Below are 560,170 nucleotides of genomic sequence, written 5' to 3'. Positions count from 1 at the left end.
AGGTAACTCTGAACAGCTGTGTCTGCCATTCATGTCTTGAGAAGAACGTTGACATGGAGAAGGGCTGCACCTAGGCTCTGTGACATCTCTGTACGCGTCTGTGCACTCTAGAGCAAAAAAACCTCCGCCCTTGCCATTCTTCTCCACCTCTTTTGACCTCTGAACTCACCAGGCAGATAGAGAAAAACAAAAACACACTCACACACACACACACCTTCCCTAAAGATCAGTGACAATTACCATTTAAGTCATCGCCGTGTAGTCCTACTTTACTCTAATGACAGCGGTGCGTCTCACGGCACTCTGCAAAAGTTTAAGTGGCAGCTAATTTTAAAATAACCAGGCTGAGAGTATTTCCTGAACGCGGCAACAATGGGAGAGCCCCGAAGCGTGGCAGGCAAACAGCTCATTTGGGAAAACCATGTTGTTGCGCTGCTTCTCTCTCTCTCTCTCTCTCTCTCGTTCTCTCTCGTTCTCTCTCTCTCTCTTCTCTCTCTCTCTTCTCTCTCTCTCTCTCGTTCTCTTGCAAGTTGTTGTGAGAGGCAGCAGACAACACAGCTCATTTGGCATTTTCTTGTTTGACCTGTGTAGGCTTAGCGCACATGTTTCTGCTGTGCATTATTCATTTTTAATTGGATAAGCCTTCGGTTCATTTCCGCGTCTGTTGTTCGATCTCCTGATCTGAGGCGGTCATGATTCAGGCTAATAGTGCCTACCAAGAAATGATTTAACTCAATGTTTTTTATTGATTTTGAACCTGCCCCGCCTTGAACACAAATGCACTCCGCACCTCCCATCCGGAGGCTTTCCATTGACTAGATATACTATGAAGAGACTTCCTTCAAAACTAAGACAATATATATATATATATATATTTTTTTTTATTTTTTTTTGGGGTAATATGTTTTTGCACGCATGCACTTGCTCACTCAAAGACACAGTGCCAGATCTGTAGCAGGTGAGATGTCTGATGCCGCCTGGCCTTTGGCCTCCAGCTCTAGCAGCCTTTTTTACAGGCTGACCCAGCTCCGTTAGGGAATCTCTTATCCTCGGGCTGTACCACCAGAAGCCGTAACAATAAATATCTTGATTACTTCCCCACATGTAAAAGGAATCCATAAAGAGAATTAAGCACGTTAATGCAATCCAAGGAAAGCGTTCATCGCATGTTTTCCCCTCCAGCGAGTCCAACACTCAGCTATCCTGGCTTTTCTGGAAAACTCACAACTTAACACTTATTTCATCTGACTCACATGCAAATCACGAGTGCCTTTTCCCACACCCCTTTCCAAATCACTGGAACGTCCAATTTTGCCTTATTATAGTGCGTGGGATGGAACGAGGTTACTCTTATTTCTAGATGCTCAGGTAGGGAGACAGGTTCCTCTCCACAAAAAGCCTCCATACCCTCCTACCTGCCTCCCACCAACCCAATCCTCCCTCACACGTGCCAGTAGCAGCCCCCCTTCCTGGGCAATAAATCCCTGTTTTTCCAAATGAAACGCTAAGCAGTCTCTCCGGGTGGAGCAATGATTCAGAGTAAGCACTGCACAGCTGGGAGCTGCAGGTGCATGGACTTTTCTCCTATTCTTTTTTTTTTCTCCTTTTTGCCACATCGATTCCTCCCCCTCCTCTTTGTCTGTCTTGTACGTTTGCCCCCCCCACACACACACACCTTTCATTCTGCTTTACGTCCTCCCACTCTTTCAACCTAGTCTTTTACTTCCATTAATGTGATTTACAGACCTTTAATCCCCCCCGTTTATTTCCTCAAAATGCTCGCCGTCATTTTCTGGCGTCACTATGTCTCTCTCTCTCTCTCTCTCTCTCTCTTCCACCAGTCGACTGCTGAGGACAGCTACACTCACAGTTTAAATTCTGGGATGGCACCTGGGCGTGTCTGCTGGGGGAAGATTTGCTGTCATGGACGTTTATGGGCGCAGTGGCCAACGGACTGTTAAAGTTCCTGTTTAAGCCGCTTTAAGCACAGAGGGAGAGAGGGGGAGAGAAATAGTGGGAGAGAGAGTAGGGACGTCTCCAGGAAAAGTGTTTCAAGTGTGTCACTAAAGACGGTCCACGGTGTTCTTTTGCTCATAAAGAGGGCTGACCTTCGCAGTGACACATGCACAAACACGTACACACCCCCTTAGAGACGCCTGACACAGACAGCCGCACTTTATTCCTTTATCCTCTCTGACTCCCTCCCTCCCACCTCCGTTCTGTCTCCCCCTCACTCAGTCCTAGGGGCGGTTCATTGATCTGGAATTATCAAAAAGAGTGGACTTTTCTTCTCCATTTATAGATTGAGCCCTTTCTAATCATGTGTAGGTTTTAGTGTTCAGTCATACAGGTCTTATATATCACCCTCTGCTGAGGATGATGAAGGATGCTCAGTGTATATTGCAGCCCGCCGCTCTTTCCCGCGGCTTCCTCTTTTATGCGCCGTACAGATGGAGTCGTGTCGCGTCCATCACCGCTCACAATGAATCATCCCTTCAGAGCTGACCTTCGGCTAACCTCTCGTCTCTTCCCAAGAAGGTTTTCTGCGTGCCACTCATCCTTTCAGACCTGCCACCTTTCTGTTGCCGAGTGCTGTAACGTTTCGGTGGGCTGTTTTACAAAAGGAGTCTGGTCGAGGAGCAGCAGTGTGACAAGCTACGAGGGCTAATGGTGACAGTCATGTGGAGCGCCGGTTATTAAGACAGGATGATTTTCTGACTTTGGCTGACTCAGTTCAGGGTGTCTTCCTCACCCTTTCTTACTCCTTCATCTCCTCCCTCATTGGCGTCTGGTGTTTCAGCCCCCATGGCCCAGCAGCTGGATAAAGTGTTAAACAGGCCCTATTATGCTATTCTCCGGGTGCATATTTTATAGTTACAGTTACAACATGTTTATATGCGTTAATGCTCATAATCCGCCTTGTTTTCTCATCCTGCTGTCCTGCAGCACCTCTTCTCACCCTCTCTCTGAAATGCTCTGTTGTAGCGCTTTCTCCTCCCGCCAGAAAGCAAAGTCTGCTCTGATTGGTCAGCTAGCCCGCTCTGTTGTGATTGGTCAACGTTTCACATTGCAAAAAACTCTTCCTCCGGAGCTTCAGCTATGTCTCTCTCTTTTGTTGTTTGAGGGCCAAACTAGCCGGAAGTACTTTTACGTCACTTCTGTAACATTGTGACCTCATAAAGTTACGGAAGTGAAGGAGAGAATTCAATGGAGCCATTTCAGGCAGCTCAGGAGCTTCTGAGGGGGAGGGTAACTCCTTTTAGGCGTGGACTTCAGGTTTTACACTCGACGGACCTTTTACATGTAAAAATATATAACACACTAAAGAAGAGGGAAAAAGTGGAAAAGCATAATAGGGCCACTTTAAGAGTTTTGAAAAATTGTAGAGAAAGTTTTCAATTTTGACAGCCACAAAAGACACACAAGCAGTGAATGACATATTTTTTTCTTTTAATGGGAGAGCCCGAAACACAGAGAGTTTTTTTTATATTTAACCGCGGGTTCCCCTGCGACTGTGGTTGAGCAGCACTGCACCGCAATGGGATTTAAGGTCAAACGCTATCTTAACTCCGCCGTGGGAGAGTGTGACCTTTGAGGAGAAACACAGTCGTCTTCAATCTTCTCTCCCTCGACGTTGCCGGCCCGCTCTCCCGAGTAAGGGAAGTGGATGATGAGAGGAGGATGAAGGGCGGTGGCCGATGAGGGATGGAGATAGCGAGAGTAGTAATTAAAGTAAATATGTCCCCTTAGCGCTCCATTAGAATCCGCCTGTATTTGATATAAGTGACCTAATTATGCAAAACGCCGATGGACACGGCGTGGTGTTAATCGTGAAATGTGCCAAGCGAAAAAAAAGAAGGAAAAAAAAGCGAAAACCCTGCATCCTGAGTGGATTAATGGCTTATTTGTGAGTGCTGATGAGTAGTGGGTAGAGAAAGCACAGACACACACACACACACACACACACACACACACACACACACACACACACACACACACACACACAAAAGGCCTCAGTCACCATGTGTGAGGGACGCAACAGAACAATGCGACGCTGTCCCTCCAGTTGATCACGCTCTCCTCTCGGTTTGTTCTCCCTCTTGTCAATTTTGTGGTCGGACAAGCAGATGAACAAGCAACCAGATAAAACAGTGTGTGTGACAAAGAGCCACATAGATACCAAGGTAGAGATAGCGGCAGAAACACAAAGCAGCTGTGTACCTCCCCTTTAAACCACATACAAAATCTAAAGTGTGTGAGGAGGAGAGACACGGCTCCCACCCCTCACTTTCTCCGTCTCTCCTTCTCCTCCTCCTCCTCCGCCATCCACTCTGACAAACACTCTCTGTAACACATTACAGATATTCATGAGCTATTCACCCACTCTGTTTGTCTGTCTCGTCGCCACACTCACAAACATCCAGATATGTCCTCCCCTCCCTTTTTTTCCCTGTCTCACACACACACACACACACACACACACACACACACACACACACACACACACACACACACACACACACACACACACACACACACACACACACACACAAAAAGCCTATGTTTGGCAGGAGGCGAAGTTTCTTTTCTTTTTTTTCGGCGTGATTGTGATGACTCCTCTCCATCGCCACGGAGTGTGTGCGAAGCCGACGGCAGCACAGTGGGAGTATTCATGTAAAAAGGGGGGGTGGGGGGTGGTGGTACTGCGGGGTCCCATTTCTTCCACATGAGTAGTTTTTTTTCCCGCTGATGATAGTAGCAGTTAGATATTGTAAGTCGCTTTAGCCTTTTCTTCACTGAGTGCTGCTCCGTTGTTGGTGTGTGTGATGCACTCTTGTTTGGTTAAGGTAATAGGTGGGTTGCAGTCCCTTCTTGAGGCATGAAAAGGAGCCACTTAGCATAGGTCAGTGAATCCTCTAGCTTTTCATCACTGACTGCATTGTTAATTGCAGCCACAGGGGTCAAAAGAAGGCGATGGAGCTTTTCTGCCAGCTGATCTATTTTTCATGAGTGTATTGGTAGGTGGGGTGTTTTCCGCAGATTGATGGATCCAAAATCAAAGCCTTGGTGTAGTTTGTCTGCACGTTTTTATTCTGGAGAAAGAAGCAAAAGAAGCTTCTGTTTTCTCTCCCCTCATATTTACTGCACTTATCAGACTAAATGGAACATTGGGGGGGAAAATGCAAACAGTTATCCACTGTGCTGTAATAAGTACCCCAGGGGGAAACACAACACCACTAGCTTACAACGTGACCTAGCCCCAATTAGGCTTTACACACAAATTTAGATGAACACCTAAAAAAGCATTTGTGGGTTTTTTTCTTGCTCCCCCTGAGATATTTTTTTTTCAGGGTGGCAATTTTAGAGTTTAATGAGGTTCTAGAAATTTTTGATAGTACATCTGAACACTCTGCTGAGAGTATGTGATGCATGGCCCCGTGTATGCTTACCTTGCACTATTCCCTATGGATTAGTCCACCTCTGGCATACTAATATTTAGTTTGCCTTAACTCGGCACACTAAACCTTTTGATAAGGGGAAAATAAGTTCAAAACTTGCACAAGATCTGCTTAGCTAGTCAAACAAGAAACTTAACAATTAAGAAGTTTTAAAGAAAATCTCATCCGTGATACAAATGCCACCCAAAGCAAATGTTATGGTGGTAAATCTGTGCACTGATAAAACAGCGGCCCAGTCACATGCAATCCAGCATGTTAAGCTGTGAAATAAATCCTAGCTTTATTAGGATTATAATATTCAGTGTCTGTCGTGATAGAAAGGTGTTGATTCAGTCGCAACACCGGAATCAACACCGTTCTATCACGTACTATGTACATTGCAGTGTAAGTGTGTATATTTGCTCATACATGTCATATGCTATAACAGACAGATTCGGTTTGCAAAGATAAGCTAAAAGAATAGAAGATCAGTTGGTGGCAGAGACTTGCATCATGCTGATTAATCATGGATGCTGTTTGGGCTGCATTCTTTATGCGGACACACACACACACGCTCACATTTCTGCTGATCGTAGCACTTTATAAAGCTTCTCATTTCTCACTTCTTAATCCTCTGTGATTGTTAGATTCCTGTCCATAATAATTCTATGTTGACACTGGTTTTGAAAGTGCCCCTTTTCCAGTTGATTCTGAACTGGTTCTGAGGCTAGTGGTAGAAAAACACCTCAAACACTGTGTTATTTGGAGAAGACAAACAAGGCTGCACCTTTGTTGCAGACATCAAGGTAGTCAGGAATGCTACAGACCGTCTTAAACCCAGACAATCATATCATCACCTTGACTTTAACATTGGTTGTAAAGCTCCGGAGGAAACCCATTCTATGATGTGTCTCTTTACTCACCGAGCACAGGATGAGACTGTTTGAAGGCCTCAGCCCTACTTCTTTTTTTTTTTCCTTTCTCTCCCAACATGACTCTTCCACTTCACTCCGTGTTCAGCAAGTTTCTTTGAAGTAATCAAATCCCTCTCTGCCGTTAAACGGAAGTGATGGCTGAGAAGGTCTTCTTAACTTTTACAAGAAATCACTCCAGCTTACTCACTTTACGTTTTTTTTTCTTCTCTTCACTGCTACATTTCGTTTTTTTACCCATTCTTTTTTTCATCAGCTCATTTCCCTCCTTGCAGCTCTCCTGGTGCTCTCCTGAATGTGTCTCTAGTGTTTTTCTTCATCTTTCCAGTCTGTAGGCAGTTCACCCGATCTAATCTTTTAATCTCATTTTTGCCCTTTCTCCCCCCCGTCTGTTAGCTCCCACCCTGCATTATCCCTGCTTCAGTGTTTTAGGAGACATCAGGTGGGAGACATATTTGACCTGAGAAAAAAAATAAATAATCAATCTTGTTGTCTGGCCTGATGTGCGCAGTACCGCCCCTGCTACCTAGATGGCGACAAAATGCCGGATATTATTTAAAGGGGTTGTCAAGCATAATTGCCACTCAGATCCACTTAGTGTTTTAGCAGTGTGTTTCGTGTGTGTGCCTGTTTGTGTGAGCGTGTTTGCTTGTTCATTTATGCCAGCGTGGTCCCCGGTAAGAGTGTTTTTTTATTTATTTTTTTGCAAAGGTGCTTTGTAGAGGTAGAGTGGCCATTTAAACCCCTGATCTTGACTGTCAAGAAACCGACAGGAATTGGAGGACTCATTTGAGGCGAGCACACAAAGCACCGTGTTGGTGCCCACGCAGGCAGGTCGCTTCAAGGCAATTGGAATAGCTCTGCCCACTTATTGCTTTTGATGTCAGCATGTGGGGAAATTTGAGAGAGAGAGGGAGCCAACTTTTGCGTGCCACTGACAGAGAGGGCTGCCACTTCAGTTGAATTCCTTTAGCCACAATTAATGTCGTCCTTCCATTCAGAGTTTTATCTCATATTAGTGCGGGCAGGTCCGTGGCTTTGAGCTAGCAAATGAATTAAATGATGGGGTAAAAAGAATTAAGCAGGGGGGGGAAAAGCCAAGCCAAGGGGGGGATGCCATTGGATTGGTAATTACCTCGTCCGTGGCAGTTCTACGTACTGGTTTAATTATAATATGAAGCTGTTTGAAATCTGTTTGAGTGGCGTCCTGATGATGCTCACTTTGATGTTACTTCTACGCTGTATTGAGGCCAGGGAACATTACAGAGCTGCTGCATTGACACTCTCGGTGCATTCCAGTTGCAAACGTACACACAGGGAAGGGCCTTCTTCATTGGAAATGAAAGCATTCTCATCTACAAAGCTTTTTTCCGTTGCTCGGATGCTGTAGACAAAAGGCCCTGCTTGAGTGGAGTGTTAGTCATTAAGAGGCTAAAGGCTATTTCTGGCGGGGGGGGGGGATGAAACATTGTTGTGGCTTGAAAGACACATGTGGCTGGTAGAGATCAGAAAAAAGTCTCTTTGATCACTCCGTCTTGTGTTTTCTCTCAATAATCCAACTCACATTGACAGCAGCTTGCTTACAGCGCCGGTCCTATCACCACCATCCGCTGCATAAGCTGCCCATTAGCTTCCAATTATGCTGTATTGGTGTCCAAACTCTTTTGTGCCCCCCCCCCACCAAAAAAAAAGCTGAAACTGCCACGTTGAGTTCCTGCATTGGGTGATCCATGCAGGAGTTTGTCTCGCAGACTTGAAGTAATTAAAACATAGAGTTTGGGGCACGGAGCTCGCAATCCATTTGGATAAGTGCTTGGATGGCCATTTGCGAGCACACTTAAGGGCTTTTGGTGGAGTTGGTTGCACTGGGAAACTCATGGGAACGCTGAGGCAGCAGTAATGACGGGGGAAGTCGAGTCTGTGGTTTTGATGGAGGCCTGGCGAGGTGAGCGCTGTGATTTCCGTAGAGCCGTCGCATCCGCCCCCCTCACGTGCACGCTTTGACTAATTCAAAGGACTGCAAAAAGAAATGAATCGTCGTCATTAAAAGCGAGACTGTTTTCAATTACAATCACAATACGTTTTCACCAGACAACAGGGATTTGCCACCATATTATAGTCACCCCCCCACACAACCCCTGTCATTATCTGAGCCTCACCTCTCTTATCAGCTATAGGGGATGTTGCAGCTGCGCTATAGGCTTCCTGCCGCAGGGACTCTCCGAGGAGCGAGCTGACTGGATTTGATTTTCATTAGGATTGCATGTCTTCACTGTCACATCCTCTCCCCTCTTTGCACGCTTTACTGGACACAATTTTCCGCTGTGGTGGCCCCCGTACTGACGGCTTGGTTTTTTCACACAGCGGTGGAATCACACAGGGTGGCCAGTTATCAGTGCATCCACCATTACAGGGCCCTGTGTGGTTGACCTGCTCAAGGAGGGCTTTTCTGCCTTTTCTTTTTTCCTAGAGTCCCACTAGGAGACACGCTCCACTGCTGTGCCGGGACAAGCCCACAAGAATTACAGGAAGTCTAGCAGGCTGTCACAAGTCAAACAGTATGCTGCACAGACCTGGGATGTGCAGGTCAAACAAAGACTGTTGACAGACAGTTGAAGGCTGAGACAGTACAGGCTCATGTTGGAGCTCCACAGAGGGTTTGGAAGATCGATGGGAGATAATTATTTCTAATGGACCCAGAGGAGAAAGGGAGAGTGTTATTTTCAGTCATAGCTGGAGTGTGTGTACAGATGGTACCTGTAGTATTTGACCAAGATGACACAAATGAGAGGACGGGCCACTGCTGGTTTTAAATGCCCACTATGTGATAAGAGCCCAAACTGCCAACCTTTAGGTTTAAAAGTCTTAACCTTGAAAACATTTACATAATGGGTCAATGTGCAATTAGGTTTTTAGTACACATATAATTCATCCAATTGAACCTGTTTGTAAGAGAACATATACAGAAATAAAATATGGCTGGGTTTGACTTTTAGAACAAAAATGAATCAGCACAAGTTATTTCAAAAAGCTTGAATAGATTTCCAGCTAACGCTCTGATCGTAGGATCTTATGTTTGGGTATTGAGGAAAAGAACATGCACATTCATTACAGCTTCAGTTTGTTCTTACCAACAGAGGACAGAGACGTAAATTAACATGGCTCTCTCCTGTGATTTATGATATTCTGCCTTGGCCTAGTGTTGCTCACTTAGAGTGCAATGCAGATTTCCTCTCTGATGCAGACGCAGGTACACCTACAGTATGTCACCATGCACATGTAGCCTACTTATTTTGTAAAACACAAACACACAGAGGAACATTCTCATAATAAAAGCCACCACATATTGGGAAGAATTGCACTGACATACTGTATATTATACTTCTTGCTGAGAGTTAGATGAGACGATTGATGCCACTTTCGTGCACAGGTTTGTACTCGAAATATAAAGCTCCAGCCGGGAGATGGTTAGCTTAGCTTAGCATAAAGAATAGAAGCAGGGGAGAGTGGCTAGCCTTAACCCATCCAAAGCAACAGAATTTACCTTTAAAGCACAATAATTATCATACATCGTGTTTGTTTAATACGTACACAAACCAAACTGTTTCAATGACAACAAGTTCAAACCCCTGGTAAAAGTAGTGTTTAACCCCATAAAACCACAACTTGTTGTTTTGTTACAGTTTTATACGGATATTCAAGGACAAACAAGTTATAATGTCTTTAATAAGTGAGCTTTAGCTGTGCTGATGCAGAAAATGGAATGTTGTCCCCTTTGTACAGACCTAGGCTAAATGGTCCTCCCTGTTTGCAGTCTTTATGCTAAGCTACGCTAACCATCTCCTGGCTGTAGTTTCATTTTTACCATGCAGTCTTGATTGAGTGTGGTATCAATCTTCTCAAATAATCCCAAAGTGTTGAACTATTTATTTTCAGACCTCTAGGTTACTAAGAGGAATCTCTGAAGCTGAAGATCAAAACCAAGGCTGCCCTGAAGTTAATTGAGGACAAGGACAAAGACTTTTCAAAGCAGATGGGGGTAAAAGGAACAGAATGATGAGGGAACCAGTCTCCTCAGCTTAAATGACTAACATACGGTGTACTCAGCCGGTAATGGAGAAGAATAGCGTAAAAGGCAGGAGAGTCTGTGCTTGTAATGCAGCAGCGGAGAACGGCCATTCTTAGCAGTTAGCAGCAGTGGAAGCAGAGTTGAGAATCATAGCTTAAATCAGATTACATTTCAGTTTGTTATTCAGCTGCAGTGACCAGCTAGTACTCATCAGTTAGCGATAGAATGGACACACAAAGTAATTTGAGAGGAGCTTATTATTTATGTGTGTTTATTGTGTGTGTGTGTGTGTGTGTGTGTGTGTGTGTGTGTGTGTGTGTGTGTGTGTGTGTGTGTGTGTGTGTCTTTTATTCTCTATCTCACAAACTATATATATTTACCAGAAACTATGATACAGTACAAACTAAACTTTTCTCTTGAGATTTTAATAGCGTAGCTCTCAGACAGCCATGGGAATGCTCAAATAATTTGTCGTTAATAAAAGGACTACATTCACCCCTTCTACAGACTTTTATTCTAAACATTCACAAACCATAGCACTTTCAAAAACTAATGCGCATGTCAAGTGTTTGACTCCACCGCGGATGCTCCTTGATAACTCTCTCAACATGAAAAGCACAGACAATGTATTCTCTCCCCTAGTCTGAAAGTGAAGAGGCTCTAGCACTTAACTGTGGTTTTTTTGTTGCAGTGGGTGGGTGGAGGCTGCTTCTGCTGCTCTATGCTCAAGTTGTAAAGTAACTTGACTTAGCCAAGAAGAACAGATAATGAGTGTGTGGGAGAGCAGACTTTAAAATGACGATGTCATGATGAGAAAGTACATAATGTAGGCTTTGAGTTTTTATCCAGCTTTTGAATGTTTTATGGGAATAAAAAATATATATATTTAAAGCATCACCCAGAAGTAAAAAAAACAAATGAACATTGTCCTTTTGTGTTTTTAGAGATTTGTGTACAGAAAAAATAGTTGCTGGATATGCACATATGCTGATTTGAGTTCAGTTCAAGAGGATCTTCTTTTATTTATTTTTAGAAACTCAGAGATGGATATTTGAGCTGCTGACTCATACTCCAGTCACACTGTAGTGAGCTGAAGCTTTAGCATTGGACTGCTGCAGTATAACATTGTCGCACTCTCGATGGACAAAAACAGTATCAAAACCGATGAAGCAGAACCAGAGAAATTGTGATTTTTTTTATTCCACTCATTCTTCTTTCTTCTCAAATCTTGGCGCCTGCAATACCCACAATGCAGCTCAACTGAGAACAGATCAGTCAGATGCGTGTGTGTTATGCTTGTACAGTAGCTGCCTATGTAGCCCCGAGTTGCACCAAGATGGGCCAGGTCTGTATCATATGACAATTCATGTGCTATTCTGAACAAGACTGAATATGGAAGACATGTCTTATACACAAGTCACGAGTCTAATTCCTTGTATGTGTTCACACTTACTTGGTCTTTAAAGCTGATTCTGATATTGTTTCATAAATCGATTCAAACTTTTACTGTGGGCAAGTCATCCTTTTGTCCAGTTTTTAGGAGCTTTTGGCAGTTGCATTTTAGGAATTATAAATGCAATTCTCAAAGTTTATATTGCTTCCCCAGTCCTCCAGATAACTAAGCCTCTGCTGCCAAAAAACCCTGGAGCTACGACTGCTTCTGACAGGTAGTTTAAATTAGCATTATTGGTTTAAACCAGGATTCTGCCTCTGTTTGTTGGCCAACTCAAGTCTGATGACACTGCCAACTAGTAAACCTCTTGTTATGTTGTTTCACAAGACACTCATTTCAAAAACTCAGCAGAACATAAACCTTAAAATACAAATAATATTGTTCAATACTCATGCTGCTGCCAATAATTACACACAAGGTCTCATACTATACATCTCCCTTGCCTTTTGTTGGCCCTGTAAATGTTCCATAGTCTTTAAATCCCTTGTGTGATTTCTAAATACCACCCATAATAACTTAATAGGATTTACAGTATCTTATCTACACAGATTCTTTTTAGAAATGGCCATATTGTTTTCTGAGCCATGACTCTAAGTTCTTAGTCTTCACCTTGCCTTAACCCCCAGAGACTTTGTCTTAAATGTAGTTTTGAAATACGACATCTGGGCTTTATGTGCCATTGTGTGCGTGTTTGTCTGAGTGTGTTCATCTGAAACCACCACCATTTTAATTGCCCCCACAGAGCCCTAATAGAACTTTGTATCACATACACTCGGGTTATGCATGACATACATGTCATATCCCTCCTACTCTGTGAGACACAAACACACACATTTTCACACATGTATTGACACATCCAGCGTTTCTTAAACACAACCACACACACACCCACACACACACACACACACACACACACACACACACACACACACACACACACACACACACACACACACACACACACACACATGCTTCTGTAGGAAGTGCTAATGAGTGTCTCTGTTCTTCACCTCCACTCAGGCTGACAGCTGGGGTGAACCCTGTTTCGGCAGTGCTAATGAGTGTCTCTGTTCTTCACCTCCACTCAGGGAGCTGACAGCTGGGGTGAACCCTGTTTTTTTTAGGTTGGTCTGCTACTTGATCTCTAGCATTTCTTTTCACAAAGTTTTGGCAGATTACAGGAGTTGATGCTGCATCTTTACCTTGCACACAATGGCACAAGATCTGAGGGCTTTTTACCTCGGAAAATATGTTTTCTTTGCTCTTCTCCCGACTCACTTTAATAAGAGCTTCATTGATAGATTGTTCATCCAATCGCCTTCAGTTGAGTTTCAGGAAGCTCCTTTGCATCCATGATTTAATGTCAGTGAGGCAGTTGGTCAGAGTGTAGTAAGTAGCAGTGGTGATGGCTTTAGTGGAGATGTAGAGCTGGACGTCATCAGCGTAGCAGTGGAAGTGGAGACCGTGTTGACGTATGATATTTCCAAGAGGGAGCAGGTAAAGGATGAACAAAAGAGGACCAAGCAATGAACCCTGGGGGACGCCTTGGGACAGAGGAGCGGTGGAGGAGGTGCAGTTGTTGATACTGATGAACTGTTGTCTGTTTGTGAGATATGATTTCAGCCAGGAGAGAGCAGTACCAGTGATGTTGAGGGAAGAGAAGAATGCTGTGGTTGATGGTGTCGAAAGCTGCAGTGAGGTCGAGGAGAATGAAAATGTTGAGGTGACCAGAGTCTGAGGAGAGGAGCAGGTCGTTGGTGACTTTAAGGAGGGCAGTTTCAGTGCTGTGCTGTGAGCGGAAACCGGATTGAAATGGCTCGAACAGATCATTGCAGATGAGGTGGACTTTCAGTTGTGCGGCAACAACACGTTCCAGTATTTTTTACAGAAAGGGAAGGTTGGAGATGGGCTGGAAGTTGTTCATGGTGTCAGGTTCAAGTCCAGGTTTTTTGAGGATGGGGGTGACAGCAGCCAGTTTAAGTGTATCAGGGACTGAGCCAGAGCTGAGGGAGGAGTTAATGATTGCTGTGATGAGTGGTGAGATGGCTGGGAGACAGTCCTTGACCAGATTGGATGGGATGGGATCCAGGATACAGGTGGAGCTTCTCATTCCTGTTGTGAAGCTAGACAGCTCCATTGGGGACACAGGGGAGAACTGAGAAAGGGGATGAGGGGTGGAAAATGGGCAGGTGGAGAAATGGAAAGGGCGGGTGAGTTGTTCAGGTTGCTGTAAATAGTATCAATTTTTGTTTGGAAAAATGAGAGGAAAGAGTTGCACTTGTTCACTGTGAAGGATTTGGAGGTGTGGTCCTTGGGTTTCAGGAGTTTGTTGATTGTGGAGAAGAGAGCCTTAGGGTTGGAGGAGCCAGAGTGAATGAGCTGAGAGTAGAAGTTGGACCGGGCTGAGATGAGAGCGTCTGTATTGTTGAAGGTAGTCGGTGTGGGCTTGGAGATGGACTGTTAAACCGTTTTTCTTCCGGAGTCTTTCAAGCTGGCGCTTACAGGACTTCATTTGGTGGAGTTCAGGAGTATACCAGGGAGCTGAGTGTGTGAATGAAACAGTTTTGGTTTTAATGGGAGTGTGCCATTGTAGTAGTTTACAAGATCAGAGGGATTATCAGACAGCGGGCGACGGGAGGCCAAACATATAAATAATAGCATGTTCATTTATTTAGTGTTAATCCATGTTTGTTAAAGTAAGGAGTTTTGCAAACTCAAATCCATTGTTGGCAATGAAGACGTGCAGAAGGCACAGCGAGAGCCAGGCTCACGGTGCGCGAGTGTTTCCAAGCGCCTATTTTTCAGCACCAAGATAAAAAATTGGTTAAGCATGGCATGTTATGTGATGAGGAACAACCAATCACAGCTGGCAGATAGCTTTTTTTAGATCGAAAATCTAGCAGTGTAGCTACTGTGAGGGATTTACGATGCTGGAAATCCATTTGTTTAGTTTAGTCAGTGTAGCTTACAGCTCATCATCCTCATTGCAGCACGCAGGTTTTGGTTGCTTTGTATCGACAGGCGTGACTGAAGTGCAACCCTCCAAGCACCATGAACAAAAGGATGGTTGGCATATTCCACAACGGCCCCTCACACTGCCAAGTCTAAAATGTTTCTTGTTCCGTTTTCTAACATAGATTCAGCTCTGATTATTTTATCTTGGCTCTTGGTTCTCAGGTTGGACTTAATCCCTGGAACCCCAACTCTGCGTTGGAAAGGAACAATCCTCCAGGGATCTCTCTTTCTTTCTGCTCATTTATCACATTATCATTATCTGTCTCAGTCTGCCATTGCAAAAAGTCAAACAACTCTCTCTCCTGTGCAAAAGATCAAGAACCTTATTAGACATATTGCATATCGTGGAGCTGCTCTGCATTCACCACACAAAATAACCCGTGTGAGCAACAGACACTGCTTCAGTCTCGTTGTGGTTAAAGATGCAGAGTGGAAGGGACAGATAGAGAGTGAAGGAAAAAAGAGAAGGTGACCAAGAGAGACTGGAGGTTTGGAGGTAATGATGGCAGAAAAGCTGAGGCAGGTGGAGAGTGGAAGGAAAGCGAAAGCGGGTTGGGAGAACGGAAAGAGATGGACGAATTACGTAAGACGGAGGCTCTGTGGCAGCGCTGATGTGTGGACGGTGGGTGGACAGGGTCGCTGAGTTGTGGCTCTGAAATGGGTCTTGACAGAGTAATTTCTCACGTAGAGAGTTACACGTTTTTTTTTTCTTTTTCACCGGTGGGAGGATGAGAGTGAGCGACCCTTTCCACTTGTCATGAATATTTATTTGGTGAGAGCGTTCGCAGGCTGCAGCTTGGAATGACAAACTGTGCTCTCTTAGCAACTACCTATATTCTATTCCCATCTATTGCTTCACCCCTTTTCCACCTGCGACTGACTCTCGTCTAATCTATGGTCTCTGTTCCCAGCTGGTTGTTTTATAAAACATTTGGATAGGGATAGCTTTTTAAAAAAGGCAGGTGTGGATCCATTAATGAGAACAAAAACTCCTCTTTTTGCATAATATCTGGACACCACTTCACATACTCACATGCACTCATGGGTAGTGTTCCCCATAAATACAGTCAAACACTGTCAGTTGTCTTTTCCTGTACCTTAATTGTCACACATTACTACTACAGATTTGAAAGTAGCTGCACTCCTTTACGACGACTAAAACACAGGATGTTAGGTGGCGGAGCATGGTAGTATTGTGTAAATACACATCTACGCTTTCTCTAAGAATCTCTGTGATATTGTGCCAAGCAGCACCTTGGTCTTGTTTACATCAGTAATCGTAAAGGCCGGGGACAAGCACAAGAAGGATCCAGGAAAGTACAATAATGAAATGCTACTCAACATATATTTATCTGCTACCTACTAAAGAATAAGGTGACAGTTCCACAAGGCTGGAGCTACAACTGAATGCTGAAAAATATATTTTTAACAAAACAGAAATGTTAAAAACCGATTTTCATGAACTGTTAACAAACTTTAAAAAGATTTAAGGTGTAAGATGAAAACGCACAGGCCGAACAATGCGGTGGTAGAGACCTGTCAATCACAAGGGAGCCACACTCCAACGCACCCTGTGCTTTATCGGCTATTTTACTCTAAATATGACCACAATTTACAAAATGAACATCATGCTGTATTAAAGACGACTTGAACTGGAGACTGAGACCATAAACTCATGTTTACAATGTTTACTGAGGTAATACATCAATTGAGAAGAAGGGTCATTTTCTCATAGACTTCTATACAATCTGATTTCCTTTTTGCAACCAGAGGAGTCGCCCCCTGCTGGCCATTAGAGATAACTTACTGTCCGTTCAGAAGCAGATCAGTCGTAAAGGATTTATTATAAATGTAAATTCAAAGTTTATGTCATACTGTTCTACTTCACAGTAATTTTGTGTCCGACTAAATTGTTATGGTGAACATGTAAGTTGCCTAATTTCCCATTCAGCAGACAGACAGACTTGTATTTGGAGTTTCTGGCCACTTGGTAAATCAAAGTCCAATACTTTCTCTCATTTTAGCTCTGATTTGGTCTCTATTTGGCTCTACAGCTGCTGAATCTTCCACCAGAAAGTCACTAAATTTGTCTGTCAGCTGTTTGGTGCTTGGCAGGTTGCATTTAAGATTCATGAGGTTTTTTTCTTTTTTCTTTTTTTGCCTGAAAACAGCTGCCAGTGCAGCTTGAAATGATGATTATGATACCAGTACTGAATCCAAACAGGAAACTTGTGTGCAGTAAAAACCAAATGCTAAACATTCAGTAGAGCTGAGATTAATACTTCTCTGTGGGTTTGTTATTCTGAGTGACACCTCACAAATAACACAAGTCATTATCCCACTACAACGATAAGAATATTGATTAGAACAGCTTTAAACTACATCAGTGTACAGTTTGCATACAGGTCACATGTAATGCAAAGTTGATTGAGTGATTTTAACTGGTCCTAGTGGATTTTTTGACTTCATGTAAATGTTCTAATTGTATCTCTTTTCATTGTATCTACCCACATTGAACACCAGCTGTGTGATATCCATGCTTTCCAAGCATGATACCCTCTAGTTACTGAGAGAATGCCAGATCACCAAATGAAACAGCCCCGTTTACCAAATGTGACTTATCCTCCATGTCCCCGTTTGGCCAAACAGAAACCTCTAAATGCTGGAGTCAAAATCTCTCGTACATGAGTTTGGTCTACAAGTGTGGCTCTGTTTCCTGAGGCTGAAACGTTTTCCACCAACATTATCCCGGTCTCAGTTGTGCTCAGGCAGCAGCCACTTCGTTCTCCAAACACCCCTTTTGATTATCATATTACCAGCCACGGCTGCAGAGATTTGGAAAGAGATTCGGATCAGGTTGGATCATCTGCCTGTATACAGGCATTAGCCAGGGCACTGCAGGCTGGCTGAACGCAGCACTGGAGCTCAAGTGTTGAAGGCAGAGCTTCCAGGAAGGAATTGAGAAAGAAAAAAAAAAATCCTTCCAGCTCATTATTTTGATGCTTTCACTGGCTCTGCTTTTTATAGCGTCATTGCTTTACATTCACCTGTGGCACCCGTGTCTCCATTTCCATTTATTTAAGCTAAGCAAGCACTTGAATGATGATATGTCAATTCTAACTCGCCCCTAATGTTTCACTCATTAATTAAGACATCGGAAAGGTTGGTATCAAGAGGTTGTCGTCTGTACAATTTAAGATTAGGTAATGCATATTGCTAATTGCAGCTTTTCTGGTCTCTGCTTCACGTCCTGGACCGCAGCTACCTGACTTCTTGCTCTATTATTCCCAGAGAAAACAGAAATGGAAAATGGATTTGGGAGAGAGAAGCATGGAGGCAATTTTTTTCCTTAAGCTGAGGGGTAAACAACGGTGACAAGAACAAGTTTTCAATAACTTTAAAGCAAAAGGGAGAGAGAAACAACAAATAAAGCGGCGCCTTGTTTTCCATTATTTAATTTTCACTCTGCTGTATTACAGGGAGAGTAAATATGGAAGGATATGAAAACTGACAAACAATATACAGCCCTGTGTATTTGTTTGCAAGTGTGGGTGGGTTCCCTTTTTCTCATTTTTGCAGTCGGCCAGTGAGCAAAGGCTTTATTCGTGGCCATGTGTGTGCTATTGTGGTGAGTGGTGAGCACGGAAGGAGAATGGTTTGAGGCAATCTTTTTTATCCTGCTGGATCTCTCTCTGAGTGGAGAGATTGGGCTTTGTAGTTGTGATTGGAGGGAATTACGGTCTGCCTTTGGTAGCAGGCAATAGCAGACAACTGGGAAACAGGTTGAGTCTGAAAGTGTGTGTGTGTGTGTGTGTGTGTGTGTGTGTGTGTGTGTGTGTGTGTGTGTGTGTGTGTGTGTGTGTGTGTGTGTGTGTGTGTGTGTGTGTGTGCAGTAAGAGAAAGAAAGAGAGAGAGATTAACACACACTATTGCACATCATTCAACAGCTCCTCCAGCCCCCTCCCCCCTTTTCCTCTCACCTTGGCCGTATCTGCACACCGATAACTAACTGCAGTGAAAGGACTCCTGCAGTTCACTTACCGGGTTCAGTGACATTAGCTGTATTTTATATCATGTGTGGTATGTTATTAATCATAGTCTCCCTTGTTGTAATTCAGTTGCGGTTCATTTCATGGCCCATTAAAATATCATTTTGCGTTACAATTCTTTACTAAATACGTTTTTTGGAATAGTTTCCATAGCAGTTTTTCCTCTCAATTATTCAATCTGCTTTTAGCTAATCTAAGCCCTTTGGTTCCAGGCCAAATTCTGCATCTTCCTGTCAAAGTCTCTCAATAGCTTCAAAAATGGATGTATTGGACAATTATTTTACAAAACGTTTTTTTAGAATTATGAAAGTATCATTAAACGCAAGAATTATAAGTGAAATCAGTGATTTTCATAATTAGCAACCAAAAAAAAGTATACAGGTTCAACTACAAACAATTAGTTGAACAAACATAGACCACTAAGTCAAAACCATGTCGCTAAACTTTTGGTAAATGATGATCATGTGAATATATTACAAAATAACCAATCATGAACATAGGCAACTATATATTTGGTAGGTGTGTAATACTATCCTTGCTGAATGTCTGAGAATTGAACTTACAACATCGTGTTTTTAGTATGTAGCCTTTATGTCTACATTTTGCTACATCTGGATCATTAAAAGTCCGGCTGCTTTGGCTACTAGAAGTATCTGTTCAATCCCCTTGATAAGGCTCCTTTTGTTGGAGAAGAAAATGTTGCATATCAGACTATTTCTGAGCAAAGATCTGGTGATGTTTAACAATATCCCTACACCACTGTATAGAGTGAATACTTCTGCTTGTAGTCTGTTATGTCAGTGTGTTTGTATCTGACTGAGGTGTGAATTCGGGAAGAAGCAGTGTGATGGTTTCAAATTGTTATTTCTGTTCTTGGAACATCCAGATAATGTTTTCGGTGAAACTGCTAGTATTCAGTTAGGAGGATGGTATACAATTATAACTTTGATGAGAAGGCTATTTTTTGGATCGCCATAATAACTTGCAAGGAGTGCAATTGACCATTTTGTTCATAAGGACCAAAGCTATAATATAATGACTAATAACAAGATTGGTTCTTGTGCAGGCACAGTGGCTGGACTACCATCTGGGAAAGAAAAGTTTAGGGGAAATGCCACTTTTCTGCTTTTTTCTGTTTTTATATGTGGCATTTTTCACTACTTTCCTATATATTCCATGCTCAATGACCAATCAATTGGGGAATTAAGAAAGAGATTAATCAATAATAAAAATATTTTTTGGGTGAATTCCCAGTTTCTGGTTATGTTGTGGTCACAGGCAGAAAACAAAATCTAGGTTGAACTGCGTTGGGGAAACAATAACAAGCAGCACAGATGAAATGGGAGGCAGCATCATTGATGCTTTGTGTCTTTTCCTCTCAGAAGAATTTCAACTCTCAACCTGGCTGATCCTCTCCACCACATCCTTTGTATTACACAGCTGTCCAACATATAACCTGTCAAATCCAATGAATTTTGTGAATGAGTCAGAGGATTTCAATGTGATGGAGAAAGAGAGAAAAGGCAGTCCTTTTATTTATTATCCGTCTTTTTTTGAAAGGCGACAGATTAAAGTCTCAGGGTCAGTTTGGTACTGCGCCCCCCTTCCATCCCTTCATATTGTTCTCCCTGCTCTGAGTTTTATCACAACAACAGGGGCTCCCTGATAGCAGGCCACGCCACTGGGAATAACAAATCACACTTGTTTTACAGCAGCATCCACAACAACCAAGGCAGATAGAGGAAGCCAGAGGAGAAGGAGAGAGGGGGGGAGGTTGATGGACCATTCAGAAGGTGGGAAATAATGGTTCACAGTTGGGAATGGGGCAGAAAACCAGAACAAAGCTTTCGTTTGGTGTGCATGTGTCTTCGTCCTCTTGTCTGAATGTCTATCTCATGAAGCAGAGCTCTCTAAATGACTGAGAAATCAATGCTTTGTCTCAGTATCCACACTTTGTCAGCCTTTTGTAAGGAAAAAAAACACGTTTTGATCTGGTGTTGCGCTGCTGTATGTTTTCATTTTCATCGAGCGGCTAGACTTTGTCTCGTGCCTTTTTCTCAGACCGGATGCTGTCAGAACGAAGCGCATGCTGGCTGGGAGAGAGAGAAATCTAGCTTATGAAGACTCAGGCAGACTTACAGGAAGGGAGACAGAGACAAGCCTGAGGCACCGACAATCCCGGGAGCGGTTGGCGTGCGTGCGAATGCGTGTGCGTTTTTTGAGCACGGCTGTGTGAGCGCATACGTGTGTTTGTGTGGTCCCCTTGAGGCTGGCAACAGAGGGAGGATGGAAGTGCTACTGATCATCAGCCCCCAGGCCAGCCACTTGAGACTGCCTCTCAACTTATGGAAATTACACAAACACACATACACACACACACACACACACACACTTGCTCTCTTCGAGGGGTGGTGCGGTTTTTAGGTACATGAGCCGAATGTTGAGGAAGAAGGGCTGGCAGAGAGGGAACGTCCATGTTTCTGTATATCCCTAGAGTTTATTTTTCTGTCTCTGAAAAAGGTCAACTGAGGTGAGGGAGCAGCCAAGTGTGTGTGAGAGAGAGAGAAGGGTCAGATAGCGGTGGGAGGGAGCGACGGTGAAATGATTAAAAAAACAAAACTCATAAAACGGGGTAGGCGTGAAAAGAAAGAGACACGCTAAAAGGACGTTAAATAATGTGTGTAACTTAAGGCAGCCACAGAGTTCGACTGGCAGCGCCTGACTGTGGGAGACGGAGAGGAAAATGAAAGGTAGATTGATGCCATCGGAAAAAATCACAGGAGAGTAACGGAGAGATTAAAGGCCCAAAGGCTGGGGTAAGCCGAAATATTTAAGATTAAGGTACACGACTGGTTAGATCCGGCACAAACCTTCCAGTGATATTTGGCAAAGTCACAATAACAATGAAAGAATCAACACTCACACGGAGGAAGATAATGAGAGCTCTGTAATGATGGAAAGCCCATAATGAAGAGAACAAATGCACAACAGCTGCTGATCAGATTAAAGCAGAATTAAAACGAAATGACGACACTGCATCAGAGATGATGGCAGCCGAGAATGAAATGATGACAAACAACTCTTACTCATGTTTTTTGCTAATGAAAAAAAAAAAAAAAAAAAAAAAAAAAAGCTCTAGTCTCCCCCCCCCCCACCCCTTTTCATTATCTGAGGTCTTCTGTTTCATCTCTCTCCACCCCATTTCATCAGCACCTCTCCATTATAATTACTATTTTCCCCGTGTGGGGCCCCGGCTACAGGGCCTGGCGAGCGTTTCCTCCCTCCACACGGGAAGACGATGAATCCGTACGAGGCTGGTGAAGTTTTCCCGAGCACACAGGAAGGTGGAAAATTATAGCAGGGGTTGAAATGGACCTCTCCACCCAGGATAGATTTTGTGGAGCCCCGGCATCATCACACCTAGGCTCCAGTGCAGCTCACATTCATCAGACCCCCTTTTTTTTCCTCAACTGGCTTTCAGCTGCAGAGCTCTCTCTGCAGGTTATTTCACCCTCTGTTAATAACAGTATTTGCACACATCGATATTCAGACACCATACGCATTGGAAAAAAACAAGGTGTAAGAGTAATTTGTATTAGACTGTGAGCTTTAATTTGGGGATATTTGTATGAATATGTGACTGGAATGGAAGATGCAGTGAGCATCGTGTTGAATGCTGAAGAGGATGCTGATGTCAGAACGCATTCACAGAGATGCAGAGGAAGGCAATCAGACATATCTATGCCTTATGCTATGATTCATTTGCAGAGACAATGCTTCTTCTGCAGAGACGTAAATGTGTGAAACTTTGGCCCTATACCAATGGTGTATGGATCTTAAAAAGATAGACCGTTTCCTTCTTAAGGTTTTTTAATCAAAATCGTTTCATTTGAAGTATTATTACATTTATCATAGTTAGCAAGTGGCTCAGCATTCATTATGTACAATGACCCATTAAGGACTAAGCCAATATACATTAGGCATATTTCCGATATCTTTTTAGGCATTTTTTTTTTTTTGTGTGTGTTCAATCAATGTGAGAAGTCAGCCCCTTAATTATTCTAATGGCTTAAAAGACCTGTACAAGCTTGGTTAAATCAGTAAAGATGTAACAACAGCAGAGCCACTATTTTAGCCATTCAGTGTCGGTCTGTCTGTGGGTCCACCACTTTAGTCCAGAAGAAAATATCTCAACTGCTGGATGGATTAACACATCCAGCAGTTGTTGACATTTTGTACTGTCAATGTATTCATTTTTCCAAGAGGATGAATCCTGATGATCCCTTAACTCTCCCTCTAGTGCAACCATGAGGTCTAACGTTTGTGGTTTTAAGGTAAAATGTCCAACATGTTTGCGGCTGTGGTGTAGTGGAGAGCAAGGTAGTTCTCCAATCAGAGGGTCGGTGGATCGATACCCGGCTTCGGCAGTCGATGTGTCCTTGGGCAAGACACTTAACCCCAAGTTGCTCCCGAAGGCTTGCCATCGGTGTGGACTGGATGTGAATGAATGTTAGTTAGCGTCTGATGGTGGCACCTTGCATGGTAGCCTGTCATCAGTGTGTGAATGGGTGAATGATATGTAATATACTACTGATTGTAAGTCGCTTTGGATAAAAGCGTCTGCTAAATGACTGTAATGTAATGTTTAGTGACCAGTCACAAAACTAATGACAATCTCATCTGCTTCAACTGAGAAAATGTTATCATGCTAACACGCTAAACAAAAACTGTGAACATGGTTGACATGCACAGCGTCACGGATCTTCTGTCATGGCTATAGAATGTTGTTTAAGGTCAGATCAGTGTTATATGTCAGCTTGAGCTACACTACTGCACTTACACGTCGATTGTTCTGAAGGGTTTAAAGACCTATGACACAAACTAAGCCTTACTTTTGCTGTTTTACTAACGCAGCACAGTTAATATTGATCATTTTTATATTTTTTTAATAATCAGGGGGTCAGCCCAAACCTCCCTAGCTTTGCCACAACAAGAATCTTGAGCTGCTCATACACGCTGTGTCTTCATCTCCATCCCCATACCCTCCCCACTGTCAGTCCCCGCAGCCTCAATCGCAGTTCAGAACTGACGTTCAGGCTCTTTCGACGGATATTCCTCTCAGTCTGACATAGAAATACAAATTATTGTCCTTGCTTCGTGGCACAGCATTTATATCTGCTCTGACAAAGCATCCCTTTTTTTTCCTCCATTCCCCTCTCTCTGTGGCCTCACCAGAGCAGGAAGCCACTCTCTCTTTTAAATGGATTAACGCTCTGATGGAAGTGGCCGAGCTTCGGCGAGGGTGTGTGAAAACCGTGTGACTGATGGAATTAACCATCACAACGACGGGGCGAGAGGGGGGTCTGAACGCGGGTGTCGAGCGGTGACTGATAGAACAGTCCGACGCTAGAGGGGAAAAGAATGGACGAGAAAATGTGATTGATAAGGCAAACACTTGGCATCAAGGCTGGGATTAACGGTGATTTGAGTGATAGGAGATGGCGTTGGCTGCTGGGGTCAAAGAGAAGAGGTGAAACTAGATGGTTTGATGTCGGGGAAAAGGGGAAACAAAGACGGAAGAGAAAAGTTTGAAGTGAGCAAAGGGTATAGGAGAGAACTGACGAGAAGGAAAAGGGAGAGTGACAGGCAGGAAAATAGTAGTCATAGTCAAGAGGAAAAGGAGGGCGATAAGCAGGAGATGGAAGTTGCTGCAGGCTTTGGAGGACGTTTGTATGCATTGTTTGTTGATTTGCAGAGGAAGGCCACAGCAGTGTTGTGATGGATGACAGCATTGTGTGAGGCCAGGGCACGTTCACACAGATGATTTAGACCACACTGGACGGATAGATGCAAGATTTATTTAAATTGATGGAAACCAATGCCTCATACCCATGAATGGCAGCAGAAATAAATACGCTGTAGGATGAGGAGGAACATTCTGCAGTATATCCATTTGAAAAAAAATACATTTGTTCTTTCCAGCCAAACACCAACTGAGCAGTTAGCCGCATCAGCAGGAGTGAGACCGCCCTCGTTAAAATTCATTGATTTTTGGTATTGTTAGTTGTATTCTTGCAGATTTACTGCAGCTTTATTGAATTTTTTATTTCATCTTTACACCTTGAGGGTTCTTCATTTGTGCATGCATCCCATTCGGTTTGAGTGAAACAGACAAGCTGAATGGAACAAACAGGGTGCATTAGCTGTGACTGACAGATGAATACCCAGCATGAAAAACGTAGGCCAACGGAGTATGTTATCGTTTCCCTCCATGTTTGTGTTTTTCTCAAAAGCTGAAAACCTCAGATTTTTGTGTTTTTTAGGCGCTGTAAGCTGAATGCGATTTAAGGCTTCTGCTGGGATATTTCTCTCCAAATAGCTTGCATATCAGTCCACTCGACTTTATTGTCCCTGTAGTGATATAATCCCAGTGTGCTTGGAAACATGCGCTCGCACCCACCCACCCACCCACACACAAACAAAAAAAAAACTCCTTGCTGCCCTAACTGTGTGAGCTCCAGCTGTCCCTTATCTCTTTTCCTGTTGCTTGTTTAGAATTCAGCTCGCAGACAAAGCTTGATCCCGCTCTGTTGTGTTGGGGCGTTTAAATCCTGCATCTCACACGCCTAACCTCGGGGTACACTTCAACTCAATTTCACACTTGTCAGCTGTTAGAATGTCCTAATTCAATTTACCTTGTTTAAGGAAGCGGAGGCTAGGCCCCTCTGGGGAAAGTTTAGAGTGCAGAAGGAGGAATGGTCTCGTCAGCTCTGGTCAGTGGCCCGCTGCTGCAGAGCCCGCTGAACAGATAGCCCATCCCTTTTACGCTTCAGGTAGTGCACTTCAATGGCCAATGTGGTTCCAGGAATGCATTCACAGCAGTCATACTTTGGATCGATACATGGGATTAAGTCTGAATAAGAACTGATCAAACTGCATTGCAGCCGATCCCTTTTAACTGCGCCATAGTGACATGTGGTGACACAGAATTAACCAGAAAGCACTTATTTCAAGCAAAGCACTGCCTTTCAAAAACTAAATAGAAGTTCTCATTTGGACAGTTTGTTTTGGTATCAAGTAGTTCCTGGTCTGATAGAAAAAATATTGTTGAATACAATTCTTTGAGCAATGCAAAAACTTCCCTTGTACTGGTGTGAAATTGTTTGTCATAACATTATATTAGAGCAAAGAGCAAGCCTGTTACTTTAAGACAGTGTTACATTATGGGCAGCTTGCAGCCTTAATGCTGCCAAGCTAGCAAACTTCCCTCCCCACTGAGTTTAATAAGGATAGTTTAAGCTAAAGGAGTTTTCTGCTTGTGTGTGTTGCAGCCACGGAAGAAAGTTATTTTCCAGCGTCACATTAGAGTCTTCTTGACTGTAGCAGCTAGTTCATTGTCATGGAATGTGATGTTAGAAGATGGTGAGCCCCCCAAAAAACCCAGAAACGTCGGAAAAATGCTAACAGTCTGAAAATGGTATTGTGCTTCCAAAACCGGCTACTTTCTAGAGCTAAACAGGAGAGTGGGTGAGTAACTTCACATGATTTTGTAACACAATGATAAGCTGACTTACAATTAATGTCAATTAGTTAATGTTGGCAACAGTAGTCATTTGAATCAGCGACACTGAGCCTTTTTCTCACCACAGCCATTTTGTCTTGTCATAACACTACTGTAGTAGGAGCAGCACAGGTGTTACTAATAGCATTAACGATGGCTCCATTCTATTCCATTCAAATGTCTCAGCAAGCCATGAAAGTCTGACATGGAGCCGGCATGCACAAAATCAGTAAGCAATTTTATTTTAATTTTATTTTTTACACCTGTGCTTTTCTGGCTAAATGTTCTGTACGTTGCTCTTTGGTAATGAGAGAGGAGACAAATTATTATACAGCTGTTGACTCGGGGCACGCTGAATGTAAGTACTTGGAACAAGATGCAAAATGGAAACAGGTGTATGAACCAACCCTCAACAATGTGTCTGTCAGGGTTAGAATTAAGAGACTTTAAATAGGCCTTCATCATGCCAGATGTTTTGACTTGGTGTAGCAGGAGAAGCACAGGTGTGACCGATAACATTAAAGATGGCTCTGTGGGTGAATTAAACCCCGCCAGCAATCCCAATCCCAGAACCCTGTAACTGACAGCGGAAGAACGTGGGATTTAGCCGTTGTTAATGTTATTAATTGCGTCCTGACTCCTCCTGCTACAACGTGTCAGAATGGCGACCGTGAAAAAAGCCTGTTGTCCCAAGCGGACCCTTGCCCCTTTTATGTGAGGACAGTCATTGCTACTGTGAAACATCCAGTGAAGACAGATTTATAACCACCTTTGTGTGAAATACTCTCATCATTAGGACTTATTCTGTGGCTTTGCTAATTGCTGGAGGTTTTTACGTTTTGTAACAAGTTATTTCCTCTAAAACACAGTTCTTGACTCTCAAGGCCGGTCGTGGATTTTTTTTTTCTCCATGGAACTAAAATCAAGGTCAGTGTCCATACTTTGCTTTGAAAGTCAGTATATTAACATCAAGTTATGGTACCTTGTGGCACAACAATGTCTACCAGTTTAGGCTCACCTAAAAATGATGCATATGTGAATATATACTGTCCTTTGTATGTTGATGATTCAGAAGTTGTGGTTAACACAGTAAAACAGGAAAACAGGAAAATGATAAAGCGGGAAATTATTATTGATATGAAAAAGAACTGCATTGCATAATTGAAGGAATTAAAATTCATCCATTCATGTTGCAGTTCAGTACATCCTGTTAAATTAGACCATGTGAAACGCTGGTGCTAGTCTCTAACATGGCTTTGAGACAGATCCAGTAGTACTGTATGCTTTGGAGCGGAGCCTCAGGCGTACCCAAGAAACAAAGCAGAAGCTTTCCCCTTCCACACAAACATGTTGACATTTTAGAAAAAGGCATTTTAATTTAAAAACTGTAGATTGACTCAAGTCAAATCATCCCTAACCTTGGCCTCTAAAGCAGTGCACTACAACAGACACATGACTGCTTACAGATGCAGGGTCAACCAACCATTCAAACATTCACAGAACCTTGCTGCCAGAACGACATTTGTCTAGCTGGTTGCGAAGCGATGGTGTGCTCTGCTGACATTTCCTCAGTGACAGTGAGCCAAACCGACATGTCACTGGCAAGTCAGTGATGTCTCCCTCTGCTCCTTCAAGTCCATTGTGGATGTACTGTTTCACTTAGGAAGGCAGGTGTTGGCAGGACAAGACGGGTTCTAAAATGTTTGTGCTCTTTTAATGAAAGCAGTCGTGCACACACCCACGCAAATACACATACGTGCACTATTTCAAACCAGTGTCTGGGGAGTACGTGCACAGCTCTGTTGTCCGTCGTTTGTTATCAGCCAAAAACAGGGAGGGCGAAATATTTAGTTGGAAGATTTAAAGTCTGAGGTGTTGTTGCTGGTTTGTGTTTCAACCTTTATGGGTGACGTTGATGGTTGGTGTTGGATATGCTGTAGTTTTTACTGCTTGAGCATGGTGACGGGCCTGTGGGTGAATGTACAAGGACTCTGTAAATTGCTAAGCAAATGTATGTAATTTTGCCTCGATGCTTTGTTGAAGCTGCCGTTTGGTTTTGACAAAACTACCTTAGTAACTGAAAACATTTCTTTAAGAGACTAAACACAACCCAATATAAGTGTAGGCTATGACACAAAACAACATTGCCTTCTACTTACAATGTTTCAGTAACATGATCTATGCCTATTTCCCGAGTGATATGAGTACCTTTACTTGATATATAATTGTCTTTGACGTAATACCCTACTTCATTTACATTTTAAGCATATCCATACGTTCAGTGGTAAATATCATAGAAGGCGCTCGTATCAACAGCACGTTTATTCAAAAAAATTAAATGAATTCTTTGCGAGTAATGTGAATAAGGCTGACTCTGTGATTTTCAAGAGTCTACAGGAGAAAAAAGGATTTTAATTAAATTCAAGGTTAGAATACCTTTACGCCGAGTGCAGTCTGGAGCTCTTTTACCCTCATAATTCTTTGACTGTAGTTCAATTACTCGAGTAAATCAATTTTTTTTGCTTGGATTAGCTTTCTACATCATGCAGCAGCTCATCACACATCCGTTATTATTATAACACTTTGAAATGTGAGATATGATCCTCTGTAAGTGTGTGTGTGAGCGTGAGAGTGTGTGTGTGTGTGTGTGCAATAGAGAGAGTTTGTTAAAGAAAAAGCCTTGTGTGTGTGTGTGTGTGTGTACATCTGAGTGCGCCTGATGGATTTTCAATTTCATTTCCTATGTACACGCTCCGTCCACCAGGGCAGTAGATGAGATTCGGCCGTTACCGCTGGTTTTGAAATTGGGCCGGTCCTGCTGGACTCACAGCTCCATTTAAATGCATTAAAGCAGAGAGAAAGTGGCTCGTACATCAAGGGGTTTGACATGTGGCAGTGCGACAGCCCACGGCTCCGGGGACGATCGGCGTTTGACATGCTTGGATCTCAGGAACATCCATTAACATCCCCTACATACATGAGCTAACTGATGACTAGGTCAAGCCTTAGATTAGCAGTGTGAAAAAGGAACCGCCGCTGTGGCTAACGGCGTGTTTGATCTGTTAACGAGCTAGCGTCATTCTCGTCCATTATTTTACTGAAACTGTGTGACAGGCTGCTATCGATCTCTGTCGCTTGACAAGTGCCTAAGGCCTTGAATTAGCTATTGCTATCTGCTGTCATGGGTGCTGTCAAAAAGGGGGCTATTAGTTGATGCGGGTGACAGATTGACAAGTCCAAGCGTTAATGGTGGTAAAAAGGCATCCAAACTACCACTCTAACCACATATTAGCCATGAATATAGTATGTGTAAGATGTTTGTTCAGCTAAAGGGGGTCGGGGGGAGACGATTAATAGGTGGCGTCTGGCTGTGAAATTCAGTAGGATTTTTGTGCAGAAGTGGTTTGGGCTAAAGTTAGAATGCTGGATTCCAATGCCAAGGCGTAAAATGTAAAGGTTAAATTAGATTTCATGGTGTGGTTGTCCTAAAACTTTGTTTTACGTCTCCAAGTAAACACAAAAGTTAAAATTGAAATATTGCTTCTGGGCGTGTAGGAAACACTGTACCTTTACTTTTTATTGCCTTAAGTAGAATATGCATGGGGAATACTAGATTTCTCAGCATTCAAAAACCAGCCCTTAACTTGCTGTAACCATTTGTTATTGGAGAATATACTGTATCCTGAAAACTTGATTTAGTTATGAAGCAAATGGTCGGTAAAGCACAAAGGCCAGTCTGCATGAGTCTCTTGAGTAGGTTCAAGTGAATTTACTGTAGTAAGCCCATACATGTGAAACACAAACGGTAGAGTTGCACAGATTGTAATTTTCTTGGCCAATTACAATTTCTTAAAAGTCTGACCTGACAATTCTTTCTTTCTAAGCACTGCAATTGACAGCAAACACAATCTTTTTTTTCTTCTCCGTCATGGACAATTGAAAGCCAATTGCATGCTAATAATATATAACATTTACTATTGCTTAACTTACATTAAGTTTGCAAAAGTACTCTAAGTTACATGCCCTCCCTTTTTAGTCTTGTTGTTGTTTATACATTTTTAGCAGACCCATTTTGACAACTGTCGCTGGACACAGGAAGTTAACAATTTTTGGGGGAGTTCTTTGAATGTGTGGTTATGCGTGCCCTCAAACATGAATGTATGTCTTTGTGTAGCTGCATCCCTCAGGGCAGAATGTGAGACATTTTGACATCGTCAAAGAATGCTCTAAGCAGCTGCCTTCAATTTAAACTATGTATTGTAGAAACCCTCGCTGCTTTTTAAGCATCAAAGCTGGATCCATGCTGCAGATAACGTTGCAATATGTACCTTATTCTTCAAAACTCAAGAAAAGATGACTGAGCAGTGTAAGAATCTGAATCTACGTAAACAAAGGAACCAAAAGCTTGAGGGATACAAAATACAGCTATGGGATGTAACCCTCTAGCATCAAAACTGAAAAATAACAAATTTTTGCATCCTGTCATTCCAAAACATTTTTCGCATTCAGTTCCACGTGTAAATACAAACCTCAGTGGAGGTATATCTGACATTTAGCAATTTTGCTTTTATCCTTTCAACCTTGCCTTGCCTTTCATTCTTCTACTGTTCTCATCACAACACATTTAATGCATTTTCTTTTGTCCAACTACATGAGATCTCCTTTGTTCGCCAGCCTTCAGAGCTTTGACCAGGTAAACACCCTCAGTTTGCAACACAAGGGACCCTGGAGCCAAGATGTGAAATTGTAGTTATTTCACCTTTGAATAGTGGCTTTAAGCACTGCCTTTCATTTCCCTTCTACTTCCATCTATTACTCCACATATGCATTGATCAATATCTACTCTACCTCCTGCACACAATGGACAGAATTCAGTTTATGTAGGCCGTTAATCTGAAAAGACATTACAGCAATAGTTTGATCAGGCACTGCTCCGTTTCTACAAGAAGGTTACAGTGGGTTACACACATTTACATAAACTACACCTCCACTTTTCACTCCACCTTGCTGTAGGCTTCAGCAGTGGGAAGCCAGTCTTGTACAATTTAGCATGTTGTTTGTTTACCTGCATCGATATCGGTCCCAGAAACCAATAGCTGCAGCATTGGTCAGGGGACAAAATAAATACTACGGTTCTCTATTGTTACAGAGATGATTACAGAGGCGCACCTCGGCTTAAAGGTCTGGAGGAACAATAAGAGAAGGCCTCTGTGAGCAGGTGCTGTTTTTTGTTCCTCGGAACAAAAAGGCATGGCTATCTGAGCATTGTGTCTGCACAGACCGAGTGGCAGCGACCTGCAGGGCTGAGGGAGGGGACACTGCTGGGAATGTGGACAGACTTCACAGCCGAGAGAGTCTCTCGACAAAAGTACAATCACACAGGGACAGAGCAGGCAAATATTGAACCACTACACACTTGTTTAACGTCCCTCCCACTCGATCTCTCCGTTTGTCTCCCTGCCCATTCCACCAGATGGTGCGTCAACCACCTCATGTCGGAGGTTTTTTTGTGTGTGTGTGAGAGAGAGAGAGAGTGAGAGAGTGAGAGAGAGACAGTTGAGGTCAGAAAGTAAAGTTAGATTGTAGGCCCTCACAGTCAGTGTCCTAATCGCTGCGTCGCCTGCGGCCTCTTTCAAATTGTTCTCTTTTGATTTCATTCAGAGAACTTCCCAGGGCCATTCATGTCCCAGCACTGCCATTTACAAACAGGTCAGCCGGTACAATTGGCACTGATACCATCAACCATTATGGGATTTTTCTTTTGCATGGAATAATGCCAGGGACTTGGTACTCAAAGTCTCGAGTATTTTCTTGTGCTGAGTTTGTTCTTCTGTGTTGTTTTCACAAAAAGTGATACAATGACATTTGCCTTGAATTTACTTTTGAATCTTGGTCTTTGTTCTTAGTAAATCATAAAACGCCCACCCCAGGTACTTAATATTCCAAAGGAATGCACTTTTTTTTAGCTCGCAAAGAAACCAAAGACAATTCACTAACAAAGACCACGCTTATCACGAGATAGGTTATGACTGATTTATTACGAATGTGAGTCAGAGGGATGAGTTAGGGAAGGGGTTGGAGGGATGAGGGGATGAAGGGATAAGGGTCGAGGGATGAAGGGGTAGGGGTCGAGGGATGAGGGGGTAGGGGTCGAGGGATGAGGGGGTAGGGGTCGTGGGAGGAAGGGATGAGGGTAAGGGATGGAGGGTGAGGGAAGGAGGGGTGTAGGGTAGAGAAGCAGGGAGGGTAAGGAAGGTTGATGACTGATGGTGGGAGGAGAGCGATGGTGCCCGGTGGCTGGCAGGAACAGGGGGATTGGAGACTCTTGGGTGGGGGCTGTCTCTCCGGAAGGTCAGGTGGCGCAGAGTCCCCCGTTGTTCCTGTAATCCTGTGAAAGAGCGAGAAGGTAGGAGAGAAGAGGGAGAAAGATGAATGGTAAATGAATAAAAAAAGGGGTTGGGGGGGAGGGATGAGAAAACAGAGTCAAGGAGGAAGTGGATGGATTTGTCATGCTTAAATACTTTGTGCAGAGCCAATTAGGTGTTCAGGGCGTGGTCATTGTTCCCGAACTACGTTATTTAAAACTTCATTTAATTATGGCTCTCCTTATTATACAATTTCTCGTTATGCTTATTCTGTGTTTTACTTCACGATAATGAATGGAGTGTAGCCGATTTGCTTTTATTGGACCCAACAGTGGAGATCAGTGATGACCATAACACCATTTAACTCCAGGCATACTTGTTAAAAAAAAACCATACAGTGTTTCTAATGTGACTTCCACCAAGTTATCCAAATTTTCACTTAATCTCAGCACATTTGTCCATATTCAGAAATGAATGGATAATCAGTGAGAGTGCAGTCAAACAATCTTTCTCCTTTACCTGTGTTTCCTTATCTGTGATATTCTCTTTTTATCTAATGTTTTTAGATAAATCGCTGAGTGTTTTATTCCACATTTTATCAACCATCTTCCACAATTTTTATGTAGCCCTATTGTGGCCTTTTCAAAGTGGCATAGATACTGTATGTAAAACTGTATCAAATTAGAGAGTGAATCTTTTGTTCCCACTTCAGAAATACTAGGCTGAAGGTGGTGTGTGTAATGGATTGGAGCTGTGACTTCGGTAGGTTTGTAAATGATTTGAAATCTTCAACCTTGTAGATAACTAGGCTCTGCATTAAATCTAACATTTAAAGCTTCCCTTCCTCAACATAATTGTTTGGCACGTATGTGTTGTTTCCTTAACCACTGTTGTCCTCAATAATATCTAAATTAGATTTTTTTTCATGCATTAAAACAACATTTAAAAACTTGGGGTTAAATTGTGCATAATACCCCGGGGAGAGAGAGGGAGCACACTGCAGCAAGCGCCTTTCCTTCTCTGTCTTATGTATGTCTTATTTTGACAGATTGAGGAACCGGTCAGACTGTTTGGATGTGATGGATTTGAGATTCAACGAAATCCTTTCAGTTTCCCAGCCTCCCTCATGACAAGGCCAGCAGAGCTCTGATAATGCTTCACAAAGGCTACAGTGTAATGCCCATAACTAAAATGACAAGGCCAACCGATTGCTGCTGATATTACTTAATTTGTTAAGTGGATTGGCCGCTTCCTTTCCAGCCACAGGCAGGCAAGGTTAAAACATCGCTTCATCACGGCATCGGTAGTGGCAGTCTTATACATTCGGAGATGCAGGTTCATGTGGGGTTGGTGAGGGGAGGAATGGATCAGGAGCAGAAGTATCCATCACCCATGCGTAGCAGCCAAACACACACTCTCCGCCCTCACACGGAGACATGAGTCCCCACACATGTCCATGCACCTCTGACATCGCTGTGTACCGCCGGCTGTGTGAGTGTTGCTCCGTCAGTCTGCATGAAGGGCACACCCGAGCCTGCTGGGATCAATCATTCTCCAGGACACACTGGCAGTGTAAACCTTTGATAAAGAGTGTCGTTCACGGCGAAACCCCGTCAAGGACTTATTAAAGGCCTGACACTGTGTGATTAACGAGGAGCGCCGGTGCCGCCAAGCTGGGCCGCCGCGGGGCTCAGAGGTAGGGGGTACGGGAATGAAAGGGGAGCAGGGTACTGTAAAGGGAGGACAGACTGGACTTATTACACAGGCTTCAGCAATCACACTCACATAACCATATCTATATAAACACAGTGTCAAACGAATGCATAGAGCTCAGTCCTTCAACATTAAATAATGGAAAAATGCCTTAGAGACATGAGAACATAACACAGGAGCTAAGTGCACAGTGAGCCTTTAACGCTCTGATTTGAGCTTGTTTTCACAGCGTTGTGTTTACCTTAATAACTGTCGGCTGAACTTCCACCTCATGTAAAAGACTTGCAACATGAATTTCAACCATGTTTCCCTCCGAGTGGAAAGTAATGTCTTTTTGCTGCCATCCGTTTTGTCTCGCTTTGATTTTCGGAATGAATAATTGAAGGCAGCTCAGTGAGAGCGTCTCAGTCGACACAATGGGGTTGGACAGGGCAGGGCGGATGTGCAGCGACTTCCGTGAACTCCCGGAGAGCCCGTTGCATACTTGAAACCTCAAGCTCATCTGGCGGCACACAAAGAAACAGCCACTTAACCAGCAAGCAGACAAAAACGTGCGGTGTCTTTGGGACGTGACCAGTCAGCGATGCACAAACACGCTGCTGTACTCAACTCTCTGAATAATAACCGTGTCATTTGTAGCTCCAGGTACCGATGACAAGCAGAGGCAGAGAGGGAAAACATTCAAGCCGCCAATTGAAGGCAAGGAGTGAGGGAAGCAGACAGAAAAAAGGACAACCCATCCCATCGCTCCAACACGAGTCCCCCCTTTTTTCATTAATGAAGTGCACTGCAGTGTGATATTAGGTATGATTCCTCAATTTGCCCCCGATGATTGAGATATAGAAATGGCGGACAGGAATCTGAGAGACAAGATGATTGAGAGAGATGAGAGCCAAATAAAAAAATAAAAAAATGAGAAAGTTGATAGATAGGAGGGATTAGCCGAAAGAAAGAGTGTAGGGGTGTGAAAGAAAGATAGAAAGAAAGACACAGGACAGAGCAAGAAACAGATGGACAAATTGATGGTTCAGTGGTCTGCATCACTGAGTAATGCTATCTGTCAGAACAGAGGCATTCACCCATAATTTACACGCCTCGTATTTCTGTGAGGCCTTTCTTGCTAAACCTATATTTATCCTCAGAATTAAGGCTAATAAAGTGGAATTATAGCTGCGTTTTATTCAGCAATGACGCGCTCGGCGACCCGTGACAGTACCTTCTCATAATATCATTGGATATCGTTGGAAGGGCTCCCATGCAAGATGTTTCCAAAATGATCCGTGCTTTAAAACACAGCGGCCGGAACACGGAATGTGTCGTCCACACTCTAAATGGTCACCTGTCTTGTCAGTGCAGCCCCATTGCGAGCCGTTATTTGCACTGTGGTACAGTGAACGTGTCGAGAGGAGGGCCGCGTACCAACACGGTCCACTGGTTGCTGCATCCTGCCAACCCCGTAGGCCGCTCGCCTCGTTCCTAGATAATCCTCCTGCGTTGGCCGCCCTTATCAGAATGCATGAAACATGACAGGAACCTGCATCGTTATCTGGCCCCTTCACTGTTGTGACGTGCTGTCTGTGGCACAGGACTATTTTTGTGGCTAGGTCCTGCAGGGGAGTGAAGCTGGAGCAGCGCTGCCTCCAAAAACACACAGACAGAATATAGTAGGCACATTTATTACCGCACACGTGTGTCCGTGAACACGCATACATACATTAATGAACACGGGCGGCATTGACAAACGCACCTGCTTATGTATTCTCCAGCGAGTGCCCCGTCTCTCTAGATGATATATTTTTAACAAGTCCTCCCCAGCGCCAGCGTTGTTTCACGCTTAGCAGGAAGTGACTGCGAGGCATGGAGGTTGCTCACTGAAATGAGCTGCTCTATGAGTTATTGATGAGACTCTGCATGGAGCTCCCGGTCTGTAGATCAGCATAACTGAGGCTGGACCATCCAGCTATCACAACGGCAGAAAAGATGGTTACACTGTCAGGTGTCACGTTTGGATGTGATATCGGGTTGAGGTATTCTCGCTGAAGATCACCGTGGAGCTGTTATGGTTATTCGAGATACTCTGTATTTCTCTGGCAGTTTAATTATTGTATTTTACTCTTAGGTCTTGCTTGGTTTTGTTTGTATGTAAGATCTCAAATACCCTTAGCTCAGCACGAGTCTATTTTCTCGTCGTCCAGGGAGGATAGTCATACAATACAGGACTATTTATGAATCAAGAACCAAATGTGAAGAGGGGTCTTGACTCTGTTGCTCAGCAAGAAACAGAAAGAAAGGCACAAATATATGTGTGACCTTGAAAGCAGTCAAGAGATGTTAGATCTCAAAAAGGCTCATCATTAACTAAGTAAAATAACTATTGAGTTGACGTTATGGTAGATCTGCTGGACGAGGACGTTGACAGCAATGCTCTCCTTCCCATCTGAACCAAACAGGAATGATCTTATTATTTTAAAGACATTGGCTTGTGACTGCAGTGTTTTGGTCAGCCAATCAAAAAGCCTTTTTTTTTTTTATGAATACATTAACAAGTCTTGCAGACTAAACAATTACACAGTAGAATGGTTTTGAATTAGTAAAATAAAACGAGGATAAGCAGAGGTTAAATAAACAGATTATGACTTTGCAGATTTTTGAAGATTGGGGTCACTGGGAACTAATATGTGAACACAATACAAACTTAAACAAGCAAATGGCAGCTCAGTCTACATTTGAACTCATGTTGAGCTGTCACAGCCTGTGTAACAATTAATAACTCCAGCTGAATAAGCTTGCGTTGAAAGCAATAAAACGGGGACTAAACAGTGATGCAATTAATTTATTTTTATATACGAGCTATAGCCTCCATCACTCCCTTTCATAGCTGAAAAAATTACCCAATCCCCACCCCCCCAAAACTTCTACTAATGCACCCTAGCACTTTATCATACACATCTAACTCACCGTGCAATACTGTTCTAGTATTTATTATCTTTTATTGTGCATTTTTTCCTGCTTGTTTATTTTTTTCATCATGTTTTCTTGCTGCTTTTCACCCGTAGTTACCAAAGCGTAATTTCCTTGTACCTGAATGAACCTTGAACAAAACATTTCCGCTTGTTTATAAAAGACAAAAATAAATTGAAATAAGTGGCAATAAATTCTCCACCCTTCCACTCTGGAAAAGTGTGTCCATTTAAAAACATTGCCTACAGATTATTTGGAGCACTTTTGGATTTTTAAGGTTTCCCGTCTTGACATTGGTTCACTGCTGCAGAGACTGAAAAAGTCAGTATAGCTCATCTCCCTCCTCTCTGGGACAAACACGACTGTTTGTGTGTCTAGAACACGACTTGGATTGATCTGATCAATAGCTCACAGGTTTCCAAGGTAGTTTTAAACCCAGCGCCTCAAGCTCCTTAGAGGGGAGGCGACACTAACAAGTTTTTTTTTAAGTTTGACTGAGCGGCTGCTGGTTCTGAGTATCTTGAGTGAGCTCAGCGGAATGACTGACAGCTGCTTTGTGGGTGCGCGCCCTGTGTGTGTTCCCCCGTGTCTGTGTGTACGCGGGCTGCCGTGTGTATGTTTTCGAAGCAGCCCGGCTGACGATCCGACGCGGTGATCCAGGAAGGCAGAAAATTCGCAACAGCACACTGAGCTCTCAGATTCTGGGATTTTCTTTTGCTCGTTTGTACTCTGTTCTGCAGCGCTGGTTTTGCCGTTATTGAGTGCAATGTTTGAGGGGAAAGATTGGGATGGAAAGTCTCGAGTTCCACTCTAGAGGGTTGGTGTGCCTGTCTGTGTGTGTTTCTCTATGTTTGTATGGACCAGCTAGATATTGTCCCGGACTAAATCTGCCGTTGACAATAAATCGATTTTTTTGGTAGATTCTTGGCCCTCTTCCTCTGAGGCAGACTGCTGGACTCTGCGGGAGAGGGGGGGAGACGGAGACAGAGAGAACGGTCTCCCACAGGTGTGCTCAGACTGAAAGGATGCCTTCTCAACTAAGGCAGGAGGATTAGCTGAGAAAGCCTTTTTCTCTCCCTAGTACATGTCTGAAATGAAATGGCACCCGGTAATACTGGACCGTATATAGAGGACAAATGGAAAAATAGAAATGATGAGGTGGCCTAGATTGGGAGGGGAGAGCTGGTTTCTTCTTCTCCTCCTTGTATCTTTGTCAAAAGAGTGATATCCTCTGTATGCTCAGAGCTGGTGATATCTGCTCCTATTCTATCAACAGCTTTTAAATCTGAAGGTCAAAGGCTTTCAGTCTCCCTCTGTCTTAATGTGAGTCAGTCTGTTCAGATAAGCCAGTTGTCTTAGCGTTGTCTCATTGTCAACCTTCTAACAACACTTGTCATCTCGTGCCTTCGCGCCGACAAAATAATTGTCTTGGTTCTCCTCGATCTCTATTTAGCCACATCGCCACATTATCCATCGATATTCACTTAACATGGCGGGGAATAATTACCCGCCGTTTCCCACCCTATTTGTGTAAGATATTGGATACCTTGTTTTGAAATGCCCAAAGCAATTTTGTTAATCAAGCCGTGCATTATTACATTAATTGGTTCTGATTAAGTGGTTAATTAGTGGATGCCACCCTAGTCAAGCGCAGCCCCGCAAGAGGGTGGAGTTGATGTTAGAGCTCGCAGATGCGAAATGGAGACATCACAAAATTAGAATAAATGAGTTTGTTTGCGAGACTGAGAGAGAAAACACGAGGGCAGCCGAGCATTAAATTCAATTGAGTAGAACCTGTCGATAGCAGGGCGGGGGGGATATTTGTTCCAGTACCTTCCTATAGGATCCTTGTCACCCATGGAACATGATGAATGAAAAGCAGAGAGATGAGACGGAAAGAAACACGAGAAGCAAGAAGTACAGAGAGCGGAAAGAAAAAGAGATTTTTAAGATACATGTTAACAGTAGGCCGGCAAGATGATGTACATTAATCGATTTACAAGTCATTTTACCCCGCTAGAGTAAACAGACACGGGAGTTTGATATAGAAGTCATAACCCCATTAAAAAAAGATAAAAACATATCGCAAGTACACTTAATTCAGTAATAGATTTATAATTTCTTTAGCATGGATTTGTAATAGGCTTTCCTTAACTCATTTTCTAAGTAAAGTTTACAACTGTCAACCACAAGAAGCAACTGCTCAGATGTTTACGTGTTAGAAATCCTACACATGCATCTAAATGAAATTACTTTTTCAGATTTATTTGTACATTTTCCCTGTAGCTGTAATTGAAGCATGTCATATGCTATACTTAATATGATCATACATATTTTCCCCCCTCACAATATTTGTTTCCATACTAAATGCTCATCTGCCCGTACATGCTCAGCACAGTGTGCATACCATAATAAGCTTCACCTCCACAGCGATGTGGAGTCATTCAGATGGTTTACTTCCCCAGCTATAATCCGTCTTAATCTGCTGCTATTTAGCTGGTTTTATTCCCAGCTGTCTAAATGACTGCAGGGTCAGTACAGGCAGAGCTGAGGCTCTGTGTGAAGCTCTGCCTCATAGAATGACACTCATGTAGAGGGGTTTAATCCTCCCCAGGCCTATTGAAATGGCAAATAACATGATTGGTGATTTCAATAATAAAAATATAGCTTTAGAGAAAGCCTCCTCCTAGTCAAGCCACTCAACTGAGCGGCTGAATTCTGCAATAGGATGCTTATATGAATGCAGTCTTAATCTATATATACAGTAGAGAGTCCAGCTGCAGAACTATTGTCCTTTTACCAGACCAAACACAACTCAACAGCATCTTTAGTTCTCCCTTACACTCCAGCTCTGACAAATACAGGTCACTGTGTCTTTAAATGCTTTAATTCTTCTTCTTTGTGTAAATGTGTCATTTAAAGTGTACTGGCGAGGATATTTAACCATTTACATTCAAAACATGACAACGAGTCATAGGCAACCTCCTCACAGGGCTATTTACAAATTCTGGTCACATCACTTTTTAACCGTATTTTGCCTAAGACATTTTTTAGGAAGTGTTAGTAAGTCTGATGGTGCCTTAAATGGAACTGAACAAAACCAGTGTGGACACTGATGGAGTTAACAACATAAACGCATCATTAGAGCACTAAAAAAAGGGTAGGTTGGAGTCAAGGGCAACACTGCATTGAAAGAGAAAGAGATAGAAGCAGTCAAAGACAGAGATGAAGAAGCAGAGAGAAGAAGACGGGAGCAGAACTGACTCTGAAAATATTCTCCAATTTGAAGTTCACAGCAAAGAAGACAGTTTCATAACATTCCTCAGACAGGGTGAGAGACAGGACAGACTGAGGGAGAAAAAGGGAGAAGAAAGGTGAGCAGTGGAGAGGTATGAGGTGAATGACGACAGCAGAAAACAGTTTCATGAACGGCGTCACTTCCTTCATAATCCTTTTATGGAACCTCTCCTCTGCTCACCATGTTGCTCACCACTTCCTTTCTTCTTCCCTTAAACTTTCTCCTTGTCCTCTTATTCATCTTTGTTTATGTTCCATCTTTTTACTCACTAGTGCAGTAACAAGGAAGTCATCCCTCAGTGGCTTATACCATCCGCTAGCACCGCCACTCGTGTCCAATTCAGCCAATGCCAGAAGCACAACTGCCAGTTATCACCTTATCTGTTCTTTTGAGGTTCAGATTGTTAATGCAAAGAAAACTTTAGCGAAAGATTCAATTGAGATCTGCAATACCTTCTGTTGGCAGAGAGCATATTAACAAGACAACAGCCAAGTTTCATTTGGCCTTTGGGCTAGTTAGTAACAGAGTGAGATTAATTACAGTTACATTAATTAGCAATCCCAGACATAATCTGCCATAAATTCAGTCTGTCATTTCATAGAGCAAGAGGGATGGTTCGTGCCAGCTGGAAAGCCTGCTACCTGAAGCTTTCGTAAATTGGTTCTCGGAAAAAGAAAAAGAAAATGAAGCTAGATTAAAGAATTGGTAAGAGATTTGTTAAATAATAATGTTAACTGCTGGGGATTGAAAGCCAGATCTCTAAAGTTGTAAACAAGTGTGCCATCTACACACTGTTCCTGCTTTGTTGCACCTGTCTCTTTCTTCAACTCTTTTCGGCTCAAACTTCTCTCAGTTGTTTTTTTTTTTAAACTTTAAATCAAGTACACACATAAAGTAGCACCAGCACACACGTGGACCCACACAAACACATGCACAAACTCTTCATATTCTCTTTTAAGTTTCACCAGCCACTGTTTTCCATTCCCGATAGGCCTTCAACCGGCTTCATTATACGACATTATTGATGGCTAGTTTGCTCATCCACGCAATGCCATTAAACTGTCGTCTTTTTTTCGTAACACAATGTATTAACGGCTTAATGTCTTCCCATAAATTACCTGACAAAGACTGTGACACAAATAACCATGCGGCAGGGTTCTGGAGGAAAAGACATTTTCAAGTACAGATGGATCCATCAGCAGTGCAGTAATAGGCTGAAAAGTCATTAACATAACATGAATTCCTTTATTAGGGATACTGGAAAACAAATAGCTTCTTCAGAAAGATTTTGAGTGTGAGCCAATCCACTGCCGTACGTGAGAGGGGGAAATCAGCTTACACTCAAGTTAAATACTTGTTGAAGGCTTAGAAGTAATGAAGCCTCCACTCTCTTACCGTTTCTCCTTCACTTTGTTTTCTGTGCTCTGCTTTCTTTCTCAGTATGTCCTCCGCTTTTATTCTTCCTTGTGTCGTTGTTGCAGACTTTCTCTCTCCTTCCATCAGGAGCTGATTGCGCTGTGAAGGCTGTGATTGTGTGTAATTAGCTGTTTGAATGAAGGGCAAGTTAATGAGATCAACTTCAGCTGTCCCTACACAGGAATAGCTCTGACACATAGCAAGTGTTGGTTCTGTGTGTTTGCTTGGTTGTGTGTGTGTGTGTGTGTGTGTGTGTGTGTGTGTGTGTGTGTGTGTGTGTGTGTGTGTGTGTGTCATATTGCCCCCCCTCACACACACCCTTTCACCCGCAGGCTTTCACTGCATGTGAACACACAAGCGCACACTTTTACCTCGTGTTTTGCTTCAAAAAAATTAAAGGTTTCACCAGCTTTTTGCACAAAGCGGTGCCATTAGCTGTATCTGTTTTGTGTGATGATGCAGACATACCGATTTGTTTCAAAACAGTGTCATTTTAGGCATTTTGTATTGAACACGTCACCATTTTTCTCTGTAAATATATTTCTAAAGGTGCTATTGACATGACATTTTCACCAGGTGTCAGTAACAACCCAAGTAATCCATACATACAAAGAAAACCAAACAAATAAGTTCAGAAGTTCATAAGTTATGTGTGATAAAATGGAATGACACAGGGAAAAAGTATTGAACACGCTTACTGAAATTGATTTAATACTTCGTACAAAAGCCTTTGTTGGTAATGACAGCTTCAAGGTGCCTCCTGTATGGAGAAACTAGTCGCATGCATTGCTCAGGTGTGATTTTGGCCCATTCTTCCACACAAACAGTCTTCAAATGTTAAAGGTTCCGTGGGCCTCTTCTATGAACTCTGACCTTCAGTTCTTTCCATAGATTTTCTATTGGATTCAAGTCAGGTGATTGGCTGGGCTATTCTAGCAGATTTATTTTCTTTCTCTGAAACCAATTGAGAGTTTCCTTGGCTGTGTGTTTGGGATCATTGTCTTGCTGAAATGTCCTCCCTCGTTTCATCTTCATCGTCCTGGTAGATGGCAGCAGGTTTTTATCAAGAATGTCTCTGTACATTTTTCCATTCATCCTTCCTTCAATTATATGAAATTTGCCAGTGCCGTATGCTGAAAAACAGCCCCACACCATGATGTTCCCACCTCCAAACTTCACTGTTGGTATGGTGTTTTTGGGGTGATGTGCAGTGCCATTTGACCTCCAAACATGGTGTGTATCATGGCATCCAAAGAGTTCAATTTTCGTCTCATCTGACCAGACTATATTCTCCCAGTATTTCACAGGCTTGTCTAAATGTTGTGCAGCAAACTTTAAACAAGCTTCAACATGCTTTTTCTTCAGCAATGGAGTCTTGTGTGGTGAGCGTGCATACAGGCCACGGCAGTTGAGTGCATTACTTATTGTTTTCTTTGAAACAATTGTACCTGCTAATTCCAGGTCTGTCTGAAGATCTACACAAGTGGTCCTTGGCTCTTGGACAACTCTTCTGATAATTATTTTCACTCCTCTGTCAGATATCTTGCGAGGAGCACCTGGTCGTTGCCGGTTTATGGTGAAATGATGATTAGGGCCCGAACAGTGCTCACTGGAACATTCAGAAGTTTAGAAATCCTTCTGTAACCAATGCCATCAGTATGTTTTGCAACAATAAGGTTGCGAAGGTCTTGAGAGAGCTCTTTGCTTTTACCCTTCATGAGATGTTTCTTGTGTGACACCTTGGTAATGAGGGCAATGAGGCCTCTTTATAGGCCATTAGTTGGGACTGAACCAGCTGATACTAATTTGCACTGACAAGGGGCAGGATTGATTTCTAATTACTGATAGATTTCAGCTGGTGTCTTGGCTTTCCATGCCTTTTTGCACCTCCCTTTCTTCATGTGTTCAATACTTTTTCCCCGTGTCATTCCAGTTTATTACACATAACTTAATTTCTGAACTTATTTGTTTGGTTTTCTTAGTATGTACGGATTACTTGGGTTGTTACCGGCAGCTGGTGAACATTTCATGTCAATAGCACCTTTAGAAATATATTTACTGAGAAAAACGGTGAAGTGTTCAATACTTATTTTACCCGCTGTATATATATATATATATATATATATATATATATTAAAAGTGTGAACTCTTTCACAAACTACCCGCTGTATCATATAGAAGCAGAGATCTGCAATAATGAATATTTTTCAGTTTTCCCATCAGCCTCTCTCTATATGTCTGCCAATCTGTTGGACTTCAGCTGCTGTCAAAAGTTTCCAGTGGCTGTCACTTTCTCTGATGGTTTGAAAATCCATTTTTAATTTGAAAAAGCTATTGCATTTTTCACATTGTGGATTGGTGCCCATTCATAATTCATAAATCATTTACCCATATCTATATTCAATTCAGTCAGCCCCGATGTGCTCTGAGGCTTTCCCAGGTGAGGGACCTTGATCAGAGGGTAAACCCTCCCAGCGGGTTGTTTAGAGGGATGCTTGTGCACGGTTGCCTGCAGTCAGATAGATACGTTGATGGAATGCCTCACACCTAGCATTTTAATATTTGGTTTGTACCAAACAGTTCTCCTTAAACAGTTTTCTGAATATGAAGCGTCTGCCAGCAGCTGGCTAATACAACTGAGCACAAACACTATAAAATAGCTAATAGCACAGGGAAACTGTCAGCTGGTCGAAGTTGAACAAGAAAGTCAATGTGTAAACTGTTATGGCAGACAGTTTGTTTCCTACCCGTATGACCATCTGACCACCTGTGTTCCTGGCTGCTAAGAATGTGCTGCAAGAAAATGGATTCTCCCTCTAACAGACAGCTGCTCAGTGTCCGGACCACATACATGTTTGACTGCTGTTGATGTTTTATATTGCTCCGAGGACAGTTCTATTCCAATGCACTTCATGAACAAGGTGCACTATTGATGCATGTCTCTACAAAAGACGTTATAATCATTGTTGTCACCGCAGCGGCAGGCCGCAGAGAGTCCTGCTGTGTGGCTGATGTTGTGGGAACGACAGGAAGGTGTGACTGAATGAGTGATCGACCAGGCTGTCCTAGTTTTTATCTTTTTTGTGTCCTCTTTGGTTTCTGTATATCTTTTGTCTGTGTATTCAGTGAACTGTTTGATTGAACAACAGGTCATGCTTTTTTTTTTTCTATTTCTTTTTATGATTGCTCTTCTTCTTTAGGGGAACAAAAATACTTTTTGGCGGCGGTTGGTTGTTTTAAAGTGGAGCAACATGACAGTGGCCTTTCCCAGCAGAAGAACTACTTTAAAAACTGTGTGTGTATCTGTGTGTGTGTGTGTGTGTGTGTGTGTGTGTGTGTGTGTGTGTGTGTGTGTGTGTGTGTGTGTGTGTGTGTGTGTGTGTGTGTGTGTTTGCTCTAGCATGCCTCGATGAATAGTCAGATTGCTCATGCTGTTCAGATGGTGTAGCCTGTCCAGACTGGTGGGGTGCTGCCATTCTCCAGTTGGCATGGGTATGTACCATGGCAGAAGTTGGACACCAATACTCCCTCTGTTGATTTTTTTTGTTTTTTGTCACACTCCCCAGCTCCTCTCAGCATTGAGGGTGTTTAAACACCATCTGTCCTGAGTGCCATCTCCTCCCTATCCCGCACCCCTCGACGTCCCCACTCCACAAATCAGCTTTATTGATTTCAAGCATCCTCCGGTTTTTTCCCCTCACACCGTTTTATAACCTCCAGCTCATCTTTTTGCGATAAACTCTCCAGTCCAGTAGATATCCTCCTCACTTGACCGAAGCCGCTACAAACGGCTTACGACGACCCTCAGCAAATGTCAAACCATCCACATGATTACTTCTTAGTCATCATCCCACCCCCACCCCCACCCCCACCCCCCCCCACCCCCTCTCATTTCTAACCCGCCACTTCACTACACTTATCTGTTACTTGGAAGCCCAACTTTCTTTTCTTTGTCTTCTTTTTCGCCCTACTTTATGACGGAAAAGAACAGAGAAGAGGTGCCAGAAGTCACACTTGACACATTTGTTAGTCACACACACACACACACATACACACACTTTCCTAAGGCATTTTTGCCCTATAGATGGATGCACCACCCACATCACTCTCTCTTTTTAACTTCAGTCGCTCATGTTCTCCGCTATTCTTCTCGTTCATCTCTCAACTCCTCCTTCTTCCATCTTTTTCTCCTGACAATGCGTCCTCAGATTTCCCTCCCTCCGAACACACAGATGTTTCTGAAGACAAAAATCAACAACAGCCACACAGAGACTCACAGGAGCAGCTTTAAATAGTGGCGCCATTAGCGGACACTCATCCACCATGAGGCATCTGGGATGCGTCTGCTGCAGAAAGCTACATAACTACCTAAAGCTCCCACACACCGAACTTTGAAGTGTGTGTGTGTGTGTGTGTGTGTGTGTGTGTGTGTGTGTGTGTGTGTGTGTGTGTGTGTGTGTGTGTGTGTGTGTGTGTGTGTGTGTGTGTGTGTGTGTGTGTGTGTGTGTGTGTGTGTGTGTGTGTGTGATCGAGTGTGTCTGTAGCTGAATGTGGGCAGTCTCATGCTGGTGGTTGCCATGTGCCAAAACAGATTAGAACTTCATGGATTGTTCGGACTTTGATGCTGACACTGAAGTTTGACGATTAGGCTCTCTCTACATTTTCTGTTTCCCGAAGAACACGCGGTACGGACTTTAATGAGTTCTCCCTTGTAGAACTCCCAGAGCACATCAACGTAAGTGTGTGCAGTCAGTGTGTGTGTACAAGGGTGCATACACACTTGCAATGCATTTTTGTGTGTGTGTGTGTGATTTCCCCCCTTGCAGCAAGTGGAATTGTTGATCCATGGTGGCTCCCACTCAGTAAACAAAGCACTCGAGTGATTCAATTATTATTAATTAGAAATGTCAAGCCCCTCGCTGTCCCAGTTGGTTAGCGTTCATTGGCCTGCACCTGAGCGAGTTGAAAATCTCTTTCTTCTCATTCCCTTCAGTGTCTTTACTTGGTTTTGCCCGCCTCTATTTATTCCCCGAGATAGTGTGCTTTTTAAAAATACTGATCTCTTCTCAGACTGAGCTTTTTGCTCTTGCCGGTACGCTCACCCTCTTGACACCTGCACTGTAGATCCCCCCCCGTGTCAGGATAGTGATAATGGCAGTCACACTTCATATTCCTGAAATAGAATTGCAGGAATTGGCCTGATAGAGCTCAGTCATTCATTTCTTGCACTCACTTAATCCTTGTCGGGGTCACGAGGGGGCCTGAAGCTTACCGGGCCCAGCACACAGCAGGAACACTGCACCAACCATCCGAGGGCCCAAACAGATGTAGAGATGTCTAGAAAACATCTCAACACAACTCAACGCCAACTCAACACAGTAGGGGACTAAGATTAAACTGTCAGAGACAAAGAGACAAATGAATAGAAATTGCAATTCCTTAAAGAGGTGCCTCTGCATTTTTTAAGATATAAGCTATGATGATCATCTGAAATGCAGCAGGATCAAATTAAAGCATCTGCTGTTGAGACTAATGTTTTACCCTAATTTAAATTTGTTAAGTGCTTATATTGTGATTCAGTTCATCACGTCAATAAGCACCTTTTCAAATAAATAAGGCATAAATTGTGTACCAGAATAACAGCATTGGCAGTTTACACACAACAGAGTGCTTGCACTTGCATTAAGGACAATTGTATTATATTAATGAGGTCAATAAGGGCATGTGGAACTTCACAGTCACAGCTGCATTTCTCACAGGTGTAAAATTGTAGTAGATGGATGGACTCTCGTTAGGTGAAGCTATTGAACTCACTGCTCCCTTGTTAATGCCAGCTTTACGGCCGAACGTGAGCAGGAGACGAGGGCGTACCTGTTCTACTGTCAGCCTTTGTTAAATTTGAACAAATTGCCCAGCGCGGACCGGAACAAATTGAGAGGTATCAGCGATCTGAGTCACAGCTTGCGGACTGTGTCACACTCCCACGGCAGAGCAAACAGAGCAGTGCCGTGTTTTCCAAGAAAGTGCATATGGAGAGAGATTCACTTTGTCTGCCAGCAGCTGTGGCTCTATTAAGGCCTTGGCTGAATGGATCTGTGGCCATCTGCTCTGGACCAGGATACAGCGGGCGGAACTCTCCAGCGCCAATATCTGTAAAGTCTGCCTGGATCTGACTCTACATGCACTACGCGCCAACAAACAAACACTCTCCTGCACAGGCAACGGGCCCGACAGGGACGCCAAACCTTTGCACTCCTGCGCTGCTCTGTGACAAACGGTTTTGACCTCATATGGTCGTGTGAGTTGATCTTTTTCAGTAACAAACATGCCCCTTTTCCCCAAACAGAGGTCGGCTGTTAGGCTCTAAAGCAGATGGCATTCATGACCTGAGCATCACTAAGTTGAGTGCTATTCAAATTAGTTGTTGTGTAGAACGAAGATAGAGTGTGAGTTCTATCATCATCATAATCATCATCATCATCATCATTCCTGCTTTAGATATGATTCATGTTGGTGGATGAAACTCATTTTTTTCCCTCTACTTTTGAATGCCATGTGTTTATCTCTACACTGATGCATTATAGGGCACTTTCATATTGATGTAAAACAATATTAATGCAATGATAAAAAAACATTATTCTCGAAATTTTAAAGGTCAGGGAAACGAAAACTCGAGCACCAATCAGTGTGTAATATTTTTATGTTACAGTATTAGACAGCTCAATGAACTGCTTTAAGCAAGAAAATCCTGTGAACTGTTGTGAGATCAGGCAGCACAACCAGGCATATTAGAAGTCAAATTTAAATTTGCAGATGTCTCACTTTCTTATTGTTCCAGAAATCATTTGGCAGGAACAAGCAGCAAAAACAGCAATAGAGGAAGCCAGAAAAGACGAGGAAGAAAAACACAAAATAAGTCAGTTCTACCCTGAGGTAAAGAAAGGTTTTAGAGTGATCCCATACATTTCCCTGGATTAAACATGAGCACAACTGATGCATAACACATGCCAACTTGGATTAAGGTACCGTGGCACGCACTGACACTGATGTGCTCGCTAGAGCAAGAGGATGCTTTGCTGCGCCTGTCCGTGAATCTCCTCCAGTGATTATACACACGCAAAATATGACTTTTAAACATACACTTTAGGCATTTAATGAATGTTTTTTTTTACAAAGCAGCTCATAATTAGACTAATACCAGGAGCAGGAAACAGTAATGTGTGGAATTCAAACGGACAGCACCCGGTAAATACATGTCAAAAATAAATATATATATATATATATATACATATTTAGTGGTTAAGATATAGGAGCATGCACATGATCACACACACACACACACACACACACACACACACACACACACACACACACACACACACACACACACACACACATATGCAATGCAGATAGAATAAGCTTAGAAAAGAACATAATACTTATATAACAGACAAAAGGCTAGCAAATGAGGTCCAACAGGGACTCTATTCTCCAGAAGCCCCAGAGGTTTGTTCTGCAGACAAATGGATTGTGTGTAAAGACTAAACTGTCATTTAGAAGACAGGTTTACACTGTGTGCATTTTTATTCAGCTGTAAAAAAGTCAAAGAAAGACATAATTCATGTGAAATGACATTCAAAGTATCATCCAGTTAAAAACCCAATTACAGTGGAAAACAGTGATGAATAGTAGAGGCTGTGTGTGTGTGTGTGTGTGTGTGTGTGTGTGTGTGTGTGTGTGTGTGTGTGTGTGTGTGTGTGTGTGTGTGTGTGTGTGTGTGTGTGTGTGTGTGCGCTTCTGCATGTCAGTGTATATGACAAAGTACTGTATATGACTTTTAATGCCGAAAACTTTTTGCATGCAAGTGAAGACGTGCTCTCCCATGAACACGAAAAAAAATGAATCTAATTTCTCTCAGCTTTTGACACAGTCAGCATATTTTGGAGGCACCCAGTGAATGTTTGACGTATAAATCAACTTAGAATTGACCTGAATCTTTTTTCTTCTGCATTCATTTGGCTTCATCTTCTGGCATCCTGGAGCAGCAAGCTAGTGGTTGCAAAAGAAAAAACACTGTACACTCAGAAGATATTCTACATGTGTGTGTTTGTGTGTGTCTGTGTGTGTGCATCTCCCTGTCGTTATGCATGTCTAAATGCCTGTGTGTGTAATTACAAGGATTTTGAGTGATTTCTGTATTATATTTCCAATCCTACTCCATTGAGAGGATGACAGATCCAATTCAGTGCCACAGAGGACAGTTTGTGCTCATGCCAATTTCCCTTGTCTGAAATGTCTTGTCAGTACAGTAGCAGGCACAGCACCATGCTGTATGCACTGCTCTCCAGGGAAATTCTCCACAAACTATACTTGTTCATCATCATCATGTCTTTTTTTTTTCTTTTTTTTGGGTGCTAAACGGCGCCACAAATTTAGGTTTAATGCAAATAAAACTTACCACCGCAACTAATTTGCTCTTTCATCTTTGACTGAGCAGAATAATAAGTTACTCATCAACATTCATCATGAAATAAAAAGTCCCTCCAGATTGAAAGGTGAATCAAAATGTGTGGCTATCATGTTACAAGTTGTCACCAGTAATTCCCCCCCCCCTGAATGATGGCTGTACATTAAGCTTGAATAAAACCAGGAAACATGACCTCACTCCCCAACAAATACTGCCCTTCTTTCTCTTTCTCCTCTCTTTCCCAAACCAGAGGAGGCTATATGAGAGCATGGAGTCACACACAGCCTCCTCTTCAGTAGTATCTGTGATATTGAGTGTGATCACTGAACGGGCAAACACACATGTGATGGATGGGGAGAGATCCATCCATGTCCCCCTCTATCTTTTTTTATTTGCAAACAAAAAAAGAAAGTAAATGTAGCGTAGCTTCAATTGCAGCCCAAGACACATGTAAGAGCTCTCAATCATGGCCTTACAACAACAACAACAACAACAACAACTTACAGCAGCCCCACAAAGTGTAGTCTTGAGTGTGTGTACACACACTTACATGCATTGTGAGCACAGCTTGACAGCGCCGCGGTGTATGTTTTGGGTACAGCCCATTGGTGTGTGTATCCGGCTCAGTGATGCTCACTGCTTTTCAGACCTTCTGGGCCTGTTACTCCCCCGCCACCACAACAACCTGTCAGCTCCCCTGTCCCCCCTCCTCTTCCTCCCCTTCCACCTCCTCCTCCTCCTCCTCCTCTTCTCTCAGAGCTCTCTCGTCCATACTCTCACTGTGAGCTTATGAATGGTCCCCCAGGTGATGAAGTGAAAATGGTTGTAACTGCTCAGTCTCTGCTTCTCTTTCGCGAGGAGTTTGAAAGGTGCTTTATTTATCCAGATACAATCCTCCATAGGAGACCGCTTCAGGGTGTTGATGGTCCCCTGTCAGCCTATTATAAAAACAAATACCGTTGTCCTAAATTTCAATGACATCTCAACAGATGTCCAGAGAAGCCTGAACATGTCAAGCAGCAGGATAGAGGGAGGCTGTGATTCCAATGTTTTGTGGTCACTGTTATGAAGACCTACAACCTGTGTGCTACCAGCTAGCCTTTGGCGGCTGGGATACATTTGTTCTTCCTCGGTTCCTCCCTTCACATTCGGTAGAACACTCAGGATCAAAAAGTGCTTCTTTGTGCATAGGACAGGCAGCGCTGACTATTTCTTAAGTGACAGTGTCCTAGACCATAATATATCATAGACACAAGATTAGGTTGTGTGTGCGAAGGATGTCACACACAGGAGGAAAATCCCATATGTTCTTTCTCTGACTCTGCTAACACGAATGTGCAGAATGGATTATATGGGATTGAGTAACAAATAGTTTTTTTTAGAGCCGAAGTGATGAGCTGATTAATACATCAACAGGTCATCAATTAATAACAATTTCTATACTTAATCATTTGTGATTTATGAATGAAAAATACCTCACATGTGGTAATGTGCAGCTTTTTTATGTTTAGTATAACAATGTTGTCAATTAAATATCTTTGGGCTGCTCAGATAAAAGAAATAATCCCAATGTGAAACCACTGCCGGCATTTTTCTCTGCTTTCTGAGATTTTATGGACCAACTGAGTTGTCGATTTAATGTCACTAATCAGCGGATCATTTGGTAATGAGCATACAGTAATTGCGTGTTTATCAGAGTCTGTATAGTGTGTGATTGCTCTTGCCATCAATCCAGTAGTGCAGGTCTGTTGGCTCAAAGCTCGGCTCTCAGTAGACACATGCGTGAGATATGTTCGAGGTTGGATGTGTATCCACCCGGTTCACTGTGCACTGTGTACTTCTGTGTAACTTATTGAGATGCTGTTCAGAAGGGTAACAAGTGGTTATGATGAGTTATTTTAACAGTGCTACATTGGTCAAATACAATGATTAACTTTAAAGAGCTAAAATAACTTGTTTAAGTTGTATTGTCTGAGACCAATGTGGTTATTTTGGTCGTACATTCAGCGATTAACTGCAACAGAGACACAGACACATCATTTCTCCATCCAGCACAACCCACAGTTATTAAGGTATTAAGTGTTTGTCTGGCTGAGCTCAGCAACAATCAGCTGCTCTCTTATATTAATGAAAAGCATCAGCGAGCTGGAGTGAAATAAGCAAATATACTAATTATACGTAGCAGAATGAGGGGATCAGTCTGTGGGCTTTCCCTTGGCTTCTAGACCTATAGTGAAGTCCATTCATTGCATTGCGCCGTACACACATGTACACACATACGCATAAAACCAAATTAACCTCACATAATGCTTGAAACGAGCCACTCAGTTCAATCAGTTCATCAATTATAACCTATGATTATATAGTACTCCATCACAACAGCGCTTGTTTAATTTTCCCCGTTTCAATTGCTCTTATATCAGCGGTTGCAGTGTAAGGCTGAAGAATAATAATGATTTATGTCAACAATGAGGCTGTGTTGTTTTCACCATCTGATTGCTTGTTGAAGTGCTGGTACCTAAATGCTCGCTCGCCAGAGTAAATAAATATCAGCCACTTCACCGTCCCCCCCCCCCCCCCCCCACCCCCTCCATTCATTCTTTGTTTTCCATCGCTACGTCAGTCCCTCGGCTGCAACTTTCACCTGAAACACACATCACAGCTCTCATCTCTCACGTCCAGTTTTCGCCCATTGAGCAGTGAATGATTTATTTTGATGTGATTTACTATACCATCAGAGGCATTCCCCCTCTGTGACAGGTTTGTACTTAATTTCTGAGTGAATAGACAGCAGTAGTAACATAACACATTTCAACGCTGAACTAAATGCTCCTTGCTAAATTCTTTTGATGACTAACTACAGAGTGGGAGTACAAACTGAGAGTAAGGCGTTTATCCCGAGTCAAACACGGCGTCAGTGCTCGTCACTTCTTCTGCCGTGGTGATTTAAAATTAGCCCGCGGCGCAAAGCTTATTTTCTGTTTTGGCTTATATATTACATATGTATATATACACATGACAGGAAAGCTAATTACTTCTGAGCAGAACTGCCTTGAAAATACTCGTTAATTAACCAATATACTAACAGCAATCACTAGAAAACCAGGACTGAAAAACTGAAGTCGAACCAGACCGTTGGCACTGACACAAACTCGACTCTCCAATATGTTGCCAAGTTCAGTGTTTGATTGAGGCTCCCTGTAGAACCACATTAATGAGGTCTACGCAAACGAGCCAGGCAAGATCAATGAATCACAGAAAAAATAATTTAAGACTTTTCAAATAGTAATTTGACCCGGGTCTCGTCTGATCATTTAAATGAATATCCGTCCCGCTCAGTAGCATTTGATGATGGCCTCTCACAGGGGCTCAAGCTTTCCAGATGACATCATGAGCCCGCAGGTAGTTTGATTTGTCGTCGTCTATGTCGCCGCTGAGAGCTTTTGAGCGCGGGCTGCTGCGATAGAGCTCAGGACTGATGATCAAAGGAGGATGTAGGTGTGTGTTGTCCCTGAATTGTCAGTCAGCTTTTGTTTTAGTGGCTGTGTGTATTTATCACCACCCTTAAGTGCTCTCACAGAGTGCCTTAAGGGCTATAACTCTGACTAATGGAAAACAAAGTCCTAGCCAAGACAGGCAGGACACTGCACCTCTCCTTCTTAGCGCACCTACCTACATCATCTTTACCTAGAGGTCCACGTTGACCCAGGCCCACAGAATTCTACATATAGATATATCATTTTGTCTGCAAAACTCTTAATTGCACATGGTAGCTCTGTGCATAACTTTAGGTTGATAGATAAGGCTTTGGATTAACCGTGTCACCTTGGGACAACCCTGAGTTGCAGCACAAAATAAACTTGCTGTTTGCTGTTGAAATACAAGACACAAGGTTGTGCTTATCCAAGTGTGTATTGATCGTCATGTCTGCAAAAGGGATCGCGTTGGCTGTGACAGATAACAGATTGGTGTATGAGAAAAGGGGGAAGTGTAGTGAGATGATAGGACGTAGGATGGAGTCATTGAGGAATAGTGAAAATGAGGGGAAGCAGAGAGGATGCATCGATGAATGAATAAGCAAGTGCAGTAGTCTACACTGACTGAGCCTTCACTGTAGAACAGATAAACTCGTCTGACCTTAAAGGATGCGTCAGGGAAGTGAGAGGAGATATAAGGACAGAAAATGAAGAAAAGAGACCAGTCTGTCAACTGCAGGGACGCGGCTGTCCAGATACGATCATGGAACTCCCATCTCCCTCTGCTCATCTGAAATGCAGCATGCTGTTACACCAGAGCAGGCAGAGCAGCACACAACGTTCTAATATATGTCAGCCAGTGACGCTATCTGATTGCATTTAGTCAGCTTTCATATACCTGCTGTCAAAGAAACACTTCTGGTATTAATCCTTTTTTTGTTTGTTTCCATGGCAAAGACTTCTTTCTATCTTTGTTTTTATTAATCTGCATTGTTTTCGCTTCCTCTCCTCTGAAAAAAAACTTCAAACACAACTGATAAATTGGCGTTAAATGTACCTACGGACGCTGCAACCTTTAAGCAAATAAAACACTTGTTGGTGAATGCATGCTTTTAAATTGCACAGTAGAATGACCTTTTCAGTTACATACCCTCATGAAAAGCTTGATAATACTGTGGATGAAGTGAGTGATTTCAAAGTCAGCAACATTCTTTTTTTTTTTTTTTTTTTTGCATCGCAAAAAATTATTTCTGTAGCATCCTGCCACAATATGTTCAGGTCTGCTACTTAGATTTTCTGCTTAGTTAAAAAACTCACCGTGCCGGAAAGCGTCTTTTCTTTTCCTATTGTCAAAGCATTTTTCTTTTAATGAGCTTACTGAAGTGGACACAGACGACCGGAAAGGAGTACTTGATCAATTTCTGAGATACGTGCGCATATTGTGAGATGAATCAGTGTTTCTACAAATCATCCTCAACCATCGATAGCTGTCAAATGGCTCCTCGGTGCCTGAGAGCAGCATGTGCAGGGTTGTTGTGGCTGGTGTGTTGTCTCTGGCTTGGCCGATAAATAAATCAATCGTCCCCTCTCTAATGGCGGTGTTAATGGAGCTAGTGTTGGCTGAAGGGCTGTTGATGTCTATGGGTGTCATGGCATTATCCATCTGAGTGAAAGGCCATTATGCAGCCGATAAGTCTGTGTTTGTATCTGTCCGTTTCGGCTTTGCTTACGGTCAGGGGTCCATGGGGGGAAACAGAAATACAACAGAAGCTCGAGACAGTGATGACAACATATATATATATATATATATATATATATATATATATATATATATATATGGACTGCATTTTTCCGATGACAGAAAAAGGTTTTTTCAAAAGCCAAAACTTTGTGCTCTCTCATCACACACTCCAACAGAAGGACACGTATACACACATGCACTTACTCCCCGACCCCTCGGTCCAGCTCGGTCAGAGCGTGACCATTTTTCCAACGATGTTGCCAGAGAATGAAGCATTCACAGCGACCGTTTCTGCCTCCCTGCTGTATTTGCACTTCTGCTCGCACACGTGTAGAGCTTGAAAGGTTATAGGAGGACAGAATACAAGTGCACGCAGCATATCGGTAATATATATATATATATATATATATATACACAGTGGGTATGGAAAGTATTCAGACCCCTTTAAATTTTTCACCCTTTGTTTCATTGCAGCCATTTGCTAAAATCGAAAAAGTTAATTTTTTTTCGCATTAATGTACACGCAAATTTATTAAAAAAGAAAAACTGAAATATCACATGGTCATAAGTATTCAGACCCTTTGCTCAGTATTGAGTAGAAGCACCCTTTTGAGCTAGTACAGCCATGAGTCTTCTTGGGAATGATGCAACAAGTTTCTCACACCTGGATTTGGGGATCCTCTGCCATTCTTCCTTGCAGATCCTCTCCAGTTCTGTCAGGTTGGATGGTGAACGTTGGTGGACAGCCATTTTCAGGTCTCTCCAGAGATGCTCAATTGGGTTTAGGTCAGGGCTCTGGCTGGGCCAGTCAAGAATGGTCACAGACTTGTTCCGAAGCCACTCCTTTGTTATTTTAGCTGTTTGCTTCGGGTCATTGTCTTGTTGGAAGGTGAACCTTCGGCCCAGTCTGAGGTCCTGAGCACTCTGGAGGAGGTTTTCTTCCAGGATATCTCTGTACTTGGCCGCATTCATCTTTCCTTCAATTGCAACCAGTCGTCCTGTCCCTGCAGCTGAAAAACACCCCCATAGCATGATGCTGCCACCACCATGTTTCACTGTTGGGATTGTATTGGGCAGGTGATGAGCAGTGCCTGGTTTTCTCCACACATACCGCCTAGAATTAACGCCAAAAAGTTCAATCTTGGTCTCATCAGACCAGAGAATCTTATTTCTCATAGTTTGGGAGTCCTCCATGTGTTTTTTGGCAAACTCTATGCGGGCTTTCATATGTCTTGCACTGAGGAGAGGCTTCCGTCGGGCCACTCTGCCATAAAGCCCCGACTGGTGGAGGGCTGCAGTGATAGTTGACTTTGTGGAACTTTCTCCCATCTCCCTACTGCATCTCTGGAGCTCAGCCACAGTGATCTTTGGGCTCTTCTCCCACGATTGCTCAGTTTGGCTGGACGGCCAGGTCTAGGAAGAGTTCTGGTCATCCCATACTTCTTCCATTTAAGGATTATGGAGGCCACTGTGCTCTTAGGTTAAGGAACCTTGAGTGCTGCAGAAATTCTTTTGTAACCTTGGCCAGATCTGTGTCTTGCCACAATTCTGTCTCTGAGCTCCTTGGGCAGTTCCTTCGACCTCATGATTCTCATTTGTTCTGACATGCACTGTGAGCTGTAAGGTCTTATATAGACAGGTGTGTGCCTTTCCTAATCAAGTCCAATCAGTTTAATTAAACACAGCTGGACTCCAATGAAGGAGTAGAACCATCTCAAGGAGGATCAGAAGAAATGGACAGCATGTGAGTTAAATATGAGTGTCACAGCAAAGGGTCTGAATACTTATGACCATGTGATATTTCAGTTTTTCCTTTTTTATAAATTTGCAAAAATTTCTACATTTCTGTTTTTTTCTGTCAAGATGGGTTGCTGAGTGTACATTAATGCGAAAAAAAATGAACTTTTTCGATTTTAGCAAATGGCTGCAATGAAACAAAGAGTGAAAAATTTAAAGGGGTCTGAATACTTTCCGTACCCACTGTATATATAATGGATTTCACTTCCTGGAAGCTCGCATCGCTATCTGAGAGGGGAAATGACTATAGATACCACAGGATGCCACTGATAAGGTTGTTGTTTTGTTTGTGATCTTTTCTTAAAAACTACTTTCCAGTCAGCTCTGGTACGTACTCATGGCCAATTATGCTACATTATTACTTCCAGTAGTTTTTTAAGGTTATTTTAACGTCCCTACATTAAATATAATTGGTCCAGCTTGTTGAGAGCAAAACACAGTCTAGGAGTTGAGTGCTGCCTGGGAAAATAATGCCCTTAAGCCGTCCATTTGTTTGCAGAGGTTTGATTTTTATCTGACTGAAAGTTGTAACAAAGATTGTGAATGTAATTATTGAATGAAGAGAAGAACAATGATTGTTGATAATGAAATATCAGCAAGAATTGTTGCAATTTTATAATTTTTTGTAGTCATATAGCAAGTATTGGAAGCAGCAAACTTGTGAGCTATCATTAATATTGCACTTGCTGGGTTTGCACTACCTTTTGTAACTGTAATAACTATCTGTAATTCCTGGAAGGACTTTGCAAGGTTGGGCCAACAAGAAGTATGTGGAGAAATGGTTCTGGGGTCACCTTATGCACAAATTGAACTTTTCCCAAGTCTTCAGGTTTGTTAAGCCTATTCACAAGACCACACTTTTTTGAAGCTCTGTTATGTCCATTTTTTATTTAGCTCGTGTCCAATTTGGGAAAATCCTGTGTGTTCCAAGTTGTTGCAAATTCTCCGCTATAAATTCTCAGCCTGGTTTTAGAAATAGTGCATCAGATTGCATGACAAGACCATGCTTTTTGTGTCCATGCAGCCCTCACAATGATGTATTTTGACAGGTGTTTTTAGAAAATGTTTTATTAAGTTCTTCTACCAGCAGAGCCAGTAACATCTCTGATTTCTTGACTATGTACCCCTTCGGGAGAAAACAAACGAAAGCTGGACATCCAGAGTTCGTAGCTCTGACCCTGGATATCTGCTGAATGACTCATCATGTCTTTGGAGCATTGGGGTCAAGCTTTTGATACAAGACACAGAGATCCTTGTTTCACAGGCGGAGAAAAACAATGTTCGGATTTTGGACTGACTCTTCACCCCCAAAAAGATCTGCGCATTTCTGGGGAAGTGAATTATTGGCTACGGCAAAAAAATCCACCAATGCCCATGCTACAAGTTTGAGTTGTTACAGGGCGGGAGGAAAAGGAAGTATGGTAAATCACTTTGCATGCATTCAATAGTTACAATAGCCTCCACAGGGGACAGGCAAATGAGTCACAGTTCAGCCTTGTGCTCTGTTTCTGGCCCTCAGGCGCTCGAATGTAACTTTCTTTTCCTGCCCTTTTATTGAACATTTTATTTTGTGCCCTTTTTTTCCTCTTAGAGAACAGTGAATCGGTTGTCCCCCCCCCCCCCCCCACCTCCCCCTTCTCTTTCCCATTCAGATTAACAATGTTGTGCGTAGATTCTAGACTCTAGTGTCTAATTGACCTTGTATCTTTCTCATCAAGTCAAAATACATACGCATGACTGCAGACGACCACATGCAGCAGAAACACACACACACACACACACACACACACCTAACGCGGCCACCACACGCCATCTTCTGCCAATTGGTGTGAAGGTCACAACTAGTGGGAGATGAGCGAAATCACTTTGTCCCCGTGCTCCTCCAATCAAAAGCCCCTTTCAGCCCTGCTGTGGGAACCCTTTAATTACAGTCCCCACTTCAACAATGTGAGCTTGTTAATGATGATTCCACATTCTGTACTCACTGGCGCGCCCTCTAATTGCGTCCCCACCCTTCAATAACACGGTTGTCAGCGGAGCGAAGTGCTAGAGATTACCCCCCCCACACACACACCACCACCACATCGACGTGCGCTCCCGAAACTACACAGGGGCCGTCTAATGGGCGGCCCCACTCACGACCGCGGCCTTGGCAGTGGACGAAAGGACGTCGGACAGGGAAAACACACGTATGACTGAAGACCCTCCTGTCCCCCTCTGACCCAAAATGTACTGTCCTCGCTGTCTTCCTGTCTGTCTCTACTACCCGCCGCCGGTAAGAGGGATGAGTGTGAATGGGGACTGGACACGGCACCACTGAGAAGCTTTTACCAGAGAGACTCCGAGATAAATCTGTCCCCTACACCTCATCAATACCGCTGTATGTCTTCCTGTACTTCCTGCTCTAAGTCTCCGCCTGAGTTCTCCTTCCCTAGCTGCCTCTCTCACTCCCTTGCTTGCATTCTCTCTCTCACTCTCTCTCTCTCCATCTTTCTCTTGGGGTATATCTGTGTTGTGACAGGCAGTGCAGCCTCCTGGGCTGTCTGGCAGAATGGTGCTTGACCCCAGTTCAACCTCTGCCTGCTGTCCCACATGCTATTCATTTATTTCCAGCCAGACGGTGCCAAGCCGTTTCTTGTTCGATTAGGGAGCGCTGATTTTGAAATCAAACATCATAGGACCTTAGCGAGCGAGAGCGAGAAAGAAAACAGTTCTCTAGCTCTCACACACATGCACGGACACACAAACACACACACACACAGAGAAAGAAATATTTACAATGCCCGTTCGCTCTAGCACTGAAGCTGCTAATCAGTTTCCCCGGTGTCGTAAAGTGAGCTTCATGACTGGCCAGGATCAATTTAACGTAGTGACTCTAATTATTTGCAGTGAATGAAGTCGGTGATTCAGCCCCAAGTGTTGTAGCCTCAGCTGCACAGAGGCAGCGCACATCATGCATTAGGCAGTGCGGGAATAAACAGTGAAGGCTATTTTTGGATGCTTTGAAGGTGCAGAGTCTAATGTATGTGGAGGCTGGAGAGATGATGTGGATGTGCTGGCAAAGTAACTGACTGCAGAACTGGCTGTGTGATTATTCTCCTCCAAAAACTGCAGCAGTATGTAAATAATGAGTTACTAAATAACACAAGTGAACTGTGTTTTTTTGTTTTTTTCTAGCCTTCAGATTAAAAGACAGTCTGGGTGTAGGTTTTCCTTTTTTTAAGATGTATTGACTTCCTTTGAAATCCTGAAAAACAAATTCTACAAATATATGCTTATTAACTTCTTAAGAAACTATAATAAATGAAATATCTATATCTATATCTATATCATCTATATAGATATATATCTATATATAGATATATATATCTATATATATATTTATATATATATATATATATATATATATATATATATATATATATATATATATATATATATTTGTTTGGTTTTTAAAACCAAGGGGATTTGTGGAAGAATTGCACCTCAGTAAATTTTACTTTATATTGGAAAAAAATCACTTAAAGACTGAATCTATCTCTTTTGAAGTTCTTTGAATGTCTGTCAATATTCAGTATTTCCTTAACATTCCTTAGTCATACACACAAAAGCCTTTTTTTTTAATAAATATACATGCATTCAGATACATGAATATCCTCTGAATGAGTTTACCATCATTAAAATGTTTGGATCCCATTAGTTGGTCCATATTTATAGGAAAGTAAGCTTACAGTGACCCAAACATCTAGTGTGAATCACCCGGAAAAGAACCCATTGACCTGTGTGTACTACCATTCATTTACAAGCGGCAGCTATCTGTGTGCGCTGACCTCACATCTGTAATGTGTCATTTCATCGGAAATTGAGCTGACGAGCTGGATACCGGCCAGCTGATGCAACTCTGTCTGAGTGGCCGTAATGAGGAAAGGACATACGGTCAAGCGCTGATAGTCTGCTGTCATGGTGGGGATTCTGAGCAAGCGACATTTTTATCTATAATGACAAGGGCTGGCAGATGTACAGTAGCCCTCTGAGTGGCCGTGTTGAGCAAAGGAACACAAGGGTATCAGGCACTGATGGTGAACTGAAACCAGAGATTTTGTGTCCATTCGCGTCCTTGCATTGACTTTGTATGCAATCCTGCTACATGAAATGTTCGCTACGCGTTTGGTGTGAACACACCAATAGAGAGATGGACAGAAAATGTTGATCATAGTTAAGCCTTCTGATAGCCATAGCTGCAGCTCTGAGCATTCGGCTGTGGATAGCCTCATCTAAGCTGTTAGCAGCATTGGCTCTCTAGCTCTAAAACGCTTCACTGATAGTGTAAGACTCTCTAGCTGACTGGATATGTTGGGTTACTTTACAGTACAGGCAGCCTTTGCCAATGCTAGAATAGGAACTTTTTCTGCAGATAGTTATAGAAATTCAAAGATTTTGTATACTATACTATGTATGCTTGCTTTTATGAGGTGTGTAAATGTCCATCCATAGAGTCAGAGTGTAAGCGGTCGGCAAATCTGGTCTCATTTTGGATATTGTGAGATCATAACTGGCTATCCTTTGTACAGAAATAGAGGATTTTGAATAGAATTGGACGAAATGCAGTTTAAAGTATTTCTCACGCAAAATTGAAGTGAATCCATTCTAGTATGGTCTGCATGAAGCATCAGCTTGATTATCACAAAATAATCATTTGCTTCAACCTGTCAATCCTCAGAATTCAGAAACGGACTGTATTATTCTATTATATTCACATTTTCACATCTTTGTATTTGTCCTTTACAAGGTCTTTAACATTTGTTTCCTCAGCTTTTTTCCCTTTGGAGAGGAAGGCTCAATTCCGGTTTAGTCCAACAATTATTTTAGAGCTGTTTTACACAATTCCCTCACCCAGCAGCTCTCAAACCTTAGCAGTCTAGATACAATTTGCATTCTCCTGACCTTGAAAGCAGACCCAAACAAACATATCTGTACTCTTGGCTCATTTGGACACCAACCAGAAGGGTCCCTTTTGCTATATTTGGTGCTTAACTTGTAGCAATAGGAACTTGCACTTCTCTATTGAGTTGAAAATTGTGAAAAATAATCAGTATTCCCTGCTCTGAAACGCTGGGTGCCTCCAGCTGAAGGCTCTGAAACCACACCCTACATTTGCAGAATGTTAATGGCGATGCTCTATGGTGAGAGCATGTGCACCAGAGACTCCCCCCAGGCTAGTCAGCTAACTTCCAGTTTAGCTTTACGCTAACTTGAATTGGGATAAAGTAATTCATAATGCGGCTCTAGACTTTCCAAATGTTATTGGACCAAATCAATTCTGTTCTGAAATAAATTAATTTCTGAAAGTGAAATGAGTATAGCTAACTTGGTTGTGATTTTCCAGTGAGACCGGTCCTCAGGCAGACCCTGAATGAGAGACAGACGGGACTGGGCAGCCTATAAAAACTTTATGGACTTTGTGACGATCCACCTTCAGTTTATCATTCTAACTCCACAATTCAGTACGATATAGTTCACGGTCATTTTAGATCGTTCAGCAATTATTTTCTAACATTTACAATGTCTTTTACTTTACCTGGACTTTAAAAAGAGGATAAACTATACATGTAGAGGATAAACTACTTCAAGTCCATCATTTGCCTTTTGGTTTCCGGTTGTTTTTGACAGAAATCTTTATGCATGCCATCATTCATAATACTTATGGCAAACTGTCAATGCAATGCATGCTGAGGTCCTGTTTAAATATCCTTTTTGTGATGTCAAAAAGGATGCTAAACACATATACTAAGGTCAGTTGGGGGATCTAGTGCTACCAATATACCATTGCTTTGGTTAGAGACTGCGTTTAAATGTGTGTGTGTGTGTGTGTGTTTAGTGTTGGAAGCTAATAGTGGTTGTTTATATGTCTCCCCTCGTCTCTCTAAAATTCAATGAGGCTGTTATACTGTATCACCTACCAGTAAATCATCTAAGCGAACAATGTGTTATGGAGCTCGGGATATATAGTTTAAAGCAGTAATAAAAAAAACTCTCAGAGCGTTTTTGCGATGGCAGCGATTAGCATAGACGGCGCCCAAGCGGTGTGCAACTCCTTGACAGGCTGTCTATAGGGAGTTTGACACCATTACAACAGGTTACAACACATTTGAACACCAGCGGTGGAGCTTGTTATTTCACAGTAACGCTTGAAGCCTCCGCACCCACAGAAGCGGAGCGGCGTTTTACGGCATAAGCCACATTACTCTCTGAGTGGGAGCTGCATTGCTATGATTAAAACTGGCTGCTGCAGCTGTGTCCTTGTGTCAGCATCACTGTGGACCGCCGATACAATTTGGTGGGGAACTGTGGCTCCACGGCTCCCAGACGTCTCTATTAGATAGTGTTTGTGCATGCACAGCTTTATTATTCTGATTTAATACAACAATGCCCCCAACATCCCATTCTGCTTCCGCTCCTTTCCCTTTTTATTTACACCACCGCCTGCCTCCCTCCCGCTTTTTCTTCCACCTTACCAATTCGCACCCGAGCAGGACCTGCAGCGTGATAGATATTAAATCAGATTTATTGTCAAGCAATAGAATAGCGTCTGACCCGCGGAAAATGTTGTCAAACTAACACCCCCGAGTCATGCAACCCCCCCCCCCCCCTCGCTGTCTCCTACGCTTGCCCTCTCTCCATCTCCGCTCCGACATGACCGTTGTGACAAAACACCCCTCCACTACAATTGATAGCCACTCAATTTGCTCACCGGAATTGGTTACATTCAGTTTTCAGAACGGAAACAGAGCGGTATGGAATTAGGGTCAGTGCTGCTTAAAGGCTGAGCATTTGGAATAACTATAGGACGAGCTGAAGGCTTTGAGAGGCAGAAGCTAAGCAGGACCATTTGACCAATCTCTCTGCTCCTCACCCTGTCATCAGGATGTGAATTTTGAACGGATGTTTAACGGAATTGCTTTGCTGAAATGGGGAATGCAGATAGTTGTCACCTCTGAAATACAAAATGGTGCTGGTGAAATGGACATTCTTGAGCTGTTATGAAATTGATTTTCAATTAACAGGAAAGACTGAATATAAATCTGTATTACCCACTTTTAGAGTCTCTGCAGCTGTTAGGTTAGTGATGTTCAAAACTGTTGGGAAGGCAACCTTGTGAAGAGATGCACTGAACTTTTTACGTATTTTATCGAGACATTTGGCACAGATAAATCCTGCCACCGGGGAGCTTTTGCCACCATAAATGTAATATAATAACCTCATACAGGCTTTGTACATATCCACCACTTTGTTGTGCTTTGAATGTCTTTGTAAATTAAACTTTTCTTCAGCTCTAAGATCATAAAGCTGCTTACTTATTTGTCCGACTGGACTCTGAGCACCATCTTATTATCTGCTTCCCTCCAGTCCAGGTAGAGCCCATTAAAAATAATTCTCCATTCAGGCTGGATCTCAGGGAAATTGTCCTTCCTGCGTCAGATGACAAAAATGAATTCAATGAAATATATATTTATTTTTTTTACCAAAAGATCATGATAACATTCATATGCGACAGCCTCAGCCATGACCAAACCTGGTTGATAGATAGACAGTCATAATAAAAACATACAGTTTAGGCCTTAAACCTCACGCTGCCAGGTTGTGTGTTCGTGCACACCTATGTTAAAAGGAGTGCACTTCCACCTTCTGTGTCTAAGACTACAACCCAGTATCAATCTCCCAGTAAGACAGAAAAAAGCCAACCTCCAGATGTCAAAGTAACACAGCATTACTAGGATTAGTTATAGTGACGTAATTACTGAATTTTGTAGAGTTGTTCCTTACACTCCTCTCTCCAGATCCACCTCAGGTCCATCACTGAAATGGTTATGGCCTCCTAATGCATGGCAGGGGTAACAACAAGCAAATGGATGAAGATTAGGGGCATTAGGGTAGAGGAACTTTCCTTCGAGTTTAACTAGCTTCGCTCCAGGTTTATATCATGATTGATTCTGTGCTCAGAGCTTTTTTATCAATCCATTAGAGCACAGGCTGCAGCATGGCAGCCGTCCAGACATGGACATTAACATCCCATCTCAGGGCCAGAGACACCGGGAAGGTCAGCGGGGCGGGAGGGAGGCCGAGGAAACATTTACTACTCTGTTACAATTATTTCCATACAGCGGCACTGCAGTATATTCAGCATATTCAATATTTACTACTGTGAAAGATAGGAGGGAACTGCAGTAACATTTATTGCTTTGATCCTCGGTAAAAGGGATGTAGAAACACTATTTATGTCTGAATGTTATAGTATGCTTTGTAGGTGCAGTGGGGTGAAAATCACTCGGGGTGATTGGGGTTGTAATAATTATCTAGCACATTACACAGAAGCAGAAAATAACCTTAAAAAAAGGATACTCTTCATTGCATTCATGTGGCTTTTATAGAATTGTGTAGGAAAGTGAAACCTATTTCCTATTTGAGCTCATTTGATTCTCCAATGAACTGCAAAATGCATATTAGAGAAGATACATTACACAAGATTATGGAGACGTGGAGATAACCATTGGATGTAGATATAGACAGAGTTTCTTTCTGTTAGTTCTCTTGTAACTTCTGTTAACTCTTTAACACACTTTAAGTCTCAGCACAATATAGCTGTGTGCGTACAGCACAGAGGGAAAGAGTAATAGAGCATATTATGTAGGACATGAATATTTTAGGAGTTGTGAATTCATCATACTCTGTTAATACAACAACTTATTCAGGAGCAAATTGGAAGATGAGTGGGCGACACTCATGAAAGCTTCCCTCCCCTCTTGTTGGAGGCTCTGTTGGGAAAACTACAGCACTCATTATTGCTCAGTCATATTTATTGGCATAGCCCTGCCATCGGCAAGAGACAAATTCTAAAAAGCTCATGAGTTGTCATTAAATCAAACTCTTATGGATTATTCATTAAAAAGTAGCAAACGGAGGACATTTAGAAAGTGCCACCTCTGAACCTTTTGGCAGTGAATCCAGAGACCACTTTGTAAACACTCAACAGAGTACGCAGGCTCCACTTCAGGGAATTTAACCGAGGACACCTTAGATCTGTAAATACTTAAGAGAAGTTGTTTTGTGGGTTTTTCATGCCTACACCATAGTTACCTTGACCCTTGGGCCTTGATTAAAAAATACATTTTACCTCATGTTTAAACTGCACTGGATACAACCAAATTCCATCAGCAGACTTCACTTGGTAATTGGAGCAGGGTGTAATAATAATAATAATAATAATAATCAATCCTTTATTAGTCCCACAATGGGGAAATTATTTCTCTGCATTTAACCCATCCTGGAGGAGCAGCGGGCTGCAATGAAGCGCCCGGGGAGCAACTTGGGGTTAGGTGTCTTGCTCAAGGACACCTCGGCATGTTGCCGGTAGAGGGGTTTGAACCACCAACCTTGTGGTTACGGGACAAGCGCTCTACCTTATGTGCCACAGCCGCCCCAAGATGATGTCAGAAGTGGGATGTAGGATTAAAGGGGATTTATTGGCAGAATTTAAATATGATATTACTACCAATCTTTTCCTTAGTGTTTTAAGATAAGATAAGATAAGATAAGATAATCCTTTATTAGTCCCGCAGCGGGAAATTTGCAGGCTTACAGCAGCATAGAGTTTATCGTCTGAAACTAAGAACCACTGTATTTTCGTTAGCTTAGAATAAGTCGTTTATATCTACATAGGGAGCAGGTCCTCTTTCCCTTTGCCATGTTTCTAAAGTCGCCCAGAACGGACAAACAAAACACTTTAGAGAGGGCCTTTTTTCATTTTCACGTTACCTTAAGGCCACCATTGCTCTCGGAATCGCGTGAGCAGAGGGGTATTCAGTCGGTTGCAATTTGCATACTCACCTCTAGATGCCACTCTTACACACAGCTCCTTGAGGTGGTTATGCTGAATAAAATATTTAATTACTTGTTCAGACAAAGTGTTTTTACACATATTCCTTTGTCCACATACACAGACAGAAATTGCTGCCTCTTTTCATTTCATGTGATAGGATTTCCATAATTTTGCCTGAGGGCTAATTGCATTATCTAATTATCTATACAGCCGTGTCTGGTACTATACCTAATTGGTCTTGAGAGCTTCTGAATTCCAAAGAGAACATAACATAAAGGGACATTGTGCTAGTCTCCTTGCTGTGTGGCAAGGATATTTTTACTGATATAAGGTTGTCATAACACAAGAGAGAAAGGACAAACGAGTAATTAGTGCAGCCCAGTGTCACAAAATACACAAAAGACTCAAATATATCCAGAAACTATTAGCATAGCATCAAAATCCTACATGAGATTCATTCCAGAGGTCTGTATGAAGAATACAGTTTAAGTCTTTGCGTCAGTATCATATATTATGTGTACAGTTAATTCTTTAGAATAATACGTAATCATAGCAATGGCAAACTTATGCAATAATTATAAGTACTATGAATAAGTTAATCAACATAAACTACTAAGTATGGGTTCTATTTTAAACACCTAAAATGTTGTATCTTATTCACAAGCAAAGAATAATTTAGCCCTCGTTTTTTCTTTCAGAATGTTAATTGGGTTGACAAATGTTTAATTAACTAAACTCATGTTTCACTGTTGGCACATCCCTTAAAATATGTTGAACAGTTTTGCTGCTTTTTGTAGCCTTTTTGTCCAAAAACTGTTAATCAAACACAAAATATGTTTAAAAGAAGATAAATTAAAAGCTGCAGCAGCTGGAGTGGATGGAGGGATCCATTTTATCATAGTGGCTACTGACTTTATGTCTGGCTTTTGTCATATTTATCGACAAACCAACTAGGGGAAGTTCTTGAAGATCCACCATTAAGTATCATCAGATTCCAGTGTTTGATTCAACCCAGGAGATATTTACATTACATTACATTACATTACAGTCATTTAGCAGACGCTTTTATCCAAAGCGACTTACAGTCAGTAGTATATTACATATCATTCACCCATTCACACACTGATGACAGGCTACCATGCAAGGTGCCACCATCAGACTCTAACTAACATTCATGCAACATCCAGTCCACACCGATGGCAAGCCTTCGGGAGCAACTTGGAGTTAAGTGTCTTGCCCAAGGACACATCGACTGCCGAGGCCGGGTATCAAACCACCGACCCTCTGATTGGAGAACTACCTTGCTCTCCACTACGCCACAGCCGCCCCATTTAGTGATGAAGTGTTGTAATTTAGTGTTGACGTACTATTTCTGCCACTTCAATGATTTTATACATGAAGGTCAGTTGACTTATCACGAGGAGTACTACTCAGCATGTAAAACAGTTGTATAATGCCCTCTGTAGCTCTTAAGGGAGCTGTCTAAACTCCCTTAACGATAACCCTGGTGATGTCATCAGAAACACAGGGCATGGAGCGGAAAGATGGAAGATTTACCCCTTTAACTACTTCTGAAGTCAAACTGAACGGTGGTTACTCTTAAAGGCTGAAAGAGAGATTCACTTAACACTCATACTTAACACTTCAAATGCAAGATGAAATATTGAAATATTGAATGTTGATAACTCGAAATTAAAGGGACAGTTCTTGCATGTTAAACGATGCACAAGTTGACATAGCGACTCAATCAATCAATACTGTTTTCTACTCAGAACTTGAACCATTCCATTACTTTTTATTAGCTCTCTTGAATCACATACACTTAAGTGATAATTGGATCTCAAAGTGCTTAAAACCGCATTATGCAAACTGCTTATATTTAATTTCCTAACTTGGAGAAAAGAAGTGGCGGAGGGTCTTTCCGATGGGCTCAGGCAGCACTAGACCGATGTACACACACACACACACACACACACACACACACACACACACACACACACACACACACACACACACACACACACACACACACACAGCGCAAATCAGTTGAGGAAGCGGTCGTTCACTGTGGCCCAGAACACATACATACACAATGCTCAAACAATGTGGCCGTATGTGGCCCAGACCACCTCAATGTGGTCCAAGCGATTGGATCTCAATGCGTCCTCAATGCATCCTGGGTGCATTGATACCTGTATTTAGAGCCGTCCACTTGTGATCGGATCACCCGAGACGAATGTTGATGCCAGGTTTGAACGGGGCCACTGAGGAAAGGAGCAATGGCTGCAGCTCTGTGACAATGTCTTCTAGCTCTGTGTGATCTAGAGCAGTGGCTGTAGAGGACTGGTGGTGCCTCCTCTCCTGTCCTGTCCTGTTCTCTGCTAGTTACAAGAGGAGCACAAAGACAGATAGAGGTGGAGAAGGAGTGGCACTGAGGGACAGGACTGTGATGGAGAACTGTGCTGAGGGTCTATAATGATGCAGCTCTCCTATCTAAGGCAGGTATAGATGACCCTCGGCCTCCAGTCACTTCATCAAAGCTCACGCCACAAGCATTTACACAGCACAGATGGTGACACACCAACATTTTGTAAAAAAAGGAAACTGCTTAAAAACTCCCTTGTTGTAAAATAAGGTTTATCGAGTACTTCAGTCAGTCCATAAACATTTATCTTTCTGTAATATTCTAATCACCCTGGCTGCCTTGTACATTCACTTGTAAAAGTAAAAAAAAAAAAAAACTAATTTCACAGGCTGAAATTAGCATCTGGTGTAAAAGAAAATGCAGCACTGCTCTGGTGTCTCCCGAGCCAAATATCTGTATCTCCCCAACTGAGTGAAAACTGAAGTCACTCAGCTGCAGTGGCAAACAGAGCTGCATGAGACCCCGCATCGCATATTTATCCATATTGTTTTATGTCTTCCAAGGGCAATGGGGCTAGACAGAGCTGCCTGCTTGATGCTAATCTATCCACTTCTGCATCAGAGCGAGAGTGTGGCCCACAGCTGGGAAGCAGCCGGGAATATGATTCCCAATTTATAGCGTACTTTTGTCAGGATCAAATGGGATTGGATGTTCGGCTGAATTTGAAAATGTACTTTCCTATACCTCCTTAAATCAGGTTAGGAGCTCCCCTCTGATGTTCCATCAAACCAATCTAATTCCACCACAGCGGCTGGGAAATGTTTTAAAATTGACTTTGTAAAAAGAACATTGTCCTCAAATTTATTTTTAAAATATTATTGCTTAACTTCAGTTTTTATAGCTACAGCTTGTGTTTGAGCTTTGTATTGCTCCCAAGGCTTAAAATATAAAAGTATACATAAATCCCTTCTGGATCTGTTTACACTCAAACTTGAATTGTTTGTCTTTTTCATATCAGTTTTATGAAGCGTGACTTGTAGCATTGCTTCTTGAGATAATTAGGCTTGATTGTTTCTTTGCTTCTTTGCTGGCTTCCTTAATGCAACCTTCAGAATGTGTAAATGTTCAGCGCTTATACAGTTTACCAGGCAAATGAGGCTGAGATAAAATTCCTCGGGTGCAGAGAGATTTTTTTTGTGTGTGTTTATACTAATATAGCATTTCTGTCTTAATAAACATATTTCTGTCAGGGAATCTATATAGTATACATTTCGTACCAACAATTAGAAGGAATTTCTTTGCAGAGGATAGAGAAGAAATTCAAGAAATGATTACCAATGTAATATGATTTAGCTTTTGTAAGAGTTGTAAACAAGACCATGCAAAGCTGGTCCTTTCACTTTAGGTGATCCCAAAAATCTATTTACAACAGCAGGGCTTATAAAAAGTTTCCATGGTAGTAAAATGAAGAAAATAATCATCCAGAGAAACTCCTCAAACTTCTCCAGCAGAAAAATCCATATCTCTGCTGTCTTATCCTTAGGCTCAGCCAGATATGGCTTATAATGCTTCTTTCAGCAGAGCCTCGAGCTTTAGGAATATGATACATTTTGGTCAAACACACAAAAGATGCATTTTTTTGTGGAAGCACCACTTAAACTTTCCAGCGTGTGAGAGGAGAATGAATTCATGGCTGTCCCCCATCACGGCAGGAAAGTAATGGAGTGAGTGGACAAAGAGTGTGAAAGACAAGGGCGAAGAGAGTGAGGCGCACGAATGAAGAGGTAAAATGTAGAACACAGAAAAGAACAAGGGAGACGGATATAATGAGAGGCATTCATTTGCATACTGCATAATGTCCTTTCTAGTGTCAGTTTGGTGACTTTATTACAGTAATGGCTTACTCAGGGTGTTCTCATTGATGCTGGAGATATCTCCAAGTAGCCCTCGGTTATTGTGTTCAACAGAAAGACTCCAGAATAACTTGTGCATGTCTTTGATCCAGCGCTACCTTATAATAATGAGATGTACAGACCTGCAGTGTGAACAAAGTCTGTCTCCCTTCACAGGGCAAAAATCACTGTCACTTTAAAATGTAATTATTTGAATGGATTTATTTGCGATTAAATATCGTAATCAAATAAATATAAATTATTAAAATATATAAAACAAACAAGATTGAGATTCTGTTACTATACAGTGTAATGGCAATAGAGGATCAACAACTTTTTGCCCCTGGATGTATTGATGCCATTGATGCCATTTGTTGGCACAGCCACTTCTGTAGTTCAGTTGTTAGCAGACGCCTCCGACAGCTGGTTCTGGATGTTTCTGCAGGTATCTGTAAGGGGGGACATCTTCTGTTGCACCAGACACTATAGCATTGCATGACAACTGTATAATATCCCCTTCATTATAGTGTGTCATAAAGTGTTACTGATGAATGTGATCTGGGACATTTGTGCCACTGAAAAAAATGCAAGAGAAGATTAGGATAAGAGTGTTTTTGCCCATTGTCTTTCAAACATCGTCCACAGGTTGATGGTGTGCTGATTGTCTCAGCCAGTGGATTGTTATCAAAACAAATGTTTTAACTCAGGTGTTGTGTAACCTTTGTTTAGGTGAATCATAAACATATCCAAGCTTATGAGGGCAAATCAGTGGCGGATTGAAAAACCACCTTTATACTGTCACTAAGCGTCTGCGTCAGGAGTGACATCCGGCCAATCCAAAGACGAGGATTGCAACCAATTAAATCTCGAGTTCCGATGGTGAGGGCCCGCCCACTCACTGTGAAAATAAACGAAAATACTTGTGAGCAAGCAGGTGAAAATTTCACCAGCGAGCAGGTGAAAAGATTACGAGCAGAGTGATGGAAGTTGTGTCGCCAGGCGAGGAACTCGTGCTCAAAGCAAGGTTTTCTGCTCGCGGGCCTCAATTTTCTAGCACGAGCAGAGATATTCTGAGCAGAGTGATGTGAAAGCGCTCGCAAAATGAATTTGCACCTCTACACACACCCGTGCACAGATCTCATTTTTGCTCGCGGATATTGACAGTGATTTGCCCTCATACAAGTCACTTAAGAGAGCGGGAAAGCACAGAGAAGACATGAATTCTATCACAGTTATGTGATGGAAAGAAAGATGAAGGATATCAGCAAAACAAGCAGCCAAACAGGAGAGGAGTAAAAAGAGTTGGAAGCAGAGGGGAAGCAGGATCAGCAGGATGTGTCAGGCAGGAAATTAGGAAACGGATTAGAGGGGGAATCTTTGGCTCAGGAACTAAAGAGAAAACAGAAGGGAGTAAGATTTTGGTGCAGGTCAGTTCAAGTGAAGGAAGGAGTGTTTGAAGAGAGAGTATCAGCAACAACCGCTTACTTTTGATGGATGGGGGTCAGCTAGAGAGGAGAAAGGTAGGCCGATGACGACAGATAAATCTTTCAGAGAAACAAACACAGACCTCAATACTTTACCTGAAACGACCACCCCCATCAATATGTGTGTTCAGCTCACCAGGCCGCCCAACAAAAGGTTCAGACACAGGCTGAGTGATAACACAGGCCCCGCGATTCTACGTCCAAACACTTTCCCTTTCTTTATCGCCTCTCGCTCACCCCAGTGCTCCGCCGACTGATGCCAGCCTCCGATAGGCTTGTGTTTAGGAGCCCCGCTCCTGATTAGGGACATTCAAACTTGAATTGTATTGCAATTTGCAGCCTTTGAGAGCAAACTGCGATAGCATCGCTACTCTAAAGTTGGCTCCTACTGACAACACCTGAAAAGGTGAAACCTCCCTGTCAATGTGGGAACCATTTCAGCTCCAGCTGCCCGAGTGTTGCATTTGGTTTCCATCCGTCACTGCCATGGCCAGGACGGTCATTGGGGAAACTTTTCTGGGGCTTTTGTTTAGACACAACAAACTCGAACAAAGACAGGAGAGAGTTACTAGTTAGACAAAAAAATATATATATATATTATTTACTGTCTGGCTATTAGAACAAACACCTCTTTCAAGGCGAATGAACATGCCATCCAGATAAAACCCGACGTGCTCAGATTGACGCGCCAAATCCCAACAGGGAAGAAATGAAGTGCATTCAGATTAATTTTAGCTGGATAGCAGCTGGTGCCTGCAGCTGACGCTCTCGTTGTTTTTCATTCCCTCACTTCACACCTCTCTTCCCGTTCCTGTGCGTGCGGTGAAGTGAGAGGTGTGTGGTGAAAGTATTGACAAGCTTGCCAACTAGCAAAGGGATCTGAGCAGACTGACGGTGAGGAAATGATACTGTCGGGGTTACGCCAGCTCACTTACCACACTTAATCTACCAGTCGTCCCCCCCCCCCACCACCACCACCACCACCACCACCACCACCACACCTGCTCATCCCGAATGAAGTGCGACCCTAAAAACTTTCAAAGTCAAATCAGCTTTATTGCGGTGTGAAGTCTTGTGGTAGCGAGGAAGCTCTTCAGAATGAGTCACAAGTCCCAACTCGCTGTTGAGGACTTTTTTAAATGCCATGGAAGAGTGCTTGATGTTTACTCAGCCGGGCATCTGTGAATAGAAATTGTTTGGTAAATACAGGCTTTGTTTCCTGCTCGTGCATTTACCCCTCACTTCTCGCACTCAACGTGAAACATTTTTGTAGCACATCAGCTCTGCTTTCTGTTTGGTTTTCTTTTAACTCCGGTATCTATTGGTTGAACTGATTACGGGTTTATTTGTACAGCCAATAACACCCTCAGTGCACCATTTATCTACAGAAATACATGTTTATTCATGAGGATGTACATAGGGTTATTTGGGGTTACTAATGGGTACTTAAGCAGGGTGCACCAGCTCAGGTAAACTCAAAACGAATGCTGTGTCCCTGACGTATCTCAAGCTACATTTTGCGGTGACATGCTGAGTAGATGCTCCTTCATAGAACAGGCTGAACACCTGAATAACCATGTTGCAGCATGAGTTAGGCCTCAGCTCACTCATCACCACCTTTATTGAGTTACCCATGCAATGCTTGTAGTCCATATGCACATAAATTAACTCCTTATAGTTTCCCAACCAATTTAATAGAGAGACACACAACTGCTACACACTTGATAATCAGTCCTGGTGAAATGTATCATAATACCTGGTAAATTAATTCCCAATGGAATTAGAAATAATAACACCTTCTGTCTAAGTAGTACTTTGTGTAGGATAACAACCGCTCCACCTGGCCTGATCTTAATAAGGTGCTGGAAGTATCAAAGGGTTCAAACTGAAGAGATATCCGCACGCTTAGATTAATGCAGAGTTCACTTTACTTGAGCTTTCGGTCTAAAGGACCTTCATCAGAGAATACTGTATAGCCCTAAGGAAGGTCCTTGAAGATATCTCTTCTATCTGTATATCATGATCTAAAATTTGGTAAATACATTTCTCAAGACGTCTCATGGGTTATCCTTTACATGAGCTTTGTGTCACTGTACTTTCCACGATTCCAGTTTTCGCAATGAATACAGTTTTCATAATACTTGCAGTACGTTTGTATGCGTGAAGGCTACACAAACATCTAGTCATCTTCCTGTATATCTGCCGCCGCATCATATATTTCTCTCTCTTTATGTCTTTCTGCCTCTTCCCTCTCTTGTGCCTGAACTTGCTCCTTTATTGGTTTCTGAATGTGGCATTCACATGGTGACAACCACCACCTACCAGCAGCGAAGACGTTTTTTTTCCCTCTGCTCCCCCCGTCGCTCGACTGCTCATCTTCTGTGGCGTCGCTGTGTGTTTACTGCTCCAGTGTTGTTTTACAGGCCCAGCAGATGTGGCCAGGGTTCGGCAATCCGGGCCGGGAACCAGATGGTTTCATGACTCAGGTTCTCCATGCCTGGCTTACCTGCCAGCTGCAGGTGACTGAGGCCCAGCCTGATTGATTCTCTCTCTCTCTCTCTCTCTCTCTCTCTCTCTCTCTCTCTCTCTCTCCACCTGGATTTATCACGGGCTACGGATGTAGCCAGGCCTGAATGGGTCAGCCAGACCTATACTGAGGTGTGTGCACTGACATTTACCTTGATGGAAAACCAAGGCAATGCAAGATTGAGGGGGGGAAAGGGAAGTGTAGAGTGGGGAGGCAGAGACGGTCGCTGGATGAAATGTCAGGCTACTGGCAGGCTGTCTGGCTGACTGTCTGGATAGCTGGCAAACTCTGCAGCATGCATGCAGAGACACAGAGACATGCAAATCCAGAGACACACACACACACACACACACACACACACACACACACACACACACACACACACACACACACACACACACACACACACACACACACATGTTGGCTGGCAGTCTAGATCATTGGCAAATCCAAACATGCAGACATGCAGGCAGACACACAGATACACACATAAACTGTAACAGACCAACATTCACTAACACTATTGAGATAGATCCACAAAGGAACATACCAGAATACATCATGTAATGGTACACCAAAGTGTATCTGCATTAGCTTCAACAGTAATAAAGTAAAAAGTTCACAGTTGTTCTACTTCAGCTCCAAAGTCACATTACAGACACTTCTTTTGTATATCACATTTTTGTCTGTTTAAATACCATTTTATCTGTAATTGAAAACAAGAGACAGCTGCAGGGTGAAGACACAAACAGTGTCAAATAAATCCAAATAGATGGACTGTCCAATGTTTGGGTTCTTCAGGCATCTGCCATGTACAGCTCAATAAAAGAACAACAAACTGAAATAAATTCTAAATAATAAAGACATTAGAATGCATTGAAGTCACAGACTTTGACAGAAATGTGTTTTCTCTTCTCTCCTATGCCTTCCCCAATCTAGCTTTCTTCTGTCTTCCACTGTCTGATCTAGTTCATTCACACATAGACATACTGAATGTACTCATATTCACACATCACTTCTATCAGCTATCACAGCCTCTCTCCCTCCAATCTCGGAACCCATCCGCCATTGGGCTGACAACTGACAAAAGCCTCTGGGGGCAAGGGGCTATATTTTATGGATGTTCCGGTGTAGCCAGCAGATATCCACGCCAAGACTTAGTGTGCTGCTCATTGATTACACTCAGATCAACAACTTTAGATGCAAGACTGGAGTTGGAGTTGAGAAACAAAGTGTACGACCAAATTGTTTTACAAGTAGCCAGTTTGCGAGCTAAATTTAAACCAATAAAAATCCAAATCATCGTCGGCTGATAGCTGTGGGTTCCCAGATTGCATTTCGCCAAATGTTTACCTGCATCCCTTGATTAGTCAATACTCTCCCTCTCACCCTCTTCAGCAAATACCAGGCATAGTGGCCCTCTCCATCTCTATATATCAAATGCACGGTGGATTCTCCAGGCGGTATTGATTTCCGCCGAGGTGACATTTACTGTGTGCTCTGCCAAGTCATTGCCTTAATCACCTGACTGGTCCTTCAAAGTTGAATTGCATCAGTTGTCAAACTCTCAAGCGATGAGCTGAAGCGTCGCTGCTCTTCCCGCATTCATATAAGCTAACCAACTTCATCCCTACAGTAGCCACCAGAAGCCACCCAGACATGTCTCCTGGTCATCTGCCTCTCTAACTTTAATCAGTACTGCCAAAGCCCTGACATTGTGATGATAGTAGTCTATATTTTAATTCCAATTAACAACACTCTTTTACTATCTTGGTTTGTTTCCTTCTTGCTCTTCTCTCTTTTTCACTAATGCTGGGAATTGACCTTATAGCGGGGCAGCATTATCTGAATGCTTAAGGTAAAGTGTATGGATCTTTTCGCCTGATTGAGCATTCCTTGGCTGCACTTAGAGAGCTAACATAAACCTAAAGACCTGCACCCCAAGTGGCTGTCAACAGATAGCTGTATTTATTTCTCCCCCCAAACTGATCTATATAAAGCCAGCGCCAAGGTTTTTTTTCTCTCCCTGCAGGGCTCCTTCCATTTCTCTGTTTTTGTTTCATTCGTGTTGTATTGTGATGGAGGTCTGTGACTCTCAAACATGGGTACTTGTGCTTCTTCTGCCTATGCAGGGAGGTGCGTGGAAATACTGGAGAATAGCTCAACTCACTTGATAAAATAGTTTACAATTTGATTATAGATAAACAGTGGAAGTAGTTATCAAAAAGGGATGAATAAATTGTTGAAAAAGCAACTATGGTTAGGATAGTTAGGTAAGGGATAATGCCCGACAAGGCATTCATTATCAGGAACCCATGGACAACTTGGAGGCCAGAACACTCGGACACACAGCGGAGTCCAATATGTCCTGATAAAGGACACTTCAAAGGGCAATATTCCACTTATACCATGGTCATTTATAATTGTAACTGAAAATTTAGCAACAAGACTAGCTAGCTATACAGCGATGTCGTTGTCCCCAATTCAATATCAATATTAAATTAAACAAATGAGAGGCCTTGTGTTGTCACAGCATGAAGTAGTGTTGAATAGCGAATGGGATGTGAGAGAAGATAACTTGTATGCCATGTAAGGAGGACTACACTGGTTGTAAATAAGATATTCAAGTGAATTGATTTTTCTTCATTTGATGTAGCCAGCGCATTAAATTAGAATGGGGAACAGACACTTTAACCACAACCAATTAGAAAAAAAACATCCCCTTTTATATCCACTATAACTATTATTCAGGTTTCAAGTCAATTCAAATGAACATAGTTGGAACAAGAATGTTCGATGAAAAGGTTTATTCTGGCAGGTCTGCAGGTTATGTCTTTCAAAAAAGTTTGAAAAAGGATTAAGGTAATTAACTGTAACAGTAGCATTATATTAGATTTTCTTTAGCAGACTTCTATATCACATTGGGGAAGTGATAGTCAGAAATAATACATGAGAGTGGAAATAGGATGCCTGGTTGACATGTCTACTGAGTTTTTATTTATGTCTGACCGTATTGGATCCAAATTGTTCAGATTGAAATGATCCTGCTCTCTGACACTTATCCTCTGGATAACCGGCCTATTTGCAGTTTTCCTCGCTCTCCTCTCTCCCTTTGTCCCCACATTCCGCTAAATGCTCAAAGATTTATTTATCTTTTTTGGCTCTGTGTCGATCATCTCATTAAACTGGTACACAATACACAATTTTCTGCGGGTCCGGCATTGCTCGAGCGTGATAATTGTTCCTGCTGGATAGATTGTTTCTGCGAGACCGGACCTTAGTAATCCCTCTATGTAGCGCTCTGCTCTGGTTAAGTCACACCGAGCCAATCACTGCAGAACAACAAGGCCTTCACAGAGACATCAAACGGGGAAGATACTGAAGCTGAAACGCACAGAAATCAATTAATGTCCCCCATTGGACCCCTTGGGAGAAATTGAAGTTCAGAAAGGGATTTGTGTGCTACATACATAGTTTATTGTGCATGTATGTTTTTGCGTGCATGTGTTGGCCTGCTACTGGCCGTCCTGCTCCTGATCACTTTCTGCATTTCAATGTCGAGATTCAAAACCCTTCTTTCCATTTGTCTAATGGGGAATACAGCCATGGTCTTTTCTTATCCTGACCATATTACCTTCAATTCGTTATGCACATTCTGTTCAGTATAGTCAGGAAACCTCTCATCCTAAAATAAAACCCATTAAAGTTGGCTGTGCAGTGCATTTAGTGTTACTTTCTATATTTATCAAGGCAACACATTAAATGATTCAGCAGGGAGTTCAACCAAACTCCAATAGGGATGAGAACCCAGCCAACACATGTCACTGGGATATGAAGTATGTATAATTTTAAGAGACAAGCTGACAGAACATACCACTACTGCATAAAGGATTAAAACCACACAGGAGGAGGAATAAGCAGTCAGCAGGTAGAAACCACGGCGATGAATGAGGAGCAGCTCAAAAGCTTGGAGTCTGTTTGGAGTTCCATTTTTTATGTCTACAACGGAACTGTGTTGCACCAGTTATTCGTAAATCCATTAGTAGGTTTCTGAGTTCATCCCCTTTGTAGAGACCAAAAACAGAGCCAACGCAAGAGTGAAATATTGGATTTGCATTCGCCAGGTGGCCAGAAACATGAATCATAATGAATTCTAATGTTGCTCTGTAACTGCTGGATGTGTAAATAATCAACCGTTTGCTAACCAGTTTACCATATCATCTTAAAAGTTGATGGCATGTCAACTTGCTTTTACATGATCATCCCAGTCGGTCCTAAAAGTCAAACTGTGAATCAGGCCCTGTTTGCACACGTGTGCTCATATTTATGTCCACCTCGAAATACATGTGGATGTTTGCATTCATTGAACGCTAATCGTTTTCTGTGGATAACTTAAATCCCACTATACATAAAACAGCCAACAAGCTATAACACGTGTATTAATCAGATTGTTTCATGTGGTTTGCAAACGGCCGAGCATGAAAGCAAAGAAAAGTAGACAGAAACCAGCATGCACACAGACACAAATACAAAAGATTTAAGAAAGCCCTGATATGGATCTCCCTCTGTAAATGAATGCCCACACAATGTGTCTCCAGTCCTTTGAGATTATATTTTAATTAATTCATCTATGGTAAAAGGGATTTTTCCGAGTGCTGAAAAGATGGACATTCTTGATAAAGTGCCTAAATTCATTCTGCTAGGTTGCTTGAATGGTATGACCTTCGTATGTCTAGTACATTTTTAAATGGTTCCCTGATGGAGAATATTGCCCACAATAATAGTCCCCTTTTGCTAACAACATTGTCATTAGCATTGCGTCGCCTTAATGCTTTCGCTGTCCTACTGTGAGTCGCTGGGGCTGTATGCTAATATTTCCACCTTAATGGACACTAAAATGGATGTTGTTGGGTCCTGCTGTGAGATGTGTGTGGTGTGTTTGCAGGTATACACTTGTGCGTGAACTTTTCTTATTTCTGGATTTGCATGTGTGACTCGCGTTCCCTTGCCATGCCGACCCGGCCCTCAGGCCCTTTCGTCAACTCAATGGAGTTTATGGACCAACAAGCTTTGTAGCCCATAATGTCAGGAAGCCTTGTGATGGAAGTGAATTACCGTTCTGACACCCGCGGGAAAAACACAGAATCCCCCCCTGGGTGCAGTGATTACTTTCCCGGGACATTACATGTAATGACCTCTGTGGCTGAACGTCTGCCAAAGCTTGTTCATCACCCAGACAGATCTCCATAGACGGCCTAAACGCTGCTGTGTGTCTTACATGACGTGTCATATAACTGTCATTCCACACCCAATGAGATATTTCACATTGTCTGTTATTTCGACTTTTCCCATTATCTCTTGAACATGTTTAAGGATTCATTAGATCCCAATAAAATGAAGTGGAGTAGCCATAAATCATTATTATTTAGTTGTTAACTCGCATTTAAATATGTACTTTAGTGATATCGACGTAATGACCATTGTATAATAGACAAGTGACATGAATGAGCCTCAGCAAAGTCTTCCCTTCAGTGTCCTTTGTCTTGCACTGAAAGAGCTCATTGACAAAGACGACAGTTTTGAGTGATTCTCGCTCAGCTCTTGTGCTCCGGGATGAGAAACACTCACTGATGAGTCCGATATCGATCTCGGTAAGATTCCTTGAAGCGTTATTTTCTTCTTGTCTGAATGATAATGCGACTTCTTCATTAGGGGAATATGCAAGTGTGTTATATATCATAAGTCTGTGACAGACAGTAGCATCTATTTACTATTTCCCTCGTCAAAGCCCTCTTGATATCTCTGGGGGGAATCGCTAGAGGAGGGGTCAAGAGCTGTGAGGATGAGCAGGTGGGATGTCACTGGTTGACACTGCTGACAGATGGCTCAGTTTGGCAGATATGTTTCACGTATGCCATATTGTGTGTGCATATCTAATTAAAGGCCCCAACTGAATTTTTTATTACACTGTTTATTCATAGGTACATCATTTTTATGTCTTAAATTTCCAGTTCTAAATGACACATTTACTCAGAATAACAGGACATTTTACACAATCACTAGAGAATTACTAAAGAGGAGCGAGGGTGGAATGTGATGCCATAAATTTGACGGTGAGCGCCAAGGCATTAATCCCCCCCCCCCCCCCCATCTATCATGTCCCTCCATCTCCCTGTGATTTCAGTTCCATATGGAAACCTTTTTGTAATGCTGATTGATCTGTTAATGATCAGTGGGTCCTCTCACCTCCTTACTCTCTGCTTCCTCTCAGCGTTTCACCAATTTGTCTCTGAGCACGCAATGCTGGGCTGACCTACATACTGTAGGGATGGGGGTGTTTCCGGAAAAATCATTTGGGTTTGTCGGGAGTGCGAAAAAACATCAAGCTTCCATGTTTCGGGGCTGCAGTATCCCTAGCATGCCTAGCGTGTCAATTCTTTTCACCACATGTAACTCTTCTATGGTTGTTCTTCGAAATAGTGCGATGACGGCGCATAACAGTTATGTTAATACATAAAGAGGTGAGTCACATGTGAGACTACCTATCTCTATCTCTTGGCTGCTGTCCGCTGTCAACATGAGCAACACTTCTCACTGTGGTAAATGTTTCCCCTTGAAGCCTTGTTGTTATTGGTTTTCAACGTCTGACACTGTGGGCTTCCTCTCAGACAAAACTTGGGAAAAGGGGCCTCACAACCTTCTTAATTTCCCTAAATTCCTGGATGCCTACGGAAACATGATTATGTTGTTTATTCCCATAGACACTCAACAATTAAGCAAAGATAGACTAATATTTCTGCTTGACATAATTTCAGACTACACCAATTAACCAGGAAAGGGGCTATTCTACAGCATTTATTAGTTTCCAACTCAGGGTGAGTGGGAAAAACAGTAACACTAGCTGAAACTCTTTTACCAAATCACACATATTTTGGGATATCTTGATCTTTTAATAATTATTTTAATATTTTTTTTACTTCCATTCACTAAGCCTCCCCTGAAACTGTTCGGAGCACCTCAAATGAGAATCCTCAGCTTTACATGATTACTTCTAATCATGTAAAGCTGCCTCTGTTAATGCACTTATCTCACAGGACTGATGCAGCACCACTTGTTGGCCACATCCTCTTTGCTTCTTGCTAAAAAGCTGCTATGGTAAGACACAAGGGTTACTGGCCACAAAACCTCCAATTTCCTTTAAATGTGTTTCAGTGCTTTACTTTCGAGCTGCACTGACTACTGTATTGAACTGACTGTTTTCCTAGTTCTTCCAGTTTTTCAATGACAGGACAACCTTGTGATTTCATTCAGTGAGGCACAATCAAATGAATACAAGCGTACATGGAATCTGTGAATCTGCCTATGGGGTGGATTACTTAAACAAATAACAAAGTTTAATAGATTCTCACTTTGAAATCCTCCAGCTGGTGATTAATGGAGGCTTACTTTAGCGTTGTTAGTAGTAACGCTATTACCCTGTTGAGCTAATATTGACATGTAAATTGATCCAGCATTTGGCACAACTAACATTTCACACTCTGGTGGTCCCATGTTTAAACGAATAATTGTACATGAGTTGTGAGTACTGTCAATCAATACTGTTGGAAACCAGCACTTATCTCTTCCTTCCCTCTTGGAGTAATGCACAGGCTGACGTTTCAGTCTTGAATTTTTCCTGACAGCTTTCAGTATTTTTGACCTGTAGTCTGACAGACCATGTAAGCTTCACATCTGAAGATGTAAAACATTTTATGAATTGAAACTTGAGATTTGACCAGACAGCACCTTTAACCTCAATAAACCATAAATCTGTAGGTGAACTTGCACATGAATAACGTGAGTTAATTCTTTGATGAATTTTATTCCTCTTGAACTCTGACAGTACTCTTTATAAGGTCACTTATTAAGCAAAACCACACACGCTATTAAAAATAACTCCTTTACATTTCTATTTACAATTACCAATAGAAGTCAAAACTCAGCTGCATTTGTAAATAGGCCACTATTGAAAATAATACAATGTGACATGGTAAATAAAAACAATCTGACAGAAACAGCATGAGGCACACATATTTGACTTAATGCATCACCTATCTGCATACAGCCCCATATGTTGTTTTTGATACTACCAAGACCTTTGGTGTCTATCTGAGAATCGGTCGTGGCACAGCACTTAACAGTCTGTTTCCATGGGAACACACACCCTTTGTTTTTTAAAAGAGGGGTTAAAGTGCTGCATAATTTTCTAAATTGAATAAATTCAATTTGTAGAGAAAACGGGTCATTGAAAAGTCAAGGAAGACTGTGCTGCTGTGTGTTAAGTCTGTTTTAATTTGAATTCTAAAATTGTAAATAACAGCAAAATGACATCTTGACCTTCCCTTCACAGTGTTAAGAGGGAAAAAGAGAAGCTATTGAACACATCATTTTATAAAATTCTACCTGAATCAAGTCATAGTTGTCTTTTAATATACACAAGTGTAACCTTGATCCACCCACCACCAAACACAATTATGGGATTAAATACCATTTTTTGCTTTGACAGTTAAACAAGTCCGTCTTTGGTTTTTTATTGTATGTATGTATGCAAGTACATTGAAGAAGAATGCATGAGATAATAAAGATGATATCTCTGCTTTTTATCTAAAATTGTAATTGGTGGAGGACTCTTCATAGTTAATAATACTTTGCTGGTGGAAGCTTTGACTATCTTTGTTACAGCAAAGATAGTCCTGTCAAGTGTATTTGCACAGAAACCATGTGTTCATGGACAATGATCTGACCTGTCCTTTGCTCTGTGTGTTGCAGGTTGCCCGTGTGGGTGGCCAAGAGGATGGAGGCCATGAAGGCTGTGCACCAGGCTTCCAGGTCAAACAATACCAGGTGGCGTTCAGTGGAGCTTTCCAGAAAGGCCAGGCGCTTATACAAGGTCAGTGAAAACGGACAGGACTGAATATTTACAATCTAACTTTTATCCTCTTTGTTTTGAGGTTTTGCTCCCCCCCCCTGCTCTCTTTCTCTTCAATTCTGGCATTTCACAACACAAATATGCATGTGGGTGCATACACATATAAAACCCTCAGTCTGCCTGCCTGGCTCCTGAGGATTTGAATAGCAGCATATCCAGTGGAGCTGAGCGGAAAAAAGCTCCAAGCTCCCTCCAGGTCAAGGTGATGGTGAGTGTGTGTGTGTGTGTGTGTGTGTGTGTGTGTGTGTGTGTGTGTGTGTGTGTGTGTGTGTGTGTGTGTGTGTGTGTGTGTGTGTGTGTGTGTGTGTGTGTGTGTGTGTGTGTGTGTGTGTGTGTGTGTGTGTGTAGGCTGCTTCGGTCTTCACATTCATTAGAATTCATGTGAATTCTTGTTAGAAACAGGAGATAGAACAGCTTCCCACCACAAAGAAAACAACAACATAATTTGTGTCTGCAAATGAATTATTCCCCTTGATTGGCTGATATTTACAAAAGTATTTTTTTTTCTTTTGTTCTTTCCCTGAACACAGCTTTGGGCTGCTCAGTTAAGCGTGTGTGTGTGTGGTGGGGTGGGTTGTGTGCTCATATGCATGTTTGGCTTGCGACTGTTTTTCTGGAGCCTTTTTCCGTCCCGGTACACCAGTTACCATGCTCGAGTTGACTTGGCCTTCCAGAGAACTCTGTCCCCCACCGCCTCGGAGTTGCATTATCGTTTTTATGCAGAAACCTGTGTTTGATCTCGGCAGGTTTATAATCAAAACATTAAAGGTTTGCGAGGGAGTTGAGAGGAAGGTCTCGAGGGTTCGCTGCAGAGTGTGGTGGAGGCACTGTGGTGGCCAGTCACATTCCCCACAGACTCCTGCATTGCGAAACTCAGTCCACAGACGTCCAGTCTCAACTCCATATTGCTGCCACAACTTATTGGTCCAGTCTGCATCCTCTGCGACTCTCGGGCAATGCATATGTCCTCAGCTCAGTCTCCACGGAGATCAGCAGGAGTATCTGCTGGCTAGCAGTCGGCTCCTCTAGCATTGGGAGTTATGGCTGCTGGCACGTCTCTCCACAGAGATCGACGAGGTGCAGTCCACTTACCGTAGTTTAACTTCAAAGCTGAGGAAGTTTTCACTTATTCATAGGCTCAATAAGTCATACACTTTCACTGAGTTGTTGTTTTTTGTGTACACTGTGATGAAATACAATGGAAATATGTAAATTTAAATGAGAATCATTTATGATTTGTTAATGCAGTCTGTCATATATTGTGGAGCTTGTTTCCATTCCTCTCTCATTATTCAGCCACTTCCTCGTGTATTTCATCACCCCACTGTGTCGCTCTCCACATTACGAGGCCACACTGGTAGAATATCATTAGCTGCTTCATTGACATCCACATTATGTGCTGTATCTACATACACAGAAGCGACCCATTTACTTCTTTTATGGCCGGACAGTCATGCAGTGCTCGTACAGATGTTCTTATACAGCACTACCCTTTTTTTTTAAAGTGGCACTCCACTGTCAGACAGCTTTTCCAACTAAAAAGATACAAAATTTCCTACCTAGACGGCAAAACATGACAAATCTGAGCATTTTCTTCTTCAATCTTATTTTTCGGGCTTTATTGTGTTTGATTCGGTCAGCCAGTGAGGCATTTTGTCATCTGGAGGTTCAGCGGCGCGTGTAGTAGGAGACAGAACTCAGTTCTGCTTTAGTGCTCGGCTCTGGGGCGACAGAGTGCTTCTATTACCTTGAATATGCTCCTGTCAGCAAAAAACACCTCTCACCATGGGGGGTCCCACTGCTCACAAGTTATGGACGGGCACATGGGAGTGCCAGTGCTCACACACATACACTTATACACACATATACACATACACACACACACACACACACACACACACACACACACACACACACACACACACACACACACACACACACACAGTGCAAATACAAACGTATGTTCTTGTATAGAGTGGTTTTTCAAGAGACACAGATGAAAGCGTGCGTGCTTGCTGCATACAGTAATGTGTTGTTGTTGATTCATAGCCGCAGAGAAATGCACAACAGAAATGCTTTATGTTTTTTGATCACTTTAAGTATTTTTCACAAACACGATGCCACAGCGGGAGCCGAGCAGCACGCCAAAAAAACAATGAGACCATGATAAAAAACCGCCATATGAAAGCAAACAACAAAAGGAAGCAAATAAGGCACATGATTTCTGCATTCAACTCGATTGATATCTATGATTATGCCGGTAACTCCTCTTCAATACTTGGATGGATACATCAATTGTGACTGTGTTATCTTCATAACAGCGTTCAAAGTGAATCCGGTATGTGTTCGTCTGTTTTGGGGGCATTGCTTGCTTGTGTGTGTGATGAAAAGAAGAAAAAAGAAACGCCACGTTATAATAGCATAATAATGCAACGCACTCACCAGTGTGTATGGATTTCTGAAAGAGAGAGCGTTGATACTGTTTTACCTTCCATCCATTTTGCTAAATTTGAACAAATTGTCTGCTGAGTGTGAGCATGATTCATGCTGAGTGCCAGAGGCTGCAGCCAGGCCCAGTGACACATGCAGATTTATGTAAATTCTGCCGAGCCCTGTGCCACCTGCTGTAGACCTCCCTGTGTAATTACCAGCGGAGGGGCGGTCTGTTAGCAAGAGATACCTGTTGGCGCAGACCCGAGTTCAAGGACATCCATCTTGTCTAATGGCCGCATCCGAGGAACCAACATTCACTCTTTCTCTGGCCTTCTCGCTCTCGGTGCTCCTCCTGCTCCTTCCGTCACTCCATCACCCCCGCAGAACATTTCCTCTCTCTGGCTCTGGGTTTTGCTACTTTTCTTTCTTTTTTTTTGGTTTCTCCTCCATCACCTCTCGCTCAGCTCGTAACTGCTTGCATGAAAATTTGATGCATTAAAAAAAATAAATCCATTTTTTCTGCAAATGGCAAAAGGTCGTTCAAGAACTTGTGACCTCAGACAACTCATAATTCCAAACAGTATTAATGTAAAGACCAATGTACAGACAGCACGTGTGAGATTCATGGTCTTCATTGGAAACCCTGCTAGATTATATGATATGTCTGTCTTCTTTAAAGGTGTGATCTTTCAATCAGTAAAAACTGCCCTAATCCACGCACAGGGTTAACCATTTATACACTTCTATTTTTGCTACTGAAACCGTCAAAGTTTTTTCTTGTGAAAATCACTTTCATCCAAATATCTGGATCTGATTCCAAGGATTACAAAAAAACACTAAAATCGGTTCATCTGCACCGCTAGATTGAAGTGTTACACAATTAACCTCACGTTGCCCACAGCCTACAGCTCAATTTGAAAACCATTGCGAACAAAAACAGAAATGAATTTAAAAGTATAAAAGGCTTCATATAAAAGGCCAGGAAATTGCTTTTTCACCAAGGAGTTGAGTTTATTCAGGTGTAAGAAATGTTTGACCCGGTGGTGAGGACTGCCATTTCTGCTGAATAATGAATAAAATGAAAAATGGACTCCAATCTATGAAATAACAGTGCTCAACAGAGTTGATTCTTTATTGGATGTAAATCCAATGCTGTCATTTCAATGCAAGGCTTTTTTTTGTCTGACTGCAACAACAACCAGTGCCATAATGGGGAGAACACATTCTCCAGATGCACATAAAAATAAATTCAATTTAATTTAGATGGACGGAGAAATTGGAATGCGGGCCTCACCTTCATACATTTTACAAAAAGAAGTTCCATATTTCTTTAGAGTGTTCCAAATAGCAAACGACGTCTCCACAGGGTCGAGGAGCGTTAGGGAGGCCAGGCGGTGAATGACATTTACTAAAGGATAAATTAGTTTCTCAGTTCAGAAAAAGTTACTCTTTCCGTTCTTTCTCTCAGCGGGATCTGCCTCGGCGCACAGACATACAGCGAGGAGACGTATTGATTTCGAGATGGTGTTATAGCTCACCTTAGTTTTGCAAGCTGTTTGTTTCTTGCCTCGCCGCTGCCTTCTCCGAGGCGGCTGTAAAGTTGATGCAGTTTGCTGTCACCAACCTTATAATTGCACTTCATAATACCAGTAATGGTGTTACTGTGCAGAAACTGGACTTCTTCTAGAACATTTATAGCCGGCAGTTTGCCTTTTTTTTTTTCAAGAGGCCTTCAAAAGAAGACAGATATGTTGTGTTAATTTATGCACACCTTAGGTGAAACCACAGTTTTGATTTTATGGTGTACTGGGAATCTATGGGGCATACAGCGCTGACAGCCAATAAAATGTGGAGAAGAAATGAGGAGAGCCACCTTATCTGTATCCTGCAGAGCAAGACCTCAGCTCTGTTAGGCTTTACCACAATCCCACCACCAAACATGATTACTCCTTAAAACATGGCAGCCTTTGGCATCCTCTAAAGCATCACTCACATTTAAAATTCCTTTAGATGTGACTTTAGAATATATACGTGAAGTAGATGGTCCTCTCCAGTCTTGGCTATGCTAGCAGTGAGACTTCCACTTCCTGTTTTTCGGCAGCAGTGTGTGGACATGGAGCTCTCCTGGCTGGCACAAGGCCAAAAGCATATTAACTGCTATGAGCTCCAAAGACTCCTTGCTGGCACGCTTCTTGTCTCTCGGTTGTGTTGCCTCCGACTTTATCATCGAGGCAATTTAAAAGTACTTGAATTGTGATATAGCTGAGTGGTTATAGATAAATTGGACAAATGGAACAGCTCTCTCATCTGTTGTTTTTTTTTTTTTTTTTTTTGCTTCTCTCCTACTCGGCTCCGCTCTCTCAGTTTAGGTGATGAAGTTTGCCGTCCTTCCTGCTCGGAGCCCACGATAGTGTTGTTCTGGGAAAAAACACCCACACGCACCACACACACACACACTAAGGACATCTTTCATCAAATACTCCATCATGCAGCATATGAAATGGGAATTTTCTGATTTATTTTCCTGGCTTGAAGGTTGCTTACTTCCTCAGCTACACTTCATTCAAATGTATCTGTTGCTCATGCAAACAGGACATTTTGTCATCTCTAGTCAGTCCATTACTGACTGCATTCTGCTTTTCAACCTTCACATCCCCTCAACCCTTTTGCAGTGTCATTGAGTACCTACTCATTATTTCCCCACTGTTACTTTAGACATGCAGCTATCAGATGTTCTCCAATAAAAGAGGAAAAGCAGGAATTCAGGCATTATATTTACTTGGTAGCACAGTATTATCCATCTGTTTATCGGTGTAGATCAGTAAAATGCCATTGTGATTCGGGGCCTTTAGCTTAATGTTTTTTTTGTCTATTGATATTTGCATAAACTAAAGCCAAGATTCAATTATAATGGAGATTCCCTGCATGGAGATGGAGCCAGGCTGTGAGCCGTGTTCCTTCACTGTGAGTAAAGGGAAAGCTGTGTCCCACACATTGTTGCCCTACTTACTAATTTTGGCAATAAAACCTGCCCTACACTACCATCAACCCACCGCCACCCCACTCCATGCCACCCCGAGCATCCACCCACACCAACCCTGTCATCCAGAGACTGCGGGACGCATGAATTGATGTTCTCCCTCGCTTCTCTACGCATGGCGGGGTGCATATCCTGATCATGCCACTCTGGCGCCTGTAATGGAGCAGCATTCATCACCTTCTGTAGTTGGAGTCACCGGGACCTGCAGCTTCTTTTCCGGTGTATTTTTAATTTGACCATAAATCAAGGTGTGCTTTTGACAAATGACTGTAATTACAGGAAAGGCCATTACTGGTATGGGTATGCAAGTGTGTGTGTGTGTGTGTGTGTGTGTGTGTGTGTGTGTGTGTGTGTGTGTGTGTGTGTGTGTGTGTGTGTGTGTGTGTGTGTTTGTGTGTGGTGACTGGTAGGTGAGTGTGTCCGCGGGTGTTTCTACATACATTATGTTTGTGAATCTGAGCATTGTATACATATACAATACGCGTACAGGGCATTTGGTATTTGTTTGTAACAGGTGATAGTGTGGGTAAGCAGTGAACCAGGAGATAGACTGAATCCACGTGGGGTCCCTGTTGGATCTGGCTCACAGTTACAGTCAGCCTTATATGGGTCAACTTGTGACTGGAAGCTGCTGGTGGTTGTTAGTTAGAAGGGCTGGGAAGGAAGGGTGAGGGAATGATGTTGCAGAAAGAGAAGAGTAAATGGAGGAGAGAAGAGAGAGAGGAACGTGAGGCTGAAGTGGCCGCAAATCCTTTTATGACAGATTTAAAATCATCAGTCACTAAAGAAAATGCTGTGAGAATTCTAAACTACAATAATAAACAGATACGTCATCTGTGGCCTGACTAAAAATGATTTCCAGTGATATCATGCAGTAGAACTTATGATTTAAAAACGAAATAACATTATGATACGGTCAGGTCCATAAATATTTGGACATTGACACAATTTTCATCATTTTGGCTCTGTACACAACCACAATGGATTTGAAATGACACAATCAGACTTTCAGCTTCAATTTGAGGGTATTTACATCCAAATCAGGTGAACGGTGTAGGAATTACAAGACATTTTATACGAGGTCCCTCCGTTTTGAAGGGACCAAAAGTAATTGGACAATTGGCTGATCAGCTGTTCCATGGCCAGGTGTGTGTTATTCCCTCATTATTTAATTAACAAGGAGCAGATAAAAGGTCTAGAGTTCATTTCAAGTGTGTGATTTGCATTTGGAATCTGTTGCTGTCAATTCTCAATATGAAGTCCAAAGAGCTGTCGATATCAGTGAAGCAAGCCATCATTAGGCTGAAGAATCAAAACAAACCCATCAGAGAGATAGCAAAAACATTAGGTGTGGCCAAATCCACTGTTTGGTACATTCTTAAAAAGAAAGAAAGCACTGGTGAGCTCAGCAACACCAAAAGACCCGGAAGACCAAGGAAAACAACTGTGGTTGATGACTGAAGAATTCTTTACCAGGTGAAGAAAAACCCCTTCACAACAGTTGGCCAGATCAAGAACACTCTCCAGGAGGTAGGCGTATCTGTGTCAAAGTCAACAATCAAGAGAAGAATTCACCAGAGTAAATACAGAGGGTTCACCACAAGATGTAAACCATTGGTGAGCCTCAAAAACAGGAAGACCAGATTAGAGTTTGCCAAAAACATCTAAAAAAGCCTGTACAGTTCTGGAACAACATCCTATGGACAGATGAGGCAAAGATCAACTTGGACCAGAATGATGGAAAGAGAAGAGTATGGAGAAGGGAAGGAACTGCTCATGATCCAAAGCATACCCCCTCATCAGTGAAGCATGGTGGTGGTAGTGTTATGGCGTGGGCATGTATGGCTGCCAATGGAACTGGTTCCCTCGTATTTATTGATTATGTGACTGCTGACAAAAGCAGCAGGATGAATTCTGATGTGTTTCAGGCAATATTATCTGCTCATATTCAGCCAAATGCTTCAAAACTCATTGGACGGCGCATCACAGTGCAGATGGACAATGACCCGAAGCATACTGCAAACGCAACCAAAGAGTTTATCAAGGCAAAGAAGTGGAATGTTCTGCAATGGCCAAGTCAATCACCTGACCTAAATCCAATTGAGCATGCATTTCACTTGCTGAAGACAAAGCTGAAGGGAAACTGCCCAAGGAACAAGCAGGAACTGAAGACAGTTGCAGTAGAGGCCTGGCGGAGCATCACCAGGGATGAAACCCATCGGCTGGTGATGTTCCAGACTTCAGGCTGTCATTGACCGCAAAGGATTTGCAACCAAATATTAAAAGTGACAATTTGATAATGATTATGTTACTTTGTCCAATTACTTTTGGTCCCTTCAAAAGGGGGGACCATGTATATAATTTGTTGTAATTGCTACATCGTTCACCTGATTTGGATGTAAATACCCTCAAATTGAAGCTGAACGTCTGCACTCAAAGCACATCTTGATTGTGTCATTTCAAATCCATTGTGGTTGTGTACAGAGCCAAAATGATGAATATTGTGTCAATGTCCAAATATGTATGGACCTGACTGTATATCTATGGGCTTATTCAAAATGCCTTAGCCAAGATTCAATACACTTTTCTCATTTCACTGTTTCCATGGGCATCATGGATTTGCGAGACACATCTGCTGTTCAGCTCTGGTTGATTACAACTTGGGTTTTAACTTTCTTATTTTGTTCATCATGTCTGTTTTTATTAAATTAATTGCTGATATTTGGGAATATGGGGGCATTGCTAAAGAGAAGTCCAAGGGGGAAAGAAACACAAGTAGTCAGGCTATCAAGTTTTAAATTTACTTGGAAGAATTAAGAATTTGAACAGTGAAATGATCCTATTTAATGGTTCCAGTCTGACTAACTGCCCTTCCCGTAGTTGTACACATTAACAGAGTCTGTATTATTGCCACATTATGGGTCACATTTTGTTTACATAGTCTGCTTAACTGTTTGGTGTCTGAGCATTTCAATACTTTTGTTTTCATACTCAATCAAACTTGATAGCTAAAATGTTGTAAACAGATATGATTGCAACTTTAAAGCTGTGAACACAACTCTGAGTTTGTAAATTGAAAAGTGGAAACCATTCTCTAATTCAGTGGTTCTCAAATGGGGGTACGTGTACCCCTGGGGGTACGTGAAGGCACTCCAGGGGGTACGTGAGATTTTTAAAAAATATATTTAAAATTAGCATCCATTCAAAAATCCTTTAAAAATTGTTATTTAATAAATATTCAATAAAATATAAGTGTAAGTTCATAAACTGAATTTAATGCAACAATGCAATCGTCAGTGTTGACAGTTTAATAAATCAGACACTGATGGCGCTTAGTATTACATCTTTTTTTCAACCAAAAATGCTTTGCGCTGGTTAGGGGGTACTTGGCTAAAAAAGTATTTCACAGGGGGTACATCACTGAAAAAAGGTTGAGAACCACTGCTCTAATTACACATCCAGCACATATGAAGCAAGATTATCATCATTTAGAGACATGTGTCTGGCCAATTGATGAACAAATGTCCAACATGCACTATGTTTTGCTCGCCACTAACTCCCGAGGGAAATAATTGTCTCTTAGCGACTATGTGTTCCACAATGTTCACTATCTAGCTTTTAACTCTGTCTTTGTGCCATTTTGATCTTTTTAGAGCTTTTTTCTCTGTAAACAGATGCCTGCTGCGTACAAGAACAAAGCTATGAGAGGGGTGAAAGCAAATCAAAACTGTTAAATTGTGGGCGGTAAAAAAAAAACACACAAAAATAAAACATTAATTAGATTTCTCTTCATAAGAAAAAAACACCTGCAGTCATGAATAAGAAGGCACCAAATCAGCACATGTTTGAGTGATGTACCAAACATTAGTTGACTGGTATTGATGATAAAAGTTTGTTTTCTTCCCTTGCTTATACTTACGATATTGATTTTCATCTTGTCTGACATTCAGATGGATATCTCACCTTTCTGTCAGCACACCTGCTGCTCAATGTGAATTGGCATCGTGGTCAACTGGCGCACACACCGGCACCAGCGGCCCTGTAGAGGCTGCAATCACAGGGCATCAGGGGCACAGATAAAGTAGTGCCAAGACCTCATCTGCAATCACGCTGCGATTGGCAATCGTTTGACAGACTATCTCTCTCTCTCTCTCTATTGCTTTCTCTTATGTTTCCGTCCTCTATCTACCCCCCCGAAGAAGCTCACTCTTGCTTCCTTCCTTATACTCGTGTGTCGTCTCCTTCTAACCTACTTAACCGGGGAAGAAATTTACATTTCTGATGCAAATTGCGTTACATCTGCTCGCAGGTCTAACAAACATCATTCACAGCACTCCTAGAATAGAAAATAAACGCCACATGTTTAATTCAATGCGGGCTGTTCACTAAGAGGGTGTTCATCAATTAGTAACATGATGTTTTTAATTGCAGCTTCGGAGGACTTCAGGGAGCAGCCTTTTTGGCAAGCAGATCCAAACTGTCAAGATTAATATTCCATTATTCTGACCAGACGTTGGCACATCTTGATACTGAAAGATAGTGATGTCTTGAAACGATGAGAGGCCGCAGTCAATCAGAGCATTTTGCCTCAGACTGGAACCTGCCAAAAGGCATCTTGTAGATATGTATCATCAGTTTATGTCCACCATCTGACTAGAAACATCCATTCATATTCATAAAGGTGCAAATGTCGGCTTTAACACTTTTCACTATTACCCTGCTGATATGGTGATGAATCCAACCTCCTCAAGCTTTTGATAGCTCTGATTTAACTTCATTTTAATGCTCATGTATGCATTTCCTAAAAGCCCAAATGGTTCTTCCAGCAGAATCTTCACTGCTGCTCTGATTCTTTGAGAGCTCCCTCAGAGCCTTAACCGCCTGTATAACCATTTGCATAAAATGGCGAATTCATTGTTGTAGTGTAAGTGTCTGTGATTGAACCAGCCATTTACAGTGTTACCTTTCAATTTACTGCTTAGCATTTGTGTGATCCATTATTTTGCCTACTGCCATGCAGCTGTGCAGTCTGACTGGCATCAACTGTTTGCAGATTTTGAGAATTCACATTATTCCATCCCCTGTTGTGGGACATATCTGATGCTACTGTGTTTTTCTTTTTCCCCTTTTTCAAATATTTCACATACAGTTCAGTCGGCTCTGCAGGCAAAAGAGAGAAAGCCATAAGAGTCACTGGTGCTGGCTGTTTCTTGGATATCAAACGCGCATGGGATTCATTCGATATATCTCAGAATAGAGGGTTACTTCTCTTTGGTCATTGGAAACATTCCCACAACAGAATATTTTTCCACCGCAATGTTTAAAAGGAGGTTTATTGCGCTATTGCATTAACTTCTCATGCAGTGTTTTCCTCATATAATCTGTGTTTTAATTAATGAGTTTGTAAACAAGACTTGCTTCTAGTCTTCCAGCCTAAAGTTTTGATATTGTTTTGACCATGTTTAGAATTATTTTCAGTACAGCATTATCTTGGATGCGGATAAGCCATTAGCTTGATAGACTGGTCTAGAGCTGATCTAGTCATTTACAATCTACATGGTCTACTCTAGGAGGGAAACAAGTACTGTCCTCTCAGAAACTTTGAATTTAGCTCTGGTTTTGTGCTGGGATCGTTTTTTGCTGCACTCAGGAGATCAATTTGTCCAGACGGCTTCACTGAGTTCCTATAAAACTCTTTAGAAGGACTGCATACTACGTCAATAGCACTTTCCTGGTGTGACAGTTTTTGAGGAACCGATCAGATATGGTTTCATTTCTATAAGCATCAGCAAGATTGCATTTGTTTCTTTTTCTTTTGATGATGAAAAGATTTCTCAATAGCTTTGTGCTGCCATTGTACTTTCTCTTCTCTAAACTATACTGCACATGCACTTTGAGGATTCGGGACTCAACGCTTTGGTTTCCATTAGGTATTTAGTTCCAGCATGCTATGTTAAGATCCCTATCACATAATAATGAGATACATCATAATTAATGCAATTGCTGAAATATGCTCCCCCCCCCCCCAAAAAAAAAAAAATCTTAAATAAAACAACTAATTAAGAATTAGGACCAGAAGGCTTGAAAGACAGCAGAAATTCATCCTAACTGTCAATATAAAACCTTAAACTTTAATTTAAATAGTAAATAAGAAAAACTCTCTCAGTGTAAGGGTTATCAATCAACTATTATGTGTTTTGTTTCATGCACAGTGTTTCACAGACACAGCAACTTTTCTTTTGTTCAATTGTTTTGGATGTTTATAACTTTATTATCCCAATATACTATTTTTTGGAAGTTTTTTTGCCTTATTTTGATAGTGATATTAGATATACTTATTATGCAACAGACATCAATAATGTGCTTTAAGAGGGAGTTCAATTATTTAGTAAACGTGTTAACCGCACAGATATTTGATGCCCCAAAGATATCATTAATTCATAATGCAGTTGAACAATACACTATAAATCTAATAGCTTATTTTACCTTTAACAGTAAAATAATGTTTTGTTTTTGCTGGTAAAGAGACACCTTTGTTCCTCAATTTGATGATTTTATTGGGGTGTCATTTGTCTCATACTGAACATTCGGAAAGGGATGTAATTATTCCGTGTACTTTATTAAAAGATTATCAAGCTGATTTTATTTCATCACATAATTAGGGTTGTCACTTTATCACCGAAATGAAATGTTCCCAAGCTCTGTACTTACATGGTCTGTGTAGGTAGTGAATGTCTGCGCTTGTGTGTGAGTTTGCAATTGTAACACTGCGTGAGAGTATTTGGTTGTTTCCTCCATTTGGAGTTATGTTTATAGTCTATAAACATGGATTTTGTCGGTAGCAGCTGCGGAGGAGAGCCATCAAACGAGCCACCGAGTTCTCTTTCTTTTATCGTCACGAACAAACCATCCACACGAGTATCTGAACCTCATTATTTTATAGCCCTCGTTCCATACATTCCCTGTATATTTATATTCCATGTTACAAAAAGTATTACTCTAATTATGAGCTGGGAGGAGCTCTTATAGTGACAGGCCATAGACAGCCGTTATTTTAGAATATCTGTTCCTTCATGATAAGACCACAAACATGTGAAACCAGGCCAATCCCTGAGTTTTTCCTTTTCAAAAAGAATACAGGTGTCATTCAGAATTGGAAATGCTTTTGGTTCATTTTTACATTTTCATGCTCCTTCTTTGGGTCAAACCTGACCTACTTAATAAGCGGCCTAATAATCTCACTGAGAAAGTAAAGGCAGCTCACTGACATTCAAATGATATGACACCAAGTTATAAAAACATTATTTAATGGTCTTCAATGACATATTAAAAGATCACATAAAACAGATTATTATATTATTTATGTTTGGCGCTTAATTAAAAGACATGTCAAGTAACTGCAAATAATAAAATGAAAGCACTAAAATATTAATATTCTTGTTTCCATGATCTATTTTCAGACTCTTTCTGTTTTTCCTCAGTTGACCTTATGCTTCACATTTTGGTATTAGAGCGAGTAAAAATAAATGAATAGTCTAGTAAACAAGATATTCCTACAAAAAGATAAAACATCACTATTCTTGATTACTCCTTCCACCTCCATATCTATGTCTATCTCCATATCTCCATATAAATACAGTACATAAAATATCAATATAATGCTCAACATAATGGAATATAAAGTATGTCTGAAACATGTTTGTGCTTTCCAGAGTGGAGATTCAGGATTGCCTCTGATGGTTTCATTTGGATGATTTCATTTGTGGGACATTCGTTTCAGTTTTTCTAATCAAATCGAAGAGTCTAAAATACTATTTGGTCTAAATGCAAGCACTGCCATGACATTGAACAAGGTCATAGCAGGAAAAAAAATATGTAACAGAAAACAGCAGCATCTTAAACTGCATGGATTCTGTGTAGATGCTGAAATGCAGACGGTTTATCTCTCAAACCCCCAAATCCTTGATGGTGCACTTTTGACTGCACCAACAAAGGCTACACCTCAACAAGACCTTCGACCAGACGTGTCAAGTGAACTGTGAACTCTCTCGCTGAGGAGATAATGATGGCTGCTGTCGTACTGTGAAGTGACACAACTACTTTGTGTCAAAAGTTTAGTTCTCACCCCCGTATGCTACTTCCCCCATCTTTGGCTCTTGGCCCTGAGCCCAGCATGGCTCCTCTTGAGTGGCCAGGGAAAGTGCTGACTAACTTGGCCGGAGCCTCGGGGGCTCAACCTGGGTGTTGCTGGCTTCCTGAAAGCCTATCGATCTGCCTGAATGCTTGAATGCCTTGCTGGGTGCCTGTGCGTTGCTGGATGTCGGCCTGTGTGTTAAATTACGTTTCCTTATGGATTTCTGTGCTTTGGACCATCTGTGTGTGTGTGTGTGTGGCACGCTCGTGTGTGTTTTCAGTATCCCTGTGTGTGTGTTTGTGGTGCCAAGGTGTTTGATTGACAGGTTGGGGTGTTACTGCAGTTGGCGGGAAGTTTTCATCTCGTTTTTTCTGCTTGGCTGTTAAATGGGTTGGCAAATATCTCCTCGTCTGTGTTGGCAGAATAGACCTTTAAAAAAAAAGAAGCCATGACCTTGTTAGCCCGTATGCTACAGGTGCACTGGTGCTTTTAGCTGCTCAGTGAGCACAGCATGTATTATTGAAGAGGCATAGGCTACAGCGTTTATATAATTCATATACGATCACAGGTCTGATCTCTGTGCCATCTGGACTTATCTGATAGATGCACAGGCCCACTCACAAACCTTGCACCTGCATCTAAGACTAAGACAGTACTCAGACTGTCCCCGTTGGCCACACTTAGAGCTCCAGTAAAGGCTACCTATTCCAAAATCACAGTTGGCGTGCTCATCAGGACTGTGTGTGGAATTGCCAGTATACTCTCTAGGACTGGGGGGGTCTGTACTCCCGAGCCACAGGATGGAGTCGGTGATGGCTGAAATAATCATGACAGTGAAACCCAAAATGAAGAACACCATCTGTTACAGCTAAAAGGCTAACACAGAAGGAGAACAAATATTTATAACCAACCCGACATATTTGTGTCTGTAAGAAAACACTGTATTTGTTTGTTCTTACATATTACCTGTGAAAATGCATCAATTTCAATGTCAACCACACCATACTGTGAGTGAACGCCCCAAGCATTGGGCCCTAGCATTGGGCCCTAGCAGTGGTAAATAACTTAATCATAACGATAATACGATTTTTAATAATATAGCACTAAGTGTGTGAGGGTAGTAGGCCGCAACGGCACTGCCCTGTTTGCATAAGCACATCACATCATCTGGATCATATCAGCAGGGATCAAATCATCATAATAATGTCTACACAGAACGAAGAAGCAGGTACAGCACTGGCACGCTACATGCATTAACTCTTTCTTGCCAGGGTGCAGTGAATTATTTATTTTGTCATTCCAGTTTAACATCAGAACACAAGGAAATGTCAGTAAAGCCCTCAAGCACTTTCTTCAAGTCTGCGCTGCAGACTTGAAGAAAGTGTGTATAAAAGGCTCAAATAAGTCCTCGCAGCAGCCCTCAAGCACTGTCACAGCAGGACGGCCCGGAGCACTTCTGGACTCACTTGGAAGAGCGTCAAGGTCTTTCAGTATAGACATTGGGACCGGGCCATAGACATGCACTTATTAACATGGAAATCATATTTTACATATATTGTTCAAAGTCTGTTTAAGGTTATCCCAACAGTTTTAAATACAGATTCAGGGAAGCGGGGCCTTGAGTGGTCAGCATGTGGAACAAGCAGAAACAAAATATAATATTTATAGCTCGGGTACATTTAGAAGTCAACTGAGGGCGCAGCACTGCTGCAGTAGTCAACGAGTGGTGATCGACACTCTTTCTGTGACTCAGAGCTTTCTCTGTTGCTCCTGTAGCGCCAGATGGTCACTAAATTGCAATCATATGTTTCAAAGGATACGAAGTGACTCTTGACATCTAGAATTTATTTTGGCTCTGAGTTCTGAATTATTATTTAAGGGCTGATGTCCAAACTGTGTCACAGACAACGAACCGTTTTCACACGTTATCCTGTGTTTCCCTTCAGGACATTTGTCATCTTTTCATAGCCATTGATGGTAGATTATCTGCGGCTTATTGATCAGCTGACTATTATCACGACATGTGCCTCAGTGATTGATTGTCTGGCTGGTTTGCTGATACATCAATGGAATAGTAAGTCTATTTAAAAAATTTAAAAAATTGAGATCACTGACAGCCTCACTAGAAGTCCGGCAGAGTAGTTTTGGGATCATGGGGTTTATTGTACTTGCATCATGAATGACTGACTAGATCTTCAGTTTTCAGATTTCTTGCTCTGAATATTATCTCATAATTACTGTTTTTATAATAATGGAGGGATATTCTGTTACTACTCAGTCTGGAACTGAACCACCCTCTTGTCTTTGTATGACTGAAGCGATGATTCTCCTTTTTGCCAGGCTATCTTACTATCATCAGCGGGCATTCCATCTCTGCCCTGGCCCTCTTAAACGGAGCACTTTGAGCTGCGACTGACAAACAAATACTGTGTGATTGAAGTTGGTTACTGTGCTGGAATAAACCCTCACTGACTCCCCTCAGATCTGTTACTGTGGTTAACCTTGTCAAGCAAGGCTTCGGGGGATCTCAATCGCATAGATATGCTGATGCATTTTCATTTATGTTTTCACATAAAAAACGGCTGAGGAGTGTTATGATGGCTTTTGGAATAGAAATTTAAATGAATTCATATTTTAAGCAGGTGTAACCTTGAAACAGGCAACTTCAAAGACCAAGCCTGTGGGCCTAAACATTTCCAGCTTGCGTGGAGACAGCAAGATGTTTACCGATGCTGTCAGTGTGTTATGTATGCATGTTATTTACTGTGAATAACCTTGAACGGTATATATTTTTAGCTGATGGGCTGACTCTCTCACTGATGGAGTACATTAATCCATTCATTAGATGCAAGTGAACATTGTTTGCCCGTGTTTACCTTTTCTACTGTACCTTCTTAACGCCAGTCGCTGAGAATCGCTAGCAAGTTCACTCAATTAAATCCTGCACCCGATAAGACACTTACTGCACATCAAGGCATATGTAAGATACATGCTTTTTTTCTGTCAGGGATGCGGAAAAGTGGAATCTCTATCATTATGTGCCTCAGACCTCTTTATAAAGTGCTACTGGTAATAATGAGAGTCTGATTTTGTGGGTTTTGTCTTCCGTTTGAGATGTAACTGCCAGAGAGCGACGGAGAGGAGTCTGCCTGCCACTTGTTTTGCATCCTGATGTGTGACGAGTGATTATAAACAAAAGTGCTGCAGCCCGTCGGGGAAATACACATTGTAATTATGGTAGAGAAAAGCTGCTCAGAAAACCTTGTTAAAATCTAATAAGCCCAAGGTTCTTTTCTTGTTTGCCTTGTTTTGTCAAGGCTGAGTCTTATGATTGCAAATATCCAAAATTAAATAAAACTGGGAGAAAACCAAAAACAGACAGTAAAGTAGACCAACTCTTATGATTGCCAATGCACACTGTTTAGGAATTACCCTCTGCAATTTAGCATGTCATGGCTCTGGCAGGGAAGCCACAGCATCTGGAGCAATGCTCATATCTGCTGCCCAATCGTGATGCAGCTGCAAATCCACCTGTGCTTCACATATATCGCAACATCTGGCCAAAACTAAGAAGCAGGGCTGAAGCATGCTGCGGCAATGGTGGTCCGTCAGTCCAAATTTTTGCTTGTGAATGAAATATCTCAACAACTATCGGATGATGGAATGATGATTGCCATGTTTCTTTTACAGACATGGTTTCCAGAGAATTCATTTTCATGACTTGGTGATCCCCTGACTTTTTCCGTTGTACGGCGAGCAGTTGAAATGTTTCATTAATTCTGTGAAATATCTGAACATCTACTAGATGTATTTGGCCAACAATGTGTATAGACATTAAGGCCTCCCAGAAGGTAAACCATAATGACTTCGGTGAAGTTGACATTTTTTGGCCGGGCTATTTGCTGGCTACACTGAAGCCCAGAAATATAGCTCCTTGCCCCCATGAGGCTTATCCATCGTTAGATCAAACACCAATGTTTTCCGAGATTGAAACTTTAACGACTTTGGTGAGCCCCTTTAATTTGTCCAACCCTTTGCTTTACGACCAAATACCTGCTGAACAAATCACCTTGGAATAATCGTCAGCTGTACTTTGAGTTGAATGCTAAACAGCAAATGTTAGCATGCTAGCGCCTAAACCTGTTAAATCATTATGTTAGCATTGTGTTAGTGAGCATGTTAGCATGCTGATGTCATAGCATTCAGCTTGACGCAGCTCTGTGCCTGAGTACAGCCTCACAGAGCCACTAGCATGGCTGTAGACTCTTGGGTGATGATGAGACAATAAAGATGTTTGGCAGTCTTGGCTAAAATGAGATTTGAACACTAAGTACTAGTCAAACTGTTGGACTGTATCTGTTCATGTTGTGCTGATTTAGTATCAATTATGCCTGATAAGTCCTCTGGTGTCAGCTTTTGAATGGAACCCATAATAAAGTCGTATGAGGCTAGTATGGTTCATTATGGTGTGTGTGTGTGTGTGTGTGTGTGTGTGTGTGTGTGTGTGTGTGTGTGTGTGTGTGTGTGTGTGTGTGTGTGTGGACTGGCGACAGTGTCCTGGCCTTCCTGGCCTGGTAAGGAGTGTGATAACAAGTAGAGGATCACCCTGAGCCTGGAGTGAGAGAGCTCAGAGCACCCTGCTGGCCCTTATTATTTCATCATAATTACTCCCTCTTTATCTCACTCGCTCTCCCATTTCTCTTCTGTCTCTTTTTCACTGCTTTACAGTAGCAGAAAGAGACCCACCTAGAGACGGAGAGCAGACTAAAACTGTAGCCTACATAATGAAACTTCTCTGTTTTTTGAGTGTGACAACAAGAATCCTCACGGATCAGTGTAACAAACCCAACCATCAGATCACTTCTTAACCAGCTGCTGTATTTAGCACAACACAAAACACAACCTTTTCATGTACATGGTAAAATATGGTGATTTTGATTCAAATAAGACTGCTGTGGTACCAGATAGCTTCAACTGTGCACAGCTGGTAGAATGACTTCAACTCAGTTGGTAAACTGTAAGTGACTGATCTATTTTGTAAGTGCCAGCTTATCATAATCAGCTTTTGCACATTTCTAAGCTGGTGATTCAACACAATCTCTGAACCTCAAGTAAATCATTTCAAGAACGTCACTGCCGCACAGTGTAACTTCTCTACTATTTTGATTCCATTGTAGTGCGAAATAAAAAATAAATAAAACTCTAACAAAGGTAATCTTTTTTTCTGAAAGCATTAGTTGACAGTGACATTTATAGCCCTGCTATTTGTAAGAACACTCAAGGGGCACATAATGTGTTATAATTAGATAGCTGTTTTTGTGAGCTGAAATGAGTGGTTCACTGTAAAAGAAAACAACAACACAAAAAAACAATGAATGTCAAATAATAATAATAATAAGGGACTGTGTCTCATTATACTCAAAGATGCTTGTTCTTGTCAGAACTTTTGTTTAAAACTTTGAAAAAGTGAACTAACATCATCAACATAATGTTAAAAGGTTAGTGTTGATATGTGAAAGACTTCTGTGTATTGTGTTGCAGAGATATTAACTGAACACACATGCTAACCGACTAGCCATGGCTCATCCTGTCTTATAACACCACTTGTTTCTCGAAAGGCAATATTGCTACTTTGTTTATTGGATTTAATCCAAAGTGGCAGAAATTAGAAAACAGCACTCACCTTCGTCTCTGGGAGGCTGCTTTGCTACCGAAGACCTGTCAATCACAAGGTTGCCAAGCCCCAAAGCATACCCTGCTTTATTGTTTATTTTACCCAAATGGTGCCATCATTTAAAGTTGACCTATTTATTATACCATTACTCTTTGATTATTATTTTTTTTTTTACTTGTTTTGTTTTTACTGATGTCTCTTGTTTTACTCCCCGCTTTGCTGCTGTAATCGTGCACATTTCCCTGCTATCTTTGTAAATTGACATCCAACTGTCTTGAAAAAAGAGTTTGCATGTGTCAGCGTGGGTTCTCTCCGGGTTCTCCGGCTTCCTCCCACAGTCCAAAGACATGCAGCTTAGGTTAGCATGCTCACCTGACCATAACAGTCCTCATAAGGTCTCCCAGTGATGCTGTCTCAGTTCAGAAAGTAACTGTACTTTCATTGGCTTTAGTCACCGGTGCTTTGGACAGCGCTATTCATCAAAGCATGATCAAGGGCCCTAGAACACACACACAGACACAGACACACACACACACACACACACACACACACACACACACACACACACACACACACACACACACAGACACAGACACACACACATCTGACATGATGGGATTGGTTGGAGTGGCAGTAAAGGTGGAGGTTGGGGGTCTTAATCATCTGTTTAATCCAAGATGAAAGATTCTGCCCTCAGGACTCCCTAGTTGGCAAAATCCTTCAAGCTGTTATCTTTGAACCTAAAAAGCCAGAGCCTTGTTACCACTGACTCCCAATAACCGGTGTTACACAATGCGCTGTGATAGGAAACTGCATTTCAGGGTATAAATACATTTTTCAAAAGGCAGCTCCTTCTCTAATGCCAAGTGATTATTTGAGAACAGTGTTCTCCTGAGCCTTTTCTACGAGGCTGAGCACAAGCCGTCTGGTTTGACACGGCAGCTATCAGCTCAAACACACCCGTGCTGCCACCTTTGAGATTACTCCTCTGATTCCCATCTCTCCCATCATGGAGACTTGACATTTAGTTACAAGACAGAAAATTGTCTTCAAAACACCTCAAAGGAAAACTTTAGTGCCTGACAGAGGAGGGGGAGAAATCCAATTTATGTGGCTGACAAAGTGGAGCCAATGTAAATACGCTCGGATAATGTTAGATGTCAACAAGTTATGCTTCATCGTTGAGAGGGAGGACATCTAAAGCTTTTTTGTTTTCATTCTCTCTAGGACATCTTGTCATGTTTGATCTCAGAGGTATCTGACATGGCGATGAGCAAAATGTATATTTATTATTTTGAGTATACAGAGAAAGTTATGCAATTAACTAATTAACTAGCACTTCCCTGGTTGACAGTTTTGTGTAATTTCTAAAACCAAAAATGTGCAGATTCTTAGTTTGTTCTCTAAATGAAATTATTCATTGAGAAGTCTGAATTTTATTCTCAGTCATACAATCCCTACAAAATGTGGTGAATTTATTTTTTTCTCTCTAAAGGCTTTAATGACAACTTTAAAGTGTTGTTTTTGTTGCCAAGAAAGACGATCGAGTGATCAAGCCTTAAGTAACCAAGGGCCTTGGTGACCGAGTTTCTGGAAGATTTTGCTATTCACAGGCTCCACGGGAGGTTTTTTGGCCTGAAAGGAGCTTGAATGTCAAACTTGAGGAAAAAGTTGAACACCCCCACTCACCCACCCTCCTCCTCTTCATCCTCCTCCTCCTCCTCTTGAGTCATCAGTGAGGGAATTTGGGGACCCTAATCCATGTCGCGCGCAGTTATTTTAACCCTGAGCCAGCACTCCGAAGAAAAGGAAGTGGGTGCGCGGCGGTGCTGGTGCTGGTGAGCGGTCTAAATTGCGTTCTGTCATTGTCGCCTGACTTCAAAGCTGCCTGCTCACCATGATCTCTGCTGAAATCCCCCAAAACCTGACAACATTAGAATACCATCAAACACTCTCTGGCTGCCTTTGAAATGCCACTGACACTGTTTGGCGCCGCAATTTGCGGGCTCTAAAGAGCGCACCCATGTTATTGAAATAAATCTGAGGCTCGTAATGGGAATGGAAATTAACACATCTTTCATGCTCGGGCTTAGAAGTGAGAGTTGAATATTGAGATGGAGCTTTGTTTCCCTGGAGAGCAGGTTGTTGACTTTGTAGCTCTCCCTCATTGTCTATTGTACCAATGCCTTTCCTGTGATTTCTTTTTTTTTTTTTTTTTTACTTCCCCTTCTTTTTTTACTCCCCTCCTCTATTCTTCACTCTGGTATTCTGTTCTCATCCTCATCCAGATGGCAGAGAACGATTCTGTCCAGAGGGGAGATTTTGCAATATCTGCAGTGAGATAGATAAAAAAAAAAAAGAAGCCAGACTAAACAGTCACAAAGGTTAAGTGTACTAAATGAGTACTTTGATAGACTTCAGTCTATTGATTTTATAGTCCTAACCGTAGACTTTTTCCCATTTCACTTTGTGCTGGTGTGATGGTAGATAGACGTGTACAGATTGATGCGTTTAAGTCAGACACACAGCCATAGCTTCTACAAGGTAAATTGGTGGGGAGGGTGGATGAGTAAGAAGACAAGAGAATCAATGTAACTAGGGGGTAGACTCTTCCCAGCAATATTGCATCTGCTTTAGCTGAGAAACATGAACACTCTCAGAAGTGAAACATTATGTGTCAGTTGTGTAGTTGTTTGCCATTAACTTCAGCTACTGTATGATTATCTGTATGCATTCGGACTGCCAGTTATAAAGTCTGGATTACAGTGAGGGTTGTGCTTCCTAGTAAGCACATCATTCCTTAAATTAGGATATGAGATACTGTTTCAAATGAACTAATGAAGTGTCTGCCTGGTATGAAGCTAGTGTTTGTCATATGGTGGCAACTTGTTTAAAATGACTATAATAGTGGCGCCTATAATGGATTATTGGATTATTAGCATGACTACATTATTAATTTGTTTGTGCATTAGAAAAGAACATATTCTCCAAGACTGCCGTATACACACATACACAACACACATGTATATGCTTTCATATGTGTCCCTTTAAATAAAAAAACCTGCAACAGAAGTGGGAAGCTGATTAATTCCCCTAAAAAACTCAAATTATATGAATAATATTTAGTAATTATTTATACAAATTTTCAATTTGAAATTCTTTAGTACTGGTTGATTGAACAACAATAGTGGTTACTGCTGGTAGCAGCAAGTGCAGTTTAATACTATATTTGCCATAATTCTGTAGACATCACATAATCCCAGAGCAGCAACTTTGTCAGTAATAAAACCAGAAAGCAAATGTTGTATCTGTGTGCACCACAGCCAAACAAACGATTTCATAAAACTAAAGAAATATCAGTCAGTAGTTGATTTTTTTTTTCCCATCATGCAATCAGATTTCATTCTGCACACCACGAAAGTAGTTTTCCCACACAACAGCAGGGAACAATAAAGTTGATTGCCTTGCTGAAAAGTGTGAGTTGTGCAGCCGGTTTCCTGCATCTTTTCATCTAACAGCCCACTGTGGCCGCTCCCTCTTTTTCCATGACTCACTGCAATACTGAAAACAGATTAAGAAAAGACCATGTCTTGTTTTGTTGATGCCTTTTTTTGATGAGCAATCACTGTCAGCTCTGACCTCAGAGAAAAATACATCAGGTTTCCGGTCTTTTATCACAATAAAAGCTTTGCGGCCTTATAGAAGTTCAGTACTGTCAATATGAAGCAGCAGCAGTGGGACATGTTGGGTTTGCATAAGCATTAACTAAATACTGCTTTGATACTGAAAGTAAACACCAACAGTGAGACTGATATCAATTAGATTAAATTAAAAACAGGACACTGGATTACAAGCTTGGATCTTTTCTTGTTAAATCTGTTTATGAAAATACATAGGTAATTTGAATCCTTCATGGAAAACATGGACACTGCCACTAACAACTACAGTACCAAAAGGTAGTTACAGAATTAATATTGATGCTATGGCTATGGTTGAAATATGTAAAATAAATTAACTTAATAATGAAAAAAAGGTTTTGATATTGACTTTGATTTAGTGAAAATCTTAAAGCTAAAGTTGGTAATCCTCAGAAACATCAAGAGTACGCTAGATATTAAAAAGGTCCAACCAAAAACCCAGCCCTGTGTTGCCAGCTCTTTTTCCAATGAAGTAGTTTGCAGCGCTAGATCCAAAAGAAGCTAAATCTAGCAAAAATGTTGCCGACTCTTCAACACTGACAGCCCGTCCCTTCAGGCCACCCTCCAAAGCCACTGCCCCAATCATTATTACCATCATGGCCGTTGTTAGTACTCACAGCTGTCAAGCCAACAGCTTGTGGAAGACTCCGGTGAATCACATTGAGAGCACATGCAGAGTGTGCGCAGGTAGACAGGCAGGTAGCCTTTAATCTTGGCCGAATTAAATAGTTGGACAGGCTCATTACAGTCCTGCAACAGAGACAGATACCAGTTTTTTTTCTCTTTTTTTCTGTGAGCATTTGATTTATTGATTGCTGTCGGGATTTAATGAGAACCATTTTTTTCAACTAATTTGAAAGAAAATATAGCCCAAAGAAAAAGTAGAGCCCAAAGTAATATGTAAAAAATGAAAAATATGTTCACAATTGATACATTTTACAAATGCAAACATTTGTGACACCTTTTATTATTTATCCTTCATTTTTATTAGAAACAAACTGTTGCTGCAGCTTACTCAATATGTTTATTACTTTGTGTAACTAGATTTCTATGGCGATAATTATAATACATTGTATTTGTAAGGTAGTGGGGATGCAACAACTCCACATCTAGGCAGTTACAGGTTGTAGGTTTCAACTTTTAATGAGCTGGCTCAGCAGAGAAGGTGCACAGCCTTTGCACTTGAGATGGGAGCTGTGCTTTATTTTCAGAGAGGCACAACTGATCCACAAGGTATCTCATGAATATCTGCTCAAATCTGAATCCAGTCCTTCCTCAGAAAGATGGCCTCTCAATGTGAATCTTTTGTGAAGGGGTTTCGTTCTGCTGGTTATGTTAAGCTGAAAGCATGGCATCCATAATTGATGAGTCGTGTAGGGCATTGTCTTGACAGTCCTGCTCTGTTCTTTTCCCAGTGGAGTGGAGAAACATAATATTTTCCCATCTAGATTTGTCCTTGCTGTTACGATGAAGTAATACTTTGTGTAGACTTGGTAACAGACAACATGTTTGTCAAGAAACATGTGGCTGCATGGATAATGCTGTCATGTCACATGGACTATCCTGTTGCTATGTCATATTTATGATTGCAGGCAATTCCTCAAACAGAATTTACCACCATATGGTTGACGCAGAGACTCGTCTGAGACTTGACATTTCCCTGCACTTTCAGACCCGCGCTGAGAGTTGTACAGCACCATGTGATTCATGTTGCACGTGCTCTCCCGATCAACAACACGTGTACACATCCACACACACACTGCGCACCTCCCTCCAAGATCCACGGACAGCAGGGGAGCATCACGGGAGGCCGAAGTAAAGAGGAGGTGAAGAACGAGGGAGGGTAGAGGATTGTCGGGGGTTGAGGGTGGGGGAGGACACGGGGATCATGTCAGACACCTAGGGGGAGTGTGTGGGAGCGATAAAGGGAGGATGAACACGATCAGAGGGGATAAAGCCTGGTGGAGTCCTAGGCCGTATCTCCCTCAGTCAGACAAAGCAAGCTCACATGTGCACACGTCACATGCACCTAACTCAAAGGTGAAACTCTTCCCCTGTAACTTTAAAACCTTTCTCCTGATCCAGTCTTGTGAGTGGGTGCATTTTTCCTAGTAAATAAAGCAGCACTGCAAAAGCACGTCCCACACATTGATAAGTCTACAATGGGTCATAAATATTGCAGTAGGCTTGTGAGAATCAAGATCACAGATTTTTTTTATTGTAGCCTGGCTGACGGTGCCTTTCAGAACCTCCTCCTCTTTCCTCAGGGTATCTGTTCATCTTCAGGGCATCTGTTTGTATCAGAGAAATACTTGTTTTTGTGGATCGTTTGGCAACCCCTCTTCTTTACAGCGAGGTGTATACCTCAGTGGCTGCGTTTCATTTGTCAGGCTTTTACCTTGACATTTCTGTTGTTTGTAATTTGTTCCGAGTGAAGGCATGACATGTACCCTTTCTGTGTGTTCCTTCCAGTCGAGTTTGACGACTGTGCGGGGAACGAGGGCGTGAAGTTTGACGTGTCGGACCCCAGCTTCTACGTGGACGGGGATTTGAATCTGGTGCCGCAGCGAGATGTCCTGCACAGCCGGCCAGTCCTGTTCATCCACGGGCTCAGTGCACACGCAGATGACGTGGCACAGGTGGAGGTCACCGGACTGCCAGTTCAGTCGCCGCACACTCTCAGGGTTAGTAGACATTTCTTGTAATGTGGTTTTGTGTGTGTGTTTTTCTTTTTTCATCACTTTCTTTATTTACACTTCATCAAAATCGAAAAGGGCACACTTCATTAAAGATTGAAAAGGTTACTTTAATGTAGCATAACTGAACATAACATAGCAGTGATTAAATAACAATTCCCCTGGGTGAATAAGAGGATTTACGAGCTGCTTTATAGTTTGATATTTTGAGGAATACACAAATTGGATTTCTTGCCCAGATTTAGGCGACAAGGTTAATGGCGCTCTCATGCCTTTACTGCAAATATGACGCTACAGCCTTCAGCAGCAGGTTGAGTCAGTACAATGACTGGAAGCTAACAAAATCTACTTACCAGCGAAGCTAATTTACATGTTATTTCTCATTTGTTGTGTAAACTTGACACATTGTTGGTATATTTGCTGGACTACTTCTTGGCCAGGGGCAGTAACTTCCAGGAGGCTTGACTGGCTGCCTGCCAAACTCACTGTGAGAACCAACTCAGGAAAATTACTGCAAACAGCCAAGTAAGAGTTTGGCAGTCTGGCTTGTAGCAATTCAGCATAGTGTTATTTTTACACCTTAGTTTCTGTAATTTTTCAACACATTGTTAATTAGGGACCTGTAGAAGTGCTGGTAGGTACATTTTGTCATCTTTGACAGAGCTGGACAAGCTTTTTATTGTGTTTCAGTCTTTGTGCTAAGCTAGGCTAATTGGCTGTTGGCTGTGAGCTCGTTATGGTGCCAGTTTCTTATCACCATAGCAACATCAGCCCAGTCAGGTGGCAGAAATACCATGTGCCTCAACAGACAATCTCTTCAGTCTGTCTCTGTGACAGGACTTCATCCAGACACTATATGCTGTGTGCATAGATGACAAAAAGTAAGCAGACTTTTCAGCTAACTGTTATAGAGACGGTTAGATAAGATAAGATAAGATAAGATAAGATAATCCTTTATTAGTCCTGCAGCGGGGAAATTTGCAGATGGTTATGTTGATTCAAAATAAATTGTTTGTGTTAAGTTAGCGCTGACTTCCTTTAACTATCAGGGACCTAGTGGTAATTATGCTAATATTAGTAATGGTTAATGAGCAGAGCTGTGTTCAGTGTTTAAAATTAAGCTGTATGGAAGTTTCTAGTTCACATGTTACACACCCGGTGTTTTTGATGAGAGATTTAATCAGCTGGTGCGCAAACACTTACTGTTAATTACTTAAGTTGGTTCCATTTTCAGCTATAATTAATTGTAGCACCATGGGTGGTGTGTTCTAAAGCATGGATCTCACACACCACCATCCTCACACCCCTCTATCGTGGTGAACTGTTAGCAATATGTGCCCATGTACCTGACTCTTTAAGCATTCATCAAAGTTGTATAAACCCACGTCTAGTCTCCATGTCCTGACGCAACCCATACTGCTGATAAACTCCCAAGCCAGCAAATTCTCCCAGCACAGTATAGCTTAATGTTTTTCCTGTACAGCCACAAGAGTGGAATCAATTTAAAAGCAAAGCAAAGAAGTTTATTTCTCAAACTTTCAAACTATTCCTTTTAATGAGGAGACAAGATGCTTCATTTAGCATGGGAAGCTTGCTTGGAGATGTAAACACAGGCACTGAGTGTGATTCACTTGACGTTCATGCATTAGTGATCGTTATTGCAAATTGGGAAAAACTTGACACTCATGAATGTGAGGCACGCTCATGCGACCTTAATTATCACCAATTAACATAATTGCACCACCTCAGAGATGCCATATTAGGCAGTTGAGAAACACCCACATCCATAATCTTTGTAACCAAATGGACATTTGAAGGAAGTGGGAAAATAACTTAAGTGATGCAGGTATTAAGGTGATACTCTGTGTCATATAGAAGAAAAATAGCCTTCAGTTTTAAAACAAGTGGAGGCATTACAGCCTCAGTAAAAGATGACAGAATAGTGGGAGAGCACAGAGACGGTGATTGATGTTACATCCATCAAGAGGACAATAGAAGAAGTGAAAAGAAAGGGGTTTGATTTACTAAAGAGGAACATGTGAGAGACGCTGGAGGAGGCCGGTAGAACAGCTGCTGCTGTGCTCTGCCAAACCTACGAGCATATCATCCCCATCACCAGAGATGTGCAAGTTTTCTAGTGCTGTTGCAGATGGCAGCAACAACTGATCCCAGCACTGAATCTGTCCACAGGCTGATGAATTTAACATTTGATGACAGACAGTCTAGATTATTGATCCAGATTACTGACACTTAAAAATGTTTATCCTTTGAAAAGACGCTAAACACTTTGAAATGTCTCAGTGAAAGGGAAAGTCTTGTAAACAGGTCCACTGTGGGTCTCACATATGCTTTGCATATGCTCCCAGTCAATGCCGTGCAGTGCTTGAATATAAGAATAAATCGAAACCACTTAAAATTTAATGAAAACCCGAATGTGGAGACATTTCTTGTGTTTATAATCATCATTCATGCATTGGAGAGAGGAGGTAAGGAAACACTTTTCTACAGGGCAACATAAACAGCTGTAATGTTTTTGCACCAGGGTTTGGTGCATGAAAAATCACACTTTTGACTGGCCAGCTCCTATTATATGGAATTTTGGCCGGTAAGCCTGCAGCCCAACACTGAGCTTTGTTTCTCTGCAAATGTGCCCTTTTGTTTGTGTGCTCAACAGAAATGTGTTTCTGTAGCCGGCAAATTGACTGCCTTATAAAACTCTGTGCACCTGAATAAACACCATTGTCCCTCATTCATATCCTCCACATACCTCAATTCCCCCTCTGTTCCCCCTCCAAATGCACTAAGTTGATTAAGAAAAGTTTTCAGGGGCTGCAGGTACAGTTGGTATTCCCCTCATTCTCTCAGAGATCATCCGTCTTCCTGCCGCAGTGCTCAGAGTCCTGCTGCTACAATTCCTCCAGCCCAGAGCTTAATGAATGTCTCCATCCCTTTCAGCATGAAGCTGCTCTCATTTGTTTGTGCCGCTCATCATCGTTTATTTGGTTAGCCAGTCCATGGGTGTTACCTTGGCAAGTCATTGGGGATATAAGTGAATTAGTCTTTTGGCAAGTTATGTATGGGAAGTCAGGGTCCAGTGACAAATGTGACTGTCCAGCCTTTCCTCTGTGTGTTTGATTATCATGAGACTTTCGTGTTTGTAGATCACTTTCACAAGGTATTTTTTTAGTCCATTTATTTTTAGGTGGAGAATAGCATAGTAAAAAATGTGTATGCCTCTGGGCTGGCAACAGCATTATGTTTGGGGTGGTCCGTCCTTGTGTACTCCCGTCTCTGCGGAACGCCTGGTGGGAATGGCTTCAAATTTGACACAAATATCCACTCGAAGTGAAGGATGAACTATTTCGATTTTGGTGTTCAAAGGTGAAGGTTATTGTGAGCTCACATCTTTCCCATTCGGGTGAACGCGAAATCTCAGGAAAGCCTGCAGGGAATGTCATTACACTTGGCTCAAATATCCACTTGGACTCAAGGATGAACTAATTTGAATTTGGTGGTCTATACTTATTAGATTAATCCTGATGACTTTGATGTTGCCCCTGACTGCCTCTACCATGAGGTTGATGTTGTCAATGTCTAAACTATGTGAAGGGATGCCATAAAATATGGTACAAACAGTCAGGTCCCGCCTTAAGATAAATGGTAATATCTTCTGTAATCCTCTTTTCATTAAGCACCACCATGAAGTCAACATGTTGTCAAATACTTTTGTTTATGACTATATATCTGCAAAACTAATGATATCTCCAGTATCCCCAGCTGTACTTTGCTTTAGTGCTAATGAGCAAATGATAGCATTCTAATATGCTAAAGCACTTAGCATCAGCATGTCAACATCAGCATACTGATGTAAGTGTTTAGCTCAATGCTCTGCTGTACCTCAGAGCAGCTAGCGTGTCTGTAGACGCTTTGTCTTGTTTCAGTGAAGACTTCAGCATAATTAGAAACAGTTAGTATAAATGATGTAACCTACCAAACCGTTAGAAATGCATTCACTCACTGAAGGGAAATTCTGGTTTATTACATCTTGGTTCTCATTTTTGTAGCTCCGGCCATCACTTCTATGGGCTACGATAACACTGTATCGACTGAAGTGATTGTTGAGATCTGGGAACATTGTGACATTGGTAAAATGTCTGGCAGAGAGAAGGCGGTTAGATATCACAGACACATTGTTAACAAGGTTCACTGTTATTAATACCATGAAAAGATGGCAAAATCTACAAAAATAAGACCCAGGCATGATCCTTTAGGAGGTGGTACACTCTGAGGCAAAAAAACACCATTCATATTTAAAGCATATAGCACATTATTAGTTTAAGTAAGTTGGTTAAAATCATTTTGTCTTTTACTTTTTGTTTCTCCTTAAATTGCTGCTGTAAGATACGATCGAGCTCTATCAGTGGGACATGATTACGTTTTTTATCTTTCCTGTGGACAAAGGCTTTAATGTCTCTGTCTGTCCCAAAGTAGATTTACATAACTGTTAGTTGCAGAGCACACACTGTCAAGAAGTTCATGAATAAGGCAAAGGGTTGAAGAGAAACAAAGATAAAAAAAAAAAAAATAGTTCAAGGGTGGGGAGGCAGGGTTGTTAAAGGCTCTCATTATTTCAGTATCAATTATTTTGCTGAAGTTCCTCAAGCTTCAGGACTCATATCATCAGAAAATCTATCGTCCCTTTCCCCGTCCATATCCTGTAGTCCCCCCCCCACACACACACACACACACGCTTCTGCACCGTCTCAAGTGGCCCATCAAACAGGAGTTCAGAGCTGCAGCAGCTTCTAAAGAATCAGTAACTAACTCATGACATATTTGAAAGCTTGTTTCTATGAGCTAGGGGTTTTACTTGTTGAATGGCTCTGCTGACAACACTGACTGCACTGGGATGCTGAGCTTTATATCTCCAATCTGAGATAGCACTCATGGTACCCTGTTTTTCAATTATTGTACCACGGAAAAAGGTTTCTTGAATGAAATCTCTTTGTTATGCTCCTGTCAAAGTTAGGTTTTTGTATTTGCCCAAACCTCCCTTTGTTTCCCCTGTTACGCAGAGCGGAAACATTCCATGGTGAAGTTATTGGCATAACTAATGTTATCGTGGCAGGAAATATTGGCTGATGATAATTGATAAGTGCTGTGAGCGAAGGTGGAGAGAATCAGTTTTTAATTCCTCAGCGAGAGCTGTTAGTTTGCTGTAACACAGGCCCAAAGGGAGAGAGGCGGCTGATGAATGATTCCTATTATGAGCAAAACTATGAATTCAAAGAAAAATGTATCCCCCCCACCCTTTTTTTGCAACCGATCAATATGTGAATTAATGGAAGAATGCATTTCAATTTAACAAAATTTGTGCTCCAAGATATGGACTTGTTTGTGTGTATTATTCTGTGTTATTTTGGTTGTGCGGTGCAGAACAACAGCTATGCAGAACATTTCCTTACCTTCGGGGGGCATTGACAGACGCCATTCAAATGTAACAACTGATAAGAGGCAAAATAATCCGAGTCCAAAAGCCTATTTATTTTTGCTTTTGTTATGTTTCATGCATTTTTCGCGCTCTGAATGAAATGTAATATTGCACCCTGAGCTAAATCCTCATCCAGCAATGGCAAATAGATTTCCTCTAACCAAGCTTTAAATGTTCTCTACGGCTTTCTGAGGATGACTAAGATGTGACATATTGCAACCACAGCACAACATTTCATATTGTAACACACAATACAAACAATCTCCATATGGTCATTCTGTTTACTGACTTTGTCTATTGTCTTTCTGTTTTAATTTTTTTTTTGCTGAATTGGTTTAATATACATGTGTTCTAACTTACGCAAAGCTTGTATGCGTGGGAGCGAGTAATGGAGAGGAAACCAAAGAGCTAAACGACATGTTCATTTACAAGAGCAGCAATCAAACCTTCACCTGTCAATTATTGATGTGCATAATTCCAAAAAAAGCTGTGCTAATTGTAGCAATGCTTTGTCTCACATCAGATGAAATGCTGGAAGAAGCGTATGAAAAAAGTATTTAGCAATGATTATGCCAGCGAAGACAGGTTAAATACGTCACCTTTAATCAGTTTGGCTTATACAAGTCTTAAAGATAAGGGATTTTAAAATGTTAACATTAAGGGAAATCATTTTTTTTATTGTCATACAGAATTGTACACGGTGCAGCACAACGTCGTGAAATGTAGTCCCTGCATTTAACTGATGCTAGTATTGGGAGCAGTAGGCAGCCGCTATTCAGGAAGCAGTTTGAAGGTTTGGTGCCTTGCTCAATGGCACATCTCCGACTGCCAGTCCACATTCCATACAGCGGCTTGCCTGGCGAATCTTCGTTCCCCGAGCAAAGTCCATACAGATTGAGATTGCTGTCCCTGCGTAGCATTCTTAAAAATGTTTGAATAAATCCTTAAATTAGGTGACAAGTGAAGCAGAGAAGCTAAAATTAGATTGAGATTATGAAAATGAAAATGATGCTCAGGTCTCTTAGATTTAGTTACAAGCCTCCCCTTTAGTGTGCTGTACCAGCTGCAGAAGAGAGAAGAGTCTGAATGTGACAGAAGTGAAGGGAAACATGGATCCTCACATGGTTGACTTTTTCAGGTCAGCAGAGGATAACAAAGACATTATTTAAGAAATGGGTTCTAAGAAGAAGAATCAATTTTTGTTTTCTTCTCGCAACAGCTAAATTATTATACCAGTGGGGTGAAAAACTTTAGAACGAGTGAGCTTTCTAAATACAGATGACATGCCCTTCTACAGTGCTAGGAGATGATAAACTCAAAGCATGCTGGATCCGTGGTCAAAATTCAAACAGACTTTTTATCCGCCCAATTTGCACAAACTGACATATTACAGAATTTTCCTCATAAGAACACGGATGAGATTTAGTAGTCTCTGTAGTGCCTTTGAACATGACTTTGCATGCAGTACTGTAATGTGCTCTAACATCTGAGCCATGTAATATGAAGATCATTTATAGGAATAAACATTATTGGCCTCAATGTTTGTGCAATTAGGCCAAATGCACTTATAATAGGGGCAGTTTTGCATGGCTTCATTTTAATAATTAGCTTATTTTCATACAGTTATGTCTGGATTATTTTCAGGTCACCCTCTACACCACTATTTGCAGGTGCGATTGTACGCCGACGTATAATCACTTTGGCGCAGTATTAATTAATTCAGCTAATTGAATATTTGAAATGAGCATTAGTCACCAGTGTCTCGCTGTATTCCGCTTAAATAAGATGAAGAGTGTTTATGCTCCGTTGATTATACTTTAACAAAGTGTGACGCATTGTGCTGTCAACACCCACACTGAGGGACGTGTTATCAGGCGAGTCTGTGAATTCATGTTGTTTTATTTACATATATACTGCGGACACTAACATAAGTTAGCTTGGCTGACATATCCGTGTTTTACTCCTCTTAGCTGTACATCCCCGTCACCACTGGCTGATGCTGGCCTTGATATTGTCCATTTCTCACCAGGTCTCCCAACACATTGTCAGGAATGAGTAATGACACTACTCTAATATAGCATTGAGAGTGAAAATGGCAGAATGGACAAGGACGTGACTTTACTGCCACAGCAACTGTGCACTCCGATGACAATGACAAAGGCTCTGTCTCTCTCTCCCTCACACATGCAGGGGCGCACACACACACACACACACACACACAACCATACATATACTGTAGTACAGTATACATGCATGTAAACACTGCAAACATATGACCTTCTTATTGACTCGTCAGGACTTTTTCATTTTTCTTTCCTTGTCTGGACACTTTCAACTCAGTATGCCGAGATGCCCTAATGATCATTTGAGAGACAGAGACAGAGAGAGAAGCAAATGTATTAAGGCTGGATCAGGGCTGATGGTGCGGCAGTAATTTATGAACAGGATGCATTAAAGATTCATGGCTTCCTTCTCTTACGGGTGTCACCAAGCTCTACGCACACTATTCATCACACGAGCAGACTGCAGAGAGAGAGAGAGAGAGAAAGTGTGAAGAACAGCTATTGCTAAGTGAGAGAAAAGATCGAGGGAGAGCTGCAAAGTGGCAGGTAAAAAGGCGAGAGGATGCAAAGTAAGGCTGCATGTTATCTTTCCCAGTGGCGAGCCTTCCTCGACGTTCATATCCGACGGCCAGCTGACCGCGTTTGTCAGCGTGCCTCGGCCGTCCTGAGCCACCTGCAGAACATTGATAGGTTTTTAAGCGCCACCACTCCCTCTCCTTATCCACTGTATCTCAGCTCAGTGAAGACGTGGATTTGACAGCGTGATCTATCTCAGCCCCTAACCCCTGTCACCAGTCCCCGCATCCAGCCACTAAAAATACCTCACGGTACCTGTTTGCCTCACAGCTCTTCCACCCACTCCTTTTACACATATCCCACAGCTGAGACCTGTGCATGATGGGATTGATCCGCTCATCCCTGGGCTTCAGACTCTGGTCGGGTTTTTTTTCCCAGGCAGTGCTTAAAAGTCCATCAACTCGCTTGGGATCCGGTCACATGCATGTACACACACCACTGCCTTTTGCTCTTTAGATACAAAATAGGTCTCACAATCTCTCACAGCTTGGTGCAGTTTTTCTGTTTAACTGCTTCGGGGCCAGTTTTAGATTTGGACATTTGGAAGGTCATCCCCCAGTGAGTTTGTTAAGAGTGGTCATTTCAGAGACCGCTGTGTGTGTCTTTAGTTCGTTCTGGTCGGGTTGTGTTTATGATTACTGTGTCATTGTGTTTCCTCTGACCTTCGTAGGTGGAAGTGGGGGGGGGGGGGGTTGTGTGTGTGACTGTTTGCCGTTGCCCCCTCTGTCTGAGTGTCGCCACTGTGCTGTAAACAAATGGCTCCGTCTTTCCCTCTTACCTGTTCTCTTTCCGTCATTCTGACAGGGGTGAGAGTGGTGCCAGAGTCTCTGTCAGCCAGGAACAGGAGTGTGAACAGTAAACATGCACACACACACACACACACACACACACACACACACACACACACACACACACACACACACACACACACACACCAACCGCGTCAGTGTGCATTGCACGTTGTATAAAGGATTGTACAGTAGGCTATAAAAGACGAAGGACAAAGGAGACTATTTGCATTGCAAATGAAACCACATAAAAAAAACCTCAGGTTGGAATTTTCTCTTTCATATTGAAACAGTGTAGTGCTTGTAACCAGGGCCGCAAGACAAGGCTTGTTGCTGTGGTGTTTCTTTCATTCTCATCTATCATTTTGCTCAATATTTAGGAGAGGACTGAATATAAATTGTGTGGACAATGGACTGTGGTTGCATCGGGCAGATCAGATCGGTGTTAAGAATGGTCACTGTTAAAGTCAAACTGAACTGAACTTTAGTCATTTGTTTTGCTGTCAAAAACATTTGGGATTTTTGTTTTTCTATGATCAAGGAAGAAAAAAAGGTCTATAAATGTTATTTTCCTGCCAAGCCTCTTGTGGACCATTTCAATGTCTGAGCTTTGGCAGGAACAGAGAAAAGGAAGAGAGAAAAGGTAAACAAACTGTCAGGAAACTGTGGCTGACAAGTCATGGGAATAAAGTGTGTTGTTAGCAGTGGTAATGAATGGTAAGAACCATATTAGAACAGACTGAGATAACAGACTGAGATAACATTAAATAAAGCTCATCTAAGCTTTCATTATCTAACTAGGTAAGTAGCAAGTAGCCTGCAAACTGAATTTAGACATGCAATTTCCCTGGTGGATGTTAGTTTGGTTGCTAGTTCAGCAAACCAAGACACTGCAATACGTACAATTCCATGTTTGCAAGTTAGATAAGAAGAGGACTTCAGCAGGAAAAATGAAGTGGGTTGTTGTTCACAGTCGGTGGCTTTTGTGTTGTGTAGCAGGCAGCTGTCTGGCTGTTAGTCAGTGAAGTGTGACCGTCTCACGTTACTCCTTCATGCTGATAAGCTTTATGAAACAACTTCTGCTCATAGAGATTTAAAGTGGGAGGGGCTGCTGGTTCTGGAAGTGTTTTTCCCCAATTTTTTCCCCAATTCGTCAACCAATCTCCTTAATGTTACTTAACACAGGAATCTTACAGATGATGTAACGGCCCTATAGGATTATGCGATGACTATTTAATTATTTCAGCTCTTGTTTCTTAGATATCATGTTTTTACCATAATAATGCTGTGGTTGACGGATCTATATACTAAAATACCCATGAGCCTCGGCTGCCGTTGTTCATTCACACCACCACACCAATTCACCCACAAATGCAGCAGAATTTGAAAGTGAATCAAATTAAGGTGGATGAGGGTTTTTTCAGTGTTCTCAACACCATCATCTTTAGATCCCACTCACAGTTAGCAGTGTATCTTTGTTTTTCTTTGTTTTTTTGTATCAAATAATTTATAGTTTTTAAAGCAGTTCTTAATTTTTTGCACTTAGGATTTAACAGCAGGAGGAGTTTCATGCTGATGCAAGCCGTAGAAGTGCTCTCCCCATGAGTTCCTTAACACTGTACTATAGGAAAAAATGAATCGAACTTTTACTTCCAGGACCAAGGGTGGCCAAACATAAAACTGAAGTCAAGAAAATTAAAAGATGTAAAGTATAAATTTCTATTGTTTGGGTTTGGAATTGTATCAAAGGGAGAGCATAGGACATGCACTAACAGAGCAGAAATGTACAGTATGCTGTAGGAAGGCATGCAGTTTAATTTCAGTTTGACAGGTGAATAACATCTGTAGATCAATCATAACACATATATTGCTCTTGTATCGGGTGAACTGAGGGATGGAAGCTCTACCAGAGACCCTGTGATGTCAGTGAGGAGTTCCCTGCTGAGAGTGTAAACCAGATACATAACATTCTTTCTATTAATGAGGGTGTTTTTTATTGGAGTAAAAGCATCAGAAGAAAAATGATTGAATACAAGACACTTATCACTAATGATACACATTATACACCCTATAGCTTCTCCCACTGTAGGTACTTTCTCCCTTTATACTGTGTGTTTACATTAAATATGTTTTACCAGATCAGAGGCAAACTGGTATAAGATGTTATTTGCTGTAGTCCCTTTATAGTGGAAGGTATTTATTATAATGTGCATGATTTTTACTCATGCTTCATCCTTGAAGTATGACTGCCATCTTTGTAAGAGACACTTTACCTGACAAAATAATACTTATACCATGGAAACTAGAAGATACAAGTCTTTGTGATAGTGTGACCTGTTCTGGTTTCATGCTTTGGTTGTCTTCTTTTGGAAGCGGGTGGCTGATTAGCTCTCTATGCCGGTAAGGACCTTTCTTCTAACCTGTTTATTTTGGGAGATCAGGATTAGCAGTAGGTTTTAAATTACATAAATAGAGCAAAACTAAGGGCATGAAACAGAATTTACAGAATGGGAGACAAAATGTTTATCTTTTGTATTGAAATGAATGTTAATGTTAATCATAACACATGTTTCGAGGAAAGCATAAGCATGTTTTATGGACATATTTGTATGGGTATGGCAGGTCATTTTAGTGTGTCTTTGTTGTCCCTCCTCGGCTCGTGTCCAGGTGTGCAGTCAGTTGACATCCTGGTCTCTCCTGTGGGTCATCACCTCTGTGTTAACAGCCAGGATTCCAGCTCATAGTGTCAGTGACTTTATTTCCATCGCCATCCAAGCAGTGGGATCCTAAGTGGATCAGTGATCTGAAAACTAAGAAGCAAGGGAGAAATATCTCCCTATGCAATACAGTAACAACCACGTCTTTGTTGACAACAGCAGGAGGGTGGAAGATGAAATTAGATTATGCTATTGTTCTCCCAAGAGCAAAAATAACATTTCAGATTGGCTCCTTCTGCATGAGCAACACAACCGCCCTGCCAAAACCATGTCGTCTCTCATTTCTTCAGTTTTAACCATCTCTTTTCACCTTGGTTGCTCTTGCTTTAATGCTTTGTTGTTGTTTTTCTACTTCTCTCCCTTTCCTTATTTAACACACAGGCTTTGCATTCCTTATTATATAGTACCTACCGTCATCAAACATTTGGAATCGCTACAAAAGTGTTACAGGTTTAAACATTTCAAAATGCATACTTTACTGCTTGCTGTGTGTGTGTTAAGGCCTCGTCGGTGGGGATGAGGGTAATGGCTAACAAGATGCCAACAAGTGAATTTGGGTAGTGTTGGTGTCAATAGCGCTCCACAATGTGACCTGTTCTGTCAAAGTTTAACAATATGGTTTCTCTTCTTTGTGTTTTAGGATATCCTGGGTGTTGGCGAGACGCTGCCATTCAGATCTAAGAGATCCTTGCTGATCCCTCCTATGATTGTAACTGAGAACCAGAGAGCCCCCTTCCCCAGGAAAATTGGCAGGGTAAGTAACACACCATCCTATCATAAACTCAGGGTGCCTGACTTCCCAACACAGCTTTCAATTCTTACTCTAGAATTATTTCATGACAAAAAAAAGCTCAGCCAGGAGAGAGGAAATTGCCCAAGGTATAGGACCAAAGATTGGATATGTGCATTATTTAATGCTTTAGAAAATATTACGTTATGGTCTGTCGCAGTTTGGTCATTTTTTGTGAATTCTCACAATGGTTTTATTCAGCCCCACAAAAGAAAGATATGATGTTCTGCTGAATACGTTAGACAGCTCAATATACAATGTATGGGGAAATATAAATATGGTGAGAGGAATAAAAGACTGTGAAACGAGAAGTTCTGGGATTACAATTTTATATCAAATCACAGACAAGCTTCAAGTGAGTCCCTTATGTGATTTCCAGCCACTGTTATGGAGCTAGATGCTTTAGACTTAGTTTTAACTTAGTCTCCTTTATTTCACTGACGAGTGTTAACAAAGTCTATTTGTATTGTAGTACATAAATACAATGAAAGTATTTTTCTCATTGTATCCCATCATATGAACTCTGGGGAGCTTATTATCATTTTTCTTAAATTAATTTTAGCTTAGAGTTTCTATCTCTTTGACACACCATGCAGTAATCTTGATGAGATACAAACTCACTAAGGGCTAACACTGAACACGTTAGCTTAAAGAGTTTCTATTATGTCAGACTAATACAGAAAACACAGGGACATTTCCATCAGAGTTGTTTATGCCCCTTTCACTCACCACCAGAGCAGGCTAAGCTTCATTCAAACTCAATTATCTTATAGCCGTTTATCACGAATGTAAATTTGTCAAAAGATCTGAAGCAGACTACTGCTGCGATGCTCCTGCTTGAACTAAAAGTTCAGTGGCTGTAGCCTAGCGTACTGTTCTTCTGACTGCTGTTGAGGGCTAATACATAATAGCCGAGGCCTAATCTATCCCGGGTATACTTTACTCTTTATCTCAATCTGACAGTGACTGACTTGCTGTCCCAGATCAGAGAGCCTGTCACTCACAGACTCATGACCGGGCTCATGGAGGTACAGCAATACCTTGCTGCTGTTGTTGTTGAGTGATGATGGTGGCCATACCCAACTGAGATCAATGAGGTTTGGACCTCTGTATTGTATTAGAGGTATATATAATAAAGCCTTGAAATAATTGACTAGAATAATTTAAATTTGATGCAGAAAATGTATTGGACAAAGCCAAGATTACCACGTTGCTCATCTGATCAACGTCATACCTTGTGTGGGTGTGTTGTGAAGTGAATGATGTCGTTGTTTCTGCAAAAAACTTTCTGCAGAAACAAATCTGTATTCAGGTAAGCAGATCATTTTACGAGTGGACTGGTTCCTTTCTTTCAATTACTTTTGTCTCAAGGGTGGAAAATCATGTTAAAATGAGTGTTGGTGCCATTTTTGTATTGCGTTCATTATATGTGTCTTTATATATAGAAGTATGTGTTCACTAGTGATAATTCCCCTTTTAACACAGTGGGTGGTAGGGAGTAATGTTTGACAGCCAGTGTAGCTTACCTTTGCTGACCATTTGTTTGTTTGCATGCGATTTATAAATATATATAAGTGCATGTGAATGCACTTGATTGTGGCTTGTATATGGACATTTGGGAATGTGAGTTATTAAACCACCATGTTACACAAAGGTGACGCGTCAATTAGGCAAGTAGCGGTATAGCAGCCCCCTCAGTGGCTCAGAGGTTTCTTCCTTTTGTCAAGTCAAACCATTACAATGAGGTACCCCTGTATGTTTTTTTCATTTCAAAATTATTCTAGCAAAGGCTGGTTACATTAGCATATAAATATCATTTGACCTAGTATTTACTTTCCACTGAGACCTCCGAAAATGAAAAGACTCTGGACAATCAAAGCTCAGTTCTGGGAGGAAAGAGATATGTGACAAGATGAGGAGACTGAGATAAAAAGTAATAGGAGATAGAGATGAGAGATGAGAGAAGAGGAGCAGATACTGCCCACTGTGGCCATCATTAGCATTTTGTCCCTGTGCTGCTAAACACAAACAAAACAATGTCATTACCACTGAGATATTATGTTCTTTGGTAATTATACTGGACCAACACAAACACCTAGCATAGATATAGTATAATAATAAAGTACTCTTCTTTAAATGTATATTTGTTTAGCACACATTTTTGCTCATGTGCATGTGCAGTTTGATACACACTCCTATATTTCAAATGCAAAATGATGCGAACGCAAACGTGAAATTAATAAGGAGATATATACTTTGGCAGGAAAGACAAGTAAAATGCCTCAAAGAGGGACATGCAGTGAATACAGAGGGTGAGAGGGAACATTAGTGTGAATTTACCTTCACTCGAACATTTTTAAATCAAACATTTAATTCGTTGGCATTCATTTCCAGATGTTTAGATGAGAGAAATCAATGTGTTTTCTCTAAAGCAAGCTCGGTTTTTAAACCACAGTAATCTAAAAAACCTGCAGCGGCCCTGGGGATGATAATGATGATGAGTTTATATTTTTTTTTTCAGTAAATAATTACCTTTAAAAAAAACCCAACTAATTCTGATGTGAGTTCTTTTCTACAACATACTAGAATCCTAGCTGAATATTATGTTCAAGACAGAATCAAGAGATTCTCTTCAGCACCAAAACAAACCAGGTGTCATTAGAGAAGATGTAATTTGCTGTTTACAGATAAGAGAACCCTGCTTTAATGATTTCTTAAGGTAAAAAAGGACAATGCTAAACTAACCCTGAAAATGATCACTTGATCATAGAGTTGTCACTACATATTGAAGTATTATGATTGTTGCCTCTACATTTAAGCATTATTCGCCTGTAATAATTAAACATTGTGAAAGCTTGCATTATTTATCCTTTACGAGGACAAGACAGCCTTTTATCAGCCTTTACTCCGTGAACAAGTGTGTTTTTTTTCTGTTTAAGTTGCAGTGATGAGGTCTCAAGCTGCCTCCTGTTTTAAATCTAAAGAGCCAAGTCATAAAAACATCTAATGACTGAAGTATAGATGGTGTTTCTTACTGATAAATATTACCACAGTCAAATACAACTGGGATTTTGTTGCCTAACTTAAGGGGAAAATAAACTTTTAAGCTCTCAATCTTCTTCAGTCACGAGTTGATGTTCAAACTGTGAGTCATCGCAGGCATACAGTATACTGGAAGAAGCAGACATGCAGCATGCTTTTGAATTAGTTTAATATCAGTTTAAGATGAATGAGAACCTGTTGGAACTTGGAAATCTGCTGGAAGATTGGGGTTTGGGAAGTACTGGGGGGGAACTACCTCATACAAGTTTGTCTCAGCCACATAAAAAATATATATTTCTTACAATTTATTTTCGTGTTTACAAATAAGCAAATATTACTGATATTAAGAAGAACAGGAGTCCTGGACCAGCCCTCATGTATTTGAGATGAAAAGCTGAAATCATGTAATTTATTCAACACTAGCGTTGCAGCAGATGTAGCGGTAATCACTGAAGGTAAAAACCAGAAAGGTGCACTCAGTACAACTCATAACATTGTGATGGATTACATGGAACGTTGTTACGTTATCAGGATACAAAAAAAGTAACTGTATTCCTTTACAGTTACAAAAAAGAAAAAGGTAATAAGATTACCGACATATTTGGTGAAAATGGGGATTACTAGCAGGATGCTAGAGGCATTTGCAGTGTACGTTTTGTCCAAAGGGGACAACAGCTGCAGTGTGCAAATGATTATCTGTGAAATATGTACTAACAACATTAATTGGTAGTGTTGTTTCCTTAGTGGCATCTTAATGTTGTGAACTAGTTGTAATTTGGAACACTAATATTTTGCTTGTCCAATTATTTTAGGTGCTTTACTACAACACAGTGGGCACTGTCTGGTTATAGGTGGCCATGTTGAAAGAGAGAGAGCTACACCCAAAAAAATTCTCAGTGTGCTGCTTTCAAACACGCACATAGCTAATAAATTAACTCTATTATCACTCTTATTTTTTATAGAGCAACTTCTTACACTCAAGAGCAACCGTTATTGAAAAAAATGTGGTCCTGGTCAGTAACGTTAAGTAAGATCCTGGGCTCTGAATAACCTGAATAGATTTCCATATTTTATTCTCAGCTCAAACATCCAAGTACTATACCACTTCAGGAAAAGCATTGCAAGTGAGTAAAAGCAGAGGCATATGTTCCCTGTGGCATTGCATCAGGTGACAGGCTTTCATGAAGTATTCTTTAGAAAACGTACTGAAGATAATTCATATTTTGAGGCAAAAAATTCCACACATAGTTGTTTTTTTGACATGGTTGAATGTTGTATTACTAATAAATTGAAATGCCAAATTTTCCTGATACTTGAGAAATAGATTTTGTCTTACTCTACTCTTTATAAAGCGTGTGTGAGTTCCTGCTGGTAATGTGGTTCTTTTATTCCCTGAAGTTACTTTCTCCACTTCTCAGTTATATAACATACTTCAGTCAAGGGCCATAAAAACAGTTCTAATAAAAACAAGCACATACAAAAACAGTTTTCAAGTTTTGCATGGTCGTATTACATGTTCATCAGGTCATTTTAATAGGTCATAAATTGTTGCAGATGATAGATGATGAAACGCTTATGTCACACATGCAAAGCGATGTTATATTAATATTCAATGTTGTTATAAATCACAATGTCTGAATACAACCACAATTACCTTATGTATTTTCATTGTTTTATTTAGTGCCTGCTAGTTTAATAATTGCCCCCCTTATCTGTCTTTTTTTAATTTATTTATCATCCTTTTTTCTCCTTTTGTGAAACTTTTGTTTTTGTTGGATCTTTTTTTGTGATAAAATGCCTGAAAACTGCAAAACTTTTAGTTATAAATGAATATCTGCAATCTTGAATGCAATAAAAAGCAGAACTATATTAACTGGGCGGATTTAATTAAATTTTTTGTTGTTCATGCCTTCAGTTTTTTGGGGGACAAACATTCAGTGCATTAATATAGAAGCAAACAACTACTATCTATGTAAATATACAGTGTATTTATGTCTACCTGAACAGAGAAAGAAGCCACTCTCCCTCTGTGTGTGTCGTTATCAGAGATTTTCCTTGCTTTCTTTACATAGTCGGCTATCTGCTCTTTAAGTGCATGTTTGTGTTTGTGAGTTTGCCCCACTGGCTAGCTCATGGCCTCCCAGTTGATGATGAAAGGTGTGAACCTCAGTTTTGTATGTTTTTGGATACCATTATGCCAAATTGTCAGAGTTTTATACTAGAGCTATATCCTGCATGAGTCTCCAAAGCATACTTTGAGGATTTATTAATTGTTTTGTCACTGATGAAGGGTTTTACTTGTCCAGCTCGACCCTTGTTGAAAAGCTCAGAGAATAAGTGACACAGTTTATTATTTATGTGGCAGATAATGAATTGTGTTTTATGACATAACGCATGGAACTCCTCCAGTAGCCCTTCAGTTTATTTCATCTCAAAATAAACTGCATTTTCTATGGTGAGAAGTCTATGTAGCAGGTAAATCACATCACCTGAATGGTCAACCAACAACCATACGTTCAGGACCCCAGTGGGCTCTACATTTTATCTTACCCTGTGTTACGAGGCTGTGATGTATCTACATGTCATGCAGCTTTGTTCTAGATAAGCCTGGGAGCTACGAGATCAACCACATCTCTCAATGCCCGCAGAGACTAACATAAAAAAAAAAGATTCCATACTGAGCCCTGCACATAATAGATAATTGTACCCTGGAGAGAGCAAGACCACAGTGAGTAGCCTGGGCTCCCAGCTCATGCCAGCACTGCTCTCAGTACTGTCCCTGTGAAGCAACATGATGGCCTGGAGATACCAGGTTGGTAGTGAAGGACAGTGGAATAGAGTATATATGTGTCAAACCATTAGGTGATGTTTTGGGGGGACAACCGTAGTTCATGGGGTGGGTTGTGCAGATTTCTCCTCTGGTTAATTACAGGGAGATAACAGAGAGGACGAGAGTCAGCCGAAAGGTTTCATCCATAGGGGACACAAATTATCTCTAAATATGTTCCAGGAATTGGACATATAGTGCACACATGACATGAATTATTACTTTCTCTCCCTTCATTTGGGCCCCCATCTTCTCCCCAGTTCTCCTTCTCTCCACTTCCTAGTCACAAATCCAATCCATCCTCTCATCCCGGTATCCCTCCATCCTTCTCCCCTACCTCCACAGTCAGCTTTGCATGAGAGGACAGGCTAATGTGGGCTATTTTACCCAATATGTCGGCGACTTGGTGAAATTGATTTTCCACGCCAATAGCTTTCCTCTTCTTAGTAACCTACCATTTCCATATGGCAGGCATTCATTTTTCATGCTCCTTCCTTCTCTTTGAGAGATAAGCAGTAAGAAGCAGGGGGGAGAGGTGAGATTGCAAGGTCTGGGTTTAACATGTAAGTGTGTGTGTCTGTGTGCTGCAGGGGTGAGGGTGGGTTTGGCTGTCAGCGGGACTCACAGGGGAAGGAGAAGAACCTTGTTCTTTATGTCACACCTCCTGCTAGCTGTGGAATTGTTTTGATACAGATGTCTCTCCACTGCTCTCCCATGGGGCCCCGTAAACAGCTCACAACAACTCACACAGCAGCTGGAGCGTACAATGATATTGATATTCTTAATTTTTTTTCTCTTAGTATATGCACCTTCATTCATGGCTGATAGGACCATTTTTTGTATGCTGCTCAAGTATTCAGGAGGCTAAATCAATCATAGCTCAAGTGAAATGAGAAGCTACATCTCAAGGGGCTATCCTTTCAATACATTCCAATTCAAGTAGTCTAAAGGATTGAAGAAAAAAACACTGTAAAAAATCAAGTAAATCATTATTCCTCAAACTTGTTTTGCTCATGTCTGGGATTTTATGTGAGCCAGGCCTTTCTCAAGGGGACATAGGAGATTGAATAACCCTTAGTGGTATACAAATGTGTTCTCCTCAGTACCATTCAGTGATTCTAAATCATCAATCTGATCATGCATGTATTGTGATTGAATATTTCCCTGATAGTCTGCCTGTACCATCGATGTACTAAGAGAACAGGATACGCACACAATGAAATAACGCACACTAGAAAATTCTTCTTGTTCTTCCTGCTAACTTAACGGACTGATTAAATACAGATATGACAAAGGGTCATTAAGGCTCAACACTAACTTTTAATAGTGGTTGGCATGCTGGGAACCAGGCATGAGCTTTTGTTGTTGAAACTGAAAATAAGGTTGCCAATTAGTTTTAGTCACGTTATATTTTGTGGAATTAAGATATTATGCAGTTAAATATCAGCTTGATAATGAAAATGTGTTTATATTGTAGATGCTTTGCAGTATATTTTTCCGTCTAGCTCAAAGATACTGGCATACTTTTTTCATTCAGGTTCATCTGGTTCTCTACCAGTTAAACCAATATGCACATTTGTTTGTGATGTTGTTGGTCCATGTTTTACCCCACAGTCAAATAACTTTATTTGCTTTACCATCGACTCTAAAACAGATGCCTGTTCTCATGGGATTAAACACGTGCAGCTTTGTCTGGTTCGGGTTGTTAAATACTACTTATGCAACACAAAATAACAATGAATTTATTTTGGACTGCATGTTTTTGCTGTTTGCTGTCCCTTTTTTTATATGGTAAAAAGTAACACTGATAGCAACCACAGACGAAGAATGGTTTAAGGATGTTTGTGAGCAATGCATTACGCATTTTACAGCCCTTCCTTTTATAATGTTTGTATAAGACAAGATAAGATAAGATAAGACAATCCTTTATTTGTCCCGCAGCCGTGAAATTTACAGGATTACAGCAGCATAGAGTATAGTGCAAACAAGAGACATAGTAAAAAACAAGATCGAAACAAGTACAAAATATACAGTCTCTTTGCAACATTGTGCGTCAAGTTGTCACATGTTCTGCAACACAATAGCAAAATCACTTGAATGCCCAGAGCTGTTCCTGGGCATTGATACCTCAAATCCATTGCATTCATCGAGAAAATACCCATGTTGTCAAGCAGTGCTTAAGCATGTGTTAACCTGAATTTATAGTGGCAGGTAGTCGGCTGTTATGATCCCTGAAGCTGTGTACTGTAATGCGTGTAGAAAATGCTGAAAGAAAAACTGTAATATTCATCTTTGTAGAAAGTTTAGGATTGTACTTTTTTTCATAGTGTCCATGTTCTTTGGCACCTGTTTGATTGAAGCCGTCAGCTGGCTCCCGTTTTGAACAGTTTTCCTTTCATCTCATTTCATGAGGTTTCATATTGCAATTCTCCCAATGTCAAGTAAACTGGGATTCTATTAAATCCTGTGGCAGACCAATCACAGGTGGTGACCAAAGTCTGATGGTCTGACGGATAGCTGTCAGCACCTATTGATATGATGAATATCTTTGTGTTTGTTGACGTGTTTTGTTAAAACTGGGCGCAGATGACCAGTACAAGTTAGACTGCAGCCGGAAAGTACAGCAGATGTATAAAGTAGACTGTAAAATAAGTTTGTCTGATCTAAACCAAAGCCAGGGTCCTGTTAACTGTAGCTATAAACATTAAACAGAAAATCGCAGTGTGCTCTTTTGTGATGAGTGAAGTTGGTCATTTCTTAAAGTAAAACAAAACAAGTTGTGAAACTGCAGTCCAGCAGATCATCTTTCACTTTGGACTTTTGCAGTTTCTATGTGTGCTGGCTCAGTGGAAGTGTTGTTTCCTCACATTGAGAAGGTTTTAATGAAGTTTGCATGTTCTCCTCATGTGTGCGTGGGCGTTCCAGTAAACGATCAACAGTTAGCAGGTTAGACCATTTTGATTCAGATCTTAATTACCCATAGGTATTACTATTTGGTTGTAAATGTTTGTTAGCTGTGGAATGGATTACTGACCCACTTATTGATCAATCATAAATCACTCACTAATTCTCTACTCCCTTCTCCCTATTTAGGGAGTTCTATGTAGATATCTAGGACCGCTCATCGGCCAAATGAAAAAAACCCACTTTCAGACCCCTACTCTGGTCATTTTCTCTACTCTGTTAATTAGGTCATGCTGATGACCCATCCATAATACATTGCCTCTTAGCGAAATGCTCTGAGGGAATTTAAGTTGCCATGGTAAGCAGTTATGCAGAGTGTATGTTCAGGGCTTTTATTTTTAAAGTTAAGTATGGAAGAAATTAAGCGGCATATACTGCCTTGGTCAATGAGAGGGCAATAAGGACATTTTCCCAAATGATCAAACACTGTTTGTGGCTGTTTGTTTTGTGATGCTCTGCTCTGTACACCTGAGCTCAGAGCGCAATGCATGATGGGATATAGTGCTCGGTTTGTGACCTTTGCTTGTGCACTAAATTTCAAGACGCATTATGGGCTACTTTAAGTCCACTATCTAGGGTATAATAATTGTCAGTGTACATTGGGACAGCACTACAAAATGGCAAACTATCTATATAGTGGACTACATAGTGAGTACTGGAGTCAAACCTGCAAAGTACACTTATGCAAACTGATTTAATGTCTTTATTGGGTGCTTACTAATTAAATGATTCCTTTATTATTCATTCAATTAATTCCAAAAAGCCCAAAACAGTAGCTCAAATTATTTCACTGAAACAGGCAAACATACAAATGCACTCTTAAAAACAAAGCGCATGCGTGCAGCCCCATTAAATAACAGATGGAAACCTCAGATGTATCATCATGAGATATCAAACACTTCGATCTTTAAAGCAAGCTTAACTTTCCGCACTGCACTAGAGCTGTCAGTTATTCAACCTGTGTTTATCCTTCCTTACCAGCTCGCAAGTCATCACAACGTGTCTGACTTGACATGACAGCTCCAATAAAGTACTGTTGCTGAGAGGAACGGAGGCCAGGTTCTGCTGTAGCTCCAGCTAATATAGTAGAGAGAATAGACATTTCTGGCACCTTTGTTCTATGGTTTCAATGCCGAGTACATTCTGATTTCCTTTACCTGTCAGTCTGTCTCTCTCCTCTGTCTTGCTGCCCTCTACATGGTGTCTGTCAACTTTCCTTTTCTTCCCTTATAACTGTGTTTCTATCTTTTTATTTTCCTCTTCCACTTTATCTGTCTTTGTCTCGTTTAGTTGCTCCTCCTTTCACTTAAACGGCCAGTCAGTACCAGGGATCTGAGCTTCCAAGCAGGAAGTGAGCGATTTGTGATGTCAGATGTTACAACATTAGAACGCAGGGAGCCTGGGGGCCTCCTCATTTAGTCTAATTGATTCTCTTAATTGTCTTGTTCCTGCCTTTTTTCTCACTGTCTGTCTTTCAGCATGTTAATCATGCCCATTTGTGGCGGTGAGTTAAAACCTTATAGACATAAATTCCTATGCATGTCTGCCCATGTCACATACATGTATGCCTGAGATCTACATTTGCAAAGTTGCCGCATATTTTTTTCACAAGCCAGACAAGGCTTTTTCAAAACTGAGTGTTTGAAGACAGCATGAAAAATATATTTATGTAAAGAAAATTTATATGAACCTGAAAATGAGCATCATGTGCCCACTTTGAAGTACTGCAATTTTTCCAAAGTTCTCTATTTTTATATAGTGAATTACAATATTGTTCAGTTGTTGCCTTGAAAGACAGGCAAAAAAAAGAAGAAGAAAAGGACTAACACATCAGTAGTCAAGGACAAGCTGGACTGTGTGATTTAAAGCTTCTCTTCAAAAGCAGCATTTCCCACAACAGCCGTCCCTGCTGACCCTCTAAACACAGTCTAGCTGCTTAATGAAAACCCTCTCTTCCTGTTTGTTTTTCTTTTTCAATAAGGGTCCCTCTTGATTGTTGCCCCTCTCAGGCTTCTTGTGATTGGCTCAGGACAAATAGGCTGCTGGCTAATGATTAGGCTAACCAATCAAAGATGCTTAATTAGCGCCATTGCTTTCCCATCGTCCAATGCTGAGGACTCGGTCCGTTCTTCCCGTCCGTGTCTTCACAAGGTTTTTCCACCTCGACTCTTCCCTCTTATTAGCAGGCTGGAGTGGCGGCACAATCAGGCAGAGCACTGGTCCAAGCCTGGCATGCTTGTACAAAGACACACACACGTGTCGCACACACATTCTTGTACACTCAGGGTCTCATGCACGATAACGCACTCACGTTCACAGGCACAATCAGAACATCACTTCAATGCCTCCTCTTCTCCCTCTTTCCCTCTCTTTTACTCTCTCACACACACACACACACACACATGCACATGCACGCGCACATGCACAAGCATACACACACGCAAGACCTGGCTTGGTCCCAGGAGTCCTTTCATTGCCAGTGATTGTCATTCGCAGCTGGCTGTATGACCTTGATTGGGATAACAGAAGCATCACTGAGGGATGCTACAGCATTCTCTCTCTCTCTCTCTCTCTCTCTCTCTCTCTCTCTCTCTCTCTCATACACACACACACACGCACTGGAATTGAAATTCTCCCTCGTTCCCCCTCAAAAACACAAGGACATGGCCAGTGTGTGTGTCTGTGTGTGTGTGTTTATCTGGGGGGGATGTGTAGACAGAATTAGCATTATAATGAATTAGTGTAATGATGTTTTCTTTGGACCAACTTTCACTTTCTTTGGCTCAATTTCGCTTCGCAGAGCACACACATGCACTCTAAACACGCGGGCGGATTTTTAACAAGTCACATAACTAGTTTTTGTGTATGTATTCGTACATACCCGTGTTGCTATTCTACAGGTTTTTGTTTGTTGTGGCATCATAACACCTGACAGGAACACAAACTGCATGATACGCTATCAAGTTTAAATACGCACACACAGAGGTGCCGGTGCATTGTTTTTGGTGCTCAATCTCTCTGCGTGCTCGGAGATGTTTGGTGTTGCGGAGCTGCACCACACCTCCTGTCATCCTTCCCGCAGTATCACAAGCACCGCAAGTCTTTCATGTCAGCTTGGCTGGTAATGAGAGCTGATAGAAAGAGGTGAGATTCCCCCATCAGTCCTCCCCCACACACACAGAGGGAGACAGACTCAGCGGAGACAAATCCACTGGGTGCACGTTTCTCTGCCAGCACGAGCGTAAATCTGAGTCTGTGTGTGGAGTGCAGATTATCACACGTCTCCCCCACAGAGACATCTCCTTAACACTAAACTTCTCCTGACACTTCAGTTACTCTTCAGCTGAAGTTACTGTCTTTATCAGCGATCTCTCCCTCTCTCTTCTTCCTCCTCTCTTACTTTCTCATTCCGCATCCTCACCCCCCCCCACACACACACACACACACATTCATCCAAGTTTGACGCAGAGCCATCCATGCATCCAACTAATGTAGCACCTCATTCTTTCTTTTTATTTTTTTTCATCTGACCCAGTTTGTCACTCTCAGTAGGTGTTGGCTGCAACTGTGATTACTGCTCAGAAATATCTGTGTCCTTCCAGCTTTAGCACCTGTGAAAGTGTGTGTGTGTGTGTGTGTGTGTGTGTGTGTGTGTGTGTGCATAGTTGGGGTGTGTACGCCAATGTCTATGTCCCCACACCGAAAGAACAATGTGGAAAATATATAGACTTACTGTGTGGTTGAAGGGTTCTAACACAACTGAAAATACTCTGGATATTACAGCTGTTTAAACAAAAAGAAATCCTCAGATAAGAAGGAAAAGACGAAGGCTGGGAAAGACAGAGAGGAGGGTGAGAAGTGAAAAGGGGATAGAGAAAGATAAAACAAGAGCGATAGAGGACAGAAGAGAAGGATAGTTTCAGTGTATACGAATCATCCACAAATGACTGCTTTTGCTACACTTTTGACATTTCTCGCTCTCGTCGTTTGGTATGACAAACAAGAAGAGCACAGGGAGTGACCACCAGAGGATACAGCACAGAGCTGTGGAAAATGATGAATCGAGAATGAGATATTGACGCTTAGCAGAAGAGCAAGGATGGACATATTGGAGAATAAGTAACAAGCAGCGGGAACAAGGAGCCCGAGAGCGAGAGGGAACAGAGGGGGGGAAAAGATGAAGCGGGACGGCGAGATAAATGGCAACAGAGCTTTGGAGAGGCTATAAGGGCTTGAGCTCCGTCTGGCACAGGGTTGTAACGCCGCACTCTCATCTCCCATGCTCTTTCAAGTGGTGGAGTAGAAAGGCCGTCATTTCAGCTGCCTTCCATGGAAGCGTGCTCTCATTAAAGGTGACCTCGTGGCAGCCGTCTGATCACGAGGCGCAGTGCAGGGGGACTGTTTGCATGCTCGGCACTCAGCGACAGTGATGAGGCCCAGCAGGATGTCACAGTGGTGACTGTCCTGTGTGTGTGTGTGTGTGTGTGTGTGTGTGTGTGTGTGTGTGTGTGTGTGTGTGTGTGTGTGTGTGTGTGTGTGTGTGTGTGTGTGTGTGTGTGTGTTTGTGTGGGTGCAGCAAACACTGGCAGTTTATAGTATTTAGGCAGTTTATAGTATTTAGACAGTGACACATTGTTGCGGTGGCGGCCCTGTGCGGCAGAGCATTGGACTTGAAATGATGGAAAGATGATTACGGGGCTAAACTGCTGACAGTGCAGGAACATCAAAAACCTTAAAGCTGAGAGTCAGCACTTTAACCCTCGGTCTGCACTGTACATGACTCTTACGAGCTCATCTTCATTCTCAAAATATGTTTTCAGTTATAATCCTGTTGAAATTTGTGATTTTTTTTAATGCAGTTTAAAGGAATTGTTTGACATTTATTAACTCTTTAGCCAAGAGTAAGATGAGAAAAATGATACACTGTCATGTCTGAACAGTAAATATGTAACTGAAGTCAGCAACCCGTTATCTTAGCTTAGCATAAAGAGTGTAAAGAGGGGTAAACCGCTAGCTTGGCTCTCTTCAAAGGTAGAGAAGTAGTCCAGAACAATACTTCCACTTTTTGTTAGGATTAAACAAGCAAAAATATGAAATGGTGTCAGTGAGCTTTGGAGGTGCTGTTAGGCAGATTCTTTTTTTTACCATTGGACAGAGCCAGAATAGTTGTTTTCCCTTTTTTCTAGCCTTTATGCTGAGCTGAGCAAACTGTCCTCTGGCTCCAGACACATATTTACTATGCAGACATGAGAGTTATAATCATCGCCTCATTTAACTCTAGAAAGTTAGGCGGATAAATATTAGCCAAAAAAGCCATTTATTTCTTTAAAGAATGCCTATGGTGTTGTTCTGAATGACTTAATCCTCACCTTGCAGTAAAACAGAGTGTTTAAGTATTGTGCATGCTTGCTAACTGGTATATCTTACTGGGACACTACCTATATGCTGTAAATCTGTATGTAGGCATTATGTATAAAGAAAATAACTTTGTAAATTAATTTGACACATTAAGTTTTTTGCAAGTTTGGTTCCTTTTCTGACTCTCATACGTCCAGCCTGAACTCAGGATCTATAAAGATCTACAAGGTCATAGACTGTTTCTTTGGTGCTTCGTGATTCTAACATGCTGTATTTTCTGTGTTTCCTTTTCTATCCTGCCCGTTCCTGTTGCCGGGTTATCTCTGGATGCTGGCCATGGCAGTCTCATGTGAGTATATCTATCCAAAAAGTCCCTGGGCCATATCACTCCTGTCTGAGAGAATAGGACTGTTAGCCAAGTAACTTGGCAGCACTGTGGAAGGCTATCGCACGGCCTTTGGTACTAAATCTTCGGAAGACGCTGATCTACATAACATTCACACTTAATTATCAAGGAATGTTTTTTAATATTTATTTAACTGTTCCACTTTCCTTATCTGAAAGGAATCCTACCATGCATTAATAAGTGGTAGCAGCAGGCCTCCAATGCTCAGGGAAATCATTGTAACTTTCTTGCCAACTGATGAAATCAAATCAAAGTCTTGTCTGATATTCATTTTTAATTGCTAGCTATCAGGGATTTGCATCACCATTCAAGACAGACTAAGCTCCTTTTGCTGCAATGTGTATCAACAAGTTCTAATAATAAGTGTTTTCCAGGGCGCTTTGCCTCGAAAAAAGGATAAAGAAAATATATAGAAGCAGTAATTCAGCAATTCTTTGCCTCGGGTGATAGGCTTACTCAGAATTAAATGGGAAAAGGTTGCAATTGTTGGTTTTGCTGATGTCTGTGTGCGTGTGTGTATGTGTGTGCGTGTGCAGGTGATTTCAACAGGGAGGTTGGGGAACCATATCTTCCGTCTGACAGGCCCCGGTGCTGACCAGGATCCCAAAGGTCTCTTCACCATTGACATAGACACAGGAGAAGTGTCAGTCAGCCGATCACTGGACCGGGAAGCCATTGACTCCTACCAGGTCTGTGTGTGTGTGTGTGTGTGTGTGTGTCTGTGTGTGTGTGTGTGTGTGTGTGTGTGTGTGTGTGTGTGTGTGTGTGTGTGTGTGTGTGGTTTTTTAAGAGGTGGTGCTTATTGTGTTCGTATGGATGTTCTTTTCTCTCCTTTCTGTCCACCTGAACACTCTTTCTCTGACACATTTATTGTTTCCTCGTCAGTCTCTGTGTTCACGCAGTTCCTATTTTGTTCATTGATTATTTCCTTTATCAACTCTGTTATTTTATGAGAAACTGTTGTTCTTACAAAATTCACTTTGATAAGCATATGTTCAGCAGACTGGCATATGGAAAAAAAATAACAGTTAGAGGTTAGGCAAAGAGTGCTTTAATTTTGACTATGCATGTATTGGCAGCGTTATTTGGGAATGGATTTGATTTGCATTTCGTCTGGGCTGAATTGATGCTATCAGTTAGAAGTGGGTGGTTTTCTTCCTTGATAAAAGAAAATTAGCGCCTGTTTGAGACGCCTGCTGGGGTTTAATGCCCTCAGGGTTGTCTGCCTGGTAAAACCATTTCCCCTGTAACAGAAAATGGAGGAAGGGGCAGAGAAAATCTACATTTCAACTCAGTCAATTGATCTTGTCATGTTTTTCTCAAACCAGACGTGAGTGCGGGTGTTCAGCTGGATGCAAGCTGTTGATAAGCTAACTGGCTTTTGTAAAAAAACAAACTCAGAAATAATTCACTCCGTAAATACCAACAGATGTGAGAGGAAAGCAGGCATTCAACGAACAGAGAGGAAGGCTGAGAGGGGAAAACACACATTCACCACATGTATTTAGTTTTTCCTCGTTCTGGTATCATTGCTTACTATTACATGCATGGTGGGACCAGGACATTGGCTGTCAGTGGTGACGGTCTGATTCAGGCTGTTTACAAGCACCTTTGACACCCAGTAACTGAGGATCCCTGTCTCTCATGAATAATCTGGTTATACAGACATCAGCTGCAGTCGTCCTTTATAAATGAATAATATGTTACTCTGAATTTGGAAAGGAATGATGACCCAGTAATAGAAGCAGTGTTTCTTACTGCCATGCCTTCTATTGACACCACACACTGCATGAAAAAAACTGATTATTGGTCCTGTGAACGCCTGCAAACTTCACTAATCCCCGACACTAGTAGATCTGTGTTTACACAGGTGTTGGGAGAGAAATGTAAAGGTAGTAACAAGTGTACATGCCACATATACCCTTACAGTACTGCAAAGAGCAAGGTTTGAGCCATGAGTATGAACTGAACTTGGTAAATTTATGTCTCGATCTTTACGTTCCTTTATCAAAATAAGGTTATTGAATTAGCGTGTTGTCTTTTTTTATCCTTTCCCATAGCAAATACAGCAGCAAAAATGTAAACAGTGTGTTTATCTGCTCAACCGTAAGCTGCAATTGTCAGCATGTCTGGCTTACTAGCTTACCACCAACAGCAATAACCAAGCATTATTTTACAGGGTCACATTATTAAACGTAACTATTAGCTACTATAACTATAACTAATCGTGTGTTCGTTGTTATCTGTGCTTCTCCTTGCTTTGTCTGCACTGTTGCCGTTTTCTGCACTGTTAGCTCTGTTTGCACCGTTAGCTCTGAGCAGCAGGCTCAGCCCGCACCATTATAGAGCCGTGTGGAGGCAATCGAAATGCCCTGAATGTTAAGAAAGTTAAGAATAAAGTGGTTCCATGTTGATCCATCACAAACTTAGAAGGATATAAGACGGATCTTGATGAATTCAGTTATTTGATAAAGTGTACATATTGTGTCTCTTTCAAGCACTTGCAGTATATTCATTTTAGACTTTATGCAGATGCTTTTTTTACTGTCAGAATTTCTACTATAATTGACAAAACATTTTATAAAGACACAAATATACAGAAACACAAGAACAGACCTTAAAATGAATATATTAGTTTATTCTAATATCCTCTAAGTGTAGTGACAAGCTCATTGACAGAAATGTTTTTGGTTCCTTGTTGCCAATAATAAAAGTTGGTACATGAAACTCTGGGGAGGAAGACAAAGAGAATTAGGAAATAGGAGAGAGAAGAAGAGCAGAGAATGGGGGTCTGGGGACTCTCCCCATAAAGATTTCACTGTGTTCAGTATAGAGAAATTTAGCTCAGCACTGGGATATTTAATGGAACAATGAAAGTTCTCAATGAAATACGAGGAATAAGACTGAGAACAAAAAAAGAAGAAAAAGGGTGGAAGAAAAATGGAAAAACAGTCACCGTGGGAGCTTGAAACTAAATTCTGCACAGACACAACAGACTTTTAGATTTATACAATAACATGATATCATGTATTTATTTATTTGACCATTTAAGACGGTGGGTGGATTGTTGCTGACACATGACCTGAAAAACAATGTTATCCAAACACAATATATTGTATATTTATAGACATAGCAAGTTATTGCAAGATGAGGGTGCTTAATAAGAACACCTAGCTACAGATTGTATCATTACCAAGTACATTATCTTTCCACAAGCAGCTGATTCAACCTTCACTTAGTTGTATCCGCAGTGTGAAGGCCTCTGAACCAATATTAACCCTCGTCTTTGAGTGATTTGTCTCTCCCACTTGGCCTCTTCTCTGCCTCAGATGCTGCTTCTTGTTTCACAAAGAAGATTGTGTTGGAGCTTGTTATTTATTGGAATCCGCTTTTCGAAACACGGCTATCCAGAACTCGCATTTTCCTGTTGATTTCATTGTGCGACACGAGAGTGATGGAAAAGACATGCGAGAGACAAAGACTTTATTATAATTGTCATTCAGAAAGGTAGCCATCTACGATTTGGAGCAAAGAGACTGACATCTAACGAAAGTTTACCATGCGCATAACTTAAAATAACATAATAGTCATGGATTTCAGTTTGATAATGTATCTGCCTGCTGACCCCTACATTGAAATGAGTTTGCTTTCCAAAAAAAAAAAGATTTTGCCCTCATTAAACCTCAGAGATATAATTGTCGGTCTGTAGCTGAATAATTCCATCATTGTGAATAAAGAAAGCCGCTATTTGAAAGGCCTGGGGTGAATTTGCTTCATGAATGCCATCACTAATGATCATTATCTCCAACCTGATCTCAATCCCTGAAGGCAAGCTCTTTACACATACTATACATTTGCACAAACATGTTGAACACGCAGGCTTTGCATTCTCTCACTGCTTTGCTACATCCCTTCTTCTCCCAACCAGTCCTGTGCGATATCCTGCTCTCTCTCCTCTTATCATAAGGAGATTAAAAAAGTCTGTGCCCATGTCATAACTCAGAACAAGGGGCTCCTTTCAAACGCCTTTCCTTTTTATCAATGGTCTAACACGGTGTGCAGAATGAAGACTGCATCACTTTTATAGTGCCCAGTGGTCTGCAGGCTGCCCTAGTCACATTCATAAAGCGTGTCTCCTTTCCTACTGTAGCTAACAGCTTGAAACATGAAATATTCAGATTAAAATCACCATTACTCTAAAGGCCGTTTATAGAGTAAAAGGAACAGGGAGCTCAGGGTCTTTTCACTTTTATATGGCCAAGCCCCACCCGTTTTTAATGTTAGATATATCTGGTAAAACTGCTTTACTTAATATTTTTCGGCTAACTATCACATTAGCACTTGTCATGTGCTAATGTCTGTCGTTCCTACAACTTCTTATTTGTTTTAATGTCTTCAAAATAATTGTTTGTGTTTTCTGGCACAAACTTTAATGGTTCTGTTCAGTCTCTGGGGTGATACAATTGTATGTCAGTGTAGCGTTTGCAGATTTTTTCTGCTGCCCCCAGGAGACCAATAGTTAGTTATTGCAAGTTTAGATATACAAACCTGCCAAACTGTACACATTTTGCATAGAAGACATGCATTTTGACATCAAGGTACACTGCTATGAATTGTTACTTTACACCAATTTAATTGATAAAAACTACAGGCGAACCAACTGAGACATTAAGCAGGGATCTTCGTTTTCTTCCTACCAATAAACTCTCTATATCTGACCAATAAAAATGATTTTGATGAAAAGTTGATACAGTGAGGCTCCTAAATCAGTTAAGCCAATGTATTTCTATTTCACCTGTCATGCACTCAGGCCTAATTTTTGGAAGGAATGAGCTTTAGCACTCACAGGTTTGATCTACATTTGACTGACAAAACACAGCTTCGTACCACAACGGGAGCATTTCAGAAGAGTAAGATTTTGCCTGTCTGATTTCATTGACTTGCAGATTTTGTTGACTTGGTTATTTTTCATTGATAGTCATGCTGTGTGTGTGTGTGTGTGTGTGTGTGTGTGTGTGTGTGTGTGTGTGTGTGTGTGTGTGTGTGTGTGCGCGTGTGCGTGTGTGCGTGTGTGTGTGTGTGTGTCTCTGTAGTCTAACGTAGCCTGCTATAGAAAAAATTGCGCGAAGGGGAAACACCTCCACTGCAAATTAAGTAAAAGTTTTGTGGAAGGATGTGATTGATATTACAGTTTCAACAGCAATGTTTCTATTCAGTATGTATTGTTAAGTCATCAAACCATTAGGTAATAGCCTACCTAGAATGAGATTGTTGAGTTGTATTAAAGCTAGGGTGGGCGATTTTGGAGAAAACAGCCGTTGAGATTCCGTCGGGTGCTCTCTGGCCTCTCCCTGCCACGCTACCTGCTGTAGCTCCTCCCACCGAACGTCAGTTATGCGCGTTCATGTGAATTCAGTTACATTGATAGGAAGACGAAACACCATGTCCGATTCCGCAGCCAATAAGAACGGAGAATCGGAGCCTCGCTCTGATTGGTCAAAGTGTACATGAGCGGTGGCAATTTTTGGGTGCGGCCCACAGAGGCAGGGGAGAGCAAAGTTATGAGCAGATATTCTCAGAGCACTTCACCTACATATAGCTGACTGGCTATTAGGACAGTTTTGCCAAATATTACAGTAAAGAAATTACCCACCCTAGCTTTAACCATCTCTAAATCATTTATTACGCCATAGCCTCAAAATAGTCTGTGCAAGCTAGTTAGGGTTTTACATTTACATTGTCACCATCTTTTCAAACAAGCTGAAATATATATTTTCAAATTTTCAAAGTTTAATTACTGCAGGTGTAAACAGTAGAAACTATATTAATGCAGCAGTAGTGGTGAGTTAGTGTGTAGCCTAAGTGAAGTTGTGTTCCTTAGATGGTTTAGGCAGAAAAAGACACATGGACAAATTTAAAAAAGGAAAATGATGAACAGTCATTCATTGTGCCAACAGATGTGATTCCCATCTAATGCATTAAGGTAAATGAAATTGTACTATAAAAAAATCGTCCAGGGTTTGCAGGTCTTGACCTACAGAGCTGTTTGTTAAATCACAGATAAGGCTTCACAGGTAACTGTGATACATCCATTGACATGTTATTGAAAAAACGGGTCACACTAAGACACAAACATGTAAGATGTACATGATATAAATCTCCAATCCATGATGTTTTTGAAGTAATATTTGAAATGAGATGTCAGTAAATGTCAAATATATTATCTTTCAAGAGGGGTTGATGGAACACCATCATGTTTTGCTCGAGGCGTCGCTTTAAGATATAACAGTAGATGTTGTTTAGGATATAGATAACATCTTTCTCTTCTCAGAGTGTGGCTCCATATGTTCAGGGTTAGATGTCAATCTCGTGTCTGTGCAGCCGGCTGCAAGTCAACACAGATCCTTAAGACTCCGTGCCCTGCCTATATATTTAATGTGTGGACTCTTCCTTTAGTGTTTCTTTGAATACACAACAATGTGTAGATATTCTGCTGTACAGTCATCCAATCTGTATTGAACAGAACACCTCCTTCCGTTTCTCTTATGTCCATCCACTCTATTATTTACAGCGTGATGATGATGATTGATCGATATTGGCAAAGAAATGCTCCACCTTCCACGCAAGGCCATTGTATATTAAGGTGTTATTACTAACAGCTTTAAAAAACTTAAATCAATAAGGTTGAATGGCTTTGTATCTAAACACAGTGGTCAGATTTCTTGGGGATTTTCAGTACAAACTCGGCTCTCATACAGCGGTAACAGCTGATAACGCCGTCCAGAATCGACATCGTTGTTGCGCAAACGTAGAACCCACCCTCTGATTCAACATCAGCTGAACACTGTTTGCTCCGTCAGCACTTTCACCGTAGTTTACAGTGTTTACGCTTTTAGCACCGCCAGCTGTGCGGCCACTGAGAGGCAATCAAAAATGCTCCCAATCTCGAATCTTGCACCTTTGAGAAAAGCACAGTCTAACTTCAGCACAACAACAGCGCGGGGTCAGCTCAAGACAGACTGGAGCTGAGAATTCTAAATAGGCTATTACGGGAACGACAAGCCAAGCGAACAAACAAACAAACCCCGGACAAAGCAAACATTTGCTGTGGAAGAACAAACAGACACAGCGATCAGCTCGGCCACATGTTCACAAGGATTTAATGTCAAACATTATTTTCTTATTAAGCTCAATTAGGGTGAAAATGAATGTTAATGAGATGGAAAATGGAGAGGAAGGGAGCGGGGAGAAGTACAGGGCTCATCACCGCGGATATGACGAGCTCGGGTCGGGTCCAGAGCGGCAGGGAAAGAGCCCTAATTGGCTTAGAAGAGAGGAAGGATAGGACGTGAAGAGATAAATAACAGCCTTGTTTACACAGGTAGAAGGATGACCCGCAGTAATGCAGGTCATCGCAACAATAAGTGTGGTGAGTCCTTTGTACGTGCTTACCTCAAAGATGCTGAAATTTATGAAAGACAAAAAGCATACAGCTACAAAATGGTGCTGTGGACATTATTTTCAGGTTAAAAAGTCTGTTTCTTTGTGATTCCCACACACTGTAGGCTCGTACAGAAGAATAGTCAATAATATTAATAAAAACCAGGTTGCAGCCTCGTTATTTTCATACTGTGCGTAAATTATTTGAAATAATAGAATTTGATTCAAATCAACCTTACAGATGTCTTAAAAAGTCATCCTTATCCCAATGTTTGTTGTTGGTGAGGTTTTCGGTTTGCCTATTTTGGGCTGTGTGCCTTACATCCTGGTGTGGCAGCCTGAGTCTGGCAGCAGAGAGTAGCATCCGCCCTTGTGATGTCCTTTGACAGCAGATCTGAAAGGCACCATACTCTGCTCCCTATATTCAGCCTGTCAAGCCAAGGTACACAGTGACAAAGGAAGGGCTCAAGAAAAAATAACCATACGGACCTATCTCAACTCTGCAAAGGCCAAGCTGTGAATTGACGGCCGTTTTGAATTTTAGATTTTTTTTAATATTTCAGCTTTCAAAAAGTCTTCAAAGCTTTCCCATCGCAACAGTTTTGTCAGGTTGTCAAACTGTACAGATACATTTTTACCTATATTTACCTTTATTTTTTGACAGCGTAGACATCAAACTGTGGCATCTTCTGACAGATCCCTTCAGTTGAAATGACTCTGGCTGTGACTTCTGACTGTCTTTATAGTGAAAACTGTTTTGTTAATTTAATTTTGAAGAAAGAAATGACAGCTAGTGTCTTTTCATTATAATCTTTATTTTTCAATCAATGCAAGATTTGAAATGTATGGGATTTTTAAAGGGTTGATACACCATCAGAGCAGGTAAAGACAGACAGCGGCTAACAGCTGTGACAATCTCTGCACATGCATAACACAATTTATTCAAACTTATCAGAATAATATTTGACCAGAAATAACGACTGCATTTCAGACAGACCTGAACATGACACGAGCACGTCATGGTGCATCCCAAGATGCCAAAAACTGTCATGATGTGCATTGAAAGGCTCACTGTTTTAACATTAATAAGCTGCTCACTGCTATTCCCAATACGGGTATGCTCCACCGTTTCCCCGTTTAGTCTTAAAATAACAGATAATATAATATATCATATATAATACTCTCTTTATCGCAGCACACATACAGTGCAAAGATGCTAAGCTTTCTAGGGGCAGGTTCTCTCAGAAAGGTATTACATTCCTAACAGTGTAAGCATTAAATTGCTTCAGGCTTTTCATTTTTGCAGACACGCAGAACAAATAATTCCCACAATTTGCTAATTTGACGACTTTGCAGGATTTCATCCGTACACCTTTGCTGCACAAGGCACAGATCTCACGGATGCCTACAAGGGTTTGTTGTTTAATCAAATTTTCCAGCTCCGCTTTCTATCTGTCCTTTTGGCTTATGCCTGCTCCACTGTGGCTGTTCTCTCCTGTTATATGTCAGAGAGAGAGGATTGTCGATTAATCCTTCATGTTGCTGAGGTGGAGGAAAATGGACTGTAGGTGAAACCAAACATTTGACCCTGAGGGTGGATACATTCTTGACTGTGTGTGTTTGTTCGGGTATGTGTGTCTGTGTGCACAGCTGTGTGTGTGAATGTATATCTCTGTGCGTATCTCTATGTATATGTCTTTGGATACTCTTGCTCGTCTTAATGTACATCTTTATGGATGCTAATGTCCTTTTGTATAGCCCCCAGGCCTAAACTTAAAATGAAACAAGGCCAAGATTTAAGGAGCTGTGAAATCTAGAGAATAGAATGAGAATGAAGCCAATTTGCAAGTGAAATGTTCTGATCTAAAAGCTTTAAAAAGATATGTTAAAATGTGTCTAAAGGAACAAGAAGGAAATCAGCAGGAACCACATCCCAATATTTAATACAAGCTCTATCTAATGTAATGGATTTAATCTGATTCAAATTCATAAAACCTGGATATGCCACACATTAAATATGTCAGTGTAATAGCTACATCAATCTGCCTATTTCTTATGAATGACCAAGAATTGCTGTTTCCTGGAAAACATCAACCTAAATCCCACAAATGGAAGCATAACCTCTTTAACAATATCTAATAAATACCACACTAAGTACAGAGCAGGAGGAAAGCAGCGGGTGAGTGGATGAGCCAGAAAGCATGATAATAGGGTGAGACAATTACAAATGAGACTTATTTTTAGGTGACGCATGTTTGAGGTTTTATGTAATTTCAATTGATAACGAACCACAAACAGCATGTTTCTGAATGAAAGATATATTCTAATGCTCCGCTCACATGACCCCTCGACTGACAGTACTGTGTCACTGAAGGGCTTACCGCTGGGAGTGTGGTCCACACTGTTATTACCAAATTAACACAGAGCTTCTATTTGCTAACAAAACAGCCACACGTAACGAATCATTTTGGTAGCAGTGTGCCTCCAGACAGATGGAGAACAGAGTGCATTGAGAGGAGCAGAGAGGAAAGAACAGTGGACCATAGGGAAGGGAGACAAGGCAGATGAGAGAGCAATGGGGGATAACAATAAGAATAAAAGATTACTAATAATAGAAGAAATTTAAAAAGCTATTTTTTGATTCATAGAAAATAAGCAATACACATTGCATTTTCTGTACCACAGCTTGCACATATGCACAGCTACACACTTCAACGGACATACACCGCTGTTTCATACAGCAATCTAATGCCTTCCTCGTTTACAGTAGGTGTAACTTCATGAGCCTGAGACCAGAGACAGGTGAAGCCTGTTGTCCAAATCCCACTCCTGTTTTCTGCTTGGCTGGACTGTAATTTCCTGGGCTTTAGAGAGCAGGATACGCTGCCCTGCACACTGGAAAACAGGCCTGATGTGCACTTAGTCCCTGTATGTGGGCAAGAGATAAAGGACACACACACACACACACACACACACACATACACACACTATCAACACCAACACCACCACCTTCTCCCCAAGAAAACAATCCTCTAGCCACCGTAATAGCTCTTACCTTTAAGAAATACGACCACAATACTTTCATGTCACAAGGTCACATGCCGTTGTGCTCCGATGATGATCCCACTGGTCTATAATTTATTTCACATGCATAATTGTCTATTTAGCTATGTTTGCAACACTCTATTGCTATTTCAGAGACACAATACTGTACATAAGATGTCATCCTTTGCATCGGAAGTTTTTTATTCTAAAACAACTGCTTTGTAAACGCGATACAAATAATGGAAAATGATAAAGATCATAGATTTAAATCACGTGACATGCGTGGTGACCTGGAGGGCAAAACAATGGGCCAACATGATTGCGCAACAACTATCGCGCATTTAGGATAAACAACAGAATCACTCACTTCGTAAGCTGGAGGACAGCGTTGTGTTGCCCTCCAATTGGGCATTCCCCTAAGGACATGACGTCACATGAAAACTATGATAGAATGACAGAAAGGAACTTTCTTTGAAACTATTTTTTTGCGTTGGCAGTTCAGAGAGATTTCTCCCAAGTTTCCTCAGATCTGCTTCCTGTTTTTAAGCTTTCCCTCAGGTCAGGATCATTCAACTCTGAGAGCTGTGTCACTCTTCCAGATACCCCCGTAAACCCCTGCAGACAAACTGCTATGCCCCTACTCCCAGATAACCTGATTAAACAGTGAGTGCCCTGTTGCTCAGCCTCGGGCATTACCGCTGCTAATTCAGCCTGTCCGCCGCCTGCTGAGCTACATGGCACAACCCCTAATGCACTCCTCTTTAGATCCAGGGCAGCTCCACTTTCAGCTGTCGAGACTGGAGACAGAAACACTCCACACTGAAAAGGTTTCTAAATGGACTGAAATTGGTCACTGGATTATTATAATCTATCCTGAGGGAAATGCAACAGTAAGTACAGTAAGAAGAGACAGTGTCATTGCTGATAATGATTGACCATCTAAAAATGAAAACACATTAATTATTCACCCACTCCTGTGTCTGCTGAAAGTCATTTGGTCAACTGTGTGGGATCACTAAACACCAAGAAAGTTCCATCCAAATTTTCATTTCACATTCACATCTTTTCTTCAAGCTGTCAAAATCAACAACCTTTTATATTCCTTTATACTACAGCATTCTGCAGACAGACATGTGTGTATTTCCTATACGCTGTAACCTTTGACAAGTGCAGCAAAGCCTTTTCAGTGAGGAAAATAAAGGCCTTGTAAAAGTTATACGCCAACACTTTTTTTGGCCCAGATCAGGATTTGAGGCCATAAAGTATCTGAGTATTTGAGTATCTGCCGACAGTGAGTTCAATCCAGTACTTTTATTTAGCTTATTGACACAGCTGCTAGTGCACCCTCAACCCACAACCTGACATAGACATAGAAGTTAATTCCTCATTCAAATCTATGAAGTAAAAAGCTTAAATTATTGATATGATAAAAATGGAAATGTACCTGGGAAGATCCAAATCCTGAAATTAATTTGATGTGATTAGCTAGATCATTTTACTAGGAAAGACTTATCCCTCTGTGGGTTTTTTGGAACTACAGAAACACCTTTTCCAAACTGTGTCAAGCTTCTTCCCTCACAAATAATCTTTGGCAGAGCACAGACAAAGACTTGGAAAGCGCACACAAAACAAACAACAGAAAATATAAGTGTGGCCTGTTATGAATTTGATTTATATGTAATTTAAAACCTGCAAAAGTAACAGTCAGCTAAAAATGAAAAGCTGCTACCTGAATATTTTGATTCTGCTCTTTGATATATAAAATTCAAAAACAGACCTGTCACACTTGATTCAATAACAAAGCGAGTGTCAGAACTCCAAGTAACTCACAGTGGTAAGTCCAAATAATTTTTACTTTTTCACAGTGAATAACAAAGATCAGGTTTATTTCAGATGATTTACTCCAAAATGCGTCCTGATCAAGGCTCAGCTGGACGTCTCTACTATAAATCAAACATTTTGAAACTTAATTGATTTCAGTCATTAATATTTTGACTGAAACTAGTCCTTTATTTTTAAATGATCTCAAGGTGCACACAAAATAAAACTTGACAAGCATGTAATAATATACAATTTAATAAAGTGATGTAAACATGTGAAATGACCACACCATACAAAATGTTTTACTTCATCTGATGTCGGAATGCCTTCCTGTAGGAACTCGCCATTGTTCATGTTATATTTCCCAACATGTTTTTAAAAAGAAAGATATGACAGTCTTTTAATCTAAAGAGACAAATGAAATAAAAAAAATAAACTGAATTGAATTGAATTGAATTGAAATAGCTGTACAGTAATTGCACACAGCTGTCTTGTTGATGGCATATCATGGTCCCTGAGTGCACCATATATAGGCCTCCTCTAAGGACGAATATAAAACATGACAAAAGAAGTGGTGAAGACAGTAGCAGACAGGTAAGCCTAGTTTTCCACTGGCCCTCCAAACAGTACCTTGAGTGCCAGACTAAAGGAGATTGAATTATATCTTAGGAAGGGGGGGCTATTTTGTACCATGATACACCAGGGAGAGCCTTTGTGACTCTTTCAACGCCTTTTCTGAAGCAGGATTATTTTTTATCTTGCCAGACGGCCAGCTGAATGAAAGATCTTTTCTATCATTTTCTATCTGCTCTATACTTTTAACTCCCCCACTTTTTCTCACCTTCCATCTTTTGTTCAATCTCTCTCCCTCCAAAGACCATCTATTTATATCTTCTTTGACATTCCAAGGGCTTCTTTTCTTTTGATGTAATGAGGAACATTTCAGATCAGTGACTCTGGGATAAGAGACAGACAAAGAAATCCACATGCAACAAAATCCACTATTCAAAGAACAGCTCTGTTTGCTGAAGAGCACATTAACATTTTTTTTTGAGAAAATGTACTGCTTCTGGAATATTCGTACTGATAACAATAACACTGACTTTATAACTACAACGATTAGTGCAGGTTGCTCACACATGGATTACACAAACAGCCATGCTGAGGTTTCATTTTCAATAAAAATCTCCATTAATGCAAAGTTTTGAGTGTAGGATGTGCCTTATTTATGTCTTGGCAAACAGCCAGAGTACTTGCAATGTTATTGAGATCATCGTAGACTACAATAGAATACTAGTTATTTGGGTCATGGGGGGTACTAAATCGAAATAATTACTGACTGAGCTGCACATCCTGTACCAACCAATGTGGGACAAATGCATATACCATTACATCCCTAATTTATTTGTATTACAAGACATTTCAGACAATTTGGGAGTGATAGAAGGGTCAAGTCATATGTTTTTGGTAGTTGTCCACATTTGGATCAGCGTATTATGTATTTTAGACTCTAGCCATGTTTTAGCTTGCAACTATAATGTGCATAACTTCTCTTTTCCATGTCTTACCTTGGCAATGATGACTATCACTTAATATATCCACCTAAAAACAACGTAGTCCAATGCAACATCATTCATTATTTCACGTTTTTATTTAATGGATATATGAATATGGAATGTCATTTGTTTTGCAGCGTTTTGGTCAAAAAACTAAATGTTGGACAAATTTAAATGTTGACCTGTTGATGGTGCTTAATGAGAAGTACCAAAGTTATCACAATTCATTCTGTGGGGAACATCAGTGTCTGTGGCAAATTCCATGACTATCCATCCAATAGTTGACAAGACACTTCACTCAAAAACCACAAATGTCATCCAGCATGTGGTGCGAGAGAGAAGGTCAGTGGATCACAAAGTCATCAGGATACATTGTCTTGGAACATGACTCTCTCTGTAATCTTTCGTTCCAGGTCATCTGGTACAGTAGATCTCAATAACTGTAAACTTTGACCTACTGTTGACGTTTGATAAAAAGTCAAGGGATGCCCAAAGTAGTAGTTTCATCCCTGTGTTCATCTCGGTTACCTTTTTCCATTCCAAGGTGATCCATCCAATTGTTGTTAGGATATTTCACTAAACAACTAAAATGTCAACCTTAAGGTGGTTCTGCAGAAAGAGTTAGAGGAGCATGTAATTCAGTTGGCTTCATCCCTCCGGGGACTGCAAAGGACTGTCCAACCTTTCATTGAAATCCATCCTATAGTTGTTGAGATATTTCAGTGTGGACTTACGTGGTGGACCAACTAACCAACAGAACAACATGCTATCCTTAGACAGATGCAGAATAGCTAAATATGTTTTGGCAAACCCCTTATCCTATAATTGAGGAGGATGGGGAGTTTTGGTTTGTAGTGTTTGGTAACTTTGATTCCACAAAGTTGTGGTTTAACTTTGTAGAACATACGTGCTCTTCAGCAAAAAACCTCTCACCCAGTGCCAGTTGGTTTTCAAGTGTTTCCCAGGGTGCAATGGTGAGAGCATGAAACATATTTGGCAGCTGTTCTTCCTTCTTGACAGCCTGCTTCCACGGCTTAATTTCACTGTTATAGAATGTGTCAAGCTTTTGAAGGTAGATTCAGCAGATGTGTACAGGACCAGTGAATTAACAACCTCGGTATCCCTGAGGGTGTTTCTAATAGAGGCTGACACCTTGAGGTCTACGCTTTGAGAGGAATAGAGGAAATAGTGCAATTCTTTAGGGAGGGTGAGAGAAATAAACATCCCTTTGTTGTTATCACATCTTGATGTACTATAGAAGAAGGTGTATGAAAATTGAAAAGAAGGGCTTTTCTCATAAAGACTATGGGTGCTACATAATTGAATTAAGTGGTCTCTCTGTGATGTTTGTTTTTGTGGATTTAACAAAATGAAAATATAAGAAACACAATGCTATTATATAATGCATTACGCTGTTTCCAAAAGAATACACTGTGTTTTATAGTAAGTTTTTTAAAAAAAATATAACGGTCAGTGGCACTGCCAGCTTCCTGATACTTGATACTTGTCTTTGATCTCATTGACGGACCTTTGGGTTCCTCCATTTTTTAGGTATTCCAAACTGAGCTGCCCAATCACAGCACAGTGAAGCAGTTCAGCCAGTTTCATAGCGATCAGATTATGCCTCCCTCGTTCTGTCCATGGGAGAGCAGTGAGGAGAGCTTTAGGGAGAGAAACCCCTCCTTCCTGAGGGACTGTCTGATATGTGTTAGGGCAGGGCCGGGGTTCTGCTGGGGTGGAGCGCAGCCTGCTGATAAAGGCTGAGCCACAGGAGTGTTTGGAAGGTTCTGGGAACTATTCACCTTGAAGCTACTGCAGAGAAGTTTCACAGGGATCTTAAGAAAACGACAGGCAGGCAGAGCCCCTTTGAATGCACCGCCCGGCAAAGGGAGGGCTACTTGAATGGCTCAGGAGGAGCTGAATGCTGAGTGAATGTGAAATGAGGCGATGGCAATGGAAGGCAACGCAGATGCTTCCTTATGCATGACTGGGCCCCCTTTTTCCCCCACTTCCCTTTTCACTATCCCGTCGGGCGTTTAAGGCTGTGATAAAGCCTTCTCAGCTCATCTACCTTTTCCTCTGCTTCTGCCACAATGAGCCCAAACGCCCAATTGACTTGGGCTTCAGCTCACACTTCCACCTATATCCCTCCCCTGTAATCAACCTAGCTTCTCATCTCTGCACAAAGGCCTTTCAGGACTCAAAACTTGGAGGTATCCTTGGAGACAGAGGAGAGGAGAGGGTAAGTGAGGAATGTAATGTTGGGTTCTTTCATAAATTTAGATTGAAACAAGCCAAAGGATTTCAGGATAAAGTGTCGCTGCTCTTATTCCCCCTTGAACAGTTTACAGTTGCACATTCTTCTCTATGTTTGCTTGTGTCAGCATGAATGTGTGTCTCTGGCAAATTTGTGAAAGGCCTCTATGTATCACTCTATGATTCTTCTTGTCCATGTGTTGAATAACAAGAGCTCTGAATCCTTTCCATGCATGAAAAGGATGGAGCCACAGTACTTTAACACCAAGGTCATGAGAGTTTAAAAAAAAAAAAAAAAAAGACATAATATAATAGGTCTGGCTCTATACAAATAAATAACACCTGTCATTTAGAAGCCTTTGTAGTAACACCAAATAGAAGACATTCAAAGGGTAGCATCCATTTGGATAAAATTGACCATAGTGTATTTATGATGAATAAATATCGGAGCAAAACTTGAATATAGAACAAGAGAGCTTTTATATAAAAATAAACTGCGACTCCTCCACCATGAGAGATGTCAATGTCTCTGTGTGATAATTATATCAGCTCTTAGAACAAAATAGCCCTGCTCAAGCATCACTGACAGACTCGGGGAGAAAAGGAAAGTGAGAGGCGAGTGTTCACTGAGACCTCTGATGCTAACAGACAAGATGGATTGTAGTCACAGATCTACAGTCTGAAGGCCGGGGCCGCTCAGCCAATAAACACAGAGGTAATGGTCCCAGAGTTTATCATCTCTGCTGTGACTGTCTGCTGCTGATCCGACTCGAGCAGGGCCCATTTTCTCCAATTCTCCCGTTAATAAGTAATTTAACCCCCCAAATGAAATCACTGCGTCCTCTTGCACACATAGATGCTAATTTTCAACTTGAGAGAAATATTTTCGCTCTGATCCGTGATAAAGACAATATAGCCTTCTCATTTTGCTAACAGGCAAGTGATGAGCCAGTGATACAATGCCTCGGTTCTGACTTAAACTTGCCAAACTAACCTACACACACACACACACACACACACACACACACACACACACACACACACACACACACACACACACACACACACACACACACACACACACACACACACAAGCACTGTGTCATTATGATTGGGTGCCTTTAGGAATATAATGGGTCATTGTCTTGGCACATTGATGCAGAAAGCGTCAATAAGTTAGATTTAATACAATTTCAAGCACCCAAACAAGTAAGAAATGTACATTTCATAGATTTCTAGAAGTTGTCAGTTCCCCAGAGATTGACTGATGAAGTTGTACAAATGTGCAGTATAACTGATATGCTGGAGGCTAATTGAGTCTCAAAAGACCTTATTCAATATATTCTCACCCATATGCTGGAAAAAGCATTCTCTTTTAATATCCGTCATGCACAGACAAAGTTATACGCACATTTGCTATGCAGCCTTCCATTATGCAAAGATCTCCAAGAAGAGAAGAAGGGTGCATAGGTTAGGATTTGCACAAGCCTCCATCCAAAAGTACCACTTACAATTATTTAGGTACAAGTACAAAAAGAGCAATGTAAGGAGAACAGGCAGCTGCAGTAGTAAAACTACAAAGATGAGTGTACATGGCTTATACAAAATTCTATTTGATGAATATTCACCATTGTTTCAAGGATAACTGTTGTCAGATTTAGGGCTGCTATAGTTAAACTGTGCACAATCTGGGCCCAAAGGACAAGGGGTTGTATTTGGTCTCTTAATTAGTCAAAGGTCTGTTTTGGGTGAAACATAAATTAAACTAATCAAAGTGTCCAATTACCTTTAAATGCCAGGCGTGCCTGCAAATTGGAGAAGTGGAAATGTTGTTTTTGAAAGGCTAAACACCCAAAACATATTGATAGGAAAAAAGACTATCTCCTTAGATTAAAAAGTGAATTTCTTTTTCAATAAATTTTGACTTTTGCACTTCACAAGGTTCTGTAGTTATTGGAAAGGTTTGGCTCACTTTGAGTGTGCAGCATTTGAATGTTGTTTTGGAATTTGAATGCCAATGCCATGAATGACGCTTTGAACCTTCAAACCAGAATTGAATCACTCCTGGTTGAAACAGCAGTACAAAAGGTTGGAAAATATCAGGTTATTTTGTGTCAAAAGTACAAAATCCTTAAAAGAAATGATTATTCTCCAAGCTGCATCTATGTAAGAAACACTAAACCACAAAGCACACAATACTGTTACATGAGCAATAATTAATTTGGCAGCTATGGTGCAGAGTTTTATTCCCAACTGCAATGGTGAATGGTTTTGAATGCTCTACAACTCTGATTTGCACCTCTGACTGGCTTATTATGAGGATATCATTTCACAGCACACTATTCTCTACATACTAAAATGACTGTAAAAAAATGACTAATATATTTGAACATATACTAACTACATGAGTACTCATGAAAATATTTTTTCGACTGAACTTTACTTAAATAACACAGATATCCTCACTTTTACCGCAACTTTAAAGGCAACCAGAATCTACATCTGCCAGTAAAAAAAACCAAAAAACTCTTGTTACTCTGACATTAACATAAGTGACCGCACACCCTCTCTTACTCAGACTGCACACTGGTAATAATTACTTATCCTTTATTTATAGTGAGTGGTGTCAAAGACAGCCACAAACCTTTACCTATAGTGAAAGTATCAAAGACTGAGGTAGCATTTTGCCCACTAGCTTCTTTGGTAAACAATTTTTCATTATGAAAATAAGGAACATTCCAAACACTTGTGTGTTTAAATGTAGTAACACTGGACAAACACTTTTCCAAAGGGGAACCGGGATCAAAAGTATACAAAACTGAAAAGCATCTCTTATGCTAATAAAATGAAAATACTAGTCAAATAGAATGATAGAAAATAAAACTTGTTCTTTAGGATGGGTGTTTTAATTAATTCCACCTTGGCTATATGCCAATTTAACTGTAAAAGAACTGCCAAAACATCTTAGACGTACACCTAATGTATCAGTTTTTAAATCCAGGTAAAACTTTCGCTTTTTATTTCCCTTTTTTCTGTTGCATTATTTAACTTTTATTGATATTCCTCTGTTTAATAACTATTTTATGTACTTTGAACTTTCTTATTATATCTTAATCATGTTTTTTTTATCTAACTGTTCCTTTTAGTTTTATTTATGCAAAGCACACATCATTGCCAATGTGTACGAAATGAGTGCTGTAATTGTTGTTGTGTTTTCTTCTAAAGGCTGCTTGAAAGCGGCAGGAATTATTTTTTAATTCCTCGTCCCTGTGATCTACACATATGGGTGATGCCGTATGACATGTTTCCATTCACATACCCTACAATTGTGGAACAATGCTGACATGCAATCTGTCAACTGTCTTTCTGATACTCTTGTATCAGACTGGGAACCTGCAAAGGGTCTTCCAGCTTCCCCGTTATATCCGCACTCGTCATAGAGTGACTGACTCGCAGCTTGATGTGCTAACAGCCTAAAAGTTTCTGTGCAGAACTTGCACTTGAGAAATTAGCTGCCCCATTAACCGTAAAATCTTTTTTTTGGACTTTGACGGAAAGACATCTTTAGACAGAGCTCTTCCACCCATGTAACTTCATTGTGATTGCACTGCATACTCAAACCCCTGTTAGAACATCCGCTGTATGGAGTGGGGCGTGCAGCTGAGATATTTGCATGTCATAGACTGTATAGCTCAAAGAAAATCATATAAATCTATAGCTGTCCATGGCTAGCTTTCTTTTTGAAAGATCTCACCACTTTCCTAGCTGTGAGACGGTATGTGTTTGATTATGTGTTCCCACCATCTGCCAAACAGGTTATTACTGTTTTGCTGGTGTGATTCCACTGTTTAAATTATCTGATGCTAGGCACCTCACTGCTAACGTTCTCATTACAGCTCAGACATGCTGAGAAGAAAAGCTACACTGTGTGCATGTATTAATGTGTGTGTGTTTGCGTCAGTGTGAGTGAGTGAAGTCATGCGTACATATGCTTGTTGGCACAGGGCTATAGCTCTTTTGCCATGCAGATCCCTGTACGCTTGTTTCAGCCTCATAAGATTCCTCTTATTGTGTGTGAGCCTGTGTGTGTGTGTGTGAGAGAGCTGTGGATCGGATGGAAATACGTGTTGGGTTCAGAACACCATTAGTTGAGAGTCAGCAGTTCTGCGGGATGGAGACAGAGGGGGAAATGGTCCCTCTCATGAATAGCCTCCCGTGGTATATTCTCTAGGCACAGAGAGGGGGGAAGACGAGATGATATATGAAACCATTAGGCTCCTAACACCTAAAACACTTATTTCAGCTGCATGTGTGCCATTACTGCTATTACGCTATATGCTCCAGGCGTCATGGTGACGGACAGATAGGAGGACAAAAAGAAAGAGCAAGACAGAGGAGCAAGACGGAGGCAGAAGAGTGCGATGACCCACCCGTGTGATAGAGAGCTCGCGTGATGTCATGCATTACTGATAGGGAGAGGAAAGGCCGGTAATGTGATGCCACAGATAAAAGACGGAACCTCTCTCGCTCACTCTCTCTCTTTCTCTGATGAATCTCTCCAGCCCCGCTCAAGCGCTAATAAAGGAAGTGAAGGGATCTCTTTAGCCACAGATTAAGATTTGAATTGAGGTAATGTCATTACATATGGTGTCTTTATAGGATACAGATCGCTGACTTCATAGGGTGCACAGCCTCATCTGCTGATAGGGTTTCTAGTAGCACACATGCTTAGATTATATCAAAAGTGATCCCACTCTTGTGACAATATTCTGGCATTTTACAGCCTGTTATACGTCCAGTCGTTAGCATTTTGAGGTGCAGTTTCCTGTGCATTCTATGGGTTTGTTATTTTTTTCCCCCAGTCCGTAGCCTGCGTTAATTCATTTTGCCCAAATGTGCAAGATAAAGCGCCTAAATATCAATAGCACATTCTTACTGAGACATTCATTTTTATAATTACAGTACACAAAGGAGACCACTGCTGTCTTAATAAACAAGATAAAGCCAACCAGCCGTCTCAACTATGGTTTCCTTTTTTTATGCTAATCACACTAAGCCATCCCAATTAATTTGACAGTGGTACTTTTAATAAGGCTGCATGTAGCACCTTAACCCTCATCCTCATACTCCTTGTGAAGGAGACAGAGGCAGCACTCCCAGATTCCCTCGTCTGCGCACACAATACACAAATTAGACTTTCATTACATAACTTATAATGTTTTGAGAAGAATACAGTAGCTTTCTTACAGTAGCTTATTGTTGGGGTTCCCACTCGGTATTACCTGTGTGTAAAATATGGTGGATAAGGGTTAAAGGGACAGCTGAAAATTTCAAATGTATTTCTACTTGTATTTATGAATACATCTACCAACTATGTCTATTCTTATTCTATCTATTGCTATGTATCAAGAACCCTCAGGTTTAACATCTGACCAGCTAATAACAGCAAGTGACTGGAGCTTGCCAACAGGAGGGGGGGTTGCAAAAGAGATGTATCTGTTGAAGCTCTGCCAAACCTGAAACTGCTGTGTCAGCACAATAACAGAGTTACCATAACTATCAGTTGATTCAGAGAGCATCGTTTATCTTCATATACTTAAACTACATAGTGATTTTACGTATATATTCAGTAGGCCAGGCTTTAGTAGTATCTATTTAGTATTTGGGTAGGCTGACTAAACAGGACAGGGTCGTCCCACTCTGGATTGAAAGCTGCTTGTTTGCCAAATTGACATTGTGCATATTTTTGACTTCACTCTGTTCAGCTGGCAAGTTCCCCTAGGTGAACCGGTAGGGATGACTAGCAAAACTGCAGAGTAGGGAGAAGCTGAATGCATAAATGTATTCTCTGGGTCGATGGAGGTAGAGAGCAGGAGGAGATGAGAGGATGAGTAATCCTAACCAGCTCGACTGAAAGGTTTTATCTGTATATCCTTGAGTGCCGGAAAAGGAATCTGAAGAGTCTTACATATGCAAGGACACGATTTAATCCAATTGGAGGGAATGTAAGATATTGCCAAAGAAAATAAACGTATCAAATGCAGAGAAACTTTGCATGGATGTTTGAAGTTGAGTGATTGTAGGCCAGTATTAAAACTACCCTAGTTTGAATTTAACAGCAAAGCTTAAGGTACTATATACTAAATGTTCAGGCACTTTATATCCATAAAGGAACAAATCATTTCATTATTGTAATCCAGGGAAATTGCCCACCACTAGCAGAAAATATAAAATAACTGCAACAATCTGTCTTAAGATGTGTTGAAAATGAAACTATTAAGCGTTACTGTCCTTTGTAGAGGGAGATGCAGTAAATTGCAGTGATGTTTGTAGTGACTATTAAATCTGCTTTTAACTGTGGCTGTATTTTCATTAGAAAAGCAGTGGGAGGTTTCTGTAGCAGGAAGCAGAACTTCATAGATTTTGAACGTCTCCCAGCTGCCGTTTAATGGAAATTTCAATAAATAGGAGCTACACCCAGAACACCATCTTCATCTCTGAAAATAAACTCCTCTATCTTTGTCTCCACACAGCTTGAAGTTTCAACCACAGACTTCGCTGGAAACCTTGTTGAGGGACCGGCCATGCTAGTGATCACTGTCATCGACCAAAATGACAACCGACCCATCTTCAAAGAGACGCGCTACACAGGAGAGGTGCTCGAGGGATCCCCTGCAGGTAGGTGACGTTGTTATACTGAAGGACTCTCAAGAGAGAACTGGATTCAGTTGGACAGCAATATCACACATACTATGATTGTGACACTTGAGATGTTTCTGATCTTGGGCTAGGTGTGGTTGTTTTGATGATGTCTATATCTGGGTTTGGCTGGTTTGTGTTTGTCGATGTGGTGATGGCGTCAAACACACATGCCTGGAATATGGAATCACTTTACGACAAAAAAATAGATTTACACTAACGTATCACGTATTAGCAAATACTCTATTTTATTTAAATTTAAATTTTATCTGACAATATATTATATAATATAATATAATGCATCAATTTCCTAACAAACAATGTAAAGACTCATACAAATCTAATCCCTCTTAATCATCGTTATGACCAATTAGAAGTGTTCGGTGTTGTATCTGCAGAGACCCTGCCTCTTCTTAGCTGTGTTCCGTACTCTTCTGGGCGTCAGCAAAGAGCATTTTAACTCCACGGGGATCAAATAGCCCGGGGGGGGGGGGGAAGAGCAAAGAGCATTTTAACTCCACGGGGGATCTAATAGACCGGGGGGGTCTGGCACTGTGTAGTTCCCAGAGCCACCTTGAGCTGCATTCATTCAGAATCCGGCATTCCTGCAGGTTTGTGAGAAGGTGTGGATGTGTTTATCTGTGCTTTAAAAAGTATTCAGCCGCAAAACAATCAGGGAATAGATTTGTATTCTTCTGATTCACAGCCCTCTCTTCATTCACTCCCTAGCTCGACCCCCACTACTCTCCCTCTCTCCCTCTCCCTCCCTCTCTCGTTTAGTCGGAGAAGAGTCTGAGTATTTCTGCGTTTACAAATGGCAACCAAAAAAGGGACAAAATGTTATACCTTTTGGAAATGTATTTGTTCACAATTTATATTTTATATCCCGTATATCCTTTATAGGAGCGCTGACATATGGGGGCTGAATGCAACACAACCTTTTTTTCATTCTTTTTTTCTGAGACTTTTCATTCATATCAAAACATCAGAACAACCTCAAGATGCTATGCTCACAGTATTTGTAAATACCCTCATATCACACTTATTACAATAATAATAATAATAATAATAATGGATTTTATTTATATAGCACACTTTAAAATACTTAAAATTACACACGCTTCTTTACCTTCCCCAACTCTGCTGCGCCAACTGCCTTGAAATGATATCGCGCTGATAGTTGATGGTTTGAATAACAAAACTCTGGTGCTGCATTTAAGCATATTCTACAGATATGTATCTCCCTGTGTGTGTTCAGATGAAGCTGTACCTGAGAATATTACAATGAGGCAGACAGGATCTTTGAATCTGAATCCAGTAGTTATAAGCTTAACAGTGCCAATTGGCGGGTGTGATTGCCGGTTGTCATTTCAACAAGGCACCCTCAGCAAGTGTGTGAAGTCACTACTGTTACTGCATTGTAACGCAGAATGTGTTGTTGCTTTACTGGGTGATTCATTTTAATTACTGAAACTATTTGGCGAAAGATTATGATTATCACAAAAGCGTAAGACCCAGAAAAAAGCCCCACTGGAGCATGAAGCTAGTTAGTCAGTGCACACTCACTACAATTGGTCTAAACAGTGACGAAAACAACCAGAGGAAATCCACATTAAAAAGCTTTTTTTTAAAGGATTGCAAAGACATCCTTGTTTCTTTTTCTTTTTCATGCCTTACCTTAATACTCATATTGCCTTTTAATATTTGTTTTACATTAGTCAACAAAAACAACATTATTGAGTGGGTTGTCTTTCCTGCATTAATGAAATAAGTGTAAGCATCAATGAGTGTGAGTAACAGCGAATATGTGAACTGCCTTCTCTCCCTCCCTTCTTTTCCTTCCCTGTTTTGTATCTCATCAACTATAGATTTTATGGCATTTAGAGAAAAGCAAAACAGTGTTTATATTATAAATTGGAAGTTTTTTGACACTTATCTGGTTCTGATGATCGATACGTAGAAGCAGATTGTTCCTTTATGGCGGCGGCTGTGGCACATGAGGTAGAGCGCTTGTCCCGTAACCACAAGGTTGGTGGTTCAAACCCCTCTACCGGCAACATGCCGAGGTGTCCTTGAGCAAGACACCTAACCCCAAGTTGCTCCCCGGGCGCTTCATTGCAGCCCACTGCTCCTCCGGGATGGGTTAAATGCAGAGAAATAATTTCCCCATTGTGGGACTAATAAAGGATTGATTATTATTATTATTATTATAGTAGGAGGCTCGGCACTACCTTTCCTCCACATCTCCTGGTCAAGTGTTTTAGAATGAATCATTTTGAGGCAAAGCTGGCAGAGCATTTGAGAAGACTCTCCACCTCTGGCTTCTGCTGTAAATTTCAACATTCTCTTAGATGCCTTTGTCACTTTGTCAAAGTCGCTTTTTTTCTGTTGTCACTGCCTTCACTGTTGCTATGACGGTGACAGTTGTGCCTTCACAGGTCTAAATTACAAATAATTGCTGCTTGAATGTACAACATTTCTATTTCAGGAAAGTTCTAATTTGCTCACCTACTGAAACCTTTATACAAGCTCATCGCGCGTGGATGCATGTCATTAAAGCAGGTTACATTCATTTAAAAAAAAAAATGAAAGATTATGCTATCCAATTAGCTGTGGTGTGAATGACTGTCATCCACTATACACTGGTTATATTTGACATGATGCCGGGATGAAAATTGTGGAGGCGGTCACATCCGTTATTCACTGCCAGGTTTTCACTGCCAGCTTCAGTTTGGCTCTCATTGCTAAAAGCATTCCTAAGCTGGACAATAGATCTGGATTTGCATATCTGCACCTACAACAAATTGGGTTCTTAACTGGTAATGCTTTGCGTTTGAACTGCTCTTGACATTTTAAACGGACTGTACTGCTTTTAGAACAAATAAAGAGTTGATTAACAGGTCAATATATCTTTGTTTTTGTCAGTGCGGTGAAAAAGCAATGTCTTTTTTTGGAGGGAAGTCGATTTTTTGGAGCTTAAAGGCATAAACAAATTATGCTGTGCAAAATGGATGCTTTCAAAAATACACTATATTGTACAAAACAGAGAGGCTTGATTTACGCAGGCTTGATTTACGCAGCACAGACCAGATCCACTCCCTCTGTTCTTTCCTTTCACAATAAAAGCCTAGAAATATACACTAAGTAACTTTTTTACCAGAGGAAACTTAAATTCTCTCAATCTTTTGCTCAACGGAATCTCAACAAAATAGCTTACAATGGCTTTGGCTATACAACAATTTACTTCAAAAAGACTACCATACTGTGCTCTGGGTCAGTAGGATCCCAAAAGTTGATCCTCTGCCTGAACAAATCTATTTGAACCTTTTATTAAAAAAGTGCAGCAACTGTTTTGCATTGCTGCCAGTTTAAATAGTTTTGAGGCAAAATATTTGCAGCAGAGTGTGTTGTGTTGTTTTTCGTCGCAGTAAAGGCCTTTACCTACCACAATGAAATGTACTCCTCTGAGTTCCACATTGTTTTCAGCTGCCATAGTCGCTCGCACCACACGGTGCTAATGACGAAATAAGTGAAACTCAGTTGCTTCACCCTGTGTGCTGCTGCTGTTCACCTTTAACTGGGTTCCACTGATTCAGTGAAAAGAAATAGCCCTGCAGGTCTTCCTGTCAAGTGCCTTAAGGGCAAACATTGGAGCGCACTGATTGTTTGGAGAAATATGTCGAACATGGGATCCGAGTCGGATTGTTGGAGGTAGAAAGTGCAGACTGTAAAACAAGAGGGTGAAATATAAAGCTATGCACTGCTGATTCTGTGATGGCTCTCACTGTTTGTTCTCACATCATTAGCACAAAAAGCCAACAGACAAAAACCTTAATCACCAACAGAGCTTCACAGATAAGAGGGATCAGTCAACAGGCTGGCAGAGGAAAGACAGACACACACCCACACTCACACACACATACACACACACACATACACACACACACACACATACAGAGCTTTCCATAGAGACATTTTGAGCGGTTGTCAACTTCATGCTGAACTTGTGTTATGAATTGCTAATGCAGACATTGCTTATGCAATGGTATACATTAGGTAAGCAGCTTGCCATTATTGCTTATGCAGAACAAGATAATAGGCTGACAAACTGGCACAATTGAATCTTGTTAGAAAAATGCGGTCAAACTAAAAGTGCATTTCATTTGTTTTGATCCTGAACAAACAGGGATTAAATGTTGGAATCCAATTGTCACGAATAAAAAACACAAGTGATTTATTCGGCTCTTCTCATTCCTGACATAGACAGTGTGTTAGTGCCGTTTACTATAATTGTCTACATTTCGGCTTGCCTGCACACTCGCAGTCAGACTGCACATGCAGCCTGAACATGCTTACATAAAAAATGAGCCCACTGGGAGCGAATTAGAAAAATAGGAAAAAAAGGCCGGACCTCACAAAACACCTGAATCATCATAGTAGCTTTTAGCCCCAACTCTGTTGAGCAGACAAGTTCACTCTGAATTCTGCAAGCTCAGCAAAAATAAATATTTTAAAAAACTCATTTTACATTACTAGGTTATCTGATATCATCCGGCAGAGACCTTCTTGCCTGACGCAATTGAATTGAAGTTGGTTTTATATGCAATTATTTGATGCTGTGTTCTTTATTTTTTTTATATATATTTCTCAAATACACTCAGTAAATGCTGTTATAACCCTGTGCTTCCTGTAAACTGTTATTTCCTGAGTGGATTATGGCCTGGTTGAATAAACCAAAGCGAGCAAAACAACGTGAACTGAAGTTTGAATGCATTTCCAGTATGGTGTGATATGACAGCTTCTTGGTACTTTAGTTGTCATGGATGCCAGATCTGATTGAGCTCAGAGATGGGATGAAGCGTGCCACTCTAAAGATGTGTTTCTTGCATATGTCTACAAATCTGAGCACGGAAAAGTCTACTTAGCCAACATGTCAGCTCAGCCTCAATGATCTGTCTATCTTTCTCTCTGTCAATCATTCAAATTATATTCAACAACCCGTCAGTTCCCCATAGGTTTCCTGGTCGGTAGAGGAAGATTTTGAAAGCATTGTTTTGATTGAGGAAGAAAGAGAGTCAGACATCTCCCCAATCCGTGTTGTCAACAATGTTCATGGTTGTTGCAGTCATTCATGACATCAGTACAGCTTCCTTAGTTCTCGTAACAACATCTCTCACATCTCTCACTTTTTCCAGCCATTGGTAGCAAGAGTTAATATTCTAGTTGATATGGAGAAGTTTCCTCTGTCTATCTGCGGTTTGGTGTTGAGCAAGAAGTATACAGTACTTTTTAAGAACTTTTTCACTGAGAAAGACCGTCTTTAAGGGTTGCACCCTAGAGGAAAACAAAAGCTCCTCTTCCAACCGCCCTCCCAGGGAAAACAAAAAATAACCTTTTTTTTTTATAAATCCCTGTGTGGAAAAAATGTTTTCTTGCAGTTTCTGTTGTAGTTCAAGTTTAAGATTATTTTATTCGGCTTGGCTGTTGAATACCCTTATCTCAAAGGTCTAAGAGGCCAACCAATATTGAGAAATCATCAAAATGGATTGTTCATTTTTGACCTTTTGACATGCCTTTTAACAAAACAACATGTATCATTAGATATTATTATTTCTGTGAACCTAAGCTTGTATGAGCTTTTAATTTCAGCATTTATTGAACAAATCCGAGAACATTTTACTTTGTCTCACTTACTGTGTGTTTTTTACTGATACATTTATTTATTAACTATTTATTGTTTGTATATATATAATTTCTTGCTGTGTTCGGTCTCAGTGCTCCCTTTTTTTGTGCTGTAAAACTTTTAACCTTCTTTTCAACCACTGGCTGTGTTCTTTAGAACATTTACCCGGCCAAGTAAAGAATGCATATGGTATGTGTATACATGAAGTTACTGTATGCTGTATATAAATGTACGTGCATTTGCTGAGTATGTGTGTGATCGTGTGTTTTTGTAGCATGTGTCCATGTGCTTTTTTAAAGTCAGTAGTGTACAGGGGCTCTTCCACGATTTGTCTATGTATGTGGGCGTGTGTGTGTGATTTGTAGCGGCGTGGTGTGTGTGTGTTACACAGTAGCAGTTGGGCAGCAGGGGAGGCTCTAGGGGGGGATGTCACAGTGCTCTGACATTTCTGTGCAAACTGATAACAAAGGCAGCCAAAGCCTGAGTCTCCTGGCATGCCCTCTCCATCCCCTCTGTTTACTCCTCCACTCTTCATTTTTTTTTCTTCTCCATTTCTCTTCATCTCTCTCATTCCCTTCTCCCTTCATGTCCTGCATCCCTTGGGCTTTGTGTACACACCATCCTACTCCCTCATCTTTTCTGTTTCGCTTCTCTCTCCATCTTTGGCCTCTCTACCAACTTTTAATAACTGTTGATATTGACTGACTTGCTTTTTGCCCCACTTCACTGGGGGTTGTCTTATTTTGACCGCATCATAACTTTTCCACACCAAGTTCAGATTGTATTTGTAATGACATCGGTGTTTTGTTAGCAATGCTTTATTTACCTCCTCAGATTGCTATCAAAAACAGCAAACATACCGACTGACATGGCTGAAGGAGTTTTCATTTTATTTCATCACAACTTTATCTGAAGGATAAGGCATGTGATATTATCTCTGCCAGGAGAATCATGTGATCGCTCACATGTGTGCGTGTGTGTGGGCGTCCATGAGTGAGTGTGTACCTCTGTGTCTGTCCACGGCTAATCTCACGTTCTGCTTCAGTAAACAGCAAAATAATTTGGGTGGCCAGTTATGGCTGCATTCCCAAGGACCTCTGGGGGTTCCGTGGACTCATCATTTCTCAAAACACGTTTATTGCCCGTACACTGCCATTGACTGCCGACTTGCTTCTAACTCACTACTCTAACAAACCCCAGCTGGTAGGAGCTGCTTGGTGATAACGCAGCTGATTGTTTTGCTAACAAACACATTTTACTTTTGCCTAACTAGTGTCTATTTTGGTAAGAATTTTAAACTGATAGACACTACGAAAAAAGTGTTGACCTCCCCTTTTGTTTAAAACAAAAAAATCCCATTCAACCACACAGTCCTGTTGTGAGGAACTATCAGTTACAGCCTTCAGGTGCACCTATCTCAATGTTTGCTGTCGGCTGAGGCAGAGCAGGAACATGGACTGTTATATAAAGTATATTTCACAGTCACCCAGTCACAGATGCTGAGCCAAATAGCTACTGAACATATTTCAAGAAAAATAAAAGTTTTCTGTTACAGCTCCTGAGATTCTTTTTATGTATTTTTTTAAATCACAAGAGAAATTTAATTAGTAACAAATTTTCTCTCTGACTCAATTTCTGGATTGTTCTTTGGACACTTCTTGGTTCTTATGCAGAAAAACAAATAATGTCAATATGCTCCTCAGTCAGCCCGTCTAGGGCTACAACTAATGCGTGATGTGCTGAACTGAAGCACAGCTTGACTCCCCCATCTTTTCAAGCTTGATATTGGACAGCAGGCTTTTCAAGTCTTTTTTCTGACCCTCCTTGATCTTCCTGTTGTTGCTGCTCTGCGGCTTGGACCTGCTTCTTCGCTCATTGTGGAGCTTCATCAGATTTCTGCTAAATTATTTTCTTCACCTCTTCCTCCATGGTAACAAAAGTGTCTTTAATCTTGGGCAGAGTGTGGCAGAGTCAATGACATTGGGTCTGCTTGCTAATCTAGCTGTGAAGTCTGCTCTTATTATTATATTTTTCATGTCCTATGAAAGAGTGCTGTTACCAACCTTCACTCTCAGACAGTAAAATATTTTTAATTTCAAGGGTAGCACAGCCAGCCTGGGATCCTTCTCTCATCTTTGAAGCTGCTTAGTGGGCCAAGGACCTCTCTAACAGTTTCTAGCATTGCCATGTCTGAGTCTTTAGGCATAAGGTACCACTCCTTTCCAATGTATCAGCCAAAACAGCACAGGCGGCATGTTGCTGTTCACAGAATCTGTCCACCATCTCAAAGGTGGACATCCTGTGTGAAGGCTCATCCTATTTGAACTTATGCTCAGGGATTGTCAAGGTCTTCTGTTTCTTTTTCAAGCTCCTCATCAGTTTGTTTGACCTGGAAAAGGCAACAAGGTTGTCTGGAGCTTGGTAAAGCATGCTGAGACATGGTCCAGGCCTACAGCTTTGCCTACAGCCGGATGAAGGTTGTGGCCAAAACACAGTATCCCAGTGAAGCTCTGTAATGCCTTTATGTTGTAGGAGGCATTGTCAGTGGTTTCTCAGACATCACCTTCTCCAGGGCTTCATGCAGACTGATGTATGATCTGAATATGAAGCAGAACAAAGCTAAACATCAGTACTGTGTTTCCCAGGACTATGTTCTTTACTTGATTGTGACCGCCATGCAGGGCAGATCTGCCTGCTCATCCGGAACTCAGTGCTAAAAGCGAAGAAAGGCTGGCACTTGAGTTGTGCCTGAATAATACCCCTGGACTCAGCGTACAGCTTTGGGATTCCATTATACATGAAATCCTTTCTCCCAGGCATATTATTTGTTCTGTCTTATTGCTTCACAAGGTTTCAAAATCCACTTTTCTCAATTGTATATATTGGTACCTCAACAATACCGAACAAAACAGATAAACCCAGGTGCTGCTTTGTTCAATGATTGTTGCATCTTTTAAGGGTTTATCGTACTTTCTGTGGTTTTCAACCATAGCTGGAAGGGATGGCTACCTCAACAGGATGCTTGCTGTTTCTGTTGGCATCAGGTTGTGTGTCTGTTAGAGGGGTTGAGGAATTATGCTAATGATTCAATTCTTTAATATTTCAGTTTTCAGTTTGAAAGCATAATGTCTATTCAGATAACTGCTTTTGAGTGAGCCTGTTCTCATTAACTGTCCTGTTTAAATCTAAATGGATAAACTAGAAAAGGCACTCAGTAGAGCGCAGTCCTCTGCCAGAGAGATGTATTGAGTCATTTGTGTTGAGTCTTCTTTTGTAAACCACAGTAATGTGCAGGCTAACAAACCTGGGTTGGAGCTTCAGTGCCAGACTTACAGTTAATGTAATATATTTCACATCTTTGGCTAAACTTTTTTAACTCATTCTTAAAGTACCGGTACTCAAACAAATTGGTATTGCACTGTTTTAAATGGCAGGGTATTTAGATACCATTCTAGTGACGCTATATACTATCAACGCTACTTTTCAGTGCACCTTTCTAGTTCGATATCTTTCTTATTATCAACAAATTCCATGAATTGACCAAAACCAAAAAAATGTTTTGCTTTTCCTGTGTCTGTAACACTGTTCCACTGAAGAACATTCATCTTTATACTGGTCACATATAGACATATAGATAAATGTTTTTCATGCACAGGAGTAGTTCTTGGGAACTATTGGGATTATTACATATAAGTTTATGGAGGGAATGCGTACATGATATATAGTTAATGATAAAAATCAGGTGATGTTATATTAGAAGCATTTCAGCATTCCACTTCAGGGCAGTTGAAGCTATCTGAACTACTAACTAAGTGTAATACTTCATCAAAAGAATAGGTTATTCCTCATCCATGCGTAGGCGGGGTAATTCCTCCATGTTATATACCTCTTGTCAGAGGGCACTGAGTTTCATTTGTTTTGAAAGTCACTTGGGAGTCACTGTTGCAACATCAACATAACACTAACATCAGTGAAAGTCATGCATATTGTCAATGATTCCCAGACAGAAAATCATTTGATCCAAATTTTTAGGGATGGAATGGTGTTAAGACTGTCGTGTTTTTGGTAATTTATGTTTATTTTCCCTCTGCCAACTCCATGCAGACAAGTTCAACCTAGCATCTAGGTGATATATCTTGTGTAATTGGACATGATGGGGTATAAATGAAGATATTCCTCATAGCCAAGTCTCTGTTTGTGTTCCAGACTAATTTGTGTTTATATCAGAGGTAATTAAGGCCCGAGTTCCTGCTGTGAAGGGAGAGAGGAATGGATCTGGTCTGCTGTTCTGCTCTGCTCTCTGCTCTCACACACAAACACACACACACACACACACACACACACACACACACACACACACACACACATGCTGGATAAATAAAGCTCAGGGGTGGGCATTATGAATAAAACATCTATCACATCACATGCCTTTTTATATCATGATATAGTGAATATTTTCCAATAGGTCTTTTTTCACAGCAGACATTTTAATTTGCCACAGAATAAAAAAGCAAGTAATTGGTAGCACAGAGTGAATGATGGCTCTGGTCCATTGAGGTGAGCTAGTTTCAGGGTCTTAGTATTGTGCATGCTGGCTCACTGACATGGCTTTCTGGGACGCTTTTATGGAACAGATCCAACATTATTGTTATTACTGTAGTTACGTCTGAAAAAAATAACAGGATTCGACCATCTGCCACAAACTGTCCAGAGGCACAAAAATAAACTTCAGTCATCCTGGCACATAAATTGCAGTAGATTGCAACCGACATCCACTCTAGTGCTCCTTCCACATTGGCACAGTCGCCTTAACAAAAACAAAAAAATGATGTCGGCATTAAAATAATGACCCAAAATCAATTAGCAATCATGAAAACGTGGACCTATGGAATGCATATTGTTTCCTGATGTGCATCATTGGAACCGTTTGACTAGAACCATTCGTCACATGCCTGCACTTTAATCCTGCATACAGTTACATCGTTGTCAGAATTGCACTCATCAACCTTTTTTCCGGTTGCCGCTCCCCTCGTCCTTCCATATCCTCACTTCTGCCACATACAAAGCCAGGGCGTGACCGTGCCAGCATGAAAATAAAAAGTGAACCACATATGAAGCTAACTGCTAGCGTAGGTAATTGCTTGCCTTTGGTGAGTTTGGGAATGCTAGTTGAAGAAGTTGAGGCAGAGGGTTGGTGGGATGCCAACAGTAGTTAGTGGGTGCAGAGGAAGCAATACAGAGATTGATCCAGGAGAGAGATAATGATTCAACTGAGAGATTACACCAAAACTGGCAGGTAATTTGTAGCATGGTGGTGGCCGTTTGTCCCATTATTGTCTCCGGCTCTACCTTTCCCTCTCTCTCTCTCGCTCTCCCTTTGTTAGCAGGAGAACAGTCAGTCTAACACCCCACCAGGTGACCCGCTGTCCCACAATGCCTCATTATCAGCTTGTCAGACTGAGAAAGCCTGGACAATAAATGTCCAAGGTATCTACTGAGGCTGCCGCCCAATTAACTCAGGGATATTGTTGTGTTAGGATAAATTAGTTGACCCCCTTGCTCTTATGGATGTGTATGTACATGATGCCATTTGGTTCAGAGAAGCAGTAAGCCCACCTGATCGACTTTTATTTTCCTCTAATTACTTGGTGACTCATGTTTAGTTTTGTTGAAATGCAGGGTCCAAACTGAAAATGATTAGATGATATACCTGTGACATTTGCAACTGAAAGACTGTATGCTGAATGATAAGCGATTGAAAGTGTAAAATATCTGCATTCTAAACATATCAATGGAGCGTGATCTAAATCTGTATGGCCAGTGGATAGAAATGCACGCTCCGATCCAGTGAGAATCTCACTCATTTATATGCATCTGTTCTCCTTCCACCAGTAAGGCATCATTGATTTTCCTGAGCCTTCTTAACTGAGCTATCTTCTTTTGAATTACCATAGGGAGCGATATGCATTACACCACTGAGAGGAAAAAATTGCATTCTAAATGGGCTTTATTTTCAACAGTGATTTGATCTGAATATATGTGAATAGGACTTTATTTGAATACATTTCTGTGGTTTGGAGTAAATTATTTTTTCTCCCTTGCGGCTTTATGTGGTTCCCTCCGTCATTCCGCAGCTAAATAGCATCAACATCCATCTCTCTCTCTCTCTGAGCTTTCTGTCACTCTTTTCTCTCTCCCTCTCTCTCTCGCTTCTCCTTGTCCTGCATGAGAGTTATGTAGATGAGAATTTATTCCTAATTTCAGGGAGACTTGTCCAAAAGCAGAATTTGAAGCCCCAAAGCTAGAGTTGTATGAAGGTGTAAAGAGGACTGGGAATTCAAGGTGTGACAATGGCTCAACTATTGGCTTCCCTGGTGGCCGTTCCACTACTTGAGTGCTGCTAATCTATTAAAGAGTTTCTATTCTCCTTTGCCCCTACACAAAGTCCCACATCAACTCTGGCTTGATTATCTGTCCCTCTCTCCGGTTCGGCAGGAACCCGCTCCTCTCACTCACACACACTCTGAAACCCTCTGAGTCCAACCAGACAAACCAATCTCTCCCCATCGCCCAGTTTCCTCTCCCTCTCCCCTACGAGAAAAGACAGCCATTTCCCCGTCCGAAACCCCCACAGCACTCCAGGTTCTCCAATTTATATTATCTACTCTTTGTTTCACAAGACCGATCCCTGCCATCGTAGCCCTTCTCTATCGGGAGCCAGCAACTCAAAAATCTTCTCTTTAATGGCCTTTTCTGATAGAAAAAAAGGCTTCCGAGAAGACTTTTTCAGAGCAGACAGTGAATAATGAGATGTAGAGTTTGCTGGTTGTGGTGCAGCCGTTTATACCACTTTAGTCAAGGATAGGCTCAATTACTTTCAAGTATATAATGTTTGTATGCCCATATGTACATAAACTATTTTTGGTCATTGTAATTGTTCCTCCTGCAATTAACACTAAAATATGGCGGACCAAAATCCCCAGTCCTTATTCAGTTTAAAAATGCATTCTCATCAATCTGCGTTAAATCAAGTGGGTATTTACTAAAGTTAAAGTCTTTTCAGTAAAGTATTCCCACCTTTAGTTTTTTCCGGTTGGTTGATCAGTCAGTCCATTACTTTGGTCCAGACTACAGAGAGTATAAAATATGAAAGTAGTCTCTGTGACATGACCAATAGGTATCTGAAGAGCAGTTGTGAAGCTCATCACCTGTGTAGTGCCGACACAGCCTAAATCCTGGCTAATCCACAAATGGGCAAAGAAGGTAGCATTAAGATCAAAGCATTGCTGTACACTGCTAATTACAGCCTCCCAAAGTTGCAAGGATGACTGTAGAGTATTAGTTTTGTTGTTGTACCTAGGCCAGAGATTTATTCTAACATCACCAGATATGTTGTAATCAATCCTCACAGAGCAGAGTAAATCAATGAGCTAATGCGTTCTCCATAATTTAATTCACCATAACCACAAAACTGAAACTGATTGTAGGTAAGTGTTCCAAACTGTTTTTACTAATAGAATATCCAGATGGCCTAGGTCATAAAAATGCAGTCTCACTCCCTATCATTACTGCATATCTCAATTTGATATCCCCTTGTCTTTCTCATCTTCCATCATATTGTTGATAATTACTGCAAGAGTGAGGCCTTAGCAAATGGGAAATGAAAGAACAGTGTATTTATAGCTCGTTCAGGACATATCTAAGGAAGAATTAAGTTCTGAATTTTAATTGAATGTAGAATTGTCAGTATAAGTATTCCAATTAAGCGTATAATTACATATAGTCATCACCCTGACTGACCAAAGCAATGATATTCTGGGGTTTGAACTTCACCAACATCCTCACAAAGAGCTCCATCCTTTTATTTTTCTAAGCAGTATGGCATTTCCATTCTTTCATCAAAACACTGATCTGGGCACAGCATACTGATGGAACTGAAGAGAGAGTATCCACCATCTTGTCAGTCTGTCGCCCTCCCTCCTCACCATCTCCCACTTATTCCAAATTACTCATGCCGCCTGCTGTGTGTGAGCGAAGTTGTACTGTACACGGTCACCGAGTATCTCCTCTCACATTCCAGCTCTCCCTTCTTCTCTCATCTTCTGCAACAGGCCCGTCTCGTTTTTAGATGGCGGCATGTAATCCACCGCCCAGTTTCTTGGCTTTCGCACCGAGAAGCAACAGATCAGCTCAAGGCCGAAAAGTCTTTGATAGAGTATTGATCTGAGATTGTCAGACAAACAGAGATGACAAAGTTCACACATGAGAACAAGGCAGCATGCCTGCTGTGCAGGAATTATAGGCGATGTCATCACTGCCGTGAGCTGTGATCATGTGGTCACCAATCCTGTCAAAACACATCATCACGGTAGCAACAGTAATGGAATTGTCAAATCCCTAGTGTCATAGCACATGGCCTACAACACCTTTTAAGGAAAGGGAGTTATGAAAACTTGGCCAGAAATCAATAGGAATGGGACAATGTTATAGACACGTGTTCCTCGCAAAGTTACTGTTGTACAGGGATGACTGTATTGATAAGAGGTTTGAGACGGGTGTAGCCATGTGAAGTGATGGCGAGATGGATTTGGGTGTGTTTCTTCCCTTCATTTATTTTTATTTTCTCTCTGACAGCTTGAAAAATGGTTTAGAGATGAAAATAAAACATATAGCGCTTGATAAAAATAGAATGCTGTCAGAGTCATATTTCCCTGAAGCTTTATAAAAATTGCTTTTTCTGCATTCATTTATCAAGAAATGCACTGGTTTGTTTAGTCCCATGAGGAAATATTGTGCAGTATTTATGTTCTAGACACAAAACAGAGAACCTTCTAATTGCCTCCATGAATGCTTTTATGGTTTTGAACACCGAGGTAATTTCTGCATCTGAATCGATTCCCGCAAGACTTGGACAGTAACTGGTTGAAACGGCAACTCCACTGAACCCAGCATATTTTATTTATGATTATTAGCAGGTAAAGATCATAGATAGTTTTTTTTCTTGCTTTCTTGTAGTATCTCTTATCTGACAGTTGATGTTATAAAACAAATAACCCATTTCATATCATCCTGGATCTAGACATTTTAATTCAAATGTGTACTCCCTCTGTGCTCTCACAACACAGTTGTCATTATGAAAACAATATATCAGCATTTCAAAAAGCATTATAGTCAAATAAAGATGATAAATTATTGGTTCTGGGAACAACTGTATATTTGATATGAACTCACATTTTATGCAAAAAAGAACAGACAAAACAATGCACTCTGACTGCTGAAACATTTAAACCATATTTCTTCGAATGTAAAATATGCTGGTTTTGGTTTCTTGTGGAAAAGTTGCTGTGACCATAGAGTTAGTCACCAAATGTACATTAACAGCGATGGAAAAAAACATATTGGCTGTACTCTGGGTAGTTTTTAGCCATTCTAGCTTTAGGGATGAAGGGACAGCAATGTTGATCTGTCAGTCTGTCTGTGTTCAACGGTCGTTCCAGAAGAATCTCAAGAACTGACATTTTTTTCACATTCATGGTCCCCTGAGAATGAATCCTCCTGACTTTTGGAATCCCCTGACTTTTCTTCTAGTTCCAACATGTACGCATGTGGAAGTTTTCACTTATCCTGTGAAATATCTCAACAACTATAGATAGATACAGTATATTCCTTTATTGATCCCCATGGGGGAAATTCAGGTGTTGCATTGCTATTGGTCAAATGCACTCACAATCTTGCACATAAATCTATGGTTCCCAGAAAAAGTATCCTAATTACTTTTCCTCTATCACCACCATGAGGTTCGCATTCATGATTTTTCGTGAAATGTTTTTACAACTATTTAATTGATTGCCATCGTCATTATCATCATCATCATCACCATCATCATCATCATCTAGCGCATAAATAGGTTGAATTGTCTATTCGTTCAAAACTTTAGTTAATGGCTAAATACTATAACTAATTACATTCCTATAAAACATCAGCCATACTTTTTTTCTAATTAGCAATTGTAGCATAATAACACGCTAAGCTAAGACGGTGAACTCTGTAAACATTAAACCTGCATTGCATCAGCATGTTAGCATTTTCATTGTGCACATGTTAGCATGCTTACGTTAGCCTTCAACCCAAAGCACAGCTGTTCCTAAATATATTCTTAGTCTTGTTGTCTTGTAAGTAAAACAGTTTGAATTGATTTGATACTCAGTGACAACATTTTCCTCCTAGTGTCTTCCTAGGAGAAAAAAAGAAATAAAGGGGTAAAGCAGTTCACCAAGGGGGTCTCACTCGACGTACTTGTTTGTTTTTGTATATTCTTCCAGTGACTTATTTTTTTAGTCATACTTCTACATGCCATATCTGCCCATGGTTTATTTTAATGGGAGTAATGAGACACATTTCGATCTGTAAATTGACTAAAATGTGTTTTTTTTGCTCACACAGCTTGTCTTTATGTTAAATGCTCTATAATAGTGTACATAACTTCCTTCTTTATTTTAAGCTAATTTGTGTTAATCTACAGCTGCCCTGGGTCGTCTTCCTCTGTAATGTTTGTGTGATCATAATTTTATCTGGGATAATTTGCCATGTGGTGCCTCCAATACATCATACATTCAATTATTTTGAAATAACATGAAAATAATCTTGAAAAACTGCAATTAATATAATTACTATTCATGTAAAATAATGAATGCAACAATGCGCATGTTGTTATAGTGACTATTGTCAGCAGTTGGTATCACTAACTGCTGACCTCTTCTGCCATTTTTCCTAAGTAAGCACATCATAATTGTGTCCTCAAGGATGTGTCCTCCTGCTGAACTCTGTACTCTTTACTTTTCTTCTCAAGGCCTCATGACAGAAACTGAATAGTGCAGTGCAAAAAAAAAGTCAGCAACTTCAGACTTGACATAGTGCACAAGTATTTATAATGCTGACACAGAAATGACTCAAAGAGACCTCTAGCAAAATTTTGCCAGAGGAAAGTTGAAGAGAAGGAAGCACATACAGGTAGCTACAGTACAGACATACAAACACACACATACAGGACGTAGACAATGTAACAGCACGCTTTTAAAAGGCTTAGAGCTGTAAATTTAATTAGTAAGAATTTAAAAAACTGCTTCACAGGAGGGTCACATTTGACGGAGCAAACTCGTGCAGTTGGCATAGTCTTTAAAGCTTTTTTCTCCCCCTAAGAATACTCCTTAACATGCTGAACAACTGCTTCCTTATTGTAACTTTTTAACTTGTTTAAGCTTGGACAATTTAGCCTTTTTTTAAATTCTGTTAGTTTGCTATCTTTCATAAACAGGCACACATTAAAGTAACCAGCTTCCCTGTTGCTTAGTTTTAGCTCTAAAGGTCTTCTATTACTTTAACTTGTTTTGCATATTTGCACATGTATGTGCCTTGGAGATCACTGGAAAGTCACTTTACAAAAAGAGCAGATCTTAGTCAGCTGTGAATGTGGCAGATGGCTATTTGAAGCAGAGTAGTAATTTTTGGACATTCCCACAATGTTTGATGAATTTATCCACAGCATGCCAGTCGAGCAGTCTTTGGAGTCTTAGTGGCTAAGTGCCGTGCAGTGTTAAAGTACACTACAGTTTACAAACTGCATGAAAGGGATATGTTATATCTTTATGCATTAGGAATGTACATCTATGTTTCTTTCTGACCTGTGATGTCAAGAAGCCTCTACATCTCCATGTTCCACTAATCAAAGTGGTGACTGGCCTTTTCAGAGCAAAAGATTACAGCGAGTTGCCTCATTCACTTTCATCTAAAGCCAGAGGAACAAGGACCTCAAACCTGTAATGAAATTACAGAAATGATGGCATTTCAGATTCTGTATAGTCTGTCGTGTAGTATTGCATTCTTGCCAGAGTAATGAATTACCTATCGTCATCAATCCGTATAATTCCACCCAATGCAATATTGTCATATATTTATTTTATTTTTCGTTGACATGGATGTGAACAATCGAAAAAAACGTCTGAGGGCTCATGGGTTGAGGGGGGCTGTGCTGTCTTTTTGATGGACCCAGAGATTCAGTCCGCCATGGCTGATATATTTTTGAGTGACATTTTATCTCGGCAATCTCGTTGATCTTAATGAGATTTCTGTCCTTCATTGGCGTGTGTGTGCATCAGTGTATGTGCGTGTCTGTGGTGGCTGCGATTAAATGGAAAAGGAGCCCCTATCAAACAATTTGTTTCTGCCAGCGGAGGCTTAGAGCCCAGAGGAGGAGGGCCCTCTGCTGACCTTGGGCTGCTGACTGGACTAAGGAGGTTTATGACACAAGATTGTCTCACTAATACCGCCTTCAAGTGGATTACTAAAGTCAGGAGCTGAAACAACAAGTTTTAAGACCAAGAACAAGTACTTTTATTTGGGTACTTGCCGATATGAGTACTTAATAATGCCATTATTGTTCTTATAATGACTTGGAAACATGGTTTATTTTCCTAAAATGTGCCTCACTTTCTGACTGTAACAAATTAAATGAACAACTTGATACTGTACCTGACATTTGAACATTCAACTTAACCGTGCATCAGTTAAACAGATAAAATAAATATTTAAAATAATACAGCTTGTCACTTAAGAAGAATAGCTGGTCCAACTTAAAGGTCAGCCCAACTTAAGTGCGCCTGAGCTGTTGCTAACTTCGGGGCTAACCCCTTTCACTTCAGCATGTAGAAAGCAAGACATGGAAAACTTAGCTTTGGTCTTTTCACGGGTTTTGAGGAATTTTAGCATTTATTCACCGACAAATTAACTCTTCATACACTACGAGGCCAAAATTACAGCTATAACCTTATGGCTTACTTCATACTCATCACACACCGGTTCGCTCTCGACCAAAAACGTTACACCGGGTTTGCAATACACGGGCAAAAAACCCTGTGAGACAGCTGATAGCCTTGTAGCTAAACTAATAGATGCGGTGGAGGCAAAAGTATAGCTGTATATGTCCACGACTACGCCTCCAACATCGTGGCTGCAAACTCTGCTAGAAGGGTGAACTGGGGACTGCCTGTTTTTGCGTACACTACAGATGGCTGTAAATGAAGGATTTAAATTGTTTGTGCATCAGGTTATTGTCACAGCTAGGCGGCTTATTAACTGGGCTCAACTGTTGAGAGGTTAACGTCACGTTGCCTTGAGTGTTATCGGGTGAGGTTGTATCGGAGTTGTCTTACGAGTACGAGCACATGAGCACATTATCAGACCCGATACACAAAATTAACATCGTTATCAGTGCATCCCTAACCACGGTAGTGTGATTATACTCAAGATTGTTAACAGCCACTGAACATATAGGTTTATAGACTTGTTTTATTTAGATACCTTAAAAAAAAGGACTTAAATCCATGACTCGGGTAAATTCTAAATCATACAACTTAAATCATACTTTTTCCACATTGCATGCTGGAAGACAAATCCAGTTTTATTCTGTTTAATTGTTTTACGTGTCTGTGGTTGTAATGTGATTACTGCCCTGCTGGTGTTTAGTAGACACACTGTGAATGCCCTCGCCGAACCACACGTCAATGCCTGGTTTGTATCTCAAACACAGCCAGAGACCAAGTGAATGTGAGCCTGTGCTGGTCACTGTGCACTTTGGTCTTGCCTCTGGTTGCATCAGAATTGAAGGCAAAAAAAGGGAGTGCTAGATCTTCACATTTCAAACAACAGGTTATTGTGTTTTTTGAGTTAGCTGGCTTTGATGGAACATTCGCTTTTCTACAGCAGGAGTCCTGAGATGAAATTCTAAGATATAAAACTGTATGATCAAAACAGGCTCTTATCTCTGCCACTGAAGATCTTACAGCAGCCGCCTCCTATAAATGCTGTTTAGATTTTCTTTTGGGTGTAAAAAACGAGGGTACATAGTGTTCTTCAAAAGCAAAAGTATTAAATTTATTCTGCAGAAGAAGTGGTGCAGTAATTTGTGAATATGGCAAACAACATTCTGTATATATATATATATATACATAGACACTGAAGGGAGCTATCAGTGATTACATTTTAAAATGTAATCACTAATTTTACATTTTTTTAATGAAAGAAAGGAAGAATATTTAAGATGAGCAAGTTTCATACTTTTTACCCCATTAAAAGTCAATGTTGTGGACCACCATTGATAGAAAGGACATGGGAGGAAACTAAGAGAAACAGAGCAGCCCAAGTCTATTTTTTCAGTATATTTTGCACAACACTGCACACCAGACTCCCACCTACCTTTGGTATTGCATCAGTGCAGCTGTTTCAAAAAGTAGCATGTCAAACTAAGGCAGAAGAGCACATTTCACTATTCCAGCAATAGTTTTAAAGAAATAGATACAGTAAATAGAGCTATAAAAATAAACTAAAAAAGCAGTTGTGGCAAGCAAAGTTTATCTGAAGGGAGTTCTGTCTTTGTCTTTCACCAGTTTAACCTTCTGTTGAGTGCAGGACAGTGTCTAAGACCCCACTGTGATAAAAAAAAAATGTTAGTCCAGTAATACACAATGACCCCTGTTTCTTGGTTCCAGTCATGGATTACAGAAAATGTGCACAATCCCATTTGTTGCAACAAATACGCGCTCACTCTCTGTGGGCTTTGTGGCGGTGCAGCATCCATCACCCGTCACTGTCAGCCTGAGCCTCTCCAGCCCGTCTGACCATCCCCATGACTCTCCCACAGTGCTGCTATTTAACTCCAGGCGGCAGTTGTTTCTTGCCTCTGCTGCAAAATCTACTCAGCAGTGTTTTGCTGTTCGCATGGCTCAAGTGTGGAAGGATAATGCTGTAGCCTTTATTGCCAACAGTACCGGATATCTTCAACGACATATTAGTGCCATTGTAGATACAAAAAAATATATATCTATTATGGAGCCAGGGGAAGGGGCTAATAGTCAGAGAAAATAAGCAGAATTTCCAAGATTAAAGTTGGATTTTCAAAAAAAAAAGACAATTTGGATATTCTTTGAGATTAAAGAGGCAAATTAACAAGAAGAAAATATGTGCAGGAAAAAAACCTGAATATCTTCTGACATAAAGTTATAAATTGACTTGAAAGGATCTGAACTCTAGTGTCCTGTTTTAAATTTGGACAGTTGGCCACAGTACACTACACGTACCTCAACACCTTTACGTTATGTGTTGCTAGATTAAAGACTATATAGATTTTGTGTGTTGCCGCAATTACTGAGCGTGATCGCCGACAATAAAAGCAGAGCCGTTGGGCAACACGACAGTAGGTAGATTGGGCGATTATTCATTCTTAAAATATTAGTTTTACATCGATATCCAACACAGTGTGGATCGAAAACTGCTGGTTACTAGCCAGCATTACTTGCTGGCTTATTATTTTAATAATTCAACAAACTTTCAATCCATGCTTCATTGTTATTCCATTAAATACAAAAATCGGAATCATTAAAAATTGTGAAAGTGGAATTTCCTGTGTAATTCCGAGGGATACTGGGCTGGATGTACTATACCAGGTCAAGTTCTCCAGGCTAACGTGTTAATAAACTGCCTGCAGCAAAAACACAGCAACACAGACTTCTCTGTGGAGCCCTGCTTTGTATCATAGGTTGACTTGTAAGTCTGATATTCACTTGCCCTCTGGCTCTGGTTTGATCGTCCAGCTCCTGAGAAAAATATATTGGTGTCTTTGGCTTGCTAGATAGTTAAATATTTTCACCACCCACACTTTTAATTCAGTTTGCCACATTTTTTTTTTTACTGTGCAGATATACTTGGATTGAGAAATATGGCATAAAAAAAGCTTGTGTGTTGAATGTTCATTCTCAGCGGCATGAGCAACCAGGTCACATCACATTATGCTGTAAACCCATTAAGGCAAATCTGTGATATGGAATAAATAAAACTGGTTTTACTAGTTTTACTGTCAAATCAGAATATGTATTTAATCTTGAAGAATATGTACACTATATTCTTATAGGTCCTACATTTGATCATAATACCATGTTCCACTTTCAAACAGATGCTTACTATTCTTCTCTGCATGGACACAAGGTATTGTTAGTCAGTGTTTGATGGTAATAGACCTCTATTCCTTGTCTTTGATTGTTGATGGAATACAAAATAAATTGTTTTAAATGGAAATTAATTCAACCATGTCCCTTTCACTTCAAAGACTCCTTTTTCATTTTGTTGTTCTTTTGTGACGCACAGGGATAAATAAAGCATTGCCCATCATACATCACTCTATAGCTGTGAGCAATACCTCCATTTGAAGAAATCAGAGCATCCATCAGAGCAATATGGTACATCTTTGACAAGTTAAAGGTCAGTCTGGAAGATATCTGCCGCGATTCAAGCCCTCTGGTCATCTTTTTGAACATCTCTTTTCACAACAATATCCCAAAAAGACAAAAAGCTTATAAAAATTGAATTGAACCTTGTAACCCCTTTGGTTAAATGCAATTGTTTTTCTCCTTCCATGTCTCTACATTTCTCGTAGTTATTTTGAATTCATCTCTGTTCCACTCTGTCTCTCTAGTGTTTTTCTCAATAGCCATGCTTTATTAAGTGTAGTGTTATGTAAAATGAATTTGCTTTGGAATGAAGTTCTGTCAAATGTCCGCCATATCTCAATAGTTTTAATCTTAGCTTTTGCTAATGTGCCCTATGTGTAATAGAGAGTTATTTGCCTAAGACATTAGCATAAAGCAAACTAAAACTGATCAATCAGCTGTCTCTTTATAGGAAGCCGGCAGAATGAGTCCTAAAACCAGGAAATGACTTAGCATGTCCGCACTTCTGGTTCTCTCGTCTTGAAGTCAATGGATTTAAAAGAAAAAAGTTATCTAGTAGGATTTGGTTAGTTTTGGGCAGGCATAAAGTCTATGATTAAGACAAGCTAACAAGATTTCAATGTTTTGTTCTATGACACAAATAATGTACTACAGAGGTTGCAAGGACACTTAACATCATCTCACCAGACACGGTCATTTTTCTAATCACTGGTCTGCCTTTACAGCCTTGTTGTGTTCATACTGACACTCTTGCAAACTATCCAACTCAAACTATCCAACTCAAACTATCCAACTCAAACTTTCCAACTTGCAGATTTACGCTTGATGTCACAATCAGGGGAAAGGCTTTTTAGAGAGAGTTGAAGTCATATGACTGTGGTGATGTTCGCTTATAGCCTATCATCAGCTTTTTACCTCTGGCGGTTGCATTCAGTTCAGTTCATTTCAGTTGCTTCAAAAATCACAAGAGTGGTCATTTGTTAAGATTAGCATTCTGAACAAAACGTGTAAGTATCATAAACTTGTGTTTGCCACACAGCTTATTTTCTCCAATAATCAAAACCCAATGGTAAAACCCTATTAGCCTATTGTTGGGTAAACCATACACCATCTCAATTGAACTCTGTAACACAGTCTATGGACAGTATAAAATATAGCTAATACTAATAACAGCATTGTTTCTAACTGGCCAACTTGTGTTCTGTCGCTAAGATAATGCAATATTGCCATCAACTACAGTACTTGATGCCACCGGTCAAACATAGCTAGTATGGCCTTTACACATAGCCAGACGCCAAGTCAGACAGTTAGGTAGAGCTCCAACACGTACACCAGATTAAACAAAACAACATATGATTGTTTTCTGATCACACATTTAGTCCCCCCTAGCTTTTGTTTCAGTTTGTTCAAAGCATGCTCACTCTTTTACACAAGAGTCTAAAAGGCATTTTCTGTGTATATCTGTATATCATCCTCCAGTCACTGTCAGAGTGCTGTCCTCCAACATCCTGTACTCTAGCAGCACTGAACGCTGCGAATTGTCATGATCATAACCCTCCAAGTCAAGGACAAACAAATAGCAGTGGGGCACTAGCAATCTGTTACTTTTAGCCTGCAACTGCAACTGCTCTTGTAAGTGCTCAAAAGAATGAAGCCGACAAATAGATCCAAGGACACGCAGAGCACCAAAGAGAGTCTGAATCTGAGTAATGTACTCCAACCAAAGTGCTTCATCAAGTGGTGATTGTTTTGATGTCACTGATTGTGTTGCTACGGCGTATAAATCAAGAACAATGGCTGAACAAAATATTGCTCTAACAGCCACTTAATTCATGACTTTGTCCTACTCTCACCAAGTCATCCATCGTGTGTCTGTCCTTTAAAAGTATACTGATAATTAAAATAGGCTGATCATTTTACTTGGGTTTTGTCAGTGTACTATAAAGGTTTAGTCGCAGCTTTGTTTCGTTGTGCATATTGGACCTTGTACATTGGTGCTCTTTTAATGAATACTTGCTGGCTGTGGAAAGCTTTAGTAAAATGTATTAGTTTTAATAAATGCTAAGATCTCTGAGGGGCAATGGTATTCAGTTGAGTTTTCATTGAGATACATATTAGTTGCTGAGTTATATGTATATTACTATCTCAGCACAACTCTACCACCTTATCAGACATTGTTGCTCCTAGAAAGGAGTGCATTTTGGGTGGAAATCAATAAGATACATGCTTATTCCACTTTTCTATTGGACCTGATTGTACTGATAGAACTTGCAGGTAATATTGTAAATAAATGGACAGTTTGCTCAATAAATAGACAATGTGGTGTACATTTTACTGCAGTCACTTTCAATCTTAAACCAAGTAAAGCTGAGTATGAAAAGAAACTCAGATCATTCAGGCGGACAATTTCTCTAGTATTAACACAAAATCAACATTTTGTTTGCTAATGGTCAGTGCACGTCAAAGGGATTCCACTGCAAATTGAAGTCTAAAGAATGATGCAACTTCTAATGTAACAAACAAGAAGGCTCTTGTACCTCCACAGTAGCTTTATACGTGCTATAAGACTCAATCCAGGCCCCGCGTCCTCTCCTCCCCGTCCCTCTGCTCTGCTGTACAGTAGCTAGCTGCTCCTTACTGATTGCCTATTTTTCCTGGGTGCGATCAGATGAATGCCCACTAATAGGTTTTCAGTTTTATTCACTGAGCCCCTGGTACAGAATTACAGAATTAGAGGGATTTTCCGGGGGTAATTAATTGAAGTGTCCTTTTAAAAGGGAAGTATCTTTTGTCTTGATTTAGTGAGTGGAGTCATTAGCTGGAACCTCAATGGTGGAGGAGCTAAGAGATTATGGATTGGTGAATCACACATTCCCAGCTGAGTTACAGGGCCATTTTGAGAATTATATAGAGGGTTATCACCCCCAGAGACAGACTGCATGGAACATTATTGTTAATCCTACACTTCCAGGGGATATGTGCAATGACATGAGTATTTAATTTATCTACAGCTATATCTTCCTGTTCAACATCATAACGTAACTGTATTATATCTGTTTGATGTTATGGGAAGCAAGGCAGTACAAGGGGCAAATAAAAAGTAAAATTTGGCAGCTCCACATTGATGCTTTTCTGTGACCCATATCGGGACTGCATATTGTATATTTTTATATCTGTGTTTCTCCATGCCTGTCTGGAAGTGTGAAGGTGTATGTGGATCTAAGCATATGGATTTGACACAGATGTGTCTCTATGGGAAGGACGAGCTGTACTGAAGATGTTCCTTCTCGCTGCACTTACAGTCCCCTGAAAGCTGTGAGCCAGCAGTGTCCTCTCATCGCTGCAGACCAGTGGCTGCTGCACTCACGGCTCAGCGCTCAATCACACTAACACCTGTTCTTAAACCTGCACACACGCTTACAATGCAAATTTGCATGACTGTGCTTGTCAGGGATATCATCAGTCACTCATTGCTAGCCCTGTCTTATATACATACTGTTCACAGTAGCCACTCTGAAAAAAATGTAGAAGCTACAGTACTTTCTCTTTTTTCTTTTTTCCTAAAATTGCTTTGAATTAGCGAAAGTGATGTGACAAATCAATCTGTCCAGGATCAGTTCAAGTGTAACTTCAATTCCCAAAAACTGTCCAGACAGTAGACACCTCATACTAACATTGCATACAACTTAAATTTACCCTTTTTTGAATTCCTAATCAAATTGTCCAAATCCTAACTCTAACCTAAAATATAACCCTATTATTGAACACTAACTAAAGAGGTGGGTTGTCTTTAATCCACCTATTTCAAACAAACTTTTTTATCTATTTTCGATGCATTATTTTTAGTCTTAAACCATTACCTTATTTAATGTTTTTGAGAGGTTTTCATTCTCACCCCTTAATTTGAATGCATGCTGTCTGTTTTAGACATTGCCATGCTGGGTATAAGTACAGCGATGTGCAGCAGGCGGTTTGTTTATTGAGCCAAGCCTCCACATTCAAATCTTCAAAGGAAAACTTAAACTGCATGGGTCTCCTCAGGTTGCCTTATTAATTAATATGAATATAAATACAATAACTATTTCAAGTGAATGCCGTAAAATATACTTCTTCTTTGTCTGTATTTTGTTTGAATCAGACAACTTAATATCATTGAAAGTTATGAAAAGCGTGTTGCCCAATCTGACTAGCAGGCTAACAGAGGGTACAGAGTTGTGAACTCATTACGTTAAAAGTTAACTGGGAAAGGAAAACGAACTTCCCCATAATCAGCACCTTTTAACAAACTTCTTCCAATCATTAATTTCTAGGAATTTAAAACCTGTTAAATACATGTTCATTACAACATGCTGGCATTAATCTCAGTAGTTGGCAGTATTGAACAATGGGTACTGTATAGATGGCTGACAAGTTGAAGGAAAAAACAGCATTTAGTGGCTTTGCCTCCAGGACAACTGCAGTGCTCCTTGACAAAGTCTTACTGGAGAGATTAACTGCATTCTTGATGTTGCCTAATGGTGAGTTCATGATGGTGGTGGGGAACAAGGTCTTAAATGTCCCTACAAAATCTTACACCTGTGTTTTGGTCCTTTGATATTTGAGTATTTCCGTACTCATCAAACCATTCAGTGACCAATCATGCCCTGTATAGAAACAAATAGTATAGAAATGTTTCTTCATTTATTCATTCAGGTTTTTTCTTTTAATTTTCCACCCGTATATACGTATTTGGTTCAATAAAAAGAATACTATCAGACGATTGGTCCAATTAATTGCATTGTATTAACCAGGACCAAGTGGCTATTTAGATGTTAAGCTGATAAATTACCAAAGGAAATGTATGGCTTTGTATGAAATAATATACCTGATTGAATGTTGCTAAACTCCATGAAATCATGCATTGTCTGGCTCTTTTGTGTAATCTGTCTCTTAATAGTTGGCGTACTTCCTGCATAAAAATCCTGTGTGAGAGGTTGCGATCTTTCTCTCAAATGGCTCCCCTGGGTCTTGCATTTTAATGAGTTGCCTTGAGCCTTCAGTCCATATTCCAAAATCTAGTTAAGATGAAAGTCTCCCCTTACGATTAAACCTTGGCTCACAAACTAACCCTCAAAGCCAAGCGTGAAACGGCGAGGAAGGCAGACAGAGGTAGATAGGGCACAACAAATACTTGTATTCTGACAGCTAAGCAACTGCAAATGTCTTGGCCAGTGCATGTTGGATCACAGTTATAGAGAAGAGAAAATGAGTGGAAAATTACTGCAAATGAATAGTAAATAATTTCAACTCTTTGATATGACCGCCCACTCTATTTCCAGCTCTTACTATCCACCCACCTCCTGGCAATAAAGATGATATCAGTTCAAGTGGAGAGTTTTTCTGCTCCTCCAGAGTCTCTGTCGGTCTCTGTGGAGATCGTCTTTGTGGATCCATCAAGCATTCCTCTAAGGAAGCTTCAGCCAGATAAGCGTGAGAACAATCAGACATGATCTGATGTCTAATTGTGACCACACCAAGATGATTAATTAAGCTTAAGAAAACGATCGCAATATTCTGTCACTTCCCTGCCCACCCCCTGAGATTAATGACTAGTTTTTTTGCTTTGGCACAACATTGAAAGTGTGAACCGTTTGGACATGTCTGGTGGCATCACAGCCACAGGGTAATTAGATATACTTTAATGATGGCATCATGTGGTGTGGCTGCTGAAGTTTTCCCTTAATCAATACACCCTAGGTTGTTATTGAGTTTGCTGATTACTGTTGCAACTGTGTGCCGTGCACAGCTGAGTCAACAGCTTCGGTACATTCTCAAAATATCACATTTCATTAACCTTCAACCACACGCTTCCCCTCTGCATCTTTTCTTTGAGATGAGAGGGAGATTGTTTCTTGAGCCTCCATATTACCCTACACACTTTCTTCTAACAACCTTTGCTTCTCTTTATACATCTCTCTACAAACCTACTTAGGTGCTTGAACTCTTCTCCCCTTCCAACCCTGTCTACTACAAATGTACATTCACATACAACTTAACTGTACTCTGAATTACATTTGGAGAGAAACATAAGTTTTACCAGAGCGGAAGGTTGCAGTTTTAAGACCTCAAACACGTGGTTTACAAAAAAAAAAGACAGACGCAGCTATGGAACTACTTAATTGTGTTAAGTAATAAACTTCATGGTCACAAAAAAAAAAAAAAAACAACAAACCTACTTGGTTAGGCTTATGCGACGAAACTGCTACTCGGTTATGTTTAGGTAACAAAAGTACTTGGATCACATGGGAGCGTAATCCACAGCAAAATAATTTTCCCTCTAAATGTCGTTCATAATGCAGTAGTTTTATGGGAACTTAATTTTATGGAGATATGGCTGCCTCTTCTGCCTCACCATTTCTATGCTATATTCTTGCCTTAAGAATTTAGCATAGAAATGGTCTGTTTTCTTCTCACATCTAGTTTTTATTTTTACTTTCCTCTCCCATCCTCTGGGCTCATCTCGGGGTCATGAGAGGAGGTGGTTCAGCCGGTCATTATGCTCCGTGGACTGTCGGCCAACCTCAGCGCCTGACATTTGGCTCCACAATGGGACATGTAGCGTTCATTATGCCAGTGGAAGAGGTGGGGCCATGCAGAGATATGCAAATACAGGAGAGTTAGCTATGAAGGGAAAAACCCTTATTTCAATCTCTAGTGAAATAGTTGTGTAGTTTTTGCTGTTGCACACATGGTGTTGGTGCTTAAGACATGAACATGAACACAGACAAACATAACATCTTATGTTGTGGTTCTGAATGGTGTATTAAAATATTTAATATTTTTTATGATTTAAAACAGCATGATGGCTCTGTTATTGGGGTTTGCATGTTCTTCTGTGTTTTTGTGTCTGCACAGTTTTCCTCACCTGTCGCTCAGGGGTATGATTGGCACTAAATTGAAAAAAGCATTGTCTTGTTCATAGTGCTTACCTGGCTAAAATAATAAATAGCCTAATAAATGATGAACAAATTATTAAAAACTCAGTACAAATGAAATTATCTGAGACAAGGGGAAATTCTGCAGAAAATGCAAATGTGTGGCTTTCGTATCTACGAGTTACTTACCAACAGCAAACACTGGAAATAATTTACTGGACTTTTAAATTTGTTCAGCGTTTGTATCAGTAATCATTGGCAAAACCAACTATATTGACACTGTGAACTACAACTGGACGAAGGAGGTGTGAATGAGAGCATATGCTATTTTGTACATTTTGTTTAAATTAAACCAACAGGTGTTGCCGTTGCATTTTCTGAAACAGTGGCTGATGTGACAAGTTCAATTTTCTGTTCACAGATTTTCCCAGCGGTACATGTTTGTACTTGTTTCAACATGTCTTAATAAATGTTCAATAATCATGAAAGTGTTCCAAGAGAGATCCAACCAAATCAGAATGAAATTACTGATGATTGAATTGATTAAGAAGCCAAGAGGTACAAAGTAATGTGAATTATAATGATTTTATATCATGTACTTAAATCCTTTCTTCTACTTTAGAGTGTAGACCACATATGTTTGAAAACTTTAGACAGAAGAGAAGGAGTTGGAGCCATTGTTAGGAAGTCACTTCAACTTGGTGTTAAGCACTCTTGATTTGATCCATTTGAAGTGGTCCATTGTGGTAAATCATAATGTATTCTGATGAGAAACTGACATATGTAGAGGTCTACTGTTAGTTTAACCAGGTTGAACTGAAAATAATTGCTTTTTGACCTTTCATTTGCATAAATGCCTTGTCCCATGTTTGGCCCAGTGACTTCATATGAACATTAGAAGCGGGTGCATATTAAAATACATGAATACACACCTGGAATGTAAATGTTTATTTATTCTGACTATTTTCTTATGAACGCTCCATACCCAACTCTTTTTTTCCCCCTCTCCAATGACTATATAATTCAATTATTTTTTCAATTATCAAGTTAAGATGTGATTTCATTAGCCAGCTGTGATTGTTATTGCTTAGATGGAAGAGTTGTTTCCCAGGTTCTTCTGTTCATTAGCTTTTGCGTTATTTATTTTCTCATTAGCCAGTTATTTATATTCTCATGAGCAAATGTGTCATTGGTATGCTGTGAGGAAAACAATAACCATCCCTCTGTCAATCTGTGTTTGTAAACTGTGCATCAGTACAACCACTAGCACAAACTTATGTTTTGTATCTATTCATTATATGGCACCAGGATTGTCGTAGATATACAGTATTATGTAACCCTTCCATCCATACACTGTTTTTTTATAAGATGCTGACTGCCTGTACTTTATTCTTATTCCTTTGTGGATTACATTGTGCTGTATCGAGCATGAATTGTTTATTATGTAGCTTTTGCCACTGGTCCAGCTATGACCTGAGCTGACAGGGGCTGAGGAGATAGAATGGGGAAACTTCATTGTGGAGGGGGCAGAAGAGGGAGCTGGGCTGTTTTTCTCTCCAGTCACATCAGTGTCAGCTCAATGCTCATTATCTCAAATTTAGTTTCCATGCTGCAGAGCTCGACAACAGTTCTCCACATTCACAGCTTCAGCCGCTATCGTGTAGCATCTAAATTAATTTATTTGGAGAAGTTTTACAACTAGCTGAATGGTGAAACTGTATTCAAAACAACGGTTGCTTCACCCCGGAGCTGTAAATATAGATTTGAATTTGTGCTGCAAACAAGAAATATAACAAAAGAATCAAGTTGCAGATCGATCCGGGCACAATATGAAAAGATGTACATGCTGTGCTGGAAATGAAGAAGAATGCACTGTAATAATGTTCTTGGGTTAGAGGTTGGCAAAGAATGACATTTTGACCTAAAGGAATAATTTTATCTGAGCAGTTGTGTTTGCATTAAACAATTTTCAGGAAAGGCACTTCTGTAGAAGTTTTTGGTAGATGGTATTTATATATTTCAGAATATTAAAAAAAACCTGCCAGAGACAATTTTGTTATTATCTTCTATCTAGTTATAACATGAAGTCATTTAATGCCCATATATAATCTTTGTACACTTAGTTTACTTGGGAGAACATATACCAAATTGTTGTATGTGCAGTTTACCGGCAGATGAATACAGTTTTATTTTTTATTTTCCTATTCCTTTTTTCATATAGACATATCTTCCCTTTGGGTCTTGAGAATGAGCCACAGAGTTTACTAGGTGTACAGCATCGACAGGAAAACCCTCTGGAGATGCTTTTGGTACAGTCATGTAGGATAGTGCAGATGGCACCGTTTGGGAGTGATAGCAACCAGGAAGGTGAGCAGGCGAGGAGGTTCAGTCCACTGGAATGAATAATTTGGCAAATAGCTATGGATATGCTGACAGCGCCTATGAGATGATGGGAATACAAAACAGTTTAACGGGCTGGAGAAGTATGGAGCAGGCCTACGTACCAATATACCAGACCATCACACATTCACTATGTAGTTTGGTGTAACCCTGCATACAAGTAAAAGGTAAACAATTTAAAGTAAGTTTAAAATTCCCAAAAATGTGTATTGCGCTATTGCAGATTATATACGACAGCCATTTGCCAGTGCAAGCAGGACGTGATTTGATCAAGAGAAAATCAGGTCTTTAGAATTATCTCTTTGAAATGACAAGTTTAACAAAAGACAGAGAGGAAAACAGACAATTGGATTTCAAAACACTCAAGAGTGGTGTAGTGGTAAAAATAGGCAGGCAAACAGCGCAGATAGGTCGAGTACAACGCAGCATTCAGTCACACAGACAACCCGGTGCTGCATCACCAATACACACCTTACTACTTCAAAGACAGGACTGCGTGTATCAAGAGTTGAGGAGAGGAGACTCATTTTAGACGTGAGTGGAAAAAGATGGATAGGCAAAGAATGAAAATCTCAGAAGCCACTTTTCGCTTGAATAGTTGTTTCATCAACAATGCATTGTGATGAAAAGTGCATTGAAGCTTCTTATGTTGTCCAAGCAAACATCATTTAGATACTCTCTTTTCTGAAAATATATGTCCCTGTTTATGTTAAAGTTGCAATGTGTAAAATCTGGCTTAGCTAGATGTATTGGTCAGCATTTCACCTCTACTACTGGGTCCATACAATTTAAATTCACAGTCATTGGTTAAAACTAAAAATTGCCAACTAACAGGCAAGAATACGCAAAATTCAACCAAACTGGCTAAACTTGGAGAGCAGGTAAAAAATAACCCTGCTATTTCTTTTTGTGATGCTTATTTTGTGTTTACTGTGCCACTAACTGTACTGCTGTACGGTCCAGGAACGTTTTGGTAGTTTCTTAACCGAATTAAATCCAAAATTGCAGGTATATGTTTCCTATTTCAGTGCGGAGACAGCCTCAGGAGACGGACCGTCAATGAGAGGAGCTGTATTAACACAAATTCAGCAATTGCAAACCCCAGCGACGGGTGTTCGATCCCAGGGGGAACTGCCCTGATTTCCCGCAGGATCAGCAAACTTTCTGTTGCAGCCGTAATAGACCCAGTTCTGCTGCTGGCCAGCAACTCCCGGCGCTGTGATTTGCACTGGCTGAATGCTAGTTGCTACTGCTAACCGCTAACTAAAGGCTCATCTCCTGGATCAGCCACCCGCTCTCCTCCCTGCAGAGTAGTCTATTGCTGGCGGCAAGGATGAAATAAAAATACTCATTAGTCATTTATTGTTTCTGAAACTTATAACCACATGCAAAAAATATTTTTTCTTATTTACACCTGTGCTTTTTGAACTGCGACATGTCAAAATGTCAGTTGTGAGAGTTAATTGCTTCCTTTTAACAGTTTCAGAGACTTGAAGAGGTAAAAATACTGAACAAAAAGGTAATATTAGAGAAAAGTCAGGAAAAGTAATATCAGTTCTTTAGCAGAATTATCTTTATATTTACTATTTTCTACAGTGTTAATCATCTCAAAACCGCTAAGATTCATCATGCAACCATCTGGTATTGTGACCCCAATGTTGGGAGCCACTGCATCAGGTGTAAGTTTTTGAATGGTGTTACTACTCTGCCCTTTAGAAATACAAGTAGACTGCCGCTGAGGGGAGAAGCAAGTTTGAACCATGAGTAAAATAAAACAGTTGCATTGCTAGTCTGAATGTGTTGTGGAACTGAGTGCTCCAGTAAAATAACTTGTACTCATATTTTAAAGCCAATGGACACTTGTTTTTAGAAAGTGTTTCTCTATAATATTAAGGATTATTTACTAAATAAACAACAATCAAAGTAAAAGTCAAAATATATACTTATTTATCATTAATAATCATTCAGCAGCTAACAAGTTTGAATAGGACCATTCGAGTGTGGTTTGATCAGAGTTTATTGACAGTGCTGGCAACACAAGCAAACCTCCTTACAACTGTGGTACCACTATGGTACCGCAAGCCTGGTGTGCGCTAAGCTCTTGCGCCATGTGCCGCATATTTTTTGGGCTATTTTTGGACGCGCATTAAAGCAAAAATATTCTCAACTCGTCAATGTCACACTTGACCGAGGCGGCCACTTCTTCTTTTGATGCCGGTAGATGTTGTAGGAATGGCGAATGTAATTAGCGTTTTCCTTTAACTCTTTTAACAGCAGAGCAACCCCAAGAGCACGATGTCTGCATTGAGTAAATTTTTTTCATCGTTATTTACATTTGAGCACCCAGTTGCAAAGGCAACCCCCGCTCAACAAGCTCATCAGCTGCTTTGCCGGACTCGCTTTGCCATGGGGCATTTTGAAAAAGCGACACTTATGGGTATGATCTGCCCCAAATATGTAATTTCATTACTCAGAACCTCAGCTTGACTACATAGTAAATATGGACAGATATAATGTCAATAATTAGGGCCAAAAAAAAGTACTAAGAAATCAACGTAGGTTAACCAAATGTTTAGTGTTGGCATTTTCTACTACTTTTGCAGATTTCAACTTTCTGTTTGTCTCTATCAAGCACTGCTTTCTGCTACTTATGTGCGTGTAATTCATAGTCATGTACAATCTCAACAGTATTGGTATTGGATGAGATGATTCATCTTTGATCTCCCTTTGATCTCATTCACACCTGAGAATAGAGTGGGTCAGCTCTTACTCCTCAGTCATTTGAGTCTGATTAATAGAAATCCCATTTCAGCTTTTGAAACATCCATCGTACATTTTGAATAATTTAAAATAAAATTACAATCACTCACACTCATGTGGATCTCTGTCACATAGACACACACATAGGCTCAAACACATCCTAGCATCACATTTACCCTTTTAAAAAAAAGTCTGCGCTCTCTTGCTTCATCGTGGCTCTTCACACTGTGTCAGTTCCCTGGTGGCACCCACAGATCTGCAGCCCCCCCCCCCACCCCCCTACTGATTTCCCTTGGTGTTTGAGAAAGATATAGGAGTTAGCTGTAGGCAACAGCGTTGTGTCCCACCAGCCCCAGTGATGAAATCAATCCACGACATGTGTATCTGTGTGCGCTCTCGTTTTCTGTGTGAATCGGTGATGTTTTACCTCACAGTCCAGCTCTCCGTTTCTCACTCTTTCTCTTCTTGTTGATTGAGCACCGCACATGTTCAACGCATTTCACTTGACAGACAGTGTGCTTGCAGACTCTCTCTCTGCCGTCTCAATCTTGATTGTATCACTTTTCTCCTCGTCTAGTCTGAGCTGGTGTCATCCAGCAGCACGGCAGATTGGTCCAAGTGATAGCGAGGTAATGGCAGTCCTGCGCATTCACCTCCATCCCACCATATAACCATCCAATGCAGTTAAGATTGATTGGGCCTTGCCTCCCGCCAGAGGCTGAAGCTGATAGGACAGGGCAATGAGTCCTCGCTGAGGCAACATACACAATGTCATGTTATGATTAAACACAACAGACATCATTGTTAGTTATAATCGGCCCCATTGTCCCATTACAGCATGCTAGATGTTTATCATGTAAGCTGAGTGATGCTGTGTTGTATTCTGGACCGACCCACTGCTTATTGGTTACATGATACTCATTTGTGAGTGGAATTATGGTATCTGATGAAGACAGTGAGGATTGAGAGGGCCACTCCGACATCACATAAAACATGTTATATGATTGCGTTGCATTCGAGAGACCTTAACCAGCCAGAATGAGATCATAATTCATTGAGATCTGTTCAAGATAACCAATTTAGTCATCATTTCTTAACACTAATTTGCTGCCGGTCGGTGTGTCCGTGTGCAAAACCGGTGTGTGTTTGTTGGCAGGCTCACTGAGTCATCTCTGACAGTGTGGCTTCAAGGTGTGAAGTGGAACAGAATACAGGTAATGGAGGAGATGGGACTGTGTAATTATTCTGCAGAGGAAGGATTACTGGTTTACTTAACCATTAGCGGTTTCACCTTGAAGTGCAAATGCCAAGGGGATAAAACCCACACCTCTCTGCCCCTCATTACCTTCAACTGGACTAAAGACGTTTGGAACTAAGCCATTATTATTTAATGTAGACTTTGCATATTTTGCGGTAGACCTTTTTGTGTCTTATTTGAATAGTTGGGCTAATGCACTGTGGCAAAGTAACATCGGGTATTAAGGAGAAGCATGAAAAGAGATTGATGTTTATGAGCCATGCAACGCACTGCTGTTATTTGGTGCTTAGGAGAATGTTTCGGTAAGTATGTGGGTCAAGTAAGAAATCACAAGGGGGTTTGTTGTCAGAAAACAGATAAAACTGCAGTGGGCTTAATTATTTCACAAAATAAACATCTTTCTGTAAGGTAACACAGGCAAGACTTTCATAAGCTAAATGGCTGCTAGACTATTGATAAAAAGAAAAAAAAACTGAAAGCAGATTCATAAACATTGATTAGTTGTGTTATTTCTGAATTATGACCGAATCTACTGTCTATACTTTGTTACTGTGTATAGTATAAAAAAAACCTCAACCCACCTTTTTTAATAAATCACTTTTCACACACATACACACACACACACACACACACACACACACACACGTTAATCAGTTCTACATTTCAGAAGTATCCATCTGTATCGGAAGCACACCGTCTCATCAGAATGCAGTCACGTATCTCTCTGAAAGCGAGTGAAACTTAAAGCTTAAACAAATGGAGGAGGTATTCATCCGGTGAAGTTTTAACCAGAGGTGTCTGACTGAAAGCTGGTGACAGCAATAACATGAAGCACTGGATGGAGATGCAGTTTATAGACACTTCTGCCCGCAATGGAGAAATGGAAAAACACCACTCAGAAGTGACACAACTTAATGTGTGTGTGTGTGAGGCACATATCCGTGCGTTTGCCTGTGCTCATTTCTGTATGTGTGGATTGAGTGAGTCCCGCTGAATCTGTGTGAGAGTCTCGTCGCTGACAGGAAGGAGAGATTGAGGGTTGAGGGTGTGTCAAGGATTGCCTCCTATTTCAGCTCAGCTGCAGCGGGCGAGATTTCCATTTTTGTTCCCATTACCAAATCAAATGCGCCGTGCTGTTCGAGCTGACACCGGAGAGAAAACACATGATTGGGAGAGGCTAACTTTTTAAGCGGCTATCAGTAGTTTCAAATTGCTCTTTTCAAACATCAGCTGCTATGATTGCCCTCAGTTTGGATCCCCAAACACAATGCATATCATAATACACATTTGTAAATATAATTTAGAGAACAAACCTGTCGTACTGTTTTTGTCTTGGCGAAACTGTCTTAGCATGAACATGTGTTCCAGTAATTCCTGAATTTCTTTTCAAGCTTAAAACGTGCATCTACAAAGTTTAGGAACGTAAAGCTTTTGAAATAAAAAATGTCAAAATGTGCGTACCTTTTGAAAGAGTCTGTTTGAGAGAACTAACATATTTCAGGAGCTTTTTACATTGTGTTTTGGTTACGCAATTAAAAATGCTCATCAATCTACAGAATCCAAAAGAAATTCCTGCTGTATCTTAAAAAAGGGTGTTTCAGCCTTCTAAAATACCGTATTCACACATGTGTTTAGCTCCCTCTCTCACAAATGTCAAATAAAAATGTTCGAGCTCGTACTCAACCTTGTCTGTCACTGTCTCCTCCAGGTACCACGGTGATGACAATGACGGCACTCGACGCGGACGACCCCGGTACAGATAACGCAGCACTGCGCTACAGTATCGTTAGGCAGTCGCCGGACAAGCCGTCCCCGAACATGTTCTTCATCGATGCAGAAAGAGGCGACATAGTCACTGTCATCGCCGACAAGTTACTTGACAGAGAGGTGGGTTGACTTGACAAAAGTGTGCAAATGTGTGTGTGTGTGTGTGTGTGTGTGGTGTCACACTCTGTTCCAAGTGGAACACAACCTGTTCCGAGCGGAACAGAGTGTGACTCATCGCTGGACATGTTATTGTCACAAGCCTTACATGTGTTGCTGCCATTTTCGTGGTACATCTAGTCTCTCTCAACATGTCATCAATGCTGCAAGTGAGTAGAATGAAGAAAGTGTGTAAATACAGTATGTGTGTGTGTCACATGCCACCCACGTGTGTGTGTCTTTGTGAGAATAAGCGCTGGTGCATTCCAATGAGCGGGCGCAGAAGCCAGATGAGAGTCTCTCCATTTCCCCGTCTAACCGGAGCGAGACAACGGGATGATTGCTTTTTCAGCAGGGTGACGAATGCCAGAACATCGATTGGGTTTGCTGGTGGAAGAGGAATATTAGCTGTTGTCAGACACTTAGCGCATAGTTTAATTGAGGTGATACACACTCATCCGCCGGCTCTGGTGGTGTCCAACAAGCCCGGCTGAAAACCTCCCATCCGGAACTGCTGGAACCATGGCGGCTAACCGCCCTGATGAGCCGTTCCCCGAGCTACGGTAAACTGTTTGATAGAGGCGTAATTGATTAAAAGGACGGTGAAATTAGATGTACTGTAATCAATGCAGTGAGCACGGTTGGTGCTTTCTGAGGCGATTGAGAGATTGAATGTTTCAAGAGATGTATGCTGGTCTTACTTCTCGGTGATAGTGAGCCTTTTGAAGGATGTCATTTCAAGGGTTTTTCAAAAGATCCATGAAAAGAACAAATAGGAAAAACAATAACAGTACTCCTCCATGCCAAGATTTATTACAACCATTAACAGGCTGGTGTTGGTATATGCAGTTGAATGCCTTCAAAGTAGGCACACACAGCCAAATTGTCAGCCTGTTTGTGGCCTCAATAAATCTCTGATCATTTTATTTTCCATAGGCGATAAACTCTTGAAGATATTAGTAAGTCCTTCAAAGTCAACAAGACCTGAGACCCAAGTCTGCTGTCTCTGTATGTGGGTGGATTCACATTGGAGTCAAGTTTGATTATTTCACTCACACAGCTGATTTAATGAGCACCTTAGCGGCCACCCAATGATTCTCATTGGGAGCTGTCTGGACGGGGCTGATTGCACACCTGTTCCTGTCACATTTCCAGCTGCTTTGATGCAGAGATATATGAAGAGGTTTTTGTTATTACCTGTTCAACCTGTTGGAGCCGGGGTTTCTTTAGTTTCTTCAGACCTGTATGGGAGCAGACTGTCCTGGTAACGGGATTGCACACCGATTTTAAATATTTACTAAAAGTTGTATGAAGCCTTTTGTGGCTCCAGATGGGGCTGTGTGAAGTCTGATAACTTGCCTAAAGTGATGTCACTTGTGTCATCGTGGGTTGGGGTTAAGATTACAAGTCTGAAAAAAAAAATAATCTGGGATGTGGAGTTAAGTGGACTTCAAATCATAGATTTTGACTCTTTTAACGAAGTGTGTCTTCCCACACAAAATGATTATAAAAACTTTAGGAAAAAAAACCTGATGGCTGAGGATTTTCCATTTTATCTTCTCTTCATGAAGTATCACTGATGTGACTAATACCTTCCTGACATCAGTGTTTTCTCCTTGTTTTTCCTCTGCGGAGCCAACTCATTTGTGTTCTACAGCAACTCAATACGCACAAATCTTCCTTTTTGAGTATGAGAAGTGTCACAGTCAATGAAAGATGTGGCCACCTTGTAGCTGTTTAAGCCCGAAGCGCCATGTTGTCTTTATGTTGTATCTACAATTATCTAGCCCCCTCACACCGCCATAATTTATTAGTCTGCTGGATTTTTCAAAAATGTCCTCTGGGAATTAAGCAGTAGTCCAGCCGCAGTGCAGCATCTCTGTGAAAAGTAATACTACTTCAGTCAGCAGAGCCAGATGGAAGTGCAGAAAGCATAAGTTCTAAACTGTCCTTGTCTAGGTCTGGAGAGATTTAAGCCCAGCCACTTCAGCACATTCTCATAAATATGGCTCCGGCATGTCACATATCCAATCCATCTGCCATGCAGAATATAGTTTTTTTGGAGACAGCATGGCCAGCATATGTTTTCAGTATATGTTTGACAGAGAGAGAAAGTAAGAGGTTTACACACCAAAACAAAGACCAAGAAAGGAAGAGCGAGAGATGACCAAATTTTGCCCCTCCGTTGTCCAAATTTCACATAATTCAGGTTGAGCTCTGAGTGTGTTTGGATAGATATCATTCCTTCTCCGGGGAAGCGGAAAGCAATCCGGAGGAAATTGGAAAATCAATTTTGTCACATTGAAATCAGTTTCATTTCCCCTCTGGTGTTTTCTCTTTGGTGTAAAATCCTGTCTTGATATGTACATTTACTCAGCCGCTCTATGTTTTTCTCCTCACTTCACTGTGGGCACGTCTCCTCCTCACTGTCTGACACACAACGCTGCTGGATCAATGGCAGGCTGTAATTTTTGACAGCTAATATTGCTGTGGGGGATGAGGCCATTTTCATAAGTCTGAAAAGAGGAAGTTCATATCTTACACTGAATACACATGTAAATCTCTCTTAATATCCCGAAAGCTGGAAGAGGAAATCAATCTGCTTCACATAAATGTCCATCTTCACCTGTTATCTTCAGAAATCTGAGAGTGTCTGCTGATGAGCTTAGGCTGTGCAGTGTAGCTACCACATGAATAAACACGACTGTTCGACAGGAACTGGAATTAAAAAGTGCCAACATGTCAACAGCGAGTCTGCCTCCCACAGCTAACGTAGTAACAGTTCTAACAGTGTGAGGGGGGACTGGATGGCGTTACCAGTTGTAACCGCTATATGAGAGCAGTGCAGAGTGGCGGCTGTGAGCTAACCAGTGGGGTGCCCACATGCACTAACATGCACTAAAAGCACGCTCAGATGGCCCGGCTACGTAAACAAAGAAGGAGAACTCTGATAACAACACACACAGAGGGAGAGTGACTAAATTATCTAATCATCCTCCTGCTAAATTATTGTTCAAAATGTTAAATGCAGCTTCTTTACATTTTTTTACTTTTTGTTAAATGTAGAATTTGATCAGAAAAGTCAATATACTGATAAACATCTGATTGGTAATGTGAGAAAGAAAAGGGTTGAAACCTCTCACCAACATGGCCCCCTCTTGTGAAGGCGAGCATATGGCTGCTTGACAGAGGCCGTGTGTGATGTGTTATGTTATCTCTCTGACAGATAGAAAGGAATTATGTTTGTCCAAGCTTAAATGAACCAATCTGTGATGTACCGTATTTTCCGCACTATAGGGCGCACTGGATTATAAGGCGCACTGTCAATGAATGGTCTATTTTCGATCTTTTTTCATATATAAGGCGCACCGGACTATAAGGCGCATTAAGCGAAACAAAACAGTCAGTCAGTCAAACTTCCTCCACTTCCGTACCATTGATTCATTAACGTTGAATTCTCTCGCAGCTGCTCTATTCCCATGTTCTACTGCGTGACTGACAGCCTTGAGTGTGAAGTCCGCGTCGTAAGCGTGTCTCTTGACAGGAGCCATGCTGGGTCCTTATACACACACACTGTAATATTATGGTGAAGCACAGTATGTATTACTCCGCGACGCTCCTGACTACGGTGGCCGTAATGCTGCTGCGGTGCGGCTTTGTAGTTTACCAAAGTCGTACTAAAACATGTTGACAGAGCGCCGTGTACCACACAAAACCGCTTCGAGGTCAGTAAGCACAACCAGAATTAATCCATATATAAGGCGCTCCGGATTATAAGGCGCACTGTCGTTTTTTGAGAAAATTAAAGGCTTTTATAGTGCGAAAAATACGGTAACCCCATGAGTTACATCATTCGTAACCCTAAAGTTCTCTCAGAAAACTTTGCTTTCTTGCATCACTTCGCATTCACACAGCCCTTACGCAGTGCATCCTTTTTCAGAGGCTTGTGAACTGGAGGAGTGGAGAGGTTAATCAGAAAAGGAGTGAGGAGAGCTGGGGATGATGGAGGCATGCAGGCAGGGAGCACAGTAAATGTCCCTCTGGTCTCAAAAATAACAAGGCTCCTCTAAGTTCGCTCATGTCTAGTCATGTGACTCGTATACAGTCACTTGTAACGAGCATGAATCTTCAAATAAACACGTGTACAATCATTCATATATTCTGATTTATACTGCCCTGATGACATGGTGAATACCAATTTACCAGCACACAGAGACACACACGCAAATAGATGTGGAAAGCATGCCTTGCTGTCCAGACGAGGATTTGGTGTTCTGAGAGGTAACCAAATAGGAAAAATGAAAGTGGAGAGCTGAGGTTATTGGCTTGAACTTCATGCAGAATGTATTTAACGCTACTACACTGATACAGTGATCACATATCCTAGGCATGAGCACAGACATCTGCCGATGCCACAGACACACACACACACACACACACACACACACACACACACACACAGTCGTTGTGATCTATTTCAGTCTATGGAGTGTCTGTGTGCAGGCAGGCTGTAACCAGAGAGGACAGACTGCTAATGGCAGTGTGACTTTCTGACTCTCTAATGCTCTCTGGCCAATCTGGGAGCTGTCACTGCTAAGGATAGCCAATCGATGGAGTCGGCCGACCCCTCCATCCCCTTCCATGTTCTACAAAGGTGAATTACATGGAGATACAATGGATGTGTGTGTGTGTGCGTGCGTGCGTGTGTGTGTGTGTGTGTGTGTGTGTGTGTGTGTGTGTGGGTGGTGGAATTGTGATGTTTATATTCAAGCAGGTAAACCTGAATGTTTATTTTTTATTTTGAGTTCATTTTTTTCCTCCATTCCCTTCCATCTGTGAAGATACGTCGTGAGTGCTTGTTAAAACCATTTTTATTCTGTCAGACAAATAGTACATCTTAACAACCAATGCCGTAAACAACATGTTTGTTTGTTTTTTAGCTGAAGGTGACTTTCAGATTGAATGGCAGTGCTTAACAAGCATTATAGGAAAGAAATATGTGCACCTAAAAATGCTAGTCAGTTGAATATATGCAGCCTGTTTTACTGTATACATAACCAGGATGGGTTGTATTCTTTGCTGAGGCACGCACATCGTCTGTCAGTAGTTTATTAAGGACTTACCATCCTGCTGCCTGCACTGTTAATGTTTTTTCTTACCTTACATCTCTTGCTCTGTTATGCTTAACGGGTACAAATCCAGAGTGACAGGTAGATGGATGAATGTACACAATTATCTCTGATCAGCAGTATCGTACGTAACGGTGGCTGTAAGTAAAGTGACCCGGTGTTTGTTTGGTGCGACCTTGGCAGTGTGCTTCCTGACAGCGTTCGGCTGATAAGAAAGCTTATCCTGTCTAATGGCTTATTTGGCTCGGTGGCCAGAGTGGCTACATGAGGTAGAGCGCTTGTCCCGTAACCACAAGGTTGGTGGTTCAAGCCCCTCTACCGGCAACATGCCGAGGTGTCCTTGAGCGAGACACCTAACCCCAAGTTGCTCCCCGGGCGCTTCATTGCAGCCCACTGCTCCTCCGGGATGGGTTAAATGCAGAGAAATAATTTCCCCATTGTGGGACTAATAAAGGATTGATTATTATTATTATTATTATTACATGCCTGTGCGCTGTGATGAATGACAACCCGAAGCTTTGGCAGGTTCCCCCGCTGTGGAAAAACCAAACTGGCTTCCTCTGCTTTCATGGTTGTGATTCTTTCCCTCTTTATTGTGCTTTTCTTTCCCCCTCTCGTTGTGTCCGTCCCTTGCATTGTCTTCTCACTGATTTTCATTTTGTTTTATTTTCTCTCTTTGTCTCCCTGTCTCACTGTCTATCGCTTTCTTTTTGTTTCTGTCAGCCTCGCCTCCCCTTTCTCTGTCAACACTTCACTCTGGACATCCAATTACTCGCAGGTCATAGCATAGTGATTCCATTCAGAGCAGCGCCGTTCAGCGCCGGGCCTCAAACAGCCATTCAAATGACATCCTCGGCTGCCTTCAGAGTTGCCGCTCTGCAAAATGTTGTTTTCAAACATTTCCGGGGGCACCACCTAATCTGATCCCCCACACATAATTGAATGTCAGTCGTCACATAAAGATGCTTTCCTCTCTTCAATTAGCGTCTCGTTTCCTCGTGTCACAGCAACGAGACAAAGCAGACAGAGAGATATTTACTCCTCCCAGGTAGAGAAGCCTGAGAGAGTTATTATATTATGTCATTTATATGCAAATAATACAGCGAGGGGAACACATTGATAAGATTTCATTACAGCAGATCTGATGTGCACTTCAGTTTATAAACTCCCTTTCATCCCCCTATTATGATCTGGAGATTGGAAAGGTGCGACGTAGATGAGCTGGGTGGTGAGAGATGCAGGCAAGTATAGACAGAGTTAGGAGGCCCAGAAGGCTCAGAGTGGCCAGTGTGAGGAGACGCAGTGCAGCCTGTGAGGTGGCCGACAAGAAGGACGAATGATCAGAGGGAGAGTGAAGTGCCGGTGCGATATCTGCTAAGAGATGCAGCCTCCTGTCTCCAGCTTAATGGAGAAGTGAGACCCGGGAACGTTCGTGGGTGAAGCGACTGTAGCATGATGGATGATCATTTTTAGCAACCGCGTAGGGATTTTTATTCATAGCAACAACAAAGAAGCCGATGCACTTTGTATTCACTGCCCAGGCAAGATGGGGTTTTTTTTTCAACCATATCTGTAGTCTTCAGTAGCTTCAGATTTGTGTGGAGGTAATTTAAAGATACAGCAGTGTATATCTGCAAAACTGAGAGCATCTAGACCTACAGTATATAAATGAACTACAGCCGGTGTGTATAAATGAACTACAGCCGGTGTGTATAAATTAACTACAACCAGTGTGGACTACAAGAAATGTGAAATATATTCATAGGTCTTTCTACCCTTCAGAAAAAGTCGATACATTTTTATTTTTTATTTACCCTGTTGCTTCCTGTATGAAGTTTGGACCTTATGTGCTCGTACTGTAGAAAAGGGGTGCTCTTCGCGAGTTTTCATTACCTAAATTTACCTAAAATTGAATTTAAAATGAACTTTTGAGATTGATTTGCCTTTCGGTTTTAATTTGCCTAGTTCATGAAGTATGTGTTTTGGTCTCGGTGTGCTCAATATCGGAAGTACTTCTAACTGGGGCTGTTAAAATTAATTCAGTTGAGAACTATATTAACACATGGAGATCATCTAGAAGATGATGAAAATACATAATACAAATAAACCTTTATTTTAAAAGACTTTTATTGTAAAGTAACGCTAGTTATAGGAAATTACAATATGAAATGAAAGATGCATGTAGATCACTCTATATAACATGTTTCCATATGAGGTGATTGTCTTTTGTTAAAGACTTATCATTAACATATAAGGCATTGCATTTTTAATATGTTAAAGTTCCCCTCATGACGTTTTTTTAAGACATAAAGGTACTGTGTGCTTAATAATAATTTGGCTAATAAGGTATTTCCATAAAATAATTGCTTCCTTTAAAAGGAACAAGATTCTGGTATCAAAGCGTACTGGTTTCCGTTTCTTTTCTCAGTAGTATTGTCTAATCACGTTTGAGCAGGCTTTGGTCGAATGATTAAACTTTTTATTGGCTTAAAATATACTTGTAAACTCACCTCACTTCACTCACATTGTCATATCAAATATTCTTCTTCATTGAAAAAAGAAAAAGATACTTTAGGCTCTACACTATTGTGTATTCAGCGTATAGGGCAGACCAGGGGTTCATAGAACGTTCATTATACAGTTCATTAAGTTCAGTATTTTGCAGTGGCTGATGTCAAATACAATCCCTTATTTTAGGCTTATGAACCATCCAGATTTGTTCAACACTTAAAATATTCATATTTAGCTTCTTTCTCAAGAACAGCACTTTTACTGACATTGTCTTCTACTGCTGTTCACACACTTGACATTTGCTACAGTAAAACAACAAATTACGGTTTGTCATGTTTAAAAAGGAAAGGTACAGGCAACCACAGTCGTAATGTTCAAATTATGTGTATTTTCGAGTCGCTCAAGATTCGGTTGAATGACATGTAAATTACTTAATTTGACATGCAACTGTTTGCAGTGCAGCAAGAAGACAAAACAACCAGATAACACTTCCTCCCACATACTGTAGATGATGGCTTTAACACAGAAAAGAAGTCCAGAAAAGAAAGTGAAACACTTGAGTACATTACCAAGAGAACCCATTATAAAGAATGTTACTGCAGTGTCTCCTTATGTGATGGCCAGTAGCCAGAGTTCTGGCAGCTGTAATCAATACAGTGTAGTTGGTGTGAACCCAACCACCTCACTCTCTCTTGTTCTTCCCTGAAATGAACAAGGTGGACACCGTTCACAGGCATTGATGAAATACGGTTCCCCTCCTTTCCCCTTCCATCTGAATCCTTCCTCTCCTCCTCCTCCTCTCTTCCCTCCATCCTCCATGCTCCTCCTCCCTTCTCTCCCTCTTCTATCATGCCTCTGTCCAGTTGCATTAGTGAGGAAATGAGATTCCCCCTAATTAATTAGATCTCTGAGTGCTAAAGATGAAGATTACATCCCAATGAAGGTTAGAGGTGTCAATCACAGTTTTTTTTTTTTTTTTTTAAGCAGCGCATTCCTCAAGATAAATTGAGTCCCCTGGGCATTGTGGGTAAAAGTGTGTGTTGTTAATCTTATTTTTTTTTCATTCCCCTTTTGCTTTAATTGAGTCTCACTGACAGAAGTCACTGAAAGCCTGGGACCAGAGAGAACAACAAGGTAGGGGCTCGGTTGGATGAGACGAGTCAGGGAAAATGGAAATAAGAAGGAGAAAGGTGAAAGGTGAAAAATGTGATCATTAAGGCACTAAGAGGATGGAACAACGGAGAGGAATAAGGCTGGACACATTTCATAATAGAGGTAAAAATTAAGAGATACGGTACCGTGATTACTTTTAGAAAATAAATTATTTTCATATTAGATTATGACCTAAAGAAAAAGTCTGATGTACAATTTAATTTTTGCTAATTTGATAGGTCTTTAAAAGATTAATATAATTAGTAATGGAAACAAATAATGCTTGACAGATTTGGTCAACTTATACGAGTCAAAATTCCCATTCCCTACTGTCTTTAACTCTGTACCCTCTTCTTTGAAGTCTAATGCCGTGGTCCGTTGTCAACTCAGCTATTTATTTCCGCCATCAACCATGCAAGAAATAACTACTATATCTGCTCTATACTTGTTGTGGCAGTCCCAGATATCCCGGGAAACTAAACGCCGTCTTGTCTGGGTTCAAAACATCATCCGGAGGCGCTCGGTGGATTTCGTCTAGCCGTATTCACTGAATCCAGCAAGCCACACGTCGGCTGGTTTACTACAGCTGTATGAACCGAAAATAAACAATTTTACTGTGATTTTAATTGCAATAAATGTACAAAAAGGGATGCCGAAATAACAACATAATGATGGTTGTTTGTAAAAAGTCAGATATTAAATATTTCGCGAACTATCGCGGCAGGATCGGTTACTTCCTACCATCAGACCTCCATGCCGCAACGTGCATCGAACTAGCAGAGAACTTAGCGCAAACTGTCTCCATTGTCAAAGACCCAAGAGAGACCTATGTACGTGTCAGCCTCGCCATTCTGCCTTTCGATTATAGAGGACGGAAACACAGTAACTGTATAGCCATATCGTTCATTTACTCGTAAAGCCTTAAAAAAAAAAAACAGTGTTTACCTGAGGGGAAACCTGAGGTGGTAGCTATGTGTGTTCACGCTCACGTGCACGAATATGCACTAAACGCACAGGCGGCCTGCCCATCTATGTCAACAAACCAAGGAGAAGCTGGAATTACAACACACACATAGGGAGAGTGACTAAATTCTCTCCTCAGGTAAACATTACTTCCATATATTTACTTGGCAAAAAGTTGTTTGCTCCTATACTAATGACTCCCGTTTATTGCAACTTTAATCTTAATATTTGCTCTGAACGTTCACAATTTACCCACATACCAAAACCAATTTTTCTTCGGAGAGACATTTTCGTGATTAAAACAAAGGCAAAATGATGTTGTTCATTTGTGAGCAATTAAAATCACAGCAAAGTCATCTCTTCCCCGTGCGGTTTGCCAGAGCTCGATGAGTTTCTACTGTGTACATTCAGTAACCTGCTTGGCATCCCAGAGTGCTGTAATGACTTTTCAAACATCCATTATTTATGTCCATGTGGCACAGGGGAAGATACACTGCAGCAACACAATCTGTTCAAAGTCTAAAACTTAAGAAGCTGGCAGATGATGGAATTTTTTTTTTCTGTGAAGCCAATTGACTCTCATCAAGCTGTGATTAAAGAATTAGGTCTGAGACGGTGAAATAATTTCACAAATAATGGTATGTTTCCATTACAAACATCTTTGAACATATTTGAATAATGTCTTCTGTGATGGTAAATTTAACTATGGTTATATCATCAGGGCTGTTTTGGGTCTGGTTTGAGGACTACAGAATTATAAAAGAAAGCCTGCATTACAAACTGATGGTGTAGGGATTAAATTATGTAGGGTTTACTAGGACGGAAGGGTCTATATCTTGGCCTCTGTTGCTTTCTAAATATATGTGAGACCCCCAATATTGTGGACGTGTAATACTAAAAAAATTGCTGGATCCCTCGAAACTCCTCCGCCTCTCCCTTACTTTATTTTCCTTTATCAATTTCCAGGTTTCTTATTTGAATTCCCAACCTTTGAGTTTTACTAATGAAAAGGGTGGCAAGTACCACAAGGCCTTTCAGGTTTCACTTGGTGACTGGATGATTCTCACTAAATGTAAAACCCTTCTTTCTGCTCCAACTTGTTTTTGTCAATTCCCAGGTACAGAGAGTCTGGTATGAATAATGCTAATATTGAAAGTAAAAATAAACCGTAAAAAGTAAGAAGGAGGAAGAGTGCATAATAATGATAGGCAATAGTAATCCTTAGTATGTATTCTCCCCCACTAATTATCCAAAAATGGTGCTACTAAATGTTGCTACTCTGAAGGATTTTGAAATTGGTCCTAAAAACAAACAAATCTAAAATGGCAAAAGATGGAACATTTTAAAACTGACTCATTCTAATTATTATTCACACAGAAAAAGAAAAAACACACACACACAAAACACACAACACACACACACACACACACACACACACACACACACACACACACACACACACACACACACACAAGACCTTTTTAAAATTCAGAAATAATCTACGAGAATGGAGAGTTCTGACTTTTCCTGTGTCCTAAGGAGGTATTGAAAGGGCAGCGGAGAGAAGGAGGGAGGAAAGGACAGAAGGGTGAGACCTGAGAATAGAGAGATGAAGGGGAGTGACAAGCAGACTGCGGCGTGCAGGTGGAGGGCGGAATAATTAGGGTGAGACAACCGCTTGCTGCTCGGAGGGAAACGTCCATGCTAAGTGGAAGTGAGGGCTTCAGGAATCTCAGGGAGGTCCTGGTGATGGTCATTAGGCTTAGAGAGAGCTTCAACACTCTTACATCCCTCTTGATCGCTCTTTGCCTCACTTCTGCCTCTCTCTCTGTCTGTCCCCTCCCTCCCTCCCTACTGTCTCATTCTTCACAACACTTCCCACTGCTGTCTGCCCCCACTCCTTCTCTTTCATCCCATATTTGTTAGCATCCTCATTGACCTGAGGATAAAGAGTATTTGTCAACAGCTCTTACGTCCCCCTACAATAGCCCATCAGGCGAGAATTAATTTCACCCTGTCTCCATGAGAAAGTGCATTGATTGGAAAAGTTTCTTGTTGTGTGCTCAGTATTTTTTATTGTTCCCTTTTCCATGCCACTGTCTCTTTGCTGATGAAATTCAGCATGGTTCATTGTCTCTGCTTAAGCAGACACAATGCTATGGGGGGGGGGTCTCTCTTTAGTTGGCCATATTTATAGACGCTCCAAATAGCCATCTGCACCCCTCCTTCAGGGGAGACAGATCAGTTGTTTGCAGCTTTGATTTCAGTTTATAGTTCTTTCTCTTTTGTAAAAAGAGAAAATGAGAAGAGGAAGTTGGCATTGACACAAATTGTGGCATATGTGCAGAGGTCATACTGTAATTCTCCTTGTGGAGCCCAGCAGTGGGATTCTGTAAATTGGCTTTTATTTAGTTAAGTCCAAATAGTCAAATAGGGAGTTAAACCTTCTGTCCTGCCACTTTCCATTTAATCTTGTTTAATCTATTTGTTGCCAGTCTGAGCCAGAGTAGGATTAAATGTACTCAAACTAGCCTCATATTCCTACAGTCCTCTCTCTCTCTCTCTCTCTCTCTCTCTCTCTCTCTCTCTCTCTCTCTCTCTCTCTTTCTCTCTTGCATGATTCTCCCTGGACAATCATACAAAGAAATCATTGGTTTGTTGTTCTATTTTAGATGTCTGTTTGCAATATTTTCAGTGGAATCCCACAGGAAACTTTAGATGACTTGGAAATAACACTACAAAATCAGTGTACAACATAAATAGATAGCAAAGGATCAATACCGACTGTCAGCTACATTGTTGTAGTTTTTATTTTGGGCTTCTCTGTATTCTGAGAGGATGCCTGAACAGACCCAAATATAATATTTTTGTTCCACACAAAGCTATTATAATGTTCAGTCCTTTGGATAAATACAAGTATGAGGATATTTTTTCACAGAGTTACCAAAAAAGATATCATTTTTTAATTCCTTAGCTTGAGAGGTGCTCTTAAGCAGATTTTGATACGTTTGGATGGAGCCAGGCCAACTGTTTACTCTTTTTTACCGTCTTTGTGCTAAGCTAACCAGCTGCTTGCTCCAGCAACATATTGACTGTATGAGAGTGATTCAATCTTCCTCTCTAACTTCATGCAAAGAAGCTAATAAGCATATTTCCCTCTATGTTGAACACTTCCTTTTATGACTTGTGATGGCAATTCTACCATTTGCATTGTATGTTGCAGTGCATTGATGGGTGCATTATAAGCAATATATTCAATGAGCCCACAGAGGGGCATTTTGAATACTGCTTACATTACGGCATCTGCTCAAAAGGCAATTAAGAAATTTCCCCATCCCTCTGAATGCTAGAGATACAGTAGGCCCATCCCGTGGCTCACCAAGCTTGTGGCGATACAAAGCAGCATGTGAGACAGTCACCGCGGAAACTTCCTCTGAAGTTTGTTCAGTGGAATAGAGTCAATATTTGAGCTCTTTTTTCTCGGAGTACAATCCTGGGGACGAAGGTTTGCGTTGAAGCCATAGTCCAGCTGTCATACAGCGGCTCTGGGTTCTGGCAGTGACCTGCATGGATGAATGTTTGCCTGATAAGTCCTGTGGCCTCTGGGCCACAACGATAACAGCAGCACCCTGATAGAGAAAATGAGAATGCATGTCCCTCACAAACTCACTATGTACAAATGTATGGTACACCAAGACAAACACACACATACATCATTAAATTACCTTTATAAACACCTGCAGCTGCATTTTTTTAAACTGAGAAAGTGGTAGAAATGACCCTGAAAAGATCAAATTAAGTTATTTGGGGGGAAAATTGTTCATCATTTTAATAAATAGTATTTTGTTTGAAATAGGAAAAAAAGCATTTGCTAGCCTAATATCTTCGTATATTGCATCTACTAAAGCAGATACATTAGTTCACTTGGTGACTTACAGTTTGTTTGGTCTCTAATGGGACAAAAAGCTGGTTTGACCGAGCCCCAAAACTAAATTGAGGAAAATTAGAAAAAACTATAAAACTGTCTTTACTGTTTGTGTGAGTCCAAAATATCTTGTCTATCGAGTTGACATTTCCATGATTTACCTTGACATTATAAATATGTTACTTATGACATATAAACCTGTAGGAAAGCAGGAAGCAGACAATCTACCATGCAACAAACAATCTATTAGGGATCATGCTGTGCACCCACTTTCTCCCTAATTTTAGGAAAATAAATAATGTATTAATCACTTAATTCTTGTATCAAATGTCCACCTGAAGACTGGGTTGGTCAACTGTCTCATGACATCAAACATCTCTATGAAAACTGGGCCATAGGGAAAACATAATGTACCGTACTTATCCTTATTCCTTATCTAGCAGCTTCACATTCATCCAGTTAAGACATGTACAATGTGGAAAAAGTTATATTCAACAGAAACAAGATAGGATTTTTATTATAAATAGGTGATAATATATGATTAACCCTGACACAAAGTGCAGTTAGAAGAGTCAAGAGGATGAAGCAGTGAGTGCAGTTACAACTAGTTCAAACATGAAACCTTCATTTACCCTTCAATAATTCATTATGACAACTTTTTCCAACAACTACATCGGGGCTCGTATCGGTCTCTGTACTTCTTGATGTATGGAGGAGAGATTCAGTGTGACAAAAAAATTATCCCTCTTGGCCAATGATGTTAAAACATACATATGAAAGTAGGAATCATAGACACACTTAGCTGGAATTACTGTACATCTCTTCAAAGTGTCAGGTCTGGGACAATAAAACCGGCAGGGTTTTACTCTGGCATAGTGGCATCTTTGTCTGTTTTCTTTTTTCTTGCCTGTCTGTTTTACTGAAGTTGGAGGAGAGGCTTGACGGGAGTGTGCCTTCAACGATCAAACAGTGCAGTTTAATTTTGGTGTCAAGGATTATGGAGATTTAAACAGATCCTATTCAAAAGCTTACATACTCTTTGTGGATGATGCGTATGCCAATTTGACTTTGATATAAATCCCTCAAAGAGAAAAAAAAAACTTACAACATTTTTCATTTGAACTATAATATACACATGTAGCTGCCATGTGAGTAATTGTCAACTGATATTGAGCTGTCAGTGCAATATAAGTAAGCTGCAAAACTGTGGAGGCAGTTGACTCTTGCCTGAGGTAGGAAGTAGATACTTGCCCCACTATCTAAGCCTTACTTACACTCAGAATCATTACTCACACCAGGCAGCAGTTATCCTACCAAGGTCCTGCAGTAAATGTATTAATTCTGTTGAATAAACTGCACAAATTCAATAAGTACCACTTAGAATTTTGGACATCAGCAGTTAGAAAGGCAATGGCGAAATCAGAAGAATAAGGAATATTTGTTTTGGTAAAACCCATTATAAAGTTACTAATTACAACAAATACAATCAACGGGGGTCATTGCACACAAGATTGTCATTGATCTTTATACAAGTGCGACTATGCCAAACAATTTGGCTACTGTCTTAGAAACGTAATGGGCAAATTAAGCCTGCAGCAGGATGTGATGTTGGCTGCTATAGGTCTAATTACGAAACAGGCAAGCCTCATTGTGTGCAATGAACCTGAACTCATTAGAATGTTCTTATTTTTCACTTCCTCTGCACGGTAGGAGGGATTATTATTTATCATTTAGATGAAGATGTCATCGAAGTTGAGTAGAGGTTGGGAATGCAGGATGCAATTTGGTCTCCAGCTCTGCAGGGCTTAAGTGAGACAGGGGAGAAGCAGCCTCATGAAAAAAATGACTCATGAGAAAAAACAATGCATTGTTTGTATGGATTTTTGATGCATTGCAACAGGGCAATTTTACTGCAGGAACTAAATTTTGCTCCATTAGTATTGAAAGTAAATGTGTTTACAAGAGCAATATATTCTGTAGGTGCATCTACTGGAGCACCTTCTTCTTCATGGTGGAAACCATTGTCATATCAGGAATAAATCAAGAGTTATGAATGTAACTACAGTTCTATGAATTCTGGCTGACTGCCAGACAGCGGTGCTTTAGCACTGGATATTTCCTACTTGCTTTTATGCAGGTCAAGTTGTTTACTAACAATGTCACATGTGACCATGCAATGATGTAGGGTGCACACCACAGTAGAAAAGCCGAACGTCATTAAGAATTCATAGAACCATAGTTAGACTCTGAACTCTTGTTCCTTTTCATTCTTCCGGACAGCCAGACGCCATTGCTTTAGGTCTGGATGACCTTTGCCAGCAAGGTCACGAAGAATGCTTTCCGCACTACGGAATAGAAGCCATTGACAGGACTGCTGTTGACTTAGCATTGGGAGCTGCCACATTGACACGGTAATAGTGAGTGAAAGCACATGAAGACTCCCAGGTTGTGGCAGCACAAATGTCTTGCAGAACGACCCCTTCCAAAGCTGCCCAGTACACGGACACACTTCAAGTAGAGTGACACTTACAGTAATAGGTGTAGGCAGGCCCTGTGACCTATAAGTGTGGAGAATCATCCACAATTCAACTAGAAAGTCTCTGTTTTGGCAGGGGTTTACCCTTCTTACAACCACTAGAGCAAACAAAAAGTTTGCTATAGTCAGTTTAAAAGTCAGTCCTACATAAATTGGCAGTGGACTCCACATTCTCCTTGAGCGCTTGAACCGGTCACAGTAAAATGAAGTTTGAAAAGAAAAAGCTTGCCCCAGCCTCTGGTGGGCGAAAGAAACAAAGGAACAAACCTCAAAAGTAGTGAGTCAAATTGACTTCAGTTTCCTCAATTGCGAGAAGATAAAGGGAACAGATTACGTGATGATGCGAGTGTACTCGGATGTGCACCCTATGTCACATGTTTACAGATGACTGTTTTAATAATGACTTGACCTACACATATGCTAGAAGAAGATATCCAGTGCAAAGGTCAGTCAGGAAGAATGAAATAGAAACCAACCTTTTTCTTGTTATAAAACATTTGAACAATGTAAAAAAAGAAATCTAAATGTTACTGGAAATCCACTTGACTGACAGCACTTAATGCTGTGCACCATTAATTCAAATCCTTCTCATATAATGCTTAGACTGTGGCCAGAAGTAGAGAATAAAGAGAAGAGAGGAGTATCCAGGCAGAGTCACAATTCCCCTAAACATTATATTCAACGTGCTACCATTTGAGCGTCATCGTTTTACTAATTTTTTAGCATTTACTACTAAAAATATGTATTTCTATACTTTTGGTCTATTGGACTGGATTTTGATAAGGCTGTAACCTTAATTGTCTCAGAATGAAACAGTACTTTGAGGAATGGAGTCTAGAAGCTCAGAAGTTTATTGTAGGCAGGATTAAAGACAAAGAAAAAGCCAAACTCATTTTGATGTGCTGTGCCATCATGTATACAATTGCATGATGATGCAATCCTCACAATTTAGACTATGAAGCAAAACAGAGATAAGCTTCTTGCACAAAAGTATTTTGCATAATGGACTGAGAGTTTTATGCAGACACATACTGTAAGTACGCAACCATCTGCAAAGTAGAAATATCAACAGTTAACTTAAAAGTTACCGAGGAGTTTTATAAAAGAATGAAACTTACTGTGAAAAGACAGCTGAAACATTTTCAGCCAAACGAAATAGCAATTGGTTAAACCTTCATGAAACTAGTCGTAGAAATAAGACTAAAGTAATCTAAAAACCCAATCCAAAAATGAAATAATACCACCCAAAGTGTACCCCAGTCCAAATAACCTCTTTAGTCCTGTTCTGCCCAAATAGTTCAGTTTAGACTGTTATGGCTGACACACAATCTTATTTTAGTTCAGTGTAACATGTCTCCAGATCAGCCCATCAGTTTTGACCTTGAATCCTTCCACTCTCTCAGGACTCATTGTTTGGTGTAGTTGAAAGCATAGCTTCAAGTTGCTCCGCATTCCAGGATTCTAAGTAAAAAAAAAGGTGTAATACTTAAGTATGATGTACTCTACATAAACAGGCAAGCAGATTTTCGTGCAATAAGAATGTGTTTGAGATAACATCCAAATCTAAAAAGAAAAAAAATGAATCACTTACACCATCCTCTTTCCACTGTACAGCAAGTAGATGTGGCCCCTTCTTCCTTATCCTTGATTATAATCACAGCATTCCACTTACAGGGTTAAAATCCTGAGGCTGGAGCTAATTTAGAGCAGATTGATTCTGAATATTGATGAGTCAGATTGCCAGTGGTTGGTGAGAATCAATCCAGTTGAAGAATGGCAGTGCCGGAGCTGCTGTGGCCAAGTCGTTTTGCTGCTTCTTAGTAGGCAGACGTGAGGAGCCTCCCCAAATAACCTAATCTGCCTGCATCTGTATTCCCTGCCTGGCATCCAGCAGATGCTGATTTACCCGCCGAGTCGGGCAGATTTACATATTGGAGAATCCAAACAGGTGCAAGTGAAATAAAGCATGGCAGGTCAACAGCTTGTTGCAGACAACTTTGTGCTTAGAGGGACAACTATCAAAGAAATGGACTACGAACTTGGGCTCTTTATGTCAAATTACAGCATCAAGTGTGTGTCCAAAATTGTTAAAAGCCTGAAACCAATAAGGGCACTATAAACTTGATTATGTGTGTTACTCAAGTACTTTACAGGCTATTGGCAAAATTGTTAGCCCATATGCTCACTGTGACCAAAATAATTTGATGTGCCTCTAGCAGGTAACGTTGTGTGGGTCCTTTCGCTGTGCGTGACAAGACTCTGTGTCTCAAATATTCAAGCTGTTTCATTAGACTCTCAGAAGGGGTCCTGGTCACAAACAGCTGGGCCAGCAAAGTCTCAGTGCAAACACTAGCATACAGATTGAGTTCCATTTTTATTCTTGATACCAACATTTCAAACCACAATTCTTCTCATTATTTACTTGTTTTATCAGCATGAAGTTTAATGACGCCTCCCCAAAAATGTAGTGGTCTTCTATTTGGCCATTTGTCCCTAGAATTACTGCAGTCTAATTCATTTTCTCGCTTCAAGCTTATGTTGATGAAATGGATTTCCATTTTTTTCTGTTTGGGTTCTTTTTTCTGTTTTGTATGTATTGGTCTCTCTCCAATGAAATAATGATTTCTTCTAAAGGACATACGTTTCACTTGAAAAGTAATCGTAGGTGACATGCATGCACTGCAAAGAGCATACATTTAATTCATTACCTATTTCTATTTACATTTCAAACTTCTGTGAGGTGCACACTTAATGTAAACTTACATGGTCTGCATGTCAACTACCGGCTTTCTAAGCATCACATTTAAACCTTAAGATTCAATAACAATTGTATTGCCTGACTACAATTTTTTCGGCGTTCATCTGTTGCTGACATTTTCTGACAGCTGGAAGTACTAAACCAAAATGAATCCACATTGACCACTTAGCTGAGATAATGACAGCATATATCAGTATGTCATTCATTAGGTTGACTTTCTATGTTTTCACTGACTCGTACCAGGAATTTGCATGTGTTTATGTAAGGAAATAGAGCGGAATGAGATGCCTGCATTAGTATGCATGAGCCTCATTAAATATGCACTCATCAACTCTACTTTTTATTTGGATTCCCTTTGCAGTAGGGCAAATCACTGGTAATCAACTGTGGTGACATTTCCCAGCAATTATAAGCAAGCTGTCCCCATTGCAGCAGGAGCTGGGGACGGATAACTCCATTTCCGCCCCCAACATATCACTCTCCTGAGAGATGAGGACATTTCGTGTGAGAAAAGACGGGACAAATAATGTTTTCACTGTGGAGAGAATCATTAGCTCCAAAGAATTTGTTAGAAAAAAGTGGGCATGTCACATGACAACTTCACATGAGATTTCCTTTGAAAGAACTTTGACATTGTGTTATTATTACTAAAATAGATGAAGAGTTCAGTAGATGATATTTATTTAAGCATTGCAAATGGTTCCTTGGAAAGAACTGCAAGATTGAATTCATATCAAAGGGAGCACAGGTCAATCCAGTTACCAAAGTAATTATTCTCTTGTCTAGAAATGTTATTTTTAGTATTTTTTACTCTTAAAAAGTTTTCACATTCAACAGTTATGCTCAACAAACACGTATCTTTGTTAATGTTTGGTAAAACAATCCATACATTAGTACCATATGTCATGAAAGTTTCTACAACCCCCGTTCCACCAAATTGCATCATGACATTGTTGCTCTTAAAAGGAAGTGCTATCTTATGGAGGGGTGATACACAGAGGAGGAGGAGGAGGAGGAGAGGAGGAGACAAAGTACAAAGAGAATAGCGGAATATAAGGATGGAAGCCAGTTCTGCTGTCACAAATGAAAAGATAAAATCAGAAATTTCTCAGAAAGTTATGCACTCACTCCATGAAACAAATTCTACAATCAGTGTGTGTTTCATTTGAATGTATTTATGATGTGTTTTGTACTTATACTGCCCTGTATATGTATACATGTTGTGTGGGTGTGTAGATGCATATTTATACACTCTCCTCTGTGCCGGCGCTCTTTTCTTCTCCCCATTGAAAGCAACCTCCTCAGAGAGACGTGGTGAAACAGTCTTCAGTCGACAGACAAACCTAAGCTCTCAGTATGTGGTCCTGCCACTGTATACCTTGTTCCCTGATGAAAGAGTGCTTCAGTAGTGAGGAGCAGACAAAAAGCAAACAGCGAGCTCCCTAGATGCCGAGCTGCACATTAAAAGCTTACTCCCTTTTGTGATGCAAGTACAATATAATTTGCTCCAATGTTACATGTTTTATTTCCATGATGATTTAGAAAGCAATTATAGGTAAGCATACCACAACTATGTCTTTCATAATAATCTTCTTTAGAGTATACGGATAAAATTGTGACGATCAAGTATACTCAGGCCCAGGTTTGTTACAGTTTTATTGTTGATAATTACAATTGGTGATGGGTTGATGTTTCTGGCAGTTCGAACTCACCTCCATGCCAGTACTTTGTTTTGGAAGAAAAATTAAATGATGCAATACGATAAGATATGATATGATATGATATGATGGGATACGATACAATATGATACGATACGATGCGATACGTTAAGATAAGTTAAGATACGATACAATACGATACGATGCAATGCGATGCGATACGATACAATACGAGACATTATAGCTGCTTCGGTAGCAGTAATAAAAAAGAAACAAACAAAGCCAAGCACATCACAACCACACATTACACATAGCACTATTTTCACAAAGTCTGCATTCACGGCTGCTTGTTTCCAATAGCTGGTGATTAAAATGAAGGTTCTCTATGTTTGACACTTTACAGTAAATATTAGGATACTTAATGATCAGTAATCAGACAGCACAACTACCACTATGTCACCCATTCATTCCAGTCAAGCTGCTGTTTTTTTTTTGTAATTGCCCATTTTTACATGATAAGTGACGGTCAGACAGACCAGAAGACAGATTTTTGAGTCAGTCAGTTGCACACAAAGTCAATAGAAAGATGCACCTTTGCCTGGGGCAGCACTACCAGATGTGACAACACAACGCTTTTTGTTTGAACTCTCAGCTCCATCTCCACGTTCAGCTCCTTTCAGCGCTCACACTGACATTCCAACGCTTCAACTTGACACTTCAACTTGACACTTCAACTCCTTCAACTTCAACACCGCTTAAATTTCTCTCAGTGCCTCTGTTTCCATTGTCACTCGGGCCTCTTCAACTGCTTCAAAATCAGCTACATCTTTCGTGTCATAACTTCAGCAATTGTTCCCTCAAATTTTAACTATACAAGCTCAAGGATAAAAGTTTTGGGACTATTTTCAACTGGATATTTCAGCGGAATATGTAACAAGTGTAAATTTCGCCAAGTAATTATACACTTCTAAAAGTTTTTCCTCGTTTAGAGCGGTTAGACCAGATTAAAGGTGTAGCCTGTAAACACCACAGATATATCACATACAATATCTCTGTGGCATTTACAAGTTCACAGGATATTGAACATGATATTGGGCTTTACAGATAAACTTGATTTTATACCCGGCAATACATCAATTGTATCACAGAGGGCTTGCAGGTTGATGGGAAGTACTGTTATGGTGTTTTCTAGTACGGAAGTCACACAGTGTTAACGTATGTACACTTTATGTATAGTAAGTACTCAAGATGAGTCACGATCCTAGGATGGCAGAGATGTGTGTGAGGCTTTGAGTGGCCGTCAATCTGTCAATATGAACCTGTCAAACAGAGCATAAGTGAATTAGCTCAGAGGCCAGATCAAAATTGGATATTGTGACAGGATTTTTTCCTTTTTTTGCAAATTGTCTGTAAGCCTATAGTTTCAGCATGGCATCAGACTCCTCAGTCACTGAAGTTACTGAAATCCTTTTGTCAACTTCAGATGGCTGACTTAGGGCCACAAATGTGTGTCTTGGTTTAGTTTTAAAAAACATTCTTCATTCTGAGGAATATTTTGGCTGAGAAACTGTATGTTTTGGGGTGAGTCTGTTTCAACAAGGTGTTTACTGTGTGCTTGTTGCACCTCAGCTCTACCTAGGCTTTGCTCCTCTGCCTGGATTTGGATCCACAGTACTACCATTATAAAGTGAATAGATAAGTGGAATGGTCGGATTTGCTATAGTCTTAATAATAATAATAATAATAATAATACTTTAATTTTATATAGCGCTTTTCTAGGTACTCAAAGACGCTTTACATAGGGCAAGACAAACAAAACAAAAAAAGAACACAAAGGAGCAAACAAAACAAACAAACAGAACATTTTAGTAAAAAAGAAAACTGGAGAAGCTGTGCGGAATGAGTCATGTAGTGGAGGGTAGGGAGGGAAAGGGAGCAGGGGTTAGCAGGTGAAGGCGAGTTTGAAGAGGTGGCTTTTGAGGGCTTGTTTGAATGATGATAGGGTGGGAGCCTGACGGATGTGGATGGGGAGGGCGTTCCAGAGGGAGGGTGCAGCAACTGAGAAGGCCCTGTCACCCCGGGTCCGGCGGACCTGAGGCAACGGGTTGGGGCGTGGAGGAGGTCTGAAAGGTAGGGAGGGGCCAGTAGTCTTGTGTGAAGATATCATGAATTTGAATTGTGCAGTTGATTTGTGGAATCATTCTTTAGTTTCAATGATTCTGAATCATTTGTTATACCTATCCTTCAACAAAGCACCTAATAACCACATTGGAAAAAAAATGTGGTTCTTAAATATCATTTTAGATCAACGATTAGCAAGTAGGAGATTTGATTGGCTGTCAATAAAGAATGCTTCAAGTATGCAAGGGAAAAATATAGATTCAACAATGAACGAGAAATTATTTAATAAATCACTGTCAGTTTGAATTGCCCCTTCGCCAATTACAGTCAATACTTTCTGTTTGCCAGGACTTTGTTCCCTTGCTGTGTTAAGGCAAATGTTACTCAGTGGTACTAGCATAACAACAGTGTTCCCAGAAACAAAGCCTCCAAGGAGTTTCTCTCCATATCGTCATTCCACCATGTTACTATTCGGTGAAGAAGGAAGAACATTCAACATTTCAAGATTTTGAGCAAACATCTGTTGCCATTCCCCGTTGTGCAGCTCAGACAAATCCACATCAGTAGCTGCTACTTGATGTGGAATTGATGTGCGCTACCACCTGTGTTCCTTCCTGTTCCTGGTCCTCAGTCCCTATGGCTCTGTCGTAACACAGCCACACTTAGCTGGGTTTGTTTTTTAAATGTTTCTGGACTTAGATAAAGGAAAAAGCCAACCCACTAAGATTAACTGTGGATGTGTGTGTGTGTGTGTGTGTGTGTGTGTGTGTGTGTGTGTGTGTGTGTGTGTGTGTGTGTGTGTGTGTGTGTGTGTGTGTGTGTGTGTGTGTGTGTGTGTATGTGTTTGTGGATGTGTGCAGTTGTGTGTCTGTTTGTGTTATGTCTAGACACATATTCTAATGGGCTTTCTTTAAATATGTCTGTGGATTAGATTCTGCATGCAATTATCTGCATGCCAGGCCTCAAAGAACTTGGCTAGATTTGTTACAATACTGATGAGGATTTAATGTTTTGAAGCAACAACATGTGGATGAGGAGGAAAATAAGCCATGATTTTCGACTTAATATTATTAAGGCAGAGCAGTGAAGCTAAGCTTAATTACTTTGTTAGTTTTTCTTCTAAACTATCAGGCTTTGTGTGATTTGCTAATCCTAAAATGATTTGGAATAAACTTCTTTTCCTCAGCAGCTTCATTGTTGAGATAAGGTGACAGGGTCTCCTCTGAACGCAGTTTGACAAAAGTGTGCACATGGCAACTACTTGAGTGAGTGGGTGGACAGGTTTGAAACAGGAATCCACTTTTACCACATATTTGGCTATAAATACATTATTTGCTAAATTGTCTACTTCTGACAGCCAAGCGATTTTGCTGAGGTACAACTGATTTCAACTTCTTACTGCAGTTGTTACTGCAGCCGTGCACACACACAGTATATTAAGTTGAAAGTCAATTCACTTGATTTCCGATATGTGATCCACAGAATAATAAAAGATGAATATTAAAGAAAATAAGTAATCAGTGCTTTATCAAAGTACATTTCAGGTGCATTTTTAGTTCCACAGGAACAACATCATTAAACTGGGAGCTTTTTTCCCCTGATTGTCTATGTGGCAGACTGACGCCTACAGACCATCTTGCGATGGGATTACACCAGCAGCATCGACACCAAACGGGCCAGGGGTTTAAAGTTGGGGGACCAATGGCCACTTCCACACTTCCTGGGTAGAAAGATTTGGCGCCTTCATTTTGATCACAACTACACACGTATAAGGTTTTGCAACTGATTAACAGTATGATGTGAAAACCAAAGAAAACTGTATTTTCTCTGTAGATTGCTTCGAAACACGGCTTTTAAAGTAGCAATGTTCTATGAAAAATGTTAAGGCGCCACTTTTACATATGTATATACAGAGTTTGTGTTGTGTTTAAACCTAACATTGGTTTTAACAGATTCAGTTCATTGCTCAATCTCTGAATCTTACTTTTCTGTTTTTATATTTTCCAAAGGGGTGACTTTTTTTTGAGCAAATCATGTGAATAGAATGACTGTAATCATGCAGCTCTGTAATACAGTAACAAGCACAAGACACATGCAGATGTGCATTGATCTAACTAGAAACACCCTCACTTAGTTAGTTCAACAGGTCTATAGTTTCTTGTCCTCTTACTGTATCACACCCTTTCCCATCCTCTACATAAATCTGCAAACGTCCCTTATTTGGTTACCATGCAGTTCAGGGGAACAATCAAATGAGTCCGGTTAATGATTGATTCATCCTACTTGGTGGATGACGAGGAGTAGTTGGAACCGGCGCCCCGGCGGGATAGCACCGCCACCTCTGGTCCCCTGCGAATGCCACCCCCGTTTGATCTGCACTAATCTAATTAACACTTTAACAGGAACACCTGGGCTCTTCACTGAAGGATCCGGGGCTGCTGTCGCACACACACACACACACATGCACGCACATGTGCACGCTTCCCAGATGGTCCTTTGATAGCTTTGATGGTGGCAGGCGCAGGATGGTGATTGCACTTAACTCAAACACTCTCTCACCCTCACAGACACACACGTACACCGCTGCTCACACACACACAAATACAATGTATGTTTCACTCTTGGTGTGGAGGTATACGTGGTAATAGGGGACTATTTCATTCCCCAGTATACATCTAACTGCTCACTAAATGATGCGATTAGACTGTGGTCTGATGGTGCACCTGATTAGATTAGCCCCAGCTTGTGCTTTCTGCTCCAACTCACCGTAGCCTTAAACCCAACCTTGACCCCAATTAGCCCCGCACTCATCAGAGAGAGCTGAGGGACACCGTTGCAGCAGCAGCTTATCATCCTGATACTAATTGGCCTGATGAGGCGGGATAAATATGGTCAACGCTGCCCCACCCCAGTCAGTATGCACACTCTAAAGAAAGGGGGAAAAAAGGAGCAGAGAGAACACAGATGTGCAGTTTTACTGTGTTTTGTTTTAAATGCATCACAATCACAACAAATAATACGGCTTTTTATTAAAGGAATAATTTTACATTTTGGGAAATACCTTTTTTTGCTGTCTTGCAGGGAGTAAATGAGATGATTGATGCCACTCTCATGTCTGGTTCGTAAATATGTAGCCGGAAACAGCAACTGGCTAGTTCAGCGTATTGACAGGAAACAGGGGGCTTTTACTACCATTTCTGTATACCCATACAAAATACAATGTCTTGTATTCACTTCAACTCTCATCATAAAATAAATATATGGTTTGCCCAAAAGTCTAACTATTCCTTTTATACCAAACCCCTCTTCAAAAATCAAACGGCATGTCCCTTGTTCCACCCAGAATCACCAGGCCAGTATAGTAATGTTGAACTATTCCTTTAAGAATTTAATATGATTTTACTAATGTTTTAAACAACATTCAACCAGCTCCCCAACTTTTTAAAACAGAGCAATAGAGCATGCAGAGGGGTTTGCTGCAGCGACAATTGAAACTGACTTAAGCCATTATGAAGTGGTCATATTTCATATTTCATGGGCAGTTTCATGGGTCAAACACAGGTTGAATACACCTTCAATAGAACCAAAACTTATGAGACTCTTGTATGGAAAGGCTATAAGTAGAATCTTAACTTTTTAAGTGCAATATATATCCCTTTTTACAAGGAACTGACTGCAATAGACACAGAGTGAGATCTACTAAATAAAGGATTTGTGTGAAGCATTCATAAAGGCTTTAGATGTTCAGGTTCAGGTGTTCCACTAACTGTAAAATGTGTGATTCAATTGCTGATGAAGTGACTTGATTGTTAGTGCAAGATGAGTAGGTAACTGCATTTCAAAAACAGCCAAGTTACAGCGTCTACTGATCGTCAAGATGGATGAAAAAGGCAACAAAACAGCAGCCCTTAGCAAAAAACAGTTCAGATGTATTTCTTCTTGATGTGTTTGACAACACATCTTGTCAAATGTTGGTGCAGATGGTCTACAGTTTCTTTTCTCACTCTCTCAGGAAAGAGTCAGTTTGGCTCACACGTTTATAAATGGAGATATCCTGCCTTTTGTCAACAGCAAAACCTGGTGAAAGTGTAATGATTTAGAATGTTTTTCTACCAACACATGTGATTCATTTGTTTTGGGAAAGTTTTCCTCAGTCAGAGTCTCATTTTGGTTATGGACACACAATTTTACAGCCAATAACAACATCACAAAGCACACCCCTCCAAAGAAACCTATTCAGAATGAAACTGCATCAGGTCTTTATTAGAACATGAAAAATAGTTGTTTGTTTATTCTTGTATTACAAAAAAATTTGATTTTGTAGCGAATGTGGCTAACTTGCCAATCGCCCGGCTGGAGATGTGAACCAGCTGTGCGGTCCGGCTTAGGTCACTTCAGCTTTCCCATTAGCAGTGTGAATGCGAACAGCTTAAAGCCCTTCTCCAGGGAACTCCCCAGTGGGCAGTTCCTCTAAAGGAGCAGCAGAACTATTTAGGCCAAAAAGCATGCTTGGAGAGCATAGACATAAACAGATAGTTATGCATTACATCCCTACTGCAAAGCTGATCAGCAACATGTTAGCAAAATGGGACATTTTTTTATGGGCTATTTAATTCAATCCAAAAAGTTTTTGTCCATATGGAAAAAAATGGCTGTATGCCATATGTTTCTGGCCATATGATTCTGGATGATTCCTCCAACGCTGTTTAAATTCCTGAAACTATCCATCTATCTATTCTCCTTACCAGCTTTGTCCTTGTCAGGGTGTTGAGGGACTGGAGACCATCCCAGCATACATTTGGCTTCAGGCAGGAAAATACTCCAGACAGGTTGCCAGTCTATTGCAGTCAATTTACTGTATGTTGCAGGATACTAATGAGATCAAATTTAACCCTGCCCAGAAATGTACCTTCTATGTGGGAGTTTCCAGAGTTGGCAGTTTTTTGGGAATTGGTATGGAGGAGGTGGAGAACTTCAGCAGGAAGCTGAACCATCTCAGTAAATACATGTCATCCTCCACAGGCCCATATCCCAGCATAACCAGACCCTTTACAGTGGCCTGAATGTTGGCAGTCTGCTTGTTTAATTGCAAAAAACTACAATAACTGGGGGTAATGGTTATAACTGAATCATCGGGGTCCTATCAATTGGTCATAATCTTTGTAAGCATTTCCGGCACCCTGTTCAATACATGCCTTGAAGAATTCAGGCTGTTCTCATGGCAAAAGGAAATTCAATCACACGTTTCTTGGAATGAGTAAACAAAGAAGAGAAAAAAGACAAACTCTGACAAACAATAAGAAAATCCTCGCAACTGTTGTCACAAAAGCTTATGTGGGAAGAGTGCAAACAAAGAAAAAGGAACAGATGAAATCAGAGGATGAAAGATAGAGAGAAATATAGAACTAAATACCAAACTTGACAGTCCTTTGAGCATCAGCTATGGGGGATAATTGGGCCTTGTTTCACTTGAATGCATGTTCAATTGCTCTCTGTTTTGTTTGTTTGAAACATTTGAACTATTAATTTTGTTCTCTGTAGAGAAGATCTGGTGTGGTAGCCTGACACTTGTACTTGTCAAGTCCATACTTCTGTTGTACAAGTAAGGCAGATACAGAGTAATCCATTCGGAGTGGCTTATTAAATATTTTTTTTATTTTGTGTGGGATGCTGAGTGTTGTGGCTTCATGCAATCTAGATGAACGTATAACCCACTGGAGGAAATAACTGCAAACTAGGCTTTGATTTAAGCGAGCAATGATGCAATTATATTTCAATTATTTCAGTAAACATTTGCCTAAAGCATAGAGAGAAATATAGAACTACAAAACAGCTCTTTTAATCTATATGTATTTAGCAACTAAACGATTTAATCAACACAAATTAGAGATGTGAACCATACCGAACACTAAAGGCACCAGTTTAAAGGATTTATTTTATTCTTTATGCCAAACTTTTGCTTTAAATTTCAGGATTTCAAGAGGTCTATGTGCATTTTTGAACAATTCCTTTTGATTTTATGTTTTTTAGGATATTTTTTGTTTAGCTCAACTTCCAAGAGTCCTCAAACATGAACATATCACTTTGATAGATACAAACAGGAATAAACAATATTTACACATGCAGAACCCTGAAAACCCACGATTAGCCTCATGCTTTATACTGCATTACAAAATAACATTAAAACAACAGAGTAGAACAATTGTCATTAAAGGTGATGTATCTAAGATTGGGAGCATTTCTATGTACTTGGAACGGCTCTCAACATGTCAACGGCAAGCTGGCGGCTCATAGCTAACGTTGCTAACAGTGCTAACTTTGCAAACTACAACGAAAAGGCTGGCAGAGCTAACAGTGTTCACCTGAGGGGAAACCAGAGGGCTCAAAGCAGAATAGATACTCAGCACCTCGTCAAGCTTCTGGCGTTTATTGCATAGTATTAATACAAATATCCCATTGTCCTCAGGAAAAAACGCTTTGGTGGACATGACCCCTTTTTGGTGCCTTTCAGAGACTTCATATCTCACCAATAGCTGCATTGCACTTCATTTTTTATATAATCCTTCCTTTCTTACCTGCAGTTTCCTTCCAGTATCCGAATAAACAGTGTAACTTTTCAGAGAAAAGAAAAACATATCAGTTTTCTATTTGAAAAATGTTTTCTAAACACTACTAACTGACAAATGAGGAACTACAGACTCAATGAATGAAACTTTGCACTGGAATTAAAACCATGAACACTGATAGTTCTCCAGCACAGCATCCATTTCTGATATTTTTTTTTCATTGGCCCTATATATTAAAGGAGCGCTTCACCAATTTAACACTTTAATCCTCTCATTACACGGCAAAGTATAGGGCATGAATAAGAACCATCTAAATATATCCTGTGAGTACGGAGTGAGGAATCGGAGCCAAGTGATGCAAAATTATCCGAGGTGTGATTTTTTTTCCAACTACAGGCTGAAAGTGGAACGTGTTTTGTATTTTCAAGCTTTCCGCCCATGTATGCTCAACAAGGTCATTTTGAAGAGTGGGCGGCACTGCTTTAACTAAAGTTTAAACTTTAAAATCAATTGTCTTTCAGATTGTGCTAAAATATACTATGTTGTTTAACTTTGTGGTGTTGCTGTACTGAAAATTACTGCTGGCTCACAGAAAAGCCATATTCTTGCATTCTCTGTTATCAACATGATATACTGTGACTGGCAACAGTCTCCAAACCTACCTGTTTTTGTCACTGCACTGATTACTGGACAGTGAATCGATCAGATAAATCTCACTGAATAGCTACAGGAGATAACGCGCAGAAGGATTTGTAGCTTTTGGTAGTTTTACAGCACTGCTCAACAAAATTTGAAAGGCATTTAAGATGATTAACTTGTGTCTTTAAGCCTTGGGATCTCTTCCTGAATGAATATTACAAATTGCACTTATGTCAAATCCTTGAAATTATGCTTTAGTCATATTGGATCTTGGCCCATTTACATATTTAATCTTCCACACAGTAACTTTTTATGCTCAAAATATATGACTGCAGTGCCTATTATTCACCGCAGATGAATGAGGTGATACTCTTATGTCCCTCCAACCATGCTTTCCGTTATTTACCTGTTAAGCTAGTTTTAGGTTGCTCTAAACTTACACACTTACCTTAGACAACTTTTGCATGCACATGACTGATGATAAACAGTAGATGTTGGTAACAGAGTCCTCATATCGTCGATGCAAAGGAGAATATTCAAGAGCAAATAATAAGAAATTTGTATCATTTTCAGTGGTTTTTAAATAAAAAATTGTATTCATCCCTGTCAATGACCCTCAGTCTCCAAAGCTAGCTGCAGATTTCCAACAGTGATTCTTCTATTTTTACATTGTAAAACAATGTAACAAATCGTACAGGAATTTTGTGTGGGAATTAATTTCAGGAGTCCACCTGATTTAAAGTCTTTAGATTTGACATGAATAAGCTAACGATGGTTCTAAACTCTTTAAATCAGGGGTCTCAAACTCGCGGCCCGCGGGCCAATTGCGGCCCGCTAGACGATATTTTGTGGCCCCCACCTTAATATGAAAGTTTAATGTTAGTGCGGCCCGCGAGTTTTATATGAATGGCACTTTACAGTGTTGTGTGCGGAGCTGAACGAACCTACCAATCACGGTGGGTGTATGGCTCTTGGGGGCGGGACATCGACCGGGCTTGATGCAAGCAGAGAAACATTCTCAATGAGTGACAGTTACAGCAGCGTTGCCATGGAGAGTTCTCTTCCGTGCCTGGCTGGCTGCCTCGTTTCTATTAGGCAAACGCGGACATTCGTCCCAGCGCTGCGTTCACAACACCTCCAAAAAAAAGTTTTTTAAGTTGCTGCCCAGCGGGACATTATACGTATATATGTCTCTCTCTGACAAAATAAATCAAAGTGATGCGTACGCGGCGAGATAAAAGAAAAGTAAGAAAATAATGTAGCCCAATGTGGTCTGCAGTCACATACCGACACCTGTCCGTCGGCAATAACAGTCCCCGATAAAGCAGAAGAGCTGCTGAGTTTGTGTCCAATGCACGGCCGCACCACAGCCAAGGATATATTCCAGGAGCTGTGCGAACAGACTGGTGGGCATTACCACGGATGGAGCCCCGTCTATGACCGACTGGTAGCGCTGGTTCAAAGAAAGTTAGAGGAAAATGCAGATCCAGCAGTCGTTCTGCACTGCATCGTACACCAACAGGCACTGTGCAGCATGTCATGTCTGCTGTCCTGAGATGTATCAGTTACATCAGGTCCAGGAGTTTACAGCACCGCCAGTTCAGGGCCTTTTTACAACATATGGTGAAAGTAAAAGTACATCATTTAGTAGTGTTCTGAAGATATTTTTTGACTTAAGAGCAGAAGTGAAGAAATTCATGGAAGATGACAGAATGGATGTTCCTGAACCTGATGATCCAGGGTGGGTTATGGACCTTGCATTCCTAGTGGACTTAACACAGGAGCTGAACATCCTTGACCTGAAGCTCCAGGGCCCTGGTCAGCTTATCACTGCAGCTTATGAAAATGTGAAAGCCTTCTCCGCTAAACTGAAATTGTGGAAAACTCAGCTTTCTGTAAAATATCTCAGCCATTTCACAACATGCAGGTCTCTCGTGGAGGAGGGCACAGCCTTCAGTGGTGGTGAATATGCCTGTGCTAGTGAAAACCTTCTGCAGGAGTTTGATCAGCGTTTTGCTGACTTCAAGGCACGCTGTGACACTTTCCAGCTGTTTGCTGACCCCTTCTCAGCTGATGTGGAGAGTGTCCCAAGTATGTTGCAAATGGAACTTATTGACTTGCAGTGCAACAGTGATCTAAAAGCTAAATTCAGAGAGGCACAGGGAAAAGCAGACATGACTGGACAATTCATGAGAGAATTACTTCCATCCTTCCCTGAGCTGTCAAAAATGTTCAGTCGGGCAATGTGCCTTTTTGGAAGCACGTATCTGTGTGAAAAACTTTTCTTGACTATGAACTTTAATAAATGCAAGTACCTAGTGATGCCCATGTTGAAGCTGTACTCAGAGTTTCTACTGTAACCTTGATCAGGGCAAATGTTGCTCAGCTGTGTGAGCAGAAGCGCTGCCAGGTCTCTGGCAAGAAATAGAATAAAGCACAAATGTATTCAGGGATTGTATGTGTTGGTTCAGTGCAATGTTTCAATAAGTTATTAAAAACATGGAAATAAAAAAGTAAATTTTCAAAAGTATTGCGCTTTCTTGTAGTGCTTGAACGTTGAAGTGGCCCTCCTATGAGACGACAATACCAGCAGTGGCCCCAAGCCAAATTGAGTTTGAGACCCCTGCTTTAAATAAACAAGATTTGCATGACTTCCAGCATGTTTAGGGGATAAAACTCTCCTATGTTTGTGGTTGATATATGAAAACATTCTGAGAATAGCTTGAAAAGCCTTCTGATATACGTACATTGTAGTCTGAGTAGTATTGAACCAAATCATGTTCGAGCAGGCTTTGGTCAAATGCAGGTATACGGGCATAAAGCATTGACCGGAATGCATTCTTGGACCCCACAGGCTATTGTATGGCAATGATTTATCTTTTGATTGGTTAAAACTAGATTTTAAACTGGCTACTTGTGAAACAAAATAGTTGTACAGGTCATCTCTCAACTCCAACTCCGGTCCAGCATTTCGCGTCGCTAATCGGACTGTAGACAATGAGTAGCGCAGGCAAGAGGAAGCAGGCTTGGTTATCAGAAGGCTACACCAGAACCCCAGAAATATAGCCCCTTTCCCCCAGAGGCTTATTCCTCATCAGACCGTCAGCCGATGGTCTCAGAAATTGTTTTCATGCTAACGCTCGAACACAGTGCAAAGGTCAAGAACTGTCTTTTTAAACTAAGAAAATTTAAAGCAAATCTGACCATGACATTTCAGTGGTTGATTCAACTTAATATATTGAGATGACTTTAAACTAATTATTCAACCTCAATTCAGTCAAGTCATTTTTTTATTTGAACCAACTTGAACTGTTTAACAGTGTGTGTGTGTGTGTGTTTTAGAAAGAGAGAGCTGTAGAAGACTAGATTAGTACTTGAAGCCCTCACCTGCCCTCATTTACATGCTGCTAATATTTCTTCGATGCTTACATATTTTTAACAAACAGTGGAGGGAGGCTTTGGCAGACTACGTTGGATGCAGCGTGTGGGAGAAGTATAGATAAACAAAAGCAAGACAAGCTAACAAATGCCACAGCGAAGTGGATAGCTACAAACTGCAGGCCGATTAGTATTGTGGAAGATGTCGGTCTGAGTAACGTTCTTAGATTCGCAACTAATGACGGCGCATATGAGGTTCTGAGTTCTGAGTGTTGTCAAAATGCAGGTGGTAGCTACTGTCCCTGAATGCATCCTGTCTAGACACAGAAGGAGGTCTGAAGGTGCTGCTCTGCTAACATGCTGCTCACACTATGCCTGCCATGTAGACAGTGTTATAAAGTGTGAGCAAGGAAGTAGAATGCATAATTTGTCAGTTATTATCCCACCGTTGTGGGAGCGATAGTCCACAAATTGCAAGGAAAGACCTATGGGAAGGGGAAAAGCTTGACCAGTCCTCTCTCATGTGTCAGTTTTCATTTTTTGGGCATGATGATGTCCCCTGGGGGGGAGATGAAATATCTCTGGACTAAGTGTGAAAAATGCTTTTGGGAGAGCCAAGAAATCAGAATCTAGCAGTGGCAATTCCTTCCTCCAATGCAATGCTGTGTCGGTATATTCGGCATCAAGGCTAGATCTACCTGATTCATTCTTATGGTAAATTCTCAAATTTTATGTTATAAATGATGGAGACTCAAGTCAAGATAATAGCCTGTTAATTCCACATTTTAAGATGTCAAGTAAACCCTTAGCAGTTATGGTCTAGTTGTAAAATCTGTATTCAAATCACGTTACTCTGCATGTTTCTTTTAGTGATGTACCACAGGTGTTTAGTCTCCCATGTAAAATTACATAACATCTCAATACATAAAATAAAAAATGAATTGACCTTTTCATTAAAGTCGGTAGAGACACGGTCATTGTGGAGGGAAATGCATGCAGCAACTTTCAAGCTGGGTGCAAAAATTGGAATGCAAAACATAATAGAAAAACTTAATTAAAATCTAAAAATCCATTTCAAAACAGATATTAAACTACAGACCATCTTGTGATGGGATAACACCAGCTGCAATGCCAATTCGGACCAGGGGTCTAAAGTAGGGGACAGATGGCACCTTCCCCACCTCCGCCTTCCCTACCTCGGGGGTGCCCTTGCACACTTCTGCAAACTCTGCCTTCATTTTGATCCCAAATAAATACCTGTAGAGTTATGGATCTTGCGTGGTTATGACAATATCGTGTGACAAAATCTGCCCACGGACCGACAGAAATATGGCAAAATACTCAAAACTAGGTCCTGCTATAGTCGGTGTTTCCAGGACTCACTCACAGACTCACAAGGTGAAAACACTCAGTGTGGCTGTCACTGCTAGTAAATATAACCATTTAAAATCCTTGGAGTCCTTTAAGAGAAGTGCGTAAAAAATATATTAGTCATTACACGTTGAAAATTATTTTTTAATGTTAGGTGTTGAAAGGGATCTTAGGGCATGTCACAGTCGACAACCTTTTACATCATGCTCTTTCTGTTCTCTACATGTAAGATTTGAAAATAATTAATGTCCTATCATTAATTTTTCATTAAATATTTCTTTGAGTTCAGTTAGAAGGCATGGTGCCAAAATGAAAAACTGCTCTTGATGTCAGTTGGAATGACTCTTGAAGAAACGCATTAATTGGTTAAATGCATTAAAGCTCAGGCCTCACTTTTTAATGTTATCTAGGTATATGGATGCAGCTTAATGTCATGGTGGAATCACTAAAACAATACTTTTTTTTGCATACTAGATAAACTAGAGGTGTTTTAGATTCATCATAATGCAGCAGCTATCAATATTCGTGTTTTGAATTAACAGATAAGATAAGATAAGATAATCCTTTATTAGTCCCGCAGCGGGGAAATTTGCAGATAGAGGAGAGTGGGGGAAACCCATAAAATTAAACACTGTTATCAAAGTGTCACACTCCCACTACCACCCCCATATGTCTCTCGCTCTCTTCTCTGGGTGAATGCTAACCACGCTTAAGAGGCTGATGAAAGAAATAGATCACTTGCGTAGGTTGCAGTGGCCCAGATAAGGGTCTCACGTGGCTGCCTTCCTACTGTAATTAACTATTGTCAGAGTGATTAATCATATGTCTATAGAGGTGGAGTGCAGGAGGCTGTCAGCGACCTGTGAGGGGAAGTGGAGCTAAAATGACTGAGAGAGAGTTTGGAATCTAATTATTGGTAAAAACGAAAAAGCAGTGCATTAATACATATGCATAACTATATGAGGCTCTGTATTTTAAACTGACATGAAAGTATGACTGGCATTTGAAGAAAACTGTCACACATACTGTGACTGGAGTTCCTGAGTTACTAAAGCTCATGTCAACCGACACACACATTTCCACACACCTGCCCATCTAATGGTGTAGCACTCTTGTGATACCAGCTTGCAGTGTTATACTATAAACTGGTTTCACTCCAGTTGATCTGTGATCTGCATCTTTCTGACTTTCTCTGAGCGCAGCAACGTTGCCAGCTGCAGACATCATGCCACTACCTACTAAGCTGTCTACTGTCCAGCAACAACCCCAACTAAAAGTTTTGAGCATCTTGAAAAAAGGTATATTCAAAACCAAAGAGGCGAAATTAGTACATACATAGTAAATTACAAGAGAGATATCAATCGAGATGCAGAATGGCGCTATAGGGATGCCAATGTGGGTCTGTTCTTTAGTCAGCCTGCTGATCGGTCCGTCAACCACACTGGTTTATACTGAAATATCTCAACATTATATCTGACATTTTGTGCAGACTTCAAACTGCCTAGAGGAAGAATCCTATACCTTTGGGGATCATGTGACCTTTCCTCTAGCACCACCATGAGAAGGACAATTGTGGTCTTGAGTGAAACTTCTCAACAACTTTGGATTGCCATAAACTTTTGGTACAGATATCCATGCCCCCCTGAAGATGAATTGCCAATCCTCTAAACTTTTCATCCAGGGCCATTGATTCATCTAAAGATTGTTCCTGCTATATAAACATAAGCATGTTAGCATTGCAACTGAGATCATGTTAGCATGCAGTGTGTGTGTTAGTAGTGCATTTAGCTGAAAGTACAGCTGGCTCAACCCAGCTGCAAGCATGGCTGCAGACTCTTTGCCTTGTTTCTTTATGTCTCTCTTGATGAAAAGGATAGGTTCACAAGTTTTTAAGACTGTCTTCAGCTCAGTGAGTAAGTGATCCGCAGTTCTCTTCTGTGGTAAAATGAATTCCTGTTTATCTGAAGTATATCTGAAGCTTAAGCAGTCTCAGTTCAGATCAAGTGGATAGCTTCCAAAGTTACCGTCCTTTTAGTACGAAATTCCCTTTGTTTTCCCTGAGAGTGTTTCCTTGTTGAGCTGCAGTGGAGGATAGTAACAAGTACTGAAAAGACTGTAACTCTGGAGGGAACCCACTTAATTAGATTCACACAGACTGCTAAAGCCTTATAACTTGAATACTTTGAATGGAACAAGGACAGTGGATCCTGAAAGAATTGTGAACCTATCTTGTGAGTGATTCTGACAGAGAACAGGACAGTTACAGCTTTCCGTCTAAAAGCTTCATATGTATTAGTGTAACTGTCCCCCCACATCACAGCGATTTAGAGAAAATTTGTATGAATGGGCTTTGACTATGACGGATGGAAACACCGTGAGAAACAAAGCTCAAGAGATCATAAAGGCAAAGTGAACCTTGCAACCTGAAAATGTATACAGTTCAGTGAAAAAAAGCTTTCCACCAGAAGAAAAAAAAGGAAGAGAGGTAGAAAAATTAAGCTGATGAAGGCTAAAAGGTGAGCGGTATATTATCGTTCTTGTAGAAATAATGTCTCTAGTGGATTTTCATATATCTCTGGATTTTTTATTCCTAAGCCTGTTTTAAGTCTGTCATCATGTCTGTAAGCATTTGAAAAGAGGCCTGAAGAATAGCCAGTGGTTTGGTGCTGAGAGTGAGTAATAGTGAAGGGCCAGAGGAGAACAAAGAACTCACTGCCAATTTTATAATATCACACCTATCCAGAGAGATAATGTAGTGTCTCAGAGATGTCAGGCCACTCTCTTTCTCTCTTACTCTGTTCTCTTCCTTTCCTCACTCATCCCTCTCCATTCCTCTCTCTCTCTCTCTCTCTTTCTTACTCTCATCCTCTCCTTTCTGCTTGCTTTGATCCGGGGATCAGCCCTCACTCGAGGGGCTTTGTGAAATCCTTTCAAGGCAGAATGTGACGGTCTCAAATGTCATTCTCCGATCAGATGTCTCTTAAACAAGGCCTGCCATATCATTTGGTACGCTCGACTTCATTAGCTCTTTGTTCAGTTTTATACGTCAGCTTTCACAAACACAATCGCTCAATGAAATCACTTGTGGCTTCCTGGTTTTTCTCCCACTTACGTTTTACAAAGAAAATTATACAGTGCATCGGAAAGAAAGCAATGCTACTCGTCAAGTGGATACAGTGCTTCCTTTCAGGCTGATATTCATCTGAGTTAACTCTGATATTCCAAGAGTTCACTAAAGATCACACTTGTCTTCAATGAAGCAAAGTTGCTTGAGTGGACAAATGTGGTGCTGCCTTTAGTCAGTCTCTCAGCAGGAACAGTAGTACCAGTGTAGACTTTGTTTTACTCCTACAGGTACTACATGCAGCAGTAAACTGAGTATTGAGATATAATTAGGAGGATTTTTAGCCATGCTAGTGGTATCACTTTAGGGATGGCAGTGGCAGTGGTTGTTGGTCGGGAGTTAAATATCTCAACAACTATTGGATGGATTGCCCTAAAATTGTATTCAGACATTAATGCTTCACGTGATTTGCAATAACTCTTGTGATCACTTAACTTTGCATCTAGCGCCAATATCGGGTCATATTTGTAATTTGACCTATACTTTGGTGAATTACCATTTACCTGGGACAACTGACCTTCCCATAAGCCTCAGCTGTCTGTTGTTTTTAGTGATGATTAGCAAAGGTTAACATGATACACACATTAGATCCATTAAACATCAGTATGTTGTCGTTGTCATCGTGAGCATGTTGGCAAGCTGATATTAGTGTTTAGCTCAAGTGCAACCTTCACAGAAGCCCTTAGACTCTTAAACTTTGGTCCATATTGATATGTTAAAGTAAATCAGTCTTGCAAGCATGCAAAACACATACGAAGTAATAGGGTTATTACTGTAGGTTGACCACTAAAGCTTCATATTTGTATGAAAATGCAGCCAATCACTCAATTTTGTCTACTTGGACCCACAGGAAAAATAGGCCAAGAGTAAATCTTTCCTATGGCTTTAAAACTTAAGCTGCTCCCTAAAGTTTAATCAAGTATTTCCAGACAAATTAACAAAGACCTAAAAAAAAGCTGACTGAGTATCTCAATCAACATTATGCCAGAAGAAGTTTTCTGACACCTGAAGGTAAAATTCCCCGTTGCTGTACCTCTGTATCTCTAGTGAATTTGAACAGATTTTCTTGGCCAGGTACTTCCAGGGAGTTTATAATTGAGTTGAGACTCAGGAAATACTCATTAAGACGTTGTCAGTCACCAGAGGAGTTCACACTCAATGTGTTTAGACTCCACTGAGACTGCAAGTATTCCAAAGTCCTTCTCTTCTCCAGCTGGAGGGCAAAAGTGTACAGGTGTGTGTTTTTTACAATCATCATGTGTGTGTATTCACATGTAGTTGTGTGCATGGGTTTAATAAACTCACAGGGAGCACCATCTGCCAGCACAGTTGATTGAGCAGGAGCTGGTTGTGAGGGACACCCCTGTCACCCACTATGTGCACAAACTATTGATAAAAACACCTGTTTATTGTCTCACTCTTTCCTAGCTCCACTGGATTGCTTGCTTGAAAGGATGGTGTTTACGACAGAATGGAATCACTAGCCTCTCAGCTAGTCCTTTATTCTGTATATCATGTCCCCTGTACATAAAAATCAGACAGTAAAGAGCATTTAAATTATTTCCTGTTTTGAGTTCATTTGGTATTTCTAATGACCACTCTTGAAATCTCAGTCTTTGACCTTAAGCCTTCCATAATGTTGCTCCTGACCTCAATATGTGATTTATCACTGTGTCTACGTTCTAGGTGATGTGATAATTAAAAAGGGCCTCAAGGTGTCTACCCATTGATCGTGTGATCCCCCTGCCTGCCTCAGATGAAATAGATTAGAGCACTATTTTTGATGAGGCAAAAGTAGACCACACACACACACACACAGACAACTACCACTGCTGCTCAGTTTGACACTGAGCGGAGCAGAGGATTTGTGTGCAACGTGAGGGGATGTTGGGTCACAGCTCTTCTTTTAGTAAACAACATCATCAACAATAATCAGGTTAACTGTCCCCTGGTATAAAGATCAGGGACATTATGAGGCAGAGCAAATTATAGATAAGAAATCATACACACTCTGATAATGATAGCCAGAGTGTGTATAGTAAACATCAATATAAATGCAATTGGAGAGGATGAATATTCTTAATATTTTTAGGCTAGCTTTTATTATTGCCAACCATGAGCTGGCATTAATGAAAGCATAAAATAGACATGAAATCAGAAATAATGCATCACTAGTATTGTTTCACTTCTGCTGGCTTAATCCAACCATGCAATGCTGTAAAAAAGTCATGAAATTTCAATTTAAATCTTTCACTAGCTAAGAAAACACGTTTACAAGGAGCCTGAACAGTTGTCTAATGTGATTACGCTGTAAAACAGGCTCAGCTAGAGCAGTACCTTAGTGGCCATCAGCTGGCCCATAAATGCCCTCCTATAGGCATTTTAGTTAGTGTGTTAAACAAGCAAGGGCCGAATGAAAAGCCTATCCGACAGACAAAACAAGGAAAACCAGGAGCAAAAAAAATCAAATTCTTGTCATCATCATCATTTTTTCAATGATTTATTTTTCTAGTTTGTTGCTTTTTATTCAAAACAACAAATGGGTGAGTGTGTTTGTGTATGTGTGTTTGTTTGTAAATGCGTATTCCACAAGTTTGTGTGCATCCCACTCCTCTGTTTTTTGTACCAGGGGTCCATGAGAACAGTGTGCATTCACTCAGAGGTGAATCTACAATGCAGGCGAGAGCTTCAGCAGCATTTTCAGTGAGACAGAAGGATGAAGTTTATTAAGCATTTGACAGTTAACACCCCCAGCAGGGAGAAAACACTGCAGCGGATAAATAAATGTTGGCTTTACCAGCCCCTACCTCCTGTTATTTATACACCAGAATCAACATTTCAATTAGGCATGAATTATGGCAACACATGATTATCCCTGCTATGATCATTATGAAAGCTTTCCTCTCGCTGTATGTATGAGCTGGATTTCTCCAATTGTTATATAGATTACAAATGCTGACCGGCCAGTAAATTAATTACATATCTAATTTGGATGGTTGCGCTTCTGGAAAGCTACTTTGTAATCAAGGATGGATCCCTCTCCCTAGCTTGTGTAGGAATGTAGAATCAGCAGACATGGGTGCAGTTTGGGTTTTATTAATACTCACTCTTTCATCTCCAACATCAAATCAACAACAAAAATATCTGTGAAGATTCGAAAAAGCCTTGCAAAAGCCCTAAAAATCTCTAAATGCCTGAATGATCGCTATGATTTTGCAGATTATGTAAAGGGAAATAGGTTCTTTTTTCAGGCAGGGGCTAAAACTCTTGATCTTCGATGCCCCAGAGCATTGTGGAAGATGTGTTTAAAAAACAGCTCTAAGACCCTCTGGAATCTTAAGCGTAAACCGTCCGTAGGAAGCTTATATTTGATCCAATACTGTATAGCTTAGGGGGACCTTTTTTCTCTCTCTTTGACTACCTTATCTGGTCTCACATATATAAAATGTGGATTGCTGACCTTTCCCTAGAGATGGCGTGTGTTTGCTGGAGCTTTTAACACTGGTCTGTGAGTGTGAAGGTCCAAATTTACACTATGATGATATTTTTCAGCCATTATCCAGTCAATTTGATGATAGATTCAAGCCTGTAGTGGATTATTATAAAAGCTTTCAAGCTTTGTCAAAGGGACTTATAGCAATGTAAACATGATGATAAGTGTTAGCTTTGCTTAAGGTGGATTCATTTAATTGCTCACATGGCTAATCATTCATCTAGAAATTATTTTTATTGACTAGCCTCTCAAATAGTTTATCTGACGATTATCACCACACACTAGTTTGTGGACGGTTGTGTGCATGCGTCCTCCCTGATGCAGAAATATATATGCAATTGTTTTCACTGAGCATTGTCCTTTTTTGTTCGGATTTCTTTAACTTTTAATCATTGTAAATTATTGTTGAGACTTAGATAAAGGTTTGCATGTATATATGTATTATCTTTAACTCTGTACCACCATGTGTTTATTTTCCAGACACTACCGACCACAACATATGAGTTAGAGATTGTGGCCAAGGACATGGCAGGAAGTGAGGTGGGCCTAACAGGAACAGCCACGGCTACCATCACCATCACGGACAAAAACGACCATGCCCCTGAGTTCACACATCCACTGGTGAGAAACATCTCTTTTTTTCCCTCGCTTTTTCTTTTGAAGGGTGAATTTTCTTCTTATTTCCCTTGTCGCTCCCATATAGTGGCAACAAACATAATGCTGAAAAAATTCTGTGTGCTTACCCTTCGAGGGAGGTCAGAAGAAAGGGTCAGTTAGAGCTGACTGATGTACTGCAATTTATCAAGGACACAGGTCACATCAACAGGGCCGATTCTTCCCAATAGCAAGCTTGAACCAAGGTCTCCTGGTTGCGGATGGGCTCTCTAACCAATTTGTTGGATTATGGAGGTATACGGTATGACCTTTTATCACAAGTGCAGTCAGTTCTACTATAAATCATTTTATAAATACCTTGGTAAAGAATACGTTTTTAAAGTTACTGTTATTACTAGGGGTGGGAATCACCAGAGGCCTGACAATACAATATTATCACAATACTTAAGTCAGGACAAGATATTACTGCGATTTTAAGCATTTTGCAACATGCTGAGTACTGTTATTGATTATTTTCCTTCACCCCTAGTCATAACTGACTAACAGATTACAAGCAAAATTCCTTAGTCTACTCAGATTGTGGGGGGTCCCTGGCCCTTGGTGGCACACATTACAATTACTGCCCAAACAGACTAGAGGTGAAGCACAATATGGTGGTAATTACCATAAATTCTCAAATAAAAAATATAAATATTTTCAATAATAATACATGTATAGCTAAAAAAGGGCTGCACGGTGGTGTGCAAGGCTAGCACTGTTGACTCACAGCAAAATGAGCCAGGGTTTGATTTCTGGGCTAGACGGGCCTTCTGTGTGGGGTTGCATGTTCTCCCCATGGCAGCGTTGGCTCTCTCCAGGTTCTCCGGCTTCCTCCCACAGTCCAAAGACGTGCATCTTAAGGCTTATTAAAAACTCTAAATTGCCCGTAGGTGTGGATGTTAGCATGAATGGTTGTCTGTCTATATATGTCAGCCCTGCGATAGTCTGGCGGCCTGTCTAGGGTGTACCCTGCCTTCACCCAATGTCAGCTGGGATCGGCTCCAGCCCCCACAGCGACACTGAACAGGATAAGCAGTTAAAGATAATAATGGATAGCTAATAGGACTCGATGTTTAAATTCCTGTGGTATATCAACATTTTTTATTTTGTCAGTGGGATTGGGGTAGTGAAAAGGAGGATAGAAACGGTATCGCGGTCATCAGTGGTCTTCCCTTGGTACAGTCAATTCCACAATGTTAGCCAGTCAACTGTGTACATGACCATCCTTGCTTGGTGCACTTAAAAACTTCATCAAGACTTGCAATAGTTAATTCCAATTAGCTGTTCCCATACAGTACGACAGGACTTAAACATGGTAGAAGTCCAAAATACTGTTAAACGTGTGCTAATCTGGGGATTTCATACACAGTTTAAACCCACACGAGTCTTGGTGTAATACTAAACTGGAAGCACCATAACTTGAGTTTTCTTAGCAGTAAGGTCTTGTTGATGCGAGCTATGTCCATGGTTGTATTCTTTTTGATGTGTTTAAACCATTCTACCATTTGCATAGGCTTTTCACATTTCTAAAAAGTGTTCGATCAACATGAAATCTTTGATCGCTGACTTGACCTTTGACAGTGAAGATGCTTCTGCCCTTGCTGGGTTTAATCTTCATCCTTGCCCATGTGATGTTTGATGAAGCTTTTCCAAATGTCTATTGTAGATGGGGAAAGTTGTTAAATCATCTATATGGAAGGTGGTTGAATTGTTTTCTTTTGCGATCAGCACTGCCCCCTCGCTCTTTGCCAGACTCCAGAGGAATTTCAGATCATCCTGAGCATTCTAGTAGACTGTATAGGCCTAGTGCAAATGCCGATCTTGCCTTCTTCATCTCACCCATCTTGGGAGGGCTGATGTCAAATTGAATTAAAAACTATGTTTGTGAGTATGAAATTGGTGGGATGTCAGCAGGGATAAGTTTTGGTTTGTCTTTCAGCTCATCGATGTGGAGGGTTCTGATGTGTGCTTCAACCTTCTCTTTTGACACTTTCAAGGATACGCTTTTTTTCATTTGTGAAGGGTGATGATGCTCTGCAGACTGTGGGTGGCTTTCTGTTCTGTGTAGTAGCTTTCTTTGATTTTGAAATAGTTAGCTGGTCTGAGCTCAGTGCAAATCATACCTGAGAATGAAATGTAAATCAGAAAATGAAATTATTTGCAGTACCTTTTGCAGAACCCTCTCTTCACTATTTCGCCATAAATATTTCACATTTCTGCTTCGCATTCAGGACATTACAAATAGTCTTCACTAATTCCACCAGTATAACAGCAGTGTAATGTCATACAATACCATATTATACCAATCTGCAGAAATACTGTTATCATTTGCTAAACAGTCTCTATAAATGTTGCTTTCCCATTCTTTCAATCAGTATTAAGCGGCTGTTAATGACACATTCACTTCTCTTTGACTCACCAGAGTGCTTTTAATGTGAAACAACTGTGCAGGAATAGTTACGTGTTATTGACAGTAGCTTATCATTCGTCAAAAGAACAGCAACATAATTAAATTGGTGTTAATAAGTGAGTAATGCTAGTAATTCTATTTAAAAGAGAAAGTCAGAGCAACAGATTGCATGACATAATTTTGTTGTACAGATGGAATAAGTGCTATGGAAATGTACTGGATTCTGAATTTATTAGGACATTAGGTAAACATATAACCAGAAAACAATGCAAAGAGCAAACTGAAATGGGACAAATATACCTTGGGGCTACACATTTCATGAACATGTGTTTTCACCCACTCAAGGTCTAATGTAACTCACTGTGACCTTTACTTTCTCATATAAAAAACATCTCTGTCCTTTTCTTGTAAAAGTAAAGCTCGGAAAATGTCCAGTACAGATCATAGTGTGTATGTGTGTGCAGAACATGTGACATGTATTAGTGTAACTGGGTGGTATGGGTGCAGAGGAAAGATAAGGGAAATATGGGCGCAGGAGTGGGAGTAGATGTGTTGTGGTTCAGTGATGGTTTGTTTAGTCAGCAATGCCTTAAGGCATTAGTGAAAAGCTAACAGACTAAACCGGTGCCTGGCAGTCACGCTATAAAATATAACGTACATGTGCAAAAAAAATAGAAAATAGCACACAATTAATCGCACGTATTGGCCGTTTGTGCCACCTCATGATGCATTTGTCAAAAGCTGCTGCCAAAGCTGTTTTCCTCTCCCTCTTCATCCTTCCTCACCTCTGGAGGTGAAACAAGAATGAGGTCCTGTAGAAAAAGACCCTCCATGTGCCTTAAGGTAAAGTTGTAACACTGACTTGTGTTGTTCATAATGGAAACGCCGAAAGCCGTTGTCAGGTTTTGAGACACATCCCGCTTTGCCCCAACCGAACCGACCCTACAGCCCTCCCATGATGCATTGGGCTGTCAGGGGAGCTTGTAAGGAGCACTGCACAGATGTGAAACTTTACAGCTCAGAGGGCTCGGCAGGGCAGTGCAGAGAGCACCATGTTAGTGTCCCAGTTAATGTTCTCATTTCTTACTAGGACGAGATCTGTTTAACGGCATGGAGAAATTGAGCTTTTAAAAAACAAGTGTTTGAAGGCGCTAAGCTCCCCGTATAAATCCTCTAGCATCTACTCTCCCTGACCGCTTCCAACCTGCTCATGAATCATCTTTGACCTCTCAGATGACCGCTATCTTATTGTGAGTGTGTTTGAGAGTACGTATCTGCGGCGGCTCTCAAGCTTTCACTGTATAAATTATTCAAATATTCAAGTCTTTTCATAAAACTTTCCAAAATCCCTTCCTTCAGAAGAAACTTGTCTTTTTCTGAAGACACCACCTCCTGCAGACAAGATGTAAGCTTTAAAAGCTCATCTTCAAGCTTGTGTGCGGGACTCAAGCAGAGAAAGATAGAGGGAAGGATAAAAAATGAGTAGAAAGAGTCCAACATAGAAGGATACTGAGAGAGAGTAAAAGCAAAAATGTTCAGGAGATGTGTTCCTTTCTGTTATTATTCATTAAATCCAGTCTAGCTGGGTTTTATGAGTTGACATTTTGTTTGAATTCAGCAAACATAATCCCCACGTAGGGTGCCTTTTAGACATACCTACCACAGCTCGTGTAGAGACAGCTATTCATAACTTGTTAAGTCTTAAGCCTCAGACCACCACTCCACTCGTGAGTACATCCTCAGATCAGCCAGCAGGGAATCTGTTCTCCTTTTCCTCCCTAATTTATCTTTCTGCATTGACGTTGCTGAAGTTATTCTTGTGTAAAATAATTATAAAACATGTGAGCATCAGTGTGATGCTTTGCAAAGGAATAATAATCAGGGGGGGGGGGGGGAGCTGGGGACCTGAACATTAATTGGGCATGAAGTTAAGCAGGGTGCACATTTTTGACTAAACATAAAGTTGTTATTAACATTGTGTTTTGTTTAGGATCCTTTTTAAATGTGTGAGTTAAGAGTGTATAAGGGTTTAGAACATCATGATGGAAGAATTTGATTGCAACTCCCATGATCAATTATGTGTCATATGTTGTTGCAGCAATTTTGGGGTTGATACCATTTGTTTCGCAGATGTGGTTCTAAATGCTTTTGGCTACTCAAATATTGTAATAAATACCTTCATAATATCTCATTTAGAAAAAATTACCTGCTGTGATTTTGTGTCAAAATCTTTTGACAATTGGAGGTTGCATTTTAAGCGATTTAATTACTAATACTTCTGTTCTTGAAACTGCTCAGAAACCCCTTTATTGTCAATATAGGTAGGCATGCCATAAATCTTCTGAATTACCTAGGTTTCTAGTTTATGGTTATAAAGTTTCATGAGACAGTTATTATCCTCAAGTTCACAGCAGGTCCTTTTATACATTGACATTAAGTTTTTAATTGATGGTCTAACTACAATAAAATGGCTTCTATGTGGACTAATATCATCACATATAAAATACAGTTGGGCACTTGATGCTTGATGCAAATACTCAAATACAGCATTTTTGTAATAGTCCAAAATCACACATTTATACTGCATGCAAACAACTGCAAGGCATTGGATTCACCTAAAGCGGGCATGTCTCTAAAGGGAAGACTTGTGAGTACTAAGAACCCATTTTTAATGAGATATCTTGAGGTAAGAGGTCAAAGGACCCCTTTGAAAATGGCCATGCCAGTTTTTCCCTTGCAAAAAATGTCCCTAACTCTATCTTAAAAACTGAGCTGGGCATAGCCCCTTAAAGACAGTAATGTCAACCTAAAATGTTCCAGCAGCTTTGTGCATTATTTTATTTTCAGTTTTTTATAAGAAGAAAAAAATGTTTCTGGACATATTGGTGGAAACACTGTAAGAGGCCTCTGGGTTGGCATTTTCTATGTTTTACAGTTGACTGACATTTAAATTCACTCTTAAGTAGAAACAATTACAGGTCACTTTTGTGTTTGTTTTTTGGCTGCTTATTGGTCAATGTAATGTCCTGCTTCTCTCCCCACTCCAATTCAATTTAAATTGCCTCTCTTTGGTATTTTCAGCTTTGGAAAAAAAGAAGACTACAGAAGTCAGAACAAAGACTAATAATATATAATGATTTCTTAATAAAAGTAAAGGAATTCAAATTTCAGTTTGACTTTAAAGCAGCTCTTCAGAAGTGAAAAGCTGCCTGAAGTAAAATACAAATTCCACTGACAATCACTGGTGCAATATTGAAATATGAACATATAGAGCATGTTAAAAACCTTTCATAAAAGATTTAAGAATTATCTCAACAGCAAGCCAAACTGACAGTTCTTTTCCCCTTACTAAGTTATTTTTAAGGATGGATGATTCAGTGTGATCTATCTTCCATTTTTAAAATCATAAGCTAAGGTATTCTTCTTTACTATGACATTTATTAAATTTTGCTTCTGTAGGGGATTGGGCTCTGACCTGATTCATTTTTATAGCGAGGGATCTAATCCTGTTTTTATGAGGGGGAGAAAATAATGATACGGAATCCCTCCGTAGCTTTGTCATCTGAAAGGCCAGATATGTAAAGTATGCTCCTGTAACGAAGATGAATATTTCTCCAGTTGTATTTTCACTGCCAATCAAAACTGGGGTAATATTATCTCAGTGTGTTTACTCTTAGTCTTAGGTGCACTGTGTGTGGGATTTGCTGCTGTGTTGAATTTGATCAGCTGTACCGGAGAACTTCTGCAGGCATTGTTAAACCTTTGTACCAGCTGCTGGTATCAGAGCAGACGCTGGCATACCTGTCTTCTCCACACAGAGCACCTTTTGCCCTTCACGTCTCTTTTCCTTCCTTGTTATATCATTCCTCCTCCAATATACTGATCCTCCCTTTATTTTCTTCAACCCCCCATGGACTCCCAATCTCGCCCCCTCTTCTCTCTGGCTCTGCTAATTCAACGCCATGTCTAACCGGGCTTATTTCCCCCAGCTCCTCATAACAAGGCCATGATGGACGTCTTCACTCCTGTCACTCAAACTCCCTGACTGCTAGTTGTGGTTTTTTTTTTTTTCTCATTCAATTTTGGACCCATTCTCTGTACCTGGCTGTCTCTCTGTCTGCTTCCCCTTCCTCTCACTTCTTTCCTGCCCGCCCTCCTCCATTATGACCAGGAGAATATGCTCGCCTGCAATCCATCTGTCCCACTGATAAAGACGTTAGCAGTGATGGGTGTAGCACCAGGCTCAGGGCAGCAGGGCGCTGTCAGTGCTGGTCTGTCTCGGGGGATGGCTAACGGGTGTCACGGATTAGTCCAGGCCTTGCATGATTGCTTCACTAGCTCAGAGATACATACGGTGCTTACCCTGGGTGATACGGCGGCCAGGTTGGCCAGAAATCTCTGTCACAAAGAAGAAGGGATGGGAAAGGATTTGAGCACTGTGTGTTCGGTTAGGGGCATTTTTTTGCGAAGGACGAAGGTGCATGGGTGTGCGCAGGGTGTGCATGTGTGCATGAGTGGATGTGTTATTTGACACATACATTCTAGGATCAAGTTAGAGTGAGATGTGGTGAGATATAATATGTCCTTGAAAAATCTAATATTACATTATGTTGGTCCGCTCCTAACTTTCCCGTGGATACATTTTTAAATTTAAAGAATAAAAATAGTTTTCTTGCTGAAGCAATTCTTATCCATATGTAAGATCATATTTGCAATTATATTTTATTCTACATTTGCTCGGTTATTCCATTTTCCATTATTTGACAAGTGTGCATATGAGGTCATTTTTATTACTTCATGTCAAGCAAGCGTGCTGCATAAAACAGGTAACCCATGAATCCATTTTATTCAGACACTCCTCACACTCCCAGTCTCTAATGCCGTGTTTTCATTACATCGTACGGCTCTTCTCGACTCAATTCACTTTTTGGTACCAGGCCGGTGCTTTGTTTCTCTTCTTCTGCGGATAATACCACCTCAGTGCAGGCATGATAATCAGCTAAGCAGCGTAGCAAAGCCACGTAATGCAGCGACATCACCTTCAACGGGACACTCACTGAATCCTCTCGTCGCTGCCATTTTTCTTTATTTGGGTTCAGTGAACAAAAAAACTAGTAGTCGCTACTGACGAGAACTTGACTGCTTAAAAGTGGCTGATTTGTCTTCAGTATGTCTACTCTCTGCTAGCATTGGCTCATCTTGTTTGGAAGGTGGTACCAAAAAAAAGTACCAGGTACTATCCACAGTTAATGGAAATACGGAAACAAACGTTATGATGTTTAACAAACTGAACTGAACTGGACTGCTTGGTGGAAATGCAGAGTAAAGAAGCAGTATAAATAAGTGTGATAGACCACATGGAATAGGGTGATGAGTGATGTAGTATGACATCACTCATCACCCAATTATGGGAGTCACTTGTGTGCAACCTGGCCAAGTATAGTCAGACGTTCAAAATGTAAGAGAGATGTGTGCTTTAATATAGAAATTGTATCGTACATATGTATAATATCTTGGTAGTGTAGGGGGTTTTAAGGCAAGCAGTCAAAATAAAAAAGCTAAAAAAAAAAATACTAGGCTCCTAGGTTGTCTGTTTTATATTTCTTGCTGTGTGTTGAACACCAGCTATGCAAGTTAAAATTCAAAAGGAGAGCACTTTCAAGGACTTTGTCCTCATAGAAAGTCATGGTGAGCAGTTTAGCAGTCTACTTGGTGGTAGATGTACAAAGTTGAAATGAACAACCAGAACTTTTTCCAGCAAAATGCAGCAGCAAGTAGGCGGGGACTATCAGATTGATGTTGTTTGGACAAAACTCTGGGAAGCAGAACTTCCCAGGCTGTCTGATTCTATCTGATGTTGTGCATCAACTGTAACACTTAAATGATTTTTCGTGTTTTTATAGCATCCGGTTATTTAATATACTCTGTGCCTGTATTTTTTTTGAAGATCATTTTTCTTTTTTTACTGCATTGAGAAATATGAGGGCTGTCATGTTCCGCAAAGGTAGAAAAGCTGCTTTGCTGAAAATTCTGTCAGATTCATCGAAAATCTATCTTTAGAAGCAGCCTGAGCAGACACTGTTCAAATTTAATAAAGAAACAGGTAAGCTCATTAACTCTCCAGGCACACTTACTGTATGCAGGATTAAAGATAGGGCGAAGGATAAAATGCAGGTGGGGGGTTAGACAGAGAGGTAAGTTGCCAATACACAGACACTGTGTACCGATTTGTGTAGGAAGATGATTGATCACGTGCACCTGGTTTAATTTCAGCCTTTTGCTGGTACTGAACAAGGAAAATGGTTCCCTTTTACAGATTTGCGGTCTGTCTACACCTCGTTCTGCTGAGAGTTAAGCTGCTTTTGAAAGCAAAAAAGGACAAGTGGCTGCTTGGAATTGTACATGATTCCTGTTTAAGTCAGTGGGATTTCTTTCTAATCTTGACTTTTACCTCTACAAATTCTACCTCAGTATTTTATCAAAGAGTCCTGGAAATACTAAGTTAGTGCATTGCAACATCGTGCAAAGTTTCAAGACTATAAAAAAAAAATTGAGATGTTATATTCAAGATGTCACGTCATTTTTAGATTTGTGTTTGTCATTTATTTTTTCAGACGGTGTACTAGGGTTTATCCACTTACAGTAGACAGCTTACATGCTTTTTAAGAACTGGAAGGTTCAAAAAGTAGCAAATAAGAAGAGATAGACTTCAAAGCAGTTAGAAAAAAGTGATAAAAATGCTCAGAAAGATTTGGTTTAAAATGAACCAACACGTCCAGGAGCACAAACTTAAAATGCCTCTGCTGCAGCGCCTCCCTGCCGAGATGTGATAAGGGAGCAAATGCTACTCAGAGGCAAAACCGTCTTGTCTCAGGAGGTTTAATGTGATGGGCCACTGTAACGCGTGTTCCCTTTCAGAACAAATCTTTGGGGCAGCAGGGACGTGTCACAAAGTACTTTCCATTAGGACAAACGAACAGCTGCTCGACTGTCTGTCTTGCTGCCTGTCAGTGCAGCCCTAACTGCCATCTGTATTCATAACACAATATGACAGACATCCAGGAATAAAATAAGTTGATCTCCATTCGTCTCTGCTTGTGTGTTTGTATGTGAGTGTATGGTGCTGTGTAATATCTGTAAGAATTTGGTTCAGCATATGTGTGTTTACTTGACTGTAATAACCGTCATCTCTTTACTTGGGAATGTTTATGAGAGGGAGCCCAAGATGGAAAAGCTGTAATAATAAACCTGAGTGTTTATAGCAGCAAGTATCAAAACAAACACTTTTTTTTGCTTAAACCTGGTTCATATCTGTCTCCATCTTTCTGTCTTTATCCTTGTATCGGCCATAGCTCTGCACACAACAGTCAGACTAGAAGAAAAAGGTCTTAGTCAGTGTTTTGTAACGACCAAACAAAGCCAGCTGGCAATGAAAGACAAATTAAAAGCCTGTATAAGAAATAGGAGGCAATTTCCATAGTAGTGTTAATGAGGCACAGAGCATTTAGTGTTCAGTAAAGCTGACAGATGTGTAGGCCTATACTCTTCCAAGGCTTCACATATCTTTCCCGGGCCCTTTGCCAGAATTCCAGGCTTCCTTTGCACCCCCATCTGTTGCAGAAGAAGTACATTGAATGATGTTGACAGTGTCCAGATGAATGTTTTGTGGTGACATGTTGTGATTGAAGAAATCAACCAGCTGTTTTGCTTTGGTTGCACATGTTTACTATCTTAGGTTCTGATTAGGGCTGAACAACATGGGAAAAATAATCTAAGTTTTAGACAAACACTGCATTTTTTTTTAAACATGCTATAGTAACACAATATTGGATAGAGTCACTGGTAAATGATAAATGGATAAACTGTTAATGGATACACTTGTAAAAAGCACCTTTATGTCTTCTGACACCTCAAAGTGCTAAACACTACTTCATAATTAAACTTATTTATTTATTTCAAATTGGAAAAAAGGAACAACCCAGCACCGCAAAACAACAGGCCTGGTGTGAACATATATGAAAAGTGAATATGAATCTTACTGATCTCCTGTCAATAATACTATTGTAAGAAATCACACAAACATGCTCACTTACTTTAGCTCCACCATTCAAAAAATATCTACTCAAAGCTTTGTTGTAAAGAAATCCAGTATTTGTCATGATTTGATTTTGGTGGGAGGCTACAGAATAGTAAGGTGGTCACTAAAGTAATTTAGATTCATCCTCAGGGAAGAAGGTATATCCGTACAACATTGTCTATTCATCCAATAGTTGCCAAGATATTTCAGTCTTGACCAAAGTGTTACAAATTGACAGAACTACGGAGTGAAACTGCCATTTTTAGAACCATGCCATCAGAATGGCTTAAATGTATTGGCATCTCTGACCTTGTAAATGCTGAACCCACATCACTAGGTTTCATTAGCTAGCAGGTGGAACCTGAACCACCGCTGTATCTTGTCTAACGTGTATAGTGGCACTGACTATAGGTGATTATATAATTTTCTCATTAATGCCAAGAAATTACTTGGAACATATGACATGATCCGATAATTGCAGGTCAAATAGAAATACTTGGCAATTACTGCATTATTAAACAAAGTGCTAAAATGGACAGATTTGGTTGTTGGTTTTGTTTACTTTACTTGAAGCAGTGGAAGCTCTATGTCCTCATAATGGTCTGATAATGCAGCCAGCAATCAGCACCTCCTCATCTCACCTCAGAGAGAGGTGAGGCAATTTGACTCTGACAGTCACATAAGGCTATTGGTAGTGTCATATACAAGCTTAACTATTTAAACAGTGAGGTTACAGATATGACTTAATATTAAAGGTCATGTTTAAATTGCATTCTGTGTATGAGGCAGATTGCAAAGGTCAGTTGCGTAGGTGTTACATAATACAGATTATGTAAAAATGCATTTTTTCATGCATGCTCATTTAAAGGTACATTGACTGTGTTCCACCTTAAGCTCTTTAACTACAGATCACATACATAAGTGCATGACATGTGAGATTTTTACTACTGTTCCAGACAGGCTCTGGTTTCTATTCAGTTTGGTATGGTATAGAAATGAATTATTAAACTTTTGCGAAGGATAAAGCTGTGTCATACAATACTGTGATGATCATGTCTGCATACGTTGTTGTCTATGTTAAATCATTGTTTAATTGTAATGCAGTTTAAGTGCAGATTTTGCACTGCATAACCATTTAACAATAATACAACATACAGTGTTTGTACTGCACAGTGATGAAAAATCAATGGATACTTTGAACCATAGTAAAAATAAAAAGACATTTCCAAACCACAGCAGCAAAATGGTTAACTGTGATGTCCAAGATATTCAGTAATTAGACTTAAACATGCAGACCCAATAACACTTACAGCAAGAAAATGTCTGTTCAATGCATTTATTTTTTAGGAACAGAGTGATTAATGGGTCAGCACACCAAGCTGTAGCATCATGTTCCTATAGCAGGTACACATAAATCATACACATACGACAAGCTGTAATAACAAACAAACAAAAGCCGCCATCACAATCAAAGGTATAAATAGGGCAATCAGAAATTACAGCACTGAATCTCTAGACTGAAACTTGACATTATCCATTCATTTATCTTTTCCTCTTAAGTTGTTGTGCCTCAAATCAGTCATTATCTTTTGGCAGGATGGCATTACCTTGAAGATTTATGGGACAGATTATTGAAAAAGTCAGGCATTAAAGGAGATGGGAAACAGAAAATCAATGCAACACTGTCATTTTTACTCCTTGAAATCTTAAATGTCTAAACTGGAGGACGCTGTGATTTATGGCCTCTGTCAACTCATCTATCTATCTGTCTCTGTCTGTCTGTCTGTCTGTCTGTCTGTCTGTCTGTCTGTCTGTCTGTCCCTCTGTCTGTCCCTCTGTCTGCTTCTGTTTATTTTACAATAATTTAAATGCATTAATGTATTTGTGCGTTTTTGTGTGTTTCACACACTCACATTGTGGGGACTCACCAGCCTTTTGGGGACATGTTTCCATAACCTGTTAGGGTGAAGGGTTGGTTAAAGGTTAGGGTAAAGGTTAGGATTAGACAAGTGGCGGTTATGGTAAGGGTTAGGGTAAGTCTCCAAAAGGGTTGGTTAAAGGTTAGGGTAAAGGTTAGGATTAGACAAGTGGCGGTTATGGTAAGGGTTAGGGTAAGTCTCCAAAAGAATGGTAGTCATGTGATATCCTGTAAAGTGTGTGTGTGACTCTTGGCCTGCATTGTCCTGGTCCTGTGATCATCTTTTTCCCAGAGTGGACTCAGCGAGAACCACTAAAGTAACTGGCGTTCTGCCTGGGGCTAGGAGTCTCAGATAGAAAAAAGCAAAGCAAAACACACACACACACACACACACACACACACACACACACACACACACACACACACACACACACACACACACACACACATACAAACACTTGGATTACAGGAAACTTTAAGGCATACCTTTTTTATTCCTCTTTGGCCATCTCTCCCGTCTCTCTCTTAATGTGTTTAAGTCATTTCAGACTAGAAGCTCAGCCCCATAGTCATTTCCTTCTAGTCTTTCAGGTGACTGGTTGCTTTGTGCTCCAGGTGGAATTGAGGCCTTATCAGCAGCAGGGCAGGAGCCCAGTGGCCACATCGCACAGAATACAACGTTTCCGCCAAACGCATGACTGCCCCACATGATTAAAGCCAATCTAAGTGGCTGTTGTCTGTGTGTCTGTTCTGTATTTTTGTGTTTGTGAGGAGAGAGAGAGAGCTCTCAAATGTTGCATTTGAGTCTTCTGCTCTTCTGATGTCCAGAATAGGAGGACGAGCATGGCAAGGCCAATGACGTGCATTTGCCTCTGATCACAGTGCATGTGTCTTTGAGTACATGTAGCGGAGGTAATGTTTGCAAAAATAGCTTTCACTGCTTCGGGTTCTTCACTAAAGCTGAGGCAATTGCTGTTTAAATTTGAATTCCAGTACGTCCCACTTGTTTAAAAAAATTGGCACTTGGCTTTTTTATGTTTCCAACAGCCTCCTAATTTTCACATGATGCTTTTGTACCAGACTGCCGCAGGCTTGCAGGACAAAAGGGCCAACAATGCCCATGTGGGCACAAACATAACCTCCTTCTTTAAAGAACATTGTGCCTCCATCCTCTCTGTCCTAAATGACTGTTCAACAGTTCAATGTGCGTTTTTTTTTTTTTTAAAACAAGCTTTGAATGAATAAAAAAAGGGAGAAAAGAAAGGAAAGAGAAGAGAAGAAATCAATGTTTGTGTCTTTTCAGATAAATGCAAGGAGCCAGGCAGTGTAAGGCGGTAAGAGGGTAATCTGTGAAACAACAATACCGTGGGTTGACAGGAGATGCAGTAATCTAGGCTGGACCAGCACTATCCTTAAACAGAGTGTTCTGTGTCTAAAAGATTACACTGTAAGCTCTGACACTATAATGGTCTTGACACACACACACACACACACACACACACACACACACACACACACACACACACACACACACACACACACACACACAGCATTGCTTCTGCCTGCCTGGAGCTTCTGCAATGGTACCCCTGTTCAAGATGTAGTCTTTAGTGAGAGGTTTGCTGGCAGAATGCATCGATAGGAATCTGATTGAGGCTTGCTGCCAACAATGAGCAGAGAGGTGGGGAATGATTGACACTGAAAGGTAAATGAGAGGCACTGTGGAGAATCCACAACGAGTGTTTATTCTGTTACTTGTGCTGTTTGTCCATGCATTCAAACGCAAATGCTTTATTTGACTGCAGAATATGGGACTCCACTATTACATTTCTTCGCATACTTCCTCATTTCTTTTTTTTATGTTCTTAATTTCTTTCCCTCTATTCAGCTGTAGCTCCAGATAATAAAAATAGCTTCGGCATTTCACAGCTGTATCACTGAGACGGAATTTATCGAAAGGACAAACGAGGAGAGATAAATAGCCAAAAATGAGAAGCTTTACATGACAGTCTTCTCCCTATAGATTTCAATTTGAATGATGCGGATGATAATGAAATATATAAAAAGGAAGAAGGCTTAAAGGTGACCATGTTAAGTTTACTTCAGTGTTTGTCATGAAATGCAACTTGTTTATCCTTGAGGTTTAACAAACATATTGAGCCTATTTCCATCCTCAAAAAGCACCTACAAGGCCTATTGTTTTGAATTATTTAAATCCTGCATTGTTAATGCAGGATTTGCTTGCAGTCTTCTTCTTCGTTATATTTGTTGCAGCATTTTAATGCTTCGTTGTGCATGTATGCCACTGGTGAAATAGCAAGAAACTACAAGTTACAATGCTCACATGTGTGCAATATGCAAACCAAACAGGGTGCCACTCGTAAAACTATTGTTCCACTGCACCCCTAGTGGTCAAAAACTCCACAGGGTACCTTAAATGACCAACCAGCCTGAAAGCTGTCACAAATTTCCCCACTTGACTGTGCAATCTGTGTCTGAAAGTGATACATTTGAAACATTATCAAATTGGGGAGATGCCTTTGCCTTGATTTATTTTGTCATCCACTCGTGTCTTTCTATTGACTTAGTATGCAGTCGTGCTGACTCTAAAATTCACCTAGGGCGTAGCTTAAATCCAGTCTGGATAGAAAGTCTTTGTCTAAACCATCCTCTCTGTCTCCTTTCTGTCTGAGTCCAGGCTGATTTGTTCGTTATATTCTATAGATGTTGGTATCCTCAGTTCATCTTGCTCACTAATGGTGATTTGTCTGTCTGTCTTCTCTAACAGTTCGAGGCGTTTGTGTACGAGGGCTCTACGGGAGTGGTGGTCAACCTGACAGTAGACGACAGGGATGACCCAGATACGGGGGCGTGGAGAGCGATCTACTCTATAATTAACGGAGATCCCACACTGAGCTTTGAGATCCAGACCAACCCAGACAATAATGAGGGAATGCTGTCTGTTGTCAAGGTAAAGTACATCAAACTATCCAATGCATTCATATGCGGCAGTTGGTAATACAATCAACCTTCTCTTACATTCATTATCACTTCCCCCTTCTTCAGCCTCTGGACTACGAGGACTTAACGTTACACAAGCTACTCATCAAAGTGGAGAACGAGGACCCACTGGTTCCTGATGTCGGCTATGGGCCCAGCTCCACAGCCACCGTCCATGTCACGGTCCAGGACATCAACGAGGGCCCCGTCTTCTTCCCCGACCCCCTGATAGTCACCAGGATGGAAAACATTCCTTTGGGCAGCTTTGTGGCCTCACTCAACGCCACAGATCCAGATAGTTTACAGATACAGAGCATCAGGTAAGGAGCATGGGCTGAAAATTGTGGAAAAAGGGCCAGAGTTGCAAAACTGTACTTGTCCTGTGTATACAAAAATGAGAAGATGAAATGAATGGGAGAGAGCATGTTTGTGGCGTGCAGTTGAATGACATCTGCTGTATCTCAGTATTATCAGTAATGAGCTTTCTGACATTCATTCAGTTTTCCTCTGTTCAGATTAGCAACATAATCAAGTCTTGTTTGCTAATGGGACTCTTTGAGAAGCACTTAACTTTTTTTCTTTCATAGCAGGGCAGTTCTCTTATGTCAGTTAGCTTTCAGATAGTTGTATCCCTCTCATCTGATTCCCATCTCATCCATCCCTGCTTACCCAATGCTTTCATTGCTTGTTAGGCATCTTTATTCGTCTGTGTTGTATAAACAGATGAAATATTCTGCCTGGGCAATTTGCGATTTACTGGCACAGGTCAAACCATCCACCCCAGTCAACTGAAAATTCACAGAATAGGATCATTAACTTTAACTATGTTACAGAAAATGCCCTTCCCTCAAATATTACCATCATTATAAGAGGAAGGCTGTTATTTTCACTATATGCTACATTCAAAAGTATTAATTTCAATACCAGATGGAGCCCTATGGTGTGTGATGCACTTCCTTTTACAAGATAGAAAACTCATTGCAGTTATTGGCTTTCAGGCCTAATTTGTTCTCGATTGAGAATGCTCTATTTCTGCACCCTTGGAGATATATATCACGCCAAAAATTGTGTTAAGTAAACACATGGGGATAATAATGACCCGGGGGAAATAAAACTCACCACATTGTGACTTTAATGCTCAAATTATTGATGCTGCTTTATGGGCTGTGAAACGTAGTCTCCATGTCCGTATCAAATGCATAACGTGGAGTTGTTCAACAAAATGTTGCATAGGAGTCGGGACTTGTGCCCATAAAGCTTTGACAAGTAGAGTCTGAGTTCACCAGTCAGGTCACATGACCCTATCAATTTCAAAATGTCTAAGAACACAAACTGGTCTCTGAATACATATTTTACTCTGAGTTTCTGGGAAGAACAAGAACCATGCTCTATTATACACTCCCTTAGGCAAGAAGCTTATTTTAATCTATATCCAGTAGCTCCATGTGATTGGCCGAGGTCTATCTGTATTTTGGAAGTTTGTGTTGCCTTTGTTGATTTAACCTTAACATTGGTCAATGGCCATTATTTGATTTAAAATCTAAACAAACTTTGCACATCAAAAGTAAATATATATATATATATATAGATAGATAATAGATATATGTTATTTTTCTGTCCATAGAACCAAGCCTCAAGCGTGGCTAGAGGTCATGCAGGTTTAAGAGATCTTGGATCATTAGGGCCTCTTAGCTTCATTCTGAAATGATATCACTGGGGGATTTGATACCCCTTAAACTAGAAAGGTAGAATCAGGGTTATAAAAGTTCCTCTTTCACTGACTTCATACATCCGACTATCGAGCAGTGAAAGCTTTTCTCCAAACCAAGTGTGAAGTAGAAAAACTGTTTTTCTATTTAGCATACAGTCTTGACTGCGTCTTATCTGCTCGTCCTTCAGCAGCTATGGGTCTTCAGTAACCCATTTACCACATCCACTGCTCCTGAATAGCACTCAGCACAAGTTTCAGCAGTATGTTATCATTGAACGACAGCATAAAAGAATGAATTTCTATATGACTCACTCAGATTGGGGTTGGGTTAGGTTCCGAGGTTGGCTAGTTCTCGTCTGTTTACGCATTTCTTTCTGACACACCAACTATTTTGATATTTCCATTTGTATTTTTAAACTATGCTGATGACTTAAAAGCCTTCCCCAAATAATTTGGTGACATTTTATCTATCTATAGCCATGGCGGGCTCTCTGTTTACGACACCTTCTTTGCATCTTTGACTGATCTTCCAAGTCGTATATTTGCATCCTTCTAACTTTATCTTTGCTGCTCCGCTCCTCTCATCTTCAGCATACATTTCTGTATTTATTTCATGGCCTCTGTGTTGGTAGTCATTTCATCCTCTGACATTTTGCCAGTAACAGTGACTTTGAAGTGTCATAACTGTGACCTGCAGACAGGTTGAGGACAGTGTGAAAGAAAGACAGTTGGAATGGTTGAACTAGGGAGAGAGCGTGTAGTAAACAAAAGTAAAAAAAAAAAATCTGTTTAAAAAAAAAAAAAAAAAAATAGGAGGAGATCTGTTTACCTTCCTCTTTCCTTCCCTGTCTGTCTCTGAATAACTCTGTTAGTGTGGATGTTTGTGTGTATTTGTGAGTCTGTGTCTCAGTGTGTCTGCCCTTTGGGATGCATAGGTCAAATGCATTTGACATAGAACACAATCGGTGTGACTCGCCGGTCAGAGTGAGTAGCACAAAGTTCCCAACACACACACATGCATGCTTGTATGTCTGTATTTGTGAGGACTATTTAAGTCCTTAAGATAAATGCACGTACACTTAACAGGCTTTTATTGTTTTTACTTAACACTTTACATAACAGTCTTGTCCATGCACTTTTTTGGCAAGAAATAGCATGTGGAGAAACAAAACGTAGCCATCTGCTAAACTCAACATTTGCATAACACTATGCAGCTTAGCAGTATTTGCACAGGACTATTGTTACCTGGGGTCCTAGTGTGATTTATAATACACAGGAGGGCTGTTCTTAAACCTGTGCAAATCTGCATTGGGGGACATTTCTAGACAGCAGTTAGACCCAGAGCAAAAACAGGCCCCATTTCAACAGGATTAATGTGGAATAAAATATTTACCATGCTGCTTTAGCTTAATTGATAATTGCAGATGACATTTTTAGCCATTGCCAAATTGTGAAGCTTGAGATGAGCTGCTTAAACTCAGTAAAAGAAAAACACAGAGATAAACATACAGATGCACTACTATACTGGGGGTCTGTTAAGATGGGATTTTTAATTAAAATGGTAGCTATAGTCACAGTCAAATTATATTTAACTTTTGTGATGTGGAACTCAGCAGTTCCCAATCGCCCTGTGTGGGCCAGTGCAGTTTTTATACTTCCTAAATCATTAATGTGTTGATAACATGAAAAATGATTTCATAGGATACCTACGAACTACGGTGCATTATTTTTCATAGGTATAGCCACGTATGCAGGATGAGACCAGCCTTCTTAGTGAATATGGTATGGAGCTGTAGAGGATGGTTGGCTGCCTACCTACATCCACCCCCACCACATTTATTAGATCAGGCGGAGGAAGAAGATGCAGAAACTAATTTACAGCCCATTTTTGACCAAACACACACCTTCTCCTGGGAGTTTGCTCTTCACCAAAGTCAAGTGCAAGTTTATACAATGGACATGGTTAGCTGGTCACTCTAAATCATATTTAATAGGAAAAAAATATGTATGTACGCAAGTTCAATATTTTATCAAAAAACATTGTAATATTTCAGAGGAAGAGAAAAGAGAGGGAAAATATTTGTGTGCGTATTAAACAAGTGAGGTACATGTTAATAGTGAGCTATAGGGTTACTGGCAGACAGATGTTTTTTTTCCTAAAGTAGTTCCCAAAATGTCGAACAATTCCAATTAGTCCTTTTTTTCAGAAAATCTGACTTTATTTGTAAGGAAAAATAGCAGAGAACATTGTGCTAAGTGGTTCAATTCTTAAAATTTGAAACCCTCCTGAAAAAGAAGAGAAGGTTGATCGCCTTATCGTCTGTAACGCAGATGAGCTGAAAGAAAACATTCACTTTTCTGTATGCTGAGTTTGAAATGGATTCAAACGACCCTAACTTGACCAGAGCCACCATAAGTGGCTTCAGCTACACCGATCTAGAGCAATAGGAAATATTGCAAGAACACAATCCCAGACAATGTGAGAATTTTTTGAACATACTGAAACACTAATTAGCTGATCCAAGACAGGTGTGCAGGCAGGTGTTGATCACAGCAGCAATCAGGGGACCTGCAGTTGCAAGAAGCTCACTGAGGACATCTAGAGAGCAGGTGCAGGAACAAAGGTGTCTTTATGATACCTCGTCCATAATTGTGCTACAGATTGCCTAGTGAGGTATTAATCACTTCAGTTTCGATCTTAATACATGTTTTACACAGGATCGCAGAATTAAGATCAAGCTTTAAGACACCCATGCACATAAATGGAAATTTTGTCCGAAGGTCTTAATCACTCAAATTGCAACAATTATTGATTCTCTTTGAAGTTTTAGGAATATGCTTCAAACACTGCAGATAGTTTAGGTACAGGCTGTGCTGTGAAGCTTCTCATTAGCCTGGTTTCCAGTCCACAGCCAAGAAGAACCTAGCAGGGTTAATCAGGGCCACCTCATTATCCAGGTTATTAGACAGCTTTCCTTTACCTTGTATTTTTCTTCTTCATATTGTCGAGAAAAAGGTTATTTGCCTGTGAGGCTGTAACATTTCAGCAAATAAATAAATGAAATCTGTTACACTTTGACCACAAACACTTTGAAGTAGCCAAGACTCCAAATGGTCTTATATTCATAATGTTGATGACATGAGGCAAACGATTCTGAAAGAGGTGTAATTAAATCTTAATGATGTAAAAATGGTTTCACACAACACCAACAGTTCACATGAATAACATGATACTTCTATTTATACATACTTTTAAACAAATTTAAACAGAAGTCATGTTTAAATGTATTTAATTCGGTGCAGGGAAGAAAAAAAATGTATTTAAAAAAAGAACAAAGCATTTTTTCCTTTCCTCAAACTAAAAACTGGCCTTAGACTGTCTTTACTCCCTCTCTCTTGTAAACGGACACGTTACATAATTACAGCAAACGTGAGTCTTTTTTAATTCTGTTCAGTATTTAGGCCAAACTTTTAGGCTGTGGGGGAATTTGTCTGTAGAAATATTCTCGCCCTATTCATTGGTTAAGGGCTTTAGTCAAGTAGAATGGTGTTATGACAGAGAGAACGAAACGGGAGACAGAGAAAGTTTTTTACTGAATTTCTGGTAAACCTCTGACTCTAGAAGTGTTTTTCTTGTTGCGTGGGTGCTTGACATTGAGGAAATATGTAGCGCTTCAGGGTAGTTTTGTACCTTGTAATCTGTAAAAAGTTTAGTCAGAAAGTTAACTCTAATATTTACTGAAATCATATCCTAAAAAATTGACTCTTCATGTTGCTCCGGTGCCAATCCAGTAGGCTGTGAAGAGGGGAGCAAATAATCTAAAGTGTCATTAAGAAAGTTTGACTAATTCAATTACGTCTCCTTTCCAGTGACAGGACTTTCATCGGTTGTCAAATAACTATTTACATTGAAGTAATTGATGCTTGATGGGAAAGGAGAGGGTGTTCTCAGCAGAAAGCGAATGCACTCATGGCCATAGTTGAACACTTGAGTGCAGTGAATCATGGAGGACAGTCTGCAGAGGTGATACTAACATTGCTTTTCTTTGTCTTCTTGATATTTTTGCTTGTCCAGTGTGTGTGTGTGTGTGTGTGTGTGTGTGTGTGTTTTCTTTCAAGTGATCACAGTAAATATTTTCAGCTTTTTTCCACTAAAACCACACAACAGGTCGAAATGTACCAGACATTTCCAAAGATTTTCCACCACATGGAAAAGCTGTAGACAGATAAAACTGAATGCTTTGAACCACAGACGGATGAAAAGTCTGAGTGGGGGAAACGATCAATAGCATTGAAAAAAAAAAAAAAAATCAAGTGGGTTTCAGATGTATATGTTGTCATGATGTACTATACTACATGTCCCAGTTTAGCCCATGCTCCGAGGTCGACTTCTCCATCTTCTCTGAAGTACATTTAACCTATTTTCCTCTCCTGGTTTTTGAAAATAGAAAGAATCTCAAACAGTTGAGTCGTCCATAATTCAGAAGCAGTCTACTTTTACTTCTAACTCTGGTAATTTTCAAGTTAAAAGGGATGGGACTTAAAGGAAGAAGGATGGGAAGCTGGAATGCCAGGCGTGAAAACTGGCAGGTAGCTTTGAGGAGACGAGGTAAGGGAGGAGAGAGTGAGACAGATCAACGAACGAGCGGACAGACAGACTGTGAGGATGACAGAGTCTGTGTGAAGGAGAGAGGTGTTGAATGCTACAAAGGCTGACCTGTGAGGGGTCAGACAGTGTGATCACCTTAAGATGTCACTGGAATTGTCCCTGTCTACACGGGAGAACGAACAAAAGCAAAAAAAAGAGAGACAGAGAGGATGCAGGAAACGAGATAAAGATGACAGTAAAACACACCAAGAGAGCACACAGGGGAGGACAGAATGTTGGGAAGGAGCCAGCGGAGAATAATTCATCCACTGACTGTCACACGTTTTTAATAATACAAGTAGATTGTCATTAAAGAAGATTTGATTGGCTGAGACTGCCCTGCAAATGTGTCCGGCCAGATATGCTGGGCCTGTTAACCATTCTGGATGCTGCAACGTTCACAAAGTGCAAAGTTACTGTGGGATGAAGAAGGAGAGTAAAGTAAAGAGGAAATCAATAATACTTTTGCTGAACTTGTGCTAACTAATTCCAAAAGTTTGCCCAAAGTTCAAAGTGGCCATACTCACACAACAGCAGGGCAGATTTGTTTGACCTGAAGTTCGCTGCCTGTCTCCTTCCCAGTCTCTCCCTTTCTGTCAACGCATCACATTAAAAATTAACCCTGTAAAAAGAACCCAAAACCGCAGAGCCGGTAACTGGATCATTGGTACAACAATTTTGTGTGTAGGCTTAGTGTGAAAAACTACACATAATCAAATTTTTTCCTTATTTTGATGACTGCACGTGTCCATTTTTCATGACAGTTTACATAAGCTTAATACAGAAACGTAAACCTGCAAACTAGCATATAGTAACAGATTAATGATAATTGTAGAAGCTACGATATCTATGGTATATTGATTCCTGCATTGGTGCCCTGTTTAAATGAATCCAGCCAAAGTTTGTTTTGCTCTTATTATTTAGTTTGGTATGATGCACCGATATGTTCATAGAACTTTTCTCTCGCCATGGCTCAGGTCTGTTAAGTCATTGTTTGCAGTGCAATAAGAGGCATTGATTTTGTCAGAGCAAAACAGTTTGAAGGTTTGAAATTTGTTATCAAATCTTGTCTTTTCTCATCAGAAACCAGTATACAGACAAATGGACGTAATTAACCCATGCATACCCTCAACTAGGGCTACACGGTGGTGTAGTGGTTAGCACTGTCGCCTCACAGCAAGAGGGGCCCGGGTTCAATTCCCGGGCTGGACAACCTTCTGTGTGGAGTTTGCATGTTCTCCCTGTGTCAGCGTGGGTTCTCTCCGGGTTCTCCGGCTTCCTCCCACAGTCAAAAGACATGCAGCTTAGGTGCATTGAAGACTCTAAATTGCCCGTAGGTGTGGATGTGAGTGTGAATGGTTGTTTGTCTCTATATGTCAGCCCTGCGACAGACTGGCGACCTGTCCAGGGTGTACCCTGCCTTCGCCCATTGACAGCTGGGATCGGCTCCAGCACCCCTGCGACCCTTAACTGGATAAGCAGGTTACGGAAAATGGATGGATGGATGGATACCCTCAACTAAGTGGCTAGAAGAAAGGGAGTTTAATTGGTTTTCACTGTGCCTTAAATGTGCTGTGCTGGCTTGCTTAAGGATGTCGAATCTGAATGAAACTGCCATTTGCCAACAGTGTAAAGTTGCTGCATCACTTTGCATACTTCTTCAAACCTCCAAACCTACCAAACTGCCACCTAAAAGGGGACAGGACCACGAATGCTACAGTTTGAGGCAGCATTGCATCATCTAAGAGCAGAAGACGGGCTGTCTTAGAGAAAGTTTCAAGGATATGAGTTGCCGGTTTTTCATTTTAATGTCTCTGCAGAGCGAAACAGGCTGAGCCATACAGTCTCCTCTATTTTTTCTACCCTCTCTTTCATCTGTCCCTCGGGGATGTGAGGGGGCTGATTGCGGGCTAATCAGATGTTTAGATTTGTTTCTCATTTCTAGCAGCTGAGTAAAGGCTTGCCGACACGCGGTACATGAGGGGAGAGAGAGTTAGAGAGAGAGAGAAAGACAGAGAGAGAGGGAGAGGTTTCGCAGGGAGAGGCTTTAGTTTTACAGTCAGAATGCCAGGAAATAATTAAAACAATCCCAAAATATGCCAAGAGGAACGGGTAGAGAGTGATGCTGTGCTGTGAAGCAGTAGTAAATTGCTTTTCTTCCTCTTAATTACAAGGTTATGCTTTTCCACTGATGCAAAGAGGTGCTATTATGCACCTATTATGATAATACCGTTTTTTTGTCCTTTGTGGTGTTACTCAAGCTTGCTAATTTATGAAAATGATGTTGCACCCAGTGAGCCGAGCACACTGGTGTCACTGTATGCATGTGCGGATCCACTCCTGTGCCGTCTCTCTGCATTCGTGTTTCAAAGGAGTGTCCTCGCATACTCGTCCCTGTTCCTGCCAAATATTGACAACGCAAACCTCTCATTCTCATTCCAGCCCGCCTTCCCTCTGCGCTTGCTCCACTGTTGCTGTTAAGTCGACACAGTGGGTCTTTGTTCAGCACACCCAGCCGACTGTCTGCAGTTGTTGAGTGGAGTTGGCAGAGAGCCTCCTGTAGACTCTACCTGGCTCTCAGCAAACAATAGTGGAAAGAGCGAAGAGAGCCTTTGAGGTTGTGTAAAAAGGTAAATCAAACGTATAAGTTGGGTCATTATTTCGTCACGCTCAAGCTAGGACAGGATGCTGGATCAGTAACTGTAATTAGTAGACAAAACAAAACAAAACAAAGAGACTGTCCTCTCTGGCGCTTCAGCCCATAGAGACATGCAAAGAGGAAATCCGAGTACAAAGAATATAATTAAAGGTAAAGGAAAGCGTCTCCTGTCACTCCTTACATTCAGACAGCATCCTTTCTCTCTGTAACCACCTCTCCACTGAGTCCATTTTTCCCAGTCTTTCACCTTTCTCTCCTTTAATTCACACATATAATGTCTGATTCGTGTGTTGCCTTATGCATAACTCATCTATGATTAAGGTTGTAGCTAAGTGGTGTGGTTTAATGTGTTCCTATTAGCTGTTCCCTGCCTACTCATATGTTAAGGTCAGGCTTTGATAGGGGATGTCTTGAAGGTGTATGCATGGTAAGGATGAAGAATGACAGGAAATACTTTTTACTACATCTTGTGAAGGCATGCTGTGACAGTCTTCCATGATTGCCAATTAAACCCCTCAGCCTTTTCCTAACAATGCATATACACATCCAGCACTGTCGATACCTTAATTAAATCTCAGTCACGCACGTCACACCTTCTCTTACACCTCTAGTGTCCAAGTTCACATACTTGCCCCGCTGACACGTACACAAAGACAAACCCTCGACTGAATCTCTGTGACAGATGATTGATGCGACAGGCGGCAGCGTTTGCTTTCCCCTTTCCTAGTGCTGTCACATTTATTTCCCCTGTATAGACCTGCTGCACTGTGCTGATACAGAGCAGAAATATGAACAGGTGTGGCACGGGTAATTTGTCCACATGGCCTGGAGCAGTGGTTGGCCCAAAACTGGGCAGCTCAGCTCAGTTCAGCTCAAGTTGAAATCCAGCCCAGAGCGGCTGACCGAGGACTTTGTAGGTGACCCCAAAGGAGTCCCTTATTTTTCAGCCACAAAGGCTTCAAAGCCAAATTCTCTCTCTCTTTTTCTCCCTCTGTCTCAGAAAAAAAGAATAAAAATGAGAGAGACCGAATTTTCAATATGCCTCAAAGTTTATCACAGCTTAAAAGGAACACAAATGGTTTTGACCTCTGACTTATATTACAGTTAATGCCCCACTTTAGCTATAAGACATGTTCAAAATGAAATCCAGTGATTGTTTCTGTTCAGTGGGAGGGCTATTTCAGGTCTTGTGCCAAAAATGGGCACCAGATTCCTGCAATGAGTTGGGTAACTTCTGGTTCATGGTACTTTCAGAGAAGGTAATAACAGGAGAAAGGTACAAAAAGAAGTATTGTTAATGTCCACCTCGACTAGATTTTTATTCATTCTAACAGTCAGTAATTGTCTGGCCACTTAAATCTCAATATGATGTTTGGAGATCTTCTCATTAGCTTGGAAACATAAGCATTCATTTGGAGCTGTGTTTCTGGCAGAGTGGTGAGTGTTAGTCCCATATTCACCCTATTTTTAGCTCTGGTTTTGGTCTCCACCAACTCCTGGAGGAAAATATTTGTCAGCTACAGTACATGCTTGACTTGGTTGATTATCTAGAGGCGTACACTGTCTCTCTCCCACTGGGTGCTGGGCAGGTAGTGTGCAGTCAGTCAAAAACCTGCCTGCTGTAGCCGCTGAAGTGAGCAATGAGACTAAACCGAACGTTGTGGGCCCAAACTATGAAAACTCTCTGCAGGATTGTCATTACGAGTGACACTTGTCACATACAAGTAGCTGTGGAATCTATAATTAACATAAAAATATAGATCATTGCCACTTTAATGCAGGTACCCACACTGTATGAGCTGTGCGTACATAACACATGACATTTGAGAGGACTCAGTCTGCGCCTCTGCCAATGAGGTGGTCTGAATGCTAAATGCAAGTTCACAGAATCGTTTTAAAACATGGAGACTTTTGCCTCTGTAATCCGCCCATCACTTCTTTTTTTTGTTATTTTCATCATTGCCTCACTATCTAACCCCATAGGACCTCTCAGCGGGTTTAGATACAGGAAAGTTTAGGTCAATAGACTTATTTAAATGGATCGAGTTGCATCAAAAATAGATTTAGAGATAATTTTGGGCTACAGGTTTGCAAAACTGAACCTGCACAGCACTCTGACTGGCTCCTCAGATGACACCACCAGAGATGAACTAGAGCCAAAAGGAGACTTGGAGGAGTCTGCGATAAAAAGCGGGATTCATTGGCATTGCACATTTATTCACAGTTCCAGTTCTCATGTGTTCCCGTCTTATCGCGATCCTTGATCCCCATTCTTATCTCGCTCTCCCTGCCCTGCGCACGTTCCCTCTCTCTTTCCTCCTCCTCTCGCTTTATTAGCTGTGGATTTGGATGAAGTGTACAGATGGTACGGCCAAACCCAAGTTGGCACAACCCCTGCACTTTTACTATGTGTCTCTTTGAGTGTTCTTATATCTACTGCTCACACACAGCAGTTCTCAGATAGAAACACACTATGATACTTTCTTCCTCTCTGTAAGTTAGACTCCAATCACGGGTAGATCTTGCTGACAGAAGAGAGAAAAATAAAATGATTGAGAGTCATTTTAAAGATAGCATGATAATGTAAGAGTGAGGACAGAGAGAACAAGAGAGAAAGTCAGAAAATGGGGGGAAGTGAAGGGGGTAGTGAGATAAATGCAAAATAGGTTTTCCTGTAATATGCTGTCATTGGCATCCAAGTGTATGAGTACACACTAAGTTTGCAGTGCACTGCAGAAAACTGAAAGTGGGGAACACTGACACTTGAAATAGCAAGTCTAAGCTCTTATGTGGTACTGTTGGTGTGTGTGTGTGTGTGTGTCTGTAAAGAGGGTATAAGGTACTTTATAATAGTTTAGTAGGAGGACAAAATGGTCAGCTTTTCAAGTGAACAAACATAGCAGAGTTATATGACCTCCCCCTCTCTTTACAAACTTACATCAATTTACATATTCTATTTGGATGCATTTCCCTTTGCTTCAGACAGTTTGAATCATGATGCTTTAAAGCTTATTAGAAACACCTGGGAATCACATATTGTGTTGTTGTTTGACACAGATCTTTGTCTCATTTTGCATCACTATCTCTCCCTTACTACTGGGCTTTTTAATCTGCCAAACAGTAGTCTAGCTTCCAACCTTTCCTTTGCCCCTACCTGTATTCACTGTGTACCTTTGAACAACTCACAATCCTTTGCTTATGTAGTGAAGCCTGCAACAGCCTGATATAGGTGTGTTGGTAATGAACTTTATCACTGAAAGAAAGGATGCATTTGATTTTTGAGTTAGCCCAAGAGCTAAGTAGAATGTATTATACAAGGATCAACAGTAACATTGTATAATAAATACAGCACTGGCATATTATTTGCATACAATTCCAATTTAAGTAAATCTTCCTTTGACCCCAAAAAAAATCATCTCACAAGGGGGCACCAGACCCTGAGCTGGAAAACCAATTTACCTCTTAAAGTCAGTATATGCATGACCTGACCAGCTGTCCTGGATTGTTATGGCAGTTTTGTGAAACTTAATGATGCTCATTCGGAGAGGGAGGTGAGGGCATGAATACCCATCAACCCCTGCATCACCACACAGGCTCAGCAGCTCAGCTTTAATGTGGCCCTATTATGCTTTTCCACTTTTTCCCTCTCCTTTAGTGTGTTAGATATATTTTTATATATTTTACATGTAAAAGGTCGGTAGAGTGTAAAACCTGAAGTCCACACCTAAAAGGAGTTATCCTCCCCCTCAGAAGCTCCTGAGCTGCCTGAAACGGCTCGATTGAATTATCTCCTTTACTTCTGTAACTTTATGAGGTCATAATGGCACTCCTTCCGGCTAGTTTGGCCCGCCCTCAAACAACAAAAGAGAGAAACAGAGCTGAAGCTACGGAGGAAGATTTTTTTGAAATGTGAAACGTTGACCAATCACAACAGAGCGGGATAGCTGACCAATCAGAGCAGACTTTGCTTTCTGGAGGGAGGAGCAAGCGCTACAACGGAGCAGAGAGAGAGGGTGAGAAGAGGTGCTGCAGGACAGCATGATGAGAAAAACAAGGCGGATTATGAGCATTAACGCATGTAAACATGTTGTAACTGTAACTTGAGATAAAAATATGCACCCGGAAAATAGCATAATAGGGCCTATTTAAGAGAGAGAGATAGACGATTTCAGCGTATGCTTTGGGAGTTACTCATGGACTCTAACCTGATCTGTAACTCTGGGTAGTTTGACTCAGGAACTGTGGGAGCTGTGTCAAAATGACCAGTATGATTCCAAAAATGACTCCTAAACCTGTAAATTAACTTTTTAGATATTACCTCTACGGGTGGGGTCTTATTAGAGCTGGACTGATCACCTACAGAGAAAATCTCTGAATTTCCCCTTCAGCCCTACAGAACAAAGGCTTTAAAGGTTTGGTTCAGTCTCAGTGCTCTAATTAATTTCTTCACTAGCAGCACCATGTGGCTGCTGCATATCGTTTCTACCCTGCCTGCCCAGCACCAAATGGCAGACCACTGTGTCGACCATTGTTTTTTTTTAATCTGTCTCTTGTGAGTTCCCCAACTTTTTGAAAGTGCAATACTAAATTGCCCTTTAAGAGAGATTTGCTTCAGGAAGAAACAATGTGAAACAGGAGCGTTAAATGCTGGTAGGGGACGAATGCAGACTTTTGGTAAATTCTACCATAAATACTGTCATTTTTCTGCAGGAGGACAGTGTCAGTGTTTATCAACTTGATATGTCCTATGTGGTATGTTATTTATACAAGAATAAAAGTATGTAATATAAACTCCCACGTTGATCTCTAACATTTTGGTCAATTTAATATTGTGATTAATATTACATTAATGGGCGTATCTTCATAGTCCCAAACAACAGGTGGAACAAACTACACACTGTATGATAGGAAACAAATTAACCGAATTGAAAAGCACTTTAGTGGTCAACTTTTTGTATCAGAAAAGTGCAACGTCCAATTCAGAAAGTACATTTTTCAACCCCATTTGAGATCCTTCATCAATATTAATTAAAACTGTTGATCCAACAAACCTATATGCATTTAAAAGAGGAATCAAGACTCTATTATTGCTTCTTAGAAGAGGTGGCAGCAACATATCTTTCTTCAGAGAAAACAAACAAGAGCAATAATCTGCATTTATGCGAAGAGCTTTCCTTCACGGCACTCACTACTCAGCTTTTATCTTCTCTCTAAATTAGCTCTTACCATAAATTGTGTCTCTCCTTTTCAGTGTATCCCTACCGCACCTGTTATTGACACAAAAACACACACAGATGGGCACAATGTATGCGAGCATTTTGCTCCTGACGTAACTGGATTATGAGTGGGCGGCAAGCCTCTTTCTATCTCCTGCTCCCAGACCCCTTTGAGTTGTCTGAGAAAACTGAGGAACAAGGCTGAGATCAGAGTTAGAAGGAGCTTATCTCTCTCAACCAATCCAAAAGAGCGACAGTGAAACTTGTTTTTTTTATTTAATTGTTTAATTGTATCACACATTATTTGTGCCATCATTTTTTTTGTGATTACATTGTTTCGTTGTTTTTTATTTCCTTACTTAATGCAAAAATTACAGCCCCCTGCAAAATTACATGCTTTTTTACTACTTAACAAAAATTGGCAAATGCCTGCAATTTTCTTAAATCAAAGTATTTTGCAACTTGAAAGTGCATAATTTCTATCTAACTTATAATTTAAACCAATCCTTTATTTTTTATAAACATTGTAAGGAAGGCTATTCTTTATGTAAAATAATGTAAAAGACCCTTGTAGGTTGGTATTATATTACGTCTTTGGCTATGGATCTAATGAGTCACCTGAAAGTAAGACAGATGCCCAGACTCCTGCCAGCTCCGTCCAGGCTCCTCTGTGTCCTCTTACAACTAAGGGCAATCCCTTACCAAAACCTGCACTCTTACACACACACACACACACACACACACACACACACACACACACACACACACACACACACACACACACACACACACACACACACACACACACACACACACACATATACACAACCCCTGACTGGGCTATGATACCAGCTATAGCAGCTCAGAGTAGTCCCTCGGGGTGTAGCTCTGCAGACTGGTGAAAGACCAACATTGAGGTCACAGTGTGTGCCTCACGCCATGGCTCTTTCTGCCACTCAAGCAAAAAATCTGGACAAATCACTCTGCTGCCATAACAATTTTTTCACAGTGCAAGCAACCTCATGAGAGACTTTTGCTTCCAGTCATGTGTTTTACTTTTTTGCTTGCTTTTGTGTGTGCACGTTTTAAGCAGGTGTGTGTATTTGCAACTAAATGAGGACATGTGTGGTCATTGTGTTTGGGCGCTGTCTCATTTGTTGACTGATTTGTTTGGGCCCCTCTCTGGTTTTGGAGATAACCAACGTATAACCAGATGAATATTCCTAATGGCTTTTTAATGTCTTTCTAATTTGCCCTTTAAAGGGCTCTAATGGACTGTCCCCATGTTTGCACATCGAGGAGGAGCAGTGGATCGGACTCATTTAGTGGCTACCCTTGAGCATGCACTAAAGCAGACAGAAGCAGTACACTACTTCAGAACTTCTACTTTTGGATGAAACATAATAGCCTGATATTTTACTCAACAGCCTTCATAGCTCCATTGTATTTGGCTGCCAGTGATGGAATACCCTACGTGTCTGAAAGAGATTCCCAGGGTTTGTGCTTTAGAGTGAATCTGTGAGTTCATGTGGAATGAAAATTCACATTTAAGGGAAGATTTCAAGGATGAGCTGGTTGGGCTGCTCTGCTGATTTGAAATTCTGGTTAACACAGAGGGGTTTTTTGCTCACTCTGAAATAAGTCACAGAGGGATATAATGTCAAAATGTATGTATTACACAGCACATGTTCTAGTTTAATATTGTTGCTGTTACACTAAATGGGTTTTTGAAGCCAGAATCGAAATTGACATTTGAGAGAAAATTATAGACTTTGCATTTAAGAAAACATTTTGAGTACCACATGCGTTTGGTTATTAAATTTATAGTTAAACATTTTGGGAAATGCAGTTATCCACTTTCTTTTTGAAAAGTTTCTGTGCTGCTGAATTTGACAGCTTTTAGCTGAGCTTAGCTTCTGAATCGCATAAGCATGATGTAAAATAGAGTATGCAGTGTGTTTCATCTGAATGGTATGTGGATTTAGTGCATGTGAGAAATATCCAGATGTATGTTAGATTTGCAAGACTTTATGAGAATGCAGTGTGAGCTGCAACTGAAGGATGCCTTTCCTCATTCTTTGTATAGATGAGCTTGTAAGCGCTCAATCTGACAGCCGTATCGTTAGAGCAGGTCTGACGATCCGGCCTGCAGCAACATTCTGTGTCCGCCTAGCAGATTTGCTCTCACAAATGGGCTTTCTGGTCTCCTTTATGATATGTGTCTGATTGTCACATAAAACTGGGGATTGACAGACACGACCAAAACAAGCTTCTCCTTTTTCTGCACCAGTGCTTTTCTGGAAAGTTCAGAGATTTTCAACTGGAAGCCCTGCGAGCGTGTTGAGCACTCCAAAACAAGAGGCTGGGTTCAGTGCTTTTTCTCTCGGTGGCCACATATGCTCTCTACTCATTGGGAACAGTACATATTGATTGATACACATGATTGAGTATGTACAAGGCAGTATGTTGATGTGCGATTTTGAACAGAGCCTGGAAGCAGTCTTTGCGTCACAGTGTCGTTGTGTTCTTACTGCTTTACTAAATTGGAGAGACCCATGCCAGACAGTTGTTATGGCCTGTTTCTAGTCTTTAAACTACACTAAGCTAACCAACTGTGAATAAGAATATCTCTCAAAATAGCAAACTATTTATTTAAAGAATTATTACCAGGATATTTGCTGAGCAATACAATAAGATCCCTAAGATAATATAATAGCAATATTGTTCATGCCGTAGTACACTGACACATACAGATAATATAAATATACATTACATTTTTGGTAGATCCTTACGTACTTGACATTAAATATCCTAAAGGCTTCATTGTACTCTTGTGCATGTGTGTGTGCGTGTGTTTTTGCGTGTGTCTCGGTGTCACAATGTGGGGATGACAAAATGGTGAAGTAACACAGCGTGTGTGTCTGCCAGTGAAGCCAGTGATGGGAGGAGAGAGACATATGGAGGTTAATAACCTGTGAGCCAGGCTCTGTTTTATCGGAGTAGTTGGCCTTATGAATCATGTGGCTGATCCATGTGTGTTTGAGTGTGTGTAGGAAAGAGAGCATGTACAATGGAATATGTGTCATTATTAAGAGTGCATTTAACCTCGCAGCAGGCGAGCTGCCTCTTTTGTTACAGTAGAACATATGTGTTGGTTAACAGTAGTAATCACTGGCAGGGAAAGTGTGTGTGACTGAGAGCGAGAGGGGAAAGGTGTGAGCAGAGGTTGATTGCAAAGCCATTTCCCAAGGCTTTGTCGCGCTCTGTTAGCTGAGGAGCTCCATTTCAAAGACAATTTGTCTACTGCTGAGCACTTTAGCAAAGCGTGGCCTTGTGGTGAAGAAATTCTGTAGTCTTGTGTCTCTCAGTGTGTGTTTGTTTGTGCATGTAGGAAGAGGACCTTGTCTGAAGGTACACATAGTATGTGCTTAAAGTATATACGTGTGTGCACATTTCTGAATGTGTATCGAAAACTAGTGCAAATGAGCTTCAAAATCAATCACTTGTGACATTAACACCGATGCAAGCCCCTTCCAATCACCATCTACCAGCCATCAGTGGCTGGCTGAGTGGCCACATTAGCAGGGTCGCGATCCGCTCTTTGGCTGTTTTTCAAGGAGATGCCGACTTGGCCGTTCGCCCACAAGATTTTGGAGAGGTTGTCCATCATCTTCAAATCTGAGCCCTGCAGGAGCTGTTTCTGCTGCTCCAGTCACCTACACATGCATGTGCACAGGGGTAGAGCCGATACGGAGAGATTATTATTATTATTATATCAGACCACACAACATCCTTCTTCCTTTCACTGAAAAAATCTTATATGCAATCTTAGTTGTAATGTTTGGTTATTAGGCCATACCATTGTGAGCTTCTTTGGCATACTGTTACCTGCAGCACCATGTTTTAGAAGTTCACAACAAATACTAAATTATTCATCTCAACAAATGCTTATTTCTCCAGAACAGTGGAAAAGAAACAAACATATTTTAGTCCTACAACTTTAAGTACCATCGATCATCCCAGCTGGACACACACACACACACACACACATTATATTGACTGACATTTATTTCCTAGAGATTAACCCTCAACCCAGTCATAACTGTTCCTTGCCTGATTCCTAACCCTAACTGTCACCCTAAACCAAGTCTTTAGCCTAAATTGTAACGTTATGGAAACATGCATCTTGTCCTCAATAGGAAGGCGAGTACCCGCAATGTAGTAAACATGCCCACAAACCAGACACACACATGTACAGGTGCATTGTAGAACCTTTTATATCTGACAAAGACTACTTGTTTATGAAATAACTGTACATGAAAAGGTTTCACCTTGAGTTTCCAAGGTAACACAAAGAGTTGGTATTCTTTGTGAGAGCAGCTGAAAACATTTTAAAATAATTCTTGATGTCCTTGAGATTGTGTAAAAAATAAATAAAAATAGTTAGCCTTGATTTGACATTCTTTTTTTCATGTATTTGTTAGCTGCTCTTGTTGCTCGAGGGTCCGACATATTTGGGTAAAACATAACTAAACAAAAGAATGACTTATGATTTATACATATTTTTTATATATTTTTTTCTGAGCATTAGCATTTATCGTCTAATGCAACCAGATTTCCTATGCCAGATGTCCTAAAAATTTAAAATCTTGTTGTATTACTTCTCTTAATGGGAATGTTTTGAAGCTGGTGTTGGTAATTCAGCTGTACACTGTACAGAACAGATGTGGAGAACAGAAATGCATGTCTTGTCTGTTCTTGCATCCATGGAGCAGTCTGTCTGTGAGGCTCATTGAATCTAAAAATATAGGAACAAAATAAACTGGAAAGACATCTTTTGTGTATATGTATAGTAGGTGTTCTGGTGCTTATTTGTTCACAACCTCCCGTAGCTTTTCTACTGTGTATGAATAGATGTAAATGATGAGTCCTGATGGTTGGTGGTGTCATGAATAGTAGCCCCTGCCATCAGTGTATGAATGGGTTTTGAAATGGTGAATGACATGTAGTGTTCAAGCGCTTTGAGTGGTCATAGGACTAGAAAGTCCATTAACAACTTCTTACTGTTTTTACTTACTTTTCTTCCAGGTATGCTGTTTTGCGAGACCCAGCAGGCTGGCTGAGTGTGAGCCCAGTCACAGGAACTGTCAACACCTCGGCCTCGCTGGACCGTGAGTCTCCTTATGTCCATGACAACAAATACACAGCTAGCTTCATCGCCACAGATAACGGTGAGTTACAGATACCCCACTGTATGAAAATGAAAGAGGTTAGTTAGACAAAAACAGTATATGTGAATAAATAATTTGTAAAACCTTCAGATAAATATATATCCATTTGGGCACTAATGTAGTGTCTCTAATATAATGCAACAGTAGTTATTAGCTAGTCAATAAAGGCTTTGAAATGATTGTCCTACATTGGTTCCTTGTAGATATTTCCCAGGAAACAACCATGCACAAAAAGTGTCAAAGGTTTGTTTTGAACAATTCAGTGAGGACTTGGATTGTTAGTAAGGATGATAAAACTGTACTTAATTAAATAATTAATAATGTTAATAAACTTAATAATTAAGTTCTTCCTACCCTTTTTAATTAAAGGTGTAAAACCACCATAGCACCACAGATAAGCTTAGTTCACTTTAGCTACCACTAGTTAAACAATGTAAGGTGTTAAATGAGTGGGATATTATTATGATAAAGATTTGACTTTATGCATTGGCAGCTAGCCAACAAGGCTTCCCACTATAGATTTATTCTCACTATCGAAGCAAACTTGAAAAAGTAGAAACAAAGCGTGCCTCTGCATTAAGCACAGTTCACTCTTGGTAAGGACTCACCCTGTTGGTTACTTTCACCTGGCCACAGTGAAACTGTCATTATCCCGTGTTGACAATGTGATGGCCTTAAGTGGCATTGCTTCTAACAGAACATATGGTCACTGGTTGCCGGTGTCAGTGGAGCTGCTGCTCTGAGACTTTCAAAGGCACAGATGAAAGTGTTGAGAGCCCCTTTGCGTCTCTCTCCTTTTTCTCTGGGCTTCTCTCTTCCTGTGTCTCGCTGTCTCTTTGTCCCTCTCTTTCAATGTCTCTCTCCCTCTCCGTATCAATCTATCTGGTCTCCCGTGCTCAGGGAGATTCTGACAGATCCATTAAAAGAACTGAGAGATTCTATTAGTAGGCAGCAGAATAGTACTGTTGTGCTGGGGAATTCGGCAGGCTCAGAAAGATGAGCGTTGAAAGAGGAGTAATGATGGGGCAGGAGGAGGAGGTGGAAGGGTCAAAGGAACAAGAGAAAGGAAGGGACATGAAAGGTGATAACAGGAAAAAGATATAAAGCCGGGGGTTGGGGGGGAAGAAGAGAAATGATGAAGATTGGTGTTGGAGCCAGAAGAGGATACGGGATAAGAAGATGGTTTACAGCTTCAAGTTTTCAAGATACTGATGGCAACAGTGTTATCTGCTTTAAATAAATAATTTACCATTTTGGGAAATACACTTATTTGTTTCTTGCCGAATGTCAGATTCAAAGATTGATACCACTCTTGTGTCTTTTTTCGTAAATATAAAGCTACCACCAGCAGATCAGCACAAAGACTTGAAACGGGGCGAAATAGCTAACCTGACTCTATTTGAAGGAAACAAAAATCCACCTTCTTATTTGTAGCACCTCTTAATGTTGCTTACTAATTCATTAACGTATAAACAAATGATATATTGTTTTGTTTCTTTCGAAAATATCAAAATTAAAATAACATACTTGACCACTATATAGTTAAAATAAAATATAGTGGTCAAGTATGTGCTAAACTAAAATAAACAGATGCTAGCTATAATTTTATATTTATTGGACAGAGTTAAAAGTGATATCAATCATCTCATCTAACTCAGTAAGAGAGGTTTGACTTTTCCAAAAAATGAGTTTTGGAGAACAAATATCTTTACATTCCTCTAATTAAGTTTACCGACACCAGAACCCCAGATATATTGGCCGTTGCCCCTAGAGGCTAAATCGTCCTCAGACCCATAGCAGATGGGTTCCACATAATTGTTGGACACGATACAATTCTGACCCGATGATGGCACTAGATTAAAAGGCAGAGGATCACCAATGTTGCATATTGAGGGGGGTACAGAAATCTATGTACCAAATTTCATGGCAGTACATTCGATTGTTGATAGTTGACATTTGACTGGCCCCAAAAATGGGAAGCGGTGGTGCTAAAATAGAAGTCTAAGCATCTGGAGAATCCAACAATGTTTACAGCAATCCATCCGATGATACATTGTTGAGATATTTCAGACTTGAGGTGGACCGACATTGCCAAACCATAAAACTCAAACTGCACTTAATCTTACGTATGTCCAACATGTAGAAGGGGAAGGATTAGATGCTCTTGGTCCATGCTGCTCCTAGGCCACTAGTCTACACAGATATAAGTAACAAGAACCATAAAAATCCCTTCACCCAGATCTTTAACAACCCCACTGAATTGATGCTTGCATGCGTGCAGTGTGTTTGCACTTGGTTGAAATGTGAGCAGAATGCTGATATCCACTCGCCCCCTTCCTCGACTCTCTCGCTGCTCACTCTGTCATTGACAGGACAAATCTGCTCCTGCCCCACGGCGATCTGCACAATGAGCGTATGACAACCCACCTATGTAGACTACCAACAGGATATCGATTGACCCTGACATCTTCATCTTTATCTTTATGTGGAGACCTTAGATAAATACCTATCTACCCTGCACTTGAGAGGAGGAGGATGAGAGTGAGAAATAGATCTGTGTAAAACAGCAAGGGAGGAGGATAAAGGCGAGGCTTATATGAGAAGCACCTGTACTCAAAAAGACAATTGGGAAAACATATTCTGGAGAAAGAAAAATCGATTGAAAGCAACAGGTACTAAAGTATGTCTTAGACAACATTACATAATATATATGGATCAATTTTTCAACATGTGAAACTTAAAATCTACTTTCTATCGACCATGAAATTATATTTTTACAAAATGAATACTATTCAAAAAGAAAATATGCTGCTGGCAACCTTTATTCTTGCTGTGTGTAACTGAATGGATGAGAGTTTTTCCTGAAATAAATATTTTCTCCTTTGTGGTCTGCCCCAGTTTAAGCCGATTTGACCTTGTGTGCTATCTTTAAATGGGGAGTATACTCTTGGTAAATGTTTTGCATGGTTAGCAACAGATTGACTGTAGTTCCTGGTTAACAGCATGAAGGCAGGTCAGCTGGAGCAGGCCTCCAGGCCGCAACAGATGGTGAACAATGGAACACACATACTATTGGGAAGGAGGAGAGTCTGATGATCAGGGAAGAGACGCTAAGATGGTAGACAGAAATAAGACGAACAGAAGAGAAGGGAAGAGAGGAACACAGGATCTGGGGGGTTCAACAAGGTAGTGAGGTAATGATAATGTCAGTGTCAAGGTCAAGGGTCATCACAGCTGGAGAATTTACAGCAGTGAGTCTGTAGTCTGGTAGTTACACTCTGTTGCCATAGCAATTAGCTGCCCTTGCAGGAGAGGCAGACAGGGCCATTTTTCACTCCATGGCGTGTGAAGTTGTAGACTTGAATGAATGTGCAAACATATGCATGTGCATGCCTGAGTGTAAACGTATCTGTTTATTGACATGCACCGGTGCTCACTTTCATCAATGCATCTGTATTTGTGCACATTGTCTCCCTCCTCCCATCACAAGTCTCTGTTTCTGAGTTAAAGAAAAGCCACAACCCAGTTTGGCCTGGGCAGTAGGAACCTGGCAGGTTGGCAGAGCAGCGCTGTATTGTTTGAGGAGACGTTGTTCCAACCAGAGCAGAGGGCTTGACAGGCTGTTTATATAAACTCTCATCAGTAGCTGCTGGTTTTGCACGCCAACAAATTCTCTTCTGCTCTGTGATTCCCCACCGGGAGACCAGCTGTTCCAGCATCTTACTCCCTTCTCCTTCCTTCACATTAGCTTTTTATAGTCTGTGTCGCCGGATGTGTTTATGTGTGGGTGATTTGAAGCTGTGTGTTCATCCTGTTTTTTTAAAAGTCTTTGTCCGGGTACACGCGGTGCCTCTCTAGCTTGCCCCTTGCGTATCCACTCACTGCTGTGTGTTGTGGTTCAATGTTTTCTCCTGCTCCTCATTTAAATGTTAAACCGCCTCCTGGTGGGAGCCATTTGTCATTGGGAGGCATGAATACATTATCAAAGCCCCAGTCGTGTGAAACGCGGCAGCACACTCACACATACTCACACACATGCCATCGTCAGAGAGTGCTGCCACCAAACCCACTATTAAATACTCTTAAGTTATGCACAAAAGAGCTGAGCAGTGTTTGCTTTGAACACATTGACGTACGGAGGAGTGACCACCATTTAGTATGCAGGCAGTGTGTGTGTGTGTGTGTGTGTGTGTGTGTGTGTGTGTGTGTGTGTGTGTGTGTGTGTGTGTGTCTGTCTGTCTGTGTCTGTCTGTCTGTCTGTCTGTCTGTCTGTCTGTCTGTCTGTCTGTCTGTCTGTCTCTATCAGTACAACAGTGAGCCAACCTCGACACAGTCAAAGAGACATTTGTTAAGTACGGGAATATTAAGTATTACACACACATTCACGCACTAAGACTGAGCAGTGTGATAAGTCTCAGCATTCATCACAGTCAGATCACATCCCCTCTGGTTTAAATCAAAAGCAGGAGGCAAAAGGAGAGAGGGGATGCTGAATTCTAATGGGTTACAAAAAAAACACTTTGGTGCTCAGATGGATGTAAAATTATATCGGACTGTGTGTGCGTGCGTGTGTGTGCAGCATGTGTGTATCTTCCCATCGCTCTGTGACAGGTCCACATAATAGGTTCATCATCTCTTCCCTCAGAAGAGAGAAAAAGACTGACAGTGGTAGCTGGCTGTCAGTAGCAGAGATACCCGCTGTGTGTGTGTGTGTGTGTGTGTGTGTGTGTGTGTGTGTGTGTGTGTGTGTGTGTGTGTGTGTGTGTGTGTGTGTGTGTGTGTGTGTGTGTGTGTGTGTGTGTGTGTGTGTGTGTGTGTGTGTGTGTGTGTGTGTGTGTGTGTGTGTGTGTGTGCCTCTACATGTGTCCATCTTCGTGTACGATGTTCGCCACTGTGCTGCCTTATTGCCCATACTAAGTGCAGGAAACCAGTGTGCTGCTCATTGCTGTAATGGTCTGAGTAATTTCCCTGTTTCAGGCCATCCCAGACACAATGGTTTCTCTGCTAACTGTCTGTCATGTCAGAAGAACACAGTGAGGCTGCCTGGCAAGCTAAATTCAGATAGATAGACTCATGTTGTGTCTTTAGCCAGCTGTGATCAGGCTGCCCCAAACTACAGCAGCGAAATAATAAAGCACAATGAGACAGTGTGTCAGCCCAGTGCGCTGAAATCCTCCGGCCAAGGATAGAATGGAGAAAATAGAAGTCTTTAACATTTGTGAGGATTACTGTCAGTGTTTACAGATAGCTCAGTCTCTTAGTTCTCCAGTTTGAATGTATAAAGAAACTCTACCAAACCCTGATTAAGCTATTGATTAATCAATGTTTGATTAAAAGGGGATTTGGGACTGAGCTGTTAGCAGATAGAGACATAGTAAATGCTAGAAATCAGCCATGACGGCCCTGTATAATTTTCCAAAGAATCCATTAGACTAGAGCCCAGAGAGCATCAGCTAAAGAGCAGACCCCGTCTAATAGAATAGCAAATATAGTAACGGGAGGCTCAATGTCAAGGAGACAAAAAGAGAAACATGGAAGAAAATGAGACAAGCTCAACAGTCTCGGGGAGAAAAAAAAAGGTGAAAATTAAAAAGACTGGACAAAGTTGGGTAGGAAAATTAGATCTAAGGCTCTGTCGGATGTCATTTGACAAAACAGGCTTATATGTATTCTGGACGTGACATGCCTCTTACTTGTCTTAAGGTCACTTTCAATCCCAAGTATATATACAAATATCTATATATCCCTCTGGTGTCAATCCCTTTATGGAGACAGAGACACAGAGGCAAGCAGGTTAACTACTTTACTGAAAAGTGTTCTTGCACAGCCAATCAATTATGACCCTGTGTAGCAGTAGGCAGGGGTGACGCCAGTGTGAGGGTGGGGAATCAAGGCATCTTGACCCAGGGTAATGGCAGGGTAATGGGATATGCTCTAGAATACGCAGAAGATCACAGCTCGACACGGTCTTGCCCGCTGTTGCCTCCCCTGTCTTGCCGCACTGCCTCATTAACCCCAAATACACACTGTGTCTTTCTCACTTTAGCACTTTAGTAGCACCAACCCCGACCTCCGTCTCCCTCTTCCTGTCCCCCCATGACTGCCTCTGTCTTTCATGTCTCGGCTTGAACCTCTTGGGGAAGCCGTCACCTTGTAAACAGGCTCACGTCTGTGATTAACGTATACCTTTGTTCAGCTTTGCCAGGCAAGAGACGTCTCGCTCTCTGTTGTTGGCTGTTATCAGGCCGTGCCTCTCTCGTGTCCTTGGAATACTGATTCATCCTCAGATCAGAAGTGATCGCTGGGCCTGGCACGCTGAAACAAACACGCCTCTGCCCACTCAGCAAGAGAAAGTCTGTTTGAGTGCAGTGATACTGGGATACTTGTTTTGTAAAATACTGAAAGTACTGGTCATGTGGAAAGGAAGTATATTCAATGTGATAAAATGTAAAAAGTGCCCCTCCACCACCTCCTGTCCCCTAACCCAGCACATCTATGGATCAGGATTTTCCACGAGGGCTTCCTCTGTGGAGATATGAACAGCTTTGGGTGCAGTTTTAATAACAGGGATCCAAATGAAATGAAATGAGATGAGTGGGTAGTAGAGATGGAGAGGCATAGATAATGAAAGATGAAGTCAGATGATGGAATCAGGCAAACACGGCTGATGGAGGATTTCCTTCAGTTTATCTAGATGTATGTCATTAGACCAACATAGGAAATCTGTCAAAAGGCTTAGTTCCTGAAGAGGAGTTAGAGGCACCATCTTTGTATTCTGGGCTGTATGCTGGCAGTGTGATATACAGTGCTTTAGGGTGTTTTTAATTACAAAGCCTCACAGTTTCTTGGTTGCTATAAAGGCCACCTCAATTAACACCTTTCACATAGAGTCTGCACAGAATTGCTCAGACCTGGCTGTGCTGCCATATCAGCTTCAATAGACTTTGAAATTGAAAGCAATTTGCTGCTTGGACAAAATATACAATGAACGGAAATGTTTCTTCCATCTTTGACTGAGGAAACTGAAATAATTACAATACTTCCAACGTTTGTAACTTTAATAACTGTGATATAATGACCTTTTTAATAATTTCGTGGACAGATCATTCAGAAACCTTGTAGTGGAATAGTAATGGCCAAGCCCAGGTGTCTTTTATAACTCTGGCTGATTAGACCTCTGCTCGGGTTGAAGCTGGGTGGAGCTCTGCTGGGATTTACATGATGTCACCAAAGTCAATAACCGTCAAGGTGCAAGCTCATATGCCAACGAACACAAGTAGACTGAAATATAACAGATATGTAATGGAATGCCATTAAAGTTTGCCACATTCGTTGTTCCCAGACTTATCCCTGACTTCTCCTCTGGTGCTTCCATGAGATTGACAGACTGCTGGATTTGAGTTAAATATATTAACAACTATTTGTACAACAGCTATTGAAATACAAGGGTACATTTTATGATCCCTTGACTTTTTCTCCAGCCACATCATCAGGTCAAAAATATATCTGTCTAATACTTTGGTTGATGACCAAATATCTGCAAAACTAATAATATGTTCATCAGACTCAGCTGTTAAGTGCCGATTAGGAAACCTTAGCATGCTGACTCTAAACTAAGATGGTGTACACCGTTCACCATATACCTGCTTTACATCAACTTTTTAGCATTGTCATTGTGAGTATTTTTGCAGGCTGACATTCCCATTTAGCTCAAAGAATGTCTGTGCTTAAGTACAGCCTTGCGGAGCGTCTAGCATGGGTGAAGACTCTTATTTCATTGCTTTTTGCATGGAAGACCTGCTAGCTACTGCTGCTAACTATAGCTTTGGCTCAACTTGTTTAAGCTATCAGGAGGAGGAAGTTAGGTGACCTTTCCACTTGCTTTGGATTTCTTTTTCTCAAGAATATGGTCCCCCTTTACACAGTGCATGTATACATCTGGCTGACCGGGCCTGGCTGATCGGTGAGGCTTTTTAAAGTGACAGTGAGAAAAAACCCAGTTACGTTGTTTGATCGTTCCTCGCTCCTGACTTGAACTGGAAATTGTTCCAGTTCATCTTAATGAAGGCCGCTCCAATGTTATGAGCAGCAAGGAGGAATCCCTGAGGAGACATGAGTGATAATTATCATTTAAATAATATAGATTTTTATCATAGATTTAGTTTTTCTTATTCATCCACTAGTTAGAAATGATGGCTCTGTGATAACAGCAGCAATGTGGAAATGGTACATGTGCATTGAGTGTCCGAAGACCATTTACACACTGGCTTCTACTGATCTGTACACAGTATAAATATAAATGTTATGATTATTTGGACAGTGTAGTGTGTGCAAATACAAGATTCCAAAACATCAGAAGTCACTACAGAGCTGTAAAGCTGACTGACATCTGATCCAGCTGTGCTGTGGTTATGAGAAACTCGAGAAGAAGGTTCAAAGGAAAGGACGTCTCATTTCTGCAAAAATGTGTTTCCGCGATAATTCTCTCCTCGTAGTGGGAGGAGCTAAGATCCATGCACCAGATAATTTTGAGGGGAAATGTGAATGCAATGAAGAGATTTAGGATATTTCCCATGTTTTTTGTGATTGTATGAGAAGCATACATTTCTTATAACATAACTAATAACATAATTACAATTTAAATTGGCCTAGTTAACCATGAAAATCAGGCAGTGGGCTAGTATGCGCAACACCAGGACCCTGAAACCAAAGAAGCTCAATGAAATCCAACCATCATTCATCTGTATTATATACACTTCAGCTGCCACATGTCAAAATGTTTGCTGAGAAAAAAGCTTATAGACAATCTGGGAATGGGGAGCAGGTATAGGCATGGGGAGAACAGGTGCCTGTATAGCGTTTTTAATCATTTTTGAATGTGTGACTAAATTTGGTTTATTGCGATCTGCACAGTAAAACAGATAAACTGTTTAAAAGAAGCTTTTATTCAATCACAGTTTTGCACAGTAGGCCATTAGATCTTGCGTAAGTGCTGTGTGAATATTGTGATATCAACAAACTTAATTAAAGTTGTTTCACTTTGATTTGTAGACACTTTATTTCTTAATTTTGATCCGACACTTTATCGCAGTAAAAATCCTGTAGCAAAGTTTCTCTGGGAGCAGACCAGAACAGGAAATCTCTCCAAGGAGGGCAATTTAGGTGTTTAATTAGCACAAAAAGAGCTTGCGGTGTAAGCCTCCTTTAAGCCGTATCAATACCTTCCTTTTCAAATCACTTGGCATAATAGCCAGCAACTGATAACCCAAACTCTATTCTGAAAGTAATTTGCGATGCACCTGTCCCCAGCACCGCTTCTCTCCCCGAAGTCATCTCTCTTAATGACTTGTGCCTTTTGTAATTGGCTCTGGCTGGGTTCATTTACAGTTCTGATCAGCCAATAAGATTAGCAGGGCGTCATGTGATAGTGTTTGCCGAAGCCCTGCGGAGACCGATGAGTGATGGGACAGAATGAAGTGGGTTATCTGAAGGGAGTTTTAACAAGGTCTGGGACTCGTGCAGTGGCAAGATAGATAGAGGGGAAGTGGAAAATACTAAACCAGATAGGATGCTGTATCCTTCAACATTACAGTGAGAGCAAAGACGGTGAAGGTAGCTGTTTGTTCCATGAATTACACTGACTGAAGGAAAGTGAAGTGATCTGTGGCACATCTTTAGGCACTCTAGAGTCTGTTTTCTTTAAGTTTGTTCTACTACACTATAAGCTGATAAGGACTTAACTCCCTTTGGACTGAAAAAGGGAGAAGAAACCCCAAAGAATCTGATAAATAACACTTATCTTTTGAAGTTTAATCTGTGCCGGATCCACTCTTAAAAAAAATCAGAGCTAAACCGCAAAGTCACTTGTGTCATTTTAGATCCACAAGGGATCTTACTACAAATGTATATATGTTGTGTACAAGCCAAGCAATGCCTAAATTCACCAAATACATTTTTTTTTCAAATTAATTGCTTCTTATTTTGCTTTCAATGAAAAACTTTCAGAGAAGCTGAATTCTTAAAATCAACTCATGTTAAGGCACTCCCAACTTTTATATATTTACGAATAATTAAAACAGTTGCAGTAAAAATAGCTTTGAAATTGTTTTATTTAAGACAATATTCTTTTAACCTATCTTAGTTAATCCTCAGCCTGATGGAAAAATCTCTCTCTTTCTTTTTGTAATTTTACTTCTATTGTAGTTTCACTGTTCATTGATTCTGGTCTCATAATTCTAGTCTACGCTGGCTTTGGAATCACCTCTTAACTGAGGACAATACAGGACAACGCTGTTCAACCCAGAGGGAAAAGAAGTATCCCAGTGTAATAGTATACGGCTCCTAATATAATGTGAACTCATTATGGCTCATACTGCGGCTGGATGTGTTTGAATGGAGTTGTAAACAGTTTTCACAAGAATGGACCCAGGAAGCTGTTAAAGGAAACGAAGAGAAATGGGATGTCTCGGTATTGTGCTGTTGCTGTATGTGCAAGTGGTGATGAAGAGTAAGGTATTGCTGTTTCACACAGTAAAGTGATGGGGAATAGAATTACCTCGTTTTCAGTCAATTTTGCTGCCATGGCATACATTTCAAATAATCATGTCATTTTCAAAATCACTCCCCTTCAAAGCTCCTTCCTCCTGCTCTCATCTTCTACCTTTCTCATTTTAGATTTTGCCTTCATTTGTCTTTTGTCTTTCTCCTCTATTACCTTGCTGTGGTCCACCTGTGACTTAGTCTCGCTGACTGTTAAGCAGCAGCATGATGTATTGTGACATTTTTCAATGAGCCATTCCTCAAACGCGGGCCCTGCTCCTGGCTTCCTCTAGTCCCAGCTTGTTGTTATTTCATTTCCTTCATCACACACTTTTATGTGGCCGAAGAAAATAATCATAGTAATAACAATGCTGAATATTTCTAGCCAAGGGCATCATCCACTGGTTGTTTGTATCCAAGCTGCCCTGGTATATAATTGTTGTTCTAATGAGAAAAAGAAACGTAGCCAGATTAGAATAGTCTTGTTTCAGCCTTGTCCTTGGTGACAAACTCTACAAGTGGTCTTTTTTTTAATCCTGTGAATTCACTCATGGCCAGAGCACTTGCCAGACTTATTTCACAGTAAGAAAAACTGATCAAATGTATGACTCTGCCAAAAAATGAAAATTGGAACTTGCTGTACATTTCCCCCTTTCAAATTTGTTGTGGTCCCTGCCCTCACCTCCTCTCATAAATACTTCACAAGTGCAACACGTTTTCTCCCCAAGAGGAGAGACAGGCTGCAAACAGATCATGGATTTTATATTCACCCTACCGTGCAGGGGCAGAAATTGGTACATTTCAAACTGCTGCTGGTCACAACCCCGTCTTTCCTTCTTTTTCATTGGGAGGAAAAAGTCAGAGAACAGAAAGAAAAATAAAGCGATTACAACGGAAAGTGACAGTCAGACATAAATAGAGCATTAGCCTAGAGCCAAAGTGTTGGGAGAAAAAGAGTGTTTGGGGGTTAGATAGAGAGAAAGAAGGGAAGCGAGAGAGAAAGAAAGGTTAGTTTGCAGCCTGTAGCTGTGGATTAGCCCCGGCGGCCCCAGGAGTCAATCAGTCTGCTTGCTCCTCTCATCTCTGGGCAGACGGGAGAATAACAGGGCTGTCTAACCACCGGCCACGGGCAGGTGGAGGTGTCGGGAGTAGTGGTGGACGATGGAGATGGAGCAGGAGGGTAAAGCCTAAAGGAGGAGGTTGGAGATGATGAAAGTGGCGCTTGCAGAAATTCCTCGATGTTCACCTTTGCTGCATCCATAATTTTAGTCTTAATATTACGATATCACAACTAAAATTAACTATGTCTTCACAAATGTATTGGAAATTACATCCACTTTCACCACGATTATGCTGAGTGGACTAACTAATGGAATATTTTAATGTCTGTAATGTTTTTATTCTATCCAATTTTTTGTGTGTTTGCCACTGGACATTATGTAAATCTCCAGTGATGCAGTAAAAGTTTATTGGTTTTGTGCGTCACCAGTTGTTGAAGATTGAGAAGAAGTTGTTGTTCTTCAAAATGGGATATAATTTAAATGGTTTGCCTTCCATTTCAATATTTTTTATCCGTCTGGAAGCACATCACTTTATGAGTGAAATGTTGGTGATGTTTCATTTTATCATAAGTGAACAGAAATAAGTCAGTTAGCTTCTAGCAGTCCCAAAACTTTTCTTATTATGCTTCATCATCATCATCATCCAACTTTCATTGTAAGAAATATAATTAATATTACTTTAAAGGTGTTATAATCAATAATCTTGCTCCTAAAAAAAGGATTACATGATAGCGTAAATCTGACAGAAAGGTATCACCAGACTGTGCAGTCCCCCCATTGTGTGAGTATGTGCATAGTACTGTATATACAGAGATTGTATTTGGTGTCTACACATTGACCTCCACACTCACAAGTACAACCTAACTTCAAATTAAAGCCTACAGGTAGTTAGTTACAAGGTGGAGGTGCTGCTTTTGAAATACCGCAAGAGCAGCAGAAGCATTTCCAGATGGTGTTTTACAGAAATTTCTTCCAAATGATTTGTGCAGCAGCAGCATTCCAGACCAAAATATTTTTTAATTGGCTGCCATATTGCAAAGTTTGCCTTGGATTTGTATATGATTAATTTACTGTTTTAGAGTTTGTTATGTGCGAGTGCAGTAACTGTACTGGAATTGTCTGCCTGAACTGGCCCGAGGGCTTTGCTCCTTTTCATTTTGAAGAGGGACTCTGATGAAGACAATTAAACCTAATCTCACCCTTTAATTAGTGTAATTCCTGCTCTGAAACCAATTTATCAGAATCAATCCCCACTTGTGGAAAGTTAATTTTAGCTTTGGACTGTTACAATTGTCATTGAAAATAATACATCATTTATTATCACATTTTTACAAAAACACTCTTCACTTGAATAAAGAAGTTACTTAGCTTATTAAGTTTTGAAACATTCTGATTTCATCCCTTCAACCTAATTAAACCCTGCATAAAGAAGATCAGAAAAAGGAGGGAAGTGCAGGGATTTCCATCTACATTTATGTTATTTTGACAATGTCAGTGCTCGAATATGATTGGACTACTCCAGATTCGACAAAACATACTCACTTGAAGGCACATTTGGATTAAAACATCCAGGGTTAACCATTGCTGATGGGAGATGGACTGTAATAAAAACAAGGAGGGAAGGCTTATGCAGAATAAGATGTCTCTCCTGTTCTATGCACTGGGTAGGTAATGCAGATTTTTAGCTATGCTAGCAGAGTCTCCCCAGGGAGGCCAACGTCTGTCTGTCAATTATTGCAGGGATGCCATGAGAATTTGTGCAGAGATTTTTGGTCACAAGATGATAAAGCCTCCTGACTCTGGTGATTCCCAGACTTTTCCTCTAGGGCCATCATGAGGTTTACAGTTTAGTTTTTTTTTATAAAATATTTCTACAATTTATTTACAGATAGCCATGAGATTTGGTTCAGACATTCAGGCCGTCCCCCTCAGGACGAATTGTAACTATTTTGGTGATTCCTCAATTCTCAATGTAGCGCAACCATAAGGTAAAAAATGGTATTTGTCCAAATGTTCTGTTTGTGACCAAATACAGGAATACCGAATACTAGTAAATAATGGTAAATATTATATCTTCATGTTAGAATGCTGACGTAAGCATTGAATTTAAAGAACCATGTAATTAAGTACAGAATCACAGAGTTTAACGTGCATGTGGGCTTGTTCACAAAATTGCTGCCATTCCTTTAAGCCACCTACAACTAAAATAAATCTTAAATCATGGCCGTTGAATAACACAGAACCATTAGAGAGGTTCATAGACATATAGTTCAGAGTTTCCCTGGAATTATGCATTTTGAAAGAAAATATGGGCACAGAGCTGGAACAGCTTATTACTAAACTGCCATATTCACTAGTTATTTGCTGTGGCTGATGTTTCATTACTCTCTACCGACCAACATGGCCATTGAGACTGACAATTTGCATTTGGAATGTAGCAATTGCCAAAGCAGCAAAATAATTGAGTAAGTCACTCAGAGTGAAATTGTTGTCTGAGTTAGTAGAGGAAGAGGCTCAAGCCTTAAATAACACACATACACTTCCCAAGAGGCAGATAGAGCAAAAACCTTTGTCCTCATTTCAAGGTTTCTGTTGGTTAAAACCTCTGTGACTTGGACAGGAACTGCCAGCACAGTTTGATAGCTTGATGCCCCGATGAATTCATTTTTGACACTGAAAACTAGTAAGACGATGAGAGGACAGTTTTCATACACATTTTCATCCCCCTGAAAATGACCATGTTATTTTGGCATCACAGCAATTCCTCTCATGTCCTGTTTCTTTATTATTGCCTAGTTTACTTTTTATGTATGTTTTAGTGCTTAACACGCAGAGTAGGGTAGACACGTTGTAGCGGCAAAGATCAATAAATTGCAGGGTGTTTAATCAGAACTTTAGTGACAGAGCGGTGTGAAGCAGAGGCCAGCAGACAAGCTCCACTGATGCCATGGCAGGCTGATGATGACATAGGGATGATGCAATGGGGGAGAAGGAGGAGAAGGAGAAGAGAGGGGCAGAGAATTAGAGTGATTATGTCTGGGGAGTGTTCATTTAAGACAAACAGCTTCATTTAAAGCTAGCCAAGCACAGAGACGGCCTCTCCCACCACAAATGGGGCAAAATGTTCATCTTTTTCACTGACGGGGATCTGAGCCCCATCCTCGCTGTCTTGGTGTCGAGTGATAATAGATAATCTAAGGTCTCGCCTGAAGAGCTACTGTCTTTGATTTGCTTTTCAACACATTATCCGTCTGCTCTTGCTAAAGTAATTCCTCTCTGCTCTTGATTCGCCGCTGATATTGTCACAGCCGTATTTATCTGTAAAAGGGTTGTTTGCTGTTTTGTTTCATTCCTTGACTCCATGCAGAAAAAGCAGTCATTTCACGATTATTATACAGTCGAAATGCCAAACTCGCAACCATTTCATCTGATTTCTGTCTATCTCTCCCAATCACAGTCGGCTGATGGCTTCACAGCTGAGAATGAAATTACACTTTTGAGTTTAGCAAACAAACAGATTGTGATGATTATTTGATAAACACTTAACATTTTTAGATATGACTCCCTGCAGACCGGTATGAAGCAGAAAATGTTTTAGCTGCAGGTGTATATAACAGAGTCTGCATCTACCATCCATCATTCATTTCTAGTCTGTCTTATGTTGTGAATGAAAATTTTGTGTTGCTACACCCAACTATCAAAATATCTGATGGAAGTATATTAACTTACTGTTATCACTATTTCTCTGCTCTGGTACAAGGAGTATTTCAGCTCTGTAATTGTTATGATGGTTGGTGGGAATGCGGGGAGAGTGAGTAGGCCCTTGTGTGTGTGTGTGTGTGGTGGGTGGGTGGGGGGGGGTTGAAGTTGGATTACCGCCATTATCCTTGAGAGTCTGCACCTACTCATGCCTTTTAAGGTTTCCACTACACTTGACCTACAGTACGTTCATGCATTTGCACAAATAGTTCATGTTTAGCACTTGGACACTTGCCTCCATCGCTCTGCCAGAGGGATTTAGCAGCTTGGGAAACTTTATGTTGCTTCTGTTTAAGAGGTTGTGCGTAAATAAAAAGCCCCAGCATGGAGATGAGAATTTTTCCATCTGAATTATTTTCAGGTCTATTTGACATTGCTGTTATGTAGCCTGGGGTATTCTCGGAGGTGAGAAGTTCCTGCACAAGGACTTGCAGTATGTTTATGGCTGTTTAGTTTACGACCTTAGGTTGTGTACTGTATATGACATCTAAATGAAATAAATGATGATAACCTTTCACCAGTTCTTGGGTCTCCTTTTTAACTCATTGTAAAGAAGCAAACTGCCAAAAGTGTTTTAAAGTTTTAAATTCTCTTGGATCCGTTTCTAAATGTAAAACAGTAGCATTCATTCTCGCTAAAAGATGACCGTTCCTAAAATCCCTCCCTCAATCATAGCTTACCAATGGTAATTAAACACGGTTGTCCTGTCAAGCTTTGGTTTTCTTTAGTTGTTGAAGTAGTGTGCATGAGGTTGTAGAGAGAAAGGAGATGCACTTCTGGTGACTAGTAGTTCTCTTGAATACCTATGTTGAATACACTTCCTGTAAGTCGCTTTGGATAAAAGCGTCTGCTAAATGACTGTAATGTAATGTAAATGTAATGTAGTAAGAGAGATACTCCGCATTTTAAGAATTTTGAGGGTGGTGGCTTTTTTTCAGCCTTTCCAAAACCAAAAAACAGTCCAAAGGCAGTGAAGAACGAGTCTTGTTCAAAACTGTTAGGCAAAAGTGTTTTTCAAATGCTGATATATTGATTCAGGAGTAAGGATGGATCTGTAGGCAATATTGATCAAACTAATCAATGCATAGACTTTAGATTTGAGGGCTATTACAGTCTTAACTTAGATTCATTAATAAACCTTGAATTTGATTTGGCATTTAGTATAGACCACCAACAATCTGCCCACAAGCAGGGACATATTCATTTTCATTCAACCTCCATTTTCAATTTATTTATTATATAATATATAATTACATAATTATTAACACAACTAGCATGGACCCAGGAAGTAGGGGTATTGCAGCACCTCCTAAAACAAGCAACTATCCATTCATAAAGCTAATCCATTAATTGATAAAGTTCAAACTCATTCAACACAATCTCATTTCAGGTGACAAAACCAACGGTTTGATGGAAATTCTTCTGTCTGTCAATGTCTGAAATTAAACTCATTGTTTTCAAAATGTGTGCTTGCCGGCGGTAAATCTGCCACTATTGTCATGATGGACCAGAAAGTTTGATTTTATTCATATCTGGTTTGAATTGATGATCGGGCTCTGACTAAAACTGTCCATCATAAAACTGGAAAAGATTTACCAAAAAGTCTGCTTGTGTCGTATTTCAACCTGAAACCCCCCAGTGATTTTACCTTATTAGTTTGTTTTTTGTTTTGTAAGTCCTTAAAAGTTAACTTTCACCTAATCAGCATTTCATGGCGGGAACATTTCCTGCTCAGTGTGCTCAGCTTTCTCTACCGTCACCGTATGAACCCAGACTGGGTTTTTATTCTGGCGTCTCTTGACATTTATTGCACATATATCTTGACTTGATTGTTCCCCGCTCCCTGCCCTAAATTGTCTGCAAATATATATTTTTTTTACCTTGAAAAGGTGGAGGAGACCCATTTTCCAATTACAGATCTTGTCTTTAGGTGTTAATTGCTGACTGACCTCTGGGGCTGTTTTGGATGCCGTGTGGATTTTTTTTAATAACCTCTAATCGCGGTGAAATAGCGAGCCGTAACAGAGAAGAGCCAAGCATGCTTTTTAACCCTGCATCCTTCAATAAGGCGTAATCTCATACAAGCAGAGAAGCAAGCGGTGTGCCAAATCAAAATGTTCTCTTGCAAAACACAAGCCACTGTGATTCATGCTCTTCTGGCATTATAATTATAGACGTTTTTTGTTTTGTTTGGGTTGAATTAGGTCAGCAGAGTTGAAAAGATCAGAATGGATCTTATTAGGTTCATTAGCATTTTTGTTTTTTGCTCTTGGATTTCAGCTGAAAGACATTTGGTCATGGCAGAATGAAAAACATTTTAAGGAAATTGACTTTAGAATAATCATGAGTACACCATGTTTAACCGCAGCCACATTGCTTTATTTCTCTTTTAACATCTGCCCAGATCGTTACTGTTCCCATTCTCCACACAATGAGGAACAGCACTACATTTTTCAGAGTGATTCAATCAACACTTTCTTCTTTTCCCTACCATAATATGTGTATCATTTGTGTGTTTCCAGGCATCCCTCCAGCCACAGGCACCGGCTCATTGGTCATTTACCTGGAAGACTACAATGATAATGCCCCCTATGTGGTACCATCGGTAGCGCGGGTGTGTGAAGACTCCCATGATGTGGCCATAGTTGGGGGGCGGGATAAGGACCTCCCGCCCAACGCTGCACCCTTTAAGATAGAATTGGGAAAACAGCTCGGCCTCGATAAAACATGGAAGGTTACCAGGGTCAACTGTGAGTATTTTATATATTAAAAAAAAAAAGATGTGTATCCTCTTGAAATGAACTGTTTTAGAGTTTAATAACAGGAAATGTGTCGCCTATTGAAAAAACCACAATCAATAAATCTTTCATACGTTTGTTCACCAACAACAACCTTAACAGAGCACAGCACCAAACTTGTTGTATCCGTGTATATAAGTCACTTTTCTTTCCTGTTATTTCACCCTCAGTATTTTATGAGCTTTGAGTCCATTCTCACAGGGTTGCCAAAAAGCCCCCTGGGGAATGTAGGGATAAAAATAAACGAAAGAAAAAGAAAGTGTGAAAAGGATGAGAGAGAGAAAAAAGTAACAAAAGTCGATTTCACCGCGAGAATAATCCAGTCATTTCACCTGAGTGCAGTTCTATAACCATCCATGCTGACTACAGAGCAGATAAGCCTTAACTAGTACGGATCACATGATAAGGATGGGGAGTAAAATAATGGAACGATGAGGAGAAGGATGAGGATAGACAGACAACCAAGACATTGATTCAGGGTTGCATGACCGGCAGTGCTGTCTGTGTATGTTTGAGTGACAGAGCAGAGCTAAAACCTGCCCAGAGGTATTAGCTGTGACTGACAGCGGGAGAGGGAGGTACAGACACTCCTCAATCACCACCGCTGGAAGAGACAGATAGGGCCAGCAGAGAAAGAGCCCGCTCCCAGAGAAATGGACTGGCACTGTGCTCGTCTAGTCTCTGCTGGGTCTGTGTGTGTGTGTTTGTTTGTGTTTGTGTGTGGAACCACAGGAAGGAGAGCTGGTGGTTATACCTCCACAGTATATAACTCTAGAACATATATTATTAAAAGCGGTTTGTGGTGGAACAACAACTTCGTGAAACTTTACATTGGTTTTCTCATTAATTTGTCACTCATCTGTATGTGTGATCACTCTGAATATTCATGATAAATGCCTCAACAGATTTTCACAACTATAACATGAATACAGCATGATTGTTAAAAATTAAAATGCTTGTGGAGGAATCTGTCTGAGGGACATCTGATGGTGCTGGAAAGGGTTTATAGAAACTTCGGGAAATTCAATCAAAATACACTGATGAGCCAGAGAAGTGGGGTTGATTCATGCAAAGGAGGTTCTCTGCATGTCCTATGCCCTATGACACTGTTTTGAGCACACAGTTGGACAATGTAAATTAAATACAAAACCAAAAGTCACCTTACTGGAGTTAAAAAGCCGTGGCAGACAAGTGAAATGTGCAGCTTTGCATAAAGTGGCACAAATCAGCATGAAGCGAGGTGGCTCCAGAATTTCCTTTTGTGTCTCTTAAAGAATTTTAAAGTGTGATGCAACAGAATGTAACAATCTTAGTGGTGCCAATCTGTGTCGCTTCAGTTGTCATGACTGGCTTGGCAGACACTTACTTGAGGCATACAAGTATTTTCTGTTAAGATACACATATTTAGTTCTGGCTTGCAAAAATGGGCAGCTGTTAAATGCGGACTAGATGGACAACACATGCAGGATGGAGGATTACTGTGCTTTCACTTTATTTAACCTCCCTCTTCTTCTGTGTGTCTCCCACAGCCACACACTCCCAAATCATGCTTTTGCATAGTCTGAAGAAAGCCAACTACCAGCTCCCGTTGCTCATCACTGACTCAGGGGTGCCCCCTTTGTCCAACCTCACAGAGGTCAAAGTTCAAGTGTGCGTCTGCAAGAAGAACAAGATGCACTGCAGCTCTGGCCACACCCACCGGGCCAGCCTTCTCGTGCTGCTCGCGACACTCCTGCTCGCCCTACTCTGTAAGTACAACCAGAACCACAGCACAGGATAAATGAGAAGTTGAGATGCTGTTTTATGTTCTGGCATCCTTTAAACACAGATTAATACTAAAGCAATATGGGGTGTTCCTTCCAGTTTACCATTTGGCAAGAAATCAATACAGACAAGTTGTCAAATGTTACTGACTTAGGATAAGTGTATTCAAAAGGGAAGCAATTTATGGTACTCAGTGAATAAAAGTCACACAAATGTTTTTGTGTTTGTGATACACTATTGGAATAGTGTATCAGTGTGCTATTATTCCATCCATTTTGCAAAAGTATGTCTATTTTGTTTTTTGATGCCATGCCTGAAGCACTTTCCCGGGAAGTCAAACTTGAATTTACTCAGAATATCTCTTTAGGCCATTAGTGATAGCATGAATAATTCAGCCCCCTGCATTCACAACACAAACGTAATGGAGGACGTCCAACAGCTAGTTTGGTGAGAAGAAAAATAATTTGCAACTTTAGGACCCCCAGATCCTCTTCTCCCGTTTGAGCTTGTTCTCTGTAGTTTATAGTCGAGCTCGCTGTGCGTCGGAGGCGGGGTTCAGCGGGAGGGATGGTGAGAGTGGGAAGAGAAGAGAAGAAGAAGATGACTTGGAATAAGTGAGGAAAAGAAAAGGCAAAACAAAATAAAGAAAAGGAGAGTGATATTTTAGCCTTAAAACTGGTCGTATTTATATCATCTTTTTTCCTGCTGATTTGTGTTTGACTGTGATATATTTCATTGAAGTTCATCAGACATTCACGGTAATGTCTCCTTTCCTCTTTCCAGCTCTCTTTTTGTTCTACTGATCATAACATCTTCTTTCTCCCGCTCACATTCCGTTGATCACTCATTCCTCTAATCCCTCATCCCTCTCTGACACTGTTTCTCCTCCCTTGCACCACTTCTTCTGCCCTTTTGCTTTTTCTATTTAGCAATCAGCCGCACTCTCCTCCATAATCCTTTGCTTACAGGCAGAATCTCTGCACCTCATCTTCTCATTTTCTCTATCATCCGCGCATCACAGCATCTAGCAGGAGCCATCGGTCTTCCTCTGGCTATGGATCATTCTGTCTATTGATGCATAACTTTCCTCCGAACGCTCTTTCATAGCAGATGACTGCGCTGTGTATGGAAATGGTCAGTTTGAAGAACTCATCATATTGTTCTCTCGTGATGCAGTCAGAGCACTTAGTTGCCTGCACCTTCTCTTAAAAAAGCCATGATTCACAGGACACAAAGTGTAAAATTTAACTGACAATGTGTGGCAAGCAACAGCGAAAGCACGCCACGCTCCAGCGTTGATAGACCATTAGTCTCGGTTTCAATGCAACACACTCATCATGAGCGTAAGCTGATGCTGTGTCAGCATTCGCGGGCGAGCAGCCACCTCTCAGAAAGTTTCATGGCAGCGATCCTGAGAGCATGCCAGCTGGAACAGTCAGTTAGCTTTTCACGCTCTCCTTTTTAAGAAATATTTTGTTATCTGCCGTTGCCATGGCAGCAGCAGCAGTAGCAGTGTCTGTACTAGAAAGCATGATAATTGGTTGACATGCCAAGACGACATTAAGAGAGTCTTCTCCGCAGATGTCCTTTGACTCTGAACGACAGTAGCATTCATTACTCCACTGTAAATAGTGCGGTGATGGACGGTGGCATTCATTAGCCAAATACCTGCTCCGAATGACAGATTCTTGGGCTGCCTGGTTCTGTGCCCGTGTACTTGTCCTTTCATTTGGACTGAAGCATGTATGGGTTGTCAGAGTAGAATGTAAAAGAGAGCGCCGTTACCCTGGAGCTGGAGGTTGGAGTACGGAGAGAGAGGAAACAAGGACGGTGTGTGTGTGTGTGCATGCTTGTCTCCGTTGGGAATCTCGGATAGTATTACATCTGGGAAACATTGGTTCCACCAATTCAGCGCAGAACATCCTTACACACACACACGTGCGCGCCCAGAGAGATGACTCCTGCTCGAGCTCATCACAGAGACCTGTGCTGGGGGACAGATAGAGGGGACTGATCACTGCAGTGTATAGTCAGGTAGTCTGACAGAGAGGCAGAGAGGATCCTGTTTCAATTCCCTTATCTCCAAGCTGAACTTTGACCCTGCAGAAGAGAGATGAGGGGGAAGAAAAATGGTAAGAGCCCGAGGCAAAGGATGGTGAAAGGAGACGAGAATAAAGGTGTGGAGATTAAACTCTTCTGTTTTGTTCTGCTTTTGCCCACCAGGCTACAGGCGTATGCATGACCATGCAGCAGTACAATTTTCTGAATCTCTCTGGCTCCTTGCGTCTCTCTCTTACCTTTCCCTCACTCTATTCTAGCTCGCTTTCTCTCTTAGCCCCGAACCCTGTGTACAAAACATTTAGTTCATGTACCAAAAATAGCATCAAGTGAAGTAAAGCCCATGTAATAACTATTTTAATCAATATAATGTGGTAACATTTATATGAAACATATCTCCAGAATCTTTACTGTCAGTGTATTTCATTTTGTAGCCCTAATATCTACGTCTGGCAACACATTTTTTATGATTAGTTCAATGTTTGACAGAAACCAGGATGCTTGTACATGTGTGTATGTATGTGCGTTCTTGTGTGATTAGTACAGCTGAGCCATGCAGATGCACGTGCATGCGCTCTTGTGACTCCTAACACACAGGCATGTGTGTGCAAGTGTGCACTGTTGCCATGGTAATCAACGTCCAGATCTGTGTTCCTTTGCAGAATTTTTTTATTTCTTTATTATTATACTGTCGGCGCATTACTCCAAAACATCTAAGCAAATTTATCCAATCCTCCATTTGAATAAAGTGATTCATTGGATCAAATTATTATTATTATTTTATTTTTTTTAAATCAACTTTCTTTAATGAATATAAAGCGGAATTGCTGCCTCTCTTTCTGCGCAGCAAGAAGGAGAGCAAACCGTTTTGTTACCACAATGAAAATGTTCTTTTTAAAAGGTTAAACGTCAACAAATGTGGATTAATGTAGAATATTTTGTTGAATAAAATCACGTTGTTAATTTTGGAAATCATTATATAATCTATTTTCCTATAAATGTTGACTTTTGGACTTTACAAGGCTCTGGAGTTATTGGAAACCTTACAAGTCAGAAAAAATCTACACAGCCACCATGTGAATCTTATACTATGAATATAATACTATTCACTACTCAGCCTGTTTGTAACTGGTACAGACAATGTTCGTCCATGTCACTCCACCTGTCTCTCCTCTGCTGCGTGTGGAGATATTCTCCTATAACGGTCCACATATGTCGATTGTTCAATATGCCTGCCTATGAAACAGGAGCGCAGAGGATATTTATGATAGCTGTGCTCTGCTTTAGATGTACTTAGAGGAAACTGATAGGAGTAGTCTGATCTATATCTGCAACTATGGAGATGCAAAAAAAAAAAGAAATGTGCTTAGCATTTAAAAGTTGATTGAGAATTTGAATGTCAACGTTACCAATGACGCCTCAAACTGTTGGGTAGCCTAAAACCCTACAGCTCAATCATTGAAGTCCATCTCTCATTTGACGATTATATCAAAGTAAAGCACAAAGTAATGAATTGCCACTGGGGATTACATACGAGTTTTAGTAAATAATCACACACCTACATACGTGGGTCTTGTCCGCTGCGTCCGTTTCCACTACACACATTGTGTGTGTGTGTGTGTGTGTGTGTGTGTGTGTGTGTGTGTGTGTGTGTGTGTTTTGACTGTGTATAATGTATTTCTATGTATTCGAGTGTTGATGTCTTTATGAGTGAGGCTCAAGAGGAGAGAGAAAATGACTAGAAACAGAAAATGCTATGTTGACAAAAAATAACACATTTTCCTTTAAAAACTGATGTGACACAAATTCATATATTTTCTTCAAACTCAAACAAGACAGAGAAACTCAAATTATCCCAAGAGCCTCGCTAAAATTACACTTGAATCAAGAGAATTGATTAACCATAGATTTTTGGAGAAGAGAAAGATCATCTCAGCCCCACTGACAGATTTTCTCTTGTTGTTAGTATCTACTTGAAGCCAAAGGAATCTAAGTGATGTATGGGTTGTGAAGTGGTGTGAAACTGCACTATTGCTGTCATCGACCGGATCTCACCTTTGCATCCAAACCTCAATCCTCCACACTTTTTCCCCCCAACTCCTTCAGCGATTCTTCAGCTAAGCAACACTACCAAAAGTATCGCCATGTCCTCACTGGCATTCTGTCCTACCTCTCATCCCTAGAACACTCCAGCGGGGTTGCTTTTCAGACCCTTAAATAATGTATGTAACCCTGCAGGACGGAGAGGGAGAGCGAGCGTGTGCCTGTGTGTGTGTGTGTGTGTGTGTGTGTGTGTGTGTGTGTGTGTGTGTGTGTGTGTGTGTGTGTGTGTGTGTGTGTGTGTGTGTGTGTGTGTGTGTGTGTGTGCGCAGAGTGCCAACATATACTGTGTCTTCTGATGCTTACGAGACCTTTGTTTGCTGTTGCAGTTAAATCCCGGGGTTTAGCGGGGGCCTACTTTCACTCCACTCCATTGTAAGCCTTTCTTTTGTGAGCAGTGTGTCATAAACTCTCTCTCTCACACACACACACACACACACACACACACACACACACACACACACACACACACACTGAAGGCCATAAAGTAGGGAACAATTATGGTTTTATCCTACAGTTCTGTAGAGGGAATGCTTGCGGATATATAAAGACAAACACACATACACACTCCGATTCAGGGTGTTAAATGGCCATATGAAAGCATCCGTTGTTCACCTAAGATAAGACTTTTGGACAAACTAAGTGCAGACCAGACGTACACGCATAGACTGCGGGTGCACACAAAAAAGGACGGCAACTCGTAAGAATGATTCCTAATTTTAAAAGTAATCACAAGGAGGAATGCTCAGCTTTCTCCGGTAGTACAGCTTACAGGTAGCGAACCAACACAGATGACCACACTGCCCCCTATCAGTACACATGTGAACTGCTGTGCACTGTACAGCACATGCACTATCTCCTTGCTGCAGCCCCACTGTTGCTCAAAATGATATTGCTGAAGTTGAGGATGTGTGACTGGAGGCAATAACTGTCCAGGTTGGACAGTATGTAAATACTTTTTATTTTACACATATATGTGGAGTGGACATGGCTGGGCTATGAAGATTAATATGTTGCTGCCCAAAGTGGCTGTGTGTGAACAAGGCTTATAAGGGAGGATAAATAGGATGATAAAATGAAAATCTCTGAGGGAGCAGATGCTGATGCTCTTACCCGTATTTCTACGTCTTCTCTCACATACAGTACATAGACACGCACAGATATGCACACCAATTTCATCCTACACTGCATGTGCTCTATTTAGGAAGGTCCATGAGCTCAAACCGCTTGCTAAAATCTTCCGTGCAGGATTACAGGCTAGAGCTGCAGCTTTGTCTGCAGTAGTAATGCACTGCAGAGGACTGTCTCTGTGTGCTTCTCTGTAATTTCAGCAAGAGTAATAATGTAATTCCAAGAGTAAAGGAGACCGAGTGAGAGGGCGGGGTAAAAAACAAAGCATTTACCATTAAACACAACAAACAGCTCCCAGCACAGATGCCACTAATTTACCTCCATCCCCCTGGGGGTTTTAGTCCACACTATTCCTCCTCTGTGATCCCTCGCCTCGCTCCGACAGCCACTTTTCCTCTTCCTTCTCCGGCTCTACACTAATCCCCTCCCAGCTATAGAGACAGGATGTTTAGGGGCTTATTTACTCTTGTAAAAAGATGGCTTTTTTCACAGTTTCCTTTGAAGATACCTCGCGTCAGACTGTAGTGTTTGGCGGAGGGGTTGTTTTTGCCTTCAGATCAAGCTGTCGAGGCTTATTGATCTTTGAACTGTGATATGTGTGATATGAATTTAAAGAGGTGTATCGTCTCTTCAGACAAAAGCCTATAGGCAGCGAAGCTATCTCTCTAAAATACTGTTTAGAGGCTCACTTACGTATTTTTTCAACCTGGATTAAGTTAGTGATTCTCAAAGTGTGTTTAGGGGACCCCCAGGGGTCCGTGTCACTGTGTCATAATTTGCTATAAATTACAAAATTTCTGCCAATAAAAACAAGCATATTGGGTCCATTACTCCCACCCATGATAGCTTTGGGCCAATAGATTTTGATGTGACTGCGACACACAGAAATAAGTTCATTTTTTAAAGTTGAAGCAATTGCTCAAAGTTTTGATACTGTTCACTTGAAGCTTTTAAGATCAGTTAAATAATTATTTTTGAAATCATATCAAGTTGAGTCCAAATGCATTCGAATAAAATCAAGCTCTGTTTAAAGGTATATAAGTGATATTAACATTCAATACCAATGCAAATTTCCCCACTGTGGGATTAATACATTTGATTAATTTCATATGTTACTTTTACATGATTCCAGTTGAAATGTGTCTCTGTTTAGCACTATAAAATATATCTGAATTGTTTAAGTTTAAAAGTTAAAGAATACAGGTAGTTCCGATGGCATTTAAGAGTAGAAATGGTAGTAAGCATATGCGTAATCAGTATTGCGTTTAAGGGGGGTCTTTGGAAAATCCTGTCAAAATGATTTAAAGAACCCTACAGAGAAATACAATATTTTTTATTTTAAGTGGCATAGTGACTATGCCACTTAAAATAAAAACTACTTTCTAGAATATAATTGTTTCTTCCAAAAACAACCTATTGCTATTACTTTTAATAAATTGTAGAAGTCAAGAAATTATGTTTAAGTTATATTACTTTTCATTGTGTTTGTGTAAAATATGCAGTTCAGCAATGACTTAATCTGTGATCCAAATGTAAATAAAAACACAGGATGGGAATATACCAAAAATAAACTCTTAATATTTTCTGATTCTTTAAAATGTGTTTTAGAAGTGATTACCCTTTACGCTTATATAAAGTAGGATATATTAAGATATATATTATAAACTATGAATGTTATATTCAATGTGTGTGTTTAAAATTATTGATTTGGACATCCATATGTAATGCACTTAATAATATGTTTACAATATTAAATAATGTAAAATTATTCAATGCAGATTTGAATATTTACTAAAGATGATCATCATCTTATTATCATACATAATACGATTTTAACTAAAGTCATCATCAGTCATCTTTTCACTAACAAATAGTTATTTTCTAAACTCATTCATCATTCAATTCTGGGTTGGTAAGGCTCATTACCTTTCATTATAGTCAGTGTAACCCTGACAGATTTCTGTCTTCTCCTATAATGTTTCTTCTTCATGCTGCAATGCCGCCGTTTTCGTCTAGCAGCCGTGACATACCTGAGCTAATCAACTGTCACCCTCCTTTCCTCTCAGCAATTAGAAAGGCTGGAAAATGGTTACTGTTCCCTCCAGTGTCCTATTTGATTCCTCCTCGCTTCCCGCGGCTTGTTAAATTTACATTTTCCGCATTAAGCTTCGGCTTTTACCTAGAAAGACTTACAATAAGTGGAGACGGTAGGATAAGTCAACATCAGTGAATCTCTGTGATCTTCCATTAGGTCATCCATATACGTAGATGGCGAAAAATGTATTCCTTTCTGTCTGGTGCTCATTTTCTGGCACTGGTAGCTGTTTCCTCACATAGTGTTGTGACAGGATAGTGAGAAGGTTGTATATATATATATACAGGAACTTAAGGCTGTGTATTCTGTATATATGAAACCTTTTCTCAGCAGTAGACAGAAGTGAGAACATTATGTCGGCCGTGATCAATGTCACACTGATATGTTACATTCAAAACTTATTTTTATGAGTTTTATATAGACCAACAACCACAGCAAGAAACGCACATCGAGAAGAGATGTACTGTAGCAGGTATCATTATAAAATCTTACCCTCTGTGATTCTCCATAGCAGCACAGTGTGGTAGTGCAGCTAATTCTGCTAGCTGTAACATAAAGTGACTCATTCAGAACTCAGCCAACCTCAGGCATAGTGATTATATTCTGTCCATCCCTCTCTTTCTGGCTTTGCCTTATCCCTACCTATAATTCTCTCTTTCATCTGTTTCTGACCTATGAGTTCATAGCCTGTGTCTGCGCGGGAGCTGAGGTGAATTGATTCGGCAATGTATTTTCATGTCAAGGCCATGACTTTTTAGCCGGAGGGGGAGAATTGGCTCCTTTATACCTAGCTCTTCATGTGAGCTGCCAGAGTCTCATTAGATTTGCAAAAACCAATATCTGAGTCTCGAGTGCTTCGGAGTGTTTCTCAACTTTTATTTCCTTTTTTTGGGGAACAGTTAGTGCTGAACGTTATGAAAAGGGGGGCATCGGAGAGAAAACAATGGAGAAAGAAAAATCAATCGGCCCCACACCCTCCTGTTCCGTACCCTCCACCCTATTAGATATTCGCCCCCATTCAGGCTCGCTTCGATCGCCTCAGAATTTTTTTGAAGTGTACAGACCAATTCATTTCAGGATGTCTGGGAAAATTATAGCTCACATTCCTCAAGACCGCCACCTAATCTCATCGAGAGCGAAAGAGAGATGTGCAGAGAAGGAGAGTGGTAGAGATGAAGGCGGATAAAGACAAAAACACATATTGGCATGTCAACAGTCGAAACGCATGATGAGTTTGTCTGACTGATACTGGCTGCCAACTTATTAAACAAAGCACAAAAGAACAGTGAGAGCAGCAGTTCAGCCCACTCATGCGCTCGCAAAAGAAACGCAAAAAAAGCATAATGCAACAGTAAACCCTTTAGAAACAAACAGTAGCTATGACAAATTGCCACCTCCAAATTGGTTGTTTTACACCACGTTTTCCTGCATGCATTTTGCTAGATTAGCACTAAAAGGCAAGGCTTAAAGGTAAGCCTGTTAAGTAAGGAAGAATGCTTATGGTACACCTGATCCGTTCTTCGCAGTAACTGCTGCATCTGTACTGAGATGTACTAACAGTGACTTAAAAACAGTCCCAGTTAACAGCATATACTGCAGAAAAGTAGTCTCTCTTTCTTTTCTACATTATTTACAGTAAAAAGCACATATTACATGTGTCTTGCAACTTTCATCCTGTAAAACCTGCTGGGATTTGTAGATATCTATGCATATTCACTTATTGCTTACTAACTTAATGCGATGGTGTTTCAAGAGTTGTGTAATGTTATCTTGGTAATCTTAGGATCTGGCTATCTACTGCTGGGAAAACTTTAGTTTGTCATCTAAGCAATGGTGTAGTGGAGGGTGTACGTAGGTATGCTTATTTATCAGTCAACTTTTAAATCCCCACAGATGTGCATCTTTGTTATAGCCTACATTGATTGAGGAAACGATAACATTCGCACTAATGCTAACGTATATCTTCAGGGATTGAAGCTGTTATATTTATCAAGTTGACAATCTAACCAGTGATAACACTTTAGTAAAGGTTGTAAGGACTATGGCTGTTGGTAGTTGTTGTTGGTTTTGTTTCAATATGCCAAAATATAATTTATTGGTTACTGTTGTTCGGACAATTAAGCTAAGCTAGCTAAGATAGCAAACATGTGCTAACGTCAGTTTTCACTTGTTACCACTGTAAATATTCATGTATTCTGCAGCCTGATGGGAAGCAGTCAGATATTAGTCAGTGAGGCCAGGAACAGTAGAGAACTTGGGATTGGTAATGACTCCAGGCGCTTACTGTCAAACTCAGCCATTCACAAGTTTTTCCATGCTAACTTGATCACTGATGACACAAAGATACCGCGTGATACCAACGTTATTATAATACTGGCCAAAGGTCATATATCCATTTAAATGATTAATTCACAATAATAATAATTTTTTAGGAGAACCATTATCTGGCACCTTTCTTAAAGTTCTGTGGATTTTTTATCATGTTTTAAATATTCATCCACATAAAACTGTTAGGTATTGATTTGTTTTATTCATATGTGATACATGAAATAAGCTTTTTTCATTGCTAGTACTATGCATGCAATTTGAATGATTGGGAAATATTATGCTAAGCTGACAGACTTTTATTTGATCATTACAAAACTGACATTTTTATATTTACATTTTACAATTCGAGTTAGGCTACATTTTTGTGATATAATTTATCTAAGGCGATGAAGATTTACCAGTGGTGAGTTGGGTTGAAAATAAATAATTGGACATTTCTATTGAAAAATGAATTTGTAGACAAATTTGTGCACCGTGTTCGACAGAGGACCAAAAGGTTGAATGACCTGGATTTGCCTCTTGCCTTTCAGAGTGTGAAGTATTTCTAGTTCTTGTGAAGTATGTTGTTAATTTAGTGAAGTGCTCATATCCACAGTGCAATCTGAATTCAGTAGTGACCTCTTCCTGAACATTTTGGTTGCAGCTGGACCTGCTTATGATACTGTATGAATACTTATTTTATTTAGTTTGACTGCTTGACTCTTACTTTCTCCTAAATCAGAGTTTAAGGACATCGTTGAAGCCCACAGCGCCAAATCCAATCCAGACATATCAGAAAAAAAAGAGACAGGGAAAGAAAAAGAGGAGAGAGAATGAGCGAAATGGCCAGCAGGTGTGAGGAGGGATTCTGTCGAATGCTCAGCGATCTCCAAACATGTCAGAAATAGGGAGCAGACTAGGAGGGGATGGCTGACAGAGAGGCAATCAATAAACTCTCACTTTTCAGACTGCGTTGTGTGTGTGTGTGTGTGTGTGTGTGTGTGTGTGTGTGTGTGTGTGTGTGTGTGTGTGTGTGTGTGTGTGTGTGTGTGTGGTGTGTGCCTGCTGTGTGTATTGATGTGACTGCATGTGTTTGTTTGTATCAAATTTCAAACCAGCTCGTTGAAAGCAATTCTACCAGACTGATGAGACAAACTGTCACATTACCAGGGAACATACCCTACACTTTTTTTTCCTTCTTTTTTCAGACTCTGTACCACCAGGGAAAACACAGCATCAGTCCAAGTTAACATATGTTCTGTGATGCTTTGAAGCTCATAGGTGTCTCGTAAAAGATTATGTTGTGTAAATTGAAACATATTTTCCCCCTAAGAGACAAGGGGGAGTTTATCTCGGGCTGATTTGTCGAAAACATGGCCCTATTTTCTGCTTGGAAGCTGTCCTCAAAAGGCGTAAACTTACCTCATTCTGAAGTAAAAAGTTAAGTATTCTACAAGTACACGCCAGTAGCCAATTAATCTTCACTGAAGCCACTCCAGAAAGTGTCTCCTGATGGTATGATAAATCAAAAGCCAGGTGCACTTTTCAGCTCTCTTAAGTTTGGAGAGTGTTGCGTGTACTCAGCCATATTGATTGAACCGTCCAGGACATTGAGGAAGGTACACGCTGACACAGTTTTAAGCTCGGACGTTCACATTAAAGCCAATTACTTGGTTGCTACTGCCTAAGAGTGAACAATTATAACTTCTCTGGTCTTTCCTCACTGAATCTTTAATGATGCGATGCCATCACCTGTCCTGCGTAATTGATTGCAATTGATCTGGTTCAGTGATGACCTTTACTTTACAGTATCTCCTGTCCTTTTTCTCCTCTCTTTCCAACACATTCCTCCCCTCCTCTTTTTCCTCTCAACCTCCCTCTCCTCTGCTGTCTCCTCCTCCTCTTTCATCTCCTCTCCCTCCAGGCCTGTAGATTCTGCTGAAACCTCCCGTAGTCCTTTTTGCAACACTGAAAAGCAACGACTTATCTCCCCCACGCAACCCAGGCTTAGGAGAGGAGGAGAAGAAGAAGACGAAAAAAGATGATGAAGCGAGAAGAAGACTTCTCACCGTGACGAATCAAACAAGAAGATACACACAATCCCCACTGGCACAACTGCTGTATAACACCTCAGCTTTTTATATTTTAAATATCTCACTTATCCTCTCACCGCTCTCGTCTCCTCCTGATCTTTACTTTCCTCGTGGCATGTGTCTTTCCCCACTTCGGTCTTCTCTCATCTCCTCATGTTTTCCTGACTCTATTTGACGTTTTTCGCAATCTTTCCTCTCTCCTGTTCACTTCCCCCAACATCAATTATGCCACTTCTTTTTCACAGTTTCAATTGTATTCCATTTTGGCAGCGCACCATTGCATTGGCAGACAAACATTGGGTGTTAGCAGTGTTCATGGCAACATGCCACATCCGTAGGAGATACTTGAAACAACATGTATATTGATATTGTTACAAAACAAAAGCTATAAATCAATTTTGTATTGGACCTCACCTTAAACCTCTGGTCTTTTCCCACAGTTCATCCCAAACTCTCTGCATCCCCAGTTTCCTTTTGTTCCTCCTCTTTCCCTCTTTTTCTGCCCATTGCTACCTCTATTTTCTTTTTCCCCTCTGCTCCATCCCTCCTTCGCTCACCCTTTCTTCATGCATATACATAATCCCCCTATCTTTCTGCCTCTTCTTCCCTGTCTCCCTCGTCTATCTATTGACCTCTGTGTCTCTCAGCGGGCCAGACAACACTGCGAAGGCTGAGCTACTGTCCTGGTCGGGGAAGAGCATTGACTTTTTTGATGTGTTCCTTTCTTTTCTCGTCGCAGACTGTGTTTGATCTTGTTTCCCTCTTTAAGCGGAGAGAACAAAGCCTGTTTCTTTGTCTGCAGTGGTTGTGGTCTTTTAGGACAAGGTGGTAGCCATAAGCCTTCAAAGTCAGACACTCTCTGGAGTCGTTTCTTCGATTTGCTTCTGTTTTTATTGCATTAGTTGTCATGGAGTGGAAAACAGTATATCTTTATAGTAACGGCGTAAACCTTAAAAAAAAAAGTACTATTATATAAATATTTTATTTTTTACCATTGTATAAATATACAGTATTGATTAACTTATGTACTTTGATTGCAAGTTCTTTTGTCACCAACACAGTGAGTAAATAAAAAAGAGGAACCCTTTTTTCTGTGAATTTTAGGCACTATTTCTAATGCTATTGATGTGTTGACTATTTTATTGTAACATCTTTTCCTTGTTTTGTTTTTTATAATTTTGAAATCTGTGATTAATTGCAGAATCAGGAGTCTTGTTTTGATGGCTGCCATGTGTTTAGGTTGGATTTTGTCTCCCGTTGATTCTTTCCTCTCCATCTGTCATTACAAGTCACGAGAAGATGTGTAAGAAGAAATCAAAGGCTGTGGTTTTGGTGGATAGATTCGCTTTCTTTCTTGCTCTCATCAAAAGAACGTAGCTTGTGTGGGTTTTGTGTGGAGGACTACCTTCAAGAAAAAGATGACATTTTGAATGAGTTACGTCTGTCTTTTGCACTAATTTAATAAAGCCGTTACTGAAAATTCACACGTTGATGTTTTGCAAATTATGTGTTTTTCTGAATGGGCAATTGATCTATAGGGAAAGGAGTTGTTTGCACATTTTCCAGGAGTTTTAGCATGTGTAAAAGTCCCTAACATATATGCATTCCTGCATATTTGACAATTTTACCTTAAAGAAGTAGTTTGATGTTTGAAAAGACACTTATTCACTTTCTTCCTGTGAGTTAGATGAGACGATAAGTTCAAAAAGTTGAACTATGAGGGCAGCGAAGGCAACCCATCCAAGATCTAAGTCAAACGGCGACAGGAAGTCACTGCTTCCTGCCAAGATATAGTACGGCACATAACCCCTATTAAACTCTACATTTTTTGTGCGGATACAAAAAAGGAGATATAAAGTGTTAAATCAATGAGATTTAGAGGTGCTGGTAGGCAAATTGTACATTCCCAAAGGGATAGTTAGGGTGTTTTGAAGTGGAACTGTAAGAGGTACTTCTACAAAGTCAGTGTGTTACCTACATTAGATGGTGGTCAGCATGGCTCCAGTGTGAAGAAACAAAGCAATGTACTGCTGTGGCTATTAGCCACCTAAAAGTAAGGCTCAACTTCAATCAATATCAGTTTAAGTGTATGCTATGTTAAGAATATTTTCATTGTTTTATCTTGCGGTCAGACAGGTCTCTGAGGAGTTCAATGTATTTTCCTACTCTCAAACAATTTTTTACGCAGTCTTTTAACCTCTATTACAAATTACAAAAACATCTGGAGCCTGGTCAACAAATTGATTTGTTTGAGTGATCAGCTAATGATTAGATGTAACGTATATGTAACTTTATTGGTTGTAACACTCCTGTACTGAATTGCTTATGATTATTTAGCAATTAAACAATGCCACCTGTGTTGGATTTTCACTCTAATCATCATTTTTATAATTGCAAATGGAGAAAATGACCATGTGTAATGTGCACAGACCCACAGACTCTACAGAGCATTTGGTGTCTTTGAGTTTGTTGTTTTACATCCTGCAACTTAACTGTTTTGATTGCCTCTCAAAGTTCTCCTCAGCAACAAACACAGAAGATGTTGTCAGGTAAAAAGCTCTAAAAACCCACTGGATGATGCCTGCCAGAAAAAGTTAGCAACTAGCAGGTGAACATATAGTGGAGCATTCATGAGTGGAAAAGATTTTCTGCCCAAGCAAAACTCACGGTTCACTAATGGCTCACAGATTTAAAAGGTCAGTCACGTAAACCATGTTTATGTGTGTTTTTAAAGTAATCAATAAAACCTCAGCCCTGATTCTAAAAGGCACTTTTAGTCTCTGTAAAACCAGTGGCGAGACACTAAAATTGGGCAGATATGATGAGGGTAGCTAGATATTGAACCTTTTTGGCAGCATTTTTGAACAAGCTGTAATGATGAGGGGTGACAGTTTGAGTGACACAGGAGTTTGAGAGAAAATAAATGCACAAATGAGCTGAAGGCTGTGATACTAGGGCTTGATTTTCCAAAACATTTGGGATGCAGCAGCAACAGCCTTACAACCCTTGATTTTGTTTATACTGCACTTGAAATTAATTTGAAAGTACTGTCAGCCTTTGTTGGTTCAAAGTGGGCAGTCAAAATTCACCTCTGAATCCATTAATCTTCAGTGACCATGGAGTGGCAGGGTATCGAGGTTAAGGGACTTAGCCTGGGTCCGTGGACTTATGGGATACCATCCGTAACAAAGAAGCCAAAATAAATTGATGTTAGACATGAAGAATGAGTTGATGGCCTTGAGGGGCACTTTTTAGATTCTCATAAATAACAGCATAGCTAGTGGATACAGGTTTGAATCACAGCAGCCGTGCCTGTGAGGGAGTGTACCTGTCTGAGCCACATCACAAAAGGCTACAAAAGATAAGGAGCCCGTCTACCATCATGGTGGACAGACTTTCATCAAAGTGATTTTAGGGACATTTTATGCATCAAAGGTCCCCCTCGATGTAAAATTAAAGTTTTTAGCACTTTTAGATCACATCATATATTATGCTCTTATGTAAAAATGCAAAATAAAATTATCACACTTTGCATCTTGACTACTAGGCCACCAGAACAACTCAGTTGACCATTTTTAGACACAGACAGACAGACAGACAGACAGACAAGCAGACGGACAGACATGGATTCTTCGCTATACAGTTGGATTTTGATTTAACAAACGTTACAGTCTCCGCGTTGCTCCACAAAGACATGATGTTTGTATGCCATCATTTTGAGCAGCAGGTTCTGTGGACGTTTAGGTTACATGCGTTATGTCATAAATCATTTGCTGAGTTACTTTGCACTTTGACCTGCTTTGTTTCTATGGCCGCACCAAGTTTTCCACCTAAGCCAAGCGTATAAATGTTTTTGCAGTAGTTTCACTTTTTTCACTTTGCCGGCATTTCCAATGTTTTTTTGTTTTTTTTAAACCAAATTGAAAATGCGCATGAGAACAGGTGGATGGAAACACACTCATAGAAGAAGTTCTCAACATAAAGCGCAGCCATAAGTTGACTCAGGAAAGGTTCTCTATTTCTCTAGGTAACACAACCAGGGCAATGACACTGATCTTTCTTTTTGATCCCCTAAAAGTATTGTAGAAAAGTTGACCCTTTCCCTGTCTCCCTTCTGAGAAGAAGCAGCTACACCAGTGGTTACAGGTAGCAGGTTGTGCACCATTAAGCAATCATGCAGGGAATAAATGCCAGCTCTGAAGAGCCCCAAAGGTCTAGCTTAGCCTGGCAAAAACTTTTAAGGCCCACATGGGGTCCTTCACACGTAAAAGATTATGCCAGTCTGTTTCAACACATTAATGTGAGCTGTGGAAATTCAGTTTATTATGTACAGCCCCGTATACAAGAGTGAAGTCTAGCTAGTCAAAGTGGAAATAGCCCCACAATACTGGAACAATTGAAGTTGTGCTTTCATGTGCTAAAACGTTGTGAATGCAAAAGTAAGCAACAAATTTAACAACCTTAAAAAGTTGGTAAATGCAAGTACGTTTTTTTAATAGCAGTGCTCTGCTCCACAGAGAAAGGTGACCAATCTATAGCATTAAAGGGTGTTGTCAGTGTAAAACATTTATTGTCTGTGAATGATTGTGACTCACCCAATGATTCATTTAAGCCGATAGTACAGAAAGGCTTCAGCCTCTCATACTCTCTGATTTCTTTCTTCAAGGAGAGATGATGAATAAGGCAAGTTAATAAGCAACCAAGTGAACACAAAAGAGAATAAAACAGCTTTTTAATGCTTTTTTCTTTTCTTTTGTCAACAGTTGCTGAACATAAAGGCAACAAATTGATTCCCACCCAGACAGGTTAAAAAAGTGTTTGTCCACTGGTGCATGCTGACAACAGGATATTCTGCATATATAATAATGGGTATTTTATTTCAGGTTCTGGTTCTTTAGAGCCAAAATAAAAACCCAATTTCAGTTTGATGTAAAAAAAAAAAAGTCCATTTATTCATGACTTTAACTTTTTTCATTATGTTTCATTATTATCTTTCTCGTGAAAGCGTTATCTCAACAAACACTTTGAGCAAATGGCACAAACGTTCCACTTGCACTCAAGGATGAACTGATTAGAACTTGCTGGTCAAAGGTCAATGTGACCTCATAAAACAAATTTTTCACCATATCTCAAGAATTCTTATGCTAGATATTACAATTTTACACAAATGTTTAATAGAATAAAACAAAGATGCAACACCGTAAGTGATGTCTGGATTGCATTCTGATAACAGCTTCCAATACAGGTAGCTGTCAGCTTTAATCAAAAATTCCTCACACTTTTGAAAACTATTTTAACTAGCAGTGAGCCTTTACATCTCTCTGTCTTCCTGTTTTACTTTTGCATTACTTCACAACTGAGATTAGTTTATAGCTGCTGGAATTCAGTTATTGCCTTCAATTATTCTGTAATGTGTGATCTCTGCCTTTGACATGTATAGACGTCAACACGCATGCTTACTCTACTTAAGAGAACCTATCATATGCACTATACTGTATTGATTTTGAGGATAGAGGTTTTAAAAGAAAACCTTTTGGATCAAATGGAACCTTCTGTTGACAGCAAATTACAGTTGACTCAACAGACATACTCCTAAAAAACAGTTTTCTTTCTCAGTGTAGTATTGCTGAGATTGAAATAGACAGATGCATGCGGCTATATTTGCACTTACACATGTGTAAGCACTCAGAAGTATTTGCTTATTAACCTGTACCGGACTGGCATGAGGAAATTATGGGTGCAATTAACATAACACAATTTCACAACAGTTTCTCAGTTTCGTACAATCTTTTAACACCCACCTCCCATGTAGAATATTGTGTGATGCATTGGCACATATTTCTATATGCACATCTGTTGGGGCTTAACTGATTCATGATTTGTGTTTAATTCTTGTGTTTCATATCAGACACTGGTGGGTAAAAAGCAGCTAAGAGAAATATTCTCTTAGTTGCAAGAAATGACAAAGTAGGACAAGGTGAGTACTGAAAGGAAGGACGAAACTTTTATGTTAACAAAGTGGCTACCATGTTTAAAACAAACTTTATGAGTTTTCATATGGCTTGAGTAAAGCTAAGGGGACATTTTGTCCGCCTCTTTGTGGCTTCAAAACAAAACCATCCATTGGTTGAGCATTTTAATTTCACTAACTACGTAGAAGTCCCGCTTTATAGCTTTGCTAGCGTGGAGGATTTCCTCCTCGAAGCTTTGTTTGACTTTAATTCTGGCAATGCCAAAAGCAACCATAGTATCTAATAATAATGATACTAATATCCTTCATCCACCCTCTCTCACTCAGCCATTCAGACTCATTTATTCCCTCCTAGATGATCATTTAGCACCTATTAACACAAGATCCTCATCTGTAATGACCACTCAATTATCATTTTCACTCTCTTCCCACTTAGGCTTAGCAAGGTTAAGTAACGCCCTTAACTCGTGACGAATGTTGAATGGGCCATTGGCAGATATTGGTGGCAATTACAGTAGCAATATATTCAACCAGGCCTAAAGGGTCTCTTTATTCTCTCCTTCATCCATCAACTGTTATTTTCCCTCGCTCATCACTCTAATTATGTAGCCTCACCTACCTCAATCCACTGGTCATGTCACCCTCATTCTTCTAAAGGCAAAATTCCGCACCTTTTATGTATATGTCCCTTCAGTGTTGATGGTAAATGTAGTCAATTGAAGCAAAACAATCCTGTGTGTGCTATGTTGATCAAGATTTAGTTTATTTTTTCGGCTTACTGAGTCGTGCCAGCAGGGCCTACATGCACATGGATGCATTACGCTCAAGCTTCAGTACAACGTCGCCTCTAAATTCACTGTTATTCTCTCTCTCTCACTCCACCACATACTCCCTATGCACACACACTACAGTACAGGCTTTGCTCTTATCCACATGACTTGCGCTTCTCTTACAACAAACAGTATGTTTTTCCTCTGGCAGCTCAGGTTCCCTAAAGGCCACACTGCCTTGCTGCAGCCTTGGCCTCTCCTCGCTCCATGTCTTCGGCTGTACAGTATACTCAGAGGTAAAGCTGGTCGTCCTCTATTAAGAAGATCTGTGGTTTGATCCATGTCTTCCGCAACTGTCCTTGGGCAAGATACTAAACCCCATATTGCTCCTGAGGGCTGAGCCATCGGTGTGTGTGAGTGAATTGCATTAGTTTGGTCAGGTGGCACCTTGTATGGCAGCTATATAAACTCAAGTCCATTTACTAATTACGCAGAGAGATCCAAGCTTAAATAGCAGCCTGTAGTTTTTCCTTGCATCCAACTATTTTACTACTACAGATTAATATACACAAGTTGAAAACCTTGCACTTAAACCGTCATCACTGGTTGGGATGACAAAGCATCTCTCATAGCCATCCAGAGCATACTTATAAATTGTACATGGAGAAACAACTTGAAAGATAAATAACAGGTAATGTTTCAGTATCTTTGTATTTCAGAACAGAAGATTTTGAGATAGATAGTTTATGATTGATTTCCATGGGAGATTGTTGGTACATTATAGCTGCACCTATGCAACTCTAAAATACTTTTTCTTATAATGGCTTTGATGCTTTTTAGTCATGCTAGCAGCATCTCTAGGAATTGTGATGTCAGTCAGTCGGTCCACTACCACTGCCCAAATATCTCAATTATTGTATGGATTACCATTAATTATTTTACAGACAACAAAAGTTGAAGCCTATACTTGTCATTGTCTCCAAAGTTATTGGATTCATTGGTAGAAAACCCTTGACATTCATTGTTCCTAAACGATAAATCCTACTGACTTTGCTGGTACCCAAATTTTTGCTCTGGCACTACCATAAGGTGTTTTGACTGAAATGTCTCGATGGTGATGGATTACAATAAGATTCGGTCGGCCTAGAGGCATTCATGGTTCCCTAAAGATGAATTGTGATAACTTTTTAAATCCCCTGATTTGGTCCCTCAGCCTCAGCCGTGTTTTTTTGTGCTCATTGTGTGATGCCAATCGCTATTTTTGTCACCACCCCTACTTGTGCAAAATAAAATAAACTCTAACTCTAGTCAGTCTTGTAAGTATATGTGCCAAATATGTTCTTTTAATATAGTCCCAACTGTATTACCCACCTTGACACAGCAGGGATGCCCTTCTCAAGGGCGTGGATATTCATGTCAAGCTGTACTACATGCTCCAGATGAAAGAGGCAAAAAGAGAGGAAGAGCCAACATCGACCTTGATCCGCACTGAGATGAGAGTACATTCCTCCAGCTTGTATCTGTAATGCGTTTTGATTAAGAGTCTGCAATAAGAAGCAGTTTTTTTTTGTTCCCAAGGTCTTTCCTTCTACAGAGCGTAATGTAGACACATTGTCCCACTCTGCTATTTCATTTCATCACGTCTCGAACAGACACCAGGGTTATTTATCAACTGATACTGAAATTTGCTTGGCAACTGGTTAACAATCAATGACCATGGATCCTCTTGAGGAATGCATTTGTGATGATTATATTGATTAACTGTCTTCTATTGCGAAACCTTTGCAAAATAACATACCAGTATCTTTTGTGAAATGAAGCAAACCATTTAAAACAGATTAGGAGTATTGTGGATGTAAAGTCAACCCTCCAGCAAAAATGATCAGACAAGGACGAATTGCTGCAGGAGAGTCTTGTATTGCTCTTGATATTCTTGTTTGGAATACATTTTTTTGTGAGATTAAGTGTGGTACATAAGAGAGCTATGATGGAGACAAAATCTTAAAATTGAAATACTCTCAGATTAACAATTTGACAGCATACATAGTGCATCTGCTAAAGCTTAGGTGTTTTTATTTAGGCGTAACATTTCCAAAGCCCTCTCTTACTGCCTTAAGGGAATAAATGGACTAAGCTGACCTGTCGATTTATGTCTAAGATTGTCCTGGATTCAAGCTGGTTGTCTGTAAAACACTAAAATGTCCTGGTTTTCAAAAGTCACTACTTAATTATCTTGATTTTGATCAAGTTTAAAATAGTAACAACAATATTATACTTGCTTTCAGCACTTACATATGTTACATTTATCATGTTCTGTCCCACTCATTATTACCTAACACAATATAAAAGCATTAACAATGCACCACGTATCTGAATTCAACACTGATGTGTACATGTGTTAATCAATGTGTAGTTGTCAAGGCTATTATAAAGGCTTGATGCTCTTTCTGACAGAACAGTCAGTATGTTAATGGTTAGCTGTCATACCGAAGAGAAAGTCGGTCTTTTCTCAAGAGCTCCAGGAGACTTCCTCCTTTCTTTTGTAAAGTACCTGGCAACGAAATTGCTTCGGTCTGCACACACTGCAAGAGTACATTTTTGGTGGCACACAGTGGAAATGGAGATATAAAAGATCATATTAAAGCAGCTGTCTCACATTATACAATATCTAGCAAAGAATATTTCAGTCGGCCATTTAGTCGGCAGGATGTACTTGTGTTTAGGTTTTAAAGGTATCTGACAATCAATGATAATATTTGTTTGGGAGTTTTGGAAATAAACGCATATTCTTTATTCTATAAATTAAATTAAAAGTTTGGTACCATTCTCACATTTGTTAGTTAAATAAACAGCTAGAGCCAGACTAAGCTTAGCTTAGCATAAAGTCTGTTAGCAGGAAAAACCCAGGAGCCCGTCACTGTCTAAAGTCTAAGGTTTAATGAAATTATGATCTTACATCTGTGTGTTTATACATTACACAAACAGAAATGTGAAAAATGGTTTTATGAGCAATGATGTGCTGTGACAATTTCAGTGCTTGCTGTTTCCCACTTATTACAGTAGTGTTGCTAAACTAAGCTAACTGCCTCCAAGCTCTAGCTCTATAGCTCTAGTTAGAGCACACTCATATAAGTGGTATCAATCGTCCTATCTAAGAGATAGCAAATAAGCATTTTTCTCAGTGTTGAACTATTCCTTCAACCTCTTTTGAAGGTCTGGAGGTTTTAATTCTCTATCCAAGTCAAATATCCATGTTGCCGAGTCAACACAAGTACACAAAACACCATATTAAGTCTCAATTGAACATTTTTCTCCTCCTCTCAGTTTGTCATTCATGCATTTCAAGGTCGCTAACACACTGTTCTCTCATTTTCGGTGTTGTCTTATGCACAGAAAGGTGTTAAGCAGGAGGCCTTGATATGCAAATGAGGCAATAAAAGATAGATGGAGGTTCTGGATGTCAGTGTGTGACGGTTACGACACAGCATCTGCCTTCGTGTGATATCCCGTCAAATATTACTGGCTGAATCAAAGGACGAAATCCCTGTGGATAAAAATTTGATTCATCCACAAGCACCATACCTTTTCAAAACTTTGTATAGGAAGATATAGTGTTCAACTGATTTGCACTAACCAAGCTGTGATAAAGATTAAAATAAGGCCACAGAGAGTGAGTGTCTAGATTTTGTGTGCTTCTCAGGTACCATATTTATATGAAACAGCTTCAGTTAATTTTGCTTCTGTTTGTTTTGTCGGGGCTTAGAGTTATTCAGATAGTTTACCTCGAGGCTAACAATGTGTAGCCTCATAGGGTATATCATTGTTGGGACTTGGTAAGAATTGGCAACATGTCACTAGCTTTTATGCCAGTTCCACTGGGACCCATTTCAGGGCCTGTGGTCTTTTAAAATCACATGTTAATTTAAGTATAAGTCATATCAGTATTGTACTGTGCCCTGAGATGAAATACTGTAGGTCTTTTTTGCAGATTTAAAAGAAACAGTCAGAGGCTTTGCTATACAAACAAAATAATGGAAAATAGGTGGTTGTTTGGGATGTCTGTGGGCTTTAACGCACCATACAGCGTGTAATTCCATTTGCTGGTCCCATGTGATAATGAATTAAAGTACAGAACAACCCATGAAATCAACAGGGAATATAACAATGATGCTTTACTTTTGCACACAGCGGTAACATGAAGATCTCTATTTGTTTGATGCAAATCAGCCTGACCTTTGCATTGTTTTTAACCACGCAATATCAGAAAAAAATGTGTGTGGAGACACCATGCTGAGCTGCTTAACATGCATAGTGAATATTATTCTTATTGTTTACACTTTCAAAACATACACACACAAACACACAGAGTCCTCTGCAGGACCAACCTCCATCGCACCAGCTTAAGTATTTTTTTTCATGTTGTCCCCACCACACCAGGTGGCAAAAAGGAGGCATTAGAGCTCCCCAGAGTACCAATTTGTTTTCACCGTTGGCTCATTGTGTCTCCTTGCGGTCGGATGCCTGTAATTTCCCCCGTGATAACTATAAGGAGCAGCGAACAGACTCAGCACATTCACTCCCAGGATAGATTCACAATGATGAAACTCAATGGGTGTTCGGGTGGCCACAGGAACACATTAAGGGCAAATTTATGTACTATGGGCTTTGATGAGTACTGATGTTACAGGAATAAGTCAACAGTAATAACAAGGAAACTAGATTTCTGTGCCACATGAGTAAAAAAATGTCACCACTCTCTATGGCTGACTGTTTGGCATTTTGTTCTCTCTGCAGGTGCCATCCCTCTGCTCTTACGTTAACATGGGGTTGTTGTTTTTTTGTCCGCTTCGCCTTTTCATAGATTCACAAATGGAACAATCATATATTATTATTACATTACATTACATTACAGTCATTTAGCAGACGCTTTTATCCAAAGCGACTTACAGTCAGTAGTATATTACATATCATTCACCCATTCACACACTGATGACAGGCTACCATGCAAGGTGCCACCATCAGACTCTAACTAACATTCATGCAACATCCAGTCCACACCGATGGCAAGCCTTCGGGAGCAACTTGGGGTTAAGTGTCTTGCTCAAGGACACATCGACTGCCGAAGCCGGGTATCGAACCACCGACCCTCTGATTGGAGAACTACCTTGCTCTCCACTACGCCACAGCCGCCCCACAATCTTCGTCCTAGCAGCTTCCCCATATTCATTTTAGAAAATAAAAGCCTGTGAGAGTGAAGGTAAAACACTTTCGTTGAGTTGTGTTTTAAATACACCGTAGTCCTGACAGTGCGGCCCAATAAAGTGCACTTTCAGTTTCCGTGAGCGAAATGACAAGCGAAGCTGTCAATGAGGTCTCCATTGTGTGTGTGTGTGTGTGTGTGTGTGTGTGTGTGTGTGTGTGTGTGTGTGTGTGTGTGTGTGTGTGTGTGTGTGTGTGTGTGTGTGTGTGAGTGTATCTGTATTTCTCATGTGATTGTGGGACTTTTTAATTTTACATTTAGGTAACACTTCTCTGCAATGCTCTGTGGGTGTAAGTGTGTAGATCATCTAACAGAATTAGTGCAGTTTACTGAGGATTTACAGTAATGTTGTACAAATAGAGTCAATTTGCATTACAATTAGGGGAATTTGCTTGGCGATTAACAGCACCCAGGGATGAATTCCCTCTCTTATTAGCTGTCAAATCACTATGGTAGGAAATGACTAAATAAAATCCTTGCATGGCACTCATATATTATCAGCTGTGGCAGAAATTAAGTGAGAGAAGAGGTTTCATTTGCTCATCATGACCTCCTGTGAAACAAAGATAACTCAAATAGCTGAGTTCTTTATTGAGCCAAGAGGAAATCTGTATGTTAGTCTTACAGTGGCCAGCAGTGTCACTGATAACTGTTGCTGTCTATGCTTTACTCTTTTACTTTGTTAACTGTGGAGGCAAAGCCATTAAAAGAAGTCTGTCCTCTCTACTTCCCCAATCACTTTGGTTTTTTCAGAATTGGAAAATAAGCAGGCTATCTAAGCCCGGAGTGAACCTGAGGCCATGTTTGTTCGCTTGTGCAGATAAAACTCACAGTACCATTACCATTACCATTACCAAGAAGGCTCCAAACCAGCAGTAATAAGTTATCTTAGCAGGGTGCATTGGAACATACTTTGCTGTGTCCACTTACTTGGTCGATGGGGTTGATTGAATGTCTCTAGCTTGATATTTAAGATGCATTTTTAAAAAATGAAAATACAATATACTATTCAAAGTCTTAAAAGGCTTCAAAGGCAGTGTGCAACCTCAATTTGAATAGAAAATGTTTTCTTTTCCCAAATGCACTCGCGGTCAAAACAACTGAAAATGATCAAATTTCGTCTTCCTTCACGACTTTCTGGTCAAAACAACTGAAAATGATCAAATTTTATGGGTTCACATTGTGCAAATCTGTTTGTTCCTTCCTTCACGAAACAGTAAACCACTCGGTATGAAATAGTGGTTTACTATTACTATTACTATGCTAAATGTTACAGAGTAACCAAGGCCGTGCTCCCTGCTGCTTCTTAACTGGAACTCTCAATTCATTATTTCATGTGAGTGCAGTTGTCTGACAGCAGACACATAAAAAATATGTCAATGACGACGCCTGCTCTGTGTGATCATGTATTGACACACTAAATAAGTTATAACAGAGAGAGCTTGCGGAGTGTGGTTTGTGAACATGGATCCTACACAGCGGGATTCAACAATGCCTGGGAACTCAAGCCCTGATAATACCACCATAAATGTTACATTTAATGTCCTGCCTTCAAATTGTGCTCAAGTCAACCAATTGTATATGTAGTATTGCCAGTGAAATGTTAAGCACTCAGTGTATCATAAAAACACTTGGGCGTGGGAGTTTCTCTGCAGAAAATAAAACTTGCAAGTTGATAAGTATTTATTTATTTTACTTTTCTTGTATGTATCTCCTCCAGTGATATTCCTACGTCCCCAAACCCGTTCACTGTCATTCTCTACCTGTCCACCAAATATCCTCAGATGTTTCCACCTGCCCCAGTCACCTGACTCCCTCATTAACCTGCTCACCTGTTTCCACTTTCCCTGTCAGCCCTGCAGTATTTAACCGTCCCATTTTCACTCATTCTCTGCCAGATAGTCAAAGTTGCCATGTAGTTGTGTGTGGTTGCTTCCCAACAAGCAGCTGCCTGTTAGGCTTTATATAATACACCTTCACTTTGGTCACAAATCATTGAACTGTCCTTGTCTGCTTTGCTTGTCTGTGTTTGGGTCCTTCCCTTGTTGCCTCGTGCTCTCACCTGCACAACACTTTAAAGATGCATGAATCTATTATTTATTTACTTATTTTTGGCCCCTGGGACTCAGCTGAATAAGCTGTAAGTATGATATTGATATTTAGCGTAAAATGTTATTATAGCAAATTTTAGCAAACAGTCAGCCAAATACATTCCATTATCATCCAGCAGACAGAGCAAGTTTTATATCTGGGTACCTCATAAATCTGAAGTCCAATATTCACTCTCATTTAAGTCCATTTTTGCTTCTCCTGAGGGAAATATGTGGCTCTTCAACTACTAATTGCTCTACTATGTTCAGCATCTAGTTACCAACTCTATCAGTTGGTGCTGGCCAGGTAGTGCACAGAAGGTTAGTAACCACTTTTTGCTGAAAACAGATGCTTGCTGCAGCATGGGAACAATGCTGAACTAAGTGGCGTTACTGAGGCAATCATAGAGTTGCAGGTTATGAAAATAAAACAATTAGCTGAGAGATGGTCCACAGAGATGAAAGAAACTCTTGGTTTGTCATTGCAGCTGAGCCCTTTCACATCAAACACAGTCATGTTATCCATTGTTAATACAGAAATATTGATTTGTGTGGCTTTAACTCCCTCTATGCCATCCTCTCTTTCTCAAACCATAGCTCCTCTTTTGTGTAACTCTATTCTTATCTGTGTAATTTTAGATTATGGGGTCTAATCAAATAAGTAATCAAACGTGATTATACTGAACATTTAAAAATATTGAATACATGTGCATTCTTGTCATGTCACTCCCAGTCCTCTGGCTTGATCTCACACATACAAACACACTCTTGCATTCATGCAAAAAATCTTTCTAATGGGCCTTTGAGACCAACAATAGCATTACTCCAAAAAGCACAGGACCTTCCTTCATTTCAATGACACCATTACATTGTGCAGCAGGCACTGCTTTAAAAAAACAGAGTAATCTGCCAAAAATGTTAATCCTTGTTATTGTGCTTGCTCCAGCACTTGTTCCTTACCTTGTAGCAAGTAACTTTTAGCTGTGTGCTATGATGTGTTTAATAACCTGTTTAAAAACCACCTTGTAGTATTATCACATTCTATAAACGTAACCAGACTCTCACTTTACCCTGTAGAAGCAAACCCATACAAACAAAGACCCTTGTCTTCAGGCTAATGCACTGAAGTGGATACAAGGTAAAGTCAAAGACCACTTAGTCCAATATTGAAGACTGCCTCAATGTATTAAATTATGCAATGTAGTGAATTACAAGACAAACACTGACTACCAATTGGAAAATATACTGTGCACACTCTAATTGCAATCATTTTTCAAGCCCAATCTTGCATCACCTAGGGGCTTTAATATCAAACCTCTGCCTGTTAATGCCTGAATTTGATTTGACACAAGAAGCCCTGAAGTTGAAGCTGAGGATTTGGGAGACCAGTTTAGAGGTTGTGTGTCAGCAAAGTGGTTAGCTAAGCTACTTATCGTATTATACAGAGTTATTGTCATGTTTGGCTTGGTTCTGTCTGAGAAGCTTTCATTGCAAGCACTTTGCTGTCTTCCCTGAAGGAATATTGGAGATAAATAAGAAAAGAAACACAAAAACAAGAGAACAAAAAGATAATAATTCCTCGGCAATGTGGTGAAAGGAAATTGCAAAAAGCACGGAAAAAGATTAAGCTTTTCTTCTTTTTAACGGACTGTGGAATAAAAGTTAAAAACCAGAGCAGCACAGGCCAGCACCAGCACAATCTTCATCAAGGTCACATTGAGAGAGTTTTACATGTTGCTTTCCCATTTTTAATTGCAGTCTACAAGTAAGTAATGAAACATTTTTCACACTCTGAGTTCCAACTGCTCTCTTCCTCTTCAGTCTGTGTCAAGGGCAAATAATAAACTGAGAGTTTTTGTGAGTAATGTTAAAGTTGAAAAAACAACTAATGGCTTGCTCATTTGCTGGCACTTCTTACAGGCACAATAGGCAGCTGCCAAGATCCTCACACATCCAATTTACCTTCCTATTGAACAATGGGATAAAATGGGTTCCAATACTGCACGCTACTGCCAATCTTCACAGCAGAAAGTATCAAGGCATCAACAGGACTCTGTAACAACTAATAGAGGGAAATCCACAAGAGACAGAAAACAACTACAAAGAGACACAAGAAGAGAATACATAAAGATGCAAAACGACCACAATGAGGAGAAGAGACAAAAGACAACATTAAACAGGCAAAACATGACCACAAAGACAAGCAACACAACAAGAAAGAGCAGCACGTCCTCATACCTAAACAACACAATAGGTCATTTGCCAATGACTCCTAAAACAACATGTCTGTCCTGTTTAACCTTATGAAACTGTTGCACAATGGCAGTTTTAAACATGTGACCACTTTTAAACACATGTTAATGCAACAAAAACTACTTGGTAAAGTTGAGGAAAGATCATGGTTTGTGTTATAAAAAGTACGTTTGATATGTATGTGACGTAGTACTTGACGTGGTTACGTTAGTAACTTCATACAGGACACAAACAGTGGTTTCCTGGGTGAAAGTCCTTTGCTTGTTTCCCCTTTTGACTACGTTACCGGACTTTCTCCTTTGCTACTGTTATAATTACTGTGGCAACTGCCAAATGTGAGTTAATGACCTTTAATTACACCTTTGCTCAGGTTAAATTTGAACCAATACGAGAGCTCTTAGAGATTTCAGTCAGGCAAAGTGTGTGTACACAGCCACACAGTCCTCAGAGGAGATCTGATCAGGCACCATAAGAGAAAACATATGTGTGGGTGGACCATAGGGCCTTTAAATTATATAACAGTTATGGAAGAAAAACATCGACAAAATGTACAAATTAACTTTTGGATAACGAATTAATGGGCGAAACAAAGCCTGATCCAACTCCTGTCCGTCATGGCCATGGCCATGTCTCTGGTTATTCCTTGTGTTTCATGTGTTTTCCCTTGCCCTTGTGTCTCCTGTGCTCCCTTGTTTGTTTATCTCTGTGTGTGTCTGTGAGGTGGGCGTGTCACTCCTCTCACTCTCCCCAGCTCCCTGATTACTGCCAAGCATACTCACCTGCTCCAAGCCACACACCTGCCTTCAATCTACTCATCAACTCTGCAGTATATCAACCCCGGTCATCCACTCACTCACCGCCAGATCGTTGTTTCAACCACAGTGGTAGATCGCACTCCAGGCCTTTGTGTATTTGTGCTTTTTGAGTATTCTTGCCAGTTCTGTGATTCCCTCTAACCTTGTTCTCCCTGTACCATAGGACCATACTCACCTGCTTGCCGCTCCGTTCCCCTCCGTGCCTGCAGCTCAGCCAGCATCCACTCCCTCTCTGTCCTCGCCTACCGAAATTCTCCCCTTCCTCCACCTCCATTTCCCGGATAACCATACTAAATAAACCCTGTTCACTATTCCTTCTCTCCGAGTGTGTGTGTATCTGCATTTGGGTCCCTCCCATAGATCGTAACAGAACGATCTGGCCAACATGGACCCAGCAGGCGCAGACTCTCTCCGCCAAACCCTCGCCCACCAAGACTCCCTCCTAGGTCAGCACGACCAGTTCCTCCGTGAGGTAATGGAGACCCTCAAAACCCTCACGCCCCATGTGGCCAGGATTGGCAGCCAGGTTGACAGACTGACCGCTAGCCTCTCGAGCCCAGCTCCCGTAGTCCAGCCCGACCAGCCTGCCCCCACAGCGGCTCCAGCCCCCCGGCTCCCCCTTCCAGAGAACCCCATGTCCCGGTGCCGGAGCGCTATGCAGGGAACTTGGGAACGTGCCGTGCATTTCGGGGCAGTCCTCTCTCAACGCTCCCTCTCCGACCAGAAACTCCACCCCTGTGCCTTCTATTCCCGATGACTATCCCCAGCCGAACGCAACTACGATGTGGGAAACCATGAGTTGTTGGTGGTAAAACTCGCCTTGGAGGAATGGAGACACTGGTTAGAGGGAGCAGAACACCCATTCATTGTATGGACGGACCATAAGAACCTGGCTTACATCCAGACTGCTAAACGCCTTAACCCTGGTCAGGCTCGTTGGGCGCTGTTCTTCGGTCGATTCAGCTTCACACTCACCTACCGGCCTGGTTCCAGGAATGTTAAACCGGATGCCCTCTCTCGCCAGTTCACCTCCGAAGAGTCCCCCACCAGCCCTGATACCATCCTCCCGTCTTCCTGTGTGGTGGCAGCCGCTACCTGGGAGATCGAGTCCCTGGTCAAGAGGGCGCAAGCTTCCCAGCCAGACCCAGGTAATGGCCCCCCCAATTGTCTCTTTGTCCCTGACTCTGTTCGTTCTCCAGTGGGGACATACATCTCGAGTTGCCTGCCATCCGGGCGTGGGTCGCACCCTGTGCCTCCTGAAGAGACACTTCTGGTGGGCCACCATGGATGCTGACACTCAAGCCTTTGTTTCCGCCTGCACGGTGTGTGCTCGTGGAAAGTCCTCCCACCGACCCCCTGCCGGCCTGCTTCGCCCCCCGTCCGTGGTCTCACATCGCACTGGACTTTGTCACAGGGCTACCCCCATCCCTAGGTAAATCCACCATACTAACCATTGTTGACCGCTTTTCCAAAGCAGTTCACTTTGTGGCTCTCCCTCAGCTCCCCACAGCCTTAGAGACGGCCGAGCTACTGGTCCACCATGTCTTCCGCCTCCACGGAATCCCCTCTGACATTGTTTCGGACAGGGGGCCCCAGTTCATCTCACAGGCTCTCCTCCGCACCGCTGACTGCAACCGGTGCCTCGCTGACCACCACGGTACCCCGGCACCCAACTACCAACCAGGTCAGAGTGTGGTTGTCCGCTAAGGACATCCCATTAAGAACGGAGTCTAGAAAACTGTCACCCAGATTCATCGGTCCCTTTGAGATTGTTAGTGTGATTAACGCCTCTGTTGTGAAACTGAAGTTACCCAAGTCCATGAGAATCCACCCCACCTTCCATGTCTCCCAGTTGAAACCGGTATCAGTCAGTCCTTTATGCCCTCCAGCCATTTCCCCCCCCCACCAGCCCGGATCATCGATGACCACCCAGCGTTCACCGTCCGGCAGCTACTGGATGTGCGCCGCCGAGGCCGGGGGTACCAGTACCTCGTCGACTGGGAGGGATACGGGCCGGAGGAGCGCGCCTGGATCCCACGCCGCCTCATCCTGGACCCGTATAGCTTTTATAAGCTATAAAAGCTGTTGAAGGTGTTAACACTAGCACATTTCTGTCAGGTAAACGCAAATACACATTTTCTCATTCATTCCAGCCCAGCTCTGGTGACAGATAAGCTCTGGTGTCAGCTCAAACATTGTTTAAAGTCTGTATAATTGTGTGTGTAATTGTATGGCCTGTTTTAATCACATGTATGTGCAAGAGCGTGTGCTTCCCATACAAATGTTTGTGTGGCTCATGATTAACTGTTGTATCCCCTAAGTATATTGATCTTGCCAGTGGAAGACGGATCGCTGTCTTACAATATAGACAGAAAATCAACCGTGGATCACTCTTGCTCTCTTATTCTCTCATTTCCCTCTAGCTCACTCACTCTAACAGTTTTCTTCTTGCAGTGTTGCATTAAATTACCATTGGATTATCTCTGGCATTTGGTCTCTTCAGCCCATTACCAACATTATGAACTCCTCAGATAACCACACGGACCTGTTGCTAAACTATTGGCTTCCTTCATTAGGAAACAGTATGTGGACCCACATGAGACCTCTGTGTCGGATACATATTACTTTGTAATACGACTAATTAATCCATTGTGACATTGTCACTGCTGCAGGAGAAATTCTATTCTATTTTCTATTCTATCTGTTTGTTAGTAAACGGATACACAGAGAAATAGAGTGAGCAGAGCTCCGTCTTCCAAAAAGTGGACATGCATGACTTAAAGTGTGTGGACACTCAAACAAATGGTTGGGTTAAATAAACACTTCTTTTCATCTAGGAGACTTACATAAATGTACATCAAAAGTAACATTTTGGTGGTGTTGGGCGATAAGGCATGACTCACAGTCTTCTATAATGAATTTGCTTGAGGTCAGGATTCACTGCAGACCAGTCATGTTCCACAGCAAACGAAGAAAGATTGTTCTTTTTTACAGACCTCAACGGATCCATGATGGCATTGTCATGTTATGACAGGAGGGAGCCCACACACTACAATTCTGAAGCATAAAAGGCTCAAAGCTTTAGCATTACAGTAAGGGTGACTTTACCTGTTTGATTGCTCATAAAGCAAACTCTTGTGCATTTTTCCATTACATTTTTTTTTTTTTAGCTTGGTGTGAAAGTTGCCAATCTGTGTTACTGACTAAACAACTGGGCCGAGACCACCTGTAAGAGTGGACCTCTATCTCCTTCCACGCCGACTTTGATGGTTCTTTTGTGGTGTGAAAGTAGAACTGACCAACCAAAGATTGTTATGTGATTGTTAAAAAATCTAAAGCTTAACTACTTCAATGCAACTGCTTGCTGTGATCTGTCAGGTAAGCGCTCTTATAAACAACATATAATATATATATATATGCATTTAAGTATTTTGGTTACCATGGTAACACATATACACATCAGCATATGAAAGCAGCCAATGTTTAAATTCAAAGATTTCCCTAAAGTGAAAGTTAAGTGCCTACTATACAGTGTATGCAGCGATACCTACCCTCATTTAGCATTTCCATAATCACATGTGCCACTAGAGGAAGAACATAATGAATCAACTCCAATGACTTAGAGGGTCTGGTGTTGCTACACTTGTTAGGGAAACAAATGCAGAAATTTTCAAAAACATAACAAAATATTAGAACCCATTTATGAGTATGTTTGAGCAGAGAAGGAAGTTAATGGAAAAATAATACTGAAAGCCTTCAGTGGCTTTAAAGATGGCTGAAGGGCAGCTCATTGAACAGCAGTGAAGTTGGGAGAATACAGGAAGTCAACTGGCTAAGTGATTCAAGTGGAAGCTAATAAGAATGAATGTTTGCCATTATAGCCTCTCTCCCTCACTCCTCCTTCTGGCCTCCACAGATAGCCCACACTACATATATCTTCTCACTCTGACACCTTTTTTTAACACAATGTTACATAGAGCATATAGTGAGTGGAATAAAAGGAGGGAAAACACTGTCATTAGAAACAAACATCGAGGAGTGCAGGTTTCTCCTCAAATGCCCCTTTCTCTCCTTCAGTTGTGCTCAGAACATTTCGGCCGCGGGAGAAGAAGGAGTGAGGAAGAGGGAGAGAGCGATTAGATCAGCTTGTTGGGTCGGTTTAAATGCTCGGTGCATTTTGCGAAGAAGGACACTACTGATAAGAGAGGCAACAGTTAAAGCACTGCTCCATGGGGAGATAGTGACTATAAATATACTGACACCCACGGCATGCTCTTATCTCTAGTGGAACAAAGCAAAGAGACTGACCCAAAGGTTGTGGTCTAACTTGTAGAAATATATTGAACAACTAATGTGTTACATCTTAATAAACCCATTGCATTACTATTTACCTCTCATGTGTGTCCAGCCTATGTTTACATGAGTTTTTTAAGTGTTTGTTCTACTGTCAGGTGTGGAAAGGAGAAGAAATTGTGTAAAAAGACCTTTCGTTGCAAGCAAACATGGAAAACAGAGAGCAACTCTCTTGATAAGAACTAAGTATTGTATACAATGGCTAATGAGTCTAGGCAGAGAAGATGAGCTGGCAGGCTACTGAGTCAGGTTATTCTCGGAAGCGAGAAAGCATACAAAGGTGTCTAGAGGTCCAGTGAGGCACAGCAGTAATGAGCATATGGTGAGTTCAAACAAATACACAGAGAGGACTGAGGCTATTTTCAGACTTCAGGCAAATCCCATGTTTCTAGAATCAGATATTTAAGACAGACTGTCCGCATCCGTCATTTGCAAGTCATCAGATACGATTTGTGTGTGCAAACATCACTAACCTATCTGCATGGGTCACCGTGGTAATGAAGTAGGCGTCTTGGGACACAGCTTGCAAATACAGAAGCATGATGAATGGAAATTCCATCATTTTTCCCCCACCAACAATCATGCTGTCAACAAGTCGCACAGAGCTCCTCCTTTGCACCAGACAAACTCAGCGACGGCTGCTAAACATTGCGATGTTCCGTGCTGCTGTGCTGGTGGGCTTCACCATGCACTAGAGGTGTGGTTGCCACCTGCAAAGTACTGTGAGTGTGTCAAGGATTATAAATCCAATTGTAATAGCATTTCAATCCACCTCCAAATGGGGTTTGGATCCGATTCGCAAAAAATTGCATTTCATTGTTTGTTTATTTTGCTGTCCAGACTTTCTAAAAATCAATCTGGGTACAGTCTGGATAAACCAAAAAACGCATTTGGCTTGCAGTCTAAACAAGGCCTAAGAGGTAGAGCTATAAACAGAAGCAGAAGGAAAGAGAGAGATCATTAGTTGTGTTTCTAGCATTTGCTTCATTTTTAAAACTGCATCTGTAAATATGCAAGTGTTAAAAAAGAACCAGTTGATCAATATTCAAATCTGTGTTTTTCCTACTGTGACTGCAGTGTCTGTTAAGTCTTCAAATTTCATTGATTTATCACTCATGCAACAGCCCCCAGAGCAGTGCAGCAGTTTTTTTTTCCCTCTAAGATGTTCAAAAGAATGTAGTGTTTTCACCATACATTTAATTTTGGCTGGTAATAAGCACAAATAGAAACCAGAATCCATATGACGATCACATAACAAAAAACAAACAGTACAAAATGTGTTTTTGCTCATGAAGTTGTAAAAAGCCCTTAAAAGGGTTGTGATAGAACTGGAAAAGGTGTAGTGCCTCTAAGATGTATGAAGGCAGAATGAAGTGTTTCCACCCTGCGCCTCCAACAAACAGTTGTTTAATTTACTCTCCCCTGGAGATGGAACATAGTTTCTGACATTGCCCAATACAAAAACTAAACCTTTCATAAAAGTAAATTAAACTTGAGGCAAATAAACACTGGCCCGGCTGTGGGCCTCTGGTTAGAAAATGAATACAGTGGGCTTCTCTCACGAGGATGAAATATCTTATTTAGAAGCCCTTGTCAAGACAGGGGCCAATCAATAGCTAGTATGATGCATCTGCGCTGTGACGCAGAGGCCGGGGCAAGTAATATGTAATATATGGATTAACATCTTTCTGTCCCACTAGACCCGCAAGACCTGGCATTTATCTCTCTCTCTGAAGGGCCAGAGACACATGTGCAGGGACTTCCTCTCTGCCCTATTACCACGTTTATTAAAATCAGCTCTGGGATATACAGCAGGGACACAAGAGCAATCCTCAGCAATCTATCTATCTGTGCAATACTGTGTCTCTCTCTTCCTCCTCCGCTATCTGTGCTGGTGGCGGCAGAAGGGTGATGGATGACATTACCCAGCAGGGATTCAGCGGGCGGTATTATCATGGAGCAGGTATTAGCATTGAGCCTCCTGGTCCCTTCTCGGGCCCATCGATTTGGGCTGCTGCCTGACCCTAACCTCCTAAAGGGACCTTCAAGCTGGAGGAACAGAGCCACAGTACAAGCCCTGGGGATAATCTTTGCCCTGGTCCTGGTCCTTCATCATCCTTATTCATCCCTTGCCGCCCTCCACCTCCTCCCCTCCTTCTGCTCTGTTTTAGCTTCCACACTATCTCAGTCTGTCTGTCTCTCTCCTCTTCCAGTTTAGCAGCCATAGCCAAATATTAATGCGACAAAAAAAACTATATCCTAAAAAAAGACTGATATCTACTCTTGAAAAAAGATATAGACCGGATGGTGTTATCCCACAGCTGGTAACAATAGCCAATTCTTTCCCAAATGAGATTATCCCTTAGAGACATTTTTCTGTTGTTTTGAATTTTAATGGAAAGGGGAACATCATCAACATGTTGATAATAGAGCTCAAGAAAAAACAACAACGTGCTTTTCCTTCCTTACGTGTGTGTTTGTTTGTCTGAGAAATGCACAATGCTCTTTTTACTGAGTTTCTCGCTATCTCTGGCACCAGTGATAAAAATGTGAGCATTATGTGGGTGCTTCTTGATTTACACACACATATGCAAAAGCGCAACCGCAGCATTGTTTTTAGTGCCGCTGCAAAGACGCTGCTCCTGTTTCTAAGGTGATTAGAGAGTCAGGAGTCCCCAACATCATTTGCAAGCGGTAAGGTTCCATTCACTGTTGACAAGCACAACCCTGTAATCCACTAATTGTTTAGGTTGGGAGGGAAAAGACCCAAACTGCATGTGGCAAGACATGCAGCTTAGCGAAAGTTCAATCAGGATGACAACTTTTCCTGTGTTTGCCTACTTTTTAAAATGCTTTTCTCCCGCTTAAAATTCAATAGTTTTCTATTATTTAATTGCCAAATTAAATGAATTAAGATCTTGATTGTTGTTCTTAGGTTTTCCAAGTTTTATCTCAATGAAAAGAGGGTTCATAGGAAAAAAAAATTTAATTGCTAACCTATTAATTAGATGTTGTGTCAGCGCATGTGTTAACAAAACAGTTCCTGAGAGCAGTGTTGAAAAGTAACAAAATACATTTACTTAAGTACTTTACTACAAATTTGAGGTACTTTACTTGAGTATATCTATTTTTTACCACTTGTACTTGGTCCCCAGGGAGTAATTCACAAGCTACCCAGCAGTATGTAATGTGTGTATTTATATACAGTATATATATATATATGTATATATATATGATTAAAATTAGCTTCACATTTACGACCCGCAATATTAAAGCAATAAACATATTAGTCAATAATTACATTTATAAATGGGACATTCTGTATAGTTAGAACTTTTACTTTTGGTACTTTAAATATATTTTGATGCTAATAGTTTTGTACTTTTACTTTTTTCAATGCGGGACTTTTGCAATTGCACATTGTTTAAACCTTCTTAACATTAGCTGTGTGTTGTGCTGAAGAGAATGCTAAATTCACTGTCTGTAATGCGTACTATATATTAAAAATACATGCATCGCAAAGGGAAAAGTGTTGTAAGCCATACAAAGGAGTAAATATCAAAAAAAAGCTTGATGTACAGTCAAAAGCAAGAGTTTCAAGCTTGCTGCCTGTTGTGACTCATGGTACTGAATCTCAGTTTTAGAAAGTCTACTTTAAGACATTAGTTTTAAGCACAAATTAAACCACAAATCAAGCAATGAGGGTTCCTATACGTTTCATGAATATAAGCATCATTGAATGTCATTCTGTTATAATGTCCGTATTAACTATACAAGAGCATGAGGGAGTATTAAAGAAAATAGTAGAAATAGAAACTGAGACCATTACTTCAAGAAAGTGGCTTATCAACTAGAAGAGATTGTTATATTAGGTGAGAGGAGAATGATAAACATGTATTGTTTGGTTTCTCCTGCTGACCCAGGAGCTTTCTAAGAGCCTCTTAGCCATCTACAAGTGTGTAGGAGGTGCTCATTAACCCGCATCCCTGCAGAGCATGCTGCATTTAGATCATGGAGTGTTAACTGGTGTTGAGTCCTGGTCTCTGCAGTTGAAGATGGGCTTTCTTGCCCCTGATCCACCTGTGCATCCACTCCATGCTATTCTATTCCTAATTGCTATGAAACATCTACCCTACCAAAAAGGATTCTTAGTGGGAAAACATGCCTTAATATGCAACAGGCAAGTGAAATCTAAATCACTCTCTTGAGATCTCTGTGGAATTTCTCTTAAGCTGACGTGTTTTTAAGTGATTTAAAGTCGGGGCTCGTCTTGTCATCTCATCCTCTTGTTCCACCGCTAATGATAGCAGTGCACGGGGAGTTGACACACTTAAACAAAGGCCTCTTGCTTTTAGACAATAATAAGAGAGAAACACAGCTAATACTATGACGCTGAAGGGTTTTAAAAATAGCTATCTTTTATTTTCCTGATTAACATTGAACAAACACACGCACACACAAACACATTAATTCCTAAAAGGTAGTATAACCTGAACCCTTTAAGTGTTAACCCTTACTGTACCTTACCTCCTGAGAAACAGTGATAAATGTGACAAATTGTAATCACACTTTAATTTGTAACTCTTCTCATTAATTCCACACAGAAAGACAGAGACGAGGCTGGTGAAAAAATCAGGGATTCATTCATTTGGATCCGACCCATAAATAAACCGAGAACAATGTGGATATATCAAGCAGCAAATTTGGTTCATGGAGAAATGAGCAACGATAAGGCGTCAAACCTACCAACCGTCTCCGTTTGGATTCTTTGTCTAATCCTTTTGTAGGGGAAGAAAGAACACAATTATGAGAAGACAATGCCCTTCTTCTAGAAATTGAACACTTCTTGACTCAAACTTTCATTTAAGCACATGTATCCACATGTAATTGGACAAATAGAGCACACGTTTGTTTTTTTATCCTGAACACTGTATGATTATCAAACATCTCCTAAGCACTTGGACAAACACATACTAATACACGTAAATACACACAGTCGCGGTTACACATCTGGAAATATTTGTATGGCACAGATGATTACCATGATGAAGGGTAATCAATGGGTAGATGCTCTTTAATCAATCACTCTGAGATCAGACACTGATTTGTTAACTTGTGATTAGAAAAATTTCTTGCACAATTAAAGCTAGAGTTGGTAATGTTGAGAAAAGACCAAAAGTACCCTCGATTTTTAAATTGATCCAACTGTAAAACAAAATGAAAGTAGCATCATTAGCTCCAAAAGTCCCTAAATCTAGCCAGACAGTCTCCAAGTTGCCAACACTGACAGCACGTCTATTCAGGCCTCCCTTCAAAGCCACTCCCCAAAGTTATCATTATATATGGGTTATACACACTGACACTGAAATGATTTAGAAGCATTTTATTTAAAAAAAATAGAATGGCAGTCGCCACTCGGAGAGCACAGACAATTGACCATGTGTTATATTTATTTTGTATATTATTTTAAACAAAACCTTGCTGTTTGGAGTCTGACTTGAGGCGTTATTATGACTCCCACTGCTTTTCTTGGCAGGATTCACCGTGTGTAGGATTCAAGACCTTAGATTGGCCAGGCGTCCATGCTTGCCAAGGTACCGGTAACCTGATTGGTCCTATGCCCTGCCCAACGGGCTATCCTGACCCTAACTACTGGACCAGCTTAGCAGGGCAGGCCTTGCCTAAAGTAGCAGTAAGGAACTCATTTTTTTGATTATTCTGAATACCCTTTCTTGCAATGTCAATGAAAGTTAAACATACTGTAAGCCGAAAAAATATAACCTAATAAAAGTGTATAACATACACTTAGAGGAAACTAAGTGTATGTTGACCTAACGTTAGCAGATGTGTTTCCTTGTTGAAATACGATCATTATGGGTCGCTGTAAGGTTGTCTAATAATAATAAATACAACATTCTTGCAAGGAACACACACGTTTACAAAAAGAAAGGTTATAATTATGAATGGCAGATACCACTTGGGATTCATGGTAGTGTTGGGGCCAATGGATCCTTGATTTCAGACGGAGGTAAACAATAGCTGGCTTCTCATTTCAATCCAACAACTGTCGATTTTGTCAGCTGAAAGGACAACTGTTGCTGGCAGATTTTATCAGCTGCTTGCTAATTAAACGTTATCTCCAGTTGTTTGAAAATGCAGTCTCAGGCGAAAAGTTTCCTGCCATTTAATTGTTGTATTGTAGTGTAGAGCTAGTCCGTCAGTCCAATTATAGGCATGACAAGAGTCAGATCTTATTTCATTTTAACATAACCGTTTGGCTGTTGACATACTTGGGGAATTTTTTTTGGCAAAGGTAACACAATCTCTGAAAATAAGTCTGCCTGGGATTGCAAACTCCCCTTAATCCAATAACGAGCAGAACCGAGCTGCTAATAATGTGCTGATGAAATACTTTAGAGTGGATGTGCTATCTTGAACAGGGCTTATTTCAGACATAACATGTAAAACCACAAAATCTAATGTCGTCAGATGGAACAACTCCTTCACCTACAAAGATTGTTATTGTCTTGGGTTTTCGAAAAGCTGACATAATGAATTATTTCTTCTTTAACTGCAAGGATAGTATTTTGCAGTATATGTAAAATAGTGGTGTATACATTTACATCTTCAGTTTTTTCAAATTAAGGTCAAAGACCCTCTTAGTCTCATCATTCTTAATGTGTACTTTCACTTCAGCACACCTGTACGTCTATCTCAAAACTTTATGAGGGAAATAGCTATGTTTACTTATTCACATAATTGACTGTTTGTAATTAATAGTCAAAATCTGTATTACATTTTGTCTTTGTTCATTTTCAAAAGTGCATATTTGTACGTGTTTTGTTATCCCTACATTGTAATTCTGGAAAAAAGTGTCAATAAACTTTTTTGTCATCATTTTGTTGACAAAGCTAACAATGCATGATTTCCACTGGCTGATGCTCTAGAGTTTCTAAAGAGCATAGGGAGCGTTTATCAAGATCTAAATCCTTAAAATATTATGATGGTGGACAATTTGCAGCAGTGGGTCTGCACGGTGGTGTAGTGGTTAGCACTGTCACCACACAGCAAGAGGGGCCTGGGTTCTGTGTGGAGTTTGCATGTTGTCAGTGTGGGTTCTCTCCGGGTTCTCCGGCTTCCTCCCACAGTCCAAAGACATGCAACTAAGGTTCATTCTCCGGGTTCTCCGGCTTCCTCCCACAGTCCAAAGACATGCAACGAAGGTTCATTGAAGACTCTAAATTGCCTGTAGGTGTGGATGTGAATGGTTGTCTGTCTATATATGTCAGCCCTGCGACAGACTGGCGACCTGTCCAGGGTGTACCCTGCCTTCGCCCATTGACAGCTGAGATTGGCTCCAGCACCCCTGCAACCCTTAACTGGATAAGCAGGTTACGGAAAATGAATGAACAATTTGCAGCAGTGGCTGTCATCGGCTTTGACTAAGCCTGTAACAATCCTGAAGCATGGATGGGTGTGACTATTTAGACCCAATTGGTACAGGTGATTAACTGACAGCAAACCAGAAAAGATATGAAATGAATGAAATCCTGCACGCTGGCATCTCAGGCTTTTAGTCAGGCATCTGTCTGACCAAAAATTTTGTATTTAAGAAACTGACAGTTAAGAGAAGACTATAAACAAGAGTTTATGGCTAAGCTTATCTTTTTCTGTACAATAATGTACAGTGAAACTACTTCAAATTGTATATGGTCATGGTCAGGGCTATTTTTAGCAGAAATCCATTGCGCTTCACAGCAAACCTATTGTGAAAACTGTTTTATCAATAGGGTTTTTTTGATTGGCTATCTGTAAAATGTGAGACTTTCTTTGTCCTTTTTGGCGGCTCCATGGGCTGATACCCTGCTTTAAGATTTCAAGCGATTCTTTGTGTTTACAGAAAGTGTATGTGGTACCGGGGGAGAATTTTATCCTAAATGTTCATTGTATTTCATTGCAACTGTTAAATTAATAAATACATTCATCAACAAAAAAAAGATTTTACAGATTTAAACCACTCAAAGGGGAGTTTAAACCTTGAAAGAGCGCTGATAGACAGAGTCAAAAGTATGCTTACCTATGGCAACACACACACCCTTGTAAGCAATTTATCTGGAATCGATGAAGGTCTTCTCTTCTGTATTGTAAAATATTATGATGCTTTTAATTGAAAAGTGTAATTCATCCGTTCCCAGAATTGCTCATTAAGACCTTTTTTCATTGAATTTTTTACAACTACTGAGCTCTCCAGAAGACACTGGTCCAGCTCGACCCAGAAGGAAGTGGGCCGATGAGGACGCTTCAGGCTCAAAACAAGAAAAGAAAACTCCCCAGAGAAGAGGAGATGAAGTCTAGATGGAGAAGGGTGAACCTAGCTGACTGATAAGGTCACTTAAAAAAACGGTGAAGCATCTGTCACAGTGATTCATACTGACAAAATGGAAGTGACCACTTTGAAGACTGAAGAGCCAAGCTCTCATCTGTTAGTTCTAGTGAAGCAAGTTACCCATAGAGAGACAGTGATCACAGGACAACCCACGACATGCTGCCAACAATATTGTTATGGGAGTGTTGTTTGATTAATTAAATGGCTTGGTTCTCACCTCCAAACTGCAACGTATCAGTCCACCTTTTGTCTCACGGTCTATTGTCTCTTTTAACCAAAATGTCTCTTTGCACATATACGCCCACACACGCATGGAGTATCTTCTTCTTATGTTTCTTTTGTGTTATACCACTATGTGCCACTAGAACAGTGAATGCTGCCTCAACCCGAGGAGTGTAATCAAACATGGTAAAAGTGTGAGCTTGAACCTGTATTGATGGATAACAACTTTTTTGGGGGGGGTTCCTTTTTTCGTACATTCAGATGAACGTGCCGCCCTGTTCCCAGTGGTAATTACGGGCATGCTGACAGTCCTGAATAGACGTAACCGTACCATCCCATTGGGCAACTTTTGTATTTGTTATACGAACACTTTGGTTTCAATTAAAGCCTGTTCACCTGCCTGTCTGTGTCCAATCCGAGTCCCACCCACACTCACTGACTCTCTTACACAATATATTTAAAAGGGCCATTCAGCACAATGAGTACTTTTGGTAGGCTACTTAAAGTATAGTTTGCCAAGAATGATTTAATTTTACTTAATGAAGATCTTCAGGAATTTTAACAGTATTTTTACACTGTGGTATTGCTGCTTAGGTAAAAGCTCTGAGTCCTTCTTCCACCACCTGTTAGGTTTCTACATGTAGGTAGTTAGCTAGTTAGCCAGGCCTGCTAACGATTGCAGAGCAAATAAACTGTCTGATCATGCCCTCGATACAGCCCCATGTACATTGCTTCAACATGTGGAGAAATGTAGAGCTTGATAGACATGTGATGTCTAGCTATGACACTTTATTAGAATATTTCATAAGATGTAATAAATGCCAAACAAAGAAACAAAATAATTGAGATTAAAGCAAGCTTCTTATTTCCAATGTTTTTTTCCACATGTCTACTTTTATGAATTAGTAGTCCAGCGCATTTTGGCCTGGCCTTCATCGGGGAGCATCTGTGCATATCCATGCAGTGTAATAACCTCACCAATCTTAATCAATGATACGACAACCACCCACTGATTGTCTTTTGCTGTATCGAAAAAGCTCACCCCAGTGCCTGTGTCTTTTGTCTTTCCCAGTGTGCAGGCAGACTGACAGAGGGGGTATTACGGGGGGGGCCTCAACAGATGCCACAGGATCCCTACAGAAAAAGCGAGGAAAAGGCAACGTTCCCGTGGTCTGATTAGAGCAGCCACAGGGGAGCGCAGCGAGGAGACTTAATTAAAACTCATCTAGATGGAAAATACGGTGAAAAAATGGCATTTTGTTGGGGCTGCTGGGAGCTCCAGGGTTCTAGAAGATATGTTCACCTAATCACAGTGTTGGTGGGGTGGGGGCTAAAAGATGAACCCACTAGCCAGCTGAGTAATGTGGACTGAAAAATGATCACAATTATCATGTGCTGTGGAGGTCTCTGTAACAGCCAGATGCAAACACAGCTCAGTGTATAAAGAACAGATTTATCTCTATGTCTTATTTCCTATATATATTTCTAATTTCTTTCTTCTCTCTTATTTCCTACTCCTCCATTCTCTCACTGTCAGCACGACTCTGATCAAAGTAAACACGCGTTAAGACACTCTCGCAGCTGCAACAATAGTTAGAGCACACCTCTACCACAACTGAGAAGTCTCCCGTGCACCTCATCCATTTTTCCTTTTCATCCCGCTCTCTTCCCAGGCATCTAAATGACAGCGCACCACTGCAATGGAGCCCATCTCAAACACCCATTAAAAATAATGAGATGGCCATTTTCACCGCCTGTTACTTGAAAACAATCACACAAGGAGCCCCTGGCATAGAGTGAGGGGGAGCCAAGGGGAAGGCAACAATTGCTGAGTAGATTTACTTAATAACCTAACGTTGTCCTTGGTCGGACTGCTGAGCTGGTCTCCTGCAGTAAACTGTCCAAACGGCAAAGGGCTGCCAGGTACAGTAAACATCTGACATACTACCTGATGATACTTAAACAACATATCTGAGAAGTATTTGGCAAAGCTGTCTTTGTTTGTTATTCCCAAAAAATAGATAGTAAATGTCACAGCGCTAAAAGTATTCTCAAAAAATGGTTCTTGTGATATTTTACAGAAAGTTATATGTTTTTGTTCTTGCCTGTGTTCTTCTTAGAATGTCTAAGAAACACAAGTGGTCAGTGCCCCTGCAGTGCACAACCTGGTTAGGCAATCTACTTTAGGTTCAGGAAAAGGTCATGGTTTTGGTTCAAATAATTACATTTTCTTTAACTTATTTTGTTACCTAACTTACGTACTTATGACACCTACAGTCAGGTCCATAAATATTTGGACATTGACACAATTTTCATCATATTGGCTCTGTACACAACCACAATGGATTTGAAATGAAACAATCAAGACGTGCTTTGAGTGCAGACTTTCAGCTTCAATTTGAGGGTATTTACATCCAAATCAGGTGAACAATGTAGGAATTACAAGACATTTTATACGAGGTCCCTCCGTTTTGAAGGGACCAAAAGTAATTGGACAATTGGCTGATCAGCTGTTCCATAGCCAGGTGTGTTTATTCCCTCATTATTTAATTAACAAGGAGCAGATAAAAGGTCTAGAGTTCATTTCAAGTGTGGGATTTGCATTTGGAATCTGTTGCTGTCAATTCTCAATATGAAGTCCAAAGAGCTGTCGCTATCAGTGAAGCAAGCCATCATTAGGCTGAAGAATCAAAACAAACCCATCAGAGAGATAGCAAAAACATTAGGTGTGGCCAAATCCACTGTTTGGTACATTCTTAAAAAGAAAGAAAGCACTGGTGAGCTCAGCAACACCAAAAGACCCGGAAGACCAAGGAAAACAACTGTGGTTGATGACCGAAGAATTCTTTACCAGGTGAAGAAAAACCCCTTCACAACAGTTGGCCAGATCAAGAACACTCTCCAGGAGGTAGGCGTATCTGTGTCAAAGTCAACAATCAAGAGAAGCCTTCACCAGAGTAAATACAGAGGGTTCACCACAAGATGTAAACCATTGGTGAGCCTCAAAAATAGGAAGACCAGATTAGAGTTTGCCAAAAAACATCTAAAAAAGCCTGTACAGTTCTGGAACAACATCCTATGGACAGATGAGGCAAAGATCAACTTGGACCAGAATGATGGAAAGAGAAGAGTATGGAGAAGGGAAGGAACTGCTCATGATCCAAAGCATACCCCCTCATCAGTGAAGCATGGTGGTGGTAGTGTTATGGCGTGGGCATGTATGGCTGCCAATGGAACTGGTTCCCTCGTATTTATTGATTATGTGACTGCTGACAAAAGCAGCAGGATGAATTCTGATGTGTTTCGGGCAATATTATCTGCTCATATTCAGCCAAATGCTTCAAAACTCTTTGGACGGCGCATCACAGTGCAGATGGACAATGACCCGAAGCATACTGCAAACGCAACCAAAGAGTTTATCAAGGCAAAGAAGTGGAATGTTCTGCAATGGCCAAGTCAATCACCTGACCTAAATCCAATTGAGCATGCATTTCACTTGCTGAAGACAAAGCTGAAGGGAAACTGCCCAAGGAACAAGCAGGAACTGAAGACAGTTGCAGTAGAGGCCTGGCAGAGCATCACCAGGGATGAAACCCAGCGGCTGGTGATGTCTATGGTTTCGAGACTTCGGGCTGTAATTGACTGCAAAGGATTTGCAACCAAATATTAAAAGTGACAATTTGATTTATGATTATGTTATTTTGTCCAATTACTTTTGGTCCCTTCAAAAGGGGGGACCATGTATATAATTTGTTGTAATTGCTTCAGTGTTCACCTGATTTGGATGTAAATACCCTCAAATTAAAGCTGAACGTCTGCACTCAAAGCACATCTTGATTGTGTCATTTCAAATCCATTGTGGTTGTGTACAGAGCCAAAATGATGTAAATTGTGTCAATGTCCAAATATTTATGGACCTGACTGTACGTACGTTATGTAACAAAAGTAAGTTTAGATAAGTCGACGTTGACTTTTGGTTTCACACGGGACACAAACAGCGGTTTCCTGGGTAACAGTCCTGTGTTTGTTTGACCCATCCATCAAAACCTACGCTGACTTTTTTGCTCCGTATGTTACATCCCCAGACTTTCTTAGAGGCCGCTCTGCACATCTTGGCTCACTACTGTGTGGGTAATGTGCGAATTATAGTGCATTACTTTTCGTAGGTATAAGTACGAACAGCAAATGGGAACAGCCTGCAGTTTATGTAATAGCTTCTTTTAGATTCACATTTATAAGACAGTATTTAATTGAAACATATGGTGTTTATAATGGTTAGAGAACAAATTGTAGCATTAATGCAAATTAGACTTTTAAGGGCTGTCTTTTTTACAAGTAAAGCCATATGTCTGAAATTACAATAGCTGTCTGAATGCACAGCATAACCACATACTAAAGTAATTGTTTACTAATCACTTGCTTTTTTCTCGTGAAACTGACAGTGTTTTTTATAATGGAAATGAAAGAAATCTCCAATGATTTTTTTCTGTGCTCAAATACAAGGAGTGATGTGATTAACATCTGTCTGTATGTGGGGGTTTGATGTGTTGTCAAGGGCAACATGTCATCTCTCCAAGTCTATGATTAACTAATAGGATTTTTGTGAGTTGTCACGATGGCTTGCTGACCTCAGTAACAGTAACCACAGTGTATTTCAACCTTTTATTTAACCATTCCGATAACAAAATAAGCCTTCAACTCACAATATGTAGATGCAAAAGCAGATTTACATCTCTCTCTGGAGGTGTTGCATTGTTGAGATGTATATACCTTGGGGATTAATTTATTGTGTAGGATTTAGCACATTAATTATCACTGTACTATTTACTGTACGTGTTGTACAGTAAACTGATGCAGACCATGGCAGTTCTTGAAGTCTCTACATAGCCCAAGCTTTTGTACGACGTCATAAAGCTTCCCCAGGAGGCAAATTTAAGGATCAGAGCCCACCAAGGCTGATTTCTATGCAGAACATTTGCTCAGATTAATTTCACCTACGTTACGAAATTTCCCCATTTTAAATCCTGGTGTGACCGAGCCTTAAGGGCGCACACTTTGAAACAGTATCTACCCAAAAGGCATCCATGGTGTTGTACTTGATCGTACACACAAAACGTGTAATAGGGGTGTAGAGAATGAAAATAAGAGAGCTTGAGAGCGAAGTTCAACCGCTAAGTACTTCCTAACCTCCACAAATCAGTTTTTCAAGTTTGAATTCTATTTGTTAGTTGTTGTCTTTTGTGTTACAGTAGGCTATGTGTCTTGCAAAGAAATAGCTCCACGGTGGAACTCCCTGTAAACCTACAATATCCTTTTTTCCATTTGTTGTTTCCTGTTTGTGTATCGAACGAATGGTACACAAAGTCGTTTTTTATGTGAGCTGTATAGGTGCCCATAGGTGATTTTATTTTGATCTTTGGAAAAGAGCCAAACTACCTGTTTTCCCCTGCTGCCAGTCTTTATCGCTAAGCTAAGCTAATCGTTTCCTGGCGGCATTAGTTAAATCCCTGCAAAAAAAGGACTAACACAGAATGTACACAGCATACAGCTGCTTATTGACTATTTTCAAAAAACAAATCTGGAAAAAAATGATATTGCTTATCTGCGTCGCAGTTCAGAAGTCAGACATACTTTTTTTTTTGCTCAACACTTACGGGTCAGTTTTTCCCCAGCTCTTCAGCTTCACGCTGGAGTTCTTCCATGTCCCAGACTGCAAAAAATCGCGCTGATCACAAGGTACCTCAGCAACATGCAGCTTTACAAGATTTCATAACTGGCTGGAAACAGATGTAAGTGGGAATAGCAAGAGGATACTTCATCTCCCCAGTGCTGTTTGTAACAGCCTTTCAAGTCATACTGATTGCAGTGAGGCAGATGGTGATGTAGGTGAAAAAGTCTCCACTGAGGAACTACAAGGATGACCTGATGAGCATCCGCCAAACTGCAGCTTGTGATTACTGAATACGTTGATGAGCTGATGGTCTGAGAGAGAATGAATATCAATCCAAATCAAGCAGCCTGTCAATCCAGAAAGGGGTAAGGTGACTTCTATTTGTGGAAGTCGAGAGGAAACCAACACTGGCAGGGCAGCTAATTAGAAGCAGAGGAAGCGAGTATACATCAGATCTTTCTGTCAGGTCAATGCAACAGACTGTCCTGAGGCATTAGCCATCTTTTGGGGCCAACAGATATCTCTGATGTTCACATAGCATGCTTTTCTGAACACGTCTCCCTAAATATAAAAATGTTCCCTCACAATTTGTGGAGCCCTCCAGAGCACTCCATGTTGAAAATGTCTCAGCTTTATCTGCATCTGACAGAACTGTACATTAATGAACAGAGAAATAAATCATCAGTCTTTACACTGAAGAGACACTAAAGATGTTGTTGTTTCAACCACTGAACAGGCGGAGCATCTTTCATATATTATACGAAGAATGTTGATCCCTCTGAAAGTGAAAGAGCCCCTCCCTCAGTTCCCACCACTGAGCTGCCCTTGATGAAGGTTTTGTTTAATATCCCCGAGGAATCCTTTATCTTCTTTATACAATTCCTGTTAAGAAAGGAATCAAATATTTGGAACAACAAATGTAATAAAGAAACTGCGGTTAACAGTTGAATATCTTGTAAACAATTTGATTAGGCATTTAAGATATTTTGTTTTTGTCTTTCTAAAGTCCTCAAACATATTAATAATAAAAATTGATTGACATTTTACTTTTTAATCTTTGTTTTTATCAGTATTTGATGGTCATGTTTGAAAAGCCCTGCACGCACAGTCTGCATTTATTACAAAACTCCTTAATCCACGCAAAAAAGTTGATTGACCTAGCTTGAGTCCCCAACAGCTCCAGTAGCGCTGCTTAAAGCCTTATAGACAGCTTGGTTGTACTGGGCTGCCCCAAGGTGTTATTGTGTGTATGGTTGCATTCAACTGAGGGAACCTCATTGATGCAAAAGGTTCCCATAAAAAAAACTCAGCGCAACGTAATCTGGCAAGACAATGTATTGGAAAAGCAAAAATGTGAAAGCACATATTCCCAGTAGAATGCTGTTTAACGTTTTTGAAAAGACAATGTGTAACAGTGTTTTGGAATCTGATAAGCCTTAAAATTCCTGGATCTGTACTCAAACTAGACTTCCTGGATTTCTTCACAACCAGCTCACTGTCACCCACTGTATGTCAAATTGGACTAAACTGGATTTTGTGGGCACACAATAAATGTAGTACCAGTAACAGTATCCATTCTGCCACGTTTAGCCGGGGTTATACCTTTGATGAACATTTCAATATCCACAGAAAAGAGAGTGCAGTCACTGACAACCAGCTTGCAAGTGACAGAGATTATTGTTCCTTGTATTCTCTTTTAACGTTTGCTCAAGTTTGGAGTTGACATTTTATTAGTTGTATTATTATAAGTAGTAATATTGTGTCCTCAATAAAATAGCATTAATGATATTGACATCTACCTATTTGAACATTTCCATTCCATTTCTTCTGATAAGAGCAAACAAATTACAACTGTGCGAAACAAAGCTGTAAGAGAGGAAGAGGTTTAGGAAAACCAGTGGAGGAAAATCCATTTGTAAGGAAGTTCATATTGAATTGTGAAACAGCTGTGCCTGGTCGTGCTGAACACAAAAGAAAAGAATGCCCCCCGTCTTTAACAAAATGAAAGCAATTCCCAGCACATTTCCCCTGGGTTTGCTGAGACACTGCCGTTCTGAACAACGACTTTGCGTTTTTACTTTGCCTGAGAGAGAAAGACAGATAGAGAGAGAAAGAGAGATAAAGGAAGAGAGGGAGAACGAGGAGGAGGAGTGCAGCGGTTAAGGGCTAACAACGTTGACTGGCTCAAACAAAGACAAGAAATTCAACTAAATGAGCACCACAGGGGATGGCAGAGCTGCCCAGATATGATAGTGACCTGCTGAAATGGCACATTTTCCAAGCAGGACACATTCTGTATAATACCCTTGGCTAATATGGCTGCGATGTTGTTCACCCTAGTGCCTCTTCAACAATGGAATCAAACATGCTAATCTGCCCCCTGCAGTTCACCAGAATGGCTGTGTATACAGTCAGAATGAGTCCAGTATTTGCACGTTTGTGTTTAAATGTGTCTAACGAAGCAGGAAAACAGGATATGCCTAGTTGGCACTGGACCCCCCTGCAACAAATTAACCACAACAGGCCGATGTCCTACCAGCTGGTCCCATCAGTGCGCACACAAAATCACAGACTTGGTTTACGTGCAGTTGTAGGGTATGAACAGGTTTAGCCTTTGGCGTGCCTTTCGCAATATCCCACGCTAGACTGAAAATACAGGCTGTGCCTTTATCCAGGAGTACGCAGGGAGTTGCCTGATCACAGTGACCACGCCACTGAGGCTATTGTCACTCCGCAACGCGATTTTGTTTTATTGTGATGGGGAGCCGAGTCACCTGGTTGAAAATGATGGAAACAGTGTGAAATTGCAGATTAATGGCAAGTCAAAACACCGGTGGATGAAAAAGATAGAAAATCCATGCTGCCAAAAGGAACAAAGGCACAATGCAGATGATAAAAGCCATTTCATGTACCTTACCAGCAACTTGAGGGATTGTGTGTGAGAGTATAAAGATACACATGAACAATACACACCAAATTATTTTAATTTACAGTTAAAGCAACCTGACTGTTCTGCCTATTTTATGTGGTAGATAAACAGTAGCAAGGTTTTCTTCCATCAGAGACTCTAGAACATCTTCAATGCTCCTTACTATTGATTCTCCAACTTGGACATCTTATGGACCTCAATTTTTCCAAAAGATAGCACCTTTGTGATTTGATGAAGGTGGTGGCAACCAGTCATACGGTAACTCAGGAGGCAATTGGCCTTGTGTGCTGTGATAAATCTGGCATGTAGTTAACACCAGTCATACTTTTTCCTGGCATTTGCTCCTGGTGTTTTAATCAGAATTTGTGATCATTTAGAATGGAGTCTATTACAAGACAACAAGACAAGACGTGTATCATTTTTTTATTTATTGGGTGAGACATCACTCTATGGTGTTCATTCAATGTTCTTCATCTTTTTGAAGGAGGAAATATTGTGAGTAACAGGCGCACCAACTGTAAAAGTGTTGTATATATATATTTCTTTAATTAGTGCTGTGCGTTGGATCTTATTTATTCCCATGGTGGTTCTTATAGATAGCAAAAAATGACTGATAATTATTTAAAAAAGCTTTCCAGTATAACTTTTGAGGGCGGAGTTTGGTGTGGTGTAATTGTGTTAAACAATTATATACATTTACACATCCCTGAAATTGTTTTTTAATCAAATTCTATTGTTGTTGTCTATTTCAGGGGTAAATATCATACCTTTTTAATCCCCTAAATTTACGGCTATAGATACTTCTCACTGAGCAGGCGACGTCTGTTGACATTATGACTGGTTTGCCAGGCCATAATCTGGACATCCAGTGACGACAAGAATTAGTTGAGAAACTATGTTGGACCTGTCAATAATCTGGACGTCAATTGTACGACTAGAATGAGTTGATAGAAATAACACTGAACAAATATCAAAGAAAAAGATGTTACTTTGCATTTTACATACAAAACTAATGAAGATCTGATCAAATATGATGGATTTTGCACTGTCCTATATTTTATATTTCAGGCACACTGGAGGTCATAGAGTTAGGATGAAGATCATCATTGACAAGTCTGGAGCCAGCACCGTGCCTGAGAGCTGAGCCTGAAGGCACAGATCTTAATTTACAAAATGTATGTTCCAGTCCTCACCTACAATATTGTTCTAAATTCTGACAAATGACCAACAGAGTGAGAATGCAGATTTAAGCAGCTGAGTTGACTTCACAGTCTGGGTTCACCCTTTGGGACTGGTTGAGCTGGCTCAGTCCTCTGATCAGGATGCCCTCCTGGTCATCTCCAGTATTGTACTGGGCACATTCAGCCAGAGGAGACCCAAGGCAGACCCAAAACATGCTGGAGGGATTACATATCCCATCTGGCCTGGGAACGCCTTGGGCTACCCCCAGAAGAGCTGGAGGACGTGACAGGGGAGACAATCATCTGGGCTTGAATAGCCTACTGCCACAGCCAAAATGTGTGTGTCAGTCTGTGTTATAAAGCTTTGGGACACGAACACCAGCCACATACACAAGCCTCCTGGCTGAAAGTCCTGTGTTAAACTCATCCACCTCCTCTCCATCCATATGGAGCCTTTCTCACTTTTTATACTACTCCACTTGGTCTGAGCGTAGCATATACAAGCGTTTATACAATTATTACAATTATACAAGCAACTTGGTAAAAATCTGACAATTTCAATTCAAGTGTAAACGTTTCTAGTGCAACAACAACTTGGTCAGAACCTAAATAAGGTAATTAAATTCCAGTTTATAATGTATATAATATGTAAACATAGAACTGAATTGAATAGATGGCCTCATTGTCACTGATATATGATCCAGCTATTTGAGTATGTATCGGCCCAGTATGCAATAGCTGTATCGGTATCGGTATTCCCTAGTAACCTACAGACCACATGGGAAAAAAATGACATGCAAAAAGCAAGAATGGAGTTGTTATTGAACTCTAAAGACTTACAAATTGTAATTTCATTCAAAAGCCGTTTGGTGAAACCAGGCTGAAAGTTCTTTTTGTGTAGTTATCGGATGTTAATGGTCATGTAAATTGAATCATAAGTCCTTGAAAAATCAAAGAAAGATTTTGAAATGTTGTCCATGTGTGGTAACCCTGGTCGGTTCTAAACCAACCATTTGTCAGGGTTAGGGTTAGTATTTACATTTTGTGGCCAACACTTGCATCATTTACCATTTACCATTTATACTTTTACCGCTGCTGCTGAAGCCTGGACAAATAACACCTAATTTACTGTGTTTTTCCCAGAAAAGGCATACCTGACACTGGTTGTTTACTACAGCACATTCACTACATAAACAACATAAACTACAGTATATAGCTTGAGTGAAGCAAAAATGGACATTTGATCATGTGAAATTGTTGTGTTATACAGCAAATTTGGAGCTTGACCCTTAATTCAATTTTGTTCTTTCATGTCTTTTGTGAGTCCTGCAACTTTATGCAAGTGCAATACTAAATCCGAGTACCACTCTCATATCTTAGTATTATTTCTATATATCTATCTAGTGTAATTTGGAAGTTTAATGTTCCATGTAGCAAACTGACCAGTGCTTTGAGGCATGGGTCATTTAATAGTGGCATCACTACCATGCTATATGTTCAGTGGATTTTAACAAATCTGACCACACATCTAACAATTATGTGAGAAGGTTTAAAATGAAGAGCTAATAGTCTCAGTGATCATGCAGGTTGTCAGAAGACATGCCCAGAACTCTGCTAAGCCTGTCCAGTGATTAACAATCTTGATTCTGTCAGAGGGCGAGTGAAAGTTAAATATGAATAACAGAGCAATTAAAACTTGATAGACAGAGAGGCAAGACGGTGCAACAAGGTGGGGTGTGGTGAGCAGTTTGCAGAGGGTTAACGCTCTCTGCAGAATCATGTGAGCGCCGCACTGTGACACTACATGGCATAATTGTCAAAATCAGTCTCTATATGCTACTGAGACCAGCAATTAATATTTCCAATCTAATTAAGCTGAGTGACCGAACTGTGAGACCAGGCCAGTGTGGTGAGGAGTCAAATTCTTCCTGCAGATTTGTTATGAGTGTGGTTTATGTCCATCATTTTGAAGTTGATTTAAACAGCTGAGGAGCTGAATGTGAATCAGCCAGCCAGCTACAGTATCTTAACGAGCATTGTGTGCTAAGTAGTTTGAATCTGTGAAGAGAAGATGGAAAAGGGTAAATCAATGGTGAAGAAGCAATCTGTTAAATTGTTTTCCGACCCATATATTAATTTAAGATGTCAGTCATGAACGATTTAGCTTTGTTACCAACTGTCCACTTCTTCTTTGGTGTAGTCACTTGGTTGGTAATGTTACAGACGCCATGAGAGACCCAGTAGACTGGTCCACTTAATGGATTTATTGATTGCCCATCGTGTTTATTTGTTCATTAATTTGCATGTAATTGTGTAATGGCCAGCTCTTGCTGTGAGACCTTTTTTTCAGTACCGTGACCACAATCATTTGCAGAGACAGAGCATTAAACAAAACAATTTCATTTCCATAATTTGTCATGACTCATCATGGAAGACGGTAATCCTTATGAGGAGAGTCAGACTGAATTTAAATGCAGAATCAGATTTTTTTATGTCAAATAATTTTGACCTGGTGCACTAAAAACTGGAGGTTGTGTTCACATGTGGAAACACAGGTATGTCTACAGAAAGACTCATGGTAAAAAGGAGCTGTGCTGCCTGTAGATGGTCTCAGGATGGAGGCACTAGGAGGTATTCTGCCTGCAGAAGACACTGAGGGGGTTGATGGGGCACTAGGAAGTCTTTCGTGATGCTCTCTCTCCGGCGTATCACTTACCGCAAAGAGGGCATCATCGATTCCCACTGCTGTTTGCAGGTAGTCAGTGGTGTGGTAGGTGTGATGGTAGGACGTGGACATTATTGTCCATCATTCGGGTTGAAATCTCCACAATAAAAACGTTGGAGCTGTGTCCATCAAGCAGAACAACGTGTGAACGTGGAATAAACTGACTGTGTCAGACATTATAACCACTGTGTTTGTTGGACAACCCAGAGCCACTCTGCCCTCAGATGTTTGCCCTTGAATAGAATTATTCAAACAGTGGAAGCATTCAAACTGTGAGGGTAGTTGGTGGTCTCTCCCTTCTCACCAGAAGTAATCCTTGAAATATGTTCCCCCCAACCTTGGCAAACACCCTGGAGGAGAGGAAGTGGTGTCATGGCAGTTCTAAATAAGTCCTTTGCATTTTCTTAGCCCAGGGACCTCATGACATCTTCATAATCCTTGAACCACTTCATAACTAGCAGGCAGTTGAAGCCAGCTGCTCTGGAAGCAGTAAGATCCTCAGGCTTTCTGATCAGGTTAGACTTCCGTACCAGGAACCTCTGAAACCAGGCGTGACCAGCTTATCCTTGGTTGCGGAAAGACCCTTCATCCCTCTAATTTAAGCAGATCGAAGGTAAAATTCTGAATATGTTTCATCTTTAGGGGAAACCATCTTTTTCCAAGTCTCCTAACAAGCTCTGCAAGGACATTTACATCTTCTTGGGAGATAATCAGCTATTCTGTGCTTTTGCCCCTGTGCCTTCAACTCTTCGCTGAAGAGTCCACTTCGGAACATTCCAGGCTAAAAAGTGAAGCTAAAAGACACTACCTGACTCAACTGGCTACCTGGTATAGCTCCCTTCGTTCTAGTCTCACTCCATTGGTTTAGCTTCTTCCTACTTCTCTCGTTTCCCTCTTTCTCTCTCTTCCTTGTGCTTTCTGTTGCCCTCTCTTTTCCTAACGCTGTGTTGCCATTGGATCCTGTAACACATTTCATTGAGTTAATTATAGGTCATGGATATTTTCATAATTTAGCTGACTAATGATTCACATTTGTACGTAATGAACAACTACAAAATACTTAGTGTGTTGGTGTGTGTGTGTGTGTGTGTGTGTGTGTGTGTGTGTGTGTGTGTGTGTGTGTGTGTGTGTGTGTGTGTGTGTGTGTGTGTGTGTGTGTGGACAAAGCATTGTCTACCAACATTTTGCAACCTCAGGAAGCCCCTAATGCAGAATATCCCACATCGCCCAAAGCATGCTGCCCCACATTTGCAGACATATTAAAATAAAGTGGGACAACAACAAAATGTTTCGGGGAAATAACAAACACATTTTTCACACTTAAATGCATGTTTTGTTGCTTGAATAGATCACAAACATAGTTTCAAAATAATTAGCAACATTGTTTTATTTATGACAGATTTATCCTTAATCTTGTCAGAATCCAATGTCGCTGACCTTGTCATGCACTTCCCAGAGGAGCTTCCTGATTGGCAAGTGCCGCACCCCTTTCTGTGACAACATCCCGAAGTCATGTGATTTCAGTCACATGACATCCATGCCAACCCTATAGTAAAACCCTGTTTACCGGATTTTGGTATAACAGGAAATAAACACTCTGGAATTTACTGTTAGATGTCCCACAATGTCCTAGATTAACCGGCTTCACCCTACAGTTCTCAGCATTCACCTTTAGTTGCCACAGAGTTACAGCCATTCCTCCTTCCATCTTTATACATAAGTAACCTGTTGTCTGCCTTGTAATTTGCCATTATTTGTTGCCGATAAATTAAATAGAATAGAACAAGATGCAAAATCTTTTTATGGATTTGTAATTAAAACCCTGTTTTGTAGCCTTGTTAGAAACTGCCAATCCATTGCTGACCTTCTGACTTTGTTTTAAACCTGCATTAGTTTTTGTTTTTTTACCTCATGGCAGTGGAAACTAGCTGCACAACACAAACATTTAAAATGTTACTTGCAAACTGTATATAATAAACAGTTGTTGTTGCAAACAGTTGTATTTTGGACACTGGTTGAATGCATTAGCTCTCTTTTTAGCTCTGTTTTGCTCTCCACTCATTCTTGAGGAAAATAATCTGTCTCTTTAGCCTCACAATGCTATGCCTGCTACCAGAAGGTTGCTAACTTTGTCTATCTACTAGTGCTAGACTGGTCGCACTAGGTTTATCAGAGAGATCTTTACTGATACTGTATCAACAGATGATCTATTTGACAGCTATTACCTGTCCTAACTGTTTGAACTGTACTGAAAGTATTACTAGTAGGTCCAACTATTTTCAGAAGAACACTAAGTGATTTTTTTCCCTGCCACCAAGCCTGCTTTGGTAATTGTATCAGTTTTTTTGTTGCAGGTAGGTTAACAGTACCCTGCCCTCAGATGTTATACAATATCTACAGTATTTCAGTGTGTGTCTGTGATCATGAACTAAATGAGCACATACAGTAACTCCAGAAAAAGTTCTGATCAAACATAAATTAAATCTCTATTTTCAGTAAAATGTCAGTCAGTGAACCCACGCCCATTAATGTATTTCCTTTGACTGCATATGATGGCACACTTACTGCTAAATTTGCTTTGTGCCCAGTCTGAACTCACTTTAAAGCTCATACAAAAGTAATCGGGATGTCCTTGGTCTGAATAGATGGTTATGTGTTATCCCTCTGTCCTCTTCTCTCTCCATTTGCCTGTCAATCTCCACTGTGCACTCGCTAATGAAGGCAAAAAACAAGAATAAACAGCATAATTTAAAAAAGGAGAAAAAAAAGGCAGTTTCAGTGGCTGTGCCGTTTGTGTGTAGTTTGAATCATGACTGTGTAAGAGTTATCTAAGCAAGGCTGAAGTGGGAGCCTCAGGGGACTCAGAGAAGAGTGTTTTCAAAAATGCATCATGAAGATGTGATTATATATGTGTGTGTGTGTGTGTGTGTGTGTGTGTGTGTGTGTGTGTGTGTGTGTGTGTGTGTGTGTGTGTGTGTGTGTGTGTGTGTGTGTGTGTGTGTGTGTGTGTGTGTGTGTGTGTGCATAACCTTGTGAATGAATGTGTAAAGGCACAGAATATTTCTTATGGAAAAATATTGAAGACAAAAGTTTGTAAAAACCAAAAAAAGTAAAGTCAAGTAATGGACAATAAAGTTTTTTTTATCTTAATGTATCTAAGTAGATGCAATCATGGAGGATTGGAACAGGCTTCCTTTGTCAACACACCCACCATATATTATGCAAAGAGAGTATGGAAGTAAATTGATGACTAAAATTTGAGAGAAACAAGACAAATTCTGAGCACTACTCAGTCTAAAGGTCGACATTTAAGAGCGCACAGAGTTGGATTAACAGGATTCAGAGCCAGCCATTTGGGCATGCAATCCTGGCCACGCATGCATTCATTCCTGAGTCTGCTCTCTCAATTTCCTCTTGTTGTTTTGGCTTCTGTGCAGTTGAGAGCGCAAGAGGTCACTTTAAAACAATTATTCACCAGGATGCTGCAACTGGACACGCCTGCATTAAGATGTCAACATCATGTCTTTATCCAAGTTAAGGCCTGCATAAAGAAAAAGTTAGCTTTTTGAATACATTGCTTCTGTAAAGAGCAAATTAGCCACTATATGACATATATGACATTTTCAATTGTTGGGGTGCAAATCTGCACTGTAGATTAAATTCAGCCAAAATTGAGATTGAGCTGACCCCCTTACTGAAACTACGTAGTTGATATATAATGGCATGTTAGATTTGTTTCAATTCTATTTTGAAAATGCTGTAATTCTGGTTTAGCCACAGCTGATAATAATTGTATTATTGGTAGTATTATTTATTTGAACCATTAGTGTTTTTGAATCCCACATGGAGTAGGACCAGTTCACAGAAATTGTTAGATTTTTAGGTGCAGCATTCCACTCTGATGTGACAATTAGTAATTTATAGATGTTTTTTCCTATAATGGTTCTTTTAGTTTAATCTGTTCAAAATATTCATCAAAACAAAAAAAAGGGGAAATAAGAAAAACCCAACATCTGGTTCAGGAATTCACACCAAGTTAACATGAAGCAAAATTAACACGTTAACACAGCCACTATGATGTATAGCTAGTACTTACTTCTGAATAAATTTGACTCTGAAAATCCCCCTGCTATAATGGCTTTAATTGGTTTAAACTAGACAATGGGACCTTAGTCTTTTGGTTTCAACGCATTTCGTACATAACCAACCCAATACTGCTTTTGTCTCAATCTGGTGGTTTAAAAACACCACTGTCAGAACTATTTGAAAGTAGAAAGAAGGGTTCAATATAATGACCCTTCACTTACAGGTCAAACGGAACAGATGACAATCTGCTCTCAGTCAAGTAAAGTTAAAGGAGAAGATGTCACGCGTCATATAATTGGGGTACAGCAAAAAAACATGGTCTGCACTTGACAAAAAGCTCCCTATCTGGCCAGGAAGCGTACCCAAAAGTTCTGTCAGGCCGAGGGCATCCAAAGAGGACCTTAGCGGACAGCTTCCCTTTTTTTCTAGCGCCAACAAAAATGCTCCAGTTACACTGCCCATGTGCCATACCCCATATCTCAAGACCGTGTCCCAGACTTCATTCGATAGCATCGCTCTCAGTTTGAGTTTGCGCTTGGAGGATTCAACCAAAAGTGAGTGAGAGCAATTGCTAAATTTCTCTCTGCTCAAAATCATTGTTATGCTCAAGATTCTGACATCCCTCATGCACAAATCTAATTCCGCTCTTTCAAATCTGTGCCTATGCGCACCCGAACGTTGCATTTCAGACTGAATAGCGCTCTGATTTGTCTAGTGCTTTCTCAAATCTTTGGTCACCAATATACTTCCATAGATTCTTTGCATAATGTACGGTGGGTGTCTTGAGTAAGCAGGCCTGCTCTATTCTTCCATGATTGCTCCGACTACTCGGATCACATAAAACACATGAAATAGCTAGCGCCTTCTAGCATCAATCAGATGGGTATTATACGTCGTATGGTGCACTCTTTCAGTCGGTTTACCTGTAAATACAGTGCACTTATCACAGTTAGCAGAAATGGCCTGTTGGCATTCAGAAACAGAATCACATCTTCTCTGCATGCTTGTGTAATGTACATTATACCCTCATTGTCTCTCCAACACACACCCCCACATATATACAGGAAGAAGAAAGTGAGAATGAAAAGTGACTTGTTTTAATTATAGTATAAAAGCATGGTGGAAACACTAAGGACATGCAATATTGTCCTCCAGCTAGACTTACTGTAAGGTAGACTTTGTTACAAGCAGTTGCTAATATATATTTGTAGGGTATTTCAAAGATGTAGCTGTAACTTGAGTAAAGAGCATCGTCTATGAAGAAAACACGTCATGATACCTCAATTTCTGACATATTCAGTATTTAGAAATGAAGCAATTGCTTTTGTCCTTGCTTTTTCACCTTTTATTTACCTCTCACCTGTCATCCCTGTCTAGCTAACATAACATATGGAATTCCAGGGGAAAATAACAGCTATTTGCTTATGATGGTGCTCACCCAGACTATACACAACATTTGCATACAACATATGAATCCAGGCAGTTCACACAGACCCTCCCACATTCATGGTATTATATTAATTCTTTCAGCATGTGTGAAAATCTGCTCTTTTCTAAAAATACAACACACAGATGTACGCCTTCTGGCAGACCTTTCCTCAGTCGATATCCGTCTCACAGGAATGTCAACCTCATATTGATAACAATCGCGAAAAAAACATGTTGTTGTCTAACTGGAAAGAAAGATGTTATGGAAATACATACTGACCAATCAGCAGCCTCTATAACAGAATCGAGTGACAGTATGACGCTAAAACCACATGCATATGGATGTTAAATAGGATACTTTTTTCTCTTCCTATTCACACAATGCTTGCGAAAGAGCACCCCATCACACATACACATTACCGTGTGGATGGACTTTAAGCTGCCTTGTTCCAACAATGATTTCCTCTTGTAGTACAATAGGGAGATTTCCTAAGCCAGGGATGTCCAAACTACGGCCCGCGGGCCAACTGGCGGCGCGAATCAGGTGAAATATTCGCGGGACGCTGTGTTGCGACAGCCAATCAGCGTTGAGCTTCTCCTCCTGTCACTCTGTCATCGATCTGAGCTCCATTCACAAAACAGGCATTTTAAAAGTGATTTCCTTCTCCTCCTGCAGAGAGAACTAACAAAACATGAATTCTGACTTTTTACAAACCACCATCATTATGTTGTTATTTCAGCGTCCCTTTTTGTACATTTATTGCAATTAAATCACAGTAAAATTGTTTAATTTCGGTTCATACGGCTCGAATAAATCCACAGATGATGTTATGAACTCAGACAAGACGGCGTTTAGTTTCCCAGGATATCTGGGACTGCCACAACAAGTATAAAGCAGAAATAGTATTTATTTATTGCATGGTTGATGGTGAAATAAATGGATTTGTTGACAGAGGTTTCCATGGAGATAAGCCCCGCCCCCTCTCCTCTAGTGAGTGGCCCAGCCTTTCGTATATTTTTCTATATGTGGCCCTCAGTGAAAAAAGTTTGGACACCCCTGACCTAAGCCGAAGGGAACTGATATACAAACATTGAGTTTTAACACAGATATAAATGAGCTTCCATGGGAATCTTGTAATTATTTTACATCATTATTACAATCACAACTTTTGTCATCATGCACTCAATAACTCAGTCATCTGTGTATATAGTTTTACATCTATGCATCCTAACACTCACATGAAACACCTAAAGCTGCATTGCGAATGCATTTGAAATTATATATGTATGTATGTATGTATGTATGTATGTATGTATGTATGTATGTATGTATGTATGTATGTTAGAAACAAAAACGGTGAATGCAGAGGTGTGGTGCTGCTCTAAAATAACCACCCTCACAAAGATCATTTGAATCTTCATGAATATTTAGTGATATAATAAAGAAATAAACTCCCCATAAATTCTCAGAGTTTGGTCACGTAAAACTAGCCCGTTGTTCGGCTATAAAAACCCTGAGGGAGGAGAATAGTAGCTCATCTGGCAGGATGAAAGAATTAAACTGGTGAATGCAAATAGGAGTCTACAAAGAAAATTGGGAAGACAGTTGTTCATACCTAAAACAGATGCCCAAAACATGAAGAAGGTTACAAACAAGACCAAACTGACATCAAACTGAGGTAGGGGGAAGAGGAGACTAAAGAAAAGGACATCTCCTTCCTTTTGGAAACTCTCCTTGCTCAGTAGGAGATAAACGACTAAGACCTGCCTGCAAAGAGGACAGCAACAAGATCTGAAAATGACGAGTGATCACGGCAGAGTGGAGTTCATGAAAGAGGATGCCAACCACAAAGTTCAAGGAGATGGAAGGAAAAGGGCAGAAGAGGGGGAGCAAGCAAGGAAGAGGTGACCTCTTCAGCAGGGTCACTCTCACAACAAGCATTTCTCCAGACTCTGACCTGATGACAGAGAGGAAACCACAGCAAGATGGAGAGGAGAGGAAACCAAAGGATGAAAACTTAAAGGGGATACAATTTACAGAAGAAGAACAAAGAAATCGAGCAATAATTGGGAGGAGATTAAGGCCTATTCCGCTGCAGCTGATCAGTTTGCTTTGTAATAATAATGGATCCTACATGCAGCCATGCACTCTTCCACTTCCATCACCAAACCAAACTGCCTCTACAACTGTCCCCTCCCTGTCCATAGTTCAGTACCATAACTCTTTATCTACTGTGTGTTATCCATAACATAAACGTGACCAAAACGCCCACACGCTCTATATAAGGTTAATTAAACCCCTCCCCCAAACAGTGATTGTCCAATCCCCAGTTTTTGTTTTCTTGTGTGTCATGTTCAATGACGAGATGTACGTGACGCCTTGGACCAGCAGAAGGATTAGTGAACTTTTGAATGTTACGGTGATTACTTCTGTTTTATTTCAGTTATTTCTCAAACCAGAGTTGTGATGTGGAAACAGTGGATAGTCTATGACAATCTGCGAGGTAAAACTACTGTTGTCTTAATAAGTCTGGTGTCTTTGAGTAGAGGAGAGCATGTTAATGGTAATTTTTGTACGTTAATGAATTATAATGATTGTCAAAATCCCCCTTGAATTTACTTTTACATTTATTCACTTCAACGATGTCACTTAGCAACGCACCAGGAAGGAGCAAAAACGTACACTTTAGTATTAAATAAAATACTCTAAAGTAATTACTCACTTTCAATAAAGCGCGGCTACTGAGGGCTAGCAATGCAGGTAACCATTTAAGAATGATGCAACACCCTTTAATTTTTATTGTCAGTTCTTCTCATTGTTTTAGAGTCACAATGGTAGAATAGGTGAATTATACTTGAATTACCTCATGTGACAGACTTCTACAGTCAGTGATCACTACAACTTATTTCTCATGGCCAAACAAACTTTTTGAAATTTGAATTCAATCTTCATGAGAAATGTGTGGTTTCATGACCTCAGCCATGGTTAATTTATTGAAATACATACTGTACATACCAGTTGGATAGTCATTTGAATAGATATTGGATATTGAATGCTTTCACATTCCTTGTTCCCTAGATACAGACAAATCACGTTGGCAGAAAGATGGATGAGCTGTCTCATTTTCATTTTAATGAAAACAGATGGAAAGTATCAGTACCAGCACAAACATTGTTTCCGGAGCCTGATCTGATACCATTATGATTTTGCCATTTTGTAACAACTCAATAGTTTGCTAATGGCTTTGCTAGTGTTAGAAAGAGGAGTGAGAATATTTGAGGCGTGAAGTCTACATGCATGTGTATTCTGCTTCCCCTTCTAATTCTGACATGCAAACATGCACATTCTCCGCCTTGTCTTCAACTCAAGGGCAGCTCAGCACTAGCATGATTTGATATGCTAATGCTGGATGTCATGCATGGACATCATAATGAATCATTAAGCGCCTGACTTCTCCCATATCTATTGACACTGCTGGTACATCTAGAGGACAAGGATTTTCCCTGTCTCCCTTAACTCACCCTATATGGATTCACCGTTGACTAACTGGATCTGTCTCACACTGTAAGGGAGTAGACTACAGTATGATTGCCATTTAATGTTTTTCCTTGTTGAAGTTGGGAACATTTCAGCTGGAGAAAGATTGAAAAATTGACTCATATATGTGACCAAACTGGCAGGCTGAATGGCATACACAATTTCCTTTCCCTCATGTTTTCCTGCAATTGTTTATTTTTCTATACCTTTTGTAGAAAAAAGTTGCCACTTAAAACAAGATTTGTGGATTATCCTGAGTAAATGGGTAGTTGTTTACATCTTGTGCTATACAGTAGTGGAAGAACCTTGCAAGACATGGGCTGTAAAGAAGGCAAAGGCAGAGAAAAATACACATTTGAGAAGCATTAGGCAAAATGAAAGAGAGAGAGAGAAAGCGAGATAAAAGGTTAATAAATAAGAGGAGAAAGAGAGTTATACTTTATTCAGTTATATTTAGATGAATTAAGGCTATTACAATGAATTGAGATGGGAGGGAAAAATGGAAGTGCCTGTATAGCAGCACTTTAAGAAATGCAATTGAATGCAGTAATATGACATTGTAATATACAGTACTGTATATTGTGTGAGTGTGTGTGCCCTTTACTGTATCATTTTAACCATAGCCTATATAATAGAATAATTGTTTAGAATTGACAGATGCCCCTGCAGAGGCCTGTGCTAAGAAATTAGGGGTTATTGGCTTCTTTTTTTATACGTATGTCAGAATAAAATCTATTAACTGGTGCAAAAATATAACGTGTCAGAATAAAGAAACATTAATTACTTCTACTACAAAGTCTACGACAAACTACTCCTACAAAGTGAAACCACTTTGATTCTGTAGTTCCTTTGATTCAAGTCTAGATACAAAAAGCAGGTGATATGTTCTAAAGGCAACTCAATTGATTATTAGGATTCCTCGTCATACCACATTTTACTGGAGATATTAATCCTAGGGTGATCTGTATCTGTAAAAGGATAATATTTAATTGCGCTATATGAGGAAGGAAGAATATCCTCTCTCTTAATATATTTTATAATTTCTATAGAGAGTTTCTGTTTGTAGTCTTATTTGCCTAAACACGCTTGAGCAGGCTTTAGTCGAATGCAGGTAAACAGAAAAAGAGGTGGAACACATTGGCCAAAATTTATCTTGTAAACTGGATACTTGTGAAACAATACAGTTGTACACATTGTCTCTCAACTTTAACACCAGTTTCGCATTTCAAATTGCTAAAAGGAATGTAAAAAATGAGCAGCGCGCTGAAAACAAAGTGGCCTCTTGGCCCAGATATCTGCTGGCCATACCGGAACCCTCAGAAATATAGAAATATATATGCTATTTCTTTGATGTTGTTCCTCTTTCCCTCTCCCCACTGCTCTATTCTCATCCCCATCTCTTCTGCAGACTTGTTTATTCCTCTGCTTTGCCTGAGATTGGTTAAGCTGTCCGTGGTCGAGTAGCAACAAGGTTGTTTGTGATGTCTCTATGGTTGGAAGGAGGACAGCGAGAGGCTTGATAGATCCATTAATGTTCCTTTGGTCTTCCATTTCAAGGCTGCGCAAACACCCTAACGCGTGTCTGTCTGTGCGTGTGTTTTTTGTCTTCCTAGAAAATTGAGGGAAAAAAGCCATGGATAAAAAGCTACGGTGACAGTGTGTGTGTGTGTGTGTGTGTGTGTGTGTGTGTGTGTGTGTGTGTGCGTGCGTGCGTGCGTGCGTGCGTGTGTGTTAGGCATTGTGATAAGGTTTAACTTCATTAAAATTCTGATGTAAAAGCCCCTAAGATGTCTTGACAACAGTTCTTAATCCGCTATTTCAACCACCTACAGAGGTGGTCTCAGATGTTTTAAGGCACATCAAAGTGAAAACACACCATTTCAAAACCACATGTAGCATGTATATTTGTAAAATTAATATCCAGTAGTTTAATAATGCCCTCTGCACCACAGTCTGTATATCAAGAACTTGCTTACGACACACATTATTGGCATGCTGAGTTTATGAAAGTTTTAGTGTTGTATAGTGCAGTAAACCCTTCCTGTCCTTTTTTATAAGAAAAATGCATTGCTGTAATTTGTATTGCATCCGGTATGTGGCAGCAGAATCATGAATAATTTGACACTTCCCTGACAGCAGTGGACTATCAGGCCACCTTAAGGTCCTGTCTGTTCAGGATAAAGTCAGAGAGAAGTACTGTTTGTGGCAGACTGCCTGCTGGAGCAGCTGGACGGCTGTCAGCTCATTTGTGCACACTGATGCTGCTGTGTAGCTGTTATTTGTGTATTACTAAAGAGCAGTTAAGGGTTTATCTTATATAACACTACACCATTTATTAACTGCCCAAACGTCAACACATATCTGTAAGATATTTTTGCGTGACAGAATAAGCCAATATTTTGGGTGAAATACATCTTCTGTCCTTTTCACAGAATGCACTGACACCATGAAAAAAGTGTCATATGCACCTCAGCTGTGGTCAACATTATTGTTTTATTGTTATATCCAAGAAATTAAATTACAAACCATGTTCTGTTAAGTCACCATTAAGCATTGATTCTACACTGCAATGCTACTATTGTCTCTCAGTTCCAAACTAAAAAGGCCATTTCTACTAGGTTAATTAAATTAAAACATACTAAAAAGCATGATTCCCTCACCTCGGCATCCGCCACAGTGGACAATGTGTCTTCCTGTCTTTAACACACGTGTCACAGCCACAAACGACCTCCAGGGGTAAAGCTGCGGCTCTCCCTGCACAGCTCCATTTAAGATGTTTTCTTTGCTGTGGGTCACTATGCATACTAAAGGAGTAGAAGTAAAGAAGGTCAAAGAATTAATTAATTAATTAAAGCATAATCATTTCGGAAGTTTACTGAAGTTCAGCAACTAGTCTGAGACAGGGATACATTCATTCCACTACCAGGCCTCTCCTCTCTCTTGCTGCTGCCTGCTTCATTTTATTCATCCGATTCAGCTAGTTCAGTGTAGGAGGTGACTCCCCACTGGGGCAGGCTCAGACACCCTCCCGCAGAGCGTTGTGACAGGAGACTGCTCCAGTCTTGGTTGGCTAAGTCTCCTCCAGGTGAAATACCTGGAGCGCTACTTGTATCACATGGACAGATTTGTCACTTTTTGTCATCTTGTGTGCAGGTAACAGTATACAGCAGTGATCATTAGTGCATGAAATGGGCCACGCGCCCTCTAGTATGAGAAACTGGTCCCTTTTTTTTGCCGGCCACATGTGTAACATTATTACTTATTGTGTGCTGCCACTTTCTGATGGATGTTGGCGCATACTGTGTCGTTTCATGAAGTATGAGGCTTGAAATTCCTCTTTTTCCTGCCCAAACAAGTCTGGAGAAGCATTAAAGTGTGGCTGATCTTGGCTACCTGTGCTGCATATTAGCACTCAGCAGGGGACAGCTGCTGGATTGGAGCCTTCTACTCTCGCTTCTAAAATCCTCCACCAGCACAGACTTGATGTCCACATAATTAGTGCCAACACTTTCCTTAAATTTGAAATTTAGATATGTTTCCATGCTGCCTATTAACATGCATGTGGATGGATGCTAGCTATAGGTGGTGTGGTTATGGAGGAAGATGGGTTTTCAGCACATCCCTCTTGAGTAAGTGAAACATTCGATGAAAATAACAAGGGTACACATTTTCTTTTAATGATTTTTTTTTTTATTTATGTCGGTTTTTCGTAGCAAAGTGTGTTGCAGGTTTCTTTTTCCACACATGCAAGGGTTATGTTTTTGGCTGAGATTGGATCAGCCCACATTCCTTGCAAACAGTTAACATAAAATCCAATACTGACAATGTGATGCTAAGCATGTAGCAAGTAAGATGAGAATCCTGGGGGGCATCCTCTTCCAAACATATATATCAGTTTGTTGACATGGAGTATAAATTAACAACATCCACCACTGCCACAATGGCATCCTACAATACTTCACTCATTCATCCTTGGCTTGTTAAACTATGGGATAACTTTCATCCTACATCCTTCATACACACATTATATGTGTGTATATATGTGTTGTTTTTCTTTAAAGCAATCAAGGTTTTCAGAGGCACCACTTGATCACATGTGCTCCTAGCAACAGCTTCTCTGACCCCCAGTGATTTAACTTGTCCTCACTGTGTGCATCTTGTTTGTTGCATTCGTTGGTTCATGGAGAACCTTGATATGTGCCTGTGATCAGGGTCTGTATTGAATCTTGACTCTCTGCCAGTCAGTCACGATTCACCCGAACACCTCACCACTAATCAAAGGCTCCTTCATATCATTCATAAATGCCACGTAGAAAAAAACATGCAGAGAGGCAGAGTCAGACAGGGGCAAAAAATCAAGAAGAAAAAGGCAACAGATGCTTGATGGTGAATAAGCAGCAGTGTTGAGCGCAACACATGAATATGCTCCGCTGAATCCATCCGTCTGCTTCTCCATCTCTCTCTACTAGTATTGATTTAATCAAGTTCCCACCGACACTCGACTTATGTGTGTGTGTGTGTGTGTGTGTGTGTGTGTGTGTGTGTGTGTGTGTGTGTGTGTGTGTGTGTGTGTGTGTGTGTGTGTGTGTGTGTGTGTGTGGTGGAGCTCCACCAGACACTTTGCATACGGAGTGAGCGAACAGGGATTTCATTAACTGTAAAAGGCAGAGTTTATAGTGATCGATGGCCCTGCTCATCGGTCACCTGGATTGGCCCAACTGACCGCAGCATCGAGATGGATGAAGCAACTAGAATGGAGAAAAGAAGGGAGTGGCTGAGATAGAGTGGAAATGGAGAGGAACGGGGTGTTTGTGCTGATGAAAGTTAGGGTAAATAGAAAGAAAGAGACAGATTAGGAATAATGGATTGCGTTGACCTCACAACCCCTTTCTGTACAGGGGAATAACACATAAATACTGCATTTACTTTTATTACTTTTCTTATCTACTCATTTTTTGTAAATTAGGTCGAAGTTAGTCTGATGAGGTTTTCTGTATAACACTAATGTTTAATGATAAACTGTATTGTCAGTCTCATTTTCCATCACTGGTGATCACATAGAGTGGTCTAACCCAGTCCAGATAACTACTCTCGAAACTAAACTGAGATCATCCTCATTGGCTGAGGTAATAGAAACATGGATGCTGTTCCGTGTACAGGTATATGAATAACCAGGTGTCTTTTGTTCCATTTTCACATTATAACCCCAATATGATCCAAAACTAGAATGTATCCAGGTAAACATTATTTTCGGTCATTTCACTACGCAAACATCAACAACTTGCACATCCTTGAAAATTGCCAGAGACAGGTAATCCATCACCTGAACATTTTGTCGCCTCTCCTTTTCGCCCAAATTGTGCTATCATTTCCTGGAAATGCAAATTAACTCAGCTTTCTGATGGCATCCAGCATCAGAGTGTGACCCCGGAGTAATTGAATAGCGTGAAAGGGCGTCGTGTGTGTATGAAAGTTTCCACGTGGAAAGTCTCTCTTTTGTCGGCACGCTGCCTAGACAAAAAAAGGACTTTCAGTGGGGAGGATTGCAGATTATGTGAAAACAGCAGAGGGTAAGCAGGTGGGCATCCAGAGAAAATTGTCATCCCCCCCATCCTAACACTGTTATCGTCACTATCCAGCTTCCTAAAGACACAGCAAGGCCAATTAACCTTCCTCATTACCACAGCTATAGGCCTTCCGCTCGAAGGGATAGAGCGAAATGGTAAAACAGGATGGGGGAGTGGCAGATGGGTGTGGGTGCCGGGTAGTGGGGGTGTTGATGGGTGGCAGTGCAGCAGAGGGAAGGAACAAATCAGCGGAATGAAAATAAGAAAACGCAATTTGTCACACCATTGTCGGCTTCCGCTCTCCCCTCTCTCCTGTTGCAAGAGGAGCATGGATTCACGAGGTGAGGCTTGCGTGTCAGCCCAGCTGCTGCATCTATTTAAATGAGACTCACAGCTTCATGAAGTGCAACCTTTCAATATGCAGCCCTGGATGAAGGGGGAGGTAGACACAGAGTCGAGACAGAGGGAGACGGGGAGAGAGTGCGGTGGGAGCTGATCTGAGGGAGGGAAATGGAGTAAAGCGATTTTTGAAGATAACTCTGCGGATGCATGAGCGAGACTGAAAGTGTAGAGGAGGTCTGCAGCCTTAATGGGTCGCCGGGATGCACGCAGTGACTGTAAAAGACAAACCGTGTTGACAGGAAAAGCCATTGACTCATTACTCAGCTTGTCAGTGGAAGAGAGGAAAAGTAAGAAGAAAAGTCTCTCTCACTGCATGTGTTGTATATTTCATCAGATAAAGGAATATTTTGAAGAGACAAGCTGGAATTCATTAAAAATGAATTAGGAGGTCTTTACTAGACGGAGTATGAAGAACACACCTGTGAGCTTTTTATGAAACATTAATTAGTAGCATGACTGCATAAATTATCCTAAAATATTCTATTACTAATATGAATAGAGACTCATTATCATTGATATAACATCTTCTGTAGCTGTGAAGGAGCTTTGTCAATCTGAGGTAATCTGAGTTTCCGCTTGATGTATGTAACAGAAAGCCTGTGTTACAAACTTTTGAATTGGGCACCAGGGAGGGAAGGCCTGTTGGTTACAGCATGGGATCCAATGTTTTTGGAGCTTGACCATTATTAAAAGTCAGAATGTCTTTGCCTTCGCTGAATCAATTTTTACTATTCTTTTTCTTAGCCATGCTTGTGGCAGGTTCAGCCGGTCAATCAGTCCGTACACCACTTTGGTCCAGACTAAAATATTGGATGGATTACCAACACATTTTGTGCAGACATGGTTCCTAAGGTTGAATCCTAATGACTTTGGTGATCCCGTGACTTTTCATCAAGAGCCATCACCAGGTTGACATTTTTAGTTTTTGGGTGAAATGTCTTCTCAACTAAGGTTGTCATGGAAATTGGTACAGACATTCATGCACCTCGCAAAATTAATTGTTATAATTTTGGTTAACCCTTAACAATGTATTAGTGCAATCATCTGGTCAAAGAGTCCGTTTGTCAGATACTTTGGTTTATGAACAAATATGAACAAATTGGGTTGAGTGCTTATTACCTAACGTTAGTATGCCTACCGCCAAAATAAAATGCTGAGGATACTGAACATGATATCTGCTGAACATTAGCATATTTTTAGGTCAAAACTCCCCTGTGCCTGATACAGCCTTATAGACTCACTAACATGGTTGTTGACTCTTTAATGTGGATCAGGTAGTTTGTTGTAGTAATGTCTGCATCTACATAGAATAGCTGGTGCTTTGGTGACATTGTGGGTTACCAATCATCTGTAATGGCAATCATTTCAATAAACAAGAAGTTTGACAACATTTCTGCACAATCAAAAAACTGACAGCTAAATGTGCCATTGTGTTGTAAAATGCAAATATTAGGCTCTACATCTTGGTCTCTTCAAGAAGTTTTTCTACTCTGTCAATTAAACTATGCGGAACGATGACATAGAGCAAGTACAAACAATGTGTGTCAGAGCATCTGTTTTCCTAAATCTCTTAACATCTGGTTTGTTTCCCAACTGTCAAAAGTATGAAAAATCTGACTCATGCACAGTAGGAGGCACTTTATATTAGCAGCAAGAGAGACAGAAAGGTGTTTCCAGAAATTACCAGGCAGTCTGGATATCAAGAGCAGAGGATGAAGAGAGGGAATGAGAAATGAAGGTTGATTTGTGAGTGATCATCACCTCTGGGTGTCAATCTGTTTACCTGATCAGTGAACTCAGTAACGGCCAACCGAGAATGTGTGTACGCTTTATGCTCTTTAACCTCTGTTCAATGTTTTTCTGGAAAAATGTCAAAGTGATCCAGCGAACTGTTAGAATCAATGGACGGTTAGTGTATGTATGTATCAATGTATGTATGTATGTATGTATGTATGTATGTATGTATGTATGCATGTATGTGTGTGTATGAGAGAGACGGAGGCAGGGAGAGAGAGTTTTCACACTCTCATTTCAATCTGTCTGGCAGCTGTATCAAGCCTGGAGTGGCTTTCACCCTTGGGTGATACCACTGCTACCTCTGCCTGTTTACCTCTTTTTTCATTCAATAACCTATTCTGATACAAGACGTCAGGTCAGCTCATACTGACTAATTGCAGTGGATGAGGGGGGGGCAGAAAATGCCATCAGCAATCCAAATTAGTTTTAATTACAGCCTATAACCAGATATAGAAGATCTGTCAATCTCCAACTCACTCCGCAACTGGGACAGAATGGGTGGGTGGGGTGAGCTTAAAGGAATGACAGCAAGAACAGAAAAAGGAAAGAAAGGAAGGTATGCCAGAAGAGCAAGAGAGAGGTAAAGGAATTTAGAAAAGCAAAGAAGGTGTTTGGCCAGCCTACACATCAGGGAAGCATTATTCAAACTACTGCTCAGTGTCAAACAATTCACTCTGAGTGAAACTCTGCTGCCCTCTAAAGGTTATATCTTGCAAAATATGGGCAGATTCAAAAGGCAGTGTGTGGCTATGAACATGTAGAGTGTGTGTGTGTGTGTGTGTGTGTGTGTGTGTGTGTGTGTGTGTGTGTGTGTGTGTGTGTGTGTGTGTGTGTGTGTGTGTGTGTGTTGTGTGTATGTGTGTGTCCGGATTGCTCGTAAAACCGTGAAGCCCTTTGAAGACAGACCAAGGGGATTGGATGAGCTGTGGTGCAGGGTCGGGTTACCAAGGGGTGGAGAAGGAGGAGAATGGTGATGATCTGAGGTGAGAAGCATGAAGGAGGGCCAGTGACCGCAACCAGGAAGAATGGATTACCACACTTGGATGAACTGTCCCCCTCACACACACACACAGATAAGTCAATGGCCTGCAGGTAAAAACTGCCTCTCCCTTCAGTTTTAACTGAAAATCCCACTTTCCACACATCATCATTTACCCGCGAACACTGCTGTGAACAGACCACACAATGACATTTAGAACATGTCTGCAAAAGTCCTCATAAAAAATGACTCAAGTGCAGAAGCGGGATGCATTGATTTCCCTCAAATGTCAGGAGTAAGTGTTACAATAAAATGCCACACCCTATAAAATTTCAGCGGACACATCCTTCAACATGAGCTGATGCCCTAAAAAAAAAAGAAAAACACATGAGGAAGTGCCTTTGACTTTCTGAGCCACATAAAAACTTATTTCCTATTAAAAACACACTAGTTACACTTTACTGACTTTACTTTCCTGAAAAGTAGGTCGGTCAGTAGCAAGTTAAAGGAACTGTATTTAACATAGTTTGCACTGTTAGCGCTGTTAGCACCTCTAGCTGTGAGCTGCCGGCTCGCCTTAAACATGTGGTGAGCCGATGAGAGGTAGCATAGCCAAGCCATTGCACTCCGCTGTACCTGCGTGTGCACACTTACGTATGTCATAATTGTTTACAAACTGTAAAAGGGTCTATTATGCAGCTTTAAAGGCCGAGAAATCTTTATTCAATAATCATCTGTCTGCAAGTGGTTGGATCCTAAAATGTTCTGCCAAAGTTGAAGCCGTTTTGCTTATCTCACATTAGACATGCTGTCTACGTGCATTTATCCACAGGTTCTTACCGGTTCGAAGAAGGCTGGGATCTGCTGGAAAAAAAGGTGATGTCACATACTTTTAATCAGCAATCAGAATTTAGCAACATTTAAATTAAAATATGATGACAGTTGACATGACATGTTTTTTTGGGGGGGGCTACTGTTGAAGAGATCTGATCTGACTACACCCACACAGTCCTGAGTGTTAAACAATACCAAATGGTTTTTTTCCCCAAGCTTTATCTTTGATTGTTGCTTATTAAGTCATAATTCTTTAATGTTACAAAACAAATAATATTTGAAACCAGATTTTCAGGGTGTTTAAGCATTGCTTAGGTCCAGTGGATTTTGTATTGCAATAAAAAGCAACAATTAAGCCTTTTCTCAGTACTTGGCAAATGTCACAGTTTATTGTATGCTGTCTGGGATAACAATAAAAATAAAAATCTGATTCGGCACGTTTGTACGCTCCGTGTTTTCCTCAGTGGCACAGTGATCACAGGAACTGTTGGAATGGGTTTGTGTGTGTTCTGTGCCAGTGCCAATGTTTATACTCTATACCATTTAATACAATCAAGCACTTCAATGAAATGACATGCGATTGAAGCATTTTCATTTGGGAGAAAAACACCACCAGTGTTCGGATGGAAATTTGCAGCTCTCTGATTAACAGCTAAGGGACAATGTGAATCTATTGAATCCATTTCCGATCAGAGATTATATCAGTATTTTAAATTTTAAATGTTTGAGTGGTTTTGGAACTCCACATGTTTTGCTGTAACCCACTTTATGTTTAACTTTTATTGACAACATTCTAATATATTATGAAATATATAGAAACATACCAGAGTTTGTCAGTGTTACATTCCAGTTCTATAGTTGTACTTCAAACTTTCCATACAGATGAAGACAAAAGGCTTTTATATCTCAGACCTTATCAGAATGAATTAGAACATGAAAATGCCACGGCCACCACTCTACCATCACACTCTGACTTTTTAGACCACTGTGATCTGTAAAAAATGGATTAGCTTGATTTGTAAGGCAATTTCCTCCAAATGAGCGATAAGAAATTAAATACACCACCGCCACGCACACATGCTCTCCACATCCTAAAAAAATAAATAGATGAATGGATCGTCTGAATTACTGAATTATTTTTAGATGAGGCATGAATTTCCACAGCAGACAGTTTCTAATCAATTGTAATCAGGTCTTCTGCAGCTTTTTGGAAAGTATTGTCTCTAAGACATGTCAGACAACGTAGCAGTACAATATTGAACTTGGCTGTGAATCCATTACTAACATGTGCTCGGCTGGAAATGTGACAAAACTGCAATCTGATTAGATATAAATGAAGACTGGTCTAAGTACACATTGTGCCAATTTGAAAACTGTCAGTGATCAGAATACGTGCCGTGACATTTGTCTACAAAAAAGCTTGAACATGGCTTTCCAATTTTACTGCCAATTCATTACAGTTCACGTGTTTAAGTAATAATTGAGATTATATTCATTTAAGCAGCCATTTTCAAATGAGCTCCATTTAACGCATGAAAAGTGGACCCATCCTCTTAAGCATCCACAGAAGGGGTTTGTATTATTTCATTTAGCGGAACACGATGCATCCCTAAATTGTATTTCAGTGCTGTAACAGCTCACTGTGTGTGCTATTTGTCTTCTTATTCTTCCAATGGGTAAAACCTGACTACTGTGAAAAAGTAATTACTTCACCGTACGACATATAATACTTGTAAAGAGTTCATTTTTAAAAGCTGCTTGAGATCTAACCCATACAGCTCTGTGTGGTCACTACCATAGGTCGTTTCTAGGTAACCGTTACTCAAAACAAGCCAGCAGCAGGTGTGGAATAGATCATCATTGTTTCCTGGCAACATATATAAGTGTGCATTGTACTCCACTGTGAAATGGCATGAAAGTGTCACTCTCCTCTGTGTCCCATCACACACAGAGGAGTATGCGTCTCTTATTGTCTCCAATATCTCCGGAGACACTCGTACTGTCTGTCAAGGGCATCCTTTAAACAACTGTCCTTTTTATGCTCTCTTTATTCTCCTCCCCCTTTCTTCACAACTGAACACCATCAATCTAGCCATTTGCTTTAACTTTATTTCCCACTCCATTAGTTTCTAGGACACAGAGCAGCACGGGGAGAGACAAGAAAATAGGGGTGTGGGTTGGGGGGGGGCTACAGATGGTGTGAAAAAAAAACAGAGAAGAAAGTTTGGCTCCTTGGAGAGATAAAATGTTATTTCACAGTCAACTTGCTGTGATATATTATATATCACAACAATGGAGTGTGGGCTTATATGAGCCCTTCTTGGCACCTGTACAGAGCAGTTAGAACATCAACGATGGCTCTCTGGAGCTGTTGTTGGTGGTGTGTATGTGTGTGTGTGTGTAGGCAAAAATTATCAACAAAATAAAATTGTTTGAATGAGGCACCAGGAGGGTCCAGTCCAGTGGATCAGAATGAGCACAGTCGATGAAAGAAAAAACTGTTTTGTTAAGAGTTATGTCAAATTAAATCATATATGCACTCACTGATTTCATGCCTTTTGTGTACTGAGCTTTAGCGGGAATAAGCAGGTGTATATAAACACTATAAAAACCCTTCCCATGAATAAAAGAAAAACACAGTCCAACTCTCTCCCATTCATCAACATGTTTGCAGTGAGACAGTTCAGCCAAATGAAAGAATCTAAACATCATTTATTCCAGTTGCTGCACTCCATCATTGCTCTTGCTTCACCATTACACACACTGTTATCCAGGAACATGGTAAAGCATTGATGGATGCCTCGTGCTTCATTAGCTACAGTCTCTCAGCCTGAGAGGCACTTACACAATATCAAACAGCCTCAACCAGAAACCCAATGAGGCAGGAAGCCTAACCTATGCACTACATACAGACGATGGGATGAGACACATCATGTGAGAAATGTTCTAATTTCAATTCAAAAATAATATCAGCTGACATCTATTCAGTGGTATATCTGAAGCAGTTTAAATAATATGTCAACCATTTTATAATTAAGTCCTTCAGTTTCAAATTAATGATATCAAGTGCCATCTAACAGAACAGATTTTTATTTGTGGGTTTACCCTTGTCTCTTTCTCACAGTTTGCTGCTCTTCTGAAATTGGGTCACCAGCCCCAGCACCTGCTCCGACGCAGTGATGACCTTGTTCTGCAGGTAAAGAGCGCTGTTTTTAGACGTCTCGTTCAGGAAGTAACGGTAGTTTACCATGATGCCGCAGGAGTTTGCCACGCCCCTCGGGCTGGTGTCGGCGCTCCAGTTGAGCCGCCACATGGTGGCGCCGTTTTGCAGGTGGAAGTTGGCCACTGGGTTGAGAGCGTAGCCTCGCCTCTTCTCCCCGTAGAGGTACCAGGCACAGAGACGCATCAGGACAGGCTCCAGGACACGGGTAAGGCGCTCGGAACGCATCCACTCACTGGTGGCGATCAGCTTGCGGAGGGCCTCAATGGCTGCAGACCCCGGGGCCGAGTCCGTGGCCTGTTCCACCTCCTTCCACTCCTGCTCAGAGAGGAGGTCGGAGCCCCGGCCTTCCTTCCTGTACTGGCTGAGCAGACTTTGGAGCCAGGAGGAGAAGCCCGGGATCGGAGACAGGCTGGAGAACTGGGCCATGTGAGGGAACTCGCTCTGGAAGACATGAGGAGAGAGGTGGGGGAGGCAGATTAGAGTTAACCCTCAAACGTATACTTCAGGTTGCCTATTCCAAAAAACATTGTGAGAGTATTTTAAGAGAGCTCCTTACTTTGCCTGAAAATGTCTAGTAATCCCTGGTTGACCCCGTTGCTAGGTATGACACATTCTTTTAAAAGGTGCGATGGGATAATCAATAAAAATAAAAAAAAAAGAACAAAATTCACTCTTTGTGTTGAGGCCATAGAATGGACAGTGAAATGTAGTCTCTATTCAGACATGGTTAAAATATAAATCTTTTTTTAGCTAGTGAACATCTCTGTTGAATAAGTTGTAAGGCATACTTAGCCTACATTTTTTGCTAGCGTTTATTTACCCTGCTGGTAATTTTAGTACTTAAAAGTTTTATTTGATATTATCAAGGGAAAATTTGTTCAGTTTTCATTCGATTGCTGGCCAGTTTATATAAGTAGCGTCGTTGGTCGGCATGTAAACCTTTAAACAAGCGAGCAGCGGTGCATTTTTCAAGTTGCCAAATTTCTAATCGTTGCGATCCCTTTCATTTCTGCCGGTATTGCGTTCTTGCATTTGGTGGGAGATGTAAGCACATCTCTTTGATCAGCGACAAACATTATCCCTATCCCTTGAGTGTTAAAACGCACTGTGATTCAGGGTTAAGATAAACAAGATGGTGCAGCATCAGTGTTTCGAGCACACTGGAGAGCAGCAAGTTCTTGGATGTTGGAGGGTTTTTATTTTTACACAAATTGATCAGTCAGATAATTCAGAATCAGAACTGAAGCAGGAGTATGACCGAGCTAGCTCAGGTCATACTGGGCTGGTTAATTTGTGTTTGGTCATTCAGCAGTTACAGTAGCGTGTGTGCAACACAGTGCAATATGCATCAACAAATAATATCTAAAAAGCTATGTTGAAATATATACCTTTTTCAAGTTCACTCTATCTCTTTAAATGTTCCAAAAAAGAAATAAATCCCCAAATAAATTATTGGAATGTACTTTTATCAATATTATGTTCTGAAATGTTCAGGAGCAATGTTATTTTTTTTGCGTGTAGCCCAATCTGTGCTAAATATGGAACAGGTCTCTAAAGACCTTATATAAGGTATGCATTGCATTTAAGTGTTAAAAAAGTTTATTTTTAAAATCCCTTTTTTTGAAACGCAATGTCGCACCATCATTTGCATTCATGCGAAGACACATCAACACAGAATTGCCTCAACTTGCCTTAACCAGCTTGAAGAGAGGAAAACAAAAGAGAAAGCTAAAGAAGTGAAAGGGATGAGAACACAAGGTAACGGTGTGAAGAAAACAGATTAGAGGCAGCAAAGATTTGATCCACACTAGACTGCAGGGGCACCCGGCTTTGCAACGGTGGAGATAAAGGAGATGCATACTCCCCCTCAGTATCAAAAACACAAAACAACATTTTCTTGTCTGCACTCAGTCTGAAGCTCAGGCCTTCAGTTCCTCAGACAGAGACGGCATTACAAATCAACTCCATTGCTTCACGATCCTGCTGATGGAGATTGATGATCCCTTCTCTCCCTCCCTCTTATTCTATCTTCCTCCTGCTCCATTCCTTGCACTCTCACCTTTAATACCTGTCCTCTTCCCTCACTCGCCTCTCCCCCATTTCTCTGTCTCATCTCGACCACACAACCCCCGCCCACCCAGCTCACCAGTTCTCCTCCACCCCGCTTCCCTCTCCTCTCGCCAAAAATCCGCCCCCTTTTCTGTGCCCATCTTCGCGCTCAGGCATCTGGTTTGATAAGTGACTGAGCGATGTGGCAGGGAGAGGAGTGAAAGTTGCTGCAGATAAAAGTGGAAGTGTCAGACAGTCCCTGGAGGGACATGCTGCTCTGCGACATTGTTTTATTTTCATCATCCTTGATTTGGCCCTTCCTTCACTTCCAGATCCAGCCTTCTCACGTTCCACGCCCCGCTGGCTCTCCCCTTATGTTTTTTCTTATTCCACTGTACCATGATCTTGCCCTCTTCACTTCAACTTCTACTTTTAACTACCGGGCTGCTCCCAAGGGACTGAGGATGAGGAGGATGGAAAGAGAGGTTAGTGGAAATAAGGAAAAAGGGGGTAGGAGAGGTGAAAAAGGAACAGGGAGGAAAGGATACAGAGAAAAAAGGACGAGCAGTGCCAGACCTGTGCTCTAGGGGCCAATCTACAAAGACAAGCAAGACCTCCTCCCTTCACTTTAAATCACGGCTGTGACCTTTTCTTTTCCACTCTATCATCTATCCATCATCATAGTGGTACCTCTGTGGCTGCGCCGCTCTTCCCTTCACCTTTACATAAGGTAAAGCACTGTCAGAAATCTTAGCCCTCTGCAGAATACAAGCTTGCAGAATACAAGTTTGTGTTGTGGTTTTTGGGTAGCTTCGGGGGTATTGCACTTACACTGTTGGGGTCAGGAGTTGGACTCCCACTAGGGTCATGAAAAAATAATAACACCAATGGAGTGCTTTGGATAAAAGCGTCCACAAAAAAGGATGGAGGACATATTGAAAAGTACAAGTTCCAATAGTACTTTATACTGCGTTACAAACCCAAAATCCAGTAGCAACATATACATTCGGAATCTGCTTTTTTACAATCTGTTTTACAATGTTAACAATTCTTATGCTATAGAAATGGATACTTTCTAAAATTTGGCTCTGGCTTGATACCAATAAAAAGCTAGCTAGAGAGATAGCCATCTAAAACTAAATTCCCTTTTTACCCTAGCTGTTAACTATAAATAAAAAATAGCAACTTTGATGAACCAACATCTTGGTAATTAATTTCAGTATTCAACATTACTACCAGTTAAGTAACAGCAGCTATACATGCTACACTAATCAGGAAAAAACATTAGCTAAAGCTAAATTTTCTAGCAAAACAACAAAAATAGCTTAATAACTCTGAATATTAACTCTTATGGATGTAATGCAATTTAGTGAAGTTAATACCTTGAAAACAACAAATTAATTGATTTCAATATTAATATTTATAGTAGACAAATGGACGGTCCCATCAAAACAAATATAGCCTACTCTATCTGTAGGGTAGCATAGAGAAGCTAAAAAGATTATTATTTTTGCATTAGAAAGTCAACAAAGACGACAGGAGAAGAGGCTGGGTTGCAAAGCTAGTAGACCTCTTAATGAAGACAACAGTCACAAACTGTAAGGCTGTCACAGCAATATCAACTACACTCCACTCTGACATAAATAGCCCTAATACAAAAATAGAAATCACAACACACTATCTGCTGAGCTAACTGTACCATATGTTGCCACAATGAAAATAGCAATCAGTGAAAAGCTTGCACCAATCGAAACAGCTCCATTGTTTGAATAACTAACGTGGGAGCAGCTTAAAGCTCTGAAACCTGATTGTTTTCATGATACACTGTAAAGAGCTGCTTTCCATCTGTTGGAGTGGCTTATCATGTTCCTTTCAATCATCCAATCGTTTAACAAGAGCTTGCTGGAGCGGCCTGACGTGAAGGGCTCTTCTGCGCTTATTGAGAGGGATGGATGAGATTTCATTACTGCCTGTCTAGTGACTACAGTCCTGTCTATGTATGCATTCATGTGTATAAGCAAGTGCTAGAACAAGGGGGATATTTATGATTCAGCACTGAGACACAAATAAAAACTTTTGAAAAGCAATCAAACAAAAACTCTTGCCTGGCACAGCTATATTTCTCACTGGAATAACGCTGTGCCAGCTGGGCCGCACCTGAAGGCCACAGTAAAGCCTTTTAATTGAATTCAGCGCATGAGTCATAGAGAGTGAAACATCCTGTGGAGGAGACTAACAACACTCTACACCATAGGAGAGGAGCTGAGGAGCTCTGCAGGAGTTAGCAGCTGGATCTGCGCACTGTAAATGATAAGGTGTTATGTAGCTTTAATTGGGAAGGGTGAACACTGGTTCACAACATTATGTGAACCAGTGTTCACATAATGTTGCCTTTTCTGTGACTTTAGGTTTAACCGAAGCCAAGTCTTTAAAGGAATTAAAATAGAATTGATTCAAGTAATTATTCTATTACAGTATTTTACAATGGCTTAGGCTCTAATTTCACAGTGTTTTAATTAGTAAAACTACCAAAATAAAATACACGTCAAACAAGCAGAAATAATTTGTTTTGAATTAGGTAATATACAATGCAGAAACCTTTTCAGAACATCACAACATTATTGAGTTCATCCTTGAATTGTACCGTATTTTCCGCACTATAGGGCGCACTGGATTATAAGGCGCACTGTCAATGAATGGTCTATTTTCGATCTTTTTTCATATATAAGGCGCACCGGACTATAAGGCGCATTAAGCGAAACAAAACAGTCAGTCAGTCACACTTCCTCCACTTCCGTACCATTGATTCATTAATGTTGAATTCTCTCGCAGCTGCTCTATTCCCATGTTCTACTGCGTGACTGACAGCCTTGAGTTTGAAGTCCGCGTCGTAAGCGTGTCTCTTGACAGGAGCCATGTTGGGGTCCTTATACACACACACTGTAATATGATGGTGAAGCACAGTATGTATTACTCCGCGACGCTCCTGACTACGGTGGCCGTGATGCTGCTGCGGTGCGGCTTCGTAGTTTACCAAAGTCGTACTAAAACATTTTGACAGAGCGCCGTGTACCACACAAAATCGCTTCGAGGTCAGTAAGCACAACCAGAATTAATCCATATATAAAGCGCTCCGGATTATAAGGCGCACTGTCGTTTTTTGAGAAAATTAAAGGCTTTTAAGTGCGCCTTATAGTGCGGAAAATACGGTAATCATTGTTGCATCGTTTCCTCAAAGATCCTAAAATGTACAGTTTATGCAAAGGCCAGGGATTGAAATGATGTGGAGTACCATTCATTGTTGAAAACTTGTATTTTAATACTTAAATGCTGCAACATCCAATCCTAGTCCCACAGCTATAGTTCTTTTTGCTGACCATTGTAATACACTACATCCTACGCCCCACCCGCACTCACCTGTAGTTCTCGGACCACCCTCTTGATGAGGTAGTTGCCCAGCTCCACCCCTTGAAGGCCGGCCTGGGTGGAGGAGATGGAGTAGAAGATGGCCGCATTTATCTTATTTACATCCTCCTCGGAGTCGAGAGTGGCGAACTCGCGGACGATACTCTACGGTGAAAAATACACATTTTTGTCAAGTCGCAAAGAAAAATTGGGCATCATTCATCCAGATACAAGCCCATTGTCAGCTTGGCTAGATAACTGCAACCAATGAAGGAGTCTCTTATTGCTATGCCACAGCTGCTGGAGCAAAACTGTGGATATGGGTGCAGTATATCACACCATGGAATATTCTCGAATTGCAGAGTTGTCGAAACCACCTTTTCCTCACTGTAAATACCAAACTAAAAGGAAGTCAGCCCTGTAGAGGCTGCTCCCAGAGGGATGTGCAGTTTAAAGGTCTATGTATTGTTTTTCACACAGCAATAATCCATTTGTCAGCTAGGAGGAGGAACAAAGTAGTAAATCCCAGGTGTTTAACTATCCCCCAAGGTGTGGTAAAGTGAGACAAACCATTACAACAGCCTGCAGCTATTGATTCTGACCTGAATGTTATCAGCGATGTCTTCAGTGAGGGCCACGTGTAGTACAACAAGGGGTTCTCCTGGCATGGCGGCATGGGTGAAGGCATAACAACGGCGGTATGGCCCCACTCTGCGCTTCAGGTCCGTCCAGTTCCTTATAGGGTGCACTGCCTCATACCTGGCAGAGGGCTGACAGTTAGTCCAGCAGTTTTCAATTGACCGTTCGCTAAGTCCCGCCCTCCATAGCTACTGTTGCTACACCTGTCAAGCTGTCCATTTTGTATGGAACATTTTTTCAATTTACAGTGATAACGGGGTACAATTAGTACTCAAAATTTGTTGGTAATTTTTGAATCACTGGGCCCTGGATTTCAGACAGAGGAAGACAAAAGCTGGGTTTATATTTGCAGCTCATGTTCCTCCGGAAAAAACTGTTGCTGGCAGATTTTGGGAGTTGGTTTTAATGCCGCCTCTGAATGACTTTGTAATGTTTCCAGCTGACTTGTTTTAAAACAAGAACCCTGTAAAAAGGTGTCTTAAATATGAATTCGATGGCTACATACATGATCGCATGCTAAATAACTCTAGTTAAAGCCCTGTGCCAAAGTTGAAGATTCGGAGGACAGCTGTAGTATGATAAGAGATGGATCTTACATTTTTCCATGTTTAATTCTATAAAACACTGTTTGGATTGACCTACAAAAATATGTTATCCCAGAAGCACTCTATTGAAGTCTGTTAAGCTATGATTGGCAATCACTGTTCAGGGCTGTATAATTTCAATATAAGAAAAGAGAGTGTGATGAAATTAAGGAGGAATAGAAAGACAGAGGAGAACCACAGTATTAGAGAGCGTGAATGCCCTTACTGGCTGATCCTCTGTAGGATCTCGCAGGGGGACTGCCAGGTGATTCTCTCCAGTCGGAGCAGACCAACAGAGAACCACTCGGACAGCAAGCTCTTCAGCGTGCCGTTCAGGTCCTGGGAGAAAAAGAAAAGGTGTGGGTTTAAAATTAACATCCACATCCAGCAGAAAATTTGAAAAAATTCACCACATTTTTTCCTTTGTAGTCAGGAAAATGAAAGCTGAATGGTGCATTTGTATTTCACAATAGGAACTATATATTGTTAAAATAAAACACTGGTATGCAGATATATCCTTTATGATGAAAATGGAAAAGGATGTTGTGGTCTCCACTACATTAACTGATCTGAGCACTGTCCTTTTACTTTGCTATGGAGGCTTTTTTTTTGTCATTCTTGTCTATCTTATGCATTAGGAACACCATAACTTTATTCTGAAAAATTAAAACTTTCATAAGACTATTAAAAGAGGTGGATAAACACCATCCTAACAGCCTTATAGACCTATTTTTATTGAGGAAACTTACAAGCTCTATCTTATTGACCGACTTCCAAGTTGCTCAAGTTTGTCTGTCGGCTATGAACTATTCCAGAACGCTATCTTACACACCGTGCGGGGTGTGTATTATCCCCTAGGCGTTTGTATGCTGTTTGAATGTTTTCACATTATGAGTAGTGATTTGTTTGCGCTTGCAATGGGTGTAGAGGAGGCACTTCAATAAACAACTTGCCATTTCAAAGCAGGCCTGTCCTCCCGCAAAGGTCAGACTTCATTTAAAGCAAATCTCTTGCAAACACACAAACAGGTGGACGCGGTGCACGCACTCAAACACACTCAGGCATATAAATACAGCTTATATTGGCTGTTCCTTTGGATGTCTTCACTTCAGGCTTACTTTAATGCCAGCTTGTCAGTCATAATAATGGCTAATACAAACAAGCTCAAGTACAGTCATGGCGTAAAAGCCACTGGCTGGAATTCTCTGCGAGCCACTATCAAAACCTAAACTAACTAAATTTGGAATTCTTCCCCACATATCTGCATTTGCCCCCTGTTTTATGTATCTCTATAGGTCAGAGGACTCACGCTGGAAAATTCTGTTGAGTGAGGAGCAAATCAAAAGTTCAAAAGTTTAGCCAGTAACACCACTACTTGTCTGAAGGAGTGTGTGTGTGTATATATACGTGTATTTGTGTTCCTCTATCCTCAGCATCTGCCAGAGTTGAAATAATCTATAAAATGGCCGGTAATCCCAACCTAGCATTTCTGTGGAAAACGCAGCACATAAACAACCCGTGAGAGTGCAGCCGCTGCCTTGGGTAGCCAATTCTCACCCACAAAAGGAAGGCCAGACTGAGAAGTGTATTCCATTGACCTAGCAGAAGATGAAGTCTTTTGAAATTGAAGGGTCTAGCATTGGAAGCTTGAGGTTAGGAGAGACACGGAAGAAAGGAGGGAAGGGAAAAGACAAAAATCCTGCACTCCATTATAGAGAAAATAAAGAAATACTTTTTTTACACTGAAACAGTATAAAAGCAGTGAGGCTCCTATAGTGCAAGCTGATACAGCCTCTGTTACCTTGAGCTGCAGTTATATTGTGATTATACAGAGCGATGGAGACTGCAGTGCCTGGAAGGAACAGTCTGTCTTTCCTAAGCCAAATGACCACCGGCTGCCAAAGTGTTTACAGGTCAAACTCAGAGTGTGCCAGTACTTTTACTCCAGTAGGCTGCATGCCACTTGTCAGCCTGGCAGTGTGTCAGTGGGGGAAAATAGCCTCACTGATACTCTGTGAAATCCGAAGGAGCCAACTAAAAAGATATCTCTGACTTGTCTTAACATCTTTCATCCACTCAGTTTGTGGACAGATGGACAAGAATGACAGTTATTTAGGTAGGAGTAGGAAGGAACATCAAAAAGCAATATACCGACCAGAAGAGACTAGTGTAAAGCAGAAGTCAACCCTCTTGCAATAACCAAAGTATCTGTAGCCTTGATAAAACTTTGAAACTTCCATTCCTTTAGTAATCTTTGGAATTGTATAATTTTTTCCCCCTCTATGGTTTTGTGCTACTTTGATCACTGAACCATCATGGACTGCACGCTTTTCTCTCCCCTTGGCTTACTATCAATACATGTACTAAAAGCTTTATATTTACCATGACCTTTTCTAAATTTTAGCTCAATCAATTCTGGCCATAACAAGAAAGGATTGCTGTGCACCCCCAAGACCAAGGTGGCCGGCACTCAGTGAGAGTACACTGTAGGTAGCTTAGACCTTTTTAAGCTACAAAAGGTCTCAGTAGGCCTTGGTTATTGAGATTAAATGCATCTGAACCAACTCTCAGCTGGAATAAAATAGGTATTGAGCTGGAGAGAAGAGGCCAGAAGTCCTCTGGCGATGGTGCAGTCAGGGTCATATAAAGCTCTTTTCCAAAGCCAAACAAACATAAAATTTGATAGAACGTTGATAGAAAGCTGTTTTCACTCCAACCTCAATCAGTATCCAAAGACAGAAGATGTCATGATGATCAGTAAGCTTGCTTTAAATGGTCCCCGAATGATCTCAAGCGGGGCAAGTTTAGTTTGACCATTACAGACTCTTGCATCTCAGCATAACAACTTTACAAATCAGCAGCCTGCAAGTCATCTAATCCGTTTCAGAAAAGTGGACACGACATGTCAACTATGACAGAAGAAGTATTTGTTTTGGATTAAGCCACTAAATCCTAAATTGTGTTTATACTGCTTATACTGTATTTTTATTAAAAGAGATGCTCATGGTCTTTGACACAAACAAATAGCAGTTCTCCAGCCTGCAAGCTACTTGTAGATTTGTAAATAAAGCTTCATGCAGCTTCAGCTCGGTATGATCCCAACTTAGATAAACAGCCAACAGCAAGAACACAGTTTTGTAACCTTTGTCAAGCTAAAAAAATAATTGATTAAAAAAAATCCTGTTTCATCTTTTCCACAACTAATTACCGGAGGAAGAAAGTAGGTAGAATGCAAGCTTTGATGTGCTTTAACTACAAGCTGCACTCTCAATACATGTTAGTAAAAGAGTCAGCATCAAATTACTCTTTCTATTCACTGAGTGAGTGAGCATGTATTAATAGCAAAACATCTACGGTACATTTCATACTTTGTATACAGTTGGGTTTTGGGAAAAAAAGAAATCAAGGCATGTCTTAGATGAGATTAACACCCTGAGTTAATTTGTATTCTTGAACAAACCTGCACAAAAGAGCATGGATTTATGGCAGCAAGCTTGCCGTCTGTAAAATATTCCACTCTTAGTCCAAGGTGCGCATGAACACTCCTACACTCAAGTGCTGAACTGAATTGAAAATTGTAATTAAATGTGACTGAACATGAATGACTGAATAATGAGACTCAAAAGAGAAGCTTTTCTGAAAAATAAGTTGCTAAATGTGATATTAAGGGGGGGACAAATAGCATGGGGACCACGGCTGTGTGATGTTTATTCATGTATATATATTTTTTTTATTATTTTTTTTTTTTTTTTAAACTTTTGCTTTAAAAAAATAATTTAGCATATTCATTTCATGCTTGATTTATATTCACTAATTAAATATTATTACAGGCTCTATTTTAACACCAGAGCATTTGAGTAAGTGGATCAGTCCAGCAAAGAAGAGCAACAAATTTGAAGGTAGCCCTGAAATTGAGCTTGGCACTGTCATGTGCCAAAAAGCTTGCATTATCTTATTTGTATAAACGCAATAAGGAAATAAAAAAAAAAATAAGATTTAGTTCCTCCAGCTTGATTAAGAAGGTAAACTGGGACAAAGGTCATTCCTACAAGCTGTGAGGCAATTCGAGCCATGTGATAGGAGCAAGGAGTGCAGTTAGTGTGGGGGTGAGTTGTGTAAGCAGCTATACTCAGCCTACTGCTAATGCTGTTAAAATATAGCACATATAATGTCTCTAAACTACTGAAAATAAAGGTTCAGCTATTCAGGCTGGAGATGCCAAATGCCTAAGCGCTAACAGCACTTCTTGACTCATGCGAGCACCCGTAGAAAATGTAAACAAATGAATTACCCTTATCTGCGGGCTTTCGCTAGCTTTGGCTGAGATTATTTCAAGCACATCGGCTCTGAGATCCACCAGAAACTTCACCCCACCCTCGACCCTGCTTATATGGTTAAGCAACTGTTTATAACGGGGAGTCAAGCCGTATCGCAGCCTGTCTTCAACCTGCAGAATAGTGGCCAGGTCTCGTAGCTGAGCGTCCAACAGCCTCAACGCGAGCTCTGAGACGCCTTTGTGGTCTACTCCGAAGTCTTGCGAGAGCTTCGTTAGGAAGCCCAGTTTGTCTTCCTTGTCGAGGTTTCCGTAAAATTGCATGAACTCCAAGCTGTTTGAATCGGGGGGAGGAGGGGATTTGTCTCTCGTTTCGTACGTGGGTAAAGGTGAAACGACCCTGGCCAGTATCTCCTCCATGCCCGTGACACCGCCACGAAGTGAGGTCGAGTACCAACGCCAACCGTTGACGTCCGAGGCCTTCAGAGCTGCTTTGATGACAGCCCGGTTTCGCCAGCACCACACACTGCTTCGAAAAGCCCAGTTGGCAGGATGGAGTATCATGCTCAGCTGTCTGTGTTGGACCCGGGACCGCCCGCGACCAGTGAACACACTGGTGGGAAGCGTTTCCGGGTCTCTTAAAGAGACAGTACAGCTGTCGCGACAACAAGCCAGAAGGTTTATGACAGGTAGTTTAAAAAACATAGGTAAAAGCTCCCGCGTGTGGCTAAATGAGAGGTGAAATTCACAGACTCAGAATGGCGGGAGTCGACTACATATCTGAGACTGAAAGTGTAACAATTTACATACAAAAAAATCACCAAAAAGACAAGAATGTGCAATAGCTCACACCCCAATGCTATGGCGGTCAACTGGATTTCCTTTATCTTTATTAAAACAGTTGGAAAGACCCTTTCACATTCTTTATAGCCAATCAAATTTTTTACATGACTTTTATCCATGTAACAAATTCAATATAAAGATGTCTTCTATGTTATTTTTATTAATCAGATATAGAATCAACATTACACTTGTTTAAAAAGCTGTTACTTCCAACAGTTTGATCAGTTTTTTTTATATGTTGTGTCTGTAGCAAATTAAAAAGTTAAAGACTGTATAAAGCTACTTTGATTTATGGAAAATGTATTCAGAAATCAGACCAAGATTTTGATTCAATCAAATATGTCTTCAGGATTTTTTCGAACAAATGCTCATTCCTAAAAATTATTTTGCCGTATTCATGTTCCCATAAATTTTTTTTATTTTTTTTTATTTTTATGTGTTTTATTCCAAGAAGGGTAAACCTCAAATGATTTATTATGTCGACATCCAATTTAGCCACTTTAATATTAAAATCTTATGGTCTGCAGACCGCCTATGAGCAATACTTTGTTTCCAAACCAATGACGGAGAGGATTGTTGTTGATATATATTTTTTTATAATATGTAGCTGAAAAATGGGAGTCTGCTTGAAAGAAGGATAATAATATTAACATTTAACTTATACCAAAGAAAGGTCTGTTGTTCTTAACGTCATACTGAGACCCCAAATCATATTTTTTACGGCAGCTGCCACAATAGAAACACAGTAGACTATACAAATTACATCACTTGTATTGTTGTATATTTCATTGTACATTATTTTAAAGTATCAACAGACAAAGGTGATGGGTAAGGGGCTTCTCAGCATTAAATAGTGAGCACCTTCCCTCACTTCTGGAAATGTGTATATAAAAGGGAAAAGAAGAAAACAGATAATGATGCATATCCACTAACAGCCACCACTGAGGCCTTGCCATCATTGGTGTGTGTTATCACTGTCTAATATTGATTTGTTTCCCCTGTATTTGATTGAGAAGAGCTGTGAGAATAGAGTCTTACTTATGTTTTTTTTCTCAGATCACCAAGGTTATATATAAATAAAAATAGAAATAATTATAACCAGCAGCAACCACTTTTTGATTTCATTGTTTTGAATCTTTAATGTAACCTACTTTGTGTTCATGTTCAGGATTAGAGTACCTGCTGGGCAACTATATTTGCCTGTAAGACAGTAGAGAAGTATACTGCAGAGAAAACTGCATTGAAGGTGAAAACATCAACCATCTGTACTTTGTGCTTGATAATGTTTGATATGCCTCCCTAAAGATGGATCTACCAATACTTAGGGTATATTAACTATGGGCCACTTAATCATGTCATCCACTGCAATATTTGATACGCCTGCAGTATGAAGGTATTTAAACAGTTTTTGTTGGGTGCAATGATCTTTTGTGCTTTTTTCATATTTCAGTGTTCCATTTTATTAAGTGAAGTTAAAATTAATAAATAATTTTATTGCTGAATATATGTTATCATTTCCTCATAGATTAAGTCAAGAAGCCAAATAATATAAATTATCCTGGTTTTTAATGAGGAACCTTGTAATCGTCTTATTGCTGATTTAAAGGGTTTCTACTCTGACAAGAAGGCAATTATGATAAGAATAAAATGTGGCAGAGATAATAACAATTATCTAAAGTTTCAGTACAAAAGAAAATATTTCAGAATTGTCTTTCAAAAACCCATAGTTTTACCACCACCTTTCCAGAAAGTTTGAGCCGCAGTCAGTTATAGCCTATACTGCGGCCTCTGGGTTTGGGATGAAGTGGGACTGATGGACATAAATCCTTGCCTCAGCAGAGGAAAGGCTAGGAAGACAAAAAAAGACTAGATTGGTCTGTTTAAATGCTGTAGAAAATGAGAACAAATAGCTGTAGAAGAAAGGGTGTGCTACCATAATGTAAACTAAATACCTGGAGTATAGGGTTGAAGGAGGTTAATCAGGAGCCAAACTGAGGTCACCAAGCCAGGTGTTCCTTGAGACCTGCTTGCTGTTAGATGCAACGGTATCTCCAGAGACTGTGACAAAATGTCTTACTCCATTATTTATTATCTATAATCTTTACTGACACTGTTTTTATCACACAGACACACACACACACACACACAGTTAATATTACATTTTACTTTCTAAATGATAAGAGAACAAAACAACAAAACAAACGATGATACAAGTTTTGCCTGATCTATCCAAGTTATAATAAAATTAAACTGACTGTGTAAAACTTGACATATTAATCTGTAGGTAGGCCTATAGCAGACCATTACCACACGAACCCATTACATGCCCAAACACAGTGATGCTCAAGAAGTACTACCCTGAGCCTTCCACTTAGCACTTATTCTATTCGTATTAGTTTGTTTCTGCACTTTACGTTTGCTCTGGTTTATGCTCTTAGATGCTTGTTTAAGAAAGGAGATGCACATGACTTCTGGTGACTAGTAGTTCTCTTGAATACCTATGTTGAATACACTTATTGTAAGTCGCTTTGGATAAAAGCGTCTGCTAAATGACTGTAATGTAATGTAATGTAATGCTATGCTGCATCGTATCCTTTCAAGCCTTGTCAGATCGTTGATGTCCCAGAAATGTCACACGTTAAGTAGAACCCCAAGCTAGTAATATCTGCGACACCTAAACGCCGAGGGGAAACGCACGTCACCGAATGACGTCACCCTGCCAAGACAGGTCACATAATTAGACGTGTAGCAGAAAACGGTGTAACGCCACCTGACGTACACCCGTCTGTCAACTCCCGGAACTCCCTCAACCAATCAGGACTCAACTGGAACTGACGCGTGCTCAGCTCGACGCCAGCAAACATCGGGCGGGTTTCCGCTGTATCGAGGGGATTGAGCCGCCTAAAAAGTTTGTATTTTTACGAAATATAGTATTTGTCGACATTTCAAGTCCTATGATACTTCAGAGTTAGATTTTCGCTCGCTGGACATTTGATGTTCTGAAAACGTTGAATAGGAGATTATTTGTTTTTAGCTAACCGACCTTCACGTTAAAATGAATGTATTTTCTCTCAGCTAACGCTAGCTAGCTAATTTGCTAACTCGGACAAGTCATAGCTCTCCAGGGCGGTTATTATTTTTTTACATTGTGAACCCTGGTTTTTTTTTTTCCACCCTTGCCTTAAATCTATTTGCTAAAACCATTTACGTCTTTGTCCACCTTGCTCTACAGAGCTACATGTGAGAGATGGGAAGAGAGAAGGACGCTAAAGGAGAAGGGAAGGCCAAGAACAAAGCAACGAGGCTGAAAAGGCTGAGTGACAATGACAGCGCTGGTGCCGGGGGAGATACGATCAAGAACAGGTGAGAAGCCTTATTGTGTGTGTGTGTGTGTGTGCGTGTGCGTGTGCGTGTGTGTGTGTGAGAAAGTAAAGATGGAAATAATTATTTTTTTGACAGGCCCAGTCAAGGCAGGCACCTACTTATCATTCCATCAAAAGTCCTTTTCTAATCGGTTAATTTAACTTTATAGTTACTCTGTCACAGCTGTCAAGTTAAAGCAGCTCCTTTACAATAAATGATTATGACCCGACAGCAGCACAACCAACATCTGTTCAGCATCAGGCCACACATCAAAGCTGTTTTTTTCTATTGCTCTTTGTAAGGAGCATGGCCTTTTGTGTTGTTATGTGTTTTTAAAAAAATCAATATGGATAAACATCACATTCTTGCAATGTGATAAATCAGAGTCAATAAGAGTGAGATGCATATGGCAGGATAAGTGTGCTTCTAAAGGATGGACACAAAAGCGCTATCAAGAGAATGCTACGCTGCCTGAGTTGTCGAGCGGGCCAGTGGCACCAAGCGCAAGCATTAAATTCACTAGAGTACAGTGGGTACTCTATCTTCATATGAATACATTAATTTACCTTGATATCTGATGCGCTCATTACCATGCATATGTGAGCAGACAAATGAATGTGGAGTGATCTGTCATTGGCATGTGTAATTGATGGGAGCAGGGAGATGAATAGACACCTGAAAGCGCTTCTGGCAGTATAGCAGGCAGCTCTCTGTTACAGCCAGCCTCATGTTATTTCATGGCACACTGACTGAATTACTGATTAAGTTTCCACTGATCCTCATCAGCTACAAGACTCCTGGAACACATTTTCCTGAGCATGAAAGGGGCCTCTTCCTTTAAATGTTGTACTGCCATAGTCTGATGTAAAAAAAAATTGGAAATTCTGAATAAAAAAAATAATATAGGCAGGACATAATTGCTGCTCAATTCCATGTTACATCTAGCCCTGAAGGGTGGAAAGGTCATGCTGTAAAGAAACATGTTCAGAACTATGAGAGGATGGCGTTTTATAATGTTTTCATACTAGAAGGATACTTACCAGATAAAGACATGAATCTAACATTGAGCTGATATTCTCTCACCTTTAAAGCTACAGTTGGTAACTTTAATGCAAAAAAACCTTTTTGCCAAAATGCTAAAAATTTCACTATATCTTAAGAGTAGTTCATGAGACAGATAATCGCTGATTTAACGGTAAAACAAGTCAGTGCTGATCAAATATTAATCAAGATTCTAGTAATGTATTGTTACTTCTGTGTTTTCAGAAACGTATGTTAAGATAGCTGTAAAAATGATAACATTTTCTTTGGTTGGTGGTTGATAAGACCAACATTTTTAAACATACTCAAAACATGATTCTACCAATCTTTATTGGAAAGTAACAGAACATATCTTCAGAAATAGAACTACTGTTTAATGGAACAGATGTATTTATTGTCTCCAAATGAGAATGAGGTATAAGTTTACTTCACTGCAGCCAAAATGGCAATTACATTACACTTAAATAAATTTACAATCTTTCAAAAACCCAGAGCTGACATAACCTTTTACATCTTAATCCACTTGAAGAAAGAGTTTTGAAAATACGCCGTTTAGATGATCTAGGTTCATCAGTGTTGTATTTCCCTTGTCCTTGTGTGTGTGTGCTAAAACCCAAATGTGTCTTTTTGCACTCATGTCAAACCAAAATGTGTTTTTATCAAGGTGAAGACATTATTGAAAAATCCTGACCGAACGTGACAGTAATGGTGATGAAACCGGTATACCATCCACCACAATCACGGCTCATTTCTCATTCTACAGCTAAACAGTACACTAAAATATGTGTCTAAAAACATTTGAGGCAAGAAAAAGGCTATTCGCCAACAGAATATTGATTCATATTGCGTCAAGTGACAGTTTGAGAATATATGACAAAATTATATTTATTAAAGTTACCGACTCTAGCTTTAGGTACACTTTAAAGTGGTACTGATTAGTATATAGTTTAAAGTTTAAACTATATACTAATCAGTCTTGTCACTGTAAAAAAAAAAAAAAGTCATGCCACTTTCTCCCACTCTCTCACGATATATCTCTTAAGTGCTCATATAATAAAAAAACTATCAGTAACAAGCCTTTTCTTTTTCTCTCCTTTTCATCCCGGCGGATCTTGACATCCTGATGAGCAGTGCAAAGTCAACTAAAGCTACAGAGAAAACAGAGAATGGGAAGTCTCATAAAAAGGTAAATCACAAATGTACTTCCCTTATCTCAATACTGCCCAGGGCTGGATGTGGCCAAACATCTACACAGATGTCCTACATAGGCTGAAGGCAATTAAGAACATCCCAATGGAAATTCAGTGTCATCTTGACCAGTGGAAGGATTGTGATGGACATGTGAGTCCTCCATAACTCGTGTCCTGTCTGGAATTAGCACCAGGGTGAGGATTCCAGCCCGTTACCCACTGACCCCAGTGCAGACTGTTGAGGCTTCATTATGTGCAACAGCTTGTCCTACTAGGTTACCTCTGTGCTGTCAGATTCCCACATCATTTTCAGGGAATATTTACATGCATACCAACACCCAGACTCATGGAAGTTATTATCTTACTCTTATCTTAATCTTATCTTACTTATGCCAGCTTCTAACCAAGAGCCTCAGATAAAGGACTTTGCATGATGTGTTTACATGTTTTTAGATAAAAAAATATGATGCGCAACAGATGTGCATGCATGTACTCACCAGAAGCCAGAATATCTGACATGGCCTCTTTTGATTGTATGAATGTTTAAACACTTCATGCATACGTATGTTTATGTAAACATGAACACAGTTACTGCGCAGTGTAAGTGTCATAGGCCATCTGTGTGCATTGCATTACAGTCATGCTGTGTTGAACTCCTCCCCTCAGGTCAAGACACTTAAGACTGAAACACTGGAGTCAGCCAGCAGCCCCAGGTAGGGATGAAGTCATAATACAAGTAGACTGTACCTGATTTAAAGCTGTGATAATAAACTGACAAGTGGAGTTGGATTGATTTCCAGCTTTGCTGGTCCGGTGTGCAAGCTTAAATCTTAAAATCCTTTTTTCCTACGGCAACCAGTGGGATACAATTTACAGGGACTAACATAAAATATGTTACAGTTATAAGCAATATGACAATGTAAACGATATAATACTATGTTTGTTTATTAACTGGACTAACAGAGCCACTAGTAGCTGACATGTTTTGTGCAATTTATTGCCAGGCAACATGAAGGAGATGAAATAGGGGGGAAGGGGATGCACACGGTAGATTGTGAATGTTTACAAGAAAGTTTATGTGTTTTTTGGGGCAGACGAGACACGGCGTCTAAAAAATAAATTAAAAAAAACTTTGTCAATATGGAAACAAGGCTTGCTCAGTCTCATTACGTAATGCTCTGGAGCAGCGACTGAGTCACGTGTGACACCTCATGTATTTTTTTAATACCGGTATGGTCTTTTGTTTGGCTTAATATCAAACCGTTCTGCAAATTTTAACACAGGCCCAATCTTATTAAAAAGTTACCATGGCGATAGATATCTTATTTTTCTCTTTCCCTCCTGAAGTGATGGAAATGAATTCATGTGTTTTGATGTTGAATGGTCCTGGACAGAAACCATCCCCAATTTTTCATTTTACAATGTGTTAAGCTGTCTCACAGAAAATGCATTTTAATCAGCATTGAAGAACAAATATCCGTGAATTGTCTGTCTCACAGCAGTGTTTCTACAGAGTTGTTAATGGATTGTTTCCCAGATGTGGACTTAACCTGACCTGATATGACAATAGACATTTCAAAAGAGACGCCCGTTGGAAAAACTATTTTGCTAAATTCTGTCTGTTAATGTTTCCCTTCAGGGTTTTTTTCCCCTAAAGAAAGGCTCAGGTGGCAACTGTGCCAGCTGAATGGGTTTCATGCAGGGAGGAAAGTTAAGGGCTCGCAGCAGAGTTAGAGAAGAAACATAAGGCTATTAGAACCATAGACCGTAAATGTCAATGGACGCATTGACCCACCCTCTTTTGTATAGCTTTTTATGGATTTTGCTCAATGGTGCAGTATACCAAAAAAACATGACCATTTCTGCACACACAGTTTTTCCTTCTCTCCACATTGAACAGTGAACTGAACGGCTCGGCAACAGCACACACTTAACAAATAAGAGAACTAGGTCTGTACATTTCCAACCTTTTCTTTTTTACATGTCTATTCATTATGTTTAAACCTGGTATTTCTGCACTGTTGCAGATAAAGATCAGGCCACACTAATATTATTAATAATATAATACTTGTAGAATAAGATTCCAGTGGTGGCTGCATAGGATTGTTGCCAGCTTGTCTGATCAAAACATTTCCAATAACAAGAAAAAATATTTTCACTGCGGATAAAAACAGTTGACCCTCCAGCATGCGGGGCACAAACAGGAAGCATGTGTAACATGACGAGTATTGATTTTAATAAATATATATAGATAACTGATGAATCACTTGAATAGATTGAAGATTTTGTTTGAGGATTTCCTTTTTTTTGGATGTCATAAAATTTGATGAACGACTGTCAAAACTTCATTCGAAGAACCTTCACACAAGCCTGATTGTAAAAAAATGTAACATTCAGTACAGCCCTGAAGTAGGGATGTGCATGATTAGTCGACTAGTTGAGTTAACGTTGCTAGCCTTGCTAGTCAGCACCAGATGTACTAGTTTCTGTCTCAGCTGTTGCTGCAAAGAACCACCAGCTCCTTCTGTAGCAGCGTGAACTCTCTGATCTAATCTGAATTTTGCTGCCTCCAATTTACCTCCACCCGGCCGTGTTCTCCCGGCCCCCGCCTGCCTTCGCCTTCTCTTTCCTAATTAGTTGCTGGGTTCATTGAAAAAATGTCAACCCACCTTCAATAAACTTAAGCACAAGATGTTGCTAACGGTTGCTAGCATTTATTCACCAACACACATCGCTGTACACACACACACACACACACACACACACACACACACACCGTGTGTGTGTGTGTGTGTGTGTGTGTGTGTGTGTGTGTGTGTGTGTGTGTGTGTGTGTGTGTGTGTGTGTGTGTGTGTGTGTGTGTGTGGGGAAGAGAAGGTTTTCGGTAACTTGCACGCTTTAATTATAATGAATGGTATAAGCTATGCCAAACCGTGTCTCTTCTTAGACCACAGTCCTTGCTGTCGTTTCATCAAATATTTCAACACAGACCGAGTTTGTGAAGCGTATTTCTAAACAGGAAATTAACTATTTCAAATTGCTCTCACACACAATATTTAACATCTAGAATTAAATTGTGCAACATGTTGACTGTTTTTTTTTTTTTTGTGTATTCTTACTTTTAGACTAATCGAGTAGTCCAAGGAATTTTTTTTGTTAAAACGTCAGGGAAATAAGGCATTAGGAACATCTTTACCCTAAGGAGAACAAGGAAATAGTTGGACTAAGCGGTTTTCCATATGTGTAATTTGAAATGACTATAAATAGATCTTTGGCTCTCAAGTAGTTAACCTACTGCGAAGGTTAAGTGGGTTGATTGTCAGCATGAATGTGCTTGTGACACACTGACACCTGCAGGCAGGCAGTGGGGCTTCTGCATTCACATGTCATTAAAAATCTCTCCGTCCCTGATGGGAGCCAGCGCTACATTACATTACATTACACTACAGTCATTTAGCAGACGCTTTTATCCAAAGCGACTTACAATCAGTAGTATATTACATATCATTCACCCATTCACACACTGATGACAGGCTACCATGCAAGGTGCCACCATCAGACTCTAACTAACATTCATGCAACATCCAGTCCACACCGATGGCAAGCCTTCAGGAGCAATTTGGGGTTAAGTGTCTTGCCCAAGGACACATCAACTGCCGAAGCCGGGTATCAAACCACCGACCCTCTGATTGGAGAACTACCTTGCTCTCCACTACACCACAGCTGCCCCGCTAAAAGCCTTATGCAAAAGGTAACCTGTTGGAACCAATTAAGTTGGTGTAACTGTATTTAGCTCGTATTCTCCTGTACTTACTGTAAGTACAGGAGAATGTACGCAAGGTGGAATAATCACTCAAAGCATGCATGGACTTTTTGTGTTGTAAGTGGTTTGGACTGAAATACCTAATTATGTCGTCATGCACTTGAGAGCTGTGATGGTTCTGCACTGGACAGTTGCTGGAAGAACAGTACTGTGTACATGGCAGAAGGGTTAGGAGTTTGTATTATAATTGAACTTGACTGGCTGGATAAAAACAAGGACAAAAAAAATGTAAGTGACGATATGTTTGATTAAAAAAATAGTCTTTAATGGTCAGTGATGACATAAAAAAGTTGTCCAACACGGTCAACTTTTGTTGTTTTCTGCTAACCTTGAATATGTACTGATACATCATCAATTTTAATAATTACTCCTGAGCTTTTCCTACAGGTACTTCAACATTAATACTGTATTGACTTGTCTTTTTTAATCTTTTTCAAAAATGAAATTTAAGTAAGATTTTCCCTTCAATTTTTAACTGTTGACGTCCAAAATGTAGAACAAAGGTCCCATATCATCTTTGTTCTGAACCCAAACACGTACAGTGTACAGATGGAGTCAGAGACCAGAGAAGCTGGGAGAAGGCTCATTACTCTCAATCAGAAGACATCAAGAGTCATACAGTAGAAGTGCAGAGAGAGCGCATTAGGCTCATACTAAGTGTACCAGGTAGTTGCTTCTATAGTGTCTTGTAATTAGAATTCAGAAAGCCAGTTTGACAATTACAGGCTTTACATTAACCACATCTCCCCCTTAACTAACTGTTATGTCAAAGAAATAGAACACTGTTATTTATTAGCGGTGGTGACTCTAATTTGTTGATTTCTTAATTTGACCATTTTCCTACCCAGTTATTCCGTACTCTGCAGGGAAATCCAAGCTTGCAGTTGTATAATTATTATTTTTTTATTTCTAATTGCTGTAATTTTGTCATTATCATTACTGTTTTGATAATGTGCTTAATTACCATAATTATGTGTGATTTCTTGTGGTCATTGAGGGCTTGATTTTTTCTTCCCCCTCTCTATTTTGTATGGCAGGGTAATTTTGTCCTCATTCTGTAGCCAGCAGTGTGGCAGACAGCAGTGAAAAAGAGCCATTAGCCTAGTTCAAAATGAACAGCTGAAATCAGATTTTCCGAGTCAAACTCAAGAAAAAAAATAGAATAAGATCTTTGAAATGTGTTTTATTCAAGTACAACAATATTAAAGAAAAGAGGATCCCAAATAGGGTCAAATAAGGAGCGTTTATAAAATGTGATGGTAAAAAACAGTGCTTGTGAACTGGGGTTGAAGAGGGGCGACTGTTTCTTTACTCTAAGCTTAACTACAAAGCTGTAGCCTACTATGTGCTGTGTATTTCGACATATGAAAATAAATGTACCTTCAAAAGACTACAAAGCAGAGTTCTGATTGAAACAGAGCAACCATTAACAAAGTAAAGATGAGAAGTTCACTCAACTTCATATTGACAATGACTTTTTTTTTATGGTCCAGAGAGTCCGTGAAACAGGAGCCAGAGGACGATGACTTTGCTGCCAAGAAAAAAGGATTGAAAAGGAAAAGAATCAAGGATGAGTCTATGGAAGGCCCTTCACACTCCACTACTTCACCTACGTGAGTCAGCACTTTTAGCCACGGATTGGCCAGAAATGAAAGCATATTTTATATGTAGTTTTTTTTTTTTTTCTAATATTAGATTAACAAAGTTGTTTTGGCATCTGAGATCCATGGTAATATTTGCATATGAATATTTAAATTTGGTAGTTAATTGCTTCCACCTTTCTTTTCCAAAATATGTTCGCTATAACGGTTCTCTGTCTGTTTTCTGGGTACCTGCAGCTCAAAGAAGAAAAATAAGCGACATGGGCAGAACGAAGAAAATGACGGAGAAGCTCAGAAAAATAAGTCGAAGAAGAGAACAGAAAAGGTAATCCTCTGTCTTCTCGAGGTTATCTGTCTACATCAATAATACTCCCACTATACAAGTTTGCTGAAAATGTGGTTCACAATGGGAGTGTTTAAATTCACATTGCAAATGTTTTTCTCGGCACAGACAGTAAAGAAAGAGGAGGGAGAGCATTCAGTCTCAAAAAAACCAAAGAGGACAAAAGAGGATATTGAGGAGGCAAGACAGCTGAAGATCAAAAAGAAAGAGGAGGAGGAACAGAGTCGCTGGAGATGGTTTGGAAATGCTGCTCTTTTTTTTTTTTTTTATCTAGCATTGACCTGGACCCACCCCAACCACACACTCACACAGTCAAACACAAACTACATGGGAAAACCAGAGAGCATCCTCATTTTCACAACCTCTTGCTTTCTGTCAGGTGGGAGGAAGATAAGTATGAAGATGGGGTGAAATGGAAGTTCCTGGAACACAATGGACCCTACTTCCCTCCTGACTACCAGCCTCTGCCAGATGACGTTCACTTCTACTATGATGGTCAGTTGAGCATGGAAGTTGAATGTGTCAGAAAGTGTGATGCAAAAAGGGTTGAAAGGGTTTCACACAAATGTTTTCACTCATGACTATAATTTTAAGTAATCTTGGTACCTCTCAGAAGCTATTCAGACCGTTCAAAGTAAATTAATCAACTTCAAGCACTACACAATAAAAATAATTGTTTTCTGGGATTATTTTTCTTTTCTGATTTTCTTCATTTATGCTTTATAAATTCATCATAAAAGCTGAAAAGTGTAAAAAAAAATAAAAAAAAAATCCAAAATGAAATCTGTCAAAATGACACAAAACTGTTATCTAAAACAAGGAATAAATTGGGAAGGCAGAAGTAGTGATAACAAAAATAAAAATATGGTCACTACAAATAATCAAAAAAATAGACATCACACAACAGCTCAATACACCAAAAATAAAAACTTGCTAAGTTTACAAACGCTGTTTTTGTTTCAACTCAAAAGGAAATCCTTAAAGTTCGACTTTGTTCTAATCTCATTAGACAACAAAAGCAAAGAAAGTGTAAGTACATAATGTCCGCAAGCTTAAGGAAAGTCTTACAGCGTGTGTTGTAGTCGTCCCAACTGCCACAATGGTGTTAATAAATGGGCTTACTGGGGCTCAAACCTGATGGCTGCAACGCAATGCTCAATGTGTAGAGATGCAATGGCAATGGGCAAATTATACTGCAACATCAAAAGAAACTGCTTTGAAATCACACTGGAATTATGTAGATTCTCAAATTTGACTAACCTTTCGAGGAGCAGTGGACAAAGTTGCGAGTAAAACAAGAGGTCTTTGAAGGAGGCAGATGTATGGATAAAGGTGTACAGGGACGCACAAACACAAGACATGCACTAAACAATTGGATCTTCAGGACGCTAAAGGTGTGTTGGGTCAAACGCTGATTGATGACTGTGATTGTTTTTGCTTTGTTACGCAGTCAAGCCACAACAGCGTCCTACAGGGAGTCTGTTTGATTTATTAATTCCTGTGCTTGCGTGTACTTGTTTGTAGCTCACTCTTAGTAGTGGGGCTGAATGTAGATCTTTGTCCTTGTCTCTTTGTCACCACTATAAATACATGCATTAGTCTGACAGGACTCTAGAGGAGCTGAGGTGGCTGTTATACTGTAGCATTTAGGATTTAGAGCTGAGCTTCCAAAGGTGTGTGTGTTTGAGTGTCTTTGTTTTTGTAACATGTAAATTAGGACAGAGAGGCCATAAAGCAATTTAAGAAACCTGTCCTGTGTTGTGGAGTTGACCTTGAGCTTGTGTTTGTCTGTGTGCAGGTAAGGAAGTGAAGCTGAGCCTGGCAGCTGAAGAGGTGGCAATGTTCTTTGCCCAGATGTTGGACCATGATTACACCACCAAGAAGGTGTTCCGAGAGAACTACTTTAACGATTGGAGGAAGGTAAAGCAAGAAAGAAAGTCTTAGATTGGAAAAATTGAAATTCCCCTAATGACAATATTGCTGTGAGTTAAAAAGGATACATTTACATTACATTACAGTCATTTAGCAGACGCTTTTATCCAAAGCGACTTACAGGAAGTGTATTCAACATAGGTATTCAAGAGAACTACTAGTCACCAGAAGTCATAAGTGCATCTCCTTTCTTAAACAAGCATCTAAAAGCATAAACCAGAGCAAAAGTATAGTGCAGAAGCAAATTACTATGAAAACAATAATTGCAACAAACTAATACGAATAAGATAAGTGCAATAAACGAATACGAATACAATAAGTGCAACGAACTGATACGAATACAATAAGTGCAACAAACTAATACGAATGCAATAAGTGCTACGAGGAAGGCTCAGGGTAGTACTTCATGAAGAGGTGAGTTTTCAGCCTGCGCCGAAAGATGGGCAGCGACTCTGCTGTCCTGACGTCAGTGCGGGGTTCATTCCACCACTGTGGGGCCAGGACAGAAAAAAGCTGTGACTGGGTCGATTGGCCACAGGGACCTCTGAGCGACGGGGCAACCAATCGCCCCGAGGCAGCAGAGCGAAGTGGTCGGGCGGGGGTGTAGGGCTTGACCATGGCCTGGAGATAGGAAGGAGCTGTTCCTTTCACTGCCCTGTAGGCTAACACCAGAGTCTTAAACTGGATGCGAGCTCTTACAGGGAGCCAGTGTAGAGAACGGAGAAGGGAAGTTGTGTGGGAGAACTTGGGGCGATTGAACACCAGACGAGCTGCAGCTTTCTGGACAAGCTCCAGAGGTCTGATGGCCGACGCCGGGGCTCCGGCAAGTAGTGAGTTGCAGTAGTCCAGGCGGGAGATGACCAGAGCCTGGATGAGCACCTGCACCGTCTCCTCAGTGAGGAAGGGGCGAATCCTCCTGATGTTGTAGAGGAGGAATCTGCAGGAGCGTGTGACCGATGCAATGTTTGCTGAGAACGACAGTTGGTCGTCCAGGGTCACACCCAGATTCCTCACAGTCCGAGTTGGCGTCACCACGGCATCATCAATGGTGATGGACAGGTCTCGGTGCCGGCAACCCTTCCCCGGGAGGAACAGTAGCTTGGTTTTGTCCAGGTTGAGCTTCAGGTGGTGTGTCGCCATCCACTTTGAGATGTCAGCCAAGCACGCAGCAATGCGTGCCTCCACTTGGGTGTCACCGGGAGGAAATGACAAGACCAGCTGGGTGTCATCGGCATAACAATGGTAAGAGAAGTCATGCGAGTGAATAACAGAACCCAGAGATGATGAGGAAATGATCTGGAGATCCAAAATGATCATCAAGACATGGACTATATGGAGATGCATATGTTCCAATACCCATAAGTGGTATACAATATATAGGCAGTAAGTGCTTTTTTTTTAAATGATCATCCAAAAAAAAAAAAAACCCTTGACAGTCAGTAATCTACATAGTCTGTAATGTAAAAAAGGTCTTAATACCAGTGCCTCATTACATATAAAACAAAAGATAAATCCTTCTGCAGTGCATTACAAGTGTGCTGTAATATACACAAATAAGGTTATTACATAGCAGTTCTAGGACAGGACACTAAAGGCCCTGAATGTGTATAGCAGTGAGTTACTTTTCATTATTTAGAGCAATTCTACTGTTACGTGGTTCTCCCGACAGGGTTAACAACACCACGGTTGAATTTCAGCCTTCATGCTTTTCTTTTTTCAGACCAACATTGTTGAATCAGAGGAGCTAATATTGGTATATTGGTGCCGTCTCTCTACTCTGGGCACAAGGAGTGTTTATAATAATTAATAATAATAATTAAGCCTTTATTAGTCCCACAATGGGGAAATTATTTCTCTGCATTTAACCCATCCCGGAGGAGCAGTGGGCTGCAATGAAGCGCCCGGGGAGCAACTTGGGGTTAGGTGTCTTGCTCAAGGACACCTCGGCATGTTGCCGGTAGAGGGGTTTGAACTCGGCCCTGGGTGAAACGGAGATTAGGGGAGAGGAGAGAAACGAGTGTGAAAGACAGTTAATGACAGCAAAGTAATGATAATAATAATAATAATAATTGATTGTGCTTGTATAGCGCTTTTCTAGTCTTCCGACCACTCAAAGCGCTTTGACATTACCAATCAATCACCCATTCACACCCATTCATACACTGATGACAGGAGCCACCATGCAAGGTGCCACCTGCACATCAGAACCCTAACTAACATTCATACACATACATACACACACCACAGGAACAGCCTGCGGGAGCAATTTGGGGTTAAGTGTCTTGCCCAAGGACACACCGGCATGGACTGCCGGAGCCAGGGATCGAACCGCCGATCCTCTGATTGGAGGACGACCCTGCTCTCCACTGAGCCACAGCCGGCCACGAAGTAAAGCAGTAAAGACTTGCACTGAATTGAAATAAAACTGAACTCCTGATTAAGTTACGTCGCTGCATGGAGTCGCTCACGTCCGCATTGCGGTGCATCTCAGAAACAATTTTTCTGACCTCTACAGTTAAATGGTTGTAGCTGCCTTCATACAGTCTCGCCCTGTTGACTCTCATGTTTATAGTTGGTTGCCTTTGCAGAAGCCCAGATGATTGAGGGTTGATTGCTCCTGGTGATAGGAGTTTTTGGTCCAGCTGCTCTTCGTTGATGGAGTTGGTGGCTGACTTGAGTATTCTGTTAGATGGTGAGTTTTAAGTTGGGAGCGGATATTTGTGGTGTTTCCATCTTTAGTCCCGATTTTTTTTTAATTGCACAGTTTATACATCACTTCATTCAGAGGCTCTCCTTTTTCGTTTGGTTTAAAACCAAAGAACCGTCAAATGGGTGCATTTGCATTATATTTGTTAATGAGAACGGACATTTTTCTGGCTGTTTTTTTGGCTGTACCCAATAGTTTGAAGCTTCATTAATAATGGTGAAATTTTAATTGTTATGTATAAGTTACAGAAAAATTTCGTGCAATAGTCCACAGCCTTCCAACTCCTCTTCCCCCCTCTCTCTTAAACACACACTCTCTCAGGGAGCGACGTGGTGCTATGTCTTCGTCTCGGTAATTATCTTAGTCTCTTCTCCGAAAGTCAATATTTATTTAAAAAGTTAGATGTAATAATTTCCAAAATATTCTGCTACGTGTTGGTGTTAAGCATTTCAAAAACAACATTTCAATGGGGTCATGAACTTTTTACTCTCTTGCACGCATCTGTAGCTTAATGGAGCGGTCAAGCAGCAATCTGACAGCACCATAAATTATATTTATATAACCATAATAACAAAAAATCATATTGCTAGCATCTTATCAGGAGTAAATTCAATATTTTCTGTTATCGAGGACACAAATATCCTGTTGAACAATAATCTTATACAGTCGAAACCTGACCCCGTACTAACCCTCTAAGCTGACACCTATAGCTCAGAAGTTTATCCATAGTACTTCAAATTTAATTAAATGAATTTGACATTTTAATGAAAACAAGCCCTTTAAAATTTCATATAAAAGAGATTCCCTTGCTTTACTTGTTTTGTCAGATTTCTGAATGTCAACCGTTTTGTCATTTGTCCAGCTGCATTTCTATTGATGCTGCTATGAGGATGATGTCCAAGAACTGTCAACTATAATGTTCTTACGTACATGAGTGCTTTGTCTTAGTCAAAACTTGAACTATTGATAACATCCTAGAACAGTATTTGTTTTCTGTATTCCAGCTTTGTGTTGTAAATTGTAGAAAATGTGCTCCTAAAGTGCTGTTGGGTGACTGTGGCTGGTATCTGCACCCTGATGTCTGTCAGGATGTCCTATGTATAGAGGAAACACCGTGCCAAGCCCCAAGTCATATCATGCAGAATTAATTTTGCGCTGCTTAGTGCTCAATGCGCTTGAAAATACGATTTGTGTGAAGGCATTGATATGCTAATCCATACAAGTAGCTCCCCTGCATATGAACAAATCCAATTAAACTGTTATTATAGCCGGAAAAACTCTTCCTCGCTCCACTGCCCTCAGTGCCCGCCCACTGTTGGGTGTCAGTCATCCTTAGACACGGAGTCTGACTGCATGTCTATTCTGTCAAGAGTGTTTTCTGTAGAGGGTCGTGTGTTTGTGCATGAATTCATTGTAAAAGCCACTCGTGTTGTATTGACATTTTGGCACCCGAAACTTCCAAGAGCCACAGAATTGCTCCGGTTTGCTGCCCTTTTCGTGACCTCTTTGATGGTGTGACCGCTTGTGCAATAACTTTAGAAAGTTGACAATTATAGTTGAAACTCAGCTGCCCTTCTGCTGCCTTCATTGTGCTGCTGTGTCATGCCTTCTACATTCTGGCCTTACAAAACACTACCACTTTTTCTTTTGTACGCTCAGCCTCCATAAAGTCACTCATCACTTATCTGCTTTGATCATGCTCGTCTCATTTGGTTTTTTTTATGTTGCGTTATTGTATAATGCGCTATTTGACAGTCAAAGGTTGTGTTCTTTATAAATAGCTCCTAGTAAATTGAATAAAGCATCATTGTGGGCAGATCCTTTGTCTATTTTCCTTCAGTTCAACATTTTGACTCTGCACAGAAGCAGTGTCTTGAAGTTTTTATTTACCAATTCAGTTAGTTTCATCAGAATTTCCATTGAACTTTGGATCCAAGTGTCATTGTATCGTCATTAATGCAATTTATGATGCAATTTATTCAACATGGCAAAGAGAGTAATTTTGGCATTCCAAGATACTTGGGTTGCAACAAATGTTTTTTTTTCATTATAGATTAATTTGATCATTTTTCATATATCTGATTGATTCTGACCATGCTCCCAATAACTGGCGGAAAATGGATGGATGGATAATCGATTATTTAGTCCAGGAAATGGTGGAAATGCCCATCACAAAAAACTATTGACTGAAGAAATACATTGATGGTCAAAATTGATGTTAATTACTTTCAAATATACTATCTTTTTATCACTAAAGGCGATCCCTGTTTTAATGCAGATATAACTTACAGAAATTCCAGACTCAACAAGGGATCACACTTGAGTGTCGGATTTGTGTGTTTGTATCTGTTTAGGAGATGACCCATGAGGAGAGGTCACTGATTAAAAATCTTGACAAATGTAACTTTGGAGAGATCCATGCCATGCATAAAGCCAAGGTGGAGGCCAGGAAAGTCATGACCAAAGAGGAGAAACTGGTAAGGTTCAGGTGTTTTTTTTGTTTTTTTTCCTCAGTCTGTGCCAGATATTCCGTATCATTCGGTTCTTCCTGTTTGTGTCTAAAGAAGGTCAACATGGATCATTTTGGTTGGAAAAAATAATGAAGTTCAAATTATCATTTGTTTTTGTTTGATTTCTGTTGTAGGTTATGAAAGAGGCCAACCAGAAGATAGTGGATGAATACGGCTACTGTCTGCTTGACCACCACAAAGAGCGCATCGGCAACTTTAAGATTGAGCCTCCAGGGCTGTTCCGGGGTAGAGGAGAGCATCCAAAACAGGGCATGCTGAAAAAGAGGATCCAACCAGAGGATGTCATCATCAACTGCGGCAAGTGAGAGTGAGGCAAAGGGGTCAAACTGTACACAGAGACGTGTTAATGCATGGTGATGCATAAGTAAAGATTGGTGTAAAGTCTGCTAAAAACCCAGTGGTAACACCTTTTGATGTGACCTTCTAGCTGGAAGACTTCAATGCAAAAAGTGTTTTAAAAGCTGTAAATCATGAGAAAAAACTTTTCAATGTTTTCGAAAAAATCCATTACTATGTATCTTAGTATGAAGCAATAGGTATCCATATTGACAGCTGCACAGGCAATGATAGTACAATGCTATAGATAATGCTGTTTGGATTTTGACTGTTAATTTTTAACATGTTAATATGTGTCTTAATGTTAAAAGGAACATTTAAAAATGAATATTACATAGCCGTTGAATCTATTTCTGGTACTGGTGTCATACTTTTATGGTTAGAAGGCGTGAGCCCCTATAGGACACTGGCTTCTACACCAATGCTGTGACTACTCACACACACATTCTGTCTTGCGTTCTCTCTTTAATTGACAGACAAGCCTGCGTCCCCGTGCCGCCTGCTGGTCACCGTTGGAAGGAGGTTCGACATGACAACACTGTGACATGGCTGGCCAGCTGGACTGAGAACATCCAGAGCTCCATTAAATACATCATGCTGAATGCCAACTCAAAGCTCAAGGTAGAAAAGTAGTAGTTTGCTGCAAACAGGCAAGAAATGGTCCTACTTATGTATAAGAGGCACATACGCTATATCCAGCTCAGGACTAAATGCACTTTAATTTAAACAGTTGTTTTTTGGTTATAGTTGAAGGACAGGCAGGTGCCGACTGTCTTTGCTTGTGTGACTTTATTTAACTCAAATGCTTTTTCAACACTTTAGGTTTTTAGATTGGATTTTCAGTTAATATATACACTAACCCAATTGTCCTGCAAGCACCTTAATGCACCACCAGTCAAATGTTGCCATAGCAGCCTCTGTTCTCAGCTGCTCGCCACTCAACAGAAATGTAATATTGACAAAAGTGACAGCTGTCATGTATCTCAAGGCAGCTTTTACAGGTAATTTAAGTTGATTTAATTTTACCACCGAACATGAATGGAGACCAGTCACTGACTGAAAGGTGGGAAACCAAAAAAACATTCATCATTTAAAACCTTATAGTCAGCCTTGAAAAATGGTCAACATGGGTTGTATTTAGGATATACCATGTAAAATGTATGTTGTTTTTTTACCAAGCTACTAAGCCTTATTGGCCTTGTTTTTTCTTGTCACATCCCACTGGCAAATCACCATGGGCTAACAACACCAACAACAAGAAAGAAATGTGGGTAATGTAGGCGCCATGTTTTGCTGAGAAAGAAGAAAATGTGAAATAAAAATATGGGTCTGCTCACTCAGTTTTTTTATTTTGAACTAAGCGATTCAAGCATACGATCAGCTTGCCATTGTTGGTGCTAGTTCTTTGAGGTCAGATTGGTGTCTGCAAATTGGCAAATAATATTGGCTGCGTGCCTCTTGCTGCCTCTAGCACACATTGAAATGAATGTCTCTAAAACAGCTTGCAATCCAACTGAGAGTAACAAGATATATTCAGTTAAAATATATACAAGTAGCACAAATATTTAATCAGTCAAAATATGCAATCAAGGCGCCAGACGGTTTGTTAGACGGAACCATCTTAGATGCCGTCATTGGAAACTGTTGCAGGAACTGTAAAATAATACTTTTCAGGTGATTGAATGCACCATCTGTCAATCAAACTCTTGCTGAAGTCAGTCAAGTGACGAGCAAAAACATATTTTGCTCTTCTTTCAATTAAGAACTACTTGCCAGTTGTGATATAACTGATGCTATTACAGCGTCAACGCTAACCGCTGCCATTGTTGTTTTGAACGAACAGTTGACACAGTCTCTGTGTCATTGCAAGAAACACACACACACACACTAACCCCGCCAGTAGCTCCTCACAGGATGCTGATTGGTCTGAAACACTGTAGTTCGAAAACAAATCACTTTAAGCCTGACATGATGGATTTCTTGTGTGATCCTCATAGTCATATCGCGCGAATCTAGCTGCCGTGAAGCGTAGGCACCAACAATCATTACAAAAAAATGACCAAACATCTTTCCTGTAGGTGTGAACCTTTGCACATCAATGTACTCTTATCCTGCATGTTGTTCCTTAACGAAAAACGTATTGTATCTATTTTTACAAATTGTTGGGCAACGGTTTGTCAGTCAACTTACAAATAATCTTTACACTTTTAACAGATATAGAAAGGCTGGTTTAAACCCTTTTGGTTTCAAATTAAGCCTGTGCCTTTGTTTGAAGCATGTTTGTTTTATTTGCATACAAATTCAGAGGGTGTCCTCTTGAAAGCAGCTTGTTCCTTTATCGGTCCTGACACTGTTGACCTCAGACCAGAACTATAACTCTGACATTATATCTGTATTGTATGACTATAAGCACCAAGCATACATCCTTGTCTTGGTCAACAACACCCAAACTGTTTGTGCAGTAGATTTGCAATTCATTCCTAATATTTTTTGTTTCTAAAATATTAAAAAGCCATTATGGTTTTGTTTGCAGAGCAAATGGGAAATGTGAGTTATGTGTGTTGAAAAAGACATGTGCGACATCTTGTCATTATTTCCCTTTCTCTCTTTTCGCCCACCTCTATTTATTCACTCTTCCTCTTCCTTCTCTTTCCATCTTTCATTTGTAAAGGTTAAGTTATTCCACTGTTAGTATCCATGACAATATGTGCGTGTATTCACCGATGGTGGGTTTAATTGTGTCTTAGTCCCATCTCCCAATATACACTATAGCCAGTGCCAAACAGGCAAAGACAATTTTGTTAATACAGTTGTGTGATATTGCAGCCTGCATTCATGTCATGATTACCATTTTGATTACTGTTTTGATCAGAGGCTTTTCAAAGAAAATTACTTGATGTTGTCATTTTGTTTCTTTAGTTCTTTGTTTCATGTTTGCCTTTCTCCTCTTTCCTCTCTCTGCTGTCTCCCCTATTGTTATCCCTCCTTCTCGCTGTCTCCCTTCCTCATTTTTCCCTTCCTGCTGGTCTACACCACTCTTCTTCTGCCTTCTTTCCATACATTTCATCCTACATAGGGAGAAAAGGACTGGGAGAAATACGAGATTGCCCGGAAACTAAAGTTATGCGTGGAAGACATCCGTAACCAGTACAACCAGGATCTCAAATCCAAACAGATGGTGACACGACAAAGAGCTGTGGCCCTCTACTTCATAGACAAGGTCTGGTTCTGAGCTGTTAATCAAGGAAAAACTTGCTGCCTTCTGCAGCAATTAGCAGTACCATGTTTTAAGATGTTAAGACAACAGTGCTAGAAATGAACTGCTGTCAGTTTCATAGATTCTCCTTAGCACTTCGGTCTGATACCAAGAGCCATCTGAACATATTGGAAATCAATGCTTTGTGTCTTGATTGCCTTTTCTGTCTTTTCACATAGCTGGAAGGAAGATCTTTTACAATGAAACAAATGGATTATATGTAGCCATTTTTCTACCAGCCACACCAAGCTAATTATCTCGGTGTGCATTAAGTGAAATGATGGAGTGAGTGTGTGATTGCTTTTGGCTCATGCCAAATTCTGCTTTGTTGTGTTTACTTTGCAGATTTCTATCTCGTGTCTTGTGATCATCTGATCGGCACGTTTGTTCTATAAATGGGAAGGATGATGGTAAAAGTGCTGGTAGTGTGTGTGTAGATTTATGCATTTTTCTCTGTATTTTCTGACCCCAAAAAAAGCTGGCGCTGAGAGCTGGTAATGAGAAGGAGGAGGGAGAGACTGCAGACACAGTTGGTTGCTGCTCGCTACGTGTGGAGCACATCACCCTTCATGAGAAACTGGAAGGCAATGAGTGCGTGGTGGAATTTGACTTCCTGGGTAAAGACTCCATTCGTTACTACAACAAGGTCCCCGTCATCAAAAAGGTAAAGGAACAGTAAGCGCCAAAAGCACTTCCACACTCAAGTTCAACTCTGCTTTCACGTCTTTGCTTGGACCTGAAAATATTTTTCTGGAAATACAAAGAGTTAATAAAAGGCAACTCCTCTCTGTTTGTTTGATGAGCTCTTCTTCTGACAACATAAGGGCTGTTAATTGCAGTACAAAACCAATATATTTCATTATGATAATCTAGATTTTGCCCTTTGGGTCTTGGCAGAAGTCCCTGCAGAGAAGGTCACGTGCATGCATATCGACATGCACAGAGCCTGCAGCAGAGAGGGAACTGAGAAATGTCCCCTGGGCACAGATTGGATTCCTGTGGCTGTGGTGGTTTAAATTGTCTGCCTGTTAGAACTGTTGATCTGTCCCTCCGCTCCAGTCTGCTTCTCATCGTAACATGTTTGCTACTTTGCTAATTGCTACCACAATTGCTGGTGACAGTTTGTGGAATCTTAGAATACAGTTAAATCCTTTTCTTTCAATGTTACCTCCCCTTGTTGTTTTATAGTGTTATAGTGAATTTTACATTGATGGTCGGAAAAAATAAGCATTTTTAAAGCAGCCCTGGCTGACATAACTTGTGATAAGCATTGTCTTTATTTCTGGCATTTTATGGAATGAATTAATCAAAATAATTAGCAGAAAAATGGATAATTATGATAATCTTTTTGCTGTTTTTTCTGTTTTTTTTGTTTTTCACTTATGACAGCAGAAGTCTCAGTCTGAGGGTGCATCTAATCAATTGTTCCTTAAGAACAGCTTTTTTTTTAACTTGAGTTAAACAACACGTGTATTCCAACTATTTCATATTGCAAGAGACAAAAAAAGGCAAAATAAAATTGAAACAGCAGAGGCTGAGAATTTGAGTCCCTACGAAGAAGGATCAAGCTTGGATCCTTCTTTTCCCATAATGCATCTCAGTAAAATATTTCTTAAGACCACATCCTGTCTTTTAAATGTCTTAATTCTTTCAGTCCACACCTCCAATTTGTTAGCCAGGATTGTGTAGTCTCACCCCAACCCCAATGACATAAGAATGTCCACAGACATAAATACCACAGAATGCAACTCCTCAAGTAGAAGTTTAGGATGTTTTTCTATAAGGGATGGGTCATTTAATTTGACAAAATTCTGTATTTTTTGGCATATTTTGTCTCCAAGTTATTATTTAACTTAATAGTCTCAAGCGGTAAAACGTGTGTGGCAAGTTCAGTTCAGCTATTTCCCGTCTGCCTGTGTGTGGCACAGCGCCCCCTCCAAGTTCAGTTTGGAGAATTGTTTGATGGGCGGAGCATCCTGAAACACTTCATTCAAACTCAACCAAAACTAAATTAAACTCACCAAAACCATTTTGATCAGTCTTTCCACTGTTACATTAATTTGGTCGGAATGTATCTTTAATTAATCGAGATAGATTTGAAAATATGCCATGTCTGCACACTGTTTTACCTACTGTCTCTCTCCAAATGGAGCAGCTGCGGTGGGCGATCGAATAGTTCCTCGTAAGTATCAAATGGTAATTTTGCTTGAAATGCCCATCCCAACTTCCTATGTTTAATCTCTGTCTTTCTGCCTCTCAGCACCAGATATTATCTGATATTAAATCTTGGCAAGGCTTAGTGCTGTCAGGTGTCTTTATAGTTTACACTAATGCCAACAAGGTTATTTTTAAACAGAAAGTAATTCAATATTGTTGCTCTTGTCGGTAGTTTGTGATACAGTAAATAGTGATGCGTACTGTAATGAGCAGGTTAGCCAAGGTCACAATACAAGTAAAACCTAATGAGTCTTATTTTTTCTATCGTGTTTAGTTGTTCCAATCTGTCAAACAGCTGTCACATTTGTGTGTGTGTGAGTGTGTGAGTGTATGTATGCATATGTAAATTCAAATCCCTCCTCTGGTCTCAGCCCATGCTATCTCCTGTTCCAGAGATGGGCAAAAGAAATGTTAGCACCTGACAGCCAAAGTGTTTTCTTTCTTGGCAGAATGTATAATTATTCAAATGAGTGCATTCAAAAGCAACACATTAGCCAGAAATAATTAGTCCCTTGCATATTTTAACATCATCAATTCCCAAGGAAATCAGTGAGATTGCTGCTAAATGTCACTTGGAATATAATCATGGAACAAGCATGGATGGGGAGGGGATTTCCATTTTCTTACTATAATCTAATAATTCGGTTTTAAACATTTGACTTGTATGTACTGTTTATGCAATTTGCTGCTTCTGCAAAAAATAGAACATAGGGCACTACAGGGGATGAATACAAAAGCGGAAATGAAGTGGAGCGAATTTGTGGACCAAAACAGTATGCCCCATATGTAATTAAATAGGAAAGAAAAAGTCAAGTCATTGTTTAGTGCAGGAATGGGAAGTAGCCAAAAGGATTGATAATAAGCCATTGCTAATGTGTCTTTCCCAACCATTGATGCCTACACAGTGACTGATTAGCACCTCAGTGTATCTCTCTATTGTTTAAAAACAAATCCCTTCTTATTTCTTAATTTGTAAACCAGTTACAACACTGAACGTCTTTATCAAATAGCCCCAGAGTGTTTGGGACACCTGCCGATGCATAAACGCGTTGTGTTGGGTACTTCAGCCTGCTGAGCATTTATTTAAGTATGCTTTTCTATTCTTAACACACACCCAAACGCATAACTAAACCAATTAGGCAAGCTTACTTAGGTGTCTCTGCTTCTCAGAGACTTTTAGACAGACACTGATTTACATTTTCATCCCTAAAGCACTTATAATTTCAGATTGTTTGCCAAGGGGAACACAAGTGCCACGCAAATCAGCCAGTGAATATGTCAGTGTGTTTTGTAAAGCAACACATCTGTTGCTATTAATTGGTGCCTTGCATATTTTACAAGTTTATTAGGGGAACGGGGCATCTGCGGAAGCCACACAGTCCCTGGAAATGTCAGATGTAAAAGTGCCAATTTCACTCATCTGGCTCTGTTCTAAGATGGACAAATGAAGTCAGACTCCAGATACACACACACACATGCACACCAAGGACCCTTTATTACACGTTTATTATAATGTATCTGTGTAAGAGTGTAATTTATGGTGTTATAGATCTGATTTGTAAGCTAGTCTTTAAAAAATCACAATCTTTTTCCCAAATTTTTTATCGATGAAGTTATTGGTATATTGAATGCCATTTCTTACTTGTATCAGAAAGATATACAAATTGCCACAGTTGTTCCTGTAATGTTGCCATTTGATGACCGGTAACTGATTGGCCGCTCTGCTGTTCCACAGTTCTTACAATGCACATGCATGATCAAATTTTGTCTTTATGTCTTTTCAGGTTTTTAAGAATCTTAAACTGTTCCTGGAGAACAAACAGCCTGGAGATGACCTCTTTGACCGCCTCAATGTGAGTGTCTCACTAAATGCAAACAGCATTTTCTAATTATTTTTATTTGATTCTATTATTTCATTTTTTGTGAAAACCATTTTATTTTCTGGTGTTTTTAAGGTGTGTGATATTGAAAGAAAAGGCAGAAAAAAGATTGTGAAAGTAAAATATATATATATATTTTTGTAATGTTTTCTTGGTACAGAAGGCTGCAGTAAAGGAAAAATAGGGACTAAATTGTAAGGTCTAAGAGATGAGATTGAATGAGGATGAGCCGTTGGTGTGGAGAGATGAAAGAGGTAAATTGAAGAGAAGGGGGAGAGTATTGGGAGCAGGGAGACTAAAGCAGAAAAAGGAGTTTCAAAAGAGAGGGGATGGACACTGGCAGTAAAAAATGAAGCTGCACAAGTGGTAATCGAGGGTGAACATGCTGGGCAGATGAATTTCCACACATAAAAATCTGCTTCCTCTACCTGCAGGCAGCAAGGCCACACAGCATGCTGCAGTTGTACACATGGTTAGTCCACCGCAGGGAGACGAGGGGCTCTTCAGGGTGCAATCCGTCCTTATAAACAACAGCATAATCTTTCTATTTGGACTGTACCCAAGGCTAATAGATTATCCTTGTTGAGGACACATTCAGAATCAGTCAATATACAAGCTTGTCGTGGAAACCGTCCGACAGCTAGAGCAGCTAAAAGCCTGGTAATCTCGGGTTAAGTGCTCTGATTGCTAGGAAATATCTTGTCTTGAATGGTAAATGGTAAATGGACTGTACTTGTATAGCGCTTTTCTAGTCTTCCGACCACTCAAAGCGCTTTTACATTACTAATCATTCACCCATTCACACCCATTCATACACTGATGACAGGAGCTACCATGCAAGGTGCCACCTGACCATCAGGACCCTAACTAACATACATACACATACATACACCGCAGGAACAGCCTGCGGGAGCAATTTGGGGTTAAGTGTCTTGCCCAAGGACACATCGACATGGACTGCCAGAGCCAGGGATCGAACCGCCGATCCTCTGATTGGGGGACGACCCTGCTCTCCACTGAGCCACAGCCGCCCCAAGCTGCCCCTGCTTCTCTTGAGATAAACTCAAGAGAAGCAGGGCTGTAGGTCGAAACGTATGCAAGAGATGAATGGTCACTCTGGAGCAGAGGCGGTTAACAAAACAGAGTGAGAGAGATATGCAGATAAGAAAGCACAAGGAAGCTTTGAGAGCCAGTCACGTGTCTGTATCTAAAGATTGACAGGTGGGAGAAGGAAGACGCAAGGCGGGACAGGAATGAGCGGGTGAGATGAGGAGATGGAGCAATTGAAGGAAGGAGTGCGGTGCCTCTGCTCTCTGCCCTCTAGTGTGTCAAGAAATGTCAGGGCGTGTTGGAGGTGGAATGGTAATGGCTGCTGTGGGCAGGCCTGATTGGCACCTGCAAAGGCCAGGCCACTGAGAGAGCGGAGGGAGGGTGTGTGTGGAGGAGTAGACGGAGCGATAGGAATGTGACAGCTGGTCCGGTGGAGGAGGGAGAAGGTGGAAGATGGCTGGAAGAGAGGTGGAGGAAAGATGGAGGGAGGGAAAAGGCAAAGGATAGAGTTGACAACCAGGCAGCAGCTGTAAGGCGGAGGAGGAGGAGGATGATGTGGAAATGGGAAGAAGGATGGAAATGGTGTGGTGGCGCTGTGGAGTGTGATGCTATCCTCACAAACCTCAATGTAGAGAGATGGTGGAAGACGTATTGAACAAATAAGGACTGAAATGTAAGTGAAAAACACAAGTTAAATCTTGGTGTCCAGTTCTGAGAGCTACTAGAGAGGGGAAAGGCATAAAAATTGTGCAAACTGGGATGTGGAACTCGGTCGTTACACAAATATTGACAGAAGTAATGGTGTAAAATTGGTATCTCAGCTTTACACCTTTACCTTCACAGTGTAACAGAAGTTGGTGTCTTTATTTTCAACAATGTGGCATATTTTGAGATTAAAACTGAATATAGTATGAGAAGCAACACACAGAGACAGAATTAGAGCTTGGAAAAATCATTTTTTTATGTTTCCGCAGCGGCACCAGCCGTGGCCGGAGGAATTCTGTTTTCCAGTTGTCCGTTCACAAAACGCCAAGCTGAAATGCAGAATACAGTTATATTGATTTTACTAAAATAATCCACATTGGAGTGCAGAATGCACTAAAGAATGTTGGTTTAATGTGGCCCATGTTTTCAGATAGCTGTACGCATTCGGTGTTTCAAACATTACGGCCCAATTGTAGTGAATAACATTTTCTGAGGGAGAGTGCAGGAGCGCTCCTCTATATTGGATGCCATGGTGATTGTGCGCACACACACACAGGTCCACACACACACTTGAGGTCTGATCTGAACTAAAAATGAAGGTATTTGTCAGGTTTGCTAGAGGTCTCCTCTCCAGGGTCAACATCATTAGAGCTACAGTAAACGCATAGTCTGCAGTTCCAGGTTAACTGTAACCTCAGAGGGATTTATTTTTTTACTACATCCTAGTAAAAAAAAAAAATGGATAACTACGGGCCATGTAGTATATTCCCTCCCTTTGACCTGATTTATTTGGCACATTTAATTTCCCCTGCACTCTTTTGCATCCCTTTTTTCCTTAAAAACAGTGAACTGATGCAGAGAACACCTGGCTATAGTTTAGCACTATAACAGTCAATATTACTCCCTGGCATTAGTTGACGTCACCACAAATTCCAGTTCCAGAAAGTTCCAGTACATAGCATCCTGTGTTTTAGATATGAGAATATTTGTACTGCAGTAATGGCCAGATGTGATAAATGCCTTGGAAGATGACATGGATGACCCGCACAAACACACACACACACACACACACACCTTTGTGCGCATACAAAACACCATGCCAAGGGAGTAGGGGATGTGAAATCATACTTGCCCCACAGACCTGCAGACACCTTCATTAGCGTTGCAGGAGCAGAGTTAGGTAGCTCATTAGCAAAGCAGGCACGACAGCAAAAGGTGTGTGTGCGCATGTGTGTGTACCTGTGCGTGTACCTGTGCGTCCTCCATCATGTGCATGCACACGTATGGATACATGAAAAACCCTCCCTCGCCCTGTTTCTAATAGGATCCTGCAGGGAAACACATTCACACAAGTCTGGGGCCCCCAACAGCCGGGTCCTGACCCTGCTCTGATTAAACCAAGCACATCATTAATGTAATCCTCACCAGAATCATCAGAATGATGTATTCTTCTGCCAGAGCTGTGAGCTCACCAGCACGCCTGTGAGCTTTCATCTGTGTTTAGAAATGCATGCGCTCTCTGCCGCTCAAGTCCATGTGTTCACACCTCATATCAGTACGTGCTCAGCGAGCATACGTGTTTGTTTTTCTTTCATACCAGCGTGTGCCCTTACACTGTTAACTCCGTTAAATCTCCTTCCTGTGGTGTTGAAGCTGCAGCCATTTGACTGGAGCTAATGGCTATCTAACCACTGAATATGACGGCTCTAACTTGTTATAATACCTACTGAAATGTCAGAGGGGAAATGGTACTCTGATCTCTTTTAATTCTCTGCTCTAATGGCTGATGATGATAATGAAGGCAGTGGTGGTGTTATATGCGTTTTATTTGTTATGGTACAGTTCAGGGGCTTTAAATACTGCAGTAGCACAATGCCACAGTGCCACCTAGTGGTAGAGGATTGCTTCAGTTGGTCAAATGGTTTTGTGGTATTTGTTGCAAAAGCACACTGATGTGAATGTGTCGTCTGCGTCTCTTTGTCCCTCTCCTTCCCATTTCTCCTTGCAGACAGGCGCGCTGAACAAGCACCTAGGTTCTCTAATGGCCGGTCTGACTGCCAAGGTCTTCAGGACATACAACGCCTCCATCACCTTACAGCAGCAGCTCAAAGAGCTCACAAACAGTAAGTCCCACACACTCACCATGCTATAAAGCAGTTTAACATTACATTACAAAAAGCACTGGCTCATAGTGCTATCAGCTAAAAAGGAATCAGTATCTTTTAATAGTGTAGCTTTTTTCTCAGTCTGGCCGGCCCCTATCATTGTCTTACTACCTGAATGCTTGTGTCATGGAGTCCCATTATAAAACTGCCACACTTTTGATGTTTTTAATTTATTTTTAGCTTGCTCGATTCAAGATACCCTGACGTCAGCCAGCTTTTCCAGCCAATGCAGGAGTACATTATCACTGTGCACAGTGCTGTGAATCTCTGCCTCACTCTTATCAGGGTCCCATTGGCTGCCTCTGCCACCGTTTCTCATTCAGAGATAGAAGTGGCACACTCTTTTCTCATTTCTGGATTGCCACTGAGAGCCAATCTGCAGAATGGCATGTGGTTCTACCGTATGTTGTGTGGACCCCAGGAACAGTAGATGAAGCTTATAGCGATCTGAATAAATTAAATGAAATAACAGCAGCGTGTGTGTGTGTGTGTGCGTGTGTGTGTGTGTCATCAAGGTCAAGATTTGACACATCATGATTTTATCTTTAAAATTTCTGTGCATAACTCTGGTCAGATTTGATTTTCCTGTTCAAATAACTCTTCTGTCACACTCCAAAGAGTCCGACAATGAGCCAGAGAAACTGCTCTCCTACAACAGGGCAAACAGAGCAGTTGCCATTCTGTGTAACCACCAGCGGGCGCCGCCAAAGACCTTCGATCAGTCCATGGCTAACCTTCAGTCCAAGGTAAGAACAGCTTGACTTGGTTTTATTGGACACAGTCATTCTTTGCATTAACATTTACAGAGGATGATAATTTACCTGTTCTTGTGTCACATTTTGTTGAAAAAGGCCAGCACAGATTTCACAACCTTTCCAGCCCACTCAGTGATATTTTAAAGCTTACAGTAATCCAAATATATAACAACATGTCCATGTCCATATGTGTTCCACCCAGATTGATGCCCGAAAGGAATCGCTGTCCCTGGCAAAAACGGAGCTGAAACAGGCCAAGAAGGAGGCGAAGACCAAAGGGAGCTCAGACCCCAAGCTGCAGACGTACGTGTCACAATAGAGCTTTAAAAAAAAAAAAACGCAAGCTGTGGACAAGAAAATTATAATGACAACAAGAACCAATAGAAAGGTACCCGGCAGGTTTAAGTGCCTCCAAACAACAGAGATAACTGCTTCACGGTGAATAATGAGCCGTAGGTTAAAGCTGTAAGAAAGAAGGTTCTTGACCATAAAATTGTGTTAGTGTTGGTGGCAGCCCTGCTGTTAACTCACAGAGATGAGCTTCCCCGCTTTTCCTTTTAGTCTTTATGCCTTTAGCCAAAAGAAAACAGTGTTAGTTTTACGTTGCTGTACAGTACGACATCCTGAATGGACCACTGCTTTCCTGTGTGCATTGCATTTCATTCATGATCGAAATGTTTGTTCACTGGATCATTATGATACAGAGAACATTATGAGGTAGAGCTTGGCCTACAGAGAAGGAACACTTGTTTCAATGGAAAATGTAAGCCATTTGCGAAGTTCAAGCCCCACACATTGATCTATTTACTCCTGTCTATCACCCCTATCCCCAAGTGTGTTTTACAATATTTACTGGTTTTCTGCAGGTTGGACATTTTCTACCTCAAGTTATTTACACAAAACTGCTGCAAGCACACTCCTTTTTGCTTGCCCAGAATGTGGAAAGAATTCACATTGAAAGACCAAATCTCTGTTTTCTGTCAGACTGGTGGACCGGAAGAAGGCAGCAGTGAATCGCTGTGAGGAGCAGCTGCTGAAGATGGAGGTCCAGGCGACTGACAGAGAGGAAAACAAACAGATTGCACTGGGTACCTCAAAGCTCAACTACCTGGACCCACGTATCAGCGTGGCTTGGTGAGTGAACACTAACGACGACTCTAAACAACCTTGATGACTTGGTGAAAACACAGCTTAACCTACATACTCATGCACCTGCGTGCCTATTTGAGAGCACAGAGACAAACAAAGGTTTCCAATAGAACCACCTGGACCACCTCCACCTTTGACCTGTATCACAAAGCAAAATGATTGAGTCAGCTCCCTCATTTGGGGCTGAACTCGGGCTTTCTAGTTTTGTGTTGCTGGTTGTCTTTAAATCTGTGTTAAACATCATAGTAAACTGAGTTGTGTGGCCAAGTTCATCTCTGTGGATCTGATACAAATGTGTAAACAAATCTCTCACTGATGTACCAGTCTTTCCTGAAAAACTCCTGCTATAAAACATTCTCACAAAAAACAGGCAGCTAGCTGACACTTGCACAATGCTGTTCTAATATCTGTAGTTTTCCTCTCTGCCGCATCAATGCAAATATGTGTTACTTTTAGATATGATGTTGTGTATTGCTAGTATTTATTCATTACAATAATTTGTTCATCTTCAAACGCAGCACTTATGTCAGTAAAAAATAATTAATTGAATACTAATTATGCTTACCAGTCAACAGTATATGATAAGGATTTTAAAATCGTTTTCACACTCATTTATAGCCCATTACATTTTGGGGTTTATTTTTATTACTTGCGTTCTATCAGAGCTTTTTCATTCTCTATCAGAATACCTCTGTGCTTATTTTTTAAGAGAAAAGATTTGGGACCTGTCAGAAGATAAACTGGTGGGTTAAACTATTTATTTTGGCGAGTTTACTTAATCGTTTTTGTTTTTTTTCCCCATTGGTTCAGGTGTAAGAACATGGAGGTAACTATAGAAAAAATCTACAACAAGAGCCAAAGGGACAAGTTCGCCTGGGCCATCGACATGACGGAGGAGGACTTTGAGTTCTAACTTTAATAAGCGGATATTAAAATGCAATTAAGGAACCATTCACTTTATAATACATACAGAACTTTAATGTTGCATTCATAATATGTTCACTACTGATTTTGTACTTCATGAGATTGTGTAACAAGTTTGCTTACTGCTGTTCATTTCTGTTTGAATGCTTTTGGCACTTAATTTGGTTATTTGTTTTGTTTGTAAATTTTGTTTGCACTTATTTGAATAAAGGTTCCTACTATGCAGTTAAGTGGCACGTTTTTAAGTAGACATTGTTGCAATAACCTCTAATTCGATACACTTAAAATGTCAGTTAAACATCTTATTGACAATTATTGAAAGTAAATTCCCAGTTTCCCAGTCTAGTTGAGCCTTAATTGTAACAATAGACTGTATTTTCAATACAATAAAAACATGCAACACTGAGACATTTCAGATAGTTAGCGAGATCAAATGCAACTCTGGCTTAAAAAAAGAAATACATAATACAATGAGCACCTAGGAGTTATAAATCAATTTTTTTTTAAATGCATTCATTACCTGGCCAAATATTTATTATGTAATACATGACAGAGAGCACTGTATTAAATAGCTTTAATAGAAGAAAAATCAGTTGAAATTGGAATGCATCCCAGAGCTTGGTAGTAACAGTGTTGTTTGTAAAACCCCACAGGCTTCAGATGTCCACGTTGCCCATTTCCCATGTTGGTAGGGTTTGAGGTTCCACTGGCCAACTAGCCTGCAGGTTGTACTTCTCAGCACAGGCTAAGGCAAAACTGTCCCAATCAGCCATAACATCATGGGATTTCATTAATTAAGATATATGATGGCAGCGCAACATAACCTCTGAGTCGCTGCACATGGTTCTGAAGGGCATATCACACTATTCTAACTTACAAATAACGTTCCACTTTTCAAGTCATTACATAACTAACCGTTTATCACAATATTCAATATATAAAAAAGCATTTCACACAACGACACACCAAATCAATAGTCATTTTCAGGTTCGAAAAGTCTGCTGCTCCTGAATGTAGGACCGACTTCACACCGTTATACTTGGGAACCTGCGGGACAAAACAAAACAAATGGACTGTGTTTGAGTAAACTGGTTCAAAGAAGGTGGATTAATTTACGTTTACATCCGACGCAGCAAAACCGACACAACATCCTTAATAAAATGATTCACTTAAGATATGTAAAACTAAAGGCAAATGACAATCTTCTGATATTTATATATTCTTATGATTCATGAGTCAATCAGGAAGAGGGACACAACCATGGACCTTTGAAGCAAAATTGAAGGCATGAATAAAAGCAATTAGGGTTCACTGTTGTTGCACTGATTCAAAAGCTAGATGGGTCTACCGCTTACCTTCATTAGGAGCCTTGACCCTCTTTAACCTTTTCCGGTGCTGCCTCAATCTCTTCAACACCAGCCTGGGTCATCAGGTCGGCGATGTTCTTCTCCAAGTCATCAATGCGCGTGCTCATCTCATCAAGTGGAGGAGCAGTTAAGGTATATAACTAACATAAAAAACTCACAAAGTAATTTTTAAAATGGGTTAAATTATGTCCTGGTCAGTCCCCCACTGACACATCAATCCATCATTATATTAGATTAAAATCTGTACCACAAGCTCATTTAATCATTGAACAATTGATTGCATTTTAAATGATTGATTAGGATATTCCTCCCGATGATCTGGTCTGACATGGTCTGGAACTTGTCCTGCATCTGTTGCAGCAGAGTCTGGACCTGTGAAACACACAGCACAAATACTGTAAGTAAAACTACTAAGCCACAAATAAATCAATCTAGTGATTAAATTTACTCTGCTCAAGATGACAGCATACATTAAATGCAGCAGTTTAATTTGAGTCTAAGACAATCAAGACGATTTAAGTAGTGATGCTGTCAGTGGACTATATCATTACCTCTGGCACTGAAAAACATCAGCACTCCCACTCAAATGCATCATGCCTGTGGTCTATGAATGATTTAAAAAGCAGTACAATGTTAAAAGTATCTAGTTTCCTTGACAACAATGTAAAAGTTCTGTTACCAAGGGAGATGATTCTTTAATTCACTGTGTAAGCATATGTGCAGTGCAATGAACCCACAACAGATTCATACTATTCTGTATTGGTGCCCATCATATAATGTGGCTCTATAACGATGTTTTCTAAAGTGGTGTCTATGCCCACAGAGACTCATTTTAATTTCACCATATGTGTTCATCAGATGCCAACGACTTGGGGTTAAGAGGTACCTTAATCTCAAGAGGCAGTATGATCAAATAAAGCTTTATTAAAAACATGTATAGAAAATGTGTATAACTGGGTTCCTTTGAGGAAAGATGCTTTTCAAGACAGTGGCTGTAAATACAAAAGTGTATAGACAAAAGAAAGAAAGAAAAAAAAACTACCACAGGGGAGTGTTGAAAGTTTTTGAGGGTAACAGGTTTTTTTTACTAATCTCCATGACAACACTCAGAAACATTACCCCAGCTACAAGTTCTGTAAGTGAAATGTAACCATTCAACATGACTTTAATGGACACTTTAATTACTATTGGAGCACGCGTCTCTACAGAAGTCACATCACCCTGGACCTACACTTCTGTTTGTGTGACTCTATGCGGTTGACTCTGTTGTGATTTGGTGATGTCATGAAGAAGCCCAGCTGACCATCAGCGTTACATAACACGTGCTAAACAAAAGGTCAGGACGTCCTGGCTTCAGTAAACAGGTTGAACAAGCCAAGCCATTAAACGTGTTCAATTATACAAACAAACAAACAACCATCAAATGCTGCTGATGTGCTAAAGGTGGCTAACCTCTGCTCGCAAACTAGCTGACGATAGCTTAGCATCGTTAGCATTCGTATTGCCATCATTGCTAGCTAGGCTGCTGTCGCTAACGCTAGCTTGCCACCTCGGTTGCCACTCACCACATTGGTAAGGTCCTGCACCGACTTGGGGTCCGTCTCAGCCATGTTGTGGTGTAAATAATTATCAGTTTCTAAACAGGACTTGGATTGAGACAGCAGTCTATCGCTAGTGTTCACTATCAGGTGTGTAACTGCTCTCAATAGATAGCAGTCTCTGGCACCACCCACCGCACAGTCAGCTGTTCCGCAACACGCAAAGTCTCGCGAGAGCTGTACCAGGGCACTAGGTGATGTGGACTATGTAGTTTTTGGATGAGGAGCGTGTACATTACTTTAGTAATGTTGTTTAAAACACATATGGAGAAGACCAAAACAAAATTCATTTGTTTAGTAGAGTTAGTTTGCATCCCTTTACGTGTCTTAACGAGCTAACGTTACATGTCGACTGGGATGTGGTAACGTTAAGTGTGTGTGCGTGTGTGTGTATGTGTGTGTGTGTGCGTGTGCGTGTGTCCGATGCGTTTTCACATCTTGAGATCGAGTTGGGATCTGAAAGTTGGAGCTGCCAGGGGACCCAGTGTGTTTGTGAAGCTGATAAGCGCGTACCCCGTGAGCGTGCGAGAGGGTGTTTTGTTTTGACAAGGTGAATGAAGGCGACTGGTGAGTAAAGTTGAGTGCTGTTCATTGTTTACCTACAACACGCAAAAATCTTAAATATTGCTACCTAGACAATCATACAAATCGGTATCAGGGGCGATACACATTTAGACCGGTGGGCTTTGTCCGTGCTGTGAGCGCGCTTTTTAAAAAAAACAAAATAGCCCTTCAGAACAAAGATACAGGCTCTCTCAGAGGACGTTTGTTTTGGGGTTTTAGAGTCAAACACAGTTGTTGACATTGCACGCAGTAAACCTGCTCTGTATACAATGTAACCAGACCGTGTATTAGCTGTTTCTTTGCGTGCTGTTACTGTAGTAGCCCAGTAGCCGAAAAATGATGCCTGTATGTTCAGACATGTCAAGTGACCCAACCCCATAAAGCTATGCTTGCATAACAGCATGCCCTGTTACTAGTAGTAGCCCAACACACCAGGCTGCTGCTGCTGCTGCTGCTGCGGTGTGTGTGTGTGTGTGTGTGTGTGTGTGTGTGTGTGTGTGTGTGTGTGTGTGTGGTGTGTGTGTGTGATGGTTTACTCACACAGCCATGCAGAAGGAAATAGCTTAGGACACCTTGGATTGTTCAATTCTTGAGCAATGTTTAACTGTCGGGAACCTATAAAAACACACTCTCATGGATTATGTTCAAGGGCTGCTCTGCAGTTATTGCTTTCACTTTGCATTCTTGATAATCTTTGTTTTTAAACGTTCTAGAGAAATAACAGGGAGACATTCAGAGGTCCAGATAACTTTACAGAATTGGCTTTTGCTCCACCAGAGCCACCTTCCTGGCTCTATCTTCCAAAGCAGTGAGGTCTTGGCTGGAATATTGATTTCCTTATGCCCTTACTTACAGCTGAGTTATGTGAAATAACAGATGTCTAATGAGTAATCAGACCCGCTTCATCTTCTGGATGACTCTCGGTGCTCCAAGTGCAGCTGCATCTCCTGTTGTGTTGAATTAGCCTGCTATCAGCAATCAAGCAGTGAGTGTGATAAAAAGTTACCACCAGAGAACCTGCTGGGGAGGTTTTTTTTATTGTGTCATGACTAAACTAGTCCTTAGTGTTTTAACTGAACCATACTGAGCGACTTATCAGCTGACACAGCCTGCAAAATATGTATGGGAGCAAATAAGTTAATGTTTATGTTTCAGATTTGTCAATAAAAAAATCTGACTGTTAAGTTACACTTTTGTTATTACACAGACACGAGAATAATCACACAGTCACGTGTGAATCACGCCACACCAATTTCCTTTTATTCTCACTTTTTGCTTAGAAATTGTAGGTCATGGTTTTGTGTACACAGCAACACATGGCTCTTACACCAAACATGTTGTCCAAATAACAATTCCATTTTTAAGCCGCTGTTTATCTGTATTACAAGATCACATTGTCTGAAATGTAATGAATCAATCTATTTGTTCTGTAGGGAGTAAAAGGAATTTAAAACCTTTAGTCATTGATGTTATTATCCTCTCAAGAATGCCTGCTAGCACTCAAAACACCACCTTCTTTTTAGGATTAGAGCACCTAAGTACCTGAACCTGTCATTAAGTCAGCTCGAATGCAATTGTGTTAGTGAAGTGTTTGTGTTTGTACATAGTACTACAGTACATGTATATCTGTTGGACTATTTCTATTCACATACGGTAACCACCTCTGACTGTTCAGTATGTACCACATGACTGTATATGTGCATATACTGAATGCACTGCGTGTTGAAAAATGAAACACTATTATTTTATTACTTAATCATTTGTTCGTTAAATTACAAACAAAGAAGCAAAGCAAACTAATTGTAAATGTTTTGAAGCTTTATCTTATACATGTTTTACAAAATTAACAACAAAAATATTTTGTTTTGACAGAAAAATCTGTCAGTAAGTGAAATTAAATATCCTGGCTTATTTGCCAATGGTGGGAAACAAAAGGTAGTGGAAATACTGGTGTGCTCAAGTTGACTTATGTAAATATGTACAGTAGCTACAGAAAAAGTGCTGGAACCTGTACATTATATTGTTGTTGCTGCTGTGTATTTTAAAGACTGATAGGAATATACACATTATCTAGCGTGGACTCTATAACCTCATGAAATAATTCAAAAGTAAGTTTTACTATGTAAATGTAATTCAGCCACCATTCATCATTTAACCTGCACCTTTCTGCTTTGACATGTATTCAGTAAAAAAAGACTGTTGGTCTAATGTTTCATACATAATTTTAATTCTCTCTAAAGATATATTTAAATTTGCATACGTTTGGCTATACTGACCATTAGGCCATTGTCATCGTCTTGCTTTAATGTAATTTTGTATGTGGTAGGAGCGAGCATTGTGTAGTCGGACTCAGCAGGGGCAGTTATTTAAAATGCATAACTGAGGTATTTAAATGCGATCAGCTAAATACGTTTCACTGCTGATGTGCTCTGGCAATGCTAATCCAGACCTCCGGCTACCTCATTATATTTCTTCCCAAGGCGCAACCTTTAGACCCCCTGGACACCTCTGAGCTTATCTGGGTGTGATGGATGCAGAGGTGGTTCTGCAGGAGGAGGACATGGAGGAGTCATGGTCATTGCTGTCCTGGATGGCGTCCTGCCTCATGGTGTTCGGGGGGGCGCTGCCCTATGTGCCTCAGTACCAGGACATCCAGACGAGCAGCAACAGCGAGGGCTTCTCCACCAGAGTCTGTCTGGTGCTACTCATAGCCAACATCCTGCGCATCTTCTTCTGGTGAGGAAGATTGGGAAAGGCCTGTGTTTTTATCTGTCTTTAGACTTTTTTCTGCTTGCTTTGCCCTTTGGAAGGCACAGGCCATTTACAAAGTCATCCCACAGATCAGTCTTGGTGTCACAAATTAATGGAATAGGAATATATTCACAGAATAAAATGAGATTCATTATATAATGTGAGACATATGCCGTTCACTTTGAGGCTTCTTAAATAGTTTTACACAGGTCATTGTTCCCACTGCAGGGACAGAACATGGAATTTAATAGATTCTTTATAGAATCTGGTGGGAACATTGTATTATTTATGAGGTCTTTCTGTGCCGCTTATAGCCTGAATGGCATGTTTTATTATAGGACAGCGTGTATGACATGTCCTATAATAAAACCCATATAAGTGAATAGTATAGTATTGTGTGTTAACTGTGGTATAGACATGCCTTGTTTTTATGTTGTTGTTGTCCTTATTGCAAAGGTCATATGTGTTTTTACTCCTATATCAACTCAGTAAAGTCTGTAATGTGGTGGGTGTTTTTGTTGCGTCCTTGCAGGATAGGGAAGCAGTTTGAGCTCACCTTGCTGCTGCAGAGTGTGGTGATGATCCTCACCATGTTCGCCATGCTCCACCTCTGCTGCGCGGTCCAAAACACCAACCGAGTGAGCACCAGGCAACACCGACTTTCAGGTAACCGACAACGAACAACATAATCACAGTCATACGACCAGAGTAGTTAGAAATAATGTCAGGGTAGTAAACGACATATCCAGCATTCTCTGTCAGCAGTTTAGGTGTGAAGTGCTTCAACTCCTACTTCTTGCCAAAAGAGGGTGCCATTGGAAAAGCTTAACTGGCAAGGCTGCTGTTTTCAAAATGCCTCACCTGACGGCCACTTAGTTAACACCAATCCAATATCCACTTGCCTTAGTCTTTATTGAAAAGTTACATAAGGCTCCTCGTGTCCAGACATTAACCTAGATGCTTCTGCACGCTGGTTATGTTAAAGCCTGAATGGTAATAACATTGTGGTATAGATTTCAAGATATGTAAGACAGTGCAAAGCATAAATGTCCTATGGATGTATTAGCTTCTGTAATATCACACACGAGATTAGTCTATTCCGGGCACGACTGTGTGTGTGTGTGTGTGTGTGTGTGTGTGTGTGTGTGTGTGTGTGTGTGTGTGTGTGTGTGTGTGTGTGTGTGTGTGTGTGTGTGTGTGTGTGTGTGTGTGTGGCTGAAGCATCGGTGCAGGGTGAGGGAGAATCGGAGATGGGATTGAGAGGGCCAAAGTTGAAGCATCAGCAATCACTGTGTGTGTGTGTGTGTATGTGTCTGCGAAGGAGGGAGCCCATCCAAGAGTATTTTCAGGGTCACTCTTTATAGGGTGCTGTCTTTTATGGGTAATTGTATTTTATTTATTATTTTACAGGAGCTTGAGTTGATTGCTTTTGCAAATGGGCTGACAGAAACTCAATCTAATTGCAATTTTTATAAGATAACAGCATACGGAGGGAAATTCAATGATGGGATCTTGTAGTACTCTGATCATGCAGAGCAGAATGCGTTATTGAAAACATAAATTGTGGTCAGTGTTTGATTTTATGTCCATTTATTTGCCAGGAGGACGAATGTTTCTTTATAAAGTAAAACAGAATGCGGGTCATTTTGTGTCGCTGTCAGTGGCAATTGTTCTTCAGAGTGATTTCTGGATTGTGGGACTACAGATTGCTTGTGTTTGGGGCTAAGAGCAAGGATCATCTTTATCTTTGTCATCTGTGCTTCTCTTGTCTCGGAAATGGTGTATTACTCACCATGAGCCCACACTTAATGTTTTTTAAGTTGAATACAATTATTTCTGGCGACTAGTGTTGGATCGGTTGCGGATGATTTCCATTGGCTTTGTATGTATCTCTGCCCAGTATTTATACACATGTTGCAAATACATTGGACAATAAGTCTGCCTGTTAGCCATGTGTATCCTCTACGTTAAACAGTCGTAGATACAGAGACACGATTCAAAGTGATTGATGAGTTTGTCCATTATGACCCCCGGCTACTAAACCACAACATGACCACCCTCTCACATCAAGCCCCTCCCCCTCTCTCCAAAGAACGGGCCTGAGGTCCGGTTTCACAGCGCTCGGGTAGGACGGGGGATGGTGGGGTCCGGACAAGAATAGATCAGAACAGTCTTTGGTTCCAACTGTCTGGCTTCTCCCTCCAACGCTTAGTCTTCCAACAGTTCAGGGTCATCTATATGTAAAGTAGTTTTTCTTCTCCCCCAAGATGCATGTTGGCGTGATTGCAAACTATTTTTGAAGATCTATCACGCTGAGCTCCCTCTCCTGTCATTTCTCCGCTACCCACCCAGCACTCTTCTCTGCCCTTTATCTTTCTCATCTCCCGCCTCCTTTCTTTTTTTTCCCACCTTCCTCCACTGCTTCTTTCTGTCCTGCTGTTGCTGTTTTATCTCCCAGCTCTTCTCCTCCTCCTCCTGCCCTTCACTTCTTCTTTCAGCAGGGACATATGAGACTGAAGTGTGCCATACCAGGCACACTTCAGTCAGACCACCTCTCCGATCCGGTGGTCTGCCTGCCATCACCTGTTCCCTACTTACTGACCTCATTTTTCACTTTAAGATACATACACACACATAAGAAAAACACAAATTTGATGATCAAGTGAGATTAAGAGAGTGAGAGTGGTCCCTTTTCCCCTACTTGCCATGAGTGTATTGTAGTAGGTGCTTTTCCATATTTTAATGATAAATGTCTGCGGAATTTTGTTCCTACGATCGCCTAAGGGTGTTCAATGTGCTGCCAACTACATCTGGCATGCGACCTTTACTCATACGGGGTTCAACCAAGTTTTTTTTGTTGCAAAATAAAGCTGGCTTTGTGATCCTAAATGCTTTGACATAAGTTAAATACGCTTAAGATAATCACATTTATGCCGTTTTCACGATGGGTTTGCCTGCCGGTCTGCTTGTATACTTGTTTCCATCCATGGTTAGTTTAAATAATGCTGTCCTTTATAAAGTGTAGGTGTTTACGAGCGTTGCCAGGAAACAATACTGGATCCCTTTCTGATGTATGCAGAGAAATGGAGCACAATGTGCAGATGGTGCCATGTTGGCATGACCGCAAGGAGTGTGGTCCACAAGCAAGCAAACGTCCTGGGAATGAATTGTTGTTTTGCATCAAGTTGGGGTTGTAATGTTGTTTTACTCATTTATCAGTGAGGTATTTTATATTCACTGTTTCCTTGTCAGCAATGCCAGAGCGCCAGCAATGATTTTATCAGGACGCAAACACAAATTCTCTTCTTGTGCCAGTATGTATTTCATTTTGACTTGCACAGTCTGACTGGAACCATATACAATTTGCAATGCTTTTCAAAGGATGCACAAACAAAGTGAGAGTGCAGATTAGTTTTTAATTTTTTAAGCATTTCCTTTTTCATCTAAGTGAAAGCTGAGAGAGAATCAACATGATTAGACTGTAATTAAATTCTCCAGCGAGGTCACCTTCATTATCATTAATGTGTCTGAGGAGATATGGACTGGGTGAATTAAATGTTTTTGCTTTGTGTGTGTATACGTGTGTGTTTGTGAATGTTGGTATGCTCTACTTTAGCTCTTTATACTGCTTTAATCCTGTGATGGTTGCTATAAATACAGAATGAAAGGTCAGCAAAAAACAAGGCTGTTTGGGAGTTTTTGTGACAGAGCCCATTACAATTTAACTCTTTACATTACCACCAATAGAGGTAAAACTCCATAAATGAGTAGATATTCAATAGTTAGAATAAAAAATTGACTGTAAAGTAAAAGTTATCATCTCTGAAGAATATTATCCAAAGAACCAAGTTAAAGAAAATTAAAGTTTTGCTGATTTATAGATTAAAAATTGGAGCCGTGGTGTTTTATACCTGCAGAGTCTTTGTAATGGTCTCACTCATAACACTGAGCTGACTCAGAGTTACGACTTTGCAGTGACTTCCAGTTGCTGCCCCAGGGTGCCACATTAACAATCCTGGCCTTATGATACAGGGATTGGGAGGCTGATAGGGGGCCGAGGGGAGAGATTGTGTTCAAAGACAAATGTGACCTCAGGCTAGGTGCAATGAAAGTGGGGAGTATCTTTGAACAAGTTAAAGTTGAAAATGTAAGGACTGGGGAAACTGAGTGAAGGCAAATTAGTTCTTTATTCACAGAACTACATCTAGTATTCTATGAATTATTTAAGTGTAAAATTTGAATAGAAGTTTGGAGTTGAGGTGCAACCAGAAGTTCATTTTAAAACAAATAATGAGAGGAACAACATCCTCCTCTACTGGTTGGAGTGGGTAAAGCAAGCCTAACTACTACAACGCTTAATCTCACCTCTTAAGGTATTTTTTGTTCGTAACCTGTGCATGCAGTGTATTTCTTTTACAGTACATTATTTACTGCATTTAACCAGCAAACAATAGCAGCTCTCACCACTTTGTGAGTCCTCTAGCAAAGAGCCACAATTGCAATAAAACATCATGTTTGTGAGAGCCTACCAGACCATAAACTGAGGAATAGATGGGATCTCTGATAGCTGGTGTTGACCCTGTAGTCATCCTTAAAACCATTGGCACTCAAGTGGCGAAAGCAATTTCAATTTGCTCTTGATAACCTTTTCGGGAGAGGTTAGACGCAGCAGACAATGCATGCGTGACGGGAATTGTTTAAAGGATGTGTGCTCATTCAGTGGCTAATTCGTTTGTCTGTAATGTTGCAAAGTGAGCTATCACTCTGCTTTTATTCACCCAGGTTAAAACAATTTATTGCCACATAAATTCACACTATAACTGTTCTATACAGCCACAGCTCTCTGCTGTTCTGCACTGAGCAGTGATAACTAACTTAGGCTGCCATACAGCTAAATATTCATTTGAGGAAAAAATGTATTTGATTTGGAATATGCCCTTTAAATAAACTACTGGATCAATAGACAGATAACTACGGTTTGGGGCTCAGTGCTTTATTTCTGAAAGACAGCTTGAAGGGGAGGGAAAGCTGAATAATTTATTTTTCACTCCCAACTCTCATCTTCTACCAGGCTGCACCCGAGCTCCAAACATTTTACTTCCCAGTCTTGTGGCTGCTTCTTCGGATGAGTACGCTACTGTCCACATTACTCCTTTATACTGTATTAAAGAGTTGTGACCTTGAGTCAGCGTACCACTTTTAAGGCGAAGGTCTTTGCATTTTCTCAAATTAATTTGTGACTTTTGGCTGCATTTGAAGACAAAATCTGGGCTACATCTTAAGGGAGTGCCTCGTCTGTCCGTGAGTGTGTTTCCCTGTGTCTAATAGGCTGGAATTGTCAGTCTTTTGCACTTACATACATGCATGTTGCATTTGTCTCTGAATTACTGAATGGTGCAGTGCAGAGTATGATGACTCTGCCACTCACCCTTATCTGCAACACTCAGGCAGCACTACTGCAGCAAGACAAATCAGGTGTAACAAGCACACACACGGACACAAAGACAGACACTGTGCTACCCAACCAGTTTCATTTTGCATATCCTACAACACACAGAAAAGTGTTGTGCTTACTCTCAACGTCAAGAGTTTAATTAAACCCCAGATAACAGTTTAATTGGCAAGTCAAATGAAGTCAGGTAGGCGAGAGTTGCTTTATTAGCAGTCGAGCATATTGGATTACTTGGGCAGAATGTTTAAAAAATGGAAATGGTATAACATACCTCGGAGGGAGTATATGTGGAGATCATTATTTTGCTTCAATAGTTTGCGTGGTGTGTCTCTGAAGTGTTCGATGCATTTTGCAGTAGGAGTGTTTGCGTCCTGAAATGAATTATCTATCTACTTCTGATTTTCTCTATATATATGTGATTATTTTACAAAATATAACACATGAACCAAAATTAATGATTGCTGTATTCCTTTTGGTTTCAGGGTCCTATTGTACATGCTGGCTCACTGTCTCAGTTTACGGGGATACCTGATTAGAATAGCGCCATCGTTGGCGGTGCTATGTACAATATTGGGAGCATTCCTATTGCCTTTCAAGGGCTTTCAACATGACAACAGCTGAGCCGTCGGCTTGCTGCTAACAGTGCAAACTGCTGCAAAAATGCTGACAGAGCTAACAGTGTTTACCTGAGGGGGAAACAGAGGTTGGGTGCTACGCCTCCGCGACGACGACGACGTCGGACTGCACGGCGTTATCAGCTGTAACCTCTGTATGAGCGTAATGCATAGTGGCCCCCCTGAGCTAGCCAGTGGGGCACGCTTAGATGCACTATCATCACGCGCGGCCAGCCCAGCTATGTCAACAAAGCAATGATAAACTTGAATTACATCATACACAGAGGTAGAGTGACTTAATTCTCTGCTCAGGTAGATTGTTTACTGCTATATCAAGGCTGTGTAACCCGTACATAACACATTTCAATGTTATTAGCGAAAACTCAGCTTTTTCCTACTATGAAGTGCTCCAAACTTCATTGTATATTAATATATCAGTATACTTTCCAGGTCATTTTCTGCATTTGTTTAATTTTCTTATTTTGCCCCTAGCTTCTTCTGTAGAAATTTATGAGTAAGGGTCTGATATTTGACCCTATTGCTTGGGCATTCAATGAATTTTTGCCGCCTACTCACGAATCTCAAATGACTAACCTTCCCACAAGCACATAAATGCACCGATGATATAACTTTTCATAATAAATAAGTTGATTTTTGAAGCCCTATCATACCCACTGTACACCCACTGTTTCCCTGGATTAGAAATCTGCTCAGGACTGTGTGGGTTTGTTCAGACAGTACCTGATTGACCTCTCTTTCCACTCATCTGTAAGCTTTGTTGCACCTGAAAGGGCGGGAAAACTAATCAGCCAAAGTAAGGCAAAACATCTACATTCAGTCTACATGCAGAGTTAGTTTCACAGGGTTACTTGTTTTATTGAAAATTATTTGATGGAGATACTTTTCATCAGACCAACCCGATTGAGAAAAAAATGAAACAGAATAGAAACTTGCTTTCGGCTCTCTAATCAAAAATTTGATATTGAGAAAATGGCTCAGCCTCTCTCTGAGGGTCTGCTCCGATACGTTGTGGTTATTTATGGATGTGGGTTAGAAATCCTGAACTTGTCTTTGACCCCGCTGAACTGGTTGTGTCAGTCAGGACAGTGTGTCGCCTCATTAGACCAGCACTAGAGAGACGACCTGACAAACAGACAGCATCTATCACCATCCATCTCCGCCATAAAACCCGACAGGTCTGTGTGTCGTTGTGTGTGTGTGTGTGTGTGTGTGTGTGTGTGTGTGTGTGTGTGTGTGTGTGTGTGTGTGTGTGTGTGTGTGTGTGTGTGTGTGTGTGTGTGTGTGTGTGAAAACACTGTGTGGACCCATCTGTTATATACATGCGTGTGTGAGGGAGTCTTAAAGCATGTCGCACAACTGTTTTAGTGTGTGGGTACCAGATTGTGTGAGTGTGTTGTGTTTTTCTGAACTGTCGATTAAGACATCCATATATCAGGCCGGCCAGATGCCAGCTAACACGAAGTCAATACCTTCAGAGTGCCTGTTAAGTCGATGAAAAACCATCCTAAGCTTGTTCGCTTGTTCGTCTGTTTAATATGACAAGCCACAGAAAAGCCACAAGTAAAAAACGCTGGTCTAAACAATAAAGTTGGTCTACAAACTACAAATGTTGCTGGGATTAGACCTCTTCAGACTTTTTCCCTTCTCCATTCACCTTGGAAGTAGGTGAAGTAGTACCAGAAACCCCTACTCTGTGTAATATGACAAAGAGAGTATCACAATACATTTCCTCATGGGTTTGAATAACAATATTTATCAATATATGTATAAATAATGCTGCTATAGTATTTAAAATGTTACCTGATACTGACTAAAGATTGAATAAACCACGTTTGTTTAATTATAAAGAATATTTTTTCGTACTCCAAATGGACAAACATGGCTAAATTATTTTTGGTAGCAATTAATTATCTATATTAATCAATAATATTGTCTGTAGAAAATTGTAAAAGAGCCCAGAGAGTTGTCATCAAATAGTTAGTTTTGTCCAATGAACAGTTCAAATCTCCAAAATATTACATTTAAAATAATGACAGCACAAATTGGCATTTTCACTACACAAGAGCTGTGTGATTTCTGTCACTTCAGATTTCTTTGGCATCGTAATCATAAGTCAGGATTTAGATATATGATATTCAACATTGAGTTTTTTTAGTGACATAGTAATAATAGATTTATAAGACAAGATAAAAGTAGTAATACATATTTTTCTTTAGTAATCAGTGCTCTATGTACTCACTGGGATGGCACCCTCTCAGGGGATGGGGGACATTAGCCCTGTTGTGGTTTGCCTTGGCTGAATGTGTATTTGGATGGTGGTCCGACTCGTTGTTTTCTCCCCCCCTTTTCTCATCACAATTGATGGCCTCTTTACTATTGCCAGCCGCCGGCAGCCTGACCAGCTGCATTGTGGCTGGCTGGATAACTAAAGCCACACACCAAGAATACTATTCGACACAAATTCCCAAAGTGTATGACCCCTATCAAGGAAATTATACAGTAATAATGTTGTAGTTATCTTGTTGGGCCTTGGCCTGTGATACAACATAGGAATTTTCTCGTCCTCCAGCGATGCATGTAAGGTGAACTTAATTGTCCAGTGACTCATGCAATTCTCTGAGGGTTAATGCACATTAGTCCTTGACTCCACAATGTCAAGGAGCTGGTATGATAAACAGATCCATGAGAGGTTTAAGCTCATTATTCCCTCATTGAGTGAAACCTAAATGAGATTGACTTCAACCTCTCGTCCTTCACCCTCTATGGCTTTGTTGCTCAGTGTGTTGTACTCTGATCAGAATGTATGCAATACAGTCAAACAAGAGAAAACTCCTTCTGTCTGTCGCTCTGCATGTTGTATGTTTTATAAGCAATAAAACACACAACACTTGTCAAAAAATCTTTATTCTTAATTGGTTTATTGGCTTATTTCAGTGGATACCTGGCCAAATATACATTATCTAAGGTGTAGGGAATTTAGCTGCATTTGTCCAATGGTGTCATGATTTGAAAAACTCTGGGTCACCCAACACAAACTTGCCTTGACATAAAAACCCATCCCCTCAACGAAAGTTTTCATTCTCTAAACTCGACAAAAATTCTGGGATGATCCATTTTGCAGAGGAACAGGAACTTGCAGCTGTGTGTGTAGTACAGGATGTAGCAGGGTGCCTGCTGTCCCACTTTCCTAATTGGAGGTGATGCTGTGCCCTGGGCACCGTGCTGTCCATAAGATACCAGACTTATGCAGACTTCTCTGACTCGCCACCAACATGTCCCACTGTGCTTCCTGAGAACGCCACTGCCTGCAGGACTACCCTCAAACCCAAACACACACGCATGCACGCACACACACACACACACACACACACACACACACACACACACACACACACACACACACACACACACACACACACACACACACACACACACACACACACCAAAGCAGGATGTTCAAAAAGCAACTCATATAATTATCAAGTGGGCTGTGATTAACAGTTTTTTAATTATCATTGCTGTTAGATTAATCCTAACTGAGTCAGTTTAACATGACTCTTTTAACACAAGGAACTATATTTTGCTGAATACCCTACAATAATTCAACTACTTTATGTTTGAAACTTTCATTTTTGCAAGCAATAACTTTTTGAAGCTTTATAGATTTGCAAACCCTGCAGCAAATCTGCTTTACTGTTTGTCCGAATGTGATAAATAACTACCAGACTGTCGTTTCTCTGTAGATATTAGGGTAGGGAAATAATTAAATTGGTGACACAGATTTATTTGTGTTGGAAATCGTGAATTTAGCTCTTTAATCAACTTGCCACTGCTCCTCAGATGAATGTATTCATGTATCGCATTGACATGGAGAAGAATCATTGGACAATATGTCATATAAACTCTTACATGGAAACATTTCAGTTTGTCCCCCCGAGAGGTTCCTCACTGCAGAAGCAGCAGAAATATCTCTGCAGCCAACCATTTCTTTCTCTGCTCCACCTTTTCTTTTTTTTCATTCTTAAACTACATTTATTTACTCCCCCTTTCTCTCCCCAGCCCTTTAAATCTTTCTTCAAATCTCTTCTCTTCACTCTGAACTGCTAAAACAAGCAAGTGGACACTGATGCAACCTCACAGTAAGACCATGCTGGCAGATACATCCGATTCTATTCCATCTGCAATGATGTTGTTAAAACAAGCACTGAAAGCCAGGGTGTCCGTCATCCACCCAACGGAAAAAGTAATTATTATTATTATTATGTCCAGACTTGTCTGGGACAAGTGGGGAGCTACTGACCATCAGTGTGTGATCAGATTCTGAGGTGTTTTATAAAGCTGTTTATGAACAGGCCCAGACAGGCCCAGTCCCTGTTGTTAAGATTGTTTTTGACAGTGTGCAACATCAGTCAGTGTCAATACACTGAGATTCTGTGTTGTAGTATTTTTGTGGAAAGTGATATGATAAGATTCTTAAACCTCGGTCCGTCCTTTGCTAGTGTGAGAATGAAGTCTATACATCCCTTTTTCAAGCAACATAAAATCACTTCAAGATGTACAAATCCAAACTTTTATCAAGCAATGCGTTTGCATTTCATGAATATCACAGTCAGTCACAATTTTTTTCCCTATCACTGGATGAAATTTTCTGGCACTAAACAAAGAAGCAAAAAAGCAAACTTTACTTAATGTGTCCTATTTAAAGGTAAAAGAGGCAGAATGTCGGATAAACTAAAGTAAATTAACTAAAGCATTAGCATGGCCACCTGATTTTTGTATCACCAACAGATTGACAGGCAGTCTACTTTTACAGTAGTTAACATAGATTTGTCAACAATTTGGGTTCATTACACAGATTTCAATTAAAAGCTAAATATATAAACTTAATCTGAGCAGCTGGTTTGCATTTTTCTTTGGTCATTATATATTTTCCATGGCTTCTTCTTGTTTCTTTATCACCACTGTGTAGAGAATGTAAAAAACAAACGAAAAAAGCATTGCAATACTAAAAGACAAAGAAAGAATATATGTCATATTGATGTTCATTATGATTAAATTAAATCATTTATTTAAATTTCTATTTTACTTTTTTGTTTGTCTTTAGCGTTTTATTATTATATTTGATTATTGTGATTGTTTTACCCTGTGCAGCACCTTGAGATTTCTTTGTATTTTAAAGTGTGCTATATAAATAAAATCCATTATTATTATTATTATTTCAGCTGTTGGTGTCAATCAATATGATACTTTTTGCTCTGTATTATGTGTTTACCATTGAGAAAGTGCTTAAAAATGTTCATATTTACCCCTTTTGCTTAATCTCTGCTGTTCACCAAAGTCAGTAGCCTTGTTAGCCCTTGCATTGCATCGCCACACTCCCAGTAATATAGCTGTATAAAAAGCTACAGGTTTAAACAATCTCAGTAAACTGACATGGACATTATCTCCAGTTGGTAACTACACACACACACAGGGAGAGAGGAACATAAGAAAGTAACAAGTTGCGTTGTGAGGAAGGTCAATGGACCTTTTATCCAAATAATGACTTTAAATGAGGCACTGCTGTGCTAATTACTCTGACTGGGTGATGAGGTAATTGTGCCCTGAGGAAGAAGATTAATAAGTGGTTGTGGTTGTGTATGTGCGAGTGTGCGTACGTTTGTGTCACATCCAGTGAGAGACTAGAACGCAATAGATACAGATATCTTCTGTTTCTTACAGAAAAAAACATTTCTTATGATTCTTGGGCTCACTCACCAATCTATGTTAAATTGTTAACTGTTAGTTAACTTTCACTGTGTGCATGTGATGTCAGTGGCAGTCGTGTAGATTACACAAAATTGTTTTTTTGTGTAATCCATATTACACGTCATCCATTCATAGTCAGAGCCCATTCCCAGAACTGTGACTAAGCAGGAGATGTGGAGTGGTGTTGCCTGTTTAAATATTTACAACATAAGCCACACTGAATCAAATCGTGTTTATTCACGTGTAACTTATACAAATTTGAACTTAATCAAACAAAAAGTATTTATTTTGTGTTATCTGTCATCTGCAGTTGTTAAACCTCATGTCTCATTTATATAAAACGCTTTGTCGTCTAAATACGTCAGATTGTATTTAGGAACTCGCTCATCCACAGTGTAGAGCCTACATGGGACCTCATAGTGGCTCTCATGTGGGATTGATCACAAGCATTGGGTAACATGATTAAATGGAGCAATAGGTTTTATGAACACTGCCTGTGTGTGTTTGTGTGTGCTTGTTTATATCCATGGTATTACAAAATATGTGCCCTAATGTACCCAATAATTACATAATGTTGCAGGCTGTATTCAATTGTCAGTGGGTTAAACATTAAATTGAACTGTCAATGTACAAATTCAGACCATGTAAAGACCATGATTAATGTAAAGCGACCCCGAGCCGCATCCTTATCATCGGGGCCAGTGAATCCCATGTCGTTAAAAAAAACCTAATGAGACGCATATTTGGAATGCGCTGTATACATGTCCATATAAAGCTCCTAAATCCAGAAAAATATCGACATATCCCACATGTTTTAATTGGAAAGTGCTCCATTCAGAATAAGGATTTATTCAGAATATGATGTCTACATGAGCCGTATAAAATTCGGAATATCCTCATATTCTGAATAATATTGGAACATGAGTGTGCATGTAAACGTAGTCATTGTTGGATCTGGAAAGATTTTTAAATACACAATGTCACTTTGCAGCTAATAATAGCTGACTTTGTGTCCTAGTCCCATTATCTATTATTTACACCTGATTATCTCTATAGGAAGAAAGCCTCCCATTGATAACGTGTCTGCCCTAGCAGACCCTAATAAATAGTTTGGAGCCTTTAGGTCCCATGTGTGTATGTCCTTATCTGGACCCACCGCCTCTTCCATCTGGTCAACAGCTGATTATTGGAGCAGATCACCTTCACATGCAGCCGGGTTTAACTTTGACTCTTTGAGTGAGTGTGAGTGTGTGTGTGTGTGTGTGTGTGTGTGTGTGTGTGTGTGTGTGTGTGTGTGTGTGTGTGTGTGTGTGTGTGTGTGTGTGTGTGTGTGTGTGTGTGTGTGTGTGTGTGTGTGTGTGTTGTGTGTCTTAAACAAGAAGGAAGCAGGGCGAAGAAGAGAAAAACAGTCGGTGTGCTTTTGTTTATATGCACATCATGAGGTGCTGTACTGTATTTACACCCATACCACTGACATGTGTTTGTGTGTCTGCCTGTGTCTGTCAGAGTGTGTATGAGATAGAGCCCAAGTCTGGTTCTCTTCAATCTCAGTCCACCTCCTCGTCACCTCCTCAATTCCATCCACTTCACTCCCCCATCCTCAGCACCAAGGTCACTGCATCTCAGCATCTTGCTACACCACTCGGTCTAGTTGTCATCATAAGACACACAGCTCCATCGCCCACGACACCAACACTACAGCCATTCAGAACCCTTTTTTGTCTGCCATTATCAAAGAAGCCAAAGAGAAAACTTTTTGCATTTTATAACTTTTTTGTAATTTGAATTCTCTCTCACTGGGGGAAAATCCCTTTTTTTTACTAAATAGTTATGTTGTTTTAATCAAAAATTATTTGTTATTTAAATATGTAACAGACGTCAACTAAAATGATAATACATTAATTCTTGTTAATTATATCATCGTGGCTAGCTATTTTACTATATGTTGTATTCTGTGAACATGAAGGCAGTATATAGAGATCCATAAGTCAGGATGGTTTATACCTTACATATTTCATAGTATTTATATCCTGTGTTGTGCAAAGCTCGGCTAAGTTCATAATAAAACTGAGTGTATTTATAAAAGTGGCGCAGATCCTCTGAGACAGCAAAAAAGACAATATGATAACGCATTTGAATAATCAGAAAATATGTCCTTGTATGCAAATTCAATATTTATAAATCTAAAAGGATATAATATTTTCAGATGTGAAGCTCTTACCAATCGATGTGACTTAATCAATCTGTTTCACAAAAGATGTAAAGAGTGTAGAAATAACTGAATGCCTACTGGGTTCTGTGCGAACTATGACATCACAAGGAGATTAGAATGTGCCGTCATTTTTTACACGGTCACCATTGTAACATCCTCTACAGTTGCCAACTCACTATGTACACACTTAAAGCTGTTTCACAAAGTCAATTGTTTTCTGTCTTAAACAGGCCCTATTATGCTATTTTCCGGGTGCATATTTTTATCTCAAGTTACAGTTAGAACATGTTTGCATGCGTTAATGCTCATTATCCGCCTTGTTTTTCTCATCCTGGCTGTCCTGCAGCACCTCTTCTCACCTTCTCTCTGAAATGCTCCGTTGTAGCGCTTGCTCCTCCCTCCAGAAAGCAAAGTCTGCTCTGATTGGTCAGCTTACCCGCTCTGTTGTGATTGGTCAACGTTTCACATTTCAAAAAACTCTTCCTCCGGAGCTTCAGCTCCGTCCCTCTTTTGTTGTTTGTGGGCCAAACTAGCCGGAAGCAGTTTTACGTCACTTCTGTAACATTATGACCTCATAAAGTTACGGAAGTGAAGGAGATAATTCAATCGAGCCGTTTCAGGCAGCTCAGGAGCTTCTGAGGGGGAGGGTAACTCCTTTTTGGCGTGGACTTCAGGTTTTACACTCTACGGACCTTTTACATGTACAAGAATATATATAACACACTAAAGGAGAGGGAAAAAGTGGAAAGCATAATAGGGCCACTTTAATATAACATACTGTATTTTTGAATAAATATATTTGATCCACATAAAAAATACTACAGAATATCATCATGATTCCCTTAACTATTGCAACAAAAACAACTATTATTGCCTCCATGTTTCGAAACATTGGGCCAGTTTGTTCTAAATGTGTTCTTCAGAGAGGTCCCAAGATAAGAGAGAATAAAATCACGGATATCAAAATTAAAGTCTTAAGAGGGTGGAGCACTGGACCAAGTTTAGCATATTTGGTAATTGACAAACCAATATGCACGAATAATATATGATTAATGATGTTGAAATGGAAAAAGTGTATGGAAATAAATGTTTTGGCATGAGATTAGATCATAAATGATAAGGAAACCATACCTAAAGAATGTAAAACAAAAAATGTCTAAAAATCATTAAAATACGACAAAAAATAAAGATATCTTGAATAAGAACCCACTATTGTATCGTTCTCTCATAGTTGTGAAATCCTTCTTTTAGCCCATTTTGTGAATTAAACGCAGTGAATCAGGTGCTCAACATGAGAACAAATCTCATGAAACCACATCTCCTCATGAACAGTTTGCATTCATCAAGTTCAAACAAGAAACTTACAACACTTAAATTACGTTTCAACATTTAAGATAGCTTGTGTACGAACTCGTAGGAGCATGACAATCTGAAAATGTTGCATGATGCCCAGTGATTCCATAATGTTATCAAAATAACTACTCAAATAGTTAGTTACTTAAGAATTGGTCAGCTTGTTGTGTATAACATGCAAGTGAATAGTATAACTATTTCTTCATGGATGTATACCATGACCACGGCCTGGGACTATCCTTTTACAAATACAGGTAAACTTATAAAAAATCTATAAATATACAGATTTGATGTCTAATGCCAACACACATAGGCAGTATCAGGGGGACATTTGCATTATCAGACGAAGCAAGAGTGGCTAAGCACTCAGATTTATGACATAAAAATGAATTTATATGAAAAGGTCCTTGGCACACAGACAGTTATACCATTGTCCTGCTGCATTATACCTAAATAGCATGACATAAAAAACCCTACAAGTCCAAATTTGTAAGACCAATATGAATATGAACATCAAACACACTTAAAGCTGAAAGCCATCACTTTAATCTCAAAGTCACCCAACGTGCTGGAGTAGAGCTAGAACAATACAAAATGTGTCACAGTTCACATACTGAGGGGCTGCATTGTGTCATGTAGTAACAATTATAGACACAGCTATAAAAGATGGACTTTTCTGCTGGCGGTCAGCTCATCTTCGGCGCGGTGCTCTGATATGAATCAGCTCGTATCTAACGAGCACTCACAACCCGAATCTGACAGCACGAGCTGCCAGCACTGGTTTGAAAGCGCTAATAAAAGCGAGGCCTGGGATCTTTTGCCTCATCTGAATCTCCCGATGTCCCATCAGCCATTGTTCTACTTTTAGTAAAAATTTGAGTCAGTCTGTCAGCATCTTTTTAAGTTTCTGAGAACAAAATTATTAATAAAGAATAGTTAAACATGAATGATTTGGGGAAACTGGGTTTTACTACGACTTAGTGTCTGTTATGTCATTGCTGGCAGAGATGGAAGCCTCAATGTTTGGCATTAGTAGATAACAGCTCATCAACAACAATAAGAAGAAAACATATCTGCTCACTCATCACAACGGATAACCTTTGAAAACTACATGAAACGGAACAACAGAACTTTAACGTCAAACTCTGACTTTGCTGTAGACAGCAAATCCTATACGAGCAACCAACTTCACAGAGGTTTCTTGAGGCCAAACCTCCTGCAGTCACAACCGATCTTGTGTGATCTTGAAAAGATTTGAGACATTTAGGGATTTTGCTGGCGTGCGTGGCAAGATTACAAGGCTTATACAGATGCTATCAGGACTGAAGGACAACGCCAATAAAGAGCTTTTTTTATCTCTTATTTTCTCTGCTTGATAGAACTGGGTATATGCAGGGGAAGAAGGGTACAGGATGGGGAAAGGGAGGAGGGGTTTGGATTTACAAGTTGTGAGAGGGACAATAAAACAAGAGCTATAAAGAAGACAGCAAGAGAGAAACTGAGAGCAGAGGTCTTCTTGGGGTCGAAAGGTTACCGATGTGTTGTAGAGTGTCCCAGGTCTGTGTGTCAATTCGCTTGAGTTGATCCAAGCAGACTCTCTATCATGTGGTGCATTTTCATGATCACAAGAGAAATATGTGGAGTGAGTGTGAAGTATAAAGTGCAGGGGAAAATAACATGTCCTCTCTAAAAGCAGCATGTTTCTCCACCAGTTTAGATCTCAGTGTTTCCATTTGTTCCATTTGCATTTCAGATCAGGTCTAATTATCCTCTGGTCTGTTTCGATTTGTGTCTAACTGTCCAGATTGGATCTCTCTCTTTTTTTTTTTTTTTTTACTTAACTTATGCACTTTGTATGTGGCCGACTTGGGTCCAACGGGCATAAGATGACCTTTAGCAGAGCATGGGAGATATAAATGAAGTGGGACTAAGAAAATCCATTGTAGTGACATTTGCGTACGCTGAGCATGGAAATATTGTTGAATTCATTATCATGTTATTAATGTCAAGAATGTTTTTCCAACACCTTGTCACATCGATACATGACAGTAAAAAGTATCTGCTAGACTTGTACTAACCAAGTACATAGTATTACTTCACCATGGTCGAGTATATTTTGAGTTTGGTTCTAGTTTTTAAACGTGATATATTTTGAAAATAACCCACAAACTTTATAATGAGACAAGCCAGTCAGTGCTTTGATCAGAAAACTAGTGATTCAACAAGCCATTCAGATTTTGCCCCCTCACATACAGTTTAATTAGAATATAGACACTTCATTAATATCTGAACCCACGGCTTGAGAACTAACTTTGCAAATGTGCAACATATCTTTCTCGCAAGCCAATCAGAGCACACTGGGCTTCAAAGAGACTTGCACTAAAATGAAGCGTTTCAGACGCATATGTCCCCTTCAAGTTCAGCTTCTAGTTAAGATTTAGTTTTGTTATTTATGTTTTTCATTATTTTATTTCATAATTTATCACTTATTTCAACTATGCTTTAATGATGCAATTTCCCATCTAGGGATAAATAAAGTATTCCATCTATCACTTTTTATCTATATACAGTAATATATAATATGCCAAATGTATGCAGAACCATATCAAAATAATGAATGGATGTCCAATGCACTATGTTCTTCTGTTATGTATATCTGTTATGTATTACATCAGTCAAAACTCTTTGCAAACAAAGACAAACCACAACTCATTTGGTAAATTTTGAATTAGAATTAAGTGAATATCAATAGAATACAATGAAACTGAATGATCATATAGACATGGTGTGATTACACTCAAATTCAAAGAACAATTTGCATTATTGTCTAACCTTATGCAAGCCTATGAAAGGACACATAAGCAAACACATATACCTGTATAGATACAGACCACATGGTAATGGCAGAAAGCTAGGCCTTGAACCTGACTGGATGGAGTTCTTTTTTGGGGAGTGGTGGAAACTGCAAGCTCACTGACTCCCTCATTTATCTCAGAGCTGCAGACGCCTGCCAATGACTTTCAGGGACGAAAGTGGATGGAGGCACTAGAGCGAGAATGAATGTTAAAAGGTAGATTGGATGGTGGCGGTGGATGTGTTTGACAGTATGCCATAACTGTCAATGGACCTGAAGCTGAAACAAATGTTGTTAGGTGTGGAGAAGTCATCCACTGACTGTACTGATGGATGGTGTTCTGTCAGGATACACACAAACAAACGCAGGAGCGGGCCGTCAATCTTCCTGTCCCTTACAGAAAATGTTTGAATAGACCTTTTCTGACTGTTTCTATCTATCCATTAACAGGAATATCACACTGAAGTAGCTCCTGCAATGCGTGTGAGGTAACCGGCGTTGAGTCCCCGTCAGTGAGGGAGTGTATGTTGTGGCTCAGCTATGGAGCTCTTTATGTTATTTAATGAAACGGGTTTAAATGTGGAATACATGAGAACATTGCAGAGGTCGGGCGGTCACAGAACTATTGTTGTGGGTCGTTAATGCCAGAAGAGGTCATTAGTTATGCCTCGTCTGGGTCAATAGGGTAGAGGGAACACACACATACACTCAGCGAGGAAGCAATCAGTTGTGGAAAAACACAGCCATGGTTCACTGGCAAGGTCAAGGCTTCCCACTTTCAGAAGTGCTACTGCGGCAAAACTCAGAGGAAAAAGTGTTCTTGGCGAAAGATGATTATTATTTGCTGCAAGCCGACCAGACTGTGACCGAAAGACCTCTCTCTCTTTTTATTGTTTTTTGATTATCTGCAAATGTATGCAGTTAACAAGAGGTGATAAATAGATAAATTAGACATAAACTTTATATAATGATATCAGTTAGAATTTATAGTATATATACAGTAAATGCAAAGTATATACAGTAGTAGTAAAAATCTAATTTGATTAAAAACCAAATGTTAAATCAAAAGTCATTATAAAATGTGATTTTTTTTCATGTCGAGATGCTCTTTAAATATTCTCAAAACGGACATGGAGAGCAGATCGGTATATGACTCTGTATCTACTACTATGTTGTCAGTGTACACGGATGTATATCTGTTGACACAAATAGACAAAATGTACATTATGCAAATACTGACACTATTCTTTGTGCTTAAGAAAGCTCAGCATCTGCAAGCTCACAAGCTAGCTCCTGTTAGGGAAAGACACACCCCTTTGTTTTGCGATTCATAAATTAATTTGTCTTACTCCTGGGGAGCATCTTTGAAGTCGCACTGCCAAGGTAATGCAGAATTAACCAGCAAGTTTACGCCGTTAACAGCTCTATGCTGTGATGCAAAGTATAACAATTCAGGCCCATACGGTTTCAAATACTTATCGTGCCAGTGCACTGTAGTTACTTATAACTTTTTGTTTTAGTGAAGTGATGCTAGTTAGATAAATTTAATAGCAGTTGTTATCATAGAGGCAGGGGTTTAATAGCTATAAAGGAGGGAGCCTGTCATTTGAAAATGTTGTAATAAATGTGCTTAAATTGATAGTGTTATTTGTAGGTTTTTGTGAGTTTTCTTTGAATTTGTTTTTTAGTTGCCGTGCTTAAGGACGTATATTTCTCTCTTTGCTCAGAACTGCTCTTGACCTCCATAAATATCCAGTAATTGTTCTGAACTAACTGTCCTAATATAACATTCATCTTAGCTTTCAACCATTCAGGCTTTAGAACATTCTTTAAGATAAGATAAGATAAGTTAAGATAATCCTTTATTAGTCCCGCAGCGGGGAAATTTGCAGGCTTACAACAGCGTAGAGTAAAGTGCACACAAGAGACATAGTAGAAGAAGACAAGCTAAAAAATAAAAAATGAAAAATAAAAATAAAACAAGTATTATAAATAAGCAATAAAAAAAAAACAGTAGAAAAAACAACAATAACTGAAATATTATATTTACAGACAGAGAAAAAAAAACAACAACTATTTCAACTATTTTTAACTTTTTAACTATTATTGCACAGTGTAATGTGTAATGTATTGCACAGGTTTTTATTGTCATGTTATTATTGTCATGTGGTCATGTGGTCTGCTGGGAGCAGAGTTGGTTGTGCAGCCTGACAGCAGCAGGAAGGAAGGACCTGCGGTACCTCTCCTTCACACACCGGGGGTGAAGCAGCCGGTGTGTGATGCCACTAGGAAACCTATTGATGCAGCGGCTCACCATAGGCATCCAAACTAGCTACTGTGAACTGTTGACTTGTAAATGTATTACTTGGATGTTTCTGCCTGAGCGACTTTTGGAATTCACAAAATATTATGTAACTGAATGTTCCAGACGTCCCTGTGAATAGATATGCATTAAAAGATCAGAAAGGCTTTTTTGACAGATGTGACCAAACACAGCTTAGAGAGATCGCTGCAGTGCCGTCAGGGACTGAAGATTCAATGTGGCCCTTTGTGACTGTTACAATTTAATTTATTTATTAATTTACCTCATATAAAATAAATGAACAGAGGATGTAATCACGACACCCTGGGCAGTGAAGCAGCAAATCCAAGACTGGATTTAAGATATGTAAGTCGAGAAGATAATGCAACAGAAAAAAAAATCAAAATTCCAATGCCTAATGTGTTGACAGCCTACACCAGTATGCCCCATCCCCTTGTTGCAAACACATATAGAAGCTACAGTAATTGCACTGGCCTTTTGTGATTCCCGCATGTGTGTGGGTGTTTATGTGTGTATATTCAGGCATTTCTATACAATATAGTGTGTACTTTCTCAAGATGAGATCAGAAATTTGAATGTTTCGGCAAAATGCACAAAAAATATCAGCCTGAATGAATACAACAACGCAAAGTATTATATTAATCCTGCTTGCCCCAGTGAAAATGTCCTTAACGGCATTGTTTTTTTTCACTTTTCCATTGCACTTTTCAGTGCTTATCACTTTCTTGCACATTTGCAGTTATTTTGTTTGTAGGTTTTCCAGTAAACGAGACATTAATTACTGTTCATTTGTTTTTCTCTGCCTGGTCTACTCTAAATTAGATAATATTTACTTTTTTTGACAGCTAATTAAGAGCCCATTCTTGTGGGTCAAATGTTGCCATTTTGTGTGATTGAAGACGTGCAGTAGCTGTTGACCGAAGCTCTCAAAAACATGACTGGAAAGTTTACAGCTAGACGGATGTCAATTTGGGCAGAAATAGCAGTCCATGTTGCCACAAATAACCCCCTGTAACGCATGACTGGTCTCGAGCCCTTCGTTCTCCTCACAGTGATGGTGCCAGTCTGACATTGTGCAGCATCCCCTCTCAACTAGAAAGCATCTAAAGAGTTAATGAGGAGGGAGGGAATGTGAAATGGAACAAATGGTGTGGAGGAGTGGTAGATGAAGAAAAATAGGAGCTTTTCTAGAATTATAAGGAGATGGTTCTTATCATCATTGTTTCTTTTTAATTCCACTTTTATTGGTTTACTTTAATTAGGTTTGTGTTGATTTGTAAGTGTGTGGATTGTTCTGGGCCCTGCACATAAATAAATGTAAAAATTTAGTGTTTTGATGATTTTGTGATAAATGCATGCAAAGAAGTTGGAGAGTTCAGTCAGCAATTCTCATATTAGCCCTAATAAATTAACCAAATGTTTTACCAGAGCAGGCAGTTGTGTAATGACGTTTTTTTTCTGCTCTTAAGTTAAGTTAAATATGAACTAGTTCAAGAGACTGAATCCACTGGGAGGGCAATTTGTTGTTGTGTGTGCTTCAGTGTGTTACATTCCCACAGTAACTTAATGAGTGGACATTATTTTAGAAGCCTTTGTATTATTCAGAGAGCTGACCGAAAGAGAGGGAGGCACTGGACCCCTTCCTATCTGTCTTCCCTTAGACCTGTTCTGCTGGTGAGCCAAGTTGTGTTTGTGCTGCAGAAACAAGCCTCCTTTTCCTTTGGTTTTCAGTCTGTCGGAGAGAGAGAGTTAGAGTGAGAGAGGGAGTTTAGAATGGTTCAGTGACTCTGTCTGTCCAAATGATTGCAGAGTGCCTGTGGTGTCCTTATTAAAGATTTTCTGGAGTGTCTGTGATGTCAATACTCTGCAGAGCTGTGTTCATGAGCTGAAAAACCAAAGGCTGTCTACAGGCTCAGCTCATAGAAATTGTGAGATTGCCCTTGACCAGTTTCTGGATCAGGTTAAGATTTTATAGTAAGTTATCCCTTGGGTTTCCTGATCTACTACTTCTAACAAAGTAGTTTTTTTCCCCCATTATAATAATCTCAAAAGTCCATTACATCCTGCATTTCCTACAAGAACAAGACCCATTCTCAGTTTTTGACTAGTAAGCCGAGCCCCCCAAAGACAGCCTGCGAAAGATCTCGAACAGCATCTTTCACACATCTTAAAGTACACAGAGGAGGCTCCACAGAGCCGAGTCGTCCTGCTCGCAGACTAACAGTGCTGAGTCAGCATATAGTGCTCTCTAGCTGTCAGTCTATCCTTGTCTCTGTCTCTCTGCTCTTGTCTCTCTGCTCTCCGCACTGTGCTTTCCCTGCTCGACCTGATGGGAAATACTGCGAGTTTAGCCTCAGTCAATCTACGTGACTGACTCAAGGCTACTCTCTCTCTCTCTCTGACTCGCTCGCCCTCCTTCCTCCCTTTCACCTCTAATCGTCCTCTCCATCCCCCTTTGTGCAGCTTGTGTGAGGGTGCTCTTTAGCTCTAACAAGCGCCGAAATCAAGTCTTGATACAACACCTGCTAAGGCTGTCACAATTGCACTTACACTTGAACACACATGCACACACAAACACACACACACACACACACACACACACACACACACACACACACACACACACACACACACACACACACACACACATAAATTGATTGACTTACCCTGCCTGAGCAACATCCTTCCTGAGTTACTTCATACACAGTTATTGACATCATCGCGGCTGCTTCCTCGCCCGTTTTAGTAAATTGAATTGTTTGATCTTGCATGGGCTTTGTGCAAAGAGTATGTGTGAAGAAGGAGTGTCTCGCCCCCTCCCGGCAGTCTCTGGGGTCTTTGAAGTGCATCCCTGGCTGCGACACAACACACCAGACAGGAGGATGCTGTTTGGAAAAGGCCAAGCCACCTGTCCTGTTCTGGTGGCTGACAGGACAGCCGCCACAGAGGAGCTGTGTGTGTGTGTGTGTGTGTGTGTGTGTGTGTGTGTGTGTGTGTGTGTGTGTGTGTGTGTGTGTGTGTGTGTGTGTGTGTGTGTGTGTGTGTGTGTGTGTGTGTGTGTGTGTGTGTGTGTGTGTGTGTATGTGGTGAAGAGAAGACAATTTTTAGTCTGCGAGGTGGGTGGAAAAAAAAAGGAAGAAGTTAAAGGAAGAAAGTGAGCTGGTTAGGGAAAGGGGAGCTGAGGATAATGCATGATATAGGAGGACAAATAAAACAGATGACTCCATGAATGATGCATAGCTTTCCATTCTCATTTTGCTCTTCCGGGCAATTTCATTATGCAGGTAAACATACAAGGCTGTATAAGTGAGAGATGGAATGGGATAAAGAGAGAGAGAGAGACAGAGAGACAGAGAGAGGGAGTTGGGATAAGAGGAGGGGGAAGTGGGTGTGTTGTTTTCAGTATGAAAATAAATTTGCTTCGTAAGAGGACTAGCATGTTTAAGTGTGTGTCTAAGTGTGTGTCTGTGTGCTGATGATTAGCACGAGAGAGGGGAAGGGGAAGCTGAATTAAAAATGAAGATAGGAAAACAGGAGAGGCTCGGCAGGAAGCTTTTATAAACTGAAAAGTTGACAGTAGTTTTGAAATACCACTCCTCTCATTGTTGCTGCTGTCAGCATGTTTATACTTCACCAGCCCGGCCTCATTCATAAAGGGGCGGCCTCTAAGTTTCCCCCGAATCGCTAGCCGCCAGTGTCTGCAGTGACTCAGGTTTGACGTTGTGGTGAAGTAAAACAGGCACCAGCAGTGAAGAGGCGCTTGTGATCTGGAGCTGAAATGTGCCAGGTTCACTTTGGCTTCTGTCAGTATCATGGCTTGTGAGGACAGACATATGTCGCGCCCCGAGAGTCGACATTTCTCAAGTATTATGTGTGTGGAAGAGCTGAGGAGCAACTGTGTGTGTGTGTGTGTGTGTTTGTGTCTTGTTTCGCTCTCCTCTCCCGCCTCACGTGTGTGTTATCAGCAGTGGGCGATGTGTCTTTTGTGGCTCTCTGTAATAAAGCCATTAATCACGTTCGCTGTCTGCCACAAACATGCCGCGCTGCACTCGCTGCAGGATGTCTCACTCTCTCTGTCCCAGGATGCAACATCAGATGCAGCTCACTGGAGTGGAATGGGAAGTGTCCAAGCCCGGTGTTGACTGTGTGTGTGTGTGTGTGTGTGTGTGTGTGTGTGTGTGTGTGTGTGTGTGTGTGTGTGTGTGTGTGTGTGTGTGTGTGTGTGTGTGTGTGTGTGTGTGTGTGTGTGTGTGCACTGAATATTTTGTGTGACCAACTATGTACAGTATGTGAGATGATATTTATGAATGAGGCTCTGTTGAATCTGAAAATGCTGCTCTGGAGTAAGAGATGTTGTCCGGATTGACTACTGAAAAACCTAATTACCATCTCTGAATAAGGCCAACCATCTGAAAAGTTTTAACACCAGACACGATTTACAATTTTATATAGATTTTATTTTTTAAACAATCTTAGCCTATAAAAGACGTAATAAAATTTTAATTTAATTTAATACAAAAAACATTTAGAAAGGCCAGCAGATACATACATTTAGAAGACCATGAAGCAAATATAAAATTTGATTTAACTAGTCTATTAATTGTCTAATTGTTTTAGCGCTGTAGTACAGTACACTTCCTTATACTAATCCAAGTCCTGACCAAAATGGTGCTGGAACATTTGCTCATTTAATTGATAAGTTGGTTGACAAAAGATTAATTAACAACAGTTTTGATGATTAATTTAAAAAAGAAAGAAAAATTGTCTTGCTTTGTTACTTTTATAGGGGTATCCTATTTTATAACATTTGATAGATAAATCCGCTAATCAAAAGTAAAATAATCGATATATTTAATCACCAAATGGAATAATATGTTGCAGCTCTCAAACTGCCACATTTTAAAAGGTTTCTCTTATCTGTCTTTGATTTCAGCATTTGTCTCTCATATATATGTAGAAATTCAAGGACATGCACATTCATGCATTTCTTCTAATTTACATGGAACTATTCAGTCAGTGTGAAAGGTAACAGCGGCACATGTTGAAGTGAGGAGCTCCGCTGTATGGGCGTCACACGTGACTCCCCACGCTAACTAATGTGCTCTTACTTGCCATCAATCCCCTTTAGCTGATGTCAGCTGGTTTTCCACTGCTCCGTGGAAATGAATAAGCAATGAGAGACTGTCGATCATCTCACATTATGGTCCATTGAGGAGATGGCTGATGGTGAAGAGAATGTAGATGAAGTTGGCCTAAGATTTCCATGGCAGATCCTGAACCAGCCTCAAAGCTGTGAAATCTGTAGTGAGATGAGTAGCTGTTTAAGCAAACAACATGGTATTTATCAGTGAAAGGCCACACATGATGAATAGAGGTTTGTCGGTGGAAAAGATAGTTTGAAGCCCAAGGTAATAGACTTTCTAAGGCCTCACCAAAGCCAGATTATTCCAGGTAATAGAAATGTAAAAGCTTTCATGTATCTCATAAATCTTTGTTCCATTCACTCACGCTGATGATTTAGGAATGCTGCCTTTGCAGAATTTCTATGCGTCCTTTAATGGAATGCTCTTATTACCGCTCTTTCCTTCTCATGTCCATTTCACGCTGTCCACTTTCAATCTCTGCCTGCCACTCTTGCGCTTCCGTTTCCATCCGCACTTACTGTAAGAACCTTTTCACCCTTCTGCACTACAAACTCTCTCTCACACACACACACACACACACACACACACACACACACACACACACACACACACACACACACACACACACACACACACACACACACACACGCTTCTTTATTCGATTAACTCTCCAGGCTCTTCTGTCTGCTCTATTTTCTTCAAATCCTTCCAAACTTTTCCCCAATTTTCACTTTCCTCCCTGTTTCCTCTCTCCTCTACCTGTCGAATCTTCTCAATTTAGTTTTTTCAGACTGTAAGCAGTACCAACAACAAGTTCTGAGGATAAGTTCAATTGTCTCTCTGTATCTACTTTGTTCTCTCCCCACTCCAGACTTGGACTTTCGCTACTTCTGGAAGTGGAGCGCATTTGAGGACTACCTGCTCTTCTGCTTCGGCTTTACTGTGCTGTTTGCGGTCATCACCCTGCTGCTGCTGGACTCGGTCGTGTTTGTGGAGACGCTGGGCTCCCTGGCCGTGATGTTCGAGGCCATGCTGGGCCTCCCACAGCTGCTGCAAAACTTTCACAACCGCTCCACCAAAGGCATGAGGTAAAGCGTGCTTTAAGGTTAAGCAGAGCTGTGCAGAAAGCTCATAATTCACTGTACTCACATTGGCATACAGTGGCACACCGCCACAGAACTTCATTAGTGCTCTCTAACTTCTAATAGAAAGTACTCTCATTAACCTTAATGTCCAGGGAGTGCAAGTCATTTGTATTCTCCTGAACAAAGTTTGCTAATAAGGTAATTTATAATCATTAGAGCCGTGAGTCAAGGTTTGGATAAACCCAGTTATAAACAAATATCTATGGTTATCTATCCATTTCAGTGAAAGGGTAAATGCATTACTTATGACAAACAGTAACACACTGATTTACGTAAAAAATAAATTAAAAAAAGTTAAATGTTGCATACCATCCCTCCTTTCAGGCCTCATATTTAAACTACAATGATTAAAGTAAACTAAATACAAAAATAAATACAGTGATGATAATACTTTAAAATAACAACTTATCTGCCCTCTAAAATCTGTGAAAAGAATCAACATATTCCATTTGAGAAATGTTCTTGATAGTATTATTTCATGCAACATTTTGAGGTAATTTCCGAAGTTAAGTCTGTACTTGCATTAAATTCAAGGTCACCTTGAACGGAAAGAGGAAGTAGAGGGTGAAGGAGTGGGACAAAAAATGGATTAGCCTGCATTTTGAATGTTGTTCTTGTGACGATTATGTCACAGTGTACAAAGGTCAATGTGTACGTTGATTAGCCTCTCAGGTAGAGGACCGTGAGATCAATTACACCCCTAATGGCACAGAACCTCATACTAATTATGATAATTATTTCCTCATTATGTCTCATCTGTCATTAGTGCGGAAACCATACGTACATTTTGTGTGTGTGTGTGTGTGTGTGTGTGTGTGTGTGTGTGTGTGTGTGTGTGTGTGTGTGTGTGTGTGTGTGTGTGTGTGTGTGTGTGTGTGTGTGTGTGTGGTGTAGTCGCATGCTTTGCTGGTCACTCATCCTGAAAAAGAGCCTGTAGAGAAAAAGCTAAATATATCCGTTTTCTCTCCAGGAAACAGCCCATGTCATTTTGTTTTCAGTAGATATTAAGGATGTCAAACAGACATAAATGACATGCATACCAGGGGAATATGATGATGATCCTAAAATTAGGATTTTGCAGTGACGTCAGATTGAATAAACGACTCTCCCTCGAGTTGGGTTTTGGTTTATCATATCTTGAAGCAAAGTTCTTTCATACACAAATGCAATACTTAAAAATAAGTGTTTTTAATGGCTAAGACCTATGATTCATTAAATTGTTGATTAAAATGAAATTTATTATTTTTTTCATCAAAATATCTGAAAAATCATAAAGAATAGGCCAATTTCAATTCCCTCTCTCTCTCAAAATGATGTCATTACATTTCTTGTTCTGTCTGACTAACAGTCCTAAACTTGGAAGTGTTTAGCAAGACTAAAAGTTTACAGCCATGCTAGCTTCTCTGTGAGGGTGTACTTAGGCACAGCAGTGCTTTGAGGTAAATGCTAATGTTGGCATGATAACATGCTCACAATGGCAATGCGAACATGCTGATGTTTAGTGTATTTTAGTTAGCAGACCTGCTTATTAGACTAGCACTTAACACTTGGCAAAGCTTTCAGTAGTTAAGATATTTTTCTTAACAGTCTTATGAATCTAAAAAAAAAATGTTTTGGTTTGTTTTTGATGATTCCCCAGAAGTGCCTTGATTCATGAATATCTACATTTGGAGGGCGTACTCATCAAAGTAGCTTTCATACTGAAACATCCCGAGGAGAATTCAGTCAAGCCTGTACATATTTTGCCTCATATCACACATGCATCCATAGAAACAAAACAAAAAATAAGCTATGAATATATATTATTTTTAAAGTCTTCACACGCAAGAGTGTACTTAAATATTCAGCAGTATAGGTGATTTACTGTATGAATGGCAAGATGTTCTTCCTCTGTAATATGCCCCATTTCACATAAAGGGTCCTCAGGGTGTACATCTGGGCTTGCACTTCCTGTGAGCATCCATCCAACTTAATACCACACTAAAGATTAAATATGCAATAACACTGCATTAGAACTCTGAGATGACTGATGATAAAGTCAGGAACATCAATTCGCTAAACTCAGATCTATGGCCAAGTCCCTGCATACTCAATAATGTGATGATATAATATAAACCTCCAAAACAACACAGTTATAGGAATACACTTTACATTATTAAATAACTCTTTCCAGAAAATACTGCAATTTCAGCATTAGTATTTTATAACCTTGCTATCGATCTTCCTGGCCTAATTGGATGAATGACCCAGCAGGGTTGGGACCAGCCCATTCAGCACTTATGTCTATATGCGCTTTCCATGATTTACATCTTTTGACCCTCATCACGTGTACTTAAAGATTCTTTAATTTGTTCAATAACCTTGAACAAACTGTTTTCCAGATATGATGATGCAGCACCTAGTCTGCACTTTCTTCTCATGCTATCCCATGTGAAACTGTTATATGTTGTCATTCAGTCAGATTCCCCTGAGTCCTATTACTAAGGTGTGATGGTGAGTGTATGGATCCATTTAATCAAGGACTGCTCACCTTTTCCAGCTCGACTAATGATCACCTTCACTCACATGCATGTTGTTGGAGAGAGACACACACAGGCAAGTTCAGTCGTGCTCAGTGTTATTATGCTGCATGGTCACTATTGACAATCTGCACATGTGCATGTGTGTGTTCGCACACATGCACACTCATACCACAACTCCAGGGAAACGCAGGAAGGGAGAGAGTGCTGATGGAAAGATACAGTGAAAAAGTCAGAGAGTGAGAAAGGCAAGACTGAATGAGTTATAGAAAAAGTCACATCTGAAAGTGTGCCCCTTTTATTTCTTGCCTCTTTAATGCACTTTAGGGTGCTTCCATACCTAAGCTGTTCGGTGCGGTTCAAACAAACTGTAGTTGGTTTGCACATTTGGTTTTGGTACCAGATTGCGTGAACTCTGTCATTCTAACTTTGGTGCAGACCAAACAACTGGACTGAGACCGCTTGAAAAGGTGGGTCTCAATCCTTTCCAAAGAAACTCTGGTCTGATTTGTGTTCACACCACAAACGAAACACCAATCAAATGAGATATTAAATACGTTATTTATTCAGAAGGTAAATTAAAATTAGATTTACTTAATCTATTTGCTGATAGTTGGAACTCTCAACAATCTATAGAATAATCTAAATGATTATGCTGGATGATTTAGTAACCACTGTAACACATATGCAGATCAGTAAAAAAGTAATCAAGTGAAGAATTGTTAAAACAGGTTTGTTGATCATGGGTTCTCTACGTATTTTGGCAGTTCCTTAAGAAATGACCAAAACTATGCTGCTATGGCTTATCAGATTTTTTGATTTTTTTTATGAATTGATTTTTAAACTAAGTATCTCCACCCACATCGTGATAGCTTTGGTCCACTGAGAAGATAAGATAAGATAAGATAATCCTTTATTAGTCCCGCAGCGGGGAAATTTGCAAAGAGAAGAGGTCAAGGTAGTGGAGATGCGAAGAATCTCAAAACAAACAGTTGCCTCTGGTGAGCAAATATATTCTTGGTTTAAAGAAGATTGCACTTCCAAATATTTTGTGTGTTTTTTGTTTTTTTTTACTAAGCTGTGCCCTGGCTTAACATAGAAAATAATGGGCACATGGCTGTTGCTACTGGGTTTTGGGCTTTATGCAGCTCTGCTTCAGTTTTGTCCCAAGTTGTTGACATTTAACGAAATTCATTGCCATTATGGAAAAGAAAAGAGTATTATATTGGAAGATTGCATGTATAAATGTTTTTCCAAATGCACTCAAAATTGCATGATGTCTTACTTTATTTGGTTTCTCCAGAAAAAATAATAATGCATCCAGAAATTGATTCACACAGTACAGCCAAAAGACTAGACACAGCAAAAACACCCCAAATTGCTCCTCTCAAAATCTCTACCATGTACTGTAATGTTCTCAAAGCACTATCTCTCACTATCACTCTCTTGTCTTGCCCCAGGAAAGACAGGACTTAATTTAACAGTGAGAGCTACTGCACGGACTAATGCAATGGCTTTGATCGTGTTAACTGTGCCCTAGCTAACACTATTATATGTGCTCTGCTTATGCAATATATGATGCAAGCACGAAATGCATGTACACTCTCATGCCATGCAAACACGCACTTATCTCACACAGAGAGACACAAATACAATTGAAGAGCCATTTACTGAATGAACTCTAGTTGCCCTGCTGACTGTGAGAAGAAAACATGCACTATTGTTGGTGATGGAAGTGGTCGGGTTGATAGAGGAAATTCAATGATCTTGACAAATTGTATTTAAATGATAAAAACTTTCTGCTGTATATCCATTACACTTCCTTTTATCAGTTCCTGTAAAGACTTGGCTTCTTTTATATGCACATATGTTACATAAATATTCAGGATAAAAATGAGATGCCACATATACACAACCAAATTTTATATACAAAATAAAGCTGCACATGAGTATTATTACATCTAAAATGTTAGTTTTTTTATATAGTTTAGACTAAAGAAATGTGCTTGTTTTATTCGTACAACAAAATCTAAGTCATATATAATAAAAAATGTAACAAAACAGAAAAGCAACAAATCATTACACTGCAAGAGTTACACCCATTGAATGTCTGAAAGTTTTGCTCTGATCATACTTTAAAAGATTATACTATTATTTGAAAAATGTCAGTTACTTGTAGTGGATCAGCTAATCTTGTCTTTTTATTATTTACAGCAAACCAGAACAATCACATGAATGGTTTTTATATTATCAGATAACAAGTTATCACATTCTGCTGTCTGGGGCTTTAATTATCTTCATTTTCTAAGTCAACTCTAAGTTGCCAGTTTTGGCAAGTACTTCATTTACTTTATTTATTTTTCATTAAAAAGAAATCTACTGAACATTATCCTTTTTTTTATTAATGATCCAAAGAAAACAAATGACATTCCCATTATTCTCAGCTGTACTCTGATTAGCATGGCCGTAGACACTTATTCATCAATAATGTCTTGTTCATGAATGAACCTTATCTAGAATAATGAGAAGTATTGTATCAGTTATCCTTGCAGAGTTACAATGCAGTCCAATCAAATAAGACGAACTCCTATAATGACCTACATAGTAAGTTTTTAGTGCCTTTGATTCATCTGAGATGTGAAAACATCAGATCTGCATACATAAAAACAATGTGTCCTGGTCATTGTTTCAGAAATATAATCCTAGTGCACCTCGGGGCATCTCTCTGGCATGGCACCTAACAACACTGTCAGCCAAAGAGGCAATAGAGGAAATTCTGCCAGCGCCTGGTTCACAAGTAGTTTAGCTGGGAATAATAGTAAAAAAAAAGAGGCACAATGTAAAATTGAGACTATTAAGAAAATTCAAATGACACTATTAAGTTTAAATTGGGGGCCCCACCATCAATGATTTCAGTCATCAATGTTTAGAGCTTTTTGAAGCAGGTGTAAGCCAAGGTTAGCGGTTCGGAAAGTTTGCTGTGTAGCAAAATCTGTGGTGGGAGACAACTGTTTATTTGATAGTACATAGACATAGAAGCACATTCTTTAATCACATCTTCTTCCACCGATTGATGCCATATATAGAACACTGCGCATGGGTACCACATATGCAGCCAGTGTTCATGGTCCACACCTCCCAGATATGCTCCCTTTTGGGACACAAAACTATGGTTCATAGGTCACAAAGTGCTTAAAGGTCAGTACAGTTTCTGCATGATATCCCTCAGGACCAAACTGTAAAGGTACTGTCCCTTTGTTCGAAATGGCCACTAGGCCATTAGGCTGTCATTCAAGGGACATGGTAATAAGACCGCCATTAACGCTTGAAGGGTGTTACTCAGAACTAAGAGCAAGAAACAAGCTGCTAGCCTTGGATGGTGTGAGAGTGACGGAGTGACATAGAGAGGGAATGGGAGCTGGATGTGCAGCTGCACCCAATAATACGACAGGTGTTTATGTATATATTCTATATTCTTCCTAGACTGAATGTTGGTAGTTTGACATCTCATTCATGACAATAAAATGCAGTAAATTGAATTGAGAGACACAGTGCAGAGGAACTGTCTAGGGAAAGGAAACTAACAAAGATACATATCTGTTGAGAAGGAAAGCAGTTCTGCATTTGTCTGCATAGCATACTTTTCAGTCATCGGGACAGACAGGGTGCCACCACCAGTGACACCAGTGTCCCCTCCACTGTCATGGAATGACATTGGAAAAGTTTTGCAAAGTTTTGCTGCAGAATTGGGAGAGGAGAACTGGAAAGGAGGCAAAATAGATAAAGGTTTAATGAGAGGGAAGAGAAAAACAGGCGGACTCCCCAGTGAGCCGAGCACAGAGTGCTGAGCAATCACTCACACACAAAAACACATTGTTGTTTTGTATAAACAGGCCAAACAGGTGACAGCATAACTCAACAACTAAACGTTGTCAGATGAAAACCTGCAATATCTCTGTGAAGTCAGTATTTAATGAACAACTAGAAACAGCTTGATTCTTTGACTTTACACGGTGTCATATACTCTGAATATTTCAAACAATGTTGGAAATCGAAAAATAATAGTGGAAATAAGCTGGCGGGCTAAATGCGCAGAATTATACACATTCACAACTGGACAGTCTGATCTGATGGCCACTGAGTTAGGGGTTAGGGCCTTTGCTCAAGGGCACTTCAATCATAGTAATATAGAAGGGATGGTTGCTATGTACAGTATGTGATTTATATTATACCTGTATTGAGGCAGGGTTGGATTAGACTTGGCAGCAGAACAACAAGAGAGGGACATATAACACAGTAGTACTAACTTTCTTTGGAATTATGTATTTTTTGTGGTATTAATAAGCATTAATTTGTATTTTTTAACGATACACTGTTTTTCTCATAAATACTTGCACTTACTTGAATGAATCTGGCACATGCATTCTTACTATTTGTATTTGAATACATATCCAGATCAAACTTTCTAAATTCTTAAATAATGGAGACATAAAAGTAACATGTGCGACCCAAAGTAGCATGGTGTTGAACTGTTACCTGTTACCAATGTCAGGCAATAGAAAACAGATCTGACCATTCGGACTTCCTCTGATAAATGTGTGACACAAAGATTTTGGACAAAACTCCTCCTCAGCAAGCAAAGACGTCCGTACTATTTAGAAATGAGGGCCAACATCATGATTATCCCATAAACTTGAGATTGTTTTTATGATTGCACATCATAATGTGAGCTGGCTGGGGTTACCGGGTTTCTTGCTCTTTCCTTTTATCTGAAAAATACCGAGGGATTTCTTGTGTCTATCCATCAGTACATGTATGTTTAATCACTTATTTAATGAAAAATGTTCTTAACTGATTGCGTTCTGCAGTAAATTATGTTTTCTCAATTACATACACATTGCAAAATTATGGGAACGTTTTGTCATTGAGATGATCTGAGTCCCAACCATAAGTGACAGGGATCACCAACTGTTGTTTGTACTACAGTATTGAGTAGCTTTTCACACTGAAGTGGGGCTCTGCTTAAAATGTTCCTGTCAGGAAATAACAAGGTATCATAAGTGAGTGAATTTCCTTTAGCTTATTAAAATACATTTTAGAGGATTGTGTAGCCTTGCAGAATGTGCTTTAATTTTGTTTTTCTGTAACCATTTTCTAACACAAAGCTACGACAAATCAAAACAAAAGTCATTACCAACACGCTATCTCATCTATTCCGACTTTTTTACGTTCTCCGGTATAATAAGTATCTAAAATATCCCTAAAGCGAACTCTGTGTCATACTCCTCCTTCTCCTCACTTCCCCTCCGCTTCGTTTGGTGAAGTAGAATCCATCTTTTTCTGGCAGGTTGGGGAACTTTTTTTATTGTTTGCCTGTGTGCGATCGATCAACATGCATAATTCATAGTTAGTGGGTTAAGAGCAGCTTGGCTTCTCTCCTGTTGGGCCTTTTTGATTTTTGTCTCTCTATCTGCACCCCTCTCCCCCTCAGGGAGAGCTACAGCCCTGCTGCTAAATCACCTCAAACACCCTCATGTGTGGGCGCACACATGTATGTACAAAGATACGCAGGCTTGGACACACACACATCATGCCAATGCACACATGCATGGTTGCACTGAAAAAGAGATGGAAAAGGTGATTGAAGCTCTTTGAAACTTTCAAAGTCATCCCTTGCTGCTCCAGTGTGTCTCTTTCCATGGACATGAGTATCAGTATTATCAGGCCATTATAAGGACTGTCTAACAGTCTCACTGTTAAACTTAAAGCGACTGCACTGGGTTTACTTTGTGAACAGCCGCTACTAACTTCACAACAGTAGTGGAAAATGTGTCCAATGACATACTTTTGGTCAAAATGAGTTCTCAAACCAGTGCACCCAGTGTGTCTCAGCCTTAAATGGAATCGGGTCTTTCAAGTGATTTCACAGTTTTAGACTTTAGTCCCCATTGTTTCTGTAAACTTTGCATGACAGCTAGGCCATTGACTACACGGTCACCTTCACATTTGTACTCTGGACTGCAGTCGTAAAATGTACATATGTGGATACAAAGTTCTTTGCATGAGTGCAGAAAGATAATAGCAGTCCAGTTTATGCCTGCAAAAACTTAAAGCAGCATTTCTTTTCAGTTGGCATTTCCTCCATTCCTTCATCCCAATATCCATCCATCCATCCAGTGGTAGCTTGGGCAGCGAACAAGGTGGAAGGCAGCAGAGGAGGCTGGGACAAGATAAAAACAGGAAAACAGTTGACAGTAGTAGAGGCAGAGAAGAGAAGTAGGGCTGTGGATGAAGATGTATAAGCAGGTTGAAGACAGGGGGGGAAATCGAGAAGGCGAAAGAGTGATGGAGGGTGTGTGGATTGAATACAAAATCAGAGAAAGATTGGTACAGATAAACTAGCTGAGGGTTAGAGAGGGGAGAACAGTTAGCAATCTGCAGGGAAGTTAAAATATGCAAAGTGGACATAGAATAGTGTAAACCTAATGGAGTACTTGTTCTGAGAAGGTATATCTGTAACTTTTTATCCACAAGCTGCAGTACCAGTCAGACTGTTGGCCTTCCACTCCCTATTGTTTCAAGTGTTATATAGCTTAACCAATAGATTACATTATGTAACCAGCGTGTTGTTTTATGCACTATTTACACAGGTATCACTGTAATCCAGATTGAGGTATTAGGCTTCTCCAGAAACCTTGGGAATTTGAATATAAAGTGAAGATCTATGGTTGTGAGGAGTTTTGTGGAGGGATGAATCACTTTATTGTTGAATGTGTATGACAAATGTCCAAACAGATTTAAATGATTTAAAATGGTGTATTTTCTTGTTTGCCCAACATTCCTTAAAGTGGCCCTATTATGCTTTTCCACTTTTTCCCTCTCCTTTAGTGTGTTATATATATTTTTGTACATGTAAAAGGTCGATAGAGTGTATAACCTGAAGTCCATGCCTAAAAGGAGTTATCCTCCCCCTCAGAAGCTCCTGAGCTGCCTGAAACGGCTCGATTGAATTCTCTTCTTCACCACACAAGTGACGTAATCAAGGGCCAATCAGGGCAGACTTTGCTTTCTGGCGGGAGGAGAAAGCGCTACCAGAGAATGTCTAATATGAGGAGAACTGGCACTCGCGGGTTAGTTCCGGGTTTCCGGACTGGTTGCAGTAATAATCTTTGACCACGGGCGCTCGTAGGCGAGTCCAGAATGAATGGGAGCCAACGGGGTTTTATCCTCAGAATCCACTTTTCTCACGATGTAATTTTTTGTCAAGTAATTTGAAAGTTGCTATCAAAGGGTGGGGCTAAAATAATAAACTCAGCTGAATATTGCATTTTTTAAGGTCACGTATCTGTTCTAAAAAGGTGTTCAAAAAATGCGATGACGTCACACTGTCAGAGGTACTGCTTTACGGCAGTTTCTGAATCACTTCGGCACTTCCTTTTATTAACATATAATAGTATAATATATATATATATATAATATAAATACAGTACGCAAAAATAACTTCGACGGAAAGTCCTCCTTAAGATAATGTTTCCGATGCGCTTCAGCTTCAGATGCCGTCAAGAGGGGTCTCTGGTCGTAATCAGTCGCAAGTCCGTCCCTGACCAATCAGCATTCATTAGCAGAATGCTAGCGTATACGGCCAACAACGGCCCAAACTGTAAGAAATCGAAAGGACATAAGTACTCACTCATTTGACTTTTGAACCATAATCTATATTGAACTTGCGGAATCTACAATAAAATTTGCGATATTTCAACGACAAGCAGGTGAAAGAGGCATAATTAGCCGTTTAGCCCCATAGACTCCCATTCAATCTGGACTCGCCCGCGATCACCCCCAGTGGATGTCTCATGGAACTACAACCAAAATCGGTACAATGGGGCGTATAGGGAGTGCCCAGGCTCTTCGTAGACGGGCTCTGGCGCTACAACGGAGAGAGGGTGAGAAGAGGTGGTGCAGGACAGCATGATGAGAAAAACAAGGCAGATTAGGAGCATTAACGCATGTAAACATGTTGTAACTATAACTTGAGATAAAAATATGCACCCGGAAAATAGCATAATAGGGCCTGTTTAATTCAATTCAATTCAATTCAGTTTATTTTGTATAGCCCAGAATCACAAATTACAAATTTGCCTCAGAGGGCTTTACAATCTGTACACATGCGACATCCTCTGTCCCGGGACCCTCTAACACCCTTTAACACTGAAGTTTTGAGATTATAGTGAAATAAATTGAACAAAATTCCAAACATTGGCACTAGGTAGATAGATTTAAAACATTTTCCTCTGCTACAATATACTGTTACAGACAGCATGTATAATTGTATTTAACAGTTGTAAATTCATTTAACACTAATTTACCATTGGATCAGCTTTATAGTTATTTTAGACCTTAATTTTGCTGTTTCACAAAGTGAAATTTAAATATCAGGCAACTAACTGCTAACATTTGGGCCAGGAAATCACTAAAATGCATGAACCACGCTCATGTCCTTTTAATTCCCTCCCCTCCCCCCTTCCCTGTCGCTCTTTCCAAATGTCACTCAGCCATGTTTCCTGTAGTAGTGTTCCACTTGTCCACTCCAGCCGCTTAGAGGAGCTAATAGCCGGCCTGACAGCACTCGTTCAATACACAGCACAATTGCTGCCTGGCCCACATACGACACCGCCATCACACCATGCAATCAGACCCCCACCCCCTCCCTTCCCTTCCTCTATTGCTCTGCCCTATCCTGTTACTCTCTGACTATCAGGGTGGCTCCTTTTCTCATCCTTTTCTAGATTTATCGTCCCCCTGCCCGGATACATTGTCATCCCCTTTATACCTCCATCTTCCCTCATCCATCTCCAAGCTCCCTTCTTTTTCTTTCCATCCTTGAAGTATGCAGCTCACCATCTCCACCCTTTCACTCTCTCATGTTTTGCCACTTGCTCAGATGAAGGCGTCAGGTCAGTAGTAATCGATGAGAGACTTGTCCGGGCTGAGCTGAAATTAGTCAGTGGGAGTGCATGTGTGTGCATCAGTGTGTGTTTTTTGTGTGTGTGTGTATGGGTGTGTATGCTTGTGTGTGTATATGCTTTGGTGAGAGCATGAAGCTAATGAGCAGTTTCATTGGTTGCTTTTTCTGTTGCTCTGCATTTTTAATGTGTCTTGGTGCAAGTTAAAGCAAACTGGCGCACATGCTGGTTGATGTATGTGTGCGTGACACTGAGGTAATCAGTCAGTCAATATTTCTAAATCAATACCATAATAACTCCTTCTCCCTGTGGACACTCAAAGCTTCACTCTCGACCAAGTTCAAGTGTTTGTTCTGTGTTCAATGTGTTTCTTTCATCACCTGTCAACTGAGGCACAAGTCTCACATTTAATGGTATCTCGACCAGATGGAGCTACATGAGACTAGCATGACAAACAGACAGAGTCTATAAAATGTGTGTGTGTGTGTGTGTGTGTGTGTGTGTGTGTGTGTGTGTGTGTGTGTGTGTGTGTGTGTGTGTGTGTGTGTGTGTGTGTGTGTGTGTGTGTGTGTGTGTGTGTGTGTGTGTGTTCCTGCCAGAGAGGAACGACCTCAAATGGCATTTTGTCTCTTTTCTGCTGCACTGCTGCAGAGAGTGCTTTTGTACAGATGACCCGCCCTGCTTAATTACATTGCTAATGACTCATCCTCGTTAATGATGTTTGCCGTCTCTTGAGCAAAGAAATTAGCCAACGGGGGAACGGAGAATTTGGGAGTGTGAGGTAGGGCAAAAGATGGGAGGGAAGGTTAGACAGAGGCTGAGAAGAGGACAAAGCAGAAATGAGTTAGACGACAGTAGTGAAACAGAGGAGACAATGTTATAAAACTGAGTGATGTGAAAAAAAGTTTTGTTTTCAAGTGGTAGAAAACAATAAAAATTGCCTTTTCTGAATAAAATAATTCTCTCTGTCGAAAGATAATTTCTCATTTTCTGCTTCTTTGTCCTCCTTTTTCAACTTTATTCACTGATTTGCAGCTCTAACCAGCTGCATGTGTACATTATCTAACTCTTCTACTACTGATACTTTTATGGTTATATAGTGCAAATTATCCACAAATGATTAATATGTTAATAGGGTATTAATACATTTTTACTCACCTCCTGTCCCAGACTCATATTTTCCATAGGACTCAACTTCTTTGTTTTGTTTTGTCAATAATTTTGCAACCAACCAGTCTCAGTGCTGACACTCTTTCAAGAAACCATCTTGAACAGAGATTTCACACTAAAAGTGCAAGTTCAACATCACATAGAGAAAGCCATTTTTTCCAATAGGGAGAGAAGCTGTGCTCTCTTGTGCAGCTGTGCGAGCAATAAAGCTCTGCACTCATTTTTAAGTAAGAGGTCAGCTAAATTAAACTTCTGCTGCTCTGCTTCACTTTAGTGGCTAGTTACTAGGTAAATTAGCATTTAACAAAGTTTGCAAAACATTAACAAAACATTTTTTTAGCATTACCTTCATTCCTATTTATTCATCTATGGGGAGGAACGCAAGATGCTTCCTCACATTACCAACGCTCGGTTGGTTTCGTGTCACGTTTATCCATTCAGTACTGTTCACTCATTTTCTCCATTTTGTGTTAGTTTAGAGAACAGTACCATAGTTTACTGATATGGGTGAGATGGAGATGGACATTCCCCTCTAGAATACAAGGTATGGCTTGTTGTGCTTGTACACTGTTCATTTTGAATTTCAATAAATCTTGAGTTTTCTTTCCCGTGTTTATACAGTAACATGAATTTTGAAAAAAGATGACAGTATTATTCTTAATTACATTGTTTGAAATGGAATGTTCTTCACAAGTTATTTTTGGGAAAATTTGTTCCAACAAGCTAGCTTTCTGTGCTGTAAAATGCGACTTCATTATTGACTTTATCATGGTGTGCAGTTGAAGCTGATAAAAGTCACTGACTTTATTCCCTTTAATAGAGAAGAGAGGAGCGGAGTAAAGGCAATGACAGTAGAAATAAAAAGAAAAGATGACAGTTGAGCGGGACAACGGAGAAAAGAACAAAGTTGGAAAAATGAGGAGAGATGAAACAAGAAATCCAAATTTCAGCAAAGGGTGCTCTCTGAGGAACAAAAAACTTCAGTGAAACATAAAGCAATTATTTCCCCTGAGGGATGCCAGCAGCTTAGAGAAGAAGGAAGTAAAAGCATAACGATTTTAAATTCTTTAGCACACTTATTTTTGGAGCAATTCAATCAAACCTTGGAATGTTTACCCTGATGGTTTAAATTGTTAGGGGAGCAGAACACATCAGTGAGACTCAGATGTGCTCGGAACAAGCGCTCCTTGGTCATCCTTTGGGAGAGGTGGAAATAGCCTGGTTCTTGCTAAAGCCTGAGGTGGTTAAATTGGAGGTGGGAGGACAGAAGAGGGAAGAGGCGTGTGTGTTGACAGAAGCAGATTGGCTTTGTATAGTTGGCTAGGTAAGGGTAAGTAATAAAACAAAGTGTGACAGCAGCAAAAGTACAGAAGAGTCACAAAGAAGGTCAAACTGACTCAGTCATTTCTTTTATACAGGATTATAAGTTTGCTAACATAAGCCTTCATAAGTTACTGGTCATTTCCCGCCAACTGTAGCGAGAAAAAATCATCAAGGGTGCGTTATCTTGCTAATCAATCCATTTTTTTTTAAGTTATAGTGTTATTCTAATTTTTTGTGTAAGGAAATATAAACTATAATGGTACTGATGACGACATCCATGTGTACCACTTTTCCATTTTTCAAAAGCAAATGATATTTTTTTTGTCCTATTGTATTACTTTCCACCAGAGTTGTGTCATCAGCAAACTTATTAACTTCAGTCATGGTGTAAAATTATTAGAGAAATGTTGAGAGGACACACCACCAAGATGCACCATTGCTGATGGTTAAGGAGTAATGTATGGAGTGCTAAAATCACAGCCGGGACTAAGGCCGGCGATACATTTGCTTTTTAACCAGGCGTTCATGTCTCGTTTGTTCATAACTATGTACCACAGACATTGTAGGTCTGAACCAAAATGAAATTCTTTTTTTTTGGGTGATTACATTTTTTTATAAAGTAAGTAAACAGATAAAAGAACACACCAAGGACATAAAAACTGTTTTCTTAGCAAAAAATATATTTTTTATTTCAGCCCATGTAGCTCTCCAGCAGAGCTGTGTTTGCAGCCTGAGTCAGTCTTAAGTTGTTTATCACATTTTCGATACCACATGCAGTGTCTAGATTTAATACATTCACAGATTTGTTGAATAATGATGACCTCGGTTCCATGCAAGGGAAGGATTGTTTGCTGCAAATATTTCGGTTCCTCACCGGGGCCCTGGAGGCAGCCCAGGGAGAGTAAGAGGTTTGACATGGCTCTGCAAGGATAGCTCAAGGATAGCACAGGACAAGCTGTCCCCAAAGTCATTAGGCTGCCTCTGCCCCCATACGCACTCATCCTCCATATCTATCTCACAGAGGTCTCCTCCCCTTTCATAGAGGGCCATGTCTCTGGTGGTGGTGTTGTCTTCGTGCTGTCCCTCGTACTGCATGCTAGATAAATGCTGTCCTCTGCAGGTTCTCTGTCTCTGTCTCTGTCTCTTTTCTCCCTTGCCCCTCTCTGACCCTTACATTGTGTCTTATTGATGACTGATGGTCCTGCTCCATCCCCGAGCCCAGTCATCCCTAATAAAAAGAATAAACTCATATTACATTCATCCCTATGGGGCTTTGCTGTCCAGAGAGCAAGAATAGAGGAGGGAGCAGAGAGTAGGTGGAGTAGGAGTGAGGGCAGAGACTGTGAAGGGTAATGCCTCATATATATTTCTGTGGTAAAGATTGTGCAGAGCAGCATAGATGATTTGCGTAACTGGCAGAGAGCTGATGAGATGCACCGCGCACCTCCTGAAAAATGCTAGGCCCCCCCTGAAGCTGCAGAGGTTTAATTGGCCATCAGAGCCGGGAGGTTAGTTTTTCTGGCTAAGTACCTCACATCCTGTTAGGAAAACAACAACCACTTTATTTATTCTAGGCACATGAGCTTCTCCTTATCGTCCAATTTCAGCCATGGAATTGCGTTAGGTCTAACTGAAGTGGAACAATTGAATGGTGGCCATCACATAAATCAATGACCACCTGACAAAGGATTTGGAAACCGCAGTTCCAAATCAAAAAGAATCACCATGCTACATGATAGGTGCCCGCACTGAATGCATAGGTGCACAGCACCACAGCTACAGGACTATGAATCAGACATAAGAGTTAAAGAAACATAACGATAAATGCTTGAGCCGGCATCACAAAAAGGATGGGGTCGAATAATAGCACAGGAAAGAAAAATGATAAAGGATGAAAACAAGACAGAAAGTGATGAGTGGAGGAGAACAAGAAGCAGTGATAAAGTTTCAGAGGATTCCCTGAGGGTGTTGTGTTGTCATCAGGCTGCCGGCATGGCAGATGATTAGTGTCTTCTTCAAGGTCTTTCTTCTCAGCCTGTTTGTCTCTCAGACAGGCAATCTTGGTGTGTCTTTCTCTTTCCTTAATTTTTTTCTATCTTGGTGTGATGATCAATTGGTAGTTTAAGCCAAACTTCACCCTGTTCATTGATTATTTTTTTTACTGCAGCCCTGCAGTTTCTAATACAGCAGGAACTAAATAAAGATGCTTTAAAAAATCTGTCAAACGTTCACAGATAAATGTGCAAGGGAGGAACTACTTATTTTTGGCTGATAGTTGTTGTTTTTTTACTTTTTTGCATTTAGGGAAATGTTAGCTGAGCTTAGCATAAATACTAGAAATGGGGAAACAGCTAGCCTGGCTCTGTCAGGTTGTGAAAAAATCTACCCACCAGAATCTGTTAAGCTCACTAACAAGTTATATCCTCTTTGTTTAATCCACACTAAAACCAAAGTGTACAAATAATACGTTGTGATTTCATACAGAGCCAGGTTAGCTGTTTCCAGTATTTATGCAAAGTATCCTCAATGTCAAATCATTCCTTTGAGAGAAAAACTCCTTAATTCTCCCTGTCCTCACGCCTTCACCTCTCTGTGTCCCCATTGCTCCAGTGTGAAGATGGTGCTGCTGTGGACCGCGGGGGACGTCTTCAAGACCACCTACTTCGTGACGAACGAAAGCCCGGCTCAGTTTTGGGTTTGCGGGTCAGTTCAGATCATAATTGACGTGGCCATCCTGCTGCAGGTCCTTTTATACAGCCAAGACACACGGGTCAAACTAGGATGAACATGGCTGTTGCTTTGGGCAACGTAAAAACCAGGGCTTGTGTGATATTTCAACGAGTCTTATTATTTAAGTTTTTTTAATAAAATCCGCTGCAAAGTTGACATTTAGCCTCAAGAGCAGAGGCAGACCTATATAGATAGATAGATAGATAGATAGATAGATAGATAGATAGATAGATAGATAGATAGATAGATAGATAGATAGATAGATAGATAGATAGATAGATAGATAGATAGATAGATTGGATTTGGGATCATCAGACCCAAATAATTTACCTTCAAGTGCAATTAAGCAAGCCATTTTAGCCTTGATCAAACTTTTGATTAAGGTAAGGCAGCACTTTTGAGCCTTTTTAGCATTTGATACTATATATTCACTTGTTACATTACCTGGATCCTGAAGTGAAGTGCACATGGAAACTGTAAGAGAGAAACATTACTCACATTGGCAGCTAACTAACAGCAGATCTGTGCTGTTGTACTGGCAGCTGTTAGCCCTGTACTGCAATCTACTGCCTGATTGATGAGTCTCCCAGTTCACACTACACACCTCACTGAACTGTTGTCATGATACCTAGTGTGTGAGTGTGTGCGTGTTTTTGTGCTTGTCTGTGTGTGCTTAGGTGTGGCATGCTTGCTGGTGTGTCTTGCAGCCGAAATTGATTATTGCAGCACCAAGCCAAAACCACATTAGCTACACCAAGTAATTGTTAATACACAGGACATCAATCTGTGTGTTACAACTCTGCTTTGTGGTGTAATTGACAAACAATGCAGGTCTTTACAAAGTATTAGAAAAGCAATGAAAACATGTGGTCATGCCGCATTGCTTTGTACTGTACCTCAGTCACACAATCTTTCGTGGATACCAAAGAACACGTCAGACTTCAGATCAAAATATGTAATGTAACAGTATTACTGAATATTTGTGGCATTGTCTTTTCTTTCACATAGACAGTATATTTTACCTTGATCTCATATTGATCACATTAAGTGTCAACGCACTTATCACCCAATGCTGTTTTTTGACTCCGAAGCAAACAGTACTTGGAAATGAAACCTGACCAAGTGCGACTTGGTTTCATGCTGAAATAAATTTACCTTAAGGGACTGTATGAAAATGATTGGCGTTGGGAGGGGGGGTTAAATCTTGTCTTTCACTTTTTTAAAAAGGAAAACAATCCCCCTAGTTACTCATATTGTTTTTGGACCTTCCCTTTGAATAAAAAAATTAAACGGCATCCTCCCCACTATATTTCAAAATAATATTTCACAATATTGAAATGGTACATCTTGTTTAATTGTGTACCCTAATTTAAAGGACCAGTGTGTAGGATTTAGGGGGATCTTTTGCAGGAATAGAATATGATATTCATAACTATGTTTTTATAAGTTTGTAATCATCTGAGACTAAGAATCATGTTTTGTTAGCTTAGAATGAGCCTTCATATCTACATAGGGAACGTTTCCTTTTCACGGAGTCCGCCATGTTGCACTGCAATATTTCTAGAGTGGCCCAGACCGTACAAACCAAACACTGGCTCTAGATGGGGACTTTAGCTGTAATATCTTTACCCCACCCCATCTTCCAACTGAAAAAAAAAAAACAATTAGATCAGACTTATGTATTAGATAAGTTATATATCTTATTACCTATTGTATAACCCACACTGGGACTGAGTTGCATAACAGATTTATATAGTAATGATTACCTATATCAAGGGAGGGATAAAATATAATATGAATCGGGGGGGGGGGGTAAAACACCACTCTCTGCCCTCCTAGAAAGTCCAACTACCCTTCCCTTAGCCAAAAGAAAACATACCATCCCCCTTTATTTTTGTTCAGTCCCTTTGATTAGAATATTCAGTTTCCCTTTCATCGCATGTTTAGTAATTCTTTAAGGGGTGATCTTTGAAGGTTCTTCTTTTACCCAGAGATGCCCCATTAAACAGAGGACAGTTTATGTTATGCATGCCATTACAGAAACATTGAAACCTTCCTCATCCACTCCAGCCTTAGAAATGTTGTTATTCAGAAGTTGTTTCTTATCTAAACACCAATTTAAAAGTAGCCTCAAAAGCTGAGCTATGGTTCTTTCACCCTTCTTCTCGATAGTTTTCTATCGAAACTATGCAGGATGAAACAAATCAGTACCAGCAGCTGATCAGTAGTCAGCACAGGTTTCGTTTTAATTCCCCCAAGGCATGATTTAATTAAGCAGTGGAGTCTTTTGCTCACATTTTTTACTTAGCAGCCAGTTTGTGTCTGTCTGCTAATCTAAACCTGTCTGTTTTTAGTTTCTTCTCAGCAAACATTCTGTTTAAATTACACACTGAAATGGTTATGGTTTGCATCGTACAACCAAGGTCCTCCTGTTGCTGCCAGTATGCCTCCCTGAGCCATAGGATAACATTAGTAAAGGTAGCAGAATTCCATCTCATGTGTAGTTCAGTATTATCCTCAGGGTCAGCATGTAGAAAATATATACATGATAGAACATTTTGATAAAATTCTAAATTACTTTTTCCTAATCTGACAATGCATAGGATTTTTCTAAATATAAAAGTGACTGAGTACCATGTCCTATCTCACCTCAGCTGTAATACGTTGTTTTTGTATGATTGTAATCAAGCAATAGTTTGGCATTTTGGGAGTTATACTTTTTCTTCGTTGTACAATGTTTGATCAGGAGATCTATATCACTCTCATGTCTGTACACTGAATATGAAACTAGAGCCAGCACCTGATTAGCTTAGCTCAGCATAAGTTCTGGAATTAGGAAGACAGCTAGCTTGGCACTGCTCAATGATTTTAAAAAATAACTCCTCAAGGACGTTACTGGTTTCTGGCCAAGTTAATGGTAATTCTTTGAGGTGCTGGTATGCTGGACTTGTAAGTGTTACAACAGAGCCAGGCTAGCTAGCTGTTTCCTGTCATTATGCTAAATTAAGCTAATTGACTGCTGGCTTATTCTACATAGAGTCATACTGGCCTTCTTGTCTAACTTTCAGTTAGAAAGTGGGTAAAAAATGTAATATGTTGAATGTTAAACTATTGCCTTAAGGTTGATAATCTCATAGAAAGTTTTATTATCAATCATTGTAATGCATTATAAGATCACAGGCCAAAGGAGAATGTAACAAAGCCTAAAAAGAGAAGCATTTCCTTCTTAGTTTTTAATATGTGTATGAATTTATGTATGAAAACTTGCTCATCTGCTGGTGCTGTTATACATACATACTGTTTTTGGGATAGGTCAAAATTATATTTAAAGAAGTGTACGAGTTGCTGATCAACTTTTCTGACCTCCGGCTAATACAGCAAGCTTTCAGCTTTCGTGAACCTCCATTGTGTAATTCACTCCATGTGGGTATTCATGCATTCTTCAATTCCAGTTATCTTACATTACATCTGTAAGCTGCCATCTTGAAATATGTATGTGTGTTATCCCATATACCCAGCATACCACAGTTTTATTGGAATTGCATTATTTCTGTATTCAATATGCTCTTATAACCAGATGTGTATCTTTATATTGTCTCTCTCAGTAGAAGCTCGGAACAGCTCCGTCACAGGATTTAGTGTAACATATGGGCTCCCAGTAGCCTTTTTTTTTGTCTCAAGGGCAATAGTACATATCAGGACACACACTGCCTGGGTGTGATAATCCCTCACCAAATTCACATTATTGTAAACATTCATGTTGCCTTACCACTGCAACACTGGTAAGGAAAAGGTTTTCAGTTCTGAGAAGGTAGAGACCTCACCAGATGCAAGATATATATTTCATGTAACATGGATAAATGTATAAATTATCAGTTACAACAAAAAACAGAGTCCATGAAAGGATTTTGTGAATTTAAATTACTGTTTTAATGTGATGTTTCTTTGGGTAATGTATTACAGGATCTGATAAACCAAAAGTACAACCAAAAAGTACTTGTTGCCGTTTAAAGTATTTTAAAGAATAGCACCTCAGTTGAATGTCATGTAACAGTATAAGGTTACCATAAAATGTAAAGGTATGTGACAGTATACACTTGTGACATTACATATGGAAACTGTAGGCATGTGAAATATTTATCACTATATTTTCTCAAATATAAACTATATTTCAGTATGTGGTCTTGTGTTGTTACTGGCAGTGTGTTTTGAAATTAATTAATGTTTTGGAGCATGTTAAAAAGAAAAGGTTTGACACTGAAATAAAAAAGAACAAAACAGATCTGATCTGAGCCCAGCAGGCTACTGCCGAAACTACAGCTAGATTTAGACAGGATTACTACCCAACATCTGAACTGAAAACTCATGTGATCCCCTGGAGTTTGATCCTGATCAACCAGGAATATCAGACCTGAATCATAAGGCTAAACAACACTTCTTGTCTCCTTTTTTTTTTTTTTACACCTGTATATAAATCTTTTGTATACAACATTTCCCACTGCAGCTATCAAACAGAGCTGTGATATTGACTGTGTGTGCCTGCTGTCTAGGAAAAACCTTAAATTCCTCTATTTAAAAAGGATTGAGATTGTACCTGTGCGCCAAATAAATCATGATTTAAGTCGAACTGCGCCTGCTGCTGCATGCAAGGGGGGGAAATTGATGAGTAAGGGTTAATTAAGTAGTGTATTGCTTTGCATACACCATCATAAGATAAAACCACTGACAGTCAGCAGTGCAATTGGGTACTGCAGTATGGATAGTTAAATATTTAAATGGGTACAGAAGATAATGGGCCCCTTTCTATGGTTTATAGATGAGTCGGACAAGGGCAGACTGGGTGCCTCACCTGTAGGTGCCTTCACTGTACTCATTTCCTCATCTGGCTTGAGCATCCATTAATAATAAGTAGACTACAAGTCAGGATGGAGCCTCTCTGTGTACCTGATGGTAATATGTCGTACCAGTATCATACAGTCAGTCTGATGTTTATCACACTTCTGTTCAGCCAGCAAACAACACCTGAATTTTCAGATGATACATGCAAGATATTTCATAGTAAATCTTGTTCATAATGGACGCGCCTGGCTGCATGTCATCTGCTGCCTTCCTGTCTTTCTGTCCACCCATGTCCGTCTATACAGTGGCTTGTTTTAATGATTGATGATGTGGACTAAAATAGTCCACCTGCACTTCACGTCTGTGATGTTCCGCACTGCGCCGCCCTGCTCCATGTATTAATGATAGTGTTGCCTCATGCTGCAAAAGACTGTAGTGACGAATTGTCAACCTCCGTTGACTTTTCCAAACTTCAGTTTATAACAAACCAATTTCATATAATGTCAGATTTAGTGCACTATATCGGAAAAGTTCCAGGGATGTTCTGTGCAGATCAGAAAGAAGTGTTTTACATGATGTTGGTTTGGTTTGAAGAGTCAGAGGTTCTTAAAAAACAAGCAATACAAATGTGTTTTTTTTTTTAAATTTACATGGAATCATATCATCAAGCATCAATTAATTATAGTAAATAAAGTACATTGGTTATCATGCTTATCTTGATTAGTAATGTAAGCGTACCAAAACAAGCAACATAATGATAATCCTAGAATCCTAGCCATTTTAAATTCCATTTAAATGGAGCTACCTTTTACTGCATTATCTTTGACTGTTATAGTGCATCTTTAGAAGGATTATCTATAAAGAAAAAGAGCATTATTTTACCTTGTAAGAAGACACAGTTTGGTGTTCTTTTAGTGAATTAATTGTAAAAGTGAGAGAGATTAAAAAAGGAAATTCAAAAGTGAGGTCCCATGTCTTGAAAATATTTCAAACTAAGATTTGGAGGGGTTTAAGTTTCATAATTATTTTGCTGTAACTTTTTCATGCACATGTTCAAAGAGTGCTAAAACTGAATATTCTAAATCTGTCCAGGCTCTGCAGCTTTAATCTCAGGAGCAGCTCTGACAAACTGTCCAGGACTAGTTTGCAGATATAAGCACTTGTAAATAACAGCTAAAATTGTTTTAAAGCTTTTAGAACTTTCTCTGTCACGTTTTAATATATAACAAACTGAGCCAACACATTTAACTGTTAACCATAGCAATTTGCCACTTTATCAACCATAGCCAACAAATTGGTGTGATAGAGCTTTACTAAAATATTGACTGACTTTATTCCAAAAACAATTCACCCCATAGTTGGATAACCTCGTGCACTATAATCAACAGCAACCAGATGTGTATGTTTTGAAAACATCAGTTCAACTTGATCCCTGTAAGGGCAACTTGGAACATGGACATCATCCATCTGCTATCCACCAATAGCTACAGTTCTTGGGAAGTGCTGTACTCCTGCCATGTTTTGTTATCAAAGTAGACATATGGAGGCAGAATCACCACTAATGAAAGGAGAAATGAACCGGGGGAAGGAGATGGAAAAAGAGATCAAACTCATTTCATTTTTGGGACGAGGGCAGATGGTTTTATAATAATGGGCCCAGGTAAGCAGCAGAGTCACTTTAAAAGCTCCTCAGCTGGAGACTGTGAGAAAAATTGCTCTCTTATCTTGTAATCAAAACTAATATAAACATTTTACAGCTCATTTCTAGTGAGAACAAGTACTGATATTAACCTTTGACCCCACTCCATGGTCAGAAAGTTGATGACGTGGCACAGAGAGGAGGAGAACAGAGGCTCTGAAGACTGAAGGCAGCACTAACACGGAAAAAATATCTTAGTACTTTACGAATTTGGCAACCAGATGGTCCTCAAATTCAGTGATGTTTCTTAACCTTACAGGAATAAGTTGGAGCCCTTAAATGAAGAGGGGGGAAGCAGGAGAGGAGACATTTGCAGAAATGGAGGTACAGAACTGTGAAGTTTATATAATCTCATTAAATGTCACTGTTAAAGAGGGGATGAAATAAAAGCACAAGACAAACATAGCGTATATAAGGCACCAGAGGGAAATGCAGAAATGCAAATCACACTAAGCTTTTGGGAAATGTAGCGTAGCCAGATGGCTCTGGGCTTAGAGCAGTCTCATGGTGCCACAGTCCAGGACATTCACCCCCCCTCAGGCATGTACTGTAATGACGGGCACAGCGGGACATGGTCAAATTGATGGATGAGTTTTTTCCTGGGTCACTGCGGACTGTTGAGAACAGAGGTGCAGGGTGGAAGAGAAGGACAAAGTAAAACTAGGGATTGTATTCAAACTGACCCCCGTGCACTTTGAAATCTCTTCATTGTTTATTGGATTTGGTCGCTGACCCAATACACGTAAGACTGTACCAATTTCTAATTTAAAGCCTTCACTTTAGATTTAAAAAGCATGACACATAACAAATGTGAAGTCACAGTGTTTCATCGCACGACTATATTACCTTCCAGAAACCTCTGGATGTAGAGACCTCATGCATCCATCATGTATGGGGAATAAGGAACAGATTCCTTTCAGTGCTCTATGGAACGTGGACACTGGCTGTTAAAAGTAATGCAGAGCAGCCATCAAAGATGGCATTGTTCTGCACACCTCTGCAGGTTAATGTTTTGACTTTTCATAGACCAAACAACGAATCAATTAATCAAAAAAATGTATTTGCAGATTGCAGCTCTAATTATGTTTACAAGCAACATCTAAATTAGTCATATCTGTCAGTGAGTCTGTCACCTGGGAAGACCCAAAGGATAAAACAAGAAATGAGCAGCTAGTTACTTCTACAAAGAAATCTACTGAAATTAACATGCTAACCTACTAGCCTCGGCCCGTCCTGTCTTGTAATACCACTTGTTCTTTGAAAGGCGATAGTAACTCACCATAGACCCTCAGTCCAGAGATCAGAGAACCAAGTAGAGCTGCCCTGAGTGCCTGTCAGTCATACATCCACGGTCTAGTGTGCACTATATAGTTTGTTCATTGGATTAAATCCAAAGTAGCAGAAACTCCTCGTCCTCACTGCTACCTGGATGCTGCTTCGCACTTCCATTAGCAGTTAGCTTGAATTCAGCCAGAGGAAACCCCAGCAAATCCTGCTCGAAACCCGGGGGACAGCTACCCTGACTCCCCACTTGCTCAGCAAACTTTCTGTTTCTGCCCTTACACAGCTTACACCCAGCGCTCCAACAGCCAGCTGTGACACCCAGTGCTGGGGTTTTCTTTGCCAAATCCGAGCAGCCACAACCGCTGGCAGAAGGTGGTCCCTTGGAGTAAACGCACGACCCCCAAGAAGGACAAAAAGAAAAATAGAAGTCGCTCCCTTGTCTCTGCCATCCCGGACTCCAGCCAATAAAACACACAGACATTCAAAGAGACATAAAAACACAAAGATGGCTAATGTAAACTATAGGCCGACAGGTGAAGATTACAAGATGGCACCGTTATTGTAAGTCAACAGTTAAGTTTAATTTTAAGTTTAATTTTTAAAACTCTTGCTCTGCAGTTTGTAGTTGGCTTTTTTATCTAGTTGTAAAGGTGAAATGTTGCCCCTTATTTATTTGGAACAGGTGGCTCAGTATCACACGTGCACCTTCAAGCATTGCTTGGTGACTGTGGAAGGAGGAAACCATGCCCGACTCAGGCAGATGGTGAATTGGTTCAGTGCCACTCCACGCAGCATGAGGGGTTTAGAATCAACCCAGCAGGACAAGGATCAAACCCCTCTGATGGATGGGCTCATCTGGACTGCGACTCTAACAAGGGACCCAGAACCACAACAGAGATGAGAGCAGAGCATCAGTGGTTATACATCATACCGCGGACTGAATGTGTAGGACATGCATAACAGCTGAGACTATCTATAGATGAAGCGCTACAGTATACACCGTGTGCACTGACCTCTATATGAGTTATTGGACAGGGATGCCGCTGCATTATGTTCTGCAATAGAAAGTGTGTGTTTGAGGCTCCTGTAGCCACTGGAACTGAAGCCCTGGAACAAGCTTAACTGCTCCCTTGAGGAATACGTGTTTTACTTTGCTTTGACATCTTCCATCTGAAGATCAAGTCCACAGATGGCCAAATAGCTCTTCACATCATCTTCTCCCTCAGGTTCATTTTTGGAATCATCAGTTATGTGAAGGGAATAGGTTCTTCTATATGTGAAGTTTTGCCAGTTTTTTTTCTGTTTGGAGATTGTGTCACTGTGAGCCACAGATTGTGTGTGTGTGTGTGTGTGTGTGTGTGTGTGTGTGTGTGTGTGTGTGTGTGTGTGTGTGTGTGTGTGTGTGTGTGTGTGTGTGTGTGTGTGTGTGTGTGTGCAGGCGCGGCGCATATTGACTGCTGTGTGTATATGTGTGGGTGTGTACATGCTGTCTATCATGACAGAGAACGCAGTGCAGCAAGTGTCATGTTACGTGGGAAGACGACATTAGTTGCTGTTGTTACAGTGGAGCCAGACATGATGGGTGCCGGCCAGTAAACAGATAAGCAGCGACTGAGACTCAACTGCAGGAAAGGGAAGAGGATAGAAGAAGCTTATACCAGCACATTATATTAGCTCAGTGGCGTTTACTGCTTAAGAGCAATGCAGAAAACAGCGTTGTCCTTCACAGAAAAAGAGCACAACATTGACTTGAATATACTTTCCTCAAAGTGTTATGTTTTACTTGAAATTTCACAAAACCCACAAAACAGTGATTCAGGCCCCTAATCAGAACCAAGTTTTTGAATATTTTTAATTTATTGTACTTGAACTTGTATTGTACAACTGCATTCGGGGTCTTGCTAACATTTTCATGGTTGATCCTCCAGCGGTGGCTGCCGCTTTCACTGAGGAAATTTTACAGTCAGTGAGGTGTGTAAGTTTTCTCTTCTGTTTATGACAATAATCCTTGAAGTGACTGCAGAGCTTTGACATCTTGAAAAAGGGCAATCATGGCAGATTGAGGAGGACTTCATGGTGCTCAAGAATTGCAGAATGCCATTCAGACATGTGAGTACAACAACAAACTCTCTCCAGTGGAGTATTTCAACAACCACTGCGTTGCCAAGCAACATAGCGTTGCGTGCCTAGTCTAAACTGTGTCGCTCTCTTCTTTGCTTTAATAGGTTTGTTTGTGGCTGAAGCACTTTGAAGTTTATATTGTTTAGACAGCTCCAGGTTGTTTGCCTTGCTGATGTTTTATTCTGATGTTGATTCTATAAGAAGCGGCAGTCTGTGTACTTAATGTAGCTTAGTATTCCATGTTGCACCCGCAGCTGTTTCCATAGTTTATTTTTGTTTTGTTTATTGTCAGCCATTTTTTGTCCGAGTTTTGTCTGGGAGGCTTGTCAGTACCCGATCCGTTCTGCGCATTCACGTACTTATTCCTGCCCGATTTGTACCATGCATGTTTGAACATTTGAAGGAGTTCTTCTTCTGAATTGTTTTATGGCCATCGGCATCCCTAAATCCTGACATGGATCATCACGATCTCCTGAACTAAAATGTAAATGCCAATTTACACATACAGTATATACACATCTAAAAAAAATATATATATATACACATCTAAAAAATACGTTTTAAACATATATAAGATATAAATTTACATATACAGTATATTTACTGAGTAAAATGGTGATGTGTTCAATACTTATTTTACCCGCTGTATCTTTACCAAATATGAACTCTCTCTATATGACTGTCTGTAGAAGAAGAAGTTTCTGACAATGTTTCTTAAATGATGTAACATCTGTCTGTAGGGCATAGCTTAAAATTTCCAATTCGATCGCCAAAAAAAGAGTATTAAACAGTCTGTTTTTGTCGGTCCGGTCCATAGGGGTCACGTCCAGGTCCGGTCCTTCTCAGTCACAACCAACTCTAACTCAAAGCAAATAAAAATAAAATAATATTTTACGCATTTGTGGAACGGATCAGGCAGTGTCGTAAAATAAGTTACATTCTGCGCATGCACGCTGGAACGGATCGGGTACTGACAAGGCTAAACTGAGGAAGACCATTGTATAGCATGAAACTGTTTTGTTGCCTTGGACATAAGAGCTCATGTGGCTTATGTTGTTCCAACAGTGTGACCTTCCCTTAAAAAATATAAGGCAATAACGTTTACTCAGGGGACATTTTAACTGACTTTAATTTTTGTAAATTTGTACACAAATGGTTTTACTCTTTTTTTTTTCACAGTAACAATACTTGAGCACAGTATACTTATACCTTCCACTTCTGATGTTATCGATAATGAATATAATCATTGCTTGTAGCTGTAGTTCTAAATAACTCCATAATCAGGAATCTAAAGGTCAGCCAACGAGCTGCATTAGGCTTATTCACCCAAAACATTATTACTTCTTCTTTATTCACTTCTTTTTACAGACCCCTTTTTTCTCTCTGCCTTTTTTTTTTTATCCAGATCCCCTGTCCAGAGCCACCTTAAATGACTCCATACGTTAGTTTAATAGAAGAGATAACAATCCAAGAGTGAAATATCCACCTTGTCACTGTGCCACAGCTGGCTCCCAATTTGAAGCAGAATTGCCAGCATTTTGTGTTGTTAGCCCATATGTTCTCTGGCTCAGAGAGATGTGTGTGTACTTCTGATTGTGTGTTCAAGTGCTTGCAGTCCCCTTTTGCCTCAACAGCATTCTTCTGATTTCTCTCCTCCATTCACTAGTTAGCATGTAAGGTCACACACACAGCACAATCATATAAACACATCTACTCACCCAACCACACACACACCAGCTGTTTTCTCCGCACCAAGACAAAGTGCCTCAGCAAGAGCAGAAGACAGGAAAGTTTCACTGAAAACCTCAGTGGCATATTTAACATACATTCCTCTGCCTTTGCACAGCCGTTCTCTGGTTAGGTGTTAGATCAACAACCCCTCTCTTCTTTCTCACTCTGGCAAACCCAATTCCTCCTTTCCCTCAACAATTAGCTTAGAATTAAATTGAGGTCATTCACCCTTGACTCCCATGCGTTCCCATTTTGTGCAACGTTTAAATCCTTTACGATTCTTTTTTTCCCACAAAACAAGTTTGTTTTTACACCTTCCTCCCCCTTTTTATGCTTCACTTTAGATTTAAATTAAACCAACCCTTATGTGGCAGTTAAACTGAACACTTGGACTCGGGCTATTAATCTTATGGTGAAAGCTATTTCCTGCTTTCAGGTGAGGTAATTATAATGTATTTTTATGATGGTGTTCAGTGGGCTGCATGTACCACTGAATACCATCACCAGTGCCCAGACTATATACTGGACAGGTGATGTAAGCAGGTGGGGCTCATAATGATGATGATGATGCAGACAATGATAAACACAGCCATGATCATGATGAGGATATGGGTCATAACCCTCATTGGCATCAGCGCCGAACAGATTTCCTCCCACAATTATTCGAGGAATAGAATGAAGAGTGTCCATCAGCAATATTTCACAGTCCATAGGGTTTACACACCATAACTGACTAACAATGACTGGCATTGAACCAGGGGTCATTTTCCTGTTATGCTACTGCATTAGCTCGATCTCAGGCTTAACAGCACATCTCAGAGCATGTAGTGAATGGGGATTTAAAGGTCAAAGGTCATCAGTGCAATGTGCATGCCAACATAACATCAACTTCTGCAGAGCATCTTGTCATTAAGCAAAAAAATGAAAGTAGATACAAGCTCATTAACCTTATCTTGGAATTCTAAGGTTCTTTCTGGATAATGAGGAGAGATGCTGAATATGAAGGCTGAAAATGTTACCGTAAGCTCCTGATTGCAAAATATCAAATCAAGTGTCCTAGAGGAGGAAAAGCCTTTAATCCTTTAAGGTCAATCTGGTTTGGTACTTTTGTATAATGTTCTATTTTTTCTGCTGACAACCATTGACCTCCATTTGAAAGGGTAAGTAAATGAAAAGATATAGCGTAAGCTGCAAAGTAAAATGGATTAACGTTAAACAAAACCTTAAGCCATATCGTATATGCGTCTGCACTTATTAATTACTAGACAAACTTGCAGACATAAATAACAATAATAGATATAACAGGTAATGAAGTGTGTTGTCTCTGTCCAATTATTTGCCCTTATATTGCCCTCACTCCAACCATGAAGGGCAACACATCAGCAACCACTACTGAAAGGTGAAACAGATTTAATAGAGGTAAAAGTTGCTAAATGTAATAGGCTGTCTTTGCAAAGAGAAAGGGAAAACATTAACAATCATCAAGAATATGACATGACATTAGCTTCTGTACTGTAACATATTTCCCAGTGAAATGGAATAGTTGAGTGGTGTACAGTTACAAGAGGGATTTAAATAAAATCCTTTGCATTTAAAAAGGGGGCAGGCTTAGGATTTAGGACAATACCACACACACACACACACACACACACACACCTCCCTCAACTGTTTTTAGATGCAGAAGGGCCATGGAGCAATGAAAGGGAAGTTTTGCTGATTTTCAACCTGCTGTTTTGAAAAAATAAGGTATTTGCCTTATATCCAACCATACATTCTTCTTTTCTCTCCATATTGCTTTAGCTTCTAGCCTCTGATCCACAAACAATAAAGTGTGGTTTTATATGACCCATGGGGCTAGCTTGTCGCCAAAAGACTCATTTGATTGGTTTATTTTTTTGTACACCCCTGAGTGCAGAATAACTCATCAAACATCTGAAACCGTAACAGTAGCTAGCCAGCCACAGCAGAGGGTGCACCCACTCAGGCTGTGGTCAAGACCTGCGGCATAACAGGCATAATTAATTTCATAATACAGTTCAACCTTTCTCTGGGGATCAGAAGCAAAGCAAAAATCATAGCAAGGTAATGTGTGACCTTTTGTGGGCTCTGTACATTTGTAGTGTTTGGCATTGCAGTGAGTTTGCTGTGTGTGTCACTGCCCCCTGTAAGAAAATAAAAATCCAGGCACAGATGTTGAGAGTGCTCTTGAGATCCAAGGGCAGTGGTGCCCTTCCCTGCCTCACCCTGAGGGAGATAACTGATGGCTGGAGGGTGAGAGGACAGAGGAGTAGATGAAAACAGAAGAGAAGGAGGAAGAGAGATGAGGAGAAGATAGGTGAATCTGACTGTGAAGACTTGCAACATGAGTCTATGTGACAGGGATGGGAGGATGTATTGGATGGAAAAGATAATGAAAAGTGGGTTTAAAGGCTATGGAAAGGAGTGTAAGGATATTTAATATGCATGCTTTTGCTGTCCCCTCCACGTACATCTCTGCCTCCTCATTATTCCTCAGAGTGTGTTGGGATGTTAAAAAAACAGGTGAAAGTCTGTAGGTGTTAATGGCTTTCTTTCACATTAAATGTTTATTCTGGCAATATAGGGATTGAATAATAAATGCCTTGTATATGGCCGCTGTGCAGTCTGAGAAGCCTTTAATATTGAGGTTTCACTCCCAATCACACCATTTCTTTCCTACAGTAGCTTAGTGTACATGAAAGTATGTACAGCTAGGCTGTCACAGTTAATGTTTCTTTCTGTCAGGAAATCATTTTTATTGTAATGTGTACCACAGTCATGATTTACAGTGATTTAAATGTAATGTCTGTGTAAATGGTTTCTTATTAGTGCTACTCTAATGCCAGTTTCTATATTCATGCTGCTGATTTATCAATGATTGCTGCATTATTGCTGGGCAGTTCACTTCAGTCCATCAGTGCTTTGCGTCCACAGCCAACCCTGGCTGTGCTTTGCTGAGAGGTGTTTTGTGTGATCCATGAACAACTCAGATGCTCACTGTTTGACCTTGGGTGTGCTGCAAAGGAGCAAGATAGTTAAAAGGATTGAGTGAGAAAGAGAGAAGAAGAGAGAGAGCGAGGAAGGGATTTTAAAAGGCCTTGAGGATCTTTTTTCTCGATCCGCTTCTTTCTGTGAGTTATGTAGTACATAAACACAAAATATGTTGCCAAAGTTATAAGAGCGTTTTTTTTGTCTGTGTTGCTCTCACTGGTTTGCCTGTCTAAAAAAGGTAATATATATATATATATATATATATATCATAGTTGTACTATGTTGGAGGAGTCAAACAAGTCATTGTATAAAGTATGTCAAAAAAAGTAAAAAAATCATAGTCCTGTATGTAGAAAAAAATGAAAGTCATAGTATAGTATGCCGGAAAAGGTTATATGATAGTATATTGAAAAAATCCAAAAATGTCATAGTACAGTATGTCGAGAAGAGTGTGTCGAAAAATTCATAGCAAAGTATGTAAAAAAGTATAATATTACTTAAAAGTAAAAAACAAAAAGTTAAAGAAGTCATAGTATAATTTGTCAAGAAAAATAACAAAAGTAATAGTGGAGTATTCTTAAAAATGTCAAAAAAAGTCATAGTATAGTATCTCCATTAATAGCAATAGTTTAGTATGTTGAAAATAAATAGTTAAGTACTTGAAAAAAGTAAAAAATAAGTCAAAGTATAGTAAGAAAAAAAAGTTTTTAAAGCGTCACAGTATAGTATTTCCTAAAAGGCCATGGTGTATGGTATGTCAAAAAAGTAAAAAAAGATGCCATTGAATAGGATGAGGGAAAAAAAAGTTATAGTGTTGTATGTTAGAAAAAAATCAAAGAACGTTATAGTATAATATGTCTAATAAAAAAGTAATGTAAATTAGCAAGTAGTATAGTATCTGGGAAAAAAAGTCATAGTGAAGTATTTCTAAAAAACAGTAAAAAAACTGTATAGTATGTCTAAAAAAAGTCATAGTAGAGTACGACAAAAAAATCATGAAATGTCATAGTCAAGTGTATTGCAAAAAGCCCCCAAAAAGTCGTATCATAGCATGACAAAAAGAGTCACAGCATAGTATTTCGAAAAGAGGAAGAACATTTAAATAACAATACAGTATGTCGAGAAAAGTCAAATAATGGTCATAGTATAGTATGCCAAAAAGAGTAAAAATAAGTCAAAGTATAGTATGTCATAAAAAGTCATAGTATATTAATTCGAAAAACGTCACAGTAAAGTAGGTAAAAAAAGTATAAAAATGTCTTAGTATAGTATGTTGAATAAAATCAAATAAAAAGTAATTGTATAGTTTGTCGAAAAAACTGCAAGACTTCAAAGTTTTAAATGAAGTAAAAAAAATGTCATAGTAGAGTGTGCAAAAGAAAACCCAAAAGAAGGTAATTGCTTTGTATATCGCAAAAGTAAAAAAGTAGTATGACGAAAAAAGTAAAGAAAAATCAAAGTATAGTAAGTCAAAAAAAGTTATCTATAGTTAGCCTCAAAATCCTCTTATGTTTATAAAAAATAAGAGGATAAAAACGTAATTTTCAAAAAAAGTCTAATAAAGTGAATATAGTATACTATGACATTTTTTATGTCAAAAAATATCAAAAGATTCCCAGGATAGTATGTCTAGTATGACAAGTAGTATTCTATAGTATGTTAAAGAACACTAAAAAAGCGTCGTATTGTATGTTGAAAGAACATTTTAAAAGTCATAGTATAGCATGTCAAAAAAAGTTTCTGGTAAAATGTGTTTAAAAAAGTAAAAGAAAAAAAATCTTAGTACAGTATATTGAAAAAAGTCAAAAAGGTGTTTTCTAAATAACTTCCAAAAAAAGGCATACTATAACATATGTCCAAAAAAGTAAAAATAGTCATAGTATAGTATGTTGGAAAAGAAAGTCATAGTACAGTTTGTTGGAAAAAGTGAAAAAGAAATCATAGTATATGAATGTTCAAAAAATTTAAAACAAATTGAAACAATAGTATGTCAAAAAAGTAAAACAAAATCCTAGTAAATAATGTCGAAAAAAGTCAAAACGGTTAAAGTATAGAATGTTGAAAAACGTCAACAATTTTTACAGTATAGCATGTCGGAAAAAGCCCCAAAAAAGTAATTTTGTAAACTGTCGAAAAAAGAAAAAGAAATCATAGTAAAGTTTGTTGGAAAAGGTGAAAAAACATAACAGTAAATTTTGTCGAACAAAGTAAAATAAAGGTCATAGTATAGTATGTCAAAAAAGTCATAGTATAGAAATTCCCCCAAAGTCATAAAAAAGTAATTAAAAAAAAAACGTCACAGTATAGTGGGTAAAAAAAAGGCTTAGTTAGGCATAGTTAAGAATGCTGGAAAAAGTAAAACAAAAAGTCATCAAACAAAGTGTAGTATGTTGAAAAAGGTGGAAAAAGGGAAAGTAAACATGTTGGGAAAAAAATTGTCATCGTCTAGTATATCGAAATAATGAAAATCTTCAAAGTATACCGTTTTGAATGAAGCTAAAAACAAAGTAATAGTATAGTATTCAGAAAAAGTTAAAAAAAAGTCATAGTATAATATGTCGGAAAAAGTCATAGTATAGTATGGCAGAAAATAAGTCATAGTAAAGTATGTTTAAATAAGGTCAGAATATAGGTTGTCGAAAAAGTTAAATAAAAATGTATAGATGTATAGTATATAGAAAAATATAGAGTATATTGAAAAAAGTCAAAAAAAAAAGTCATGGAATAGTATTCAGAAAATAGCCAATAGAAGATCATGGTACAGTGTATTGCAAAGAGTTAAAAAGAAAAAGTATATTATGTCCAAAAAAGTTAAAAAAAAAAAAGCCATAGAATAGTATGTCGGAAAAAATCATAGTATGTCAGAAAAAAAATCATAGCATAGTATGTCGAAAAAGTAAAAAAGGAGTAATAGTATAGTGAGTTTAAAAAAAATATGGCATGTTTAACATCATTTGAAAAAAAATCAGTGTCGAAAGGAGTCATACTATAGTATGTCAAAATAACTTTAAAAAGTCATAGCATAGTATGGCAAAAAAGTAATTGTCTAGTGTGTTGGAAAAAGCTTTTATAAAGTTATAGTATATATAGTATGTTAAAAATGTTAAATAAATAAAATCCTTGTATATGTTAAAAATATTTTTTAAAAGTCATAGTATATTATTTTGAAAAAAGTAAAAACAAAGTCATAGTTCAGCATGCAAAAAGGAAATTACAGTATATCATACAAAATGTAGCAATCCAAAAAGTATACTGAGTAAAAAACTCATAGTATAGAATGAGGAAAATTTCATTAAAAAAGTATAGCCTGTTGAAAAAAGATATCAAAAGAAATTCTATAGTATGTAGAAAAAAGTCGTGGCAAAGCATTTCATAAAAATATAATAAAGTATGTCAGAAAAAATTCTAAAAAAGTATATCATGTATAAAAAAGTTAATCTATAGTATATCAAAAGAAAAAGATAAGTCATAGCATTAGGATAAAGTCATTGTAAAGTAGGTAAAAAATATTATTAAGAATGTCATTGGAAAGCAAGTAAAAAATGTTATGAAAAAAGGCTTCTATAGCATGTCGAAAAAGTCAGAGAAGTCATGGTGTAGTATGTCATAAAAGTCATAATAAAGTATGTTGTAAACAGGCATAGTATAGTATATAAAAAAATGATGGTGTAGTATATAATATATTATGTCTTAAACAGTCATAAAATAGTCATAGTATAGCATGTAAAAAAAGTCATAGAACAGCAGTTCGTTAAAAGTCATAGTATAGTAGTATAGTAAAAGTGTCATGAAAAATGAGTAGTACAGTTTTTCAAAAAAAAAAAAATCATACTATATTATGTTGGAATAAGTCATATAAAGTACAAAAGCATAGAGATGAGCTTTAAGTTGATCATTAAAAAGTCATGGTAAGTATTTCTTTTTATTAGAATATAAATAATAGTAAAGTTTGTCGAAAAAAATAAACTAAACAAAGGCATAGTTAAGAATGCCATAGAGATGTCATTCAAAAATCATAGTACTATATAGTCGATATACTATATCACAACTCCCCCACACTAGAAACTAGAAAATAAGAAGTTCAACTGGCCTACAGAAACATAAAAACAACAACACTGAGCTCCCTAACTAACCACAAGGACAGTAAAAAAACAATAATGACAACGCATATGGCAAAACCCTGCACGGCTTCCCCAAAGTTACCCAGACTGGTTACTAACCACCTCTGTGCCAACTAGCCAGCCAAGACAGAGGGTAACCACATAGACCTGTACTCAGGAACAATCAAAACACAGGTTCAGCAGTACGAACGCTCACGGCAGTAGCACCATCAAACAGAAAGAGGACAGAAGCACTGCATCTGATGGTTGACATCCAGCTCCACTTACGGACTGATGACCCTCAGGTGTGGGTGCTCCAGGCACTGAAAGGGGGGCGTGACAGACCTGAAACACAGAGAGACAGCTCTCTTCCAAAAATAGGCCAGGGTTAAGTCAATGGGCGTAACACTGCCTATCAAAATGTCATGAAAATGTCGTTAAAAAAAGTGAGAGTACAGTATGTCATTAAAAATTCATAGTAGAGTATGCCATAAAAATATCATAAAAAGGCATAATATAGTATGTTGAAAATGTCATAAAATATGTCATTGCATAGTATGTCAAGAAAAAGTAACAGAAAATCTTATTATTATGAAATGATCGTTTAGATTACTCCTTATTTCAGCTGCACAAATGAGTCTTTCCTCATTCCATTGCGGTCCTTTCAAAATGAAAGACAGGAATTAATAAAAGCAGGGTGTCTAACAAAAGTTCAAGTTAAAACGGTGCAGTGCGGCATTGCTCACAGCGGGTTAAGACACAATGTCATGGATATAATGCCCAAAAATGTTATTGAAATTTAACGAAAGTTCAGTCGGGAAGACTATCAGCTGATTGTGGGTGTTCACTTAAGTTTACCAACCAGACTCTACCAAGGTTTCCTTAAGCCAATCACATCGTTGCTATCAACTTTAAGGGGGGGTTCTGCCTTGTCTGACCTCAGGATCACTACCCATCATTGACATTCTATATCATATACTTTAGCATCAAAGAACCATCCCTATTTGGTTAAGGGTGCTGATGTTGTCTTATGTTGACTGCGAAACCAAGGTCAACAAGCAGACCTAAATATACACCAGTTTACAAACCATAAATGCCACGCGTAATAAGGCAGGGAGACATCATCTGCCATGGTTAACACCATGTCAGCCAAGTTTGGAGAAAAAATATGTTACATTGTCTTCACACAGAACTGCCTCTGCAGAGGAGTGGGACATGGATTATGTTTCATAATGGTCCCAATGCAGCCCACTATTCCGTAAAAGCGCCATATCAGGCAACACTTTATTTGCTGTCTAGCGCAACTAACACTGAATGAATCAGGGATGTATTATTTTCATCTCCCAGATAAAATAAACGGATGAACACTCTTCTGAGGGGACCAGGTGGGAGCTGGATGCAGGCTCTTACCGCCACCTGAGAAGCATACTGGTGTAAGGTCAGTGAGAGGAGCATAAACCTGTTCCAGTTGGAGATGTCTAGGTCATTCTTAGGCAAAGTATCCTGAAGGTCTGCCCAGCTGCCGTCATGCCACCTTCAACACCAAGCACTGTGAAGGCCTCCGTTTGTTGCCACATCCCCTCCGTAGCTAAGAGAGCGCAAAACTGGAAAGCAGCCTGCGGGGTAATTACTAGTGTGGATAGCTCCAAGGCAGGATGTAGCGGATACATATGACTGCTTGTTGCTGAAGAGGTGCAGATTTAGGGGGCCCTGTGCAGGACACAAGAATACAAAAGAAAATGTTGTGACTGCGTAAGAGGCGATGCCTATATGATATGAACCTACATAGACGCACCATCACACAGGGAATGCCCATTGCTTCTCCTCTCTGCTGGTAAACAACTCCTCGACCTCTATCCACCATCACATCCTCTGTGTGATTTATCTGCCCACATGGAGAGTGTGCATGCTTGCATCAAGAGCACACACACACATACAAATAGCGAAACACACTCTGTCTTTGTCATCTCTCACTCACTGTCTCTGTTGCTTACGGATACGTGGAACAGAGAGAGAGAAAGAGTTGGAGAGAGAAGACTTGTTTTCCTCCCACACACCTCGCTTTCTAAAACAGGCGCCTGTCCTCTACTTCACTGCATCATGGCGATCCTTTATAGACCTCTTGTTTCCAGTGTGAATTATTAACTAATGCTCTGCAAGCCCAGACAGGCTGGTGTGGAAGAGAGCATTTCTCAAACACTCAGCTTGTTTTTACCAGTGCTGCCCTCTCACTTATCAGCCAGCCATGCTAAAACATTTGTCAAAAGTCTGAAGTTTGGTTGCTGAGGTGGGGGAGTCCTCCTACTCCATTTCTGTGAATCTATAGAATTAACATGTGCAGGACCATGTCTCATGCGGCTTTCTCTGCTTTGGATGTTGCTAATGCATGTTTTGCAATAAGAAACCTATTGCTAGTTCATAAAAGAGACATAAGTCTGTTAGAAATAGGCTAGCGTGTGTACTCGTGCTTGTGTGTGCACACAGTAGTAAGGATGATCCTGTTACTGCTACACTGCTTTACAGCATCAGTCTCAGATTTCATTAAGATGTCCAGCCAGTAAGAGTCTCAGGCTGCCTTAGGAATGGATTGCATCAGTTTGTGAACTCCTTTACTGCTTCTATCAAGCTGTTTTAGCTTTGACTTCCCAGTGCTTGATAGCAGCTTATTGCTCAATGTGACCACGGCAAATGGTGTATGATCCAAAGTATCTTAAACATTACTTAGAAAACAGTTTGTCTTACAGTGCAGGTGTCTTACTATACATATATACTTTCACATATTTTTTAAATTTCCTGAAAAGCATCACCAAGTCTGTCAATGGAGCTTTTAAACTGCACCAGGCCAAGAACTGTATGGAGAGCTGAGCTTTAGGACGTCTTAGACAGGAATATATATACAACATATACAGCTCTATCCAGTCTCTATGGTGAACCACGGCACGAGCCAATACCAGGGCCACAAAGTGCAAACACTGCATTTACTGTGGGCCTATGTCACAGAGAGGGTCTGATTCACAGAGCGGAAATCATTTGATCATCGGATTATTATGGATCCCCAGTTCCTTTCAACGTATCATTTCAAGCGTGTGATATGTGACTCTTTGCCTGTTCAATGATAGCCCTAATAATCAAAGAGAGGGCTGGATGTAGACATGACTCACAGACCAGAATGGGTAAGTTGGCTGGTACTGCTTATGAATTGCCATTTTGGTTTAACTGTATGTGCAAAAATGTTGATGTATCAGACACTGACATTTCCGCCATCACCAACAATGGTAGTGACTTTTTAAAGAAAAAAAAAAAAATAGCCCTTAAGTACACTGTTAACAGTTTGGTCTGTGGATTGTCCAGATAAATAGTTACATTGTTTCTGGATACAAATGCTGGTAAACTACTTTAATTTCATATTTTACCATTTTATAATACTACAAAAAAAATACTAACATGTTATTTTGTTTTGAAATATACAATAAAAGAAAGTAACATCAATACAAATAAATATAAGTGACGTGTAGAGGATTTTAGTCCATATGTTCTTTCTGATAACATATTACATAGGATTTTATAAATTCAATTTAACTACTTTAGTTACAGGGTACTGGTTTTGTTATTGTTCTTATTCAGGCTCACTGTCAATCTGTCAGTGAAAAATATCTGCTGTAAAAAAGACAGATAACAATATTTTCCTTTTAAGCATTAACTGTGTTGGTGAAGCATTTCTTTTAAGTCACAATATGAATTAACTGTAAAAATATAAACAGTATATAACTTTGTGATTTGTGCTGGTTACTTTTGCCTCAGGCTAGACGCTTATTCAAGAAGAGACAGCTCATCATTATGAGTGACAAATGGTGGGGCAGAAACATGACCATCTGAGGGGGAGGAGGGGCAGGACTAAATAGACTTCCTTCCTCCAAAGTGAAAAGTTGCGAATCACACATTGATGGGAACTCCACTGGAACACAAACTTGGCATTTAGCCAGCTTGTGTTTTATTTATGTAATATCTTCAAAACAGCTGAGAAAAATTAAAAGAGGAAGTCCATACATTAAATCAGAGCAACACTGCATTAATTTGCATTTGCATCTTTTGATTGGCTCTGTGATTGTATTCCAGAGGGTCACACACCACAAAAACAAAAAGCACAAGGAAACAGATATAAAACAGTAAGTTACAAATGAGCCAATTACTGTGGTCTGCAGGTTTTACTCTGAGATACTGTTTACTATATGTGTTTGGAGGAGAACCAAGTGCTAATTTGTTTTGTGAATAAGAAATGAAGGGAGTAAAAATGACAGAAAATGGATGAAAAAATTACAGAAAGCTGGTGAAATTCAACCACATATTAAACTTTCTTTCCGATCTTTCTTTCTAAACTCCTTGCGTTACAGTATGTCTTCTCTTGTGAACAAGCAAGCTTGCCTGCAGCAATGTTTTCCTTGTTTCGAGTCTTGCGTGACAATTAGAGAGAACAGTTGGCTTTTCTGCCTCCCAGAACAGCTCTGCCCACCCATATGTTAATGCACTGCACAACATCTCAACAGTGAACAGTGATTGTAGGTTAATTATGATTTAATATGTCCCCTTTCATTGTTGTGTGCACACCATAATTTCAGTAAATGAGAACAAGAGTCGAGAGAGTGAAAGGAGGTTAAAGAGAAGAAGGAAAACCTAGAAAGCAAGCTAGAAGAAGGTAGAGTGATGGTAGTGATGATAAGATGACAATAAAGATGTAAGAAAAAGACTGATGAAAGGATTGAGTGTGATTCAACTTTTGTACATTATTCTGTAGGGTTGCCTTTGGTAGACTAAGGAATTCAAATCATGTGTCATCACTTTCTCTCCCTCTTTCTCTCTTACATTCACACACCCTTTTTTTCTGTCAAACAGCTCTGGCTAGCTTTGAACAGCTTCTGCGCCTGAGGTCAAAAGAGCTCACTTCAAACAGAAATAATGATCGTCCCCTTCTCTTATACAAGCTACTGTGATGCATAAAAAACACACAACATGGATATACTCATAAGAAAAATCCCCAAAAGGCAAGTGTTTCAATTGCTCTGAAATAGGAACAAATGCATTGTCAAGACATTAAATTATTTAATATTTTGCAAAAAACATTTACACACTCTTTTTCCAGTCTTTATGCTAAGCTAAGCTAACTTTATGCTGGTGGTAGCTTCAAATTTACTGTACAGACATAATGTTTGTGCTGATCTTTTGATTTAATGATGCTTAGCACAAAAGCAAATAAAGATAATTTCCAAAATGTCAAAACCAATCCTCTGAATTTGACAACCAGTCAACATTTTAAATCCTCACACAAAAACATATAGGTATACCACAGTGAACCATACAGTACAGTAGCTGAGGAACTTATCAGCTCAGGCTCTGTCAGGTAGTTTCTATATAAGCAACACTGGGATCAATTGTTTCCTGCTCTCCACTTTCCTTTCATGGTTTTCTATTTGCACCATTAATGCGAATCAATTGAGCAACATATAGATGCAAGGTATTATACATTATTGATAGCTTGTTCATGAGAGACTTCATACCATGCAGCTGTCTACAAAATAAGCCTGCTGCACTGAATGAACATTGCTTGTATCGCGGCAAATGCTTAATTGTTGTCCATGTTGCTGTCGAAGCTGCAGCAGATCCGACTGATGACAGGGTTTGTGTGTGAGAGGCCTTCAAGGCTACAAAGAAAGCTCTTGAGTAGTGGAGAGAAAGCCAGCTTCGTTGTTCCTTCAATCTTTTCTGCTTCTTTCTTCTCCTGCATCTTATTATTCTGCTTGAAGTTGACACAGCTCCCCCTTCTCGCTCCACTCCACTCCTCATGTTGTGTTCTGGGGAGGGAAGTAATGCTGCTGTTTGAGCTCGGAACGGGAGCGAGGATGGAGAGGAAGCTGGGGACGCTGAGAGGGATTTGATGAGAATGTATGGATGTGGATGCATTTTTGTTTGTGTGTGTTTGTGTGCGATGGAAGATCTGAGCCATAACTTACAGTCAAACACTCACCGACAGACTCACACTCACCTTTAATTAATCAAAATACTCAATCTTTTCGTTATATCTTCCTGCTTTGCATTCATTTTAAAGACATTTTTTCTGCATTTTGGGAAATAGGGTCTTCTTGCAGAGGGTAAGATTAGAACGACAATACAACTCTCACACATATGGTAAATATAAAGCTGGATCCAGCTATCCGCTTAGCTAAGCTTTGCACAAAGACTAAATCTTAGGACAACCCTCTTTAAAACATCAATTGCCATTTTTACATTACAGTTTTGTTCAAAAAGTAAACATACAAGATGCAACATGTTAATTATTGTACTTTAGAGGGGCTAGTAAGTAGATTTTGTTATCATTTCAAAAAGCCAGGTTAACTGTTTCCCTTTTTTTCCAGTGTTTATGCTAAACTAAGCTAAGTGCCTGCCGACTCCAGCTACATATTTACTGAGCAGACATGGGAGTGGTATCAATCTTGTCATCTAACTTTCTCCAAAAAAACATATGCACATTTCCCATAATGTCAAACAATTTCACAGAGGTTTTGACACGAGAAGGTACACCTCCCTAAACGGCCTTGGGAGAGTTAAATGGACCCGAACTGTCCATTGCTCACAAATGTCAATAAATCTGCTTAGAAATCATAGAAAAAAAGACACTCCTTTACAATCCAGAATTAGTTTTTCAGTAAGAAAGTAATCCAGAGTTAGTAATCCAGAGTTATCCAGGGATATTGCTAATATGAATTTATTTCTCATAATTGAAGTGCTAATTTGCTAAATTGTTAACACGTTCTTGCTAAAAGAGAGCTGATGGGAAATGTTGGTGGGGCACAGTTGTCTCAATTTTGGCCTACAGTGTCAGACTTTGAAAATAGCATAGCTCCAAATATTCCCTAATTCAGTGCAGCAACAAATGCACAAAACTGTGGAACTTTTGTGACATTTTCATCCCTCTTGTATTCACTGCTTTTTGCCACTTGTTAGCCCAGCCACGTCCTTCGAAAGCAGCCACAGTCTGATAATCATACACAACACTGAGTTGTTGTGACGTTTTGTATTTGTGTAGAGTTTTTACAGTAAACCTGAGGTTTAGAGGCCATTTCTTTGCCTTTCATGTCCTTCAAATTCTCTCCCTCTGGTGACTTTTAATCAACTTGCTGAGGCTCCAGTTGTTTCTGTCTTCACCCAAGCACCTGAGCCCCAATTTCCCCAGACTAATAAGCGGCAAGCACTCCAAGTTGAGTCCAAATGAGCAATGTGCGTACAAGCCACACCACTTCCAACCCGAAAACATATGACAGGAACAAGCTCCAAATGACTTGTTTGGAAAAAATTTCTCTTCTTCTTTTCTCTTTAAAGAATGTTTTGACAACACATTACATTACATTACATTACATTACAGTCATTTAGCAGACGCTTTTATCCAAAGCGACTTACAGGAAGTGTATTCAACATAGGTATTCAAGAGAACTACTAGTCACCAGAAGTCATAAGTGCATCTCCTCTTAAACAAGCATCTTAAAGCATAAACCAGAGCAAAAGTATAGTGCAGAGGCAAATTACTACGAAAACAATAATTGCAACAGACTAATACAAATATAATAAGTGCTACAAACTACTACGAATAGGATAAGTGCAGCGAACTGATACGAATACAATAAGTGCAACAACTAATACGAATGCAATAAGTGCTACGAGGAAGGCTCAGGGTAGTACTTCTTGAAGAGGTGAGATTTCAGCCTGCGCCGAAAGATGGGCAGCGACTCTGCTGTCCTGACGTCAGTGGACTGCAAAAGATCTTAGGAACGGTTATAAGTAAATATGGCAGTAGTGACTGTAACTGAGCATAACGATGATGCTGGTGGCGTAAATGTTTCTGATGACTCACTCACTTATTTCATCTACGTTGCATGCTCAGGTGACATAGGCATTTGACACTATCAAATAAAAATACACAAGAAGTGTTATTTGGTAACAACAAAATACCTGCTTTTATTTTCTTTTTGTATTGTGTTAAAGTTAATTAAAGATGAATAGGCAGCAGTGGAATAACAGTCTGATAATGTAGACAGAGTATTTGTTGTCACAGCGATGCAGCAGGCAATCTAATCTATTTCAGTTGTGACTGAAACATCAAATGATGGAGAACTAACAGGCTGGTGTGTGTGATCAGTCTCATACTTAGCAGCCGTGGGCATATGCTCCTCTGTAGGCCGCTGTGTGGTGATAGAGGGATTCAATAAGGCAAAACTGTTTCCGTCCTCTCCTCCTGTTAGCACATTCTCAGAGCCCTCACTCTTTCTTCTCCATTTCTCCCGCTGTCATAGAGACTGATCGCCTGCATACCTTCTGACAGTGATAGTATTGCTACATTCCCTCACCACCCAGGGGCAGTTGGGGTAAAATAAAAATGACCACTCCACATGCGTTACAGCATTCTGACATGGTTAGAAGGGATGCTCTGATTAACAAACAGGGCAGCTGACTCTAACACACCAGGCAGCCCAGATTAAACAGGCAAAAGTGCAAAAACACCACTGGTAAGACACAGCGGCATGCAGCACAGCAACTGGCCAACATGCTGGCACATTAGCATAACACAACATGTGCACAACATTTCACACTCTTGGGCTGTGGCAAATCAAAGGTTTGAAGATGAAATGATACCTGTTCAAAAAATGGTTGTCATAGTTGTAACTACTTCAATGCACAACTGGCTCAAATTCTTCATGAAATTTAGAAAAATAACAATACGGCTGTCAAACACTGATCTTTCCAAGACTCACTCACTTCTCCCCCCATTCTCTCTCTCTCTCTCTCTCTCTCTCTCTCTCTCTCTCTCTCTCTCTCTCTCTCTCTCTCTCTTATTATATAAAGTGAAATATAACAAACGTTGTTATATGTTTTTGATTTTTAGGAGCACATATACTATGTTATAATGATAAACAATTGATGCAGTTATTAAGGACAGGAAGGTAAATATTTTTCCTTTAAACATGTTTTTTTAATGTAATTATGATAGTAAATATACTTAATTTATACATTAACAGGAACTACACACAACAATGTGTATGTCATATCTTTGTTCATTTAGGTATTTTTAATCTAGAAGCGCAGTCTGTGGAAATTGTTACACTTTAAATGCTGGGTTTTTGGAGTTTTGTGAGATCACTAAAATGCTCTGGTAAATGCACCTCACTGTTGGATAACTGGTTAAAACAAAATGTGTAGGGAAAGTCGATGTGACCCGAATGACAGAACAACATACGCTGAGAGGGCTGTCGTTACAAATGGTGATTAGACTAACCTGCTTGTGGCTATCCACTGAAAAGATTCAACGTTGTACAACATTGTCTTTAAAACATGTATTTAAAAAAAAAAGATGTTCTTGCTTCATGTTCAAAGTTAAGTTGAAGAAATTAGTAGTTACCCCAAGGCAAGAAACGCTAGCTATTCAATTCAATTCAATTTTCTTTGCATAGACCAATACATATAAAAGAGAAACAAAACCTCTGACCTTTACCTGAAAGCACACACACGCACAAGCAGAGAAAACATGCATGGGAATGTTAAGTAAGAAGCACAACATGCTGCAATGCAGAGTTGTGAAACCAACTAAGTGCAGACGGCTCCCTCAAGAGAATCAATAGTTATCCAATTAATGTAATGTTGATGAATATGTGGCTACTGCTGATCATCCGGCTAGATAAGGTCCTTCTTCTTCCCAGTAGCGACATTATCACTTTAACAAGAGCTCTATTTTGATCCAACAGCCCGATACTGTGTTACCTGTTACCTGTAATCAGATAGATAAAGACAGAAGCATACCTAAGTGAGAACTTGAGAGTGTTGTGAGACTCAGCAAGAGTCGTGTTTCCAACTGTTGGGCTACTGTTTCCTTTGTCTCCTCATATTAAGGAAACCTTCAGGACCAAGTCAGGGCAGTGGGGAGGAAAAACACTCCTAGTGACGTCTGACTGAATGTCTGATGAAATACACATTGTATGGAGGCTTCGAGAGACAGTCCCTCTCCCAAGGGTGATTGGATTAGTCCTGACAGAAACTTTCCTTTCAGATATCTTGGGTATTGGGATTTAGAGTTTGGGGTTCTGCTGTAGACAAATCACTTTTACACCACCTTCATGAATAAAAGAAATGGACTTCCCATCTTCTTTTGTGTGATTTGTTATGATTTAAGCAGTCGGAAATTTAGCAGTAACACTCTATGTAACACTGTTCCAAGATTTCAAGGAGGTCAGGAGTATTTTCTCAGCTTTGCCTTTTTAGCTGAGAAATATCTCCTGAATGAGGTCATTCATCTCAATTGGCAAAGTACAGAAACTTCCCTGCATTTTCATAGCTCCTTTTTTTTGGGTGATGGCAGCTCCCTTCCTGCCTCAGTAAGAGGTTGTTCACATCTTTATGGCTTGTATAAAATGCAGCAGCAAAGCTTTCAGGGCAAAAGCTGAGACACATATTGAGTGTTGAGTGTTTTTCCAATGGTTGCTTGATAGTTTTGGAGGTCTTTTTAAAGATACCTGACTCCAGAGAGGGAAAGAGAAGGGAGCGGAGGCTTGTGATGGGTTGCTTATTATATTTCCATTTATTTCTATAAGTGGATTTGAATAGAACAGCAATCTAATTCCTTCCATAAAGAAACACATTTAAGTAAATAAGTGATATGGGCTGAATCCTGAAGAAGAGGCACATAAGTATGTAAAACATGAATCTTGAAATAGATTTGAAAGGAGGAAATTCAAATTAATGACAGCAATGGACAAACTGAGAGGACTGAGACAGCAGTCAGTGCTTCCCACCTGGTAGCCTGCAGCCTGCTATATGATTCCCTTTATGAGGGATTTTGAAGTCAGCAGGGAGCCTTGTTGATACGCTGGGAACCTGCTTTGAATATTAATTATTTCATCCTGAGCAGTGTTTACGGCGTTGGCTCATTTGGATTGATTTAGCCCATTGAAGGGTGTGCAGTTTTGAATATTTTACATCAACAGTACCCATTTGGATTCTGTCATAGCTCATCATTATAAGACTGAGGTTACTGAGAATTATTTATCAACTGCTGCTATATTAGCTCCAGCACTCAGTCCAGTTGTATCCAGTTAAAACACAGCAATAGCCAACCCACTGTCCAGATTAAAAAACATAAATATTGGAGAATTCCTTGTACTTTTGAGAAAGTATATCACTCTGGTTCACCCCATTTATTAATACTCAGGAGCATGAAGTCTTGCTCCAGGTCCTTCAACAATCTCTAATCTAACTTGGCAGGACATGCATGCATAGAGTACGGTGGGACATGGCTACTAGCCTCTGGATTTATGAAGCATTGAACAATAAAACAGGAGTTGGATACTCTAATAATCCTCACTGGCCATTAACAAATGTAAAAAACAAATGTAACCAAATATAAAGTTTTAGCTGTCTGAGTTACACAAATTAAGTTGGAATCTACCAAAGTTAGTCTTTAAAAAAAAAGGTTTTATTGAGGACTTGCAAAATATGCAAATGCAAAGTAATTAGAAGTACAGAAGACCAGTTAAACTTTTGTTTAATTTCAATCCAGGTCTTTAATTCTTGAATGGCAGCTAAATTCATTGAATATTTTTCTGGTAAACATGAAGTTGGACCTCATACCAGAGCTTGGAGGGGTGAAGACTTGCAGTATCCAGCTCAATTGGAATATTAGATTTGATTTGATTGATAAGGCTAACTGTCTTATTGGCAAACCTTCACATTTATGAATGTGAATTTCATTTTTTTTTCATTTCATTTTAAATATGCGGCTCACGACCATGATCACATGGTATGAAGTACAAACAGAACATAAAATAATAACAAAACAATGGCACACAGCCTGGCTAAAGAACAAGAAAATGTTACGGAAACGAAGGAAGGACATTTTTCAAAAAGGTTTAGAAATAAATTTGGGCTTACCTGATTGTAATAACAAAATAGATTTAAACATAGATGGGTAGTTTTAATACAAATTTAGCAAACACATTCCTCTATATATTATTATGCTTACATTCCAACATTCCAACAAAATATGACATTAATCTCCCAATTGATTTTCAATACAAAGGTTGCTGATACTCAGTTTTCTCTCCAGCCCTTCATATTTTTGAATGACCTCAGGAACCTCTAGTCTGGTCCTTGGATCAATTTAATATCATCTACAATCCTAGAGAGTGTTGAAGGGGCGTATATCTCGGGTTACATATATGGAGCCATATGCTTTGAGCAATATCGCTTTACCTTTTGAGCCTGACACTATTGAAGACTACTTACAATTACAACTTTTCAACCCTGTAGTAACGTAACCCCAGTAAGGAAAATAGCACTAACAAAGCCTTTGAATGAGATATGACAATATAAACTCCAAAGATTATAAAAAACATGAAACACAAAGACCTATCAGACAACAGGACAAAATAGCACATCGTATACTCAATTTTCTAAAATGTTCACCTGCTCTTCCAGATTAACAATTCAATCAGGCCTTCCATGGCCTGATGCTTAATAGGATGCAGTATAAACAACAAGCGTATAAAAATAAAGAGAGTCGTTTATATTTACCAGTTCCCCTTATTTCTAACTCTGCAAGCAACTCTGGCCATACAGGGGTATAAACATATATCAACACCAGTCAGGGAAATGCAGATAAAATATGTACTCATCCCTCTAATGAGTAATGTGAATATACTCAGCAGTCAACCTGACATGCAGCATCAACTTAAGAGTGCGAAGAAAATAAGAGCGCAAAATATGTGCAGTATAATGTTGAGTGTGGGAGGCAAGCTGAAAAACATAAAGTGGTTCTGCAAATCTTTATATTAGGCTGAAATGATACAGGTTATTGCCTAAGCAAAGGAACTGGTGAATGATAGCATCTTCCTTATTAGCCATGCTTACCATGTCGGTTGGTCGTCCACTTCAGTCTTGACTGAATATGTTAGACTGAAACGTCTCATCTCAGTTTGCACAGACATTTATACTTATACTTTGACATTATTTCAACCCAGATGGATTGGCACATCATCTGGCACTGATATCTGCCCAGACAATGTATCCTGACTTTTCCTTTAACATCCCCATGAGTTTCCTATTTTTCGTTTTACTGAAATATCTCAACAGCTATTGAATTGATTGCTGTGAAATGTGAATTATATGCATTGTAATCGCTTTGATACCCTGACGTTTCATCTAATGTATGTTTAATTGTCATGTTGGCATTCCAATGTCAGCATGAAGCTCAAGTACAGCCTCACAGAGCCACAAGCATGGCTGCAGACTCTTTTGTCAAAGGTATAATTAAAGGTATGTCGCTGTTACTTTGAATACTCATCTGTCCAGCCTCATTTTGTATATGTGCGTGTGTGCGTGTGTGTGTGTGTGTGTGTGTGTGTGTGTGTGTGTGTGTGTGTGTGTGTGTGTGTGTGTGTGTGTGTGTGTGTGTGTGTGTGTGTGTGTGTGTGTGTGTATGTGTGAGTTTGCTTTCACAGTTTTGTCTGGCAGTGTACCAGATAAGTGACACATAAACCATGGGATTTGTTTTTACTCTTATATTTTTGGTCTACAGTGACAGTTTCAGGCAAAACACAGCGAATCAGACAGCATTTAGATATTTTATTTATATGGAAAGAAAACAACAATACTATCTTATGATGAAATAAACCTTGTTGTCAGTGATACTAATTGAAACAGAGCTGGTGTAGAAGCTGTCTTCGTGTATGAGCCTGGTGTTTCATCAAGTTGTCCTCTCCTTTTAATTCCACTCCTGTGTACCCACTTCACCATCTCTTTTCCTGCCCTCTACGAGATGTCTCCCTGCTGTCAAACTGTTTCCCTTTCTTTCCCCCATCAAATGCCTTCCAACATCTTCTTCACCCCCTCTTTCCATTATGCCAATTTTGTCTATTTTCTGCCCTCCTTTCCTCTCAGCCCCCTCTCCATGCTCTTTATTCCATCCTAGGCGCTGGGTGTTAATCTGTCTATTCACACTGTCCGCTGAGAGGGCAATTAACCTGATCAAAACTTGTGCAAGTGCTGAGATCAGACACATTTCAGCAGGGGATGGTGGTAAGAGAATCATAGAGAGAGGGGAGGGCCTGGGAAATCAAAGGAGAGGCAGAAAAGAGAGTTGTGAGATGAAAGGGAAGAAAAGTTGGACAGGACCACCGGGTGGGACCTTCAGACAGCCATCGGCGCAAAAGTTTGTGTTCTAATGGCTTCTGCGCGCACCTTACACCACTACTCATCAGACCCTGCCACACACCGGCTGTATGCTATCTCATCTCAGCCTCTCTTGCCTGTGAGGGATTAAACTCTTTATCCGCCAGACTGAGGTTTGCTATTAGTACCGACAAGCCTGTACCTATCTTTATGTTTTCTGCTGCATGTGTGTGCTAGATTCTCTTCCATGCATGCTGGTGTGTGTGTGAAATGGCAGCTGCAGGTGTGTTGTGAGATTAATAAAAAACAATTACGCAGGGACACAGAGAGGGTACTGGGGTTGGTATACATAAACCAGTTAGCTGGCTCAATGTTGGACAACCCGGGTGTTCACTATCTACCATCTGTGCAAAATCCGGTCTGAAAAACGTCTCTGTGGGTGTGTGAATGTTTCTTTCAGTCTGTCTGTATGTGTGTATGACGAAGAAAATGACAGACAGAATTAAAAAGGAATATTGCATTACTGTCTTGGTGGGGCAGATTGCAGGGCACCTAATCCATTCAGCTTTGACTGAAATGTCGTCCCCTTTGTCAGAAAAAAACAGCTGACTGAGAACTAATAGCCCAGCGTGTGTGATCAGTCTCATGCTGCATACACTAACCAGCCCGGGGCATATGCTGCACTGTAGGTTAATGAATAGTGATGGAGGGATTCAATAAGCCCAATGTTGCCGTTCTCAGCACACACACACACACACACACACACACACACACACACACACACACACACACACACACACACACACACACACACACACACACACACACACACACACACAAAAACACATGTACACACACACACACAGACCCCCACCTCCTCAGTTTCCATTTCTACCCTCACTAATGTGTTGTCTGCTCTGTTAGCAGCCATAAGGGCCTGGACAAAGTGTTTGCTTGTTTTAGCAGTTGCCTCGGGCGAATGCAACCTAATGAGCTGCCTCTCAAGGACAAAGTGGGTGTGTGAGGCCTGTGACGCAGACAAATCTGCAAGCATGTTGTTATTTTTTTCTCTGAACTTTCACCTTGTGCAAATTCAGCCCCAGCGTTGCAGAAGTTGACATCGTACAGCCGGTGCTGCTCTGGAACAGTCAGTGTTATCAAAGTCAGTACTGAACACCCAGGTCTATTTACTTATGACAGAGCCAAAAGTTTGGCCAGCTGTTCAGTGTGATTTAGATATTTCAGTTCCCTTCCTATTTGTATAGGACAGAGACCTGTGATTGTTCCATTCAGTTAGTGTTTATTTAACACTGGACCCATCTCGTATGACAAAGACATAACATGCATCTTCCAGTAATACATATATAATAACCAAAGAACAAACAAGAGCATCAATTACAATATCTTTTTTGTCAAATTTTCAAAACTATTGGCCTTGACTTGGTTGCATACACACCAATCTTTAAATTAAGCCTTCACTTTGATCCCAACTACACACCTGTAAAGTTTTGTGACTACATTTTGAACGGTTGAGAAGCTGTTGCTGACCAAATCTATCCACAGACAGACAGATAGACAGAAACTCAAAATGTCACAGAAACACTAAAATTACCAAAACCACTTAATGGTACATTACAATGCCAATGGTAAGTTCATTGGCATCCTTGGTGGTGGTGGACACACAAGTTAAACGCATCCATGTGAATATGCAGTGCTCAGAGTAGTAAATTGTACAGGTGGAACAAAAAAAACACAGGACTTTCAATCAATCAGATCGCTGTTCATGTCCCAATATGTTGTTGAGTTGTAGTTAAGTTATGTAAGTGACATAAGTGACATTAGCTATGAAAGTGACATTAGTGACATTAATGACATTAGTGGCATTAGTGACTTTAGTGACGTGTTTGACTTAGTTAATGTATTTATATTAAGCCTCAACCTCCTCTTCACTGAGCCGCAATGTTTCTATAGTAGCCTAGAAGGAAGAAACCAAACACTGGCTCTTGATAGGGCCATAAGCCTCTTACTGTTTTCGTGTTGGCGACTGTAGTTCTCCTACTGAAGTTTCAGTTGGTTGCAATCTGCAACCTCTAGAAATCGCTAAATATTGCAAAAATACTACAAATTGCACCTTTACAAGGTCAAGGTCATATCACATATTTCTGTGAGATCATATTGAATATTAACACCTGGCAAAGTACTCCAAACTACAGTAAGTGTCTCAGGAACCACATTTTGCTGTGATGACACACACACAAACTCAAAATCTTAAATTATAAAAGAACAAATTGAACTCAACATTTCAAGGCAGTTGTTTATTACAATTAGCAATTTAAACATGTCATGTGTGAACAGCCAACTCAGTCTTTGTACATCATCCATATTCACAAAATCCCTAACTGTTTTTATCCTCTTATTATGCAGATCCCAAAGGACAATAGAAAAATAAATTCACATTTTCAGACAGCTCATTCAACAAATGTGTTTTTTCATTCTTCAAGACTAACATCCATAAGACCTCAGTTGGGCCCATTAAGATTTTATTTTTTAAGGATAGGCTACAATGAGTGAAATTATATTACTTTAAGGTGTTTTCTTTGATCACACGATTTCACTTTACTGTTCTGCCTCTTTGTCTTTGCATAAGTTTTGGTTTTAATTATGTGTGTTTAGTGCTGTGTGAGACTCAAACTGTATGTAACATTTTGACAATAAGTCAACCTTAATGGGAGGTAACCGCGCCCCCTGTTGTGCGTGAAGCGATGAGGGCATAACGTGGTTAAGAGCGTCTCCTCGGTGTCCTTGAATTTCATATTATCTAAATGCCAATGGAGAAGTGTTAAGTGAACACTGAGGGACACACTCCCTCTACAGTTCTGGTAAAAATGTCATAAGTCTAATCGGGAGCTAAAATACTCAAGGACATTATTTCGCCTTTCGTAACCTTTACGCAAACTTGAACCTGGGTACTAGGTGTCTCCTCTGTTACGCACCACGGCTCAGACTCTCCACCCACCCCACCCCTTCCCCGCTCCTCCTCCTCCTCCTTTGCAGCAGCACTAACCGAGCTGTAACGGGACACTTTCAGCGCACCGAACCTTTATACCCTCTGCTTCCATCTCTGGTATGTTCAGACTCTCTGCGCGTCCTTGGTATTCCTGTTATTATAACATGTGGCGGTTAGCAATGGTCGTTGACACCCCGATTTGGTGTTGAATGATCGGATGGACTGCAAAGCGGCAAAGGGATTTCATACCCAGCCGATTTGGCCGTCTGGAGATGAGTGCGGAGCTCACAATGGTAAGCTGCATTTCACAAGTTATACTGATGCCTGCGGGGGTTGTGTGTGTGTATGAATATTTTTCTGAAGTTATAATCTTGCCACAATACTTAAAACGAGGGATGCTGGTGTCTTTTGCTCTCGTCAACACTGGAAACACACAGTAATACAAGACAAATTGTCTCAGATAGCCGGTGTATTTGATTTAGTGGGTTTTAACAAAAATACGAAAGCAAAGTTGTTCCAAATGTAAAATGAATTGTAATATACAAAAGGGGTGTTATATTGCCTTCTAAAGAACATTAGACTCTGACTTGCTTTATTTGTTTTTCTCTCAGCGAAATCGTCGAAACACGCGATTTTGAGAATCTAATCGCCTAATTGAACCAAACTTAATTAAAAGTCTTTGCTTGATGTACACCCGAAATAGTTCCGCTACTTTGTGTGTGTGTGTGTGTGTGTGTGTGTGTGTGTGTGTGTGTGTGTGTGTGTGTGTGTGTGTGTGTGTGTGTGTGTGTGCACGCGCGCTTTTGCAAGTTGAGAGAGAGAGAGAGAAAGAGAGGTGATAGATGGTGTTAGTTACATTGAGGCAACCTAATCCATATGAGACTCTGGGACACTGTTAACTTGGCCATGAATATAATATAAGCTCTCCGATGTAATGCTAATATCATATTAATCAATCATTGAAAAAAAGTAATATGATTTGACTTTTGTACATGCTCAAATGTGCATACAACCTTAAGTTTTATTTACTTCAATAGTACTTTATATATGTTTACAGTATACTCATCTCGCAAAAATTAAACCTTCACATGTATTTAAAATCCAAATAAAAAGAAAACAAGTTTACTTTCCACTTCTTCTGATATCCTCCCCTGTCCATTTGAAAAGCGAAGGAAGTCGAGCAAAGCTGATAACCCCAGTGTGCTACTTAAAACACCTAATTTACTTTCCCTCTAGAAGAACAGCCACATCCACAGGGAATACAAATCGATTATTAAATAGTTTGTCATGCTTTCCTCCACCTATGAGGTGGAAATGAAACACCAGCATTGTGACAGATCTGATTTATTGGTTCCACCAGTACAGGATCCTATCTTGCTGGATCTGAATTAGTGACGCATGCTGGTGCAGCTCCTTTGCTTCAAACTGTCTGTGCTGTCCGGTCACACATTCAATAAGCTTGTGGGTACTGTAGATGAGCAGAATAATCTCAGTACTGATAATACTATGCTGTACAGGCTGCAGTGAGCAAAATATGTAGTGCTACTGTATTTCTGACAAACCCACATGCCTGTAAGACTATATTAATCTCACAGGACGCCGCACTGTGCTCACCATCAGGGCTGTGAGTCAGGACTAGTCACAGTGACAGATGAGTGTTGTATGTGTGCATGTTTTGTATGTTGCACCAACATGTCTGTTTAAAAATGGGTTGAGTCTGAAATTACCCTCAGAGATTCTGGCTTATTAATATGCAGTGGCATGTGTAGAAAATCTATTATAGCTTTATATTCACAGCAAAAGCTGGCAGGAGGAAAAGTGCAGGGCAGCCACCCAAATTTCAGTCAGTTATATTGTTAGCAGCTGGATACAAGAAGCAGTGGAACAATGAGTCTCAAGGGATAATTCCAACTGTTTCAAACTTGCCGTTTTTCTTTCATCATTTGCCACCATAGCACAAAATACTCAAACTGCGTGGCTTTTATCTTGAAAGGTTGTCGAGCTGGTTGAATGTGCTCCCATATGTCCCTTGCGTAAAATTAATATATCAAAACACCCCTACAAAGATTTAGAGTTATGTAATGATTATTAAGATGAGTATGTTTTCATGCACACATTTTGACATGTAATATTAGCAAAGGCACAAGTGTAATTGATTGCACTGACAATGGCTAACTTGAATGCAGCCTGGGCTTCTCCTGCTATGACCTTCAAAAAAGTCTACTGACAATATCTTTCCACCTGCTGGTCTTCCAACCTTTACTATCTTCTGGCAGCTGGTTTTCATGCATGTGATTAAGTAACTGCAGTGGGAAAATAGACAAATTGTAAGTTAGTCACAGTGACAAATAATGTGATAATGGGACCCAGTTTAAAATGAATCACAACTATTTAAGGCTTTGATACATAGTGAGCCATTCTGGGCAACTGTAATACTTACTGTGCCAATAAGTTTCAGGGCAATTGTAATGCCAAGAAAAACATTTTGGACCCTGTATTTGAGTGTCTGTCGCTTTCGGATCGCTGCCCATCTACAACAGCCAATAACTCACTCAGAGTGTAAATAACACCCAGACCTGAGTGTTCTTTTCTACATGTTCCTTGAATTTTCTAATACACGTACTAATGTTAACCAGCCAGGCCATCCTTATTGGATGTTGATGTGAGTGTTAATTAATTTGCTCTCTGATCAAGTCCCTGCTGACCATACTGACGGGCCATTTATAGCTGCAGAGCTGATGTGTCTGTTTGTCTTGTTTATCACTGAAAGGAAGTAAAAGAGGAGGAATGAGCCTACAGCACTGCAGTATTTAGGCTCAATCAGTGTGCTCTCGGTCTCTTCTTTCTCACCTTTTTCTGTCTTTTCACACATCTCTTAACTAGTCTTTGCCCATTCTTTCTCTATTATGTGAAATCTGCCCTAATCTCAATTCACCCTAGCTCTTTTCTGACATATCTCCTTCTCTCTCAGTGCCTGCATGATGCCACCACGGCTCTAGGCCCTCCCTAATCCTGCTGCGGCGACACAGAGGATCTCCCTCAGTCCCAGGACACCCCCATGACTCATCCAGTTCATCCTCTGCAGCTTTCAGCCACCGATCAATCCTAACCCACTCTCTCTATTGGGGTATTCCTTTTTCAGACTCTCGCTTCAGACCCGGATTACCCTCTGATCTGATGGTGAATCCTGATACGCCAACTGAGTCTATCATGGACCTCTGACGAAGACGTCAAACCTCATCCTGCTTCAAATGTGTCAACAGGAATCCTGATACTCCTCATTTCTCTCCTTTTCTGGGTTTTCCCTCTGTTGGTTGGAAGCCAAAGCCATAGCTTGTCTGTCATTGAGAAAGAACTCCTTGTTATGAGGGGTTCTGAGGCCAAAAAGACTGAGAGCTACAGCAATTCTTCTGCTCAGCTTGTCTACAATAGACCTGGACTGTGGCAGGAAAGCTTTTCTCGTTTGCAAGATTTAACATAAGTTGTTGGAGGCTGAGATAGAGGACTGTTTTGTCCTGGAACTAAAAAGTTGAGCCTGGTGCAATCTGTAGGCTTTTTCTGCTTCCATAACTTGATCTGAGCTGCCCAGTGCGGAGCAGCGTGCTTTCCAAATGCTGCCATGCCCATCATCAGCAACGCCAACCATGACTTCAGCAATCTGTCCGTCAGCGATGACAGCAGTCTCGACCGCATCTTCACAGAGATCCCTGAGACCGAGACCATCAAGGTATGAATAAGATTGTCACTGAAATGAGAGAGATAAAGAATACGATAATCCATTGAATCCTTTCATTGTTCACTCTCCAGGGTGTGTACTACCAGAGGGCTCAGTTCATCCGTCGGCCAGAGGACCTGGTGTCCGTCGACCACGCCCTACTGGCGGTGATCAACGTTGGGGGAAACCGCTACACCTTCCCCTGGAGCACCCTGGAGCAGTTCCCCCTGACAAGACTCGGCCGCCTCTGTGGCTGCCGATCACCTGAGGACATCGCCAGGGTCTGCGACGACTATGACGAAGCCCACAAGGAGTTCTTTTTCGACCGCTCGCCATCCGCCTTCAGGGTCATACTTAACTTCCTGGCTGCAGGGAAACTGCGCCTGCTGCGGGAGATGTGCGTCCTCTCCCTACACGATGAGCTGACCTACTGGGGGGTGGAGATGACGTACATGGAGCGTTGCTGTAAGAGGAAGATGTACACACGAATCGAGGAGATGAACGAGCTGGAGCGGCGCGAGGAGGAGCGAAGGCAGAGAAACGCCATACAGCGTGTGCCGGTGGAGGAGACAAGGTACAAAAAGGTGATGAACTGGCTGAGAGATATGGTGGAGAATCCGCAGTCTGGCCTACCAGGGAAGATCTTTGCCTGCCTGTCTGTGATCATGGTTGCGGTGACTGTCATCAGCTTGTGTATCAGCACCATGCCAGACCTCAGAGAGGAGGAGGAGAGGGTAAGTGAACCAGTATGTTTGCATGTTTTGAATGTACTGTAAATGTCTGCAGCACAGGGCCCTGAGCCAAAGTCAAACTGATACTAAATAATCAATTATAATACTTAAACTTGAACAGGACTCATAAATTCAAGTTTTGTAGTAAGATGCCTAGAGCGACTGTCACCGAGATTTATCATGAGTTGTGTGAGTGATTACAGCTGTCTCTCCTCACAGTTCTTCCCCCCTCAAAGACACGGTCACCATCAAGTAACAGAGCTGCTCATAACTTAACATGACAAAGTGGATGCTCATTATCTCCAACAATAACTTTATTTCCTGGAAACTAACGCATCACCCTTGTGACATACTGTGGTATGTCAGTGTATGTCAATGAGAATCTTGTTTCTCTCATTTCAAATTCAGGCAGACATTTCTGTGATGCTGCATAGAGTCGGGCTTCAAAATGCTAAAATTTAAAACTCCCTGTCGTCACACCCTCTTAAATATATATGTGGGATGCTGCTGCTGTGTGTATCTGGGTGTGTGTGTGTGTGTGTGTGAATGTTTTGCATGTCCTGTGATCTGTGTCTACCCATAACAGCGTGGGATAATGAAGCCAGGGCTGCTCACTGAGGCCTGTCCAGTATCTGTCAGTAAACACCAGGGAATAATGAAATGGGCTTACTTTATCTCACACAAAAGACGTGCACACACAAAAGTGCACATCAGTAGACACACTCACAATCGCACAATTTTGTTCACGTAAAAGCACACAGACATGCATTGGCAGTCAAGTGCCAAAACACTCACACACAAAGTCACATGCACATACAATAGTACTGGACTCATCTACTGTAACCCATACGGCTTTCTCTGAATTTTGCACACATTTAGTCTTGAGTCTTTTGTGCCCTTCTAACTACATTCAAATCTTACTGCAGCATATCCTCTGTTAATTAACGGTAGTTTTTCTAATTACATATACGTTTTCACCCGTAGGCAAATATTGTATCCTTAAGTTTACCCATCTTATTCCAAGGTGCCTTTAAATAAAAAAAGGGCTGTTATGCAAAGACTGGTTGCTGCAAGAAAACTGTACACATCAGTTCAAAAGCTGTTGAGAAGTTGTCAACAGCTGCGCCCCTGTATTGATTTTGATATGAGCAGTCACAGGCAGCCAAAGGATCAAGTGCAAGAGGGTGTGATGCTGGAGAATTTAGGGAGGAGGAGGAGAGCGCCGCTTACAGAATGCTTGATGAGTTGAAAGGGCTGCCTGCCAGGAGGAGTCCAATAGTCAGTGACAGTCATAGGAACACAGATGGACGGGATTGGACAGAGTCCCTGGATCTGATTCATTGGGGGTTGTTAACCTGCATGACTGGGTGGTACCATATGATAGGACAAATCTGTAAGAACTAGCCTATAGATAAAACGGACAGTGGTGTCAGATGCTACCGTAGTTTTGTTTTCTATACACTGGAGCAGTGACAAGTTTCACCACAAAAGAACAAGATATACAGCAGAATACAGACATTCAGGCAGCAGAAGCAGAGACACAATACAATGTTGCTGAATGCAAAGAGATTGATGATGTGAAGTGTCACAATTGCATTTTAGATATTGACAGGAAAGTGGTCTTTCCTGCTTGTAAATCCCTCAGGTAAACAGAGTAGCAGTGATGGAGCTGTCCTCAGGGATCCAGTGCACTTGCACAAACTCCTCGAACACCCAACCTTCACACACATACACACACCATTCTTATTATTATTATATTCCTTCAACTACACAGACACAGACAATAAATACACATACTATACTATACAACTACACAGACAATAAATACACATACTATACAACTACACAGACACAGACAATAAATACACATACTATACAGCTACACAGACACAGACAATAAATACACATACTATACAACAAAATAAAGATAGAAGTAGAGAGCTGCTGCGACAGGCTGCCGACCTCTGGCGCCATTTTAGACATTTTATACTGTATTGATTCCTCCTGACAAGAGTGTTTCAGGAAAAAACTGAGTTTTGTGAAACTTTATACTGCTGTGTGTCTGTGTACAGCTGTTCAAATAGTTGTGTCGGACATCCCCATGCCTTGTGAGGACGTTGTGGGTTGTAAGGACAATTCAAGTGTGATTTATGCTTGCCGCATCCGAAAGGGTAGCGAGTGTCTGCAGGGCCAAAGTGACGTCACACCATCAGACACGGCCATACGCGGGGTGTTTCATGCGTCAGGGTTTCATGCGTCAGGGTTTCACCTGCTCGTTCACATCCAACATTTTCAAATTACGTGGATCGGCAGAGAAAATGGAGATTTTTCAGGAGCTTGAGAATGTAATTTTGCCACAGGGAGAAACCTGAAACAGAGTATAACGTTTCCTTGTCATGTTTCCACGTCAGCTCATGTTGGTGCTTGCGGAAAGTATAACGGGGGCTTTAGGTGTTTGTGTTTGTATGGTTGTGTTTGGCAACATTCCTTGTGAGGACATTGTGGGTTGTAAGGACATTTTAGGTTCTGTAATTCTTATTTGTATTGTATTGGATATTGGATGGCAGCTCCCTCCAAAAGTAAACAGTTCGATCTGCTATTTGCTCATGTTTTTCCCTCTGCATGCTCCTGACTTTCAAACTTGATTTGGGTGTTTGGCCACTGATATCCAAACACACTGTCCGGCTATAGCCTTCCCAGGCAGGAGCAGCAGATAAGCTGTCATCTTAATTCACATGGCCCTGCTGTTTGCCTCTGTCTCTGGTCTGCTTTGTGCTGGAGTGGGCCAAAATTCCTTCTACTCACCATTCCAGTCCACTCATTCATCCTGCTCTACTGCCTGCCTCGGTTTGGGAGGGTAGTGTTAAAGGAGTGATAGAATAAGTGGAAGATAAAGGAAGACAACAGAAACAGGATATGTCTGAGAGAGGTAGAGTAAAAAAGTACGCTTGAAAAAGGGAGAACAGATGAGATTGAAAATCTGCCCAGGAAAAAAGCAAGCGATAAACAGTGCTTAATTTCCCCCTCCTCCTGCTCCCCTCTGCCTATATCTATGTAATGTGTTTCTGCCTGTCCTCAGTTGATCCCCTCTATCAAACTGTATATCACTAAGAAGTAAATGCTTTGGGAGGGGCCTTTATCTCACGGCTCAGTTTCAAAACCCCTGATAATAACCAATCCGTCAATTCTCCATCCCCTGCTGTCGGTATGCATCTCTCCACTGAGTAAGAGCTCTACTCTTTATGTAAAATCTCTTTATATAATTCTGGAGCCACTGTTATTCCATCCGGCAGTGTACAGAAACAACATTTTGAGAGGAAGCACAACCTCTCCTGATGTGTTTCAGAAATGCTAATAGATTCATGAAATATTGATTTAAAATCAAGTAGGTAAAACAGTAGTGCCTTTTCAGACCCAGCTGATAAAGTTCACCTTCCTGATAAGTTTCTAGGGCTGTAGTCTTTTAAATGTAGTTTTTGATCATGATGGACATATGTGAACATTTGGACACTTGCAAGTCAAAATGTGAACAAAAAATTCTTCACACACAAATTGGAATGTGCCAACAGCATGATTTGGCCATGGAGACAAAATGCTGGCTTGAAGTTAAGAGTCCATCGATTAAAGAAAGTTTGGATTTGTTCATGCAGAACTGATGCTGTGATTATTGACAGCTTTATCACCAAGTGGAGAAACATTTGACCAAACAAAGCTTTGTTGGTGGGATTATGTATGGGAACGTCACCTTCCTGCATAGCTACTTAGCTACCCGGCTATATAGCGACAGAAATATAGCAACAAGGATGGATGAGATTAACACAGCAGTGCAGGTTGTTGTAAATCCACATACAGTGGTAGCATCTTTTCATATTTTTTAATAAATGTAAAAAACACTGCTCTTAGCAACTGCGAAAGAGATGTCTGCAAAAATAAATTTGCCAACCACTGCTTTTTCTTCAGGACAAAACTAAACCATCAACATGACAAATCAGTAGTTCATGAGACACATTTCCACTTTGATTACTGTCCTAACCCAGCACCGACTGCCGCAATCCCTGGCAGGATAGCAACAGTGTTTAGATTGGAAAGAGCAGGGTGTATGCAGCTTTTAAATCTCTCTGGAAAGCAGCAGGTCTCAACACACACTGATAACCTTCCTGAGTTTACATCTCATTGCTGTTCAAATGTCAAAAATCCACCAAAGACACTGCCTTTCTTCTTGCACATTTTTCTGAGTGAAACTTTTCAGCAAAGCAGCAACTTTCTCCTCATCCATCTTAATGCATTTTTTCACAGATACATCAAAGTGTTTTTTACTCTCAGCGAGTGTCGCTCAGACACTTTGCCCTTAATATTCTCACGGATGATGGAGTATTTTCAGACAGCCTCATCAGAATTGCTCTCCTTTTCCTAATTCAGTTGTATTCTGGCCCGGGGAGTAATTGAAGTGGCCGTTTTATGTCCTTAATGCCATACATTTACGGGGGATTTGGTGTTCAATAATTACGTCCCAGGGCATCAATCACAAGTATCTGGAGAAAGAGGGACAGAGAGAGTGATGGAGTGAGAGACAGCCAAGTAGCAGACTGCATGATTTAAGCCCCGGACTGTGGGTTTGAAATGTTTTCTGATTGACTATCCTCTTGTTCTCAAGCAGAGGCTTGTCAATAGTTGTATTGAACCATTGACACTGTCTGGACAAGTGATTATGGAGAGAGCAGGGTGTGTGATTTCTTACTCTATTAAGAGACAAAAAAGAAAAAGAAAGAGAGACAGAGTGAGACGGAGATAATGTGTCTTGGCGAAGATAAGGTGATTCTTCATGTACTAGAATGTAGGGAGGAAAGAGAGGAGTCTGCATTATTAAGGAGTGGAAGAAAACTAGAGAACACAGTAAGAGGGCAGGATGTAAACACTAAACCAGCTGTGAAGCATCCTTTCTCTCCACCCTGTAACCCATTTTTTCTCCCAGAGAATCTGCATCACCTCGGCACATGAGGAAGAGGGGACACACACAAAGAGAGCACACACACTCCCAGGACATGCACATATATTCTTGGCTTACGTTAGAACATAGTCATATTTGTTATAATTTAAAGAGTGCAGTCAATAAACAGAATCAATGTTGAATGACTATCAAGGAATTAATATACCAATTTAAAATAAAATCACTTCAACACATGTTGTAGCCTGCTGTTAAAAAAAAGATTAACATTAACATTTGTCTCTTGTGAAGAGCAAACTGTCAGACAAATTACAACAAAACAATGTTAGAAAAGGTCAGAGAGATCATAATTAAAGAAGAATGTTTTCAGATTTTATGCTCAGCAAAGGTTCGCTCTTCATCATGAAGACAAAAGCTTAATTTCTATGATCTTAACAAGCTGCAAAAACAACCTTTGTTGTGGTTAGATATTTTCATAATCCCACAGCATACCAGCTGCAGAGGCTTAAGAGGAAAAGAGGAGGTAAATTGCCCAAAGCGTAGCATAGACCATTTTACATTACAAATGCTAATGTCATTAAGATAAAGTCAGTGTAATCACACTGAGTCTGTTACACAACCTTACATTCTCGTCATGTTCAAACTAGACGCAGTGACAGAAAATAAATGTTACAGCCTTTAGCAACACTAAAGGTTAGTCATTCATAATATAGACTCCAAGCTTCTTTTAAGAATGGTAACTAAAATGTTTCCAGTGTGATTTTGTGTGCAGCGTAGTAAAATGTGATCTACCCATGTTAGGCCCGTAGGTCACTTACAGTCATGCTGTATAACTGTTTAATGAGAAGGGTAGCCCAGGGAGTTTTCTCCAGTATTCTGATTAGGCACATTACAAATGAAAAAGAACATATTTTGCTATGATAGCTCTGCTAGTCATATCTCGAAATCCAGAAACAGACAGAGTTTGTTCTCTTATCTGTCTTTTTGCACCAATGTCCAGCTCCATTGAGAATCATTTTTAAAAGATCAAAGTGTTGGCTGTGATAAAATCTCAGAAGAGTTTCTGCTTATGCGTGTACGCCTCCTGCTTCTGAACTGTGCAGAATTGCATTATGTGAATCAACAAAGCCAGTTTCCAAATTTATTGTCTCTGAGGGAGAGATTTGATTCGGTATCCAACATTTGTGACCGCCTGGACATGAAAGCATGAATGAACACTGCAGCTAAAAGCAACACAGCCAACATTCTGATGTGTTAAAAGAAAAATACAATTGTGAGCTCTTTCTTGGCGTAATACAATTGTATAACGCTAGTTTATGTATTGTACTCTTCCCAGCACAGAAGTCTATTTAAGGTAATTTAATTCCATACCTGAGATGTGAAACAACTAACATAAGGCTTAAAGTGACTCATACTCTGTGTGTGTGTGTTTGTACTCTCTTTGTGTTCTTTGTCTTTCTATACACAGAGTTTGCTTGTTACACCTGCTGAGCCGAAAAGACAAAGGGCCGTCATCAATCATGAGCCTCGTTCTAGTGTGTAACAACAGGGGCACAACATTTAGAATTAATTAAGAACCCATTCCTCATGTGCCACATTTTTACCTCCCCCTCATAATTTAAACCTCCATTAAATAAACACAAACAGAGCATAAATTGGTGTCCGAGTCTGTAAACTTTGTTGGCTCAGCAGGGTGGGACTGATGCTGGCAGTCAGTCAGAGCGGCTATAAGTCAAATAAAAGTAAATAAGACTTTAGGCATGCCGGGGGCTGGATGGAGAGTATAAAGGGAGAGGAAAGAGAAGGAGAAACAAAAATAAAGCAGATGCAGAAAAGAGGAGAGGGATGGTAAACCAATTGGATGCAATTGGGGCATTCATAATTTCTCACACACATACATAGTCAAAGGGAGCTGACCTAGCTAAAGATGACCTTATCATCAGAACTGAGATAATGTGAAATAAATGATTCAAGGCGATAAAGAACAAAAGAAAGCAGTGTCCCACAACTTTCAAATTCTGCTCAGGTTTCAACTGTATAGCAGAGGTATCATCCTAATAACCTTCAGACCACAAGAGGATATGTGAATATACGTATAATTAACCTATGCTAATAAGGAAACGCTATCTAAGCAGTTACGTGTGTGAATGTACGTGCACTAATAATTAACATGCACGTGCATTTCCTATGTATTTATGTCTGCGGGCTGTTGGACCGTATCAGTGTGGAGCAGATTCCATTCCTATTGCAGCCTATCTGGTTATGAGCTGTATTCCCTCTGTCTGATGTGTTGCGTGGCTGCCAAGTGGGATTATGGGAGAGAACAGCAAAGTATGAGGTGTTTATCCTGTCCTTGCCAGGGTGGAATTGTGCAGCCTGACATTGCAAAGAGGAGTACAGCACAATAGAGAAGGCTCTCTTACATCTGGATGTTTTAGTGCTGGAGATTGTTGAAAGATTGCTGTTGACAGTTAATGTTACAATGGAATAGTGATTTCACAGAGGACTATTTGCTATTTCAGTTGCTTGACAAATTAACTATGAATTTTTAAACAAAATGATCTTGTCCAGATACTCACGTTTTTTCATTATTAAAAGTTATTTTATGCTTTCTCATGTGTTGATCTTAACATTGTAATTATATTTTAAAAACAGATATTTATCAAGGACAGAGTGCCATAAATTTCAGGCACCCTTCAAAATAGTGCAGTACTGCCAAAATGAGAGAAGATGGTCATATACATGGTCTACAAAAAGTATGCCCTACTAAGGACCGAAGGCTTAAGCCTGCTGAATCTGTGCCTGATTGGTGAGGCCCTAATAAGACTACACCAGACCAAAATCACAGTAATGGTGTGTTTTTCAACAAGCCAAGTCGTAAATTCCAATACTAATGGTAAATTCAAGTGTGATAACACACCTTATAAAGTAAATAACAATCATGAACTTTGAAAAATAACCAGGTTTCCTGATTTACCAGATGAAGACAAACACCCACATGCCGATAAAACAGCTGGACTGTGGGAAGGGATGCATGGTTGCTGTCCTCCAAATGTTCTGCAAAGGAAGACTGCAGAGTCTTGGCGAGGCATTTGGATTTTGTCAAGTTTGTTGAACCATTGTTTTCTTTTAGAGCGCAAACATTGAGAAAAAGATGTCTTCTGAACTGGGAAACATACCTAGTCAATCATGTCCATGTAACTTCACATACTTCATTCAAGTAACATATTAGTTCCATGTACTGTCTCATAATTTTCTGCAAGCTATTTCTCTTCTGTGTTTCTTGATATTTCTCTATCAAGACTCCTGGTCCATGCAGCAGGACTTGTGTCACCCAAAGTTTGTGCGGCTTTTGTATATCCCCCTTATCGCAGCAATTCCTTTGGAATTTAATTGATATCATCACAAAACGCTGACGCAGCTGGGCATTTTGACGTGCAGAAAGAAATGTTGCAGAAAAGCACCAGACAACCATGAAAACAACAAAAGGACTCTCTTTATATACACTCAGACAAAAGGAGCTGATTAACAATGAACCACAGGAGTGCAGGACAGGAGGGCACTCTGAGGACACCTATTGGACAGGTGAAGAATGACAGGCAGGGACATCAGAAACATTATGGAAAGAGAAGAACTGGGGGCAGAGGAGGATGATGAGAAAAAACAGCTGAGGCTTATTCAGTAGTCAAAACACACAAATAAAACACACAAAAACACACCAGCACTATGCCCGCACTGATCAAAATTGTACCCTTCACACTGCCGCTCCACCCTGTTATCAAACGCACCCTTTGCAACGTGCCTCTGCATTCCTAAATGCATTCTGCAGAGCCAACAGCAGATGTGTGTGTATGTTTGTGTATCTTTTTAATCAAAGCTTAAGAAATGCTTACTGATGCAATGAATTGACTCGACCCTTTCCCTGTTGTAACAGATTAAAAATAAACAAAACACGTATTTTTTTTACTTGCAAAGAATTGTGATAGTAAAAGTATTTGGCCCATTTGCTGTTTGTGTGTGTGTACTCAAGTCTCTTTTGCGAGCACTTTGCTGATGCACCTCTGACATCTTGAATTTTGATGAGACACTAAATGCTTAAGAAGACTGGATGAGAAACCAGCACAATAAAAATAGCTTTTACAGCAATTTGTAGAGAAAACTGTAGGCTTTATTTGAATTGTACTGTAAGTGTGTGTCTGTAGTTTGTGAATGTGTGTGGATGTTCATCTATGCACTATTTTGTTCAATCCCATTTTTGACTTTTTAACGATGCAAACCCTTCATTGTCATCCTATATAGGATGAAACAATCCTGGAAGAGAGACCGTAACAAACTGGAAAGTGCGCGTGTGTGTGTGTATGTATGTGTGTGTATGTGTGCAGCATCCTGACAGACATAGAATAGAGACTTATTAGGTGTGAAGGGAACCCTATGCTTCAGATGTCAGCTCATCTTTTCCTCATCAACTGATCTTGTAATCCCTTTCTCCTGTATCCTTCTACATTGCTTAGCCACCTACTCTTCCTCCATCTATTGTCATCTTTCCTCTGTTCTATCTATCCATCCTCCTTACCATTCTTCTGCCATTTTTCTCCATTAGGGTGTTTGTGCATGGACAAGCTGTTGGTCTTTGTCAGTGATTGGGACACTCTGCAGCCTGTAAAGGAGCCTCATATGGAGATGAAACTGTTTCACACTATGGTCAGAGTATGGAGTGTCACTAGAGTCAGTGGACAGTGTGTATTGAGAGACTGGCTGGCTGTTTGTTGCTCTTAAATCATAATACATATCAAGGATTCTTGCAAATAAATGGGTGCAAATCATGCATGATATATAAGAAGTAGACATATTAAACCAAACGTCATCCATTGGTTTGTAGAAAGCAGATTTGAAGCCTCGAGTTTCGCTTTTAGGCTGTCACCATCGTTGTTTTTGGTTGTGGCCAGAAGAATAACTTAAAACTAGCCAATTGAGACAATAAACTCATGTTTACAATGTTTACTGAGGTAACAAAACATAGCAGGGTTATTTTCTCAACTTTAATAAAAATCTAAGTTCTTTTTGCAACCAGAGGAGTCGCCCCCTGCTGGCAATGAGAATGAATGCATTGTGCGACTTTATTGTTAGAATACTTTATAATAAAGCTGAAGGCTTTAACATGCACAATGTGTGCATTTGTGCATACATGCTGCTATCAGGTTACAGGAGACCAGCCTGATGATTGATTAAGGTGTCACATGATACAACCCCTTTAATAACCCCATGACTAGTGGACACGGTGCTTGATGTGCAGTATTTCAGTAAAGGCCTGTGGTGGGGCGTTCAATCACACCCCCTCTTTCTGCTTTCCATTCTGTCTCAGTCTTTGCCATCCGCCCATTTCCTCCTTCTTTCTCATCTTCTTTCTAGAAGCTTTGAAAGTAAGTGCAAGGTCAGTACAGCAGCATTGAAAAATGTAGTTCAGTGGTGCAAAGTATGTTCAAGGTCTGCTTCAAGGTAAAGCTGATTGATGGGCAGAGTCTTTCCTTTTGTTCCCTTTTTCTGCCCAAACCCGTGGATTTGGGAGGATCATCATGGGAGGCTTTTATACTTGATTGCGAGAGTAGAGAGAGCTGTGGAGTTAGAGACATGCTGTGACAGAGGCAGAGAATGAAATTAAAAGTTAGAATAAAACACCATGAGAACTTCTAAGGACAATAACCACATTTTAAACACACTACAGTTTATAGTCACACAGTGTTTAGAAAAGCACACATCGACATGTCTCTATTTCCTTTATGGAACAGTGTGACAGCTGCATATAGAGTTGTCCTAATTACCTAAGGATAGTGAAATGTGGAGCTTCATGTGATCCAGAAGTAGAAAAAAAACACATTCATAATGCAGTGCTATAGAAGCTTTCTCTTGTCTAACAACAAAAGCAACACATTTACACTTCAAACCAGTGGTTCACAGAGTGACCTTGCTGTGGAAGCATCCGTCAGCTGTCTTAGTGCACAGTGTTGGTTCACTTGCAGAGGGTAGTTGGGAGGCTGTAAACAAGAATGTAAAACAAAAGCTTAAAACTTAATTCACCCTGCACTGTACCCCTCCTATCTCTGCTTCTGTGTAAAGGCATCAGAGCTACCATGGAGCACACACTGTCACTAAATGCATTACCTGAATAAATATTCTCAAATTCTTGTAAAATCGAATAAAGTGTTTGCCAGGGAAGCTGATGAAGGGTCTATAATATGTGATTGAAGGATATATACAGGATGTCAAACTGATTAAGCAGCAAAAAACTGTTTAAAAAGATAGAGCCTAACATCAGCCTGAAAATGTAGAAAGTCTGAAACGATTGTATGAGAATCTATGGAGCTATGGAGTTGGATATGTCTCACACCCTGGTCAGAGCTGACATGTGCTATTCTATGATTTCCCAGTGTACGTGCAAGGAACTTGGCGAAGGGTCAATTTGGGCTTCCAAAATAGCAAGATGGGACAAGTTTACCTTCAGGCCTTTCTGCCAGAAAGAGTTATTTTTATTGCATCCGTGTATGCATTCCCACACACACTCATAAAAAACCTCACAAACACTTGACCACTATGGCAACATGAAACATAAACTGCTGAGATGATGCCTAATGATGCTCCATGATGATCCATAAGTGTCGACAAGAGCTCATAAACCATGAAACTGAAAACAGTCAAACAACAAACCCTCATTATTGAAAAAGAAAGTCTACTGACTGCTGATGATGATGCCTCCCACAAGAGTCTGCAATACATGGTTGATGAGTTTGGCCATGTTAGTAAATCTACCACACACCCTTTTAGCCAATTGGCATGAACATACACCAACACCCTTCACATCCACACAGTTGACCTTGATGCCAAATGTCAGCCTCCTAGGTGGAAAACTTTGGTCTCCAAAAGGTGGGGAAATTTTTGTGGACCAACCAACAGACTGAGCTAGATCTGCTAGTCACAAAAGACCCTTGCCTCAAGTATTTATGGCAATTAGCTAACCATTGTGAAAAGTTGACAAAGCTTTGCAAGATCTACTTTCCGTTTACGTGTGCGTGAGTAGTCCTTTATGGTCTCCCTTGGTTACCATTTTATAATATTTTGTGTGGGCTTGATGTTTCCTCTACAGAAAGGCATGTACTTCAATTGATTGTAGACTGATCGCCTTCCTCTCTGTGGAATTCTGTGGCAGTGTTTTTTTGTCACGCGGTCACATTACATTACATTACATTACAGTCATTTAGCAGACGCTTTTATCCAAAGCGACTTACAGTCAGTAGTATATTACATATCATTCACCCATTCACACACTGATGACAGGCTACCATGCAAGGTGCCACCATCAGACTCTAACTAACATTCATGCAACATCCAGTCCACACCGATGGCAAGCCTTCGGGAGCAACTTGGGGTTAAGTGTCTTGCCCAAGGACACATCGACTGCCGAAGCCGGGTATCGAACCACCGACCCTCTGATTGGAGAACTACCTTACTCTCCGCCCGGTCACAATGCCCTATGGCATTATTTCACCATTGCGACGCTCTTTGTCTTAATTTGACATTGAGGTGTGTTTATACGGAGAGTAATGTGAAACACTAGACAGCTGCTGGGCTGAACAGTGTCTGTGTTGAAATGAGCTGTCACACACTTTGGTTCCAGTGAGAGTTGTACAGAGGAGATAAGGTCAGGGAGATAGTGGGAATTTGGGGAGGTTTTGTGTGTTGAGTGTGTGTATCTGTGTGTAGAAGTGGAAAGCTGTAACAAATGGCCTCTCAAACAGAGGCTGGGAACGGTGTGACAAAGCCCCGATGTCAGCAAAAGAGACAGGAAGAGCAGTGAGGAAGGGAATAAATGAGAGGTGGAGAGTGCACGTGAGAGACATAACATGTAAGCTGTGGGGAGAAAGTGTCTGAGCGATTGATACAGGTCAGACAGGTAGGCAACCAGAGATCTCAGCAGGAACGGACATCAGACAGAGAAAACATGAGGACAGCAGGTAAGATTAAGTACATGTTTAGTTAGAGATTTATTGAAGTGGTAATCTCAGGGGGAGAGCCTTTAAACTATCGAATGTGTATTTTCCTTTTGTAAATGTACTCAGTTTGAGGAGTAAATATCCCCTAGTCAGTCCTTCAGATTCTCTGGAGAAATCATGGACTGTTCAGCTGAAGCCATTGTTGATCCCAGTTTATACCCACTTCGCACTGTGGACACCAGAATTATCAGTTGACTCCTTGACTTTACTTTTAGCAGTTTTTAGCTCATTTGTTCTACGTTTATAAATCTTGTCCAAGTGCAGCAGCTATTTTGAATGAAAAAGTCTTGGTAAACCCACTGGATATTACCCGACCCTCACCAAAGGGCAGACAGATAAAGTCAGCGATTAGCAGCTAAACAGTCAGATGATTCCATCTGGAGTCGGTGGATGCCAAAACTAAAAAAGAATTTAAAGGACAGTGAACACGAGTGGATTTACATTAATATGTTGGCTGACCAGTCACTCCACTCCTAAGGAATGCAAATGTTGCTTTGTGTCTACTGAATCTGTAAATATGCAAATGAATTAAGTGAAAACATGTCAGATGCTGTGTGTTTTTGTCAGGCTGTTTATAATTTGCAATCATTCAGAGCATATGGACTCTATTTCTAAGTGTTCATTTTTGAATAAGTATGCTGAAATAGTTTGAATTGGTTCTGATTCATGAAGAATTTTGTTGTAGCGGCACAAAACATACCTAAAATTTTGAAAAACATTTGGTGCAATTAGGATGATGGCAAAGCTAAAATTTAGCACTGACAGAAATCTGCTTTATTTTCAAGTTTTTTACATTTGATTTACAGCAACTAGACAATTTAATCACTTAGTTAGGATTACTAAAAACACAATGACACTGGTCTCGAACACCATGTACCCATGCTGATGGGGTTACATTGTAGTTACTTGGAAGTCCGCTGCGTCTTATACAGACGCTAAAGGGTGCCCTAGGGCCGTAACAAAGCCTCAGTAGTTGAAGTCTTGGGACGGAGAATGGGCTGTGTTCCCACACCACCCTGCCAAACTGTGGATTGCCCTAACTGTGTTGTCAGAGTAGATGATGAACAACATCTTAGAATCTGAGCTACTGCAGTCGTCTGTGTACAGTTCAGGGTGGTGAGATGACATAACCTTGTGGTTTCCCAGTGTGGCCGTAGTGGCATTGCATTTAACTGTCCGGTGTTTGTCTGTGAGCAAGGATATGATGACAGGTGTTGTGTGGAGGTGAACATTTATCTGAAGGAGATTATGTTGCATTAGTTGAGGTTGCACAATGTTAGATATTATACAACCATACTGACAAAATATTTAGACTCCTCCAGATGTGTGTAGGTGCGGTGCAGTAGAGCCAGCACTGCATCATCCACAACTCTCTGCTGCTTATTGGCAAACTGGAGTGGGTCTGTGAGCCCACAAACCACCATAGCTGGGGTAGAACCTGGGTGAAACACTTTGTTGATGTTAGTAAGTTCATTTGACAAGATGTAAGTGGTCAGGTCCTCTTTCGCCTGTGTGAAGCTGTGCTTCCTAACCTGCAGTAAAAGCTGCTCAGGCTTTCTGCAAACTCCACCAATTCATCTAATCGCGTAGGATGGGTATCTGTTATTTGGGAGGCCAGCTAGTGTTTTAACACCTTTATCCATGGTTCTGCCCTCATGGAATAGCCTGTATACCCTTCTCCTTATAGACACTTTTGAGCTCTTTTATTTCTTTACTTAGCCTTGCTTGAATGAGTTTGGCCTCAGTCCTGTTGCCAGAGGTGAAGGTTATTTTCTTCAAGTTGTGTTTTCTTTTTTTTTTATCAGATTCTTTGTATCTAAGGTTTTTTCTTCGTAAAGACCTAACCATTCTTTTTTGGGGGGGAATAATAGTTTCACAAAAAACTCCACACATTACTCTGGTCTGGTAGGATGGTTATTTGGGAGGCCAGCTTGTGTTTCAACAGCTTTTTATCCATGGCTCTGCCCTCCTGGAGGACCCTCTCTACCTTCTCCTTAAAGACACTTTTGGACAGTGTGTGTTGCATTCAGTATTGATGTCAGTTGCCTCCTCCAGACTGGTCCCATCTTTGAGCGTTTTCCATTGCAATCATAGCAGACTTGCAACGTTTTTCTAGCCACCTTATCTCATGCCTAACCTGCTTTTTGATGACCCCATCCCATTGTAATGATGTACTGTAGGTGGGGACTATGTGGATGAAGTTGTGATCAGCTGTATTTAGGGAGGGTTTCTTGTATGCTCCGGTTTTCACATTGCCATAGCTGAGGTCGATGGCACATGTTATATATTGCTCATATGTACCTTGTTGAGTCTGCAACTATTAAAAGCATGCACTATCAGAGCAGGGGATTCTGGGGAGTCAGACTGCCTCCGCTGTCTGAGTGATGTTGCAAGAGGATGGGATGTAAAAAATGACAATCCAGCGGGCCAAATTCATGGATTAGAAATGTAACTCTATGTTAACAGTATGTAGTTTCAATGTAGAGTTGGAACAAGGGGTTTAACAGCTCACAACTGTACTGATTTGGTTTACTCTCACCGCTCTCATCAACCCTGTTTCCATATGCAGCAGGCAGATGTTTAAAGCAAAAAAAGTGTTCTATCTGCTCTACCTGCTAAGCAGCAAATGGCAAACTGACAAAGTAAGCTAGCTGGTGACTGCATGACGTACTAAGCATATAAAGAGCCAGAGATTTCCCTCGGGAGTTGATGGAGAGCAAAACAGTTCTGAAAGCCGGGTCATTATTGGACTTGCATTCATCAGATGGTCAAAACCACAACTCCAGAAATGTCTGTCTGTGTAAATACGCTACTGCTAGCATTTTTGCCATATCAGCTTTATAAGGTGGCAATGCTGTTTACAGCTTGTACTACTTGATCCGTGGGTATGAAGTTAAAGGCTAAGAGTCACACTGGGAGGAGAATCAGTGAGAAAGACAGAGAGGACATGAGTGATAAATGAGAGCCTGAGGAATGGGACTTGTGTGTGAAGGATGCATCATGCATAGAGGAACAGTGAAGGGATATGTGTTTCACTTAGAGGAACTCTGAAGGAATGAAGGAATTAAAGCAGAAAGAGGCTGGTGTGTGAGGCGAACAGAGAATGAAGGATGAGAGGGAGGGAGTCCGGAGAGGGTAATGGACGAGGAAACAGAATGAGTGATGAGAAGGTGGAGACAGAGGCAGGAAGAGAACAGAAAGGGTGGCAGAGAGAGAATAGATGGGTAAGAGGGAAGGAAAGTAGATTAGACACACAGTGGCAGAGAGATAAATGAACGCAAAAGTGAGATGAGAAAAGTAGAGAAAATGGGTAAGGTTAATAGGCTGAGGGAGCACACAAACAATGTCCATCTTATTACTATATATAAAGTCACGTGGTTTCATATTTAGTGTGAAAATAAGTAAATAATTCTGATCTAGTTTTACTTTTTTTTTTACTAATTTATGATCACTCAAGAAAAAAAACACAAGTTTTTGCAATCTTGATCTGTTTGAGTAACACTATACAAGTTGTGATGACGAGAAAGTATTTTAACATCTCTTGTAATATTTTCTATTCTAGCTACTTCTGTCACTTTTTGTGTGTACAAATGAGCGCAACACCATCAATGCCTTTGAAGAGAAACTTTAGGGAAAGCCCCAACTTCAAATGACGCCATTTTGAAAAGCTATGAACACCTTTGGCTTCAGATGGTGTCAGACGACCAGCAATTTTTTTAAGCATACCCATTCCTCCAATTACTTTGGCATGCCTTCAATAAAAAAAATATCTGTATATTGTTGAAAATACACACATTAAAGGGATTAAATTAGCCATCTCAGAAATTCCTTTATTTGTGGTGAAATTGTGATTTCCCCACTTAATTTAAAATGTGAATTTTTGAGATGATTGTTAGATGAAATGCATCTTAAAGCATTCTCTATTCTTCTGTAGTAGTTCCTGAGACAAGTAAAATTATATCTTCATCTGGTATGAAAAAAGACACAATAACGCTTTGCTTTTCCTTGATACTGTAGTTAGAGGGCATGCAAACTTGATTGCTTTCTGTCACATTAATCTTTGAAACCTGCCCTAATAAAATAATTGATTGATTGTGTCACCGTATTATCTATCAATGCTGCTGCAGAAGATTTAGCATAATGAGTGACTGGAGCTCATGATTTTTGAATGATTTCCGAGGGTGATTATCTGACCTCAGGATTTTTGTCTTCTCTCCATCTCATCCCATCTGTCTTGCTCCCTGTCAAACTTCTGCTCCTCTCATTCTCGATCTCTCCGGAACTCATTTCTCCCTTGCTCCCCCCACCCCTCGCCTTCCCTCTCTACCTCAGGGTGAGTGTTCATCTAAGTGCCAGAACATGTTCATCATAGAGACAGTGTGTGTGGCCTGGTTCTCTCTGGAGTTCCTCCTGCGGTTCATTCAGGCCAGCAGCAAGCTGGAATTCCTCCGGGGGCCGCTCAACATCATCGACGCCATGGCCATCCTTCCATACTATGTCTCCCTGGTGGTGTCCGAGGACGACCCATCCCTGGATCACGAGAAGTCAGGAGGAGGTAAGGGCTACTTGGACAAGCTGGGCCTGGTGCTGAGGATTCTGCGGGCGCTGAGGATTCTCTATGTGATGCGGCTGGCTCGCCACTCTCTAGGCCTGCAGACGCTGGGGCTGACGGTCAGGCGCAGCACCCGGGAGTTTGGCCTCCTCTTGCTTTTTCTCTGCGTGGCTGTCACCCTCTTCTCCCCACTGGTCCACTTGGCTGAAAGTGAGCTCACTGGCACCCATGACTTCAGCAGCATCCCGGCTTCCTACTGGTGGGCCATTATCTCCATGACGACCGTGGGCTACGGCGACATGGTTCCCAGGTCCATTCCAGGACAGGTTGTAGCGCTGAGCAGCATCCTCAGCGGGATCCTCATCATGGCCTTCCCTGCTACCTCCATCTTCCACATGTTCTCCCGCTCCTACCAAGAGCTCAAGATGGAGCACGACCGGTTGTTCAAAGAGGAGTGCGCGGCGGCTGCTGCAGCTGCTGCTGCCTCTGGGGAATTGCAGGAGGCCGGAGGTGAAGGAGTTGGGGAGAACTCAGCTCCGACTGGGCTGGGATTACGTCGAGACAAGGAGAGTGTGCATTCACTGGAGTCTCTTGCTCTGTTAGGGAAAGGTGGCGAAGCAGCAGGAAATAACAACCACAGCCTGCCACCAGCAGCTTTCTGAACAGTACTGATCACAGTACCAATCCAAAACTTACAAGAAGATATGATTCCACTCTGTGTTGCACACAATAAGTACTGCAAATGACTATTGCTCCAAAAGCCTCACCTTCCATAAGGTTGTGAAGGCATCTGTGTTGCACTGGATTAAACTGACAGCATTTATTTTGCTCTGCTGAGAATAAGTGTGCACACTGTAGACTGCACAGAAATGGAAAGACTTTAAACCCTTTAAATTGGACGGTCCAGTTTGTCTGACCAGACAGCCTCCGCAGCAATATTAGTAACCAGCTGCTTCCATAAACATGCAATATTCAATCCAAAGTTGCTTTTCCTTCCACTGTGAACATACTTATAAGCCCAATTGCAACTTTTAGTTTTATTCTACTTTTCAATATATTGCCTAAAGTATGACCTGGAAATTTGTCTCATACTGAAAACTCTTTTTTTCTGTCATAAATTCAAAGAAGTGCTCCCTTTTAGTTTATTTTTCAGAAGCTTAAAGCCATGTTCGAAAAGAAATATAAACAGATGGCCCATATATGAACCATCTCTATCTCTCTCGTATATGTTTGAATGCTTGGACTCAAAGAAGCTCTTCCATAAACTCAAGGTAAACTGTGTGAAAATACTGCAGTAGTTATGGTCCAGAGTGTTTTTTGTTATTTTTTAATCAGATGACAATGAAGTGAGAGGATGGAGAGAGAGAGAGAAGGAGTATTTGTGTTGGAGAGAGAGGGTGTGTGAGTGAAAGACCATGAGCACTAACAACCATGATGTGTACTTTGCAACGCTCCAAATAAAAGCTCTCCTAGTAAACTGAGAGAAATCCATTTTCTGGGCTGCAGTTTTTTGGTTTGTTCTGGGTATGACAGAACTAATTCCTTGGCGAGCCAGGATGCTCAATCAGAGTCCTGCCACTGAATATTTCTGAGATAAGAAGAAGCAGAAACAGCTGTCCGAGCCAAATGCACAGATAACAGATGACAATCCCCTCTTACATCACTTCCTTGTATTCATGTGCACAGATACACCACTCTGTCAGAGTGCCATGTCTCTCTACAAATCTTTGCAATGGAAGCTCTGCTTAACATTACATCTTCAGGTCTGGGATAAAAACAATCCTCTCATCCTCTCAATCCAGGGGTGGACTCCAAAACGGATGGGGTCATGCACCTTTTTCTGAGAAGAGTGGTCAGACGATTGGGGTCCAAGAAGGATGTGGATGCACGCAGGGGACATGCCAGATGTGGATTTAATCTAGATTAAAGTTGGGATTAAAAGACCCACAAGCAAAACGGTTGCCGCTTAAAATTTTACTTTATCCAGTTGCTTTCAATTTGATTTTGAGTTTTTTTCCTCCCCAGAATCCAAGGGATTCCAGTGCAATCAGGTTCGGCATATTGTGGTATCTCTATCCCATATGGCGTCTCATTTTATAGCTTAAGTGAGATTTATAGGTACAATGGAATTTGTAATTGAAGCTGCTGCAGTAACATATGGCACACAGTATATCCGTCTGAATCAGGCAATCTAACTTTGCATGATGAGATATGATGGATTACAGAGACTAAGGCTATTATCCATCTGTACAATTCACGGCTTAAGAGACATCAATATCATAAACAACAGTATATGCATGATGTTTCGCAGGACCGATCATAACTCACATGGATCACAACTCTAAAAACAGTTATTGGGGTAATGCGTTCTCATGAGAGCTATAAAGATGCACATCAGGTAATGAAGTGTTTTTTTAGGTGTTCGGATTACTTAATCAGGTTTATTGATGAAACTCCACATGGGAAAGGGTCAGTCTCACTAGTCCTTGCTCATGCTGATGTAAAATAAAGTGAACCCCCAAAAACATCACTTTTTTGTCATTAACTGAAGTGGCCCAAAGAATAACTTATTATATGAGATTTTTAGAACTCCCTCAAGGACATTTTTTCTTTTAATGTCAAAATGTAGGAGGCACAGCAGGGGGAAGCAGCTTCAAAAATATCTCCACTAGCACCTCCAAAGCTCACACATTATTTGACATTATTATGCCTGTAATTGTCATGAGCAACTTTATCCATACTTCCACTATTTCTGGTTTTGAATTAGAATTGACAAAATAAAGTATATGTCAATTAAGATATCTCAATTATCATTATAGTCATTAAAGACAAGCAACCATTTATCTTGATACAGAAGTTTCTGTTGTACAAGGTGTCTTTGAGTATTTATTATATTCTATTCTGAATCAGATAAGTCTAATAATTAAATTCAATCTAAAAATCCTGGTGCATATTTGAAATTTCTGTAACCTCAGACAGTTACTTTTGACAAACACTTCATCATGTGTGAAACTAAAGACTGCCATGATCAAACTTCTGCACCCAAAATGGAAAATAATTTCCATGTTTTTAACAGACATAATACCCGATTCAAAAGGAGTACATGCCATTTCAGTCACAAACCTTCTTGCTCAATGCAACACTTCTAAAATACAATTTATTCATTGCAAAGTAAGTAAAAGGGGGGATGACAACTATAATATTATGCCTGAAACTGTCATGAGCACCTTCATCCATGGTTCCACTATTTCTGGTTTTGAATTAGAATTGGTCTATGTCATTTTAGATATCTCAATTATCATTAAAGACAGTAAAGACAAAGCAACCCTTTCTCTAGGTACAAAAGTGTATGTTTTACAAGGTGTCTTTGAGTATTAAGTATATTCTGTTTTGAATCTGTTTTGTCTAATAATCAAATTCAACAAATTCAAACTAAAAATCCTGGTACATATCTGAAATTTCCGTCACCCCAGACAATTACATTTAACAAAAACTTCATCATGTGTGTAACTACAGCCCTTTACCAGACATAATACCCATTTTAAAAGGTGTACATTCCATTTCAGTCACAAACCTCTTTCCTCAATGTAAGACTTGTAAAAGACAATTTACTCATTACAATGGAAGTCAAAGGGGGGATGACAACTTATACGATTTAATGGTTTCCACACAAACCTCTCATATTTAGGCTTGCTAAATGGCTCACATTACTTCTGTTAATTGACTGTCCTCGAACCGCAGCGACTGGAAATAAATTGGGTGGCTTGTTTTTAAGGCACTTGCTCAGTCTCTTGTTACTCTTCCACACAAATGGGGGTGATATCAGTGATGAGGCTATTTAGCCACATCACTGGATCTAATTGGCAAAGATTAAGTAACTGTTTCCCAGATTACAAAAACACTCAAAGACCACCAGGAATAGCTGGTAAATGTTTGCACATTTAAATTAAACTATTTTATGGAAGCTTTAACAAAGGTTTTTGTCTCTGGTACTCTCATTGACTCTCTTTTCATTATTATGCACAAGAAAACACACACACAAACAGAGGCAGGTAAAGCAGAGGTTGTTTCTGGGAGCTTATTGGGGTGGATCTCCTGTCTAGTGCCTCTTTCAGCCTTCTCTTTGGATCTTGTCTGCAGGCTCATCACATACCTTGTTGCTGCCAAAGACATCTGCACTCCCCTGCTGAACACACACTTTTAGAGTTTCACTCAATGACCAGAATCATGCTCTCTTCTTTGTGCGGATAGATAGCACAGTAGGCTATTTCATTCTTTATCTCTGATTCTTAGTCTTTCTTTCTTTCTCACTTAGTTTTTTTTTCTTTTTTTTCTTTGTCTCTTCTCTCTCAAATCAACCCCTTAACTAAATTGACATGACTGCTCAGCTGAAATACCATGACCAAACTATCATTCAGAAAGTCAATAAACCGATATGTAATTTATTCAAAAAGTTAAAACATGTAAACTAACCATCAAAAGTTTATAAAGGCATCTCTCTCTCTCTCTCTCTCTCTCTCTCTCTCTCTCTCTCTCTCTCTCTTTCTTCCCCATACACATAGACAAATGCTCTCACACACCTACACAAGTTCTTCTTGCTCATTCAGAGTCTAAAGGTTGAAGGGGTCACTGCATGCATTCATTGTTCTTACAATGTGGGTGTTGGGAAGCCCTTTGAGACTAACTGTGATTAAGAAGGCTGAACAAATAAACTTAACTTGTATATGTGAGTCCTTTGCTGCTGGTAAGTAAGGAAGGGGATGCTGAGGGCTGGCATGGAAGATTGCGAGGGGTTTTGATGGAGTAAGGTGATGATGGAGACTCAGCAGACACGCCAGATGGATCGACTGTCATGTGTGTCATGTGCCTCCCTCTTAGCAATGTGACGTTAAAAAAACCCTGGCAAGCACTTATTACAGTTGGATTTTTTTTTAAAAAAAAAAGGTACATTCACACTCAATGTTTGATTCCACAGTAAACAATCCAGCTTGGGAGTAATTTTTTGAGAGTCACTCAATAATGTGGTCTCACTTTCCTTTAAATTACTTGGATATTAATGAAATTTCCATCTTTAAGGATTCCTGGGGCTACTGGAAAACTGAGTATGATGTGAGTCAGAGACTGTATTGCATGTAATAATTAGAATAGACAGCAGAATTCAAAACAGAATATCTTAGAAACGGATTCTAAATGTTCCGTGAAATTAGGACTTTTATACCAGGTTTTGTAGTTATTCAGTGGTCCAACACAGAGGCAGAAAGGTGGAAAAATCATTTGACATTTTGGGAAAAGTCAAACTATATGCTTCCTTGCAGGGAAGATAATAAAGTTGTCATATCTGTATGGTTAATATGTAGCTAGCCTGAAGATTTTTAACCTAGCTTAGCATAAAAACTCGAGACAGCTAACCTGGCTCTATCCAAAAGTTAAAAAAATATCTGCAAAATAAAACGTGTTAATATAGTGAGGTAAAAATGCGCTGCTCGCCGTGTCCCCCACATCCACTATTTATGCTTAGTTAAGCTAACGGTTTGCTAGCATATGGTACAACAAATTTATATCCAGAAAGAATTCAAACTCTTTAATCGAACTGATTAATGTTGTAAAGTCGGGTCAGATTTTTCTCTGGTTGTACACTGTGGACACCCACCAGTCTCCACCAGTCCAAACCCCGGAAAAGACACGAGAAGAAGCTGGAAGGAAGGAATGGTGGAAGTGTATTTAAAATTCATAGCCAGCTTTACTTTCATCCTATATTTATGGCGCTGCAGCTACAGTTAAGTGCTGCGGGGCTATTACAAGAAGTGCTCTAATTTTCGTTTTCAGTGAAGCCACCACTTGACTTTCAGTGTTCGTCGAGCCTTAATTGATCAAGGTTTAATAAGGGAGAGAGAGAAAGAGAGAGAGTGTGTGTGAGGGTGTGTGTCTAAATATGCGTGTGTGTGTGTGTGTGTGTGTGTGTGTGTGTGTGTGTGTGTGTGTGTGTGTGTGTGTGTGTGTGTGTGGAGGGACAGGTGAGGAGGGGCACTCAATTTCAGCCCCACTGCAGACCTTAGGGTAGGTCACCTTTTACCAGTACACATCAGCAACTTTTGTAAAAAAAATGCATCAGAATGTGTTCAACTTTGCTTGTGTTTTTTTGTATTTACAGAGTGATTCAAATTGCAGCATACTGTCTCAGTGAATGTTTTATCTACTTTTTTATATATTTTCTTGACTTTTTTGCAGGGTGTTCTCTCTCAATATGGTGATATGCTTATTATAAAGCGATTGGTACTGTGCTGGATGAATCAGTTGGACCTCTTGTTCATTAGACGAATAGATTAAGCTTTTATCATGTTAGCTTGTAAAACATGCGCTAGTGCAGACACATATGTTGGCTTATACAATAGGTTTGCGTCACCAAACCCATTAGATCAAAACTTCAGTAATTCTAGCTCAAAAGATTATGGAGTGATATTGAGATGATTTTATACACACAATTGTTTTACTGTTACTGCAATTATGTAGTCAAGGTACAAACACATTCATCTGATTGTTGCTTCTGTCTAATAACAATTTACATGTCAAATGTATTAATCTGTGTCCTTCTCTTCTGGTTATCAAGGGCAAATGGATCACAAGTTAATTTATTTTATATGTCTCCATTTAGAATCCATTATAATTGACAAAATAGAAGATGAAAATGGGAAAAAAGCCTTGCAAGAAAGGTTATCCGGAGATGAACTAGACCATTTTTATATTTGCATTGATATACTGATGATATATCTTTTCAGATACAGAGAGATACAAAAAGAATGATATGTTGTAATGGCAGTAATATCACAAGTGAGACGAAGTTGCAGTGTACATTTTCATATATATTGAATTTTACTGTCATGTGCGCTAATGGTTACTGCACTCCGTCCCATTACTGTAGACCTTATGATAAAGGTGATAGTGGAAACTGCCACCATGTAACAAATGCCTATCTTAAATTCGTTCTTGCTCATCAGATTTAAAGGTTTTGTGTTTCTGCTCACGTCAAGGTGGATGCACAACCCCAAGATTTCCGATAATGGATCTGTGTGGATCCAATTAAACCACACAGACACAGATTATCAGTATAGAAACCCCTATAGAGGCTGTATCCCATCATCTAGATCGAGAAACCATGGCTCAGACTGCAAATATAGAATTTAATCAGTTGAACGAGTTGTCAAGGAGTCCCATAGTGTATTCTCCCCCTGATTTACTGGAATGAAAGTAAATGGAAAAGTGAAGAAAATCTGTGTTTTCAACACTCCCTCACAGTAGGGACCAATTTATTGAATAACATACAACGTTTTATCAATGTAAAGGGTAAGAAAAGTTGTTTTCCTGGATATCTTTTTGATACGAAATGTGAAAGTTGGTTTAACAGAACACAGGAGAAATGAGAAGAATGTGGAGGTTTGATATGAATGTAAAACTACGGGAAAACAGAACACCTTTTTGGGTGACAGCAATTTGCAGAGACAGAAAGAGAGCAAGTGGTAAGATATCAAAGAGAGAAAGGGGGTGGACGGAGAGAAAGAGAGTCTCTTTATCAGCATCCCTAAGCCAAGCACATTTTCAGCTATATAATGAGCTGGACTATGTGCTCGGACTTGGAATGGTGTCATTTTCACTCTGATGATCTACTCCTTAAAAAACAACTTACATTAGCACATACTTGCACAAAGATAGTGTAAATACCCTAAGAGGCACACACACAGAAACTACATAAAGCTTAGCAGGAGGACATCTCAAGCAGCACCTATGAAGCCTGTAATGAATACAAAAGTACCCCCCAGGAGGCTCTTCATACAAAATCATTATTCAAGAGCTTAATGCCTGATTTGTACTCCTGCGGCTGTGCGCCCAAGCGTTCTGTGCGGCTGGTGCAGTTGCCTCTCATGCACGCCAGACGTACATAGTACTGTTGTGGATTGTGCGTAGCATGTAATTCGTTTTTGATCGGATTCAGCAGTTTTCAAAACCTTTTTCAGATGGTCTTTGATTTATTTCATAGGCGTGATTCAATAGTTCTATACATCGTCCCAACAAAACTCCAAAAATTATTATGGAAGAGTTAGATGATGAGGAGAAGTTCCTGTGTCCAGAATAAATAAGGTGGATGTTGTTGTAACAGGATGTGAGGTTGGGCGGGATTGTGTTGGGATAAATAGCATTCTTTGAAACAACAGAGATGCAAATTCTAGGATAAAAATTGTATGGTTTGAAAACTGTGGCCCTCTAGCCTGGACTGGAGTTGCTGCAGATTATTTATCTAAAATATCTATATATTTTTTTGGGCCATTTAGTCTTTAGAATATATAGAGGAGAGACTGACTGGATAGAGAAAAGTGAGAGAGGTCGTAACATGTAACAAAGGGCCATGGGTCAAATTAAAAACCAGGCTGCTGCAGCAGGGACTCAGCCTTGGTACTTGGGGCATCTTCTCTACAAGGTACCTGTGCTCCCCTGAAACACTCATAATTTGATCAATGTGTTTTTTTGTTTTACCAGGTCATGCTTCCTAATTGTGCATAGCTCCTATTGCTAATGTTTATATGCCTCCAGAGTAAAATGCAGCAGCTTCATAAGAGACGTTGTCCATCTGAAATTTCCCATCATCTGATGGATGGTTTTTATAATCTCTGTCTTTGGTAGAGTGCTAGAGATTTTCTTCCCTCTCTTTCCTTCCTAATCTCCTTCTTTTCCTTTTTTCTCAGTTCCTTTTAATGTATCATTCATCAGCTACTCCTTAATATCATACTCTCAGCAAATTGACAAAAGCTATACACTTGCATACATTGACAATAATCTGATATCGAGTGCTCTATGATTGAAGAAATACCAGCACCTTGGAATTGGTTTATGAAGACTGAGGCGACACCTTGCAGATGCAGCATATTCTCCTGTTCATAAAACAAAAAAAGCTTCATCATTGGTTTTCAACATTTTTTTCAACATTATCTTTGTTCAACATTTCAGGAAGGGGGGATGCTTACAAACTCAAGAGAGCTACTCCCTCATGAAATCTTTATTTTCTAAGAAATGCTCCAACAGCAGCTGATCCCTCTCATTAAGCCCCAGCTCTTCCTCCCTCTTGTAACTACATGTAAACACCTTTGCACTTCCTGGAAACAACATCCTGACTCAACACACCCTTCACCTGGAGACCAGAGCTCGACATCAACAGGTGAGTGAGACCATTTACAAATTCATATTCAGCTTGGTCTGTGCTTGCTGTATGCTTTAAACTATTTTTCCCTGCACAGGGATCATACATATCATTAGTTGTTCGTTGAATCCTCTGTTATTGCATTTTAATAGTTTTGGGCAAGTAGAGGCTGGAATGTGTGCTACTCTTTTTTATTTTGTTTACTATGGTTTTACTGGGACTGGAGGACCAAACAGGAACATCTCAATTTGGCAGCCATTGATCCGGAACCAATATTGTGACTGACAATGTGTAACAAGGGCATCTGATATCCAATGATACCAGCAACTGTAGATTCCTTTAATTAATGCTGATGACTTTAGATGACTGGAGAAAGGAAATATATAGACCAAAAATGTAAAGGAATATTTTGACATTTATATGCCTTGGGATTAAACAAACAATATATTCTTTACATTTGAACAGTCCAAGGCTTGCTGTTTCTCTCTGTTTCCCATCTTTATGCTAAGCTAAGATGACCACCTGCTGGCTTTAGCTCCATATTGAGTATGTACTAATGGTTATGTTGTTTCTTATTTGCGTATTCTGTACACAGAGAGACATGTAACAAAAACAAAAAAAGAGATCAGTGTCTGGGTGCAGTTGTTTCCCTCTCCTGCTTCCAGTCTTTATGCTAAGCTAAGCTAATGACCCCCATGCTCTAGCTCCATACTTTACTTTACAGAGTATGGACCTTCTTACCTAACATTTAGAGGTCTCATATTCCTTGAAATTCTTAAATGTACATGTAATATATACCAAATTCCATGGCATTTACTTTGTTCCTGATATGATTATTTTCTAATAGAGAAATGCCTGGCATCTTTAGGTGTGTTTGTTCGTAATTCTAACCAGTAAATATTTGTTTACCAGTCAACATATTTGTTGAAACATTACTGATTAAAGTTTTTGTTTTTATCGGGTGTTAGAATAGGTTTCACATGGCCGGTGGATGACCCGCGTGCAATTTGCTAGTTGGCTGCCTTTCACTGCATCAGAAACACAGCCAGCTGGGTAAAGCCCACAAACACCTGTGCTTTCTGGGAGCATGCCACAGGGAGGCACTGAAGCAGAGGTGGAGGGCAGAAAGACAGTTTATTCAAAAAGAGACATCAGAGACAAGTTTTGCATCAACATATCCTCAATTTAAAACAGATTATAAAACCACCGTCACTGTAAGAAGTAGAAGTCAATGTAAATACTTCAAGGATAATTAAGAGCAGAGTTAAGTAAGTACTCAGAAGTTTACATTGATGTTAGAAAATAGGTCAAATATTGTATGAGTAGCAGAAAAATAGATGGATGATATGATGGAGAAATATAAGGTCTTCCCAAGGCATTCAAATTCCTCCTCACTCCAACAGTTAATTAATTCCCTTGGATAAGTAGGTTAAGGAAGAATAACATGCATACCATAGGGGAAACTGATGTCACACATTCATGCATTTTGTTGGCTTCATTCTTATAAATGTAGCTCGGGAAAGAGGAGAGGGGTTAGCGAAGCACCTGTTACTCTGACCTGATCCATGGATTAATGGTTATCCACGTCAAAAAGGTCACATCTATTTCCCCTCGTGCTTGCAGCAAGTAGTGGCTAAGTTTGCTTGTGTCTGCACAATTTCTGACAAGGCTGTCAATCGCTCTCCAGAGGAAGCCCTCTCCACACACCTCTTCTCCGCTCCCCTATTCATTCACCGGAATAATTCACACTCAGCTAAAAACAAACCGAACGCCATACATTCTTTGGGGCTGAGGAAAGATATGGATGGAGATGGATGAAAGGATATCTGCAAGCTACAGGAGTGTTGCAAATGTGGCTGGTGTGCTGCAGCAGCACTGTGTGTGTGGGGAGTGAGGGAGAGTACATGCTTTGGTTTTCAAGCAGGGTTGAATCTTAAATGATTATTGACTAAGCCGTTTTTCGGAGAAGACAGAGTGGGGAAGGTGCCAGGGGCCAGTTTTACAGAACCTGACTAGCCTAAAAATGAGCTCACAAAGATATCTTTAAACTTTCTTCAGCCCAGAAACCAGCTGTGGAGAGTTTAAAGCTTCACACTTCACACTCATCAAAGGCCTATCAATCTGTCAACTTATATGAATATGTTTTATGGCATTAGAAACAAATTTCTCACTGTTTCTGGATAAGGACAGAAACATTGTATACCTATATGCAACCTGATGAGAAACGCAAAAACGGCAAATTGACTGAGTCGAATTCTTGATCAGGCGTTTTTGTATGTGTGTGTTGCATGACACCTACAGAATCAGAGAGAAGACTTTTATTGCAGACAAATACACAGAGATGAGTAGTAAGAAACATTGATTTGCCAGACTTTTGGCTCCACCACTAATCAGAGAGCCGACAGTCGATGCCAGTGGACCCCCTCCTAGTATGAGTACCACTGCATTGTTCTTTTACAATGACCTTGGCTCATCACACAATCAAATGGCTGATTGCGTTACACACACACTCACACACTGACTGGCTTGTAAGCTTTTACAGCAATTACTGCAGTGCATGTGTCAGTGGCCGTTGGACACGTTCATGTTGCATCAGTAATCAGAGAAGTTCTGTCTTGTGTAACACTGCTGTTGCTTTCTGCTGCTTATATCCACAAATCTGTCTTGTTGTAAACAAAAATCTGGCACCCCACTGCCTGATGTTCCCATGGCTAGAGGCAAGTGTTTCTTTAAATGGGCCGTTATTTGTTTGGATGAAAGCTATTCACTATGATTTGATTGCACAGTGGGGTTTTGAACTTAATGCTAAAATCAATATACTAATGTAATATGCTCACAATGGCAATACTAAAATGCTCATATTTATTAGGAATATTGTTTACCGTGTTAACCATCGTAACTTTGTGTGTTGGCATGCTAACATTGACTACTTAGAACTAAGACAAAGTGCAGCTAAGTCTGATGTCATGAACGATAGACACATTAAACTTTTGTGCCAATGATGGCACAGAGGAAAAGAAAGGCATCACCAAAGTAACTACAATTCATGTCTGTATCAAATGTCATGACAATCCATCCAATAGTTGTTGAGACATCTCACTTAACACCACACATGTGAACCTCATTGTGGCACTATCGTGTCAGATGATCACCAAAGTCATTAGGATTCATCTTCTGAAGGCCATGAATGGCTTTGGATGAGTGAAAATGTACCTGATGGTGCTAGATAGAAAGACACAGGATCACCAAAATCATCCCATGTAGGTCCAGAATTTTATGGATATTCATCCAATAGTTGTTGAGATATTTTAGGGTCTGGCAAAACAACTAACATCAACTAAAAGATCGGTTCCTTCCACACATAAGTAGAGGGAGGGAGCTGGAAAATAGTTTTCCTTCAAAGATGTGGAGTAAACCGTATTTCTGCGATATTGCATCACTAACTTGCAGAAAAGGTTTTTAAAATTTAAAAAACATGGAATAAACAACAGGAAAGGTTAAGTCAGCAATGTTTCCTCAGATACGATATGTTGAAATTCTCAGAAATAGCGCTTTTTATCTTTTTTCTAATTAAATTGAGTAAATCATTGAAAAACACTCAATAAATGAAGGCAACGCTGCCCATGTGGTTGTGCAACATGAACCCAGATAAAAAAAAATGAATGATCTTGAGTAAGACTAGTGCAGTGTTGTCTTTTTTTCACATGCTGCAGGGTTACCATGGACAGCATTTGCATCTATAAAGAGCTGAGACTGTGTATGAAAGACAGACACTGAGACTTTATTTCTTCAGGACTTGATTGCTGACATTTACGGGCAGCCTGCATAGACAAACAGTCCTTGCTGCAGCAACGATTTTAGACATGAAGCCAGATGCAGTGAAACCAGTGAAGAATACAAAAAGACATCAGAGGAATCCGTCCCTCTGTGCCCAGTATGCCAGGCCTCTCCAGCACATATTCATTATTCAGAGGGTGTTCCTCTCCATCTATACCACTGCTCTCCCCTTCTCAGTCATCCCCACCATAGATTTATAATTGAACACCCCTGCCTATAAATTTTTAATTGTTTGTAGAAGACCCATAGGGGGCGTATAATTCAATGATCAGTGCACCAAAAGCAAGCTTTTTCCATATAAGTAAAATACCTGAAGATCTTGTGAAATAGCCAGGGACAATTGCTGATATTATGTAACAGATCTAACCCCTTCTAAAATGATTGTCTAGGTGTTGGATAGATGCAGAGGAAGATGATTGATTATTTGGTTCCGCCCCACTCTGTCTGTATGAACTCTAATACCAGAGCGGAGCTGCGACATAGTGACCTTCAGCAGAATATAGCCAAACTAATAGGTCATACAATGACTTTTACGAGAAGAAATATAAAAATACCCTAAACAAAATATAATGTCATGATGTTAGAAGATTGCATTCTACAAATACATGAAAAGAGCAAAAAATTCAATCGACATTCAATATGTAAAGCGAATCAATGAGTCAACCCATGTTGTCAGGTAAATGGTTTACTGCTGTGCCAGCAGTTCCTGAAGATCTAATGTGATCAATAGGCCATGAATAGTGATAATGTGTTGCCCTATTAAGGCAAGACTGACTTGGGAGCCCAAAGAAACTTGGCCCCAACAACTGTTCACTTTAAAGATGCTTATCCCCATTAACGATCTGACACACTGCACGCCTTGGTACTGTGCCTCTTTAGTTAACTGTAAAGCCCATAAAAGAGGCATTTCATAGGCAGATTTAATAGTTTGCAAACATTTATTGGCAGGCTGGACTACTGAGAGGCAGTTAAAGGTAATTTATAAGCCATTTGTCTTAGCTGTTTGTGGGATAATGACGCCATCTAAAATCTAAGCATGCCTACTCACATATATACTGTATGTGTTAAGGCATAACAACAGGCTGTTCATTGATCAGAAATATATATATATAGATGGATGTTAAATATATCATGTACATTGTTGTTTTGCTAGATGGCCAAATCTTCGATGCTCAATATCTCAGAACAAGAACTGTAATTGTAATTTCGTGACCATTACAGAATCATGTCTGGGTTTCATGTGTTGACAAGAAATTTAGCTCGGAGCATCTTGTTGATTTTGCTTTGGTTGGTGTCACATTCTGATCTTCGGAGGATTCATGTAAACTGTCTGTGAGGCAGCAGGAGGGATGTGTTTTGGTCACGCTCACGTGACCAAAACACGGGTATTGTTCATATTTGACCTTTGCACCATCAGGTTATTTAACCGCACTAAGCCTGGAAAGTTGGCCTGCAGCATGATGGCTTCACTTTGACCGTAACAGGTATGGTAGAAATATAATTTTACATATTATAACACATGCGAAAAGCTTGAATAAATTGTGGCTTTCGTCTTTATTTATCCTTGGCTTGTATTGTGAGCCTTTGGGGTCATGTTTGCAGATTTGGGTCCAGAGCTTTCTGTCCAATCACACATGAGGCAGGGGTAATCTCTATAATTAAAATGCTTGAAAATCCTCTGAAAACTGGTTCTTAAGCAGACTACAAGGCTCCATTATTGTTATTATTATGTGTGTTATGTATTTTTTCATCAATGTTAAAACGAATTGAGCTAAATCCTATCATGCACGGTAGGTCTAATCTGCTAGCACTGACTGTGGTCCATAGAAATGACAAACAGCTTACAATGCCGCATTTTTACTTTTCCTTTCCTTCTCTTGATAGAACACTATTGTGTAAATGTCTTGCAGGCTGTTCAACTATCTATTTGGCCTAAATAATGACAATCTTAACAGTAAAATGTCTTATTTTATATTTCAATTTCTGAAAATGTTGTATAAATACCCATCATACCTGGAAATTCTGATATCTGATCAAGATAAAAGTCCAGATGATCATGCATGGTATGCATAAATAAAAAAAGATCCAACCCTCTGTGTATTGGTACTGTAGTCGCACATGTGCAGTCTGCTTGAGGGAGAGCTGGTAATAATCATATGCTTAATGAAAAAATGGATTGTTAAATGCTTAACAATGAATGTATTTCTTATGAATGAAGTTACATCACCAGCATCATTGAACAGAAACAAGCAGCAACTCTACTATATGCAGTATAAGTGTTTATTGCCCTACTTGGATGAGTTCCAGTTGTGACTGAACTGTGAACTTAGAAATACCTGTTACTGTGAACTTAGATGAGCTTTTGTCACAACTGTCACAACACAGTTGTAATAGAAAACCTGAGTGAAAATAATAAATGGACTGATCATTTTTACTTGTGTCCATATAGGCTAATGTATATGCTTTTTCAAAAAAACATTTTCTCATTACCAGCCGCAACAATCTAAGATAAAAAAATGTTTTCCAATCATTGCTCGCACATGCCAGACACCCAGAGCGCAGACGACATCTGAAACCGTTACAAATGTATTTATTTGTTTGCAAAAATGTGGTGATTGCTGTACAAACGGGGATGAAATAGTATTTACCCAAGTTAAGTAATATTACGTGTAAAAATGTACTCAGTAGATCAGTACAAGAATTAACCGAAATAGAGGTGAATAAAAACATTACCAAGGCAACAAATCCAGAGACAACAAACTAAAGACAATCTCTGCAACATCAACAGGCCACAAACACAAAAGAGGATACCTACACAGTTTTTGCAAACATTGTAGCACACACAAACACACAAACATGTTTGTGACGTTGTATATTGTTGTACTCACCTGTCTAAATACATTCTGTGAGTCTAGAGCAGTGCCGAGTCCTCCACAATCTGCTTGAGGTTCAACTTCTCTGCTCATTCATGCTTAAAGCCTAATATAACCATTCCACTCGACCTCTCTAGTCCCACTGCCCTACTCAAATTTAACAAGAGCTGAATGCTCGTCTGTCACAATTGTCAAAAACAGTATAAAGTGTCATACACCTCCCTGATGGTAAAAGTTTGTCAATGAATGAAGAAGCTGCTGCTGGAGGAGCCACAAGGAGCGTTTTAGCATTTAGCATCTGGTCAGACCCTTACATGGAGCTCTGTGGAGCTATGATCTCAAACAGCCACAGACAAAAGAAAGGAGTCAAAAGCCACAGACAATCTAGCAGCTAATTATCTGCTGCAGCCACTGGTCTGTGGCTTTGGCTCCTTTTTTTTTATTATTCCTTTGCTGATTACATTTTTTACTCTGTAATCAATGTGACTTGAAATGTAATGTACAATAGTTGAAATAAAAAAATCTTACAAGGTAAAATTTATGATTTATTTTGAATATTCAAAAAAGTACACAATAACAACTTTGTTACAGTAATGACTGTATTGTAATTGGTAATTTCACCCCTGTGTACAAAACATGAAAAATGACACTGTTCTACTTTTTTTCTAGACATATGTATGAGGGCAGAAAACAACATAAATCGGCATGCCCTTCACAGCGAAGGCGAGGGGAGCTGTGGCACCAGCAGCAGCTCCTGATGGTGGCTACGCCTGGTTCATTCTGCTCTCCTGCTTCCTGGTATTTGGCCTGACCTTTGGAGTCATTAAGGCATTTGGTGTATTCTACGTTGAGATACACCAATACTTTGAAACCACAGCAACAGGAACAGCTTGGATTACCTCCATTGCCGTGGCTACCATTCACTTTGTGGGTAATTATCAGAATATAAGTACATACGTATATATTTAAATATCTGTGAAAAACAACTTTACACTGTAGGGTATTATTACATGTTTATACCCCTCAATTTCAGCAATATTATCAACACTTTTTTAATATTCATATCTTTTAGAATCCCTCCACTCTTTTAGAATCCCTCCACTCTTTTAGACCGTGATGTCAAATCTTTAAGTTTGACTCTGAACAAACAGACTTCTTTGATTTTTAAAATGAGTGTGTGGGTAATTTAAATAATGATCTGCTGCAAATGTAAGCTTTCTCAGGAAGCAAGAGAAAATAGGGTTAATATAAAAACGCTAAAAGATCTTCTGTGGTTTCACTCTATTTTCACTTAGAATATTATTCAAACTGAATTATATAAGATAAGAGAACGTCTTCTTTTATGCAACTTTAAAATAAATAAGACCTCTTACCTGCTGTGAAGTACATAAACATTCAGTGTACTGCAATTTTGTTGCCCCAAATAAAATCAGTGTAAATGTCCTTAATAGTATTATATATAAATGTCCTGTGTGTCCCTCTGCAGCTCCTGTAGCATCTGCTCTGAGTGCTCGCTACAGCCATCGCTCTGTAGTGATAATGGGAGGACTGATATGCAGCGTAGGAGTTGTGCTTGGGGCTTTTGCTCGTAACCTGATTGACCTCTACGTAACAGTGGGGTTCCTAAATGGTGTGTGGTTTGAAGCAAACACACACGTACAACACAAACTCAAAACCGTACACACAAAACATGATGTTCACTGGTGTCCTTTGCTGCAGGTTTTGGCTGTGCGATGACATGGACCCCCACAGTGACCATGCTGGGCTTGTACTTTGAGAAGAGGCGTCCGATGGCAAACGCCATGGCCAGCGCTGGAGAGTGCGTCCTTACCTTTGTCCTCACACCTCTATTCCAGCTGTTGATTGACAGCTACTCCTGGAGGGGTGCTTTGCTAATCTTGGGGGGTCTGCAGTTTAATCTCTGTGTGTGCGGGATGCTGTTGAGGCCAGTGAAAGCCCCCAGAGAAGTGACTTGTGAGGTCAAAGAAGAGGAGGAAGGCTTGTCCCTGGAATTGCTTCCAAAAGACAACTCAGAGCAAAGCAAACCAAGCTGTCTAGAGGCGGGTATGAGAGTAACTGATGGGTCTGATCAGGGTCTTGAGGACCCTGAAGACATACCAAATTTAACCAAGAAAGTCTCAGACAACAGAACTAAAAAGGCTGAACTAAGGACCAAAATCCTTCGCTACGTAGATTATACCCTCATCACAAATGCTCGATTCATGGTCTACTCAATGTTTGGGGTGTTTGCTGCACTGGGTTTATTTGCCCCAGCTCTGTTCCTGGTTCCATATGCTCATAGTAAGGGGATTGAGGAGTACCAGGCGGCTGCACTTATGTCCATATCTGCAGCGATGGACCTGTTTGGAAGGTTGTTTTTTGGCTGGGTGGCAAACCTAAGACTGGTGGAGACGGTACGTTCGGTTTAGTAGGTAACCAGTGCAGTAACATTTTGATATTCTGAAAATATATCACAATCCTGTGAGGACAGTGAATTAGAAGCTAGCCTCTCTGCAATTAGCTTAGCTTAGCATAAAGAATGGAAGCAGAATGAAACAGCTAGCCTGGGTCTGATCAAAGGTAAAATAGATACAAAATCCACCCTCCATCTCATTTATTAACATGTTGTAAAATCTTGTTTGTTTAACCCGTACAAAGGTGTAATAATGACAATTTAACTTTCAGTATCTTCCTAAGACTAGTTGTCTTGCAAATCTCACAGTGATGACAAAACTCCAAGAAATTGTCCAGCACATACCCAGGGGCAGATATTTTGGGGCTAGCTTTTCCCCCTGCGTCTCGTCCTTATGCTAAGCTAAGCTAACAAGATGTTGGTTCTAATATAAAGACATGAGAGTGGTTTCACTTTTCTCAACTAACTCTCAGCAAGAAAGTGAATAAGCTAAAGTAATTAATTTCCCAAGAAGTAGATCGATTCCTGTTAATAGGCAAAAGTTGGCCTACTTGAAAAGTGCTGATTTGGATAAATGTGGAGGCCACCATATGTGCAACAGCTGATGCACATGTCTGTCTCCTGTGACTCTACCAGGTGCAGCAGCTTACAGCTACAGTGATTCTGCTGGGAACTGTGTTACTCCTCTGCCCTCTTGCCTCTTCATATTCAGAGCTAGCTGTTTTCAGCGCGGTTTATGGCCTGGTGTTCGGTGCCACGGTCGCCATCCACATCACCGTGCTGGCTGAGGTTGTGGGCGTCAACAGGCTCGGAAGTGCTCTGGGTTTCTTCATGCTCATTCGTAGTAGTGGAGGCCTGCTTGGACCGCCCATTGCTGGTGAGTGAGAAAGATGCTTTGATAGTTAATTGCAAAAACGTAGAGGGCATACTGTGCATATCAAATAAATGGATTTCAGCTTTGAGTTGTCGCTGTAAAATTCCCTGTGATCTGTTCAACCTAACTGGCTGTCAGCTAGAAACAAACAAGAAGCTGCACAGAGTAGAATAGAAAAGAACTGTACTTCATTGACTGTATGTTAACATTTCTGTTAATGTAGGAAAAAGCTCAAATCCCTAATACAGGGTTACGGTGTCTGTCATTTACCTAAGCCTATTCTTCCAACACATTCAATCTCACACAATGGATGCGCTTATACACTGTTCTGCATTGTAACCACAGCCCAGTGAGCCTATTCAACTAAAATTAGATTTTTATACCTTCATGGCATGCAGCACCACCCTTCAATTAATCAGGAATTGTGTCGTCCACTCCATCCCACAGGACATGAGGTTTTATTCAGGGAGCAACTGGGTAGAAATTATAATATCATGATACTCTGTGTTAATTTCATGGCTGATTGCTTCTCAAAGATTATTTTTCTCCTTTAAATGGAGTTTCTTTCCCACTGACTTTCCATTCTATTGCTTGTGACAGTTGTCCAGATTTATACACTGTGTCCTACAGGACTCAAGAACAACTGTAAAAGAGAAAAGGCATAACAAAGGAGCAGAGAAAAATCTAAACCCGTGACCAAAGCGATAACTGATGCATTGGCCACTTTGGGTCAGTAGAAACAAGCTGTAAACAAAACACTTGTATTTTAAGTTGACAGGTGAACATGCAAACATACAGCAGACACAGAGCAACATTGTATTCATTTGGAGTCCCTTTTTCACAGTATTCTTTATTCTAAATTAAATCTGTCAATTTTCATTGGCCTTAATTATAGGGAAAACACTTCTCATTACACTGCTCAGTCCTTTCTCCATTTCCCTTCCACTTCACAAGTTCCTGAAACCTTCTACTGTAATTTGGATTAAAGCAACACCACCACATGTAAATGTTAACTTTAAGTTAATGCTAAAAGCTGAGGCTGACCTCAAAAAAAGTAAAAAGCTAATTAAAGTGAAGCTGGTGTCCTATTTTTAACTTTACACGGTCCCTCTGACACAGGCTATTTCTTACTTATTTACTGTACCGTTCAGTACTTTGAGTACTTTGAAAACCAGAGAGTTGATGGATGTTGAGGATTCATCAAAGCGTTCTAATTATGTTCCCTTCACTGGAGGAAGGCGCTGGCATTACTGCCTCAGGATAAAATGAATCTTCGTGCAATTCTCTCTTCCTTATCTTTGCCTCAGTCTTTTGCCTCATTTAAAAATACATTTCATTAAAAGAAACCAAAATTATATCATAATTGTTAATGTTGCTGTGCTTTGGACAGCACGGGTGCATTCCAGTCAGCAAAGAACGTTGACGTAAGACTTAAATATGATGTTTAAAAAAAATATGACTGTGTCAAAACTGTAAATCACTCACATCCATTTTTCTCTGTAGGATTCTTCATAGACAAGATGAGTGATTACGGGACGGGTTTCTTAATGGCTGGAGTGGCTCTCATCGTCTCTGCTCTGTTCCTGCTCCTCCTCCATCAGATGAACCGCAGGGGTCAAGGGTCATCTGAACACCAATAACATCGATGTGCATACAGACAAGATGGGACAAAGCGTCAGCGCTAAAGCAGAAGAGCTAGACATGACACGAATGAAGGAAAAATTGTTTCAGTTGCTGATAGACGATGCGTTTCTACAGTGATCTGGATCTCCACGATCACAGTCAGAGGCTAAACCAAGTGAAGTCACACCTCAAGTGTTTTTACAATCGCAAGGGACTGTAGCAAAATTATAAGAGGAGGATGAGACCACGCAAGAGTTGTTTTGTATTCTTAATTTATTTCAAACTTTACTGATATGATTGGTTCTGCAGGTGCCTATTCAGTCCATGGGCACTTGAAACTTTCTTAATGTATTTCACTTTGCATGTGAAAGCAACTTCACTTATTTCTTAAACAAGAGCTTACTGGTGTAGCAGTCATGTTGCTATTGTAGCTTAGAGAGTGGCTGGAAAAATTGCTAATTACGATGCATCAGTTGTTTGCCATAAATTTAACAATTGATCACCTCAATTTTAATGTGTGTATTGGTTGTACACAATATGGAAATTAAGTGCCTGTATGCTTTTCCTCTTTTAGTTATTTGTTGTTAAAAAGTTTTACCATTGTTACATTTTAAGATATTGGTGGGAGAGTTTTGCAGTTTTTTTCTAAGTCAATGGGTAAATAGTAATTACTATGGGGGAAGTCTTGGTATTTTGAAATTGTCTTCAGTCTTTCTCCCAATTCCCAGTAATTTTGTACAGTCCCTTTAGTGTTTATATATTGAACATTGGGACAATAGAGTCCCATCAATTTTAATTGATTTCCAACATAATCACAATTTTAGAGGTTGATTCAAAAAGCATGTGTTACAGATACTGTCTTAAAGTCACACTTTGTTATTGAATGTGTTTGTCTATTATTGCAGGAGTGTCATGTAACTATGGTTGAATGCTGGGTTGCAGAGTGAAAATGAGACTGTGGCTCCCTCCAGTGAGAAGCTACTGATATTACATTTGACACCTTCTCCACAGCAGGACTGAGCTGAAAACTGCAGATATGTCCAGATATTATACCACAGGAGAGATGGTGGAATTTACAGATGTAGACCAAACAATCGAATTACAGTAAATTGTATTGGTTACCGGTTAAATGCTCAAACCGAATGTAGTGTTTATTTCTGCTGAAAGTAAAATATATGAAGCATGCTTCCATTAACGTACAACCAGATGTGAAACACAATCAGAAGTGTTAAATTAATAAAACAAAATAAGTCCTAAAATGTTCAGTGATTTTCTTTCCAAGTTCAATCCCAATGCAGCTTGTAACCCGAAAGAAAAGCTTTTCTTCATTTGCTGCAGAATGTTTGGTATGTGCAACCATCAAGAAAACTAGCTTTCATAACCTCAAACCAACAAGAGGCACCAGATAAACATACTCAATCTGGTATAATGCAAGCATAAATAAGCATGTCACTCTGCATGAATCTGCAACAACAAACCCAAAAACCAAGGTTTACAAACAGTGGCCCACACTGGAATCCCCCCTACTAACAGACAGAATCTACACAGACACACACATACACTTTGTCATACACACACTTGAGGAAAGAGACTGCAAAAAAGAAAACTTGCCACAACAAGAGAGTTGGTCACAAAATACCACAAGCCTTTGATCTGCCAGACAGGAACAAAGATATAATCCATGTTTCATAGAAACTCTACATGCAAACCAAACACACACTAAATCACAAAGACATGCACACACACACACACACACACACACACACACACACACACACACACACACACACACACACACACACACACACACACACACACTGTATGCCATGGTTGACTGCCAAGAGAGAGCAGAGGCCACCTATTATCAGGGAAAGGAAGACCCAAAATTATCAGAGGATTTCCAATCCAGTGAACCTAAAAGCTTCTCTTACTTGCAACGTGAGGAAGTTTGATCTTTTACTTACTAATAATAATTTACATACTGTCTTTACGGCACATAAATGGAAAACATTGACTGAGCAATACACAAAACAGGCAGTGTGGAGATGAATACACTTTTATTTGATGTAATAAGATATTTTGATTTGTTGAGCAGCTGCTAAATGAATAAATGTCCTTAAATAGTGATGTCACAATAGATGTTACTTCTAGACCTTGCAGTGTGTGTAAAATAATCTTAAAGGGACACTCAACTGATTCTGTACGTGAAGTTTACTTTACAACCCTGTTGATGTCACTGTGATGTCATAAGGATAACATTGGTTTGGGTTTGAGATTAACTATCTTTTACAGAAAGCCTGAGTGACAATTTACATACTGTCTATACAGCACATAAATGGAAAACTTTGACTGAGCAATAAACAAGACAGGCAGTGTGGAGGTGAAAACACTTTTATTTGATGTAATAAGATTTTTTGATTTGTTGAGCTGCCAAATGAAAAAATGACCTTAAATAGTGATGTCAAAATGATCTTACTTCTAGACCTTGCAGTGTGTGTAATAATCTTAAAGGGACACTCAACTGATTCTGTATGTGAAGTTTACTTTACTTGTCAGTAGTCAGGCTATCAGAACAACCCTGTTGATGTCACTGTGATGTCATAAGGATAACATCGGCTTGGGCTTGAGATTAACTATCTTTAACAGAAAGCCTGAGTTACAAACTGGAAGTGCAGAATTTGAAAGAAGTCACCTTTTAGCAGGCTGGGAAAGTTTAATGAAAGATGCTATTGAGTTTCATCATGGGAAATGTACGATTCAGCATTTATGGAGCTTGACCCACAAGGGAGTAAAAGGCAGGATATCTCGGCCTCTGCTGCTTTGATTTTGACCATGTGAAAGCCAGTGTGCTCTAACTTCTACTAACTACCCAGTGCCTCCCGGTTACTTTGACCCTACAGTGGAACCCCTGTGCTCAGTGTCGCTATAGAAACAGCTGAAATAGTTTTTTTCTTCTTTTTTTTTCTAGCCGACCTTGCTCCCGGGGGTCATGTTGAGGAATGCTGCATGGCTACCTGAGTTCAAAGCGCTCTGTAGCGGGTCGAGAAAGAGGAGAGGAGGGAGAGGAAAAGGGGAGAAACCTAAATGGGGGACAGGAGAGGGGAGAGAAGGGAAGATAGCTGCATGTGAAAGAGGAGAAACCAGCTGGGAAAAAGTTGGGAGAGGCAAACATGAAGGGAGAAACTAAAAACCGAGGAGGAGCACAAGAGGGGACAGAAACATGAGGCACGCTACAGCTGAAAAAAAGGCGAGGGAAAATAAAAAGAGACTTATGTGAAGAGAGAGGAGAATGACAGCAAAGAAGCATTTACTGTATACTACCGTCAGAGTTTCTACTGGTTTGGAGCATTAGAGGATGAAGGATAATGATACAGGAATGAAAAAGTCATGAAGGGGAAGCAGTTGAGATCGGGCATGGCTTTAACCTCCTCACTGATTAGAAGAAAAAGAGACAGACAGACATGCTGGTAATGAAAAATGATTAGTGTAGCTACAAGGGGTTTATCTTAATGAGCATTACTAGCGACCAGACCAAGAAACCACCTGCACCTAAGGCTGACATTCATGTTGAGACGGGTTACGTCGTCACACATGGAAAACTGCATGTGTATATGGCCCGCTGATAATCTGTTATTTCCTGAGGTGATCCTCATCAGGTGACTTTTCAGATCAAAAATTCATTAACAGTGTCATTTTTCTGTCGAATCCAAAATATCCCCAGTCTTAAGGCTCCAAAACATTGACAATGAATAATGTGACGATCTTTCACAGGTTTGATACATTTTTTTATAATGTTGTCCAAGTTCAACTAGTTAATTCAGTTTCCAAGATTTTGGCAATTTAAGCATTTGTTCTTCATAATTTTTTACGGCACAAGCTTGAAAAGACTTCAGACAAGAAAGGAAGGGAGACAGTACAGATGTTTGGTCTACATGGTGAAGCCATCTTTGTCAATCATTGCTCTTCACATCCCTCTTTTTATCGACCCATCTGCATTCCATATGTCCCCCAGCTTCATGTTTTCTTCCTTTTCCCCCTTGATCTTCCTCACCTTCTCTTCTTTTTCCATCAGCCATTCCAGCCTGCATCTTTAAACAGCTGTCCCACTTTAACTCACCAATGACAATGTGTTGAAAAATGTTATCATATAAAAGCACAGAAAAGCCACAATCATGACAGACATTACAATATGTGATTTAAAAACATAGATCGTACAGTAACAGATTACATTGCCAGTGTAGAACTCTCCGTTTATGTGTTTATGTATCTTTTTGATAATAAAGTGGAGCGGTTGGCGCCAGTGATACTCTCCCTGTCTCTTAAAAGTCAAATAAATCCACAAAACAATCTTGGTTTCTGAGTGCATCCATACTGCATGTATGAGTGTTTTAATTTTTTATCACATTACTCAAGCTCAAACTGAACAAATAATACGCACACACACCCTACCACAGAATAAAACAGTCATTAAGACAAAGATTTATCTGCCCTCTACAGCTGCTCGAGGTTTATATTCTATCAGACACATATTAAAACCAAATGCCAGGACGCACCTGATGCTCGTTGAACTTTTTAAATGGGAGACAGTAAAACAGAGCAAAGTCGATTTTTATTGGTGTTGATATACAGCACATCCAAGGGAGGAAATTAGATTGAGTCAAAGTGCTGGAAAGACTTGGCACAACCGTGAAGGATGAAATCACATTTGAATAAATACAGATGTAGTATGATCAAGTAAATTCCAAAGGTATAATTTAGGATTGTATACTGTGTAGGATAAGTATTTTAAATGTGACATGCTGCATATGTGTTACAGACTGCAAGTGCAACTTTCACCACTATCAGAATCCATAAGTCTATTTCATTCCAACCAATCACAGCTAACCCCTGACCCCTTAGGCTGACCTCTGACACCAACTGACAAACCCAATTTGAAATGAATGGCTTTGACAGGCTTCCGCTTCAGGCTTCAGCTCACTGACACAAGAGCGGCCCATCAGAGTAGCGTGCTTATAGACATTAAAGTGCAATAAAATGATAAATGCCATTTTCACCTTGGTAGCTTGCTTTGTTGCAATGCCAAAACAAAAATAATGCCAAAACACGTGTACAGAAGATCTACATCAATGGGAGTTACTCTGCTCATGGGTGAAACCAGGCCAGCACAGTGTGGAGCAGACTGTCTGACCCTGCTGCAATATTACTCTGGTGCTCAGAAACACTACCACTTTCATCTCCAGGGACCGCCAAAATCAACACAAAAAAGTTATTTGAAGTAACTTTAAATTAACAGCTAAAGAATCCTTTGGCAAAATATTTCTGAAAACCTATTTGAAGACATTTCAAAGAGATCTGTGTTTACCCTGTTAAAAGAGACGGAGGAAATCCAAATTGCAGCTACAATGTTGTTACAGCATGTTTCACAACACAAACACTACATAAATCAGTATAAAAATAATGAAAATGTAATTCAAAGTGTGTTCTGCCCTGTCGCTGTGATGTCAGGAGCGTAAAGTCGGCAACTCAGGCTCGATATCTTGCCCGAGTATTCTAACTTGAACGTCAGTTACATTACACTTTTTTATGTTGCATATTCTTTTTTTTCCAGGTTGTTTGTTATTATTAGCATACAGTACACTAAGATAGTGAACAGGGTAAACATTAGCCCTAATACGCAATCAACAGCATATTAGCATCATCAGTGTGAGCATGTTAGCATGCTGATGTTAGCATTTAGCTCAAAGCAAAGTAAAACCTGACAGTGCTGCTTGCACGAATGCTGACTCTTGTTCTTGTTGCTCCTACTTTACCTTTGAAACAAAAACTTTCTCTTCTGACAAAATCTTTATTTACAGGCAATAATCAACACTTACTTATGTAGCATTGTTTCACGTTTACACTGAACATCCCTGTATGTTATTTTCCTTCCAAAAATCCTAATTTCAGCCAGAAATATGGTCAGTGTGGCAAGTATCAGTTTATCAATCACATGTGTATACACCTATGATTGTAATACATGCATACATATTACGCCTTGTAAATGTTTTGAGTACACAGGGAGTAATCGAATGTTATCAAACCATTTCCCTAAGTCTCCGTTAGTTCACAAAATGCACATATTCCATCCAGATGTACAAGCTGGACCTCATGATGAAACACATACCATGCATATTCCCATTTGCCTTGTAAAAAATCATACTAACTGTGCTGGTGTAATCCTCGTGTGGCTGAGTAGTTGCCCTGACCAGATCCATCCCAGACCTATTACGCCATGATCAGACTAGAATCTTGACCATCAGAGAGCATGTGATGTGAAGCCCCTTGAGACTCACAGACACTCTACCCTGCAGAAAAAGCTACCATGTGCGTTTGCCTGTCAGATGAAAGGAATTTCTGTCTATTGAGTGGAAAGTCCGTCTCTGAACCCTCCAACATTCGGCAGACTTTATCTCTGAGGTGTTCCTTCCTCTCTCTCTGTGTTTTCTGTCATATATCATTTCGAGTGTGTGTGTGTGTGTGTGTGTGTGTGTGTGTGTGTGTGTGTGTGTGTGTGTGTGTGTGTGTGTGTGTGTGTTGTGTGTGTGTGTGTGTGTGTGTGTGTGTGTGTGTGTCTGCATGCACTTTAGGTTGTTATATCCATATGCTGGAATGTGTGAATGTTTTACCTTTTATCCTGTTAATGAAAGTAATTGTTTAGTTTATTAATATTCATGTATACATTCCAGATTTAGGAAGAAGGCAGGATATGGATGATGTATGTGAGAACATGTCTGGGAATAGTAGCGTGCTGTCTACACTGGAAACTGTGCAGCTGCAGTTTTTCCCCATTAGTTGCAGAAGAACTGCAAACAGCTCAGGGTGTGGTACGATTTTAAGAAATCATGACAAGAAAATACAACACAGAGCTCAATATTGTTTTATTCTAGTGAATTTCATTCCACTCCACTATACCAGGCCTATCTAAAATCCAACACACATTTGCCTCTGTAACAAATATGCTACAAATGGTTTGATTTTCTATATTTGTTCCCTTGTGTTAAAGCAAATCAGCTCTAAAGGAGAAGATTGCTATGTCTACCTATGTCAAAATAACTGAGAATTTTGAGTGGTAAATCTTTCCCCATTTTCAGACTAAACTGCATTCTTTCCCATGCAATAATTGTAGCTTGATAGGCACATCACAAGTAATAGGCTATAAGGTTAAAAAAAAGTGTTGGGAAAGAGATTTTTGTTCCACAACCTGGCTTCAATTATGGACTATAACTAAAGGTTGAAGGAGATATAGCAAACATTTCCAAAATATCTTAAATGCAACCATGCACTATAATAATAATCATAATATGATGTCAACAAGTGGACGGGCTCATCTCTCTGACTGTCTCACATATTTATTCATGCGGTCTCTTCCACTATCTCTATATCTCCCTCTCTTCTGTTCTTTTTTTCCCCACTCTTACTCTTTACTTTGTCTTTTGTGTAAGTGAAGCCTGGGCCTCCCAGTGACATGGGCGCTGCTCCTGTAAAACTAATAATGACTGAGATTTGTGCGGGCTTAGCATTCTTTCTCCCTTTCAGTGCAAGACACTGAGAATGGAGTGAGGGGAGCGGATGGGGAGAAAGGTCCAGTGGTAAGGTTGGGTGGGGGTGGGGGGGTGTCCTAGTTTGAGAGGGTGCAACTTGGGAAGTTGAGAAAAACGAAGACAGAGAGGTCCATACCACATGCTTTCATTTTTATGGGTCAATTTCACAGAAATCACACTTCATCTACTCCAAACATATTATACAGACACATGAGTGTACACACATGGACACGTTCATATACATTCAGGTGTGTTCAAGTATTCCCTCCAACACTGTCATATAAATTATGCATAGCCTGTCCCTAAGAAAAAATCAGGAATGTAAACATGGATGTTGGACAGTTAATAGTTACAATTCATGCTCCAACTCTAGGCTAGCAGTCAACAAGTGTCTTTTCAAACCCCACACTTAGCAGAGCCATTCATTTTCCCTCCTACATTACCGCACGCAAGCAAAACATGTGAAGCAAAGCCACAGAATATAAAATATGCCCTGACCACACATTGACACAACTCTGTCAAACTCACATAAAGATCACCAGATGTGCAGCGTAATGCATCTAGGGGGCAAGGGGGAGGTCTCACACACACTGCCCTATCTAATGCTATCCCCTCCCCTCTTTCACCCCCCCTTCCCTCCTTTCTCCCAGAGACATGTGCGCAAGCTGTGCCAGCAGACAGTTCCAGCTCTCAACAACTGATGCACAGACAGCTGCTGTTTCTCCCTTCATCGGCTCCCCAAACTATTCTCCTTCTTCTTTCGTTTCATTCCTACACTGCCTCCATTCATCCCCTCTGTACTTTCCCCTTCCTTCCCTCTACTCTGTCATTCTGCCCTGCACTTTTCCTCAGGCAGATATAAAGGCAGGTCCCGTTGGAGGGAGAGGGCTTGTGTAATCTCTGGCTGCACATGAGCACCAGAGAGTTATTGCTTCAGCTGGAAAGGCACCACGAACGCATAAAGGACAAACTTTGGAATAAGGAGAGGAAGAAGGAATACCACTGAGACAGGAAGGGAGGAGAAAGGAGGGAGACGCACAGACGCAGAAAGAGTTTGGAGTTGGGGTGCAGGACATAAACCATGCTGGGCTTTGTGGTGCTGCTGCTTTCCCTGTTGGTCCTGTCCCCAGGAAGTGACACCAGGAGAATCAGGAAAAGAGGACTCAACCAAAAGGTGGGGATGCTAACCTCACTTTTGACTTTTAAAGGTGTATGTGTATTTCTTCTTTATCTCTATTTGACTGTGTTTTTCAGAATAGCCTTCAAAGTGGAAGAAGGTGAAAGCTCACAAAATTACAGTACAATACCAGCTCTGTTACAGAAAGCAGGTTTCACACAGTCAGAGCAGTTTTGTGGCTGAGGTGAGAGGTGGTCAAGTTGACCTATGAGTGCTTTAAACCAGTAGTGGAAAGGGCAGTGGTGTATATTAAGTATATTTAACCAAGTGCTGCACTTAAAGAAATTCAACATTTATGGAAATACTATTTTTTTCTTGTGGAAAGTTAGATTTAAGACCACAAACACCAGGCTACAGTCAACAGCTGACAAGCTAAGCTTAGAAAGCTAAACATCTCGCAAAACAGCGAGCTAAGCTCTACCACCTACCAGCACCTCTAAACCTCTAGCTCACCAATTAACACATGATGTAACGTTTATAATAAATAGTAGGTATAAAAACAACATGTCTGACAAGGGTGACATGTGCTGGACTATTTCTTGGCCAGGAGCAGTGACATCCTAAACATAACTGTTTCTTGTGTGGATTAAACAATCAAGATAAAACATACATTTGGTTCTTCCACTTGTTTTTTATTATGGATTAAAAACAGGCAGACTGTTTCCCCGTCTCCAGTCTCTATGCTTAACTAAGCTAACCATCTTAAGGTTGTGGCCTTATATTAACCACACAGATATGTATAACTAAGTGTGATTCTGAAGAATTTGCACTTTGCTAAATTAAATCCATGCTACTGTTTTACTTCATCTGAATGAACGGGGAAAAGCATGTTTCATTCCATTACATGTATATGACAGCTATACATATTAGTTGGTTTGCAGATTCAGATTATGATGCATTGTTCTAGACCAGATTACCAAAAAGTATAAAGTTATCATAACAAGCTCCATTACAACAACATCAAAGTGCTGATCCGGCTCAATGCATCCCTTATAATAATGTATCACTTTGAAAAGGATATATATTTTTTTATTTTGCTACGTTTGATACACTTTGCTGGTAATGCTTCTAAACTTGTTTGTCGAATTTTGAATGCAGGACTACATTGTAATATTGCTTCGAGTAGAGGATCCAGATATGTCTTCCACCACAAATTAAACAGTAACAGACACACTTTGATTTTGAAGCATGAAAAATCAACTTGGATGGAAGTTTTTATTGATGAGGTGCAGAAAGTAGAGTGTGCAACAGGTTGGAAAAAGTCGCTGATTTTCAAGTTTCCATATGAGTAATTCAAGAGCACACACGATGCACAACTTTTGTCTCTGTGTGTTGTTGGTGTGTGTGTGTGTGTGTGTGTGTTGGAGTGGATTATTAGGGCAGGAACTGAACTTGCAGACTGGGCCCCTGCTTGTTAACTCAACTCAGTGTAGCTGATTGATCATCTCTAACAAGGGCTCACTGTAGCGTGCTGCCTTCTCTTCCTTTTTTGCTCTTGTGCTTTAATGTTCTCACTTTCTAGCTGGTTTATGCCCCTATCAGCCCTTTTCTCTCAGTCATGCTCTGCCTTCATCTCTCTACCCTTCTCTCATATAAATCAGTTACCCTTTCGCCCTCTCTCTGCCCTGCTTTCTCCTTCCCCTCGACCATGTGCCTCTCACAGCCCACCACCCCCCATTTTACCTCTTTTAAATCTCTTTCCCCCATCTCCTCTCAGGATGGGCCAAAAAGCACCGTCTTGCTGGACTCTGCTTCAAAGCTGCTGTAATTGGAACATGCTGAGACGGCTGTGCAGATGGAGCTTGTCTCTTTCCCTCTGAACCTTTTCATCTCTGAATCTTTCAATCTTTAATTTTTTCAACCACCTCCCCCACACGCAAGCATACATAGTCAGCCTCTGCCTCATTCATAACACTAGGACTGCGCGGAAAGACAAATTAAAGTCACTGAAAATTTCACGTAGGCACTGCGCTATAGAATAGTCAGTGAGTATTGAAAGGAAAATTGGTAAAAATGGATAACAAGCCCAAGGCCACCAGCATGCTGAGTACCTTATTTAACTTATCTATGATCACCTGAATGTCTTATTAATGTATTATTTTCAAATAAGACATGTAAACACATTACTCAATGTAGAGTTGAAATGTATGATCAAAATGTAAGCTTTCAATTTTTTACATGCAATATGAAATCTACAATTCCAGTACATATAAAATGTGTTTTTATTATGTTTTGCTTTGCCTCTGTATGCCACTTTCTTTGCAGGAATGACCTTAACCTTAACCGTTATCTGACTTAAAGTTCTTACCAAAAAGGTATATGTTTGACTTCTGGGTCAGATTGTCTTAGGGAGAAGAACCATGTCCTCCCTCCTCTCTTATCTAGACGTCCCCCTGCCAAAAGGGTCAAAGGTCACCAGTAGCCCTTTTCTGATTTCCTCTTTGTGTTCGACAGGGGGAATACCTGTCTAATAATACATGGGATGTAATAAGGGTGTAGAGGGAAGAAATAGGCGTGAGAGGGTAACTTAGAATCAAGAGAAGTGCGTTTGATGGATAGATAGTAAAACAGGTGGAATGCCTTGTGCAGCGCACATGGGAGAAGTTTGCCTTCAGGGCTTTATTTCAGAAAGCCCTTCCTGCCAGAAAACTCTTCCTCAGTTTGGTTTAGGAAAATATGATGATTTCGGTTCAAATAAACCCTTTATGGCAGAAAGCCCTGATGGCAAACTTCCCCCATGTGCGTGGGCAACAGTAGTCGCACACACCCACACACACAGATTATTTAGTTTCATACAGCCATAACACAGTCTGGCTCAGACACCTGCCCGGGCATGTCAGTGAGCATGAACAGCGTCTGAGGCTGCCACCATACATCTTTACAGTTTAAATTTATTTGATGTGATGTGAACCATTCTGACATCACCTGGTATTTAGAAAGGGGCCCTGCAGACGCTCAGAAACATGTGTAGCCTACTTTCTGTCTTTGGGTTTGCAGGTTGTTTGACTGGTCTGGGGGAACTAAGTAAAAGAAAACCGATGATACACTGCTTTATCACTGATACAGCTTATAAGGAAGTGTCTACACTATGTAACAATCCCTGATGCTATAGAATAAGAGTAAACCAAGAGGTTCAGGTCATGAGTTGAGTTGAAAGGGATTAAAAGTGACATTTTGATTGCAATGGTTGAGACTCAGCACATATAAAAAATAATTACACAATTACTTAGTGACATGCAGGTTGACTCCTGGTTTTTCAAGTGACACATTCACTGCTAAACACAAGGAATGCATTTCAATTCATCAGAAAATTGTCTGTGGCCGTTAAGGCTGAGAGTTGACAAGTCCTTGGAATGCATGACAAATGCAGTACAGCCTTGGTTAGTATAGGCTGTTTAAAGGTCACACCGGTGTTTAAAATGTTTAAAAAATCTCTGATAATAATGGATTTGCCTGCAGGGGCAAAGTGAATTCCTGAGAACTTTTTGCATCAAGTTAATTTCTGCTGAACTGTGACCTTTGAATTTGTCCTTTGAGTGGAACGACAACCGGAGGGTCCAAATGAGGGAACGTAGCTTAGCTTATTAGCTGCGTTGCATCATTCATTTTTATTTAACCTGCTGTGTGGACTATACACAGAAAACCGACATGATTTGCAGAAACATGAAAGTAGTTGTTGTTACAAACATGCCTTAAAAACCTGTGTGAACTTATTGTCCTAGCAAGTTTGTTAGCTGGAGAGTATTGAGTAAACAAAACAGTTAGAGAGAGGCTGTGGAAACTTTTTGACTGAGTGCTAGACCGTTTGGCTTGCGATTTAGTTGGCAGTCAGTCTTAAGACTGTCCATACAAAACAAAATTATTGCAACAATAAAATTCCCTGCAGATGAAATTAATGTGACAGATAGATTACAGATGCAATTTATATGAGGATTACATAACACACACAAACATTTGTAATAACTCCATGTTTGAAAGCAATACACACACTTCCATACCCAACAAAATATGATGTTTTCAAATATAATATGCTTGAGTTGACAGCCTGGATATCCACATTTCTTTCTTCAATCCCATTTTGTTTCATATTTTTCGAATTAGGAAAGGTAGGATATCAATATATTAATGAAGGGAGAGCGTTGTATGTTAGTCTCAGGTAAGTAATTTAAAATGTACGATGGGAGTTACTGAAGCCAGTCAGTCATCCATCTAACCAGTAGTTGCATGAACTCGTGTGTGCGGCTCTAAGCGGGACTAATCACAGTCAGATGATCTGAGCCTGCTGGTCAGAAGCACATTATTGGACTGACACTGGCATAGATTGCCTCTCAGTAGGCTACTATACACACAAACCAGACAATCACATTGCCACATCAACTTCTCCTTCATTTGTTTTATAACCTGGAGCCTCTGATGTTCCAGACATTCCTTTTGTGTGGCAACAGAGAGTTTTTATATCATTACCAACAACCGAAAGAAAATATGAGTGTCAGTTTGTAAGACCGCAGACGTGTTTGTATCCATAGCACTGCTTACCAAATATATATAATATACAACTGCAGTACAAACAGAATGGTGGAGTAATAGATGAGTTTAGGGCGGCCTCTATCATTGCCGTCCCTGCTACCTCAGGCTATGACTGACAGGTAGCAGACGCTGTTTTCCCAACACTAATTAGCTGCCTTCACATTTAGTTCAGATCCCCTCCTGTCGTGTAAACCAGGCCTCATATGGGTTCAGTCTGTTGGTCTGCATTTCAAGGTTAGACATCACCAGTCGCCCAGTATATTCACAGTTCAAAGACAGCTTTAAACAGCTGTCGATCTCCTAGTTTGTCCGTCAGCATGTCTTCCCGTCACTCATGGAAACTCTCATCTCCCACTGACTCACAGGCTGTTTGCCACACAGCTATGCCTTCTGTTTCTCTATATATCTGTACGTCTGGCTATCTTTCTGTCAAACTGACTGCTGGTATAGAAACAGGAAATGAGTCCTGACAAACCAAAAGCTAACCAGATGTGTGCTGTGGGCTACTTCATGGGAGATTTGGCACATTTGAGTTGGCACTTATGAAGTGTCAACTCAACTTATATGAAAGAACCCAGTTTTCCTTGTTAATGCAAATGTGTGCACAGCCTTGACCCTGCAGTCCTGTATGTGTGGAGATTGAGTGTGTTTCAGAAACAGTATCTGTCTAAGATCTCTTCGTTGAAGCATTAACAGCCTGATCACAGTACAATTACAGAGCCAGACAGGGTCTCCATTGGCTTCTCCACACAAACTCCCCATAAACCAAAGAGCAAGAGCACTAAAAAGAGAGACAAGGAAAGACTGACTGAACAAGAGCAGTTTGAGATCAATCATTACAACCACCACCATGCCAATGCTCTTCAACATCAATGAGATCAAGGAGGAAGAAAAACAACAGAGGCAGAGAGGTAGTATCAGAATGACTGCGACAGACAGAGAGGGTAACAACATGCCCACAGATAGACATGAACATCCCACACTGGCCTGCTGCCAGTGTCTACAGGAGAGCAGCACAGCAGACAGGAGTGTAAATAACCATTGTGGAACATCAGAGAGATGTGCACAGGATTGCGTGAAATATCTCAGGATGTAGATCATGGCGGCCCTTCTGGCAGACTAAGACACAAAGGCAGCATAGAAGACACAAGAGGAGCCCTGAGAGTGAAGCAGTTACAGTAAGAGCTAAATGACAGCAGAAGTACAGTAAAAAATAAAAAGTATGACAGTCTAAGGCTCATGGATCAATACAATAAAGACATAAAAGTGGCTTCTGCTGCGTACAGTATTCGTGTGTAAAAGCAAACTCACGCTTTACACACTCAGTCACATAAACAGGAAGGGCACACTTGACCTTTTGTAGGACACGTTTGCAAGAGATTTTAAGAGCAGATCGGATATGAGACAAGGAGAGTAGGGGCAGTCATTAGGTCATTATCCAATCACAGCAGACTTTGTAGTCTTCATTCATAGATCTAAGTGTACCAGAAGACGTCATGAACCACTTCGGCACAACTTATCTCCCGAGAGCCATGAATGAAGAGTTTGAAAGCCCTTTAGTGTCAATGTGTGGGAGCATGTTCGAGGAGAAGTTACTGTTAAAATGCTCAAGTCATTGGGGCTGAGTATTGTTTGAAGGTTTTAAGACTGGTGTCAATATGATACCTGCATTTAGGGGCCAAGTATGGCATGCAACAAAGGTCCTGAGGCCGAAATTGAAACCAAGACTCTGCAATTATACTAGCTACTAAGGCGCTCTAGAATTTGATTATTTTGGCCACTTTGGGCAGCACAAAAGTTGTAACCACAACATTAACATATTGTCTTTTAAAATTGATATAGCAAACTGGTATAGCAAACAGTGGCTTTTTTACTGGACTTTCACTGGAGCAGATCACTGCTCAGTAGCAAAGCTACTGTACACACACACACACACACACACACACACAAAACACAAACACAAACACACACACACACACACACACACACACACACACACACACACAAACTTACACACAGCGTGACTCTGATATGCCAGACATTCCTTTTATTTGGCAGCAGTGAGATTTTCCACATCATATCATCTCAAGCAACTGAGAGGAAATTCTAAGCAAATCCAGTCTGAGTATGTGAAGAAACACAGGCATGTTTGTTTCCTCCACTCTGCAAACAAAGTGCAGATATATATACCTTGGAAAGTTGGAGAAATAATTTTAAATCTCTAAATTGTTTGATTAAGCACATGTGGAGCAGCATTCGGGCCCACTTGGAGATGTTTGTGGTCACCTGATGATTGGATCATTTTAGCTTTATTTTGGTCTCCACCAACTCCTGAGAATAATTATCTGCCTCTTTAGCTGTTAATCGCTGTGTATAATAGCTAATTGCTAACTCTGTCACAATGGGTTTAACGGAGCAAAAACAGCTGCCTTCTGTGACAGGAAACAATGCTGAAGAGAGCAGTAATACTCATAGCTCATAGCTACAAACACATTTCAGCCAGTCCCCAAAAAATATTGAAATTTGAAACCCAGTCCCTCAAGTGATGTACAACCAAAACTTGGACTGCTTACTGCAATATGCAGGACCTCAGCGTAACTCTTACAAGCTCTGACTGTATTGTTCCCCTCCATTTCTCTATGGTGTGAATCCCCCATTCCGCCCCTCAAAGAACCATCCGCCCACTAAGCTCTCAGCTGCCAGAATGAATTAATTTGGGTTTAAAGTGAACACACATACAGTGTGTGTGATACCACCATCGACGCCAAACATTTGCTTTCGTTTTTCTGGTTGGTTTGTAAGAGCGTTCAGAAAGCCTGCCAAATAAACAGCACAGTTTTAATTACCGTGTGCGACCAACA

The 560,170-nt window shown here is 40.4% G+C and overlaps 8 protein-coding genes across 10 annotated transcripts in view; 6 read left to right on the top strand and 2 right to left on the bottom strand.

Annotated features, from left to right (window-relative positions):
- The first annotated feature begins 82,399 nt into the window (after positions 1 to 82,399).
- Positions 82,400 to 323,590, top strand: cdh13 (cadherin 13, H-cadherin (heart)). The gene is made up of 17 exons (XM_054619535.1): positions 82,400 to 82,417; positions 82,798 to 82,877; positions 84,701 to 84,825; positions 110,316 to 110,527; positions 122,815 to 122,928; positions 137,499 to 137,504; positions 138,098 to 138,250; positions 160,213 to 160,357; positions 197,379 to 197,557; positions 239,398 to 239,538; positions 254,765 to 254,947; positions 255,043 to 255,296; positions 274,299 to 274,441; positions 292,323 to 292,550; positions 294,128 to 294,346; positions 294,882 to 294,932; positions 323,469 to 323,590. Exons 1-17 carry the CDS (start codon positions 82,400 to 82,402, stop codon positions 323,588 to 323,590), a joined length of 2,373 nt encoding a protein of 790 aa, XP_054475510.1.
- A 45,991-nt stretch (positions 323,591 to 369,581) lies between these two features.
- On the bottom strand, positions 369,582 to 382,188 carry mlycd (malonyl-CoA decarboxylase). Its single transcript, XM_054620363.1, has 5 exons — positions 381,595 to 382,188; positions 377,530 to 377,642; positions 376,683 to 376,839; positions 376,093 to 376,245; positions 369,582 to 371,067 (listed from the first exon to the last, which is right to left on the bottom strand). The coding sequence occupies exons 1-5, from the start codon at positions 382,138 to 382,140 to the stop codon at positions 370,522 to 370,524; spliced, it is 1,515 nt and encodes a 504-aa protein (XP_054476338.1). The 5' UTR covers positions 382,141 to 382,188; the 3' UTR covers positions 369,582 to 370,521.
- A 2,987-nt stretch (positions 382,189 to 385,175) lies between these two features.
- On the top strand, positions 385,176 to 415,852 carry zgc:173742 (DNA topoisomerase I, mitochondrial). Its single transcript, XM_054619846.1, has 20 exons — positions 385,176 to 385,327; positions 385,652 to 385,782; positions 387,955 to 388,009; positions 388,680 to 388,726; positions 393,330 to 393,449; positions 393,675 to 393,762; positions 393,889 to 394,016; positions 394,160 to 394,275; positions 395,579 to 395,700; positions 400,774 to 400,896; positions 401,064 to 401,251; positions 401,763 to 401,907; positions 404,363 to 404,506; positions 405,021 to 405,206; positions 408,544 to 408,612; positions 412,403 to 412,517; positions 413,178 to 413,305; positions 413,517 to 413,617; positions 414,299 to 414,448; positions 415,274 to 415,852. The coding sequence occupies exons 2-20, from the start codon at positions 385,667 to 385,669 to the stop codon at positions 415,374 to 415,376; spliced, it is 2,244 nt and encodes a 747-aa protein (XP_054475821.1). The 5' UTR covers positions 385,176 to 385,327; positions 385,652 to 385,666; the 3' UTR covers positions 415,377 to 415,852.
- Positions 415,853 to 415,944: 92 nt separating this feature from the next.
- On the bottom strand, positions 415,945 to 418,505 carry hsbp1b (heat shock factor binding protein 1b). Its single transcript, XM_054619847.1, has 4 exons — positions 418,320 to 418,505; positions 417,060 to 417,126; positions 416,743 to 416,869; positions 415,945 to 416,434 (listed from the first exon to the last, which is right to left on the bottom strand). Exons 1-3 carry the CDS (start codon positions 418,362 to 418,364, stop codon positions 416,748 to 416,750), a joined length of 234 nt encoding a protein of 77 aa, XP_054475822.1. The 5' UTR covers positions 418,365 to 418,505; the 3' UTR covers positions 415,945 to 416,434; positions 416,743 to 416,747.
- Positions 418,506 to 418,795: 290 nt separating this feature from the next.
- si:dkey-246g23.2 (solute carrier family 66 member 2) lies at positions 418,796 to 465,433 on the top strand. 2 transcript variants are annotated; one of them, XM_054620254.1, is made up of 5 exons: positions 418,796 to 418,919; positions 421,397 to 421,652; positions 422,200 to 422,333; positions 448,260 to 448,476; positions 465,119 to 465,433. In XM_054620254.1, the coding sequence occupies exons 2-5, from the start codon at positions 421,444 to 421,446 to the stop codon at positions 465,291 to 465,293; spliced, it is 735 nt and encodes a 244-aa protein (XP_054476229.1). In that variant the 5' UTR covers positions 418,796 to 418,919; positions 421,397 to 421,443; the 3' UTR covers positions 465,294 to 465,433. The 2 variants fall into 2 exon arrangements, with proteins under 2 accessions (XP_054476229.1, XP_054476230.1); XM_054620255.1 differs by having other exon boundaries at positions 418,917 to 418,928.
- Positions 465,434 to 504,662: 39,229 nt separating this feature from the next.
- kcng4a (potassium voltage-gated channel, subfamily G, member 4a) lies at positions 504,663 to 524,664 on the top strand. The gene is made up of 3 exons (XM_054620415.1): positions 504,663 to 504,957; positions 505,038 to 505,679; positions 522,999 to 524,664. The coding sequence occupies exons 1-3, from the start codon at positions 504,850 to 504,852 to the stop codon at positions 523,878 to 523,880; spliced, it is 1,632 nt and encodes a 543-aa protein (XP_054476390.1). The 5' UTR covers positions 504,663 to 504,849; the 3' UTR covers positions 523,881 to 524,664.
- A 15,156-nt stretch (positions 524,665 to 539,820) lies between these two features.
- si:dkey-246g23.4 (uncharacterized protein LOC559426 homolog) lies at positions 539,821 to 544,247 on the top strand. Its single transcript, XM_054619534.1, is given in 6 exon segments — positions 539,821 to 540,046; positions 540,602 to 540,745; positions 540,835 to 541,529; positions 542,165 to 542,405; positions 543,906 to 544,033; positions 544,035 to 544,247. Coding segments are annotated over 6 exon segments (1,563 nt in total). The 3' UTR covers positions 544,164 to 544,247.
- Positions 544,248 to 552,308: 8,061 nt separating this feature from the next.
- The window catches only part of wfdc1 (WAP four-disulfide core domain 1), an 11,724-nt gene continuing 3,862 nt past the window's right edge, over positions 552,309 to 560,170 (top strand). For both annotated transcript variants that reach the window (XM_054620506.1, XM_054620508.1), the window contains exon 1: positions 552,309 to 552,779. In XM_054620506.1, the coding sequence (XP_054476481.1) occupies positions 552,687 to 552,779 (93 nt within the window). In that variant the 5' untranslated portion in view covers positions 552,309 to 552,686. The remainder of the gene's footprint in view (positions 552,780 to 560,170) is intronic.

This window comes from Anoplopoma fimbria, chromosome 19 (genome assembly GCF_027596085.1).
Source record: "Anoplopoma fimbria isolate UVic2021 breed Golden Eagle Sablefish chromosome 19, Afim_UVic_2022, whole genome shotgun sequence".
NCBI classification, from domain to species: Eukaryota; Metazoa; Chordata; class Actinopteri; order Perciformes; family Anoplopomatidae; genus Anoplopoma; species Anoplopoma fimbria.
Note: the sequence above shows the minus strand (reverse complement) of the source record. Positions and strands in the feature narration are given on the sequence as shown.

Bases quoted from the DNA above. Each gene is read 5' to 3' on its own strand.
- cdh13 (XM_054619535.1), top strand. The intron at 239,539-254,764 runs GTGAGAAACATC...CTTCTCTAACAG, and splicing joins CTGAGTTCACACATCCACTG to TTCGAGGCGTTTGTGTACGA. The intron at 294,933-323,468 runs GTGAGAGTGGGA...CCTGTACCATAG, and splicing joins GGGGTTCAGCGGGAGGGATG to GACCATACTCACCTGCTTGC.
- mlycd (XM_054620363.1), bottom strand. From the start codon at position 382,140: ATGATACTCCATCCTGCCAACTGGGCTTTTCGAAGCAGTGTGTGGTGC. The intron at 377,643-381,594 runs GTAATTCATTTG...TTTTTCTCCCAG, and splicing joins GCGAAAGCCCGCAGATAAGG to GACCTGAACGGCACGCTGAA. The intron at 376,246-376,682 runs GTCAGAATCAAT...TTTTCACCGTAG, and splicing joins ACATCGCTGATAACATTCAG to AGTATCGTCCGCGAGTTCGC.
- zgc:173742 (XM_054619846.1), top strand. From the start codon at position 385,667: ATGGGAAGAGAGAAGGACGCTAAAGGAGAAGGGAAGGCCAAGAACAAA. The intron at 405,207-408,543 runs GTAAAGGAACAG...ATGTCTTTTCAG, and splicing joins AGGTCCCCGTCATCAAAAAG to GTTTTTAAGAATCTTAAACT. The intron at 414,449-415,273 runs GTGAGTGAACAC...CCATTGGTTCAG, and splicing joins CCACGTATCAGCGTGGCTTG to GTGTAAGAACATGGAGGTAA.
- hsbp1b (XM_054619847.1), bottom strand. From the start codon at position 418,364: ATGGCTGAGACGGACCCCAAGTCGGTGCAGGACCTTACCAATGTG. The intron at 417,127-418,319 runs GTGAGTGGCAAC...TGTGTTTCACAG, and splicing joins TGCAGGACCTTACCAATGTG to GTCCAGACTCTGCTGCAACA. The intron at 416,870-417,059 runs ATATCCTAATCA...CTGCTCCTCCAC, and splicing joins AGACCAGATCATCGGGAGGA to TTGATGAGATGAGCACGCGC.
- si:dkey-246g23.2 (XM_054620254.1), top strand. From the start codon at position 421,444: ATGGATGCAGAGGTGGTTCTGCAGGAGGAGGACATGGAGGAGTCATGG. The intron at 421,653-422,199 runs GTGAGGAAGATT...GCGTCCTTGCAG, and splicing joins ATCCTGCGCATCTTCTTCTG to GATAGGGAAGCAGTTTGAGC. The intron at 422,334-448,259 runs GTAACCGACAAC...TCCCCACTCCAG, and splicing joins CAGGCAACACCGACTTTCAG to ACTTGGACTTTCGCTACTTC.
- kcng4a (XM_054620415.1), top strand. From the start codon at position 504,850: ATGCCCATCATCAGCAACGCCAACCATGACTTCAGCAATCTGTCCGTC. The intron at 504,958-505,037 runs GTATGAATAAGA...TTCACTCTCCAG, and splicing joins CTGAGACCGAGACCATCAAG to GGTGTGTACTACCAGAGGGC. The intron at 505,680-522,998 runs GTAAGTGAACCA...TCTCTACCTCAG, and splicing joins TCAGAGAGGAGGAGGAGAGG to GGTGAGTGTTCATCTAAGTG.